General features: G+C 38.3%; 2 protein-coding genes, 1 long non-coding RNA gene and 1 other non-coding gene across 12 annotated transcripts; 3 read left to right on the top strand and 1 right to left on the bottom strand.

Moving 5' to 3' along the window:
* Positions 1-42365: 42365 nt before the first annotated feature.
* On the top strand, positions 42366-79818 carry TTK (TTK protein kinase). Of its 9 annotated transcripts, XM_058566724.1 has the most exons (23): positions 42367-42487; positions 42748-42857; positions 43644-43784; positions 46408-46630; positions 47010-47116; positions 49312-49455; positions 49957-50071; positions 50232-50304; positions 50399-50493; positions 52092-52179; positions 53213-53333; positions 57617-57786; positions 61411-61547; positions 62912-63038; positions 65848-65940; positions 70367-70524; positions 70655-70806; positions 71825-71949; positions 73273-73353; positions 76893-77069; positions 77446-77530; positions 77858-77955; positions 79417-79818. In XM_058566724.1, exons 3-23 carry the CDS (start codon positions 43646-43648, stop codon positions 79501-79503), a joined length of 2595 nt encoding a protein of 864 aa, XP_058422707.1. In that variant the 5' UTR covers positions 42367-42487; positions 42748-42857; positions 43644-43645; the 3' UTR covers positions 79504-79818. The 9 variants fall into 9 exon arrangements, with proteins under 9 accessions (XP_058422709.1, XP_058422707.1, XP_058422712.1 ...); XM_058566726.1 differs by lacking the exon at positions 42748-42857 and having other exon boundaries at positions 42366-42420; XM_058566729.1 differs by lacking the exon at positions 42748-42857 and having other exon boundaries at positions 57638-57786; positions 61414-61547.
* A 76109-nt stretch (positions 79819-155927) lies between these two features.
* On the top strand, positions 155928-370352 carry BCKDHB (branched chain keto acid dehydrogenase E1 subunit beta). The gene is made up of 10 exons (XM_058566721.1): positions 155928-156123; positions 161786-161863; positions 163289-163357; positions 197080-197213; positions 197441-197596; positions 199650-199758; positions 226917-227014; positions 228808-228918; positions 313060-313146; positions 370204-370352. Exons 1-10 carry the CDS (start codon positions 155928-155930, stop codon positions 370342-370344), a joined length of 1179 nt encoding a protein of 392 aa, XP_058422704.1. The 3' UTR covers positions 370345-370352.
* On the bottom strand, positions 206707-206813 carry LOC131420707 (U6 spliceosomal RNA). The gene has a single exon (XR_009223627.1). It is a non-coding gene; the product is annotated as a U6 spliceosomal RNA (small nuclear RNA).
* A 102487-nt stretch (positions 370353-472839) lies between the features above and the next one.
* Positions 472840-475539, top strand: LOC131420694 (uncharacterized). The gene is made up of 3 exons (XR_009223617.1): positions 472840-473015; positions 473540-473632; positions 474870-475539. It is a non-coding gene; the product is annotated as an uncharacterized LOC131420694 (long non-coding RNA).
* The last annotated feature ends 56142 nt before the right edge of the window (positions 475540-531681 follow it).

Genomic DNA, 531681 nt, shown 5'->3' with positions numbered 1-531681 from the left:
TGTGTGGGCCAGATGAGATAAAGACTATTAAAGTATATTTAAAACATAGCATTTTTACCACTGAAATCCTTCACTACCAATAAATTTACTTAAAAGAGAATAAGTTCTTCATTGGAAATTGAAAAGATGTTTTAAAAGATATTGTGATACACCTCTCCTCGTTAAAAATTGAATTAAGTAACCATATATAATGTTCTAAAATTTACTTTTTATGTACAAAAGGGAAATAAGCATTGATAACTATTTCTTTCCATGGGGAAAAATTATAGCACTCTAGGTATCCATAGCATATTCTCATGTAGAAGAAACCTCCCACAATACCAAGATAGTTTAAAAGGATTATACAGATTAAGCCACTACAAATGTAATTTAGATAACTTAGAAATGTTAATTGTTTTCATTGTTCTTGAAAGGAATAACATGAGCTATATTCTCTAATCTCTGATTAGATATTGCATTAACATTATTTTCTCTGTTACAGGGAGATACTGGGAATAGAGAATATAAATTTTCTTTAGAAATTTTATCTATCCCTTCACAACAAAGACTTCTCTCTCATTTCCCTATATCGTGTTTTCCATTCAGTCATTTCACAGCAGTTGAGAGAAAGATACAATTCCTCCAACAAGTTGTCTTAAAAGGAGAGCCCAAGAGGTGCTTCACAGCAATTTTAAGCTCCCCAGAAGCAGCAGATGTGGATAAGAGCCCTCAAAAGGAGCCTTGATTGGCACCAGCATTGAGGAGGACAACACAAGCCATGCTTGCTTTTTGGAGGAAATAACTAGGAAAGAAAAGAGAGAAGGAGAGTGACATCAGCATCATGGCCAATGAGTTGTTCCCTTTGTCTCTCCCTTCTAAGTTACAACTAAATGAACTTTCATTAACCAGCAGAGGATTCCCTGCACAGCACAGGAAGACATCTGATAGATCCACACAGCCATGCATCTGAAGATGGGTGGACTGGATCCCTGGGAGGCAGTGGAACTAGGTGAATGAACCCCTCCCCGTCCCCAGCAGCAGCAAGCCAGGTTGTGGATCCTCACACAGCAGCCAGGGTGAGTGTAAGAGAATATGGGGGCAGCCCAGTCTGTGTGAACACTTTCAGAGTGGTAGGTTGGCCTGTGGGAGCACCCACTGTGCCACAGGAACCCTACCCATGGGAATGTTCCCCACCAAGTGGTGGCAGCTCAGTCCCCTGAAGGTGCCTGCTCACCAAGTGAAACACAGGCAAGAAGTCACCCTGCCCACTCAGAAGGCACCCCACCTGTGGAGCACAGAAGCCCATGAAGGTGCCCTGCACTCTTAGAAGGTGCCCTGTCTGCAGAACACTGATACTATGACAAATGTGCTGGCAAAGGATCAATTCATTAAACACCATGAGGAACTATAGTAACACTTCAGAGCAGAAGGAAAATGACAAGTCTCCAGAAACCAACCCTGAAGTCACAGAAGTTTACAATCTAATTGACAGAGAATTTAAAATAGTTGTCATAAAAAAACTGAATGAGCAGCGTCACGGTGGAGTGAGCTTCCCCCATTGAACTCTCCCCCTCTAAGACACAATAAAGAGGACATTCATATTCCAACAGAGGCTATTCACACAACACAGGGGACATCTGAGGCACCCACGCAGCTTTTTCCCCGAGGACTGAGGTGCTGGAATTCCCAGAGTAAGTGGAAGGAGGTAAGAGGAGCTCCCTTCCTTCCCCAAGGACTGTGACGCTGAGACTGAGACAACGTGGCTCTCAGAGAAGGGGGAGGGGTGGCTCTCTATGGGAAAACCAGTGCTCTCCAAGACCCCTCACAGCCCATGGGGAATCCTCCTACAGAGGGAGCGGAACTGTTGCAAGGGTAGTTTTGACAAGCTAGCCCTCCAGAAGAGCAGAGAATGACAGCAAGGGAAGAGACTTCTGAGACAAGGGAGGCGAAAGTAAGTGTCCCTCTGCCACCCAGCCTGCCTGACATTTCAGCATAGCTGCACTTCAGGCAGCAGCCCCTAGGCACCCAGGTCCCACCAGCATCAGCAGGGCAGCCACACTCTGGTGTCAAAGGCAGTGGCCCCCAGGCGCCCAGGCCCCACCAGCAGCATGGGTGCCTGTGCCCCCACACCAGAGGTGATGGCAGCTCAGTCCCCACTGCCACAGCCCACACTCCAATTCCAGCTTCTTTGGCCCAGTGGCGCTCCAGCTCCTGCTTCTTCAGCACAACAGTGCTTCACCTGTAGCTGCTTCAACCAACCTGCACCCAAGCCCCAGTTGCTTTGGCCTAGCTGTGCTCCAGTCCCAGCTGTTCCCAAACTCCAGCTCCAGCTGTTCACACACTTCACCGCCAGCAGCCTCTGCACAGTCACACTTCAGATCAGCCGAGCTTCAGCTCAGCCACGCCTCAGCTCAGCTGGGGGCCAACCAGAACACCCACGGATTGAGGTGGGCCAGAATACACAGCCCTTGACCCCCACCCACTGGCAGCAAGTGGAAACTGCAACCATATATTTTTACTATGAGGAAAAATAAGCCAACGCTGACAGGCACTATGCAAAAATATATTAAATCTCCAGATCAAAAGAAAAATGACAAGCGCCTAGAAGTCAACACAGAAAGCACAGAAATGTATAACCTTAACAAGAGAATTCAAAATAGCTCTCATAAAAAAGCTAAATGAAATACAAAAACACCCAGATAGACAATTCAATGAAATCAGAGGTTTTTTCACAAAAGAGACTGAAATTCTAAAGAAAAACCAATCAGAAATCTTACAGATGAAAAACACAATAGAGGAGATAAAGATAAATCTGTAAGCCTTAAGCATCAGGGCTGATAATATGGAGGAAAGAATTAGCAATATTGATGACAGCAATGCAGAAATGCTCCAGATGGAGGAGGAAAGAGAACTAAGACTAAAAAGGAATAAAGAAACTCTTCAAGAAATATCTGACTCAATTAGGAAATCTAGCATAAGGATTATAGGTATTCCAGAGGGAGAAGAGAGGGAAAAAGGAACAGAGAACTTGTTCAAAGTAATAATAGCAGAGAACTTCCCAAACCTGGGGAAGGGGCTGGAAATAACAGTGAATGAAATAAATAGATCTCCTAAATATATCAACACGAAAAGGCCCTCTCTGAGGCACATAGTAGCTGGCAAAAGTTGACAACAAAGAAAAAATATTAAGGGCAGCTAGATGAAAAAAAAAAAATCTACAAAGGATTTCCTATCAGGCTCTCAGCTAATTTCTCAACAGGAACTTTACAGGCTAGGAGAGAGCGGAATGATATATTCAAAATTCTGAAGGACAAAAACTTTCAGCCAAGAATACTCTATCCAGCAAAAATATCCTTCAGATATGATGGAGAAATAAAAACTATCCCAGATAAACAAAAGCTAAGGGAGCTCATTGCCGCAAGACTCCCACTACAAGAACTGCTCAACAAGGCCCTTGTGCCCGAGATAAAAAAAAGAGAAAGGGGATTCAAAGTTTTGAACAAGGAGGAAAATAGTTCGACAAAACCAGAAAAATTGAAGCTCTCTATCAGAATAGATTAGCAAACACTTAATTATAAAACAACAGATCAAGGGAAGGTAAGCACCAAAAATAAATATAACCTCATCATGTTAAACACAAACTCTCAACACAAGAAGGATTAAGATGTGACAACAACAACTCAGAAGGGGAAGAGGAAAGGGATTGAATCGACTTAGTCTAAGCAAATAAGAGACCATCAACAATGGACTATCACATCCATGAGATTTTTTTATACAAACCTCATGGTAAACACTAACGAAATAATCAGAACAGAATCACACACAATAAAGACAGAGAAAATTAAGGGAACCTTCATACGGAACTACCAAACCGAATTGGTAGTCCAAAACACACAGGACGAGAAACAAAAGAAATGCAAAAGAACCAGAAAAACAGCAATAAAATAGCAACAATAAGCTCTCATATATCAATAATCACCCTAAATGTAAATGGAATGAACTCTTCAATCAAATGACACAGAGTAGTGGGATGGATTAAAAAACAAGATCCAACAATATGCTGCCTCCAGGAAACACATCTCAGCTCTAAAGACAAACACAGGCTCAGAGTGAAAGGATGGAAGACAATACTCCAAGCTAATGGCAAACAAAACAAAGCAGGTGTTGCCATACTTATATCAGACAAAGTTGACTTCAAGATAAAACAGGGAATGAGAGACAAAGAGGGGCAATAGATAATGATAAAACAGACATTTCACCAAGAAGACATATCGCTTTTAAATATATGTTCACCCAACACAGGAGCACCAAAGTACATAAAGCAACTATTAACAAACCTAAAAGGAGATATTAACAACAACAGAATAATAGTAGGGGATCTTAGCACCCCACTTTCATCAATAGATAGATCATCCAGACAGAAAATCAATAAGGAAATAATGGACTTAAACAAAAAACTTGATGAGATGGACTTAACAGATATATATAGAGCACTCCATCCAAACACAGCAGATTACACGTTCTTCTCAAGTGTGCATGGAACATTCTCAAGAATACACCATATCTTGGGAAATAAGGCATGCTTGTATAAATTTAAGAAGATTGAATCATAACAAGCATCTTTTCTGACCATAATGCCATAAAGCTAGAAATCAACTACAAGAAAAAAACTGGGAAAGTGAGAAAGCTGGGGAGACTCAGCAACATGCTACTAAACAACAAATGGTTCACTGATGATATTAAAGGGGAAATCAAATCATATCTGGAGACAAATGAAAATGAAAATACACCATACCAACTCATATGGGATGCAGCCAAAGTGGTCCTGAGAGGGGAACTCATAGCAATACAGGCCCACCTTAACAAATAAGAAAAAGCCCAAATAAGCAACCTCAAACTACGCCTAACAGAATTAGAAAAAGAAGAACAAACAAAGCCTAAAGTCAGCAGAAGCAGGGAAATAATAAAAATCAGAGCAGAAATAAATGAAATTGAAACAAAAAAAGAGTAGAAAGGATCAATGAAACAAAGAGCTGGTTCTTTGAGTAGATAAACAAAATTGGCAAACCTTAGCCAGACTCACCAAGAAAAAAGGAGGATCAAATGAATAAAATTAGGAACGAAAAAGCAGAAATTAAAACAGATACCACAGAAATACAAAGATTGTAAGAGAATACTATGAAAAGATATATGCCAACAAACTGGACAATCTAGAAGAAAGGGATAAATTCTTATACAACCTCCCAAAACTGAATCAAGAAGAAATAGAGAACTTGACTAGACCAATCACAACTAAAGGAATTGAAACAGAAATCCCCAAAACCTCCCAAAAAATAAAAGTCCAGCATCAGATGGCTTCTCTGGAGAATTCTAGCAAACATTCAAAGAAGATTTAATACCTATCCTTCTCAAACTATTCCAAAAAAGAGGAAGATAAAATGCTTCCCAACACATTCTATGAGGCCAGCATCACCCTGATACCAAAGCCAGACAAAGAAAATACTAAAAAAGAAAACTACAGACCAATATCCTTGATGAACATAGATGCAAAAATCCTCAACAAAATATTGGCAAACTGAATACAGCAATATGTTAAACAGATCATACACCATGATCAAGTGGGATTTATACCAGAGACACAGGGATGGTTCAAGATCCGCAAATCAATCAATGTGATACACCACATTAACAAAACGAGGAATAAAAACCATATGATCATCTCAATAGACACAGAGAAGGCATTTGACAAGGTCCAAGAACCATTTATGATAAAAACTCTCAACAAAATGGGTATAGAAGGAAAGTACCTTAACATAATAAAGGCCATATATGACCAACTCACAGGTAACATAATACTCAATGGGGAAAAACCGAAAGCCATCTCTCTGAAAACAGGAACAAGACAAGGGTGCCCACTCTGGCCACTCTTATTCAACATAGTACTGGAGGTTCTGGCCAGAGGAATTAGGCAAGAAAAAGGAATAAAAGGAATCCAAATAGGCAATGAAGTGAAACTCTCGCTGTTTGCAGATGACATGATCTTATATATAGAAAACCCTAAAGAATTCATTGGAAAACTATTAGAAATAATCAAAAACTACAGCAAAGTTGGAGGATACAAAATTGACTTAGAGAAATCAGTTGCATTTCTTTTTTATTTTAATTTTTATTTTAATTTTTTGTTTAGTGCAGTAACATTGGTTTATAACATTGTATAAATTTCAGGTGTACATCGTTATACTTCTATCTCTGCATAGATTACATCATGTTCACGACTCAAATACCAATTACAACCGATCACCACACACATGTGCCGAATTATCCCTTTCGCCGTCCTCCCTCCCCCCTTCCCCTCTGGTAACCACCAATCCAATCTCTGTCTCTATGTGTTTGTTTATTGTTGTTATTATCTACTATTTAATGAAGGAAATCATACGGTATTTGACCTTCTCCCTCTGATTTCACTTTGCGTAATACTCACAATGTCCATTCATGTTGTCACAAATGGCTGGATTTCATCGTTTCTTATGGCTGAGTAGTATTCTATTGTGTATATATACCACATCTTTTTTATCCATTCGTCCCTAACTGGGCACTCAGGTTGCTTCCAAGTCTTGGCTATTGTGAATAACGTTGCAATGAACACAGGGGTGCATGTATCTTTATGCATTGGTGTTTTCAAGTTCTTTGGATAAATACCCAGCAGTGGAACAGCTGGATCATATGGTAGTTCTATCCTCGATATTTTGAGGAATCTCCATACTGTTTTCCATAGTGGCTGCACCAGTTTGCACTCCCACCAACAGTGTATGAGAGTTCCCTTCTCTCCACATCCTCTCCAACACTTGTTGTTTCCTGCCTTATTAATTATAGCCACTGACGGGTGTGAGGTGATATCTCATTGTAGTTTTGATTTGCATTTCCCTGATAGTTAATGATTTTGAACATCTTTTCATGTGTCTGTTGGCCATCTGTATATCTTCTTTGGAGAAATGTCTGTTCAGGTCTTTTGTCCATTTTTTAACTGGGTTGTTAGTTTTTTTGTAGTTGAGATTTATGAGTTCTTTATATATTTTGGAGATTAACCCCTTATCAGATGTATGGTTTGCAAATATCTTCTCCCAATTGTTAGGTTTTCTTTTCATTTTGTTGATTGTTTCCTTTGCTGTGCAGAGGATTTGTAGTTTGAAGTAGTCCCATTTGTTTATTTTTTCTATTGTTTCTCTTGCCCGGTCAGACATGGTGCTTGAAAATATGTTGCTAAGACTGATGTCGAAGAGCGTACTGCCTATGTTTTCTTCTAGAAGTTTCACATTTTCAGGTCTTACATTCAAGTCTTTAATCCATTTGGAGTTAATTTTTGTGTATGGTGTAAGGTAAGGGTCTACTTTCATTTTTTTGCATGTGGCTATCCAGTTTTCCCAACACCATTTGTTGAAGAGACTTTCTTTTCCCCATTGTATGTTCTAGGCTCCTTTGTCAAAGATTAGCTGTCCATAGATGTGTGGGTTTATTTCTGGGCTTTCGATTCTATTCCATTGATCTGTATGTCTGTTTTTGTGCCAGTACCATGCTGTTTTGGTTATTATAGCTTTGTAGTATATTTTGAAATCAGGGAGTGTGATACCTCCAGCTTTGTTCATTTTTCTCAGGGTTCCTTTAGCTATTCGAGGTCTTTTGTTGTTCCATATAAATTTTAGGATTCTTTGTTTTATTTCTGTGAAAAATGTTGTTGGAGCTTTGATAGGGATTGCATTGAATCTATAGATGGCTTTAGGAAGTATGGACATCTTAACTATGTTAATTCTTCCAATCCAAGAGCGCAGAATATCTTTCCATTTCTTTGTGTTTTCTTCAATTTCTTTCAGCAATGTTTTATAGTTTTCAGTGTACAGATCTTTCCCTCTTTGGTTAAGTTTATTCCTAGGTATTTTATTCTTTTTGTTTCAATTGTAAATGGGGTTGTATTCTTAATTTCTCTTTCTGCTACTTCGTTGTTAGCGTATAGAAATGCAACTGATTTTTGTATGTTGATTTGTATCCTGCAACTTTACCGTATTCGTTTATTACATCTAAAAGTTTTCTAGTGGATTCTTTAGGGTTTTCTATATATAAAATCTTGTCATCTGCAAATAGTGAGAGTTTCACTTTTTCCTTTCCAATTTGGATCCCTTTTATTTCTTTTTCTTGCGTGATTGCTCTGGCTAGGACTTCCAGTACTATGTTAAATAGGAGTGGTGAGAGTGGGCATCCTTGTCTGGTTCCTGTTCTTAGAGGGATAGATTTCAGTTTTTCACCATTGAGGATGATATTAGCTGTGGGTTTGTCATATATGGCCTTTATTATGTTGAGGTACTTTCCTTCTATACCCATTTTATTCAGAGTTTTTATCATAAATGGATGCTGTATCTTGTCAAATGCTTTCTCTGCATCTATTGAGATGATCATGTGATTTTTATTCTTCATTTTATTAATGTGGTGTATTAGGTTGATTGATTTGCAAATGTTGAACCATCCCTGCATACCTGGAATAAATCCCACTTGATCATGGTGTATAATCTTTTTAACGTATTGTTGTATGCATTTTGCTAGTATTTTGTTGAGGATTTTTGCATTGATGTTCATCAGTGATATTGACCTGTAATTTTCTTTTTTTGTTTTGTCCTTGTCTGGTTTTGGTATCAGGGTAATGTTGGCTTCGTAGAATGAGTTAGGGAGCTTCCCCCCCTCCTCAATTTTTTGGAAGAGTATTAGAAGGTTAGGTATTAAGTCTTCTTTGAATGTTTGGTAGAATTCACCAAGGAAGCCATCTGGTCCTGGACTTTTATTTTGAGGGAGGTTTTTGATTACTGTTTCGATCTCTTCACTGGTGATTGGTCTATTCAAATTCTCTACTTCTTCTTGATCCAGTTTTGGAAGGTTGTATGATTCTAAGAATTTATCCATTTCTTCCAGATTGTCGAATTGGTTGGCATATAGCTTTTCATAGTATTCTCTTATAATCTTTTGTATTTCTGAGGTGTCTGTTGTAATTTCTCCTCTTTCATTTCTGATTTTACTTATTTGTGCCTTCTCTCTTTTTTTCTTAATGAGTCTAGCTAAAGGTTTGTCAATTTTGTTGATCTTTTCAAAGAACCAGCTCTTGGTTTTATTAATTTTTTCTATTATTCTATTATTTTTTTAGTCTCTATTTCATTTATTTCTGCTCTGATTTTTATTATTTCCCTTCTTCTACTGATTTTGGGCTTTGTTTGTTCTTCTTTTTCCAGTTCCTTTAGGTGCATTGTTAGATTGTTTATTTGAGATTTTTCTTGTTTGTTGAGATAGGCCTGTATTGCTATAAACTTCCCTCTCAGAACCGCTTTTGCTGTATCCCACAAATTCTGGCATGTCATATATCCACTTTCATTTGTCTCCCGGTATTTTCTGATTTCTTCTTTGATCTCTTCATTGACAATCATTGTTCAGTAGCATTTTGTTTAATCTCCACTTATTTGTGGCTTTTCTGATTTTCTTTCTATAGTTGATTTCCAGTATCATACTGTTGTGGTCAGAAAAGATGCTTGGTATTATTTCAATCTTCTTAAATTTATGGAGACTTGTTTTGTGGCCTAATATGTGATCAATCCTGAAGAATGTTCCACGTGCATTTGAAAAGAACGTGTATTCTTCGGTTTTTGGATGGAATGCTCTGTATGTATGTATCTACTAGGTCCATCTGTTCTAGTGTGTCATTTAAGGCCAATGTTTCCTTATTGATCTTCTGTTTGGATGATCTATCCGTTGGTGTAAGTGGAGTGTTAAAGTCCCCTACTATTATTGTGTTACTGTCTATATCTCTTTTTATGTCTGTTAATAATTGCTTTATATATTTAGGTGCACCTACATTGGGTGCGTAGATATTTACAAGTGTTATATCCTCTTGTTGGATTGTTCCCTTGATCATTATGTAATGCCCTTCTTTGTCTCTTTTTACACTTTTTGTTTTAAAGTCTATTTTGTCTGATATGAGTACTGCTACCCCAGCTTTCTTTTCATTTCCATTTGCACGGAGTATCTTTTTCCATCACTTCACTTTCAGTTTGTGAGTGTCTTTAGGTCTGAAGAGTGTCTCTTGTATGCAGCATTTATATGGGTCTTGTTGTTTTATCCTATCAGCCACCCTATGCCTTTTAATTGGAGCATTTAGTCCATTGACATTTAAAGTAGCTATTGATAAGTATGTACTTACTGCTGTTTTTAAACTTTTTTTTTCTCAGTGTTTTAGTAGTCCTTCTCTGTTCCTTTCTTCTTCTATACAGAATTGATGGTCTCTTTAGTTTGATGTCTGTCTGAAAGCTCTACTCTTCAGCTCCCCTCCTCCCTCATTTTATGTTTTTGATATCATATGTAACCTCTTTTTTGCGCATTTGTATCCGTTACCCTCTTATCATGGAAATAGATAATTTTTCCTATTTTTGGTCTTCTCTTTTCCCCTTAAATCAGTCCCTTTAACATTTCTTGTAGTGCTGGTTTCTTGGTGACAAACTCCTTTAATTTTTACTTGTCTGGGAAATTTTTGATCTCTCCTTCCATTTTGAATGATAACCTTGCTGGGTAGAGTATTCTTGGCTGTAAGTTTTTTCCTTTTAGCACTTTAAATATATTGTGCCACTCTCTTCTAGCCTGTCAGGTTTCTGCTGAGAAGTCAGCTGATAGCCTTATGGGGCTCCCTTTGTATGTAACTTGTCTTTTTCTTGCGGCTTTCAGGATTCTCTCTTTATCTTTAATTCTGGACATTTTGATTATGATGTGTCTTGGTGTGGGCCTCTTTGGGTTTATCTTGTTTGGGGCTCTCTCTGCTTCCTGTACCTGGATGTCTGTTTCCTTCCTTAGGTTAGGGAAGTTTTCAGCTATTATTTCTTGAAATAGATTCTCTACCCCTTTGTCGTGCTCTTCTCCTTCCAGGACACCTATAACACGGATGTTAGTGCGCTTGATGTTGTCCCAGAGGTCCCTTAGACTGTCCTCACTCTTTTTAATTCTTTTCTCTTTTACCTGTTCAGCTTGGGTAATTTCTTCTAGTCTTTCATCCAGCTCACAGATCCGTTCTTCTGTATCCTCTACTCTGCTTTTGAGTCCCTCTAGATAATTTTTCATTTGCAGTATCGTATTCTTCATTTCTGATTGGTTCTTTTTTATATCTTCCATTACATTGTTAACATTCTCACTGAGTTCATCTATTCTTCTCCCCAGATCTGTGAGCATCCTTAATACTCTTAGTTTGAACTCTCTGTCGGGTAGGTTGCTCATTTCTGTTTCACTTAGTTGCTTTTCTGGGGTTTTGTCCTGTTCCCTTACTTGGAATGTATTCCTCTGTCTCCTCATTTCGCCTCTTTCCCTGTGCTTGTGTCAGTGTATTAGGAAGGTCAGCTACATCTCCTGCTCTTGGATAGGTGGCCTTATGTAAGTGATGCATTACGAGGTCTGCCATGTGCTTCCCTCAGTTCTCAATGTTCCAGGGGTGACCCCTATGTGGGCTACGTGTGTCCTTCTGTTGTGGCCTGTTTGCTCTCCCTGTAGGCACCCTGGATGGCCGAGTTATGCTCCTGGTCATCTGTTGTAATGCTCCGCTGTTTGTAGTTGTTGTGGGCCCTTCAGTCTCTTTATCAGGTGTGGGGAGCCCCAGCACAGTTGGCTGCAAGTTCTAATACCACATTTGTGTTGCAGTATTTCTTTTAAGTGAGTAGGCCCCCAGCGTGGCAGGTTGTTAAGCTCAGGGCCTTACAATTGCTATAAGCCTCCAGCCTTTAAGTCTCTTGTCAGCTCTCTGAGGATTACAGCTGGGTGGGGCTGGCCTCAGGCACAGGAGCACCCAATTGTTTCAGGCTTTGGAAGGTGTGGCAAACCCCCTATGTGGGTCTTTGAGAAGCACAAGTCTTCTGCAGCTGACAAGCCCTGCCGCCCACAGGTCCACACACACAGTCAACATAGTCCTGCCCTGTGTGCACGCCCTGATCTCCTGAAGTGGACGCAGTCTCTCCATGGTGGGAGCCCCACACACTCCACCACCGCCCCACACTCTCCACTGCTGCTTGTGCATGCCCTGCCCTGCCGAAGTCGGCTCAGTTGCCAGGCTGCAGAGAATCCTGTCACCAATCTATGCAGGCCCACAAGTTGCCTGAGGGCTTTTTGTTGGGTGGGGCCAGTCTCTAGGGTGGGCTGCCTGCCCTGGCTGAGCTGGATTAAATCGGTGCTCTAGTGGGTGGGGCAGACCTGGGCTAGCAGGCCCCAGGGAGAACTCCAATGGCATCTGTGTCAGCATGCCCACACTGGGCCACAACAATGGCTGCTGCCAATGTCCCAGTCCCTGGAGAGATCTCACCTCTCACGGAGAGGCACTCAGGGCCTATCAGTTGAGTCTCTTTTCACCAAAGCACTATGCACCTTTCTTTCTGGTGATTTTAGTTTGCTTTCTGAAACGGGTGAGTTTGCGTGTGGGCCCTTTAAGAGCTGGTTTTAATTTCTTTGTGAACCAGCTTTTCTGGGGTACTCCCCAATGTTTTAGTAGCAGGCAAAGTCAGATATTATGCCACTCGTCTCAATTGTGCTGGGTCCACAAAGTGCCCACAGCAGGGGCGCTCCCTGTCTCAGGGCCCCACTCCTCCAGGGAGGGCTGCATACCTGTGGGCTGCTCCCGGGCAGCTGTGAAGCTGGCGGCTTGTGAAGGTGACGTTTTTTCTCTCCAGAAGGGAGTTTCTGCCTCTTCCACCTCAATTAGGATTGTCCTTTGTTGCAGGAGTTCCTCTTATCCAGTTTTCAGTTCTGTCTCAGGGGTAATTTTTCCATGAGTAGTTGTAAATTGGCTGTGTCCATGGGAGGAGGTGAGTTCAGAGTCTGCTTACGCCACCATCTTGACTTCCTCTCAGTTGCATTTCTATATACCAACAGCAAACTAACAGAAAGAGAACTCAAGAAGACAATCACTTTTACAATTGCAGCAAAAAAGAATAAACTATCTAGGAATAAATTTAACCAAGGAAGTAAAAGACCTATACAATGAAAACTATAAGACATTATTGAGTGAAATCAATGATGACATAAAGAAATGGAAAAATATTTCACACCCTTGGATTGGAAGAATAAACATAGTTAAAATGTTCATACTACCTAAAGCAATCTACAGATTCAATGCAATCCCAATCAGAATCCCAAGGATATTCTTCATGGAAATAGAACAATGAATCCTAAAATTCATATGTAGTAACAAAAGACCCCAAATAACTAAATCAATCCTGAGAAAAAAGAACAAAGCTCGAGGCATCACAATCCCTGACTTCAAAACATACTACAAAATGATAGTAATTAAAAAAGCATGGTACTGGTACAAAAACAGACACACAGATCAATGGACCAGAATTGAAAGCCCAGAAATAAAACCTCACATCTACGGGCAGCTAATCTTCGACAAAGGAGCTAAGAACATACAATGGAGAAAATAAAGTCTCTTCAATAAATGGTTTTGGGAAAACTGGGCAGCCACTTGCACAAGAATGAAAGTAGACCATCTTCTTTCACCATACACAAAAATTAACTCAGTATGGATCAAAGATCTGAAGGTGAGACATGGAACTATAAAACTACTGGAGGAAAATATAGATAGTACACTATTTGTCATCGGCCATAAAGGGATCTTCTCGAATTCCATGTCTACTCAGATAGGGAAGCAAAAGAAAAAATAAACAAGTGGGACTTCATCAGATTAAAGAGCATTTACAAGGCAAATGAAACCAGCATTAAAATGAACAGGCAACTCACCAGCTGGGAAAAAATATTTGCAAACCATATATCCAACAAGGGATTAATCTCCATAATATATAAAGAACCTATGCAACTGAACAACAACAACGAAAAAACAAAGAACTCAATCAAAAAATGGGCTGAGGAAATGAACAGACACTTCTCCAAAGAAGATATACAGATGGCCAATAGGCACACAAAAAGATGCTCAACATCACTAATCATCAGGGAAATACAAATCAAAACCACACTAAGCTATCCTCTTACACTTGTTAGAATGGCTATAATCACCAAGACAAAAAACAACAAATGTTGGAGAGGCTGTGGAGAAATGGGAACCCTAATCCACTGCTCTTGGGGATGCAAACTGGTGCAGCCTCTATGGAAAACAGTATGGAGATTCCTCAAAAAATTAAAAATAGAAATACCCTATGATCCAGCTATCCCACTACTGGGTATCTACCCAATGAACCTGAAATCAACAATCCAAAGAGGCTTATGCACCCCTGTGTTCATTGCAGCATTATTCACTATAGCCAAGACACGGAAGCAACCCAAGCATCCCTTGACTGATGATTGGATAAAGATGTGGTATATATATACAACAGAATACTACTCAGCCGTAAAAAAAGACAGAATCATCCCATTTGCCACAACATGTATGGACCTGGAGGGTATTATGTTAAGTGAAATAAACCAGAAATAGAAAGGCAAACAGTTCATGATTTCACTTATATGTGGAAGATAAACCAACATATGGACAGATAGAACTGTTTGGTTGTTACCAGGGACAAGGGGGGTTGGAGGTGGGCACAACAGGTGGAGGCATGCATTTATATGGTGACTGACAAACAATAATGTACAACAAAAATTTCACAATTAAAAAATATGTTAAATAGTGAAAAAAAAAAACCAACAAAACTGAATGAGTTACAAGAAAACTAAGAAAGACAATTCAATGAGTTCAGGAATAAAATTAATGAGCAGAAGGAATACTTCACCAAAGAGACTGAAGCTATAAAAAAACCCAGAAATTCTGGATATGAAGAAAACAATTAATGAGATAAAAAATAATCTAGAAACTATAAAAAATAGAGTTGATGTTATTGAGGACAGAATTGGTGAATTAGAGGACAGAAATATAGAAATATTTTAGATAGAGGAGGAGAGAAAACTAAGATTTTAAAAAAATGAAGAAATTCTTTGAGAAATATCTGACTCAATTAGGAAAAATAATATAAGGATAGACATTCCAGAGGGAGAAAGGAGCAGAGAGCTTGTTCAAAGAAATAACAAACTGAGAACTTCTCAAACCTGGGAGAGGAACTGGACTTACCAAGTACATGAAACCAGTAGAACTCCTAATTATATCAACATGAAAAGACCTTCTGCAAGGCACATAATATTAAAACTGGCAAAAGACAAAGAAAAAATATTAAGGGCAGCAAGACAGAAGAAAAACTACAAAGGAACCTGTATCAGGCTTTCAGCAGACTTCTCAGCAGAAACCTTACAGTCTAGGAGAGAATGCAATGATACATTAAAAATACTGAAAGACAAAAACTTTCAGCCAAGAATACTCTATCCAGCGAAAATATCCTTCAGATACCATGGAGAAATAAAAGTTTTCCCCGATAAACAAACTCTGAGGGAGTTCATCACCACTAGACCTCCCTTACAAGAAATGATCAAGGATAACCTCATACCTGAAACAAAAAGGCAAAAGTTTACAAAGCTTTGAGCAAAGAGATAAATAGACAAAATCAGAAAATTGCAGCTCTATATCAGAACAGGTTAGCAAACAATTAATTATAACATAAAAGACAAAAGGAAGGAAAGCATCAAAAGTAACTATAAACACTTCAATTTAGTAACAAACTCACAACACACAACAGAATACATTGTGAGAAAAATAACTCAGAAGGGGAAGAGGGTAGGGATGGAACGTGCTTAGGCTAAGGGAGATAAGAGGCTATCAGAAAATGGCCTATCTCATTTATGAGATATCTTATACAAACCTCATGGTAACCAATAAAGAAAAAATCAAAGCAGAGACACAAATCATAAATAAAGAGAAAACCATCACATAAAACTGCCAAACTGAGATAGCAGTCAGAAATACATGGGAAGAGAAACAATGGAAATATAGAACAACGGGAAAAGAAGAGATAAAATAGCAGTGTTAAGCCCTCATAGATCATACTCTAAAGGTAAATAGATTGAATTCTCCAATCAAAAGATACAGAGTGGGATGGATGGATTAAAAACAAGACCCAACAATATGCTGCCTCCAGGAAACACATCTCAGCTCTAAAGACAAACACAGGCTCAGAGTGAAGGGATGGAAGATGATACTCCAAGCAAATGGCAAGCAAAAGAAAGCAGGTGTTGCCATGCTTATATCAGACAAAACACACTTAAAGATAAAAAAGACAATGAGAGACAAAGAGGGCCAATATATAATGATAAAAGGGACATTCCACCAGGAGGACATAACACTTATGAATATACATGCACCTAACACAGGAGCACCCAACTCTATAAAGCAACTATTAACAGACCTAAAGAGAGAAACTGACAGCAACACAATAATAGGAGGCCACCTCAACACCCCACTTACATCAATGGATAGGTCATCCAGACAGAAATTCAACAAGGAAATAGTGGACTTAAATGAAAAACTAGACCAGATGGACTCAACAGATGTATCTAGAACATTCAACCCAAAAACAGCAGAATACACATTCTTCTCAAGTGCACACAGAACATTCTCAGAGATAGACCATATGTTGGGAAACACGGGAAGCCTCAATAAATTTAAGAAGGTTGAAATCACATCAAGCATCTTTTCTGACTACAATGCTATGAAACTAGAAATCAACTACAAGAAAAAAGCTGAGAAAGTCACAAATATGTGGAGACTAAACAACACGCTACAGAACAACAACTGGATCAATGAAGAAATCAGAGGACAAATCAAAAAATACCTGGAGACAAATGAAAATTAAAATACACTATACCAACTCATATGGTATGCAGCAACAGCGGTTTTAAGAGGGAAATTCAAAACAATACAGGCCCACCTCGACAAACAAGACAAATCTCAAATGAGTAATCTTAAACTACACCTAAAAGAAGGAGAAAAAGAAGTAAAAACAGCCCAAAGTCAGCAGAAGCAGGGAAATAATAAAAATTAGAGCAGACATACATGAAATTGAAACAAAACAAAGCAAAACAAAAAAACAGTAGAAAGGATCAATGAAACAAATAGCTGGTTCTTTGAGAAGATAAACAAAATTGACAAACCCTTAGCCAGACTCACTAAGAAAAAAAGAGAGAAGGCTCAAATAAATAAAATTAGAAATGAAAGAGGAGAAATTACAATGGATACCACAGAAATACAAAGGATTATAAGAGAATACTATGAAAAACTATACATCGACAAATTGGACAATCTAGAAGAAATGGATAAATTCTTAGAATCATACAACCTCCCAAAACTGAATCAAGAAGAAGTAGAGAATCTGAATAGACAAATCACAAGTAAAGAGATTGAAGCAGTAATCAAAAACCTCCCAAAAAACAAAAGTCCAGGATCAGATGGCTTCTCTGGACAATTCTACCAAACATTTAAAGAAGATTTAAGATCTATCCTTCTCAAACTATTCAAAAAATTCAAGAAGACAGAACACTTTCAACTCATTCTATGAGGCCAACATCACCTTGATACCAAAACCAGACAAGGACAACACAAAGAAGAAAAACTATAGGCCAATATTACTGATGAACATAGCTGCAAAAATCCTCAACAAAATATTGGCAAAACCGAATACAGCAATACACTAAAAGGAACAGGTACCATGATCAAGTAGGAGTTATACCAGAGATGCAGGGATGGTTCAACATCCACAAATCAATCAGTGTGATACACCACATTAAGAAAACGAGGAATAAAAATCGCATGATCATCTCAATAGATGCAGAGAAAGCACTTGACAAGATGCAACATGCATTTATGATAAAAACTCGCAACAAAATGGGTATAGAAGGAAAGCACCTCAACATAATAAAGGCCGTATATGACAAATCCACAGCCAACATCACACTTTATGGTAAAAAACTGAAAGCCATCCCTCTGAGCACAGGAACAAGACAAGTGTGCCCACTCTTACCACTCTTATTCACCATAGTACTGGAGGTTTTGGCCAAAGCAATTAGGAAAAAATAAAATAAAAGGTATCCAAATAGGAAAGGAAGAAGTGAAACTCTTCCTGTTTGTGGCTGATATGATTCTCTATATAGAAAATCCTAAAGAATCCACCAGAAAACTATTAGAAATAATCAACAACTACAGCAAGGTTGCAGGGTACAAAATCAACTTACAAAAATCAGTTTCATTTCTATACACTAACAATGAACTAGCAGAAAGAGAAGTCAAGAATACAATCCCATTTACAATAGCAACAAAAAGAATAAAATATCTAGGAATAAATTTAACCAAGGAGGTGAAACACCTATATGCTGAAAACTATAAGACCTTATTGAAAGAAATTGAAGAAGACATAAAGAAATGGAAAGATATTTCATGCTCATGGATTGGAAGAATAAACATAGCTAAAATGTCCACAGTACCTAAAGCAATCTACAGATTCAATGCAATCCCAATCAGAATCCCAATGACATTCTTCATGGAAATAGAACAAAGAATCCTAAAATTTATTTGGTACAACAAAAGACACTGAATAGCTAAAGCAATCCTGAGGAAAAAGAACAAAGCTGGAGGCATCACAATCCCTGACTTCAAAATACACTACAAAGCTATAGTAATCAAAACAGCATGGTGCTGGCACAAACACAGACACACAGATAAATCAAACAGAATTGAAAGTCCAGAAACAAAACCACATATCTATGTACAGCTAAACTTCAACAAAAGAGCCAAGAATAGACAATGGATAAAGGAAAGTCTTTTCAATAAATGGTGTTGGGAAAACTGGACAGACATGTGCAAAAGAATGAAAGTAGACCATTATCTTACAACTTACACAAAAATTAACTCAGAATGGATTAAAGACTTGAATGTAACACATGAAACCATAAAACACTTAGAAGAAAACATAGGAAATACACTCTTTGACACTGGTCTTAGCAGCATCTTTTCAAATACCATGTCTACTCTGGAAAGGGGAACAAAAGAAAAAATAAACAAATGGGACTACATCAGACTAAAAAGCTTCTGCAAGGCAAAGGAAACCATGAACAAAATGAAAAGACACCCACAAAGTGGGATAAAATATCTGCAAATCATATATCTGACAAGGGGTTAATTTCTAAAATATATAAAGATCTCATACAACTCAACAACAAAAAGACAAACAACTCAATCAAAAAATGGGCGGAGGATATGAACAGACATTTTTCCAAGGAAGATATAGAGATGGCTAACAGGCATATGAAAAGATGTTCAACATCACTAATCATCAGGGAAATGCAAATCAAAACTACAATATGATATCACTTTATACCTTCAGAATGGCTATAATTACCAAGACAAAAAATAACAAATGTTGGAGAGGATGTGGAGAAAAGGGAACCCTCATACACTGCTTGTGGGAATGCAAACTGGTGCAGCCTCTATGGAAAACAGTATGGAGACTCCTCAAAAAGTTAAAAATAGAAATTTCTTATGATCCAGCTATCCCACTACTGGATATTTATCCAAAGAACCTGAAATCAATAATCCAAAGAGGCTTAGGCACCTCTATGTTCATTGCAGCATTATCCACTATAGCCAAGACACAGAAGCAACCCAAGTGTCTCTCAACTGATGAATGAATAAAGAGGATGGGGTATATATATACAATGGAATACTACTCAGCCATAAAAAAGACAAAATCATCCCATTTACAACAACAAGGTTGGACCTTGAGGGTATTATGTTAAGCAAAATAAGTCAGACAGAGAAAGACAAATACTGTATGATTTCACTCATCTGTGGAAGATAAACAAACACATAGATAAAAAGAAGAGATTAGTGGTTACCAGAGGGGAAGTGAGTGAGGGGGGTGGGTGAAAGGGGTAAAGGGCACATATGTATGGTGACGGATAAAAACTAGTCTATTGGTGGTGAGCACAACATAGTCTACACAGAAAGTGATATGTAACAATGTACACCTGAAATTACACAATGTTATTAACCATTATGACCTCAATAAAATAATTAAAAAAAAAAAAGAAAAGACAGAAGGCCCTAGAGGAGGATTTATTCCTACACAGTAATATACTTATCATATTCATCTTCGTATCTGTGGTACTATGAATAGCGCCTGGATGAGTAGATATTCAATGTAGATGGCAAATGTTGAATGAATAGATGGATGGACGGATAAGTCAATATGATAGATTTATCTAGAAAATATAGACTAAAGCAATATGTCACAATCTCTTTCCGGCCTGTTAACTTGGCAGGATTGCAGGTTGGGGCGGGAATAGCCACCAGCCCTACACACATGCACACCAGGCATCCTAGCTCTTGTGTAATCACCAGTGCCACTCTCCACTCTCCTGATAATCATTTGGCAAAACTAAATAAGCCCAAAGCACCACAAAGCTTGTTATTACAATGCACTGAGCTTTACTAATTTACTAGCTAGGAAATACTTTGTGATGAATATTTATAAAAATCTCTATTCACTATAATCGATATTTAAGCATTTTATTCAAAAATTTTGTAGCATTACAGATGTAAGTCAGCAGGCATTTCCTCTGAGTAGGAAAGTGGGAGCTAAAGACTAAAGCTGAATAATAACAAAGTTAGAAAGAAGAAGGCGGCAAAAAATAAAACAGTGTGACTACAAAACAACTAGAACCAGGCAGTGATTGCTTGAAATGTATCAATTCTGAAATATGCCCTGACTGGCTGTGAATGTTAGAGCGTCTGTTCTTGATCTCATGCAGCAGAAATGGCACGTATCCTGTAAAACTGCAGGTGAGTAGTAAGAAGAAGCTAATGCCACCATACTCGGTATTTTGGTATTTCCAACTTAGTGCTTCCTATTCCACAGGCTTTAAATTATTATAGAACAAGAAGACATGAGTGGAAGTAGCTGATATCTGAGGCAGCAAGATAAAATTCCTACAACTTCCATAAAAGTAATGTAAATGAGCGACATCTTTGTATCTTTTGACACAAATGCTCACTAATAAATGTAGAAGAAACAATAAGAGTAAAAAAGCCATGATTTTCCAACTGCCATAGTAATTGATTCTGGCTAGAATTATCAATAAAGGCTAAAATTATTGGCTGAAGGATAGTTAAGGAACAGGCTATTCACACAATCTGAAACATCACTCCACAGATCACATTAATTACAGAGATGAAAAGGAAGTTTTATGATGGAAAATTGGCAGATAGTATCTTAACCAAATGATCAAGTTAACATGACCAATGATGGGACCATCTGATGCCACGTGCCTCCTGCAGCAAGGCGCTGAAACGATGCCACATATGTAGTACTACGTGGTACCATGTCTCTAAAACGGCAGCAGAAAGCTGCTACACAGCTCCTCTTCACAAGGCTGTCAGGAAAACTATCGGGTTGAGTCAAAAAATGAAATGCTAGTGAAAGTTTTGGGAGTTAGTTTCAGCAAAACATATTGACAGCAAGTATTTTGGGGAGATTCTGTATCCTCTCAGGAAACTGGCATTCATGTGGAAATAGTTCTCAGTTGCTTGAGGAGCAGTAGCATAACAAATTTGCATGGGGTCCATGGCAAAACTTTCCATGGGGCTCTATGGCCAATTGAAACATCTGTGCCCTCATTAAGGCCAGAGCCAGCCCCCTGTTCCAGGTGCTCACCCTTCATCTCCACCATCAAGAGCTCACTGATGATGTCCTTCCTAGTCCTTTGAACGAGTTACCTTTTAACCAAGAAACATATCATCAGCAGGTGCTTCTCAAACTTTAATGCGCACACAAGCCTCTGGGAATCTTGTTAAATTGCAGATTCCAATTCAGTATATCTGGCATGATGCCTAAGGTTTTGCATTTCTAACAAGTTCCTAGGTAATATTGACATTGTTGGTCTGCAGACCACACTTTTGAGTAGCAGGGTCCTACACATACCATTTCTGCCTCCCCAAAGTGATTACCAGTAATCATAAAATGGGCCTGATTTAGCCATCTTCTATCAATTGGCACTGAATTAAAGTCATTCTGGCTAAAAGACTGGCATTCGAGTTTTCTTGAACAGCATTTTAACTGTATAACTAAATTAAACCGATTTTATGTTTATCACTAATGAATATGTATATAATTCTGTAACAGTCTGCTGTATGGCTGATCTTTTTTCCAAATTAGGTTGAGAATTTAATTTTGAAAACAGCAGATGGTGGAAAACATTAACATTCTAAACTCTCTTAAGACCTATCTGGACCACTTAGCATGGAGCAAAATTTTGGCTTGTTATGCTAAAATACTAATTTTAGCGTTTACTTTTATTTTGAGACAGAGTTTGCAAACTGATAGCTCTTGGGCCCAATTCAGTCTGTAGATATGTTTTGTGTGACATATGCAGTTGGTTTTTGAGGTTTTTTCACATACTATTTTAAAATTTGGAACTCATCCATAAAAATAGTTTAAAATATTAACCCTTCCTTGATCCCTTCATTTGCTTAACTTTGTTTACTAAAGAAAAAATTTAAATTACTAATAAAACATTTGACTCACCACATAATTGTTATGATGATATTGTTAAATTAATTGATTACATTTAATGAAATTCAGAAGTAATGTAAGAAAGGAAAAAGCAATGCTGTTAAAAAAGTCTATGAATTCAATGAAACACAAAAATAATATTGATAATAAATGGAAATAATATAATTAAATGCAAATACTAAATATATAAAATAAGATCCATGCATTGAGGTTAATATCTTTAATTGACAAAATATGCTCCCATTTTAATAGTTAAGATAATTATATATTAAGGTATTCAGTGATCTTGTGGTAGACTGTCACATTAACGCCCATGAATCATTCCTCCCAGTATCCATGCTCTTGTGGGTTCCCTTTCAGATTGACTCTGGATTTGGCCACATGTCAGCTTTAGCCAATGGGACTTCAGCAAACATGACACAGATGCTTGATAAGTGTTTGTACTTTAGGGCTTTAGATCACTGAATAGCCCAATTTACTGAAACTCCACAGATATCTCTAACTACTAAGTCAGAATAGACTGTGCATCTTTGTATCTAGATATTTGACTACTTAGGAAGAGTTAGAAGGCTAGCAGCAGTTAACGGAGCATGTGCATTCCAAGTGCAGTCATGGTCTGCCACCCACAACCATGTGCTTGTGCTCTTAGACCTGGCCTTGCCACTCACTGGCAAGGCCAGTGAATTCTTGAAACATTGCTATGGTCCTTTGAAGAAGCCCATTTAGCTTCCTTGAAGATGGAAGACCACATGGAGGGAGAGGCCAGCCATCTCAGCCTCCCAGCTAAGCCCAGCCCCAAGCCTGTGGACTCATGGAATGCAGCTATGTGAGTGGACCCAGACACCAAAAGATTGCTTTCACTTTCTTATTCTCTTTCTCATTTGTAGGTTAACTGAGTTACTTATGTAGACAAAACCTATAAATTAAAGTATTCTTAGTAAATTTATATGGAACAAACCTGTAAATTAAAATATTCTTAATAAACTACAAAACATTGCTGGATTCCATATTGTAAAATACGAATATAATATGTATTAAAATTTTTTGAATGCCCAGAGAGCGTGGAGAGTGAAAATGAATAAATTAATAATGTAAAAACCAAATATAGTCTTCCACATCCAAGATTAAAAAAAAAAAGCAGCTAAAAAACTGGTGACTCATGATAAAAGCAATTTTTAAATTGCCAGGTATTTTAATATTTAAAAACGCAGAATAGGGCCGGCCCCATGGCTCAGCGGTTAAATGCGCGTGCTCCACTACTGGCGGCCCGGGTTCGGATCCCGGGCGCGCACCGACGCACCAGTTCTCCAGCCATGCTGAGGCCGCGTCCCACATACAGCAACTAGAAGGATGTGCAACTATGACACACAACTATCTACTGGGGCTGTGGGGGAAAAAAAGAAGGAGGAGGATTGGCAATAGATGTTAGCTCAGAGCCGGTCTTCCTCAGCAAAAAGAGGAGGATTAGCACAGATGTTAGCTCAGGGCTGATCTTCCTCACACACACACACAAAAAAAACGCAGAATAGTGAAAGCTGGGACCTAAAAAGAGATATATGAAGATGGCTATACGTGTTTCTCTTTTTTAACTTAAAAATAATTTATTTCAGGTTTTTCTAGATTTAAAGTTTTGATCAATTTTATAAAAAGTAAACAAACAGGATTTACAATCGATGTTTTGGTTAGTTAATATATATAAATTTTGTATGCAAGAGATTCCACCATTATTAACTATAGATAACATCTTTCTGCCGGCTGGAACATACTAACTTTGCAAAATAGGATAGAATTTGTTTTTCGCTTTTTAAAAAATGTGTTCTCTTAAAGTATAGAACTGGCTGAGGTTAAACGTTAGAGAAGTTAACTGACTTGCCCAAAATCACGGTGCTGGGTAGTGGCTTAGATAAGATGAAAACGAAGATTTCTAACTACTAGTCTAATATTCTTTCCATTTTGCCAGTCCACTACTTTCTTTTACCATGTTCCTGAATATTTTAGAGGTTTATGCTGTTTTCACAGGTGGCATGTGGCTTCAATTTTAGTTGGGAAAAGTGAAGGATGATTGCTACCTAGTGCCAGAAAAACAAACCCCACTGATTGAATCATTCAATAAATGTTCATTGAGTAGCTTCCGTTATATTAGGCCCTGTTCTAGGTTCTAGGGATACAGCAGTGAACAAACTGGACAATAATTCTCATTGTTGTGGAGGATTTCAGTGGAGGATACGAAAAATTAAATAAGTAAAATCTGCAGTATTTCAGGTATTGATAAGTGCCGTGGAGAAAGATGAATCAGGGCGGGTGAATAGGCAATGCAGGAGTTGGGGTGGGGTGGGGTACTTGGTGATTGAATTGAAAATATGATGCTCAGAAAACGCCAAATCAAGAAAGTGATCTTTGAAGAAAGAGTTAAAGGAAACGAGACAGTCATAAATGCAAAGGGCTTGATTAGCTCTGAATTCTCCTCAACCTAGAATCATGTGTTTTTCTTCTGATGGTGACTAACATAAGACGTGGAACCAGAGTGAGCAGCTATTTATTGAGAGGCTGTACATTTCCTATAATCTGAGCATTCTCTCTTACCACCATAACAAACTGTTACTCGTTCTTCATGTTTTATCATATATATATATTTTAAAAAACAAAAGCATAAAAGCAATAAAATAATACTTTTCCCCCTGGAGTTGTTGATATATATGTGAGTATGGTAAGGGATGTATATGTATGCGTGGGAGAGAGATCAGGGGTTGGTAAGGGAGGTTGGATCAAAGTCATTATTTGTTATGCATCTGTTAAAATGTATCTTCCTCTCTTCCATTCTTGCTTTTTTCAAATTTAATGTTGACATGAAGCCAATGCTTCAAAAAGCACAACATAGGGGAAAATACAAACCAGTGAATATCCTCATGCCAGACACTTCAGTTAACTCTCAACACTCTGAGAAACTAGTGTGATCCTGGATTCACGGTCTAGCTCAGTCTCTTCCTATTCCGATGTGCTCCTGCGAAGCCAGGCGGGATCTGGGGCTGTACCTCCATTGTAGCAGGGCAAGAGCAGCTCCTCCCCGGGCCCCCATTTTCACAAACTCACCAATAGATGAATTTTGTTAACGAACACATTGGATCTCTGTTACTCATTGTCTGGTGCTCAGTACTGCACAGTGTGATCCATAACCCTAAACATCCACTCTGGTTCCTAACCCCATTCAGGCCCCAAGGAGAATCCAAGAAGTTCTCCAAACCTCTTGTTCTATGTCCTTTGAAACAAAAGGCACCTGCACCCAGGAAGGTTTGCGGGTTGTGCCACTGCCAGCACTGGACATGGACACTGCTTCAACAGATTTGAGTGGTAGAAGTCCTTATGAAAGAGAAAGACAAATTAATTAACATGTCGAGTTCTTCCTCTTAACATCATTCCCAGTAGTGTGTAGCATCCACTTTCTTGCTTCCTTTTGTGTTTCAATCTGTGGATCCGAAGGCCCTCACCAATTAATGTGGTATTTGTAACAGTTTACATAGCAACTGAAGAATACTTGCTGTCTAATATGGTGGCCTTAGCCACATGTGGCTATTGGGAATATGAAACATAGCTAGTCCAACTAAGAAGTGCTATAAGTGTAACATACACTGAATTTTGAAGACTTAGTGTGAAAAAAAAGTCCAAGATTTCATTAATTGTTTTGTATTGATTATATGTTGGAATATGTTGAATTAAATAAAATATATTATGAAAATTAATTTTAACAATTTTTAAAATGTTTACTTCAAAATTTTTCTAATGTAGAAAAGCTTTTAATGTAAAAAGTTAAAAGTTACATGTGGCTTGCACTATATTCCTATTGGACAATGTTGATCTAGACATAATATGTATAAAGTGTGATACTGATTCTTTATTTTAACAATTAGGGGGACATTCAATGCTAGAATTGTGAATAATTTTATTTTTATGAAAATGTCTAATAAGATTTAATTAAATAAAAAAATGAATTTCAAAATTCAACCTTAAATAGTTTTGATTAAAATTTGTCATATGCATTAATTAGAATTTGTATTTTGAATTTTAATTTTAATATATCATTTTGAATATTTTAGAAGAAAATAATTTTTTGAAAAAATATATGTAAAATAATTTTAATTTTTATATTTATTTTAATTTTTTAATGAAAATGTATTCAAATTTTGTACTCTTTGAATATAGTTACAGTTAATTTTTATTTCTTTTTTTTTTAAATATGTATTTATTTATTTTTCCCCCAAAGCCCCAGTAGATAGCTGCATGTCACAGCTGCACATCCTTCTAGTTGCTGCATGTGGGACGCGGCTCCAGCATGGCTGGACAAGCAGCGCGTTGGTGTGCGCCCGGGATCCAAACCCGGGCCGCCAGAAGCGGAGCACGCGCACCCAACCGCTAAGCCATGGGGCCGGCCCAATTTTTAGTCCTTTAGCTCTTTACTGTCAATACAGCACAAATCATGTAGAAATGTTAATTAAAGCAATATAAGTGATCTTTTTCTAATGAAAGTAAGAAAAATAAATTCAAGGAATGAGTCAATTTATAAATAACTTATAAATTATATTCTTTTATGTTATTATTCACCCAAACATCGCAGACTCATCAACAAAATCCCTAAAGTGTAGAATAATAATTAAATTCAAATATCTTTTCTATTTTGCCAACTATCAGTAACAAACAACCATAGCTTTAAACATATGCAAACGGTTCCCGACCTAACGATGTTTTGACTTGGGATTTTTCGACTTTATGATGGTGTGAAAGTGATAGGCATTTGGTAGAAACCACACTTCAGATTTTGAATTTTGATCTTTTCCTGGGCTAGCAATATACAGTAGGATACACTCATGACGCTGGGCAGCAGCAGTGAGCCACATCTCCCAGTCAGCCCCGCAATCAGGACAGTAAACAACAGGTACACTTACAACCATTCTGTACCCATCCAATCACTCTGTTTTTCATTTTCAGTACAGTATTCAATAAGTTACATGAGATATTCAACACTTGACTATAAAATTGGCTGTGTGTTAGATGATTCTGCTGACTGTAGGCTAATGTAAGTGTTCTGAGCACGTTTAAGGTGGGCTAGGCTAAGCTATGATGTTCAGTATGTTAGGTGTATTAAACGTACTTACCACTTATGGTATTTTCAATTTGCTATGAGTTTACTGGGACACAACTGCATTTTAAGTCAAGGAAGATCTGTAATTCACTTTATTATTATGGATGTACCATTGTTGCAGTGGGAGGGGAGAACATATTTCATTTTATAACTTGTTAGCCTGACCTATAATGTTTAAATATTTAGACATCTGATATATGGGCCTCTATTTGTACTCCTGCCCTGGAGCTCACAAATGTTAGGAGTGGACCTTTTCTGATCATAAAGGGGAGCCAGGGTATCCAGAACATTCCAAGTGAAGCAGGATGTTCTCCATGGAACAGAATCATATGTGGAGCTTCCATGGCTTCTGAGGATCATTCAGAGCTGACATTTACATGGCCCTCGCAAGGTCTATATGAGCCATATAGTCTCCAGCCTAACCCATCTGCACATTTACTCCTGGGCCTGGATGGAAAGGGATGGATCTAGGAAATAAGTGAGGAAGAGAATAAACCTGACAATGTCCTTGCATATCTGTCTTCCTACTTCTGCCCTTTTCAAAATGAATTAAATAGCCTTGTTGAAAATTGCTGACACAGGTTTAAAGCAAACTCAAGACTTCTGCAATACATGCAATATAATAGCTATGGTGCCAACTCCTGGTAGAAACTGGGTCAAAGGGTGGAGTAGGTGGAAGCGCTGCTCTTCATAGGGTACACTCAGCCATCTGCCAACCAAGCTACGACTGAGGAGTAAGGCTCTTGGAGCACCCAAACGCAAGTTATGAGCTGAGCTGTTTATTAAGTTGATTCACATAGTATTTTAACAGCACATGAAAAGAGATCAACACAAAATGCATCAATCAGGTATGGACAAGTACTGCAAATTATACCTCTCCATGGATGAGTTTTACTCAACTCTGGAAATTAATGGCTATTCTTGGTGACAGAAACTGTAGAGCTGTGAGTGATCATTCCATTAGAAATACAAATGGGCCGGGAAGCCAAGTCCAGAGCTCTAGTCCTAGTTTTGCTGTTTCTCAGACATATAACCCAGGGATAGTTACTAAACTGGTCTAGGCTTCAATCTCCTACCTGCAAAATGATGAAAAAAAATTATGCTGCCTATGTCATAAACTGATATGAGGTCAAATGAGACCATTTAAGTGAAAGCACTTTGAAAATTATAAAGTTATTTACAAGTATAAAACATTACCATTTTTGGTTTCATTCTTGATATTTCCTTCAGGAAATTAGGACTGGTTATTATTACTATTACTATTACTATTATTATTACATATTGATATGGTTTTATTTGATGTGATTGTATAGCAAGATACATTTCTTTCCCAATGACGATAATTCAGAATTCTAAATCACCAACTGTTAAATATTGAAACTTTATTAATGTACTATTCCAGAGAAACTTACTTTTTTTAACCTCATCAATTTCACTCACTAATGTAAGAGTGCTATATTTTCCCCCTTGAATTCCTGTTTCTTTTTCTTTCTCTTTCCATTTTTAAAAAATCAGATGACTTATTTTCTGTAAGATACCTATGTTATCAAAAGAAACATTGCCGTTTTACCACTGTCTGCTTTTCTTCAGTCTCCTCTCCTGCCTGCATTCATCTACAGAGTTGATGTGGAAGGAGCCTCTTAGTTTTTCTCACTTTGACTGTTTTTAGAGGAAAGGGACTTGTTGCTCCCTTTTTTCCCCTGAGGCGTCTGTGAGTTCCATTCCGACAGGACTAGTCTGGCAGCTGGACATTCCCTGCGCAAGCGCGCCCTATCGGATGAAGCAAAGAGCGAGCCTCTGACAGACGCTGCAGTCACTGTCCTGGATGCTCACGGCGCAAGTGAAACTCTCATCAGACCTGTGTGCACATATGTTTGTGCAAGAGGCTGTGGGCGGGTGACTTTATCCCCAGGTGAATACCTTGCCACATCTGCAGGTTCAAGGTGAGTGAAATTCTTAAGCTTTGAAATAATAACATGAAAACATTGGGACATTGCTCTTATCACTAAAAGATGCACATTTAATTATGTAAGAAGGAAGTTTCAGGCCCCAAAATATTAGAATAAAATCATGTATTAAATTTTTTTCTTAACTAACTGAAGAAAGGTCCTGCGCTACTTTATGTATTCAGATAACAAGTTAAATTGGGCCACTCATGGGGGACACAATAGAAGATAATTTTAAATAGGATAGATAGATAGATAGATAGATAGATAGATAGATAGATAGATAGATAGAAAAAGACTTTAATCATTTCATGCCTTATATTTAATCTACAGAAATTATTTTAGAATTTCAGAATATTGCTTATTATGTTTATCGCAGCTCTGTGTTGCAAAGTTAATTATGTTTTAGTTGTTATAAATGTTCTCTAGATATTAATGTTGATGGCTTTTTTCAGAATTATTCATTCCAAGCACGTGACCAGTCCCTTAGTATTTCAGGCGCTCAGAGGTAAGAGGTGGCAAAAGCCCTGGAGGAACTGGCTTCTTTCTGGGGGCATTCAGAAGGTCACACCTCCAGCACGGATACTATCAGCCTTACTGATGGTTCCAAGGCCCTGAATGTGGACCAAAGCAGCAGATCCCCTGGAAATGTCCTGGCAGTTCAGCAGTAACCAGTGGGAGCAAATGATTAATGACCGGGGCCCTCCAAAGCCTTGGTGATACACAAGATACAAGGTACAGCCTTGGGTAGGTGGAGCCCCAACTACTACTGAATTTCCCACCAGCCTATAAGAATGGGGCATGAAGTTGGATTTCAAGTGATTTGTAGATTATAAACAAATATGATGGTTGCACTTGTGAATTTGTGAACTGATCTCCTGCTATTCCAATGTTATGCTTTTAACACACATGTTCACAAGCTGAATGAGGGATTAGAGGGAACTGACTATTAATCCTTGGTTTGAACAGGAGGTTGCTATGCTGCTGATCTTAGTATAGTCAGGCTCACAGATATATAACAGCAATCTTCACTTTTTTCCCTTGTCCTTTAATTGTGAAAACTAAACTTTATTTAGAAAAAGCACCACAATTCCATCATCCAAATATAGCAACTATTTTAATGCTGTTTATATTCTTCCAGTCTATAGATATATATTAACAAGTAATTCTTGTCCCCAGTTTGAAGAGTATCATAGAGGAATGTCAGCAGAATTGTTGAAATCTCAAGTTCCTTCTTGACCTTGGCAGAGTATCCTGTGGGGTGATTGGCTTCTGTATTCCTTTTGGTGGCCTTTAAATTGCTGTTGCTGCCCCCTCATGGCCTCTGTTGCTGCTGGCTGCCTTTGTTGCCAAGGGTGTGGGGTGGCTGTATGTGATTTGAAGGTTTGTCACTGCTGAGTTCATTTGAAGATTTTCTTGTGCATCAGGATAGCAGAGTTTCAACTTGAACCTGGGCTGTAATTCCCACAGGTTCAGGCCTGTCCGAGCATGTCTGGGGAATTGGTGAAGCCAGCCTATTTCATGGTGCCTGAAGAACCTATGGGAAAGAGCTCAAGCTTTGTCTCCTTGGGCTACAAGGCATTTGGGGTGAATTTGTGAGATACTCTGACAGAAGTCAAATTGAAGGGGGGCTGCAGAGTCTCCCAGGAGAGAAGGCAACCTGAGGGTGGAAGGAGGGAGGAGCAATGAGATCCCCTGTAACAAACCTGTAGTCATCAAAGGAGAACAGAGATTCTGAGCATAGCCTAGTTCCCAGCCCAGTCACATACATTCATGTCTGAGGCCTAGGCCAAGTGACGGCTATAAGTAAAAACTGACGGAGCATTGGTGAACACTCCATAAAACAGTAAGGAACACACACACTGCACTGTTTTTGACCTCTCAGATTGAAAGTTACAAAGGGGAGAGAGGTAACTCCAGTTTGTCAGGAATCACCAGGTTTTAGTGCTACAAACTTTTAAGAACCACACAGAGTAATGTCAAGTCCTTTTTGCTCAGTGGAGCAGCAGCAGGGTTTGTGGAAGAATGAAACGCTTGGAGGAATAGGATCCGGGACAGCAGTGGTGACCCTTGGAAAAGAAATGTGATATCCCGTGGGGCTAGATTTGTTTCTGATGACAAGTAAGACACCCGCTGTTGACTCTCAGAAATACCAAAGGGAGCATCGGACCTGAGGACAAGCATTATGCAGATAATGGGACTAAATCCTGAAATCTTAGGAGTCTTCAGGTGACTCGGAATGCTCTTATGGACTAGCAAGGTCTTGGGGAAACTCGCATTGCACCAGCATTTTCGTGGTCCCTTCAGAGCTAGACGCAGGCTCACAAAGCACAGACAGAGGATGCTGCTATAGTTAACTACTATCAGGTCAAAATGGTTCAGCCTCTTAGATTTTTAACCGTGCCCCTTGACTTACTATTTTTCTTTCATTTTTATTCAGCACTCACCCAGTAGGTACATCCTCTGTGTTTGGGGATATAGTAACGAGCAAAACATATTTTGGTCCAGTCCTTATAGATCTCATAGCCTGGTAAGCAAGACAAACAAATTCATTCATTTATTCATTCAACGATTTTTATTAACTACCTACAATATGCTAGGTGCTATTCAATGTTTTTGGCATAACGATGAACAAGTAAGCAAGGAAGGATCTTAGTCTCAAAGTGCTTACTTGGTAGAAGAAGACAGATAATAAACACATAGATAAATAAATGAACAGGATAATGACAGAGAGTGACAAGTACTGTGAAGGGAATAAGCATGGTGATATGATGAAGAAGAACTAAAAGGCCTCAATGAAGAGGTGTTATTTGAACAGGGATCTAAAAGGTGGGAAAGAGCCAACCACTGAAGATCTGCAGATGAGTGTTCTAGGCAGAAGCAACAATAAAAGGCAGGGCCCTTAGGCAGGAAAAATTTCACTGTGTTCAGGGAACTGAACGGAGGCCAGGGAGCTAGAGCTTAATGACGGAGGAGGAGTGTGACAAATGGCCTTGGAGAATTAGAAAGGGCCAAACCACGCAGGGTCTTTGAGACTTTGGGAAGGATCATGGCTTCCCATCTAAGTTACTAGGAAGGCTATGAATGTTATAAGCAGAGGACTATCATGATCTGGGAAATTAAAGTAACATGTGCTGAGATTTTTCATTTCCATTTTCTAACAACACTTTCCCCAAATGCTTAAGAACCTTAAATTCTTTAGAGCTGGTCCTGAGAAAACGTCAAGCGGCATGGCTCACTGACCTACCACAAAGCTCACGCCTCACACTAACGTGTGATGTCTCTGTAATGACTCAAATATCTCAACTCCTGCCTAGTCCAGGGGACATAAGGTGGGACACTCCCTGAGACACTGGAGTGGCTTTGGTTTCCTCCTCTCTGCTGGAGGATTTCCATACCAAGACTACCTAGCAACTGCCTCTCCAGGAGGTTCATGGAGGTCAAACTTCTACTGGCCTACCTTTCACATTAGAGCAGCCGCGTGTTGAGGAGTTTGGCAAACATACACATACAACCCATGATTTTCAAATCGTTTTCAAAATATTTGTGGCTTCCCAATGAGATTACTTATTTTATTTTGCTTTCATCCACTCACCCACCATTAAACAAATATATATGTATGTGTGTGTGTGTGTGGGTATGTGTGTGAATGGTTACATAGTTTTAAATACATATAGTTTTATATATAGTTATAACTATATTAGTCACTGCATATACTGACATATATATAATACAATTATCATGGACTGAATGTTTGTGACCTCCCCAAAATCCATATGTTGAAACCCTAACCTCTAATGTGATGTGTCCTTATAAGGAGAGAAGAGGCACCAGAGATCTCTCTCTTTCCCCGCCTGCGCACAGAGGAAAGGCTATTTGAGGACACACTGAACAGCTGCCATCTGCAAGCCAAGGAGACAGGCCTCATCAGAAACCAACCCTACCGGCACCTTGATCTTGGACTTCCAGCCTCCAGAACTGTAGACAAAACAAATTTCTGTTGTTTAAGCTGCCCAGGGTATGATATTTTGTTATGGCAGCCCGAGCAGATTAATATAGTACTTTACTGTGAAGTGCGGTGCTGATGTAACACATACCTAGAAATGTGGAAGTGGCTTTGGAGCTGGGTTATGGATCAAGGCTAGAAGAGTTCTGAGGTATATACTAGAAAAAGTCCAGACTGCCTTGAAATGACGGTTGGTAGGAATATAGATGGTAAAGGTAATTCTGGTGGGAGCTCAGAAAGGAAAAAGCAGAGCTGTAGAGAAAGCTTTTATTATGTTCAAGAATATATACATCACCATGAACAGAATGTTGGTAGAAAAATGAACATTAAAGGTGCTTCTGGTGAGATCTCAGACATAAATGAGGAACATGTTATTAGAAACTGGAGGAAGATGATCTTTGCTATAAAATGACAAAGAACTTGGCTGAATTGTGTTCTAGTGTTTTGTGGAAGGTAGAATTTTTGAGGGATGACCTTGAATATTTAGCCAAGGGGATTTCTAAGCAAAATGTTGAAGGCAAAGGTGCAGCCTGGATTCTCCTTATTGTTTATAGTAAAATATAGGAGGAAAGAGATAAATTGATGGGATTATTGAGCAAAAAGGAGGCAAAACTTGAAGATTTGGAAGATTCTCAGCCTATTCGTACTGCAAAAAAATGAGAAAGCGTGTTCTGAGGAGAACACCAAGCTTGTGGCCGCATGATCACTCCATAGAGAGACTGCCCACAGATTTAGCCAGCCATCTCACCGGAAGCTGGGAATAAAGAAGAGGTTATACCAGTAGAAACACTGCCAGCTGAGACAGACAGAAAAAATGGGACAGAATGAAGGAAGGCTTTTAGACTTCCAGGATTCTCCAAGACAAAAAAAATAGAGCTTTTCAGCTGCGAAAATCTGTTATCCTTCAAGAAAAGGGAAGAATGACCCATTTATAGATCATCAGGGCTGCCATCGTCACCATAAGTCTAGGGGGCAAGTCTTTATCTCCCTTGCCAGATACCAAGTCTGTTGGCATCTCGATCTTGAACTTTCAGCCTCCAGAACTGTGAGAAAGTAAATCTCTGTTGTTTAAGCCACCTAGTCTGTAGTACTTTGTTACAGAAGCCCGATATGACTAATACACACCTCTACCCTGAAGACACCTCTTCCTTCCATGTTCATTTAGTTCATTTGAAATTTTGATCACTTTAGGTAAACTAAGAAGGGCTCTCATCTTAGCTCTTTACTTGACAGAGTAATCATAGGAGAGCATTTTACATGTTTATTTTCCTTTTCTCTTTCTTGTTTTACTTTCTCTTCTCCTCTCCAGATTAGTGAGCTAAGGTCGTGGCAAATGATGGTGGTGTGGTGTAGTTAGAGTACTTATTCCAATGATGAGACAAATTATTCCAATTAAATCCCATATCTCCATTCTGAAGCTTTGGCATTGACATTTTAGGTTGTTAGCAACTCTGACGATCTAAGGCTGTCTTCATAGATTTCGTGTCAATCCATTGCTATGAAATGTGTCAAAAACTACTCTTGATCATCAGAGAGAAACAGTGCCTATTTTCACAGCTGTCTAAATACTTGTGATTTAGAATCTGGGACTGGGCTTCAAAGCATTTGATCTAGATTTCCAGCAGATGCGCTCACTTCTGACAAGTTTCCACTCTGGATCCATGTCTGAAGACGTATTGAAAACATATCCTAGATCAGAGATCAAAGACCATTCACCTAGATGATCAAAAATCCTTAAGTCGGCTTTCATAGACCTCTGCCAAGTTAGGTCTTTCTGGTTCTGTATTTAACAGTGTTAGCATGGGATATCTTTTTACATTCTTTTACTCTTATTCTATTTGTGTCTTCATATTTAAAGTGGGTTTATTGTAGGCAGCAGATAGTTGGGACTTGCTTTTTTATTCAATATGAAAATCTTTATTCTTTCAGGGGGTGTTTTAATGTGATTATTGAAATAGTTGGATTTAAATCTACCACTTTCTATTTTTTTCTGTTTTTTTCATCTGTTCTTTTTCCCTCTTTCCTAATTTTCTGCTTCATTTTGGATTAATTGAGTATTTTCATTTTCCCTCTTTTGATCACTGATTAGCTATAACTTTTTGTTTTTATTTATTGGTTTGTTTGCATTCGCTTGTTAGTGGTTGCTTTAGAGTTTCTAGCAACATTATCCAATGGACATAAAATGTGAGCCACATATGTAATTTACAGTTTTTCTAATAGCCAAATTAAAAAAAGTTAAAAGGAGCAGGTGAAATTGATTTTAATACTATTTTTATTTAATCAAATATAGACAAATTATTATCATTTCAACCTATAACAGTATTCAAATATTAATGAGAAATTTTATATTATTTTTCATACTATGTCTTTGAAATCTAATGTGTATTTTACGCTTACAGCACATTTCCTTTTGGACTAGTCACATTTCAAGTGCTCAAGATCTACTTATGGCTCATGGCTTCAATAACAGACAGTGGAGGTTTATAGAATGCATCTTTAACTTATCACAAGTAATATTACATCACTTTACATAGAGTAGAAAAGTATCAAACAGTATACTTCCATTTCCCTCCTCCTGGCCTTAGCGCTATTATGGTTATATGTTTTCCTTCTGTATATATTATAAACCTGATGATACACTGTTACTATCATTTTTGTTTTAGTCAGCTATATTTTAAAGAGATTTTTAAAACAAGAAAAATGTCTTTTGTATGCACCCACATGTTTACTATTTTCAGTGTTCTTTATTCTTTTACATAGATTCAGAATTTTTCTGCCTAAAACACTTCCTTTAATATTTCTTTCTTTTTTTTTTTTTTTTTTTGTGGTGTAGGGGCAGAAATGGACTTCTTATTTATTTTTTTTTTTTTTTGCAGGGAAAGATTCACCCTGAGCTAACATCTGTTGCCAAATCTTCCTCTTTTTTTTCCCCTCCCCAAAGCCCCAGTGCATGGTTGTACATCCTAATTGTAGTCATTCTAGCTCTTCTATGTGAGCTACGGCCACAGCATGGCAACTGACAGACGCGTGGTGTGGTTTCTCAACCAGAAAGTGAACCTGGGCCACTGAAGTGGTGACAGCACTGAACTTGAACCACTAGGCCATGAGGTCTGGCTCAAATAGTTCTTGTAGTACAAATCTACTAGTGTTTCCTATAGTACAAATCTACTGGTGACTTTCAGCTTTTGTATGTCTGAAAACATGCTTATTTTTCCTTCATAGTGAAAGATATTTTCATGGGGCATACAATTCTAGGTTGATATTTCTTTTTTCTTTCAGTATTTTGAAGATATTGCTCCACTGTCTCTTGGCTTAGATTGTTTCTGCTGTGATCTTAATGATGGTTCCTCTTTATGTAATGTGTCTTTTTTTCTCTGATTGTCTTTTGAGATTTTTCTCTTTATCACTGGTTTTGAGCAATTTAATTATGTGCCTAGGTGTAATTTTCATAAACTTTCCTATGTTCAGGATTTGTTGAACTTCTTCAATCTGTTAATTTATAATTTTCACCATTTTTGGACAATTTTTGGCCTTTTTTCCCCAATATATTCTTCAGTTCTCCTTCCTTTCCTTTCAATACTCCAATTACATCTATGTTAGGCCACTTTAAGTTCCCCTACAGCACACGGATGCTCTATTCGCTTTTTGTGTGTCTGTTTTCTCTATGTTTCATTTGGCATAGTTTTTATTGCTATGTTTTCAAGTTTATTGATCTTTTGTTCTCCAGTGTCTAATCTGCTGTTAATCATATCCAATGTATTTTTTATTGCAGACATCGTATTTTTCATCTCTAGACATTTGTTTTGGGTCTTCTCATATATTCCATCTCTCTCCTTAGTATGTTCACATTTTCCTTTAACTTCTCGCATACAGAATATAGTTATAATAACTGTTTTAGTGTCCTTATCTACTCGTTCTGTCATCTGCACCATTTCTGGGTCTGTTCCAATTGACTGATCCACCCCCTCCATTTGGAGTTACACTTTCCTGTTCTTTGAATGACTGGTAATGTTTTCAATTAGATGCCAGAGACTGTGAATTTGACCTGGTTGAATTTTCTTGTATTTCTATAAATATTCTTGAGCTTTGTTCTGGGATGCAGTTAAATTATGTAGAAATATTCTGACCCTTTTAAGGCTTGCTTTTAAGTTTTGTTAGGCTAGATTAGGGCACCCTTTAGTGAAGGCTAGTTTTTCCCCAGTACTAAGGCAACATCATGAGTCCTTTGCCTGATGCTCTGTGAACAGGAACTATTTCCTGCCCTTTATGGGCTCCAGGGATTATTCCCTCTGATCCTTTCAACTGTTTTCCTTCCCGGGTCTTGGGGCGGTTTCCGCAGACACACGCACTCATTGGTACTCAACTGGAGCCTCAAGGTGCTCCACTGTAGATTTCCAGAGCTCTCTCTGTGCAGCTCTCTTTTCTTTGGTACTCTTCCCTGTGAGTACCAGAGACTCCTTGGCCATCCAAAATGCCAAGCTCCAGCTCCTTAATTTAAGGAGCATGCCAGGCAATGCCTGGGTTTCCCGTTTCCACACTGCAGCCTGGAAACTCTCTCCAGGCAGTAGTTCTGGGGACAATCTCAGGCTCACATGTTGCTTCTCTACTCTCAGGGATCACTGTCCTGTGCTGCCTGACATCTAATGCTTGAAAATGCTTGTTTCATTTATTTTGTACAGTTTTGTTGTTTCCAGAGTATAAATTTGGACCACGTTTCTCCATCTTGACTCTAATTATGTATCTGAGAATTTTATTTTATAAACCTAAATGTGTGGTTTTAGTTATCCCTATAAATTTCATTTCGTTAATTTTGTCCTTATTCTCTTCTAACATATTGTCTTTCTTGCTTTAAGTAGTATGTGAAAAATTTAAAAACATTATATTGATATGTCCATCACACAGATAAAATATGTAGTTTAGAAAAAGAGGAAGGGCAGAGTTCTGAGGTCTTCTACTAGGGATTAACCTGGAGTTGTCCTCAACCCATTACACAGTGTTCTTTGAGACGAATGGTCCAGACAGTTCCAGGCTTATCTCACAATAATAGCAGGGAGCTTACACGCCCCTCTCGTCTACAAAAACAAGAAGCATTTATCACTTTCTTTGTCAAAGTTAAGATATTCTATATTTATGGACTTCCCTAGATTTAGAAACAATCAAAATGAGGATTTAGTGTTTCTATATGGCTTGTTCTTAATGAAGTCATGTTGGTATCTAAAGATCTCTGCTTCTAAACAGTTCTACAATCTATTCCAGAATTGGCCTAAAAATCCACATCAAGATTATATAGACCTACAGCTTCCAAATTCTACCTTTTCTAAAAGGAAACATCTGTCCATTTCTGATTTTCTATCATTGCTCTTGTTTATTATGACTTTTCAGAGATTGCCAATGTTTCTGGGATTATAATGTAAATTTTTTCAACATTTTGTTTAGTTTCTCCAGTATATTAACCAGCTATGTGTGGTTCCTTCTATATAGCAGAGACTGAGGACACACAGTTAAAATAAAAAAATAATTCATTTGAGTCAGAGAATTTGAATGACATTTAAATACCTTTCTTATATAGCTTCATCTGACAAGAGTTTCAACCATATTTGCTTTTAAGATTGTCAGTTGGAATACTATTCTCAACGATGGAGAAAAAAGAAAAACAGAAATCCTACTTTTCTTCTGTCATTTGTTAACATAGTCTGTTGCCTGAATAACTAAACAGTACCTGATGTCCAAGTAGTGGTCTCAAACTATCGCTGCTGCTTTCCTTGGTCACAACAATCATTGCTGTTTTTCTTCATAATCTATGAGGTGCTTTGTTAGCTGTCCTTGGCATTGTTTTTTCCTTTTGAGAACGGCTTGGTCCTTCCTGTGATATGTAAGTTTCCTGATACTATTGGTACAGGCTCTCACCATTCTTATAGGTTCACACTATTCCTAGATGTACCAAAATCAGGTACACGAATAACATTTTATCCCAGATTAAATCACCGTAAAGCAGTGCACAACTGATTATATGCTGTGAGACTGGAATTTATTATTGACTAGAAATTTAACCTTTGCACATGCACAAAGTAAATCCAAGTATGGGAAACAGCTTCTGAAAGCCAAGTTTGGAAATTAGTGAACTCATGTAATGATGACAATAATTGAATTAAAAAAAAGCAACCATGCTGACAGAAAATTGTCAAAGATTAGCAAAAAAGTGATGACATGATAATGATAAAAGTACATGGTACAAACTTTTATTTATGTAACAAAAATGTGTATCTTCCATCTTAAAATAAAGTCATAATCCTTTGGTGAATTGTATTGTTTTGTGGAAGGCTTGACTCTGAAAATAAACAAGTTTATTCACTGTCAGATGAAGCCGGTTTTAAGCTGACTGAGTAACTGTGGTATAATATTAACTGGACTGGAAAAACTTCAGTCCCTTAGTCATCTCTGGAGGTGGCTCCACATTGGTCTGTGATTGCGATGGCTCAGATGAACAACAGCTAAGGATCAAAATCTATTTGGATAGATGAGTCATAGCATTGATTCTGGGTAAAGTAAGAAAGCCATGGCCACCCTCATATATAAAGGTCTAAACACTACAGTAGAACTATTCATCCCAATATGGTACATTGTTACGTGTCTCCCACGTATACAATCAATATAGCACTTAGCCTAGAATGGTACCTACTTTTGTTGCTGAACAGCTTGCAATGACAACCTGTCAACAAATAGTTGCTGAGAATTGTGTAGGACACAGTACAAAGGTTCTTTGAGCATTTATAACAAGTATAAATGGTTAAAGTTTCCTGTCCTCAAGAAGTATACAAATATACTAGAGCAAATAGGATTCTGAAATCTTCTAACGGTTGTAAATGTTAATATTTAGCTAACATTCACCCAGTGCGTACAGTGTACCAGGCACCATTCTAGGCACTAAGGATATTGTAATAAACGAAGCAGACAAAAACTCCTGCCCTTAGGGAGTTTACATTCTAGTGGGGCAGGGGGTGGAGAGTCAAAAAATAACACAATAAATAAATAGGTCAGATAGGTAAAACCGTAGGATTTTATAGACCACTGCTGTCTAATGGAAATATAATGCAAGCCTCATACATAATTTTCAATTTTCCATTAGCCATATTAAAAAAGTAAAGAGAAACAGGGGAAGTTAAATTTTAATAAATTTTTAATTTTGGAGCAATTTTTGATTTACAGAAAAGTTGCAAAGGTAGTATAGAGAGTTGGCATATACCCTTCGCTCAATTTCCCTATTGTTAAGATTTCACATTACGGTGGTACATTTGTCAAAATTAAGAAACCACCACTAGTACACTACTATTAACTAGACCTCAGTTACTTATTATTTGGATTTCGTCAGTTTTTCCATTAATGTCCCCTTTCTGTTCCAGGATCCAATCCATGATACCACATTGCATTTAGTTGTCAAGTCTCCTTAGTCTCCTCTGCTCTGTGACAGGGGATATTAATTTTAATAATATATTTTATTTAACAAAATGTATCAAAAATATCGTTTTAAACTGTAATCAATATTTTTTAAATTATCAATATATTTTACATTATTTTTTCATACTAAGTCTTCAGAATCCACTGTGTATTTATTCTTACAGCACATATAGATGGTATTTAAAATGTGAGACTGGGGAGCTCACCAAAGGCGCGAATCTACAGAAAGAAGTGTCATGGTGAGGTTGTTCAGCAGCAGTATTTTCAGGGAAACGCAAGTTTTGAGATCAGGCTCCGAAGAGATCACCTAGAATTGGTGAAATAGTAAATTCCTTCCAAATAAAAGCAGTGTTGACACAACAGTGCAAAGGTGGGATTAGCCAGGAGCAAATCATTTTGCTCTGCTGGAGCAAAGATACACAGCCAGCAGGTGTGGAAAGCTGCATTAAGTGAGCTAAGGGCTCTCCTGCTGACCAGGTGGCTGGCCAGAGCCGGCAACGCCAGGGTTCTAAGGACAGCTTTGGAGTTAACAAGTGACGGCTGCAGTTAGTTTCCTACACACACACAACCTGTGCTACCACAGAGCACAGTCACAGTGCTGGTACAGCAGAGGAGAAGAGAAAGCGCCGCCCTGGACCACAGAGCCACTTAGCAGCAGAGCCCCGCACCGACGTAGGTCACTAGCGAGGTGCGCTTCAGCCCGTAGGTGGGACAGGCTCGGAGGGCGGGGGCCTAGTGATGTGAGCTCAGGCGTGGCAAGCGCGACGGGCGTGTGGGTTCTGCATTCTCACAAGGGGCAGGGCCTTGGTTTGAAGACGAAGCGCAGAGTCATTTAAGGCTAGTGGAAGGGTGTAAGTGGAAGCTCAAGGACACAGAGCACTGAGATCCTTGAGGCGGCGGCAGGGCTGAAGGTAGCGCTGTGAACGATCCTTTGTTGCCACATCCTCTCCAAGCCCGCAAAAGGAGCATGGAGGGCGAAGGAGAGGGGCGGCGGGGGCGACTCGCAGGGCTCCTGATGCTGCGAGCAGCGTCCCCGCCCCTGTTTACCTCTCACTGGGTAACTCCGCCCGGGAGTGGCTCCGTCCCCGGCAAAAATTTGACCTGGTTAAACTGGAAGGTGCAGGAAAGCCGGCCTCCCGGTGCCCCACGAACGTCGGACGAGCGCCGGCAAAGCGGCAGCGCAGGCGCCACGCGCGTGCAGTCTGGGCGGAGGACCGTCCCCGGGATCTGACCCGCGGGTCGGGGAAGGGGCGGGGCCGACGCGCAGGAACCTATTACAGCAGACGCTTCCACGTGACCAGCCTCGACCAATAGGCGGCCGCGGCGATAGCGGCGGGGAAATTCAAACGTGTCTGTGGAGAGGGCTTGGATTCCGTCTTTTCTTCTCAACCCCGCTTTCTGGCGGTGAGTTCGGCCTCGCCGGCCGACCGAGGAACGGCGGCCGCCGGTGTGTGGGCTCTTTAGCTCGCAGGTCGGTGAGTGGTCGGGGCGAGGCGGGGCTCAGGGCCGGGTACACGGCGTGGAGCGCGGCTCTAGGAGCCGGAGGGGGAGGGGAGGTCTCGCCGCTTCCGCCAATCCCCTGGGCGGTGCACGGGGTGGTGTTGGGGCCCCAGGAAGCAAGAGGTGGGTGTGGACCTCGCCGGGGAGAGGGCCTGGCGGGGCACCTGGGGAGAGTTTGGGGACACGAGATCGTCTCACAGAAGACACACTTTCTCTTGTCTGGCGTTTTAGAACAGGCAGAGGAGATGGTGGCCGTGTTCTGACAGTTACGTTTCGAACCTGACTTCAGGAGGTGATACCTAGCTTCCACTTTATCGCCCCGTTTCATTGTTAAACTCTAGGTCAGTGACCCTGGTTACTGGGATGATGTTTGAGAATCACAAAGATGAGATTGACAGGAAGACCGCAGACACTTTGTTGACCAAACGTCACCACCGTGCGGATGAGCAAGTGCTCAGTACTGACGAATACAGTAGATTCTTGGTATTAGAAGATTCTTGGTGTTAGAATGATTAAGGTGGCAAACCATGATTCTGCCAGATATGCCTAAGAGCAAGCCTGCTAATATCCCATTTATCAATAAAGGGCTGTGATGTTGTATATAGTCTGCTTTGAAAGCACTTGCAACGTGCAGGTTTACTCACATAAAACAGGTGAATAAAGGAATGGTTATTTGCATTACCAAAAGGATGCTTTATGTCTGTATGTCACTATCAGAATCCAAGCAAACATTCCATCGCATTTTTAAAAAATGACCGAATTTGCAGATGGCCCAGAGAAAACAGTTCTGGAAAAAGAGTGAAAGGAATGCCTTCAGTGTGTAGAAGAAAAATGGAAAGTTTGAAAGGGGGCAGCAATTTCTGTGTTGTGCAATGGCTTTATCGAAGTTCTGTTGGGAAGAAAACATGTACTTAGCCTGCTGGAAACCTTGCTGGACAAATTTCAAAGATATGCTGTTGTTTTTGTGCACGTAGCTTCACAAATACTGCCTTAATAATACCTGTGTTTAGTTGTGTTCACATAACCAATGCTTTAGTCTTCTGGGTTCTAAAAGGCTAGTTGCAACTTTTTTTCCTTTAATGCCAGCAGAAATAGGAATTATGACTATTTCAATTCTTTTTTCTTAGAAATGGAAGCTGAAGATTTAAGTGGCAGAGAATTGACAATAGATTCCATAATGAACAAAGTGAGAGATATTAAAAATAAATTTAAAAATGAAGACCTTACTGATGAGCTAAGCTTGACTAAAGTCCCTGCTGATACTACAGGTAAGTTCCCTTTTTCTGCCCGCCCTCTGCAGTAAAGGAATGGAATGTTAACCACTGTGTGTTCACATAATGTAATTTCCTCGGTAGTTGATGCTTACCAATTTGAGTACGCACACTTTATATTTTAATCCTTTTGTATGGAAATATTCCCACAATTTTATGCTTTCTTAAAAAAGGAAACTTAACATCATTTATTACAGTGTGCTCAGAGGTTTTCTTAACTCTTCCCTTATTATCAGCTGTTATTTCTGCTGATATGCCTGCCATCAATAGATATTGCCATTTTTTCCATTCCTCTTTTGCTGCAAACTGGGAAAGCTTCCCCAATCTTAATAAAATTATGTATAAATTTAAAGTCAAACTCTCAATTTTTGATTTAGAGAGTCTTCCTATTATTCCCTGGCTTTTTTTTCCCGGTCTCCCTTGTTCACTCTGTTCCAGCCACAGTGGCTTCCCGGATGTCTCTCCCATATGCTAGACCAACTCCTACCCCAGTCCCTTTGCTCTTGCTGTCTGCTTTGAACACCACTCCCCAGATGTCTCCCAACTCTTGCCTCCTTCAGGTCTTTGTTCGAATATCATCTCAGTGAGGCCTTCCCTAACCTACCTATTTAAAGTAGCAACGTGCTGGGGTGGGAGTGTGTCCCCTATCTCCCTTCCCTGTATTATTTTTCTCCGTAGCACTAATCATCTTATATCTGATTTACTCATGTGTTTGTTTAGCATCTGTCTCCTCCACTAGACTGTGAGCTCCATGAGGACATGGTTTTTATCTGTATTGTTATCTCTACACAGCTTAGAATGGTGCCTGGCACACAGTAGGCACTTAAATGTTTATTGAGTGATGAATGAGTAAAAGTGCCCAAAGTTTAATACCCTAGCTCTATGAAAAGTACTAGCTCAGAAGCCTAATTCTTTACTATATTTCAGATTGTTGAGGATTTGATAAGTTTGTCATGTCTGTACTAACCATTAAATGGAGGAAACATTGAAAATAAATGGAAGAATCTGTAATCTAGTCATTATGGCAGATCACATTCACTCAAAACAGCCTTTAAACTGATCGTATTGTTGTTAAGCCAATTCTTAACAGAGTACCACTATACTTTATTATGTGTGTTTAAATAGCACTAACAAAACTTGTACACCAAGGTAGATGAGTCCTTATTTAAAATCCTTAGCTACTCAAAACTGTAAATACTAAACGCATTTTGATAATTGGGATGTAAGACATTATATTAAGTATAGAAGAAGATTCAAAGATGCTTAAAACCATGGTTTCTAGATGAGAAGAATTTATGAATCTACTACACTACATTGTTTGGCATCAAAGGAATACTAACACAATAAAGACACAATGCTTTAAGTGTTGACTAGAGGGAGAATGGGGTCCTCAGAGGCATGTAGAATACATCTGCCAAGACTGTGTTTTAGATGTCTTGCAGACTAATTCGTTAGGAAATAAAACTGGAAAATGAAGTTAAAATCAGACCAGATTAAACTTAAAATAAAGCAAAATTATGAATGTGCTATGTTTTAGTAGAGATCAGAAACAGTAATTTTATTTGCAAAAGTAAAGATTTAGCCCTTGTTGAAAGTAATAAACTAATGGAAGGAATGATAGGTTATCCCAGAAATCTGAATTTAATACTGTTTACTAACGACTATAATATCCTGAACAGGAGACTGACATTAATCAAGTTGTCTTTTTGTGTGTGTGTGTAAGGAAGATTACCCTGAGCTAACATCTGTTGCCAATCCTCCTCTTTTTGCTGAGGAAGATTGGCCCTGGGCTAACGTCTGTGCCCATCTTCCTCTACTTTATATGTGGGATGCCGCCACAGCATGGCTTGATAAACAGTGCGTAGGTCCATGCCCAGGATCTGAACCTGCGAACCTCAGGCTGGCAAAGCGGAGCACAGGAAATTAACCACTGTGCCACTGGGCTGGCCCCTCGAGTTGTCTTTTTAAAACAGCTAACACTAAAAATAGTAAAAAGTAAATTACAGCATGAAAATTATGGAGAAATAGGGGTAGCTTGGAGGGAGAAGAAAATGACCTGTATCAGTTGCTTATCTTTTGTAAACTGGTTTTGGTTGATTGGTTGAAGAGTAAGTGTGAGATATAGGGAGATGGTGTTGGATAAAGAATGTTATCTTAGGACTGGGGCAATAAGTTTCTAAGTTTTTAATGAATAAGTCTTTGATGAAGAATTTTCCAAGAAAGTTGGTACAAGTCGTGGTGGGAGAGGCTTATATTTTCTTTGGATAAAAGTTAACATGCTAAAATAGAATTTGCTGCTAGAGCATAAAATTTTCTTGGACTACGTATGGTTTTTTAAAGCTACTTATGAAAAAAACATTTATTAGCAAATTTTTTCTTTCCTTCAAAATATATAGCTTTTTGGAGTAAAATATACCCTCATAAAAGATATATATGCAGTAAATAAGTTACTTATATTTACACAAATTGTTAAAGTTTTTAAAAAGTGTTTTAAGGAATTTATGTACATTGCTACTGAGAGCATAAATGATTAACTGTAATTTGAAAGAAAAGTGCAATTTGGCATTTGTTTTATGTCTTTCTTACTTCTATTGTGGTATATTTTGTTCCCTATATTCAGATAACTCGGGAACTGTTAACCAAATTATAATGATGGCGAATAACCCAGACGACTGGTTGAATTTGTTGCTTAAACTAGAGAAAAACAGTGTCCCCCTAAATGATGCCCTTTTAAATAAATTGATTGGTCGTTACAGTCAAGCAATTGAAGCACTTCCTCCAGATAAATATGGCCAAAATGAGAGTTTTGCTCAAATTCAAGTGAGATTTGCTGAATTAAAAGCGTAAGTATTAGCACTTTAACTATATTTAACTAACTACATTTAACTAACTACATTACATAACACGTAACTACGTTACAAAAAGATAAAATGAAAACACGTTGTCAGGATTACTTGTAAGAAAATTGATATTTTTTGACCGAATCCTTTTGCTTATAATTAACAAGTGAATAACGTAAACTCTTTATCTTGTACACATTTCCACAAAAGTCACATATTCTAAATTCTGCCTAAGAAGATTTTTTAAAATATCTTATTAGTATTTAATTTTACACAAGGAAAAAACAACATCCCATGTCTTTTGGAAAATAGAATGAGGAGTTATCAAACTTAGGTAACTGTGTCCTTTTCTCAAAAAGTGACTCTGAAATCTTCATTACAGTATTCAAGAGCCAGATGATGCGCGTGACTGCTTTCAGATGGCCAGAGCAAACTGCAAGAAATTTGCTTTTGTACATATATCTTTTGCACAGTTTGAACTATCGCAAGGTAATCTGAAAATGTCGTCAAAATGTTAAGTGAAAGACAACTTCCTACTGTAACTTATATACTAATATTCAATCATGTATGTGAAGTGGAAATTTGAGGCCAAAGGCATGAAAGTTGATCAGATGGGAACATGGGGGAAGAATGCCGCCTGAGTATAAATGCAGAGAGTATCTGTTCTACTAGCTCCTCCACTTGTAAGGAGTCATCCCGAGCAATGAGCGTGAACGTTGTGTGTGTTCTTGGTTAGATTCAGGACATATCTAAAGGAAAGTGGCTTCTGTGCTGAATAGTTTTGGGATGAAGGATATAAGATATTTAAGATAGAGCTTAGATAAGCTTTTTTTATGCTGTGGTTTCATTGCATCAAATATACTTGTAGCATTAATTGGTAGTTCTCCTTTAAAAAAAAAAGTAAACCATTGGCGAAGCTTTTATTTCTTGCTCACTTGGTGCTTCAGAGTCTGGACTTTTTGGCTAGGACCAGGACAGTCTCTTCTTCAGACATTTTTAGCTTGGCCATTCCTTAGTCTTATTTATTTTTCTCCTTTTCTGGGGCCTCTGCATCCACCGTCAATCTGCTGTCTGGGCATGTGTTCCTGTTTTCCTCTTGGCTTGTTTCTGCTCCAACCCTCATCCCATTTACCACCAGTGATATAGACATTATAACTGTTGGTTTAGCTCAGCCAGCATCCCCATGATGTGCCCAAAGCAGGGCTCAGTCACTGGAGAGTATTTCCCAGGATTGACATTGGAGAAAAGCATGGTACAAACTCAGCAAATGGTTTGAGAACCCTGAACTTTTACTTATTCAGATGATTTCTGAGTCCTGGTTAGCTGAATCATCATCTCCGATCTATCTGGTGCACTATCAGGTGACTTAAAAAAATCATCCCTTTCCTGCCTAGGAACATTGATTCCTCCTCTTTGCTTGTTAAAGTAAGTTTGGCCAGGCATTTAAGACCCTTTATCTCCCCTTCATTCTACTTAAAAATTTTTGAGGTATTATGGCCTATCAACAGCAACTATAAACTTTACATCTTTAGAACACATAAACATTGGAAATCTCAAATTCTATGTAAAAAATGTAAAAAATAAATCAATAAATTTATCTGTACCACCACAATGTAGTAGTAGCCTCAAGGTCAAAATTGTGATTATTTTGAACAAGGTTGATGAATAGGCTTTCAGGAAATATGCAACATTCCTGAAATCCTGTGTACAGTTTGGTGTGTATAGTTTTTATCAGAGTCTCAAAGGGTCCGTGACCTTGATAAGCTCTCTAATTATCAGTTCTTATCTAAGACTTTCTCTCTTCTTTTGCTGTCCTAAAATGCTCAATACATGAAATATCACTATTCTCAATAAATGTAGACTTAACCAGTGTCAAATATATTTATATTCTTAAAATTTGTAAACTGTTGGAAGCAAAAGGCCATCTCTTAATCATCTTTATCCCTTAAGTGCCAAGTGCATAGCATAGCTCAATGGCTCCCATAAATGCTGATAACATATTCCATAAGATACATGACATATGCATTTAATATTTGTAATATTAAATTCTCGACTAAATATGTTATTTAAGATTGGAGTTGAAAGAAAATTTGTTTGGTAATTTATCTATAGTCAGAAAGGTAATTGTGGTATTCTGTCAGTTATTTTGCATTTTTCGGGTCGTATAGCTAAGTCTGGTAGCTAAAGATTAATTGTTGTCATTACATTTTTTTACAAGAATCCTTTTGATGAAGGATTCCTTTTAGCAAAAGGCGTCAACCTTTCCTTAATGACTAAGTGTCATTACAAATGATAATTATGCTGTATTGTAACAGATTGATGCTTTTGAGACTATTGTAACATCTAGGGCTTAGGTTTCCCTTTTACTGAATTCCCTCAGGTTTCTAACTGTTCTGGTTGGCGTTTCCCCACTTTGTAAGTGCTTTGTTACACTTCTTTTATTTCTGAAAATGGACAACGGTAATAAATTAATGCATAATTACATATTACACAGGTGAACTGTTTGACATGAGTTGTTATCAGAAGTGAGAGATTGCTTATTCGCTTATGAAACAAAGTGCATGAGTCTTGGAATAAATATTTTTGCTTAAGCCTCTTTAACTTTTATCCCAGGTCCTGATGAATAAGTATCTGGGGAGTAAAGATTGCTGCGTTAAAATGACAATTATTTTTTCTTTTGTTAGGTAACTTCAAAAAAAGTAAACAACTTCTTCATAAAGCTGTGGAGTGTGGAGCAGTACCACTAGAAATGCTGGAAATTGCCATTCAGAATTTAAACCTCCAAAAAAAGCAGCTGCTTTCAGAGGAAGAAAAGAAGAGTTTATCAGGTAAATGTATTAATGAGCGCTAATACTTTTCTGTAATAGATTGTCCTGCAAAAAAGGATTCAGGGTAATATTTTATAGAAAAATATCATTTATGTAGAATAGTCAAAATCTGAGATTAAATTATAGATGTAAAGGAGGTAAGACTTTTTTAGAAATAACAAAGTGTTTTCTACCCTGTTGAAATTTTTTTTTTTAATTTTTGTTATTTGCTAATCAAACTCATTGTCGACACATTAAAAACAACTCGATCTAAGCAAGAGAGTGACTTTTTGCTTTTAGAAATGGAGCATGTGCCTTTACTCTGGGGAAGCAGTAATGCAATTATGAAACAATTAGGAAGCATAGAGAATTATCTTGCTAACATCTTCATGTCTGCATATCTTATTTGGGGACAAATATTTACTATGAATTGACTTTTTAAATATTCTTATTTGTAAGATTACTTTGTTTTGTATGCCTTATGTTTTTACAAGTTTAATTACAATTTCAAAATTTTCACAGCATCTGCAATATTAACTGCCCAGGAATCCTTCTCCACTTCACTTGGACACTTACAGAATAAGAATGCCAGCTGTGACTCCAGAGGACAGACTGCTAAAGCTAGGCTTTTGTATGGGTGAGGACGCTGAATCGGGTTTAAACGCTCATCATAGATTTATATTATTTATACATCTACATATATATTTGCATGTAACAGTGATAACAATGTTTATTGGTTAATGGAAATATGTTAATATTATTCTTAAAAAAATCGGAGGTATTTTCTTTCTATTTAGAGAGAACATGCCCCCTCAAGATGCAGAGATAGGTCATGGAAATCCCTTGAAACGATCAAACAAAACTAAACGGGTAACTTATTTTTAATTTACTTTGATTAAAAGGGTAGTGGTGGGGTCTTTGTTTATTTCCTAGTTGGTTACTTAATCTTTTGAAACATTTTTAGTCATGCCCTTTTGGAAGAATCCCGGTTAACCTGCTAAATAGCCCAGATTATCATGTGAGGACAGAAGGTTCAGTTGTACCAAGTTTTACAAAAAGGTATGTTTGGTTTTAATTTCTTAATTTGTTTTTAATACTTGAAGATTGATAGCAGAATGGTCTTAAAGTCTTTTACTGTGTAAGAGTAATTATGAATACTTTTTTCGCTGAGGAAGAGTTGCCCTGAACTAACACCTGTTGCCAATCTTCCTCTTTTTTTCGCTTGAGGAAGATCAGCCCTGAGCTAACATCTGTGCCAGTCTTCCTCTATTTTGTATGTGGGACACCACCACAGCATGGCTGACAAGTGGCATAGGTCTGCACCTGGGATACAAACCCGAGAACCCGGGCCGCCAAAGTGGAGCATACCGAACTTAACCACTAGGCCAGGAGGCCAGCTCCTGAATAAATTTTTATTTAGTATTAAATGTTACTGAATCTCTAAATGCTGTCAGGGACAAAGGAATGAGTGGAGAATATGATTTTATTTTGCTTTTTCACTCATTAAAAATATCCATTAAAGGAACTATTAAAAAATTAGGAAACATTGAGGAAAAATATTAAGTCGACACAAAGCTTAAAAGACTATGCAGACATCTCTGGGGTGAAAACTCGTGATGTCTGAACACTTCTCACCCGCAGCAGCCTCTCTGGTGAGAGTCTCTTCGCAGTGTGTATGGACGTCTCCCTAGCAGGGGTGGAGGGAGGTCTGAGAACAATGTCTTTTCCAGCTAGTTCAAGGGCAAGAGCAGCTCTCGGTGAGAAAGATCAGTCATTCATTCACTTGTGTCAGAACCTAAGGCATCAGGAAGTAGGGAGGGTGGGTAGAGATGAAATACTGTTCATACCTCCATTGTGTTCTCCTTCCTTCAACTCAGGTGCTTCTTCCCTTAAAACAAATGAGAATCTAGTGTTGTAGCTTAGCTAAGGGAATTTTTCTGGTCTATTAACTCTAACTACTATTTATAACCTTATTTCTATTGGAAACGGCTCCTTGGATTCCAGAGAATCATTTTGCAAGTGAATTTTGGAAATATAACTGATTGTTTTCAGTTGTTGTCTTCTGTATTTAAATTTCTATTCTGCTTAGGGCTTGACTAAATATTGATGTTCAAAGAGCATTTTGGTTGTCAAGATTAAGCTCCAAAATGTTATAACTATTGTCTTCTCCACTTCAAATACCTGGCTGAAGAGTAAGGAGACTTTCTCCCACTCCAAAAAAATAAAAACAAAGACAAACCAGTCATTTTCTTGGTGCTTGTTATGATAGAGTGTATGCTAGGCACTGTGGAGGCACACGGAAGGGTTTATACCCCAGTTCTTATCCTGAAGCTATTTGCGATTGGAAGTGTAGTTTCACCTATAGACTGCTGTGCCTTTCCCCTTTCCTACATTCACACCTTAACTCCCACTGTCACTTACTAGGTCGTGAAGTAGGCAATCACCTACTACTTATCCCTGTCACTTTTGTCATTGCCCAGCACCGAACTTAATCACATTTGTACTAGAATCACGTTATTTTAAAAAATATCATTTTAAGAGATTTTTTTCAATTAAAAAGTGAACATATTGTTAAAAAGCCAGTTTTAAAATGGAAAAAATAATACACTGAAAAGATTAATTTCAAATTAAGCATTATTTTGTTTCGTGGGTAATAGACAGACCTCTGGATCAGAGTGCCGAGATATGATTGTGCCTGGATCTAAATCAAGTGGAAATGATTCCTGTGAATTGAGAAATTTAAAGGTATTTCAATTTTTAAATCTTTATGTGGAGCAAAGGTCCGTGATCCGGGGTCCATGGAGCTGCTTCTGGGGAAGGGGTCCATAGTTTATATGATATCTCCAGCAGTGTTCCTGAAGCCCCAAGAGATGTAGGACCACTGATCGGAAGTGGTACAGCAGTCCTAAACTCTCTCCAAGGTTGAGGAGGTAGAGCAAGGATCAGCCATCTCCTGGGATGACTGGGAAGTGACTACTATATGCATGTGTGGAAGGAGATTGGTTGGCCTGGGTTTGGGCATAGCCGCGGTAGCCATTCCCCCCAGCTTTTGTTTCTTGGTGGCGTAATCATGTGGTCTAGCAGGGCATGTTGAACAGAAATGAGCGAGTAAATTGTGATGGGCAGCGGTGAGGGCTTAGATTCTCCATCCTGATGTCCTGACGTGGCAGAGCAACTTTGTATAAACTTAAAAGACAGGATCTTAGTCCCTGGTCCCTGACTTTTAGGGGTCATATTCTTATTGTAGTTTAGTTAAGCCCCTGGCGTCACAGTGTGGGTCTTTTTAATTTTATATTCTTTCTTCCTCTCTCTCTTTCATGGTCTATGCTTTAAAATCATAATTTTAACTAATCACAGCTATATGAGAGAATAGTGCATAGTTGTGTCAAAAAGTTTTCTTTCTGAATGTACTTATACAAATCTTAATTTTGACTAATGCTGTTATTTTTGGTGGTAACATACAATCATGGTAACAAAATAAAGAGGCGTGTTCTATATTGGATTCTAACTTTCTAACTTCTCTTAAATGAATGTATTCTGGCAATTGATTAATATATCCATTGAAAGCAAATTGGCCAAATTTATGGTTATGGCCATTCCCATTGCTCTAGTCAATAATTTAAGAAGTTAATCTTTGCTACGAGTTTGTGAGTCTACATGTGATTATAATAGATAATTTTCCTAGTAATATTTTCACATAGATGAGACTTGAGTGTATTGAACAATAGGACAAATTAGTACTACTACTGTTTATGGGACTCTTATTCTTTTTATGTAGTCTGTTCAAAATATGCATTCCAAGGAGGCTCTGATGTCAGATGGGAGGAGTTCTGAACTTAGTACTGATTCAATAACCCTGAAGAATAAAACTGAATCAAGTCTTCTAACAAAATTGGAAGGTAAGGGTGACAAAATAGATAGACTTCTTTAATTAAGAAAACCACTTTATTGCTTGTGAAAGCTGACCAGCCACCTAAGAATTACGATGTAAGACTGTGTCTCTGTTCCTTTGTCTTGTATTTCAGTTGAATTTATATAGAGTATATGAAAAGTATTGAATTCGGTAGCAAAGGAAGTTTATTTGCCTAAAAGGTACATAAAAGGAAGAATGGAAGGAAAATACAATGGAGCTGAGTAATTTTTCTTGGTTGGCTTCACAGATATTTTCTGGAAAGGACACAGAGGCTGTATTTATACAACAATTCTCCCTTTCTTCTTTTATCAAACGTTTGTCCACTATATGGGTACCATGATATTCTAAGGATATATGAATGAATCAGGTAGGGTCCCAAGGAGGTTGCCATCTCGTGTGGGAGATCTACTGATAAATATAATTCTGAATGGAATGTGGAGCATGTCATGAGAACCACATAAATAAAATGCTGTGAAAATTTAGAAGAAGGAGAAATTTGAGGAACTAATTTGGGAAATAGGAAATAATTTGTGGAGGAGAAGCAACTTGAAGAACTGTTAGGATTTAAATAGGAAGAAATAGCAGTGATAGAGTTTTTCAGATGGAGCACTTAGCATAAACAAAAGAATAAAACACTTTAGGAACGAAAGATCGCCTAGTTATGCTGAAACTGTGACGCAGGTAGTGTAGAAGTAGGAGATAAGACTAGGTAGACTTTGAATGCCAGGCTTTAATTTTTTATTTTTTTAGATGTCAGGGTACCATTAAAGATTTCTATATAGGATCATGAATTGGATGATCCTTATTCAAGCAAAGGTTGCCAGATTGGATGTAATTTTTTTTTTCTTTTAAATTTTTTAAATTTTATTTATTTTATTTTTTTCCCCCAAAGCCCCAGTAGATAGTTGTATGTCATAGCTGCACATCCTTCTAGTTGCTGTATGTGGGATGTGGCCTCAGCATGGCTGGACAAGCGGCGCATCGGTGCGCGCCCGGGATCCGAACCCGGGCCGCCAGCAGCGGAGCGCGCGCACTTAACCACTAAGCCACAGGGCCGGCCTTCTTTTAATAGAACTGAGGAGGAACACTGTGACAAAGCTGGCTTGCCCTAGACTCATTTTGGTTTGCCTGGGACTGTTCCAGTTTTAGCCCTGGAAGTCCCAAGTCCCAGGAAAGCCCCCAGTCCCAGGCAAACTGGGACGGCTAGTTACCCAAGAATAGTCTTTTTGCTATTATTTTGATTGGGAATAGATTCCTATTCCTAGATTTGAGGGAAACTGTTATATTTTATGTTTCGTTGCATCTATTATAAACTGGTATGATTGAGAAATTGTCTTTATCAAATATGCTTGTTAATAGTACTAATCTGACACCTAATTGAATGATTTTAGATGAATGCTTGTTGAGGGCCTACACTGTGCCAATAATACTTTATTATACGGCAAAACTTACAATCAGAAAACTGCCCAAATCATAAGAGTAGAGCCTAGTGAAATGTCTTTTCATGCATATGCATTTCTGTCAAGTGTATTCAGAGTGGAGTTGTTGGGGGCCACAGGGTGTGTGTACACTCGGCTCTGTAGATAGTGCCAAACCGTCTTCCAAAGGGGTCGCACCATTGACCAGCAGGTAGGTCGCTCTTGCTCCATGTTCTTCCCTTTTATTGTTGGTTGTTAACTTTAGATATTCTGATGCTGTGAGTGACACCTCATTGTGGTTTTGATTTGCATTTCCCTGAGGTCTAATGATGTTGAACATCTTTTTTATGTTTATTGGCCACTTGGATAACCTCTTGTGATGTACTTGTTCGAGTCTCTTGCCAATTTTTCTATTGGGTTTTCTTTCTTTTTCCTATTGATTTTTAGGAGATATTAGATATTCTAGATATACATCCTTTGTTGGATATATGTATTACAAGTAACTTCTCCCATTTTGTAGTGAAGATTTTTGATAAACAGAAATTCGTAATTTTCATGCATTTTAATTTATCAGTCTTTTCCTTTGTGGTGTTTTCTATGTCTTTAAACAAATCTTTTCCTGCTCCAAGATCATAGAGATATTTCCATATATTTTAGAAGATTTGTCATTTTACCTTTCACATTTAAACTTCTGCCTGAATTTAATATTTGTGCATGTGTAACATCAAGTGTCAAGATTCATTTTTCCCCACGTGGATACCCTTTGCTCCAGCAGCATTTATTGAAAAGACCCCCTTCCCCCTCCCTGAGTTGTTGGAAATGAGGTTATCCCACATGAGGTCTGGTTTTGGATTCTTCTCTGTTCCCCAGTTCTTTTTGTCTTTCTGTTAATACTCTCTTAATTACTACGGTAAGTCTTCATATCTGTCAGTGTAAATCTTCCAACTTTGTCTTCTTCAAGACTTGAGCTATTCTAGGCCTTTTGGATTTCCATATAAATATTAGAATCAGGTTCCATTTTGTAAAAGGTGGCATTTTGATTGAGATCAAATGGGACAAATTAACATCTTAACAGCTAAGTTTTCTCGGCTACTAACCTGACATATCCCTTCATTCATTTAAGTAGTCTTTAAGACATTACTGAGAGAATTGTATTCTGTGTAGAGATTTTACATATCTTTTGCTAGACTTATTCCTAGATATCTAATTTTTTTTGTGCTATGGTAATGAATGGTATCTTTTCAAAAAAAATTTATCCTCTAATTTTTTGTTGCTAGTATATAAAAATACCGATTTTTAGTTATTGATCTTAGACACAGTGACATTGCTAAATTCACTGAATAATTCTAATATTTTTCTATGGATTCTTTCATGTTGTTTGAGAATAATAGAATATTTTTTTTCTTTCCAATTCTTTGAACTTTCATTTCTTTTCTTTGCTGTATTGTACTTAAGACCTCCAGTATAATGATGAACAGAAGGAATGATAGGTGGCATTCTTGTCTCTTTCCTTATTTAAGAAGGAAGCTTTCAATATTTTACCTTTAGTATAGTAATTGCTATAGATTTTTGTAGCTACTCTTTATTAAATATCAAAACAGAATGAGTTCTATTTTATACCTAGATTACCATTAGTTTTTTTTTTGTGACTGGGTGTTGAATTTTATCAAATGCTTTTTCTGTGTTTATTGAATTGATCGTATTTTTTTTCTCTATTCTGTTATTATGGAAAATTACATTGATTTTCAAATGTTAAGCAAACTTTGCATTTAGGAGTAATCCAACTTGGTTGTAATTTATTATCCTTTTTGTATATCGAGTGCTAATATTTTGTTTAGGGTTTTTGTATCTATTATCATGAGAGGAATGGAAGTTTGATAATCATAGAATATTAGATATATTGTTGGGCCGGCCCTGTGGCTTAGCGGTTAAGTGTGCACGCTCTGCTGCTGGCGGCCCGGGTTCGGATCCTGGGCGCGCCCCGATGCAGCGCTTCTCCGGCCATGCTGAGGCCGTGTCCCACATACAGCAACTAGAAGGATGTGCAGCTATGACATACAACTATCTACTGGGGCTTTGGGGGAAAAGTTAATTAATTAATTAAATATATTGTTGAAGCTCTTTCATTTAGAGACCCTTAAGAAAGTAAAGTACAGGCTAGTATAAGGTAAATTTTTTATTAAAAAACTAGAGGTCTATGAAAAGTGATGAATTAGCTTCTTTTTATTTGTAACTTTATTACATATATAGGTTTTTAAAGTTTTACTTATTTAATTACTTGTTTACTGGTAAAGACCAAAGCATTTAAATCCAGAATGGTCTCTGACCAAGCTGTAGATGACAACTTAGGAAGACGGCTGTATTGCAACTTTGTAAAATTGACTTGCTAAAAGCAGATTGTCAGCTGGCTTAAAGCTTTTAGTTTCTTTGTTTTTAAAAGCAAAATTCTAGGGGCTGGCCTGTGGTTTTAGTGGTTAAGTGCGCGCGCTCAGCTCCTGGCGGCCTGGGTTAGGACCCCGGGCGCACACCACTGCACCGCTTGTCCGGCCGTGCTGAGGCGGCGTCCCACAAAGGGCAACTAGAAGGATGTGCAACTATGACACACAACTATCTACTGGGGCTTTGGGGAGAAAAAGGGTAAAAAAAAAAAAAAAGGAGGAGTATTGGCAATAGATGTTAGCTCAGGGCCGGTCTTCCTCAGCAAAAAGACGAGGATTGGCACGGATGTTAGCTCAGGGCTGATCTTCCTCACAAAAAAAAAAAAAAAGCAAATGCTAATATAGTTTGTAACATGATCTATTGTTTAGGTTTAATTTTGTTGTTATCAAATATTCTTGCCTTTTAATGACAGCAGCAACAAATAAAATTTCAGAAACTAAAGAGCGTCAAGAACCAAAGGTTCCAGAAAGTAACCAGAAACAATGGCAGTCTAAGAGGAAGTCAGAATGTGTAAACCAGAATCCTGCTGCATCTTCAAATCAGTGGCAGATTCCAGAGATAACCTGGAAGGCTGAATCAGAGGTAACTTTCTTTTCCCCTCTAGTATAGCATTGCTGTTGTTCATAATGCGATGATCATATTAAATATTTTCTTCTTTTATTAAGTGCTTCTGTATATTTTATGGAATAGTTTACTCAAAGGATGTTTTTTATTATTCACAAAACAGTGATCAGTACCAGTCATAGGTTCAGTAAGAGTATATGTCAAGCTGAATTCTTTTCTATTTTCGTTAGTGTTTCTAGATTCCTGGTAGACTGGTGCAGGGGTCAGCAAACTACAGACTATGGGCCAAGTCTAGTTCCAGCCAGTCTGTGTAAATAACATTTTATTGGAACATAGCCATGCCCATTCATTTAATTACTCTCTGTGGCTGCGAGTTGAGTAGTGGTAACAGAGATCATCTGGGCTATAAAGCCTAAACTGTGTACTCTTTTGCCTTTTACAGAAAACAGTATGCCGATCCCTGAACTAGAGCAATGCTGTACCAAAGCATTTGACTTATTTCCTATCATCACTCTCATGGATAAAAGAGAAAAATATAGACTAGACAATGTATTTGAATTTATAACAGGTTGAATGATCATGCCCAGTGGCTGGGGGCTATTTCAGAAGGAGTGATCTGCTGGAGTACTGGAGAGCCGCACCTGTAGTCCATGGCCATGCTTTCCTCACTATTTCTTTTCAGCTATATTTTAACTCAGTGGTTCTCAAACATTTTGGCCTTGGGACTCCTTTACACTCTTAATTATCATGGCTTATAAAGAACTTTTGTTTATGTAGGTTATATTTATCTGTATTTACTGTATTAGAAAGTAAAACCAAGAAATTTTTTAAGTGTTTATTAATTTGTTAAAAATAACAATAATAAACCCATTACATGAGAACATAGATACACTTTTATGAAAAGTAAGTATTTTTCAAAACAAAATAATTAGAGAGAGAAGAATGACTTTGTTTTACAATTTTTACAATTTCTTTCATGGTTGGCTTAACAGAAGACCGGATTCTTCTGCCTGCTTTTGCTGCTTCAATCTGTTTCATCATCACATGTCATATAGCCTCAGGAAAACTGCAGGACACACCCATGAGAGAAAGTGAAAAAGGCAAATAATGTTTTAGTGTTACTATGAAATAGTTTTACCTCTCAGACACCCTGAAAGGGTCTTAGAGACCCCCGCCTCCCTGGTTTTCCTGGATTACTCTTTGAGAACCACTGATCTAAGTAACGAAGTAGATAACGAATGTTAGATGATGAGAATCCTGAGAGGTCGAATCATGGATCATATAAACAAGCATCTCCTCTTTTTTTCTTTTTAAAACTTGTAAGCCAATAGGATGGTAAAGGGACTCAACACCATTTATTTGTCCATAGAGAAATGCAAATCAAAACCACAGTGAGATACTGCTTCACATCCACTAAGATGGTTATAATGAAAAAGAGACAATAACAAGTGTTGGTGAGGATGTGGATAAATTGAAGCCCTCATACACTGCCAGTGAGAATGTAAAAGGTGCAGTCTCTTGAAAAATGATATGACAGTTCCTTAAAAGTTAAACAGAGAGTCACCATATGATCCAGAAATTCTACTCATAGGTATATACTTAAGAGAATTGAAAATGTATATATCTACACACAAACTTGCACATGAAGGTTCATAGCAGCATTATTCATAATTGCGAAAAAGTGCCAAATAACCGTCAATTGATGAGTGAATAAACAAGAAGTGGTACATTTATACAAAGGAAATATTATTCAATGATAAAAAGTAATGAAGTACTGATACATGCCATAACATGAATGAATCTTGAAAACACACTAAGTGAAAGAAACTCATCACAAAAGGCTGTATATCGTATGATCCTGTTTATACAAAATGTCCAGAACAGGCAAATCCATAGAGACAGAAAGTAGATTAGTGGTTGCCAGAGCCTGGGAGGAGTGGGAATGGGGAGTGACTGCTAATGGGTATGAGTTTCTTCTTAGGATGTTGATGTTCTGCGACCGTGTGGTGGTGGTGATTGCACGACTCCTGTGAGTGTATTAAAGCCACTGAATAGTACACTTAGGGGAAAAAAGGAAAGAAACTGGGCAGTTTCCGGAGGTGACTGCTTCTCCAGCGGCCCTCTCGGGGAGGTTTCTTCACTCTCACATCTCTTAGCTTATAGCTGCAAGCTCCCCATTGCTATGTACAGACCATTTCTTCTCTTTCTTCAAAAGCTCTGCCCTTTTGAGGCTTCTGCCTTCCTTGCTCATTGCTCTCATCGCTGAATATCCTAGTGACTCCCCATCATCGCTTGAAGATAGTAGGCTCTGGATCACTTTTAACCCAACAACTGTCATTCTTTTTATTGGCTTCTACACTTCTGTGTATCCCTAGTCCTATATCTGACCTCCAAATTCGTAACTTTTTCCTCTGTCGTAACTATTTCCTTAATTTAACTTTAGCTACTCATTCCTATATCCTCAATTCTGATCTCCAAAATCTCGAATGCAAACATTCCACTTTATGACCACAATTTTTTTCACTTTCCCTACCTAATAATCTTACTATGACAGTTTCTCAAAACCATCCTGACCACTAATCCAAATATATATGTATAAGGTAATCTTAAATGAAATGGAAAATTTATCCAGGAAAAGAGATATAGTGTCCATGCTAGCTATTTTCAAAAACTTAAAGGACTGAAATGTTGAAAATAGAATAGATTTATACCTTGTGGTTCTTGAGAACATAATGTGGACCAGTGGGTTGAAATTATAATAGAGAAACTGATTTAATCTAAATATCAGCTAATATTTTCTAATAACTAAAGCTGTCCCCAAATTCAGATGAACCTCCTTAGACAGTAGTGCGTGCTCAGTTACTAATAGTGTTCAAGCAAAAGGTGGTTCCCTAGTTGGTGGAGATACTGTAGAGCAAGAGTTGGCGAAATTTTTCTGTAAGAGATTAATGGGCTTTGCAGGCCAGATGGTCACTGTTGCAACTACTCAACTCTACCGTTATAGCATGAAAACAGCCATCTATGATATGTAACCAAACGGGCATAGCTGCGTTCCAATAAAACTTTATTTAAAAAAACAGGCGGAGGGCTGTAATTTGCCGATCTCTTCCGTAGAGGATGTTCATTCATCATTGCTTTGGGATTTGTATGAGATAAATTTTACAGCCTCTATGTCTCTTACAAGGGGGAAGAACACTAGATAGGTACTTACCATTTCAAATTTTGCTAAATAATTACTATTTGGCCATTTTAACATAAGATGGGGAGTGTGGTTTTATTGATTAAAGAAAGACTAGTTTTCAGAAGCAGAGAGTACTTATTTACATTATGAAAGTTCAGTGCTGGTTACAATAGCCCTGATGGCGGAGGACATTAGATCTTGTTTTGTTAAACAATATTGTGTGCCTTCCCTCTACTTGTAATCCCTTTGAGCAGAATACAACAGGCTTCAGAATTTAGAGTAAAAGAGCTATACAAAAAAATTTATTATAAGTCTGGAATATGTATGTCTACCTATTTTAGCATGCTTTTGTATTTTCATAATTTTTTTATTTACTTTTAGAAGTCATAATGTTTGTAAAACTATTGAACAGGTGGCTAATTTAAAAACTCTAAGTTGTAATGTTTTTTATTTCGATTTAGCAGAAACAAACCACTTTTGAGCAACCTGCCTTTTCTGTTTCAAAGCAGTCACCACCAATATCAGCACCTAAATGGATTGATCCAAAATCTATTTGTAAGACACCCAGCAGCAGTACCTTGGATGACTACATGAGCTGGTAATTGCTTTTGGCTCTTAACTTGGTACAATAAAAATAACATGGGCTTTGGGGCCAAATAGATCTGAATCCTACTCTGCTACTTTAAAGATTCTGTTACTTTCCAAATTCATGTTACTTTTCTCAGCATCAGTTTTTTCATCTGTAAAATGGAGAGAGGAAGGTGGTTGCAATGTATTTTTAAGGATTGTTGTGAAAGTCTCTGTCATATTGTAATCTGTACCTACAACCTATACATACTCTAAGCACGTAAAACCTCCTGATAATCATGCATTGCTCATGGATATGTCCTGTAATTGGGAGAGATATTTTAAAGGTTAGCATTCTTAGAGCTGATAATGGGTGGATACATTTTATAGCAAAGGAGATGTTAACTGGAATGTGATAGTTTCTGAAAGAGGTTGGTTGTACAGATCACGTCGTTCTGGGGTGTTCAGAGGAGTGAGACTTGAGTGGATGGATAAGGGGCGAGTGAAGAAGTTGGATGGTCAGTGCTGACTGACAGGAGACACAAGGGATATTGCAAAAGCAAATTAACGATATTTCAAAGAAAGGAAATAAAGGGATGTGGCACATGATATCCTCCAACTAGTGGCTACATTTTCAGTGTCTTAGAGGATGGCTTAAGTCCATGATGCCTTTTGCTGTTTATTTTCATAGGGTAGTCTTGATCTTATTTAGAACTGGCCTTCGAGGTTTTGTAACCTAGTCTGTTACCTATTTAATACAATTTTGCTGTATATTACCTCATTTTATTATGCTTAGAATGTTTTAAAGAATGGTTGCTAACTAAAATAGTGATGTAGTTATTTCTTGTAAAATAGATTATTTATTGTCAGCAAATATTTGAGAACTCCTTTGTGCCAAGCACTGTTCTAGGTGTCGAGGCTACAGCAGTGACTAAGACAAGCAAAGCACAAAGCTGAGCTGAGCAGATGTAGGCCCAGAGGCCAAACTCCTCTGATGTCTTTGGCTTTCAGATGTTTCTAGCCGGCTGTTGTAGAACATTATTGTTAAAATGCACTCGGAAAAATCTATGCTCAGCCATGGACTGATCTTTGCCTTGGCTAAATTCTTATAAAATAACCCCAACTCCATATTTTAAATGCCATCTTATTTATTTTACTAACAGAGATTTCTTGTCTGGGGGACAAAAAATTACTTTCAGAGAGAATTTCCCCAAAATAAGATTTCTGATGATGGTGTATCTGGAATACATGATTTAGCTATATTATGAAGACTGACTTGGCTTCTGTTTGATGGAACACATTTAAGTTTATGTCAAGCTTTTAAAATCACAGAAAAACTAAATCAGAATCTTGTTTTTAAAATTTTAGTGTTTTAAATTTAAAAATCTTTCCTAGTTTCAGAACTCCAGTTGTAAAGAATGACTTTCCACCTGCTTGTCAGTTGTCAACACCTTACAGCCAACTCGCCTATGTCCAGCAGGCACCACAGCAGATCCCTGTCACTCCACTTCAGCATTTACAGGTTCGATAAGCTTTGTTTATGATGGTATATGTTAAGGTATGATCTATTTCATAGATTTTATTTTTACAGCATCTAGCTGTTAGGAAAGGTCTTAAGGAATTATCCATTCTTAGTCCCATTAAGCAACACTCTTCTGATATCTTGGTAAGGGTGCCTTGTGACTTTGAGAGATTAGTTATTGAAGAAGCTAATGAAGTTTTTTCATTAACTAGGCCAGAGGATCCAGTTTGAATAGCTGAACAAAATTTCTCATAGTCTAGGTTACTTTTTAATCCATTTAACTATTTAAGCCAGCTGTTAGTGAGCAGCCTCATTTCATTGGCTGATTAATATACAAGTAAATTTTCAAGAATATCAGAATATAATATGAATATAAATTATAATATATTATAAAGTAATTGTTATAAGAGAAAAAAATCTTTTGTTGGTGAGGCAATTGCATTACCATCTGGAGAAAAATTAATGTAGACGTTCTCCTGATATCAATAACTAAAATTAGTTTCCAGTAGCTTTCTGAGAAGCAGCTTAATACTGGTAGGAAGCATGGGCTTTGAAGGGACACTGCCTGGCTGTGATTCTTACCAGCTGTGTGACCTTCGCAAGTGAAATTAAACTCTCTGTGCCCATTTCCTCATCTATAAAATGGGGATAATAAAGCTACCGAACCCATGGGATGATTGTGGAGATTAAATTAGTTAATATATATATATGTAACTCTTACAACAGAGCCTGGTACTTAGTAAATAATAAAAGTTAGCAGCAATTGTTATTTAAATAAAACAGCAAAAAAACAAACCATGAATAATTAACTATACAAATAAAGACATTAAAAAATTAGCAGACAGAAAGTAGAACAGTGGTAACCAGGGGCTAGAGAGCAGGAGGAAGGGGGAGGTATTGTTTAACGGGTATAGAGTTTCAATATGAGACGATGGAAAGTTCGGGAGATGGATGGTGGTAACGGTTGCACAACAATGTGACTGTACTTAATGCCAGTGAATTATATACTTAAAAACGGTTAAGGGCCCGGCCCCGTGGTGTAGTGGTAAATTCAGTGTGCTCCGCTGCAGCAGCCTGGGTTCATGGGTTCAGATCCTGGGTGTGGACCTATACCACGGATCAGCCATGCTGAGGCTGTGACCCACATAAAAAGTGGAGGAAGATTGGCACAGACATTAGCTCAGGGCTAATCTTCCTCAGCAAAAAAAAAAAAAAAAAGTTAAAATCGTAAATTTTATGTATATTTTACCACAATTAAAAAATAATGGAACAAGAAAAAGTAGCTAACAATAGATTATACTAACTATGGAAAGAGGTAATGGTGTTTTAAGGATTGATGCAGTATAATAAATTATAAAAGAGAAAAAGAAAGATGATCAGCTTTGCCCATACATTCATTCAAAACACATTTATTGAGCTGTTACTCCTGTCAGGCCCTGTTTGAGTTGAAATCTGGAAGTCAGGTCAGAGACGACCAAGTGAAGAGGCTAGAGGGAGCCTTCTAGAAGACACCAGTGTCAGAGTATGGCTAGAGCTCAGGAAGGGGGAGGGGTGATCCTTAGGGTTCCACTGGGCCCTTTAAGTTTTACCCGAGAGAGATGATAGTAAGCTGTGGAACAGTTTGGAGCAGGGGAGTGAAATGATCTTATTTGCATTTTGAAAACCCGACTCAGGTGCAGTGAGGAGGATGGAAGAGGGGGTGTGGGATGTCCTGTGGAGGAAACAACTTCACGTTGATATGGAATCAGAAATACATCAGGATTGCTTTATTCTAAAAGCCGTAAGCAGTCAGGGGAAAGGGACATTGAACTGTTTTCTTCCCTCTCAGAAGTTTTTATTTTACATATGAGAGGAAGCTCCGAAAGGAAGGGGAGTGGGGAACCCTGATGAAATTACAACTTGATGAGAAATAACAGGTACATAGTTCAAAGCTGATACTTTCTTACAGAAAATGTATCTCCTGACTCAACAGTGTCTCTCAACTTGAGAGGTTAAAGAAATTAGAATCCTTATCTTTTATGTTACATAGAAGGAGATTACATGAGAGAAATTCTACCATTTGAGATCTACAGCAAGACTTAGTTAAGTGGGGTTTATTTAGACCTTGTTTCAATCAGCCAATCAGGTGCTCTGTGTGTTTCAGCTTCCCCGTGAGCTCAGAGGCAGTCCTCTCGTGTCTGTTCACAGTGTTGGTAGGCCCACAGAGGCCCTGCGTAAGGGAAGGGAAGAAGGGGCATGTCGTATAGTACAGCATTGTAAGTTTGCTGAAGTCAAATTAAGTCACCTGTTGAACATCACCCAGCAGAAAGGGGGCATTGCTAAAATTTGCATTTGTCTGATTGACTCTGGAGCTCTTAGCACCTTAGCACACTGCTTCCTTTATAATATAATGCTAAGTGAGAAAAAAGAATGCAGATGTAATTGTGTGTTTACATATGTATGTATGTAAGTGAAGAGGTGTATGGAAGAAAAAAGAATAGATAAGAAAAAAAAAATGACAGCTTATGAGTTTGTGTGTTGGGCATTAAATGTTTTCTTTCCCCTTAAATCTTCCATTTATGTATTTATGTTAAGTAAAGGTGAGTTAGGGGGGAGACCTTGGAAGTTTGTCTCTATATTAATTTAATAAGTTTATTTCTTTGACTAAAGTATGTAATAAATTCCCTCTTTAAAATATTGTGACAAATAACTAATTACGTAAGATTTTAGGTAATTTCAAAATTGGAAGCATTTCACTATACTAAATGCAAGCTAGTTTCTCTAGCATATTTTTTGAACCTTTGAACCCTTATATATTTTAATTATTTAGATTTCAGCATCTTCTTCAACAAATGAGCACATTTCAGTTAAAGGAAGAATTTATTCCATATTGAAGCAGATAGGAAGTGGAGGTTCAAGTAAGGTAAGTATCCTAAATATTTAAGAAATGAATAAAAATATTTTAAACTTTCCCTTTTTTGTCTTTTTACTTTTTTGGGCTTTTTCTAAACTTCTAGTGGCCTGTATTGCCCTTGAGCCAAAAATTCTTCTCATCCCCTGCTCCATCGCCTCCCCCCAACAAATGACATCTCTTTAGACCTATCTCTTAGTTCCAGTTCTCTGCTCTTTCCTCCATTGTCCTATGCTTCCAAGTTTCTTCTCTACTAACATTTACATTGACTTGGGGTGACAAATGACAGCTGTGTATTATCACAAAAGAATCTTTCTACATCAGGCCGTGATGTAAATATTAACTAACGTGCTTAGGATGATTTAGCAAAGTTTTTGACCAGTGGCATTCGTTTTGTTTCGAGTTTTTCATTTCAAAAACAGAGTTGAGTCTGGAATTGGAATAGATCATTTCCTAAATGTATCTGAGTTCCAAATTTATGTGGTTCTAATTCTCTTGATGGAAGGCATCTCAACAGAGTTGTCTAAACTTACTATCTTCAATTTTTCTCATTCTATTCTCTTAAATCCACTTAAGTCAGATTCTTACCTTCATCACTCATTAAAACAATCGTTACCAAGATCACCAGTGACCTCCATGTGTTTGCCAAATCCAACTCTTGGCTTCAATTTGGGGTGATTTTACTTAGCAGCACCTGAGACAATTGATCATTCTTCTCCCGTTGAGTCTTTTTCTTCCTCTTGGGCCCTCTGTCTTCCTCCTCGCCCACTGGCCGTTCCTTTCTGTCTTCCTCTTGTCCCTGCTGTCAGTGGTGCAACGCCCCAAGGCTCGGTCCTTGACCTCTTCTCTCTCTAAACTCGCTCACTCCTTTGGTGTTCCCCTCCAGTCTCATGGTTTTAAACACCATATACATCCTGACAGTTCCCAAACTTGCATTTCCCGCTCAGACCTTTCCCTTGAATTCCTGACATGTCTATCCAGATTGACTGCTCAGCATCTCTTTTTGAGTATCCACTAGATATTTAAAACTTAATATGTGCCGAACATAACTCTTACTCCATAGTGTTTTGCATTTTCAGTAAATGGCAACCCCATTCTTTCAGCTGCTAGGCCCAAAACCCTGGAGTCATCTCTGACTCCTCTTACTCACACACACATCCAGCCAGTCAGCAAATCTTGTCGGTTCTCCCTCAGAGTAGCTCCAGAATCTGCCTGTTTCTCAGCTCCACTACCATCACTTTGGTCGAAGTAACTTAAGTGATAATTTTTTCGCATACTTTATTACAATAGCCTCGTAACTAGTCTCATTGACTCAGTCCTTGCTCTCCTGGTGTCTTTTATTTATTTTTTTTTTGCGTGTGTGTGTGTGTGTGTGTGTCTGTGAGGAAGATCAGCCCTGAGCTAACATCCGATGCCAGTGCTCCTCTTTTTGTCGAGGAAGATTGGCCCTGGACTAACATCCATGCCCATCTTCCTCTACTTTATATGGGACGCCGCCACAGCATGGCTTGATGAGCAGTGTGTAGTGCCTGCCCAGGATTTGAACCTGGGAACCCTGGGGCCGCCGCAGGGGAGCACACTCACTTAACTGCCAGCCCCTCTCCTGGTCTACTTTAATGTAAGAGTCGATTTTCCTCCAGATACCCTCACGTCTGTGTTCGAGTATCTTCTCAATCAGTCCTTCCTTGACACACTTTAAAACTGCACCCCCCCCCCCCCCGTCTTCTGATTGCAGGTGAGCTCCGTTCCCCTTGCCTGTTTTCTTTCTCTCTGCAGCTCACCTTCCAACGGGCTCCGTAATTGATGTATTTTCTTTGTTGTTTGTGCGCCTCTGCGCTTGAATGTGAGTCCCATCAAGATAGGGATGTCTGATATGCTCAACGATGTTTGCTCCATCGTCTGGAGTAGTGACTGGAACCTAACAGAGACTGAAGTATTTTCTGAATGAATGAACTGTCCCTCCTCAGCTGTTTTGCTATGATAAGTTGGTAAGGATGATACATGAAACAAAGCCTGTGGGTTCATTTTGTTTTACTGTAATTTTCTAAGCCAGCTAACAATAACTAGACTAGCTTAAGACTGTCTTGTTAACTTATTACAAATAAGTTGTGTACATTACTATTTGTAGCAATTGTTCCATATGTTAGTTTCTTCTTTTTTTGTGAGGAAGATCGCCCCTGAGCTAACATCTGCCAATCCTCTTCTTTCTTTCTTTTTTCTTTTTTTTTTTGCTGAGGAAGACTGGCCCTGGGCTAACATCCGTGCCTATCTTCCTCCACTTTATATGGGATGCCACCACAGCATGGCTTGCCAAGCGGTGCATCAGTGCGTGCCCAGGATCCGAACCCGCAAACCCCGGGCCACCGCAGCGGAGCGCACACACTTAACCACTTGAGCCACTGGGCCGGCCCCTAGTTTCTTTTCTTTATACATCTGCCTTGTTCTTTCCCTTGCCTCACATTTCAGGCATGGGAATAAAGGGACAATGCAATTGATTTCTATCAATATATTTGAATTACCTGATGTGGTTTCTTTAATAGAAATTCTTTGGTTAATATTTAGTGCTTATTACTTGGCTGTATTTTTATAGTGTTAAGGTGAGATATTTATTTAGTGTAATGTTTTCAGAGAATGTAGCAGTGTTTTAAACATTTTTTCCTTGGAGCATTTTGAAAGGTCGTAGGGCTAATAGAAACAGTCAAGACATTGGCCTTTCTGGTTCTTTCCTTAACTTTCCATATGGCTGACAGATGGTAACTGATGCTGTCTCTGTGAAATGGAAAGAAGGCCCACCCAGTCCAGCCCCTTGGGTATTGCCAGAGCAGGGCATAAAAGCACATACATGCAGAAAGTTGATTTAAAAGTTTTCAGTTTCTCAAAAATGTTGAGATCTTCTTATATAAATAGTTTTAATATCCTGCAAATGTTTTTTCTAATATACCTGACAACTTGAATATGTTTTAAAATGTCCCCTGTATTAGTGATGGAGGCTAACATGCGCTGCAGTCCTCTTCCTGCCTGTGTTGGGGGCACTACTGAGGCTTCAATTGCTGGGCAGTCAGGAGCTTGCCCAGGTTAGATTGTTGCTAGGAGGGAGCTCGAACTCAAATGCCAGTATTTCCTTCTAGTCTTTCTTGAATATTGTTATCTGATATTTTGTTTGAGTGTTTTCTATATTCTTTAAATTTTAGAAATTTTATTTTATAGTTCAAAGTTGTCTCATGCCTTACACCTTTTCAAACAGAGCATACGAATATAAGATAGCCATCAGGGTCTTGGGTGTCAGCGTTGTGCCACAGAACAGTGGATGCTCGCAGTTCCCTGAGATTCGTAAGGCTGTTTACAAAATGGTTTATACTATTTTAAATTCCTCTTATCTCTTTCTTTGCTATTTTCTGCTGCCTCTTGCCCTATCACTGGTTTATGCCCCTCCTCCTCTAATTTGCTGTGTTTGCAAATAAGACCAGTAATACTTTGTTAGTTTTGTATTTAAAAATTTGAAAGTCGTTAAGCTGCACCTGACAGCCTGATGGACTCTCCTCATTCGTGCAGTTGCTTGCGTGAACCTCATGTACACTTTGGCTCTTGTCTTATTCTTGACAGTATCTGCTGGGGAGTCGGGGTTAAATGGCTGTTAAATAATTGATGTTTTACTTCAGTGTGTCAAAGGGATAAATGAATATAATTTTTCTTGCTTACACTGGCATTTTGTATTTGAATTCTTGAGTTTTAGAAATACCATCCCTGTTGCATGTTTGCTGAGCGTTAGACACATCAGCAGTTTTCTGCTTTTCAAAATGTATTGTGTGTCCTATGAATATTGCTTAGAAGTTGACTGTCACTCTAGCCAGAGCACTTGGACCAGGACCTCAGAGATGCTAACAGCTTGCTCATAGGAACATCTTGTTCCGGTCAACTTGGCTTTGAAAATTGGACCTAATCTGCTTTTCGCAACTGGATATACTGATAGCTTACACTTAATCTGCATTTTAAATGTTCTCTACCGCGTGGATGACTTCTTAGCTCTGGGCTCAACGGAAAAAAGGCCATCTGTGCGTGAATTGACTCTTTATTCCAGCACTTTGTCTCCCTGACGTGTTTGAATGCCTTTCTCTTTAGGTTATTTCCCTGTTTAAGGTGTCCAACCGAGTGTTATGAACGTATATGACATTTACATTTCCTTCCTTACATGTTGACATGGAAACTCTTTAAGTTTATGCCTTTCAGTTATTGAATGCCCTTCGTCACAGGTAGTTGAGAATGGACTTCTGCTCTCCTAGCATGGTTTTTTTCCTTCTATACTCAAAATAAGCTGAGATATTTTTAATAATTCATGTCAGTCTTTCCATAACCTAAAATTCTGTCTAATAAATTTGGAAGTGTTGTGACAGTGTACAGATAGTACGTTCTAAACTCTTTCATTTGTTCTGCTCTATAGGTGTTTCAGGTGTTGAATGAAAAGAAACAGATACATGCCATAAAGTATGTGAACTTAGAGGAAGCAGATAATCAAACTATTGAGAGTTACCGGAATGAAATTGCTTATTTGAATAAACTACAACAACACAGTGATAAGATCATCAGACTTTATGATTAGTAAGAACTTTTTTTTAATTTAAAAAGAAAACTTTTTTTGCTATAATTCTTCACATAGTTAGTAAATCTTAATAGTATAATGTAACCATTCATTGTTTTGTCATTTTTATTTGTTTGTATTTAATGGCAGTGAAATCACAGACCAGTACATCTACATGGTAATGGAGTGTGGAAATATTGATCTTAATAGTTGGCTTAAAAAGAAAAAATCCATCGATCCGTTGGAGCGCAAGAGTTACTGGAAAAATATGTTGGAGGCAGTTTACACAATTCATCAACATGGTATTTTAAATCTCTTTATTTGTAAAGTTAAAATATCCTTAATAGTGTCATCTTTGAGAAATATACCTATAATTTTAAGGTATGGTTATTGACAGTTTTTAACTAAATATTTGGAAATTTGTTTAAAGATGAAGGGACAAAACCATTTCTTTAAAACACTGTTAACCAAAGGATATAGGGCATAAACTCAAGCCCCCACATCCATAATGCATCCACAATGCAAAATATATCTTTCTCAGCATTAACATAGTCCATAATGCTGGGTCTCCAAATACTTGGATTATAGCAGATCTGAGGCTTTTAGGTGTTCAGGCATCCTGAAAATCTGAGATGTTTATTTCACTCATTCTTATGGTCATTTTGTATTGTTTGCCTTGTATGGGAGTTTTATTTTTTTAAACTGTTAGCCTTACCTTCTGGGTTGGTTTTTTTAATACTTGGCCTTGGTTCTTTTAGGGCTTCTCTGCCTTTACCTTATTTATTTATTAAATGTTAACCTAGGTATTTGTAATTTGTCTTCTCTTGATGTCTCCCTTCCTATACATTAAAAGATAGTTCACCAGCCATGAAGATCAGGGCTGTAGGGATGGAGGTGTTGGGGTGCTACCATCTGGCAGTGTAATTTACGATGCTGTCTAGTGGGCAGTGAATCACAGCAGTTAAGAGCATAAACTCTGACACCAGACTGCCTGCGTTCAACTCACCGCACTGTCACTTAGGCTGTGTGACCTTGAACAAATTACTTAAACTCTCTTGCCTTAGTTTCCTCACCTAAGAATGAGGGTAAAAATAGTACTTACCTCAGCGTTGGTATGAGGAGTCAATGATTCAATACAAGCAACAAACTTAAAATAGTATAGGGCACATAGCAGGTGCTATATGTTTGTAGATTCTATTAAAAATGGATATTTAACTTGATTGACTATTTGAAGGAATCACCTTCGCCTGTAGATCGTGAAATTTTTTTCTTTAGAATGTTTTAAAGTGTGTAACATTATAATGAATTTTTATTTTGAAGGCATTGTTCACAGTGATCTGAAACCTGCTAACTTTCTGATAGTTGATGGAATGCTAAAGCTAATTGATTTTGGGATTGCAAACCAAATGCAACCAGATACAACGAGTATTGTTAAAGACTCTCAGGTAAGATTTAGTGAATGTTGGTTACCACACAGCAGCGTTCAATTCTTTTTCGCCCGTGAAGAATAATGGGGACTTTATTTTTACCTACCTCATTCTTCAAAGGATTTGAGGCCTTTTTATAAGAATAGATACTATAACTACAAAAACACATCAAAACCATGGTAAATACAATTCACTATGGAAAGTCAAGATCGGGTAGAAATATGTCCAGCAATCTTGAATGACTTTCCCATAGCTGAGGTAGAGAAGCCGTAGCACCTGCTTTGGAAGTCTTCTTGGTCATGAACTAAAGTTGACCTGACACGTGGACTCAGAGTTTCCTGATAGCAACCAAAGAGGGAATTGCCGTCACTTGGCTTTCATTGGCCGTGAAGTAAGATTATTTCATTCTTCCGGAGTTGCATACTCAACTGCATTTTTATAATAGAATATGCAAGAGCAAACTTAATAAAGTATCCCCATAAAACCTAAGGTGATGACACCAAAGAATCACCAAAAATAATCATGATTGGAGCCAAAATGATGTGTTCCATATATACACATTTGTGATGTGGGTCTGCCTTAGTCCTAGGAGTAAAACTAGACTTTTTTAGGAGTAGAGGAACAATGTACCCTTCAAACAATTCTATTTGACAGTCACTTCTCTTTATATCAAAAATATGGCTGAACATTTGGTTGTAAATCAGCTTGAAGATATCTTCTATGGCAGAGCCCTAAAGTGCAGGCATTCTGTGTTTGAAAGCAAAACTGTTTATTTTAGAATAAAATGAATGCACTGTAAAGTTGGCATAATCCTGTTGCAGAAACTCGCAGGATTTAGATGTGCACCCCATCTCAGTTTACACACGGGCCCAGGGAGTCCTGAGAGACAAAGCTAGATTTTTTCTAATTGGTTAGTTGGTTGGTTGGTTGGTTGATTAACAAAAGCATTCTGGGTCTATTCCAGCACAGAGTGAGTGATTGATCAATTCCCTCAAAGTTTATGGTTATTAATATAATTTTAGCCTGGATAGTTTTTAAGAGAGACATTACTTGTTGCCCACCATAACCATAGAAAAAACTCAGCATTCTGAAAGGAGTCAAGTTTCTGAATATGAGCCCAATGCATTTTGCTGGAGTTGTGAAAAAATGTATGTCTTAACATTGTTGTCATTTATTTGTTTTTTTACAACATATTATTGAAATCCGTAATTATCAAGTTTCCAAGAATCTGAGATCTGTGTTTTTAAAAATCTAAAGCAGAATGAAATATTTGCATTTTAAAAATCTAAAGCAGAATGAAATATTTGCATTGATTTGTATTTTCTGTGATTTGGCAAATAGGTTGGTACAGTGAATTATATGCCACCAGAAGCAATCAAAGATATGTCTTCCTCAAGAGAGAATGGGAAATCCAAATCAAAGGTACATGAATGTTGTTTACATCCCATTTACCTGGTGTCATAGGGAATGAACCTGACAGATAATTAGTTATTTCTTTAAGTTCTAAAACATTTTAGGCCATTGCAGAGACCTTGCCTTCTTAAGTAGATTGTCATGGGATTCAATTTCACCCTTTGTTGATTTGAGGTTGTGCTTTTAATATAGTGATGCGTCGCAGGGTGCTCCTACAAGAAATTCACCTAGGATATTTTTTGAGTTTTAAAATTAAAGAAAAAATTAAGACTAAATTAGCTCTGATTTGGACACCTTATGTAACATTGCATTGATAACCTTTGAAGTCTTCTTTGTTTCCTTTCTGATTCTTACACTTTATTTCCTACCATTTATTCCCTTGTAAATTCTACATTTGCAGATACAACTCTAGTATATAATTTTTCCAGGCCTGCCACTGGCTCCTTTCCCACTTATCTTCTTTCACCTCCTCAGGCAGCTTTGGGTTAGCCTCATTGGTGCCCCTGGTGGGGCCCATTTTGGCTTCCATAATGCCTCCAGCTCCCGGCTAATCCCTCTCTCCCTGTAGCCTGTAAGCGAGTGGATGCAAGCCCACATTGCTGTCCCAGAACCCTGCACTCAACTCAGCTCTGCCTCCTCAATAACAACTGTCTGTGGGCAAGTGACTTAACTTGCCTAGTTTCTCCATCTGTAAATTAGGCTTACAAATAGTACCTATTTTAGAAGAAATTGTGGATTAAATCAGAAAGAATATAAAGCACTTTGTACATTGTCCAGCTCAAAATAATTGCTCCAGAAATGTGCTTTTATTTACTTAATTATATTTTTCTTCCTAGAAAATCGTGGCTTTTAAAAATCTTTTCAAATAACTGGCATAAACTTATGCCAAATAGTCTCTCTCATAAAATTCTTTTTATATCTGTTTAGCTTCCACTTTTCTTCTAATACTTAGATTTGTTGTCTCCTCTTTTTCCTTTGTCTTGGTTAGACTTGCCGTGGTTTTTTTTTTTATTATTATTAATTTTATTTATTTATTTATTTTCCCCCAAAGCCCCAGTAGATAGTTGTATGTCATAGCTGCACATCCTTCTAGTTGCTGTATGTGGGACACGGCCTCAGCATGGCCAGAGAAGCAGTGCATCGGTGCGCACCCGGGATCCGAACCCAGACCGCCAGCAGCAGAGCACGTGCACTTAACTGCTAAGCCATGGGGCCGGCCCAGACTTGCCGTGGTTTTGTTGGTTTTAAAGAAGCAGGTCTTGATGTCATTTATCGATTCTATTTTCATGTGCTTTCTAATTAATTCCTGCTTTTGTCTTTGTTATTTATATTCTCTTTAGGTTTATTTTTTTCCTAGCTTCTGGATTTAAATAATAGCTAATTTAATTTTAGTATTCTTGCTTATAATTAAAAACACTAAAACTGACTTTTACTTTAGCGGCTACTTACAGGTGTTACTGTAGTGTTTCTTATTTTCATTAATTTCTAAAATTTGTGATTTCAGTTTTAAAATTGTTTCTTTTTTCCTATAAAGTAAGGTTTATTTTGAGTTGCTACAGTTCAGATTTTTTCAGTTGTCAGTTCAGTGATTTAATATGTGTTGGTAAATCTCACTTCAGTTGGATCACCTGCTATCCAATGGCCTTAGGGATTCTGGATAGAAGACACATTTTTATCCCAATATGTGAGGTAATCCCTCAAAACCCCTCCCACTTCAGCTCTGTCCTCAAATTACTTTCCAGTGAACGCCTGTTGGCTCTTTGCGGCTTCTGTTCTAACTCTTTCAGGCACATTCATTACTTCCCTCTGCTTTCTGCTTCTCATGCCTCTACCATGAGGAGTTGTGGCTCTTAGTTGTCTCCATCCACTTACATACCCACTTCTGGGCTTCTTGGGGATACTTTCTCATCTAGTTTTGTTGTAAATATTTTCCATATTTGGAAAATCATATCATGGTTTTGCTATCAGGCTGCTCTATCCATCTTGTCTGGGGATTTGGAGAGATTGAAAAACTTTGCCGCAATGGCCACCGTCATTTTCCTAGAATCTGAACTTCTTTTTAATCTGTGATTTATTTAGAAATGGACTTAATTTCCAGGTGGTTAGACTGAAGGAAGAGGAGGTTATTTTGTATTAATTTTCAGTTTTCTTTGTGTTCATATAATGGGATCTCTTTTATCTGTCATCTTCTGAAAGGTGTGTTAAAATCTCTCCCTCCAAAAAGAATTTCACTTTTTTCTCCCCCCCAAAGCGCCAGTAGATAGTTGTATGTCATAGTTGCACATCCTTCTAGTTTCTGTATGTGGGATGCAGCCTCAGCATGGCCAGAGAAGCAGTGCGTCAGTGTGCGCCCAGGATCCGAACCTGGGCCGCCAGTAGCGGAGCGCGCGCACTTAACCGCTAAGCCACGGGGCCGGCCCTCCAAAAAGAATTTAATACAATTTTTGCTTAATATGGTTCTATTAAATGTGGTCTCACTGCATAGAAGTTCATAACTATTGTCTCTTCTTGGTTGATTGTACCTTTTATCACTGTAAAATGACTTTCCCTCTTCTGTTAAAAGTATTTTGCCATATTGTCTTTTTCTAATATTAACATTGCAGTCTCTGCCTCCCCCCACCCCTTTTTTATATTCATTACATATGTCCATTTCTTTTCTTTTTTCCCTCTATCTTTCTATGTCATTTGGTTTAGATTTATCCTTTGTGGAAAGCATATGGTTATATTTTGTTTTAATATGTATTTACGTATCTTTTAAAAGAGGAATTTAGTCATTCTCATTTATTATGCCCACTGCAATGTTTGGGCTTATTCATGTTCTTTTTTATGTTAAAAATGTAACTATGTATAATACTGCATTATTTCTAATGAGATTTTAATACAAGGAACATTTAATAATAAGTAATATTTACTGAGTACTTACTATAACCAGAAACTATCCTCTGTGCTTAACCATGTCTCGTACCGTTTAATGCCCATGACAATGTACTTTTATTATTTCTGTTTTAGAGATGAGGAAATGAAGATGTATAGAATTACCAGCTAGTGATAAGACCAGGATTCAAGCCCAGCGCTGTCTGGCTCTATAGTTTGTGCTCTTGGATTTAGGGTAGCTCAACTTAAATAACCTTTCCAAATCTATACATACTTATATATTATGGATTTGTGTAAAAATTTATTATAATCCAATAATTCTGGGGAAAACAAGTAAATTTAAAATTTGCAGGTTTTTTTTAGTTTTCTGTTTTCACAGTCTGAGAAGAATGCAATATTGGTTCAGTTGAGATATTTTAATTATGAGTTTGTTGAAAGATCTAAAGTGAAACTCATCTCTTTTGATAAAATAATCAAATGTAATAAAAACTAGAAAAAGATGTTTTGTCGTGTAAACATAATCTAGTACTTGCACGTTCATTGAGGTTTAGTTATGATTTTAAATATTAGGTAGATATAGAAAATAGATATGGATATAGATATGTAGATAGATAATATTCTAACATTTAATTTTATATTAAATTAACAGTTTTTTGTTTTTTTTTTTCCCTTAGATAAGCCCCAAAAGTGATGTTTGGTCTTTAGGATGCATTTTGTACTATATGACTTATGGGAAAACACCTTTTCAGCATATAATTAACCAGATTTCTAAATTACATGCCATAATTGACCCTAATCATGAAATCGAATTTCCTGATATTCCAGAGAAAGATCTTCAAGATGTATTAAAGGTAACATTAATAGTATAAGGATGTAGAAGATCAATATTTCATATATTTAATTGTTTGCTTAAAAGAAATAGCTGAAATGAGTGGCTTAGATATAACTGGTCTATGGAAAGGAATTGCTGACTGAATAAGCTTTCTAAGACATGGTAAGTTTACTTTTAAGGTGTTTTTAAATTTTTTTCCCAGTTTTATTGAGATATAATTGACATATAACCTTGAAGCTGTCTTAAAACTTAAGAATACTTGGGGATTTTGCAAAAATGACTTGGGAATTAATCTTCTAGAAAGCAATTTCTGTAATATGATGCAATCTGGAAAAATATGTTATTACATAAGAAAACTTGCTTTGTTTTTTAAAAAATTAATCTTATTTTTATAGTGTTGTTTAATAAGGGACCCCAAACAGCGGATATCCATTCCTGAGCTCTTGGCACATCCATATGTTCAAATTCAAACTCATCCAGGTACTTCTTTAAAAATCTGTTTATTACCAGATTACTAATATAAACAGCTTTTTAACTATAACAAAAAACAGAATCTGAATTGACTACTCTTGTTCACCTTGCCTCCTTCCTCAAGGAAGTTCCTTTTATGCTAAATACTAAAATAAATGAAATTGCCTATCTGTGCTTACTGGCGTTTGTTTTCACTTATCCTAGATAAGGGGCTATGATCGGTGATAAATTATAGGAATGCCAGTTATTGTGCTGTTCAACAGAATGTGTATTTATGTGTGAACTTATATTTTTCTTCTTGGTACCAGTGTGTTACTGATTATATTTATTTTACAGGTAACCAGATGACTAAGGGAACCACTGAAGAAATGAAATATGTTCTGGGCCAACTTGTTGGTCTGAATTCTCCTAACTCCATTTTGAAAGCTGCTAAAGTAAGTGTTTCTATTCTCTGTCTACATTAATTTAGACTGTTTTATATAGTTTAGTGAGTTAGACACTTAAAGAAACAGGAAATCCAAAGAAAAGTTGGTCCAATCATCAGATCACTTATGAAGTATATTTCTACATTTAGATACTTAACATGTGCTTTTTGACAAATATAGATTTATTTGATTTACATTCTTATTGTGCAGACAGCACAGTTGAAAGTGGAGGTACATATGAGGTGCATTCAAAAGATTGCTGTCAGGTCTCAACTGGAATAAGTTTAATAAGGTATCTGTCTTTTAAACTCTACACCATTCTCAACACAGCTTTGGAATTCATTTCTTCTAGCCAATTTTTTTCTTAAACCATCTTAGATAAATCACAGAATTTGTCACATGTAATAACTTCTCTGAAGCTGTATATAGCAATGAATACATTTCTCAAAGGAAACGTCTCAAGCCATTCAGCCTCCCAATGCCTGTTTAGATCTATACCATTATTTTTGAATCTCACTGTCATCAAACACCTAGTCGTTTCTAGAACTCTGTGTTTGCTTATTGACCAACTGGTTTAGTTACCAAGTAGTTAATAATTATATATTCAGTTATAACATTATTAAAAAATTATGAGAGCTTAAACTAAAAACACTCTTAGCTCTCTGTGGTAAAGCCGATCTAAGATGTCAAGAACTTGGACACATTTCTGAAGGAATTTCCTATACATTCACTATTGTATTTGCATTCATATGATATGAGATAAATTTCTTAAATTTTCTCAAGTGCTGATGCCTAAATCAATGACTTTAGGAATTAAAATTGGACAAAATTTGTTTTGTAATTTTGATCTATGTTTCATATCTCTGTGTCTTCAATTTGTACCAGTGTATTGTTTACAGCCTTTTATAAATAAAATTGAGTTGGATTAGTTACCTTTATCACTGAGGTTCTGTGTTCCTTGAAGGCAAAGATGTCTGTTGTCTTCATAAATTAGATGTTGGCTTAGCCTTAAATCCCTTTTTTTTAAACATATAGATTTTAATATAGCTAATTATACTTATTTATATAACAATTTGTATGTTTTTTAATTTCCTCTGTTCATATCATCTGAAAATATGTATTGTGTCCAGATGAGTATATTTTACAGTATAGGAATTTATCTAAGACTGGCTTTATGTAAGGAAAAGTAAGGAAGATCAAGAAGGCCTTGAAGGCGCATGTATATGCTTATTTGTAGCTGTGTTACATTTCTCTCACAGAAAGACTGAGCTGCAACATGATAGCTGATTCTTAGACCAAGCTAGGTGTTTAAAATTCTTAATTATCTCCAATAGTTTATAACATAAGTTCCTAATTATAAAAACAAGAGAGAAATTGATTACATGTTAGAACTTGTCGAGTTATCTTTATTAATCTGATTATACATTTAATTTTAAAAGTTACAAAACAGATGTGTGTTTTTAATTTCAGACTTTATACGAGCACTATAGTAGTGGGGAAAGTCATGATTCCTCTTCGTCATCCAAGATGCTTGAAACAAAATGGGGAAAAAAATGATTTGCGTCTACTCATAAACTGTCAAAAATCACCCAGAAAATATATTGAACTGTATACTCCTGATTCTCTGGAAATCTACTCTTGAAGACAACTTCACACTAAAATGTCATTGGCAGAAAAATTCAGTGGATTATCCTCAAAAGAAAAGTGTAAAAATAATAACCACTAATAGCCCTGTACATATTAAATTGTGGGATTGTTTTCTCTCTTTTATGCTTTCCTGTAAATCTGTTTGACATTTCACACTTGGAGTAGTGGGTGGACAACTGAAATATATTCTGAAGAACTATGTAAATAAAGCTTTAGAGCATAAAAGGTCAAAGTTGTAAAATTATTTTCTTCAAGCAAATGTATTGTTGGTGTGGCAGCAAAATTTTTAATAAAAATTGGATAAAGGGAAAATACAAGAGTAGGCCTTAGTAAACGAATTTTGGAAAAAAAATACCAAAGGGTTTGAGTTCTAAAATAGATTTTCTTTTTTTTTGGTGAGGAAGATTAGCCATGAGCTAACATCTGTGCCCATCTTCCTCTATTTTTATGTATGGGACGCTGCCACAACGTGCCTTGATGAGCGGTGTGTAGGTCCACACCCGGGATCTGAACCTGCAAACCCCGGGCCACCAAAGTGGAGTGTGTGAGCTTAACCACTATGCCACCAAGCCAGCACCTAAAATAGATTTTCTGATTGCTTTATGGCACTAATATAGTCCAGAGTTTTAGGGCTGCACTTGGTTCTTTTAATTCTCCCTTTGACTCTTCATAATATCTGCTGTTTTTGGTGTTTAGTGGTATAAGTTGTCAGGACACGCCCTCATTGTGTGACTTGCTGGTAATGAGTAATTACAAATGTCCCAGAGTCTCTGGGACTGAATCTAATAAGTTAATTAAAGATATTATCATATAGTATTCTCTTCCCCCCCCCCTTTTTTTTTTTGTAGGTTTTTATAGCCTTTTTTCTTTTATTAAGAATTTTTCTTAGAACAGTTTTAGGTTCACAGCAAAATTGAGTGGAAGGTACAGAGATTTCCCATATATCCCCTGCCCCTACACATGCATAGCCTCCCCCATATCAACATCCCCCACCAGAGTTGGTACATTTGTTACAATGAATGAACCTACGTTGACACATCATAATCACCCAAAGTCCATAGTTCACATTACGGTTCACTTTTGGTGTTGTGCATTCTGTGGGTTTGGATAAATGTATAATGATATGTATCCATCGTTATACTATCACACAGAGTATTTTCACTGCCCAAAACATCCTGTGTTCCACCTATACATCCCTCTCCTACCCCACAACCCCTGGCAACCACTGATCTTTTTACTGTCTCTATAGTTTTGCCTTTTCCAGATTGTCGTATAATTGAAATCACATAGTGTGTAGCCTTTTCAGATTGGCTTTTTTCACTTAGTAATATGCATTTAAGTTTCCTCCATATTTTTTCATGGCTTGATAGCTCATTTGCTTTTAGTGCTAAATAATATTCCATTGTCTGGATGTACCACAGTTTGTTTATCCATCCACCTACTGAAAGGCATTTTGGTTGCTTCCAAGTTTTGGCAATTATGAATAAAACTGCTATAAACTTCTGTGTGCAGGTTTTTGTGTGGACATAAGTTTTCAACTCCTTTGGGTTGAAACCAAAGAACATGATTGTTGGGTCATATGGTAAGAGTATGTTTAATTTTGTAAGAAACTGCCGAACTCTCTTCCAAAGTGGCTGTAGTATTTTGCATTCCCACCAGCAGTGAATGAGTGTTCCTGTTGCTCCACATTCTTGCCAACATTTGGTGTCAGTGTTTTGGATTTTGGCCATTCTAATAGGTGTGTAGTGGGGTCTCATTTTAGTTTGCAGTTCCCTAATGACATGTGATGTGCAGCATCTTTCCATGTGCTTACTTGCTGTCTGATATTTTCTTTGGTGAGGTGTCTCTTAGGGTCTTTGACTCATTTTATAACTTGTGTTGTTTGTTTTCTTACTGTTTTAAGAATTCTTTATATATTTTGGATAACAGCCCTTTATCAGATGTGTCTTTTGCAAATATTGTCTCCCAATTTGTGGTTTATCTTCTTTTCTTGACATAGTCTTTCACAGAGCAGGAGTTTTTAATCGTACTGTACTCCAATTTATCAATTATTTCTTTCGTGGATTGTGCCTTTGGTGTTATATCTAAAATGTCATCACCATACCCAAGGTCATCTAGGTTTCCTCATATGTTATCTTTTAGGAGTCTTATAGTTTGCATTTTAACTTTAGGTGTGTGATCCACTTTGAGTTAATTTTTGTGAAGGGTGTAAAGTCCGTGTCTAGATTCATTGTTTTGCATGTGGATGTCCAGTTGATCCAGCACCATTTGTTGAAAAGACTATCTTTCCTCCGTTGTATTGCCTTTGCTCCTTTGTTAACTGTATTTATGGGGGTCTATTTCTGGGCTCTCCGTTCTATTCTGTTCCATTGATCTATTTGTCTCTTCTTTCACCAATAGCACACTGTCTGGATTACTGTAGCTTTAAAGTAAGTCTTGAAGTTGGGTAGTGTCACTCCTCCAACTTTATTCTCCTTCAGTGCTTTGTTTGCTATTCTGGGGTTTTTGCCTTCCCATATAAACTTTAGAATCCATTTGTCAATATCCATAAGGAAACTTGGGATTTTAATTGAGATTGTATTGAATCTATAGATCAAGTTGGGAAGAACTGACATCTTGACAATATTGAGTCTTCTATCCATGAACATGGAATATCTTTCTATATAGTTCTTTGATTTTATTCATCAGTTTTGTAGTTTTCTTTATACAGATCTTGTACATATATTGTTAAATTTATACCTAAGTATTTCATTTTTAGAGAAACTAAATAGTATTGTTTTTTTAATTTCAAATTTCACTTGTTCATTGCTGGTACATAGGAAAACAGTTGACTTTTGTATATTAACCTCATATCTTGCAACTTTGCTATTATTGCTTATTAGTTCCAGGAGTTTTTTTGTTGATTCTTTTGGATTTTCTGCATTTACAATCATGACATATGCAAAGACAGTTTTATTTCTTTTTTCCAAATCTATACGTTTTATTTTTTTTTCATCATGAATGGGTGTTAGATTTTGTCATGGTTTTCTTGCATCTATTAATATGATCATGTGATTTTCTTTTTTAGCTGGTTGATGTAATGGATTACGTTAATTGATTTTTGAATGTTGAACCAGCCTTGCACAGCTGGGATAATTTCCAATTGGTTGTGGTGTATAATTCTTTTTATACATTGTTGGGTTTTATTTGCTAATATTTTGTTGAGGATTTTTGTATCTATATTCATGAGAGATATTGGTCTGTAGTTTTCTTGTAATGTCTTTGTCTAGTTTTGGTGTTAGGATAATGCTGGCCTTATAGAATGAGCTAAGAAATATTCCCTCTGCTTCTATCTCTTGAAAGGGATTGTAGAGAATTGGTGCAATTTCTTCCTCAAACATTTGGTAGAATTCAGCAGAACCCATCTGAGCCTTGTGCTTTCTGTTATGAAAGGTTATTAATCATTGATTTAATTTCTTTAATACATATAGACCTAGTAACACTTTATTTCTTCTTGTGTGAGTTTTGGCAGATTGTGTCTTTCAAGAAACTGGTCCATTTCATCTAGGTTATCAAATTTGTAAGCATAGAGTTTCTATTCTTTTTCTGCCTTTTGTGTGGTTTTTTGTTTTGTGTGTGAGGAAGATCAGCCCTGAGCTAACATCCGTGCTAATCCTCCTCTTTTTGCTGAGGAAGACTGGCCCTGAGCTAACATCCGTGCCCATCTTCCTCCACTTTATGTGGGATGCTGCCACAGCATGGCCTGACAAGCGGTGCATTGGTGCATGCCCGGGATCTGAACCTGGGCCACCAGCAGCGGAGCGCGCGCACTTAATCCCTGTGCCATGGGGCTGCCCCAGGATTTTTTTTTTTATCTTTGATTTTCCGTAGCTTGAAAATGATATGCCTAGGTGTAGTGGGTTTTTTTGCATTTATCCTGGCTGGATAAATGCCCTGAGCTTCCTGTATCTCTGGTTTGGTGTCTGACATTAATTCAGGGAAATTCTCAGTCATTGTTTTAAATATTCTGTTCTTTTCTCTCCTTCATCTTCTGGTATTCATTCCCATTATGCATATGTTACACCTTTTGTAGTTGTCCCACAGTCCTTGGATATTCTTTCCTGATTTTTTCAGTCTTTGTTCTCTTTGTTTTTCAGTTTTGGAGGTTTCTATGGAGATATCCTCTAGAACATATATTCTTTCCTCAGCTGTGTCTAGTCTACTAGTAAGCCCATCAAAGGCCTTCTTCATTTCTGTTACTGTGTTTTTGATCTCTAGCATTTCTTTTTCATTCTTAGGATCTCCATCTCTCTGCCTACATTGCCCGTCTGTTCTTACATGATGTCTGCTTATCCATTAAAGCCCTTAGCATATTAATCACAGTTGTTTTAAATTCCCAGTCTGATAATTCCAACATCCCTGCCACATCTGCTTCTGATGCTTGCTCTGTCTCTTCAAATTGTGCTTTTTGTCTTTTCGTATGTCTTGTAGTTTTTCTTGATAGCTGGATATGATGTATCAGCTAAGGGAACTGCTGTAAATAGGCCTCTAATCATGTGAGGTGTGAGGAGGAGAAGCATTCTATAGTCCTGTGATCAGGTCTCAGTCTTTCAGTGAGCCTGTGCCTCTGAACTGTGAACTTCACAGATGTTTCTCTGTTTTTTTCTCTCTTAGATGGAACAGGATGGCTAGAGCTGGCTGGAGTTGATCCCGGGTACTTCCCCTAGGTCCCTTAGATTCTGAAAAAACCCAGCAGGTTAGGCTCTGGTTAACTAGCTTCCCCTGAGGGCAGGCCTGGTAAGAAGGGAGTGCTCTGTGTATTTCAGAACGGTTCCTTTTTTTCCTCTCCCTGCTGGAAGCATTATGGGATTTTTCTCCGAATTTACTGTAGAAACCTGATCAAGCTCTTGGAGGTAAATCTCACAATATTGTAGGAGTCCCCCTATGACTGAGGCCCCCTGGTGTTTTTCACTCTTGGAGTTGTCTGTCCTCAGAGTCATTAACTACAGTTCTGGTTTTCCTACCCTGGTCCTGGGTCCTCTGGCGGTTTCTGCTCCTGCGCCTCTGTCCCAGTAAGCCATGACTCCCTGTATTCGCCTGTCTTTCTCTCCAATCTTGGGGACAGCAGTTTGCCTTGTGTCCTTGCTGTCTTACAGATCTAAGAAGGTTTGTCGATTTGTCAGTCTGTTCATCTTTTTACTTGCTGTTAGGATGGAGAGTAAGCTTCCAGCCTCCTTAGCTGTGGAACCAGAAACCAGAGTCCTATTTTAGTTTTTAATTTTTTTTAATTGAAAACACAATATAATCATATGCTAAAAAAAAATTAGTAGCAAAGACTATAAAATGAAAAAAAAAGATTCCCTCCCAACAAAAGTTTCTTTTTGGCTATTGATCAGATGCCTCCCTCAGCTCATGGCCTCATGGGCCTCTCCATAAGGCAACTCACAATGTGCTAGCTGGCTTCATTCAGGGCGAGCCAGCTAGCAAGCAGGAGAGGACGCCCAAGACTGAAGCCACAGTCTTTTTATAACCTAATATTGGAAGTGACATCATTTCACTTTTTGCCATGTTCTATTTGTTGGAAGTGAGTCACCAGCCACATAAAAAAGGAGGCGACTACATGGGTGTGAATGCCAGGAGGCAGAAACCATCATGGGCCATCATCCAGGCTCCCTACCACTAAAAGTTAGCTCTTTGATGCTATTCAAAATGTTAGCTCTTTTTATAATTTATTTTTCTCCTATTTTGTACAGATTTTAAAGTTTGTCCTCAGGAAGGTTGGTCTAAATTACCTTTTTCCTTGCTTTTAAAAACTAATTTTATCGTATATGTATATATCCTTAAACAATATACTGGCATCTCCTTAATCTGTTCTTGAAAAATCAGTTCTTTGCAAAAATAACTTCTAAGCAGGAGCCTATTCTTTTCTATTATGTTAAATGGAAAAATTACAATGTATTGCTTGCTTCCTGAAACACTAAAATGCCCTTAGATAAGGGACAAGTTAGGATGACAACGTTTAATATATCACTTTTTGATTGCTAAATTGTATCCATTTTTGCCTTATATATTTTGAGGCTATTTTAACACGGTGCATACAGATTTAGAATTTTTTATCTTCCTGGTAAGTAGAAAGTTTATCATTTCATAGAGATTCTCTTGATTTCTAAATATGTATTTATTTCTTATAAATATGGCCTTTCCAGGTTTCTTTTGGTTAATAGTTGTCTGATATATATATGTATTTTTTTAATTTATTCTTTAATTTCAACTTTCCATGTCATTTTAGCAATTTCCCTTGTAAATGACATACCTGAATTTTACTTTATATCCAATCACTGGAAATTTCTGTTTTCTTTTTTGACAAATTTAATCTATTAATATTTGTTATGATTATAGTAAATTTTTTATTGTAATATGTTTTTATTTCTATTTAACCTACTTTTTCTATGTTTTCTTTATTCTTTGCTCACCTCCCCACTTTTTTTTTAGTTTTGTGTATGCTTTACTATTTCATGATTTCCCCTCTGATGGCTTGGAAGGTTTAGAGTCTCTTTTTTTTTTTTAGTGATTAGTCTTATATTTTACCATGCTTCTTTAACTTAACAAAGGCTTAAGTTAAATAAATACCTCAACCTCCCTACCAAACAATACAAAGACTTTAGTGTATTTTAGCTGCATTAGAACAACTTGTATGCCATTGTGGTGTAATAGTTTAGTTTTATCCTATTATAACCCCACAGACTATTATTATCCTTTTATACAGACAATATATATTTAGATTCACAGAAACATTTACCATTTGATATCTTACTTGTATCTCAGACTATTCTTTTAGGTTGATTCCCTCTCTTTTTGAAGTATGCCCTTTGGAAATTCCTTTAGCAAAGATCTGTTGATAGTAAAATAATCTCTTTTTGTTTACTTGAAAATGTTTTTAATTCACCCTTGTTTTCATAAAGATTGTGTTTTCAGGGTCTCAGTTCTAAACTGACAGTTATTTCTCTTTGCCCTTTGAGATTAGTATTGCACCTACTTCTGGTTTCCATGGTTGCTGTTAGAAAGTCTTCTATTTATCTAGTTATTATTTCTATATGAGTGATCTGCCTTTTTCCTTTGGCTGCTCTTTAAGATCTTCTTTTTACCTTCGGTGATCTACTGTTTCACTATAATATGACTAATCATTGATTTTTTATTTTAATCTTGTTTGGTATATACTATGCTTTCCAACTCTATGGGATCACGTCTTCTTTTTTTTTGTTTGTTTTTGTGAGGAAGATCAGCCCTGAGCTAACATCTATTGCCAATCCTCCTGCTTTTTTTTCCCTTTTTCTCCTCAAAGACCCAGTATATAGTTGTATGTCATAGTTGCACATCCTTTTAGTCGCTGTATGTGGGACGTGGCCTCAGCACAGCCAGACAAGCGGTACGTTGGTGTGCGCCCGGGATCCGAACCCAGGCCGCCAGTAGCGGAACGCACGCACTTAACCGCTAAGCCACGGGGCCGGCCCGCATGTCTTCTTGACTCCGAAAAATTCTCAGTCATTATCTCTTCAAACTCTTTTATGTTTAGAAATTCCATTTGGTTCTTTGTCAAATCTACCTGGTTTTCCATGATGATTTCTCACTTATTCCTCAAATGTGTGAGTCTATAATTTATTTCTTTAGTCTTTTTTACATGGAGCAATTTTTTATATTCAGTATCTGCAATTCTAGTACTTGAAGTTTTTGAGTTGAAATCTCTTCTTCTGTTTGTTAGTTTTTCTTCTAACTCTGTCTCATGGTTTCTTACTGTGTTGGAGGTCTCCAAGACAACCCCCAAGTTTGATGATTTGCTAGGAGAACTCACAGGATTCAGCATATGGTCCTACTCCTGGCTATGATTTATTGTAGTGAAAGGATGTGTGGAAAATCAGCAAGGGAAAAAGGTGCATGGAGCAAACTCCACAGGAAACAAGCTACAAGCCTCCAAGAGTCCTTTCCCAGTGGGTCATGTGGGATGTGCTTAATTTCCTAGCAACAAGTTGTGACAATACCTGTAAAATGTTGTCTACCACAGAAGCTCATGAGAGACTTGACACCCAGGTTTTTATTGGGGGCTGGTGATGTACTCACCCTTTGCCTGGCGTGTACCAAAATTTTATGCTCCCAGAAGAAAGCAGGTGATTAACATAAGCCATACTGATCGTACCTCACAGTTTAGGCACAGGGAGCTACTCTTGTTATTTAGGCAGTGGTAGGCATTGAAGTGCCCAGGCTCCAGCCTAGGGCCAACCTTGCTAGCAGGCCTTTTTAAGGATAGCAGTCTCAGGCTTGCTATGTTAATTCTTTTCTGTACACTTACCTTCTTGTGAGGTTGTTGGTCTTCGTTTATGATCTCCTATTTGCTTGATCTCAATTGTTGGAAATATCAGAGAGAAAGCCAGCATTTGCTATTAACTTAAACCAGTATCAGTATCAATCAGGGTGGGTTAGGTTTTGCCATGGTAACAAGCAACCCTAAAAGATATCAATAGCTTTAAAGAACAAAATTCTATTTCTCACTGATGTCTATGGTGAGGGAGGAGGACACTGCTCTGGGTGTCCTCAGTCCCAGACCCAGCCTATCTGGCAGGTCATTATCTAGTTCCCAGGCTATCTGGTACCCTCTGCCTGGTTGCCATGGCAAACAGAAAGTGAAAGCATGATAAGTTATACTCTGTCTCTTAAAATTAACACTTGAAAGAGACACCCTTTACTTCTGCTCATAATTTATTGGCTAGAGAAGTTACATGGTTTAATATAATGACCATGTGTCTAGAAAGAAGAGAGCTAGGGGCCGACCCCACGGCTTAGCGGTTAAGTGCGCGTGCTCCACTACTGGCGGTCCGGGTTCGGATCCCAGGCACACACCGAGGCACTGCTTCTCCGGCCATGCTGAGGCCCCATCCCACGTACGGCAACTAGAAGGATGTGCAACTATGACATACAACTATCTACTGGGGCTTTGGAGGAAAAAAAAAAGGAGGAGGATTGGCAATAGATGTTATCTCAGAGCTGGTCTTCCTCAGCAAAAAGAGGAGGATTAGCATGGATGTTAGCTCAGGGCTGATCTTCCTCACAAAAAAAAAAAAGAAGAGAGCTAAAAACGTATGATGAACAATTTGTAAGAAGATATAGCAATACTCTTTCTTACTTTGCTTTGATCAAGCATTCCTAACCTGGAGTGCAGGGCCTCCTAGAACTACTGGGCATTGGGTGACACAGAGAGAATAAAAGTATTCTATTTTCTCTTGCCATGTCATTTTGGAAGCTTTTTATTCAATGCTACTTTTCCAAAGTCATTTCAAACGACTGTGGGATGCTCTCCATGGTTCTTCCCTCTTCCTCTTTTCTTCCTTTCTTCCTGTCTGCTCTACTGCTCCACTCTTATCTCCAGAAAGAAAGTGTATTGTATTGAAGAGGAAAATGTATTAGTAATTACATTAATTAGTTGCTTAATAGTTAAAGTAGTAAATAAATTACATTTATTGTGTTACAATGTCTGTAAAGGCATATATATATGTATATATATGTATATATATATGGAATTAATTTGTAAGCCATGTCACTAGAAATGTACTAAATTAGCACATTGAAAGAATCAGGTCAGGAAGGTCCGTGTGGACACAGGTGAGGTAAGGGGGGGTGACTGTGGGTGACGATTTACATGCTTGCTGTGACCAGAGTGAGGTGAGGCAAGGTCGCAGCCCACATTCAGTCCAGGGAAGCAGAGGATCCAGCTTGAAGCCTGTTACAGAGTCTCCACGTAGGTTAAGAATATCATCATATCCTTTAAAAAAAAAAAAAAGCATATGCAAATCAAGAAAATGGTACTTAGTCGTGGAACAATGGGAGACTAGCTGGCTCTACCCTGGGGAAAATCTGGTAGGAGTTTGGTAATGGTGGTGGTGGGGAAGGCGGGGAGCGGAGGTGTTGAAAAGAGACCAGGAGTGAAACTCTTTGGAAAAGGGTTAGGAGCCGCACTGGGGCTGCGTATCTAGGGCGTCTTGAGCATTCCGCCTCTCTTCCCTCTGGTGGGACTCTGATCAGCCTAAGTAAACCTGGTCCATTGCCTCCTTCATCTCGTCTGTCTCTTTGGATAAATGGAAACCAACCATGTTGGAGGCTTTTGCTTGTGAATCTCTCATTAGAGGGTTTTTAAAAAATGTTACTATAAAGGGAAAATAGTCTCAGCTCAATCTATTCGAAAAAGGATAGTAGAAAGAAGCATAAATAACTCCTAATCCCATCATCCTGAGTTAATTAGTGTTAACATTTGGCCTATTTGCACAATTGAGATAATACACTTATAATCTTATACTCTTATTTTTCCACATACCTTTCTCATAAGCATTTCCTAAGTCGTTTAAACACTTTATGAATATAATTTTGGTTCCTGTGAAATATTCTATCATGTGAATGTACAGGGATATTTCCCTATTTTTTATTTTGTGTAAAATAATTCAGAATAAACCTCTACAAAGTTGTTTTATTTTTAGGGAATGGAAGTTAATGTTTGTCCTAAACCGTAACTAGTAACATAAATCACAAATAAATAAAGATTGTGATACTATCATAGTTTTTTTTGAATTATCAGCAATTTGATATCAGATTTGGAAATTGAGATTTGGTTTTACTTTTTTTTTTTTTTTTGTGAGGGAGATCAGCCCTGAGCTAGCATCCGTGCTAATCCTGCTCTTTTTGCTGAGGAAGACTGGCTCTGAGCTAATGTCTATTGCCAATCCTCCTCCTTTTTTTCTTTCCCCTCCAAAGCCCCAGTAGATAGTTGTATGTCATAGCTGCACATCCTTCTAGTTGCTGTATGTGGGACACGGCCTCAGCATGGCCGGAGAAGCGGTGTGTGGGTGCGCGCCCGGGATCTGAACTGGGGCCGCCAGTAGCAGAGCGCGTGCACTTAACAGCTAAGCCACGGAGCAGGCCCCTTGTTTTACTTTTAAGCCATCCCTGATATGTGGTGGCCAACCTTGTACCTCTGTAAGTGGATTTCATTAAACAATATTTTAAGGAGGAGACAAAGTTTATCTAACTGGCAAATGCTGTTGGTTCCACTTTCAAGATATATCTAGAACTTGAGCAGTCTTCACCACCTCCACCTGTATCACCTTGGATCACTGCAGGAACTTCCTAACTGTTCTCTCCACTTCCACTTTTTTCCCTCTGTACCCTGCTCTTTCCAGAACATCCAAAGCTATTTGTTCAAACATGAGTCAGAGCACTTTGCTCCTTTTCTCAATACCCTCCCACTGAGTCCCATCTAATTTAGATTAGATGCCTAGGCCCTTAAAGGACAGGACTCTCCTGCCGTGTGCAGCCTTATCTTGAACATGTGGGCTTGTTTCTCCTTCTTCGAGGATGCTTTTGCCCCAATAGTCACTAGGTTTGTTCCCTCATCTCCTTGTGTTTGTTCAAATGTCATTTTCCTAGTGAGGCTTTCCTTAAATAGCATATTTAAAATCATAACCCCCTTGCTTTATTACTTTTTATAGTATTGATCCTTGTAACATTCTCTATAATTGATTTAGTTTGTTAACATTCTCTATAACTGATTTAGTTTGTTTACTTCCCCCATTGTAATACCAGTCCCCAGAATGCAAAGCTTTTATTGTTTTTGTTTCACTACTGTATTCCCAGGGCCTAAAACCATACCTAATACAATGTCCATGGTTGACGCTTGATAAATATTGGTTGAATACATGAATAAGAGCTTTTCTTCCTGGAAAAAAAGAATTATAAAATAATTCTTACAGAGAAACAATTAGCCATATTATCAAATTGTGGCTAGCCCAACAGCCTGTCTAGAGTGCTAGACAAAATGAGGTGTCCTTCATGGCTGTCACCCTTTCTAAGTGACTAGTTTGCAACACTGGGGTTTTAGGAATGAAAGATCTTCACAGGTACAGACCTTTTTCCCAGAAATGCCCTTGGCTGACAGCGAGGATTACACACAGAATTAGGGATTTGCCTTTCCACAGAGACATCACATGATATACAGTTCTAGATGAAGTATTTCTGTGTTCAAATAAATGAAGTAAACTGAAGTCCCTGCCCTCCAGGGGCTTATTTCTGTGTTTCTCCTCTTCCTGTGATATGAGGGGAAATATATATACATATTTTTTTGCTGTAGCCCAGATGTCCTGGCATTGACTTTGTGGGAGATCAAGATTTGGCCACCCTGAAATCTATCCCTTTACCTTGATTGTTTTCTCTGAGGGACATTTGACCTCCCCCACTAACTGCCTAAAGAATTTGACATGGTGGCTCCTTCCTGGAACAGATCTTCTATCATGATGGCTGTAATGATAATGTAAAATAGATGTTACAATGGGAGGGGCACCAAGCCCCTTTTATCAAAAAACTCTATCTCTCCCTGACCACGTTATCTATAGATGACCCTGAAAAGAATTGTCTTCCTGCCCTCTGAAGTCCCAGACCACTACCCACCCCCAACACCTTCCTTGCCTTTAGCTGCAATACTTAAGCAAGCAGCTTAGACAGAGGGACGAGTTGCTCATTTCAGAGTTTCTCCCATGTATACATGTTATTCAACTTGGTATGATTTTCTCCTGCTAACCTGTCTTGTTGATTATTTGGCCAGCCATAAGAACCTTAAGGAAAAGGGCAGAGGGGGATTCTCCCTCTCTCCCCACAACTTTCTAGTTCTCACTGATACCATGGGAGAGCAAATGCATGGAAGGGTTGACAAGACACAAGCGGCAGCCAGTAGCTGTGCCCACAGCTCAGGGAGGCTGGTGAAGGTGGGATGCGAGGAGTACTGTCCTCCTTCCCCACCCTGCTGCTGACTCTGCGGAGCATCCCTGGCCCCCTCTTGGTGGGGCCTCCCTAGGAGCTGATTCTTTGTCATAACCTGCTATTCTCCCCACCCCAGGCTGGAGGCTCCTTCCCCTCCACACTCTTGAGCTCTCCCAAATTCTCCAAAGGGCTGGAAAGGGTATTCTGGTGGTAAGGGCAAGAGGTACTAAGGGTGCTGCCCATCCCAGAAGTTTGGAAGCTGGTGGCCTAGGGAGTCAAGGTTCACAGCTCCCAGGTAGGTGAGGAGTGGCAGTGACAACAGTTGTGGTTCTGGTCCTAAACAGGAATTTCTGGTTTGGGTGTGAGTCCATATAAATGACTGATTTGAAACAATGCTACAGCGCTCAGCTAGAGACAGGCTTGCTAAATGGGTCAGGTCAGGGTGGAAGACATTGTCAATCACTGTTGCCCAATCTATCTGGTGACTGCCCAGAGCACTTTCCTCGCACTCTTGCACATCTCTGCATTCATTGTGTTCTTACCAGCTGGTCCTTGCTGCTTAATCTATGCCCTGGGGCAACATGCAACAAGGCAAGAAGGATTCAACTCAAGCAGCAGCTCATTATGATGAGAACTGAATTTTTCATCTTCTTCTCATACTCAAGATTGCTCTACATCCAACATTCTCCATTTTTTTCTTGCCATTTTGGTCCACAGGTTTGAACGCTAAATAATTTTGTCTCCCTTTTTTCCTGCTTTTCCCATACCTACTCCAACCACATACCAATTTCTTTCAGTGATTCCTTCCTATTCGTTCACTCCCATTTTTTAGCCATCACCCTTGCCCTGGCACTCAGCCGTCCCCACTGCTCTCTTTATTGTGTTCTCCAGACCATCATGTACAACAGTGGTTCTCCAAGTGTGGTTCCTGGACTAGCAGCATCAGTACCACTTGGGAATTTGTTAGAAATGCAAATTCTCAGGCTTTTCATCCCAGACCTCCTGGATCAGGAACTTGAGGGTGGGGTCCGACAATCGGTAGTTAACAAGCCCTCCAGGTGAGAACCTCTGAGCCACTGATGAATGTCATAACCCAAGGGACCTGCTAAAAACATTGTCTCATCGGTTGTCTCTTCAGCTCAGACATCTTGAATGGCTCCCCATTCCCTACAGCATTAAGTTTGAATCAACTCCAACTCTTCTGCATTTCCTTTGCTCCAGTCAGACTCCCTGTTCTCTGACATTTCTGCCATTCCACTCCCCTCCCATGTGCTCCATACTTACTCATGTCCTTTGTGTCTTCAGCAGCATAACCCAGATCTTACTCCTGAGCCCAGCCCAGAGCTCTCTCCTCCCTCTGAACTTATCCTGGTCTTATGCACTGATATGGTCTAATGCACTCATTTAGCACTGATTTATCCCAGCTTGTATTGACAACCATCATTTTACGCACATGAATCTAGTGTCCGCATATAGATTATAAGCTCCTTAAGGTTTCATAATATGAAACTTCTTAGCATCACACTCACAATGTTCGATTACTTCCTTATACTTTACATCAGTCTTTCCAAAACTGGCCTGATAATAAGAATACCTGATGTGTTTGTGAAAAACATGGATTCTCAAAGCCCCATCATAGACCTTCTGAAGTGGAATCTTCAGGGGAGAGTCCTGAGGATCCATAGTTTGAATAAGTACCCAAGTGTTTCCCATCCTCAAGCATGTTTGGGAAACACCACTATAAACAGTAAGTGCTCAAACTTTTTTTTTTTAAAAGTGACTTTTTTTAATGGTGAGGAAGACTGGCCCTGAGCTAATATCTGTTGCAAATCCTCCTCTTTTTCCGGAGGAAGATTGGCCCTGAGCTAACATCTGTGCCCATCTTCCTCCATTTAGTACGTAGGACTCTGCCACAGCATGGCTTGATGAGTGGTGCATCAGTCTGCACAGGGAATTCAAACCTGTGAACCCCAGGCCGCTGAAATGGAGTGCACGAACTTAACTACTATGCCACCGAGGCCAGCCCCCAAAAACGTGACTTTTTGATTAAAGGAAACAAACAAAATAGGAAGCAAAGAGCCTTTGTGAGACACACCCTGTGAGCACTTGGTAAGTGTTTGCTGAACACCTGAGTCTGTAAAGGGAGTTGGGAGGAACAATCAAGGCACGCGGATGGGGGTCAGACACCAGGAGAGACCAGCAAGCGACAGGAGGATGACAGGAAGACAGTGCAAGCAGACAGTCTGATTCAAACGACACCGTTTCTCCCGAGAGGCTCGTGCCACCCTAATGCCAGCTGGTGAGCAGGAATCCAAGGCGTGAGGTGGGCACGTGAGAAGGAATCAAGGGAGATGATGATAAAACAAAAATCTCTTTTATCATGTCTCACTCTGTGAGCTGAGTGATTCTGACATTCATGAGCTGCCAGGAGCCAGGGGATTGCTTTTCCCTGAATCATACATTGCAGAAGTCCCTAAGAGGGCAGTCTTGTTTTTAGAACAGTGTCATTCAGGCCAACCTGCGTCACTTTGCAGATGAAGAAAGGGAGCCCAGAAAGTTAACGACTTGCCCAACAATGCATTGTTGTTTATATTCAGAGGAGAAACTAAAATCCAGGTCTTCTGACTCAACCATCCTAGGCCTCTTTTTTTTTTTTTTTAATCTCTTACAGCTTTTTAAAAAATAATTATATTATTTTTAAGAGTGTATATCTTATTGAATCTTTATTTTATCTAGACAAGAATAATTGATCCCAAATTTTTAGAAGTGAGACTTAGTCCTAAAAAAATGATAATAACTGAGATGATCTGAAATAATGATGTAAAAGCCACTGTCATAGTAACTGTCATATGCCTGGCCTTTAGCGCCTGTCAATTCTTCTGGTCTGAATTATAATTCAGATCCTTAGCTGAAAGTTCACACATTTCCATTGTTGCATAATTAAGGGCATTAGCTTTAGAGTTATTCAGATCTGGATTTGAATCCTGGCTCTGTAATGCACTGTGTAATGTTGTTCATAATTGTTTAATCTCTCTAAGCCTTGGTTTCTCTACCTACAAAATGGGAACAATAATACCTTGCATGATTGCTCTGAGGAGTAAATGTAGTGATGCCTGAGAGTGCTTAGCACAATGTCAGATATTTAGTAGGTACTTAATAAATATGCTGTCTTTATTATTGATTTGCAACAAAACTCTAGTTTTGTTGCAAATCAGTACCTTCTCATAAAGAGGCAGTAACTGAAAGAGAGTGTGTCTGAGCCAGCTGTCTGAGTTTGAATCTTGGAACCTCCCACCTACTGCTTGTGTGATCTTGGCGTACAACTGTTCCACGCCTCTGTCACTACTCTCATTTTACAAATGGAGACTCTGTACCTAATTCACGGGGTCATTATGGGAAATGAAGGATTAATATATGAAAAGAGCTTAGTCCAGTGCTTGGCACAGTATAAACACTCAATAAATATTAGCTAGCATCAACATATTTCTGCCTATACTTATTGGCCTTGAGACTTTTCTGACTTTGAAGAGATCTCTTCCTCTTGGCAAGGCTGAACTTGGAAAACTCTTTCCTTTTTGTCCATTTCTGTGTTAGGGTTTGCAGCTGATGGCCTACGCCTTAAGCCTGTCATTTCATCCCTGCATTTCAGCCTCTTAAGGTTAGAGGAGCCCTTTGCCCAATGGTCAGAAAATAACCAATTATGAATGAAAGAAACGGTCAACAGTAAAGGAATAAGAAGAGTGCTGGCCATATATTAGACTATTAATTATACTAAACTATATGTTTAGTATAATTTTATATAGTATAAAATTTAGTATAATTTTGTAAATAAAAAAATAAAGAAAATTTCAGAGGATATTAAAAAATGAGTTAATGACCTAGACAGAATAGAAACTATGCTAAAATCCCTTGATATTAGCCCAATTTTCCTGGCATGCAAAGGAAATAATATGGCATCTTTCTGCTTGCCCAAAGATAAGTTCTTTATCCATTCCTTTCTTCCTTCTGTATTTTCAACAAGTAGCCTTGAAAATTTTCATTCTGGTCTACTTACCTATTGATCCAATCCTGTCTCATTTGTACTGGATATGAAACTCTTGTTACAGTCAACTTCCCAGAGCATTGCCACCTCCCTACATTTGTGTTGACTGTAGCTGACACTAGTTGCCTGCTCACAGCCCTCCCCCTTCTGCCTAGGGGCAGGGTGCTGGTTCCACAGACGTGTCCAACCCTCCTCCAAGGGAATCAGAGAAGAGTGGTTCTATTCCCAGCTCTGGGGGCCAATCCTGATTGGCCTAAGCCCAACATGGTGGTCTCATCGTTCTGCCAGTGATTGGTGTAGGCCTGGGCACACATCTTGATTGTGGCCAATGAAACGTGAAGGGAAGTCTGCTGGGGACTCAAGGGACTATATCTTTGTTCTTAAAAATAAATTCATGAAAGAAGCAGTACATATTCTTCTGCTGGGTATGGTTATGCTTGCATTTAATATCATGAATGCAGTAGATTTCCTGTAACCATGAGGGAAACCAGGATTTCGAGGGCAGACCATAAGGATGGGAAAAGCATGAGTCCTTGGTGATGTTCTAGAGCCTGAGGTTAACTAGTCCTGAAGCCATCTTACCTTGGGAGTTCTTGTTATGTGAGATAATAAATTTTCCTAAATATTTAAGCCAAACTGAGTAGTATGTTATCTGTTATATGTAGCTGGAAACATCCTAAATAATATACAAGCTCTTGTTCTGCTCAAAGACATTTTTTCTAGGCCTCATAATTTCAAGTTCTACTACCTCTGGGAAGCAAACCAGAAAATCCCAGCCCAGAGTAACAATCCTCTCCTCCTAACTCCTTTGTCCACTCAGTTTGGTATCTGTCTCTCTCTCTTTCCATCTCTTCCTGTGAATGCAAGAGCCTATTATAATGATTTGGTATCCCAATTTCTAGCACACCACCTGAAACACTTCAACATATCGTCGGTGGTACCTAGGATGGAAAGAGAACAATTTTGGCCTTTATGTCTACACATTGATTTGCACTCATTTGCATGATTGGCAGTCAGTATGTTTTAATGTAAAGAGTGTAGTTTTTTTGTTTTTTGTTTTTTAAAGAAAGACAGACTGCCACATGCAGCGCCTCATTTGGATGTGTCTGGAGTCTTGGAGGCTTGACTACTGATGGCGTTCAGGGCAGACTGCCCCAAGATGTGTCACTTAGATATGCTGATTATTTCGAGCTGAGGCTCAGAAGACTCAGGAAGAATATTTGGCCTTCCCCCAAACTGCCTAAAAGAATTTAAGATAGAAGGCCTGTTCCAGGAAGGAGCTAATACCATGAGATAAATATAGTATAATATAAAATAGGTGTGATAAAGACAGGCACCAACAAGCCCATCTTATTGAAATTCTGTCTCTCGGGCCACATCCCCTATAGGTAGCCCAGTAAACAATCGTCTAACAAACATTTGCTTTTCCATCTCCAAGTGAATTGCCTTCCTCCCCTTTGAAGTCCCAAACCACTACCCACAACATCCTCCTTTGTTTTTACCTGAAGATACTATACCTGAAGATGCTATTTAAGATGACAACCTCAGCCAGATAGCTGAGTTACTCAGTTTCCCTGGGTCTCTTCCATGTATACATGTTATTAAACTTTTATTTTTGCCTGCTAACCTGCCTTTTTAATTATTTGGCCAGCCATAAGAACTTTAAGGAAAAGGGGGAGTGGTTCTCCCTCTTCCCCATCACCACACTACATTCTCTTACAAATGGACCTTGAGAGCTTGTTTGGAGCTTCTAGCAGGTGAGCACATCTACTTGTATATCCTTGACTGCAGAATGGTCCTTCTCTATCGGGGAAGTTCATCCTCTTCAACTGAGCACACAGCTTCAGGAGGGACGCACGTGGATTGGTGAGGAAGGAAGGAGACACTCGCCTAGACAGCCAGGTCAGCCAAATCAACCTGGTAATCAATAGGGTGACATGTCACAGCCAGATCACCATCACACCCTGAAAAGTGTAGAGTTGAGGGCTAACCAATTTGACTTCAAGCTCCGTCACTTATTAACTGCAGGTTCTCATGCAACTTGCTTAATCTCTCTAAATTTTTGTTTTCTCTTCTGTAAAATATGGTTAATAATCCCTTGCAACATCATTTTGAGGATTAAATGGAGCAATAAATGTAAAATATCCAGGACATTTGGACACCCAATGTCTTCATGTATAATAGCTATCTGTGTGTATCTAGATACATAACTTTTCTTAATTTATTTGTGATTGCTGAAGAAGAAAACTCATACAAAGAGGATAGTCAGCAGTGGGCAGTGGAAGAAGTGGAGTACTAAAAGATAAATATTAGTGAGACATCATCTCACTAATATTCTCATTGTACAAATGAGGAGGTAGAGGCCCAGGAATGTTCTAAGACTTGCCCAAAGTCTTACCACACCTTGGTGCAATTTAATATACACAAATCAGTTTCTTTTCCCAGAACATGCAATTCTGATGCTTAAGATACGTCTATTCCCCCAATTTGTCCCTTCTGCTTGAACTAAGACTTGGATCAGGTGACAAAGAAGAGGATGTCAATGTGAAATACTTTCAGACTAGGCCAAGTGGAATTGGGTAAGAGAGTGCCTGCCAGGGGATCTACAAAAAATCACATCATCCTTCCGGAGAGACACAACATTAACATTGGGAATGTGAACTGTTACCCAAGACAAAGAGTAAGAGAGATGGGGATCATCTCTACTCTAAATTTGACACTATGATAGATGTTATAACCTCAGCAATTTGATTAATCGTATTTTCCTCATCTATAAATGGCTTTACTCTCTAAATCACATTTTCTCTTGGTTATTTGAAAAATCACAATAAATGGGAGAGGAAGAGTGGAAGCAAGGAAAATAAGAGTGTGGAACGCCTTGGTCACCACTAAGTTAACCTTAAATCAAACACCAACATCCCACAGGACTCTTGTCTTGCTCAAACTCATCTAACTACTGAAATTTGCTCAGAGGAATACTGGGTCCTCTTTCACAATCCAGGTTTAGAAAGCTTTGTACAGAAAACAATGTTTACATCTTGGATGTGTTCGTGTGCCTGTGTATTTAGCACAGCAGGTGTCCCTGAATGAGGAAACTGAATATGTTTCCAAACTCAGAGGCCATGACATAAACATTATATCCTGAGGCCAACCATATTCAAACCGAGGAAGGGAAAGAAAATCCAAGTGCATCGTGGTTTCCCAGAGCAGAAGTGGAGAAGTCTTGGCAGTTGGGGTACCTGGTTGCCAGGGAAAGGGAACGGCTGTTGCTGATCCATGAGTGAGTCATGACACACGATTATGTGGGAGAGCCAAGCGGGTGGTATAACAAGACAGTACTTATACTTAAGAAATCAACTCCAGAAGTCGGCCACGGATCTTGCCAATCTTTCATCTTCCTTACTTCCCACACATACCTCAGAAATAACAAAAGGGAAATGCGTGTTCCTACAACTGTCTGTCCTCTTCAGACTCATATCTATACTGACGGTTCTTCTATTACCTTCCTGCTTCAAAATACATTTTTTTAGTTTTAAACTCAATCATTTAAATTCTTTTATTTTTCTCATTTTTTTCTTTACTCCTTTCTTCCTGTCTTGGTAGAGATCATACTTCAACTACTTGATTACAATGAGAATTTCTCATTTAAATTGTTCCTCAATGATTATAATTAGAGTTGTTAAGTCTTATATGAGAGTAAACAAATATCACAGGGAAACATTCAAGAATGTTTATGACAATGCACTTATGGGCAAGGAATTGGAGATGATCTGGGTGCCTGTCTGTCACGGGGGGAGTGGGGAAGCAAATGCGGGGAATGCAATCAGCACTGGGCCACCATGCGTAAACCTTAACACAGTGCTAAGGAAGCATGAAACAGAATGAACTCTACAGCACAATAGCATTTAAGTTAATTAAAATAAGTGCACACAGGAAAATACCTATTTTATAAGGAAATATACAAATAAAATGATACATATCAAATATTAAAATGGATGCATATTTGGGGGGAAGATGATGGTAGTGAAGAAAGGGGAAAAAGGAATAAATTGATATAAAAATCAAGAAAAAATATTGCATATATGAAGTGATGATAATGTGCCATAAATGGGAAAATAATGTGATGAGTATGGATTAACTCAACTCTCTGCACTTGAGGTTCCAAATAAATGCATAAATACATAAATAAATACCAGAAGAGAGGATTCTCTGTAGTGGGAGAGTTGAGAGATGTGTTTGACTGGGATGGTAGGAATCAGGGATGCTGTTTCCATACAGAGGCAGACTTGATGTGTCCCGGGAACTGCACTATCTAAAGCCAGGCAAATGACAGTCTTTTACTTGGTAAATGACGTGAATGTCAACATGATGATCGTGCTGACAGGGGTGATTACTGAGAGCCGTGCAGTCTGTATCATTGCAGAAAGATAGCAAATACTTCTAAGGCAATTTTTTCAGCATTCTGTTAGAAATAATAATACCTTAAATTTGTATGACAGTTTGTATTATTCAAAGCACTTCTGTGTTTACAATCCCTTTGATTCCCCTGCCGGAGGCTAAGTGAGATATTATTATACATTTCATGGACAAGGACTCTGAAATAGGGAGCGGCTCAGTGACCGTCCCAAGGGCACACAAGCTAGGAGAAGACCAGGTCTAGAACCCACGTCTCCGGAGCAATCAGGATGCTTCTATGAGAATAGATAGCTGACTGGGGCACAGGCCTTTTTGCTTTGAGTTCCAGGAAGCTCAGAGCCAACTTTGAAGCTCTCCGGAAAGAATTATATCTGCTCTTATCATCTGCATATTTACGTTCTTTTTCCCTTGGTCTTGAACTTTTTTTTTCTCTATTTTTCCTGGTCATAATTCTTTATTCCTACCTGTATTTTACCCTTATTTTATTCTATAGCCATTATAGACTACATTAAATCATTCGTAGAAGGGGTAGATGTATAAATAAATGCATAAATGTAAAAATGGGGGGAAACCCCCACAACACTAAAATAAACCATATTTTCCTAGAAAGAAGATCAACTAGCCAGCTCTAAGAGCTGGCCTCATTTAGAAAGTCCCTGTGTTTGGATCATATAGGGTTTGATTAGCATTTTGAAAACTATGGTTTGTAAGAGAACACATCTACAACATTGAATAAAAGGCATGATTCTAGATTTTGAAACTTAAATCAAAATGACCCTAGCTTAGTATTCTCTATTGCTTCATGAATAAAGAACAGCCATCCAATGAAATCACCCGCTCTGGAGTGGTCTGGTTTCTGAGCGTCAGGTTAAGATACTGGGTCTGTCTGTTCTTCCATTCATTATTTAGGTTGCCCTTCACACTGGATCAACCGTCCTCAACCTACTTCTCCAGCTTCGTTTCCTTCCTGACCCCCCAATTCCCATCTGGCACCTTACATTCTGTGGATTCACAAATTTCCTTGCCTATACTCACACTGGGTCCTCTGATGGATGCCTCTTCACTATTTCCCCTTAAAGGCCAAGTTCATGTCACTCCCTTGAAAAACTTTCCTTGATTTGGACTCCTCATTGGTCCCATCACTCAAGCAGAAGCTCCTTCTTTGTGTTTCATAGCATTTTGAATATGCCACCACATTATAACAGTTAATGGCTTATTTAATTTGTTTCTCCTGCTAGATTGTGAACTCCTTAAGTCAAGATCTCTTTCGTGGTCATCTAGGCTGCCCTGTGGCCTAGTATAGCACCTGGCACACAGGAGATACTCAGCTTAGCTTTGACAATGAGTGCAGCTGGTTGAAATGACGTCCAGTGAGTTGACACATGCATAGGTCAACAGGACATTCTACGAGGTCACAGCCACACCTTGCTCAGGTATGCGTTCCTTTGCCCTGATCTCTACTCCGTGGGCCCCCAATCATAATAGCTCCTTGACTTTCTTTTCCATCTTACTTTGGTCCTCTTTGTTCTCGTTTTTCCTAATGATGAAGCTTATCTTATCTCAAAACTTAGCTGCCTGGTTTAAAATTAATTTTTTTAATTTATTTTTTATTGTGAAATTTTTGTTGCACCTTATTGTTTGTCAGTCACCATATAAGTGCATCCCTCCACCCCTTGTGCCCACCCCCAGCCCCCTTGCCCATGGCAACCACCAAAGAGTTCTATCTGTTCGTGTGTTGGTTTATCTTCTGCATATGAGTGAAATCATGCACTGTTTGTCTTTCTCTTTCTGACTTATTTAGCTTAACATAATACCCTCCAGGTCCATCCATGTTGTTGCAAATGGGAAGATTTTGTTTTTTTATGGCTGAGTAGTATTCCATGGTATATATACATACCACATCTTCTTTATCCAATCATCAGTCGAGGGATGCTTGGGTTGCTTCCATGTCTTGGCTATAGTGAATAATGCTGCGATGAACACAGGGGTGCATAAGCCTCTTTGGATTGTTGATTTCAGGTTTGTTGGGTAGATACCCAGTAGTGGGATAGCTGGATCATAAGGTATTTCTATTTTTGATTTTTTGAGGAATTTCCATACTGTTTTCCACAGAGGCTGCACCAGTTTGCATTCTTACCAGCAGTGGATTAGGGTTCCCATTTCTCCACAGCATCTCCAGCATTTGTTGCTTTTTGTCTTGGTGATTATAGCCATTCTAACAGGTGTAAGATGATATCTTAGTGTGGTTTTGATTTGCATTTCCCTGATGATTAGTGATGTTGAGCATCTTTTCGTGTGCCTATTGGCCATCTGTATATCTTCTTTGGAGAAGTGTCTGTTCATTTCCTCTGGCCATTTTTTGATCGGGTTGTTTGTTATTTTGTTGTTCGGTTGTGTGAGTTCTTTATATGTTATGGAAATTAATCCCTTGTCAGATATATGGTTTACAAATATTTTTTCCCAGTTGGTGGGTTCCCTATTCATTTTGATCCTGGTTTCATTTGCCTTATAGAAGCTCTTTAATCTGATGAAGTCCCACTTGTTTATTTTTTCTTTTGTTTCCCTTGTCTGAGTAGACATGGAATTCAAGAAGATCCCTTTATGGCTGATGGCGAGTAGTGTACTACCTATATTTTCCTCCAGGAATTTTATAGTTTCAGGTCTCACCTTCAGGTCTTTGATCCATTTTGAATTAATTTTTGTGTATGGCAAAAGAAGATGGTCTACTTTCATTCTTTTGCAAGTGGCTCTCCAGTTTTCCCAGCACCATTTATTGAAGAGACATTCCTTTCTGTACTGTATGTCCTTAGCTCCTTTGTCAAAGATTAGCTGCCCTTAGATATGAGGTTTTAATTCTGGACTTTCAATTCTGTTCCGTTGATCTGTGTGTCTGTTTTTGTACCAGTACCATGCTGTTTTAATTACTGTCGCTTTGTAGTATGTTTTGAAGTCAGGGATTGTGATGCCTCCAGCCTTGTTCTTCTTTTTCAGGATTGCTCTAGCTATACGGGGTCTTTTGTTGCCCGATATGAATGTTAGTATTCTTTGTTCTATTTCTGTGAAGAATGTCCTTGGGATTCTCGTTGGGATTGCATTGAATCTGTAGATTGCTTTAGGTAGTATGGACATTTTAACTCTTTATTCTTCCAATCCAAGTGCGTGGAATATTTTTCCATTTCTTTATGTCATCATTGATTTCACTCAATAATGTCTTATAGTTTTCATTGTATAGCTCTTTCACTTCCTTGGTTAAATTTATTCCTATATATTTTATTCTTCTTGTTGCAATTGTAAATGGGATTGTCTTCTCGAGTCCTCTTTCTGTTAGTTTGTTGTTGGTATATAGAAATGCAACTGATTTCTGTAAGCTGATTTTGTACCCTGCAACTTTGCTGTAGTTGTTGATTATTTCTAATAGTTTTCCAATGGATTCTTTAGGGTTTTCTATATATAAGATCATGTCATCTGCAAACAGCAAGAGTTTCACTTCTTCGTTGCCTATTTGGATTCCTTTTATTCCTTTTTCTTGCCTAATTGCTCTGGCCAGAACCTCCAGTACTATGTTGAATAAGAGTGGCAAGAGTGGGCATCCTTGTTTTGTTCCTGTTTTCAGAGGGATGGCTTTCAGTTTTTCCCCATTGAGTATGATGTTGGCTGCGGGTTTGTCATAAATGGCCTTTATTATGTTAAGGTACTTTCCTTCCATATCCATTTTGTTGAGAGTTTTTATCATAAATTGATGTTGGATCTTGTCAAAAGCCTTCTCTGCATCTATTGAGATGATCGTATGGTTTTTATTCCTCATTTTGTTATTGTGGTGTACCACATTGATTGATTTGCAGATGTTGAACCATCCCTGTGTCCCTGGTATAAATCCCACTTGATCATGGTGTATGATCTTTTTAATGTATTGCTGTATTTGGTTTGCCAATATTTTGTGGAGGATTTTTGCATCTATGTTCATCAGGGATATTGGTCTGTAGTTTTCCTTCTTAGTATTGTCTTTGTCTGGCATTGGTATCAGTGTGATGTTGGCCTTGTAGAATGTGTTGAGAAGTGTTCCATTTTCCACTATTTTCTGGAATAGTTTGAGAAGGATAGGTATTAAGTCTTCTTTGAGTGTTTGGTAAAATTCTTCAGAGAAGCCATCTAGTCCTGGACTTTTATTTTTTGGGAGGTTTTTGATTACTATTTCAATCTCTTTACTTGTGATTGGTCTATTCAAGTTATCTATTTCTTCTTGATTTAGTTTTGGGAAGTTGTATGAGTCTAAGAATTTATCTATTTCTTCTAGATTGTCCAATTTGTTGGCATATAGTTGTTCATAGTATTCTCTTATAATCTTTTGTATTTCTGTGGTATCTGTTGTAATTTCTCCTTTTTCATTTCTAATTTTATTTGAGCCTTCTCTCTTTTTTTCTTAGTGAGTCTGGCTAAGAGTTTGTGAATTTTGTTTATCTTCTCAAAGAACCAGCTCTTTGTTTCATTGATCCTTTCTACGGTTTTTTTTTTTTATTTCAATTTCATTTATTTCTGCTCTGATTTTTATTATTTCTCTCCTTCTGCTGACTTCAGGCTTTGTTTGTTCTTCTTTTTCTAATTCTGTTAGGTGTAGTTTGAGGTTGCTTATTAGGTGTAGTTTGAGGTTGCTTATTTGGGCTTTTTCTTGTTTGTTAAGGTGGGCCTGTATTGCTATGAGTTTCCCTCTCAGGACTGCTTTTGCTGCATCCCATATGAGTTGGTATGGTGTATGTTCATTTTCATTTGTCTCCAGATATGATTTGATTTCCCCTTTAATTTCATCAATGATCCATTGGTTGTTTAGTAGCATGTTGCTGAGTCTCCACAGCTTTGTCACTTTCCTGGTTTTTTTCTTGTAGTTGATTTCTAGCTTTGTGGCATTATGGTTAGAAAAGATGCTTGTTATGATTTCAATTTTCTTAAATTTATATGGACATGCCTTGCTTCCCAACATACAGTCTATTCTTGAGAATGTTCCATGCGTGCTTGAGAAGAATGTGTAATCTGCTGTGTTTGGATGGAGTGCTCTGTATACATCTATTAAGTCCATCTCATCAAGTTTTTCATTTAAGTCCATTGTTTCCTTATTGATTTTCTGTCTGGATGATCTATCCATTGATAAGAGTGGAGTGTTAAGATCCCCTACTATTATCGTGTTGTTGTTAATATCTCCTTTTAGGTTTGTTAATAGTTGCTTTATGTACCTTAGTGTTCCTGTATTGGGTGCATATATGTTTAAAAGTGACATGTCTTCTTGGTAGAGTGTCCCTTTTATCATTATCTATTGACCCTCTTTGTCTCTCATTACCTGTTTTATCTTGAAGTCAGCTTTGTCTGATATAAGTATGGCAACACCTGCTTCCTTTTGTTTGCCATTAGCTTGGAGTATTGTCTTCCATCCTTTCACTCTGAGCCTGTGTTTGCCTTTAGAGCTGAGATGTGTTTCCTGGGGGCAGTATATTGTTTGATCTTGTTTTTTAATCCATCCCACCACTCTGTGTCTTTTGATTGGAGAGTTCAGTCCTTTTGATTGGAGAGTTCAGTCCATTTACATTTAGGGTAATTATTGATATTTGGGGGCTTGTTGTTATTTTATCACTCTTTTTCTGGTTCTTTTGCATTTCTTTTGTTTCTTATCCTGTGTGTTTCGGACTACCAATTCAGTTTGGTAGTTCTGTATGTGGGTTCTCTTAGTTTTCTCTTTCTTTTTTGTGTGTGATTCTGTTCTGATTTTTTGTTTAGTGGTTACCATGAGGTTTGAATAAAAAAATCTCTTGGATGTGATAGTCCATTTGTTGATGGCCTCTTATTCCCTTAGAATAAGTTGATTTGATCTCTTTCCTCTTCCCCTTCTAAGTTATTGTTGTCACATTTTATTCTTTCTTGTGTTGTGAGTTTGTGTTTAACATGATGAGGTATTATTTATCCTTGATCTTTGGTTTTATAATTAAGTGTTTGCTAATCTATTTTGATAGAGGACTGCAATTTTTCTGGTTTTGTCAACTTATTTTCCTCCTTGTTCAAAACTTTGAATCCTTTTTCTCTTTTTTCCTCAGGATGAGGGCCTTCTTGAGCACTTCTTGTAGTGGGGGTCTTGTGGCAATGAGCTCCCTTAGCTTTTGTTTATCTGGGATAGTTATTATTTCTCCATCATATCTGAAGGATATTTTCACTGAATAGACTATTCTTGGCTGAAAGTTTTTGTCCTTCAGAATTTTGAATATATCATTCCACTCTCTCCTAACCTGCAAAGTTTCTGTCGAGAAACCAGCTGACAGCCTGATAGGAAATTCTTTGTATGTTAATTTTTTTTTGGTCTAGCTGTCCTTAATATTTTTTCTTTGTTGTTGATTTTTGCCGGCTTTACTACTATGTGCTTTGGAGAGGGTCTTTTCATGTTGATATATTTAGGAGATCTATTTATTTCATTCACTGGTATTTCCAGCTCCTTCCCCAGGTTTGGGAAGTTCTCAGATATTATTTCTTTGAACAAGTTCTCTGCTCCCTTTTCCCTCTCTTCTCCCTCTGGAATACCTATAATCCTTATGTTGGATTTCCTAATTGAATCAGATATTTCTCAGAGAGTTTCTTCATTTCTTTTTAGTCTTAGTTCTCTTTCCTCCTCCACCTGGAGCATTTCTGCATTGCTGACCTCAATATTGCTAATTCTTTCCTCCATATTGTCAACCCTGATGCTTAAGGCTTCCAGACTTGTCTTTATCTCCTCTATTGTGTTTTTCATCTCTAAGATTTCTGATTTATTTTGGAGTTTCAATCTCTTTTGTGAAGAAACTCCTGATTTCATTGAATTGTCTGTCTGTGTTTTCTTGTATTTCATTACGATTTTTTATGATGTCTATTTTGAATTCTCTGTCATTGAGGTTATACATTTCTGTGCTTTCCAGGTTGACTTCTGGGTGCTTGTCATTTTCCTTTTGGTCTGGAGATTTAATATATTTTTGCATAGTGCCTGTCAGTGTTGGCTTACTTTTCCTTATAGTGAAAGTATATGGTTACAGTTTCCTCTTGCTGCTGCTGGGTGGGGGTCAAGGGCTGTGTATTCTGGCCTGCCTCAATCTCTAGGCACTCTTGTCTGCCCCTGGCTGATCTGAGGTATGGCTGCTGGGGGTGAAGCATGGGAACAGCTGGAGCTGGAGCATGGGAACAGCTGGGACTAGAGTGCAGCTAGGCAGAAGCAGCTGGGGCTCGGGTGTGAGTGGGTTGAAGCAGCTGCAGCTGAAGTGCCATGGGGCCAAAGAAGCAGGAGATGGAGCACTGCTGGGCCAAAGAAGCTGGAACTGGATTGCGGTGGGCCAGAGAAGGAGGAGCTCGAGTGCTGCTGGGCCAAAGAAGTTGGAGCTGGAGTGCTGCTGGACCAAAGAAGGAGGAGCTGGAGTGCTGCTGGGCCAAAGAAGCTGGCACTGGAATGCCGCTGGGCCTAAGAAGCTGGAACTGGAGTGTGGTGGGCTGAAGTTGCTGGCCCCAAGTCAGCTGGAGCCTGAGCACAGGCCAAGCCAAAGCAGCTTGAGCCAGGGTGGGGGGTGTGTGGTCAAACCGAAGGAGCTGGGGCCGTGGCACAATGGACCGGGGGCAGCTGGGGCTGTGGCTTGGTCCACCCGGAGTGGCTGGGGCTGTGGTGCGGTGGAGCCTGAACTGTCGCTGCCTCTGGTGCGGGGACAGAGGCTCGCCCGGCTACTGGTTGGGCCCAGGAACTTGGGGGCTGCTGCCTGTGGAGGTGGGGTGCAGTCACGCTGCCCTAGCTGGTGGGGCCCAGGCACCTGGGGGCTGCTGCCTTTGGGGACAGGGCTGAGCTGAAGCACCGCTGTGCTAAAGTGCTGGTCGGGTGGGCTGGGTGGGAGAGGGGTGCTTACTTTTGCCTTCTCGATCTCAGAGGGGCTAGCTTGTTGAAAGTACCCTCACAACAGTTCCACTCCCTCCATAGGGGGATCCCCACAGGCTGTGAGGGGTCTTGGAGAGTGCCGGTTTTCACGTGGCGAGCCCCCCCCCCCCCCCCAGAGCACATGGTCTCAGTCTCTGGGTCACAGTCTTTGGGGAAGGAAAGGAGCTCCTCTTACCTCCCTCCACTTACTCTGGGGATTCCAGCAGCTCAGTCCTCAGGTGTACAGCTGCCTGGGTGCCTCAGACGTCCCCTGTGTTGTGTGAATAGCTTCTGTTGGAATATGAATGTCCTTTTTTGTGTCTTAGAGGGGGGGAGTTCAATGGGGGAAGCTCACTCCGCCGTGATGGTGACCTAAAATTAATTTTTAATTGTCACTATTTATCAAAAACATCTCTTCTTTAATCTGGCAAAAAGATGTGAACATCAACATGTTTATCATGCTAAAAGATATGTATGTTTTCAGGAAATAAAATATTTATATTCTATGAAATATATCTGTGTGTATTCTGTTGGGCATCAGAATTGGCCACCACAAAATGTGCCTCTTTGGCTTGATTATTTTTAAGGACAAAAGACTCTGAAAGAAACTTTGACCTTCTCCCTAACTGCCTAAAAGAATTTAAGATAAAAGGCCTGTCTCTAGGACAGGTCATCACCATAGATAACTCTGGACGTGATCGACTGGGAGGATCCTTGCTAAGACTATTTTCATCAAATTTCTCTCTCGGGTCACATTGTCTACAGTTGGCCAAGCAAACATTTGCTTTTCCATCTTCATGTAAATTGCCTTCCTCCCCTTTGTAGTCCCAAACCATTACCCCCAACATCTTCCTTTGTTTTTTTGTTTTTTGTTTTTTTGTGAGGAAGATCAGCCCTGAGCTAACATCCATGCTAATCCTCTTCTATTTGCTGAGGAAGACCGGCTCTGAGCTAACATCTATTGCCAATCCTCCTCCCCCCCCCCCCCCCAAAGCCCCAGTAGATAGTTGTATGTCATAGTTGCACTTCCTTCCAGTTGCCATATGTGGGACGCGCCCTCAGCATGGCCGGAGAAGTGGCGTGTCGGTGCACGCCCGGGATCCGAACCCGGGCTGCCAGCAGCAGAGTGCGCGCACTTAACTGCCAAGGCACGGGGCCGGCCCCCATCTTCCTTTGTTTTTAGCTGAAAATGGTATTTAAGGTGGTGGCTTCCACCATTTTGGTGAGTTACTCAGTTTTCCTGGGTTTCTCCCATGTATACATGTTACTCAACTTTGATTTTCTCCTGTTATTCTGTCTCATGTCAATTTAATTCTTAGACCAGGCAGAAGGACCTAGAGGGTAGAGAATAGTTCTTCCTCCCCTACAATACATGTGTATCTACACATATACATACATATGTACATATATATCATAAATTATGGTTTGTATGATCAGTTCCTAAGGGTCCAAATTGAGCTTTAGCTGGACTTCAAAGTTTCACTCTCACGATCTGAAATAAATTTGAACCATTCATAGAAAACCTTGAGCTAAAAACTGTTTTTATTTTTAAGTTCATGCCTGTTATTATGCATACAGGCATTTCTTTATTGTGCAAACATTTATTGAGTTCAGGAGTGGAATAAGTGCTGGGGATATAAAAATAAACAAAACAGGACCTATGCCCCAGAAGCTGGTGGAGGCACAGCAGGAGCTAGAGTGGGAAGTAGGGCCAGACAGAAAGGAATGTGTAGACCATGCTAAGGACTTGGGTTTTTTCCTGCCATCAGCGGGAAATCACTAAAGGCTTTAAAGCAGGATAGAGACACAATCCTATCTCTCTTTGCACTTTAAAATGTCTCTCTAATTCTTTGAGAAAAATGGAATAGCGGGGACACAAGCAAATTGATTACTGCTAAAGTCTAGGAGTCAGATAGTGAGGGCTTAAACTATGACAGTGGATTAGGGATGGAGAGAGGAGGATGGGTCCAGTAAATAAGAAGTAAAATCAATAAGATGGTCACTTTAATTGGGGAAGGTGGAAAAGGAGAAAGTCTAGGGCAATTGTAGATTGCCAGCTTGGGCATTGAGGGGGTGCCATTTATGGGAATAAGGAACACAGAGACCAAAATGAAATAAGAATCCATATGTAAAAGTCACTACCTCTTGGAAATAGCTACATTGGAAAGTGAAAGTAAAATCACTTTAATGATTATTTAAAAGTCAAGATCCTGAAAACAACACTTTAAACTGTGCTTCCAATTGGAGTGTAAGAGAGTGTATCCTGTTTCTTTGGTCAGGCCATATTTTTCACCTCTAGATCTTTGGACACAACTACATTGCTTGAGTGCAAAGCTGAGGCTGACTGGTGGCTCGAGTCTGGCCATTCGGAATTGCAGTGTGCTATGCTACCAATACAGTGATCACCTGGGACTGGTAATACAACAAACTATGGAATACCTTATGGTTAGTTGGAAGCAATAAAATTTATTTCCACAAGTCTAATGTTTTAAATGCCTGGATCCTCTTCCTGGTCAACTATTTTGCGATGGTTAATCATTTTGCAATGTATGTCACACAAAAAGTCCAAGTTGAATAAGACAGTATGAATGACCAATACAGAAAACAATAGTAATAGCTAAAACGTGTTGAGAACATATTATATGAGAGGTACTATTCTAAATAGTCTCAATTAGTCACGGAAGTAAGGACTACTACTACAACCATTTTGCAGATGGGGAAACTGAGTCACAAAATTTACCCAAGGCTATCTGCTAGTAAGTGGTTCATATGAGTGCAGCCTGATACCAGATCCTTAACTATTATACTAAATGTAGTGAATATGATCCCCAAATAAAAGTGAAAAAGCCAAAATAACAAGCCACTGATGGACAGTGGCTTGTTATTTTATTATTAAAAGTCCAAGGAAAGAAAAACTCAGCATATGCTGGCCAAGGGGCAACAAGTAAATGTTAAGTACAGTTAGTGACAGAATTAAGTTATCTATAAAAATTCCAACATCTGTTTTATAATTTTAGGATCATTAATTGAATCACAGCATTTTAAAGCCTGAAGGAATTGATTGCTTTAATTACAACCAATTTACCTAATATTTGTCCATTTTTGGAATAGTTTGTCTTCCACCGAAGGTGAAAATATTACTTCTTATAAATGTCTTGGATCTGTTGCCTTCTATCCATTTACAGTGAGGACCAGGAAGAAGGCAGCCAGGATCTCCAATAAACTAAAACAAATACCCCATGAATCATAACTTTGGATCATGGAAGCACCCTCTGGCACTTACTGTGAAATTGATTTCTGGCTGACATGACCTCCCTTGGAACCACACTGGGTATGATGTACAGTTAGGCTGACTAATGGTCCTGGTTTGCCCAAGACCTTCTTGGTTTCAGCACTGAACGTGATAAATAAATGAAAAGTAATAGGATATACTGGAGTATATGGGGAAGCCATTTGATTTGAAACTAATTCAGCCTGACCTCATTTTTCCAAAAGGGCCTGATGTGGCCTGTTGAGCATGCATTGTATATCTGCTTTAAATATTTACTATGTCCCAAAGACAAGAACGATGCTCCTAAAGTTAGTGATGTAACCTCCCCTATATCAGCATTTCCTTTAGGATAAGCATCTCTCCCTAAACTAATGATTAATTACTGCCCTACTGTGCTCACTTTGTGACCACCAACCTGCGGACCACCAATCTGCTGTGCCAGCAAAGCAATCTCACGACTATTGTAAAAGGGACATTCCTGTCATATGTGATGTATGCTCTTTGTTCCAAGACAGTATATAACCACTCTGTACACCCGATTCATTTGGTTCCCTTCCTTCCTTGGGGAAGGAAGACCCTGGGTTAGTCCTCAGATCTGGCTGATAATAAACTCACCCCTATTTTGATTTATAGATTGATTATGGATTATTTGTGTTGACATTTCTCGGCTTAGTTGGCAGGATTTCAGAGAAACCCACCAAAGACCACCTGGAGTCTACACTGAACTGGCGTTCAATACCAAGTAGGGCCCATTGAGACCCCCTGGATCACTGCATTCTTCGGGTGACCCTGGTGAATTCTCCTGAAACCGAGACCTCCTTATTTTAAGTCAATGGTCCAGAGTTTATAAGAGCCATTTCAAAACTTAAGACTAGGAGTCTTATGGGGGTACCACTACACACTCTAGGTAAGAGAAACCTAGGGGGAATTTCCTAGGCCAAGGGAGCCCATGGGGAACTTTGGAATGAATGGGGCAGGCTGACCTTTTAATTTGGCTTTAAACTGGAAAGAATTGTGTTTATAAAGTCTGAACAAACTGCTTGATAGAGAAACGAGAGTCTGAACTTGTTCAGCTCTGAAGAGAAGGGACATCAGCTCCTCCCAGCCAAAAGGCATCCTCAGGTGACTGAGAACCTCGTGGGAGTGTCAGAGGATCAATCCTCACGACAAGTAGTGGTCCCACAGAGAACTCCACTATCATTCACGTTAATTAAAGGCTCATCTGGGGTAGTGCATATGAGGGTTGGTTGCCCAAGCACTCTGAGCCCCACAGTAGTTTTAGACTGCTGGCAGGAGAAACTGAGGCACATAAGAGAGTATTTATGACCTTCCTTTAGGGAGTAACACTCAAGCAGCACATTTTTGACCCACTAACACTGACCTTAGAAATTGTTCAGACTTTATAGTAAAACTGAACTAACAAAAAAATGGGGAAATCAGGCTTCTAAAAGCTGATCAGTTCCCAAATGGGCAGCATCCGCTCAGAACTCCTAATGGCTTCGTGCTGAAACTTGCAAGTGCTTAATGAAATGGGGATAACTGTACATCGGTGACAAGACAACCCGGGATAATTTAAAATTACAGTGGTCATGGTGGGGCTGCTTTTTAAGAGCCAGGTAATAGAAAAAATTTTTAAAGAGTTGAGCTCTCCACCTTCTGGCATAATTGCTCAAACTAAAGGTTCCGGAAGCTGTAAATATTTACAAAGAACAGCAAAACAAAGAAACAAACAAAACTTACCCAGCTTATTTTATGTCCTGAGGGCTTGGCTTAATAATTGTCAGGTTGGCGGTCCCAAAATGTGGTTAGACAAAATGCTATTGCACCCCATTTTGTGTTCAGAGATAGTCAGATAGAAATGTGGGTTGCGCTCCATTCGTGGCTAAGGGTCCTACCCAACTGCTGCCAGCCTCAGGGGAATTACCTTGATCATTAGAAGGAACATTCTGATTAGATAAGATCACTTAAGAAGTGCACTTAAAAAGCAAAGACTTCAGGGACTGGCCTGATGGCATAGTGATTAAGTTCACACACTCTGCTTTGGCGGCCTGGTGTTCACAGGTTTGAATCTCGGATGTGGACCTACACGCCACTCATCAAGCCATGCTGTGGTGGTGATCCACAAACAAAATAGAGGTAGATTAACATGGATGTTAGCTCAGGGACAATCTTCCTCAAGTAAAAAGAGGAAGATTGGCAACAGATGTTAGCCCAGGACCAATCTTCCTCACCAAAAATAAATAAATAAAATAAAATAAAAGCAAAGACTTCAAAATTCCCAAATAACCTTATTGAAAGTTTTGTTGCAAAAAGCCAATAGAAAATTAAGTTATGAAAGTTACCTAAAGTAAAATCTATTAGGCTATAGCTTTACAGACAACCCCATACTCTACTCTCAGACTTAATGAGACTCTGAGAGCCTTTCTGGGAAACTGCTAAGTTAAAGATTACTGGAACTGTTCAATACCACCAGGTAATTACTGTTTGTCCTGGCTGAAATCTGACAAGGTATTTTAAAGGATTTAGCAACTTACAATCATAAATTTGCGTAAACTGGAAGCTGATATTCAGAGCCTGATAACAATTTTCTTTCCAGGCCTTTTCCCTAAGTTAAAATAAAATTAAGCACCCAGAGGGAAAGAAGCAAATTAGGGATGATCTAGTTGGACAAGTAGATCAATCTATAATGTCATTTGTTACAACCCAAATTTCTGAAAAATTAAGAGCAACTATCCTTAAAAAAAAAAATCCCTGTAAGACTGGAAAAGCAGGTCTAGAGGCAGTTCAGATCCCACCCAGTTCCTTTATCTCAAAAAGGGTCATCACCTTGCCTTTCTGGGAACTGTTATCTAGCTCATCACTAATTCCTAAGACTAAAGTGAAAAAGGCAAGAAAAATGGCCATAAGAGCACCCTTGCCCAAAATCTAGCATCTTGAGTGTCTTCTCCACAAATATTAGTGGAAAAAGCTTAAAACAAAATTTGAATTCATAACTAGAGAGACTTGTATTACTGTACCTGGTTCATGGCAGTAATTTTAAAACAATAGCTGTGGAGTCTCTGTGTATGGGTGTCTATATGTATGTTATATATGTGTAATATCTTACCTCTGGATGATATAATTCCTAAAGAGTTCTATTCTAGTGGCTTAAAGTAAGCACTTGTATAAATTATTTCTAAATGTAATGGAAACTAACCCAAATGTCTTTTAAATTAACGTGACAAAATTAATGTTTGGTAAATGAAAACTTATTTAAGTTTGTTGGTTTGATTAAAATAGACGTGTTCTCAGAGTTATCAGCATTGGCTATGATGCAGACACGCAGCCTTTATTCTATGTTTATTGGTCAAATAAACTGATGTTATCTCTATCACAAAACTGGTTAACAAAACTAATAACTTAAAATGATGGCTAATTTTGCCTAATGTCTCATGAAGTTTTGTAGGCAATCTAAATAATTATTGGGGACAAGTAACTAAATAGAGGTGAAAAAGATAAAAGTGTTGGGTGAAATTTTTTTTAGCAATATGTTATGGCATGTATATTTAAGATAACTTTCAAAATCTCTCTGGTAACTTGAAACTTTGAAGTTTTGCTAGGTAAAATTAAATGATAAAAAAATCATTGAATATCTGGGTCATTTTCAAATAAGATAAAATTCTGAAACATTATTGCTAAACATGTCTAAGTTTATCTACTTTTGGCTTCTTATTACGGAGGAACCAGAAGATGTTTGGGTCTACTAGTAAAGACATTTATTTTATTAAAAATTGTACTATGAAGTAGCATGTTTCTAGAAATTATGAAAAGTGTCTAGAATGATAATATAGAGGACAGTTAATAATTGCTTACTTCTTCATTTTCATTAAAAATTAAAGTCTGTAAGGGTTAAAAATTATAATTAATATATGTGATTAAAGCTACCAAAATTAATTCAAGGAAAGTAAGATGTATGTTTTCAATAAAGAAAGTATAAATAATGGAAATATTTTTGTTTATTTTGTTGAGAAAGATAAATTTGTCCCAAAGTGCTAGAATGGAAAAAAAGGGAAAGGCATGGGACAAATTCTGAAGGTAAAAACAACAGTTATAGAAGGTTTGTTAAAGAGGAACCCTGAGGAAAGAGTTTTACGTATGGTGAAGTTGGCTAAGATTCAAGTAAATTTAATTAAGTGAATAAGTTTTAATATCAGAAGTAAGCTGGTACAAAAATTAGAATTTGATTTTCTCTTTCTCTTAAAAGGGATAATTTTCTTAAACTCAGTCTGTTCTTGATAAAGAGGTTCTAAAACGTTTTTCTTTACCTTTGAGTAAGTCTACCTAAAAGACAGAAAATCTGTGTTTTGTTAAAGTAATTTCCTATGTTCAAAAAGACTGAGGTCTCTCTAGACCTGAAACTATAAAACTCAGAAGAAAATACAGGCAACACACTATACAACATTGGTCATAAAGGAATCTTTTCAGATGCCATGCCTACTGAGACTAGGGAAACTAAAGGAAAAATAAGCAAGTGAGACTTTATCAGATTAAAGAGCTTCTTCAAGACAAATGAAACCAGAATCAAAATGAACAGACAACCCACCAGCTGGGAGAAAATATTTGCAAAACATATATCTGACAAGGGGTTAATCTCCATAATATATAAAGACTTCACACAACTGAACAACAAAAAAACAAACAACCCGGTCAAAAAATGGCCAGAGGAAATGAACAGACACTTCTCCAAAGAAGGTACAGATGGCCAATACGCACATGAAAAGATGTTCAACATCACTAATCATCAGGGAAATGCAAATCAAAACAACACTAAGATATCACCTCACACCCGTTAGAATGGCTATAATCACCAAGACAAAAAACAACAAATGTTGGAGAGGATGTGGAGAAACAGGAACACTCATACACAGCTGGTGGGAATGCAAACTGATGCAGCCTCTATGGAAAATGGTATGGAGATTCCCCAAAGAATTAAAAACAGAAATACCCTATGATCCAGCTATCCCACTACTGGGAATCTATCCGATGAACCTGAAATCAACAATCCAAAGAGTCTTATGCACCCCTATGTTCATTGCAGCATTATTCACTATAGCCAATAAGTGGAAGCAACCCAGATGTCCCTTGACTGATGATTGGATAAAGATGATGTGGTATATATATACAATGGACTACTACTCAGCCATAAAAAAAGACAAAATCATCCCATTTGCAACAACATGGATGGACCTGGAGGGTATTATGTTAAGTGAAATAAGCCAGAAAGAGAAAGACAAACACTGTATGATCTCACTCATATGTGGAATATAAACCAACACATGGACAGAGAAAACTGTATTGTGTTACCAGGGGCAGTGGGGGTGGGGGATGGGCACAAGGGGTGAAGGGAGACATATATATGGTGATGGACAAACAAAAATGTACAACCCAAAATTTCACAATGTTATAAACTATTAAAACATCAATAAAAAAAAGAAACCAAAAAACAAAAAGACTGAGGTCTCTCTTTTAAGGTTTTTTTGACTATTTCTGTTGTCACTTTGATTGAATGGATAACTGAGCATTGTTTTGCAGTGAGAATGTTTACTATTTGACCAAGTATTTTAAAACTTTTTGATATTTTTGACAAGATCTCCAAAATTCATATCCTAAATGAAGTCTTTCTTTGGACTTAGAAAAATTTCTCTGAGAATTTTCAGAAGGCCCCTGGGACTTTTCAAAGAAATTTGTTCTCTTTTCCTATGAAGAGGGAGATACTAAAGTAATTAGGCTTGTTTGGTATGTTAAATTGTGTGGGAAGCATTGTCAAGTAAATGATGATAAACCTTCTTAGGTTATATTGCATACGTAAATATTATTCGCTGTCTTAATCCTGCTACCTTGCTTCCAGCACCAGAGGAGAAAAAGACCATGACTGCATTCTATTATCTAATTTGGTTTACATGTGGGTCTTACTTAAACAATAAGCAAGGATATAGCAAGCTGGATACGCTGTCCATCCTTGAGAATGCCCACTACTCTTTGTTAACTCTGCTAACCCAGTAAAGATTTCCGTCTACAGGCTCAAGAAATCACCACAGAAGATGAGAGACAAAGGTGGCCACAAAAGGGGGAAAACAATATTTTTGGATACTTTCTCCCACTGTGGCTCATAAAGCCTATACTTGTTGTGCTATATGCCCAAAATATAATCTAAGGAAACTTTTTCATGAATCACAAGGCCACTTCATCTTTCCAAGGGACCCATTGAGGTATAGCAATTGGACTTTGTTCGAATGCCACCATCTCAAGGACAAATATATCTTGTAATGATCCGTATGTTCTCACATTGGGTTGAGGCCTTTCCTTGCAGAAGAGTGATGGCTTTAGGTAAATTATTATTGGAAAGGATAACTTCTGTTTGAGGACTTCCTACCGAGTTACACAGTGACTGGGGAACTCATTTCACTGGACAAATAATTAAATCTATTTGTGACATTTGGCCAGTGATGCAACATTTTAACAAACAGCACAATCAAAACTTAATTGGTAAAGCTTTCAGAAGCATTTAATCTCTCATGGCCAAAAGCTTTTCTGCTGGTGCTCCTCAATCTTAGATCTATACCTTTTGGTAAACATCGGCAGTCCTCTTTTGAGATAATAACTGGATGGTTGAGCAATTAGGTGAAGGAATGTCTGAACCAACTTTGCTTAAAGAAGATATCTTAATTATTGTCAAGGTCTCATTGAGACACTTAAAAGAAATGAGAGGTTCATAGCTGATTCTTTTCACAGTAAGCTCCCAGGAGACGAAGACCTTTAGTATCATGGACTTCAACCTGGAGACTTTATTTAGAAAAGACACCAGATAAAAGACTCTTTGCAGCCCTGTGGGAAAGGACCATACCTGGTACTTTTAACCAATTCATGCACTGCAGAATCTAAAGGCATAGACTTATGGATTCACATTTCTCATTTTTTTTTTTTTTAAAAAAGTCTTCTCCACCCGAGTGGGTTTCAATTCATATTTTTGATACCTGACTTCAACTGACCAATACCAATATCTCCAATCCAGGATGAGAAGAAGACGACATCTGTTGTAGACAGCTGTCCCAAGACTCCGGACCAGGTCTGTATTCTCAACCTTATATCTCCTAATTTAAATCTTTGTATGCTGAAACCATATGCCTATTTTATAATTGTTCCATTTAAGGTTCTCAGAATACTATCATAATTAAAAAAAGTGATGGACTTGGAACAGACTGGTTTAAAATGCCAGGCATTTTTGAGTGGCTCCTAATGAAACTCAATGGTTGTGCAGAACAAATATCTGGCCTTGGCTACTCCCTGAATGGCTAAAACACTGCACCCTGGGCTTCCCTTGGATGCAGGGAAGGAGTCATGCTGAGCTAACACCTGTTGCCAATCTTCCTCTCTTTAAGGCCAGATGGGGTCATTCAGTGTTCCACTGGTACAGCCACCTAGCGGCTATATTTGTTCCTTTCTTGGGGTTAGATGTCATTATCGCATATAGAAGCCCTGACTAAATTTACTCAACAAGCCGTTAATGATAGTCAAGCAGGAATAGCCTTATTAAATACTAAAATGTCTTTAATGAAAAAGGCTGTCCTTCAAAATAGAATGACCTTAGATATTTTAATTGCATCCCAAGTTGGTATGTGTACAATCATTCAAACTGAATGCTGTGTTTTTATACCTTATGAATCTTCCAATGTGTCATCTCTGCTAAAGCACATATAAAAGCAGATGAATGTCTTAAGCGAACCTACACGCAGTCTGGATTTGTTTGGTTGGCCACCTTCAGATATTGGTTCCCTTTTTCAATCTGTATTGCAATTATAACTGTAAACAATATAAACATAAGGAGTCATAAAAAGGCACATGTGCAATGTTTGTGCAACAACCTAAAGTTAATTGAAAAACCTATGAAATGCTTCGTGTGTTAATATATACCTCTATGTTTGTCTATTTCCCTTCAACATGAATAACCGAGCAAATAAATGAGATAAAAGCCTGGCACCGAGGGACAAGATGGACCCAGGGCAGGCAGCAACCATCCTGGCGCCGATGGACAGTATTTTGATCATCAATGCCTTCTATCTAAAGATTATAGATCAAAAGGGCGAAAATGATAAATAAACAATAGGATATATTGGAGTATACAAGAAAGCCACTTGGTTTAAAACTAACTCATTCTGACTCCACTTTTCCAAAAGGGCCTGACATGGCCTGTTGAGCATAGACTGTACATCTGCTTTAAATATTTACTATGTCGCAAAGACAAGAATGACGCCCCTAAAGATAGAGATGTAACCTTCCCTATATTGGCATTTCCTTTATGATAAGCATCTCTCCCTAAACTAAGGATTAGTTACTGGCCTACTGTGCTCACCTTGTGACAACTCACTTTGTGCCCATTCATCTTGTGACCACGGATCTGCTGTCCCAGAAAGCAATATCATGACTATTATAAAAGGGACATTCCTGTCATATGTGATGTATGCTCTTTGTTCCAAGGTGGTATATAACTACTATGTACACCCCACTTCTTTGGTGCCCTTCCTTCCTTGGGGAAGAAATGCCCTGGGCTAGTCCTCAGATCTGGCTCATAATAAGTCACCCCTATTTTGATTTATAGATTGATTATGGATTATTTGCATCAACAAATTGTCACCTCCTGGAAGCATCTCCGTCCTGGGTAATACCTTGGACCAGAGGAAACCTGGGTAGATGGTGTCCCTTGCCAGCACAGCTTTGTCTTTCCTTGCAGACGAAGGGGAGCCGAGTCCTGGTGAAATGCCAGGAAGTGTTTCTCTCTCTAGAGCCTTTGCTTTCTGTTCACTAGTCTTTAGCGTCAAATCCTCTCTTTCCCCTCAGCTTCCTTATTCTTTCTAGTTTCTGAGGCTCTCCCTCAATTCAAAGGTCTGAGACTATAATTTACGTTTCAAAACTCATTCATATTCACACGTTAACTATCCCAGCTTTTGGCATGCTAAGCCCTTAGTCTCAATCCTTAGAGACATTTCAGGGAATTAGGGCAGGTGTGGTAGATAATATTGATGCCCTTGTGCAGAATCACACTATAGCAGCACTTGATACCTCGAGGACTCTGGAGGGAAGAGTTTCAGAACAGAGAGTGAGTGGTCAACTACCTCTCTTCTCTACAGCTCCTCCCTTCCGTTTCTTTACCAAGATTCCCACTCAATTCTTTCTGTGCCCTTGACCTTCCATTATGCCTTGAAACTACATGCCAAAATAGGCTGCCCTCAGCCTTAAGAGATAGAATCAATGAGAGTTTTAAAGGACTGTTTTGAAGCAAAGAGTGTAAGTTTTCCTGTGAATGCTAAAAAACGAACAAAAAAACCCAAAAAACAAAAGACCCCTTATTTCTCCTCACTGCAGTCTAAAGCAACAAGGCAAAACTGAACCAGCACAGGTTAATTTCCTCTTGAAGGTGTAGAATCAAGGAGTCTCTTACATGATCAAGGGCTTCTTCCTAGCGCTGTCGGGGTGCCTTTAGAACTACTGTTACCTCCTTGCCCTCCAGTTCTCAGAACTGATATTTTTCAGGAGGAGGCACTGTAGAGGACAAACATCCCAGAATCCTGAAGAGAGTGCAACGAGAGAGACTGACCAGATGGGAATGTGGAATGTGGAAGTGGGTCCCGTGGAGTCTAAACTAAGAGGAAGGTGGGGAAAGTGTCAAAGCTGGGGATTCCAGCTATCAGGGTGTAGGCTATTTGGTGCTTAAAATGTGTGTTTGTAATGAAGATTATGATAAACATGGGGTGTCAGAAAATAACTAAAATTAGATGAGCAAAACTGTAAAGTAGGTTCAGTATGTGAGGGAATTCTAATTACAATCATTTACATGAGTTGCTTATACTTTTAGGCAAAAATGGTATATGATTACGCAGCATAATAATCATTATACATATCAAGTTAACCTGGTTGTTTTTTTGTGATTAGAACAGTAAATTCTATTTGTGTGTGCTCTCTGTAAATTTTTATTCATGCAACATGGCTCTTTATTTGCCACTTGAAACAGCATAGCAGGAATTCCTCACAATCTATTTTATTTATTTATTTTTTTGCTGGGAAAGAGTCACCCTGAGCTAATATCTGTTGCCAACCTTCCTCTAATTTTTTTCCTTCCCAAAACCCCAGTACATAGTTGTACGTTCTAGTTGTAGGTCCTTCTAGTTCTTCTATGTGAGCTGCTACCACAGCATGGCTGCTGACAGACATGTGATGTGGTTCTGCAACCAGAATGGAACCAGGGCCACGGAAGTGGAGTGCACCAAACTTAACCACTAGGCCATCAGGGCTGGCTCCTCAGAATCTATTTTAAACGCAATATATCTGGAATGCTGAGCATTGTCTGGAACATTTTACAAGTATTTGCTAATTTAATCCTGACAACAATCCTCTGATGCACTATTATTAAGCCCATTTTACATAAGAAAACGAGGCATAGGAGGGTTAAGTAACACAAAGTGAATCAATAAGTCCATGGTGGTGGAAATGGGACTTGAACCCAGGCGGTTGGTCTCTATGCTCTGCTCTTAAACACTAAATTGTAGTGCTTGTAGGTAGAATGGCTGTCTGGTTCCTTAGTCCTCAGTGGAGTAGAATCAGCATTGGAAGTGGGAGATGCCCTAGGGCTGACCCCATGAGAGCTTGTAGCTTAACAGGAAGAAAGGAGGCAAAAACAATATAAGAAAAAGAACAGATATCAAAAAAGCAAAGTATTCTGGGGTCATTTGTGTACAACGCTTTTGTAGAAAGACTTAACTACCATTGGGAAATTCGGGGTGTTATTTGGGGTAATATTTACAAAGCCATTTTTAAGAAAAACACTTGAAATTCTATTACGTAAATCAACCTAAACTATCCTTCAGCCGCCTTTAGTCCAGGAAAGCTTTACTCACAGAATAGTACAATAATAACCAGGTATAATGATGACCCTGAGTCAACAAGAAACTCCTCCCTCCCCCATATACACAGAGGAACACACACTCATATGTACAACTTAATAAGGCAGAAATGTGTGACCCACTTTAAAACATCTCCATGAATATCAAGTTAAATATGTTCTGATGCTTCCTTGGGTAGATATCATATACGTGCAATTCCTTAACTCCCTGATTCTTTGTAAATGATCCTCTGAAGTGAAATTTTATAAAGTGTAATGTCTAATGTCTTAGTCAAATAAATTCACCTGTACCAATCTATCCAGCTTCAAAAATTGTCAACATTCTACCACTCTTGTATTATCTGTACCTCCATCTATTCCCCACCTCTTCCTGATTATTATTATTATTTATAGTTTTTTTATGTAAAATATTTATACATTGAAATGTGCAAATCTTAGCTGTACAGTTTTGAAAAATCTATGTACACATATACCCCACATATTTATCATACTATAAACATTCTCATTTCACCAGAAAGTTCCTTCCTAGGCAGTCCCGCACCCCTCATGGTAGCCAGCCTCTAAGATGGCTCACCATGATCTCCACCATTTGCCCTGTGTAGTCTCCTCCCACACTAAATAAGGTCAACCAAGATAATCTTAACTAACTACCAAAAGTGCAACTTCCGATGGAGAAGCACCTCTTAATAGCCTTAGCAATTTCTTAATTTACGTGTGTGTGTGTGTGTTTCATTATTTAGCCTTGTCATCGCTTTCTTTTCCTTTAAGAAAAATACTTATTTCATCCTTAGGAATGATCTTTTTGAGGTGTTTCCTACAATTTAGTGTCCCACTAGACAGGGCCCACAAGGCCCTATCTTAGGGCCTTGAACCCAGTATGTGCTCAATAAATACACAGTAAGTAAATACATGACTAAATCAACCAGTTATTGCCAACAATGCCAGTTGCCTAAGGGATAGAGGATTAGATTGTGTGGTCCTTCCTACCTGTGCTGCTTTTTGTCACTCATGCCTTCTGACCTATAACCCCTATCACAAACCATAACAGAAGTAGGCGTTGGACAGGGCCAGTCAGCTTTCTGTAGCAATCAAAAGCACCTAAGACAGCATCTTGCATGACTGTGGGCCTGAAGCATCCACCCCACTTACCACCTGTGGACTTTGACTGGTAATTCTGCCCTCAGGAATGTCAGGATTAGGTCACAAATACGCACAAAACACAATCTCTTTTTTCTGAATCCATTTTACCAGCCTCTCTGAATAATGCTGTTATTATTTGTTTTGGAGAACATATACATTGTTTAATTCCAAAGATATGAAGTGAGAAAAATCTAGATCTGTTATATCTATAACTAGAATGGTTATAAATAAATAAATAAAACTTTATTCTACAATGGAAATTTTGAAAGGAGACTCTAGTTTGATACTTAAGGAGGTAGAGGTGAAATTGTTGAATTCTGCATTAACGATGACCTCTTGGCAGCCCCTGGGTCATCTTCTCACACACTTGGGAGACCAGTTGGAATATAAATCTTTGCATCCAGTTGTAAGTGAATCATGAATTTAAAATATTGGGAAGATAGTCTTTCATAGGCCTACTTAAAAAGCTGAGTTCATCTTGTCTTGATTTTTCTTCATCTTTTCTTAAGTATGTTTCTCTCTTATTATTATTTTTTTATTTATGCACAGCTAAAAGTGGTCCACATTCCTTGAACTCCAGTCACTAGGGAAGCAGAATGCAAAAAGCAAGTAACAAGAATGTAAATTCTCAACCCTCAAAATATGATGGCACTATGCCAAAATAAACAAAAGAGCCAGCTTGAAGGGGCTTCCATTGGCTAAATCCGGGACAATTGAAAGAACACAATTAATGATGATAGTAACAAATTATAACCCATGAATAAAATAATCCATGGGTACACGCTGATATAAATTAATCATTGAATAAATAATTAAATGAAGGATAAGGAAAAGCTAGTCATTACAGTAGAATTCTAAGTAGTCAGTGTAGAAAGATTGATGGAAATACAAATATCATATTTGGCAGAACCATAGTAATAATTATTTTAGGGAATAATCATCAATGGATACTAAAATTCGCACATGAAAGTATTTACATAGTCTCAAAGTATCTTCCCACATGATACTTATTATTTACAAAGAGAAAAATAGTAACATTACAGTGCAGAAATTTGGCAGGCATCACTGTAACCAAGTGATCAAAGTTAGCCTCAACATTAATGGGACAAACTGATACCTTCTGATAACCTCATGAGGAGGACACAGCATCATTTCTGTGGCATTCTTGCCAAAAAATGCATAATCTGAATTTAATCATGAGCAAACATCAATCAAACCCAAATCGAGGGATACCTACCAAACAATAGGCCTACACTCTTCAAAAGTGTCAAATTGTCTAGATCAGCGTTCTAGAACTTCAGCATACATCATAAACACCTGGGAGGGCTTGCTAAAACACAAATTGGTGCTTCTGGCCCTCCCCCTCAGAGTTCCTGATTCCCACGTCTAGGACAACACCCCAAAATGTGCATATCTAACAAGTTCCTAGGTGATACACATGCTGGTGGTCTGAGGCCCACACTTTGAAAACCAATACTCTAGAACACGCAAGCTATAGCCAATCAGCCAAATCCAGCTGGCTGCTTGTTTTTCTAAATAAAGTTGCGTTTATTTGTTTCTGTATTGCCTGTGGCTACTTTTGGCCAAGTAGTTCTAATACAGATCACCTGGCCCGCAGAGCATAAAATATTTACTCTCTGGCCCTTTTCAGAACAGGTTTGCAAACTTCTGGTATAGAATCTAGATTAATTAGGCAACATGAGAACTAAATATATGTCTCTTGAGTTGTAACCTGGAAAAAAACAATAATAATTGTGGGATAATTAGCAAAATTGAATGAGATCTGCAGACTAGATAGTACATATTATTAGTATTAATTTTCTGGTTTTGATCATTGTACTGTGGTTACATAAGGTGCTAACATTTCAAGAACCCGATTGGAGGGTATATGGGAATTCCTTGTACGATTTTTGCAAGTTCATGTAAGTCTGAAATTATTTTGAAATAAAATGTTTAAAAAAAACCTAAAACGAAAAGCCCTAACAATTTTTGTCCTTTATAAGCTTAATATTGCACAAGTAATCGGGTTGAAGATGTGTTAAGTAAGAGTACCTGGGCTGTGAATCATTAGAGAAGTTACCCCAATCTGAATTGCTCCCTGAATCACGAGAAAACTTCCATTACTTCCCAACATTACAGAACAAGCTTCAACCTATGGGTCAGAAATTGATTTCAACTTCTACCCAGATGGAATAAAACGTAAGAGGCGTTCTCTGAATTTAGAGGAGAAAAAGCATTGATATCCAATTGGCCTCTCAACTGCAACTGCTTGTCAGGAGATATTGCCTGTTGGGAGCTTTCCTGGGCAAAACAGGACTTGAATGGCTCGTAATAAGCCTTCTCTATTATTATTTGTTCTTATTGTTACTATTATTGTGCTCGATTTTGCCGTACTGAAACCCCCAGACTGCCAGCTGGTGTCTTTGTAAGGCCTACAGAGGGGCTGTTTGGGCCACATGTCAAGCTGTTATCAAGTTCAAGGAATTGAGTAGTGTGGAGATTCAGGAGTGGGAAAGGTTTTCAGCTTCGAGTACACCCCGTCCCGTGTGGATCTCTCTGTAATCGATTATTGTGCTCCTTTCCCACCTCTCCCTATAGATGGCAAAAAGGGATTCATTCTAATTTTCTTTCTCTCCTACGCCAAGCCTTGTCAAGGCATCACAGATTTTTTTCTGGGAACAAAACAGTTCAGCGATTTATCCATATTAAGCAAATAGCTTCAACAGTTTCTAACCTCACATGAGTTTTAAAAAAATACATGTATTTTTGAAGAAACAGAGCAACATGCAAATTTTTTTTTCTCTATGCAACTTTTTGCATTTAGTTTGTACTCGAAATTTCTCCACTATGTCTCAGGCCAGGTACTTAGGCCTGTCTTAGGCACCGAGCTCAAGGAAAGCTCTCTTAAGTGAAAATGGATCCCCCACCCCGCTGCCACTTGCTTCCTTCTCACGATCACGCTTTATGGGTGACCCGGGACTGTTTCTGCCCTCTTGAAATTTTTTTTTAATTTTTATTGAGGTCGTATTGGTTTATAACATTGTGTAATTTCAGGTGCACATTATTATATATCAGTTTCTGTTATAGACTACATTGTGCTCACCACCAATAGTCTAGTTTTTATCCATCACCATACATATGTGCCCTTTACCCCTTCTGCCCACCCCTCTACCTCATTCCCCTTCGGTAACCACTAATCTGTTCTCTTTGTCCATGTGTTTGTTTATCTTCCACATATGAGTGAAATCATATGGTGTTTGTCTTTCTCTGTCTGGCTTATTTCACTTAATATAATATCATCAAGGTCCATCCATGTTGTTGCAAATGGGATGATTTTGTCTTCTTTTTATGGCTGAGTAGTATTCCATTGTACATATATACCACATCTTCTTTATCTATTCATCTTTGATGGGTACGTGGGTTGCTTCCACGTCTTGGCTGTTGTGAATAATGCTGCAATGAACATAAGGGTGCATAGATCTCTTTGTATTGTTGATTTCATCTTCTTTGGATAAATACCCTGTAGTGGGATAGCTGGATTGTATGGTATTTCTATTTTTAATTTTTTGAGGAATCTCCATACTGTTTTCCACAAAATGGCTGCACCAGTTTGCATTCCCACCAGCAGTGTATGAGGGTTCCCTTTTCTCCACATCTTCTCCAACACTTGTTATTTCTTGTCTTGTTAATAGTAGCTGTTCTGACAGGTGTGAGGTGATATCTCACTGTAGTTTTGATTTGCATTTCCCTAATAATTAGTGATGTTGAACGTCTTTTCATATGGCTGTTGGCCATCTGTATATCTTCTTTGGAAAAATGTCTGTTTATATCCTCTGCCCATTTTTTTGATTGAGTTGTTTGTCTTTCTGTTGTTGGGTTGTATGAGTTCTTCATATATTTTGGAATATATACTGCCAGATATATGATTTGTAAATATTTTCTCCCAGTTGGAGGGTTGTCTTTTCATTTTACTCATGATTTCCTTTGCCTTGCAAGCTTTTTAGTCTAATATGGTCCCCTTTGTTTATTTTTTCTTTTGTTTCCCTTGCTTAAGTAGACATTGTATTCAAAAAGATGCTGCTAAGACCAGCGTCAAAGACTGTACTGCCTATGTTTTCTTCTAGGAGTTTTATGATTTCAGGTCTTACATTCAAGTCTTTAATCCACTTCGAGTTAATTTTTTTGCATGTTGTAAGATAATGGTCTACTTTCATTCTTTTGCATATGGCTGTCCAGTTTTCCCAACACCATTTGTTGAAGAGACTTTCCTTTCTCCATTGTATGTTCTTGGCTCCTTTGTCAAAGATTAGCTGTCCATAGATGTGTGGTTTTATTTCTGGGCTTTCAATTCTGTTCCATTGATCTGTGTGTCTGTTTTTGTGCCAGTACCATGCTGTTTTGATTACCATAGCTTTGTAGTATATTTTGAAGTCAGAGATTGTGATGCCTCCAGTTTTGTTCCTTTTTTCTCAGAATTGTTTTGGCTACTTGGGGTCTTTTGTTGTTCCATATAAATTTTAGGATTCTTTATTCTATTTCCATGAAGAATGTCATTGGGATTCTGATTGGGATTGCATTGAATCTATAGATTGCTTTAGTTACTATGGACATTTTAACTACGTTTGTTCTTCCAATCCATAAGCTTGGAATATCTTTCCATTTCTTTATGTCATCTTCAATTTCTTTCAATAATGTGAAAACTATTCAGTGTATAGGACTTTCACCTCTGTGGTTAAATTTATTCCTAGATATTTTATTCTTTTTGTTGTGATTGTAAATGGGATTATATTCTTGACTTCTCGTTCTGCTAGCTCATTGTTCGTGTATAGAAATGCAACTGATTTCTGTAAGTTGATTTTGTACCGTGCAACTTTGCTGTAGTTCTTGATTATTTCTAATAGTTTTCTGGTGAGTTATTTAGGATTTTCTATATGTAGAATGATGTCATCTGAAAATAGTGAGAGTTTCACTTCTTTTCAATTTGGATACCTTTTATTCTTTTTCTTGACTAATTGCTCTGGCCAAAACCTCCAGTACTATGTTGAATAGGAGTGGAGAGAGTGGGCATCCTTGTCTTGTTCCTGTTCTCAGAGGAATGGCTTGCAGTTTTTCACCATTAAGTATGATGTTGGCTGTGTGTTTGTCATTTATGGCCTTTATTATGTTGAGGTACTTTCCTTCTATACTCATTTTATTGAGAGTTTTATCATAAATGGATGTCAGATCCTGTCAAATGCTTTCTCTGCGTCTATTGAAATTATCATGTGATTTTTATTCCTCATTTTGTTAATGTGGTGTATCACGTTGATTGATTTGTGGATGTTGAACCATCCCTGCATCCTTGGTATAAATCCCACTTGATCATGGTGTCTGATCCCTTTAATGTATTGCTATACTTGATTCGCCAATATTTTGTTGAGGATTTTTGCATCTATGTTCATCAGTGATATTGGCCTGTGATTTTCATTCTTTGTGTTGTCCTTGTTGGGGTTTGGTATCAGGGTGATGTTGGCCTCATAGAATGAGTTGGGAAGCATTCCATCTTCAATTTTTCAGAATAGTTTGAGAAGAATAGGTATTACATCTTCTTTGAATGTTTGGTAGAATTCTCCAGAGATGCCATCTGGTCCTAGCTGCCCTCATGAAATTTTATGACTGAGGATAGAAAAGAAGTGGGCAGTAGTCACACCTACTCCAAAACTGGATCACAGGGGAACCCTGGTGAAATCTCTAGAAGCATATTCCACCCACTACAGCCTTGTGCTGATAGGAAAATTTCTGCTGAGCCCCCTTTGTGCACAGTTGCTCTAGTCCTCACTGTACCAACACTAATGAGAGGTAGGCTTCAGTATTCCCACTTCCTAGGGGAGGAAACCAAGGCTTAGAAATAAATGACTTGCCTAGGTTACACAGCTTGTAAGTCACAGCTTGTTCATATTTAGCTCATTTTTGTTTTCTTTAATCAAAGATTATAGGTAATAGGCTAGAAGCCCTGTCACAGATACCAAACAAGGTACCTGATCTTCACAGCTTCAATCTGGTGATTGAAGTCTTTTGAATCATCCCCTGCTGTTTTCTAATTCCCTTTCCACACAAGTCAAAACTTACAACAACACACACACACCTGTATACACTTATATCAACAAACACGTATAACAATAAGTAATGCCAACACAAGCTCCTCCATACTTTGAAGATTTGAGGAATTTCTAGCATTCTTGAGTCTCTTCTTACACATTTCACACCTTCTCCCATTCCATTCTCACTCATCTAAGAGTATCTTTGGGACAAAAAGCCACCTGCCGTATGGGCAAAGGAAGAGGCTGTGGTGCAGAGGAGCAGAGATAACTTTTCATCCCGGGAGTGGGCATTTTTGCCTGGAGGCGAACCAGCTGGCTGACTGCCTGGCATCCCGTCACCTGATGGTATCACTTGCAAGCCCTGGGAGCCGTCAGGGACACTGAATATTTGGAACCTCTGCTTTGTTGGATTTGAGGGCATCTCCAGGTTTTCTAAGGGGGGACTGCATTGTGTTTGAAAATAATTCTCCTCAATAAAATTAATTTTTTCCATTAATTTTAATTTAAAAAAATCAGTGTAGGAATTGAAAAAATGTTTTGTGTGATAATGGCAATGTGGTTGTGTATAAAAATATGAATATTTTAAAAATTTTAAAAATAGATGAAGCAAGTGGGCAAAATCTTGATAATTATTGAATCTGGGTCATGGGTAAATGGGGGTTCATTGGACCATTAGCTCTACTTTTGAGTTTATTCTTGAAATTTTTCATAATAACAATTTAAAAGAAAATGAAAAAGGGTAATTCTTGAAGAAGACATCTAGAGAAGGCATAAGTATCATTTCCAAGGCTCCCAGGTTACTCTCCTGAGTACGGCTGGGTTATACTGGAGGGAGTGTACCCTGTGCTCTGCTCCTGTGAACTTGGGTGGGTTACCTACACTCTCCAGACCTCAGTTTCATTCGTCACTTGTTTTAAGGTCACTTATGTTTTTAGGAAGCGGTAAAAATGTCACAAAATCCAACAAACAATGAGAAGAAGTGAAATTCCTAAAAAGTTGGAACTCTTTATTCGGGTCTCTGCCCTATTGCTTAGAGAAGAAATTCAATTATGTCTTTTAAGCATTAAGTAAAAAGATGACTTTTAGAAAAAAACAATTTAAATATATAGAAAACATTTTGGTATTTATTACAAATGATATAGTAATAAACAGCGACATAATATGTAATACCATATAATATATAACATAATAAACTGTAATAACTATTATTATTCTCATAGATTATTATAATCATTAATTATAAGTAAACAGGTATAATAAATACTGGCACCCTCTACTGTGGTGCTAATGACATCTCTGTGTGCAGGTGAGGACACAGCAGTTGGCCCTGTGACCCTCCGCCTTCTTTCAGGGGGTATGTGAGAACAGCCTGGGCTAAGCTGTGGTAACAAATCTCACTTGCTTAATCCAGCTGTCCTCCATGTCTTTCAAGTCAGAAAGTCTTGTGAAACTGACACCTAAACACACAGTTGTCAGGTTGCCACAGCAGAGGGAGAGAAAACTGGCGAGTCATTTGGCCTAGAAACAGGATGTATCCCTTTTCCACATTAGTCCGTTGTCTAGAACTAGTTACAAGGCTCCATGCAGCTCCAGGGAGAGTGGGAGTGAGGCCTGGCCATTCAGGGAGCAGCAAATTTCTCTGACACAGGTGGATATATGACCAATATAGCTCCAACCTAGATCTCAATGGGAGATCTCTTCTGCCTGGGAAGAGCCAAAAAGGCTTGGGAAACAAGCATTGTTTATGCTGGGTCTTCTAGGATGAACAGTCTCTGGAGAAGGAGTGTTGTGAGTGTGGAGGTACCCTGCAGATAAAGGAACAGCACAGAAATAATAAAGTACTGCATGTTTCAGAGATCTATTTCATAGAAACGACAGGTCCTATAGAAAGTTCTGGGAATGAAGTCCAGAAATCATGAGTCAATCGTAAAGAGCCACATAGAGCCCTTATACATGCTAAGGGGTTTATATTACAGACAAATTTACTGAAAGTTTTGAAACTTGGATTCATATTATGGAATAGGAAGAGATAGTCTAACCATGCCATGCTATGGACGAGGATTCCCTAAACCCAGGAAAGCAAAGTGACTTGCCCAGGGTCAGGTAGCTCATTAGTAAAAGAACCAAAATTAAAATCCATGGTTCCTGATTTCAAGTTCAGATGTTGTGTAGCTATCCCATGATTATGACATGATTTTGGAAGATTAATATGGAAATGGCACACAGAATGGATAAGATGGTGGGGAAGCCAGAGATGGGAAGACCAGTTTAGAGAATATAATTTTTTTCTAAATGAAAGAGAAAGAACTCTGAACTAGGCCAGTTATCAAGAGGTGTGGAGAAATCTGTGATTGGAGTTAGACTGATAGGAGGACTTCCCACTGGAGTTAGAGAGTGCTTTCCCATTCCTCTGTGACTTCACCGGCCAGGACTTCAGCTGAATACTCCTACTTCTGGTGAGGTTTCGAGGAGGAAGTGAGCATGTGTGGCTCCATCTCACATTCTCTCCCCTTATTTTCCTTCTCTGCCAGCAGTGTGTGTAGGGGGGGAACTGTGGCAGTCAGGCTCAGCCTTTGACTGGTGGGTGAGTTTAATTCTGTGTTGAAGGGGAGAATGTTAGCATGCTCATGGGGCCATGGATTCAAGCCACATTTTCAAACTCAACATTATCTGTAAGAAAGCTATTCCCTTGATTACCATTTGTCTCTCTAGGGTGTTTTATTTCTTAAGTGGTTCTAAATTCAGGAAAAGAAAGGGTGGTTATTTATTATCCCCCTCAAACTGCAACAGAAGAAATAGAGGCTGTAAAAAGAGAATCATAATTTTAGAATGGAAAAGACCTCAGAAATTTTCCAGATCAACACTTTCTATTTCTAAGAAAAGGAACTGGGTTCTAGAAAATCTGGTATGCTTGGGGTTACAGTTGCAGGTAAGTGTTGAATACTAGTTTGGAGATCTTTCTCCTACTTGATTATGGATAAGTTGGGTGATGGGAAGATAGAAAACTATAAACAGACATAGGAAGCCAACAGCATGGAGAGCAGGGAGGTGGAACTATAGGCCCAGAGCTATAGATTTGTTTAAGAGATTTTCTTTTTTCCTGTGGAAGTTTTAAGTTTTTGGTAACCAAGTCTCTCACTAATTCATTTATGGTTTCCACTGTTAGTGGCATGTATTGAAAGTCCTTCCCCTCCTCTACGTTATGTTCCTTCCCCTCCTCTACGTTATGTAAACGTGTACCTAGAAAATACAAGTAAATACAGAAAACATAAGTAAATATATAAGATATACATTGAAAATATAATTAGATATATACTGTTTGTTTTTTTACTTTAAACAATCTTAATCTAATTGGGATTTTAATATATGGTATGAAATAGGTGTTTAAATTTTCATGTCAAGATATTACTTGTTGGAAAATTCATCATTTTCTCACTGATTTGAAATACCACCTGTATCATATACCATGTCTTGTATACGCCTGGGACTATTTCGGAACTTTCCTATCTGTCCGTCAATCTGTCTGGCTGTGTCTTTGCCAATTCCACCCTGCTATAGATAGTGCTGGACTTCACATGGCAGTCATCATGGATAGCATGGGAAAAGGTCAGGCATTGGGTTCAAACTCATCTGGGTTTAAATCCAGGCTATATCACTCGTAGATGTACGTCCATAAGGAAGTGAATTAACCCTCTGAGCCCCCGTTTATTCACCTAAGAGAGATAAGAATTGTCCCTAACTAACAGGAGATAAGAATTGTCCCTAACTAACAGAATTGCTCTGAGGAAGAGGAACCTCTGAAGGAAATAAGAGTGGTAGGGCAGGGCCGGCCCGTGGTTTAGCTGTTAAGTGTGCGCTCTCTGCTACTGGCGGCCTGGGTTCGGGATCCCAGATCCCGGGCGCGCACTGACGCACCGCTTGTCTGGCCATGCTGAGGCAGCCTCCCACATACAGCAACTAGAAGGATGTGCAACTATGACATACAACTATCTACTGGGGCTTTGGGGAGAAAAGGGGAAGAAAAGGAGGAGGATTGGCAATAGATGTTAGCTCAGGGCTGATCTTCCTCAAAAAAAAAAAGAGTGGTAGGGTAAAAAGAAGTGCAGACTAAAGGAGGAAAAAATGGTTGGTCTATAGTGTCAAATGTTTTATATCAGTCTGAAAGATGAGTGCTGAGAGGTGGCTAGGGGTTAGAATGTCACTTCTTACTTCCTTTAAGATGACAATTTCAGGGGTATGTCTGGGCAGAAGCCAACTGTATATGAGGACGAGTGTCCTCATGGCTAGCCCCATTTGCTTGCTCTTATTGACCCGCTTCTTTTAACTGACCTATGTGACATTTTGATCTGTTATGACTGCTTGTGAGAAGCGATGTCAATTCAAGGTCAGTAGTCGTCACTTTGAGAGTCTTCCTGGCTTGTTTAACAAGAGCAGCTTGGTATCTTTTGGTTTGAATAACCTGCTTTATACGTATATTTTAAAAAGCTATATAATTGCAAATATAACTATATAATATTTTCTATAAAAATGCTTAAAATTATTTTAAATGTTAATACCTCTGATGTAGCTCGACCACTTCGAGCTAGATTTCCTGCTGCCTCACCACTTTTGCAGAATGAGTTTGTTTTCTTCTCTCTATTGAGCACTGTGTCTATCACTCTAAAGAAAAAGTGACCCTCTGTAGAACAATCCCCCCACCAGCCTTCGGAAGGCGGGCTGACGCTGCAGAGCCGTTGGATGGTAAGTGACCAGCTCTCATTCCCACCTCACCATTGCAGGTGCTGTTGTACTGTGAGTTATCTGCACGGAGTGGGGAGCGAGATTTTAGACAAAAACTGCCATGGCTGACGCTTTCCCTTGTGCAATGAGATTTTAAACAAAGTTACAAATCTATTGAGATGTTTGTAGTGTGAGACAGGGTCTTCAAGGGGTCACTGGGAGCATATGCAGGAGAATTTTTCCATGACAAAGAGACTTACAGGATCACTGACTAAAGAAACAATTAAGGTCCATCGCTTGCAGTCAGGGCCTGTGTCTCCTTCTCCTTTGAACTCTAGCATATTTAAAGCAGTTTCTTCAAACTAGAGGTTAAACTCGGGTTAAACAAGGTAGGGAGATCCAGAGCCCCACTTGACCGACCTCCTCACGCCACCAGATTTTGCAGTGCTTGGTTTGAAAACCACCATACTCAATAATGTCTTTTTTTTCCTCTTCTAATATTTTATGATTCTCTTAAACAAAAGGAACCCCCTCCTTTGAGTTTATTAAAGCTTGAGAGAATTGTGAAGATGGAAAATAAGCCGATGTATTGGGATGGTGTAGAACCTCATTATGCTTGGCTCAGGCAATTACTGCTCTCATTAGGACCGTTAATATAACTCATCTCCTGGCTCTATAAAGCAAAGTCAAGCTCCCTAACATGACATTTACAGCCCTTCTGACTTGAGCCTATGGACCATTCCAACTATATTTCTTATTATGGATTGTCATGTATCCTTTGCCCCATTCCAAAGGAACCTATTCTTACACGCTGCTTTGCCTTTGCTCAAGCTATTGTTTTCCTATCTGGAATACTCTCCCTATATTCAAGGCCCTGTTTCAGTGCCACTCCCTTCATATAGCCCTCCCTGATTCTCTTGGATAAAAGAAACTTCCAATATTTAATTTTCAAACTTTACACCACAGTCACCTAATGAGCCTGTTAAAAATGCCTTGTGAATTCCCAGGCCCTATCTCAGGAGGTACTACTAACTTCACAGGTCTGCAGTAGAGTCCAGAGTTCCTTATCTTGACTTGCATTCTAGCTGACACTGATGCAGTAGTCAGGGACCACACTGAGAAACACTTGCCATATTCTTTAAGGTTGTTCTTTCTTTCTAGTTTGTATTATTACTACATAGGTTGCAGAATGGTTTCTGGAATGGCTTGGCTATATCTGTCCTAGCTTATACATTTGTATAAAGAATGTACATTTCCGTGCACCAAGGTTTTTAAAATTGGAAAGGAGATCTATCTTGGTTGGTGAATTACATCCAAAGAAGGAAGTAGCAGTAACTATCCATCTCCCTATCCTCTCATTCCATGGCCCCAGGAGGACCATATCAAGGTCCAGGAGTGTTTCTCCCTCAGGACGACAGACACTGGTGACAACTCTGGAGCCACACAGTTGGGTTATAGCATCATTTGAACAGGAAGAACCAGCCATAGTGCCAGTGGAATGCTGGGTCTTGAGGTTGGCCGAGCCAGTCCAGAAAATATTCTACAACATGATTCCCTTACCTCAGAGATTAAGACTTTCGATGGAATGATCTGTGTCTGGTTTATATTAGTTCCCACACAGTTCTCAATAAATATTTGTTCAACAAAAGAAAGAATAAATAAATGTTGCTTTGGTCTGGGAAACCAAGCACATAAGTACTCTGAAACCAATTCCAAGATGGGTTTGGAGGGAGTGACTTTGATTAAATGACTTATCCTAATATGTGCTGTGTTCTTTCATTTGTAAATGGAAAATTATGATGCCTGTCTACTATATATTAAGTTTTTTAAACCCAAAAGGATTTTAAGACTCTGAGATATGAGTATTATATAAACATTTTGCATTATTAATAAGCTTTCACTTAAAAACTCTTTACAATATGCCTGTTAAATGTGCATCCACATGCAACTTTATAAAGTATAATAAACTTGGATATTGCTTCTCATATTTTGCTTGAGAGGAGTTACTTTAGCTATTTCTTTATTCATACTTCTTTAGAGGAATTAAGGATCATGAGAGATTGTGTAACATAATTTTTAAAGACATTTCTGACAAGCCTTGGTTTGAATCCCATTTTTACCCTAAGCTTCAATTTTCTCATTTATAAACTGGAGTTAATACCTATCTCCTAGGAGAGGTGAGGATAAAATAAAATAATGTCTGTAATGTTTGGGGCTTGACAGAGGCAAAGGCAGATTATGCTGAAGTGCTGAAATGAAATTGCTACCAGAAGATGAACTAATACAGGCATTTTGAAATTTGTATGTCAACCTAGGAAATTTGAATCTCAACCTTTCATGAACATACATGGTATGCAAATCATTGTACAATTGTATTCTAATAAGCATTATTAAGCAACAGTAATTTTTATTATCTCATGCCACCTGGTGTCTTGACCAAGTTACTACAACCCATAATTGTGAGTTGTTAATATACATAATCATAGGTAATATTTATTAGATATTTTTCTGAGCCAGGCACTGTATTAAACCTTTTATATGTGTTAACTAGCTAATTAATTCAACAAATAGTTATTGAGCAACTGCTTTGTACCAATCTCTTTTATGTATTATGTGATCTTATGAACCTGACATTTCTCTGGGTAAGTTCTAATGTTCTCCCCAGGAGACTCAGAAAGATTAAGTGATACACTCAAGGTCATACAGCCAGAAATGGAAGAATTGGTATTTAAACATATTACTTCTCTCACTGCCTCTATGGTATATAACAGTTAATCTACTCCATTTTATTTATGTAGCCATTTTTCTTTTACAGGATGATGATGATGCTTCCAATATAGCAATCTTATCAATAATCTTTTAATATATTTGCCTATTTGAGGTTAACAATATTTATTCCATTTTAATTCCTTTGTTAGCTTTTCATCTATACCTCTTTGAAAGGTTTTTTAGTGGTTGCTCTAGCAATTGCAATCAAAACAGTATGATATTGGCATAAAAACAGATGCACAGATCAATGGAAAAGAATCAAGAGCCCAGAAATAAACCCATGTATGTGTGGTCAATTTATTCACGACAAAGGAGCCAAAAATATACAATGGGGAAAGGACAATCTCTTCAATAAATGGGAAAACTGGACAGCCACATAAAAAGGAATGAAACTGAACCCTTATCTTACACCACACACAAAAATCAAGTCAAAATGGATTAAAGACTTTACGTGTCAATGTCTACTTAGACCTAATATCACACCACTTCATGAAAACTGTAAGAACCTTGAACAGTGTAATTTCACTTATATTCCCATTTTTATACTATTGTTGTCATATATTTTATATCTAGATACGTCATAAACCTCACAATACAAAGTTATAATTCTTAATTTAAACAATCATTTGCCTTTTGACAAAATTGGGAAATGGAAAAGGATGATAACTTTTATATTTACCGACCTATTTACCGTTTTTTGATCCTTTGTGTTCCTTCTATCTGAGATCATTTCCTTTATTTCGCTTCTGTTTCCAGTAATTTGATTTTTCTCTCTTTTTTTTGGTCAATGTAGTTAAAGGTTCGTCAATTTTTTCGATCTTTTCAAAGAACTAGCTTTTGGTTTCATTGATTTTCTTTATTGCTTTTTCTATTCTTGATTTCATTAATTTTCACTCTAATATTTATTATTTTTTCTTTCTGCTTGCTTGAAATTTAGTTTACTCCTCTTTTTGCAGCATCTTAAGATGGGAGCTTAGGTAGTTGATTTGAGATCTTTTTTCTTTTTTAACATAGATATTACAGATATGAATTTCTTTCTAAGTACTGCTTTAGCTACATCGTATAAGCTTTGATATATTCTATCTTCATTTTCATTCATCTCAAAGTGTTTTCTAATTTCCTTTTCATTTCTTTTTTGACCCATTGATTATTTGGGAGTGTGTTGTTTAATTTCACACACTTCTGAGTGTCCCAAATTTCTTTCTGTTATTGATTTCTAATTTCATTCTATTGTGGTATGAGACATACTTTGTATTATTTCTATTGTTTTAAATATATTGAGGTTTATTTTATGGCCTAACACGTGGTGTATTCTGGAGAATGTTCCATGCGCGCTTGAGAAGAATATACAGTCCACTGTTGTTGGGTAGAGTATCTTATAGGTGTCTGCTAGATCTAGTTGGTTTACCGTGTGTTCAAGTTGTCTACTTCCTTGCTAATCTTCTGCCTAGTTATTCTATCCACTATTGAAAGTAAAGTATTGAAGTCTTCAATCGTTATTGTTGAATTGTCTATTTCTCCCTTCATTTCTATCAATTTTTGCATTGTCTATTTTGGTGCTCTGTTGTTTAGTTTGCCTATATGTTTATAATTGTTATATCTTCCTAATGGGTTGACTCTTTTGTCATTTTAAAAGGTCCCTATTTATCTCTAGTAACTTTTTCTTTGGTTTTAAAGTCTATTTTATCTGATATTAGTATAGCCACTCTACCTTTCTTGTGGTTGCTGTTTGCATGATATGTCTTTTTCCATTCTTTTCCATCTGAATATAAAGTGTGTCTCCTGTAGACAGCATTTAGTTGGATCTTGATTTTTATACCCAGTCTGACAATCTCTGCTTTTTGATTATTTATGCTTTTTCTGCCTCTATTGAAATTATCTTTTTTTTTCTTTTTCAGTCTGACAATCTCTGCTTTTTGATTGTTTATGCTTTTTCTGCCTCTATTGAAATTATCTTTTTTTTTTTCTTTTTCAGTCTGTTGATATGGTGAATTGCATTGATTGATTTTCAAATGCTAAAGTCACCTTGCATTCCCACATTTAACTCCATTTGGTCATGATGTTCTATCTTTTTAAATATATTGTTTTATTTATATTTGCTAGAATTTTGTTGAGGACTTTTGTGTCTATGTTCATAAAGAATATATGTTTTTAGTTTTCCTTTCATATAATGTCTTTATCTAATTTTAATACCAGGGTAATGCTGTCATCATAGAATGAGTTAGAACGTATTACCTTATCTTCTATATCTTGGAAATTTTTTTTTATAGAATTGATAATATTTCTTCATTAAATATTTGGTAGAGTTCACCAGTGAAGACATCTGAGCTTTGAGTTTTTCTCTATTGGAAGGGTTTAAAGTATGAATTTAATTTCTTCAACATATATAGGATTATTCTGATTATTTTCTTCCTCTAAACAAAGTTTTTTCTAAACTCCCTCCACCTCTGTGAGCCCAACGCCAAGTCTTTTCATTTTTCACTTACACATGAATTTTGAGTTTGTAGACTTTTCTGTGTCCTAACTATTCTGTAGATATAAATTGTGTTGGCTTAATTTTTTTTAATTTAATTTAATTTAAATTAAATTTTTAATTTGCTTTCCTTTTTACTATGTTTCTTTTTTAAGAGAAGATGTAGGGGGATTGAGATTTATGAGGCCACCATTATCCTGCAGAAATTCAGAAGCAAATTAAAGCCGTCTTCTACTGGTAATGTTTCAGTCTATGTTGAAGAACGCAGAGGAAGGACTTCCACGGTGCAAGTCTCATGACTGGAGGCCACACAGGTATGTCCCAGAGAGGATGACTGCAGGGTCAGTGGGTCTTCTTTTGGCTTCCAAGTACCAATTTCCCCTTTGGTTGGTAGCAGCTCCTTGATTTATGTTTGGATGATCTTCTCTTTTACTTTGTAGATAGCCTTGGTCAAGAAGATAACTTTTTCTTCCTTAGTCAAGGGATAGCAATGAACTAATCTGGGCTAACCAGATTCTCTCCCCCAGAAACTGAATCTTGAACAGAATCACTCAAAAACAAATAAAATAGTTAGAGTCAATTCATCCTATTTAATTTTAATATCCTTATTAGTCCATAATTACCTCGTGTTACCTGGATCTCTGGGGCTGCCTTGGTTTCTGCTCCTTCTAAGCCATTTGTTTCTTCACTTTTTGTGGGCCATCACATATCTTCTAAAGTAATTATAAATTACTGCTTAAATTAGCCAGAGGTGATTTCAGTAGCCTGTAACCAAATGACCCTAACTGATAAAAGAGCAAGTGGGTTAATGTGGTGGCTGCTCTCCTCTAGACAGAGAACACAGTGTATAGAAAGGTTGTGTGGTATTTCTGGGGTTTGTCTATATGGTATGTAGACCATCTGTATCAAAGACCCTGGGTGGAGAAGCTTATTACAAATACAGAGTCTTTACTAATGCAGGGCTAATGAATAAGAATTTCTCAGTGTAGCGTCCAGGGGACCTCAAATTTTAACAAATTTCTCAGAGATTATTCTGCAAAATACTTTTGAGAAAGACAGCATAAAGGCACAGGTTTTGATATTTGAAGAAGATGGATTGGAATGATTTAAGATACTTAAACTGACATTAGTCAATTAATCTATCAGATCCTGTTTTCTCATCCATAAAATGAGGATAGTAAGACCTTGTTCATCAAGTTATTTTGAGAGATTGAAAAACGTCTGTAAAGGATTTTCATATTGCCTCAATAGGGGAGAGTTGTATCATTTGTGAGTGGTTAGATTCCAAAATCTAATATATCTAAGGTAAAAACTGTGAGTAGCCAAATTATGGTTGAAAATCATTTAAATCCACAATAATACATGTGGCCACATTTACGCATCATATTGTGGACAAATACACTGTCTTTCACTATGCACATAACAGAATTTTCCTGAAGACAGAATAGGCTAGAATAGTGAAACACCGTGTAAAGTAGTTGGCTTGTGCTTAGAAGTCATATTCCATTAAAAAAAAAATACACAACTTTAGATTTTGAAATTCTTTCTCACTCATGATCTATGTCAAATAAGGGTGGATGGGGGGTCAGGGGATGCTCATGGTAGTGTCACTCCAAGAACAGGTTGATGGCGGCTCTAGTGTCTGGAATGTTCTTGTTGATGAGGCAGAGGAAGGAAATACAGAGAACTGGCCACCAGCTCTTAAGTCCTTCCACTCAGGAGTAGTTCTCCACACTTGTGCTCAAATTCTTGGCAAAGCAAGTCACATTGCCAGGCCTAATTTCAGGCAGCTGGGGAAGTGCGATCAGCCTGAATTTTTAGAAGGAGAAGGCACAGAAACAGTTGTGAGTATGGCTAATGTTTACTACACGGAGCCGGAACATCTGTAAATTTTGAAATCTCCCCATGTGATTCTTTCTTTTTTTTTTTTTTTAATTTTTTATTTATTGCAGTAACATTGGTTTATAACATTGTATAAATTTCAGGTGTACATCATTATACTTCTATTTCTGCATAGATTACATCATATTCACCACTCAAATACTAATTACAACCCATCACCACACACATGTGCCGAGTTATCCCTTTTGCCCTCCCCCCTTCCCCCTTCCCCTCTGGTAACCACCAATCCAATCTCTGTCTCTATGTGTTTGTTTATTGTTGTTATTATCGACTACTTAATGAAGGAAATCATACGGTATTTGACCTCCTCCCTCTGACTTATTTCACTTTGCATAATACCCTCAATGTCCATCCATGTTGTCACAAATGGCTGGATTTCATCGTTTCTTATGGCTGAGTAGTATTCCATTGTGTATGTATACCACATGTTCTTTATCCATTCGTCCCTTGATGGGCACTTAGGTTGCTTCCAAGTCTTGGCTATTGTGAATAACGCTGCAATGAACACAGGGGTGCATGTACCTTTACAAATTGGTGTTTTCAAGTTCTTTGGATAAATACCCAACAGTGGAATAGCTGGATCATATGGTAGTTCTATCCTTGATTTTTTGAGGAATCTCCATACTGTTTTCCATAGTGGCTGCACCAGTTTGCACTCCCGCCAACAGTGTATGAGTGTTCCCTTCTCTCCACATCCTCTCCAACACTTGTTGTTTCCTGTCTTGTTAATTATAGCCATTCTGACGGGCGTGAGGTGATATCTCATTGTAGTTTTGATTTGCATTTCCCTGATAGTTAATGATTTTGAACATCTTTTCATGTGTCTGTTGGCCATCTGTATATCTTCTTTGGAGAAATGTCTGTTCAGGTCTTTTGCCCATTTTTTAATTGGGTTGTTAGTTTTTTTGTTGTTGAGATGCACGAGTTCTTTATATATTTTGGAGATTAACCCCTTATCAGATGTATGGTTTGCAAATATCTTCTCCCAATTGTTAGGTTGTCTTTTTGTTTTGTTGATGGTTTCCTTTGCTGTGCAGAAGCTTTTTAATTTGATGTAGTCCCATTTGTTTATTTTTTCTATTGTTTCTCTTGCCCGGTCAGACATGGTGCTTGAAAATATGTTGCTAAGACTGATGTCGAAGAGCGTACTGCCTATGTTTTCTTCTAGAAGTTTCATAGTTTCAGGTCTTACATTCAAGTCTTTAATCCATTTGGAGTTAATTTTTGTGTATGGTGTAAGGTAAGGGTCTACTTTCATTTTTTTGCATGTGGCTATCCAGTTTTCCCAACACCATTTGTTGCACAGACTTTCTTTTCTCCATTGTATGTTCCAGGCTCCTTTGTCAAAGATTAGCTGTCCATAGATGTGTGGATTTATTTCTGGGCTTTTGATTCTATTCCATTGACCTGTGTGTCTGTTTTTGTGCCAGTACCATGCTGTTTTGGTTACTATAGCTTTGTAGTATATTTTGAAATCAGGGAGTGTGATACCTCCAGCTTTGTTCTTTTTTCTCAGGATTCCTTTAGCTATTCGGGGTCTTTTGTTTTTCCATATAAATTTTAGGATTCTTTGTTCTATTTCTGTGAAAAGGTTGTTGGAACTTTGATAGGGATTGCATTGAATCTATAGATGGCTTTAGGAAGTATGGACATCTTAACTATGTTAATTCTTCCAATCCAGGAGCATGGAATATCTTTCCATTTCTTTGTGTCTTCTTCAATTTCTTTCAGCAATGTTTTATAGTTTTCGGTGTACAGATCTTTCACCTCTTTGGTTAAGTTTATTCCTAGGTATTTTATTCTTTTTGTTGCAATTGTAAATGCGATGGTATTCTTAATTTCTCTTTCTGCTACTTCATTGTTAGTGTATAGAAATGCAACTGATTTTTGTATGTTGATTTTGTATCCTGCAACTTTACCATATTTGTTTATTACTTCTAAAAGTTTTCTGGTGGATTCTTTAGGGTTTTCTATATATAAAATCATGTCATCTGCAAATAGTGACAGTTTCACTTCTTCCTTTCCAATTTGGATCCCTTTTATTTCTTTCTCTTGCCTGATTGCTCTGGCTAGGACTTCCAGTACTATGTTAAATAGGAGTGGTGAGAGTGGGCATCCTTGTGTGGTTCCTGTTCTCAGAGGGATAGCTTTCAGTTTTTCACCATTCAGGATGATATTAGCTGTGGGTTTGTCATATATGGCCTTTATTATGTTGAGGTACTTTCCTTCTATACCCATTTTATTCAGAGTTTTTATCATAAATGGGTGCTGTATCTTGTCAAATGCTTTCTCTGCATCTATTGAGATGATCATGTGATTTTTATTCTTCATTTTATTAATGTGGTGTATCACGTTGATTGATTTGCAAATGTTAAACCATCCCTGCATCCCTGGAATAAATCCCACTTGATCATGGTGTATAATCTTTTTAACAAATTGTTGTATGCAATTTGCTAGTATTTTGTTGAGGATTTTTGCATCGCTGTTCATCGGTGATATTGGCCTGTAGTTTTCTTTTTTTGTGTGTTGTCCTTCTCTGGTTTTGGTATCAGGGTAACGTTGGCTTCGTAGAATGAGTTAGGGAGCTTCCCCACCTCCTCAATTTTTTGGAAGAGTTTGAGAAGGATAGGTATTAATTCTTCTTTGAATGTTTGGTAGAATTCACCAGGGAAACCGTCTGGTCCTGGACTTGTATTTTTGGGGAGGTTTTTGATTACTGTTTCAATCTCCTTACTGGTGATTGGTCTATTCAAATTCTCTACTTCTTTTTAATCCAGTTTTGGAAGGTTGTATGATTCTAAGAATTTATCCATTTCTTCCAGATTGTCGAATTGGTTGGCTTACAGCTTTTCATAGTATTCTCTTATAATCTTTTGCATTTCTGAGGTGTCTGTTGTAATTTCTCCTCTTTCATTTCTGATTTTACTTATTTGTGCCTTCTCTCTTTTTTTCTTGGTGAGTCTAGCTAAAGGTTTGTCAATTTTGTTGAGCTTTTCAAAGAACCAGCTCTTGGTTTTATTAATTTTTTCTATTGGTTTTTTTGGTCTCTATTTCATTTATTTCTGCTCTGATTTTTATGATTTCCCTTCTTCTACTGATTTTGGACTTTGTTTGTTCTTCTTTTTCCAATTCCTTTAGGTGTATTGTTAGATTGTTTATTTGAGATTTTTCTTGTTTGTTGAGATAGGGCTGTATTGCTATAAACTTCCCTCTTAGAACCGCTTTTGCTGTATCCCATAAATTCTGGCATGTCGTATTGTCATTTTCATTTGTCTCCAGGTATATTTGATTTCTTCTTTGATTTCTTGGTTGACCCAGTCATTGTTCAGTAGCATTTTGTTTAATCTCCACGTATTTGTGGCTTTTCTGATTTTCTTCCTATAGTTGATTTCTAGTTTCATACCGTTGTGGTCAGAAAAGATGCTTGGTATTATTTCAATCTTCTTAAATTTATGGAGACTTGTTTTGTGGCCTAATATATGATCAATCCTGGATAATGTTCCATGTGCATTTGAAAAGAACGTGTATTCTTCGGTTTTTGGATGGAATGCTCTGTATATATCTACTAGGTCCAACTGTTCTAATGTGTCATTTAAGGCCAATGTTTCCTCATTGATCTTCTGTTTGGATGATCTATCCGTTGGTGTAAGTGGAGTGTTCAAGTCCCCTACTATTATTGTGTTACTGTCTCTTTCTCTTTTTATGTCTGTTAATAATTGCTTTATATATTTAGGTGCACCTACATTGGGTGCATAGATATTTACAAGTGTTATATCCTCTTGTTGGATTGTTCCCTTGATCATTATGTAATGCCCATCTTTGTCTCTTTTTACAGTTTTTGTTTTAAACTCTATTTTGTCTGATATGAGTACTGCTACCCCAGCTTTCTTTTCATTGTCATTTGCGTGGAGTATGTTTTTCCATCCCTTCACTTTCAGTTTGTGAGTGTCTTTAGGTCTGAAGTGTGTCTCTTGTATGCAGCATATATATGGGTCTTGTGTTTTTATCCATCCAGCCACCCTATGCCTTTTTATTGGAACATTTAGTCCATTGACATTTAAAGTAGCTATTGATAAGTATGTATTTACTGCCATTTTTAAACTTTATTTTTTTCTCAGTGTTTTAGTAGTCCTTCTCTGTTCCTTTCTTCTTCTATACAGAATTGATGGTCTCTTTAGTTTGACGTCTGTCTGAAAACTCTACCCTTTAGCTCCCCTCCTCCCTCATTTTATGTTTTTGATATCATATGTAACCTCTTTTTTGTGCATTTGTGTCCATTACCCTTTTATCATGGAAATAGATAATTTTTCCTATTTGTGGTCTTCTCTTTTTCCCTTAAATCAGTCCCTTTTACATTTCTTGTAGTACCGGTTTCTTGTTGATGAACTCCTTTAATTTTTGCTTGTCTGGGAAATTTTTGATCTCTCCTTCCATTTTGAATGATAACCTTGCTGGGTAGAGTAGTCTTGGCTGTAAGCTTTTTCCTTTTAGCACTTTAAATATATTGTGCCACTCTTCTAGCCTGTAAAGTTTCTTCTGAGAAGTCAGCTGATAGCCTTATGGGGTTTCCTTTGTATGTAACTTGACATTCTCTTGCGGCTTTTAGGATTCTCTCATTATCTTTAATTCCAAACATTTTGATTATGATGTGTCTTGGTGTGGGCCTCTTTGGGTTTATCTTGTTTGGGGCTCTCTCTGCTTCCTGTACCTGAATGTCTGTTTCCTTTCTTAGGTTAGGGAAGTTTTCATCTATTATTTCTTGAAATACATTCTCTGCCCCTTTGTCTCGCTCTTCTCCTTCCGAGACACCTATAACACGGATGTTAGTGCGCTTGATGTTGTCCCAGAGGTCCCTTAGATTGTCCTCACTCTTTTTAATTCTTTTCTCTTTTACCTGTTCACCTTCGGTAATTTCTTCTAGACTTTCGTCCAGCTCACAGATCCGTTCTTCTGTATCCTCTACTCTGCTTTTGAGTCCCTCTAACGAATTTTCCATTTCCAGTATTGTATTCTTCATTTCTGGTTGGTTCTTTTTTATATCTTCCATTTCTTTGTTGACATTCTCACTGAGTTCATCTATTCTTCTCCCCAGATCAGTGAGCATCCTTAACACTGTTTGTTTGAACTCTCTGTCAGGTAGGTTGCTCATTTCTGTTTCACTTAGTTCCTTTTCTGGGGTTTTGTCCTGTTCCCTTGCTTGGAATGTATTCCTTTGCCTCCTCATTTTGCCTCTTTCCCTGTGCTTGTGTCTACATATTAGGAAGGTCAGCTACATCTCCTGTTCTTGGATAGGTGACCTTATGTAAGTGATGGCTTAAGAGACCTGCAGTGTGCTTCCCTCAGTTCTCAATGTTCCAGGGGTGACCCCTCTGTGGGCTACATGTGTCCTTCTGTTGTGGCCTGTTTGCTCTCCCTGTAGGTGCCCAGGGAGGCCGAGTTATGCTCCTGGCCAGCTGTTGTAGTGGTCAGCTGCTTGTAGTTGTTGTGGGCCCTTCAGTCTCTTTATCAGGTGTGGGGATCCCCAGCACAGTTGGCTGCAAGTTCTAATACCACATTCGTGTTGCAGTATTTCTTTTAAGTGAGTAGCCCCCCAGCGTGGCAGGTTGTTGGGCTCAGGGCCTTACAATTGCTATAAGCCTCCAGCCTGTAGGTCTCTTGTCAGCTCTCTGAGATTGCAGCTGGGTGGGGCTGGCCTCAGGCACAGGAGCACCCAATTGTTTCAGGCTTTGGAAGGTGGGGCAAACCCCCTATGTGGGTCTTTGAGAAGCACAAGTCTTCTGCAGCTGACAAGCCCTGCCACCCACAGGTCCACACACACAGTCAACACGGTCCTGCCCCGTGTGCGTGCCCCGACCTCCTGAAGCGGACCCAGTGGGAGTCCCACACACTCCACCACCGCCCCACACTCTCCACCTGCTCCTTGTGCCAGTCCTGCCCCGCTGAATTCGGCTCAGTTGCCAGGCTGCAGAGAATCCAGTCACCAATCTATGCAGGCCCACAAGTTGCCTGAGGGCTTGTTGTTGGGTGGGGCCAGTCTCTAGGGTGGGCTGCCTGCCCTGGCTGAGCTGGATTAAATCGGTGCTCTAGCGAGTGGGGCAGACCCTGGGCTAGCAGGCCCCAGGGAGAACTCCAATGGCGTCTGTGTCAGCACACCCACACCGGGCCACAACAATGGCCGCCGCCAATGTCCCAGTCCCTGGAGAGGTCTCACCTCTCACCGAGATGCACTCAGGGCCTATTAGGTGAGTCTCTTTTCACCACAGCACTATGCACCTTTCTTTCCGGTGATTTTAGGTTGCTTTCTGAAACGGGTGAGTTTGTGCATGGGCCCTTTAAAAGCCGGTTTTAATTTCTTTGTGAACCAGCTTTTCTGGGAGGGCTCTCCAATGTTTTAGTGGCAGGCAAAGTCAGATATTATGCCGCTCATCTCGATTGTGCTGGGTCCACAAAATGCCCACAGTGGCGGCGCTCCTGGCTCAGGGCCCCGCTCCTCCAGGGAGGCTGCGTACCTGTGGGCTGCTCCCGGCGGCCGTGACGCTGGCGGCTTGTGAAGGTGGCGTTTTTCCTCTCCAGAAGGGAGTTTCTGCCTCTTCCACCTCAGTTAGGATTGTCCGTTGTTGCAGGAGTTCCTCTTATCCAGTTTTCAGTTCTGTCTCAGGGGTAATTTTTCCACGAGTAGTTGTAAATTGGCTGTGTCCGCGGGAGGAGGTGAGTTCAGAGTCTGCCTACTCTGCCATCTTGACTTTCTCCTCCCCATGTGATTCTAATGTGAAGTCAAGGTTGAGGATCCCTGGTCTAGGGCTTAAACTCTTTGATAAGAAAGAAGAAAGAATCATCTGCTCTCCTTAAAATCTCATATTAATTTGTGTAGGTTAAATGTGTGCACAATGTGACATAGGTGGACTTCTATTTTACCTATGTTTAAGAGTGGCTTTACATGGTGGAGAGAACACATTGTCAAGAGTCATTGGTGGTGACCTCTGCTCACCTGCCCAGGTTCTCTTCCCTCCTTTTCCACATTGGTCACCATCAGATATTCCCAATAGCCTTAGAAAGTCTCTGATGCCTCCAGGAGTGCCAGTTGTTCAAAGTTTTGAAATGAGATAATGGATAAAAGTCACAACAGAAAAAAAAAATAGAGGTAAGGTAAGATACAGGTCTCAAAAATATATTTTGGTCCCAACACTCATGATTATGTATGCCATAACATCAATTGGGCTTTTAGAAACCTGTCAATACTCATAAATTATTATGAGAATGTATAAATAATCACTACTCCCAGGCTGGCATGTATTTTCATTTACAGAGAAGTGGCTCTCTCTGAAACATTGTTATACATACAGGCAGATATCAGTATTTGGAGCAGTATTCTCAGCCATCATTTGTATCTAAATCCTCCCACCTGTCTGAGCACAAATGCCAGATAACGTCACTTTGAAGGATATCCTTTCGGAGTGACTGCTCACAGGGTTTCTGTCCACGTGGAATGGTTCAGGTTCCTGAAAGATTGTTCACCATGCATCTCAAGCCCCTGCAGGAGATAAGAAACCAGAGAGAAGTTGCCCTGATGTACGGGAAAGGCAGAAAGAGGGATAACTCACATGCTGGATGGTACAGGTGGCTTAGATCCATGGGTTGGCTTAAAATAATTTTCATTAAAACACAGCGCCTGGCACATGCAAGGCTGTCAATGCACACTAGTGAATACTAGAATCAGATTCTTAAAATTAGAAAGACCGTAAACAACTCCTAAATGAAGCATACATCCTCTCAAGAAGCTCATCCAATAGTGTTCATCCATCTTGTACTGACTATCTCCAATGACAGAGAATTCATTACTTCCTGACAGTCTACTTAGTAAGAAGTTCTTTATATTGAGCTGGAATTTGCTTCTTCTGTTTCTTGTTCTTCTCTCTGGAGCCAAATGGCAAATTTAACCTTTTTCTACAACAGAGTTCATCAAACATTTAAGAAAAATTAATATATCATTTTAAAAAGCTTATATAGACCAAATACCTCCAGTTTCTTTAACTCTTCCCCAAATCATAGAATGTCATATTGGGAGAAATCTATTAAACAATTTATAAAAACTCTTTAACAATGCAAGCATCTCCAGAAAGTTCATCAAAAGCATCCATCCATTCAGCTTCTGTTCTGCGGCCAAGTCTCTGGCTGTTATGGCTTGAATCATGTTCATCCCCCAAAAGATATGTGGAACCCCACCGCCAGTATCTAACACCTACTACCTCAGAATATGGCCTTATTTGGAAATAGTAATTAGTTAAGATGAGATCATTACTGTAGTAGGGTGGGCTTCTAATCCAATAAGATCGGTGTCCACATAAGAAGATGGCCATGTGAAGACACCGGAGACAGAAAGGACGGACATGAGAGCATCATATGACGACAAAGGCAGAGATTGGATTTACGCAGCTGCAAGCCATGGAATACCAAAGATTGCTGGCAAACCACCAGAAGCTAGGAAGAGGCAAGGAAGGATTCCCCTAGAGGTTTCAGAGGGGTCATTACCCTGCCAACACTTTCATCTTGGACTTCTAGCCTCCAGAACTGTGAGACTAAATTTCTGTACCCAGTTTGTGGTACTTTCTCACAACAGCCCTAGGAAACTAATACATTGGCGTTGACCCTATATTGGACTTTCTTTTTGGAATGATCCCAACAGGATCATTCCATGTGGTAATCAGCAAAGCAAGGCCAATCATGGAGCTCTTCCATCTGAGTATCCCCAGTCCTGAATGGAAACCAGTTTCAGACAGTCTGTGAACTGACATACGTGTTGTCAAATGCATGCTGTAGGGGGATGAATCTCCTAATTCACATATATAGGCGTACAAATGTAACTTCCTTATTTTTCTATAACTTGGTTTTTAAACAACAGCTTTACTAAGACATAATTTATATGCCATTACTTAATTTTATAAGGCCGTTCTTTTTTTTTTTTTTTTTTTTTTTGTGAGGAAGATCAGCCCTGAGCTAACATCCATGCTAATCCTCCTCTTTTTGCTGAGGAAGACCGGCTCTGAGCTAACATCTATTGCCAATCCTTTTTTTTCCCCCCAAAGCCCCAGTAGACAGTTGTATGTCATAGTTGCACATCCTTCTAGTTGCTGTATGTGGAACACGGCCTCAGCATGGCCAGAGAAGCAGTGCGTTGGTGCGCGCCCGGATCCGAAGCCGGGCCACCAGTAGCGGAGAGCGCACACTTAACCACTAAGACACAGGGCCGGCCCTCCATTACTTAATTTTAGAACATTTTCATCACCCCCAAAAGAAACTCTGTAACCAATAGCAGTCACTCCCCATCACGCTTTTTCCCCAGCCCCTGGCAACCACTAATCTACTTTCTGTCTCTATTGATTTGCTTGTTTTAGACATTTTATATAATTGTAATTGTACAATATGTAACTTATTTGTGACTGGCTTCTTTCACTTAGCATAATGTATTCAGAGTTCATCCATGTAGCAGTACCTCATTTAATTTTATTGCCAAACAACATTCCATTGTATAGAAATACTATGTTTTGTTTATCCATATCAGTTGATGGACATTTGGATTGTTTCCACTTTTTGGCTATTATGATCAATGCTGCTATGAACATCTGTGTACAAGTTTTTGCATGTATGTATGTTTTCATTTCTCTTGGGTATATACTTAGGAGTAGAATTGCTGGGTCATATGATAAATCTAGGTTTAACATTTTGCGGGACTGATAAGCTGTTTCCCCACAGCAGCTGCACCATTTTACATTACCACCAGCAACGTACAAGGGTTCCAATTGCTCCATATCCTAACCAACACTTGTTACAGATGTCTTTTTTTTCTTTAAAGATTTTATTTATTTATTTTATTTCCCCCCAAAGCCCCAGTAGATAGTTGTATGTCATAGCTGCACATCCTTCTAGTTGCTGTATGTGGGATTCGGCCTCAGCATGGCTGGAGAAGCGGTGCGTTGGTGTGCGCCGGGGATCCGAACCCCGGGCCGCCAGCAGCGGAGCGCACGCACTTAACCACTAAGCCACAGGGCCGGCCCTACAGATGTCTTTTTTATTTTAGCCATCCTCGTGAATGTGAAGTGGTATTTCATTGTGGTTTCGATTTGCATTTCCCTAATGAGTAATGATGTTGAGCATCTTTTCATGTGTTTATTGGCCATTTGTATGTCTTCTTTGGAGAAATGTCTATTTAGAGCCATTTTAAGTTCACGGCAAAATTGAGCAGAAGGTAGAGTTTTCCCATATACTCTCTGCCCCCACACAGGCATAGCCCCGCCCCCCCATTATCACTATACCCACCAGAGTGGTACATTTGTTACAATGAATGAACCTACACTGACACATCATAATCACCCAAAGTTCATAGTACATATTACAGTTCACTCTCGGTGTTGTACATTCCATGGGTTTGAACAAATGTATAATGACATGTAGCCATCATTATACTGTCATACAGAGTATTTTCACTGCCCTAAAAATCCTCTGTGCTTTGCCTATTTACTCCTCCCCTACCTCCAAAACCCTAGCAACCACTGATGTTTTTACTGTCTCCATAGCTTTGCGTTTTCCAGAATGTCATTTAGTTGGAATCATACAGTAGTTAGACTTTTTGGATTGGCATCTTTCACTTAGTAAAATACATTTAAGGTTCCTCCATGTCTTTTCATGGCTTGATAGCTCATTTCTTTTTAGTGCTGAATAATATTTCATTGTCTGGATGTACCACAGTTTATCCATTCACCAACTGAACAACATCTCAGTTGCTTCCAAGTTTTGGCAATTATGAATAAAACTGCTATAAAATTTGTGTGCAGGTTTTTATGTGGACATAAGTTTTCAACTCGTTTGGGTAAATACCAAGAAGTGTGATTGCTGGATTGCATGGCAAGAGTATGTTTAGTTTTGCAAGAAACCGCCAACTGTCTTCCAAAGGAGCTGTACCATTTTGCTTTCCCATCAACAATGAATGAGAGTTCTTTGCTTATTTATTTTTTTGTGAGGAAGATGAACCCTGAGCTAACATCCGATGCCAATCCTCCTCTTTTTGCTGAGGAAGACTGGCCCTGGGCTAACATCCACGCCCATCTTCCTCCACTTTATATGGGATGCCGCCACAGCATGGCTCGACAAGCGGTGTGTTGGTGCGCGCCCAGGATCTGAACCTGTGAACTGGGGGCCGCAGAAGCAGAGCGCGTGCACGTAACTGCTACGCCACCAGGCCGGCCCCTTTGCTTATTTTTTAACTGGGTAATTTATCTTTTTATTGTTAAGTGTAAGAATTTTTAAAAAACATATTCCAGATACAAGTCCCTCATCATTCTGACTGCTGGGCCTTGCTGTCATCTGCATCTCTCTTGGCCATATGGAAGAAGCATTCTGCTGCTCTGAATGCCATGCTGTGGTGGGGAGTTTGAGGGCCCTTTGATACTCCTTCAGGCCCATCTACACAGTAAGACACCTGCCGTTCTTTGTGTTCTATGGCTGTATCTCCATGTAAGGTGGGAAAAACTGGCTCTTTAATTAGCATGTTCTTTATAATCTTTTGTTTAGATCATAAATTTTATGCCCTAAGTCATTCAGGTTCTTGAGGTTCAATACCCAGAAACCAGTCTTTAAATCTCAAACTCTTTTCTCGAATTATTGTCTCTGCCATCAGCTTTAAAATCTATTTTAAAATTCTAAAAGCAAGAATTTGACTCATTTGCTGCTTGCCTCCCTGATGCCTCTGGTTGAGTTTGAATGAGAGCAGGGGCCAGGACATAATACTGCAAAATATTATGTTGCTATATAAGATGGGTGTCCAAAAGCAGGCTGAGTCCAAACAGGCAACAGGTTGCACAGGTGGTGACAGAAAGGGAGCCCGGTGTCATTCTGAAGAAGGAATGTTCAGTTTTGTGCTTGTTGAGTTAGAAAAGCCCAGACACCTGTGTGGAGAACTGATGACTGTGGGCTCTAAAGGTCAGGAGCTGAGAGGGGAGGTCTGGAGTGGAGATGCCGTTTGGGAGGCACTAGCATCTAGATGGGTTTAAAAACCGTTCAGAGACTGAGTAGAGGAGGAGCCAGCAGAAGAAGGGAAGCAACCATAGCTTGTCACACCATGGCTGAGGTTACCTGGGGCCTGGACAGGGGAAGCTAGGGGCCCTAGCCACAGTCTCTGCAACTGTAAGGCTCTTGGGTCCTCCCAATTTTGGCCTCAGGTGACCCCCACCCCCTTTTACTTTCTTCCTTTTCATCCATATGCAGTATACACTGGCACCTAAAAAGGCATTTGTGTTTATAGATCCTTCATTATTTTGTTTCCTCTCTCCTCTGTTAAAATAAAATAAAAAATATGCTTCATGCACACAAAAACGGAAAAACACAACACAGCACACACACACACACACCATTAAACAGAAGTAAATACTAACAACAACCAAGATTAAAACTTCTCAAAATGTTGAATTTTGGGTTTGGTGTGGGAGTAGGAATAAGGGAGACACAATTCTGGTTTTCCCTGTGGCAGTTTCTAATTTCTGTCTCTTAATGCCAGACAGAAAATAGGCAGCTAGTGCATCTCTCTGCCATCCTCTCACCCCATTTCTTCACTCAACTGTGTCTGCCTCTTGAGTTATCAGATAAACAGTGGGAACAATTTCAGGCACTGGTGCAGGTGAGGATATTTACCTATTAAATTTAATATAGGTATACCTGATGTCAGTTTTCTTTATTCTTACAAAATTATTTGGTTAAACTTTAAAATATCTAAGCAATGCAAACATTAATCGCTGCCCTTATCAGCACTAGTGTCTTGCATATAGTAGATGCTCAATAAATGTTTGCTAAATGAGTATACACATTTATATAGTATATGTATCTCCCTTGCCTCCTTGCAAAACCAAAGATGGGTAGGGAGGCCAGGAATAACAGTAGAAGAACATTCTTTTCCCCTACTCCTTCCTCTTCATTCTCTTCCCATCTTTCTTCAAATTCCGTTCTGGGCCTGCCCTTTCCCACTCTCCCATCTTCATCTGATGGAAACACTTTCACTTTTGTCTCCATCATATTTTACTGTGATTTGTAAATTCACGCACAGAGAAGGTATCCTTTTAAACATTTGGATTTGTAAAAAGAAAGTTTACAAAGTTGATTATTATAAATTTAAATTAATGATTAGAATTCTCCAAGTTTCTAAGCTAATCACAGTAAGCCCGTCAGGTCATTTTCGCTGCACCTGGGCAAAAATGCATCTGCATTCCTATTAAGCGGATCTGCAGGATGAAATCTAAGTTCGCCTCTCACTCTCATCTAAATACAGAAAAACAAAATCAATAAAAACCTATACATGCTTATCAAGCATTTAAGGGGAGTTTGAATAAAGGGCGGAGGCTTCGAGCAGTGATTCCTGAGTTTTCTGAAACTCAAAACCAACAACCAATGCCAATCAGTAATCCTTTGCATCCCTCACTTATAGGATAGTAGAAGTAAAGAACAGGAGAGGGGAGAAAAAGCGTTACATTTTAAAAGAAAGTATAAATCTTAAAATGAAAAAGCCGTCGGAGCTGACAATGTAAACGACTTTGGAAAAGAACCAAGGCAGGCATAGCGTGGAACATCGCAGGCCCGCGTCCAGGTCCCCGGCCCACGCAGCTGACTGCGGGAAGGCTCCACCTCCAGGGACAATTTCATTGGCGCTCACCTGCTCACTCACGCCAGCCCCACCTCCTCTTTCGCATGCGCATAACGGGGAAAAGCCGCTCGGCCGTCTTCGTAGTCTTCCCCACCCCCGAATTCCGAACTCCGATTGGTCCGTTTCATGGGACCGCCCCTTCGGCCCAACCAATGTGGAAGACGCCTCGGTGCTCCGCCCTCCCTGCGGGCAGAGAGCCGCGGCGTAGCTTGCAAACGCGGGCGGCGAGTGGGGATGGCGGCGGGAGCGGCGACTGCGGGCCGGCTGTTGAGGCTTCGTGCAGCCGGGGCCGGGGGACGCTGGCGTCGGCTGCGGGGCGCGGGGGTGCCGCGGGGCTTCCTGCAGCCCGCCTCGGCCGGCGAGGATACGGCCCAGAGTCGGCGGGTGGCTCACTTCACTTTCCAGCCCGACCCGGAGCCCCTGGAGTACGGTGAGCTGGGGGCTGCCGTGTCCGCTCCCGCCGCAGCCGAGACTCGCGGCCCCGCGGGCCCTGGCAAGGAGTGCAGCCTCGCGCGTCCGGGGCGGGGACCGGCAGGCTGATCTCCTTGCATCCCCGCATAATCCCTGCCCTGCTCTCTGGACTCTGGTCCTGCTTTAGAGTCTGGCTCTGGTTTTCTCCTCGCTCTATTTTTGTGACTCTTCCACCTTCTAGAGGCAGTCCCTTGGCCCCCTCGAGGTGGGGGAGAGGGCACACCGAAGTCTAGAAGGGCCTGAGGGTGGAGGTGGTGGTGCCCAGGGAACGCCTCCCTTTCTCCGTTCTCCATCCTTGCTTTCCCAACCTTGGCCTTAGGTACTGTCCCAGCTTGCCCGGGGCTGGGCCGCTAAGTACAAGCAGCGGTATTAAAAGAAACAGATTTTTTCCTTTGCTTTGGCAGGTAAGAGATAAGGGAGGAACTTAGTAACTGAATTGATTTTCCCAAGGTCACAGAACAAGTTCTTCCCAGAGACAGGAAAGTTCTTCCCAGGCTTCGTATTTGAGCCTAGTACTAATCTTGTGCTGGGCTAGGCTGCCCCTTAGCCAAGGAGGGGTAATCGATGTAGGTGACGGGAGGAGGAAGCCATCTAGTGCTTCCAATGGTAGGAAGGACATGTAGCACACCTCACGTCGCACAATATGACAGTTGCATGACTTGTACGATTTCTTCTGCAAGTTTTATGTAGTCTCCAAAAGATCCAGTGTCTAGCATCAGAACATCGGAAACAATAAGAAAACGGTTACCTTTCCCTTGTCTAATAACTTCTCATATGCTGGCGCTGACATTTTTGGAAGTGTGTCTTGTGAATACTAAGAGTGAACATTTATTGAGTGCTTACTACGAGCAGGCAGTGTGCAGAGAAATTTACATTCATCATCTCATTTGATGCTTAGGACAACCTAGAGGTAGGTAATGTTTTTATTCCCATTTTTCAGTTAGGTAAACTGAGGTCTTGAGATAGTTTGTCCAAGGTTACAACGACAAGTTAGTGGTAGCTTTAGCTTTGGAATTGTAATTATTCAAGTTCCAGAGCTTCCATTATAAACAATGTGCTAAATAAAATGCATGTAGAAGTAATTTACTAAGAGGTGTTGCAGTTTTGTGAAACACTTAGCAAATACTACAAAGGTGAATAGCAATTTTTTTCTCACCAACAAGATGAACCTCGAATTCTGTCTTCAAAGCAACGAAACTTTAGTCCAGTGCTTGAGAAATAGAGCACGATAGGTCTGCTCAACCCCCTTCCATAATTGTGAACTTACTAAAATGTGAATAAAATGATAATCATATTTATATCCCCATTGGGAGGTAGTTTTCTGGAACAGGAAAGAGATGGTGAGTTCTGGAAATAGGGCTTGGTAGAACTAGATTTTAAGCTATAATTTGGAAGTAATGTATTTGGAAGTAGGATTTGATGGATTGTATAGAAGGAATGAATAAAAAGAGGACATTCAAGGATGCCTCCTTGGTTTCTGGCTTGGGCGCTTGGGTGGAGGGTAGTGCTGTTTGCTTAGATGGGAAAGACTGGTTTTGGGAGCAGACATCAAGAGTTCAGTTTTGTGCTTGTTGAGTTAGAGAAGCCCAGACACCTGTGTGGAGAACTGATGACTGTGGGCTCTAAAGGTCAGGAGCTGAGAGGGGAGGTCTGGAGTGGAGATGCCGTTTGGGAGGCACTAGCATCTAGATGGGTTTAAAAACCGTTCAGAGACTGAGTAGAGGAGGAGCCAGCAGAAGAAGGGAAGCAACCATAGCTTGTCACACCATGGCTGAGGTTACCTGGGGCCTGGACAGGGGAAGCTAGGGGCCCTAGCCACAGTCTCTGCAACTGTAAGGCTCTTGGGTCCTCCCAATTTTGGCCTCAGGTGACCCCCACCCCCTTTTACTTTCTTCCTTTTCATCCATATGCAGTATACACTGGCACCTAAAAAGGCATTTGTGTTAATAGATCCTTCATTTACATTTTAGTATAAAACGTTCTGTCCTTGATATTTGAATTCTCCATGAAACTAACTTTATGGAGTAGAGGATAGGAGACCCTTTAATAGGGATTAGAATGAGATAGAGGTACATACCTAGCACATAGAAAGGGATCCTGGAGAATAAGGTATCTGGAGGGGTGGGTTTTGTTGGAAGACAATAGGTGATTTCTTAGGCATCCTTCCATTTCCCAATATGGTTAGTGCTAGATTATGCCACTGAAATCATTCATTCATCGCACTTCAACAGGCATATACTGATTGTGGTGCGTGTGGTAGGCACTGTGCTCAGTGCTGAGGTCTCTAAGGAGTATGACGAGGAAGTGCGGTAATACACAGGTCTATACCAAGGACTGTGGCAGCTCAGAGGAGGGCCAGGGCCGAATGTGTTGTTGGAAGCTTCGTTTTCTGAACGTAGACCCTAACTTTCCATATCATAGCTGTGTATTTTTCTTTGTTTGCGGTCTAACTACAAGTGCACTTACTGTCTACATGCCCTGCTGTTGACCTTGTTTATTTCTGGAGAGTGCTCCTTGGGCACCCATTTGCCTCTTTTGTCTCAGATGCTCTAGCTCTGGAAGGCTCCTCTCTTCCTTCAACAGTACGGCATACTGAATATTTAGAATAACTGACTGTTCCATTAGACTCTTACTGCAATATCACGTCTCCCCCGCTCCCATTCTCCTGCTGTCTGTCTTTGAATTGTGACGCTGGTAGATCTTTTTTCCTACCCCGTTCCTTTCTCTTTAAGTGGGTGATTAATAATTTGCTTTGTGTATTTTTTTTTTTGGTGAGCAAGCTTCGCTCTGCCTCATGTGTATTTGTTCAGTCATTCATGCAGCAGATATTTAGTGAGCACCTACCACATGTCAGACATTGTTGTAAATGCGGAGCATGTACCTCTGATCGAGAGCGGATCAGAATCCCTACCGTCTGGTAGCTTGTGTTCTGTTGTGTCCCTTATATGCTGCCGAGTGTCACTTTGTCTTTGCAGCAGTGATGATGTGACCTGGTCATTCACGATGCTCTACTTAGGACAATTTCGAGTGAGCAGCTCAATTCCACCCATAAAGCCCCGTTTTACCTGTGGGTACCCACTAGCTTGCATCCTCGACTGGGAAATTGCACTGCTGTGTATGTTTTTATGTTTGTTTTGTTCTATCTTTTTATCTTGGAAAGAAGAGTTGTCACTCTGGTTTTGAAGTTTAGCAGACATTTATTAATACTGATAATTGTATGATTTGACAACTGTGTTTAATCATTTTTTAGTGGTGTTCATAGACATTTTTTTTCTCGTTTAACATCTTACCAGTGGTATGGCTTTGGTTAGACATTCGACAGGTGTGTTTATCTTATCCTGAGGGGACATAGGCATATTTTATCAGTGGTCTTTGGGGTAACCTACAGGAGAATAAGTAAGTCTAAGGAAAATAAATATTTAAAATGATCTTACCTTGAGTAACTTGTGATTTCTTCCTGACCCATCCGCAAATCGTACTGCAACTTTGAAAAGAACCAAAAGATGTTGCTGTCTTAATAATTGTCATTTAAAACTTTTAAAAGCGTCTAGCAGAATAGCAGTTAATCCAAAACCTAAAATTTTGAATCTATTTGAAAAAAAATATTCAGGAGTGAAAGTTTATGTGCTCACATGAAAATATAACCTTTAAATACCCTTATTTGTAAATTATTTTCCTATAAGATAAGTAAATTCTTTGTGGTTATCAAGCAATACTTTCCAGATTTCCTTTGTAGGATTTTTATTATTAAAGTCTTTGCTTTCTTCCTACTGAAAACTTGCTGCGCAGCAATGAGATAAGATGTCCTGGGGGCATTCAGTATTAATTCAAATAGTCAGCAGACTTGAAATAAATACCAGCTTTGATGTTTAGGCATTTTCATTCTTCCTAGGTTCTTAGCTATGAAAATCCTAATAGACAAATAAAAATCTTACTTTAGGAAATGTATGAAATAGGAGAAAGAGTGGGAATGTCATGGGGGTTGGGAAAAAAGTTTACCCTAAACCATTATCATCTGATGCTGGGCACCAATAAACACTTTTATAGAATGGAGAAGGATTTAAGTAAAATATCTATTAAATAATAAAGGCTTAGCTTGAAGACAAATAAATTATGAAGTGATCGTGGACATGTGGTATGATTGCGTATCCTTTGACGTAGGTGGTATAACAATACTTTCTTAATAAATTGCTGTTATCCCTAGCAGCAGTAGGAGTGGAAGCAGGCCTGTCCTTGGGTACAGAAGGCAGCAGGGCGGGTCTGATGGGGTAGTCCAAGACCTGAAGCCTGGGCGTTCAGCAGTGTCGAAGGGGTCGGAGAGACATCTGAGGCCAGAGCAGGCAGAAGGTCAGAAGGCTGGGTGTCAGTGGATAATGGAAGAGTCAGGATGTCATAGGTCAGAGCCAGCTGTGGAGACAGGCCAGGCTTGGGAAGAAGCTGGATCTCCAGGGAAAGGATGAGTGACCAGTGTGTCTCACAGCCAGAGGGTTGATGGTAACAGCAGTAGCTGCTGTGACCCACCCTGGGAATTAGACCTTGGCTTTTGGGACACACCAGGCTGCTGAGGAGCACAGAGGTTGGCTGGGACGGTGGTCAGCATAAGCAGATGTTGGCGGCATTTGATATCAGCATGGCTGGGGTTAAGGTGAGCACCGGTGCATGGATCAGGCACTAGAGCGCGAAGATTGGGCCTGTGGGTCAGAGAAGATTCAGACAGAAGCCTTTCTCTGCTCTGGATAGTGCTTTTGGAGAGGAGTTGACCCAAAGTTCTGGGATGTCTGTGGGCACTGGGCAGCACCGAGGCTTAAATCAAAGTGCTGAAGTCATGATGTTTCTGAGTTCCAACATTTGGAAACTATCAAATAAAGCTTTATACCATTCAGTAATGCCAAGGTCAAGATGAAGGACGTGGACCAAGTCCAAAATCTAGCAATAAATAGCTAATGTTTGTTCAGCACTCGCTGTGGCAGGCACTGTTCTAGGTGCTTTACGTGTGTGTTCCATTCAGCTCTCCTGACTACCCATTGAGGGAGGTGGAGGTTGTCCTGCAGAGATTCTCCTTGACCAGTAAGAATAGGCCGAGTCTCACGTGTTTGGGTGTGGGATTATGGTATTCTCCAAACACTGCAGTTCCGGGTACTGCAGCTTCTTGTTAGCCTTTCTCATTGTTTCATGCCCATGACCATTTGCTTCTCATGGCATAGTCAACACAGGCCCCTGGTCCCGTGCCGTCATTGTGGCTGAGTTTCCTACCAGCCGGCCAGGGCGTCTTCCCTAACCACCCTCACTCTGGCTGGTTCCTTTTGCTGACCTTCCAGAGCTTTTTTATTGTCTGCGCACATTTGTTCACTTGCTTATATTCCTTCTTCCTTTTTTATACTTGTTTTTAATTAATATGTGCAAATTTTGCCTCATCAACAAGCTTCTTGAAATCCGTATTGCTTTTTTATCTTCCACAAACCCGGCATCATTGTAAATAATCCAATAAATTCACATAATATATTCTATACCCTCCTTTCTACCTTGATTTTAATCAAGTTGTAATCAACTGTTAAGAAACTGGTTATTTTCTATATATTTTACAATGTATGAAATGTTATTTTTTTTTTTAATTTTCACAGGGCAAACTCAGAAAATGAATCTTTTCCAGGCAGTAACAAGTGCCTTGGATAACTCATTGGCTAAAGATCCTACTGCAGGTAAACTTCCTTTGTGCTTGACTATGGTAGTTGTGTTAATTCAGAATTGAAGATTTGCTGGAAATATTTGTCTGGAGCTCAATGGTTAATGTGATATCTACCTGAAATTTTTAAAAGGCCTAATCAAATGATTAAGGTTAAATACTCAAATTATGATATTACTGCATTTTTTTATTCACTATAGTTAGTTCTCATGTATATCTAACGTCATCAAGTTAACTTTCTCCCATAGTGTATGTGGTCCTGATATTATATTAATACTTTCTGGATTAATGCCTACTGTGTACTCTTGTTTTTCCAGCATATAAAAAAATGGAAAATACCGTTTTGTTCAGCTATCTGTTTATAAAATAAAGATTTGATTCTGTGCTTTCCTTTGGGATATATTGTCATTCAACTTGTAAGATTTTTTTTTATATTTATAAATAACTATATAAGTAACTTAATCTTTATCTTATCAGGTTAAATTATTGATAAAAAACAGTTGTCCTTCTGCCGTATGTTTTCTACATTTGATTGGCTTTACTTCATGTGTATAGTTAGTATACCTTGGGCTTCTACTTGAGAATCCCTAGTTTTAAGATCAAGTGAAAACCACGTTATTTTGTAGGAGGAAGTGAGAGCTGAACTAGTGGATAATTAGACCTTGCTTTGTTTTGAATGCTGTCTGAGCACTGTTGATCTAGGTGAGCAGAGAAGGGTGTTATTTTCTTGAGGTCCACAGAAGTCAGTGCTGTGCATGCCCGCCATTTTCTTTTCTTGGCCTTACTGCAAAGCTCCCCTCAAGCTCCACCTGGACTATTTGTTGCCTCACTCTCCACGTCCACCGTACTCGCCTCCTTTCTGTTTCACGCAGTCGGCGTCACTTTCCTGTTTGTGACTGTGGTCTCAGCCTGGACTGCTTTTCCTTCGGCTCTTCAGATTGCTGGCTTCATTGTATACATGTGTAAAAACCGCTGACCAGGGACTCAGGGCTGCAGTGTGAGTCCGAGTTCTGGCGCTTGCTTTCTGACCTGGCAAGTTCCTTTACTCCTTCCCTGGCCTCATTTTCTTCATGGGTAAAACAAGATGAAATTCTAGATCAGTGGTTCTTTCTCAACTGGGGCGACTTTAATCCCCTTATATTTAACAATGCCTGGAGACACTTTTGGCTGTCACAGCTGTGTGTGGGGACAACTGTCATCCACAGAGTAGAGACCAAGGATGCTGCTATGTATCTATAATGCAGAGGACAGGCAGCTACAACAAAAGAATTATCCAGTCCAAAAAATGTCAAAAATGTTGAAATTGAGAAACTTGATTTAGATCTATGGTCCATTTCTGTTTTCTGATTTAAAATGTAAACATTTAAATTACTTATTTCTCGTTGTTACTATCATGTAAGGATTATTAAATAAAATGTGTTCTTTAAACATTGTTTTCCAGTAATATTTGGTGAAGATGTTGCCTTTGGTGGAGTCTTTAGATGTACTGTTGGCTTGCGAGACAAATATGGTAAGTTAATATCTTTATGTATGAACAGTATTGCTGTAGAACTTTTACTTAAAGATCTTGAGAATACATAATAGGCCTGTTAAATTGTTTGCCTTATCCTTATTGTATAGAGGGGTTCTTTTTCATTTCTGCAGCCATCCACAGAATCCTTTGGCCTAGATTTCTCCAAATGTGTTCTAACTGTAGCATCCCTCTGATCTAGTTCATATTACACATATTATAGATTCCAAAATAATCTTCACAATGTTTTATCATGTCGTTTTCCTGTCCAGGAATCTTTGATCTCTTATTGCTGCCTGCCTTAGCCAATTTCAGTTCCATTGCCTCTGGGTCAAGATTCTGGCCTATTGGTCTCTGTCAATAGATTTCATCTTCTGTTACCTGCATTAGTCAGGGTTCTCCAGAGAAACAGAAGCATTAGGATAGATCTATATATCTATATCTATGTGTGTGTATGTATATAGATGTATTATATACTATTCACGTAGGTGTATATATGTCTATGTATCTATATCTGTCTCCACCTGTATCTATGTATCTGTATCTATATCTATATCCAGGGAGAGAGAAAGAGCAAAAGAGAAGGAGAGAATGAGAACTAGAGAGACTTATTTTTTTACGGAATTGGCTCACTCGATTGTGGGGGCTGACACGTCTGAAATCTAGCCAGCGGACTAGAAGCCCAGGCAGGGTGTCTACATTGCAGTCTTGAGGCTGAATTTCTTCTTGTTTGGGAAACCTCACTCGTTTCTCCTAAGGCCTTCAGGTGGGAGATTACCCCACATTATGAAGGGAAATCCTCTTTACTTCAAGTCTACTGATTTAAATATTAATCGCATCTAAAAAATACCTTCACAGCAATATCTAGGCTGGTATTTGACCAAACAACTCGGCACCGTTGCCTAGCCAAGGTGACACATAAAATTACCCATCACGTTACCACTTCTGCATGTTTCCTCCCAACTGGTCTGTGTCTTTTGCCTGGCACGTGATTGATTTCTGCCTGTTGCTTTCACTCACTTCATTTGACTCAGACCTAAAACCCTCGGAATGCCTTTTGGCCCATCCCAGCATTCCTACTCTGACTTGCTGCGTAAGGAGTGTGTTTCAATTCCTTCTTCTCAGGGATGCCTTTGAGGTGCTTTTGACCTTTGATTTGTTCTCTCAGTCTTATCTAATCTGGAAGTCAGCAAAGCAGTTAAGTTGAGGGGGAGGATTTGACATCTACTGTTCTTCTTACCTTCACCACTGCCTCATGAAGCTCACGTGTGCTCACAGAGTAAGGAGTGAGGGTCTTTAAGATTTCTTTTTTCTAATTGTTGTTCCTTCTTGTTCCACTCTCCTCTAAGGTTATGTTTTATTTGAATCTAAAAAACCATAGCATGTTCCATCTTGCTTGGAGGAGGAAACTCCCAGGTCATTCTTTTCTCTTCCCTTTAGAGCAGGTTGATTTTCTGGGTCCTGTCCCTCTGTTTTCTCCTAGCTGTCTATTTCTAACAGTTGTTTAGAGTTTGAGGTAGTTGGGCCAATCTCAGCTATCTCAAACTATCTCCATTAGTTCCAGCTAATTCAGACTCCTACAACCTAGACCCTTAAAAAACATTAAAAACCTTTATACATTTGATTTCAGAAGTAATGTATATGCATTGTAGAAAATTTGGAAAATATAGAAGAGCATAAAGAAGAAAATAAAAATTGCCTGTACTTCCAGAGATAACCTAGAGAAAACCACTGTACATATCTTGGTATATGTACTTCTAGACTGTATTTGAATATACCTGAATATATTTGTATATATTAACTAATATTTAAAGCATAGAATTGTAGTTTTGGTTTTTTTCTTAGGATTTTCTTCTTTGCTGACATTGCCCATCTGTTCTTGCATGCTGTCTGTTTTATCCGTTAGAGCCCTTAGCATATTAATCAGAGTTGCTTTAAATTCCTGGTTTGATAGTTCTAACATCTCTGCTGTGTCTGGTTCTGATGCTTGCTCTGTCTCTTCAAATTGTGTTTTTTGTCTTTTGATATGCCTTGTAATTTTTTCTTGATAGCCAGACTGTATGTACCCGGTAAAAGGAACTGCTGTAAGCAGGCCTTTAAAGATATGATGAGGCCGGGGGGAGGGGAAGTGTTCTGTAGTCCTGTGATTAGGTCTCAGTCTTTTAGTGAGCCTGTGCTTCTGGACTGTGAACTTGACAAGTTGCTTGGTTTTTTCTTCCCCCTCAGGTGGGACAGGATAGCTCGAGTGGGCTGGAGTTGGGTCTTTCCCTTCCCCCAGTCAATCACCAGTCAATTATCCTCTGATAATACCCAGTAGGTTAGGCTCTAGTTAACTGGTTTTACCTGAGTTCAGGCCTTGTTAAGAAGGGAGTGCTCTGTGTATTTCAAAATGGTTCCTTGTCTGGTTTCCCTGCTGGAAGCAAGAGGGGATTTTTCTGATATTTACTGTGGGAACCTGGTGGAGCTGCTGGAGATAAACCTTACTTTATTGTGGGGGCCCCCTATGCCTGGGTCCCCTGGAGTTTTTAACTCTCAGACCTGATCACACTGAGCCTCCAGCAGTTTATCAGTTACAGTCCAAATTTTCCTGCCCGGGCACTGGGTCCTGCAGTGGTTTCCACTCCTGGGTCTCCACCCTGGTACGTTGAGATTGCGTGTATTCATCTGACTGTCTCTCTAGTCTTGGGGGCAGTGGTTTGCTCTGTGTCCTCCCCTCTTTTTTGCGTCCAAGAAGAGTTGTTGATTTTTCAGTCTCCTCAGCTTTTTACTTGTTAGGATTGAATGGCGACTTCTAGTTTCCTTACGTGTGGAACTGGAAACCAGAAGTTGAATTATCCTTTTATAACTTAGTCTTGTCTAGATCTGGTGTCCTATACTGCGGAGCAGTTTCCAGCCTTCCCTCTTCCATCTGGCCTGAGCCAGTGTGGAGCATGCCGCGTGCTTGTTTAAGCTGGTGCGTCTTCTGTTGGCTGTCTGCCCAGGTTCTCATCCATGTGCTCTTCTCGCTACTCATTCTGTCTGGGGCATTTTATCCATGTCACCTGCTGCTCACACACTAGTGACTTCGCATTTCTATTTCCAGTCTAATTTCTGGCCTGAGCTTCAGATCTGGGTATTCAGTGTACCCCTGCACATCTTCACCTCGATGTTCCAGTTACTTCACACTCAGCATTTCCAAACTCAGCTGAATTCATTACATCCACCCGGGAAGTCCATGCCGCCCACTACATTTCCTGTCTGGGTGAACACGCCACCATTCATTCGGTTGCCTATGCCCCAGGAACCGGGAGATCCTCGTCTTGTCCTTCTTTCTCATTCCCCACATCCAGTCACGTCCTATGATTTTATCTGCATAGTTGGTCTTGAGTATGGCCTCTTCTTTCCATCCTCACTGTCCTGGAGTCTCACTTCAGCTCCTCGATCATCTCTGCTTGGACCATTTCATCGCTTTTCTTAGTCATCACCCTCCCTCCAATCTATTCGTTACCTTGTTACCAGGGTGATCATTCTAAGATGCACATTTCTTGACAGGATATTCAAAAGACGTTGAGATCTGCCCCTACCTTCCTGGCTGACCTCATTCACTTTATTCTTGACTAATATTGAATTACTGCGTGTTTTCCCTAGGCCCCTGTTTTTTCCATCTCTCTTCCCTTGCACATACCATTTGGATCTCTCTCTCCCATCTGACTTACCTTGTAAACTCCTGTTTTGCCTTCAGAAGCTTCCTCTGTATGGCTCTTCTGACCCTCCAGGCAGACCCTGGCACCGCTGTCTCACGGCTCGGATTTCACATCTTGACGTATGGCCAGTTATATTGTAATTATCTCCTCATCAGATCTCTGCGCCTGACACCTTCTCAAGGCAACAGATATTTAAATCATCTGTACGTCCCTGGCTGCCATATAGTGTCAGGCGGGTACTTGTTTTGTGAACGTTGTTGAGTGAATTTACCCATGACTATCTCACCAAGACAGTGGCCGATGGCCTCAGAAAGGAGATTTCTTTATCTCTTTTTAATGTTTTTTGGTTGGTCTGATTTTCTTTCTTAAAAAATAGGTTAGGGCCGGCCCCGTGGCTTAGCGGTTAAAAGTGCACGTGCTCCGCTGCTGGCGGCCCGGGTTCGGATCCCGGGCGTGCACCGACCCACTGCTTGTCTGGCCATGCTGAGGCCGCGTCCCACATACAGCAACTAGAAGGATGTGCAGCTGTGACAGACAACTATCTACTGGGGCTTTGGGGGGAAAATAAATAAATAAATCTTTAAAAAAAAAATAGGTTAAAACAGGGAGAAAATAACTCTTACTTGAAAAACTTGGCTACTCATGGAGAGCACTGGCGGATTTGTCTACAGGACAGGGGCTGAGCTAATTAACTTTCAGCTTTATTGTCAGCAGCTGCTGTGACATTTACAACAGCTTTAGGACTATGGATTCAAGTTTTGAATAATTACAGGTTGAACAATATGAACAATTAAATCACCACTACTCTGTTGAATGAGAGGGGTGGGCTTCAGCTTTCAGGAGTGAAGAATAAAGGAAATAGTGAAGAGAAATATATTAAAATAGAACTTTTTGCATATTTTAAAAATAGCACATACCTTTAAAAAATAATTCTCTGCCTTTTTGAGTATAGGCCAGGAATTTTTGGCAATACAGAAACGTGTCTGCTTAGTATTCTTTTTTTTCAAGTTGAAAGAATTTATATTTAAAAGATTATATTGATATAGTTGAATACATTTCATCAAGTGACTTCAAATGAGAGCAAAGAGAACCTCTTGTGGGCTTGATTGGCTTTCTGGGGACAGCTGAGTGTTGCGGGGAGGGATCACAGTCAGTAGGTGGCAGCCTACACTTTGAAATGAGACCATCCCTGTTGGGCCGGTACCAATACTCTGGAATTGCCGAGAAACATTTTAAATCCCACCGGAAGGGAGAATTTGAAGGATTTCCAGTTACTGACGTAATATTGTAAAGCTGAATACTACTTAATGTTAAAAAGAAGGAATTGCATAATTAGGTGAAGCTATAGAAAAAGGCAGGGCAATGGAGCTGTTTTCTGTCCCAGATAATCTGCGTGAGTGGTGCTCCGCATGAGCACCACTAAACTGCTTTTCTCCTTCCTTGTCCTTTGATAGAACAAAATCATACGAGTGCTTTGAAAACTGAAAGCAGAACAGTACAACCCCATCGACACATTGCATCCCAAATGTCAGCTTTAAGGCAGATTCCGGCCTTTTAGGCCAGGAGACCTGTGGATCAGGACCAACACTTGGAACTAGGGGAATTCTGGGGAAGCAGGGGGTGGGGAGAGGGCAGTTAAAGGCATTTGACTCTTAGGGTATGTGTGATCTTATGTTGAATACTACACACCCTTTCATTTATATAAGTAATGAGACAGGTTCCACATGTCCTATACAAAATCTGTCCTCATTATTGTCTTTCTGTGTATATGAGAGAGTGCGTGTGTTTTATTCAAATGAGACTTTGGTAGGTCAGGTTCAGGGTGTGTTTGTATTTAATGCTGTGCTGTACTGATGTGAAGGTTGTTGGGCTGTGGTTCATAAGGCTGTATTTTGCTCCACTTGTTGGAGGAAACTTAGGTGAGAAAAGGATTAGCAGAGGACTTGCTGAATTAGTCTACAGGCCTAAACATCTGCCTTTTCATGGGATTTGATGTTTTTCCATTACATAGTCATTCCTCTACACCACAGCTGTAGCCTGTTGTGGCAGCTTGGGAACATGAATATAACCACTTACTTGTTTTCTTATGTAAACATCATAGAAATTGTATAACCAGATAGTTTAATACACTGAACTGAGGAAGGAAAACTAGGACAGGCGTGTGGAGGAGGCGAGTCTTCATCTACGTACGCCAGCATTCGGGAGTTGACTTTGGACCTCAGTGTCCTCATCAGTAAAGTGAAAGGAAAGGACCAGATGGTCCTCATGCACACACACTTTAGATATTCTTTGTGTTCATTTTATTTTTTTTAAAGAGGAACGCATTTGCTTCATGCTTTGATTTCTTTTACATGTAGAATTTTTGTGACTGTAACAGTCGTTATATCATCTTAGAACCATGGGCTACTTCAGGCACTTAACTTTCTCTTAAGAAGTCCCTTTTCCAGTATAATTTTTAGATTTGGGGGCTGTAAGTAAAATCTTTTGACACGTTTCTTATACTTTGACATGAATTATAAAATAACTTTGTCAACAGAGAAAGTGACCTTTCGGTATATGTTCCTGCTGCAAAGAGAGGGTTACTTGGGTGATAATCACGCTGGTGGATTTAGGGTCCGAGTTCCATAGAGGAATGGCGATCTGTGAGATGGGGTTTGGCCTCTGGGCAGTTGAAACTAATTTTACTGAAGAAAAAACTTGGTAAAGGAATGACAGTTCTTCAGGGAAATGGAATACATGGTTATTTCCCCTATGGAAGTATGTACCTTTATGACTTGAGAGCAGATTGAATACTAGATGTAGAGTGTAAGATGTCTAACTGTTCCACGAATTTGGAGGAAAAACAGGTATTAATAAGATGGTGTAACATTTTTCTAATATGCTTATTAAAAAATATATATATATATATATATTTTTTGTGAGGAAGATCAGCCCTGCGCTAACACCCATGCTAATCCTCCTCTTTTTGCTGAGGAAGACTGGCTCTGAGCTAACATCCATTGCCTAATCCTCCTCCTTTTTTTCCCCCAAAGCCCCAGTAGATAGTTGTACGTCATAGTTGCACATCCTTCTAGTTGCTGTATGTGGGACGCGGCCTCAGCATGGCCGGAGAAGCAGTGCATCAGTGTGCGCCCGGGATCCGAACCCGGGCCTCCAGTAGCGGAGCGCGCGCACTTAACCACCAAGCCACGGGGCCGGCCCCTAAAAAATATTTTTAAAGGATTGTTAGTAGCTTTAAGTTTTTTTTCTACTTTCTACAAGTCAGATACTCTAAATTGCTCCTGGTGTTACATGGCCCTTTTGTTTTCTAAAAGTACATGTGATAGAACTAGATAAAGAACATGTTTAATATGCCTTTCTTTTTTCTCTCTTGTTTTTTTAATCTGGTTGAAGGAGTTACCCTAGAAAATGGGATGAAAATATTATTGACATATACTTCATTTACATTAATTTCTCTTATATATTGCTTTGGTGTTCTTTTGTGAATTTTCATTCCAAAAAAAGATTTTAGAATCTACTAAAGTTAGAATTGGTATAAATGTCACTGTATTCCAGTTTCTCTAAAAATCAAAATGAGTATCCTCACAGGTAGCATGTTGACCACTGTTTTAACAAATAACATTTAAGAAAATAAATGTTTAATATATTTTGTGGGATATCAGATCTGGAGAGAAATTGAGGATATATTTAGTCCAGTGGTTCTCAAGTGGGGGTGATTTTGCCCTCTTGGTGACATTTGGTCATGTCTAGAGACGTTTTTGGTTTCACAAGTGGGGCTGCCACTGGCATGTAGTGGGTAGAGGTCAGGGATGCTGATAACCATCCTACAGTGCACAGGGCAGCCCTCTTCCACCAAACAAAGAATTATCTGGCCCAAAATGTCAATAGCGCCACGGTTGAGAAACCCTGATCTAGTCCTTCACATGATGTAGACACTGAAGTTCTGGGAGGTTAGATGGTATCAAAATGCCCAGTGGCGAGTGTGTGAGCCCGACTGCACTCAGGCTGCCCAGAACCCAGTTCTGACTTTTCTGTACTACATTGTTTTCCTTCTTATTTATAAATGAGCAACTCATTTATATAAAAACGTCAGAAATATAAGGAATATGTAAGAAATATATAAGAAATTTTAATAAACAAAGCTCAAGTGTTTTGATTATTCATGGAGTAAGAAGAAGCTAGTCATCAGTAACCCAAGTTAAAAGTTTAAAAAAATTCTTTTTGTGATTCTCTCGTGAACGAGATTTTCGGTTAGTTTATTAAGTTGTTCTGGGCTAGCAGCTGCTGCTTTGACTATTCGTTTTCTTAGTTGATAAAACAAATGTTAGAGCTGCCAACAGGTGTTCTCTTTGACATTTTAATCATCAGAGTGTAATGCTCTTAAGCCAGTTTTTCTCCACCTTAACTTGACAATGGAGGCTCTTAAAATGATCAAATTGAGCTCCAACAGGATATTAGGAGATAGCCTTGGACTAAGTAGACGGGGAAAAATGTGATTATAGGTCATTATTGTCAGAAAGTGTAAAATTGATATCTTTTTAAGTATCACAATTAAGAATTGGAAAAATGAAACTATTTTAAGAACAATATATATTGAGAGAGTAAAAGATCTCTTGTCTTACATTTTCACTGTCAAGTATGACATATATGTCCATATAATATTAGAGATGATGTTACTAAGTTAGCTTCTCAAATCTGGTGCTGAGTCTTAAGAAAATCCTCTTCTAGACTGGTACTTTTAACAGGAAGAACACAAACTTTTTTTTTCTTCGGTATTCAGTATTTCTTGAATTAGGATGCACTAGACATCTGTAATTGTTTTATTTTGAACAGCGCATTTTCTCATTTTTACACACTGAAGCAGTGTTTTGTTTTTGTTTTTGTTTTTGGTGAGGAAGATTAGCCCTGAGCTAACATCCGTTGCCAATCCTCCTCTTTTTGCTGAGAAAGATTGGCCCTGGGCTAACATCCATGCCCATCTTCCTCTACTTTATGTGTGGGATGCCTGCCACAGCATGGCTTAATAAAGCAATGCGTAGGTCCGCGCCCAGGATCCGAACCTGTGAACCCCGGGCTGCTGAAGCAGAGTGTGTGAACTTAACCACTATGCCACCAGGCCCGCCCCCCAGTGATTTTTTTTTTTTTTACTTTTTACATATTCAGAATTGCTGCTTACTTGATTCAAATATACTTTTTGAATTATGAGGATTTTCTTTATAGGTCTAGAAATTATCAGGGCTGAAAGAGGATCAGTATAACAATTTTTACATAGGTCAGATGGCTCAATATCTGCGAATCCCTGGATTCTCTCATCCCATTTTGTTCATCTTGAGGAAGCAGGTCGCAAAGTCCATTAAGTTACAACTGAGAATGCTCTTTCTTCTAGAAGTTGCATCCTGATAGCCATGGCAGCTGTCTGGCAGCTTCATGTTAACATTGCGCTCAGGTACTGAGCTGGTGTCACTTACTTGGGGTCGCTTACCTGTCTCAGGAGGTTTGAATTGAAATGTGTAGGTTATTACAAGCTGGACGTTCTGTGCTTCAATTCTAACTTGGAATTCCGCTGTTTGACTCCTTCGTTGCAGTTATAAAGTCACAAAATAATTAAATTCACCAGGAATAATGATTTGCCAGTCAAATTGGGAGTAGCCAGTGAAAACAGCACGGCATGGAGGGCAGCATTAGTGTCATTTGTTGAACGAGACCTTCTCTATAACGTCTGAGAGGATTGGCGCTCAGTGCTTTGTTTTCTGTTCCCCTTTAGGCTAGTTGAGATTTCTCAGTTGCTTTGATTGGCAGAGGGGATGACAAAGGCTGGCACACGTCATGTGCTAAGGAATCACTTGGGGAGCTTGTTGGACAAAAAGTTTTCGGTTTCCTAGTGAGTGGCTACACCCAAAGGCAGCTTTAGCAATGAAGTGCTCGACCTTCTCTAGTGGCGTCCTGCCATCCTTCTCCCCACAAGGTCCTCTGGCCATCAGCCAGAAGGGGTGGCATGCAGCCAACCTCAAATTAGCCAAAAGATTCTTTTTCTGTAGTTTTGGCTCCTGGAAACTCAAACATCATTGGTAATAAGGGATTTCTCATCATCGCATTTTCTGGGCAGGCTGCTCATTTAACCCTCATCTTTTCCTCTTCTGGTCTCTGCCTGCTTGGAACAAAGAAACTTGTTTCTAAGCCAAGAGAGAACACACACAAATATAGAATTACATTCTTAATTAATCAAGATCCTGTAGGCACTGCATTTCCCCCTTGAAAAAGTAGAGGTTCCTCAAAACTCATAAGGAAACTTTTAAATCACTTTAGGAACATGTTAATTCTTAAAGGAAGAAAGGAACATATTAAAAGGCATAAAACCATTATAGCTATTCAAATCTAAGTTAAATCTAGACATTAAAGAGAGAAGTTCCACAGCATTCTCAACAAATTCCTAAGTCCAATAGGGCAACTCAATCATTCGTCTGAAGAAGGCACTTTTTCCTTTTGTCAAAGATTCTGGAATTTCTGTGCAAGGACCGTTTAGCCGTTTACCTTTTTATTATTCTCTACATAGCAGAGAAGGTTACAACTCTGCCTACAGTGTTTAACGCTTTACGTAAGAGAGAAAAGTTAGATATCATGGTATACCATCATTGCACTAGTTGTGTTCTCTTGAACGGTTTCATTCATCCCACAATCTTCTGAAAGTGAATCAGGAGGGGAACCAGGGTCTCATGTGTGCCTCTAACCCACCCAGCCTCTCCTGGTTTCTCTCAGATACTTGTAAGGAGAATTTGAGCTAAATAGTATCAGTGAAGCATTCTCTTCGTTCAGTTCTTGCCAAATTACCTTTATTGGTCCTCGTGTCTAGTTCACGCTGGTTCGTTCTTCAGGCATGGGGCAGAAGACAGCTCCCTACTCAGTGTAGCTCCCATTACAGCTAAAGATTTCAGTAAAGTAAAATTTGTTCCCAGTTTTTCCAGGTAGGTGATCCTTAGCTCTCAATATTCGTTTTACTAAGGGAGCAACAGCTAAGCTACTGCACAATCTTCCACTGTTTAAATTTTCTTGTAACTGTAGAGTGCTACTGCTGTCACTTATTTCCCCCTTACCTCCCTTTTCTCTCAGAACAGTCTCCATGTTCCAAGGCATTACAGGATCAGAGAAGAGGCATCGTTCTTTTTAAGAGTTGTTGGTAGGTCCATGACTTTGAGGGGAGAAAAGTCTAACATATCAGGATTTCCTCTCTGGTTTTATTTTTGCAGGGCCCCTTCTGGTAGTATTTGTTATCTGTTTGTGGTCTCTGGTGGGGTCTTTGTGTGACAGCACGAGCTTTCCTCCTCGATTTCTGCTGGACTGCTAAGGGAGCAGGTCCAGTTGTTAGCATCTGACGTCTTTTCTCCCTTCCAGACCTCGTGGAGTCTATCTCTCTTGTGAGTCCCTCTTTGGGGGCTTTAGCAGTTGGTCACCGTCTGGCCTTGCCTGCCCTCTTGGCATCACTGTGTGTAGCCATAAGTGGACTGATGTCCATCCTCTGGAGAGCAGCCAAAAAAAAGGAAATGAAGAGGCCTTTGTTGCTGGTGCAGTGACCTGTGGATCTATGGTCCTTGCCTTTGCTGACGTTGTGGTGTCAAGGATGCTCGAGGCGACTTTAATCTTCATCAGTTCCCCAAACCACCTCATGCATACATAAAATCTAAGTAAAAACAATGGGCTAGCTATGAAAATGTAAGATTAAGACAAGCCATCTGGCTTTAGTCTCCTACGCGAAGGCTTCTCCTAAGCTCCTCTTGTAGATGTTCTGGGCCTCTGCCGCCTGGCAGCTCCATCAGTTCCTTTGTTTGGGTCAGTGTTCCAGCTGCTGCAGAACTGGAAGGTGGCCACTCACGATAGCTCTGGGTCTCTTGATGCGTGTGATATGATTGCTAGGCCAACTGCTTGAGAATGATGAAGGGATAATGAAGGCAGCCTTGGGCCAAAGTGCACGCAGTAGAGAAAGGCTGGCAGTGAGTGTTACCACTGCCACATCACCTAGTGGGCACAGGGAGTGGTGGTTAATAGACAAGTGTCCTCCGACAGGTAGAAAAAACATCCCCGAACTTTGCCTTAGGCTAAGGCACTTCTTGAGTACGTCCTAGGCTTACTCAGGGCTTTTTCCTGGCTGCAGAGACCAAATTGTTAGGCTCAGGAGTCTGTTGGAGATACCATCCTAGGAAGGTGGATGCCTTTCAGTTGTGTGTGTACACGTGTGGGAAAAGTGTTTGAAATTGGTCTCTAGACGGCAGCAGCACCATTTACGTTACAGCATGGCTTCTCGGCCTTGCCTGTGTGTTGCAGTACTGGTGCTGAGGTCTCACTCCAGAGATGCTGAGTTACTGGTCTGGGGTGTGGCCAGGGGTTGGAGTTTTAAAAGGTCCCCAGGTGACTCAAATGTGCAGTCAAGTTTGAGAACTGCTCTAAAAGGCAGTAAAATTTTTAAGATGTGGTCCCGGCCTTTAATAAGGAAATCCCGGTACACTTGATAGGCCAAAGCATAATTACATGGTAAGTGAAATAACAGTGTAAGAATGAAATAATAATATAAAACTATGTAAGAAGTGCCTAGTAACTTTGTTTCTTTTATTTAGGCCAGAGTTTAAATGACAGAGGTTGAATTAGATTGTACACTGAGAGTTTTGATAGAAACTGGTGGCTGAGACTTCTGGACAAAGAGACAGTTGAACGTAGGCATTTACTTGTGTTCCTTCCTGAAACCCCACTAAAATGTCAAGGAGTTGTCTTTTGTAAAGGCCTAAATCCACAAGCACAGGGAGAGTGGTATTGGAGACAACAGACACAAAATGTTGGAAGCTGGAAGGTAAAAGGCTTAATAGGCACGGAAAAACAGAATCCAGAACGGGCAGTGGGGTAGCTGAGAACCAGCGTGTTTTACCTCACAGAATTACCCAGAGGCCCTGGAAGTGACAACACCCAGTGCCTCTGTGAATAGGGGTGAAGGGAGGGGGAGCTCTAGAATAAGAAGAGGTTGGAAGTTTTTCAAAGAAGCCCTCAGATCTCCAGCTTCCCTCCACTACCTGGCAGAATCCTGGAGGTGAATTCTCCATGGAGAGGGTAGATGTAGCCCATCTAGAGGTAAGAGAGCTGGGAAATGTAGTCCTTATTCTGTGTGGATATGCGTTCAGTTAAAACTCTGGGGCTCTGTTACTGTAGAAGAAAAGAAAAATGAATATAGGGGGATAATGAGTAGTTGGTACTATGGTTATATGTACAGGTATTTGCTATGTTAGTCTGATAATATTAGTAATGATAATGATGGTGATGATGATGGTAGCAGCAATCTCTTACAGTGCTTTCTACATGCCCAACAGATTTCTAGGAACTTTACATGTATTAACTCACCTAACCCTACGGTCCTGTGAAATTAATTCTATTATCCCATTTTGCAGAAGTAGAAACTGAAGCACAGAGAGGTTAAGTAACTTCCTCAAGGTTTTACAGCTCCTGGAACCAGGCATAAGGCCTCATCTTCCTGTGATTGAATCTGGCATTATGATTAAGTTTCAGAGAAGCCTGATTTCTAATTGATGTTGTTTAATATATTGGTTTTGTGTTCTCTTTGAAAAAATTATGATACTGATATATATGCATGATAAATTTAAGGAATTATTGCTGGTTTTAGAAAACTATTGTTTGTACAAATTCAAGTAACATTTGAATACGAATAATTTAACATTTGAAGTCTTTTCATGTTTTTCTGTTTAAAAGGGGCTCATATTTTGAATACTGTCGTAGAAGGTGGCAAATGACATAATTGGTAATTTGGAACATAACTCTGGTCACAGCATGGGGGAGCTGTGAGACTAAAGACAGGGAGAGCATCGGAGAGATGCTTGCTGAGTCCAGAGGTTCTTAAACTTGATCGTGCGTCAGAATCACCTGGAAGCCTTGCCCAATCACAGATTACTGGCTCCTACCCCCACGGTTTGTGATTCAGTAGATCTGAGGTGGGGTTCAAGAATTTTTATTCCTAACGAGTGTCCAGATGCTGCTGCTGCTGGTCATGGTCCAAGGCCCACAGTTTGAGAACCACTGATCTATCTCAGAGGTGCTGCGAGTCTAAACTACTGGGGAAGATGGAGTCAGGAAAGGGTCGGTGGAGAGTCGATCAGGGAACATTGATAGGACTTGTGATTCTTTGGAAGTTGACCCAAATGGAGAGGGAAGGATCTAGGGGTTAAATTTTGAATGAAAGAGAGACTGAAAAGTTTCCATTGGGTGTGGCAATTAGGAGGCATTTGGTGACTTGCTGACCTAAATAAAAGCAATTTTGCTGGAAAAGTGTGGTCAGAAATAGATTAAAAGACTAAGGCTTCTAGGAGATATGATTACCCTGTAATAGCATATAGAATAGAGTTTTTTAATTGGATTACACCTGTACCATTGTTTGTTTTAGCTGGCCACCTGGTGTGGTTGAACTAAAGGCTTCCATCATGTTATGCACCATGATAGTTTGACTTTCCACTGACCTTTTGTTTTTAAACAAAAGGTTTAAAAATCCATTTAAAAATCCATTTTTAAATGGATCTGACATTAAAAAAAAGTGTCCAGTTCAAGTGAAGCTCATCCTTCTGTATATATGCTTATTAGTTTTAGATCAATGTGAAGACATTTTCCATACATTTTCTTTTTTTATTGGGGTATAATTGACATTAATTTCAGGTGAACAACATGATGATTTGATACTTATGTATATTACAAAATGATCATCACAATAAGTCCGGTTAACATCCATCACCATACATAGCTACAAATTTTTTTCATGATGAGAACTTCCAAGATCCACTCTCCTAGCTACTTTCAAATATGCAATACAGTATTAACTATAGTCACCATGCTGTGCATTACATCCTCATGACTTATTCATTTTATAATTGGAAACTTGTACCTTTTGACCTTCTTCACCCATTTTGCCCATCCCCAGTCCCCTCCCTCAGGTAACCACCAGTCTGTTCTCTATATCCATAGTTCATTTTTTTCTGTTTGTTTTTGTTTTTTAGATTCCACTTAAGTGAGATGATATGGTATTTATCTTTTTCTGTCTGACTTATTTCACTTAGCATAATGCCCTCAAGGTGCATCCATGTTGTCGCAAATGGCAAGATTTCATTCTTTTTTAAGGCTGAATAATATTCTATTGTATATATACATTTTCTCTATCCATTCTTCCGTTGATGGACATTTAGGTTGTTTTCATGTCTTGGCTATTGTAAATAATGCTGCAGTGAACATGAGGGTACATATGTATCTTTTTGAATTAGTGTTTTTGTTTTGCTTGGATATTTACCCAGAAGTGGAATTGCTGGATCATATAGTACTTCTATTTTTAATTTTCTGAGGACCCTCCATACTGTTTTCCTTAGTGGTTGCACCAGTTTACATTCCCACCAACAGTGCGCAAGGGTTCCCTTTTCTCCACATCCTCAATAACACTTCGTTTCTTGTCTTTTTGATAATAGTCATTCTGACAGGTGTGAGGTGATATCTCACTGTGGTTTTGATTTGTATTTCCCTGATGATTAGTGATGTTGAGCATCTTTTCATGTACCTGTTGGCCATCTCTATGTCTTCTTTGGAAAAATGTCTATTCAGATCCTCTGCCCATATTTTAATTGGGTTGTTTCTTTTTTTTGCTATTAAGTTGTATGAGTTCTTTATGTATTTTGGATATTAACCCCTTATCATATATATGATTGCAAATATTTCCTTCCATTCATTAGCTTGCCTTTTCATTTTGTCGATGGTTTCCTTTGCTGTGCAGAACTTGCATTTTCTTATGGATGGTGACTTTCAAGCTTTGCCTGCCTCTTGATCCTGCTTCTAGATCCACAAAACAACTCAGATTTAAAACTTCAGGGTTGTCAAGTTCTGTTGATTTTACCTTGTGGTTTTTCTCCCCGCTGTCACTATCATAGTTCATTACTTTTCATTACTTTTAGTCTGAGGGATTATAATATTTGTCATGAGTCTTTGTTCTCATTCTTCCCGCTTCTCTAGTTCATATTATATAGATCTGTGAAATGCATTTTCCCGGAATACAGCTCTGATCGCAACAATTGCTTGCTTAAAACCTTCCTCATGTTTAATCACAAAGTCCAGTTTTCTTAGCATTTAAGATCTTAAGTGATCTGGCTTTGACTTTTGTTTCCAACTTTAGTTTTTTTCCCCCACAGTCTTGGCTGTGTCTATACTACTCATCAGTTGCCCCCATGCTTCTCTGCCCCTCTGCCTTTCTTATGCTGTTTCTGCCCCTCAGAAAGTCCTCCCTCTGCTTCAAATCCAAGCCGTACTTGCAGACTACCCAACACATCTTCCTCACAGCCTTTGCCGCCTAGACGTAATTTCTCTCAATTGTTCCCATCTGTTTCCATATAGGGCTGCATCCATAACTCATTATACTTATTTCGTCCCATATTTTACTTATATGTACAATTCATCTTCATCTCTCCCATGATGCCCATGATGGTGCCAAACACAGAATTTGGTTGAGTGAATTTCTGTTGATGGCAGGCTTGTTAAGCATCACCTAGATGGCACGTGTGTGTATGTGTACTTATACACACGTGAATTCACACCTATTTTACCTGAGATTAATATGCTGGCCAACTGTGTTTTCCCACACAATGGATAGTTAGATGGATTAATAGATTCTCTAGCCTAATTAATGATCTGTAACAGTCATTTTCTGCCTTTTGATAAAATTCCGTTGATGTATTTTCTGATTCTGCACTTACTTACTTATGGGAGTGTGAACTAGAAAAGTCCTGTATACAAGTAATTAGATTGTAGAAGTGATGTGTAAGATTTGTTGGCTATAATTGATTTTAGAGGAAGAAGCATCAGAGCTACCATAAGAAATTATAATGCTATAAGTTATAAAAATTATAAAACACTTCACATTTAGAGTAGAATTATATAATTAAATTTTCAGAACTAACTTGTTTTCTTTTTGGCCAAGTGTCACTCATTCCGGACCGTATTAAGGATAGTAATTCTGGTGTCTGTGTTTAACTCTGCCTGAATGTGGGCCTTGGATCAGTTCCTGTAGCAGTGAGACTCACAGATATTGTAAAAAGAGCAGATACGGTTAGTGAATGTTGTTTATTTTCTGGTTAAAACTGGTTCTTCATTCTCTTGAGCTTTATTTTATTAATAGCTCTTCAATTTGGACTTAGAATTGGTTTAATGTCAACTTGCTCCTGTTTACAAAGGGGAAAGCTCATTTATTTTTCATGCTTCTTTGTCATGTTGTTCCCTTTGCTTCTGAGAAAAGGGCATTAACCTATTTAGACAGGGGAGTTTAGGCTATTTATAAAGCTAGGCAGGTTAATTGAGACTGACAGCCTGGTAATGTCCTCCTTGGTGGATGACGCACATGGGTTTTGGATGATGTTGGCATGCTGTTTTCACTTATAATCAGGAATCAGCTGAAGAAATTTGTGTGCTTTGAGCTTTGGTGTTGACGTAGGTACTGGGTACAGATATGTTTTAGGAAACATCTCATTTCCATATAAATGAGGGATGATTAAAAAAAATTTAGGTGGCTTGCCCTTAAATTCCAGCTGGATCACAAGGATGATGAAAATATTTTTGACTTTCTGGAAAAACAGCTTTGGTTGCATTCAAGCATATGAAGTTGTTATATACATTTATTCAGAAATACTTTTTATATTCTTTTTTTTTGGAATCTGTTTTTCAGCATCAGCTATGTGTACATTTACTTGAAAAATTAAATTTTTAGTGTGTATTTCTTTAAACTCCTTTAATCTCTTAAGTTTTAAAAAACTTCACTTAAGAAATTTGTACAGTCACATCAATAACCTTGTCAATTTGGTTTTAATAAAAGGTAGAAGAGGGGCCGGCCTGGTGGCGCAAGCGGTTAAGTGCGCGTGCTCCGCTGCGGCAGCCTGGGGTTCGCTGGTTCGGATCCTGGGCGCTCACCGACGCACTGCTTGTCAAGCCATGATTTGGCGGCATCCCATGTAAAGTAGAGGAAGATGGGCGTGGATGTTAGCCCAGGGCCAGTCTTCCTCAGCAAAAAAAAAAAGGGGGGGGTTAGAAGAACCAAAGAGTTCATCTTCTTTCTTACATGACAAAATTGTGGTTCTGTTTTTTTTTAAGGTATAGTAAATATTAGTTTGACTGAAACGGATTAGTTGGTTTTTTCTTCCCAGGTGTTACCTAACTTAGAGTCTAACTTAAACTTAAGTAGTTGTATAGAACCTATTCCCTACAACCCAAACATTCAGATTACATTTGTTTAAATTCAGTTTCATTCAAGATAAAGTGCTTTCATAAGGGAGTTTTTTCTCCTTAAATCACATTGATCACACTCAGAAGCAAAATTTCAGTTAATGCACAAGTGTCAAAACACCAATGGTTGATTTATTACTAGTTATAATATGTCTTTTCTGGGCCTGTAGCTCTCATCAGATCCAGTCCTGGGCAATTCCGTGGGATGTCTGGGGCTCTGGGAATGCTGAGTTGGTTCTGGACTGCCAGGGTCATGCTGTTACTTTTATGGATCATCATGTCATAAGGGTCTTACTCAAACATGTGACAGACAGCACACAGCACCTAGTTCAGGGACCAGACACTGGTTTGCTCAGGTACTCTTGAGGGGAATAGTGTAGAGCCAGGGCTTCCAGTGGACGCTTGCTTGAATAAAACTGTGATCTATTAGGATCAACCAGCCCTCATTTCCAAGCAGTGCATTGGAAAGTTTGGGCCCCCTGGTGTTCAACCTTGGCCTGCGTAATCTCCAGACCTCGGTAGATACACAGCTGCAGCAGGAGTGTTTGTTCCTCAATCCAGGAGTTGCCTTTGATCATCAACTCTTCATTCCCACTCTGGGATGTCTCCTGCAGGTTAGCAGTGGCTGGGCCTCCTGTTTGTAGCCCTGCCCTGCCCAGTGGTAAACCTCAAGGTCTTTGGATGAAGGGCCGTGTTAGCCTCCCACTGTGCCTATAGCTTAGAATTGCTTTCTTTCCCCCTAATAGATATAATATAGGAGCATCCCTATATTCTCTTTAATTTAGAAATCTTCATTTAAATGAGAGATTAATTTACTCATTGATAACTTCTTTTTTTCCAGTAATCTTGCAAAGTTTTTTTTTTTTTTTTTTTAACTTTTGGTTACTAGTAGTAACACTGTCATGCTTCGCTTAACAACGGGGGTACATTCTGAGAAATGCGTTGTTAGGTGATTTCGTTGTTGTGTGAACATCATAGGGTGTACTTACACAAACCTAGATGGTATAGCGTACTGCACACCTAGGCTCTATGGTGCTAATCTTATGGGACCACCGTCATATAGCGTTGCTGTTGACCAAAATGTATGTATGTAGCGCATGACTGTAATAGTGGTGCTTTTAAACAATTGCCATACTCTGCAAGAGTAATTTATTTTAAACACTTCTTTTCAATATATTCCTAAGTAGACTTTTTCTTCTAAAATTGAATAGTGGAGTTATTTTATTTGATATTGCTCTTTTCCTAGGATATTGTTTCTCTAACTGATGTTAGCTAATCCTGTGTGTATATGGATATTCTGGGAGTTTTCACGTTTCAGTGAGATTTAAAATTTTGGGCTTTTAATATCAGTGATAATCTTGAAAAATATATAGGCATATTCTGGGTCATTTAGATTACCTGCCGTAAAACCAAGTATTGCCATGTGATAAAATTGGTGTTTGTGTTTTTGTTGTGTTAGTGCTGTGTGAAGGCCAACTACTTGAACTACTAGTATGAACTGATTTGGGCTGTTTTGGATCTGTGGGCTTTGTTGGACCTGCACCCACAATTCTAGACTCATAGTTTAGAGGGACTTTTGCATTTTATCTATCTATCCATTCATTCAATAAACATTTCCTAAGCTCATACATTTACTCCTAGTTGATTTTTATCTCCTTTAATTTTCCCCATTATAGTTAGTCCATTGTAATGACCCAGATCTCTTTCCCAGGAGTATTCAGAGTAATAGAGATAGAATCTATAGGACAAGGCTCACAAACAGCCCTTTCCAGCCATTATTGCCCAGAGGATACAATTTGGAGAATGTTGTTGTACGACACTTGTAAATATAGTTTAACTTCCTGAATCTGGAAACCTTGGAACCTGGCATCTTTCGGAATCATAAATATAGTGCTACTTTCAAGTGCAATCAGTACTGGGCAGAGGGAGATGTCCAGAAGTTACACAGGCCCTAGGACAGCCTTGGCCAACCCTCTGGGATCTCTGGAGTCATAATGACCCTTTTCAGTTGTCCCTAGTTGGGCTGAAATGACCAGGCCTTTATACTAGCACCCTGATCAATCATTGGATGGTGGCCACCAAGCGTGACCTTGAGCTTGGAAGTTCAGTGCAGTTGAGGGAGTTCTTGAAGGAGGTGACAGCCAATGTCTCTTGGCCGACAGCACTCGCAGCAAACAGGGCAGCAGGTTCTTCCCAGATGGGAGAGCTGGGCTGCATGCATCACAGTGCCCACCGTAGGCAGTAAACTTTGACCACACCTTGATGGTGGGATGGCTTATTCAACTTACTTTTTCATTTTCTAGCTCTGGATCATGAATAGCCTAATTTAGGATGCTGATATATGTAGATCAGTTATGGCTAAGGTAAACACTTCATTTATGTTTCCCTGATTACTTTCCAGTTAGGTATTAATATTACTTAACTCTAATAATAGAGTATCTATAAGTCTTGGTTTACCTAGGACAGTACTGTTTTCCTGGGACTATTCAGTTTAGGCCTATTGAGATCAATTAACATCTGTTAATTATTTTTAGTATCCTTAACACTCCCAGACGTATTTCAGTTTGGAAGATAAATTGTACGGTCATCCTACCTAGTATTTTTTTAAAAACTTGTTTGCATATTTATTCTCTAAATTTCTTTCTGGCCTGTTTGTCTAATGAATGGAATATTCTTTTCTACTTCTTTTTTTTGTGTGAGGAAGATTAGTCCTGAGCTAACATCCATTGCCAATCCTCTTTTTGCTGAGGAAGACTGACCCTGGGCTAACATCCGTGCCCATCTTCCTCTACTTTATATGGGACGCCGCCACAGCATGGCTTGACAAGCGGTGCATCAATCCGCGCCAGGGATCCGAATCTGCAAACCCCGGGCCAATGAAGTGGTGCACATGAACTTAACTGCTGTGCCACTGGGCTGGCCCCTTCTACTTCTTATTGTAAGAATCAGAGTGATCTTGTGGATTACCTTTGTATTTTTGCTTTATTTGACCCTAAAACAAATGCTTTTCATCTTTATCAAGTTCATCAGCAAACTTTAAAATGTGAAATCACAACATATTCTGCAAAGTCTGTCACTAAAGTTATTGGAGTATATTATTTTTCTCCCCCACTGTTAAAATTGTATCTATTATGACATTAATTTCCCCTGGCTTATTTTGTAGCTTAGTCACAAATATGTATGTCCTTGTTTACCTTTCTGCTCAGGGAATCTGGGACTTGAGCTGTTTCCCTGATAGAGTTGATCTTTCTTTCTAGAAGGATATTCTGACCTGTTCAGATTTGTGTCCCAAGGAAATACAAGATGCTTAGAGATAGGCAGTTTTAAAGCTGTCTTTTCAGGAATTTTTATGCTAAAAAGCAAAATTTAATTCCACCCCAGGTAGATTTCATAACTTGCAGGACCACTTTGTTCACAAGGAAAATTCTAATTTAAAACTAGTTATGGGTTCCGAAAAATGTCTAGGGATCCAAGAGGTTGAGATACTTGGTTTTCTTAACCTACCGAGAGATTGTTACCTTAAACCTTGGCTGCTGCTTTTTCCTAATTGTTGTTTCTTTGCATTCTTTTTTGTTTTTTAATTGATGTCTTAAATGTTTATAACATCGTGACATTTTGGCTGTACATTGTTGTTTGCCAATCACCATATACATGTGTCCCTTCACCGCTTGTGCCCACCCCCCAACTCCCTTGCCCCTGGTAACCACTGCACAGTTTTCTCTGTCCACGTGTTGGTTTATATTCCACACATGAGTGAGATCATGCGGTGTTTGTCTTTCTCTCTCTGGTTTATTTCACTTAACATAATACCCTCCAGGTCCATCCATGTTGTTGCACGTGGGATGATTTTGTCTTTTTTTATGGCTGAGTAGTATTCCATTGTATATATATACCGCATCATCTTTATCCAATCATCAGTCGAGGGACATCTGGGTTGCTTCCGCTTCTTGGCTATAGTGAATAATGCTGCAATGAACATAGGGGTGCATAAGACTCTTTGGATTGTTGATTTCAGGTTCATTGGATAGATTCCTAGTAGTGGGATAGCTAGATCATAGGGTTTTTCTATTTTTAATTTTTTGAGGATGCTCCATACTGTTTTCCATAGAGGCTGCACCAGTTTGCATTCCCACCAGCTGTGTATGAGGGTTCCTGTTTCTCCACATCCTCTCTAACATTTGTTGTTTTTTGTCTTGGTGATTATAGCCATTCTAACGGGTGTGAGGTGATATCTTAGTGTTGTTTTGATTGCATTTCCCTGATGATTAGTGATGTTGAGCATCTTTTCATGTGCCTGTTGGCCATCTGTACCTTCTTTGGAGAAGTGTCGTTCATTTCCTCTGCCCATTTTTTAATCGGGTTGTTTTTTTTTTTTTTTTGTTTGGTTGTGTGAGTTCTTTATATATTATGGAGATTAATCCCTTGTCGGATATATGTTTTGCAAATATTTTCTCCCAGCTGGTAGGTTGTCTATTCATTTTGATCCTGGTTTCATTTGTCTTGTAGCTCTTTAATCTGATCAAGTCCCACTTGCTTATTTTTTCTTTAGTTTCCCTAGTCCGAGTAGACATGGCATCCGAAAAGATTCCTTTATGACCAATGTCAAATAGTGTATTGCCTATATTTTCTTCTAGGAATATTATACTTTCAGGTCTCACTTTCAGGTCTTTGATCCATTTTGAGTTAATTTATGTGAATGGCATAGCAGATGGTCTACGTTCATTCTTTTGCACGTGGCTGTCCAGTTTTCCCAGAACCATTTATTAAAGAGACTTTCCTTTCTCCATTGTATGTTCTTAGGTCCTCTGTTGAAGATTATCTGTCCATAGATGTGTGGTTTTATTTCTGGGCTTTCAGTTCTATTCCACTGGTCTGTGTGTCTGTTTTTGTGCCAGTAACATGCTGTTTTGATTACTATAGCTTTGTAGTATGTTTTGAAGTCGGGGATTGTGATGCTTCCAGCTTTGTTCTTTTTTCTCAGGATTGCTTTAGCTATTCAGGGTCTTTTGTTGCCCCATATGAATTTTAATATTCTTTGTTCTATTTCCGTGAAGAATGTCATTGGGATTCTGATTGGGACTGCATTGAATCTGTAGATTGCTTTAGGTAGTATGGACATTTTAACTGTTTATTCTTCCAATCCATGTGCATAGGATATCTTTTCATTTCTTTATGTCATCATCAATTTCTTTCAATAACGTCTGATAGTTTTCATTGTATAGGTCTTTCACCTCCTTGGTAAGATTTGTTCCTAGATATTTTATTCTTTTTGTTGCAATTGTAAATGGTATTATCTTTTTGAGCTCTCTTTCTGTTAGTTCATTATTAGCATACAGAAATGCAACTGATTTTTGTAGGTTGATTTTGTACCCTGCGACTTTGCTGTAGTTGTTGATTGTTTCTAATAGTTTTCCAATGGATTCTTTAGGGTTTTCTATATATAAAATCATGTCATCTGCAAATAGTGAGAGTTTCACTTCTTCATTGCCTATTTGGATTCCTTTTATTCCTTTTTCTTGCCTAATTGCTCTGGCCAAAACCTCCAGTACTATGTTGAATAAGACTGGCGAGAGTGGGCACCCTTGTCTTGTTTCTGTTCTCAGAGGAATGGCTTTCAGACTTTCCCCGTCGAGTATGATGTTGGCTGTGGGTTTGTCATATAAGCCTTTATTATGTTGAGGTACTTTCCTTCTATACCCATTTTTTTGAGAGTTTTTATCATAAGTGGATGTTGGATCTTGTCAAATGCCTTCTCTGTATCTGTTGAGATGATCATGTGGTTTTCATTCCTTGTTTTGTTAATGTGGTGTATCATGTTGATTGATTTGCGGATGTTGAACCATCCCTGTGTCCCTGGTATAAATCTCACTTGATCATGGTGTATGATCTTTCTAATGTATTGCTGTATTTGGTTGGCCAATATTTTGTTGAGGATTTTTGCATCTATGTTCATCAGCGATACTGGCCTATAATTTTCCTTCTTTGTATTGTCCTTGTCTGGCTTTGGTATCAGGGTGATGTTGGCCTCATAGAATGTGTTGGGGGAAGTGTTCCATTTTCCTCTATTTTTTGGAATAGTTTGAGAAGGATGGGTATTATATCTTCTTTGAATGTTTGGTAAAATTCACCGGAGAAGCCATCTGGTCCTGGACTTTTATTTTTTGGGAGGTTTTTCATTACTGTTTCAATCTCTTTACTTGTGATTGGTCTATTCAGATTCTCTATTTCTTCTTGATTCAGTTTGGGGAGGTTGTATGAGTCTAAGAATTTATCCATTTCTTCTAGATTGTCCAATTTGTTGGCATATAGTTTTTCATAGTATTATCTTATAATCCTTTCTATTTCTGTGATATCTGTTGTAATTTCTCCTCTTTCATTTCTAATTTTATTCATTTGAGCCTTCTCTTTATTTTCTTAGTCTGGCTAAGGGTCTATCACTTTTGTTTATCTTCTCAAAGAACGAGCTCTTTGTTTCATTGATCCTTTCTACTGTGTTTTTGGTCTCAATTTCATTTATTTCTGGTCTGATTTTTATTATTTCTCTCCTTCTGCTGATCTTGGGCTTTGTTTGTTCTTCTTTTTCTAGTTCTGTTAGGCGTAATTTAAGGGCTTATTTGGGCTTTTTCTTGTTTGTTAAGGTGGGCCTGTATTGCTTTGAGTTTCCCTCTCAAGACCGCTTTTGCTGCATCCCCATATGAGTTGGTACGGTGTATTTTCATTTTCATTTGTCTCCAGATATTTTTTGATTTCTCCTTTAATTTCATCAATGATCCATTGGTTGTTCAGTAGCATGTTGTTTAATCTCCCCATCTTTGTCACTTTCCCAGTTATTTTCTTATAGTTGATTTCTAGTTTCATAGCATTACGGTCTGAAAAGATGCTTGTTATGATTTAAATCTTAAATTTATAGAGGCTTGCCTTGTTTCCCAACATATGGTCTATCCTTGAGAATGTTCCATGCATGCTTGAGAAAAATCTGTACTCTGCTGTGTTTGGATGGAGTGCTCTCTATATATCTATTAAATCCATCTCATCTAGTTTTTCATTTAAGTCCATTATTTCCTTACTGACTTCCTGTCTGGATGATCTATCCATTGATGCAAGTAGGGTATTAAGATCTCCTACTATTATTGTGTTGTTGTTAATATCTCCTTTATGTTTGTTAATAGTTGCTTTATGTACTTTGGTGCTCCTATGTTGGGTGTGTATATATTTATAATTGATATGTCTTCTTGGTGGAATGTCCCTTTTATCATTATATATTGCCCCTCTTTGTCTCTCATTACCTGTTTTATCTTGAAGTCTACTTTGTCTGATATGAATATGGCAACACCTGCTTTCTTTTGTTTGCCATTAGCTTGGAGTATTGTCTTCCATCCTTTCACTGTGAGCCTGTGTTTGTCTTCAGAGCTGAGAAGTGTTTCCTGGAGGCAGCATATTGTTGGGTCTTGCTTTTAAATCCATCCAGCCACTGTGTCTTTTGATTGGGGAGTTCAATCTATTTACATTTAGAGTGATTATTGATATATGAGGGCTTAATGTTGCTGTTTTATCACTTATTTTCCGGTTCTTTTGCATTTCCTTTTTTTCTTGTCCCGTGTGTTTTGGACTACCAGTTCAGTTTGGTAGTTCTGTCTTATGACTCTTTTAGTTTTCTCTTTATTTATCATATGTGATTCTGTTCTGATTATTTGTTTAGTGGTTACCTTGGGGTTTGTATAAAAAATCTGGTAGATGAGATAATCCATTATCTGATGGCCTCTAATTTCCTTAGACTCAGTCCATTCGATCTCTTTCCTCTTCCCCTTCTAAGTTACTGTTGTCACAACTTATTCCATCTTGTCTTGTGGGTGTGTGTTTAAAGTGATGAGATTATATTTATTTTTGGTGTTTTCCTTCCTTTGATCTTTGATTTTGGTATTTAAGTGGTTGCTAACCTATTCTGATAAAGATCTACTATTTTTCTGATTTTGTCTACCTGTTTTTCTCCTTGCTCCAAGCTGTGTATTCCCTTTCTCTTCTTTTTTTCAGGCATGAGGGCCTTTTTGAGCATTTCTTGTAGTGGGTGTCTCGTGGCTATGAACTCCCTTAGCTTTTGTTTGTCTGGGAAAGTTATTATTTCTCCATCATATTTGAAGGACATTTTTGCTGGCTAGAGTATTCTTGGCTGAGAGTTTTTGTCTTTCAGGATTTTGAGTATAGCATTCCAGTCTCTCCTAGCCTGTAAAGTTTCTGTTGAGAAATCCACAGAGCCTGATGGGAATTCCTTTGTACGTTATTTTGTGTTTTTGTCTAGCTGCCCTTAATATTGTTTCTTTGTCATTGACTTTTGCCAGCTTTACTACTATATGCCTTGGAGAGGACTTTTTCCTATTGATATATTTAGGCGACCTATTGACTTCACTTTCTGGTATTTCCTGTTCCTTCCCCATATTTGGGTAGTTCTCAACTATCATTGCCTTGATTAGGCTCTCTGTTCCTTTTTCCCTCTCTTTTCCCTCAGGAATACCTATAATTCTTATGTTACATTTCCTAATTGAGTTGGATGTTTCTTGGAGACTTTCTTCATTTCTTTTTAGTCTTAGTTCTCTCTCCTCCTCCATCTGGAGCATATCTGTATTCCTATCCTCAATAATGCTAATTCTTTCTGCCATATTGTGAGCTCTGTTCTTTAAAGATTCCAGATTTTCCTTTATCTCCTCCACTGTGTTCTTCATCTCCCTCAGTACTGATTGGTTTTTCTTTATGATTTCAATCTCTTTTATGAGCAAACTCCTTATCTTGTTGAGTTGTTTATCTGTGTTTTCTTATAATTCGTTGAGCTTTTTTATGATAGCTATTTTGAATTCTCTGACATTTAGGTTATGAATTTTTGTGCCTTCAGGGTTGATTTCTGGGTGTTTGTCATTTTCTTTCTGGTCTGGTGATTTAATATACTTTTGCATCACGCTTGCTGTATTGGCTTTGTTTTTCCTCATCCTGGAAATATCTGGTTGCAGTTTCCACCTGCCGCCACCAGGTGGGGACAGGGGCTTTGTAGTCTGAGCCCCCTGCAATCCGCTGCTGTTCCATGACTGCTCTGTGGCTGCTCTGAGGCTGGTCTGACTGATCGGCTGAGCTGCAGTGCTGGGCGTGCAGGGCAGGGGGTGGCTCTGTCTTTTGCTCGCTTGATCCTGGAGGTTCCTTGGGGGCTTCTAGTGCTTTCCTTGCTATCTGCTCTCCTGGGGTGCTCAGATGTTGATGGCACTCCTGCAACAGTTCCGACTCCTCCGTGTGGGAGTTTCCCACAGGCTGAGAGAACTTGGAGAGCTACGGTTTTCCCATGGAGGGCCTCCCTTCCCCCCTCTCTGGGAGCCTGGCAGACCCGAGTCATCGATCTGATGGCGGGGTGAGGATTTCTCCTTACCTCTCCCCTCTTCCTCTGGGGGCTCCAGCATGTCCACTCTCAGCTGTGCGGCTGCATGGGTCTCTTCGATGTCCTTTTGTGCTGTGTGAGAGTCCTTTGTTGATATGTGAATGTCCTTTTTGTTGTATCTTATGGGGGAGAGTTTACGGGAATACTCTTTCCACCTTGATGCTGATGTCACTCTGCCTCTTTGCATTCTTTTGATGGTTTCGGGTCTGCAGTTGTGGCCTAAGTGTTGTAATAGAACAGGGTTCACTGGTGGACATGGTTGGGCCCATCTGGGATTCTTTGGCCAGAGAAGTCAACTGCTGGTTTTATTTTGATGTTTGGCATTATATACTGGACAATATCTTTAACAGACAGTATGCTGCCAGTGATATAAAACTTCTTAATCACATTCCCTTTACAAAGGGAGAAAAGTATTAGAAAGTGGTGGATGTTTTAATGCTTGATCTTCGACAAATGAGAAATTGACAAGTCAGTTATTTAAATGCTCAACCATCTGTCATTCTACACGTATCTTCATTGACATGAAATCATGGACTTATACAAAGATATAGTAAAATTTAAGCAAAAGTAGCAAAATATAAGAAAATGGCATGCTGTATAAATATCTTTTATTCTAGTTACCTATATTATCAAAAGCAGTAAGTTTATCTGAAATGTTGATTTAACTTTACTCAGTTATCTAGATTTAGAAAGAAGTAATTCAGATAGTATTTTTTTCTGACCCAGTCAGAGCCATGGGGCACTGAAGACCTGTCTCAGAGTAGGCATAGTTTTCCTTTCACATGGAATCAAAGCCACTAACCATCCAGCAACACATGTTGAGTGTGGTTTCAGCACTTTGATACAGGCTCCTGCTCCTTGCGGCTTTCTTGGAGCCTCAAAAACTTACTCTGTCATTATAGACTTCAGCTGCCTTTGAAAGATATGAATTGTAACTGATCTTAGATTTCATTTGTCATTTGGTTGAATATTTTAAATTGTCCTCTGTTTCAGGGATATCCATTTTATATACCACCTGACCTCAAGGATGTGGTCTGTGTGAGATTATTATAGAATCACAGAGTACTACTTAAATTTAGTGAATTTGAAGAATTTGGTTCCAAATATCACCAAGTTGAGTTAATTCATCTCAGAAAGTGAAGAAAGATTTATCGTTGATTTGTAAATCAGAAGAAACCTAGCTTTCATTATCTAATTTATCCTTTCAAAATAAACATTTATTGAATACTTTCCATAAATAATTCAATAAATTATTGAAAACTAAGCGCTAACACTGTCCTTCCTTGTCATCTGTGGACCCCAGGCCGATCCTGGCTCACTGTCCTTCTCTCTGGTACTCCTGTCACTACCCACACGGATGGTCTTCTCGGTACTCTGGCTTCTCGGTTTTCTATCCTTCTTTTCTCTAGTGATCTTGTCCTTCATCCTTCCTCAGCTTCCCACTTGTACAGTCACACCCCAGACTTGGTCATTGTCAGTAACTGCAGTGCCTCCATAACCTCAGTTTAAAGTATCCTGAACTCTGTCCTCGATCTTGAACCTCTCCAGCTCATTGCTTCTGGTACTTCCACTCCAACAATCCTTTGACCTTATTGATTCTTAAAATCCATGAATTCCACCACCCTGTCGCTGTCTCTCACTCCCCTGGTGACCTTTCTTCCCTTTATACCCAGTTTAAATTCCATGTCATCATTTGCTTGGTAAAATCCATCTCTGTTTAAATCCTAAAACCTGAGCTGAATGTTGCTGGAGTGAAACATGACGTCTTGCCAACCGATCTCATTTTAAGTTCGAGGCTAGTGGTCTGCACGGCCCACTCACACTGCCTGCTGTGATGCTGCCTGTCCCTGGTCCATGTGCTCTTCCGTTTTCCCGGGTGACTATTTCATCCTTTCCTTTCTCTCCTCGGCGCTGCCTCCCCCATCCTCACTTTTAGCTAATAATCTAGCTTCATATTTTACTAAGAAGATAGATGCAACTAGGAGAGAATTTGACAAGCTCTCATCACCACCTCTGTCCGTGTCCAGCGTCAGTGCCCGTGCACGTTCCTCCTGCACTCTGCAGGAATGCCAGGGTTCCTGTTGAACTTTCCATACTAGACCCTGTCCTTGTCTGTCACCTTCTCAAAGACATGGTTCCAGTTGTTGTTCCCTCTCCATTTCAGTAAGTTTTTTCAAAATCATCGTTTTCCCCGTTCTCCCTTAATCATTCCTATCAGCCTGCAAATATACTATTTCTTCCATCTTGAAAAATCCCTTTATTGATCCCATATTCCTCTTTAGCTAGTTGTTGCTCCTTTTCTCTTCTTTCCTTTACAGCAACCATTATTTCTTCAAATAATTGTTATTATTCATTGTCTCCAATTTCTCTTCTCCCATTCCCTCTTGAATTAGGCTTCTGTTTTCTCCTTCCTCCTCCTTTGCAGACACTCTTATGTGAAGGTCGGCAGTTATAACATTCCCAGCCCTCATCTCACTTTCAATTGGTGGCATATGGCAAAGTTTGTCACCCTCTCCTCTTAGAAACGCTTTCTTCACTTGGCTTCTAGGCCAGCACGTTCTCCTCATTTTCCTCCAAACTCGGGCTTTTTTTCTTCTGAACTTTGCTGATCGTTTTTCTTGTCTTTTTAACATTGGCTGTCTTCTCTCTCTGTGTACCCATTTAAATTTACTTGGTGATCTCATCCAGCCCCATGTTTTTTAATGCCATATTTATACTGAAGACTTGTAACTCATATATCCTGTTAGTAGTAGTTAATAGCTTTACCTTAAGGTCTGAAGGCATCTCAAACTTAACATTTCCAAAACTGAACTCCTGATATCTCATCCCAATGTGCTTCTTCATAGGTTTCCCTTTCATAGTTAATGGCAACTCTCCTGCAGGATGCTTGGGCCAAAAGCCTTTGAATCATCCTTTTTGTGTCTCTGACTCATACTGCACATCCATTTCATCAGCAGATCCTTTTGACTCTGTCTTTAGACTATACCGAGGGTCTTATACCTTTTCTGCTATTATGTGTCATCATCTCTTACTGGGATTATTGCAGTATCCTGTAATCAGTCTTGCTGTGTCCATCCGTGCCTATTTCCAGGCTATTCACCAAATACCAGCCAGAGGGATCTTGCTGAAATGCAATTCAGAGAATGGCATGACTTTGCTCGATGGCTTCCTGTGTCGCTCACCTACTTAGTGACTCACTTGTTCTCACAGTAAAAGGGTGCTTACAGTGACCTGCAAGGCCCTGTCTGATCTGTGCCACCTCCCCATCCCATCCTCTTACCTCTTCAACTTCATCTCCTATCACTATTTCTCGTACTCCAGACCAGGCACTCTGGACTTCTTGCCTTTCCTCTGATGTGGTAAACGTGCTCTTACCTCAGGACCTTTGCACTTGTTGATCCCTCTGCCTAGAACATTTATTCCCTTGGATATATGCACAGTACACTTTCTTACTTCTTTCAACTCTTCCCTTAAATGTCACCTCTTAGTGGGGCCTTCCCATCTTCCTATTTAAAATCATGTAGTCTCAACTCCTCCCCCTAGTCACCTACTCTCTGCTTTACTGTTCTCCATAGCACTTGTCATCATCTAACACACTATATATTTTACTTATTTATTTTGCTTTTATTGTTTGTTTCCCCTGACTAGAATGTAGGTTCCGTGAGGTTAGGAGTTTTTTTCTATTTTCTTTGCTGTATCCTCGGCGTCGAGAAGAGTGTCTATATAATATTAGATACTTTATAAATGTTGGTTGGATAAATGTATGAGTTATTTTAGTCTTTTCAGTATCACGATTCTTCTGTTACAGATAAGAAATTGAGCCTTAGGGAGTTTAGTAGTTTGTGGAGATGGCACTTAAACCCAGGTCTGTCTTAGCTCGTACTGCGATCACCCTATGTGTTAATTCACCCATTGGGATCCTGTGCGTGTGGACTCGATGTCAGGTGAGGGGGTCATCAGTGTTGTGCGTTCTGCCTGTGCGCTTACCCTCAGTCATTACCTGTTGGGGAGAAAATAGAAACAGATTTTAACATTATTTCATGTTGAAGCAGTTTCTGTTAGATCACAGAAACTTGTTGGAGAGAGTTGTGAAACTCCTCCTCAAACCGAGCATTTTTGGAGTAGGAGTTCTGAGAAACTCAACTTTTTTTGCCTTCTAGCAGCAAAAAAGTTTACATTGACTGAGATAAATATCTGAATCGAGGGAACTTGAAATAGCAAGGAATGAACAAGAACACTGCTTATCTTATCTGGTGAAGGTGGCTCAGGTGTTCCAGGGATGTGGATTCCACAGGTGGCAGCTGGAATCTGTGCTCACTTTCTACCAATGAATTTTTCTGAGCTCAATGGAATCATAGATTTCCAGAAATTATGAAGTTACTCGAAGCCAAAAAGGGAACTGATGGGGGATAGAGGTCACAATTTCGGAAGATAATCACAGATTGAGATGAGTATGAATCATGCCTTAAATTTTTGCAGCTGCTTTTAGAGTGCAAACTACAGGATATGTCTAGTCGGCATTTCCCAGCACCTGCCCTATTTGTGGTTCACATTGAAAAGAATGAGCTGAAAGTGAATTCTACGCACCAAGAAGAACTGGTATTCCTGGATTGTGGAATGAAATATGAGTCCCAGATCTGTCCCCAGACTTTTGGTCACCTGGCCAGATGGTGGCCATTGCTTGTGTCCATCCAGCTGCCTGAAATTAGAATTTTTCATGAAATGCTGATATTGGCTGAGAGGTGGTGAAATTTCAAATGAGAATTGAGTTATACGCTAATAACACTATGCCTTGTGGTTTCAATGGGAAGCCTAAGGTGTTTATTGAGGTCCTTTGTTTTGAAGAGTCTCAAACTCCAGATTCTATCTCCTCTTTAGTGGGTAGAGCCTGAAATCTCTGCTCAGCTCTTTGAGCTTCCAGCTGTTATCTGCTGGGCTCATGCAGTCTTCTGCAGGCACAGGGCTCAGCTGAGGATTTGAACAGAGTTTATGCACAGATCTTGGGGTGCCCTCATGTAGTACCCTTCTTTTAGGGACTTAGTCCATCAATTCCAGCCACTGGCAACCCCAGACTCCATTCTGACACCTCAAGCCAATAAGACCGAGTGTCCGTCTGAATTCTAGTTGTCCCATGTCACAGAGACTGGAAAGTCCCTGCAGGGGACAAGCCTTATAAATGTCATGCTCATCTATTATGCTTCCTTTCTTTCAAGGGTAAAGTCCCCTTTGATTCAGGCCTGCTTTTTGGCTCTCCAGTGCCTTTAAGTGGTTGTTAATCTTTTATGCAGTTTATAGTCATTAGATGTGGGAGGGTTAGTCTAAAAAAAGCTACTCGGCCATTGTTGAAACTGTAACCTCAGTAAGTTGTGGTACATAGTTTTTTCATTATCATTCATTTCAAAATACTTTCTAATTTCCATTATTTCTTCTTTGAGCCATGGGTTACTTAGATATATATATATTTTCTCTAACGTAAGGATTTTCTAATTATCTTTTGTTGTTGACTTCTAGTGTAATTCCACCATGGTCAGACAATAGACTCTGTATGACTTTAATCCTTTGAAATTTGTTGAGATTGGATTTCTAGCCCCTTCTATGCTCAGGTCATGTTGGTGTTCTCTGTTTACTTGAAGAGGACTTGTATTCCTAGCTGTCGGAGGCAGTGTCCTGTGAATGTCAGTGAGGTCAGGTTTGTTTATCACGTTCAAATCGTCTATAGTTTTTACCTTTTTATTTTAGTAGGCTTTTTTTATCAGTTAGTGAGATTGCTAGATTGAAGTCCCCCACTATATTAGGAATTTATCCATTTCTTCTTTTAATTATGTTAATTCCAATTTATTTGGAGCCCATGTTGTTACATGCGTCTAAATTTACAGTAATGTCCTCTTTGTGAATTCAACCCTTTAACAGTATGAATTTTCCCTCTTTATCTCTGGTCATGCCTTTGCCCTTAGAGTCTACTTTAATGTAGTGACATCAACTTTCTTTGGTTACGTTTTTCATTGCATATTTTTTCTTTCTTTTTACTTACAACTTATCTGTTATCATTAGTTTGAGTGTTTTCTTTTAAGTAGTTGGGTTTGGCTTTTTAAAAATTATCCCAATGTGGCAATCTGTCTTTTAATTGGAACATTAAGATTAATTATAATTAATATAACTACTGTGTTCACATTTAAAGCAGCCATCATACCAGTTATTTTCCATTTCCTTCACTTGTTTTATGCTTCCTTTTTGCTCCATCTCACCAATATTAACTCATTGCATTTTCAGCTGTATTGTGCATTGTTACTCTCACTCGTCATATTAAGATGACTTTGTTTTGTTTTCTTTTTTAGGAAAAGATAGAGTTTTTAACACTCCATTGTGTGAACAAGGAATTGTTGGATTTGGAATTGGAATTGCAGTCACTGGTGCCACCGCCATTGCAGAAATTCAGTTTGCAGATTATATTTTCCCTGCTTTTGATCAGGTGAGAAGATAGCATTTTACTATAGTTGAACATCTGAAATATTGAAGTCTTACCCCCACTCTCTCACCCCCTATCTTAGGAACTTTTGTAACCTTTGAGCTCGTGCATTACAAGTTATTTTGTTATGGGCCTATATTTAAAATTAAAGATCTAATAAAATGGTTTAAGAAAATGGATGGGAATAAAGGACTCATTGTGACATGACCCTTCTCTCTTTCCCCCCTCAGATTGTTAATGAAGCTGCCAAGTACCGCTATCGCTCTGGGGATCTTTTTAATTGTGGAAGCCTCACCATCCGGTCCCCTTGGGGCTGCGTTGGCCATGGGGCTCTCTACCATTCTCAGAGTCCGGAAGCTTTTTTTGCCCACTGCCCAGGAATCAAGGTATCCTCATCTATGTGCTTTATTTGATCTCCATTTGATGTTTCCATTTCAGTTCATTCTATTAATCTTAACTAATATGTTTATCTAGAGGAAAGCAAGCAAGATTTTTGGAATTTATGTGAACTTAATTATTTTTAAAAAAAGAGCTTAGTATTTCTTTTAGATCAGCTATCCAGTGCCCAGGTCTATAGACCATTCTCCTTGAAGCAACACTAGCTTGATTCTGCCATTAATTTCACAGACTTCAAAGAACGAGACTGAGAATAAAGTTGTTTTATCTTCCCTGTCTTTTCAAAGCTCTGTTTCTTTCTAATGTGTCTTTCTCACTTAACTGATTCTGGGGTAATTTTAATAAATCTTCTGGTTAGTCCATATTTACCTCAACGTCAGAGGGATCGGACTTCTGCTTTTAGTCTATTTCTTACTTTTTAAATAGACTAAGAGAAGACTTTATTACCTAGGTGTGTTTTCTAGTCCAGGGTAAGGTAACACTTGCTCAAACAATTAATTTTGAAGCATCTCTCTTTTATAGCCTTCCACAGTAATTTTAGGTCTTCCACAATAGCTTAAGTCTTTTGATTAAAAAAAAATATTTTGTGTATTTTGTTTTAATTTTTTACGTTATCTTTATTTCTATTTACTGAAGAGCTTTCCCGGGATTCATTATAGAAACTCATAGATAAGTCCCCCCAGGGCTGTTTTTGATAACGTGAATTGTTTGTGAATGTATGTCTATGTTTTATTTGTTTTTTCTACCATATCAAAGTCATAAATTTTTCTTAGCCGAGTGGGGGTTGCATAGTTTTCCGTGTAAGCTGGAAGTGGTAGGTTGGGATAGAAGCCACGTTTGCGGCAACAGTTATTTTTGTGCTTGAGCTGAACGTTGGTTCACATTTAATGTTTATGATATTACCCAGTATTTTTAAGAGCAGATCTGTTCTCTCAATCCCCTACCTTCTCTCCCCTCCTCCTTTCTCTTTCTCATTTTCTCATTATCCCAAAAGAGATAATACATATAGTACAAAAGTCTAAAAATAAATATATGAAGAAAGCAGATGAAGAGAAACTAAAATAGGATCATAAGATAAAGACATTGTGTGTTATGGTAAGCAATGTATTTAGCAGTCTATTTACAGAAAATGAAATAGTGAAATTTGTGCTGCTATGTTAGTTTTTAAATAAAAATCCTTCATTAAAATGGTATAAAAATGGCTTTGAAAGCCAGATGTTTGCTTCAAGGAATCTTATTTGAGTCTTTGTGATAAATTCAGGTTTATTTTTATAACTCTTCCTATGTAACACTTGTCTTTATGCAGTGATTTAACAGTCATTAAAAACTAGACACAAGTTTGCGATTTGAGGCAAAATGGTGGAGAAGCTAAGAGCTTGGGCTCTGGCGTCAGTCAGGACTGGGTGAGAATCTCTGGTCTAGGAAGTGATGTGACCATGGGCAAGTTCTTTGATCTCTCTTTGAGACTTAGTCTCTATTTCTAAATTGGGGAAAATAACAAGAGCTTCCTGTTGTGAACAGTAGATGAATTAATCCAGAGACTGCTTGGCCCTGAACACATGTGCTCCCTGCCCTGATTGTCAGCATCTTCCTCATCATAGCCTCATGCTCAGGAGGTCCTGGAGCCCTTTCCTCAATGCAGGTTTGCAGTAACCATGCTTCTCCTTGAGCTTTGCAGTAACTGGATGTTACAGTGGATGTTACAGTGCCTGGATTGTCAAGTTCAGTGGGTTATTTTTCCACTTAGGAAATGAAGACCATATTTTTCATGGGAAGGTTGGAGATTTTGGTACATTAAAATTGGAGATGAGAGTGGCACGCCCTTTGAAAGTAGCAACAGATAGTGGGCATCTGATAAATATCTGTTGAACAAATGGAATTTTTTTGGGACAATATGTGAATTTTATAATAAATACTAATTTAAAAATACAATATTTGTATAGCTAATTAGTAACAATTGGTTATTTAAATATCAACCCTTATGAGTGAGTTTACTAGTTACATTTTCACTGAAATTGTGTTTAAAAAAATCTGTTTTTACAGGTGGTTGTACCCAGAAGCCCTTTCCAGGCCAAAGGACTTCTTTTGTCATGCATAGAGGATAAAAATCCTTGTATATTTTTTGAACCTAAAATACTTTACCGGGCAGCAGGTAAAGATTTCCTTTATTTTATATTTGTGAATATGTTTATACCTTTTATTTTACACAGCTCAAAAAATTATAACTTATTTTCATAAGCTTAATTTATATTTCCCTTGTAGAAAAAATTTTCTGATTTCTTCTATATTTAGTTTGTCCTCAACTGTATATTTCATGCTAACTGTAGGGAAAATCCATCTAGCCATTTTATATTTTGATTGTGGAAGCAAAGAAGCAATGGAAAGTGGTAATAAGAACATAGGGACTATGTTTAGCTACATAGTAGATGCTTATTAAATGTAGGGTGAATGAGCTCATTGTACTAAATAATATCAAATGCCCTTTTAGCTAAAGTGTCCTTATAGGCCTTCGTCTAAATTAGGATACTTTTGATAGTGAAGGGGGCACTATTAATGCTGTGGTATCAGGTCTACACTGGGATGACTGCCTAAGGCAAACTGAGGTGTTTAGTTACCCTCCCTCTACCTCAAACTTATAATTTTCTAACCACTCTTCTATGACTGCTTCTTTATCAGCCATAATGGAAATTTTAAACATCAAACTATTTATTCTGTCTAAAGTATATTTTATTTTGAATTTAAGAAACATTGCTTTGGAAAATCATTCTTTTCCTTGAATAGATAACCTTAAAAACGTATTTTGTTTTATTGTGATGTGATTTACATACTATAAGATGCACAGGTATTAAGTGTTCAGTTTGATAGATTTTTTGACAGTCCTAGACATTCGTGTAACTACTGTGCAAAACAAGACATAGAACATTTTTGTCATTCCAGGAAGCTCCTTCCTGCCTCTTCCTTGCGGATCGATTCTCCCCACCCCAAATTTAGCCACTTGCTTGCTATCATCACAGATTAGTTGCACATGTCTTTGGGCATCATAGAAACAAATCATACAGTATGTATTCTCTTGTGTTTGCCTTCTTTTGCTCAACCTGATGTGTTTGAGATTCATTCGTGTTGTTGCTTGTATCTGTAGTTTATTCCTTTTTCACTGCTGAATAGCATTTCCATTGTATGAATGTATCACAATTTATCCGTTCCCCTGTTAGATGAACAAACGTCTGTCTCTGTCTGTCGTTGTTTTCAGTTTTTGCCTATTTTGTGCAAGGCTACTAGGGACATTCAAGTACAAGTGTTTTTAAACATATTGTTTCATTTCTTTTGGGTAATAAACGTCCAGGAATGGAATTGCTGTGTCACAGGGTAGATGTAGATTTAACTTGGTAAGACTCTACTGAAGAGTTTTTCAAGTAGTTGTGCCCTTTTACACTCTGGTGGAAACTTATCAGAGTTCCCGTTGCTCTTAAGTTAAACATTTTAAATTGAATCTCTCAGTCTTTTAGGAACTCTATTGTGATCTGTAGTCCATTATGGAATAAAAATAATGTGAGAACTTAGAATCTTGAGGTGAATAGGAAAACAGCGATGGTGTATACTGAGTAGCTATTTGATTTCTAATTACTTTGGATACCCTATGGGTATTATATTTGTAAGGCCAACCAGCTGTTAAAGCTAAACAATTAATGCAGATTTCTTTTTCAGTATTTAATACACGGAGACCGAATAAGAAACGTTTGGAAAAGTAATATTCACCTTGCTGCAAATTTTGAAATTAGGATTGGCAAGGAAATGTTTAATGTTATAGGATTCCAGCGAAGAGAATGAGCTTGAGAAATTTGTTGTAGGCTTCGCCCTGGGAGAGATTATGAAAGACCCTGGTGAGGATCGGGGCTCAGAAGTTTTTCTGAAGGTTCCCCATGATTGATTATGTGCCATTTCAAAGACTCTAACACTCAATCCTTTCTTAACCCCTAATGGCTCAGTAAAGACCAAAAAAACACTAGTTCTTTCACAGCTGGAGAGCTTTTCTGCAGAAAGAAGTAAGCTAGGGGAACCACTCGGATCTTCCTATGAATGTTCTCCAGGTGGTGATCAAAGCTGATCCCTGGGCAGCAGTGTCAGCATCCTGGGAGCTTATTAGAAATGCATTCCTCAGCCTCAACTCCTGACCCCTTGAATTAGGACCTCTGGCAGTGGGGCCCAGCTGTCTGTCTTAGTAGCTCTCCAGGTGATTCTGACTCATACTAAATTGAGAACCAGTGTGTCGATTCTGAAGCAATAATGGATGTTGCCTGTCTCCATTTATCTTATATAATTCTTGGTTCTTATATAGAATTCAGGATGCTTTAAACCCATAGTTTTCTTAGACTTGGCCTCTGGTTCAAATCAGTGTCTTGCAGCTGACCATATTTTGATTTCTGCTTTTTTGGGGAGGTTAAGGTGGGGCTCTGAATGTTCTGACATTGATTCTTCACTTGCTGCCTACCTGCAGCCCACTCTTCTCGAGCTCTGTTAGTCTCTTAGATCTCCTTCCTGCTGGTGGGGTCAATTCCACACTTCCAGTTGTTGGGAATGATAAAAAGAATGGAGCATTTTGATTCATTAGTCTGAGGTGCCTTGTGGAAGACGTTTCTGTATTGATAGAATCAAATAGATAAAAGAAGAATGAAATAGATTCATTTCAAAGACCAGGGTAGCCTGATGATTTCTAAGAGATGGTAATAGGAAGACTTGTGGTATCCATAAGTACTAATTTAATTGACTTTTTTCCTATATTCATCCTTCAATTTCCAGCATACATTTGGGAATAGTTAAAACAGAGCAGACTATAGATACAAAAGGGATGATTAGGCACATGTGTGTGGTGATGGATTGTAATTAGTCTTTGGGTGGTGAATATGATGTCATGTATGCAGAAATAGAAGTATAATGATGTGCACCTGAAATTTATATAATGTTATAAACCAATGTTACCACACACAAAAAAAGATACAAACCTTTACATTAAAAGTTTTTTAAAAGAGTTCGTATTGGGAAAGTTTCATAGAGTGGTAAATATAGATGTATATTATGTTATAAATACTAGGCTGACAATTCTTTGTAAAAATGTGAGTTAATTGGGAGTTGTGTTCATTACATAATAGCTCATTTAGGTTAATTATCCAGTAATTTTAACTAAATGGGACATTCTCAAGTTTAAGTAAGGATATGAAAAGATAACTTTTGAGTAGTGTAAGGCAATGTGTATAAAATCTATGCATTTAAGCCCTTATATTTTATTTATGGAATGATATCTTAAACACATATTATGATATCACACATATATTCATGAATTAGACAGTTTCAAAAAGTTAGATGTATTTGGCTAACAATAAAACCCATAATAAGACCTTAAGTAATATGGAAATTTATCTTCTCTCACATCATCCAGGTTAGCAGTCCAGGGCTGGCGTGGTGGCTCCTCAGTCGTCAAGGTCCCAGGGCCCTCTATCTGGTTTCTCTGCTGTCTTCAACATGTGACTTGCAGCTCCTGGTCCCAGACGGCTGCCCTGCTCCCAACCTCACATATACATTTCAGCACCAGGAAGGGGGAAGGGGGAAAGGGAAAGGAATTCTCCTTCTCTTTAAAGAATGACCTGGAAGTTGTACCTGTTAAATCTGCCCCCATCCCATTGGTCGGAACTTAATCACAGGGCCACAGCTAGCCACAAAGGAGGCTGAAAAAAGTACTCTTTAGTTTAGCACCCAACTAAAAATTTTATTAGTACATGGTGATGGGAGGTAGATGTTGATAGCTACTAATCTCTGCCATAGTTGCTTGCATGGTTTCCAAAAGAAGTTACAAATTTTAAGACTAGGGAAAGAACTATTAGACATAATATGGTTTGACTCATAGTCCACTTCAGGGAATCTATTTCAGAGATATACTGGCAAAAGTCTAAAAAAATGTTACTGTTCATTGCAGTGCCATTTATAAGAATAAGGACTGGAAACAACCCATTTGTCCATCAGCGGGGCACTTGGGGTTGGTTGAATAAACTAACCTACATCCATCTGATGGGTCGCACTGCAGCTCTTTAAAGGAACGAGACAGATCTCTATATACTGTATTAGTCAGGGTTTGATACAGAGAAGCAAAACACTAGAAGATATAACAAGGAATATATTATAGACATTATACCTATAACATATGCAGTTGTAGCAGCCGCACAGTTTATAAAAGGTTGCTTCTGTATTTGGTGCTGTATCCTAGAGCCCACAGGGCAGACTGTTAGGAAGGGAGGATGGACATGAAGTAGGGGAGAGCCAGCACAAACTAGAATCTGCTAGGCTGGACTGAAACCCAAAGGACAGTCTAGAGCGTAGGTCCGTCTCTCACCACCCCCAAACGTAAGTGTGAGGAAGAGACTGATAGGAGGCTGGGCTAGGAGGCTGTTTGAACAGCCTAAGAAATGGTGAGGGCTTAATTAGCAATGGGGATGGATTAGAAATTTCTTAGGTTGTATCAAATACTTGGTGTCGAAATGCATTTAAGGAGGGGAAAGGATAAGTGTAGAGTAAGATTTTCTTGTCTGGTAGTAACCTGAATGATAGGAATGATAGATACCCTGAAATAAATGGGGTGTGAGTGTGTTTGTGTTTTAAATGTATACTGAGCTGTCGTGAAAATAAGACTGTGGAGTCCCGAGATAAGTGAAGCTCAGAACCCTGGGATGTGAGTGACCCCCATGTCTCCTGAAGATACTTGCCAGGTCCTCGAGACATTGAGCTTTTGCTTTGATGACTCCATGGGACACTGGGGATAGGGGATAAAGTCCAGGGCCTATTTAGTAGAGAATCTACTGGGACCCCTTGCTTACAGCTGAGATGTCACAGAGCACACCCACAGTGGGAAGTACAGAGAGGGCAGGAAGGAAGATGTCATGTCTTGATTCTATGCTGGTGGAGAGAAAAGAGAAAGCCTTCTCAGAATTGTTATCACAAGATGGTCCTTACACAGGATTACCATTTAAATATGTGCTAGTAGTGTGGTCTTAAAACTCTTAAGCAGATACTTTAACGTGGTTCCAGGTTGGTGGCGCCCCGAGAGAGCTGTCAGAAGGTAACAGAATCCTCTGTGGAGTCACTTTAAGCCAGGCCTCAGAATAGTCCCACAGACGAAGTTCCAAAGAAAAGATTGAGTCCCTTTGAGCAGGAACAAGAAAAGGCAGCTACAGACCCATGAAGATTTCAAATATTCGAGCTATCATATAGACAATACAAAAAAGTAGCTTCATATTTAAAAAAAGGAGACACTTGAGAATGCAAGCAGGAGACAAGCAAATTTGAAGAATGGAATGGAATGTCTAGAAAAGAAAAATATAATAAATGAAAGGAAAAAAATCTCTGATGGTTTAACCAGAAATTATAAACAGATAAAGGGAGAATTAGTAAACTGGAAGATAAGGTTAAAAAAATTAGCAGAATGTAGTCTAGAAAAATAAAGGGAAGGAAAATATCGAAGAAGTGTTGAGTACGAGGGGAGAATGGCAAGGTCTAAATGTATCTAAGGAACAGAGATGAGTGCGTTTCCGAATAATGCTCATTACTAGAATTTTGCTGACAGAAAAGCAATTCCTTGACATATTTTTTGCCGCTCTACACAATTGGAACTAGATTCATGCGGTAGGAAGTATTTCAGGGAAGCGTCAGCTGTTACCTACTTTCCCTCCAGCAGTATCGTTAAGGTAAGATGTTATTTTCCCAAGTCCGGAATAATACTCTTTACAGACTTCTTGAAATAAAGAATTTAAATGATACTAAGTAAAGAGTTCCTTAGGCAGCTGAGGAATTAGGCATCTAAAAAAGTTAACTTGCTAACTCAAAGGAGAATTTTTCCCTAATGTATGATTTTTTTTTTTTTTTTTTGTGAGGAGATCAGCCCTGAGCTAACATCCGCCAATCCTCCTCTTTTTTTTTTTGCTGAGGAAGACGGCCCTGGACTAACATCGGTGCCCATCTTCCTCCACTTTATATGGGACGCCGCCACAGCATGGCTTACCAAGCAGTGCGTGGGTGCGCGCCCGGGATCCGAACCAGCGAACCCCGGGCCGCCGCAGCGGAGCGCGCGCACTTAACCGCTTGCGCCGCCGGGCTGGCCCCCCTAATGTATGATTTTTATCTGTATCATTTATATCACTGGATCCTGTTCAAGAATGATTCAGTTATAGAGAAAATTATTCAAGGCTTTCGCTCGTAGTTGTAGCACGCGCCTCTCTTATAAGTGAATCTTTTCAGAATCTGTTGGTCCCTTGTTTTCTTTGTCGGACATATTCTTCCCATGAGCACTGCTCTGACCCTGCTCCTGTGTTCTGAAGGGGCTGCTGGTCATCACATCTGACCTCCGTGACCTCAGGCGATGGACTTCTGACTTCTTTTCTGGGACTGTATACGTGGAGACAGAGCTACACTTTCAGTGGGAGGTTTGCCTGGGATGACGTGAGCCTGGGGCCGAGTCTCCTGCCACTTAGGAAATGATAGTCTGTAGTAGAAGACCGTGAGGCCAAGCAGATGTGTTCACCGTAGATGGAGGGAGGGGGAGAGACAGAAATCAAAAGTGAAAATCCTCCCCATTTCATTTCTTTATGTTGGTTCCTAAGGTTCCCTGAATTTCTTTTATTCCTTTAATCTTAGTTTGATTAATGAATCTCCCCCAGATCCTTCCATTTAATCTCATTTTAAGTTTAACATCCTTTGGGTTACAGTTCCCTGTGGACTTTACTAATAAAATAGGTAATCTTGACTAATATAATATGTGATCTTGGTTAGAGAAAAGATGCTTCTCTTTTAAGGTGAAAATATCCCTAGTTGGATCAGCAAAATAAACTGCAGCCTTTCATAACTTAATGTCAATGCTACTTTTGTCCTCATAGCTGAAGCAAGAACCCCCTCTATTTCTTTTTTTTTTTTGACTTTTTTTTTTTTTTTAATTTTTTGTTTATCGCAGTAACATTGGTTTATAACATTGTAAAAATTTCAGGTGCACATCATTGTACTTCTATATCTGCATAGATTACATCATGTTCACCACCAAAATACTAATTACAACCCATCACCAAAAAATATGGAACGCTTCACGAATTTGCGTGTCATCCTTGGGCAGGGGCCATGCTAATCTTCTCTGTATCGTTCCAATTTTAGTATATGTGCTGCCGAAGCGAGCACTCCTCTATTTCTAAATCATAGTACTTCCTTCATAAGGTTATTAAGAGGATGGAGATAATCCATGTGTGTATCTGCCTAGTCTTTATGTAGTTTTTGAACACTAACGTGCTAGACCCAGGGCTGTATTGTGTAGACACATGGACTGTTTCATTTAATACTCACAGCGGCCTTATCAGAAATTCTGTCATTATCGCCATTTTATAGATGAGGATCCTGAGGATTAGGGAAGTTAAGCCACTTGCCCAAAGCCTCACAGCCAGGCTTGAAACCCAGAGAGTCTGTCTCTAGAGCCACTGTTGGGCATATGTGGCGCAGAGAGTTCCGTCTGATCTTCACATAAGCCCCGTGAGGTGGTGTTACCCTGAAACTAGAATTTAGAGAGTTCAAGCAACTTGCTCACAGGAATAAGTGTTGCAGTTAGGTACACCAAGATGTTCTGATCTCTGAGGCTGCCCCCCTTCTAACGTTAGCCTGTTTTGCATTGATTTAAACATTATTGAATGGAGGGCATAAATGAAACCATTTGCCCCAGTGTTATGGTTTCATGCCAAGAAATATGCTGTGTTTAAAATTTTTCCCACAGGATCAAAATGATCTACTTTTTAATTGAATGCAAACATACACTATCAATAACCATTCCTTAAGGCAGTGCATCCCTTGCATAGTGTATAGTCCCAGGTTTGAATATGTGCTACATTAATTTCTCCATTGACAGAGGGTTAATTTGCTTCTTTGAACGTTATGAAAACTGTACATGTCACAGTCCGGTGTGGTTACAGGTGGGGTTTGGGAGCCTCTGCTCCGTGCTATCATTAAGGGACCTAGTCTCATGTCCCCAACTAGAGGCAAAGGCAGCTAAGAAATGTAGTCTTCTGCATTTGGTGGGGAGGGGATGAAAGGTTTCGGTGAGTGCACAGCATTGTCCTTGTCACGGCTCTTCTCACTTGCCCTCTTAGACCCCCTCAGTTTTGGACCTGGTCCCCATAGACTGTTCTACATTCAAATGTCTGTGCTGTGGTGACTCGCCTACATGGCTGGTCTACGATATTTAGAAATGATTTTTCTCAGTTCAGCCGTTAACTTTATAAACTATAAAGATGAAAGTGAAAATAGGTAATACATTTTTTTTGCAGCCATGTTTTGAATTTTGTTTCTACTTATTTTGAATATACAATAAATAGATATAAAACTTGTATCTTCTAAATTTGGAAGAAAAAGTAACCGAATATTTCTGGATTATTTATTGTAATTATGACATTTAAATGCAATTAAACTTTTTAAAAATGGCAGAGTGATTTTTAGAAAAGGTAGATAAGGAAGAACAATCTAGACAGTGTCAAAAATGTACAAAATAGTTATGATTCGAGAAGAATGAGTCAGTGACGTGATCAGATGTGGGCATCCCATGGAGAAGCCACTCTTGTCTTTTGAACTTTTTGGTTTTATTTAATTGAATGAGTGATTAGTGATACTGAAGTAAATATGGCTTTCATCTATGGTTCTTCTAGTGAGAAGAAGGAACGCTAAAAGCCTTGTGCTGCCTTATTTTCAGAACTCACATTACCCTTTCAGGTAAAAAGAGGTCATAATGGTATTGAGGATTGTTTTTTTCTTAGTGAGCAAGATTGGCTCTGAGCTAACATCTGTTGCCAGTCTTCCTCTGTTTTGAATACGGGACGCCACCACACATGGCTTGATGGGCAGTGTGTATGTCCGCGCCTAGGATCTGACCCTGTGAACTCTGGGCCACCGAAGCGGAGCGCCTGAACTTAACCACTGCACCACCAGGCTGGCCCCAGGATTTTTTTTTTCTTAGCAAATACATGAATTATATATGAATTCATACGTTCTGAAGAGAAGAAAATTGTTCTGAGTAGCTTTTGAATGGTAGAAGACTTTAAAAATATTTTTGCCAAATATCAGGGTACACAAATGAGGAGTTGGTATTTTGTATTTTAAGTTTGTTTTGGTTGGCATCACTGAACAGATAATTTTTGTGCAGACTAGGACATTTAATCCTAGGTGCACTCACTGACAAGAATTAAGTTCTATCCAGTAATGAGAGAATTTAATTCATTTGTTAGATTTTTGAATTAGTTTTTAAATTGAAATATTAAAAATTAAAAATTGAATATTTAAAAAGAACAAGTCAAATAATATGTCTTGTAACCAGAAATAGTCCCTTACCTCAGCCTTCACCAAATCCATGCTTCTGTCCCCACAGGCAATCATTTCTAGTAGTTTCTTGTAATTTATCATCATATTTGTAAATAATACTCTTATACTGCTTTTTAAAATTTTAGGCATTAACTTCCTACCAGAATTTAGCTATTTTATGCCATCTTCTTTCCCCAGCATGTGCCATCCCTCCTCCTCAAGATATCTAAACTTTTTCTAATATCTTCATAGAGTTATAGTATAGCTTTTGGTCAGATCATTATTTAGTGTTTACGTGGCTACGACCATATTAGCATGATTCACAACTGAGCCAAAAAAAAAATGCATTCTTTCATTTCCTCTTCGGTATACAACTCTTCCTTTGAAATGTTTTTTTCTCTCTTCTCTTTCCATTTGCTTAATTTCTCATGTTCCTATTACTAATATAGCCCCCAGTCTCCTTGGTGTAGGTTTCTTTTATTGTGTTTGGGTGCGTTAGGTGGTCTGTCAGGTTTCTCTTTTTCCTCTAGGAAACCCTCTGTCCTGGGCAGTCTAACAAAGTGGTCAGGAGTAAATTTGGGAACCAGACTGCCTGAGTTTGAAGTACTGGCTACACTGCTTACAAGTTAGGTGACTTTGGCGAGCTACTTAACCTTTCTACGTTCAGTACGGTGAGCACAGTGATAATACCTATCTCATCAAGTTTTCTTGAAGATGAAAGGAATGAACGGGTAGACTTAAAGGCACTTAGCACACAGCGTGGCTCAGGGAAGGTTCTCAGTCAGTGCTGGTGGTGGTTGATGTGATTTCAGGGATAATTTAGTTCTGTCATTAGTCTTTAAATGTAATAAAAAAAATATCTGGACACACACCAGTTATCCATATATATAAGGGCAGTGATAAGGTTTGCTAAATGGCAACTTGGATTCTTAACTACAAATGAGTAGTTCGGTTACCCTATTGAGCTAATTTAATTTTCTTTTTTTTCCCCGATTAAAAAGATATATAACTACTGAAAATAAGATTTTAATATTTTGGTGTAAACAATGTTATAGTTAAGTGGTTAGCAATGCTTTACATTATTTTCTTAGAAAAGATTTAGTTTTCTCCTTATAGAGGTATTGCATGTGCAATCAGCAAGCTATTGATGCTTCACAAGCCACTTCTAAAACTTATTGTCTTAAATCAACTTTTTGTATAGCTCCTGTGCAGGCCCGCAGTTTAGGTTGAGCTCAGCCGGGCAGTTCAGGTTTCATCGGAGCCCCTCATAGGTCTACCATCAGGTGGAAGTCAGGTATGGGTTGGATTTGCTGCTGATCTTAGCTGGGCTAGCTCACATATCTAGGGCTGTGATTGGTGGGCTTTGGTCTACCTGTCTCTCATCTTCCAGCAGGCTAGCTCGGACTTGTTTGCGTGGTGGAAGCAAAGGTCTCAAGGGAGCAAGTAGAAGCATGCAGGGCTCTTGAAGTGTGTGCTAGGAACTGGCACATAATTACTGCCACTATAGTGTGTTGGCCAAAGCAAGTCACAAGGCCAGCCCAAGTTTAAGAGAAGGGCAAATAGATTCCATCTCTGCATGGGAACAGCTGCAAAGTCACAATGCAAAGGGTGTGGATACAGGGAGAGTTAAAGGATTGTGGCTATTGTTCAGTCTTTCAAATGTGCTTGTTGAAACTCCTGAAAAGTACAAAAGATGATAACAGCTCATAAATCCATCCTCTAATGCTGTTTACTGTATGTTGTATATACTGCTGGACTTCTATCTACGTGTTTAAACATATTTTGTTACTGTCAATTTACTTCAGTTTTTATTTGATTACAAGTAACCTTTTACATTTCATATTTTTTAATTTCGTATTTGTTTATTCTTTATGAATTGTTCATGTAGACTTCTGTCTTAACCTTGTGGAGTAGCATTTATTGTAAACCTAAAACAAGCAGGGAATGCAGCTAATAGATTATTATTCTGTTTTGTGATGAGAAGGCCTTGATCTAGTCTTGAGCAGCAAGAGAAATCAAAAGGTTTTCAATCAACGTGAGGTGCAAAATATCTTTGAGTCCATGTCTTCTGTGATTGACCTGATAAAGTGAAATATTCATGGAATAGGACCCAGTGGAATTTTCTTATACTCACATATTCTTTATATTATTCACATTCACTTGCAGACTAATTTTGGACATTAAACAGATGTCTATTTTTCATCATTGGCCTAATCCGACTGGATATCTTCTCAATGACTAAGCTTACACTACATGATAAAGAGTGATTTATTTTTTGTTTGTTTTTAATAAAATTTAATGTTGTGAATCATGTGCACTCTTTGTAAAAAGTTCAAGCATCATAGAGATATAGAATAAAAAGTAAAAAGTGAAAGATCCTTTTCCCTACCTAACTCCCTTCCTCGGAATTTTTTTCTATGCATTTATATGTACATACATATGTGAATGTATAGAATACATTTACATATAAACAGTTAAGATCATATTATCAACATTGTTCTGTAACTTACTTTGCAAATCTTTTTCCATGCATTTACATTTATACAAATATGTGAATATACGGAACATATGTACATAAATAATAATAAAAATAATTGTGTTATGACTATTCTGTAACTTGCTTTTCTTACCAGTTTATTTTGGATATATTTCAATGGCAGTTCACAAAGATTTAGCTGATTTTTAGCTCATAACATTCCTTGGGATGTACCATAGTTTATTCTTTCCCCTATTATGGAACTTCGAATTTTTCTAAATTCTGCCTATTCTAAACAATGTTGAAGTAAACATCCATCTTTATATATATTTGGGCATGTGGAAGGAGAAAATTATAAGCCTGTATCCTTTATAGTTTAAACTATAAAGCCTATATTTCTTAATTCCATTCTTGTTTTCTGTAAGCCTCGTATATTCTTTGATTAAGCCCTGGGTAATAAATAATGGATGAAGCCAGACACTGCAAGTCTCTAAATGGCAGTTAGTGAAAACCTGGGAGGATGAGGGATTATTGACACAGGTACTGTGGGGAGACGATATGTATTTATAGCCTGAAAGCTGGAAATGTTTGTAAGACATTTAACTTGGGAATACTAAGAATAAAAGCCTTGCATTTTTATTCTCTTGTGTATCAGAATTTTGCCTGTTCTTGTATTTTTATATATTTATTTTCTGTATTCTGTCATAAAAAGTGCCTTTGTTAGTATGTTTATTAGAAGTCCCCCTTGAAACAACCGGATCTCAACAGTTTAATGTTACATCCTGGGATGTGTCGCCACTGTGTCTATGCCCATAGACTGGTTGTCATTGAGAGCAGCATTTAACCTATTATTTGTAAATATATGTGTGTGTGTGTATTTCTGTGTATACACATACACACACACACACACACAGTTCTTCAGGTTTTTTTTTAAGTGGATGGAAAATGTTAGAACATTTTTTCTTTTCTTTTCATCTTCACTGTAATGATTCTTCTTTTCCAAGAACATGGTTGTCTCCATTTATTCAAACTTCTTTTATGTCCATGAATAAATTGTATAGATATTTCTATTAGGTTTGGCACATTTATTGTTAGGCTTATTACTAAATGTTTCTTTTTTTTTTTTGCTATTATGGGTAGGATTTTTTTCCATTACATATTTCTAATTGGTTATTACTGGTATATAGGAAAGCTGTTAATTTTGTATGTTAATATTCCATTTGGAAACCTTACTCAATTTTCTAATATTTCAGTTAATTATCTTAGATGTTCTAGGTGGAAAAATCTTATGCTCTATAGCTAATGATAGTTATTGCTCTTGTTTTCCAACAACTGATGAAACATTTTTATTTTTTTTCGTTATTAGCAATGTGTCTCATCTTTTCTTAACTTGCACCCTGATTGGTACTCTTTACCAAGTTAAGGAAATTTCTCCTTATTTTTAACTTAGAGGCCCCTTACTCCCACTTCTCCCAAGGTGTTGAGTTTTATCAAATTGTTTTTAGTTATCTGATGAGATGATTGTATGTTTTTCATCCTTGATCTCTTGATGAGGTGAATTTCATTAACATATTTCCTAATGTTGAGTAATTCTTGTATTCCTAGGATAAATTCTACTTGATCATGATGCATTATTTTTTCAGCATATTGTTGGATTCAGTTAGAAGATATTTTAAAAGACCTTTATGTTCGTAAATAAAATTGGACTCTAGTTTTCTCTTTACATGTATGAACACGAATGTGTATATATATGTAAAATTGATCTCTAGTTTATCCTTTGCCATCTTTGTCTGGTTTTAGAATTGGTTATGCTGGTTTTGTAGGATGAACTGGGCTGCTTTCACTTTCTGTGCTCCAGACTGGATTGAATAACTAGGATTATCTGTTCTATAAGGTTTAATGTAATTTGCTTATAAACTGTCTGGTTCTGGTGCCTTTTGGGATAGATCTTTGACTTTCTATTCCATGTCTTTTATGGTTGTTGATCTACTACCTATTCTTGAATAAATGTTGGTCATTTATAACTTTCTATAATGTCATATATATTCTCTGGATTTTCGAGTTTAGTAGTATAACATTTTCTCCATAGTATCATTTGATTAAATATGTTAATATATATAAAGTATTTGGAATAATGCTTGATACATAAATGCTTAAAAATGTTAGTAGTGTATTAAAAGATGTTTCTATTTAAAAATATACAGTGATTTATTTTAATATTAACACCCATAAGCATAAGTCTTTATTCAGAATGTTGGACCATGAGCACAACTCAGGAGGAGTGTTCCATCTCAGGAGAGAGAGAGGGGTAAGGATTTTATAGAGCTTTAGCAAGAGAGGTCAGCCAGCCGTCCACTAGTTGTGGGAATAGTTGGTCCAGAATGGTTTTCAGAAGAGGGAGGAATTGTTCTTGCGATTTATTATCTGTTGGTTGGGCAATTCAGATTTAGCAATTCAAGAGACTTAAGTGCACCGAGCATCCAGGTGAGGTTGAAAAGGTTCTGTGTGCGGTATACGAGATGATTTCTTTCTTGATCTCAGTATTACAGTATTTTCTTTGGTGGCATTAGTGTTTTCATTTTTCTGTTTTTCACTTAAAAAATATTGAGGGCAAGTATAATACAAATTTTAGTAGTATAGAAACATTGCTCTATAGGCAATGATATTAACATTACCCAAACTGAACTGTTGACAGCAGATTGGGATGTTTTGAGCTTACGTTTTCTTAGTTGATCTACAGAATTTCAAATTTGGAGTAAGAGGCACACAAAAAGCCCTTTAGGGGTTGTCATCTTCAATGTATATAAGTGTGTGTTGAGCAAAAGTTGAACATAGATGAGATATAGCTTATAATATAAGCAGATTAGACTGCAGAATTTTTAGAGAGTAGAAAGCACTCAACTCTTAAGGCCATTAGGTTATTCAGTAATGTTCATATGTGTTTACTCTTCGCAAATAGAAATAAAGTTGTCAGGTTTCTAAAAATTACAGTTGGGAAAATTTTCTCAATTTGAAACATTAATTTTATCATTACTCTTTCAACATCTCTCAATCTTGTACTTAAATTTATGGATTCTACCTAATTTATCTTTTTTATCTCTAGCACTGAATATCGCTTGGGGTATGAAATGATTATTAAATAATATTTGACTTAAATCATTGGGCTACAAATAATAGTTTCTGGCTATCTATGTATGCTCAGAGTCCTTATTAATTTGTGGTTTAATCCATGATTTGTTATAAAGGAGTTTATGTAAAAGAAAAATATAGCTTTTTAACGGAGGAGTGACACATAGCCACACACAGAGGCAGATGCTGGGTTATATGTACGTGGAGATTTTATTTTATTTTTAAAGATTTTATTTATTGATTTTTTCCCCCCAAAGCCCCAGTAGATAGTTGTATGTCATAGCTGCACATCCTTCTAGTTGCTGCATGTGGGACGCGGCCTCAGCATGGCCGGAGAAGCAGTGCGTCGGTGCGCGCCCGGGATCCGAACCCGGGCCGCCAGCAGCGGAGCGCGCGCACTTAACCGCTAAGCCACGGGGTCGGCCCCAACGTGGAGATTTTAAACGGTGCTTGCTTTATGGAGCATAAAGCCCATTTGGTGTATAAATTAATTTGAGAAAATGGGAACGAATTGCTGCAGGTCAGTGAGAGAATTCCAGATTTAATACTTGATTGGTCTCAGGGAAAACAGCAATTATTTATTCTTAAAATTATGTTTTCAATTTTTTAAAAATGTGGCAAACATAACATTGCCTTTCTTAAAACATGCAGTTGCTGCTGTTGACTCTTAAGGCTTATGGTGAGGATCAAGCTTGATATGTGTTCATATTTAATATTTCTCCCGAAACCCAACTTGGGCAGATTTCTACCCATATAACATAGTGGTTATGAGCTTGGACCCCAGAGTTACCACTTACTATCTTGTAACTTTACTGAGTTCCTTAATGTCTGCCTGCCTCAGTTTCCTCCAATGTAGAATGGGGAGCAATGTAATATCAGTCACATTGCATTGTGAGGATGAAATGGGGTGATACATTTAAGATGCTGAAAACAGTGTCTAGTATGTAGAAAGGGCTCAACAAATATGAGCTTTTTAGATTATTATTAATATATTGGGGTTTCTTTTATTCATTGAAGGTGATTTTCTTCTCTTACATGCTATTTATAGTGTAACTATATTGCGTATTGTCAGTTGGCTCCTTCTCCGCACTTGCCCTCTGTGTTCTCCTCTAATGCTGGAGTTGAAAACTAGTGCGCTGTTTCTTGCCCTGCTGGCTGTCTGAGTTCCAGTTAGATTCTGTCAGTGGGCAGCACTTGCTCTCGTTTAGGCACTGGGATGGAGGTGGAGAGGAAGGAATCCGTTGAGGTTTTGGGGGCACCCCTGGTAGTGGCAGTTAATGCGACTCTGTTCTGCTGCAGCTGCCATTGTTGTGCAGCGTTGACGCAGCAGCGTTGGTGACGGGGTCTTTAGTGGGGACTGTCCGGCTCAGCAGCCGCAGGTGGTGGTTCCAGCAGCGTTCGTGGCTCCTGTGGGCAGCTGGGTCCAGCCCAGAGGTGCTATCTGCCTCCTGATCTCTGGGTTGCATTATTTCAGCATTTGCTACCCCAGCACTTCCAACATCTTTATAACAGATTCCGTGAATTAAATTCTTCTAGAGAGGTTTCTGTTCTCCTGATTGGATGCTGATTCATAAAGTTATTAGTTTCTGTTCAGCATTAGATACGCAATGACAAATTCTGCAGTCTAACAGACATATTATGTAGTCCCTATGTGTTTTTTTTTACGCTTAAAGTAATTATCTTTTGTAGATGTGCTCCAGTGACTTTGTCTGTCTGCTCTCTGCATTTAGGAAGTCAGTGGACAGCAGCTGATGTTTGTTGTCTAGTAAAATTGTAGCTCCTCATGGGTAATATTGTATTTATGGAAACTGAGGGACTTCAGATACCAAAAAACATGATGTGAAAAATATTTATAATAATACTTTAATGTTTGAAAGTCATATACCCAGTATAAGGTACTATATTTCTTTGCTTCTAAGATGTCCAATACCCCTCACATTTTAACATCTCTGAAATTGGAATGTGGCTTAAAATCAGTGGCATCTGATGTGTGGCCAGTAATCGCTGTTACCTACACATGCACAAACCTCCAAGTCATCAGCCAGTACCAAGACCTGCAGAAGGGGTATCCACAGCTTAGAATAAAATTCCAGAGACACCAGAGAACTACTCTTTTAACAATGAGGTTCCAGATGGTTGTGTTGGGTGGAAGGGTGAGTTAAGTGGAGAATCACAATTTAATGATCTTTGGAAGCAGGAGTCAAAAATAGGCTGTTCCTAAACACTGTGCTAGCGTGAGAGCCCAGTACCGAACTGTTCATTCTTTTATGGATCTATTTGAAAAGTGCTGTATCACCGATGGGCTTGGTGACACAGAAAATAATATTTTGTGGAGAACATGTGCACTGACAGTTATAAGTCAAAAAGTGAGCAAGAAGAATTAGATTCTGAAAGTGAGAGAGTTTTAGGAATAGCTTAACTAGTTACTTATAGTTTGTTTATGACGTATGTATGAGGTCATTTATAATAAAACCTATTCCCGATTAAGTCTAAATTTTTTTCTTTCAATAAGAATAAAATAAAAATTCAAAAAAGTGTCAGTTTAATTGACTGCGTTTTCTTTCTTAGTGGTTCACAAAATGATGTATTTTACAGTTGACAGTGAAAATTAGTATTTTTTCTGTCTCAACATAATTCTTTTAGGTTATTTTCTTTTTTCTTTTAAATTCTCCATGTGCTGATGGAGAATGGCTTTAAAATAGTGCCCTTAAATTCAGCATTCAATTATTTTCTTTGCAAGTTTGCCAATTTACCTTGTTAGAATCTATTTATATGAATGAAGTTCATCCATATGTAGCTCTTTGCTATAGAAAATGCATTGGAAAATATTTACTAAGGGAATTCTAATATCTTAATCGTGAAAGATGGACAATTGCTAGTAAAATTGTTGATGGGAGAACTTTTGCTAAATTATTAAATGCTGTACACTGGAGAGTACATGGGAAAAAACCCCTAAGAGTAATTGCAAAGATTGAACAAGTTACATTACAAATGTGGTTAAATTTTAGTATGTATATTAAGAATACTGATGCATATTATGGAATAATATTGGTCTCATAAAAGGGCTTTTTTGTTTCGTTAAATGAGACAGGAAAATGTAATGAGGTTAATTTTGAAGTTGCGTTAAGGAATATGATGGTTGCTTTATCATATTGCTTTTGTGATATGGTTGCAAATTATTTTGAGAAGATACTAAATTTGTCTCATTATGCAAAGAACTGAAAATGTGGGAATTTTGAATTAATTAGCTAATTAATTATCAAAGGAAGAGAATTAGAATGCATTTGAGTTGAAATTGGCCCAGGACTTTTTGTTTTAAGTTAATGTAGCTATTCAGTTAAAAGTGATAGGTGAGATTTTAGTTTTCTGTGATATTTCAGTGATAGGATAACATACATGACCTTCTGAAGCCATAACACTTATAAAAACATTTGAAATCTTAAAATCATATTTTATCTTTAAAAGTATCATATTTTATGTTTAAAAGTATATCAGTGTGAGAAGTTTTCTGGTTACATACAAGATATTTGCTGATTCTGATGTGAGTTTTTATTTATATTTAGACAGTTTAGTGGGTTATTGGTTGTTATTTAGCGGTCCAGAGTCTCCAGCGTGCACGGGTATGGAATTTGTGTCTTCACATCCTCCTGTCTCTGGATAGCCGGAACTCCAGAGAACTTAAATTCATCCGGGTGGATGAGGAGGTCACGGATACAGTACCAAATGTAGCTGCACTTTTACACTTGGGTAGTTTTATTACTTCGTTTTTTCTGTTTGTACTAACATTTCCAAAAACAGAGCTGGTTTTACAAGGCAGTATCAATCCACAGTGCCTCTCTCATGCCTTGTATTAAGCTCAGTTTCCCATAGTTGATTTTCAAGGACGTTTGTAATTTGGTGTACCTCCCCATCATATCATACCTTATTTTCCCCAAATCTGTGGGGAACTTGCTAAGGTGGGTCAGCCTTCTTTTTAAAAATTGAATATTAAAAAATTTAAGTTTTTCATTTTGAAATTGTTTCAACAGAAAGGTTGCAAAAATGGTACAAAGAATTCTTATGTACCCCTCACTCAGCTTCCCCAGGTGTTAACCTCATACAGAACCACAGTAATAATGATCAAAACTAGGAAATTGACAGTGACACCATACTGTTAACTCGTCTGCACACCTAATTCAAATTGCATTAATAGTCCCACTAACGTCCTTTTTCTGGATCAGGATCCAATCCAGAGTCTCCCTTTATTGTTCTCATTCCTTAGTCTCTTTTGTTTTGGGACAGATTGTCATCTGTTTTGTCTGTCGTGATGTCCACATTTGGTTCACTGTTTTGTAGAATATTCTTCAATCAGTTTGTTGAATGTTTCTTCATGATTAAATGCAGGTCATATATATTTTGGCAAGAATACCATAGAAGTGGTGCTGTGCCCTTCTCAGTGCGTCATGTAAGAAGACATGTGGTGGTGTTCTCAGCTGACTTGTTGGACTTTTCTGGTATTCATGTATGGCCCCCCACTGCTTAGAATGCCAGCTTTTTGCCTTTGTGTATCTAATTATAATCATTCTTTAGGACCTACCTCTTTTTGTGGTTTTCTCTATTTGCCTCAGTTCATCTGCTTTCTCACTTCTCTGCAATTCTTTTGCCCTAATTCTCAGTAAAACCTTGACATACTTATGACATGAAGGCCTGGGCTATCATGTGGTTGTGACCCTCAACCACTGTGGCTCCCAGGACACCTCTCTGGTTTACTCCCTTGTGGTATTGAGAATTATTATATCGGTTTATGCTGTCCACACATGCTCCCAATAATCGCCATGGGTTAAATAGTATCAAAGTTTAGCACTTAGTTATTCTGTTTATTGAAATTTGCTTTTTGTCTTCTAATTAGATAGTAATATTATATTAAGTTTATAACAAATATTATAATATTGACAAATATAATAGTATGTTTTTTTTTTTTTTTTTCTCCTCAGTGGGAACTCCAGGGTGGATGTAGTCTTCCTGGATTTCTCCGTCAATGTTTTTTTTTTTTTTAATTTTTTTTAAATTTTTTGTTTATTGCAGTAACATTGGTTTATAACATTGTATAAATTTCAGGTGTACATCATTATACTTCTATTTCTGCATAGATTACATCCTGTTCACCACCCAAATACTAATTACAACCCATCACCACACACATGTGCCGAATTATCCCTTTCGCCCTCCTCCCTCCCCCCTTCCCCTCTGGTAACCACCAATCCAATCTCTGTCTCTATGTGTTTGTTTATTGTTGTTATTATCGACTACTTAATGAAGGAAATCATACGGTATTTGACATTCTCCCTCTGACGTGTTTCACTTTGCATAATACCCTCAATGTCCATCCATGTTGTCACAAATGGCTGGATTTCATCGTTTCTTATGGCTGAGTAGTATTCCATTGTGTATATATACCACATCTTCTTTATCCTTTCGTCCCTTGATGGGCACTTAGGTTGCTTCCAAGTCTTGGCTATTGTGAATAACGCTGCAATGAACACAAGGGTGCATGTATCTTTACGCATTGGTGTTTTCAAGTTCTTTGGATAAATACCCAACAGTGGAATAGCTGGATCATATGGTAGTTCTATCCTTGATTTTTTGAGGAATCTCCATACTGTTTTCCATAGTGGCTGCACCAGTTTGCACTCCCACCAGCAGTGTATGAGAGTTCCCTTCTCTCCACATCCTCTCCAACACATGTTGTTTCCTGTCTTGTTAATTATAGCCATTCTGACGGGCGTGAGGTGATATCTCATTGTAGTTTTGATTTGCATTTCCCTGATAGTTAATGATTTTGAACATCTTTTCATGTGTCTGTTGGCCATCTGTATATCTTCTTTGGAGAAATGTCTGTTCAGGTCTTTTGCCCATTTTTTAATTGGGTTGTTAGTTTTTTTGTTGTTGAGATGCACGAGTTCTTTATATATTTTGGAGATTAACCCCTTATCAGATGTATGGTTTGCAAATATCTTCTCCCAATTGTTAGGTTGTCTTTTCGTTTTGTTGATGGTTTCCTTTGCTGTGCAGAAGCTTTTTAGTTTGATGTAGTCCCATTTGTTTATTTTTTCTGTTGTTTCTCTTGCCCGGTCAGACATGGTGCTTGAAAATATGTTGCTAAGACCGATGTCGAAGAGCGTACTGCCTATGTTTTCTTCTAGAAGTTTCACAGTTTCAGGTCTTACATTCAAGTCTTTAATCCATTTGGAGTTAATTTTTGTGTATGGTGTAAGGTAAGGGTCTACTTTCATTTTTTTGCATGTAGCTATCCAGTTTTCCCAACACCATTTGTTGAAGAGACTTTCTTTTCCCCATTGTATGTTCTTGGCTCCTTTGTCAAAGATTAGCTGTCCATAGATGTGTGGGTTTATTTCTCGGCTTTCGATTCTATTCCATTGATCTGTGTGTCTGTTTTTGTGCCAGTACCATGCTGTTTTGGTTACTATAGCTTTGTAGTATATTTTGAAGTCAGGGAGTGTGATACCTCCAGCTTTGTTCTTTTTTCTCAGGATTCCTTTAGCTATTCGGGGTCTTTTGTTGTTCCATATAAATTTAAGGATTCTTTGTTCTATTTCTGTGAAAAAGGTTGTTGGAACTTTGATAGGGATTGCATTGAATCTATAGATGGCTTTAGGAAGTATGGACATCTTAACTATGTTAATTCTTCCAATCCAAGAGCACAGAATATCTTTCCATTTCTTTGTGTCTTCTTCAATTTCTTTCAGCAATCTTTTATAGTTTTCGGTGTACAGATCTTTCACCTCTTTGGTTAATTTTATTCCTAGGTATTTTATTCTTTTTGTTGCAATTGTAAATGGGATTGTATTCTTAATTTCTCTTTCTGCTACTTCATTGTTAGTGTCTGGAAATGCAACTGATTTTTGTATGTTGATTTTGTATCCTGCAACTTTACCATATTCGTTTATTACTTCTAAAAGTTTTTTGGTGGGTTCTTTAGGGTTTTCTATATACAATATCGTGTCGTCTGCAAATAGTGACAGTTTCACTTCTTCCTTTCCAATTTGGATCCCTTTTATTTCTTTCTCTTGCCTGATTGCTCTGGCTAGGACTTCCAGTACTATGTTAAATAGGAGTGGTGACAGTGGACATCCTTGTCTGGTTAATAGTATGTTGATTTGGTCTTTCTAATATAGTCTGTTAATGTTTAGACCTTCAGTAATTTGAGGTGAAGAGGTGAGGGGAAGATTGGGTACAACTGTATTTGGGAAGTAATTTTAAAGTGATTACTAGAAGAAATTGCACTTAGTTTTCGTCATATATTATCTCTAACGTCAGTGTTAAAAGTAATTGCTAGTGTAGAAGTGAAAATTATCAAAAAAATATGAACATAATAACTTCAAATCTGAAAGGAGACTATTTACTCAGAATATAACAATTGTAATATAGAGAGATTAATTTATGGTTAAATATCAGTTTTATACAGAAAATGATAATAGGAATAAGAATATCTGTTCCTAGAATGGAAACTTTATAGTCTTACTGACTGTACCGTTGAGTTATTTTAAACTGTAAAGCTGTTTTCCTAAGAACTGAAAGAATGTCTACGATAATTAACTTGATTTGTCCTCATTCTGCTCCTGTGATATGACAGACAGACATGTACTGCTGTCCACAGTTTATGGGTGAGATACTGGGGCACAGAAGTAATGTAATGCTTTATCGGAGATCGCCAAATTAATTAGATGCAGAGACAGCACCCGGAGTGGGTTCTTGGTGGGTGGATTTGAGCATCCTCCCCCAGTAAACTATAAATTCTGACAAACGGGATAGGCTTTCTCGGGTACGGAAACTTTGAATATGCTGTTAGTAATCAGGCAGCATAAAGTAACGTATTTTAGAAATATATTTTCTTTTTAAAAAGAACATTTATGTTTTTATCACACCATCACGTATAATGCAACATGAGTAAAGCCCTCCCGAGTTTCACATTTGTGAGGAAACTAGCATTATTGTAGATTAGTGCCAGGGCAGAGAAATGACCCTATTATCTCTGTAATGGTAATATTCTGCCTCACAGGGGAACTTGCATCATTAAGAGTGAGTTATTTTCTTGTTGATGCTTTCTGCACGAGTTATTAATATATTAAATCAGAAGGAATGGGAAAGTTCTTTTTAGGGACTTGGGAATATAACCTAAAGGTTTCAGTATTCATCTTTACCTGAAACATCATGTAAATCTGTATTTACATGCATTTGTAGATGTACACACTCACATGCACACACACACAGTGTCACAGCTCCATTTCTTTGTACACGCCCTCTTCTTTCTACATGGAATGCCCTCTTTATTTTCTCTCGTGTCAATTACTTCTTTATCTCTAAGACCCCTATCAGTTGTACCCTTCTTGGTGGTGAAGCCTCCTCGATCCTTACAACCAGGTTCTTGCTTCCCTCTGTGCTCCTAGGGCAGTTTGTCCCCACTGCTACATCAGGTTTCTATTTGTTGATCATGTCTTTGTATCTTTATGACTCCCAGTTGAAGGTGTGCTTCTCAAGGATGGGGACTACCTTTTTCAATTTTATATTCTAGCATCTTGCATGATGTCTGCATATATCAGGTGTGCCATAAGTATTAAATGAATAAGTGTATATCATACACAGCATATATATTATTTATACACTCTGCCTTATTTAAGAAGTGTGTTTAAGATGATTTATAAGCAATAGAACACATTAGAAGAAAATTGAAAGGAAAAAAGGAGGAGGATGGGAAATAAAAGGGGTCCAAGCATGGACTAATTCATGCCATGAGTCTGTAAGTGTATATGTAATATGAATATAAGTGCATTTGCAATTACAAAGGAAACATATATATGGGACTTACAAGATACATTAAAAAAATCTATGTTGTCTGATATTTGAGCAAAAAATTGCATCTTTTTTATTTTGGCTTTGGAAAGATTTCTTGTTTTCCTAAGTCACATTTTTGTCAGCGTATCTGATGCTGAAGGGTGGAATGCTCATTGGTGCTAAGAATAGCGTGTAATCAGTGTGTGGCAGCATGGAGTGGTCACTGTGAGCCCACTGCTGTGAAAACAAGAGGCTGCAGTTTGACTGTAGGGTCTTCTTCAGTTCCTGAGCTTGCGTGCTCCAAGTGCTCTTACTTGCCCACTTTCAGAAAAGCACATAGCCCTGGGGTCGGAATGCAAGAACGCTGATTTGAAATAATAACCTTCTCTTGGAATAAATATCTTTGTGTTAATGTAACTGAAGAGTACCTGTGAATTAGAGCTTGCTCTCTTAGGTGACCTGTTTGCCAAGTTTAAATAAATGAACATATTAAAATTGTATTATTCTCCTGCTCTCAGGAGTAAGTTTATGCAAATCTAAGAAGAGATTCTTTTGGTTGTTTTTAATATAAGACTTTTCTTGAATCTGATTCTCGGCATGATTTTTTGATGGAGGACTAAGCTTTGTTTGCCATGTTGTTAATTAATTGTTAAAGTAATGAGGTCTTATTGTTCTGGGTAATTTATTTAATACAGTGAAGCAGTTAGTCGCTCACTGGCAATTTTTCAATGGAGGTACCAAGGTGCCGACCCATTTCTTTTGGTGTGCCAGCCCCTGGAGCTGTGCGTTCCCGGGATTTGCTAATCACCACCTGGACAAGGCAGGAGAGACAGGACTCTTGAATGGCAGCCACTGCCTCACCAGCAAGACGGAGCTATACTGGTGTCAGGGCTTGTCTGCTGGCGTACTGGCCTTGCTGCTGGGGGAAGAAGACTGGGCGATGGCACAGAGCTTATGTGCTGCCGTTGGCGTGTTTGCCGGATGTCAGCAGTGTCATTCTTCACCATCACTTTGCTTTAGCAACTGAGACCTGCTAAGTAGAACACACTACTCCAGTTGCATATGTCCCACTCCCTGTGTGTCTGTTTCTTTGTCCATCTATCCATCCATATATCTGTCTGTCCATCTGTCGAATAACTGGATTTAAGCTGTCAGTGAATGGGCTGGAATTAACCTCTAAAAGCACTGTTTACAACTGAGGTTGGCAAACTTTTTCTATAAAGAGACAGATAATAACTATTTTAGGCTTATAGGCCATACTGTCTCTTGCAGCTACTCAGCTCTGCTGTTGAAGGACAGAAACAGCCATAGACAACATGTAAATGAATGGACGTGGTTGTGTTCCAGTAAAACATTGTTTACAGACATTGACTTGACCACCCCTGGTCTAGATAGTGGAAGTCTTTGACTCAACATGGTTTGTGTACTACACAAAAATTTTAAAAAATGCTTTTAATGCTTATAAGTTTTCTAACACAGCTTATGTCTCAGGTTTGTTAGCTTGTCATCTGCATAGAGGTATACCCACAAAAATAGTTTTATAGGTTTTACCATTTTATTTATTTAAACATATTGATGATATAAAAGATACTCATCTCTCTCAGGCACTGGTGATAGAAATGTCATTGGATTGGAAATATACAAAAATACGAGGAATAAAATTTTCCACCACATCACTGATAACAGCATCATTAAATTTGATAGTTTTTACTTATAAATATGACTTCAAAAACTATATTTTTGACATGAAAACATGGCCAAGCTTTATTGCTAAGTGGAAAAAAAGGGAGATTGTACACATTGTTTAGAACCCTTCTACAATGTGATTCTATTTGTGGAAAGAAAAAAAGATTTTCATATGTCTATGTATATGCATGCTTGTATATCTGAAAAGATACTGAATCAGTCAGGGTTCTTAATTTTCAAGCAGATGAAATCAACTCTGTCCAATATAAGCAGAAATACTTACTGAAGGATAATAAATAGCTCAGAGATCTCTAGAGTGCCTGAGCACCATATACATCTGGAAGCAATCCCCCCAATTCCACAGCATAACTAGTTCTGCAGAGACGCCCCAGCAGCCGTCAGTGGACTCAGAACCACAGTCTGAATCGCTGATACTGCTGAGCCTGAATGCTGGGTCTGCCTCCACTGGTACCAGCATTCTGGAATGGATTCTGGACACTTGCTGTGCTTTCGTGTCATGAGCTTCTAATTCAGAGTCTGGCATGGGCGCATTTGATTGGCAGAGCCCATGTGTTGTGCCCCAGCTGCAAGGGAAGCTGGGAAAGTGAATATGTGGATCTTACTTCTATAGTGGACAAAGGGCCCTGCCTCTTAAGGTGGGGCGTTTCCCTAATGTGGGAAGAGGATTAAGAAGCTTGGACAACAGAAAGAAGGAGAGATGTCCACTGCAGACACCCAGGAAATTGGTGGTATTGGTTATTTCAGGGCTATGTAGTTGGAATGGCTGACTGGGGAGCAGAAGGAACCTTTTATTTTACTCTTCTGTGCTCTTTGAATTACAAAGAAATCGTATAACAATGATGATAAAAAGACCGTGGGTGGGGAAAATCAACCCAAGGGGACTACATCCCCCCCCTGCCCCCGCTGTTACACTGCTGTAAGAGGGGCTCAAGGAGGCCTCCAGCATCTCGGGCAGGTCCATCAACTTCCTACTCAGCTTCATTTGAAAATTCACCTCATGATTTCCTCGTGAATTCAGTCAGCTCTGTATCGCTTATATTTGGTTGGGCAGAAAAAAATCATGAAATGGTTTTCTCTGGGACACCAGTGGCTTCCTTTTGACCTGGTGGAGCTGATTCAGTTTCTCTCTTTGAGGTCTACAGGATTCAGCTTTGAAAATTAAGGTGTTGTTGCCGCCATGGTCGTTGAAGTGTTCATAGATGCAAGGTGCAAAAACAGAATATACTTAAAAATTTGATTCTACTAAATTTTTTGTTTTTCAAACCCCCATAAATTTGCTCCTTGATAGAAAATTTGTCTGAGAACTTAATTCAGTCCAATAAAGTTTTAGCAGACATATTAAAATTTTTTTAAACTTTATTTTTTGGAATAGTTTTAGATTTACAGAAAAAGTGTGAAGATAGTACAGGAGAGTTCCCATAAAACCTGAACCCATTTTCCCATATTATTGACATCTTATGTTAGTATGGTACATTTGTTACAATTAATGAACCAATGTTGATACATTATTATTGACTAAAGCCCATACTTTATTAAGATTTCTTTAGTTTTTACCTAAAGTCCTTTTTATGTTCCAGGATAGCTAATATATTTTATATATTTATATTGTGCTTTTTCACATGTGTAATAACATTATGGAGCCATATAATAAGTGCTCTTTCTGTTATAAATAACTTATGGAGTTTGGGGGAAGAATAGATAAAATAAAGCTTTACCACAGTGAGGTTCTTATATTCTTTTATGCACAAATGTTACTTGAGAAAAAATAATTGTCCTTCATTTTTCCCCTGTTCTCTGTTCAGTGGAACAGGTTCCTGTGGAACCGTACAGCATCCCCCTGTCCCGGGCGGAAGTCATCCAGGAAGGGAGCGATGTTACTCTCATTGCCTGGGGCACTCAGGTCAGTAGCATTTGTAGCAACTGGTAGTGTCCATGTTGTTCTTGGTGCTTTCATTTTTAATCCTGATACTGTGAAGATTGGAAGTGATGTTTTCCTGAGTCTCAAATTTGAGTCTGGTTTGGTGCTACACCCCTATCTGGAACTGATTCTGTTGAAGGTGAGGTGCCTATTCAGTCATATTAAAATACATATGCATATGGTGAAGCCGTTAAAAATATGTTGAGTTTACAAAAATGTGTTCATTAAAAACACTTCCTTTTGAAGCACACATTACATATCTTTACTACTTATTTCTGTGCTTGATTTGCTGTCTTCCATATCATCCCATCTGCTGCCATCTCTTGTGATCACTTTGCTGGCCGTGTGGACCCATCCAGTGGTCCAGGCTCAGAATTTCATTCCTTTCTCTTTTCCAGTGAAGCTCACCGCTGACCGACCCCGGCTTCCCGGGTACTTGTCACATTGCTCTGCCTCCAAACTTGTAAGCTCAGGATTCTTTTCTTCCTCTGGCCGTAGACTTCTATCTCTTACAGAAGTCTCTCTTTCTTTTAAAAAAAAGGTCAGTTTTTCTTTTTTCTGTGTAAAGGAAATACTTGCTTATTTTAGAAAATTTAATACAGCATTGTCTAAAGAAGATAATGAAAATCCTTTGCAATACCACAACCTCCTGCTCTCCTCTCCACTTGATTTTTGGCTTGAAGAGCTACAGTCCTCCTGGTTTCTCACTGCAGGGGGATAATTTTTTATCCTCATCCCTGTCACTCAGCATGTGTCCCTGTCTCTCTCTTTCATAGGGAAGTCAGAGTGTGTTAGATACTCATTCCCATTACTTGCTTCCACCTCACACCTATCACTCCTGCTGCCAGTCTTTCCCTCTTTCCCTTTTCTTCAGAGGAGAGGTGTCTGGTTTTCATAGTTACCTCTCCAGGTCTGTTTCAGATTGTGTTCCACTTTACCTTCTCCAGGACTGATTCATCAGCTCCTCTTTCTCCTGCATCTTCAGTTTTTCCTTTCCGTGTCCCTTTTATGAAAAAGGTGTGTATCTCTTCTCTATCTAAGAAATACCTTTTCTCTAACCTACTTTTCCCTTAAATACCAGCATATCTCCCTCTTTTATCACTAAACTTGAACAACTATTTTTACTACCTGTATTTAATTCCTTAACTTCCTTATGTTCTTGTGTCTTATAAGTTCTGTTCCCACTAATTTACTGAAACTACTTCGGCTAACATCGCTAATCTTCTAATTGTTAAATCCAACTCTTATTCTGTATTGCTACGGTATGTGACACTGACTACTCTCTCCATGAAACCGTTTCTTCTGTAGCTTCTTGGCTATGTTGTCTCCTGATTTTTTTTTTTCTGTTACTTTAACTATTTTTTCTCTTTTTTGTTTAGTGAGCTCCTCTTTTTTCTGTTTTCCCCTTAACTCTTGGTCACCTACAGGGTTCCATGATTTCTGCCCTTTACTCTTCCCCACACGCTTTCCCTGGAAAGCCCACCACTCCTGTGACTTCATTTACCTTCCATGTGCTGATACCTTTAGAATCAGTATCTCTAGCAACGACAGCTCTCACTTTCTCTAAGAGTTCTTTCCAGCTGTTTTCTAGATATCTGTATTTGATTATTTTGGAATATGGGTTTCAACGTGTCTAAAACAAATTTATTAGTTCTCCATATAGATCAATTCCTCTGACTTTAAATACTGTCTCCATTAATAATGTCAGAATTCAACTAATGTTTCAGGCCTGAACCTCTGTAGTCATTCTCTGCATATATTTCTCCTTATTTCAGGTTCATGTGATCCGAGAGGTGGCTTCCATGGCTCAAGAAAAGCTTGGAGTGTCTTGTGAAGTCATTGATCTGAGGACTATAATACCTTGGGATGTGGATACAGTTTGCAAGGTATGAATATAGTGTTGATAGAGTGTCATTTCCTCAAAATCTTGGGTCAAATGTGTTGGCAGTTTGCAACGAATTGTTTTGAATTTTGAGCTTCGTGAGCATTTTCAACTGATTTAAAACTTTAAAATTTCCTCCATGAAAGAACTGTATACTGTGTAATCAGCTTAATGCTCAAGGAAACTAAAAAAGCATTTTAGTTTTTTCCTTCCCTTGGTTCTCTGTTTAAAATATTATAAAACCGTCTCCTTCCTGCAGCCAGCTTGGGTTGAGTTGTGTGAATAATGGAGTCATGCAAGTAAAGAGCGTATCGGGGATGTTGAGGTCATGTGTGTTTGTAACTTCTGATTGGTTACGGTTTGGTAAGCTAAGTTTAATATAGTCAGCCAAATGGTTTGCTGAATTTTTGTCTCCTCTCCCAAAGGGATGGAGATGGATTATTTAAAAAAAAATAACTCTTTGTATAGCCTTAATACTGTGGATCATAGTTGGAATGTTATATCGTGGGATTCTGGTTGCTCTGATTTATAGTCTCCTGTCTAAGTTGCCTCTTGAACTTTGGCCTGGTTAGATTGATCTTGTTCTTATTATTAATAGGATTCACATAGTCCTTTCTCAGGAATATGGTTTGGTTCTCATTTACTTGGCTATAATATCTTTCATATTAATGTCTAGATAAATTATAGTGCATCTGCTCCCATATTGGTATATAAGGAAGGTTAAGGTTTTTTTTTGTGATGGTTTTATCTACTAAAGTGTAAGTAACATTGCATGTATTTTTTTCTTGATTTATTGCTATAACAGAGGAGTCCTAGGACCTAGGGTATTTTACATTTACTATTTTTAAGAGCTTTGGTATTCTCATAGCTTTTGCAGGCTGTTTCTTAAGTTAGTTACATGAAAATAATCTGCAGCTACCGCTGTAAAAGTGTAGCATAGAGTGTTTTTAGGTGAAGCTTGTTTTATAATTTAGTGAAAGATTTAAGATTTGTCATAGTAAATGTCTGTAGACTCACTTGACACCATCTAAACTTGACATGGTTACATATGGTTTCAACAATATTCTAAATTCTTATATTTGTAGTTTCCATAATGAAGAACAGTATTTCAGGTTGAATTTTTTATAACTGCATGAAAATAATGCTTTTTGCAGGCATTTTCAAATCAAGTCAGACACTGGGTTTTGTTTCAAATAGCCAAATGTTCCAAATTATGGTTAAACTAGAGCTGCTAGTCCTTGCCCAAGAGTGGACTTGTTTGCAACCTGTTCCCCCACTTATTTTTGGGTTTGTATTTATGCTGTGAATGGTGCTTCTGTATGAGGATATGATGTTTTGTCATGGTCAGTGGGGCTACTGATACATGGTCAGGGCAAGTACTTTTAGAACTTTATTTATGTATTTGTATACCTTATATATTCAAAAAGAATTTGTAGCAGCTTATGGTAAAACACAAATATAATAACACTCCAAGTTTATAACTGTGAAAGCAAAGTGAGGAGAAGTAGAGGAAGAAAGAAGGGGAAAATTATTTATATCTACTATGTCAATTTGCTGGTGTGGAGCCCTCCCTTTATTAAATCTGCTGGTTGCATCTTTGTATGATCCTGGAATGTGGATCCTGTTTCCTTACGGCTCTATACTACTGGAAAAGATGAAAGAGGAGACCAGAGGCCTCTACTGAATGAGAAAGTGATGCATCAGACTCAGACTCGTTAACATCGTTATTTTAGTTTTGTCTTGGGATGCTTTCATCATGTTATTTTTCTCGTTGATGACCCTCCAGTTCTGACAGTAAAAGCCAGCTTGTCATTTCTTGATTACTTTGGGTCTGTGTGTGACTCTCTTCATTGCTGATTATGGTACATCTCCTGTTTTCTTTTCACATATCAAAAGAGAAAAAATTTTCATACTTAGCATCTTTTCTAGGATTTAGAGGTGCTTTTAAAGAGGGCCCTACAGCCAAACACTCACATTAAAAATAAAGTATTTTTTGTTTAACTATAGTTAAGCTTCTCTTTTTCATCATTATGAATTCTGTAGTAATCAAAATTTGTTTTTGTTATCTTTTTCAGTTAGTGCTGTGTTTTATCGGTTGTTTTTTGTCTTATGACAAAATTAGATCCCCCAGCTTTATTCATTACATGTTAAATGCAACACCAAAATGCATCTTTTGGAATACCTAACCAAGAAAAGCCCATTAAAGGTAAAGATGATTTATTGAACATATACATTAGCATACTGTGCATAGTAAAATGATTCTGGGACAATTTGAAGAATTGGTTACTGTAATCTGAATTTAACTATGTTTTTAAAACATAGTCCTACTTTTTGCTTAAGCCTTAAAGCATTGTTTGGAAGTTATAAGCCTGAAAAAGTTGCTTGGCAACAGAGAAAGCAGCAGTTTTTTTGAGTGTTGCTCAAGGGAGTTGCAAAATTGGAGACCTGAGTGGGACTAAAAACCATAGCCAGTTTCTCCACTCAATTCTGAACCTGATGTTACAGCTGGAAGCCTCTCAAAAGCAAAATAGAAAATCTTGAATTTTGAGGTGCTTAGGAGACAGCGACCTAGGCTGGGGTCTGGGGTTGTGGGTGGGGAGTAGGGTGGCTTAAGAACATTAGCAATGAGAGTTGAGAGCCCTGGAATGAGCAGTCAGTTGACACTGATGATCTGCAGCTGCTTTTTACTTGGGGGCACCTGCCAATTGAGTCTCAACCAGAAGCTGAGAATCGAGCTTTCCATGTTTCCTGGGGCTATAATGACAGAATTGGAAACTTGAGGGGTCTTAAATGCACAGTCGGTCTCCCTTTTAAAATATTTGCTAAATTCTAAAGCTGCGTATGGTGGGAGCTAAGCAGAAAATGTCTGAAAAGACAAGCCATCACTTGAGGCTGAAGTGACAGACCAATCATACCCTCAATTAAAAGCTGTGGAGTCAGGTCTTATGATCAGAGGCAAACCAGAAGTAGATGAAATCTTCCTGAACCCACAACATAGCCTCTACCCCTCTCAGTTCCTTTTGGATTAATGTAACTTACCTTCTACTCTGTCTGCCCAGCAGCACAAGGAGTCAGTCCTCCCATCATCTGGAAGCTCCATGAACCAGCATTCAATAAAAAGTTCTAAGTTTATGAAGAGACAGGACCATTTGATCAAAAACCAAGAGAAAACACAAACAATAGAAAGGAGAAACACAGATGATCCATATATTGGAGTTAGTAGACAAGGATTTTATGATTATTATGTTTAGGAACATAGAGAAAAAGAAAAAAGAGGTAAGAAGGTGGAGAATTTACCTTAGAGAATTGGGTTGTCTGTGTGTGTGTGTGTGTGTGTGTGTGTGTGTATGGATCAAATAAACATTGTAGAACCAAAAAAATATTTGACAATAAGAACTCAATGGATGTGTTTACCAACATATTGAACTCAGTAGATGACAATATTAATGAATTAGAAGGCAAGTTAATACAAAACATTCAAATTGTAGCACAGAGAGGGGACAAAAGGGCTAAAACAGATAAGAGCATAAAATACATTTGGGATTTGGGCAAAGATCTCTCCTATATACAATTTGAATTCTAAAAGGAGAAAAGAGAATGAATTGGTCAGAAACAAGATCTAAAAGGTTTTTCTCATGAAAGTTTTAGAACATCATCCCATGTATTCAAGAGGCTTTGTCAGTCTCTAAGGATATATGAAATGACATCTAACATTGCTGAAGATGCCAACCTAGAACTCTGTACCCAGTGAAAACATCCTTTTAAAATTAACATGAAATAAAAATAGTTTGGGCAAATAGAAATTGATAGAATTTATCACTAGCAGGCTTTCACTTAAAGAAATGCTACAAGGGAGTTCCTTAGGCAGAAGGAAAATGACCCTAGAAGAAGGTTGGGGGGGGCTTACATGGAGTTAAAATATTCTTTTGTTCTAGGAATATTAGCTAAGTGTAAAACTATTATTAGGTTATAATACATCAAGGATGGATATTGTAATCCCTAGATTAATAACTAAAATAATAGTGAGGGTGTGCATATTCAGCAAGTTGAAAAGGGAACTATAGATTAATAAAAATATTAGGTTAAACAAAAGGAAAGGAAAATGTACAAAAAAGAGATGTGTCAATAGAAAATAGTAAGATGACAGATATAAACAGACAGGTGTACATGTAATTAAAATAAATACAAATGGATTAAATAATCCTAGTAAAAGCCTTAAGATTGTCAGACTTCATTAAAAAAAACAACAAATATGTAGCTTAAAAGAGACATACCTTAAATATAAGGGCACAGAAAAGTTGAAAAGAAAAGGATGGAAAAAGAAAGCTAGTGAGTGGGGCCGATCTGATGGCATAGTGGTAAGTTCACATGCTCCTCTTTGGCAGCCTGGGGTTCACAGGTTGGGATCCTGGGTGCACACCCACGCACCACTTATCAAGCCATGCTGTGGCGGCGTCCCACATATAAAGTAGAGCAAGGTGGGCACAGATGTTAGCCCAGGGCCAGTCTTCCTCAGTGAAAAGAGGAGGATTGGCAACAGATGTTATCTCAGGGCTAATCTTCCTGAACAAAAAGAAAGCTAGTGAGTTATACTAATTTCATATAAAGCTTTAAGACAAGAAACATTACTAGAAATAAAGAGGAAAATTTCATAAAGCTAAAGAGATCAATCTACCATGAAGATATCACAATCTTAAATCTATTATGTTCTCAATAGCATAGCTTCAAAATACATAAAGCAAAACAAACCGCCAAACTAAAAGGAGATAGAGACATTTCCACAATCACAGTGGGAGACTAAGACATCCCTCTCAAAAGCTGGTTAAACAAGCAGGTAAAATTAGTAAGTATATAGAAGATCTAAACAAACAGTTAATAAACTTGTCCTAATTGGGTACCCAACTATGCAAGAAATTATTTTCAACTGAATATGGAAAACTTGTCAAAATTGACTAAATGCTGGGACATGAATATAACCTTAATAAATTTCAAAAGTTTGAAGTCATTTAGAGAATGTTCTCTGACAACGCTAGTACTCTGTTAGAAATTGAGAGAGAGAAGTCAAGATGGCGGTGTAGGCAGACTCTGAACTCACCTCCTTCCGCAGACACAGCCAATTTACAAGTACTTGTGGAAGAATTACCCCTGAGAGAGAACTGAAAACTGGATAAGAGGAACTCCTGCAACAAACGACAATCCTAATTGAGGTGGAAGAGGCAGAAACTCCCTTCTGGAGAGGAAAAACGCCACCTGCACAAGCCGCCAGCTTCACAGCCTCCCGGGAGCAGCCCAAAGGTACGCAACCTTCCCTGGAAGAGCGGGGCCCTGATCCAGGGAGCGCCCCCACTGTGGGCATTTTTTGGACCCAGCACAATCGAGACAAGTGGCATAATATCTGATTTTGCCTGCTACTAAAACATTGGGGAGTACCCCTAGAAAAGCTGGTTCACAAAGAAATTAAAACCGGCTCTTAAAGGGCTCACGCACAAACTCACCCATTTCAGAAAGCAACCTAAATCACTAGAAAGAAAGGTGCACAGTGCTTTGGTGAAGAGAGACTCACCTGATAGGCTCTGAGTGCATCACAGTGAGAGGTGAGACCTCTCTAGGGACTGGGACATTTGTGGCGGCCATTGGTGTGGCCTGGTGTGGGCGTGCTGACATAGATACCATTGGATACGCAGATACCTGGGGCCTGGTAGCCCAGGGTCTGCCCCACCCACTAGAGCACCAATTTAATCCAGCTCAGCCAGGGCAGGAGGCCACCCTAGGGACTGGCCCCACCCAACAACAAGCCCTCAGGCAACTTGTGGGCCTGCATAGATTGGTGACTGGATTCTCTGCATCCTGGCGACTGAGCCCACTTCAGTGGGGCAGAGCGTGCACAAGGAGTGGGTGGAGACTGTGGGGTGGTGGTGGAGTGTATGGGGCTCCCGCTGTGGAGAGACTGGGTCCGCTTCAGGAGGTCAGGGCGCACACATGGGGTAGGACTGTGTTCACTGTGTGTGTGGACCTGTGGATGGTGGGGCTTGTCAGCTACAGAAGACTTGTGCTTCTCAAAGACCCACATAGGGGGTTTGCCCCACCTTCCAAAGCCTGAAACAATTGGGTGCTTCCGTGCCTGAGGCCAGCCCCACCCAGCTGCAATCCTCAGAGAGCTGACAAGAGACCTAAAGGCTGTAGGATTATAGCAATTGTAAGCCCCTGAGCCTAACAGCCTGCCACACTGGGGGCCTACTTGCGTAAAAGAAATACTGCAACACAAATGTGGTATTAGAACTTGCAGCCAACTGTGCTGGGGCTCCCTATACCTGATAAAGAGACTGAAGGGCTCACAACAACTACAAGCAGCTGAGCACTACAACAGCTGGCCAGGAACATAAGTCAGCCTCCCTGGGTGCCTACAGGGAGAGCAAACATGCCACAATAGAAGGACACACGTAGCCCACATAGGGGTCATCCCTGGAACATTGAGAACTGAGGGAAGCACACGGCAGGTCTCCTAAGGCATGACTTATATAAGGTCACCTCTCCAAGAGCAGGAGATGTAGCTGACCTACCTAATACATAGACACAAGCACAGGGAAAGAGGCGAAATGAGGAGGCAAAGGAATACATTCCAAGTAAGGGAACAGGACAAAACCCCAGAAAAGGAACTAAGTGAAACAGAAATGAGCAACCTACCCAACAGAGAGTTCAAACAAAGAGTGTTAAGGATGCTCACTGATGTGGGGAGAAGAATAGATGAACTCAGTGAAAATGTCGACAAAGAAATGGAAGATACAAAAAGAACCAATCAGAAAGGAAGAATGCAATACTAGAAATGAAAAATTCACTAGAGGGATTCAAAAGCAGAGTATGGCTACAGAAGAACGGATCTGCGAGCTGGACGAAAGACTAGAAGAAATCACCCAAGCTGAACAGGTAAAAGAAAAAAGAATTAAAAAGAGTGAGGGCAGTCTAAGGGACCTCTGGGACAACATCAAGCACACTAACATCCATGTTATAGGTGTCCCAGAAGGAGAAGAGGAAGACAAAGGGGCAGAGAATCTAGTTGAAGAAATAATAGATGAAAATTTCCCTAACCTAAGGAAGAAACAGACATCCAGGTACAGGAAACGCAGAGAGCACCAAACAAGATAAACCTGAAGAGGCCCACACCAAGACACATCATAATCAAAATGTCCAGAATTAAAGATAAAGAGACAATCCCAAAAGCTGCAAGAGAAAGACAAGTTACATACAAAGGAAACCCCATAAGGCTATCAGCTGACTTCTCAGCAGAAACCTGACAGGCTAGAAGAGAGTGGTACAATATATTTAAAGTGCTAAAAGGAAAACACTTACAGCCAAGAATACTCTACCCGGCAAGGTTATCATTCAAAATGGAAGGAGAGATAAAAAGTTTCCCAGACAAGCAAAAATTAAAGGAGTTTGTCACTAAGAAACCAGGACTACAAGAAATGTTAAAGGGACTGATTTAAGGGGAAAAGAGAAGACCACAAATAGGAAAAATTATCTATTTCCATGATAAGAGGGTAATGGATACAAATGCACAAAAAAGAGGTTACATATGATATCAAAAACATAAAATGAGGGAGGACGGGAGCTAAAGAGTAGAGCTTTCAGACAGACGTCAAACTAAAGACCATCAATTCTGTATAGCAGAAGAAAGGAACAGAGAAGGACTACTAAAACACTGAGAAAAAAAAAGTTAAAAAATGGCAGTAAGTACATACTTATCAATAGCTACTTTAAACGTCAATGGTCTAAATGCTCCAATTAAAAGGCACAGGGTGGCTGAATGGATAAAAACACAAGACCCATATATATGCTGCATACAAGAGACCCACTTCAGACCTAAAGACACTCACAAAGTGAAAGTGAAGGGATGGAAAAAGATACTCCACGCAAATGGCAATGAAAAGAAAGCTGGGGTAGCAATACTCATATCAGACAAACTAAACTTTAAAACAAAAACTGTAAAAAGAGACAAAAAAGGGCATTACATAGTGATGAAGGGAACAATCCAACAAGAGGATATAACACTTGTAAATATCTACGCACCCAACATAGGAGCACCTAAATATATAAAGCAATTATTAACAGACATAAAAAGAGATATAGACAGTAACACAATAATAATAGGGGACTTTTAACACTCTACTTACACCAGTGGATAGCTCATCCAAACAGAAGATCGATGAGGAAACATTGGCCTTAAATGACACACTAGATCAGATGGACCTAGTACATACATACAGAACATTCCATCCTCAAACCGAAGAATACACGTTCTTTTCAAATGCACATGGAACATTCTCCAGGATTGATCACATATTAGGCCACAAAACAAGTCTCCATAAATTTAAGAAGATTGAAATAATACCAAGCATCTTTGCTGACCACAATGGTTGAAACTAGAAACCAGCTATAGGAAGAAAATCAGAAAAGCCACAAATACGTGGAGATTAAACAAAATGCAAATGAACAATGATTTGGTCGATGAAGAAATCAAAGGAGAAATCAAAAAATAATTGGATACAAATGAAAATGAAAATATGACATGCCAGAATTTATAGGATACAGCAAAAGCGGTTCTAAGAGGGAAGTTTATAGCAATCCAGCCCTATCTCAACAAACAAGAAAAATCTCAAATAAACAATCTAACAATGCACCTAAAGGAACTGGAAAAAGAAGAGCAAATAAAGCCCAAAATCAGTAGAAGAAGGGAAATTATAAAAATCAGAGCAGAAATAAATGAAATAGAGACTGAAAAAACAATAGAAAAAATTAATAAAACCAAGAGCTGATTCTTTGAAAAGCTCAACAAAATTGACAAACCTTTAGCTAGACTCACCAAGCAAAAAGGGAGAAGGCACAGATAAGTAAAATCAGAAATGAAAGAGGTTGGGCCGGCCCCGTGGCTTAGCGGTTAAGTGCGCGCGCTCCGCTGCTGGCGGCCCGGGTTCGGATCCCGGGCGCGCACCGACACACCGCTTCTCTGGCCATGCTGAGGCCGTGTCCCACATACAGCAACTAGAAGGATGGGCAACTATGACATACAACTATCTGCTGGGGCTTTGGGGGAAAAAAAAGGAGGAGGATTGGCAATAGATGTTAGCTCAGAGCTGGTCTTCCTCAGCAAAAAGAGGAGGATTAGCACGGATGTTAGCTCAGGGCTGATCTTCCTCACAAAAGAAAAAAAAAAAAAAGAAATGAAAGAGGAGAAATTACAACAGACACGTCAGAAATAAAAAAGATTACAAGAGAATACTATGAAAAGCCATATGCCAAGCAATTCGACGATCTGGAAGAAATGGATAAATTCTTAGAATCATACAACCTTCCAAACTGGATCAAGATGAAGTGGAGAATTTGAATAGACCAATCACCAGTAAGGAGATCGAAACAGTAATCAAAAACCTCCCTCAAAATAAAAGTCCAGGACCAGACAGCTTCCCTGGTGAATTCTACCAAACATTCAAAGAAGACTTAATACCTATCCTTCTCAAGCTCTTCCAAAAAATTGAGGAGGGAGGGAAGCTCCCTAACTCATTCTACGAAGCCAACATTACCCTGATACCAAAACCAGACAAGGACAACACAAAAAAAGAAAACTACAGGCCAATATCACTGACGAACATCGATGCAAAAATCCTCAACAAAATACTAGCAAATCGCATACAACAATACATTAAAAAGATTATACACCATGATCAAGTGGGATTTATTCCAGGTATGCAAGGATGGTTCAACGTTCGTAAATCCATCAACGTAATGCACCACATTAATAAAATGAAGAATAAAAATCACATGATCATCTCAATAGATGCAGAGAAAGCATTTGACAAGATACAGCATCCATTTATGATAAAAACTCGGAATAAAATGGTTATTGAAGGAAAGTACCTCAACATAATAAAGTCGATATATGACAAACCCACAGCTAATATCATCCTCAATGGTGAACAACTGAAAGCTATCCCTCTAAGAACAGGAACCAGACAAGGATGCCCACTGTCACCACTCCTATTTAACATAGTACTGGAAGTCCTAGCCAGAGCATTCACGCAAGAGAAAGAAAGAAAAGGGATCCAAATTGGAAAGGATGAAGTGAAACTCTCACTGTTTGCAGATGACATGATTTTATATATAGAAAACCCTAAAGAATCCACCTAAAAACTTTTAGAAGTAATAAACGAATATGGTAAAGTTGCAGGCTAGGAAATCAACATACAGAAATCAGTTGCATTTCCATACACTAACAATGAAGTAGCAGAAAGAGAAATTAAGAATACCATCCCATTTACAATGGCAACAAAAAGAATAAGATACCTAAGAATAAACTTAACCCAAGAGGTGAAAGATGTGTACACCGAAAACTATAAAAGATTGCTGAAAGAAATTGAAGAAGACACAAAGAAATGGAAAGATATTCCGTGCTCTTGGATTGGAAGAATTAACATAGTTAAGATGTCCATACTTCCTAAAGCCATCTATAGATTCAGTGCAATCCCTATCAAAGTTCCAACAACCTTTTTCACAGAAATAGAACAAAGAATCCTAAAATTTATATGGAATAACAAAAGACCCCGAATAGCTAAAGGAATCCTGAGAAAAAAGAACAAAGCTGGAGGTATCACACTCCCTGATTTCAAAATATACTACAAAGCTATAGTAACCAAAACAGCATGGTACTGGCACAAAAACAGACACACAGATCAATGAAATAGAATCGAAAGCCCAGAAATAAACCCACACATCTATGGACAGCTAATCTTTGACAAAGGAGCCAAGAACATACAATGGAGAAAAGAAAGTCTGTGCAACAAATGGTGTTGGGAAAACTGGATAGCCACATGCAAAAAACTGAAAGTAGACCATTACCTTACACAAAATTAATACACAAAAATTAATTCCAAATGGATTAAAGACTTGCATGTAAGACCTGAAACTATGAAATTTCTAGAAGAAAACATCGGCAGTACACTTTTTTTTTTTTTTTTTTTTTTTTTTTTTTTTTTTTTTTTAAAGATTTTATTTATTTATTTTTTCCCCCCAAAGCCCCAGTAGATAGTTGTGTGTCATAGCTGCACATCCTTCTAGCTGCTGTATGTGGGATGCGGCCTCAGCATGGCCAGAGAAGCAGCGCGTTGGTGCGAGCCCGGGATCCGAACCCCGGGTCGCCAGCAGTGGAGCGCACTCACTTAACCACTAAGCCACGGGGCCGGCCCGGCAGTACACTTTTTGACATCGGTCTTAGCAACATATTTTCAAGCACCATGTCTGACCGGGCAAGAGAAACAATAGAAAAAATAACCAAATGGGACTACATCAAACTAAAAAGCTTCTGCACAGCAAAGGAAACCATCAACAAAACGAAAAGACAACCTAACAATTGGGAGAAGATATTTGCAAACCATACATCTCTTAAGGGGTTAATCTCCAAATATATAAAGAACTGATGTATTTCAACAACAAAAACACTAACAACCCAATTGAAAAATGGGCAAAAGACTTGAACAGACATTTCTCCAAAGAAGATATACAGATGGCCAACAGGTACATGAAAAGATGTTCAACATCAGTAACTATCAGGGAAATGCAAATCAAAACTACAATGAGATATCACTTCATACTGGTCAGAATGGCTATAATTAACAAGACAGGAAACAACAAGTGTTGGAGAGAAGGGAACTCGCACACACTGCTGGTGGGAGTGCAAACTGGTGCAGCCACCATGGAAAACAGTATGGAGATTCCTCAAAAAAATAAGGATAGAACTACCATGTGATCCAGCTATTCCACTGCTGGGTATTTATTCAAAGAACTTGAAAACACCAATATGTAAAGATACATGCACCCCTGTGTTCATTGCAGCATTATTCACAATAGCCAAGACTTGGAAGCACCCTAAGTGCCCATCAAGGGACGAATGGATAAAGAAGATGTGGTATATATACACAATGGAATACTACTCAGCCATGAGAAACGATGAAATCCAGCCATTTGTGACAACATGGATGGACATTGAGGGTATTATGCAAAGTGAAATAAGTCAGAGGGAGAAGGTCAAATACCGTATGATCTCACTCATTAAGTAGTGGGTAATAACAGCAACAAACAAACACATAGAGACAGAGATTGGATTGGTGGTTACCAGAGGGGAAGGGGGGAGGGAGGAGGGTGAAAGGGGTAATTTGGGACATGTGTGTGGTGATGGGTTGTAATTAGTATTTTGGTGGTGAACATGATGTAATCTATGCAGAAATAGAAGTATAATGATGTACACCTGAAATTTATACAATGTTATAAACCAATGTTACTGCAATAAACAAAAAATTAAAAAAAAAAAAGAAATCGAGAAAAAAGGCAACTAGAAAAGCCCCAACTTCCTACAAATTTAAATTTACGTTTAAATAACCATGGATTATAAAAGAAACTGCAATAGAAATTAGAAAATTTGCTGAACTGAATGGTTGTGAAGATACTACATATCAAAAGTTTCAGAATTCAGCTTAAACCATGCTCAGAAGAACTAAGCTGTAAGTATATATATTTAGAAAACAAGAATAAGATCAAAAAAATTAATGATCTGAGTTTCCATCTCCAGAAGAAAAATCAAGCCTAGAGAAAATAGAAGAAATGAAGTACTAAAGAGCAGAAATCAGTAAAACAGAAAATATACAGTAGAAAAATTTAATAAAGCAAAATTTTGATCTTTGAAGAGATCAATATACTTGACAAACCTTTAACAAGACTAATGAAAAGTAAAGGGCGAACACAAATGACAAATATCAAGTATGACGAAAAGGAAATCACACGAGATCCCCCAGACAGTAGAAAGACAATAAGAGAGTATTATGAACAATTTTACAAATAAGTTTTGAGTGAAATGGAAAAATTCCTGAGAAAATACAAATTTTTCAAAATTAATAGGTGAGTTAGAAAACCTGAAAAGTCAGATATTTATTAAAGAAATTGAATCCGTTTTTATCAACCCTTATACAAAGAAAACCCTCCACCCATATGGCTTTACTGGTGAATTCTTTAAGACATACTTCTCAGGCAAACTCTTACAGAAAGTGAAACCAGAGGGAGAACTTCCAATTTCTTTTTATAAGGCCAGCATAATCGTCATATCAAACCTGTTTAGGACAGTATAAGAAAGGAAATTTATAGACAAATTTTTCTCATGACGTTAGATGTGAAAATTTGAAACAATATTAGAATGTGAAAAATCCAGCAATATATAAAAAGCCAAAGGTGAGAGTTTATTCCAAATATGTAAGGAGTGTTTGATATTTAGAAACATTCACAGAGCAGTTGAGCAATTCCTCATGTTGACAGAAAATAGAAGAAACAATTATGAATATCTTGATTCAGAAAATACATTTGGTAAAAGTCAGTATCCATTCATGATTAAAATTACTTAGAAATCTAGAAATGGAAGGGAATTCTCTTAATCTGATAAAAAGTCGTTTTATCTTTATCTTGTTTTGTAGGTAGGAATAGCTATGAAAAGCCTGCAGCAAAAATTATATTTCCAAGTGATTTTGACAACTTTCTCCTTGAGATCAGGAATGCACCAAGGATACCCATACATAAAGGCAAGAAATATAAAAATCATGTGGATTGGAAAAGAAGAAATAAAACTTATTATTCATAAATAACATGATTTGTATATAAGGAAGATCTGTAGAATCTACAGGCAAATTATTAGAATTAAGTGAGTTTACCAAGGCCCCTGGAAACAAGGTCAATGTACAATAGTCAACTGTATTTTTATATACCAGTGACAAACAGCAAATGAGTTTAAGAAATTGGTGATATTTGAAAAAGCATCAGAAAATAAAAAATCTAGGGAAAAATTGATTGATGCATGTGTAAGAACTTTATGCAGGAAATCACAAAACATTATTCAGAGAAATTAAAGAAGATCCAAACTGACTGAAGCACGTACCATTTTAATCAAAAAGGCCGAGAATAGCCAAGGCAGTCTTAAAAAATAAAGTTGGAGGACTTAATTATCAAATGTTGAGATGCGTTATAAGGCTGTAATAATTACAGCATTGTATTGGTGTAAAGAAAGACAAATAGGCCAATGGAACGGAATAGAGTCTAGAAACAGACCTGTTGGTCATCTGATTCAGGACAAATGTGACATTGCAGTTCAGAGAGGAGAAGGTGATCTTTTCAATAAATGATGCTGGTGTAGTTGGGTACCATGGAAAATAATTACCACACAAATGTCAATTCCAGATGGAATTCCAATTCTAATTGTCAAAGAAAAAGCTCTTGGGAGACAGCAGAGGTGAGTGAATATGTCTATGATCTCGTGCAGGCAAAGATTTCTTAAATGGAAGAAAACAAACCCAGAAACACTAACGTTTAAAAAAGGCTTACAAAATTGGACTTCATTAAAATTAAGAAAATTTATCAAAAGACCCCAATAAGAAAGTAAGTAGACAGCCTGCAGATTTGGGGAAACTAATGGAAATTTATTTCCAGAAATATAAACTACTTTTACAATCAAAAAAAAAAAAAAAATTGTGCCGGCCTGGCGGTGTAGTGGTTTTTTGTATACATGTCATACTTCAATAGAAAGTAGAAAAAGAAAAAAAGAAAAAGCACTCTGCTCCCGTTGATGAGTTTCCTTGCATTGATATGATAGTGAGACTTTTTATAAACTCAGAGAGAGTCTTGGGGTGCTCTGGGCAGGAGAAATTTCTCTTGTCATTCAACTCTGTCCACACCCTTTGTTCTATTTCTCTTCATAACCCAGCTCAGCTGTCACACTGCAGGTGCAAAACGGGAGCTCCTAGGTAGAGCTGCTCGGACTGAGCCTTCTGGGGAGTAGGAGCAGTGGTTAAGTGTTGTGGGCTTGAATGGACCTTCCTGCTCAGATACCACAATCAAAACGAGTTACAAGTGAGCTACAATGTTAATAAAGCAGAGGCCAGGCAGAGTTAAGCCTTGAGGCGCTGTTCAGTTTGAAAGGAAGATTTTTTTTTTTAAATGAGTAGAAATTCAGAGAAGCTGTGGAGGGAACATGAGAACTTGATTTTGGCAGGGGAATGACAAGCTTTGAAAGAAACTCAGGATTTTAAGAATCATATTGTCATTCAACTTAGAATCAACTACACACAACACTGCAAAAAAGAAAAATGACTGTTTACGAGGTGTAGGTGATTTCCACGTGTTTATAGAGAAGAGAAAATTGACACATAATTCTGACATACTTACACTTTAATTGAAGATTAAATTATGCTAATTATTGGAATAAATAAGTGTTTGCCTTTAGACCTTGGAGTCTTTTTGATTTCTGTCTTTCTCTTGTGCTCTGCCTTCCCATATTCAATTCCAAAGCAGAGCCTGCTGGCTTTGCCTTTGCAATATGTCCAAAATCTGACCACTGCCTCTACTGCTGTTATCCTTGACCTTGGCCCAAACCACTAGCGTTTCTCATCTGGGTTTTGGCCATAACTACTGTCTCTGCTTCTGCCCTTTCCTGCCATAGGCAGAATTGACCCTTACAAACTGAGTCACATCACATCCCTTCTAGTCTCAAAAGGCCTTCATGGTTTCCCATTAAACTCAGTGGAAGAAGTCGAATTTCTCACTGCAGTCCACAGGGATTTACCTGATCTCACCATGTGCCACACCCTCTGCCACCCACCCTTCAGGAAATGCTCTTGGCTGACTCTCAACCAAGTGACAATGTTAGGTCACCACTCACTTGGGTTTTCTCATTCAGGCCTTCCCTGCCCAGCTTATTTCATATTGAAGCCCCTCCCTCCTACCAAGACTCCCTTTCACCTCTTCTTTCCTTTTCTCTGGAGGGATTAACACGATGTAACATATTATGTAATTTTATTATTATTTATGTTGTTGATCTTTCTTCCCCCTTAGAAGGTAGGTTCTGTGAGGGCAGGGATTTTGTCTGTTGGCTCACTGCTGAATCCTTGGGACCTGAGACAATGTCTGGCGCGGGCGTGGTGTGATTAGATACTTGCTGAAAAGTTATTAGGAATATCAACAAGACAGAGTTTAATATGCTATGAAAACGTATAATATTGAAATGTTTTGAATTTGGTGCTTTTTCTTATTCTTGGTGCTTATACAAAAGTTTAAAAAGTAACTAGAATGTTGCTCTGTGAATAAATCTACTAATTTATTCTAAGTTGAAAGATTTATTTACAAGTATTGAAGTTTTAGTTGGCCCTTGTGTTTCTTTTATTTTTCTTAACAGTTGTCCATTTTTCATAATGGTATATAGAAATTATTCGAGTTCTTATTAGAATAGGACCAATTTATCTATTCTAAAAAACAAAGTGAAATTCACTACATAAACCTCAGCTATCTGTAATTTCTGAGAAATGAGTTCTTATGATAAATTTGTGGATAGATGAGAGTTTCTACTCTATGTAGCAGCTTTTAAAACTTCTTAACCTTTTGGATGTCAGTATTTCCAACAGCTTTTCACTTATATTTTCTCAAGGAAAATATAATGTATATAATTTTATAATTAATTTTTAAAGTTAATTTAGTCCAAATGAACGTGGATTGTTATACTGTATTAACATTTACATTTATTGAGGTGTATGGCTGTTTACTTCATTCATACATTTCTGTACTTAATTTTCATGGTTTTTAAGCCTTTTTAAATTTAAATTTTCTTCTATGTTTTACTGTCACATTATCGCCAGCTGTGCCTGGGGTCCGCACGACCAGACTTGATAACCTTAGCCAGGGAAGGCCTGCAGTGATTTCTCAGGAATCAAGAGCACATGCTTAGCTCTTCAGACCTTGTGATACAGTCGGGGCTTTTCAGAGCCTTTCTCCTCATGGCCTCGTTTGTACTGCAGGTGGGTCGTTGTCAGGGGGTTGAGAGCTGGGAGAGGTCAGCCTGGGCCTGTGCCCCTTGGCGTTCCTGCTGGTCCCAGGAGTGACCTCTGACTTTTACATCCATCACAGCTCTTGTGCACTGCTTTGGATCAGGGGTTTTCTCTGTTCAAACAGCCTGTGGTACAAGAGATTGTCTCAAAGCCTGCCCCCAACCCCAAGTAATCTTTTTTTTGAGGTACTTGGGTGGTAGGCTTTTTTCTTTTTTTCAGTTTTTAGGAAAATTAGGAAATGATAAAAGGCTCTTTCTCTCTATCCCCTCTACTCTTCGCTCCACCTCTCTCTCTTGCTTTCCCTTTCCATTCTATTTTAAACCTAAATCACGTAGCAAAAGGTGATGATGTGTCTGTAGATGGAAATGGTTGTTCTCGGCTACCTTTCGAGGCACCTGTAGTCTCAGCATTGTGGGGGTAGGCTCTCACGGGAGCAGGGCAAGGCCTCAGGGATACTGCAGTGTGGGACAGACGCTGGAGGGAGTTCAGCTGTGCTGAGGGAATGACCATAGTGTCCCTACATTTAACATCCTTTCCTTCTACCCTTTCACCCTAGCTGTTTCCACTCTTGCTTTTAGAGGCTTCATTGGGATCTTGGATGGAGGTAAGGCAGGTTCTAAGGCAGGTGGGGCAGGGTGGGGGTGGGAGGTTCTAGGTGCAGAGAGGCCTTCAATAAAAAAGGAAAGGGGTGTTGTAGGAGTGGGACGGGCACGGCGTTAAACCTTGGTCATCTGGGTAATCATTTATATATGAAGAACCAAGATAGTTTAGTCTTTGTGTTTCCATCTGGTGTGAATTAGTGGAAGTATTTGTGAATAGTGCGGAACATCTTTAGAAGACCCCGAGTACTATTGAAGAGAAAAACATGGGTTATGTTTTATGATTTTAATTCTAATTTTGTAGCCTTTGTTTGTTTTTATTTTCATAGGGTTGATTTAGAGTACCATAGATTTCATTTTTATTAAGATTGCTAACGCTAGCAAGGTAATATTTACGGTCTGTCCTTTCACTGAATGGCCCTAAATTGGTTTTATGGGGAAGTTGGAGAATTTGCCTTTAGAGAATCCATAATGGTTTAGTATTACTAGTTATATACTTTTTTTTAGTTGATGTCTTAGAATTCATTGAATAATTCATTGATTGAACACTAGCTATTTTGATGAGGCTTTTAATTTATGAAGGAGACAGGAGAAAATAGGAGAAGGAATGCGAACCAGAACATTGCCGGAGGGTGGGGGTTGGGGGTGGGAAGGGAGCTAGTAACTATTGGTAACCACTAGAGGCCTCTCTTAAGCCAAGTTTCATGGTTCCATAGTGGGGCCTGGCTCTGTCATTGTAAATTAAGCATATTTTATGTTATAGTTCTGAATAAATAGTATGCCAGTACTTTTATTCTAGAGTATATATTATAATGTAACCCAAATGTTTTCTTTAATGTATGTATGTATCAGAACAACTGATGTTCTGTTAGACTGAAAACAAATTAGGCATCTCCTCTCTCTGCTCTTCTTTTTTCACTCTCTAAATAAGCTTTTAGTAAAAACATGTAATCAAAGAATATGGCCAGATGAAAATTATATCTCTTGGACATGCAAGGATGTTTGGGTTTAAAATTATTACTGATTTAACATGTTGTATTTAATTGTTGAGAGTATTTTATATTTTTCTGATGGTAGACTATAAGTAAAGTTATTGAAAATTGTGTGTTAAAAATGACATGTATTTCTTTCATGATTATAATAAGCTTCTAATATCAAAAACCTATTTAAGAAATGATTCAAAAATCTTTTTAGGGGCCCGCCTGGTGGCGCAAGCGGTTAAGTGCGCGCTCCGCTGCGGCGGCCCGGGGTTCGCTGGTTTGGATCCCGGGCGCGCACCGACGCACCGCTTGGCAAGCCATGCTGTGGCGGCGTCCCATATAAAGTGGAGGAAGATGGGCACAGATGTTAGCCCAGGGCCGTCTTCCTCAGCAAAAAAAGAGGAGGATTGGCGAATGTTAGCTCAGGGCTGATCTCCTCACAAAAAAAAGAAAAAAAAATCTTTTTAGACTTAATATTGTCTGGGGTAAAATTAAATGTTTTCCTTTAAGAGTAACGAAAATAAGTCTCATTGTTAGTTTGGAATTGTTTTGGATGTAGGTCGACCTTGCCGAGAAAGCATGAAGGCAGGGCAAGGTGGTCCTGTGTGATCAGGACAGCTCTGTTCCAGAATGGGAACGCTGACAGTTTGGAATTTGGTTCCACCTTGGCCAAGTCCTTGCTCCTATGGGATTTTCTCCGTCATGACCACACTAGTTAGTTCTTGTATGAATTGGAATGAGTTGTAGATTCTTGGATGCTACATTTGGGTTGTGACTAATACCTTTATTGCCCTGCGTGGTGGCCCTTGGCTAATTCCTCTGAGTTCCATGGGGGCAGGGAGTTTTTTATTTTGTTTATTGTTGTATCTGTAAGAGTCTTGGAGAGTGTCTAGTATGTAGAAGATCTTCAGTAAATATTTGTTGAATGATCTTGTTGAATTTCAAAGTTAACGTGTAATATGTAATAATAATTTGGTTTTTCAGTGAAAGAAATTAAAGGAGAAACCAATAATTCCTGTAGGAAAAAATACACTGAGAATATCGCTCCTGCCACCTGGTCTATTTTTGGTATGACTTAAGTTTTAGATATGTTTTAAAGAAGGATAAAATAATAACTGGATTCTGATCTAACTTTGTGTAATATATATTTTATATAACAAGGCTTAACATAGTGCCTGGTGAATGGTAAATAAAAAAGTTAAAACATGTTTTACACGTATCACAACGGTTCCTCTAATTAGCCGTCAATGTCGTTATTTTATAGGTGAGAAAACTAATGTTTAGAGAAGGCAGAGTGACTTGCTCCGGGCCACACAGCTGGTGGGGGGCAGAGCTGGGCTCCACCCAGGTGGCTGGGCTCAGAGCCTTGGCTTTTTCATTACAACATGCAGCTTCTCAAGCAGAGTTTGAGCAGAATTTGTAAATATTTTTCAGATGTGATGAAATAACTGATTTGTGATGTGATTTGAACGTAACTTGAAAGTATAAAAGATATTGGCAATAGAAATGTGTTTACAGGGAGATAGTACTTTTTATTTAGTTCGTGTTTATTTCATGTGGGGCTTTCGGTCGGAACTACATACGTGCTGATTTAATGACTTCCGTTCTCCTGTATGCTAAGAATTATTACTCCCATTTTATTTTATTTTATTTATTTATTTTTTTGTGAGGAAGATCAGCCCTGTGCTAACATCTGCCAGTCCTCCTCTTTTTGCTGAGGAAGACTGGCCCTGGGCTAACATCCGTGCTCATCTTCCTCCACTTTATGTGGGAGGCCGCCACAGCATGGCCTGACAAGCGGTGCATCGGCGCATGCCCGGGATCCAAACCAGCGAACCCTGGGCCGCTGCAGCGAAGTGCGCGCACTTAACCGCTTGCGCCACTGGGCCGGCTCCTATTACTCCCATTTTAGAGATGAGGAAACTGAGTCTCAGAAAGATTAGAAACTTCCCTAAGTCACTCACCTAATAAGTGGCAGAACTGCTGTTCAATCTCAGGTCTTAAATTCCTGAACCCTGATTTTTTCATAGTACAACAGTGCCTCATGTTCCAGTAGTTATTTTACAATTAACTAATTTTATGCTTTAAGAATTATCTTTTGAGGGGCGGCCCGGTGGCACAAGCAGCGGTTAAGTGCGGGTGCTCCGCTGTGGCGCCCCGGAGTTCGCTGGTTTGGATCCCGGACGCACACTGATGCACCGCTTGTCAGGCCATGCTGTGGCAGGTGTGCCATATAAAGTGGAGGAAGATGGGCATGGATGTTAGCCCAGGGCCAGTCTTCCTCAGCATAAGAAAAAGGAGGATTGGCAGATGGTAGCTCAGGGCCGATCTTCCTCACCAAAAAAAAAAAAAATTATCTTTTGTGTTTTGCTGATGAGTTTTTCTAAATTTGAGCTTGCAACATACTTTATAACATTTCAGGAATTTTCTTTCACAGTTGCCCACCTGTATAACACTTTCTAAATGCTGTATACACCTTGTAAATCACACTATCGTATTTCATTTCATTTGGCATTGTTTTTTTTCCTTCTGCATGGAACTGGAGAAAGCAAGATTAAATTATATAACAGTATTTTTCTATTTCTAATCCTTTTTGATGTGTCCCCTTCTACACTTAAATTATTTGAGTTTCACTCAAGATTTTCATTTTGTTTAAACTATTTGCTTTTGCTATTAGGAGCAGCAGTGAAAAGAAAGGAATCCATTACCTCATTTCATAGTGAGAAAAGATCGTAGGTACTGTGTGTTCTTAGTTTAACGTTTTAGGTGTAATGTAAGAAATCTGCACTGTTGACTTCCTGTTCTTCTCTTCAGTGGCCATTTAACTTGCTTTGCCATTAAACTGGTACTTACACCTACAAAATTGTAGCGCTTATGCTATAATCGGTAAGATTTTCTTGCCTTTTCTGTGCAACACTCTGGTTTTGCAGTGTCTATTATAATTTAACTTAAAAGTTTATTGAAACTGTGGTCTACAAAGGTTTTATAAAAATGATTTTATGAAGTATACCATTTACCTGTCTAATTTATCTTCTCCAAAATCAAGGCCACCCTTACCAGTCGCGGATAGTCACCTTCCCAACACGTCCACCCCCTGTCGCACTCTGCTGCTGCTGCTTCTTCCAGGAGCCTGGTTTTCTCTCTGTTTCTGTTTTCTTTTCTATCTTTAATTATGTTATATAGTTTCTTACATAGGTGTTCTATGTAAATCTTAAGTCTATTTTCCAATATTGTATGTATTTTTCTATATATGGTGAATGGTATCATTGTTGTTACAGTTTTTCCTTTTTTCCCCCTCCTTTTTCCTTTTCTGTGTGTGGCGGTAGAAGAGATTTTAAAAATTAAAGTAATACATTAACATGTCAACAGTGCATATAGTACAGCAGAGCTTATAATGCAGAGCAATATTTCCTGTCACTGTCCGTAGGCCCACTCCTTAAACACAGCCACTTTCAACCATTTCTCTGTTTTGTTCTTCTGATGCCTATTTCCATATCTCTAAATGATACACTGTACGGGTATTTTGGTTATAATACAATTTATTCATTTCTGCAAAGTCCTGGATTCTATACAAGTACTCACTGAAAGTAATAGGGTTTATAGAAAAAATACGTTGGGCAGACCACTTAAAACCCATACAACTTTGTAACTAGAAAAAGGAAGGGTTTGTAACTAGAGTCAGGAAGGATTGAACCTGCTAAGTTATGGAGTTAAGGGCAAAAGGCATACAAGTTGGGAGAACCATGTAGTAGACGCTTCTAAAGCAGAGCAGGTGGGCCAGCCTGAGCCAGGAGGCGCACTGGATGGAACTGTGTTTCTCTGGGCTCTCAGCTCTGTGGTTATGCTCTGCCTTTGACTGTGTTTTTTAGTGGCATAAAATGTTAATGTGCGGGGGCAAATTGCATATACAGCAACATGACTAGCTCAGTTGCTGCTGCCTCTGACTTAAAAACGTGTTTGACACCTTGTGCCAGAAAAATGGACTCCCGTTGCCTGGTGTGTTCCCTCATGTGGCTCACTGCTGCATTAGGTTTGATTGACAGAGCCTAGGTCACGCTTAGCTATTACGGAGATTGGAAAACAGATTTTTACATTCTACCTTGAGAAAGTGGGATTAGTTATTAGTGGAACTGTCAAAATGTGGAGAATATGTTCAAAAGTTTTGGGTTATTGAGGAATAAGAGAGGTCCAGCACACACACATGCACATATGTATATATGCATACATGTGTATCAGTGTATATATATCTTCATTCATCAATTTTAAACATTATTTATTCCCCAATATGACACGTGAAGATTCAGTGTGCTTGCATTACCTATTAGCTTCACCTCATCATTTCCCCAATTTTGAGTTATATTCTTTTATTTCTTCTGCTGATTACCTTTGATTTTCAATGGTTTATTTAGATGTCTGTTATCTTGTTCTATTAACTTTTCTCAGTGTCTCTCAGCCTTCCCCTTGTAAGAAGGTGACATAACGCCCTCACCACCCCTCTCCACCTCTCTTGCTTCCTTTACAGTTCCCATTTTCTGTCAGCTCTATCAGCAGAAATGTCGGCTTTCTGCCCCGGGCCCCTGAAAGGAGATGTTCTTGGCATCCATTGTAAATGGTTTACCTTTTCTTATGGTGCATTAATTCCTCAAAATGTTGCCACATGTTAAATGCTTCATATTTGGGCCATGGCATTCTTTTAGATCATTTTGGGTTTTTTAGAGTTTTTAATTACCTTTCCTTTTCTCCTTGAAAAAGCATAACCAGCCTTTAACAGATTTTGAAGATCAGTACTCTTGCTTGGAATCCACTTTCTGCCTCTCCAGGAGCCCTCTGACTGCCTGGTCCAGCCTGGACCACCATTCTCTAAATCTGCTGCACAAACGTCTTCAGGGTTGTTTCTCCATTTCACTCTTCAATACATTGTTTTCTGGGCCTCATGACTTCCTCTTTCATGGTTTTCTCCCTCATTTGCTGAGGGACACACATAATTAACTTCTTCAAGCAAAAGGTGTATGGATGAGGGAGGCTTTGGACACTTGCATTTGGAAAAAATGTATTTATTTTGCGCTCACATTTGATTGATATATGGCTGGATATAGAATCCTACATTCATAATAACTTTCACTTAGGACTTTGAAGGTAATGCTTCATTATATACTGTGTCACATTGGGGTAAAAAAATTTGTTGCCAGCCTGATTTGTATTCTTTTGTAAGTGATCTCTCTGTGTGTTTGTTTTTCTGGAAACTTTTATGCTTTTTTTTGTCATTTTACACTGAAATGCCACAGGTGTGGGTCTAAATGCGAGTCTGTTTCACTCATCTTGTTTTGCCTCTCATGACTTTCCTCTGGGAACTTATTACTTATTTAGAAATATTATATCTTTTCTCTTTTGTATATTTTCTTTTCAAAAAACTCTTGCCAGTTGGGTAATAGACCTTGATTGATTCTCTGTGTTTCTCATCTTTTCTGTCCTAGTTTTTATCCCATTGTGTTCTTGCAATGTTTACTACATTCTTATTGTGAACATTTTAATTTCAACAATCAAAATTTCTTTCTTATGTTCAGTTCTTTTTGTGGCATGTTGTTGGTTTTGTTTTAGACCATGTGTCTTCTTCAATTGTTCTGGGTATGCAATATAAGTTATATTTATATATATTAGAAAGTGACAGTGGTTTTTTAAGTTCTGTTCTATACATTATCTTTGTTTCTTCAGTAGTTTGCTTCTTTGGTAATGTCTTTTTGGTTTTTGTTGGTTATGCTGGAGAGCTGACTGGTGCAGCTTTCCTGTAGGTCTCTTTCCTCAGTTGGCGTCTCCTCTGTGGGAAAAGTTGAGTAGGTCTGTGCACGTGGATGAGACTTTGCTTTAGGGTGAGTGAATGGGAAGTCTGTCCTCAGGCAGCAAGGGGGTGCCTTTCGATGTGCAAATGAGTGAGGCTCAGCCCTTGGACATCAACCCTCTCAGTGTAGGCCTGTCTTTGTAGGTGATTTGAGTGGTTTGATCAGAGACTAGCTTCTTTGCTTGGATTGTCTCTGGGGTCAGGATTGGAAAGATGTGTTTTATTTGGGGGAAAGGGGCAATTAGTACAGCTGCCTTATTTAATTCTCCCGTTTCATTCCCAGTTCTTACACCCACCTTTCTCACCTGCTGATGAGCCCATTTGGGGTCGCTGGGGAGACTAGCTTCTCTTGCCGTATACACCCTCGCTGTACCCTCCATGTGTCTGAGCTCTAGCTTCCTCTGCTCTTGGTCTTCGTTTTCATCACACTTCCACAAGACACTTGTTTGAGTCTATTTTGTCTAATAATCACCTTCCCTCTCCATCTTTTTTGTTTGGGCTATTACAGGCTTTTCCCTTTCGTATTCATTTCCTGTCTTGGGAGAGAAGGGAGACAAAAGCATACGTTCAGTCCATCATCTTGAGTTGGAAAGCTTCTCTATTACATTTTTTCTTTTTTTTTGGTGAGGAAGATCGGCCCTGAGCTAAACATCCATGCCGATTTTCCTCTATTTTGTATATGGGATGCTGCCACAGCATGGCCTGATGAGCAGTGCGTATGTCCGTGACTGGGATCTGAACGTGTGAACCCGAGCCGCCAAAGTGGAGCACGTGAACTTAACCACTATGCCACCAGGCCGGCCCCACATTTTTTCATTTTTTGACGGGAAGCCTGATGATTTGTGTATCTTAGTCTATATATTGTCATTTCACCAAAATCTTATTCATTTCAGTAGTTTCTTAGTTGATTGTCTAGGTTGGTAATCTTATTCTGCAAGTAAGACTAATTTTGTCTCTTCTCTTCTAATCTGTATCCTTACTTTTTTCTCATTTGGCTAGAACCACTGAACAATATTGAATGACAGTGATGATAGTAGACATTGAATGTGGTATTTCCAAAGCCCAGTCTTGAGCTGATTGAATTGTTAACTGGAAAATGGAAAGTATCAACTTTATTGAATAGATTTCTGGCTTATTGAGAAAAGTATCAGAAATTTCCTGCACAGGTAGTGTTTTTGAGTGAATTGATTTGGCACGTATAGCCTGAGTATCTCTTATATATATATATATATATATATTTTGTGTGTGTGTGTGTGTGTGAGAGGAAGATCGGCCCTGAGCTAACATCCATTGCCAATCTTCCTCTTTGGTGAGGAAGATTAACCCTGGGCTAACATCTGTGCCCATTTTCCTCTATTTTGTATCTGGGACGCTGCCACAGCATGGCTTGATGAGCAGTGCGTGGGTCTTTGCCTGGGATCCAAACCTGTGAACTCTGAGCTGCAGAAGTGGAGCACGCAAACTTAACCACTATGCCACCGGGCTGGCTTCTCTTATATTTTTTTCTTACCAATAACCACAATTCAGAATTAGGGTTGGGTAAGAAGGGAAAATTAACTTTCTAAGGTAATAAATCCTTTCAATAGAGTTTACCAAGTTTTAGATGACAAAGGTAGTAAATCATAATTGGGCAGCAAAATTAATATTATTTCTCTACAGTAAATCAAGGAAAACAAGTCACTTAACTGGCAGTTCTAATTGATCTACTCTAAAGCCAATAAAGACCTAGTGAAACAACCATAACTAGAGAGATACCTGCATGTGATAATATGACCGACCTGACTGACGGCTGAACCACAAGTCATTGCAAGGACAGAAAGATCTGGTTATTGGTTATCATGTAGAAGAAATTAACCACTTGATTTATTTTTATTTTTTAAAGTGCTTTAAGAGTTACCTTGTAGATATTAAAACAGATTCATGATGTGAAACTACGGAGTATAGAATTTGGAAATACTTGGTGGAAGTTGCAGGGAAGCAATTTTATCTCCAAGTGAAAATACTTTATGTCAGTATTATCCATAAAGGGACTTGAAATCAGTTGGAATTGTTGAAAAATGAAATGAGTTGCTGCTTGTGGTCATGAGACCCTCATTAATGGGAGAGACTTGATGATCCTCTGGCAGAGATGTTAAGAGAAGGATTGGGGAGGATGGACTAAACAGTCCCTTTTACTTCTCAGATTGTGTGAAGTAAAGGAAAACTCTCCTTTATCCTCCTCTAGTTTGGAATTAATAAGTATTATATTTCAATATTCAACAATATAATTAAATCATACAGATATTATAAGAAGTTGTCATTTACCTTTCATGTTTTACACAGGATTTCTTTCGTATTTCTAGTAAAATACCTTGTGTCCTCAGACTCTTCTTTTGCTAGCTTTATCTTGTTTTTACCATAATCGAATGGTATGTTGTTTCTCCAGTTTTGTAAGTAGAACAGACGTCCACCAGGCAAGTTTATAGTGACTTTTTCGTGACGTCTCTGCCATCTGCCTTTTTGGCTTCCCACAGCTGCTACTGTCTTCTCCCTCCTCCCTGTTAGTTTAAGCCCACTGGGCTTAGATGGGACCACCTGCAGTACCTCTTGAATCATTTGTTCCTTTCTATTCTCATTGCTTTGTTCAAGCCATGTCGATTTCTCTGTAGGACGTAGTGTCCTCTTGCTGCTTTGAAGTCCTTCCTCCTTGCCTGGGTGAACCGAAGAACTGCTTGTATTACTACTCCTGTAGTTCAGTTCTGTCAGTGATTTTGAGTTGCCCTCAAAACAAAATGTAAAATCTGATTATGGCATAGTTGGTCCTCCATTATCTGACCCTGGTGTGCTATCTCATATCATTTTCTACCGTTTTCTCCACACGTATGTGGTAGTCCAGCTATATCAAATTGTTTGTGGTTCCCTGAAAACCTCCTGTTCTGTGATCGCAGTGCCTTGGCCCATGCTGTTGCTCTGCCCCTTCTTCCTTTGGATGGATCTGATTAGTCTCTCAACACTTGGTGTACAACTTGTCTCCTCCAGGAAGCTGTTTTCCCGTTGTCCTTTAAGTCTGCATTGGAGTTGTCTTCGTGGTATTCTCACGGCACTTTACGCCCAGCTCTCTCAGAGCACGTTTCCCTTCTGTGTTGTCATTTTTAGTGTCCTTCTCTAGCTCTCTCACTAGACTGCCTTTTTTCTCTGTATCTTTCACAACTACTAGTATGTGTAGCCGCATATAGTAGGTGTGAAATAAAAATTCATTCCTTGTCCCGTCATATGTAAACTTTCCACTTACCCAGAGATCAGGTTTCTTAGAATCTGTTTTCTAGGGTGCAGCTGAGAATCCTGAAGGTGGAAAAGACTGCTCAGTGGCTTGGGGTGGTTGCCATAGCCCGTGCGTACAGCAGGCGCACACTAACTCTAGGAGAGGCCGCGAGGCCCTTAGACAGACCCTTTCCAACTTTTACTTCACATAGATGTCTAGCAAACTCGTTTACTTAGTGTCATAGCTCACATTAGATTAGAAGCAATACATTAGAAGATGGGGAAAAGTTATGTTGACAAACGTAAGGATGTTGGCAAGACTAAAGCTGATATATCTATAGCCTGAAAACAAGGCACTCTGTGGGAAAAGAAAAAACGATAAAAAATACATAAGAATATTTTTTTGTGTGAGGAAGATCAGCCCTGAGCTAACATCCATGCCAATCCTCCTCTTTTTGCTGAGGAAGACTGGCCCTGGGCTAACATCTGTGCTTATCTTCCTCCACTTTATATGGGACGCCGCCACAGTGTGGCCTGACAAACGGTGCCTCAGTGCACACCCGGGATCCGAACCCCGGGCTGCCAGCAGTGGAGCTCACATACTTAACCACTAGGCCACGGGGCCAGCCCTACATAAGAATATTGTTAAAAAATCACAGCAGTTTGTAGTCATTTAATGTAGAAACAAGGTAACACCTATGTTGATCACAGGGTATTATAATTGATGTTCCAAATTCTATCTGTCATCATGAAGAGATTAATTTCTGTTCTTTATACTGTGTTTGATATGCAATATTATTGCTTAAAGGTATGAGTGGGGTGAACTCTCAAATATGTTGAATAACACAGCCCCCTACAGTGCTGGATAAATGAGTTCTTGCTGAGTTTCTTTCTAAAAGCTGCAGGGTACTAGTGCTTTGCTTCTAGTCATTCATTTCCCTTTGGTTGTATTCACATTGCTAATAATGTTATGTAGCATTCTTCTGTTAGGGCATTTTTCTATTAATTTCTGATTTCTCATGTCACATTTGGAAAAATAATAAAATGACCCCTTTCTCTTGGCCCTTATTGTTTTTTCTTTAGTTCTTTTAATCTTGAACTGTTTATGAATTTTCAATGGCAAACCTCAGTATGCCATTAATTCTGATACTATTTTGTATTAACTCCCTCTGACATTTTCCAAACTTTGCTGCAACTGGATTGGTGGTGGGAGGAAAGAGGGGAGGTTAATCCTCCATTTTTGTAGGTTGAGATATTGAGGTGTGACAGATACCATGTATAGTAACAGTACTACAAGTCCCTGTGCAGGGGCTTGGAACTATTAATCTTGGTGTGAATCACTTGTGACATGTTACTTATGTCTTTCAGTGTGGTTGACCTCCTCCAGGGGAGGTTGGGCTAGTGGTGCCAAGGGGTGGAGGGGGGTTGACTAATCTGTTAAGTAGCCTTTTATCTGAGAGTCTAGTTTCTCATTAGTATTTCTGACCAAAAGGTTAGATGGTTGGAAATATGGATTTTTGTTTTTAATTAGTCTCTCTAGGGATGAGAGGCTTATTTTTGAAGAATGGAATTTTAAGGAAACCTGACAACCTCAGTGTTCATGTGATTGAAAAATTTTGGCGGCTGAAAAAAGCTTTCACAACTAGGAGTCAGAGCCAGACTTTCCAGTGGCTCAGCTGCTCTTGGGGAGTTAGATTCATGGGTAACCTGTACCTCTGCTCTCAGGTCACAGCGGTTCCCTTTAGGGTGCTGCTCATGAGAGTTTTATGCTCCTTCTTCCCTAATGGCTCCAAAGGCTATCATGGGGTTTATCCTTCCATCATGTGCATTGTGAATATCTTCATTACTCCATCCTGTGTTTATACATTTTAATCAGGTCCATTGATATCTGCCACAGGCATAGGGCTGCGTAACGCTTCATTATCTCGACAAGAAAGATATTTTCCTCCTCTCTCATACCACCATAAGATTATAATGCAACTGTATTACCATAATTTTACAAGTTGAGAAACAGAGAGTTTGGTGGTTTTTCCTGAGATCCTGTAGGAAAATAGAGAAGTAGCTAAAAGTGAACAGACTTTGGAAGCCACTAGTTCATTTCCCTGTGCACTGTATGATAACACCCTGACAGATGGTCATCAAGCTCCTACTAGACTCTTCCAGTAAAATGAGGCAACCAGTTCTCTCGTTGTGCAGTTCTAGTGGTTATAGGAAGTTTTCAGCTAAAATTTGCTTTTCTCTAACTTCACCTGTTGATTCTTATTCTTCTCTCCTAAGACCATGTTTGTACCTACTTCTGCAGGACTTGTCTTGAAATATCCAGACAGCTTCCAAGCCTCCTCGTAGTCTTCTCATCTCTAGGCTAAATATTCTCTCCGTCCCTTTCAACCGTTACTTAAATCTCTGGTCTCCAGATTCCCCACCATGCTGACTGCTCTTCTCTGGACATGCTCTCAATGTACAATGACCCTTTTAGCTTCAAATGACTTAAAAATGATACTTGAGACATTGTCTGTCTAGCCAGATGCCGAGTAGGACTTGTTTTCTCCTGAGGCCTGACTTGTATCATGACCTAGAGGGAGATCTATGCTTTTTATGCTTCTGTTCTGGAATACCTGAAAAGGTAGTGAGTTCCATGTCATTGGATATGTTAAGCAGATGCACGTAATGTCAGGGATGTTATAGATAAAAACAAATAGAAAGCGCGTTGGGAGTGTGATGTCCTTACAGAAATAAATTAAAATGGCTATTTAAGAAAACAGCTTTATGAAATACCAACTATAAAATATAGGGCATATTAGGGTTCTTAATATTGGGAATAATACTTGAGTGAATATTCTTCTCTTTGAAGGACACTTAGATGATTTTGTTCTTTGACCAATCACTGAATGACCTTGTAAGGATATTTTGCATCTATGTAAGACTGCATCTTTTGTCAAAAACATTAAGTTCTCAAAAATTACATCAACGTTTTTCCTTCATGTCAACATATAGCACTTTTGTTTTCTCCACATTTGCCCACGTTGTTTACTTATTCTTTATAGAGTCCACATTTGGGGCAATACAACTAGGTCATTACAGACTTAGAAAACCCTCAATCAGTATTGTTATTAGCATTATTTTGTCCATTACCAACTATTCACCGAAATTTTCTCTACTAGGGTAATGTTAACTGTGCTTTGTTAGATGATCTCAGCCATTTATCAATGACCATTTTGTAAATGGAATATTGTTCACTTTTAATCCTAAAATCGTTATTGAAATAGATGTTGACCTTACTATAAATTCGGGGCTGTGTAGCCGATAGATTTTGCCAAATTATGGCAATGGGAGTTTTTGTGGTGACTACTGTAAGACAAGTAATGTTTTTTCCATAGAGTAATTTTTAAAATGTGTGGCTGTTGTGTCCAATAATATGTTGCATATGAGGACATTCAATGAGAGGGTTCTTGTGTTATAAGGAAAGGATGTTGAAAAACCAAAATCTCTCAAGTAAATTGTGGTCTGTAACAGTTCCACCCTCGGTGAAGGGAGGCTCATTGAAACTTCCATGACTATTAATCTTGAGAAAGAGCATGCATGTCTTGTTGGACTGAAGCCTCTAGCCATCTTATCAAGCCAGGGCTATGAAAATAGGATAAATTTCCCTTTTTGGCCTATTAATGAAAATGAAGGTGGGAGGAGTACATGGATAGTATGTTGGGTCCTTTGACAAGTAAGTGTAGAGTGTGAGTCATGAATATTTCCCATTTCTTGATTTTAGCAGTTGTCTCCCCAAAGTCATTGACCAGAAATATATAGTAAGAAGTTGAATTTGCTTGGATCACTTAACTTGTTTTGGAGAATGGGTGAGAAAGGCCTCCAGCTGGAGCTGTCAGGTTTTTCTGCGACAGGCGCCTGTCCTTAGCCTTTTGTGAGGATAACTTGACACACTCCTTCCTTCTTTTGCTAACATGAAGCATACTATCCTGGCTTTTGTAGGCCCCCAGGCTGTAGGGCTGACCACGGGTTCTGGTTAGCACAGGGAGCTTTGAGGCATCCAGAGGGATCTTGGGCCCTGGTTTTCCTCTGGTTGCTGGATGACCTTGAGCAAGTAAGTCAACCTCTTCTCTATTTTCTTTCCCACTTTATAAAATTGAGACTTTCTTTTTCTCCTTAGTCTTAAAGAAAAAAAGTTTAAAACAATTAAAGAAAGACAAATAAGAGTTTCTTGAATGAGCTAACACCTATCTAGATACTGTAGTTAATATAGATAGATAGTTAATATAGACTTTTCAGACTACTAGAATAAATTAAAATGCCCCAGATGGATTCAATGCATATTTCAGACTGTCTATGTTAAATAAAAGATGTAAGTCTGGTCTAATTTATATAAATCATTTCAATCTCTTTTGAGGAAAAGCAAGGTGGATATTTATGTTGTCCATGTAAAGTGTATTATAGCATTAAAGAACTTCAGGGGACACTGAAGGGTTGTTGAGTCATGTAAACCCTTAAAATCCCTCTGGGGAGTCTAGTTGATTCATGTGAACCCTCCAAAATCATCTAGTTAACCAAATTTTTAGATTGTATCAGAATTATTTCATCTCTTTAGGGGTATCACTTTTTAATTTAGTTTTTTGCTGTTTTAAAATAACAGTAGATGAATTATGCTCATTCTGGAAACGTATTTGGGTTGCAGTTTATGTAAATTTAATTACAGTTTTTGTATCCCAGGAGTCTATTTCTAGTATGCCTTTAAAATCTTATTAGCTCGTGAGCACTCCATTTCTCATATTTGGGTGCCCTGTAAACCTATTGGACTTCAGTAACCTGAGCTGCAGTCTGCAGTTTATAATGCAGTCTGCTCTTAGGTGTATGGCCGTAAAAATCCTTAAAGGGAATCCTCTGCTTATGGACCTAAAATGGTTGTACTTGAGGCGACAGTGAGGCCAAAGTCTGATGTGAGAAGGTTTTGAAAAGTATCAAGCACTCTACTGATGGTGGAACTGTTGTCTAATAGAGTAAGTTGGTGACTCAGTGTAGTTCCCTTGCTTTTTATTCCCGTGAGCCATAGAGAGAACCCACTGTAGGGAGTTGGAAATATTCTTTCTTGTGATTGTGGGATGACAGAGTGGTTGCTTTTTCCAACCACCATATGTGGTGATTAGGCTCTTTGGAATGACACTGGGGTGCTCTGAACAGACAGCAGCAGCCTTCCAAATAACTTACAGTAGATCAAGTATGTAAGACATTTTCCCCAGCCAGATGTAATGTTCAGTAGGAGCAGAATAATTTTAAAATATCCTCCTACAGGAAGATCTGAGAAATGCCTAGGTGAACTAAGAAAGCAGTCATGCTGTTAGAAATAAGCAAACTCCTTTCCCGTTTTCAAGTGAGAATATGGGATTTAAATATACATTTAAATTTTGTTTTCATGATTTCTGGGATTACTTATAAAATGCATTGATTTATAAAATCTGAAAACTTTAGTGAACTAACTGAGTGCATCTGAGCTATTATAGAGTCTTTGTTTCCAATATTCAAAAACATTTAAGCAGATAGTGCCCTTCCATGTGGTTAATTTTCCTGAATGTTTAGTAACTGATTGAATTTTGTAAATTAAGATGTATTTTTCATATAGTAGAGTGAAATCCAGTTCCTGGGGGAGTTCTGGAAAGGTGGCACCTACACCTGTACCTCTGAGCTCCCTCTCAACCACCTAAAACAGCAGCTTCAGAATTTCTAGGAGAAGGAAGGTGGGCGTCTGAGTAGGGGACAGCTTGAGGACTGGTCCTGAACCAGTGGTTTTTTTGCACAAACAGTGCTTTTGCCTGGGTTTTGTGTTTATTTAGATGGGTTTGGGGTGGAGGGCTTTCTCTCTGTTGTAGCTGGCCTTCCGGTGCCTCTACTGCTCTTCAGATCAGACCCAAGCCAGAACAGGCATGTGTGCAGACATTCGAGGTATACTCCGACTCAGATTGTGATCAGCCTGGGCTCTCGAAGGCTTCAGGACTTGGTTCTCCTCTCTGCAGTGGAGAGACCTACTGTGAGGACGGGACCTCGAGCTGCCTGGGAGCCTGCGAACACCTCAGGGGGGCCTGCACCTAGCCCAGCAGTCCAATGGCAAGGACTCTTCACTACAGCACTACAGAAGACATCCGGCCAAACCAGGATTTGCCAAAGGCATTCTCATTAAAATTATGTATTCAATCAATTTATTCCTTGGACAATTATTCATTGAACACCTTCTGGCACTTTCTAGATGTTCTAGAAATGGAGGACATAGCAGCAAACAGAATAGACACTATTTTTCCCTCTCAGAGCTTAGATTCTATCAAGGGTGCAGTCAGCAAATATATATGTATTTAGGTCAGGTCATGATAAATGTTATGAAGAACGATGAAGTTAAAGGAACAGCGTGGTGCAAGGAGGTGCTGTTACTCGACTGGTCAGGGATGGTCACTCTCAGGTGGGGCCTTTTGAGCAGATACTTAAGTGAAGAGGAAGCTGTGTAAATATCCAGGGAGGAAGAGTAGACAGCGTTAATAGCACATGCAAAGGGCCTAAGGCAGGACTATACTTGGCCTGTTGGAGTAACAGCAACAAGGCTGGTGTGGTTGTAGGAGTTAAGGTTGTAGGAGTAACCAGCAGCCAGATCAGGGCCAAAATAAGGAGGCCTGCTCTCACCATCATTAATCAGTACTATTCTGGAGAATCTAAATAATGGTATGACTAGAAAATTAAATTGTTATAAATATAGAAAAGAAAAAATAAAATTATTTATATTTTAAAGGACATATTTGTCTACTTGTGAAACCCAGGAGACTTTAACGAAACAATTGAGAATTAAAGAATTGAGAAAGGCAGCTTATATACAGTGAATATTAAAAAATCAATAGTTTTCCCCAATACTAGTGATAAATAGCCAGAAATGGAAAATGACCAAAAGATCCTATTCATCATCAAAACAGATAACTTATAAAATCTTTAAGAATACATTTTACAAGAAAGATAGTGAATGTATGAAGAAAATAATAAGATCTTACAGAAGGGCTTAAAACAAGACGTGAGCATACTGTGTTCTTGGATGGCAAAGTGCTGTCATATAAACACCATTTAATACAACCCCGATTTCAATCCTAATGGAGGTTTTTAGTTTTTTTTTTAACTGCCTAAAAATATTTGAAACTTTTTATAGCAGAATAAATGCTCCCAAATAGCCAAGAAAGCACAGTGAAGGGGATTTTCTAATAGTTGAAATTAAAACTACTGCAATGCCACGTTAACAATCTATGGCTAGCCGTTAACATACAGGTCAGGGCTCAGCAAACTTTCTAAAGGGCCAGATAGTAAATATTTTCAACTTTGTGGGCCATATAGTCTCTGTCTTGACTGCTCAGCTCTGCCTCTATAGCAAGAAAGCAGCTGTATGGGTGTGACTGGATTTATTTTTTACCTGTGGTTTGCCAATTCGTGCTATAAATCTTAGAACAAAATAGTGCTCAGAAATAGATAACACAATATGTGACAAAGGTGACATTTCAAGTCACTTGGAAAAGATAGTTTATATAATAAATGGTGCTGACAAAATTTATACTAATCTGAAAATAACGTTAAATTCCTACCTAATAATACATAAAAATAAATTCTTGATATGTAAAGATTTAAATATAAAAACTAAACAATAAAATAAAATAAGAAAATTTAAGAGAATACTGTATAATCTAGGAATGGAGGGTATATTTTTAAACAAGACAGAAAATATAGAAGCTGTAAAGAAAGGAGAGAGATATTTGACTACATATAAATGAAATTTTGTTTATGGCAAAGTTACAAAATTTAATAACACATAATCCCTAAACAAATAAAAATGTCAGTCTTTGAAATATATTTGTAACATATGCGAAGAAAAAGGGCTCATATCTATAACATGCAAAGTGCCTCTGCAATTGACCCCGTAAAAAAGGGGCAAAGTTCTTGAAAAGAGAAACCAAATGGCCAATGGCTGGAGGAAAAGATGCTCAGCATCACTAGAAGCTGTATTCTTCTTCCGTAAAACGGGATAGTTACAGTACCCACCTTATAGCGTTGTTGGAAGGATTAAATCAGATAATACAAATAAGGTATTAAAGTGCCTGGCACACGGTATATACTCAACAAATGTCGTTTATTACTCTGTAGAAATAAAAGCCTGAGTAGGCGAGGATTGCTGAGAAAGAGTAGTTATTGCAGTTTTGTTTGCAGTTGTAAATAACTGGAACCCAACTGAATGGCCCATCAATAGGGAAATAATTGAATAAATTCTTGTGTATCATCTCTGTGGAATTTTATGCAGTTATTGAATTAGTTTATATCCATAGGTTTAGAAAGTGATTTATGATGTATTGTTTAGGAGAAAAGCAAATTTTAGAGAAATACAAAAAGTATGATTTCAGTTTTATAGAATTATATGGCAGAAGTCCTTTGGGTATGTTTTTATATGATGCTGAAACATTAAATTTCTACATTTGAAAATCACTATTTTGATGCAGAACATTCTAAAAACAGATTATATAGTTCACTGCCTTTTTCCAATAACTTTTCAATATTTGGTCTCTCCCTCTCTTTTTGTTTTTTTTGAAACTCAGGGTCATTACAGCATACATTCTTGTTCTGGGTTAAAATACCAGGATGCTTTCAGAGAACTAAAGTATAGAGGTATTTGCCGTCGGTGCCCTAGCATTTTGGATACTCCCTGCCTTTTTTTTTTTTTTTTCCTAAAGCCTTCATTTTTTTGAAGCAGTTTTACATTTACAAAAAATTGAGAGGACGGTACAGAGATTTCCCATTTACTCCCTGCCCCGACACATGCACAGCATCCCCCATCATCAACATCACCTTTTTTCTTTTTTTAATCAAAGATGAACCTATATTGACATATCACAGTCACCCAAAGTCCATAGTTTACCTTAGGATTCCCTCTTAGTGTTGTATATTCTGTGGGTTTGGACAAATATATAATGACTTATGTATCCATCACTGTAGTGTCAGAGTATTTCCACTGCCCTAAAATCCTCTGTGCTCGGTTTCTTCTTCCCTCCTCCCCACCCCCACAACCACTGATCTTTTTACTGTCTCCATAGTTTGTCTTTCCCTGAATGTCACATAGTTGGAATCATACAGTATATAGCTTTTTCAGATTGGCTTCTTTCACTTAGTAATGTGCATTTAAGTTTCCTCCATGTCTTTTCATGACTTGATAGTTCATTTCTTTTTAGTGCTGAATAATATTCCATTGTCTAGATGTATCACAGTTTATTTATCTATTGACATACTGAAGGACATTTTGGTTGCTTCCAAGTTTTGACAGTTACAAATAAAGCTGCTGTAAACACCTGTGTGCAGGTTTTTGTGTGGACATAACGTTTTCTTCATCTTTGGGTAAATTCCAAGGAGCATGAATACTGGATCATATGGTAAGAGTATGTTTAGTTTTGTAAGAAACTGCCAAACTGTCTTCCAAAACGACTGTACCATTTTGCATTTCCAGCAGCGATGAATGCGAGTTCCTGTTGCTCCGTGTCCTCACCAGCATTTGGTGGTGTCAGTTTCTGGATTTTGGCCATTCTAATAGGTGTGTAGTGGTATCTCATTGTTGTTTTAATTTGCATTTCCCTAATGACATGATTTGGAGCATCTTTTCCTATGCTTATTTGCCATTTGTATATCTTCTTGGGTAAAGTGTCTGTTAAGATCTTTGACCCATTATTTTTTTTTTTCATTGATGTTTTAATAGTTTATAACATTGTGAAATTTTGGGTTGTACATTTTTGTTTGTCCATCACCATATATATGTCTCCCTTCACCCCTTGTGCCCACCCCCTACCCCCATTGCCCCTGGTAACCACAATACAGTTTTCTCTGTCCATGTGTTGGTTTATATTCCACATATGAGTGAGATCATACAGTGTTTGTCTTTCTCTTTCTGGCTTACTTCACTTAACATAATACCCTCCAGGCCCACCCATGTTGTTGCAAATGGGACGATTTTGTCTTTTTTATGGCTGAGTAGTATTCCATTGTGTATATATACCACATCTTCTTGATCCAATCATCAGTCGAGGGACACTTAGGTTGCTTCCACTTCTTGGCTATAGTGAATAATGCTGCAGTGAACATAGGGGTGCATAAGCCTCTTTGGATTGTTGATTTCAGGTTCGTTGGATAGATTCCCAGTAGTGGGATAGCTGGATCATAGGCCATCTCTATTTTTAATTCTTTGAGGAATCTCCATACCGTTTTCCATAGAGGCTGCACCAGTTTGCATTCCCACCAGCTGTGTATGAGGGTTCCTGTTTCTCCACATCCTCTCCAACGTTTGTTGTTTTTTTGTCTTGGTGATTATAGCCATTCTAACGGGTGTGAGGTGATATCTTACTGTTGTTTTGATTTGCATTTCCCTGATGATTAGTGATGTTGAACATCTTTTCATGTGCCTATTGGCCATCTGTATATCTTCTTTGGAGAAGTGTCTGTTCATTTCCTCTGGCCATTTTTTGACCCGGTTGTTTGTTTTTTTGTTGTTCAGTTGTGTGAGTTCTTTATATATTATGGAGATTAACCGCTCGTCAGATATATGTTTTGCAAATATTTTCTCCCAGCTGGTGGGTTGTCTGTTCATCTTGATTCTGGTTTCATTTGTCTTGTAGAAGCTCTTTAATCTGATAAAGTCCCACCTGCTTATTTTTTCTTTAGTTTCCCTAGTCTGGGTAGGCATGTCATCTGAAAAGATTCCTTTATGACCAATGTCTTTGACCCATTTTTTAATAGGGTTGTTTGTTTTTTTGTTGTTGAGTTTTAAGAGTTCTTTGTATATTTTGGATAACAGTCCTTTATTAAATGTCTTTTGCGAATATTCTCTCCTACTGTGGCTTGTTATGTCATTCTCTTGATATACTGTCTTTGGCGGAGCAGAAGTTTTTAATTTTAATGAAGTCCAGTTTATCAATTATTTCTTTCATGCATAGTGGCTTTGGTGTTGTATCTGAAATGCCACCAATGCCTCTGCTGCCCGCTCCCCTGCCACCCCCTGAAGCCTCCTAGCGGCTGATTTAGAACTGGTGCAGACCAGGGGAATGCACCAGTTTAAAACAAAGCATCTTGAATGTCTGTGGCCGGTGTTGGCCATGATGAGATTTCTGCCCAGTGCTCTTAATGTCAAAGTGCAGAAATTCAGTGAAGTGCGAGCAAAGTGATTTTTGTACTGCTCTGTTTTCTCCTTTGTTGTCAGGCTGTGACTTGTCCCTTCCCTCTACTGTCAAGTTTGTTTCACTATATCTCTTTCTTCTCCCACTATTTTGTTTTTGTTTTTTTTCTTTTCCCTCTTTTTATCTCTGTTTCTTACTAGGAAAGAGAGCTAGAGTTGGTATTGTGTACACATTGGAGATCCCATCGGCCTGAAGGGAGAGGACTTTTGTAAGAGCAATGTGAATGAGCTTTAGAATATGGACATTACATATCTTTGGGATAAAAAATAGAGATTTTTTTCCTTCTAGAATTAGTTAAATGATGCTATATGTGAACATTCCTTGCTCTTTATTAACTTTATGATCTTTAGATATTACAGTTTGAATATGTAATATGAATCACTCATTTGTTTACTCAACAAATATATATTGTGGACCTACTATGATTAGGCACCTGGCCATCGAGGATACGGTGGTAAGCAGAATAAACGTGGTTCCTGCCTTCACAGAGATTACAGACTAATGGGAGAGAGAGTCATTAATCAAAACAAACAAACAAAAAATCATAGAAAAGTAAATTTGTAGTGGGGACAAAACTGTAGAGCTATTTTCAAGGTCACTTAAGAAATCTTAAAACCTCCAGAGTAATACAAAATAAACATTTAGTTCAACTAAAATTTTGATTTAATTGCAAATCAGTTATACTTTTTGTGGAATCCATACCTCAGGAAAGAAAAAAACTTTTTTTCTAGTACCCAGCACAGTACTTATCTATAATATACACCCAAATACTGGGACACTTAACTAGAAATAAATAAATATAGCTAGAACCATAACTATTACTGCATTGCAAAAGCATATTTTTCCATCAATGGTTACCACACTGTTAACACTGTTGACACGTGAAAGTGATTTATACCCTTGTATCAACCACGGAGATTTCACGTTATAATGGTGACTAAACTAGTTCTATTGAACTGTCAACACAGAGAAAAGTAGGCTTTCTTTACAACTAATAAACTAATTGTGATTCTGCAGTAGATCTGTTTTATAGATCTAAGTATTTGTGTATCACAATTTTCCCAAAGGTCTGATCTTTCATCAAAGAATTTACAATGGGGCTCCTATAAACAGTGGAATCCTTTTTTTTTCTGTGATATACACACATATTTGTATTCTGTCTATAGCATATATATATGTATATACGTGTGTGTATATATATATATACACTATATATAGTGTATATAGTGTACACTCTTTCCATGAAGAAACCATATGTATATATGTGTGTGTATATATATATACACTATATATACATATATATAAACATATTCTCTCTCTCACTTTATGACAAGCACATTAAAAAACACAACAAAAATCTAAGACAAAGATTGCCCAGGGGTCCATCCCTTAATCAAGTCATTATCTATGAATGTGTAATTAGCATAGTAATACATAACAATATCATAGTTAGAATTTAATATTTTAAAAATATTTTCATTTAGTGCTTTGCTACTGTCTTGTGCTTCTAAAATTCTTCCTTCCCCTCTCCTCATCACCCATCCCCCAACTAATATGTCCAATGGCAATAGCTTAATGTTTCTAAGTAACAAGTGCTTTCCTGGATGTAATTGTTGTTTTCATTTTGGCATAATCTTTGCTTTTATCTAATTGGCATAGAAGCCTAAAATGTCTTAATTCCAGTAAAAATCGAAATTTTATTTTATTTTATTTTCAAAGCTTCTGATTTCCACTTTAATCCATTTCTTAAGATGGCTCATGTTTATCAACCTAGCTGTATCCAGGGCAATGGCGTTTCTCAAATCATTTTAGTATGACTTGTGCAAAAGGAATTCTGTAATTATACAATAAGTCTACTTGGTGTTATTCCCGCCTGGGAATTAAAATTAATGACCTCTATCTAAACATTTACATTCTTTTACATCTTGGAGGAGGCCATTATTGTTCTTACCTGACTCTGGATTATTTCTGTCTGGATTGGTAATTTCCAGCTATTTTCAGAACGAAGTGCTTATTACTGTGAACGCTGTTCATCTTAATTACATTTCCTTAGCTCAGAGGGATTATTTAGAATTTCTTTAGGTAAATGCCATATCTGTTTGTAGTTCTTCATCTCTTCATTTTATCTGCTTTACTTGTCGAATGTTCAGTGAAGTGGGGTACTACCGGTGAGTCTCAGTTTGTTAGACCTCCTCCTCTTTCAGGATATTCTAAATGTACATCAGGCTTTACTCAGAGGCCTCTGAAAGGAGTTTACCTTTTATTTCCTGAAATTCTAAACTCCGATAAGTCAAGGAGAACATAAATACCAGTTGTAGAGAGGACATAGTGTCAGTCACCACAGCCTCGTGCCTTTTTATTTTTCCATGAAGAAACCCAGAAAATAGTTTCAAAAGAGTGTTGTGGCTGCTTAGTTTGTTATTGGTAGTTGGAGACTTAACTTTTTGTTGGCTCTGATCAGAGATAGAATAGTGTCCTCAGCTGGAGTGGTAGGAGTTTATGTCTGGATGTAAATTCAGAGCTGGGGTGAAGGTTTTGAGTAGGTTAGTAACTTGATAATATCTTAAATTTATGTTGTTCTTTAGTTTTCAGAGCAGATTATAGCAACAGCAATAAGAGTAACTAATGCTTCTGGTGTCAGGTATTGGCTAAGCATATTACGTTTGCTCCTCTTTTAATCTGCACAACCTTAGGGATAGTTGCCGTTATCGTTTCCATTTTGCTTTTGAGGAAACAAATGCTTGGACAAGTTGAGTAACTAACCTATGGTTAATCGCTGAAAATATAAAAGTCAATTCCTAGAATAGTTCTTCTACAAAGTAGAAGAGATTATTTTTGAATTAGTGTCTGAGCTGAGATTTGAACCTAGGTTAATTGGATACCAAAGCCTAAGTTCTTGATCTTTAAGGTGTCTTTTTTCTCATTTGATTGTCACATTACAGTCATGTGCTACATAATGACATTTCAGTGAATGACAGACTGCATATACGACAGTGGTCCCATAAGATTAGTACCATGTAGCCTAGGTGTGTAGTGGGCTGTACTAACTAGGTTTGTGAAAGTACACTCTGATGTTCACATAGCAACGAAATCGTCTAGCAACACGTTTCTCAGAATGTATCCCCGACATTAAGCAGCGCATGACTGGAATACTTTGCAGAAAAATCTGTGCTTTTCTAAGGTCAACTTTTACCATAAAGTAAAATAATTACTATTTTTTTCATATAGATTTACTTTAAGAGGAATTTAGATGGATTGGAATGAGTTTGGAAGAGAACCAACAAAAGAGTAAGGAAATTTAAGCCATATTATTGTAGAAAACATTGTAGATATTTCATTTTGAGAATGTTTTATAACAGAATTGAAAGTATTTTTCAAATGTTTGAAGGTAGAAATTGGTGGAGAGTTTAGCTTTGTTCTTTATAGTTTGGACAGATAAATTTAGGACCACTTGGTGGATACTTTGAGCAACAGGTTTTCACTCGATTTAAGGAGGAACTTTCTGTGTGGATGATCTGTCTTAGAAAATAATGAGCTTTTTCATACCAAAATGCTCAGAAAGAGGCTAGAAATAAGGATGCCACTGAAGATAATCAAGCCTTTGGCTGATTGAACCATTGAACAAGGTGATTAGATACAAATTTCCCTCTAAACCTGCAATTCAGTGATTCTAACAACTTGGGACAGAAGAGCTTCTGCTTTATTACTTTACTCTTATTACACTTCTCAACACCTAGAAAAGTTCTATGTAAGTGATTTCTAGTGAAATTTATGCTCGTTAATCCCAGTGGTTGAAGAAAATGCCCATTACAGAGTTATTCATAATATCAAGCTCATGGAAAATCTTTCATCAAACTTGGTGACAGTTGTTGCTAACGTTTCCTTAGTGTTTATTATGTGTCAGGCGTTTTGTTAAGCACCTTATATTTGTTACCTTATTTACTCTTCACAGTAACCCTCTAGGGTACGTCCTGTCATTGCCTGTCCCCATTTTATAGGTGAGAGGTTAAGTAACTTGCCCATAGCCAGTAAGTTGGCATGGCCAGGGCTTGAACTCAAGGCTTTCAGACTCCAAAACTGACGCACTTAACTACTGCACAACCTCTCGACTTCCTAGTCCAGATCAGAAACGAAAATCAAGATAATTATTAAGCCGAGTTTCTCAGAACATGTTGCCTTTTGTTATTTACATCAGGAGAAATGGTTCAGGTCATCTCCATCAGTTGGAGCAGACTGTTATGAGAAAAAGAAGTCAAATAGAAGGAAGAATGGGGGAAACGGAGCAAGGAAGTTGTGTAGAAACTGTTTCATATCTAGTCGGAATATGTGATAAAACTTAAATGTATTTTTTAAAGTTCTCTTTTGTCTGGCATGATTTTATAAAACCAAACTCACTTTCTCTCTCTCTCTCTGCCTCTCTCCATCTCCCCTCGCGCCCCCTTCCCCTTCCACTCCTTCCCTTCTTTTCCTTCCTTCCCTCCTTATTACTGTCGAGACTCTCTTTACATTATTCAGTAAACAGTTAATTATTGACCACCTTTAAGGGGGGGGAATTTGTTCCTCTGTGATGAATCCACACTCCTGGATGTTGGCGTCCATATGTAGAGGCGGTGTGCGTCTCAGAGTGCCACTCTGTGGGAACTGTGTGAATGGGAAAGCCGTTGTCTTTTGCTTTCAGTGATGAAGAGTCTAGACCAGCGCTGTCCAGTAGAACTTTCTGCAGTGATGGACATGTTCTATATATGCACTGTCCAGTATTGTAACCACTAGCCACATCTGTCTACTGGGCACTTGGAATGGGACTAGTGTGATTGAGGTACTGAATTTTCATTTATTTAAATTTAAAATTAAATAGTCAGATGGGCTATTGGCATTGATTGGACAGTGTGGGGTCTGGACACTTAAGTTTCTGGAGTGACTGAATGCTTAACAATGGGAAGGTTATATTTTCAAATCAATTACGTTTCCTTTAGTCTTTCTTTCTCTGTCCTCATCTCTTTAAAAAATTTTTTTCAAGGGGCCGGCCCAATGATGTGGTGGTTAAGTTTGTGCGCTCTGCTTCAGCGGCCTGGGGTTCTCGGGTTTGGATCCCAGGTGTAGACCTATGCACCGCTTATCAAGCCATGCTGTAGCAGGCGTCCTACATATAAAATAAAGGGAGATGGGCACAGCTGTTAGCTCAGGGCCAATCTTCCTCAGGAAAAAGAGGAGGATTGGCAATGGATGTTAGCTCAGGGCTAATCTTCCTCACCAAAAAAAAAAATTTTTTTTTCAGCTTTATTAATATGTAATTGACGTATAACATTGTGTAAGTTTAAGGTGTAAATGATAATTTGATACATGTATATATTGTGAAATGATTACCACAATAGGGTTAGTTAACACTTCCATCACCTCACATAATTACCTTTTTTTTCTTTTTTTGTTGTGAGAACATTTTACATCTATTCTCTTAGCAACTTCGAAGCATATAATAAAATATTGTTAACTGTAGTCACTATCCTGAACAATAGATCCCCAGAACTTATTCATCTTGTAACTGGAAGTTTGTACCCTTTGACCATCATCTCCTCATTTCTCCAACCTCCCAGGCCCCTGGCAACTACCATTCTACTCTCTTGTTTCTTGTTTTGTTTTTTTTTTTATGAGGAAGATCAGCCCTGAGCTAACATCTGATGCTGATCCTCCTCTTTTTCCTGAGGAAGATTGGCCCTGGGCTAACATCCGTGCCCATCCTGCTCTAGTTTATATGGGACCCTGCCACAACATGGCTTGACAAGCGGTGCGGCAGTGCGCGCTGGGATCTGAACCTGCAAACCCTTGGTCTGCCGAAGAGGAGTGTGCGCACTTAACTGCTACGCCACCAGGCCAACCCTGCTCTCTGTTTCTATGAGTTGGCTTTTTTAGATTCCTCATATAAGTGAGATCATATAGAATTTGTTTTTCTCTGTCTGACTTATTTCACTTACCATAATGCCCTCAGGGCCCATCCATGTTGTCGCCGTGTCAGGATTTCCTTCTTTCGCATAGCTGAATAGTATTCCATTCTGTATATATACACCACATCATCTTTATCCATTCACCTGTCTGTGGACACTTAGGTTGTTTCTCTGTCTTGGCTTTTTAAAATAATGCTGCAATGAACATGGGAGTACAGATATCTCTTTGAGTGTGAGATTTCGTTTCCTTTGGATATATACCCAGAAGTGGCATTGCTAGATCATAAGGTGTTTCAATTTTTAATTTTTTGAGGAACCTCCATACTGTTTTCCACTGTGACTGTACTAGTTTATATTCACATCCAACAGTGTACAAAGGTTCCGTTTTCTTCACATCCACACCAGCACTTGTTAGCTCTTATCTTTTTGATGATAGCCATTCTGACAGGTGTGAGGTGATATCTCATTATGGTTTTGATTTGCATTTTCCTGATGATTAGTGATGCTGAGCATCCTTTCATGTACCTGTTGGCCATCTGTATATCTTCTTTGGAAAAGTGTCTATGTTTTTAAAAAATTATTTTATTGAGGTCATATTGTTTTATAACGTGTAATTTTGGGTATACATTATCATATATCAGTTTCTATATAGACTGCATCGTACTCTCTGCCAATAGTCTAGTTTTTATCTGTGACCATACATATGTAACTCTTTTACCCCTTTCGCCCTCCCCCACCCCCTTCCCCTCTGGTAACCACTAATCTGTTCTCCCTATCCATGTGTTTGTCTTCCATATATGAGTGAAATCATACTGTGTGTGTCTTTCTCTGCCTGGCTTATTTTGCTAAACATAATACCCTCAAGGTCCATCCATGTTGTTGCAAATGGGATGATTTTGTCTTTTGTATGACTGAGTAGTATTCCATTGTATATATATATATATATATATATATATATCACATCTTTATCCATTGTTCAGTGGATAGTCACTTGGGTTGCTTCCACGTCTTGGCTATAGTGAATAATGCTGCAGTGAACATAGGGGTGCATAAATCTCTTCGTATTGTTGATTTCATGTTTTTTGGATAAATACCCAGTAGTGGGATAGCTGATCTTTTGGTATTTCTGTTTTTAATTTTTTGAGAAATCTCCCTATTGTTTTCCACGGTGGCTGCACCAGTTTGCATTACCACCAGCAGTGTATGAGGTTTCCCTTTTCTCCGCATCCTCTCCAACATTTGTTATTTTTTGTCTTGTTAATTATAGCCATTCTGACAGGTGTAAGGTGATATCTCATTGTAGTTTTGATTTGCATTTCCCTAATAATTAGTGATGTTGAACATCTTTGCATGTGCCTGTTGGCCACCTGTATATCTTCATTTTTCCAAAGAAGATACCAGTACCATGCTGTTTTGATTACTATAGCTTTGTAGTATATTTTGAAGTCAGGGATTGTGATGCCCCCAGCTTTGTTCTTTTTTCTCAGGATTGCTCTGGCTATTCAGGGTCTTTTGTTGTTCCATATAAAGTTTAGGATTCTTGGTTCTATTTCCATGAAGAATGTCATTGGAATTTTGATTGGGATTTTATTGAATCTGTAGATTGCTTTAGGTAGTATGGACATTTTAACTATGTTTCTTCTTGCAATCCATGAGCATGGAATATCTTTCCATTTCTTTATGTTTTCTTCAGTTTCCTTCAATAATGTCTTATAGTTTTCAGTGTATGGGTCTTTCACCTCTGTTAAATTTATTCCTAGATATTTTATTCTTTTTGTTGTGATTGTAAATGGGATTGTATTCTTTCTGCTAGTTTGTTGTTAGTTTATAGAAATGCAACTGATTTTTGTAAGTTGATTTTGTACCCTGCAACTTTGCTGTAGTTGCTGATTATTTCTAATAGTTTTCTGGTGGATTCTTTAGGGTTTTCTATATAGAGAATCATGTTGTCTGCAGACAGCGAGAGTTTGACTTCTTCCTTTCCAATTTGGATCCCTTTTATTTCTTTTTCTTGCCTAATTTCTCTGGCCACACCCTCCAGTACTATGTTGAATAGGAGTGGCGAGAGTGGGCACCCACTCTCCCGTTCTGAGTTATTGTTGTCACAAATTATTCATTTTTGTGTTGTGAGTTTGTGACTAAATTGAAGTGTTTATAGTTATTTTTGATGCTTCCTTCCATATGTTATAATTGTTTGCTAACCTGTTCTGATAGAGAGCTGTGATTTTCTGATTTTGCCTATTTATTTCCTTGCTCAAAGCTTTGTAAACCTTTGCCTTGATTGTTTTTTGTACGGCAGGTCTAATGGCAATGAACTCCCTCAGCTTTTGTTTCTCTGGGAATGCTTTTATTTCTCCATCATATCTGAAGGATACTTTCACTGGATAGAGTATTCTTGGCTGAAAGTTTTTGTGTTTCAATATTTTGAATATATCATTCCATTCTCTCCTAGACTGTAAGGTTTCTGCTGAGAAATCCGCTGAAAGCCTGATAGAGGTTCCTTTGTAGGTTATTTTCTTTTACCTTGCTGCTCTTAATATTTTTTCTTTGTCTTTGACTTCTGCCAGTTTTAATATTATATGCTTTGGAGAAAGTCTTTTTCCATTGATGTAATTAGGAGTTCTGTTGGCTTCGTGTACTTGTAAGTCCAGTTCCTTCTCCAGGTTTGGGAAGTTCTCAGGTATTATTTTTTTGAACAAACTCTCTGCTCCTTTCTCCCTCTCTTCTTCCTCTGGAATACGTGTAATCCTTATATTGCACTTCCTAACTGAGTCGAATATTTCTTGAAGAATTTCTTCATTTTTCAAAAATCTTAGTTCTCTCTCTTCCACCTGTAGCCTCTCTAGATTTCTATCTTCCAAGTCGCTAGTTCTGTCCTCTGTAGTGTCAGCTCTATTTTTTATGGTTTCTAGATTATTTTTTATCTCATCAATTGTGTTCTTCATATCCAGAATTTCTATATGGTTTTTTTTTTTTTAAGAGCTTCAATCTTTTTGTTGAAGTGTTCCTTCTTTTCATCATTTTTATTCCTGAGCTCGTTGAACTATCTTTCCAAGTTTTCTTATAACTCATTGAGTTTCTTTGTGACAACTAGTTTGAATTCTCTGTCATTTACGTTGTAATCTTCTGTGACTCCAGGATTGGTTTCTGGAGACATATCATTTTCCTTCTGCTCTGAAGTGTTCATGTAGTTCTTCATGGTGTTTGATGAATTGATCCTCTGTTGGTGCATTTGTTGTAGTATCAGGTTGCAGGTTCCACCTGCCACTGCTGGGGGGTGGGCAGGAGCTGTGTCTTTCTGATCCCGCCCTGTCTTCTGGGAAGGGCTGCTCTGCATTTGCCTGGGATAGCTGCAGCTGCTGGGCAAGTTGCGCTCACAAGTAGGGCCACTGCAGTCGCGGGCAGTTCAGTTGCCTTACTGTGCTTGGTGGGCAGGGCGCCTTCTCAGAGGCTGAGTGGCCACTACTTGGTGGGGAGCATTCGCATGGGCAGGGCTGCCTCTGTACTTGGGTGCTCCTGCCCAGGCCACCACTCCGAAAGTGTTTGCATGCACAGGCCAGGCTGCCCCTCCCTCCACTTATAGTTGCACTGGTCACTGTGTGAGGATCCATGACCTGGATCAGTGCCACAGAGAAGGTGAGGAGTCTGCTCACCTAGTTCCACTGCTTCCCAGGGACCACAAAAAGATAGTATGACATCCTGGAAGCCACATGAAGAAAAGGTCAAGGAGGAGGGTGTGGTCAGCTGTGGCACATGATGCTGATAGGATCTCTAAGATGAGTACTGAGAACTGAGCAATTGCTTTATCAACGTAGAAGTCATTGGTGAACTTAATGAAAAAAATTTTAGTCAAATATTAGGGAAAAAACCTGACTGAGGCATGTTTAAGAGAAATAAAAGGAGAGGAATTGAAACCTACTAATGTAGAAAATTGTTGAGAAGTTTATTGGCAAAGGAGAAGCAAAGGAGGATAGTATAGGATCGTGGAAGTTGGCGTAAGAGAATGTTGTTGTTATTTTCTTTATTTTAAAGAGGGAGGATAAATAACAGCGTGACGGGAGTCACGTATCCAGCACAAGCTCAGTTTTGAGTCAATTTCTCATGTATGGCATGTATCTTTTCTAACTTATTCTAACCACTGGTGTTCCATTGTATGAATATCTCAAAATTAATTTATCTGTTCTTTCAGTGGATATTTAAGTTGTTTTCTAGTTTTCTCTTTTATGTACAATGCTTCAGGGAATATTTTTGTTCATATCTCCTTGTGCACATACGCACTATTTCTCTCTTGTAAATACCTGGAAATGAAACTTCTTGGTCATTTTTATTCTGTATTTTCATCTTTAATAGATATTTTCAGATTGTTCTACAATGTGGAGGTACCATTTATCCACTCACCAGCAGTATGTGAGATGTCCTGTTGTGATAAATCTCATTGTTGAAGTGGTATCCTACTGGGTTCAAATCTGCATTCCCATCATTACTAATGAGGCTGAACACCTTTTCATACATGTATTGACCATTCTGGTTCCTCTTCTATAAATTCTCTCCCATTTTTATGTTGAAGAATAATAAAATTTTCTTTTTCATTTATGGAGTTCTTTACATTTTTTGGATCAGAAACCTTTATGAGTTATGTATATATATTGCAAGTATCCTTTCTCAGCCTGTGGCTTGTGTTTTCACTCTTTTAATGGTCTCTTTTGATGCATAAAAGTTTTAAAATTGTTATGATCAAAATATCTTTTTACTTATAGTTTGTGATTCTTCTGTCTCAACTTGTTCTTTATCATAGGATTATAAAGATATTCTTTTAGATTTCTGTGAACAGTTGTAAAGTTTTACTTTTCAAACTTAGGTCTCTAATCACCTTTAATCACATCTGATATTTTGAGTGTGGTTTAAGGTAGGAACTCTGTTTTATTTTTGACCCTGCACCATTTTTTGAATAGTCTGTGCTTTTCCGTGGATTTGTGATGCTGCACCTGTCAGTACCTAATTTTCATGTATGTGTGGTTTTGTTTAGGGGCTCTCTACTATATTTATTTGCATCTTTTTAGAGCCTTCCACCAATACTTCACTGTCTTAACAATATAGCTTTATAAGAAATTTAGAGGGGCTGGCCCTGTGGCGTAGCGGTTAAGTGTGCGCGCTCCGCTGCTTGTGGCCCGGGTTCAGATCCCGGGCACATACCGATGCACCGCATCAGGCCATGCTGTGGTGGTGCCCCACATAAAGTGGAGGAAGATTGGCCGGATGTTAGCCCAGGGCTAGTCTTCCTCAGCAAAAGAGGAGGATTGGCAGATGTTAGCTCAGGGCTGATCTTCCTCACAGGAAAAAAAAAAAAAAAACTAGGTATCTGGCCAGGCAAGTTTCCCCAACTTACTCCTCTTCACGCTTTTTCTTGGCTATTTTTGGTCCTTGTGTTTTCTATAGGAATTTGAAGATTAATTTGTCAAGTTGTTCACACACACACAGACAGACACACACACACGCATACCCTCTTCAAATTTTGTTGGGAATTGCATTTAATTTATAGATAATTCAGGAATTATCACATCTTGGCGATATTGATTCTTCTTTTCTATGAATGTGTTATATCCCTCCATCTAGTCAAGCCTTCCTGTGTTCTTTAATAATCTTTTGTATATTTACCACAAACTTTTTGCTCATGTTGGGTTAGATTTATTCCTAGATAGCTTAGAGATTTAATTGCTCTGATGAATAGGATCCATTTTTTCCTGTTACATTTTCTTTTTCTATTACTGGTCCAGAGGAATATTATTTATCATTGAATACTGAGCTATATGGAGGTTGAGTGGATTAGTAATGGAAAGGGCAGTTTGGTGGAGGCCGAGGCTCCCACAATGGAGGAGAACATACTGAGGGACTGAACCAAAGAGCATCAGTGAGAATGGAGAAGAGAGCCTGGTTTCATAGTTGTCTGAGGAAGGCCTGAAAACTTGGTGACTGAGGGCAGTGAAGGAGTGAAGTGAAATGAAGTGAAGGAAAAGAGACTTGGGAATAGGATAATAATTGAATGACTATCCTGTTAAATGAGATTGCGTGCATAAGAGGAAGTGTTGAGGAGGAACTGTTGAAAGTTCATTTGAGGGACTGCATTTTAGTCAAGGAACTTTGATTGTAAGAACTAGAATTCATGAGAACTAGCTCAGGAGCCATCCAGACAGCATTGTGTGAATCAAATGGGAGTCTGGGGGGAGTCCAGCCAGGTCAGGGGTCTTCATCAGGCAGGGTTTGATGCTTGTTGACGTTCATTCAGTTCTCCATTTTCCACTCACCAGCTTCTTGCTCATCCCGACATCCTGATGCAGCCTTTCAACTGTAGCCGCTCCTACCAGCTGGCAATTTTCCTATACATCTTGTTTTAAATTCCAACTGTGAGGTTGGCCCAGTCTTTTTTTTTTTTTTTTGTGAGGAAGATCAGCCCTGTGCTAACATCTGCCAATCCTCCTCTTTTTTCGCTGAGGAAGACTGGCCCTGGGCTAACCTCCGTGCCCATCTTCCTCCACTTTATATGGGACGCCGCTGCAGCATGGCTCACCAAGCGGTGCGACGGTGTGCGCCCGGGACGCGAACCGGCGAACCCCGGGCCACCGCAGCAGAGCACGCGCACTTAACCACTTGCGCCACTAGGCCAGCCCCCCAGTCATTTTTTTAAGCAGCCTCACAGGTCACAAGTTGCTGGCTAGCCCACAAATTGACTGGGTTTTTTTTTGTTTTCTGGTCAGGTGCTCACCATTGGTTTAGTCCTTCATAGGATGACTACACATCCCAGTTTGACTAGCATAATTGTTGTTCCAGAACAATTATTAATAATATAGTAATACCCCCTTTCCTCTCAAAACTATCTCAGTTTGGACAGTACATTATTTGATTACACTACTCATTAGTCACCAGGGGCCACAAAACATGACTACTTATTCTGAAAGCAGCAACTGTGGGAGATGAGTGTGGTGTTGATTGATAACTAGGCTGAGGGTTCCTGAGTAACTTCTCTGGTACATCTAGAGTATAGTAATGGTAGACTTGAAGAAACTGTGACATGTCCAGAGATAACCAACTGGTAATGGGGTCTCAGGCTAAAGGGAAGAGAACAGATGAAGTGTGACATCTTGGGCCCAGAGACCCAAGTCAAGCATGAGTAAACGTGGATCTGTTGTCTGAGTATTCAGATAGAGGTCAGAGTAGAGAACAGTTTGGCAGGTGGTAGAGATGGGCATCTCTTTATCAGGCAAAGGGTTCTATCTTTTGGTCAGGGGTTAAGGGGAAAGGACTCAGGCATGGAACCTCAGGGCTCTAGTACCACATCCCAGTCACAGACTAACTGGGCAGGATCTCGTCGCTAAAAGACTGGACAACAGGACAAAATTTAGCTACAAAGAGACAGAGCAAAAGAGTGTCACTGAGGTCTCACTAGCACTGAGACCTAACTAGAAGTACAGTGATATTAGAATGATACTGAGCTGCTCGTTCCCAGGCAAAAGCTTATTATGTTTTGTTCTTCGGCACAAATATGAAGGTTGCAGTGTCGGTGGACGTAATCCGAAAAGCGGGCGTATCCCAGTCAGGGGGTGGGGTAAGGAATGGGGAGCCTTGTGGTTTGTGACAAGCTTTGCTCTTTGATGAGGTGATAAGAGCTGTATAGATAAGTCTGTAAAATGACAGAAGCTAGTGGGCTTTTATGTTGGGGAAACTAGTTGGGAAACTCAGTAAAGTGTTGATATTTGGAGAAGGCTGAGGTGTTTGATGACAGATGGAAGTGAAGGCTGGAGAAGTGTGGAGAGGGAAGGACTGAGTTGAGAGATTATTGGTGTGTATGTGTGTAGGGATGTGTGTCTTGAACCATAAAATAATGTAACTAAAGGTGTGTTGTAGTAAAAGTAATAGCTAGGCAATGAGTAGTTTCAAGAACATGTTAGAAAATTAAGCTTCCTTTTGAGGTAACATCCCACAGTGATTCTTGAAGGAGTTGCTCATAAGTCAAATCCTGAAGGGCTCCAACATAATTATAAAAAAAAAAATAGCTTTGTTAAAATTACCATGAAAAGAATTAAGCATGTATCTTTTTGTTTTGTTGTTTATTATCTAAATAGAGAACAGAATTGTCTTTGTTCTGAGGGAAAAATGGGTCACAGCCATTTCATTTGTGTGGTTTGTACTTTATGTATGTGTGCGTCTTCTATAATAGTAACAGATAATGTCTTTTAACAGCTCATGGAAAGAATTAGTTTCTTGTCTACCAAAAAGCTAGCCTTGTGGAAGCTGACAAAAGTCATTATGTTATTATGATCTTTGGCTCAAGAAAATAATATCTTGGAAAAAGTGAAGGAGTATGGCAATGGAAGAAAGACATCTGTAATACAACAGACAAATTATTTAAACAAAAGATGCAGTGTTTCTTTAATTGGATTCTCATGGACTGTTTTTTTAAAATGTGCTGACCAAAGCCAGTATCTGGAAGAAAGGAACTTTGGATTTCTGAATCACAGTTTTTCCAGCTTGGGTTCAATTTAATTTAACAAACTTTTATTGAGCATGTACTCTGGAGCCAGATAGCCCGAGTCTGATTGTAGTTCTAGTGTTTGCCTCTCTGTGCATCTATTTCCTTGTCTCTGAAGTGGAGATGGTAATAGTAGTCCTTATCCTCTGTGATTATTTTGAGCATGAACTAAATTTTAATGTATGTAAAGTACTTAGAACCATGCTTGCCACTTTGACACAGAAAGTCAGCTGAATTAGAGATTGGGAATTTAAAGATGCTCACACTGTCTTCGTGGGAGAGACAGGTAAGCAACCCAACAATTTCAGTATTTTCTGATAATGCCAAGAAAATGTATATCAGAAAGTTGCTGTGGGGACACAGAGGTGGAACAAATAACAATCTTAGGGTGATAGTTTTCTGGAGTAAAATTTAAGAAAGGTTTTCTGTAGGAAAGGAGAAAAAAATCCTCCAAAAAAGTCCAGGAAACAAAAAACAGACAAAGCCAGAGTCTGGGACACCTTCATTCGTGGTTTTTCAGCTTCCTTCCTTACTGGGCCTACCACTGCCTCTGGTCACTATTTGGGTACTTGGTAAAAACACGGTGGAGATAATTTCAAGTGCTGACACTCCTTTCATTTGTACTGTCAGCTACAGAGTCTAGTTGAGTCTAATAGAATTGGAATAATTGGAATAGCAAATGACTATTCCTGAGTGTGGTTCTCTGTACTGTTGGACATAGTATTGCTTCTGGTTGGGTTAGAAGAATGCCATGAAGAATGAGTAGCACTTTGTCATGGCCCTTCTCCTCTACTCTCTGGCAGTTCTAGTGAATTTAAGAAGAAGAGAGGTGAGTATTGTTGAAAATAAAATAGAGAAAGAAAGACATTTTAGACCAACATGTGGGAGTCATGCTTTAAGATAATCTTAATGCTGTAATAACCTGTGATTCTCTAGCCTGTGAAAACTGTGAACTGTTAAGCAATGTAAAGTTTATGCATTTGTAGATATGCAGAAATGTGACTTCATTTCTCTGTAACTGAACTCAGTTTAACTCTAGAATCACCTTTTCTGCTGTTGGTGAGAAAACATGTAATGTTGCTACTTCGAGTTAACATCTCTTTAGCACTTGAGGGTAAATATTCAATCAAATGCAAGATGTAATGCAGTCTGCAAAATTTATAGTCGTTCTTAGGGCTCTTGTTCCCATTCTATGGGGTCTTCCTCCACCGCCACCTTCACCCCCACCCCAACATATTCCAGATGGAGTCTCAGTGTGGAGGAAGCATTGGGAGAAGGAAGGCGTCTATCCAGTCCGTTGTCCCCTGGGCCGCCCTGGCCTTTCCTGTGCATCTCATTCTGCTTGGCCTTTGGCCTTTGTCTTTATGTCGTCCCCTATTGCTGTGTCAAAACCTGAGGCATCTTATGGTTGATTTTTTTAGGTAAGACAGAACAGTGATGACTGCTTGCTGATCTGTTGGCTAGCCCCATAGTTCTCCAAGCTCAGTATCCTCACCCCCTACCCCCATTACGACAATAAAAGCTCTTCCAGACCTCCCTTGAAGGGGCCATGAGAATGCTTTTGGATCTCTTGGACATCCTCCTGGAGCTAGGAAGACAGGGAAGCTCAGAGCTCTCAATCTCATTCTGCCCCTGCAACCTTTACCACCCTTGCTGCTCTGTGGTGTCTGTCCAACCCTGACTAAGAGGACCCATCAACATGGTTCTCCCAGAGGGGTTCAGATAGAATGCTGGGCACAAGATCCTAATGTCTGTGGATACCCTCCTCAGTCTATCTGAATGTTTTACCATCCTACCACCCTAACTCCTGTTCATCCCCCTCCAGACACACACTTCTTGCACACACCTTTGAGGACCTAGATGGTGTCCAAACTTGCATTAGACTCTTTGGTCTTTACCTCTTTCTACCAGCCAGCTAGACTTTTGCCTCTTTTTCTAGAGCCAGGAAAACTGCTCTAACATCATATTGTGCCATTGCCATACTCTATGAGTAACTTTCATATAAACTCTCAATTCTAGATGTTCCAAGCCAGATGTTTTTGGAACATCAAAACACACCATTTCTTTCTCAAGCTCTTGCAATAGAGAGTGTGGGTTTCAAAACCGTCGCTTCTGCTGATCTCATTTAAAAAATTCTATTTGGAAAGTTAGACCTGAACAACAGTGTGTTTGTCCTTGGCTGTATTTGCCTGTCCCCCAAAGCTGAAGCTGTCTCAGCTTTACTGGATAGAGCAATAAAATCAGTAAGAATGAAAAACAAATCAATTTTTAAAAACAAAAAACCTCTCCTGTTAAATTTAATTGCCAGGACCTGAGCTGTTATACTAGACAAAAGGAGGACTCCATCGTTTATAGCCCTGACTTTGTGACAATGATATGAATACATATATTCATATTTTATATGAATGATATAAATTTTATGTTTATAAATATGACTCATGCATATTATAAACAGAATTGTTAGTTTGTCAAGGATGTGTTACAGGTGAGCTCATGTTAGATATAGAGGGGAAACTGTTGGTCATAGTTTAAATTCTGATTCCTCTCTGATTCACTTGGATGTCCTTACAATTTATTTAAACCTTCTGGAATCTTATCTCTAAAACAGACATAATAACTCACTTATGACAGTGAAGCATATTGTCTGTACTTGTGGAGTCTCTGTGGAAGGCTGTCAGCAGCTGACCAAATTCTATTGTCAGAGATGTAAACTGAACAGAAATGGTTTTTGAAGTGACCCCTGTTCGGTTCCTGAAATAGCAGCTCCTTGGATAATCAGCATTGTGATTTCTCTGCTGATGGCTCTGTTAGTGGAAGTCTCTGGGGCAATAAGGACCACTTGAACACTGGCTGTGTCAGGGTGCTTTTGATGCTTTCTGCCACTTAACATTCAGAATGATGCATAGCTCTTTCTAAATTGCTATTAAAAACCTCAGTGTCTTATCAGTGGGAGTTCTAAGTATCATTGCCGAATAATTATAAAACTTGTTTGCTTCAGAGTTTTTCAAAGAATAAAATGAGATAATATGTGAATGTTGCAAACTTCACCTCTATGCAAGCGTTAGGTTATTGTTATTACGAATTTTTACTAACTCTCCTACTGTGCCCTATTTTCTCTTTATATATTTTTCTTTCTTTTCAGTGCTTTGGGGTATTCATGCCTGTAAAGCTTGATTTTTTTTTTTTTTTTAAGAAAGTAATCTTTTCTCAGTCAGCAGCCTAGCTGCTCAGTGCCATCTGTTACCTCAGCATCTTCCCACTGGTTACACCTTGTCCTGTGACTTCTTTGGTTCTTTTTGGGTCTGTGACTCTTTCTGTTTTTTGAACATGGAATACATTTCCAAATGTGCTTTTTTATACTAAACTACATTCTTTGCTTCATGGTTTTGTTTTATCTTTTTCTCTAGTCATCTTTGGGCTTATCACTGATAAATTGGTTTGAAAAAAGATTAATTCATATTTAGCATTTGGATCAAGTGCCAATTATGTGCCAAGTATAGTGATAATACTGGGGAGGAGGATGAGCCCAGGGTGCCCAGTGGTGGTGCCCTTCGTCAAGGCTGGGGATGCAGGAGGTGGAGTGGGGCAGAGTGAGGGGAGTGATGAGAGATTGCTATTAGTTTTGATATGGGGAAAGCTTGAGGTGTCCAGGGTGTGACACCTGGGAGAGGCTCTGACTCCAAGTGACAGATCTGGGAGTCATTAGCATAAAGGCTGTGATTGAAGCCAAGGGCATAAATGAAAGAAAACGGAGAAGAATTCCCTTTTGAATAACTACCAGACTTGCTCTGGTTATTCTTCTGTAAACAGATATCCTGGTGGGGGAGGACCCCTCAAAATAGCTAGAGTGGTTTTGGGGTATTATGTGCTGAGTCATTGACAGGCTTTCTGGAAACTACAGTTTTGAAAATCAGTGACAATCTAAGAGTAGAGCTTCTCAACCTTGACACTCTTTGCATTTTGTTTCAGATCATTCTTTGTTGTGGGGGCTGTCGTGTGCTTTGTAGGGTGTTTGGCAGCCTCCCTGGTCTCTACCCATTAGATGGTACTAGCTTCCGTTCCCTACCCCTCGCATCCCAGTTGTGACAACCAAAACTGTCTGCAGACATTGCTAAATGTCCCATGGGCTGGATAATGCCACCTGAGCAAGTCCTTCTCTGAGTTTATGTAAAGCATTTTGAGAGGAGCTACATTGGCTTTTCTGTTCCAAAATAGCTGGAAAAGACATTCGCTTCGGCAACTATCCAGACCCCCATTTCCGAGGCAGCTTACTCATCCTGGAGTGTTGATTGGGTAATTTTGTAGTTTTTTAAAAAAATCATCTACTGTACATAAAAGCACAGATAGCTGCTAGTTTCAAATCAAATCTTGTTTTTGTTTGTGTGTATCAAGTATAAACAAAAGGGGACGCACAGGAGACACTGTACCCCGAGTAGTGAGATAGCTTGTGGGTATGATGCAGCCATTTCGTAGGGATCGCTGTCAGTTCCCTACGTGTCAAACAGTTGAAGGCAGAACATCCGAGAGAGACACTGCGAGTATGCTTGGGGATGGAGGTAAGAGGATGGGGTCCAAGTGAAGCAAACACTAACTTTGTTCAAGTAATTTGAATGTAAAAAATTTTAAAGAGAATAACTGGTACTTAGTATTTTAAAACTTACATTCTTTTATAGTTCATGAAGAAAAAAGATTTAAGAAAGAATTTAAATTACCTGCCATGGTAGCTGACTTAACTTGTAGTTTGAAACATTCCTCTTAGAATTAGTTACTAAAATTTACAGAAACACAAGGCACCTTGATTTTATACTTGCCTATATATGTCGCTCTGAAATGATGCCGTGAATTATTCTTTTAGAGTATGAATTCTGATTGGGCAGGGAGTCTATCGTTTTTGTTGATTTTTCTTTCCCACGTCCCACACTTCTTCCATGTCACACTTCAGCATCTTGTTTGCTCGGCTCTGTGTCTTCCCTGACCGCCGGCCCCTTCCTGACAGCCTAGTGATCTTGATGCTACAGTCAGGGAGAGAGCTGAAGCTAGGAGTTTAGACCATGGCGGCATCACTTCTTCTCACAGTTGAATCTTCCAGTATTTCTTCCTTAGGTATCATAAAATTGTGGTTACTGTGCATTTTCTATGTCTTGTAGGGTTGTGGCTCTAGACTTCCAGCACCAATCTTAATCTTATTCCACCAAATGGAGGAAGAAAAAAAAATGGATTCTAGTCTTTGCAGCATGTGTTTGGTACACACTCAGAGGCCCATGCCCACCTTCTCAAAATCTGATCAGCCCTTAAATAGAGAAATAGGAGCAAAGAGACTGAAGGGAGAGAACACCAGAATTTGGGGGTCTTTATTCTGCTTTTCATCCTGAAGACAGGAAGAGTGGTATCTGGACAGCTGAGGAAAGTGAGGGCCTTTTCTGGGTACTTCTGTTGTCACTTGATTGGAATGACTAAGGCCACTTTAAAACCAGCAACTGTATTTTATTATTTAAGGCAGAATTGGGTTTGGGCTCATCTAGTCTTATATAGTACAGGGAGGATAGAGTGAAGATAGTATGTTAATTATGAGTCTCATCCCATGAGCGTCTACACGGTGCAGTGGGTAGAGCATGCTCATCCAAGCTTAGTTACTGGCTCCCTGTGTGTGCTTGGGCAAGTTACTTAACCTTTCTGGTCCTGACTCTGTAACTGTAAATCTACTCAGGGTTGTGAAGATTTAATGTGGTCAATGTGTAAAGTTCTTAGTAGTTGTGGCGGCAGTTTTTATGGTTTAAATGGTGAATGTATAGATTGTTTATTTGCTCAAGAATTGCAGTAGACCCTCTGTCTCTGGGTTCCATATCTGTGGATTCAACCAACCACAGATCAAAAGGCCTATGATGGTTGCATCTGTACTGAACAGGTGCTGACTGCTTTTTCTTGACATTATTCCCTAAACAATACCATATAACAATATTGCATTTATACTGTGTTATGTATTATAAGTAATCTAGAGATGATTTAAACTATACAAAAGGATGTGCATAGATTATATGCAAATACCACACCATTCTATATAAGAGACTTGAGCATCCTCGGATTTTGGTGTCTGCGGGGGTCCTGGACCCAGTCCCCTGGGATACCAAGGGAAGACTGTATGTGATAACTATTTAAGAATTGTTCTTCTGGTTGCCCAAGGAGAGGAGGATTCAATTCTTGTTTTGGCTCCACCTCTAGCTAAGTAGTATCCTTGGTTAAGTCATTTAACTTTGTGGACCCTGGATTCTTTGTATTCAAAAAGATCAATGATCTTTCATTTTCTAAGCTCAGCAATTCTATTTCATTTTGCTATTTAAAAACCTAGGTCTCTTTTTATTAAAAATACTTCTGTTAACTAATTTGAGTTCGACTCATCTGCTAGGTCTAAATAGCCCTGGCAATTATGAAGTCTTTCACAGAAAATCCTGTCATTTTTCAGGTAAGTACAAATAGAACAAATTGCTTAGTTGATATTTTACAACCTAATTATGTATTAAAGAGTCCTATTCAAGGTTAGGCGATAGTATAAACTTATTTAAAACTTACCGGAATACTAAGCCTGTCACAGGAATATGTGACAAAGGCAAAATTCTATTGAGATGATATTTGTAACCATATGCTCCTAATTTTCAAGCAGTCTGTTGCTGTAGAGGCTGAATCATGTGCCCTTTCTGGGTTTAGATTTTCTCCTCCTGCCATATGTTTATTGTATAAACCAAGGAGATTATGTCCAATTAAGAGACGACAGCCTGCCTCCAGGCCTCGATTATCAAGGCCTCATCCTCTGTCGCTCATACTCTCTGCTCTCGTTGAAAACGACTCTTACTGTTGGACAGACCGGCTTTTTCTTTTATGTATTTCTGTTTGTTTGTAGTGTTTGCAGCAACCAACATCAACAGATGGTTGGTTCCCTCAGAGATAATTTTTTAAGGTAGTGAAAGGGAGTTAAGTTATTAAGCCTCAAATCTAACCCACAAAAATACTTTCAACATAAGCTGTGTCCAGATTTTTGATTGAGTTACCATGTTGGACTCTGTGTTGCTAAATAAATCAGTGGGAACATTATCATATAAATATTTAAAAACTAATACAAACAGAGAGAGAATATGAATTGACACAAAACAAAACCTCAATTTGATGCCATAACAATAGCTAACATTATAGAAAGCTTACTCTGGTGCTAGGCATTATGTTAAAAACTTTGTGTTCGTTATTTTAACATCTCAACAATACTCCAGGCAGGTGTTATTACTCCACCCATTTTATAGACGACGACACTGAGGCTCAAGTTGAATAACTTGCCCATGTTCACATAACTAGTGAGCAGCGGAACTAGGGCCTGATCCAGGCTGCCGAAGTCCAAAGCCTGTGCTGGAGGTGCGTTCCAAAATAACTGAAATTTCCTTCTTGTGACATTGGGACTTACTTTTGTTTATATTGAATGAAGTGGTAAATTGAGTGGTTTCTGGAGAAATTCAAATCCAAACAATGTTATTGCTGAGGTCATTCAGATTGTTTTTGTTGTTAGCATTTGATGAATAAGACTGTCACGAACTGACCATGGTTATTGAAGAATTAGGAAAGTACCTTAATTCTCCACTCACTGGCATCTCAGTTGTGAAACCACATTTTGACAAGGTTATTGGTCACAAGTTATTTAAAACATTTTTCTGAACTTAAATTTTCTGAAGTTAATAGAAACTGAAAAACTTTTAAATTGTTTTTTAAAAGCATCGAATGAACTGAAGCCAAACATAGCTATATACTTTACTTAAAACTAGGGCAATATGTGACTATCATCTTAATGGTTACTTATCCCTGAAAATACAGTGTTTAATATTTAAAACAATCTAAATCTAATTTCTTAACATTGAAATTTTTGCAAATAATAATTACATATAAATCTAAGAGATATTAAAAGAGTAACAGATACAAAAAGTAACAGATAAGTATTATGCATAAAAATGTATTTGGACAAATAAAATTTGAAACCAAAGCCATCTAAATATAATCATGTGCCACATTATGACGTTTGGGTTGACAATGGACCACATATAAGAGGGTGGTCCCATAAGATTAGTACCATAGAGCCTAGGTGTGTAGTAGGCTACACCGTAAGGTTTGTGTAAGTACACTCTATGATGTTCGTATAATGACGAAATCACCTAATGATGCATTTCTCAGAATGTATCCCCATCATTAAGCGACTCATGACTGTGTGCTCGTTTGTAAAGTCCCTTATAGCTTAGACTTTCCTCCTCTTCCTTCTTCCTTCTCTTTTCTCACCTCTTCCTCCTAATCACCATCATTGCCATCCTCCCCATCGATTTCCTCCTGACATCTACATCAGTACTTTAACTGTGAACAACAAAAACTTACTTGGGCTTAGTTAAGCAAAAGAGCAGTCTGTTTGGAAGGATATCTTGTAAGTTTGTAATTTGAGTACGACCTGAAGAATCAGGCCTCTTGGAGCTGTGCCAAGGCAAACTGATGTGCTTAGAATGGGTTATAAATGGGAGTAGATATTGGCCCCTCAGTCCGAGGTCGGTTGGGTGGGTCCTGGAGCCATTACTTCCAGCCTGTGCGCTGTCTAGCCCTCTCTCCCCAGTGTGCCATGCAGATGTTAAGTTTTTTGCCTGTGCTAAGACTTAAAAACAGCTGGGAAGTACCATAGAAAAACAGGAGACAGAGCAGATCCAGAGATGAAGGAATATTGCACAAAGTAGTGGATGGTCTTTTCAGGTGTCACTTTTGGGGTGAATGAGATTTTGATCCTTGTGCAAACATGCTGTTTATACACATGTCATCTTTCAGGAGCGAGTTTTATTAGCCTGACTCTTGGCCTCTGTGTCGGTTCCACAGTCAAGAGAATGTAGGGCACTTTGATTGATAGCTCCTCCAGCACATCGTCGTACGGAGAGGGATAAACTTCCAAAGCAAAAAGTCCCCAAGGGAGGGAGGGCATGCATGGTGGACAGGGCACATAGCAATGTCTCACGTCATGCCATCTCACTCTACCACACATAAAAATATTTCTCTTTTGGAATATTAATCACAGGTGATCTTTGGCCCCAAATTCATGGCTATGTGTAATGCTTTCCTGAATATTATGTAGTTTTAATAATGAACCTTGGTGAAAGATGATTCTAACCATAACTTGTTTTCATCCTACAGGAGAAGATAGTAGGTTTTAGCTTTTATAGATCACTAATTCCTGTCAAAGTTTCTAAAATTTAAATATTATTATTATTAAAACAGAAATATGTTTTAAAAAAATCTTCAGAACTTGAATTAAGTTAAGTTGTCTTCGGGTAACATTTCATAAGTAATCACTTGTCTGCTGAAATAATCATGGTCATTACTTAGTTTATTACAAAATAACTCTCTAGGATGTATCACTGTGCAACGAGCATATCAGGGGTGGGCTGTAGAACCACCTTTTCCCTTTTTATAACCAAATCTAAGAAGGTGCAAGTTTCTCCTCTGGTTTCTTAGTACCCTAATACGTTGTAGGTGCTTTGTGTCTGTTACTGCATTATCCTACCCTGTCCCCATCTCTTCCAGTGCACTTGTTGTTCTTTTCTCACATGTTGTGGTTTTTTACATCAGATTCTCTTTGAGAATTTGTTTTTCTCTCCAAATTCTGTATTATGAAGTGTGATTGTAAAGTAATGTGAATGATCTTTTAAATTGTTCATAAACCAGTTTTAAAAACAATTCCAAAAGAAAAGTTCCAAAAATGTGTTAAGCAAAAGCTTTATGGTTAGAATAATGGTATATTTGGGTAAGTATTTTGAAGAACAATGTTTATTGTTTGTTTAAAAATGAGTCTGATTATATTATCACTGCAGATTGTATTTGTTTTTTTTTCTCTGTATGCTTTAAAAAATACATTCAACAATCCTCTAGATTGTAAACTCCTTGAAGGCAGAGCCCAAAGTGTTATTTATGTTGATTTTGTGACTTTTTGGTTTTTGCTGACAGTACACTGCACCTCCATAAACTGCAATATGGAAAAAAGTGCCATATATAATTTTTTTGTGAGGATTATAACATAATAATTACTATTGGTTTTCTCAAAATCTATTAAAAGTGGCCATCCTTCTACAGTTTTTCAAAAGTGAATCTTCCATGAGAGGGTTTTCCTATTTCATTCCTTTTTTTCTGTTGACAGTGACCTCTATTTTTCTGTATTTAAAAACCACTTTGGGGGGCTGGCCCAGTGGCATAGTGGTTAAGTTCACGCACTCCGCTTCGGTGGCCCGGGGTTCGCCAGTTTGGATCCTGGTTGCGGACCAACACACTCTCATCAAGCCATGCTGTGGCGGCATCCCACATATAAAGTAGAGGAAGATGGGCATGGATGTTAGCCCAGGGCCAATCTTCCTCAGCAAAAAGAGGAGGATTGGCAACGGATGTTAGCTCAGGGCTAATCTTCCTCACCAAAAGAAAATAAAATAAAAGAGGAAAAACAATAATAAAATAAAAACCGTTTTGGTATTAATTTCTCAAATACTTTGATTTACAAAAAATGACAAATGCAGATCACTACAAAACAATTTATCACTAAGGAATCTTACATTACTGTACAGTATGCAGCGGGGAGAAACTAAATATGGAGAAAACAGTCAGTTTTCCATGTTACCAGATCATAAAACTGGAAAGATATTACTGCTGTCTTACAGCATATAGGGATGTAAGCCATAGGTTTGGCTCCATGTGATTAGAGAGCAATGGAAATTTAATTTCCCAAATTAGAATCGTGTTGTGTAATGTCTTATGGAATACGTCTTAGCCTCCTGAGCATAAAGAATATGCCTCATATACAGTGTTTAATGTTTCTTATTCTTATTAGAGAAAATGTAAAGGGTATAAAAAGCTCAAATATATTGTCCTAGTCACTAAAGTTATTTATAGACAACTAATAAGACAGTAAGCCAGCTTTAGACATTTGGCTACTGGATCTGGTAGCATGACTCTGCCATCAGGGAAGTGATTCATGCCCTGATGCTATTTGCCTGTGGTTATTTCCACCTGTCTTGGAAAACACTCTGTCCCCCTGTGTGTCTCCTTTGCTTTTACACTACTGCTGTGCTTACAACACTTCTGACACTTCCAGTCACTGAATGTGTAGGGGTTTTTCTCCACACCAAGCAATTCTCCATGACTCCAGCTTGGTGTCCTACAGTTTAACTCGGTTCTGACACTACCTGGAGATAGCATCAGATCCCACAGGTTAAGGGCTTAGTCCCACAAGACTGCCCCTACCCTACTTCAGATGCCAATCTCAAGTAGTAGGTCCCCCAGATTACCCACAACTGCTGACTTGGCTACAAATTGGAGGTTCCCACGACCCCTCCTCAGGTTCAATTAATTTGCTAGAACAGCTCACAGAACTCAGGGAAACACTTACTTATGTTTACCAGTTTATTAAAGGATATGATAAAGGATACAGATGAACATCCAGATGAAGAGATACATAAAACGAGGTCTGGGAGGGTCCCAAATGTAGGAGCTTCTGTCCCTGTGGAGTTGGGGTGTGTCATCCTCCTGGTGTTGACCCACCTGGAAGCTCTCTCAACCCCATACTATTGGGATTTTTATGAATGCTTCATTATGTAGGCATGATCAATCATTAACTTCATTTTCAGTCCTTTCCCTTCTCAGGAGAATGGAGGGGAGGGCTGCAAATTCCAAGTTTCTAATCATGGCTTGATCTTTCTGGTGACCATCTCTCATCCGGGAGCCATCTGGGAGCCCACCCAGAGTTGCCTCATTAGGACAAAAGACACTCCTATCACCCAGGAAATTACAAGAGTTTTGGGAGCTCTATGTCAAGAACTGGGGTCAAAGACCAAATATTAAAACAAAAGATTCTCCTAATGCTCTTATCACTGAGGAAATTATAAGGGTTTCAGGAGCTCTGTGCGAGAAACTGGGAGCAGAAACCAATACATATTTTCTATTATCTCACACCCTCAAAGGCTGCAAGTTCTATAATATGCTTGTTTTTGAATTGAGAAACCATTCATTTCCCTTTGGGTTATCAGGTTGACAGCAAATAATAAACTTAAGTCAATAAAATTCAAAGTTGGCAAAAATGATTCATGTTATTAAACTCCCTCTTCCTTTAATGTCATATTTATATATATTTATATTAATCTCTATATATGCATGTGTGTATGTATATGTATGTATACAGGTCTGTGTGTGTATGTATGTATGTAAAGCTGTTTGATTATTTAAGGAAACTTTGATTTAAATTCACAAAATCGCCAATTTTTGTAAAGCCTTTATAGTTTAGCTTTTGATTTGGAAAGAAAACACTCATGTGGTAGTTCTTTCTCAGTTCAACTGAATAGCACTTTTCTCCGTGTTGGTGAATCAGGTAGTTCCTTATTTTAGGCTGTAGTCATACTTTCTAAATTAAATAGACTGGGATTGATGTCTTCTGTTGGCTTAGCTTTTCAGACAGGAGATATAATTGTTAATAATATTTAATCGTGATAAATGTAGTTGTCTCACAGTACATTTTTTTTTGAGAGGATGTTTTCAAACTTGTGTACTTACGTGGGTTGATTTACTCTGAAATCTTGTAGTTTCCTGATGCAATTTCATAGTTTCTATAGTTGCTTACGAATATGAATACCTACATTATTAAGAATAAATTTCAGACAGAGAAGGACAAATACTGTATGATCTCACTTATGTGTGGAATCTAAAAAAACTGAACTCATAGACACATAACAGATTGGTGGTTGCCAGGGGCAGGAGAGGGGGAAATGGGTAAATGTGGTCAAAGGGTATAAATTTCCAGTTATAAGATGAATAAATTTTGGGGATGTAATGTACAGCTTGATGACTATAGTTAACAATACTGTATTGTATATTTGAAAATTCCTAAGAGAGTAGGTTTTAAAAGTTCTCACCACACACATACAAAATTGTAACTATGTGAGATGATAGATTTGTTAACTAACCTTATTGTGGTAATGACTTCACAATATATACGTATATCAAATCATTATGTTATACACCTTAACTTACACCATGTTATATGTCAGTTACATCTTCATAAAGCTGGGGGAAAAAAAGAATAAATTTACCCATTAGAATTATAGTTTCTTTAACATTATTTGAGATTACTTTTAAAAAGGAAAAAAGTCATATTGTTTAGCCCTTCAACAAATGAGTATATTGAGCAGGTACTATATACTGGGGCACCAAGTACCTCAGTGAATATTGAGCAGCAATAAAAAAAACAAAGTCCTTCCTAAATGGGGCTTTTATTCTTACATTGGGCTGATTGACTACTTTTGGTTTAAAATCCTAGTTTCTCTTGTCTTTAAAATCTCTCTGTCCACACATACCCACATACCCGCCCCTCAAAATATATACATACATATGCACGCATATTATACATATGGTACTATATAAATAGATATGTATATATATAACATAATGTAACAGTATATCTTGTTGGGGCAACTCATGCATATATTTTTCTGTCTTTATGATAAAACATAAATTATGGAATTCTTTATATATAATGATAGTGCACTTTTAAGAATTTGAATTCTGCCTTTATTCCTTATTATATATCCCAAATTTTCCACTTAAAGTCCTGGCTCTATAGTATGTCTGTCTTCCACATTAATTTGTTCACAGACTTTTTCCTTTTTCTTATTTGACTGAAACAAAACGAGTGACTGATGAGGTACCGTCTCTGCTCGAGGTCCAGAAGCGTTGCAAAGCCAGGGACAAGCTCCGTTTTCACCAGCTCCTGGTCAGCTTCTCCCAGTGCAGGTGTCTAAGGAGGAAAGGTCACTACACTGAGCTAAGGATTCGTATTTTCAGGGGCTTTGGAGCTTGAAGGGACTTCAGCATTTGTTTAACTCAGAGAAGACCAGTAGAACTCTGATTACAAACAGAGCACGTGGCAGTGGGTTAAGACGCTTCCTTCTTTGTTTAGAAGGATACCAGAGAAAAGCTTCAACAAAACTTTGTTATCCTCCCTTAAAGAAAGTCAGCCTTATAAGCATCTTTCCATCACTGGCCTTTGGTCTGTGGAATCGACAGTTATCAGACAAAATAGACTTTAAAACAAAAACTGTAAAAAAAAAAAGACAGTTCTGAAGCAGCAATCTGATTACTGACCCTCCCTTTCCCACCTTTGTTCTTGTTGGCAACTTGTTCCACCTTGCTCTCTTGGTGGGTTTGATGCATTGGGCTTAAAGATAAGCGGCGGACTGCCCAGGTGGCTCTGAGCCTCACCCAAGCACCAGGAGGGTGAGGATCTGCGTTTTCCCAGCCCATGGTTCCTGGTTTGGGGGTTATCGCCTAAGCAGCGGTCCTGATGAGGAGCATAGACAATGCGCAGTAGTGTGACCATTTATTCCATGATGATGAGAGTCAACAGAAAAAGCAACAGTTTAGCATCAACTAGTGCATTCTCTCAGCGAAGCTCGAGTTAACACATGAAGGTATAAACTGTGTTCTTCACTTTCATGCTATAACTCTGGATCATAATTCTCTCCTAAACTCCTCCCTAGAACTTTCTCCCAAGCTGGAGTTAATTAGAGGGGATGTCATTGTGTCTCTAATTATGGTTTACTTTATTTGCACTCTTTTTTTTCAATATAAGGCCATTACTATAAGATGTTCTGGGGGGTGGTATCCTATTGTCTAGGGCAACTAGGGATGGAGAATGCCATGTACTACGTGGATAAAGATCTTTAACCTATATTAGGTCAGATCCCGTCTTTGTTCTTGGCAGCCTTTCTCTCTCGGCCTCCTGAACATAAAGAATATGCTTAATATATTGTGTATATAAAATCATAGTAGTTAAAGCAATATAGGTAGTTGTGCTACTGTCTCCTTGTTTTGACTCTCTCGAGGACTGAGACTCAGGAGGTGACATTAAATTAATATTATTGATATAAATTGTATTGCTTTTGTTTTTTATATGTTCTTTGAAATTTCTTTGGTTTATGGTTGTGTAAGAGCTATATGCATAAGGAGTTTAGATTTTTATTTTGTGCACGTTTAAGTATCATAAGAATAATTTAAGTTTATAAATTAGTTTTGAGAATTTTTCTTCTAAAGAAAATTATCTGAACATTATTCAAGTTGAGAAACATTGGGCCAGGGCCTCTGTGGGTTCAGTTGGCAAAGTACTGGCCCTGGGGAAGGAAACTCGCCTTTTTCTGATGACTCCTACTTCCTGGGAACTCATCAGGTCCACCATATTGCTCATTGCTGAAACTGGATGGTGATTTGGGGCCTGTAGTTATGCACTCTGCACTCACTGAGGGCTTGGAATCTATTACAGCCCAAAGATTACCTTAAAAACCACTTAATTCAAATGAGGTTCAAATCTGATTGGGCATAATAATTTTTATTTGACCCTCAAAGTTTCTGTTGCTCACATTTGCTACGGCCATCTATCTTTTTAAGACCAATTTCTCAGTCCTTGAGTTTGTATGATAGGATAATTTGGTGGTGGTGATGATCATGATGATAATAATGGTGGCAGCTACCATTTAGTGAGTGCCTTCTACATGCCAGGCATGTCATGTATGAAATTAGTGGTTCTCATGGCAACCTTGGAAGTAGGTGATATCATCCCCATTTTACAGATGAAAACCTAGGCTCAGAGAGGTTAATTTACTTATCTTAAGGCACACAACTGGTAAATACAGAAGCTAGACTTTATTTTTAATTTGCATCTTTCTGCCCTTCCTGTTCCCCCTCGGCCCCGTCATTGCTGTCTATGTGCATTTCACTGTTTATATTGTCTCTATTTCAAAGCTAAATATATGTTTCTTAAAAGATGTGAATGTATGTTAAGGACCACTATTTGAGAATTGGACTTCTCTTTAGAGTTTTTTATATAAAAATGATTATTTCAAAATAGATGTGAGATCTCTGATCTTGTTTTCTGGTTGACTTCTTATCTTGTGGTTTTAAAAAGTAGTGCCCAAACTGTTCAGTTTTGAATGTAGTGCAGATATGTTTATTAATAGTACTGATCTCACCACTTAATTTTATTAAAGGACTGGCCTTTGACATTTTTCAGATTGGATACTGGGCTCTTAATGGCTGCTGCTTATTGAGAATTTGCAGATTTATGTCTCGAATGTCTTTCCCCAGCCACCACCCGCTGCCCCACTGCCTTGCTTGGTGAGCGGGGTAACTCGCTGCTCCAGGCCAGCAACAATGTTATGGTTTCAGTGTCAGTCACGCAGAGGTAGCATGTTCCGATTTCAGAATTGTGGCTGGCTGTCCTGGTGTAAAGTGATATGCTGCGGCATGAAGCTGTGGGACTGCGGAGCAATAACAGTGAAGGTTGTGTTAATACTCCACACTCATGGAGGTTGCCTGCTTTCATTTGAAGCTGTGGTTTAAAATACATGAACTTCAAATAGTGTGGATAAAAAAGTATGAAAAGGATGTGCGTATCAACACAAGCACACATATTTTTTTTTTTTTTTTTTTTTTTTGTGAGGAGATCAGCCCTGTGCTAACATCCGCCAATCCTCCTCTTTTTTTGCTGAGGAAGACGGCCCTGGGCTAACATCTGTGCCCATCTTCCTCCACTTTATATGGGACACCGCCACAGCATGGCTTGCCAAGCAGTGCGTCGGTGCGCGCCCAGGATCCGAACCAGCGAACCCCGGGCCGCCGCAGCGGAGCGCGCGCACTTAACCGCTTGCGCCACCGGGCCGGCCCCACAAGCACACATATTTTATAGGTCATACATTTTTTTTAATAGATGTGAGAAATGATTATTTTTCTTGAAGACAGAGATTTATTAGAGTGATTTCTTATAAGTTCTATAGGGCTATGGATAGTCAAAAGAATAACAAAACCCTAGCACGTTTCCTTTAATTTATTGGGCATAATCATAACATTAATCATCTCAGAACTAAAGGGGTAGTGTATAATAATTTCAAAAACATCCATTTATATACTTAATAGAAATGAGTTTGTGATTAGTGAAGGCCAGAAGACAATCTGAGCATTACTTGTGAATCTAGTTAAGATGGCCGGTGGGGATTGGGGACCTCTGGAGGATGCAGCAGTGATGGCGAAGCGAGGAAGGCCCGTCACCCTGAGCTGAGCATCATGACTTTGTGAGGAAAACTCACTGTCTTATCCTCATCGTTGTGATCTTGGCATTTTCCAGCCCTTTCTCTGTGGATCCTGAAATAAACCTGATTATTTTCATGGTGCCACCTTCATTGTCTTCCTCTGCTTTAAAATGGTGGTGGTGGCGTCTGTGCATCATCTTCATGCCTATTCTTTGTGGCTGAGACAGACCCACCAGCTTTGGCTGTCACTCTCGCTGCTGTTGGCCAGCCCAGCTCCCAGTACTGATGGCCAAAATTAGCAAGTGACATTTTCAAAAACTGGAGGGTGTGAGTGTGTGTGTATGGGGGGTGATTAAAAAGAATTCTATAGATTCCCTTTTATGTAAGAAAATTTTCTAGGAAATTATATTTTTGATAGACATTAAAACTTTTAATCAATAAAAATGTATCTCATCTATTGCAGATATTCTTGGTACAATGTTTCTCCTATGAAGGATAAAAAATACTTGGCAAACTGATTTTCACTCTTTGACTAGTGTGTAAACACACTGGGGTCTCCTGGTAAGCACATGGGGGCTCTGCCGATGCTTCAGGAGGGCAGTGTGACCAGGTGCCCGTGGGGCAAAGTTTCAGAGCTGGAGGCTACTTTTCTCCTGGACATTTAAAATTTCGAGTGCTGTAATTGTCCAGTTATGATGTCATTTTGGAACACACAGCAGGACTACTGAAAACTTAAAGTTACATGTTATCTTGGATAGCTTCTTGTTTTTCTGGGTTTTAGAAACATGTGGTGAAGCAGTGGCTCCAATGTCTTTCTTTAGAAACGCTGGGGCTGCTCTGCTAAATGGAACGTTCAATGGCATGGATGTTTATGCTGGTCAGTATCCGCAAGTGTTTGGAAAGGCCAGCGTGGAAGGCGGCCTAACTCAGTGTATAATTTTGTGGGTAAAGATAACATGGCGTGAAGTGCATCTTGACATTTGAAAAAAAGTGTCATTTCGCCAGAAAGATGTTTGCTTAAAGTATAGGTTGCAAATTCTTGGGCAGAATCCAGCCTGGAGACGTATTTTGCATGGCCTTCACAGTATTTTGTTTAATGAATGAGTCTGAGCACCTAAGTTGCAGAGCGTTCTTGGTTACCCACCACTTGTTATTGCCCCGTTGTCCGCGCTGCTTCCCGGGTCTGAGGGGATGGAGGGAACCTACGGAAAGAATCCTCACTGCCATACTGTGGCCAGGAAAGGAGGAGAAAAAGACACCTCTTATTACTCATCCTGCCTTCCTGTCTGCTTGCTTCTTGCCCCCGAATTTTTCTGACACTCACAGCGGAGGCCAATTTATCCATACTCATTCATTCAGCGTATAATTTCAGTCGTTCAGTCTGCTGACTGTGGAAGCACCGTCCGGGACCAGCGGAGGGCAGTGGGGAGGATGCTCAGATACCCAGATCTATCACTGTTGGGTCGCAGCCTCCTCGAGAGCTTCCGGGGTGTGATCTGAAGTGGGCTCCTGTACTCAGACGGCAGAGAGAGACTGGATAAAGAGGCAAACCACTCCAGAGTGGCAGGTGGCAGGTTTAATTAGCAAGGGAACTTGCTTACAAGGCTTGTCTTGAGCGGCTGCAAGAGGTGTAGGTTTATGCACCGGCCTACCAGGATCTTGAGAACTTATATAGAGGCTTTAACTGGATGCATTTGTTATGCACACAGGGAACCTTACGTGAGTTTAGTCACATATCCAGTCCAGATAGTGTCATCACCACATTACTGTCTCGGGGCTGTATCCGTGGGGCAGCTTCAGGGAGTGGGGGAGGCAAGCGGGGCACACATTCCAGTTGGAGGGGTGAGGAGCCTCTGATTGCCCGGGTCCAGTTCGAGGGTCAACTGGCAGTCACGTCTGCTTGACCTCCAGCCATCACCACTGTGGGTTTTAGTGTTATTAAGTGGGGTTTTAGTTCCCATGTGAGACTTGCAGGTCTCATCTGTATCCTTTTCCACCTGGTCTTATGGCCTCCCTAGATTTTTTTATTCATATCTTTTGGAGGTTAGATCTTATATTCTCTTAAGAATACACAATAGTTGCCTAGCACTTTCGTCTGGGTCTTGAGTAGATCATGTTCAGAGGCATGCTTTTCCTTTGAATGATCAGGATAATGTTCAGCATTTTTTTCAACAGGCTCCATGGTTTACTCTGTTTTGCTTCCTTTACTCATCTTTGAACAGGGTGATATCATTTTGTCCAGACTCATTTGCCAATAACCAGAGTGTAGGGGTTCACTTGGATTCTGCTCTGTTTGTTTGCTGGGAGAATCCCCTTCTCAAATTTCCATGCCGAAGGGTTGGCGGTGTAGCTCCCAGCCTGGTCGTCCAGCCAGAGCTCTGCTTATAGGTCGGAGCGGCTCCTACGCTGCCAGCCGTCCACCCGCTTCTCTGCCACTCTGAACTAGAAGTCACAAACTCGGGCCTGAAGAAGTCAGGCAGATGAAACTAAATTATTGAAGCCCTTGGTTTTAGACAGTATGCAACATATGGTTGCTGTGGAAGGCATTTAAATGCGGTATTTCTCAAGTGCCTTGCCCTTTTAAACGAAATTTACCCGTGAGCCAAATATGGTATTTGAGTCTTAAATGTGAGACCCTGGGTCTAAAATAGTGTTTTAAAAATTTTTTTGAACTTTTTTGACTCACTACACACATGATTATTTTAAACCAGAAGTCTGATATTTTACATCTTTTTGATTCTTTTCTGATAATAAATCTTAAAACTGAGATCCCTTATTCTAGGAATCTGAACATTTACTAGCTATTGATACATATATTCCCAAAATGTTTTTCAAAAGATTTATGCCAGTTTACATTGCATAGGCAATGTAAGAAAGATTTTACTATACTCTCGCCAGAATTTAAATTTAAATTATTTTGTGACTTTAATGGATGAGCTGCCATTTCATCCTTATTTTTTAAAATTATTAGAATGGTGGAACATTTTCATTGGTTAGTAATATTTTCTCTTTTATAATAAATAATCATTTTTATTCATAAACAATATAGCAAAGTTATAAAAAAGACCAACTTATGATAAAGTCAAGCACAGAATCTTCTTAGATCACTCCTCAAAAAAATGACTTTATCATTTACAATCTAAGTTATTATTATAGATGTATCTCACTTTTTGTGGTATATTGGCCATAATTACCTTACTCTATTTTATCATCCTTGTCAATAAACAAAGTTGCAGAATAGAGAATTGTAAATCAAATAGGAATAGATTATTAATATTTTTGTGGTTTACAAGGAAAGAAAATTTCAGAGTTTTTTCCCTGAGAAAAAAATAGGGGTTAAATCTAGATATAAATTGATTTTTAAATATTGAATTGTATTTCTGGACAACTATGATTATTACATCTTACCTTCTCACTAATATTCCATTAGCAATGAATTTTGGTACTGTAAAACTTGACTTTGAGCTTTCTGTGCCCCTCACCTTCTCTATCAAACAATCAGTGAATGTTTTGTAGAGAAATACTACTATTTGTGCTAAAGGGATTTTTTTTTTCCTGAATCCACCTGTCTTATAATCTTCCCATCATCTTGGTTTTAATGAAAATAGGAAATTTATGTACTTTATTTCTCTCTGCGCCGTCCTAGTTATACATAGTCAAAAATATACGTGTAACTTCTGCTGAAACAGCCTTTGAGTTTTACTCTACTGCTTTTTTGAGTCATGAAAAAGACCCGAAAGATTTAAGCCTTGCCCTTGTATTATGAACTACACATGATTTTTGTTTCGTAATGGACTAAAAATCCATTTACTGCAACATAATTGGACCAGATTTTAGAAAATAAAAGCATTTATCCATGGTGATGCAGAAGTGTTGCAGTGTTTATACTTTTGATCATTCCTTAGAGAAGTATTACCTTCGTAGACAACCAGTTGGCTTTAAGGAAAATTGTACCCTTGATACGTGCTTAAAACAGCAATGTAAAATGTAACTGGCTGGCGATGTTGGTTTTGGTTAGGGTCACTTTCTTATTATTCACGGTATGCTGGGAGCACAGGGGATGATGTCAGTTTCTACCCTTTAGAACTCTTATGATGGCCAGACATAGTATTTCCCTCTGTTGTCAACACTTCAGGAAAATTTGCCAAATAGAGACTCATGCATAGAAAAGGAAAGAATATTAGTAATTGTTATTTGTTTTAAGAAGAGAAAAATTCATTTTTTCAATGTTATTTTAGAAAAGACCTTAGGAGTTGAAATTTAAAATTCTAAAAAAACTTTTTTTAACAAACACAACTTGATTTTCAATTCTGGTATTCTGCCTTAACATGCTTTAAATTAGTCTCTTTCTTTCTTGAGTATGCTTTGTCCTAGGACATTGTGACAACCCATATTATAGCCCTTTAGGGATCTGGATTAACTCATCTTTGTTTCCCCGGTATTGGCACTTGTGAGTGGCTTAAGAAATTGTTTTCAACATGAACCAATGACCTTTGGAATTTGTACAACGTTAAAAGTTAATTGGGAGATTGCATATACTACTCAAATAAGATGATGAAGAGATTTTCTGGTTTGTGCCAATGCTGCAAACTTTCTCATTTGACATTGTTCTATCTCCTAATTACCGGCAGAGTATGGAGCAAAGATATGAGGCTCAGAAGGTTCTATAGTATGTAACTAGGCTCCATCGTTTCCTTGGGAGTGGACTACAGGGGTTTATAAGTTATCTTTGTGATTCTGATTAGCTGATTTACCACTGAAGATTTTTCAGTAGAGGAGTGCTGTCTTAGATAATCAATCTGGCAAAGCATCTATGTGACATTAGTGACCTTAGGAAAAAAATGTCCCTATGTCTGTTTCAAAATGGAGGGATAGGGAGGAAACCAGATGCGATGCTTTTTCAGGAACAGGATATGGTGAGCAATTAAGTTTGATTGTATATTTTTCCATATGGAATATCATATTCTGAAAAGATTTTATTTCCAGTCCCAAAAGGGACCAATTTAAGAAATTTGATGCATTAATCACTTTAAAACATTATCTGTATCAACAACAAAAATCAAACAGCTGATTAAAAATTAAAAAGAAAAAGATTAAAACATCACTAATCATTAAACATCACTAATCGTTAGGGAAATAGAAATCAAAACAACAGGGAAATGCTACCCGACACCCATTAGGATGGCTACTATCAAAAAAACAGAAAATGGGGCTGGCCCCGTGGTGTAGTGGTTGAGTGCGGCATGTTCCGCTTCAGTGGCCTTGGTTGGAGGATTCGAATCCTAGGTGCTGACCTACTCCACTCGTCAGCCATGCTGTGGCGGCAGCCCACATACGAAATAGAGGAAGATTGGCACAGATGCTCAGGGCTAATCTTCCTTAAGCAAAAAAAGAGGAAGATTGGCAACAGATGTTAGCTCAGGGCGAATCTTCCTCAGCAAAAAAAAAAACAAAAACAGAAAATAACAATTGTTGATGAGGATGTAGAGAAATTGGAACCCCTGTGCTTTGGTAGTGGGAGTGTAAAATAGTGCACCTGCTCTGGAAACCAGTATGATTATTACTCAAAAAATTAAACATAGTATTATCATGTGATCAGCAATTCCACTTCTGGGTATATACCTGAGAGAAGTGAAAGCAGAGACTCAAACAGATGTTTGTACACCCATGTTCATAGCAGCATTACTCAAAATAGTCAAAAGGTGGAAGTAATCCAAGTATCTGAGAGATGAATGGATAAACAAAATGCTATATATACATACGATGGAATATTATTCAGCCTAAGGAGGGAAATTCTGATACATGCTACAACATGGATGACTCTTGAGGACATTATGCTAAGTGAAATAAGCCAGTCACAAAAGGACAAATATTGTGTGATTCCACTTATATGAGGTTCCTAGAGTAGTCAAATTCATAAAGACAGAGTAGAATGGTGATTGCCAGGGGCTAGGGGAGGGGAGGAATGGGGAGTTAGTTTTCATGGGTACAGAGTTTCAGTTGGGGAAGATGAGAAGGTTCTGGAGATGTATGCTGGTAATGGTTGTACAGCAGTGTGAATGTGCTAAATGCCACAGAACTGTACAGTTAAAAATGGTTTGAATAGTAAAACAAACAAAACTATGTTTATGGAATTTTTCAGTCAGCCCATAATCATAACCTAGATGCTAAACTACGTACATGAGTTATCTGTGAATTATCAACCCCTTCCCCCAACAAGCAATAGGTATGTAATACCATGGTAGCAAAATAACGTTATTTGAAGGAAAGTAAACTGCCTGAGTTAATGAATGATAGATGGAGTGGAATGGTGCTGCCCATGGTCTTTACTGTTGGGTCAGGTTCTAGATTTGCCAAGTGGTGGTAGTAGCTCGTATACTCCCACTTTTTCATTTATCACAAGAATGTAAGCATATTTACAGTGAGGTTTTAGTTGTGTGGTACTTCTGAGTGCTTCCTGCTGTTGCAAACTCCAAAGAAAAAGCCTAGAAGAGCCCAGGATGGTTCTAAGAATAGAAGATGTAGAAGATACAACAGCCTGATTGTATTTCAAAAGTACAGCTTGGCTTTTTAAATAGTTTTCAACAATTTTCTGAAATTCTACAACATGGAAGTCAACAATATTAATATTCAAATGACATGTTATAATTTCTTCTATTCATAAAAAGAAATGGATAAGAGTTGAAATGGAGATCGAGTACAAGTTTATGAGAATATTTAAAATCTTGCTGAAAAATGATAGGGCAGTGATAAGAATGAAGATATAAAACAACTTAAGAAGTGGCTTCTTCAATCTGAAAAATTTTTTTGGCACACAAAATAAATTGTGTTGATACTTATAGGTGGCTATGCTTTACAAGATGTTTGAGCTAATGGGGAAAATGAAAAAAAACTTTTAAGACATTTATTTACGTAATTACCCATTTTAACTACTTATGTAATAAATGTCCACCAGTCCAGTACAATGTCTTTATCATCATGGTGACGTCACCTTTTGTCAATAGGAAAAGAAAATTTATGTTCAGTGCCAAGGAAAGAAAGCATTCTGTGTATTTGTGTATTTGTTACAGTCATGCATTTTAAAAAGATGTACATAAAAACAGAAACATACTTTGTATTGCTAACTCCTTGTTCTAAAACCAATCTGGAGTGAGAAAAATAAGTAGAAAGAGTTGGCACAGGGTGGTCCTCTATCAGAATTAGAGCAATGATTAGAGCTTGTTTTTTAGGACTTCCTTTTAATGCCTTTTATAGCACTATTACTCCCTGCTATGATCTTAAAGGCATCAGAGAATTGGAGGCTTGTTAGTGATTCATTTAAATCACTGTCTATTTGCTTTTTTTTTTTTGGTGAGGAAGATCAGCCCTGAGCTAACATCCATTGCCAATCCTCCTCTTTTTGCTGAGAAAGATTAGCCCTGAGCTAACATCTGTGCCCATCTTCCTCTATTTTGTATATGGGATGCTGCCACAGCATGGCTTGATGAGCGGTGCATAGGTCCACCCCCAGGACCCAGACCTGTGAACCCCAGGCCACTGAAGATAAACACTGTGCCACTGGGCTGACTCCCATATATGCTTTTTTTTTTTTTTTTTAAATCAATATTAACTTTTACTGGGCATCCATATCCACAACCGTAAATTAGTATTGTGGTTAGGTACAGGATACTTCATAATTTCTTAATTTTGTGCTTTTGAATGATGTAGAATCTACTGGAGGAGACAGTATTGACCCCAACCCCAATGAAGAACAATACTCCCCAAAACAAAGAAGGATGCTTAAATACTTTTTCAAACTGTTTGTTTTAATAATATATACCCTTGTCCTAAAATAATAAAATGAACATAATTTGCTCAATTTAATGCATTTTTGTCATATGCTATGTTCTGCAATAGACATAAATATAAATGAGTCCCCATCTTCAAATGTATGGTTTCAAGGAGTCATAAGACAGATGTACACAGGGCTAGCCTGCGAGGTAAATTTCGAGTGTTCCTAAGAGAGGTATAGCAGTGGCTGCTGCCTTGACCTTTGTGCTTGACTCTTGCCCTTGTACCCAGGCTTTAGGTTTCATAGAAGATCCTTGCACTGTCGGCTACCTCAAATTCTCTTAGGAAATGATCGCTAGAACATACATATAATATGATGAGAAAAAGAAGGAAGAAGGTACCAGGGGGTTTAAAATAAGGGAAAGCCTAGCTAGTTGGGGGCCCGGGGAGGAGGGCTTGTGTGCGCTGGGTCTGGAGGGAGGGATAGAATGTCCGCCAGTCTGGGGAAGGGAGTGAGGGGTGGGAAATCACGGTCACATTCACAGAGGAGCACGGGGCCTGAATGACTGGAGCCTGGAGGGACTGTGGGGAAACAAGCTGGAAAGGTACGGTGATTGACAGAAACACGTCTGTCTCACGTTTTTTGAAGTAGCTTTCAGAAAGTTGTCCACTTAAAAAGTTTTGCAAAAGTGGTTTTTCCTAGGCTCTTCAGTGTTTCAGCTCTGCTGATACAAATAATTCAGGCAAGAATGAACCAGTCAGGATGTCTGAAATGCTCCCAAACAGTCCTTGCCTTGTCAGTGTTATTTGCTCATTTTTCTCCTGTTGACTTTATTCAGTTCTCCATGCTCTGCTTGCTCCCTTACCTTCTTTTTCCACACGGGTGATAAAGCTCTGAGGATTTAGTTTTTCTCAGTTTACACCCCTTTCCTACAATACCAAAGTATTTGTAACCCCATCACTAGTATCCTTGCCAAAATGGACGTTTCGGAACTTTCTCTGGAGTTCATGGCTGTTGTTTCTCTTTTAGCATTGGTATTTCTCCAGGGCAATATCAGCCCGTGGTCTGATTGTGTGTCAAGGTCCTGCTGATTAATAATAGTTACTAGGCATGTATTAATACATTTGTTAGCCTGTGATTAATTGTGGGGTTTTTCTGGTTAACTTTTCAAATATGTTTGGCTACTAAGCAAGAAAACATTTCAAAAATGGAATTCATTTGCAGTGATATTTGAAGCTAATTAAAAACATGTCCTTAATGATTCTAGATTGTATGTATAATTATTGATATGTTCTTGATGAATGCAACACAGGTGTATGATTTTACTATTACTTCTGCTTCTATGTATTTATAAGCAGATTTGATTTCAAAAGGAAGTGGTAATGGCCAGCTTTGATGTTTCTTTAACTTTTCGTTAGCTTTATATTCAAATAGAAAATGTTCAAAGGGCTATAAACTGCCTGTCCCAGTTTATCTTATCAGCAGTCAGAATAGGCTGCCGAACTTGATGTTGGTCAGGTTGAATTGCTCTGTAGGGAGAAAATCTTGCTATAGATTTTGAGTAAGAAATAAAAAAAAATATATAGTTTTGCTTTTTGAATGTTGCTGTTTGACTTTCAGGCATATGCAAGCTTAATGGTCTGCCTGTCTGTATCCTTTTCTCCTGGAATGACAGCTTAACACTTTTCCTGGTTGGATTGTGTTAAAATCTTTAAAGGCTACATTCACTAAAACATATGTCCAATGTTTGGGCAGCCAAGATCTGTGCAATCATTTTAATGGAGTATAACTTAGCAACTCGGCTGTTACCACAGATATCTTATTGTTAAAGCTACACTAAAATAGCCTTAATTTGGAGTCCATTATTTCTTATTTAAATTTTTCTGGGGTGTGCTGAAGTATACTTTTGCACTATCTTAAAAATAGACTCTGCTAAGGAAGCAATAGCTTAAGTAAACAAGGACATGCTTAATATAGTTATTTTAGTAGATTTTTATCTGACTTTTCTTGAGTGTGCCATATTCAGAGCATTGTGCTAGGCATCCTGCTGGGATAACTCGAAGTGATGGCCGTTAGTAATGATGTCTGGGCAATGGGGAGAGGTCGTGGCGTGGCCACATCAAGGACAAGGTGTCGTCAGGGTTCCATGGGCACAGGGGTACCGGGATCTGTCTGTTGATGACAATGTCATCATGTGTTCAGTGTTGATTTCGACAGCTCCTCTTATGCTAGGATGCTGCTGATGCCTGGAGGAGGGGATGATTCACTGAAAGAGGGAGAATCTGTGGAGAAATCCGGGACAGACCAGTGCTGACTGACTTAGCAGCCACAGGCTGTTTCACTCCTAGCCTTTCAGAATTATTTAAGCTTTCTTGACAGATCTTCTCAATCCCTTGCAAGGAACAAAGCCCTTTTGTTTTGTGGTAAGATGACACAGAGAGCAGTTATTCACAGTCCTCGTCTTTAGTGGGCTCAGCTTTCCCTGGTGCCATTTGTCGCCTCTAACTCCATCTGCCCAAGGCCGGAATCCTGGAGCGGGGCTTAGTTGCGAGAAGTTGGAGAAGCAGATACTGGAAAATCCATCCTTACGTGATCTTTCCTGGCTTTGATAGCTTCAGCTTTCATATTGAAAAGTTATATAAACCCTTTTAAATTTTTTTCAAGAAATACATTTATCTGAGAAGAAAACTTGAAAACTTTAAAAATTATTTTCTTCTAAAGAAAATGAATTTTAAAGTCTTATTAGTATTTATATCTATAGTTATTTATTTTAAAAAGGTTAATAGCTATCTCCATTGAAAAGCACTATATTAAGTTTTACTAAGTATGTCAAAATGCTGAATTTGGCTAGGAAAATTTCCTGGCAGTTGTATATCATTGTGCCTAAATGTATGAAAATTAAATGCCTGTTAAAGTTGACAAAAATATGTAGTTTAACCAGAATATCTAATTGAGTCACAAAGACTAGAAGGAGTAACACTCTTAAATTTTGCAGATTTGTAACAATCTCATTATCATAATGTTAAGTATTAATAATTTCCAAGATAATGTAGAAAAGAAGCAATCTTCAGAAATTTTAGTGAATTAAAATTGTGAATGATAAAGAGCACATACCAAGTTGAATTTGTTTATACCTTACAAAATCATTGAATTATATTTATAGACTCAGTCTTTAATAATGTATGCTAATTCTTTGAGGGTGTGACTGAAAATATCAGTGTTATTTCCAAATTTTGGCATTTTTCAGAATTTTGGTATAACTTTATTTTATACATTTTAATACTTTTCAAATATCAGAGATAATTTTAAGAAGCAAAAATGAAACTTAGGTGCTTTCCAAGTTAAGTGAAGTAATCAATGTAAAATGCTCAGCTTAGAGCCTAACACATAGCAACTCCTGTGACAATCAGTTTGTTTCTGATTATGATCATTATTTCTGACTCCTCTCTTCTTGCCGCACTGTTTCTTTCTCACTGGTTTGTATAACGTGACAATTTCCATAAATTCACAGCATTATTACTTTTCATTGTGTCTACCCTCTAGCTCTTGGTGTTTTAGAAATTTCTGGAATTATTTCCATAATGGCCAACATAACTCCTGATCCAAGAACACACATTTATATAACACACATACAGAGGTGTTGAAGAACTTCACCTTATCTGATACCAATAGCTTATCTCCCATTTTATCTAGGATCCAACAGCTTGAGGGTCAAGGGATCAAGAGACGATCTGGATATGATCCTGACGTGCAGCAGAGCATACAGAGGCTGGCGTGGGAAGGCTGACTCCTCTGTCATTAGTGTGCCTGTTTGCTGCTCGAGTTTGGGACAGGGTTCCCTTGTATCTTACTAGTCCTAAGATACCATAAAAAAACATTGTTATGTTTTTTGAGGCGATTATGACTGCAACGTAACATGTATTTGTTACCTTCAGCATTAATTCAAGGGCTTTCCCTTTATTTTTATTTTAGACTTTCAACAATATAAAAATACTTTTAAAAAGTTTTGATGGTTTGGAATGAATCTGTTGAGATCGTTTATGTACACGTCAGCTCAATATACATAGCTATGTTCATTGGTGTCCCCACTGCTGTGGGGGTGGTTTTTCCACAAAAATGTGGTTATATTGTTCTGCAACCTGCTTATTTTACCAGTTAACTTATCATGGGCAATGTTCTGTGTCCTCAGTCTTTTTCATGGCTGCCTAATACTCTATAGTGTTGATGGACCTTGGTTTATTTAGCCTTTCTTCTGCTGAAGGACACTCAGAAGCTCTCTGGATTTCATCTGCTTACACATCACGTTGCATGAACGCCAAGGGTTGGAAGCTTTTGTCCTGGGTACATCTGTGCCTAGTTATTCCACTACACTCTGCAGGCTATAGGAAGCCTAGGCTGTTTGCCCTGGTTGCTTATTGGCCTTCTGGGACCATTCTAAAGGTTGTCATTTGATCTTGGATAGGCCTCACCTCAGATAAAAAGTACCAATTCTGTTGTGTTGGGTTTTAAGGTAACATTAGTATTTTTATAGACGTTTCTCATTTCAACCCACTAGAAATTTAAGATGCACTGTCTAGCTGAGGTGGATTTTGGTTATGTCATCCTTAGACATTTTTATGTTTGCAGAGTTCTGAGTTTCAGAGCCGTGAGAGAGGTCTGATTGTCAAATCTGTTGTTTCAATTGGTGGTCTTTAAAGTCAAGACATCTTTTTAGAGAGTACTTTGAGAATATATTTGTTTTTTTGTGATTGTGGAATATTTTTGTATCCTTATATTTCTAACTAGGTGCACTGAAATTTAATTTGTGACTTTGACAATTGGTGTAATTAATCACAGTCATAAAATCCAAATACCAATATTCCAAGGTTAGCATTTTATTGGGGGTGGGGATGGTATTCATTAAGGTGTTCATAAAATTTTATGTTCTTCAGTCACTATTTACTTAGTAGATACAGTAACTTATTTTTGTCATGGCTACTGGCCATATTGTGGAGTTTAACATCTGCTAGCTGAAACTGCTGCATACTTTTAAAATTCTAAACTCTAATTGCCTAGAATGAAGGAAATCTTTTGATTTATATACATATTTTTGCTTGAAAGATTTCATATTCGTACAATAGTAATGTAGAATTTAAAGAAGGTGATATCAAATTAGAAATATACAGGAGGAATTGCTACTTCTCTTTGGTAATATGGTAATTGTTCAACATATTTTCAGCAATAACTCGCTGTTGATTTTAATATTTTTTACCTTCCAACACAGCTGGCATCCCGCTATGATGTCATAGCTATACTTTTTGTTTTATTATTGTATAGAGTATATCGTGCACAGTGTGAACAACCACACTGAGCCAGTATTGAGAATACGTTCTTATTGTTTATGACATTTTCTACGGTAAAGTAGAGTTGTGATTGTTAACCAGATTTTAATGCACATGAACGAAGAGGGTTGTAACCCTTTGACTTCTGCAGTGATTCTTCCTGTATGTTTCTTGAAATATCTCCACGCCCGAGCTTTCCCTTTGCCACAGCTTTTACATGCTATTTTTGTATTTTCCTTCTCCATACAGCACTGTTTCCTAAGACTGATTGTTTATATACAAATATATTCAAATATATTCAAATACATACAAATATAAATAAAAGCACTTTCATTCTTAAAGTTGAAGAAAAAAATGATGTTAAAATATGAAAATGTGGAATACAGTAATTCAGTTTATAACACCAAAATTTTTTATAACTCTGGGAATGCTTTTTAATGACATGCATAGAATTACAAATCTCATTTTTCTTTTGTGCTAGGATTATAAACTGTATTGAAAAGTTTTTTAATAGTTCAAAAATTAAATGACTGTCCAGTTGAAAGGGAGTTGTAACTTATTTGGCATAAAATTGAATTACTAATTTTTAATTATTTATTGAATTTAAATAATTTTTATTAGTTAATCAAACCACCACCATATACTTGAAATATGTATTCTCTTCAACATCAGGTTTTCCTTTTCTTTTTCAGTCTGTGATCAAAACAGGGCGCCTGCTGATCAGTCACGAGGCTCCCTTGACGGGCGGCTTTGCTTCAGAGATCAGCTCCACAGTTCAGGTAGAGTAACTTCTTGGCACTGATTTTAACATCTGTATAATTGCATGTGTCTGTTCCAAGAAGAAAATTTACTTATCACAACATATAAAATATGCACTTTTTGGAAATGCATATTTTCCCTTTGACTCCACTTCACTGTCTTCTAGTTAATGGTCTCATTACATCTTCTAGAAAAGAAATCTTGAAATAATAAAAACTAAAAATTCCTTTACAGGAAGAAGAAAGTTTGAAATGAGTTTAATAAACTAATGTCAGTTATGTGTGCTAGGATAACAGGGAAAGAAAACTCTTTTAAATTTGAGTGTGATATTTTTCTTTTGATAAAAATTAAGCTTATTATGAAATGTGTTGATTATAAAATTGATCATAGATTTTAACAGCCTTCACCGTACAAAAAATGAATCTGTCATAAGTCAGTAATTTAAATTCAATAAATAATTTCAAAATCAATAATTTATTTTAATTAATAAATTATTATATTTAATCAAATTATGTTATGCTATGGGCGATGCTTTAGAAACGATTTAAAAACTTATTTCTTTTTAAAAAGTGTTAAGATGCTGCGTATCAGGAAAAAATTCTATAACCTTTTTAAAATAGAGGACTTTTACTTAAAACTTTTATTCACATTTATATCACCGATATGAATAAGATGATTTAAATGAGTTTCATTTTTCCTAATTTTTTAAATTAAAAATTAAATAACTATTTTAAATGTAAAGTATAAGCATTTTAAATTCAGAATATCTTTGCAGTTTGCATACATTTTACTTCTCTTTGCTGGTGTTAAGATGATTCTTTTGTTAAGATGCAGATAAGTTGAGAATTCCTTTAAGAGTATATGGTTTAAAAACTTGGTATAAAATTATGATATAAGAATAATGATAAGTTTTTATTTTTAAACTTTTAACCAGTAAACAACGATTTTTAGCAATACAATATCTTTAAATGCAAATTGACAACATTAGAAATATTTTAAAGTTAAATAAAGCAAAGTTAAACGTTTTTAAAACTAGATCAAAAGAACCCATAATTATAGTAAAAAACAAAATTATACTGTTATTTTTACATTCTGTATTGTCACTTAGAAAATTAAGAAAAGCAGATATTTGAGTTTTATGGATTTGTTATTTTTCTATTCTATAAATTAAAATTTGAAACATACTGCTTATCATCATATAACATGAGTACCTGCTATTTATTGTGCATTTTATTCATTGAGTAGCGTAAGGTACTAACTTTGTGAAAAATGGGGGCTGTGAGAATGAATCAGTCTGATTCTAGTTCTAGTCGGAAGCAAAACTGGAAAAAGAAACTGGGATTTTCTGACTCCTATTTAATGTGTGGTCACTAAACCATTTGAAATGATGGTTAGTGACTGTTGCTAATAGAACCTTTATCTGACAGCCTTCTTTCATTTTGCCCACTGATTGCCATCTTACTGTTACCTCAAAAATTTCATTTGTGTTTAAACGTAAAAAAAAAACTAGTAGGACATAGAAATTATAACTCCTATTGGGATGTCCGCTTTTCCTAAGTGTGCTTTTCAAGTTTGATCTCCATAAATTATTAGTAAGCTGCAGTAGAAGGTAACAAGTTTCAAACTGGAAGGGAATTAGAAAGATTATCTAATCTAGTGTCTATTGGTTTTAATAACATGTGAACTTGTGTTAACGGAAAAATGTGTCTTAGGTCCCAGGAATACATTTGTGAATTCCAGTTTGAGGAACACTGTGTTACGAGTTAAACACAGTCCCTATAAAAAGCTAACACCAGCAAGATCATAAACACTGTCTCAAAATCAGATCCTGAAATTGTGTGATAATAATCAGTGGTGAAATTTGCGAATGTGATTATCCAGAATATAATTATGTTTGTATCATAATATGAAGACACCAAAACAAAACAAGACACCTTGTAACACTCTCAGACTCCCCAGAATATGCCCAGAGATCCTCAGGTGTCTGCAGTCTGAGAAATCTTCACCTAAACCAACAATGTTCGTTTTCCAGATCAATGTCTGTCATCCAAAGTGCTTGTGACCTACCCGATTTAAAAAGGCAGTGGGAGATTTGGGACCAGGACAGGAGTCTTGAGTACATGTTGAGTGTGTGCATCTGCATTTTTTATTCAAAGTACCCCCGCCCCTAAAAAGAAAATAGAAGTTTTGGATTCATTATAAAATGTTCTTTGTTTTCCTCGTTAAAATCATTCAACCAACTAACCACAAAATGAATTAAAGCAGTAATGTAAAATTTGTAGAAGGATCTGCATTTGATAATTTGGGGAATTAGAATTTGTATTTATTAATATGAGAATAAATTTTAAAATGTTTTTGGTTGTTTTTGCTTAATTCAAATTTTATTTGCACAAAAGGGAAGTGTGGAAAATGAATTTTAATAAAATATAATCAATATAGTATCCCCAAACATTTGCTGGTTGTGGCTTTTATGTATTTTTGATACGGGAGGAAAGAAAAAGCCAGACACCTTGAGAGATTTCTTTTCTTTTTTGGCAATAATATTTGCATATAATTTAGAGTAATGTGAAAAATAAAATCTACTTTTTGGTACGGTTGTTTCATGCACATATTCAACTAAATGCAGTGTTCTGTACGGAGCATCTTCTTCACAGAAGGCTCGGCCCTGTTCTAAGTGAGACTGTATCAGATTACTGGTGCCTTGGGTTCTTGAAACTGAAATCACTTAAGTGTGAGGTGCAGTTGTTTCACCACTTGGAATGACTCATATTTCTACATTTCTTTGTGTAGTGTATACTTTGTAAAGTTAAAAAAGATAAAACAGGGTTAAGATATTGAAAGCCAATTTTCTGGCACAGCGGGGGAAAAAGGTACACAGAGAACTTTTCATTGTCGGCTTGGAAAAGAAGTTTGAAATTATGGATGAGAATGATCTAATTGGAGCACTATTGGTTAAAATACTGAGTTACTCTCATTGTTCTATCAATGAATGTAAATTTTATGTGAAAGTGAGCACACACACAAAAAATCTGTTCCCCAAGCACTATTTTGTGGAAGATATCTGGGAGCTCTTATAAGCTCATGGTTAAACTTACAAAATTGCTCTGAATATTATAATATTTTAAGAGAATGATTATTAACAATAAAACTACTGTTTTTAAATATATTCAGATCTGAGAGCACCATTTGCTGTTTTCCTCAAATTTTAAATTATTACCCATATTAAAAATAAAAAATATTGATGAGAATACAGCACTATGGAGAGTATTTTTTTACGTTTATAATTGGTACTTTTAGAGAGAAAAATTATATCATGCTATATAAAATTGAATATCAAATAAAGGATCTTTTTTTCGCTAGGCATAGGAAGTGTTGCTGGCATTATTAAGATTATTTTTAGTTACACGGATAAACTAATGGATATGAAATGTATTCATATTTTGTTTACATAATTTTTCAGTCTACGGCAGATGGTTCTTCCATCATACGAGGAGTTCAGTGTCCACATCTTAAGTTTGCCTCATGCCTGTTGCCTCTTTTTTGTAAAGCCATTTATTTTATTATTTTAAAAGATATACATTGTTAACATTCTTAGTTTGAAGTAATGTTAAACTGGCAAAAGTGATTAGGAGACGGCTTTATATTGATTAAACATAAAAATTTTTAAATTTATATTTATCAATAGTTTCTTCATAAAATTTACATAAATGCTTATAAATCTAAACCAATGCGTCGACTCCAAGAGCTGCTTTGCATTCCTGTTGGATTTAATTTGGAGGTTCACTGGGAGGCAGCACAAGCTGGGCTCTGGTGTGTTTGGCTCCCTCTGGGGAAGATTTCTTGGTGGGTCATCCAGAGCTTCACTGTCTCTTCCCCTCTAATTTCACATTCCCATCTGTTCTCACTTTGGGGTGAGGGAACTTTTTCCTTCTTTCATTTGACACATACCGAAACTTGGAGATGCGCTTCTTTAGGGAGTTATGCATTCCATTGTGCACCCTGGTTTGTGGAAAAGTGCAAAGACAACAGAGTTTAGGTAATTAATTCATTGACCTCATTGTGAGTCTGAGCGAAGATTTCGTTGTTTCAGAAAATTATATGAATTAATTTTATGTGGTGTCTGTATTCCTTGGCTTTAAATAACCACAGCTTTTAAAAAAACCCTTTACTGTGCAAAAAAAAGTGTTAACCTCATCTATTTTAATATTCTTCCAAATTAATTTGTATGTTCTAGAATGCAATCTTCAAAATAGGCATTATTTATTTAAATATTAACACCAAGTAATTTGTGATATTTTAGCAGCTTTAAATAGCATAATTTCTTTAAGCCTTGTAGAAACCAATCTCTACTATTAATTTCCAACACATTCCCATAATGATGAAATAAATTTTGACTCTGATAGGCTTGTGATAATAAAAAAATAATGGTTTATTTTTTTTTCTGGATTCAATGCTTAACAAGAGTGCCAAAAATTTTAGGGATTGGGGTTGGCTTAAAGGTTTGATTTTTTTTTTTTTTTTTAACACATGGAAGCAATAAATGTGCAATAAAGAGTCCAATTGGAGAGGATGGTAAGTTTCCATACCATTGTTCCATCCCTTCTGTGCGGTCTCTTTTTCTAGAATAAGAACTCAGGAATTGCGCATGCTGACATATATTTTTTAAGGCAATCACGTCTTAATAGTTTGAGAGGATTTCTATAGGGTTTACACGAATCATTGTGTAAAAGGAAATTTTTGTAATTTTCAAGTAAAGGAATTTTGCTTTTCTCACTGTTTCATGTTAGAAAGGATTATACAGAAGGATCTTTTTCTTATTAATTTATATTGCTACCAAATTTAAGAGCACTCTATTTAAAGACATCAATCTGAAGAAGAGGAAAAAGGTCCTAAATGGTCTTGAGTTTTTGCCACCATGGAAAATAGGTTTAATTAAAATGACCATGTTGATAAAGTAAGAGTCATCAGAGAAAACTCTCAGAGTAGTAATTTGATGAATAATTTACTGCGATTTTGTAATCGTAATTTTTTTTTTCTTACCAGTGATGCAAAGCATTTGCCAACAACAACAGACACAACAATCAGGAAAAGTGTACTTCTATACTAAAGTCTATTTAAGTGGAGCCAGAGTATCAGAAAAGCAGTTTAACATAGAGTGTTCAGATATAGGGGGGCCTTTTTTAAATGGAATTTTGCCCTGAAGCCTGTTGAGTGTTCAGTAAACAGCTTCTATGGCCATAGATATGAAGCAAAGACTGAATCTTCCCAGGGATGCTTCGTGGATGGGGCCACTACATCACGGTGGTTAAACCCATGTTGGTCCTCCTCCTTGCCCCGACCACACCTTGTCTCCTTCAATGTCTCTTTCTCCTTTGCTCATTAGTGTAATTGTGGCCAGGGTTCCACCATCAGCCCTCTTCCCCTATTCTTGCTTGGGCAGTCTCAACCGTGTGCATGGCTATTCTTGAAACCTTCAAATTTGAAACCTTCAGGATTTGCTCTGCCTGTTAAGTGTTAGACTCAAAATTCCAACTTCATGCTAATTTTGGTAGTGATAAGGAATTTGTATGATAAAATATTTTATGTGAAGGATTTTAACATGAAACAATGAGAAGAAGTAGACACCAGCATACAGATATCTGCCAGTCTCTAGAAATCAGATTATCTCAAAATGAACTCTTTCTCTTCAACTCTTTCTGGACCTTTGAAATTGCCTCCTTACTTATCTCTGCTCCTCAGCCTCTCACATCCTATCACATTACTATCTATTATTTTCTTAAAACACACATCAAATTTTGTCCATTCTCTGTTTGAAAACCTCCAATACATCTTCTTTGGCTCTAGAAATAAGATCTTTATCTCAGTCTTCAAGATCCTCATCTGCCCAAACCAATGTTTCCAGTGTTATTTCTCACATCCTTTTATGACTCTAGTATGTGGATCACACTGGTCTACTGGTCGTTTCCTGAATGATATTTTGTTCTTGCAACCAACCTTTATTGAGTATGCTGGGCACAGCTTTAATTGGGGCATTTCATTAAAAAAATGGAATTCTTGTTTTAGACACACTTAAAAGTTTAGTAGAAAAAAATAGATGTAAACAGATAATTATACTATGGTACATGCTGGGGTAGAGAAATATTCAGAGGACTATGGGGTTATAAAATACTTGATCACCTAACCCAGATGTGACAGCTGAGTTAACTCTTGGAGGATGAGTATGACCCTGGGAGTGAAGGTGGTTGGGGATTCCAGGCAGAAGGAACAATATGAATAAGGAGGCAGGAAAAATATTTGATATTCTAGGGGTTAAAGTGGTTTTAGTATGGTTGAAGAGTAGCGTGTGAGGCTTATAGCACAAGGTAAGGATCAAGTAAGTAGGGATTAGATCCTAAAGAATCTTACGTGTCATACTAAGGAATTTGTTTTTATCTGGAGGAAATAGATATGACAGAGTAGATCCAGCTCATATAGATATAATTCCAGTTCTCTCGCATAATAGATTTACAGTACACCTTAAAAAGCTCCTGGCAAATAGGAAGTAGTAGGAACTCAGAAAACAGTGGTCACAGTTATTATCATTATTTAAGGCAAAGAGGTGTAATTAAAGGATTTTAAGCTGGAGATTAACATAAGATCTACAATTTAGAAAAAAACTCTTTGGCACTTGTGTTGAGGATGCATTGGGAGGAGTGAGGCAGAAAGTCACAGATATTAATTAAGAAACTGAGTAACCTACATGAGAGATTTGAGGCTCTTCTAAACCAAGGACATGGGAGTGGGGTTGGAGAGAAAGGTGAATTTTAGAGGGAGTAGGAAGGAGAATCTGAAAAAAGACTTGTCAACTGATTAGATAGGAGTAGGGCAAGGACTGAAGGGGATGATAGAGAGGCAGGCAGGAGTTAAGAATAAGAGGTAGCTTGGTTTCTAGATTTTTGAATGGAAGTGCAGTTTCACTTAGCTAGGGAATATCATTGGAAAACAGGGTTAAGCATATCTTTTGAGTAAGATGAATTCATTTTAGCTTTATAGAATTTGAGATAAAGATGCAGCTTCAGCGAGAATCTAAGGTATATGAAAAGATATAGGAATCATCATCTTATGGTGATGGCTGAGGTCCTGGGTATGGGTATTGATCACACAGGGAAAGGATAGTTTTAAGGGAAGTTTCTGAAGAAGCAGCCCCTAGGCAACCAACATTTAAGAGAGGGAGGAAGAAGAACTATAAAGGAGGTTGGGATGGAGAGGCCAGAGAGAAGGAAGGGAGCAAGAGAGAGCCATTACAGAAGACAAGTAGGGAGAGTTTTACCATGGAGTATATGGTCAACAATATTAAATGCTTCCAGAATTTAAGTCAGCTGAAGACTGATGGTTGTTCCTTGGATATAGCAACCGGAAGACACTGGTGATATTGATGAAACCAGAGGATGGAAGCCACATTGTGTTTGGGCTGATGAGTGAATGTATGCTGAAGATTTGAAACAAGAAATATAGACTACTGTCTCAAGAAACATGACATTTAAGGAAAGGAGAGGAATAAAGTAGTTAGAAATGGACTCAATCTCTTAAAACTATTTGCTCAGCATGGAATGCCATTTTCTCAATTTGAACCCCTCCCTGGCAGCCTCCTTTCCTTCTCTCTCTACCTTACCATCTCCTCCCCATTCTCATCCTCTCCCTTCCACCTCCAGCCCATCTAGCAGTCAGGTTTTACATATGTCTCAAATCTGCCCTTTGCTTTCCATTCTCCTAATAAAGTGTAATGAACTTTAAAAAAGAAAAGAAAAGTACAAAATCTAAAAGAAAAATGTGGAAAATAAGTGATATTGAGATGGGTTAGAAATTTTTGAGCAAAAATTTTAAAAACTCACAGGTGTTTTACTTGCCTGATTTTGTGAAAAGAAAAAAAAATATACATATATATAGGCATAGGGAAAAAAATCATAAAACAAGAATTATATTGATTTATATTTTCTTCCTAATAGTCTGTTTTCAATGTACATATATCCTAATTCATAATAATTAAAGGCTTTATTATAATTAGATGTCTCTTCCACGTGGCATGGTAAGTCTTCCAGTTCTTCCTAATTTGTTTTAAATAAGAAAGCTCATTTTCCTTATAAAGTTAATTTAAAAAATTTTATATTTTATTTTGACGTGGTTTCTTAATCGTGTACATTTGAGTTTTGGGAATTAACGTTAGTAGTAGTTACTCAGATTTGTGATGTGGGATGCTTTTAAAACCAGTGAAACCTCACTGCATAGATTTGCTTATTCTGCCAGTTAGTTCTGTCCCCCATGTGCATAGTAGATTTGATTCATTGCACTCGTTATAAAAGTGAAAGCAACATTATATTGGGATACTCAGATTATTTCATTTTCTGTTGTTAGTCAGCGATGCTGAGACGAACATTACTAGCATGAACTGATACTAACATTGGATCCCCTGCTTATTTTCCCTCCTTTCTTTTGGTATTAGCTTTATGATGGATTGCCATCATTCTTTTTGAAATTTGTCTGGATGTGTGCCAGCCAGAAAAAACATCATCCACATTCCATCTCTCTGGGTAATGATAAAGTGCCCCAGTTTCTCTCACACAATCCTTATTGTTTTTCCGGTCAGAAGTAGTCTCCTTTGAATTCAAAGGCACATTCATAGGAACCCCCCACCTCCCCCTTTTTTTCTCCCTTTCTCTGTAACCTCTGGTTAGCATTTTATGGTTTCCTTTTGGTGATGTCCCAGGGCCACTGCCGTCCATCCCACTTATGACTGACCGATCGGCCAGTTGGATGGGAAAAGTTAACGCTGCTGGAATATTTGAAAGGAAATGTGCTCAACTGAAAGGCTGTGTTATAAAAGTGTAGTCCTTAATCATAAGGCAGAAATTACTTAAAGGAGTCTGGATTCTCCAGTAACCTCGGTTTTGAGATGGCACCTCCTCAGAAAGGCTGTCCCTGTAGCCCCGTCTACAGTAGCTCCTCCACCCGTAGAGTCTTCCTCCATCACAGTAATTACTCTAACTTTTCTTGTAGCCCTTGAAATGTCTGCAGATGTCTCGTTTATTTGTTTGTGTCCTTCTTCTCCCCGTGGAAGGCAGGCTTCGTGAGCTTGAGGACCGTGTCTGGCTTCTTCACTCCTGCAAGCCCAGTGCCTAGAACCACATCTGGCACTAAGCAGGCACCCTGTAAATAATTTAAATGAACCGTTTGCCCCCAAGCATTGCTGCTGTTAGCAATTTCTTTGAAGGAGAGTGATATTCTTCCTGGTTTATGTTGTATATAGAAATTCCCAGTCACAAAAACTACTAGATTGAACTATTGCCCTTTATATAATGCCACTCCAATTTGTTGACCAAAAAAAAAAAAGAAAAGATTTGTTTTGAGTTTGTCAAGTTAACTTCAGAAATGGGCGCTGATCTTATGTGCTGTTGTCCTTCCCATTCCTACTTTGTGTCCTTTTGACAAAGTGTTATTTCTTTTGAATAATTTGGTGCTTTTTCGTCCTCATGATTCTCTGGTGAGGCTAAAGATGACGTTTACGTTTATATAGTTACCAGTGAAGCTTCACAGAATGGACAGACTAATGAGTAAAATAGATTCTTTGAAGGAAAGCATGACTTGCTTTAAAAAGTTACAATAATTTCTATGACTTAATACCTTGAAATTGTATTTCAGCACCTAAAGATCTGTAGTTTCCTTTTAGAGCAGCAATTCTTGCACATCTAGTTGTATCCTCATAGAAAATTATAATTGATTTAAAATAGTTTGTTTCCTTATATGGTGTGAAATAGTTTCTTGTATTTCAAAATACATGTATATTTAATGTAAAACCATGTCTTAAAATTTTTCAAATTACAAATAAGGTTATTTAAAATTTTATAAATGAGAGACACCAGAAAATGTATCCATGACCTGGTCAATCTTCTTGGCCACCTTGTACGTTTTAGGCAAATATGGAGAAGTATATTAAATTTGTCAAGAAATAATAGGCGTGTTTGTCAGCATTGTATTCACAATCATTAAGGGGCTGGGGCTGCCTCCTGGAGATAGAACAGGATTTCTCAGCTAGTGTGTCATGCCTCTTGGTGAGCAGTCAAGATGCTGTTGTTGAAAGTTCATTTTATTTTCGTAATTTAGTGTAATTAAATTTATGGTTCGAATTTGTTTGTTTTGTTACAAGGGCCATCATCTCTTTTCATGAATGAGTTCACAGTTCACCAAAACATGGTTGAGTTTAAAATAGACTTTAGAATACAGATTAACTACTGCTAATGATTTTTCTGCTCATTTTGAATCTAAACACTTTTGAAAATTAAGACAAGTTAAAATCAACACTTTCCACAAAAACAAGCAGTTGAAAATGAAAGCTATAAGCAGAAATCATCTAGTTTATAAGTGTTTTGATTTTTTAAAATCTATTGACATTAATGAAAGTGTTCAAGATGTTGTTTTAATGTTCAGAAATGTCTGAAACTTTGCATTTGATTGGGGATGGGTTGAATATTTGATTATTTTCCTTCAAGGTATGTTAAAGGGGTTTTATTTTTAATTCTTGATCCATTTGAAGAGAAACACTGTCTGTTTTAATCCTTTAGAAGATCATATAATGATATTTACTATTTAAGATAGTTTTATATTGCGAATAGCAAGAATCAGTTTGTCTTTATCAAAATTATTAGCCGAAAGGTATAATTCATGACTATTCTTTTAAGAGGTCTAAATATTTATGTTTTAAGAAGTGCATTGAGATGACTAACATTTCAAAATCCACATTTATATCATCCACACTATAGCTGTGTCATTGCTTAAAACAAGTCCTGATTATTTCCTATCTTTTGATAGGATTAGTTCGCCTTTTAATAGCTACATGTCTGTATTTGTTTCCTGGATTGATTTTAGATTCTCAGCTTAGAATACAAATAATATGAAATACTCACCATGCCTGTATTTTTGGTTGGTTTCTGAACCAGTCAGACAGAATCTTGGTTTTCCACGAGATGGCTTATATTTTTAAATGTTCTAGCACCATGTTTCTCTTTTATTCTACTAGTCTTTTTAAAATACCAATGGTTAACTCTATATTAGCAGTTAAAGAAATTGAACCCTAGTCTTACCTTTTCAGCTCATTACTGAAGAATCTCTGTACCCTAACAATAAATTTATGCTTTATTTCTTTAACCATGAACTTTTCTGGGCATAGATTTCTACGTAAGTGTGCATAGCAGACCAGATTGAATGTATTTTGTGAATTACATTCCAACATCACACAATCATATATTTTATTAAAACCAGCTTTCCTGTGGCAGTTCCAAAAACATAGTTTAGGTACATTAAAATGATGAAGTAGTACGTGAATAGTCTTTTAATGTGATGGAATGTTTAATATGTATGCAGCTATCAATTTATCTAATAAACTAAATGCAGTATTCATTTTAATAAAACTCACATACTTTATAAAATTAGGACCTTGACTAACCTATATTGACACCGAGTCATGGGAGCTGTAGTAGCTTAGGTGAAGCGCAATCCTCCTGTCAGTCAGCATGCCACTTGGATTCCTTTTTAGCCCTTCGGGGAACCACAGTATCTTTTTTCCTCCTTTCTTGGCTTCTTGCTTCCCTCTCTTTCTTCCTTTCCCTTTGCCTTTCCTGACCGTTTTCTCCAGGCTAGCCTCAGCAAACATGCGGATCTTTCCAGCAAAACTATAATTCTTCTCTCACCATAGACAGACTAAGCGTTATTCTAGGTAGTTTGTGCTTGTGAAAGTCTTCTCCACCCTAGACAAGAATTAGAAGTGCCCTGTAATATTGGAAGAAGGTAAAGGAATGAGGTTGGATCTTGGCAAGTATATTTTTTTCACATGGTTGATCAAAAGTGATATTAAAAAAAATTTATGGGGGCTGGCCCAGTGGCGCAGCGGTTAAGTGCGCATGCTCCGTTGTGGCAGCCTGGGTTCGCAGATTGGATCCCTGGTGCGCACCGACGCACGACGCACCGCTTGTCAAGCCATGCTGTGACCGCGTCCCACACATAAAGTAGAGGAAGATGGGCACAGATGTTAGCCCAGGGCCAATCTTCCTCATCAAAAAGAGGAGGATTGGCATTGGATGTTAGCTCAGGGCTGATCTTCCTCATACAAAAAAAAAAACAACTAAAAAAAAAAATTTATGGAATTACTTAATATCATTTGTAAAGCATTTTTAAGTGAATTATTTATCGGTATGAAGAGTGTGTGTTTGTGTATATATATATAAATTAATTAAATAAGGGAGATGATTGTCCCTACATTTCCTTTTCCCTCTAAAGAATATATGAATTAACTTTTTTACTGATGATTTTTTAAAATGGTATAATAGAATAGGTGTTGTATGAGAGACTTATGCCTTTGCTGTAAATTTCTTCCAAGGATATCCTAGCCAACAGTAGTTTCAGTGATGCTGTTAGAGGATAGAAATGAGGGGGGTCATTATGACACATAATTAAGAAAGACATTCTTCTCCAAATCTGAAATGAAGAAAAAAACAAGTTGAGGGTCCATAAAACATTTTTAAATGATTTCTCCTAAGAGTAATTATGATTTTTATTTTTTCCTTCAGAAAAAATGTCCTCAGAAAAAATCCCATTTTGAAATGTTGGTTATGCTATTTGAAGAAACTTGCTAAGTACTTGAAAAGTTGAGTTTGTATGACTTTTCAGTAAGAAAAGTCTTGTTCAAAATTGGGACAAAATGTTATTTGTTGATTGATGAAGAAGCATTTAGTATCTAATCTAAAGCAGAGTTATCTCTAACGTCATCATTGTGTTCCTTCTATTAAAAAGGTTTTGTTAGAACCGTGGCTTGGCTCACTTGCTACCAGCCAATGAATTTGTTTTCCTCAGGGACAAACACTTAGCCATAAAATAATGTTTTCTGAGAGGGTAGAATTCCGTGTTATACAAATAGAGATGCTTCCGTTGAGATGTTGGGAAGGATAGGTGGGCCTATCAGGTGAATGCTAATGTGTTTGTTGAAAATCTTTTGCCTTACAGCTGTGAAGCCAGCAGTCTCTCTGCTGTCTATAACATTTGAAAATTGATAACTATTTCATAGATAAAAATCTAAAGTCCTTTGTTATTAGTGAAAGTTTTTATCAGTGAAAGTTTATTTTATTTCTTGGTGTCATAGAGGTGGAGTATGATCACCTGTAATAATATTTATCTTTTCATGCTATATGCAAGAGAAGCATTTTAAGTGTGATTTCATATTTGCACTGGTGTTCATGAAGCCTTTGGTCATCTGTATGTCAAATAGAACTGACATCTATATTAGAGTACATTTATCTAAAAAATGTTCACAAATGTGCATAAGTGACTACAGAGTTTCAGTTTCCATGTCAGGCTAGGGAAAGGTGAACTGGTAGGGAGTAGGGAAATTAAACCCACTTTTGTTGGTCCAACTATTAAAAAAGTTGTTCCCATTTCCACCAAATTCCATTTCCAATTGTCTGAATAGGAAGGTTTTCATAGAGACAGAGAGGACTTGAGCTGCTAGTGGAATAAAGGCGACAGTATACTTTATCTTCCAGGCTTGGACAGCAGGTATACACTGGGGTTGTTCTATGCAAACCGGGATGTATAATTATCTACTTATGCTACTTTATGGGAATATGTCAATTACCAGTTATGCAATTAAATCTTAAGTAAAGGATTAGTGACAATGGAATTAGAACTATATAGGAAGGATTCTTAGTAAATCAAATCTAGATCTCTTAAATGTACAAGAACTAAAAAAAAACAAACCCTCAAGAACATAAATGACATTTCTTTGTTCAGTGATGATTTCTTTTAAATGTAATGTTCAAGAAGAATCTAAGATGAGTTATCTTTGCTAGTAGCTGCTGCTGCTTGTTCTCATGTGTAATTTATTTTTAGTTATTGGCAAACTATCTGGGAATCATTGAAGGGCTTACTGTTTGTTGTGTTAGAAATTAAGTAATCCTTAATAGTTTGAAAATGTCAACAAGTCCTAAATGTATTTAAAATAATTTAAAAATTTCCCCCCAAAATTGGGTGTTTAATTCTTTATATTAAGTACAAGATGAAGATGAAAATATAATTATATGACTTAATATGGCTTTTACTTTTTAGCTGCTCTACCAATCAGGGAATGATAAAATGACCATTTCTATTAATAACAACTTTTAATTTTTACAAGTTTGGCTTTTTAAAATAATTGCTAAAGGGGAAGATTACATTGTTCTCTAAAGGGAAATTAAGAATCTGGGGAGATTCATTAACCATTTCATTGTGTTTAGTCTTTCAGTAAACTTTGTTTTCATTACACTGAATCATATGATTAAAGGCCTAAAATGATTCTATAAAATTTTATTTAATGGCAGACTGACTTTGGGGTTTGTGTTTCTGAAAAATGCCTTGATGAGAAAAACCCAGTTGGCAAGATCAAGAGCTCATAGAAAATAGGGATTTAGGAGCAAATAAATATGACATTAAAAATACTTTAGATATGTATTTAAAATAAGGTAAATAAGGGCACTGCTTCCTAAAGAAACAAGAGTCATGGCTGTCTACCTGCCACCGAGGACCCTTCCGTGAGTGATGTTCCGCTCATAAAATGGTGCTGAACTGCGTGTGCCATCTAGTCTCTTCTCGCACAAGTCTTGTGTTGTGCAGACTGTACTTCATCGTAAAATTTTAAACTAACTTTTTTTGCATTACAAGTTATTTTTTTATATATGTATATATTTTGTTTTCCTTAATCTGGGCAAAATGCTTATGAAGCTGCCCAGGTTTTTGACAAATTGTCCTGAGGCTTGTGGCTCTGGTTGTCACTGCCTGGTCTTTGTCTATGGAAGGGCTGAAGTGACACATGGTGTCAGGAGGTCAGGCGCAGGGCTAGAGCTTTGGGGAGCCTGAGTGGTGGTATCCTTTAGTTTAAGGCGACAGAACATGACCCTACATAGATAAATAGCTCTCACATTTTAAAATTCTGGTGAACAAATACAAGAACTGTTTTCTTAAAACAGAGATTAGTCAAACCCTCATTGCTGAGGGATTGTTCACTGGCCCATCTGTATATTTCTAGAACTTTCAAATCTCTTTTTTTGTGAGGGAGGGGGGTTTCTTTGATTCTTTTTATGATTCTACTAAGACATATTAGATAATATGGTTGCATATAAAATTTCACTGCATAGTCTAATATTTAAGCTAAAAATAGCCACCTTTTTCATTGATTCCATGAGCCCTGTAAGGGTTATTTACAGTGCAATGTTGAATTTCTCCCTTCTTTGGAAAGGTGAGACTGCCCATTATATCAGGAGGGGAAATAATTATCAAATTGCACTGATTAACTGCAAAAAGATCAAAGAATGAGCAAAATGTAGTGATAATAGTACATTTTATAAAATAGTGATCATTTGTAATCTTAAGTGATAAATAGCTAACAAGTAATTTGTCACTTGGTGTAGCTAATCAGTTCTCACAGCATCTTGGTTTGCTACAGTAGAAAATTTAGTTGAATATTTTTAGGGATAACAGATACTATCCCACATGCTGGTACTTTTATTGATAGATAATTCCTTTTAGACTTTTCGGGGAAACCATTGGATGCTAAATAACTATGATCAAAGGAGATTTCTGCTTTACAATGTAGTTATATTTGCTTTTTGAGATATTTATATATAGTCACACTGGTAAAATCATTTAGAGAAGGTTATTTTTAAAATTCATTTAGTAAGGTTTAATGGGAATACTTTAAAATATTAACAGATATTTGTTATTTCTGGGTAGAGGGATCATATTATGAGTGATTTTAATTTTCTCCTTTATCCAAGGCATTATTTATTCCAAAATTTCCAACTGCTTGCTTCATATCTCCATTTGGCTATGTAGTAAGTGTTTCAAAAATCTCCAAACCCACTCCTGTTTCCTCAGTGGAAGTTCCCTGCCTCAAGCAGAAAGCCTGGGAGGCCTCATTGGACGCTGTCTTTCCCTGACCCTGTGTTCAGTCCACCAGGAGGGCACTACTTTAGAAACATCTCTAATCTGACCACTTAACTGAGCGCCTCTACTACCTAAGTCAGAACCACCATCTTTCTTCCTTGAACTGTCAGTTTCTTCTCACAAGTGCTCCCTACAGACTAGCTGGAATGTGCAAATTAGATCATGACGCCTCCTTGTCCCGATGGTGTCCCATCGTCCTCACGGTGACATCCTAACTCCTGACTGTAGCTGGGCAGCTCTACCTCTTAACCTCATTTTCTAGCTCTCTCTGCCCCTGTACTCTTCTCTGGCCTCAGGGACCTTCTTGTTCCTTGAACAAATGTGATTGTGGTTAAAAAAAATTAAACATAGGGCTAAAAACATCTACTTCTGACCATGGCTTCAGAATATCTTACAGAGCCGACAAAAGTAGAAAAATTGATCCAGATAAAACAAAAATGCCCTGAATGAGTGACTTAAGTTTCTTATGGTATAGTGTTATTTTTCATCTTTTTCATAATACCATATTTTGAATAACATTTAGAACTTGTAACATAAATATAGCTAATGCTGATTTAAGAAATTATGAAAGCAAATATGAAAAATTCTCTTTTAGTTTCATAGATAAATGGTGTATTTGATAGCATGTGATTCAAATTTTCCTGTAATATCACTAAACAAAAATTCAATGTGGGATTTTCTTTTTCTTTTTAATTATTCCACATTGGCTTGTATCTCTTTCAAATTTAACTAAGTGATGATGAGAGAGGTCCTTAGTTACACTGTATTAATAATGTCGCAAAGGTCATGTTGTAATTGAAGTCTCAGAAGGAGAGGGGAATGATAGGAAATCTAAAGACATATGGGCCGGCCCCGTGGCTTAGCAGTTAAGTGCGTGTGTTCCGCTGCTGGTGGCCTGGGTTCGGATCCTGGGCGTGCACCGATGCACCGCTTCTCCGGCCATGCTGAGACTGTGTCCCACATACAGCAACTAGAAGGATGTGCAACTATGACATACAACTATCTACTGGAGCTTTGGGGGAAAAATAAATAAGTAAAATTATTAAAAAAAACAAACAAAAAAAGAAATCTAAAGACATAGAATCTACAGGCAAAGACAGTAGCCAGAGGAGAAAATGAAACATTGCTTACAGGGAACAACACTACAAATTATTGCTTCCTTCTCATCAGAAACAATGGAGGCCAGAAGACAATGGAATGGCATCTTTAAAAGGCTGTGAGAAAAAAATAACAGCCCAGAAATCTACATTCAGTCAAACTATCCTTCAAAAGTGGAGGAAAATAAGGAATTTTCCGATTAACAAAACATGAGAGAATTCACTGCTATTAGACCCATACTACAAGAAATAAAGGAAATTCTTCACACTGAAAGGAAATGACACCAGATGGTAACTCAGATCTATAACTAAAAACTACAGAACACACATTCTTTTCAAATGCACACAGAATGTTCACCAAGATAGACCTAATATTATGCCATAAAAAAGTTTTAATAAGATTTAAACGTTTGAAATCCTACATAGTATGTTGTCTGACCACATTGGAATTAAATTAGATATTAATAAAAATAAGATACATAGATAATATCCAAGTATTTGGAAATTAAAGATACAGATAGCAATAATGATAGGTCAAAAAGAAATCACAGGGGCCCGCCCAGTGGTGTAGTGGTTCAGTTTGCACGCTGTGCTTTGGCAGCCCAGGGTTTGCAGGTTCGGATCCTAGGCGCGCACTGACGCATCACTTGTCAGGCCGTGCTGTGGTGGCGTCCCATATAAAGTAGAGGAAGATGGTCATAGATGGTAGCCCAAGGCCAGTCTTCCTCAGCAAAAAGAGGAGAATTGGCAATGGATGTTAGCTCGGGGCTAATCTTCCTCACCAAAAAAAAAAAAAAAAAAGAAGAAATTGCAAGAGAAATTATAAAATATGAATTGAATGATAATGAAAACACAAAATTTGTGAGAAGCGGCTAAAACAGTACTTAGAGGAATATGCATAACTATAAATGTTCATGTTAGAAAAAAACCTCAAAACAACGTTCACAGTTTCCACCTTAAGGTAGGGAAAGAAAAGCAAAATATGCTTGTGGTAAGTAGAAGGAAATAATAAGAACAGAAATCAATAAAATTGAAAAGAGACAACAGAAACTAACAAAACCAAAGAAAATTGGTTCTTAGGAAGGATTAATAAAATTGATAATCCTCTAGCAAGACTGATCAAGAAAAGAAGAGAAAACACATAAATCACTAATATCAGGAATGAAAGTAGAAATTTTGCTACAGAGCCAACAAACACCCAAATGACATAAGGGAATACCGTGAATAACTTCAGGTACTGGACATCCGTTGGCCTGGGTGCTTTGACAGGGATGGAGGGGCCGGAAGGGGAGAGAATGCTCAAACACCTGCCATGTGCTCATGGTTCTGCTGGGAACTTTACTCACCTTTTATCTAATCCTCTCACTCTCTCAATGAAGTGTCTGTTGTGCTCATTTTTACAGATTAGGAAATTGAGGTTTAGGGAGGTAATTAATTTGCCTAAGTCTAGATAGCAGGCAAGTAAAGGAAGCAGAAACCACACCACATCTGTCTCCAGGCCCCACATGCTCCCTTGACTCTTTACATATTGTGATCATATCAGTAATTAATCACAGCAAGCAAAGTACACAGTTAACGGAGCATGTGAAACTGGATCTCCTGTGTGGGTGTTACTCGGCTTTCTGATGACCACATGGTTTCCTCTTGTTTATTTAATCCAAAATATAATTACTTTTTCACATTTAGTATTCTCAAAACCCATTTCCTCTATTTGTACTATGAAATCTGTCTAAATTAATCAGAAAGTTGTTACAGAATAAGTTGGATATTAAGAAAACGTTTGCTTTGCCGTAAAGATGAAAATGCTCCCCCCCCCCGACATGGCCATGGACAGCATTTCAGTAATTAAATGTTCATTCTTAGAAAGAAAGAGTAATTACATTCTGAAAAATAGATATTATTTTGTTTTCTTCCAGGAATTGTCATAAAAAATGGCAGTTAAGCTTTTTGCAACTCTTTTTTCTATGTTAGGAAAAGGAAGCTTTTTTTAAAATGCCTTTTTCCCCCTTATATCTGGCAAATAGAATGTTTCAAGAAAAGATGGTTTTTGTTTGTAGAATGCAAAATATTTTCAGGCATGTTTAAAAATAATGAAAAGTAATAGAATACATTTTTGTAGGTATTCTCTTGCAGTCTGATTAAGCTTATAATACTTAAACATTTACTTTAGGAGATGAATTAATAGTGATTCAGTGATTCATCTCAGAAATATGTATGTGAAGCTCATGTTAAACTCTAGGAGGAAAGTATTTGCATGTATTGAAACATATTTCATGCTAATTATATAATTAAAACTATTATACTAAATTAATTTTGAGAACAAATCGTAGAATTTTTCTTATGAGTTTTGTGAATGATCTCTTGTGAACGCCAAAAGCTTATTACACACATTTTTACTTTGCAAAATGTTTAGTTCTGTAATCATGATATAGTCAGCATGAAACATGTTGGAGGACTGGATGTTTAAAATGCTGACTCTTCTGGCAAAGCCATATGTTGTCAAGTAGGTGATAGAACTATTTTCCAATACAGCTAGCACGATGTATGTTTGTTACATGCCAATGTAAACCAAAGAAACTTGAATTTTCTAGCTAATCAGACCTTGAAAACAACAACCAGTTCTATCGTTCATTGCACTTTTATTTTTGATTAGCTTTAAACTGTATTTTGAATTGGTTGCTTTTTTCAGTTATATTGTGAAAGGAAAAAGGAAAATATTATATGGAGTTGTGCTGAAACAAAATTTTGGAATAAAATGAAATATGAGCTATGCTGTGAAACAAAGATTGCACTGTGAACCTATGGAACGAAGCGGCATTTATTGGAAAACTCCGATCCGGGGGGTGGCAGCACTACTTAGGTTTGAGATTCGCAAATATCAGTGTTAGCTTAAATGGGATGATGATGCTTTAAAAAGGGGCAGAGTTTCCAGTGTGCACGGCAAGAAATGTAGATAGGACTGTATTTTATTAAAGCTAGGAAGTAAAATAAAATCATACAGGGCCAAGTCTTCACATGATATTACCTGAACTCAAAGGATAATTCTGTGGTACCTTATGGCTTCAGTTAGTAGGATTTACATAATCCTACGTCAAGATCCTCTAGTGTCGAGGTAGTGCTACTGTAATAAACCTAGCAGACTAGATGGAGAAAGTATTTGCAAAACTAGCTAGGTTCACTTATGAGTTGTAACTGAAAAAGCCTGGCAAAAATAGATGATAAACAAGAGAAACTGAAAATTAGGACAGAACATATGAAATAAAATAAAAAATAGAATCTTAGAGAATGTCCAACCTGACTTCCCACTCCTCTGCTCTGATCTCCCTTGTAGCTTCTGTGCACGCCCATGAGTGTGCCCACACAAACCTACATGTGGGACAGACGCAGGCATCTACATAGAATCAGCAAGGGTCTTTGGGCTTAGAGCAAGTTAAGAAAAGACTCTAGACAGTCAACTCGGCCTGTGCCAAGACCTCTTTTTTCAAAAAACTAGCCCACAATAAAATGAGAACAAGAAGAGTCCTGTTTCTGTCTCCCCTTCCCCCTCGCCAGCCCCCACCTCACTCTCCCCTCTCATATTTAATGGAAATAGAAACTCTTCAAACATCCACGTCCCTCCTTGGGAAGGTCAGTCCTTTATTCTGTGATCTTGTTCATCTTCTTTTGCTCGTGGTGATGTTAATTGGCTTTCATTTTAATGTCTTGGTCAACAGTTAACCTGCTGTCCAGTACTCATTTCTCTCTTTGTTTTTGTTTAGAAAATTGTACCAATTCATTAGATGGTGCCATAGGCCAATTTTTTTATTATGATGCAGACATTTTAGCTTCTTAGAGCTATGTCTCTATTTTGTCTTTTTTTATTATACATCTAAAAGGTACACTTAGGTGCGTCTCCAAGAAAATATTAATAGGAACAGCCTGTCCTAAAAGGAGTGTTCCAAGAATGTTCAGGGGTTTCAGTAATTTAAAAAAAATCTTCACATTTCAAGATTTTAAAAATGGTGGAGCTAAGTAATCAAGGAGTTCAATTGCAGATAATATTGGGTCACTGAATTCCAAATTAAGTAATTAATTTGAAAGAGACTTTTTTTGTGAAAAGCTTTTTTTTCCTCCTTTAGTTCATTTTTTAACCATTTGTTATTTATTTGCTGGTATTCTGTTTAAGTAAAATGGGGAACGTAAAATATGAAAATACAATAAGGGACATACGGCCAACATTTATTATTCCAGACACCATTCTAGGCTCTTTGCCTGGGTTATTTCGTTTATAATACTATTAACACAAAAATGTAACGAAAAATGATACTATAAAATAGGAACCACTGTCTCCATTTTACAGATGAAGGAACGGAGGCACAGAGAAGTTTAGCAGCTTGGTCAAGATTACACAGTTAGTAGGTAGCAGATTTGGACATTGGCCATCTGATTCCAGACTGCTAAGTTTCCCTAAAATCTGTCTCTGAAAGAAAAACAGATACTGTATCTCTATTAAAAGTTGAAAAACACTTCTATTAAATATTTGTGAGCATTTTATGAAGAATTTGGACCATTGGAATTAGTCTTACAATAGCTTTTCAGTCTCTTTTAATACATAACTAATACAAATTTTGTTGATGGGAAAACAAATACTATAAATAATTCCTAGTTGAATAATTCTTTTTTGTTTTTTTAAGCAACAAGATAATTTTGCAAACATTATAAAATTATCAAATTGTACAATTGATTTGTCTTAAATATTGTCTAGTTTTTTTAAAAACACAGGGAAGCATTATTTATAACATCATGTTTGTGATATTGTTGTTTGTTTTTTTTCTTCAAGAACTAGATTTAATTCTATATAATTTTAAAAGGTTGCATATAATCTAAGTTTTCAAAGTCCCATAAACTTCCTTGTTACTTATAGGAGATATTTGGCAAGCAAGCTTTCTGACTTAGTTTACAGTTCTCCAAAGACAATATAGATAACTAATTGTTAGATGGTATGTCTGTATGTTAGAGTTCTGAGGGTGAAAGTTTTGATCTTTATCTTGATGTTTAAGTTGTAATGTTACTTCCTAACATTGGTTAATAACCTTATTTTATGAGATGACTAGATCCTTGCCTGAGAAATAGAAACATAACTCAAGGAATCTTTTCTGTATATATATATTTTTTCTCTTGCTGAGGAAGATTGGCCCTGAGCTAATATCTCTGCCCATCTTCCTCTCTTTCGTATGTGGGATGCCACCACAGTGTGGCTTGATGAGAGGTGCATAGGTTGGTGCCCAGGCTCTTAACCCACAAACCCCGGGCCACCAAAGCAGAGCGCATGAACTTAACTACTACGCCACTGGACTGGCCCCTCTTTTCTATATTTTAATATCCTTTAAAACTTTATTTTACTATTCTCTGGAAGAATGAAAAAGCAATATTTTAAAATCAACATTAAATATAAAAGAAGTGAAATATATGACAAGTTAATTATATACTACCTCTTTTTTTTGTTATGTTTTTTTTTTATTGATGTTTTAATAGTTTATAACATTGTGAAATTTGGGGTTGTACATTTTTGTTTGTCCATCACCATATATATGTCTCCCTTCACCCCTTGTGCCCACCCCCTACCCCCATTGCCCCTGGTAACCACAATACAGTTTTCTCTGTCCATGTGTTGGTTTATATTCCACATATGAGTAAGATCATACAGTGTTTGTCTTTCTCTTTCTGGCTTATTTCACATAACATAATACCCTCCAGGTCCATCCATGTTGTTGCAAATGGGACGATTTTGTCTTTTTTTATGGCTGAGTATATACTACAAGAAACTGTTTTTACATTATCAACAAACATGAACAGAAAGCTACTAGACAGATAAGATTCATTGTGATGATATAGTTACTTTGGAAAGGAATATAGGTTTTTCATTTTTATTGCCTAGTTGACTCAGTTAGAAGTACACACTCAGTTAAAAATAATAGCATCAAGAAAGCACAACTGACTGTTCTCTGCCAAGTAGTTTCTCGTCTCTAACTGATAGCTCTGGATTCATTATGTGCCTGGTTTTTAGTTTTACTAGTGATTATTTTATTTGAATTAATTGTGAATAGATTTGAAGGCATCATAAAACCTTTAGGGAAATTGTATCTCACTTTATTTGGGGCACTGTAGTGTTTGGGGGTTGGTAATTTGCAGGCCTGGAGACTGGATGTTGTCTGCTGGTGAGAGAGCTGTTTACCACCTGAGCCTCGGGAGAGGATGCTGTTACCTCTTGAAGCTGTGAGTTTCCCTCTAGGCGGGAGGAAGGCAGTGAGCTCCTTACTTCAGGTCTGTGTTACTCTCCGCTTTATTTCTAACTTCCTGTTGCCTTAACCTTCTTGTGATTGTACCATTTTTATATTTTCTATTAATTGTGCTTATTTCAGTGGGGAGAAGAAAGCAGAGAAATAGGTTCTTAGGTTAGGTTGTGTGTCTAGGCTGCTGTTGTAGGGAAATAGGCTAACCCTGTTTTCATCCTACACCACGATGATGGGGGTTGCAGGAACCTCTAAAATGTCAGAAAGAGACAATTGGACAGGACCTCTCGAAGCTCAGGAAAAGCTGGGTGCAGTTGAACACCATCTGTGAATGCTTTTGAGACTCTCACGTATTCTGTTTTTACTGTTCTTCCTCGATCCTCCCAATTAAGGATCTTTTTTCTCTCTCTCTATTTTTATTAAACAATGCTTTCCTCACTTATGGCCCTCTAGACATTTATGGTTTCTCCCATATGCCTTTAAAAAATGATTATTTTATATGCCATTTCAGTATCATTCTGGGGGTTTAGTTGACCTTGAAATCCCCTTCAGTGTGGAGTTGATTATTGAGTTGCTTGGTAGAAGTACGGTGTGACCACTGATTGAATTTATCTTGGTCTTAAAGGTGAACAGATGTCACTTCTTTTAAATTCAGCTGAATTTTTATTTCAATCTTTTAAATTTCAGTCTGAAAATGTTAACTTGAGTACTTTTTAGAAGGCTTTTAGAAAATACAAGTTTTCAAAATACAAGTCTCTTATGGCATTTTAGAAAACATAGCAATTAGTAATTTTTTTCCTCCAAGATTCTAAATGTCTTTTTAAGGTAACAGACCAATTCTCTAGTGTGAAACTTTGAATGGAGAGGGAGTTAACTGGAGGTGTCATGAAGCGATGCTGTGTAAATTTGTAACTCACAGGTTCCTTAGGTCTGGGTCTATTTGCTCTACTCTACCTCTCTTTTCAGAAATGCAAAGGAAGAAATGATATGTTGCTGAAGCAGATCAGACACACACGTTTATGGATTTATAATCTTCTTTCTGATTGACATATATGAAAACCTAAAGCTCAATCTCAGTTAAGAGTGAGGCATGACTTTACTTAGTGTCACAGTTTTATGCAGTTTGATCAACATCTTCCTGGAGTTGGGATACTAATTTAATGGGGAAAAAGTAAAACATGGAACCAAACTTAAGATTGTTTTATATGAACACAAAGGAATGTTGGAAAGAAATAAAGTTTAAAAAATAGTCTATAATTTGCTGAAGATAAGGAAGGCTATGGTAATAAAAAGTGATTAATTCAAACGTAGTTACCATAGTGATAAGATCAAATACTCTAAATTACATTTGTGAAATGTCAAAAGAGTGTAAGAAAGTGGACCTGTTGGTGATGCTATGGTATTTTTGTAAGTTCTTCACTTATAAGGGCTTTGGGCAGATCTGGGCTGTCATTGTAACCTTTGTGGGGTAGGGGTTGGTGGATATCTTTTACCATTGCTACAGTTTGAATTTTGGATTTCTGGATCTGATTTAATGGGTTTGCTATAAATTTTTATTTGTTCTCTAAAATGTCCCACTTAACTTCTGAATTTAATTTTGTAAATGTCAATAATTGTGTAGTTCTGACTTTCCTAGAAAAATTAAAACCACCAAAATTGACCCAAGAGGAAAAAGAAAATGTACATCTTCCTGTAGTATGAAAGGAATGGAGCCAACAGCTTGTCTTCCCTTAAAGACAGCATCAGGCCCACTTGATTTTATGGGTAAGTTGTACCCGAGTTCAGTGTTTTATATACAAAGTACTCTAGAAAGTAACAGAAAGAACCTGACCCATCTCATTTTATGAAGTTAGTATGACTTTAAAACCAGACAAGGACAATTCAGGAAAACTGTAGACCAACCTCACTCATAAACTTAGATGCAAAGTTCTTAGAGCAAACTGAATTCAGAGACATTCAAGACCAAGTTGAATTTATTCCAGGAATGGCAGATTGGTTTAACATTAGACAATCTATTAATATAATTCTTTACATTAGCTGACTAAAAGAAGAAGAACTACATAATCATCTCAGTCAATGCAGAAGGAACGTTCAATAATTTTCCACACCTGCTTGTAATTAAAAGAAGAAAAAATTCTTAGCAGATTAGTAACTTCCTTTACCTGATAAAGGTTATATACCAAAAACATACAACAAACATTGTATTTAATGGTAAATATTGGATTTCTGATTTTAAAATCGGGAATCAGGAAACCCTTTATTGTTGTACTAGATGTCCTAGCCAGCACAGTAAGACAAGAATAAGAATTAAAAATTTATGAGAACAGGAGAAAAGAAGAAAGAAAAGTGTCATTTATTGAGAGAGAATATGATTTGGTACATAGAAAACTCAATCCATATATTGCTTATTAGAATTATTTGGAGAATTTAACAATGTTGCTATAAACATCAAAATACAGACTGAAAATATAATTTTTAAAAACATCAATATCTACAGTAGCAATTATAGATATGAGGGAATAATCTTTAAAAAGTCATTTGAGACCTTTATGGAAAATTTATAAGACTTAAAATCATTAAACAATTTTGAAATGATTTTTCTAAAAAAAGACTATCTTCATAGATAGGGAGATTCATTACAATAGTAAGTTGTTTAACTGATCTATAGATTCAGTCCAACTTCAAACAAAATCCAAGCAGGTTCTTTTCTTGAAACGTGACAAGTTGATTCTAAAATGTTCTAGAAGAATAAAAGCCCCAAATACTCCAAAGAGGAAGAACAAGGCGAGGGATGATTTCTGCGACATATTGATGCAGAAGGAGCAGCCATGTGTAGATACCGTTGGCATCATTTGTCTCCATGTTCCTCACAAGGCGCTCAGACACCCAGCACTGAGAGCACCTGCCCGTCTGCTCACCTGCAGAGCCGTGGGACCAGATCAAGTCAGTTCAACTTGACTTGTCCTTCTAGTATGTTGCTCTTATCTTACAGGACTGCTTTCAGGGATTAAATGAAAAGGCATATATACATCGCTGATATGTGGAGGGCTTTGACTGACAGTGGTTCAGAGCAACGTCCAGAGCCAGACTGCTTGGATTCAAATCCCAGCTCCACACTTATTTGCTGTATGATCCCATGGTTATTTAATCTTTCTCTGCTTCAGTTTCCTCATCTGAAAAATGAGGGAAATAACAGTACTTCTTGCATAATGCTATTGTGAAGATGAAATGAATTAATACGTATAAAACTAGTAGAACATTATCTGGCACACAGTACTCAGGAAGTATTGGCTATTACTGTTTTTATTTCTTTACACTGCTACTCTTTTTCTCAAAATGCTGTCATCAATGTGTCATCTTTTGACAATACTTTGCATTAGGTTTAATTCAATATTAGATGGCTAGTATTCAAACAATAGGTACCTTAAGTGATAAAAACAGTAAATAGCAGGTTTATTTAGCAAATGAATACTGAGCACCTACTGTAGGCTGGAGTTTAAAGAAGAACCATCAGGTCAAAGATATCAGTTTCATGGGGAGAGACATTTGTCAACAAACAATATGATTACCGAGACACCAGTATAGTGGGAATAAGTACACAATACAACCTAAACACAGAGAAAAGGTGCCTGAATGGACCTAAGAAAATGAGTCCAGAAGACTCATGAAGAATGTAGGATGTTTTCTGAGATTTGGAGAATGAGTAAAGTTGTCCTTGGCACATAAACAGATAAGCCAGCCAGGGCTGATATGACTGGAATTCCATTCATAGGAAGCTGGTATTTAATAACCTTTGCAAGGTTGTGGCAACAGGATGTGTGTTGATGGAAAGACACCATCAGATACAGATCAAGAATTTAGTTTCATTAGTGGAAAATGATACAGAAACTTATGGAAACAAATAAATCAAGTGATGACAAGCACGCTGGCACATGGAGGTATAGCTTTGCATTTTCCCATGGTTTCACGTAGCTATGGATTGAGACTAGGCAGGAGCACCCCCATTACCTTCTTCCTGACCCTAACTTCCTCCTGGGAGTTGGCTCTGTGCTTACTAGAAAGTCTCCTTCTAGAGACTGGCTCCAAACCTACCTGCTAATCCAGAGCCAGTGGCTGGTACAAGTAAACCACAACACGTTTCTGAACGGTGTTGACTGTGAGACTGAGTGAGGTGAAGGTCAGTTTCCAGCATTCCTCATCAGGCCAAGCTCCAGCGCATCTGAGATTTGTTCATGAAACTTCTTCTCTATCCTCCAAGCAGAACCTTGGTCCTCAAGCGTCTCCTGTCATTTAAGTTACAGAACCAGCAGCTTATTCTGAGACTTGCTCCTCAGTCCTTCAGCTGTTCTTCATGACCAGCTTTTCTTTCCCCAAAGGCGTAATGACATTGGAGAAAAAGCCTTCATTTAATTAGACAGACTTTGGTTAGAGTCGACTACACAATAGCTGTGTTTTCTTGGAAGGTTATTTTCCTTTATAAATCTCAATTTCTTTTTCTGAAAAATGGGGATCATCAAGCTAACATACAAGGATTACATGAGATAATGTATGCAAAGTGCATTGCCAAATTCATAATAGGAATGCAGTAAGTTGCTTGTATTCTCTTTTTTCTATATTAAAATTGAACCAAATCCAATATTAAATGTCTCTACCCACCCTCTGTCAGTGTTCAGTGCTTCACAGTGCTAATGATTTTTTGATTTTCTATTACATTTTTTTCACAAACATCCCCCATGATAGATCATGCCTCTTTTAAAGTTTCAGTAGAGTAAATTGAAACTTACAAGTTTCCATATGTGTCCATTAATGACTACAAAAATACCTTCTAGTGAAAAATATCGATATACTGAAAGGGTAACAAAACTACAAAATATGTAGACATCTTAGAAAATTTATAAATTATTTGTGTTCAATTTAGGTATCTTTTATTTTAACATGGGACATGATTTAAATGTCCAAATTGGCATTTATTCTCATCTCATTCTTTTTAGCAGAGTATGAAGTACACACTTCACAAGGGAGTAGAATTTTTTTTTATTAGGATATAAACCCATTTAAAGAGAAAAAACTTACTGAAATTATAGATAATCCATTCAAATGGAGTTGTGTCCAGATGTGTTTTGGACTACTTACCACTGTAAATGTGTCTTGAAATAAAAATAAACTTTAAAAAATATAGAAACTATTCTCAAAGTAAAATCATAGACTACCTTACAACTTCATTCTATTTAATCCAGCAAAAATTTTTGAATGCCAAATACTGCAAAAGTTTCTACGGTTGCAACTAAGGGATGATCCCTAACCCCAAAAGCTTACAGTCTAATGAGAAATAAAATATACAAATTAATTATAATATAAAATAGAATAAGATGAGCAAAATTGGAAAAACAGAAAAGGTTACACTAAACTGTATGGTCCATGAACCAGTGGCTATTTCTTACCATATTTGTTACTATGTCCCTAAGTGTATATATGTGTCATTTTATATTTACACTTTTGGGATTATGCATTGTGTGTGTGTGTGTGTGTGTGTGTGTGTTTTCCTGCTTTTTTCCATTTGGCATTATATCATGAACACTGTCCCATATCCTTAATTATGTTAAAAATACTTAATGGTATATGGTATTCCATCATATGAGTAGTTTAAACCTTTTTCTGTTGTTGACCATTTAGTTTGTCTATTCACCACTTCAAGCCTCAGCAGAAATGTAAGAGCAAAATATTACTAACATTGATTTTTAACATAAACTATATGCAAATATATTTTCTACTATGTACGTCAAAGTTAGTACCAGATCGTTACCTTATACTATTTAACCTTATACATTTAATTGTTAAACAATACTACTCAGATTAAATGAAAAAAAAAATAGGTAGATTTTCTTATTTACTAATTTATTAGCTTGCCATTCACACAAACAGTCATGTGTCGCTTCACAACACATTCTGAGAAATGTGTTGTTAGGGGATTTCATCATTGTGCGAACATCACAGAGTGTACTTACAAAGAGCTAGATGATGTAGCCTGCTACACACCCAGGCTGTATGGTGCTGATCTCATGGGACCACTGTCGTACTGTGGTCCATTTTTGACTGAAATGTCATTATGTGGCACATGACTGCATATGCATACTCACACCATTTTCATAATTTTACCCAAATTAAATAATATATTTTGTACCTCTGATTATTTGTTTTAATACTATTTTATTGTTAAATATTTCTTTATAATAAACCTATTGGTTATTTTTTGGTCTACTATTAAAAATATAGATTATTGACAGTAAATTTGAATATCAAGAATGCATTTTACCTATTTTTGTCTCATACTTTCTGTAGCCTTATCATTAATTTTATTAAAATATTTCTCTTTGAAATATTTACTTGTTGCATAACACTGACTTTTAGTTATTTGAGTTAGAGAGGAAGTAGTACTATCTTATATTTTAGCCTTTTGTTTTTTCCATCTATAAAATGTAGCTCAGAGTATTTCGCTGAGATGAAGTGAAGAGTAAATTCTTTAAAAAGCCACAATATCTGACATACAGGAGGCACAGAATAAGTGACCACTTCGTTCTCTTTCTTTCCTGTTTGCACCATAAGTTAGAGCTTAAACTGGTCGTTAGAAGATTCTATAAGGAAAAATCTTCTATCAGTTGGAGCCATTTAAAAAGTGAAAATAGCTGTCGGGGATAGCACTCCCCTCAGGCAAGTTGTTGGACTAGAGTGGCTTCTAGGGTTTCATTCATATTCCGTAATTTCAACATTCTGAAACAGTGAAAATAACTGGTAGGCTTCGTTAGGTAGTACAGTCTCAAGTTTAGGATAATTTAATTTGACAGTTAAACCATAAAACAGATGTTAAAACATTTACAAACCTCAATGACCTATTTTTTAATTGAGAGTTCAATCATCTTAAGAACTTAAGCTAAATTTGATTGTCTTAGAATTTCCTTAAATCATAATTTGATTTGTATATAAAAAGTGATTCTAGTTCTGTATCATTATGCGACAAAATATTCATTGAAACTCAACCATAAACTGGTTATTTTTTTTTCATTTTGCATCAGTCTTTTTTCTATATTACGTGGTCATTATTCTACTTCTTTACAAAGATAAAAATATGCTTCTTTCCATCAGAACTTAAGTTTCCAACAACCAATAGGTTCATATCATATGACTATATGATGGGCAACAACATAAGCGAATGTGTTTAAGATGTCCATTCTTCATTCGGTTTAACTTCATTCTTAATTAATGGAGAAAATTATGAAATCAAGATACTTCCCACAAAGAGTTCTTAAAGTGCTTCAGACCACTAACTTTTGCTTTCTGCTTTCTTTGCCTAGAAGTACTGGCAGAAACGAGAGGAAAGTGATCTTATTTGTTTTAATCCCTCGGGGGCTAGCTATTGTTTCTCTGCAGCCTGGGCATGGGTTTTGTTCCAGAGTGCTTTGTAGACTGCCTCCTGTCTCATGCACAGACTACTCTGACCTTGGACTGCAATGGAGGGCAAAAACCATCTTGGAGCACCGAACAGTGTGGCTTTTATTCTGTTTGTTTTTAGACTTTCTAACTTGGCTCAAATCAGGCTTCTGAGAAGAGAGTCTTGGGATGGGGTTTAGAATTAGAGCAGCATTTCTCCAAAGATGAAAAAGATTTACCCTATCAACCTTTCACATTAGGTACTCTCTCTGGGCTTGCTCTAATTCTTCAAAAAGTTTTCCTTCTAATTCCTTTCAGCCTTCGTTGAGCTCTCTGGGTCAGATGTGGCCTTCCTCTCTGCCTGGGCTTCTGACACACACTTGAGGCCTCTGCAGTTTTTCCCTCCACCCTCAAGGGGCAGACTTAACCTAGAATTCAAAGACACCTGTATTAGTTTTCTATTGCTGCCATAACAGATTACCACAAATTTAGTGGCTTAAAACAACACAAATCTATTATTTTACAGTTCTCTAGGTCTGGAATCTGACATGTCTCACTGGGCTAAAATCCAGGTGTCGGCAGGACTGCGTTCCTTTCTGGAGCATTCTCTAGGGGTTCATCCTTGCCTTTTCCAGCTTCTAGAGTTCCTTTCTGGAGCATTCTCTAGGGGTTCATCCTTGCCTTTTCCAGCTTCTAGAGGCTGCTTTCACTCCTTGGTTTGTGGTGCTTCTTCCATCTTCAAAGCCAGCAGTGTTGCATCTCTCTGTGTCCTTCCATAGTCACATCTCCCTCACTGACCACAGCTGGGGAAGGTTCTCCAGATTTAAGGTTTCACGTACAGTCATGCACCACATAATGACGTTTCAGTCAACGATGGTGGTGCCATGAGATTAGTACTGTACAGCCTAGGTGTGTAGTAGGCTATACCATCTAGGTTTGTGTAAGTACGCTCTATGATGTTCACACAACAATGAAATCGCCTAACGATGCCTTTCTCAGAAAGTGTCCTTGTTGTTAAGTGACACATGACTGTAGTTAGATAGGGCCCACCTGGATAATCCAGGGTGATCTCCCCATCTCAAGGTCCTTAATCACTTCTGCAAAGTCCCTTTTGCCATGTAAGGTTGCACATTCAGCTTCTGGGGATTAGGACATGGGCATTTTTTAGGGCAATTATTCTTCCTACCACAATCCCTTTCTCATTTTTTGGTGGGCCACACTGGTCTGGGGACTTGAAGGAGACCACCCATCCCTCTTCTTCCTCACCACAGTGGGCCCAGGAAATAGTCATTTTAAAAGCACAAAGCCCAGTGCATCTGGCTCCAGATGAGGGCTTCTCAGCCTACCTGTTTCTCTTCTGTTCAACAGACTGGATTTGGGGCTGTCGCACCCTCCACTTTCCCCCTCCAGCTCCAGGTCTTGTTTTGAGACGCTTTCTCTGCTGAGTCCTCCCTATGCCAGTGTTCTTCCTGCCACTTTCCTCAGCTCCGCATGTCGGGACATACACTGTACTCCACACACATAGCGGTAGAGGCCCAACAGTTGTGGACATTTGAGCAGTAATCCACAACCCCATCGCTTCTTCCCCGCTCCTTCCCATTCCAGCTTTTCTCTATAAAGAGCAGTTTGGGGCTCCTAAAACTAGATGAGAAATTTAATCAGTTAATCATTCAAATGTGCAAGATGTTAGCATAATCAGATAAAAAGATATAGCCCCTGCCCTCGAGAAGCTAACAGTCTAATAGCAACACAGACATGCAGTGTGATCATGACTGTGTGCAGGATGCGTGCGCGTGTGTGTGTGTGTGTTATAATGGCAGCCCCAGGAAAAGTAAGCCGTCAAATCTCCCTGGGGGATTCAGGGAACGTTGTCCAGAGGCGGCTGGGGTCGGGCAGCACATAGCGTGACCATGCTCACCAGAGAGGTCTTCTGGCTTTCACTCAGTCTTTATAGAAGGAGCTATGCTTGTGGAATTTTTGATGTGGAAAAGAATTACATGTCACAACCTGCATTTTTCTTCTCTTTCTCACTCCTTGCTTTTAAAGGGAACCAATAGGAATCAGAATACTGGCTGACCCCTTGCTAGTAGTGTGGTCTTGCACAAATTTCTCTCTCTATCCTCAGTTTTTCCATGGGTGTTACCCCAACTCACTGAATTGTTATGCGGTTTGAATGAGTTAATAATGTTGAGCTTTTAGAATGGCATACAGCACACGGAAAACATTCAATAATATGTAATGTATTACTGTCACCATTCATCATCATGATCTCTCTTGAGTTACTCATCACTTTTCTGCCAGCATCATATGGAACAAATGTCTTGATTTAGGCCAGTTTTCTCTTATTTATGGTTCAGGAATTGTCTCTAGATGTCTAAGGAAGCTTGTAGACCTCTGGTAGAATTGCATAAGTGGGTGTGTAGTGAAGCCATGCAGATACAACTTCCAGATGAGGAAATGTATTTATTTAGGTAGAGGCATTGTCAGGTTCCTACAAGATAATTTATATTAGAAAGATGATCTCATGTTTTTTTCTTTAAATTATGTATTTATTACTTGTAAAACTGGTGAGATAATATAGAGAATGATAATTTAAAAGAAACTAATTTTTTCTCTGAGCTATATAATTATAATCTGAAATAAAAATGACCTTCAAAGTAGCTTCTTTTAAAATATTATTAGACAGAGTTGTAGAATCAGTTCTTTTGGGGGTTGGGTTATCAGCTGCATGTTATAGTTGCTTGTAAATCTTTAATGAAATAGGAAACATGGCATAAATGTTTCTAAATGTATATATTGCTAAATTTAAAATGTACGAAATATGAGCACTTTCTCCTTAGTCTCTAATGAGCAAAATGACATCTGAGTCATATCAAAGTGAACAGGCTGCTGGGCTCAGAGAGGAGTCTCACGATTGGCTAGTGATGTCTGCACGGTGGAGGATGCCAGCAGTGGATGAGGAATGCACAGTTTTCCATCCTTGAACGTCTGGATGGGAAGGGACATTTGTTTGTTTTAATAGAGAAAGCATGAATTCAACTTTCATAAAACCATTATAAATAAGAGTAAGTCCTTTTTAATACCAAATTTAATAGAATCTGTTTATATTTTTGTTTTATTAATTATAGTGTTATATTGTGAATAGTAGCAAATATGTCCTTATATCATTTTCTTCCAGCTTTTTGCTTTAGAATGTATGTAACAAATATTTTCTTATAACATTTATACATATACAACAATCACCATATTTTTGAAATATAAATTGAAATGTAATGCCTTCTCAGATAGTTGGTAGTTTTCTTTGGCCACTGGTTGAATTAAACCTTCAATAATCTCACAAAAATGAGATATTTTCTCACTATACCTGTGGTATGCCCCCCCAAAAGTATGAAATTAATAAAAATCCAATAAAAAGACTGGGACAGACAGTACACCCGGGATGGATTCTATCCTGATCTCAGCAAGCTTATATTATGAAATTGGTGACATTTTAACGGATAGAGAATTAGACAATATAGTTTATTGAGGGCTGTCAGCTTTCACCTCACAGGCAACTCCTGTCACTCTTGGTAGGAGCCACCCAGAGTGTGTGTGGAGAAGGCTGCTGGGCTCAGAGAAGAGTCTCACGATCGGCTAGTGATGTCTGCACGGTGGAGGATGCCAGAAGTGGATGAGGAATGCAGTTTTCCATCCTTGAATGTCTGGGTGGGAAGGGACGTAGAGAACAGCGGCCCTCCCATCCTCTGACTTGTAACAATATCCTTCCCCGTTTCTGTTGAATAACCTTTCCTGGAAAACCTTGTTTCTGTGGTCATATCCTTCATCAGGGAGGATTATCTGAACAGGGTGCCTGTGGGCTGGTCATGGTAAGTTAACCCACATGGACATAGACGAGTTCACATCCATGTGGTCAAGACGGTGATGGGTTCCTAATGCGTGAGCCTGGTAAGAGCTGTGTCTGATTCTTAGTGGCTCTTTTAAAAACCAAAAACGTTTACATTTTTCATTAACGTGACTACAACTTATTGAATCCTCAGAAACTTGCATGTGGAAAGAGAACCCAGAGAACCCAAGTTTGCCTAATTTTAAAAAAGGGATTACACTTAAATGAAGGCTAGTTGTTTACCCTGATGTATTATTGTAAATGTATCTCAACTAATATGAAACAGGAAACTAATGTCTACTATCCTTGGAAGCTGTAAAATATTTAATAGTAATCCAAATATAAACTATCCTTTTCCTGATTTTCTGTTCCTCTCTACTCCCAATTACGTTTTGTAAAATATAAACAATTACGTCTGAGATTTCTAGTAGGAAAAGTGTGATCATGAAATCAAATGTGTTTTCTCACCTTATATGTATGTTGTAGTATTTTGGTGAACGTCAGTCATTAAGTAAGCTTGGCAGGTATTTCCGTGGAGCCCACCACATGTGCTGGGCAGTAGAGAAGCAGTGATGAATAGAATATGGTACCTGCCTTCCAGGAGCATTCATCTAAGAGGGGAGGACCTCCAATCTGGATCATCACTATAGACAGCCTACGTATGTACATTATTCAACAGCTATGAAGCCATGAGATGAGCACTTACGCAGAATACTGCCATCATTTCTCCTTTATTTACTATTAAGCTACCGTTTTCAAGTCCATGAAAGCCAGACTATGGTGTGTGTGTTCTAAACAAAAATGGTTTCATTAGGAATTGGGATCTGCTCAGCCACCTTCAGTTAGAGGAGACCTTGGCTAAGTGACTTGTGGTTGTCTGGAAATGAAAAGCAGAGTTACTGGGAAATAGATTCACCAAGGGAGGACTTTAAAGTTGCAAAAATAGCATGAATCAAGATTAGTATAAAATCATAATTTCTTCATCATCACCAATAAACATTTATGGAGAATCCCCAGAGTGACTGGCTCTGGATTTTACATTGTGGGTTAAACTTGCCTTTGCCTTCTGTTTTTGCTGTCCTGTAATTGCCCAAAATGATCTTTGTAAATTTGCCTAATGATTTTTTAAAAATATAGCCTAAAATGTGTCCGTGGGTTTAAAAAAATTTTTTAAACTAATTTTGATGAATCAATAACAGTTTATAAAAGATCATAACAGGGGCTGGCCCAGTGGTATAGTAGTTAAGTTTGCGTGCTGTGCTTTGGCAGCCCGGGGTTCGGATCCCGGGTGCAGACCTATGCACCGTTCATCAAGCCATGCTGTGATGGCATCCCATATACAAAATAGAGGAAGATGGGCACAAATGTTAGCTCAAGGCTAATCTTCCTCAGCAAAAAGAGGAAGATTGGCAGCAGATGTTAGCTCAGGGGTGATCTTCATCACCAAAAAAAAAAAAAAAGAGCATAACAATTAAGAACTCAGGCTCTGGAACTGGACAGAGCTGATTTCTGCCACATGCAAGCTGAACTGGTTGCTTGCCTCTGTAAACCTCAGTTCTCTCATCTCTACAATGGGGATAATGAAGATTCTTCCCTCTCATAGGGTTCATAAGGGTTAATGAGATAATGCAAATCACATACTTAATACTATCACCCAGGAGTATGCTTAGTAGGCGTTAGCCGTCTATTTGTAATAATATTAGTGTTATTTCAGTTATAGAAACACACCTTCTTAATTTGTTTCCTGATAGTAATGCCTTTTGAAGTATTGTGTTACATGTGACATAATACAAATTGACCTTTTTTTTAGAATGATCCTTTTTGTCTCGAAACTGCACAGAAAAATGATAAATTCTGTTAAATCAGATTTTCTTTTAACACACACACACACCACCTCCCAAGACAAATTTTAAGGCATTAAAACACCTTAGAGAGCTTTTCTTAATCAGTTTAGTAACTGAGTTTGCACTTGAGCATATAGACCCATTTCAAACTGTTTTATAATGGAGAGGAATTTGTTGACAGTTTGGTATACAGTACTGAATACAGTACAGTATACAATACTGAAGTCTTTCCTTCAGTATTTCCCTAACATACACTTTCTCCAACAGTATTTTTTTCTGAAAATTCTCATACTTCAGCCATCATAACTCACTTCTACATTCCTAGAGCTCTTTTCTGCACACTGGTTTTGCTCCTCTTTTTCTTTTCTCAACTTTTTTTTTTTTTTGGTGAGGAAGATCAGCCCTGAGCTAACATCCATGCTAATCCTCCTTTTTTTGATGAGGAAGACTGGCTCTGAGCTAACATCTATTGCCAGTCTTCCTCCTTTTTTCCCCCAAAGCCCCAGTAGATAGTTGTATGTCATAGCTGCACATCCTTCTAGTTGCTGTATGTGGGACGTGGCCTCAGCATGGCCAGAGAAGCTGTGCGTCGGTGCGTGCCCGGGATCCGAACCCGGGTCGCCAGTAGCGGAGCGCACGCACTTAACTGCTAAGCCACGGGGCTGGCCTTCTTTTCTCAACTTTTTATGGGATTATTAGTGAGAAAAATATTATTACTCCTATTCAGTGACTATTTTCTCCACCAGTTCAGCTTAAAGTAGAGACAGCTGAGAAAAACTCATTAACTTCAGTGATTGCAAGGTCATTTGTAGCAGCTGTTCAGTGGTACACTGGTTCTCAACCCTGGTTGTACTTCAGAATTGCCTAGGGTTTTTAAAAATCCTGATGTCCTGACCATACCCCAGAAAAATGAAATCAGAGCCTTTGGGGATGGGGAGTGGGACTGAGCCATCAGTTTTTAAAGCTTTTCAAGTGATTCTAATCTGCAGTCAAGTGTGAGTCCTACTCTAGGAGAGAGTTATGTAAGGCACAATTAGGTTGGAATCATTGCAGGAATGAGTGGGAGAGAAGGAAACCAAGACAGGAAATGTGGACAACCATTTCGCTAAGTTTTAGTGGTGAAAGGAAGAGGAGAGATGGGGCTGTACCTCAAGGAACTGTGACAGGAAATACATCAATCGATGTCAGTAACAACATACTAGCATATATGTGTTTGCATGTATAGCAGGGAGGCTCAGCCACTCCCTTGGGGCAATGAATCCACAATTTGGGGATCAGGGATTAACCTGCAGTTTGCAAGAGCTTCTAGGTAGTTTTGATACACCTGTCCCTTCCCCACTCCCCTTCCTTCTCTCCCCATCCTTCTCTCTTCATCCTCCCGCCCTGCCTGTGGTCACCTTGTCTTTTTCCTTGTTAAATCAGGTGGGAGGGGGCTGGGTATCAGATGCTTGATCTCAGAGCTGATTTCCCTCGTGGTGGCCATATGGCTCTAGCAGTTCCAAGCAAGAGTTCTAGATTCATCCTGATTAAACCATAAAGGTCATACTTCCTGAACCAGTGACTGAAGTCAGGAGAATGGAATATGCCAATTTGCTAAGTCAGTGGAGGCCCACACTTGAACTGAGGAAAGTGTCAGCTTCCCTCAAAATATATGGGAGAGAGGTGGAGGAAAAAGAGTGAATACCTAAAGGAAAATCTAGGTACTATTAGAAGGGGAGAAGATGGGAATGGGTGCTGGGTAGATAGCCAGTACTGCCCACTACATATATAGAAGTCACAGTGACTCAATATAATGAGTTACTTTACATATGTAAATTATTGATACATTTTTATGGAGATATTTTGAATGGCATACATAAATACTATAGTGATAGTATGTCTCTGAGCATTAAATATTTCAGAGAAAAATTATCTCTCTCTGGTATTTTAGAATATAATGTGATTAATATCGAATAACTTCTTATATCAAAATGGCTTCTTTACTAAAACAGTGTAACATATAGCAATGTGTATCATGTCTTACTGAATCTTTTTGTAAAAACTCTCATTAATTCAAAACATTGCTGTTGTGGCAGAATTGAGCATTCTATCACTGTATTTCTGGAGATTATTAGGCAAATACATTGCTGAACTTTTCCTGGTTACTCTTTCATAGAAAAATGTTCCTAGTGCATTTTAAGAATCTGCAAACTCTTTGCCTAGAAAATGGAACCAGTGCTAATAAGACCTTTAAAGGAGTATCACAACCTCCTGCAAAATGGAATTAGCTGTTGAAATAAAAAGAAGGTTGTTAGTAAGACGTCTCAAGACTGTTTGCGATAAAGCTCATAACCATCAGTCTTAGGACTGTTTTGTGTATAGTTGCCATTGACATGTTAGAGTTTATCTATTTAGTGGTGACAGTAATGGGTCCTAAGGAATTGTTTGGTATCTCAAAGCAGTTTTTTAATGGGACAGTGAACAGAAATCTACCTGCTAGTTTCTGGAAGTTTAAAGTGTCAGACTTCAATCACCTGTCTTCAATTTGAAATTAAAGTTTGAGATAAAAATACTTGAGAAAAAACCCTATAACTCCAGTCCCATTGTGAGAAGAATCATCAGACAAATCTCGATAGAGGGACCTTCTGCAGAATACCTGCCCAGTACTCCTCAAAACTGTCAAGGTCCTGAAAAACAAGGGAAGTCTGAGAAACTGTCACAGCCAAGGAGATCCTAAGGAAACAAGAGAAGTGAGTGTAACATGGGATCCTGGAATGCAAGAAGGACATTAGGGGAAAACGGAGGAAATCTGAATAAAATGTGGACTTTAATATTTAATAGTAACCTATCAATATTGGTTTGTTAATTGTGACAAATGTACCTTACTAATGTGAGATGTTAATAATAGTGGAAATTGGGCATGGGGTATATGAGAACTCTACTGTCTTCATGATTTTTCCATGAATCTAAAACTATCTTTAAAGTTATTCTTTAAACTTTGGGAATACATTTTGCAGAAAAGAGTTTCTGCCCCAAGGTAACGCGGCAGAGCCTCAATGCTCCTTCTTGACTATGGCCAGACGTCCTGCATTCTTTGGGATCCTCTCTGGAGCACCCCTTAGATTTGGTGTTTTGGACCCTTGTTCTGGGTCTTTGACTTCCTGTTTGTCTGTTTCACTGTAGTGTGGGTTAAGAAACAAGGAAACTAATGTCCACTGTGTGCCAAGCATGTACTGAATTTCACTAAAATTAACACTTTCAATTTTTAGAATTGAGATTCAGAAAACTAAGTAACTTGCTAGAGTCACAGAGATGCTTACTGACAGACTGGACCCTAAAGCCTGTTCATTACTTTACTTCTAGGCCTTTCTGCCTCCTTACATTTATGCCTTCTTTGTTAGGGAAAGATGCACATCAACAAGATATTCTTTTTAACCTGTTTTTTTTTTTTTTAACTTTAAAAAATTTTGAAATGATTACAGGCACTCAGGAAGTTGCGAAAATAGTACTTACAGTCCTGTGTACCCTTCACCCATCTTCCCTCCATGGTGACATCTTATGTGACTCCAGTACAATATCAAAACCAGGACACTGACACTGGTACAATACTATTAACTAGACTACAGAACTTTTCACCATTTAACTTATATTCGTGTGTGTGTGTGTGTGTGTGTGTGTAGTTCTATGCAATTTTATCCCATGTATAGATTGGAATCACTACCACCACAATCAAGATACAGAACTGTCCCCCGACGCTGCCCTGTTATATTTTTACCCTCCCCTATCACCAATCCCCTGGCAACCACTGATCTTTTCTCCATCTCTATAGTTTTGTCATTTCAAGACTGTTATATAAATAGAATCATACAGTATGTTATTTTTTGAGACTTTTTTCACTAAGCATAATGCCCTTCAACTCCATCCAGGTTGTTGTGTATATCAATAGTTCATTCCTTTTTATTGCTAATTAGTTTTTCAAGGCATGTATGACCATACCATAGTTTTTAACCATTCCCCCATTGAAGGACACTTGAGTTCGTTTCAGTTTTTGCTATTATCAAAAAGCTGTTGTGAATATTTGTGTACACATTTCTGTGTGGATTTAGTTTTCATTTCTCTAGAATAAATGCCTAAGGGTGTGCAATTGCTGGGTCGTATGGTAAGCGCATGTTTAGTTTTATAAGAAACTGCCGAACTATTTTCCAGAGTGGCTGTGCCGTTTTACATGCCCACCACTGACGTGTGGGAGATCTCCGCACCCTCGACACTGTTTGGTGTTGTCATGATCTTTATTTTTCTATTCCACTAGGTGTGTAGTGATATCTCATTGCAGTTTTAATTTTCATTTCCCTAATAGCTAATGATGTTGAATATCTTTTCGTGTACTTATTTGTCATCTATCTCCTCTTTGGTGAAATGTCTCTTCCAGTCTTTTGCCTACTTTCTAATCAGATAATTTCTTTTTTTACTGTTGAGTTTTGAGAGTTTACAAATGCTTCAATGTCTGATCCCTATCAGACATGTGGTTTGCAAATATTTGCTTCCAGTCTGTCCTGTGCCACCGTTTACTAAATTGGTAACATCTTACCATTTCCTAGAGGTTCTGATCTTCCCCTGAGAAGGTGATTCTTACTTTTAACACACAAGTCCAAGTTTCTGGGTTTTTATTACAAAAGAAATAGTGGTTTCCCCACGCTCTCTGCGCTCCCTCTTCAAAAGATTCTGACACTTCCCTTTGAGGATGTCTTTTGCCACCCATTTTGTTTATGGTGATAAGATTATTTTCATCAATATGGTCAGCTCTCATGTACTTTTTGATCTCGTTAAAATGAAGTTAGCCCCCTCCGGTATTTATTCAGAGTTAACCGTAAACAAAAAGCCTTTTGTGACTTCTTAAGGTCCTTGGGGTTTGTCTTCTTTTCTTGTTTGTTTGTTTGGTTTTGACCCATCTATATTTTGTTGTCACTTTTTGCCATTTGCTTGTCAAAATGATCATCTGACAACCTTCTGAGTCTAAGCATAGTCAAGAATTCAGGGCTGAAGTTCTTTTTGTTCAAAATCTGTTGGCTTCTGTTATCAGTATTTAAGGGCAAACGACTCAAACCTTGCCTTGCTCCCAGCCAGAGAGATGTGAAGATAAGGGAAAACTGGAATTTTTCAGGTCTGCCTCTGCTTACTGAGTGTCCGCTGTGTGCAGACGTAGTGTGCTGGGGTGACTCCTATTAAAGGGGTTCAGAGAGCGCATTTACTCTTTCAGCCACCCGAGTTTGATTTCCTTCATTGTTGTGCTGATCAGTGTCCCCCGCAGTGTTGGATGATGGAGGGGAAAAGCTAGAGCCGCACTGTCTGGTGGCTCACCTAGTTGATAAACAGATTCAGGACGAGGACCCAAGTCTTCTACTTTCGAGTACAGTATTAGTCTGAAACCCAAAGAAGTCGAGATGTTTTGTCATTCTTTACTTTTTCACAAAGGGAACATTTTTTCACAATGTGAAAAAGTAACTAATTGGAATTTACTTAAACTTTCTAAGAAGTTAGTCTATATCTAGAGATTCCAATTAATAATTCCAAATAATAGAATTTTTAAACAATCCAAATTTTTATAAATCAGAATTAAAATAAGCACTAAGCAAATACAAAGACACTCTTCTGAACTTTGTATAATTGGGTACATAGAAAATTTTCTCGTTATGTTTTGCCTTTACTTTTAGATTATCTCACAACCATCCCAAGTTGCTAGGTAGCAAAATTATTATGGGACTAGCTCAGAATTTTCTATATTACAATCAGCCTTGGTGACTGAAAACACAGAGAGGACATGAATGAGGGGGGAAGGCTTTTCTCTACTGCCCCTAGATAAAGCATATGAAAACCTGTTTCTATCTACAGTGGATTCCGATTCCTTGCCAAAGGAACAATAGATAACATTTATGAGAATATGATCTCTGTGCACGTTGCTAGGTTACTCAATTTTGAACCTTTTTCTTTACAATACATAATCATAAAAAACCACCGAGAGAGATGCAAAAATAAGAAATAGGGAGAGGAAATGGGTAGTGTGAGTCAGTGGGAAATTGATATTATCACTAAGGCACGGGATATGGTAACACGTGTATTAGATTACTAGAAGAGAAAAGATCATTGAATACTAGCCAAGAAAAGATTCCAGTTAGCCACAAACTATAGTAAGGTACTTCCAATTCTAAAATCGCCTATTTTCCTAACTTTCTCAAAAGTGGGCATTTCAGTGTTGATCCTTAAGTTTTCACTGAATGAAATAATTTTCCCCAAATTACACACAAAAAATGATCTGCTCCTGTTGTGTACTTTGACTTAACTGCCCTCATGCCCGTATTGTTTCGTGTCTCATCAGATCATCGGCAGCCCTAATATTCATCTCTAATGATATTTCTGATTTCCTGCGAATGAACCCTGTTTACCCAGAGAATCTTGTAAATCTCCGCAGCTGCTCCTGTATGTACTCTGTAAAATACATATATGTAAAATATCAAAACCGTCTGCACCGTCTTTCTGCAGGGCTGCTCTGTGCCCCTTCCCCCCCTCCCCCCCACGCCCATTGCTCTCTCGTCCCTCCTTCGGGGTGCATGCCCCCTCCTCCTGTGCTGCAGTCCCACGGGCCTTCTCTCCATCTCTGGATCACCCCAGGCCCTTTTCTGCCTCTGTGCCTTTTGTACTTGTTCTGTGACCTGGCAGCTGTGCTCCTTCCAGGTCCTTGGCAGAGCTGGTTTCTCATGGTGTTCAAACACCACCTGCTGAGAAAGCCCTTCCCTGAGTGCATCCTAGAGCTGAGAGCTCCCTGTGTTGTCCACCACAGATCTCTGCTCCCTTCCTTCCCAGCACATCCTCATGCATGGTTCCCCCACTAGAATCTAGCACTGTGAGGGTAGGGGCGTAGAGGGCTCTGAAATATTTGATTGACGAACGAATGAATAAATGAATTTTTAAAAAAATCAACATCAAGGTCATGAAGACTTCCTGGAAAAGGGTATTTGAGCTGAATTTGAAAAGTGGACTGTGTGAGGGTAGCAGGGGATAGAAGAATCAGAGTTCGAGGAGAGGTTTGTAAAGGCAGTATTATAAAATAATAAGCTTTGGAAGGAGGTGGGCCTGTGTATGTCTGTACTGGGCTGTGAGGGAAACAGGGATCAGTAAAGAATAAGCTTGGGGGAGCCAGGAAAAACTTCTATGAGGGGGAGGGACATGATCACAATGGCAACAGTGTGGCGTCTGGTGGATTAGGAAGAGAGTGCTCAGTAATTGCTGAGGAGTGAAAATCTCCACACCCCACATCCTGTCCTGCTGATTTTTTGCCTCATCAGTGATGAAACTCATTAATACCCCAGAGTGAAACAGAATGTAAGTGAAAACTGGGATTGTTTGGTTAGCACATATTTACCGATGCCTCCTCTGTGTCAGGCATTGTGCCTCTAATACAACGTGCTGTGAAAACCAGTGTCCGTGAGGCTTTGCAGTGTTGGTTTTCTCTCCTAAAATGAGACACAACTTAAAGATTTAGCTGTTGACACTTGAGCCAGTAAAGACAATGCTGGCAAATACTTACCTCCCTAAAGGGGAGGGAGATGTATTTAATTTAATAAATGTAATCCATCGAATACCCCGCACAGTAATAATTATATATCTGGAACAGCAACAGATAAGTGTAACTATTGGAATGTGTGCTGCTTTTAAGAAACTCCAAGAGCTGCATGAAAGCATATGTGGTTTTCTTTTGTCACTTTTACTTCTGATATGTTGTTTGCTCTCTGGAGACCCAATTTTATTCTTCTGCCTGGACCTATACACATAACTCACTCCAGCTGTAACATCCTCAGATTACTCATGTCTCGATTTTTACCTTGTTTTGAAATTGGAGTCCAGTGGCTGATTTCACTAGCTTTGCGTTTATTTACAAAGCTGAAGTCTAGTGAAATAACTCAGTCAGCAAAGATATTGTTTGTTTTGCACAAAATGTGGTATATGTCAGTCTTGAAACTAGTTCATGTTGTTATTGCCACAGAAAAGGAAACATTTTTTTTAGACTATTAGTGCTCTGAGCTGTTGCTTATTGATAGGGAAAGGGTAGTTGCCATAGCGACCTAACAGCCTCTGGACGGAATGCGGTCATGGCCTTAAGCATCCGGCAACCCACCAGTTTGGAGAGCCCCTCCGAAAAGAATTTTCTTTCATGGAAATTATTTGAGTTACTGAAATAAAAAATAGTTTAATTTCTGTAGCTCAAATTTGTCCATAGGTTTGTTTTGCATACTTACCTACTGTAATTAAAAGAAAAGCATTTATAATAAACACAGGACATGTGATTTTCTTCAGGAATGAGGTTAAATATGTTGCATGTTAATTAGTCCGTAAATATGTTCTCGAACCCACAGAGCAACCTTGACTCTTTTTCACGTGAGCCGTAGAGCTTGAAAACCAATTCAGCGAGATGCTGGTTGAATGCACTTATCCATATTTGGGATTTTCGGAGTTTGTGTATGTTCTTAGGTTCTCATGGCATACGGAAATCTGCTCAAGCCATGCTGGGCGAAACCAGTGACTTCACACACATACAGAATACTCATAAAACAATCACGGAAATCGGCAGTTGGTAGTTCTGAACCCGAAATTGCTCGCAGGGCAGAGTGATGTGCGAACACTGTATTTACAGGACCAAGACCCCACATTTGCTCTGCAGCTGTGTGTAACGGTTATCAGTTTGGCGTGCAGCGTGATTGTTTTGGAGGGAGAATAGACGCCTCAGATCCCTTTTGGCAATTCTGAAGTAACTCAAGTCTGAAATGAATCAGATGCACTTAATTAGATTTGCTACATAATTAGCATTTGAGGAAACCTAAGGAAAATCCTTGTGGGTTGGTGATTTGCTATGTCAAATATCAGCGTACTCATTTAGGGGACTGGGAATTGAAAATGATGAAATTCTAATGTATCCTAAACCCAGATATATTATATACACATATAATTTTTAAATCAAGCTTTTAAAAGTGATACTTTCCCGGGGATGACTGAGATGTTTGTCCCAGACAACTGGGACCTAGCTGCTTCCATGCGTGGGGCGGACCCATCTGCACATACCCATGTCCACTCGATGGCACTTATGTGTGTGGGGCCAGCTTTACACCTATAGTGAGAGCCCACAGCTATTCAGTAACCCCCCCAGGGCCAGCTGTGGAAACTGTGCGGGTAACCACTAATTGACGCCTGTGAGTACAGTCTGGGACAGCGAGACCCCGACAGCACTTAGATGTACATTTTAATTTAAGATTAATTTGATTGCAATATCTTGCTCTCGTCTGTTGTTTTAATTGCAAAAAAAAAAAAGGAGTTTAATTTTATTCTCAAAAGACATTCCTTTAAATACTCTAGAAATTTTCTTCCATAGTTTTAGAGTTCTGCAAAGTTAGGTAACCGTGGAGAATAGCTATAAAATATTTACTGTGAGGAGAAGATTAAATTTCATATTCCAGTGTAAGTTAAGGCTAGTATAAAACTTGTAACCCATGTTTATTTAAAATATTTTTCTAATCTATCCAAAAGCTGTCACATTCTTATCAAATTACTTAGCTGCCTAAGTTCATCTAGATCCATCATAGATAAGGAAATAAATGAAGGGAGGCAAGTTTACTTTCCTGATGAAGCACTTCAGTGATTTTTTTTTACTCTTATAGTAGAAGAAACTTTAAACTCACGGCCTACCATAGGTTGAACATTCAGTTTTTCCTGAGAATTCAAAATCAGCTTCAGAGCCCAGAGTGGCAGCTTATGCCCTCACTCAAGCAAGCTGTTAGTCATTAACTGGAAACAAGTTCCACTCGCGTCCATCCTTCCCCTCGTTTACACATCTCTCCAGCGAGTATCTAAAAGAAACAAAACATAAATCCGAGCTTAGCCTACTGTAAGTCTAATTAAAGAGACCCATCTAGTCCCCAATGACCACCACCCCCCAAAAAAAAACGGGGCACTAAACTGCTAAGCTGTTTTTCTTTTTCTTTCTTTTTTTTTTTTTTTGGTCTATTTTCGCCCCTGTCCCTCCTAGAAACCTGCACAACAGAGAAAGGGAAAGCTAAGAAAGAATTCTAGACATATATTCAAAGCTCTGTTCTTTGCCCTAAGTTCTCCTAGTCCAGTCCTTCTGAAAACAGAAAATAATAAGTTATTTTTTATGTGATTGTTCTAACGCGAGGGTCAGCAAATTCTGGCCCATGGGCCCAATTTAGCCCACCTCCTGTTTTTGTACAGTCTAAAACCTATTTCTAGTCTAGCCTACAAGGTACACAACATGACCAGCAATGGGGCAATTTTGTAGGCTTTTTATTAAAGTTAAAAAAAAGTCTTGATTGGACTTGATATAAACAAGCAGACAATTCCACCGGTTTCTCTTTCACAGGTATAATGATGGTACTAGATATAAATTTTACCCTGTCTCCAAGCAAGACTCTCTTGCCCACTTTTAAATCTAGAGTCTTTTGCAGTGCAACCCCAGTTAACCAGGAGAGCTGGTTCAAATGCCAGTGAGCCTGGGTGCACCTGTGTGATCGTGGTCACCTCACTTAACCTTCGCCAGCCTCAGCTCCTCACTTGTCGCCTCCACATAGAGTTGTTGAAAGGATTGAGACCATATAATTAATTATACTCATTTATTACTAGATAAGAACATCTCTTTGGTTACTATTTAGTGAATATCTGGCTTTTCTGGTCTCTGTATGTGTGTACATATTCCTTTTTCTGAACTGATAGGTACATGGATAAATACATTTCTTTTTCCTAAAGGCCTTCATGTTGATTCTGGGGATATTCGCCAGGAGGTGTTGATTAAACACAGGATTGTTTGTTTGTGTCCCTGTGTGCTATGTACATCATTATCTGTGGCATATGACAAATAGGGGAACTCCTGTGATCTCTTTGGGGGAATCAGTGCTCTGTGTCTTAGCCTCTGATTTCTAATTGATGGACCTGATTGAATTTTATAGTTCAGCCTCAAGTAAGTAGATAAAAAATAGTAAGTAAATGCTCTGGTCCATCGAAATAAAATATGTGAACACTACCCTTTTAAATGAGCTATATAAATTTAGCTTATCTAAATTTATTAATAAACAGTACCTTTGGGCATGTCTAATATTATATTTTTACACTTAACTATAAAAGTATCCAGAACCAGGCCCCAGGCACTAACCCCTTCACTAGTGTATCTGTGGTTTTATGAGGCTTGTGAGAAATTTGTCTACGCTGAGAATGCAAGACAGACTTTGTGAGAATACATGCAGAATTGGTTCATTTCATCAGCATAAAACTTACCCAATATTGTGAGAAGAAGGCATATGTATTTTCCCCCTAGTTCTCAAAAATCTCTCAATTCTTGAAATTCTAATATGAAAATATGTGTATGCAAATGCACAGACTTCTAACTTGAAAAGTTTCTTTGTAAGAAATATTAACCAACTTTAAAGGTAGAAACATAGATATGTAAATAGTAAAGAGGAAAACATTTGAATTCTGCATTTTGTTTTTATTGGATACAGGCAGTAATTGCAATTGCTAGATTTGTTTTAATGAACAGGTTAAACTAATCATGTTGGCAAAAGTCATCTGCATATAAATGAGAGTGCTTACAAGCCTTTTCTTACTCAGGTAGGATATTCTCGCCAGAAACTTGTTTGTTTTGTTAATTTGTTCAATTACTAAACTTCAGAAGTGCTATTCCTACTAGGATCCAATTAAAAGTTTTGACCACATCTCTCTAATAATTGATGATAGCCTAGAACATTATTTCTGCTGTGCTTTTCTTAGTACTATTACAGTGATCTAGTGACCAGAATTAAACTGCTGAAAATAATTTGGTCTGATTTATTCATTCAGCAAAACCAAGCTTAAAGGCTGTGTTGCTATGACACCCAAGATTAACTTTAAAAAAAGAAGTATACTTAATTTCAGTAAAAACATTGACACATCTCTTTTGGCATTGTGTAGATAAAATAATGTTGATTTTTCCCTTTTCCTTGCCCTTTTCACATTTGGCAAGTTGTTTTTGCATTCTTTTAAATATAAACTAAAACATAAACTAGAAATTTAACATATTTAAAGAGAAGGAAAAAGCATTAAAAACCTGTTTATATTGTAACAGAAGAGTATCATTTGTAAAACAGCAAATATTTTAGCCATCATTTTTTTATTCAGCTTCTCAAACTTTTTCAAAAGGTGGTGCTAGATAGGGGGGAATCACTTTATTCTAGTAGTTTCGTTTTGTAATTAGTCTTGAAAATTAAAAACAGGTTGCAAAATTGAGGCAGTGACAAATCCTAGTAGAATTTTCTTAGTGCAGGCTCAGCACCCCCAATTCTAAAAGAATATATTTTCCATGTCATGAGACAAAGGAATCATCAGGAAGCTTTAGCCAGGATCAATTTCTGCCTTCCGAGCACCATTTGGTGGTGTTAGAATGCTATACGAAGAAGAATTTTATGGAAAAACAAGCAGAAAAATTGAATGCTTTGTAGGATCATCAAAAGTCATTTTACAGGAGTATTTTAAATTCCCTGGTGCCAAGCAAAGCAAAAGTCCTACCTTACAGAGAGCGATTTGTTCAGGAGGTGACCCAAAACTGCAGGTCGCTCATGTTTATCATTAGGCATCTGCATTCTAAGGGAATTGCACTTTCAGAATTTGCTGCCACTCGTGCTTTCTTCTATAGGAGGAATTTTGAACTATAAAATTTGAGAAGCTTCAGCATCTGTGGAAATTTGAGAGCATTGCCCTTTTTTCCCCTCTATTGAATATAGAGTGTTTTAACAAAAGCATTGTAGCCACAGTGCATTTTAAATGTCAAATTTGCACATAGTATATCTCAAAAGAATTTAAACTTTAGATTTTGAACTTTGAAAACCTCAGAACATTTTTGGAGACTAATTGCAGCAAATAAACAGATTGTATGACAGGAAGATTTAATGAAGAGATGATTTTTTTAGCTGTTGTTTCTCACAGTGCTTTTCAGGTGAAAATGGAGACTCGGCCTCGGGTCCCAGCTGAAGACTGGATCCAGGAAGTTTGAAAGCAGAACCAAACCTGCACAGGTTTTACCTGGAAACCCAAAGTGGTTTGGATGGGGTGCTAGTTTTACCATTGTGTTTGCTAATTTAGTTTTTATGAAAATTAAAATAAGTTAATGTTTATAAAGTATTTAGTACAGTCTCTGGGCCATAAGGAGCACTATGTACTTTTTTAAAAAATGATTTAGAGAAGATTATAAATTATAGAAATGAGTTGTCAGTTGCTTTCACTTATTTCTGATTTTAAAATAGAGAAGTTTACAAAACTTGTTTTGAGAAAAAAAGCAATCTATATTATATAATAAATTATTGATTTTAATGTTAAATTTTGATTTTAAAATTTGTTCTACTTCAGTTTCTACAGTTAATATATCGAGATTTATAGATAACTTTATATTAACATGTTTATATTCTAACACGACTATTGAATTTGAACCAGGAATCATTTCTATGCATATTTTAATATCATTCTCCAACTTTGTTTTAGGTAGCTGGACTGTATTCAGGGAAACCCATTTAGATCAGAAATAATAATTCTAACTTGCATTTTAAAAATGGAATTTGAATTTTAATGAAAATCCTAATTTAGAATTCAGTTCCATTCTTTAACTAGCTGAAAGAAATCTTAGAAAATAAACATTGTACCAAGTTGCCAGTAATTTGCATTGAAGAGGAAGAAATGGAATTTTTTTTAAAAGTCAGAAGACACTGAGGATGGCCCAGTGAAGTTAAGTAGTAGAGATCTCAGCTTTTCATTTGGTCAAGATTATGATTTTACTTGGAAGCTTTGCTGAAATAGTTGGACTTGACTGTAAGTTTTAGGTGTTACACAAAGCTGGATAAAATTATATTATTCATATACTCTTATTTAGTTATATTGGTTCAGCTGTGTTTTACAAGTGAGAGACTGCTTATCAGCAAGTGTTTATTGAATACATCTCATGTGCTTACTATTAGAAAAATAAAATAAGCATAGCTCTAATGTTTGGGGGAGCATCCTGTTCATTTGAGGGTAGATTAGGGACTCTGCTGCCTGAAGAATTAATTTTATAGATCTGTGCTATATAGAAAATTGGTACAGACTAATATATATCTTAAGCTCTGTTTTAAAAACATGATACATACTATTTAAACCATTAGCTTAAATGAAAAATATTTTATTTTATATTAGTGAAGTTGTATTTATTTAATTCAGTAATAAAATTAATTTGGAGTTGCTGGGGTAGTGCCTTTACAGGTTTCTGTGACTCACTTGCTGAGAGTGTGATTCAAGACACTAGAATCATTTTTTCTCATCTGCTAAAACTCGTGTTTTGGCTATGGGCAAGTTTTCATGGCAGATTTAAAACAAATATTCTCTGATATTATTTGGAAGCTGGGTGATGTCTAACCTTACATAAATAACTAGGACTAGTCAACTTGTAATCAAAACATGTCTCTAAGTTCATGAACACTAAAGCTATCAGACACATCATTTTTGTATTTTAATTTAGTTTTTCTCACATTTTTACAGTTTAACTCTTGCACTGCTCGTTATGACCTCTAGGCAGCTAATTGCATTTAGAAGCAAAATCTCTGTTTTATTGTTAATAATCATTAACAAGGACTAAATGGTATTGGAATTTAGATTTAAAACTAAGCACATTCACAAATCATTTAAAGCTATTTCTTAATGTTTTCTCCTAGAGAAGGAATGATAACTCCATGATCTCTATATCTTGTCTTGGCCAGTGCTCATTATATTGATTTATTATATTGATTAATTTACCCTCACTCCCACCTCCTCTTGGAAACAAATTATGTTCTCATAGTTTAAATGTTTTATGGTGGCATAATAATGATTATGTGACATAACCTGGACCTTTTTGTTTGCAAAGTAATTTAAAAATCAATTTTCTGAGTTATTACTTTGAAATTAAGTTGTGGACTGAGGTTTCTCATTGTTCCGAGGAGGAACGTAAAATCCTGATTTATCAGATACTCCTGCAGGCACTGTATGCCTATTTTGACTTGTCATGTGTTTCTCATGACAGTGTCCTGCTTTTCTGACTTTCCATGAAATGCTTAGAAAAATTAGTTGAATAGTTTTTCAGGAAAATGAAGGGAATTTCATCGGGCTGTATCAGCTATAAGAAAGTAGGAACAGATATAAAAGACCTAAAATTCTCTTATCTCGCTTTAAACTTCACAGCTTTCCAACTCTAGATTGTATGCAGTCTTGCACAATGGGCTGTATCCAGCTTTCTGTCATTAGAAGAACTGGATAAAAATTATCCCAAAATTGTTCTTAGAAAGAAATCTGAGCCTGGAATTGCTTTGATTTAAAAAACAAAAACCAAATAATTGCTTTAAAAATAAATCAAATGGTCTTTATTCTTGACTCTATTTTTTGAGGTGTGCATGCCTTGCTTACCTTCAGTTATCTATGGGCTCTTTTACTTGTAACCTTCTGGTAGCTGACTGACAGGCTACTTTTCTATAGTACACTGCTTGGAAATTATGTTCTTTTTGACGGGGATTTTTTTGACCATTTCCAGAGCTCTTGACTCCTCTCTCTAGCCACACTTAATCTGTCGTTTCAACCCCAGGAACAGGCAATTAGTGTCGAGGCTCCCGGCTCCCCACCAGGGGGCAGCACCGCACCCTGCCTTTCCTTGAGGCCTGAGTGCCGCTGGGCTCCCTCATAACCTCGGTGGTCTCCGCCCTCCGTCCTCACACAGCACTGACTTATTTTTGGTATTTTCTTAAATTTTTTAAGGCTTAGTAAGTGTCCAGTAAATGGTAGCTGCTCAGGCACTGTGCTATAAGGGATATGGCTTCTCCGTGTTGACTGTTCTGTGTCCCAGAATCCTGTTTTTAATGGTGATTTGTTCTATCATTTCAAATACCTCGTGTTTGTTATAGAAAATCTTAAGAGGACAACAAACACCCAGCAATTATGGAGCACTACGACGTGTCAGGTATGAAACCAGGTACTTTTCATCTGCTCATGCACGCTCTGGAGAGGCAAGCTGACAGCAGTTGCAAAGCAATAGGATGATAGCAGAGCAGAGTTTTTAATGCTTCTATTTTGCTGTTGAGTAAACGGAGGCTTGGAGAGGTTAAATCATAGTAGAACAAAGATTCCCTTCAGATGGGATTCCAAATTCCATGCTGTATCAATTATATCATGCAGCCTTACCATAAGAACAACAAAAGATTTGTTGAAAGTGAGCAGAGCCACAGTGAGGATGCCTGAGACTGATCTCGGTGGTGCAGCGCCTGTGACGTGGTGACAGGAGAAATTAAGGCTTGTGTACTTAGGGCTTTAATGGGGACACAGGGTTAAATGTCGAGAGGCCTCGCGTGATCTCGTGGAAGCCCTAATATATGTGCCGTTACGTATGCATACATATAATATATAACCTGTACTGCATTCATCAAAACATAGGAATAAATGCGGTATGCTTAATTTTTAAAAACCTATCAATAATATTTTATTTATCTTAAAATGATAATGAATCCTATTTTATTAAATTTGACTTACCCTCTCTTACCTGCTGGAAAATTTCCAGGATCTCTGTCCTCCGCCATTTCAGCAAGATACTAATAAATTTGCTTGTTTTGTTACAGAAAATAGGCAAACGAGAAATTTATTTTGCCTGCATCTATGATTTTTATGATTTGGAATTGTTATGTCACATTGTCACCTTCCTTTTCTGGGTATAATATGCATAGCAACCTACATGGCTAATATGTAAACAATTGGAGTTATGCTTGTTTAAGTCCTTTAGGGTAGCCCGGGAGGTTCCTGACACCCAGGCCCAGTCATGTTGCTCTGTGTTCCCTTTGTGCCTCAGGGTGTGCTTACAGCTTCTTCACACGTCATAGCCTCTGCCTTTCTTATACATACGGAAGAGGCTGCTTAGACCTATCTTAACCCCGTATGCCTCTCAAGGTTCTGTTACAAAACCTTAATCCCAGCCTGCCTTCCATTTTACCATTCTTTTTTATTCCTATTTTTTTTTTTTCTTGTTATGGCTATCCTCAATAGTAGTGCCTCAGAATTTACAGAGGAGTGACTGAGAATATGGGCTTTGGAGTTGAGTTTGAGTCTGACTTGGCTACGTATGTGGCTGTTTGACCTTGGGCCAGTTCCTTCACCTTGGTTTCCTTGTCTGTGAAGTGGAATGTAATACCAACCTCATAAATTTGTTAAAATGATTAAATGAGATAAAATATAACTCATTTAGCACCATGCTTGCTACCTCATAAGTACTGGCTACTATCTTTATTATTAACATATTTTAGAAAGAAAATTCTCATAGTTAGAAAAAACATATTCAGAAGTAAATTCAAATATCATAGTCTAGAATTTCACACAAGTGTCTTTTGAAGGGATATCTCTTTTTCCTGATTTATTTATGTGAAAGCACACACCATGACAAAACACATGTAGGCATCACTATGTGACTGGTTTAGGGTTCACTTTCAGGCCCTTCACTGGGTCCAGGGTGAAAACTCTGGATCACAAACAGCTGGAGAAAAGTTTCTCTTGGCACCTGTCTCGGTTCTCTTCTGTTGCCCCTAGTTACACGTTACACTGGGATCTGCTTTGGAACCTCACAGTCACATCTGCCATTGTTCCATGTGGATTGAGCCAGTCCCCAGACAAGCTCTCCAGGGAGAGACCAGAAACTGACGTTTCCCGTCTCAGCCCCTGGGCTGGACACGGCCTGCAATCCTCACACAACCCTGTGGGTTCGGTGATTATTTCTTCCTAGTTTTATGTCCATTACTATTTCTGAATCAAAAATCATCAAACAGTTTTAAAAATAATGTGTGTGCTTATATGGCCGAGGGACAAGAAGAATATGATTAGTCTGGATTGTCTTGAAAATTCAGGGCACATCATTGCTATAGTTATGGTGTCATAATGTGGTATATAATGAAGAGAAAGAGAGACTTTGTGGAGGATTAATCTGGTACATAGATCTACAAAGGTGGCAGTGAGATTCAAATATTTCTTTTTCTGTGTGTGTGTGTGTGTGTGTGTGTACAGCTTCTGTATGAAAAAAATAGGCTGAACAAGGATGCCTTGTTGTGATGGTTGCCCAAAGAAACACAGCCACACAAATCATTTGTATATGAACCAGTTCAGTGCAAAATTACTGTACAGCTGCTCGAACCAAACATCTTGTTTCCAGTTGCTTTAAAAGAAATTTTAACACGACTCCCTGGAAGGAATAACTTAGGTCTCTTTTAGTATACTTTCGTTAGCAAAACATTAAAACGTCAAACTGTTTCAGTTGGTCAGGGTGTATCCTTATACAATTGAATCATAGTCTTCTGGTATGTATCCTTGAATTATCTTCCATGATTTTTACAAAATATTTTATATACTTATATATAGTACTTTACAATCAATTAATTCCACATAACTTAGTGATTGTTTCCAAATTAAGGAGATGCTACATGTAAAATTGCAAATTTATGTAACATAAAATAGAAACTTTTATTCACACAGGAAAATGGTTCTACACTTTACTCTTTTCATTTATTTCAGTGTCATTGAGTTACTAGAGTAATACTGTTGTGTGAAAACTGGAACAATACGTGTAAAGGATGACATGGAGGCCTGTCTCACCTCCTGGCCACTCCCGCCCTCACAGGGTGACCGCTGTTTACATTTCCAGTGTGACCTCGCGGATCACTGCCAGTGCAGACATACAGATGTCTTCTTGTAAAGAGTGATTCTCAAAAAATGAGGAATTAGGGGCATTGCTATTTGGAAAAAAAAAATTTAGTTTGATGATGTTAGTCATTATGCTAAAAGGAGTGATTTTCACAAACACTGGCAGATCTTTTTGTTGTGGGCCAGCTTTCCAGGGTCTGAGTACAAAAAACATTGTATTTTATAACAGGTGTAAAATCAAAGGCATTTAGTGGACTATTTTGCCCTTGATTTTCTGCATTTTGCAATGTCCATGCATAGTTTGTTGATGAAGAGTGCGGTATTTAGAGAAGATGGAAAAACAGCCCATGTCAACTAAAGGAATAAAACTGAGTTAACCCCAAATTGACAGTTTAAATCCCTTTGAAATTACTTGTTGCAATCAAGAAACAGTCCACCAGTCTGTCATCTGCTTTGAGCATATTAGTGGTGGAATTTCCTAGGTGCATCTTTAAACCTTCCGGAGGCAACGGTCTCAAGTTGTTAGTGAAGGTTTCCTGCTGCCGGAAAAACCACCACTGACTTGGTGTCTGATACTATGCGTCACAGTGGTTGGGAGCAGAGGAGGTCCGTAAATGGCAGTGGGAGCTAATTTGTCCTGTTCCCAGGCCCTTTCCGCCCTGATACACTTGTCGCTTGAAGAAATAAGCACAGAGAGTGGGGCTGAGCTTGAGGTATCAGGATTCTGTCATGTGAAAGTTTCTGCTCAAATGAAATTTGAAAATACAGTTAGTAAAATATGTAAGAAAATGTGGACTTCCTCAAACCCTTTGTGAAGCAAAGCAGTGTAGAAAATGGTTGTATAAAAATCCAAAGGTGTTATTTCAGGTAACAGCTGTGAATGGTAAAATTTATATCATTTTCCTAAGAATAGTTTAATCACCTCTGTCTCTTTTTAGATCTTTGTAACTCTCTAAAAATTTCATTTTCAGATTTGAATTTGTTACCTGAATAACATTTTTTTTTTTCCTGAAGATAATTTCCTCAGCATTCTCCTGTGTTTGGGGTTTTACATTTTTTGGGAATCAGATCTCTGGCCTCCTGGAGTCCATAGTCTCTCAGGGGAGACAGATAATTGGGCAACTACAATGGGTTGTGCCGAGTTTCGTGCTCTGAGAGTTCAGACAGAAGCCCCTCCCTCATCGGTGGCACAGGGTTGGCGAGGTGCTGTCAGGGAAGGCTGCCCAGTGGAGGTGATTCCTCGGGTGGTACCTGAGAGATGTGTGCACATCAGTCAGGCGAAGAGCAGTGGGCTTGGGGACTGAGTGGCCAGGGGACCGACAGCATCTACCAGAGCCCGGCCATGAGAGAGACCGGGACACAGTCAAGTAACTGGTGGAAGTTCAGTCAGGCTGTGTAGAGTAATTACAAGCATTTCTTATGAAAGTAATACATGTTCGTTGTATATAAAATTTGAAAAACACACGAAACAAGAAAACTTATACTATTACTAATTTTAAGCTGCAGAGTTTACTGTGAACTTTTGTTATGATTTTGTCATGCCTCATATTTATACTTGTAGAACAGCTTGTTTGGTATAATCCCAGTTTGGCTTAAACAATAGATATGTATGTAGGCATAAAATTCATATCTATGTATGTAAACCTGTTTTAAGTAAAACTGGGATCATGCCAAACATGCTATTTATTACCTGCTTTTTTCACATTACAATAAACTCAGTTATTTTAATGCCCTTGGATGCAATTGTATTTTAAGTTGAAATGTTTCATCTCTGTGGATAAAAAGAAATATTCTTGCAGTTAACCATCTCTATTCTTCTCTACAGGAAGAATGTTTCCTGAATCTAGAGGCTCCTATATCAAGAGTATGTGGGTATGACACGCCGTTTCCCCATATTTTTGAGCCATTCTACATCCCAGACAAATGGAAGTGCTATGACGCCCTTCGAAAAATGATCAACTACTGACCCCATAGGTAAGTCAGCCCTGCGTTTTGAGAAAGCTCGTGTGTCCCTGACATTAATGTATGTTAACCAAGGAACAACAGTCGTCAGTGCATTGTATTTTGATAAATGGCAACTTCCAGAACAAAATATGGATTTCAGAAAAAAATTCAAATTTATAATAGTCTATTTACATTTAATAGAAACATATCAAGCATACATATTATCTGATTTCTATAAAACAGATGCATGCATATGTTAACATTGAATAATCATAGGTGAAAATGCTCTCTGCTGTGGTTTGATTGCAAATATACTTTTCCCCGTCGTTCCAGCTTTTACTCTCATTTCTGTATATTTTTAACCAGCTACTTAAACTGTTCATGAATAGGGGTATTTTCTGTTACTTAAAGATGGCCCTTCACACACTTTGAATCATACTCTTGTGATTTAAACTATGGGACAATCCATGGTCTTCTGAAATTTGCTTTTATATTATCTGAAAAACAGGTTTTTTGAACAGGAAACCTATTTATTATGTATAAGGGAAATTTTTACTTAAAAAAAAAAGTCCACCACTACCATTTCCAGAACCTTTTCTGGCAAGTGAATGTTTTAAAATTGTAGACAATAAATGATATTTATTCATTACGATTTTCCAAGTCATGCTTATCTGCTCCTTCAGCAGTGTTATTCTAGCAAAAATGAATACCATTAAAAACGGTTAAGTTAGTTTTAGGGTTTTAATATAGAAGTTGCTATCACTGACACACTGATTTATTTTATCTTTGGCATTTTTGAAATGGTTCAGAATGCCTAGATAGGGATTAAATGCTTTACATTTTAATATCTAGTTGTCCAAAAAATGATAATATACATTTTGAAGAACCATAGCCTTTCAAAGGAAAAGGGAGAATAGGCTCTGTGTAATAACACAGCCCATACTTTTTTAAAGATAAGAAAGACTATAGTTCTTGAATTCTGTGGGTGTGTAGTAAAGCCAAGTCACCTAAAACCAGAGAGATACCTTTAAATTTGTGCAGATGGAGAAAATAATGCCCCCCCATCTGCCACTATGATCCCCACATTTTTGCAGTTCTATTCTGAGAATATTGTTACACATATAGGTTAGGGCCATCAGTTCACATATCCCGCGTCCCCTCGGACATGCAGAGGTGGACGCTGGATTTCTGATGTCCTCTGAATGTCCGTGAAAGCAACTAAGTCACATCTAGGACTGTTAGAGGACTTCCTCACTTTTGTTGTCCACTTTGTTCCTTCCATGGCCCATCCATAACGGAGAGTCAAGGGAATAACGTGTGGCCGTATGCCTTGTTGCTATTTTTAAAGTAATATTTAGGTTCTGGTTTTAAATTTGGATATGTATTTCTTTTTAAACATAAAAAAATATTTAAACCTAACATGAAAATATGACAGAAGAATAGCTCTTCTATGCTAAAAGTTAAATATGGCATTAAAGAAAATAGTCATGCAATTGAGAAAATATATATTTAATTTGCAGTGGCTAGAATGTCTATAATTGTTATTGATTTCTTTTACAGAAAAACTGGAAGATTATGACTTGATACGGAAATATTTTTTTGAATTTTTTGTATTTCCTCAGAGTTATCTCCTTGAAAATAGAGTTTTTATGAAATAACCCATCTTGGATATTGGCTGAAAAATTATAAATTATTATATTAACACATATGAATTAATGATTTCCATTAAGAGTATTTTAGATTAACTTTTTAAAATGTTCCACATGGTAGTCTTATAAACTCCATTTAATTATGTCTGTAAATGTTGGTTGTGGGATAGTATCAATAAAACAAAATCGGATTGTCTTCAGGTTGTGTGTCCTTTTCTTTCATTAGTGAAAAGAATTTTTGTCGCAGAGTAATAGATTGTTAACTTGCTAATTAAATCTGAATGAAAATGAAATGTTTAGAAATGCTAATTTTTCAACTTTATTGTATTATTTGGTGTAGTTCTTTATGGCTACGGTGGTTGTGTGTTGATGAAACTTCTGGAATGTTTTTGCTTGTTCTTCCCTCTAGTCTCAACAGGGTGTACTGATGGACACACTGACTTTTTTTCTGGAGCCTCGTGGGGCAGGATCATCCTTGTTGCCTCTCTTCCTTATTTTGGGAGATGGACAGCATGAGCCTGTCTTTTACTATAAAATCACCAAGCTTTTGCTGCAGTTGTATTTTTTTTGCCATGATGTTGCAAAGCAAATATTTTTTCCACATTCTTTGTATTATTATGTAGCTAAAAGGAAAAACAACATTAGCAGCAACAAAAGTTTCTGACAGGAGGAAGCTTCCTTGTCGGGGACTCCGCCAGGGCCTCTTGTTCCTTGCTGGGCCTCTTCTGCCTTCACCGCAATTTTAGACAGGCCTAAACAGCCTCAGGAATCCCTTTGCAGAGCCCTCATTCCTGGCCCTGCCACCTCCCCTCCCAGAGATTCCAGAAGAGTTTCTTCTCACCAGTTCCAGCAGAAAGATCACTGCCTCCAAAAAAAGCAGAGAAACAGGGTCATATAGTATTTTTCTTTTTCTATAAACACTGAAAAAATGGACATTTTCTTATGATCACTAATGTATATGTTACTTTAAAACTACAATTTGAAAAGTTGGTCTGTTTATTTTTATCAGATATTTGGAGGAGAATATAGAAAGTAACATTTGTAGATTGTCAGAAACGTGGAGCTAAAGTAGTGGCCCTTTATCACAGATTCTGGATAGCAGTGGGCTGAAATAAAGAACCAAAGCATTTGTTAGGGGTAAAAATAAAGCCGGGTTCTTCGTTTAAAAACAGAAACCCCTATACAGTACAGGATGGGAAAAGATGTACTTGTCAGCAACAAGTTTGGAAAAGATTTAGGGAATCCATTTGGTTTATGGTACAGGACATTCTGAGTTTAAGACACAAAAACTCAGTATAGACCTTGGCTGTGGTCTTTGCTCTCCACCGAAGACTCGAGGCATCCTTGCAGGGCACTCTGCACGCACATGGGCGGGCCGGCAGAGCAGGAGATGTGCAGTAGCCAACCGCAGCTTGGCCCATAATGGGTTCTATTTGAACATACTTGTTTTGGTTGAACTTATTTTTTTAGTTGATATTATTTATGATTTTAGTTGAAGTTCCTTATTTTAAGTTATATTGCCATGGTATCTTTTTAATACTAGTTTTTTCTATCCATTTGTTATTGTAAGAATATTCCTTTAGCTATTTTGATTTTATTTTCTTTAACTCTGTTTTTGAAATGGCAAGCATGGGGACAACTGTGGGGATCATGTATGCACGAAGTGCCTGAGTTTGAAACCACTCTCCCTGCTCCGGTTAGCCCTGTAGTCCCCCCCAGTACATACCCACTTCCCTTCCAAAATAAACACTTACAGTTAATACTAAACTCAGTCTGTGGCACAAGAGGTACATATACATCTAAATAATTGTCTTAAATACATTTTTTTACGTGAAACAAATGTCCCATATTGTGAAAATAAGAAAATAGCAGTGAGAGACACTCAAGAGATGTTAAATGAATGCCAAATTCAAAATCCCCCACAACTCCCAGCCTCAGCATAATAACAAGTCTGCTCTCTGTGACAACATGGATGTATGAGCAAATATAATCTTATATAGTTCAAAGTATCCAATTCCTTTAGCAAAAAAATATGATATAACATTCATGTTCTATACAACTGGTAGACATTATCCGAGCTAAGTGAACAGATCTGTATACATTCGAAAAAGAAATGAGGCACAAGATTGAGAAAATTACCTTGTTTCAGTCCCTTAGGTTTAGTCACATAATGGAGACCCTCTCGGTGAGAATCCTGAGGAGAGGCCCACAGAGGGTCCATGCCCAGTTTAGTGAAATCCCTTTCCCATCAGCTTGCCTGTGGGGGATGCATGTGGTTGCTGGCTGTCTGGCATCCCTGCCCCCGCCTTCTAGTAACAGCTCTGCTGTTTGTTTGGAGAACTCCCTCTCCCCACCGCATGTGGCTCTGGAGGGACTGCCAATCCCAGTGCCGTCCAGCAGTAGCCACAGAGATGGCCCTGACCCAGGCCCGGTCGGGTACCTCAGAATAGAAAGTCAGGTTACCCGTATAGAAATAAAACTCACCCTCAGCCTGCCAGTGACCCTAAATTCTAAAGGTTCTCAAACTTCTACCTGTTCCAGGTACCCAAGGATACAGCTGATAGGTGTTAGCCAGCTGGGCACACTGCATTACCTTTAGCAGAAATGCTTGGCTGAGGGCTGAGGGGCATGACCCCAAAGCCGGCATGTTGGAATTTCCAGAGAGACATGAGTTTTGGAGACTCTGATGTGTTCCCCAGGCCATCTAGTTTGGAAAGAAAGAGAAAGTATTCATATATGGGCAACGATTTGGAAACCCTGATACCTGATACCTCCCTGAATATGGTAATTAAAGATAATTGCCAGGAAAACGAGAAATAAAATAAGAACAAGAATGAGGCAATCGTAGCTAGGAAGGACTGGAAATAAGAATGGAAACTGTTCACCCTACTTTCAGTTTAATAGATGAAGTGGACAAGATAAGCGATAGGGTTAAGTCAGTAGAAATCTATTGTAAACTTGGTGTCTCCATAATTAGAGAATATATCGCCTTTTAAAGTATGCACAAGCTGTTGAAGAAATTGATCATATACTAAGGCCCAAAGAAAAATAACAGTAAATACCCCAAGGAAAAGAGTATTAAAAGGCATCATGTTTTCTGACCACATCCCAAATTAATCACAAATATTCCAGTTACTTAGAAATGAAGAAGCACCCAGCTAAGTAACTGTGGAACCAAGGAGGAAATGCCAACAATTACAGAATATTTAGAACAGAAGATCGCTGATGTGCTTCAGCCAAAATTTTACTCAGAGGTCAATTCATAGACTTTAAGTCTTTTAAAGAGAAAAACTGAAAATATAAGAATGCAAGAATAAAGAAAGAAGAAGCATAAGGATGAAAAGAATAATAAAGTTAAAAGCAGAAAGTCCCAAATGAGAAAAATAAAACTGTAAAATTGAAAATGTGAAATTTCAGTTTCATTTCACAAAAATGAAAGTTTTTAAAAAAGTTTATAATGTCTCTGTCCCGTGAGTGTGGAGGTTTTTATGTAATTGTGGTGTCAGCATATAAGGGCCACATGCTGGCTGTGCCTATGTCGACCAATACTGTCAAGGTCCTTTGAGGGTAAGAAATTATTTAGCAAAATCTAATTGTTTACCCAAAGTATTGATAAGCAAAGGACTTTGTTATTAGGATTATTTATTCCATCATTTTAAGATAATAATTATTAAGGTCTTGTTTTGCTGAAAGTCCTTCAGTTTCTTGCTGAGGCCTACTTGGCTGCCATAAATATTTTATTTACTATGAATTTTTATAAGGTACAGTGACTATAAAGAATTAGAATAGTTATTTAAAAAATGTTTTCTTGATCATTTGGAACATCTGCCTACTTATTACCCTGGGGTTTTTTTCCTCCATCCACAATGTTTTGCTGATTCCACAAAGGCGGGGGCATTTGGTCTGTCTGTTTCCTACCAATTCGGCAGAGCCTACGATAGTCCTGGTCTACAGAGGGTCTTGATATGTCGCTGAACAAACAAACAAACAAACGGAGGTGCAGGCCTATTCTGGAATCAGACATTGACCTGAAATCACTTAGGTAGAGCCCTCTTTGGGTAGTGTACACATCTAAAGTGATATTTTGATTTTATGCCACTTGATATTCTACACCACCAGAGGCATGGGTTGTATTTCATTTCTTAAGGAATTAGGAACAGGAACAGTCCTTCATGCAGGGCTAAACCTCAAGGGTCCCCAAGAGAGGAGCATTGTTTCTGTATTTTTAGGCCTGTTTCTCCAGATAGATTTCAAAACCATGTATTTTTTAAGTGGCTCTATGACAATATTGTGCATCACAGTGTATATGCAAATGGACAAACTAGAATAGAATGCTCTTTCAAAACTGTTAATTTAGGGGTGATGAATTCTCAGTAGTTTCACTTTATTTTTTTAATCTTCTCTGTTCTTGAAGTTGCAAATGGAGTCAGCCTGGCTCAGAGTTATCCTCTAGTGGCCCTATGTCCTGTTCCCCTTCTTCTGATTGGTAGATTCTACAGACTTGAGACTGGGCCAGTGATAGGACACCATCCTCTTGGCCACAATGACTGGTCGAGGGATATGGAAGATGATCAAAGATGGGCCAATCAGAGCCCTTCTTCAGGATTTTTCAAACAAACGGATCCGGAAAACTGTTGTTCTGGAGGGACCTATGGCCACCTTTCCTATGGAGGAAGGCCGTCTTTATCTGTGAAGGAACAGAACCAATGTACTGAGGAAAGCTGCAGGGCAAGATGGGTTCAGTCCTGGCCAGGTTCCAGTCTCTGGAGTCAGTCACCCCAAGACCAGCCCCGCTTCTGCCTCCTGTAGCCTCCACTGTTCCCTTCTTCCTTTCATTCTAGGAGGAATTACTCCACGAGCCTTCTGGCAAACCACTACTTTCTTTGTTCTAGGTTGGATTTCTGTTGCTTACAACCAAAGCCGTCGTAATCCAGTCATGCTAATGCTTTGGAATATATTCAGTTTGAAAGAAGAAAGTCTGCTGCTTTTAATAAAATATACTGGGGAAAACCCTCCACCTTTGGGACTAGTCTATGTATTGTGCTTGAATTTTTCTTATCTATGACACGCACATTAGCTGCAGGTATTGCTGTGTGAATGTCAAGTGTCTTGGCTATAAAATAAACTTTCAGCCTGAAAGTTGAATGCTGGCAACATTCCCTTAGGCCAGGAAAATGAGCAGTTCCACAGCATCTGTCTTTTAGAAGCCTTAGTCTTTGGAGGCTTATTCATATAAAGTTCTTTACTGAAGTCACGAGACCTTAGAACTGTTGTTCAACTTACCCTTACAGCTGAAAAACAGCCCTTGGGAGTTTTCTTTTTCAAGGAAATTTAATAGTATGCCTATTGTCAGTCTAATAGCAAATTTTTCTTTGAGAATATTTTGTGTAAATTCCTCCTATTTACCCTCCTTCCATTGAATCATAAGTTTACTTTCACCCTTATTTCATCTTTTATGTGAAATATTTCAAAGGGATTAGAGAACAATGTAGTGAACGTCTGCGTACCTTCCACCTAACGTAAATATTGTGAAGTACAATTCATCTTTCCTAGGCTACCCTAACCCAGAGGAAAAATTAAAGCCCCGTTAATAGTCACAAGTAGTGTTTTTTAAAAAAATTCTGTCCCATCTGCTAGACAGTCTCACAAGAGTTTCTCTAGTCAGTTTTGGAAATTGCTGGAGCGTTGCTTTCGAAGTCATTTGAACAACCACATGGAGTCCACGCTTCTCTGGCTCCAGCTCCCCATAGAAATGTCAGCTGCCAGCAGCTCCAGAAGGCACCTCAGGGCTGCTACTGCTACAGGGGCCATCTGCAGCCAGCCCTCACTGCCCTGAAGTGTGGATGCCATTGATGCTGTTCTTCTTTGGGCCCCTAGAGCTGAGACGGTGCTCTGTGTTCTCCCTAAAAGCAGGAAAATCTCTCCTCTCCCGTTGAGATAGTGATCCCAACACAGTGTGGCCGTGTGCCCCCAACATCTCATGGACATTTGGCAAAACAGATCAATTGTTGTGCTTAGAACCCCTCTCCCTCTCTGGGGCTCAAGCACTGTTATTGGTCTAAGTCTGGCTCCCAGCTCCCTCTTCTCTGAGAATGGGCTTCTCCACAGGCTGCTCTGTTTCTCAGTACATGTTGACCATCGGACCCCTTGCCCGCCAGTCCCACAGGCCAGTCCAGATCCTAGAGGAAGCATCCTTTAGTCCTAACTTGGCTTACTCTTCTAAGGAAAGACCTCACGTCTGTCAGATTTATTTGATGTTATTATGTGTACAGTAACAATTTTCATATAGATTATGGGAAAATTGCCTAGGAGAAAATGGAACAGCAGTGGTTTGTGATTTATGGTACATCCATATGATTAGATGCAATGTAGAATTTGCAAGTAATGATTATGGAAATTATGTAGCAACATGCTCATTATATACTTTTAAGTAGAAAAATCAGGATGCAAAATTATATGTATATTATGGTTTATGATTACAACTATTATTACTTATGATTTTTCTTGTGCAGGGATAGAAAACGTAGCAGTGTTAGAGTGAGGACCATGATTTATGTCATAATAAAAGAATTTATTTTTGAGCGTGTTTATTATGCAAAGTAATAAAGTATTGAATATATACTTTGCTAAACCATTAGCAAGTATCAAGCATTGCATAACCTTCCTATTCTTTCAAACACGGTCCCTAAGCACGAGTACTGAAGAATCTTTTTGTTCCTCTGATCACTTCAAGAACCTGAAAAAAATAAAATACAATTTTTTAGTCTTTCTCCCTCTTACATTCTCTCTTTCTCCTCCCTCCCACTGTACACATTCATGCACACACACACACACACACACACACACACAGCCCACGAATGATTTGTTAGATAAACTCAGAAGGGAAGATTTAAAAAGAAATAATTCACCTTCTACAGTACTATACAAATGCCTTTGTAAAGTTTTGACCCTTTCTATTAAGATGTATAAGTTTATTAGTTAGAGTCACAGCAGAAAAAGCATGTCACATTCAAAGGTTTTAATTGAATAGAGTTTAGTCAAGGACTGTTTACAAAGGCACGGGCAGGTATCGGGAACTGGGAAGGCAGGGTGACACGCTACCACCTGCAGCCTGAAGGGGTAAGGGGGAAGGGACGGTCCTGGAGCCTGGTGAGAGCTACGGCCTGGCCGTGGGCGAGGGGCTGCCTGACAAGGGATGTGGCCCCAGAGAAACAGAACAGCTGCTGAAATAGTGTGGGGAGAGGGAAGGGTCCATATCCTGGTCTCTCTCCTCCTACCCCCTGATGGCCTGCCAGCGCTTACCATTGGCCAAACCCAATTCCACACCTAGAGACCGAGGTAGCCTCGTAATGCAGTGCCTAGAAGTCAGCCTGTCCAGAAACAGAGCAGCGCAAGAAGGGTGGAGAATGGATTTAGAGAGGCAAGTGGAGATAACCAGCACACAAGCCCCCAGCTACTCCATGTCATAGTAGTCAGTAGTACCTGTACCTCTTGAACCGTAGACACCTATTTAACCGCAAGCTTACTCTTTTTGAAGCTGATGGAAAATGTAAATGCTTTTTAGTCATGCCACCTTTTCCTGGGTGGGCCTGGGCTTTTGATGGCTATGTGTTCTGCCGGTGGAAATTTATGGCAGAGCTTCTGTACCCTGCATGTGCAGCGATACTCTGGGAGCCCCCAGTCTTCCTGCGGAAGCCGGGACAGGTGCGCTCTCAGCCTGTGGCGCTCTGCCACGCTGGAGCCCTCCTGTGCTGTGCGCCACCTCACGTCTACTGTCTCCTGGGTCCGTGCTTTTTTCTTTCTTCTTCCACTTTGTTGGAGCACCTTCTCCAGTAGATTCCTCAGAAAGTCTTCACGGGAAGCTAATTTTCTGAGACCTTTCATGTCAGAAAATGGCCTTACTCTAACTCTTGAATAATAGCTTGGCTGAGTGTAAAATTTTAGGCTAAGAAACATTTTTGTCTCAGAATGTTTAAGGCATTGCATAATTTTCTTCTCACATTTGTCTATCTCTTATTCTTTCTTTCAAAATTTATTTGTCAGACTTCGTGGGACACTTCTTAAACTTATCTAACCTTATTTTGGCCAACTTTTTTTTTTTTTTAACCTTTGTTCCTTTCTCACAACATCGTCTTTTTACTTTAAGGCAGTCGCATATGTATATATGTGTATATATACACACGCATATATATATATATATATACACACACATAAATATGTACACACCTGTGTGTATGTGTGTGTTTTTTAATCTCTCAGGATATATATTAGAGCTGTGGCTTTTTACAAATTTTTATTTTTTCTGAATTATGTTCTTTCCTGCTGTTTCCATTTTTCTGTTTATTTTGGTTTCTCTCTTTTGTCTTTTTTTTTTTTTTTTTTTTTGGTGAGGAGGACCAGCTCTGAGCTAACATCCAGCGCCAATCCTCCTCTTTTTTTTTTGCTGAGGAAAACTGGCCCTGGGCTAACATCCGTGCCCATCTTCCTCTACTTTATATGGGATGCCGCCACAGCATGGCCTGACAAGCAGTGCGTCGGTGCTCGCCCGGGATCCGAACCGGCGAACCCCAGGCTGCCGCAGCGGAGCGCACGCACTTAACCGCTTGCCCCACCGGGCCGGCGCCTCTCTTTTGTCTTATATAAGGTGATTGCCAGTTGTTTTGTTCAAGACTGGGGCGTCAACAGCTGATGTGGATTGTGGTGTATCCACACAATGGAGTATTATTCAGCTATAAAAATGAATGAAGTCTTGATATATGCTGCAATATGGATGAACCTGCAAAACATTATGCTAAGTAAGAGAAGCCAGATACATATTGTATGTCACATATTGTATGTTTCCATTTATATGAAATATCTAGAATAGATAAATCCATGGAGACAGAATGTGGATTGGTGGTTGCAGGGTGCTGGGTGAAGGGGAGAAAAGGGAGAAAGTGCTTAGTGGGTAAGGGGTTTACTTTGGATTGATGGAAATGTTGTGGAACTAGATAGAGGTAGTGGTTGCACAACGTTGTGAATGTACTAAATGCCACTGAATTGTTCACTTTAAGATGGTTAATTTTATGTTATGTGAATATCACTTCAATAAATTATTTTTTTAAAGCTGACTGGGAGATCTGTGGACGTGTGAGCGTGTGGCATGACAAGCAGTGGTCTTCATTTCTGGATGATTAGGCAGAGAACCTGCAATTTGAGAAGGCCCCAACATTGTTAGTACATGAAAGGGTTTTCTCTGGGGCTTTTCCCAAGAAAAATGTTCTGCTCTCCCACCTAAAGGGTGGCAGCCTGGTTCATTAAGTGCCGCTTGGGTCTAGGGTTTGGATGTAACATTAAATTTCATGTTTCTGCCTTGTGCATCGTTCTGTTCTTGCTCTGAACCAGATTTTCCTGATCCCAAAGGCTCTCCCTCTTGATTTCTCCAGGGGCTGAGCCTCTGGTCTCCATAGGCAGGTAGACATCTTGTTCTCCTCATGGGGTGGGAGAAGGGAATCCCCAGTTTTCTTCCGCCTGCCTCAACCCTGCTGTGGGCCACACGGAGAGCCTGCAGAGGCCCCGGCGCAGCCAGACAGCGTCTCTCAGCGGGATGCTCCTGTCCCCACTGCCCCTCCTGTCGTGGACTGGGCCTTCCTCCTCAGGGAAGGCTCCTCTTGTTTCGTTCTCCTGAGAGTGTGCTCATATACCCTCTCCTGTTTTCTTTGTCATTGGGGTTTATACTTTAAAAAATGTTTGTCTTCATTATCACTTTAGTGCCATCTCAGGAAGGAGAAGAGATAGACCTGTTTGTTGTTCCATAGGCTGGTTTAACTAGAAGCCTGCACATTCTTTTGAAAAACTTGTCAGGGGAATTTTTACCTCAGCATGGAAAGAATGCCTCCCAATTGTCAGCTCTAAAGGAAGCTGTGTTCTCAGGCAGGTTAACAAATTGCCTAATCTTTTCTTGTGCCTTTAAACACAAAATTTTTGTGTTAAACAGAAACAAATGATTGTTGACCCTTAAAATGGTGATGGGAGGTGGTAAGGCATGGCAGCATGTGGAGGGACCCACATTTGTTAAATGCTGCTTACGTGCCAAGAGAACCACACTTTGGCTCCTCAAGTGCAAACTACTGAAATTAAACTAGTATTTACCTGTGATTGTTTTTGCAAGTGTCAGTTCTATAACTCTCCTTGAAATAGGTGAAAATTAAATAAGGTAGTGACTCTGGAGCCCTAGAGCATCAGCCTGTGCCTCTCGTACAGACTTCTCACATGCTGTTGTCGTTATTTGTTTACGCCTCTGACTCCCAGCCCCAGCAGCAAGGAATCCTCCCTGTTCATCACCATGCACAAAGTAAGTGCAAATACATGGTGCTCCTGTTATAGGAATAATAATTTAAATGGAAGAAAATAAGTTGGAAAATATAAAGTGATCTTAGAATTCAGTATCAGTGATGATAAAACTAAGAGCCTTGTGTTCACAGATCGCTACTTGGTGATCCTATTTTTTATTCTAAGAAATCCACTGGTATACGTGCATTCCATTGAAGGACCAGAGATCTCCCCATGTTAGTTTAGGCAGGGTGGATTTATTCTGATAAATCTAATTGCAGGAAGAACTCTAGGACTCATAAGAATTAGAAAGTTATTATATAGTTTTTTTTAATCTCCCCTTCTCTCTTGGTATCTCCTCTCTGCTGCGTGCTAGCTTCCTTCTTTTCTCTCTCCTGACTTTCTCGATTCCATCCTCACCTTTTGCTTGGCAGCCTTGAAAGGGCAGCCTCTTCCTGGCTTTCTAGCTTGGCTTCACGTAATTAATGGACTCGATGTTTGTTCATCCTAATCCTAGGTTCCCGGGAGGAGGAATAATGGGCCCGGCTGGGATCACGTGCCCCCTCCTGGTCCACGGTTGGGACAGGGTGTGCAGGTGCACTGCGTATGGAGGGCTGGGAAAGGATGGTGTCTCCACTAGGAGACACTTGACAGGTCCCTCTCTCTGAAGGAGTTGATGATTGTTGTTGTCATTATTGTTATTATTTCTTCATAGGTAAGCTATTTTATCCAGAACTAAGTGGACGAAGGTTAGGTGAAGTGTGAACAGACATATTCTCCTTTAGAGGACTTCGTGTAGCCGAGGAGCACCTAGGGGTGGGAATGGGGGTGGGGGTCCTTTGAGTCAGTCCTGTCTGGCACTGCTCTTACTGTGATCAAATAGGAGCACTCGCCCCCACGAGAAATAGTACTTTCTGTGCTTCAGCCAAATTTCTCAAGTGGTCATTCAGATGCTGGCAGCTAATGAAGGAGTTGGCAAATAGAGTTTGGGAAAAGGGAGCGTCTGTTGCACAAGGCTTGGGAGCTGCACTTGGACAGAGGGATTAGCTAGTTTCCATTTCTCTGACTCTTTAAATGCCATCTTTACACACAGAGGTCACACATTGTGAATTGAAAAGGAACTAGAAGCGGAGGCAGATTCTGAGAGAAACTCAGAAAACCGGCATGGTAAAGAGCTAGAGAACTGCTCCACGGCGCAAAGGTCACCTTTAGTATAAAAACCGTGGTCCTGAGAGTTGGACGTTCAGTAGGTCATCTTGTGTCATTATGTAGATAGCCCATCTGTGTGCTGGGCTGTTTCTGATAAAGGAGGATTAACCACAAGGATAGGCATGGACTGGAGCTGGAAGCCTTCTGGGCTCTGAAGCAGCTCTAGCAAATCGACTTCCTGCCTCTTTCTATGATGCTCAGCTCAGTCCTGCTTTCATGGTCTCTTTGGTTATTTCCTTTCTTACCTTCAGTGCCCAGATCAAGGGAGTCTGATCTCATTTTGATTAAGAGTAAACTCTTGATCTCCCAGTCCTGGTGCAATCAATTTCCTATAGCCAGGATAGAACTGGTTTTGTAGAACGTACACCAATGCTTTCCTCCGAGAGGTCGGGGCAAACAATAGGCATGATGATGTGTAATGACTTCTCAGTGTAATCAGAGGTTGATATCATTGATTTTTCTGTCCTCCAGCCAGCCAACAAGCCATCCAGAGTGCCCCTCCTGGTACTGGAATAGTGCTGGGTCACTATTATAGCTTCTCTGGGGTGATCCAGGGATAAGGGCAGCCATGGACTGTCAAAGGACCTGCCAAGCCTTGTATGGGGGACATCGTCTCTTGGAATGCTCCCTAGAGGAGAAAGTTTTGAGTAGAGTCTGGAATCTAAAACGGGTATTTATACAGTGAAAGAAAGCAGAAAAGCCTTTACAGATTGGGCCACATGCAAGATTTGATGTCAGAAAAGGAGATCAAGTTGGCCTCCCAGTTTTAAACAACACTTTTCTCAAAAAATTGGCCCTAAAACTTTCAAAAATTACAAACTCCTTGAATTTTAAACTTAATACATGTTGTTCTCTCAGCTCCCTGACTTGAAATGAAAGTTACATTAACCAAAGACGTGCCTTTAGATGTAAGTTTAAATAAAGCACCTCTAAAGAAGACTAAAATTCTATGTAATTTTACATAATTAAATGTAGCTATTTTGTCATACTACAATTTTCCGCTTTGCTCCTTATGTCTACAATTTCAATGTTCATCATGGATTTGGACGGTTTATTTCAGTGCAGGCTTACCCACATTTGTAGGGTGCAGATAGTAATTACTCTCTACCCAAAACCAGACAAGATGCCCCAAGTTCTCAGTTTGATGACACTTGGAAAATTTTTAGCAAAGAAAATAGTGAATGCTCTTCAAATCTGGGCACAAACAGTGAAGGCAAAAGTAGTTTCCAAAGGTCACTTTTATTTCTGCCTCTGTTCTAGCGTTTCCACTTCTCTGTCCTCTTCATTGGCGAGAATTTGATTGAGCGTATTGACATGAGCATTTCTAAAAAGGCTGAGACTACCATGCAATTCCAAGGGCTAGTATGTTTTTGATTACAAGAAACTATTTTTTCAAGAGCCTATCTTTAGGAAACATTTATTTTCTTGTCTCTTCAAATAAAAGATCATGCAGAATGTCAAACTCTGAAGTCCTGTGAATCTTGTATGCAATTTTCTCTCATTCCCTTTCCATCGCATGTGAAAATAATACTTTGAATTTTCTCCACTTTTTGCATAGAAAATTATTCATGTGCTAAGCTCATTGAAGTTGGAAAAGCTGACCTCATTCTGTGAGCATTGTTGTACAAACTGTATTATTATAAGCACAGCACAGGGCTGTGGGCGAAGGAGATGACAAAAGAAATGTAGGATCAAGTCCATGCTCCCCAGAACATACAATCCAGTTAAGCAGAAGGAGTACAATAGTCTTTTAAGGTTTTCTTTTATAATAGATAAACTTGACTCTCTAAAAGTCTGAGGAGGTCTGCATAAAAATATTAAGAGATTAAGAGTCCAAAGAGTATGCTAATATGGCAATTGTGTAGGTGGCTTGTAAGTGACTAACATTTGGGCAACCCTGTGCTTGCTTATAGTCTTACAGCTTCACAGTGAGCACTGGGCTGCTTCCAAGGACCATAGAATGGCTGTTATTTACACCATTGACACACAGACATTTGAGGCAGTGAGGTAAGAGCTGCAAACAATTCACAAATACTTCCAACCAACACACAACACCCTTTCTTCCTTATGAAGTTTGGAATGACTAACCATAGTCCTCCAGCGATGTTCTGCAGTTTCTTTCTTTCTTTCTTCTCAAATTCATGTGTGTGTGTGAGTCATGTGCACTAGGATTTAGAGAGTATTTATCACTTATGTATTTATATTTTTACTGTGAACTCAAACATGCAATTACCTCAAACCTAAAATAAATAGGACCAACTGAGGAAAGAAAGAACAGCTAGAGAACATCCTCAAGAGACACCACAAATGACCACAAGGCTCTGAAATGGACTACTGGCAGCTGTGAGGCTTGCAGAGATGCACCGATACTTGAATTAGGCGTTGCTGTTGAGTGTGAAGAGGGTGTTTGATGGGTAGGAGGAGAAAGGAGATTCAGGTCTAAATCTCTCTTGATGTCGGGTGGGGAGGTCCTGAGCAGTAAAATAGTGGTGAGAGGACAACCCTGCTCTCTGATTGTTCAAGGTGATTTTCAGATAATTATTATTCTACAAGTAAAATGTGTTTATCTCTATCTCAGAGATAAATAGAGCCTCTTTTCCCTCACTTTTTTCCTTCATGCCTCTTCATTTTGGCCACTTTCACCAATGTGAGTAAACCCAGTCATTTGTCAGGAGCCTCAAACTCTGTGGCTCTTGGCTGAGATTAAAACCCAAGCTTGTTCACACTGTAAAAATAGACTCATGATAACAGGAAAAGTGTTGGCAATTCATAGAAAGATAGGTTTGCTCCTCTTTGGCTTTCCCTGTATAGTCAGTGAACCTGTTGAAAGCAAAGTTGGGGCCAGGAACTCGTTCTGAGCAGGAAGCTATAATGTGACACCCTTGGAAATATTTGGAAAGCAAACGATCTCACTCCACCTGGTATTAGCCTTTGAGGTATAATCACTCAAAGATGCCTTAGGGTATATGCAATTTGTGTTTTTATTAGCACAGAGTGTGTTTCACTTTTCTGCAAGCATTTTCAGTCTCTAGGCCAATGCCATCACCTTGAACCTGGAATAATCAAAGCAGGAATTTCCCTGTTGTTTAGCATTGAACTCTACTCATTAGCTGTTAATGAGGCAGAAGTTTTAGAGCCAAGTAGCGTGTAGGCCAGTTGGCTTTACATTGAGAGAAACATCTTTCAAAGGCACAAATTGAATTCGCATCTCTAGGCAGCGTCAGGCAGATGCCTATCATGGGACACAATTTCATCCTGAGGAAAGAGTATGGATGTTTAGTGGACTGTAACCCATACTTATAAACAAAAAAACACACCAAATATGGCCTACAGTCTAGAAGAACCCTAGCATACTGTTCATAGACATGGTCAGCAACATTTCCCTTTAACGGTGAGAGGAAAATCTAAAAAAAAGGAGAAGATGAAGTTACCTATGTATGAAAGTCTAACTTTTATTTAGAACTCAAGTGTCCTGTTGACCTAAAAGTGATATTTTGTTCTGCATATAATGTTTTACACAACATTTTTGATGTTATTCTTGGTTTTCATATATCTTATTATAAAAATATCCCATTTTCCCATTTCATAATATAGTGCCTAATCTATAAAGAGTAGAAAGCAAGCTACATAAGTCAATTTATCCTTCCATCCATCTATTCATCCACCCACCCATTCATCCATCCATCTAGACTTCTAGTACACTTTCTGAGGGTATAATTTATCCTTGCTGCATTAATGTTCTCTTTGCTGTCTCCTTGATCCTTTGAAATGGCTTCCAATCCAGCTACTCTTCCCATTTGGCTCTCTTGAGGGTTACCAGATTAACCTCCATGTTCAGTGTCTATTCTCAGTCCCCAACCTGGGGACAAAAGGGAAGGCAGATTTCAGAAGTGAGCCACCTCCCTGGAACCCTGGTCCCATGCCAGCCAGGAGGGCAGACATGAAAAGTCTTGTCCCCTCTCTGCCCTCCAGCAAGAGAGGTGTTCCAGGGCTGTATTTGAGCAAATGACCAAGATTTTCTCTCCCAAACACTCTCCTTTAACTTCCATAACTCTGATTATCCTGGTTCCCTTTCCACCTAATGATCTTCTCAGGTTGACCCCAGTGCAAAAGGACAATGTGGGCTCACTTGTTAAAAAATCAGAAAAAGTACCATGAAAGATACTCAGATATAAGGCTTTTTCCTTTCTCTTGCTTTTTGTCTCTTGTGATGCTATCTTTTTATTTGCTATTAATGTCATTCTAAGTAAAGAAAAATTAAAATTTTACATTATTAATGAAAATTTTACCATTTATCTTTGTATTCTATAGCACCACTTTTAAATGCAAATTTAAGAACATTTAGCTTTTACGTGGAATCACTGAGCTTACGCAGTATTTTGTGGCTCATACACACATGTATTTCATTCTTACCAGGATAGTGAAATCACTGCACAAAGCGAACTGCTGTTTCTTTCTTTCACTTCCTGATATGCACACATCTACCAACCTTCTCTACCATAGGTCACTCACGAGGAAGGCGGGACTGAAACGAAAAGGAGCCGGGGGTGGCCTTATCTCTCCCTTTCATTCTCTCATCATTTTCAGTATAAGTGGTTGGTTAATACAAAGAAGTAACACAAATAAGAAAGGATACAAGATGGTTTCTTTGTCATTCACATTTCTTAGAATGCCACTGATATCTTTCAAACCTGCAAATTCTGGTTGGAACAGAATCCTGGCCTCTTGGGGCTTTCAGCCTTCCCCCCACCACCTTACTCAGTGAAAGATGGGACACACTTACCTTGAACTCACTTTGAGCCTTGCGGAACCCCCACACCTGGACACTGGACCTCTGTGCTCAGGCGACGTTGTGAATGCCATATGTGAATGGGGAGGCAAGGAATGGTGGACATGCATATTGGGAGTATTTCCTCTCCTTACTCACCTGCTCCATTGTCCCATCCAACTTTAGTTACAACACACAGTTCAGAGATATGATTATTAAGAATTTCAAGACTCTAGTAATAGAGCATTTTACTACCTTGGAGCCCTTCTGAGCATGGAGCCTTGTGAGACTGCACAGGTCACACACTCGTGAAGCTGGCCCTGGACTCTGGTGTCTCTGTTTCCTCTAGTCCACCTAATAAGTCATGTGTAAGTCTGTCATCTTCTCCTCTTTCTAGATTTTATTGATTCTTGTAGATTCAGTTTACAGCTCCCTATCTCTAGTTCCTAGCTTTTCCCCAGGCTTTGAATATCCAAGTTCCTGCTGAACACATCTCCATACGTAACATGTCTGAAATAAAATCCATCATTTTCCTCCTGAAGCTGTTCCTTCCTGGTTCAGTTACTGGAACTAAAATTTTCGGTCACTTGGTCTGCAGTCTGCACAATGCTGATGATGTGTTAGTTGCTCAATAGGTACTGGTTTATTGCTCATATTGAAAATCTGCCTTCAGTTACGAATTTGTAGGATTCAGTCTCAATCATTCAGCAGTTCGTTGTTCTGGATGTAAATAACCCATATCTTTATTTCTTTTCTACTTTTAAAATTATCCTTATAATATATTCTCAAGACATTGTACAGAAGTGAGGAGTTAATATAAAGTTTAACCATCCATTTCTACTGAATACTAACTGAAAACTTTTAAGAGGAAAAGCATTGATATTAATAGTTAAAATGGATACTGGGGTTTGGAGTAGATTTCACTTAAATATGCTTACAATTTTCACTTTCAGTCATTCCCAAAGTTTCATTTCTTCTTTTCTATTTCCATATTTTTATGCATATATACTTTTTAAAAACTCTGCCAGGGGGCCTCAGACTTAGTCCCTTTCAAACCCACGTTGGCTACTGTCTTTGTTGCAGGAATTGTAATTGGATGGGATTTAATTATGGTGTCTTGATATTTCCAGTGCTTCCCACTTCTGGTTAGGCCATAAATACAATGGCAGTATTTTGTGTTGTTTTTCTGGCACTTTCAGTTCAGACTAGAACCCAGGAAAGGTTCAAGGGTATTAAAAACACTGCCACCAACAGAAAAAAAGACAAACAGAACTAATAAGGAAAGATGGGGGTTTGGATTATTTCAAACCTCAGGATGGTATTTGGTTTATATTTAAGTGAGGTTCAAGTCAGTTCCTGTTTTTATGGGACCCTTCAAGCCAGTTTCTAGCCATCTTTGCCTTAGGTTTGGCATGGGGAAAGACTCAGCTGCCTTCTTGCCTCACTGGGGCTCATCCAGTCATTAGCTGCCTGCAACACCAAGGTAGAATTTTTACTTATTTCAGATGGCCCAGGACCTGGAAATAATGTGCTACTTGTATAATAAATCCAAAGAAATGCCAAAACAACATGTGGCTTCCAAAAGTGGCCCACAGAGCTGTTAGGCACGAGAAATGGGAAGCCAACTTAGAATCCAGTATCAACTTTGCCGTCCAAATCTGCATTCTGGCAGAAATTGAAGTGCTAGTTATTTGTGAAATGTGAAAGTAAGATTTTAAATAGGACTTACTTCCAGACTGTTCTAAGATATCTTTCGTTTCTGTTACATTATAGTAATGCTCTAATTTGGAAATACTCAAAACTATTTTAAACTATTCCTTTAAACAGTCTTAACAGTTCTGTGACCTTTCATTATGCAACATTAAAGGCAATAAAGCAAGATATCAATCAATCAAAAAAACATTGAATTTTTGATACATCTAGCACTGTTATAAAACAGCAGTAAAATGAATAACTCCTACCTTCAGAAAGTGAATCTTTCTGAGGTAAAAATAACATAGGCATATAAATAATTAGAGAACAATACAATATAGTATATAGTTCTGTTAAAGAAAGAGGTCAGAAGAGGAAGAAACCAGATCCCTATGGGGAGGAAAAAGTGAGGCTTAAACTTTCTCCCTGGAAATTGGTGAGGACCAAAGAGGGCATCCTCAGAAGGCTTGTGAAAAATAAAATACCTACGGGGTTTTAGACACCAGTAGATACTGCAGGATATTTTGCAGTTTTTTTTGGCTGTAAAAGGACATGACATTACCAAAGACTGAGCAGTGTGACCTGGTGAAGAGTTGGGACGTGACCTGAATTATGGAGGAATTTAAGAAGTTTAAAAAGGAGCTTGTCTTGGGGCCAGCCCAGTGGCATAGTGGTTAAGTTCACGCGCTCCACTTTGGCGGCCCGGGGTTCACAGGTTCAGATCCTGGGCACAGACCTACACACAGCTTATCAAGCCATGTGTGACAGGTGTCCCACATATAAGGTATAGGGAGACGGGCACGGATGTTAACCTGGGGCCAATCTTCCTCAGCAAAAAGAGGAGGACTGGCAACAGATGTTAGCTCAAGGCTAATCTTCCTCACAAAAAAAAAAGAGGAAAAAATAATAAAATAAAAACCATTTTGGTATTAATTTTTCAAATGAAAAAAGTTGCTTGTCTTGATAGAGGAAGACATTATTTCTTAATGGGAGTGGGATGGCAGAGGGAGATAAGAAAGGCCTATTCAGATCCTTTGTTTATAATTGGGTTGTCTTTTTGATATTGAGTTGGAGGAGTTCTTTATATATTCTAGATACAAGTCTTTTATCAGATATATGATTTGCCCATCAGATTTCTCCCATTCTGTGGATTATCTTTTCACTTTCTTCATAGTTTACTTTGTAGCACAAAAGTTTTTAATTTTGAAGTCTAATTTATCTATTTTTTCTTTTGTTGCTCATGCTTTCGGTATCATATCTAATAATCATTTGCCAAACCCAAGGTCATGAAGATTTACTCCTTTGTTTTCTTCCAAGAGTTTTACAGTTTTAGTTCTTACGTTTAAGTCTTTGATCCACTTAGAGTTAGTTTTTGTATATGGTGTGAAGTAAGAGTCCAACTTCATTCTTTTGCATATGGTTATCCATTTGTCCCAGTGTCATTTATTGTGAAGATTATTCTTTTGCCATTGGATGGTCTTGATACCCCTATCAAAAACAAGTTAACTATAGATATATGGGTCTATTTCTGGGACTCAGTTCTATTCCATTGGTCTATATGTTTATCCTTATGCCAATATCACATTGTTTTGATTACTTATGCTTTGTAGTAAGTTTTTAAGTGGGAAAGTGTGATTCCTCCTACAGTCAAGCATCACTTAACGATGGGGATATGTTCTGAGAAATGCATCCTTAGGTGATTTCGTTGTTGTGTGAACATCATAGAGTGTACTTACACAAAACTAGATAGTATAGCCTACTACACACCTAGGCTATATGGTACTAATCTTATGGGACCACCATCATATATGCAGTCCATCATTGACTAAAACATTGTTATGCAGCACATGACTGTACTTTGTTCATCTTTTTCAGGATTGTTTTGACTATTCCAAGTCAATTGCAATACACGTGAATTTTAGAATCGGTTTGTCCATTTCTACAAAGAAGTCAGGTGGGATTCTGATAGGGATTGTAGATCAGTTTGGGGAGTATTGCCAGCTTAATAACAGTAAGTCTGTAGATCCATGAACATGGGCTATTTTTCCATTTATTTACATCTTTAATTTTTTTTGACAATGTTTTGTCATTTTCAGAATATAAGTTTTGTACTTTTGTGTGTGTGTGTGAGGAAGACTGGCTTTAAGCTAACATCTGTTGCCAATCCTCCTCTTTTTGCTAAGGAAGATTAGCTCTGAGCTAACATCTGTGCCCATCTTCCTCTATTTTGTATATGGGATGCCGCCACAGTTTGGCTTGATGAGTGGTGCATCAGTCTGCGCCCAGGATCCAAACCTTCGAACCGTGGGCCACTGAAGCGGGGCACGCGAACTTAACCACTACACCACCGGGCTTGCCCCAGTTTTGTACTTCTTTTGATAAATTTATTCTTAAGTATTTTGTTTTTTTTGATGATGCTGTTGTGAATGGAGTCGTTTTCTTATTTTATTTTTAGATTATATTGTATAAAAACACAAGTGATTTGTTTTTTTTTTCATGAGGAAGATCAGCCCTGAGCTAACATCCGATGCCAATCCTCCTCTTTTTTGCTGAGGAAGATTGGCCTGGGCTAACATCCGTGCCCATCTTCCTCTACTTTATATGGGACGCCGCCACAGCATGGCTTGACAAGCAGCGCGTCGGTTGCGTGCCCGGGATCCGAACCTGCAAACCCCAGGCCACCAAAGCGGAGCATATACACTTAACTGCTGCGCCACCGGGCCGGCCTCAAAACACCAATGATTTTTGTGTATTGATTTTATATCCTGCAACCTTGCTAAACTCATCGATTAGTTCTAATAGTTTTTTAGTGGGTTCCTTAGGATTTTCTATATACAAGATCATGTCATCTGCTAAAAGAGAGGGTTTTACTTCTTCTTTTCCTATCTGTGTCGGGAAATATCTTAGGTCTGGAGGGTAAGGTATATAGTCCAGGCATACAAAGTAATCAAGTATCTTTTTCTGTCTCTCTTAGATGCTTTCTAATTTCCTTTCACCTTATTTGTATGGCATGTTACAGACATGCCTGCGTTTGTGACATTCACCACTATTCTCACATCCCTTTTGAATGAAGTATAACCTCCTATACTGGATAAGCCCCATCTCATCAAGGTCAATGACACCTCTGAGAATAGAACTACCAAATGCTAATGTATGTCTGCAACTCTGGACTCAGAATGTGAATCATGCCATGTCTTCAATATATTAGATCCTTTCTTCTTTATGTTGAAATTAAATATATTTTGCCTTTCACACACAATCTGTATAGCCACCAGCAGAAGAAAATTTTGTGCCTGCTGTTTTTTGTCACCACCTGTTATTTAACAGTTACAGAGTTTGTTGTTCATTTTCCTCCCAGTCCATCACATTTAAATATTAAACCCACTTGATGAGGTCAGTGGGTTTTCTAACAAAAATGTTTCCCTTTGTCTTCATTGAGATATGTGTTGTGTCTCATTCTTTCAGTGGCATACTACCAGCTTTTATGTCTAAAAATATTTCAGTAAATTATGCTTCTGTGGTTATTTTTGATAACTAAAATTTTTAAATAAATTCTGCATCACTTCTCTGTTAAGAGCATTTCTAATCACCAGCAATAAGGTTTATTCTTCATTTTACAGAAATGTAGAATGGTGAGCCCTGTAATTCCCATAGCATCTATTTGATTAACAACCCTAAAAACCAATGGCTCTGATCTTAGGAAAGATGTTTCATATTTTGCATGTTTAGTGTAATCCTCTGAGGCTCGGAGAAATTCCCAACACCTGATTAAATAAGATAAACATGTCATATGAAGGTTTTCTACATATTATCTGTTATGTTTTTATTAAATGCGATATAATTGTGGTAAATTGGATCCCATTCAGTAAAGGGACTATTTAATAGCCAATAGATTTATTTTGATGATAATGATGACATATTCTAGGAATAGGAAGCAAATGCTGAAAATGTTTACCATCATCTTGGATGCATTTTTGACAGTCATGGACTCCAGACTAAAAAGTACTTCTTTTCTTTTTTTTAAATTTTCTCCTCTCTTTCTTTCTATTTTTACTGAGGTCATAATAGTTTATAACATTGTGAAATTTCAGTTGTACATTATTATTTGTCAGTCACCATATAAATGTGCCCCTTCTCCCCTTGTTCCCAACCCCTAACCCCCTTCCCCTCTGATAACCACTAAACAGTTCTCTCTGTCCATGTATTAGTTTATCTTCCACACGTGAGTGAAATCATATGGTGTTTGTCTTTCTCTGTCTGGCTTATTCCGCTTAACATAATACCCTCAATTTTGTCTTTTTTATGGCTGAGTAGTATTCCATTGTGTGTGTGTGTGTGTGTGTGTGTGTGTGTGTATATAGTTGATGGGCACTGGGGTTGCTTCCACGTCTTGGCTATAGTGAATAATGCTGCAGTAAACATGGGGGAGCATAAGTCTCTTTGAATTGTTGATTTCAAGTTCTTTGGATAAATACCCAGTAATAGGATAGCTGGGTCATATGGTATTTCTAGTTTTAATTTTTTGAGAACCCTCCATACTGTTTTCCACAGTGACTGCACCAGTTTGCATTCCCACCAGCAGTGTATGAGGGTTCCCTTTTCTCCACAACCACTCCAACATTTGTTATTTTTTTGTCTTGGTGATTATAGCCATTCTAAGGGGTATAAGGTGATGTCTTAGTGTCGTTTTGATTTGTATTTCCCTGATGATTAGTGATGTTGAACATCTTCTCATGTGCCTATTGGCCATCTGTATATCTTCTTTGGCAAAGTGTCTGTTCATATCCTCTGCCCATTTTTTGGTCGGGTTTTTTTTGCTGTTCAGTTTTGTGAGTTCTTTATGTATTTTGTAGATTTAACCCCTTGTCAGATATATGATTTGCAAATATTTTCTCCCAGTTGGTGGGTTGTCTTTTTGTTTCATTCCTGGTTTCCTTTGCCTTGGAGACGCTCTTTAGTCTGATGAAGTCCCATTTGTTTATTTTTTCTTTTGTTTCCCTGGTCCAAGTAGACATGGTATTCGAAAAGATCATTCTAAGACTGATGTCAAAGAGTGTACTGTCTATATTTTCTTCCATGAGTTTTATGGTTTGAGGTCTTACCTTCAAGTCTTTGATCCATTTTGAGTTAATTTTTGTGTATGGTGAAAGAAAATGGTCTACTTTCATCCTTTTGCATGTGGCTGTCCAGTTTTCCCAGCACCATTTATTGAAGAGACTTTCCTTTCTGCATTGTATGTTCTTAGCTCCTTTGTTGAAGATTAGCTGTCCGTGGATGTGTTGTTTTGTTTATGGGCTTTCAGTTCTGTTCCACTGATCTGTGTGTCTGTTTCAGACTAAAAAGTACTTCTTTTTTATTCCTTTCAACCATCAAATTTGTTTAATAAGATTTGGAAGACATAGTATCAGTTTATAATAACAAGTTTCTGGAACTATCAAGACATAAATTGTGACTTACCAATTTTGGTTCTGATAAAGTTATGTAAGAAAGAAAGTTGTAAGAAAGTTATTGAAATAATTGAGATAAATGGCATTTGAAGTCCCTTCTCCTCTAGGAAGCTTATGATTTTAGTTGTATGGAGCCGTAGGTTATCTTCATTAGATTTGAAATATATTTTCTTTGTATTACTAACATCTACTCTGTGCATGCATTTCAGTGAAAATTCCTATGTAAAACACTTTCAAGAGGCGTGGGTGCGATGTTCACGCTTTGGGTTTGCGTGGAATCTCTCTAGATGCTCCAGTTCAGCACTCAATCTGCTGTCCTGATCTGTACCTCCTGTATCTACCCAAATGCCCATCCCACTCTCCAGGGGATTATATCGTCCCTAATTCTGTCTTCTCTCCACCACTGACCTGGAAGTCTTCCCTGTCTTGAAAACTACAAAAAATAATACCAAAACCAAAACCAAAAAAACTCCTCACTTCAATTTGAAGTGGCTCTTTATTTTAAAAAAAATCCAAAGAACCACGGATCTTATTAATGAAATGTAATCAAAGGATTTGTACTAATAAAATTGAATTATTATTGCATTTCTTTGTTCATAAATTTATATTGCATATTTTCTTCTTATAGCAGTTAATAAATTCTTATCTTCAATATTGTAATTCATTTCAGTCATTTATTATTTTTGCATTTATGGTTACTGTATTAGTCAGTTTTTACTAAGTCATTCTGTTGAAAGATATATAAGCATTGGAATCACAGTGGCCTGTAATAACCAACCTTTATTTCTTTCTCATGTACATGTCGGCTGAGGGCCAGCTTTGGCTCTGTTCCATATTTTCTCCATTTTGGGATCAGGCTTTATCTTGGTCTGGTGGCAGGGGGAAAGAGCAATACAAAAGCATGTGTTGGTTCCTACAACTTCTGTTGTATCACTTCAACTCGTCTTTTATGGGCCAAAGCTGATCACGTGGCCAAGCCTGAGCTAAAAGGATGGAGAAGTATAGTCCTGCCTTAGAGAGGAGAACTGCAAGTCAAATGCAATGGCAGAAATGTTTAATCCTTTAATCCATTCAAAGAGAAGGGCTGCCCATAATTTGGGGAAAATAACATAATCTATTGCGTTGATTATAAACAGTTGTACAGACTACTGGTAGAGGGGAATTTTAGAAGCATGGTGATTTGAACTCCCTTCCTCTCCATGGTCCATTCCCAGCTATTTGCCCCTCCTAAACCAATTAATTGGTAGGACCTATGAGCTACCTACCAGGTGTATGGCCTTGGACTCTGTTTGGGGCCTAGAAAGGGAAAGTGGTGCAGAGTTTGCCCTCCTGGGAAGACTGGATAACTGCAATGGAGCCCCAGGGATAAGGACCAAAAGGCAAGAGTTCCTTAGGAGACACTACTGCCTACTCAACACATATTCCCACCCTCCATCCCCTTCCTACCCTTGCTTTAGGGTACCCTTGCTTGTCAGAGCTTGCTTTAGGATGCTTAAGACCCATTTCTGGATAATGAAATGTGAGGGGCAGAATTCTAGGGGTTTTTTTTTAGAGAATATTTCCTCACTCCTACTAAAGAGCAATCCCCTTTCTTCCTGTGGGGAAGGCTTCTGTTTGGAAAGGCTGAGTCATCTTTTGACCATGAAGGGCGACAGCCTTAGGGCAAACTCAACACACTGGGAATAAAAGAGCAGGGAGATGAAAAGAATTTGGGTCCTCAATATTGTGTTTGAGATACTGATTGTACCCAACCTAGAGTCTACCTCATCTCTGACTGCTGGCTATGTAAGAAAAAAAATTCTTTAAGCTAGTATTTAATTTATTGTTTAAGCTAGTGGTGTATAGGGCTTATTACTTAAAGAAAACAGCCCGAGTACCCTTTAAAATATTCTAAACAGACGTTGGCAAATTGCTCTATGATCTCACCAGCAGGATATGACCGTGCCCTTTTCATGACACTGTTTTATAATCTACACCACCAACCTGACAGGCAAAAAATGGCATCTTTTTACTTAGGCACATCTTTAATTTAAAATGTGGTCAACTGTTTTCCATAAGTGCCTGTTTATTTTTTTCTTTAGTGAATTGTTTTTTCTTGTCCTTTACCAAGTCTTCTGAAAGAATGTTAGATATTTTTCTCACTGATTTATGAGTTCCTGACATATAGTGAGAATATTAGCACTATGTTCCATAATTTTTATAAACATTGTTCTAGTTTGTTTGCTTTTCAATTTGCAAACAATTTGGCTTTAGGTGCATAAAAAATTTAATTTTTTATGTAACCAATTGTATAAATTATATAATTCTTTTTTGTGTGTGTGAGGAGATCAGCCCTGTGCTAACATCTGCCAATCCTCCTCTTTTTTTGCTGAGGAAGACTGGCCCTGGGCTAACATCCATGCCCATCTTCCTCCACTTTATATGGGACGCCGCCACAGCATGGCTTGCCAAGCAGTGTGTCGGTGCGCGCCCGGGATCCAAACCGGCGAACCCCGGGCCACTGCAGCAGAGCGTGCACACTTAACCTCTTGCGCCACCGGGCTGGCTCTATGTAATTCATTTTTAAATGGCTATATAGTTCAAATGCTCTTGTGTATAATAACATTAGTTAATTCACCAATAACTTTCAAATGTTTCATAGTTTCAAATTTTACGTTTAAGTATTCAACTCACTTAAAATTTGTGTTATGGTTTGAAGTGATTCTTTTTTCAAAATATTCATCTCATTGTCTCTTTTTAAAAAGTTCTAGTGATTTTTGGATAGGTAGTACATTCATATGGTTCAAAATTCAAAAGTTGTAAAATAATATAGGCTTAATATAGAGACAATTGTTATTTTTTCTTTATACATATTCTATCTTGAGAATTATTTTCCTGAATTTAGTTGAATAAGAAGATAGATTTTGAACAATTATTTAGAAAATCCTATTTTATTTGCCAGTAGTTTTATACCACAATTTTCTCATTCATGAGCTCTCTCAATTGGTTGGAAGACATGTACAAGTAACTTTTTTTTAAGAAGTTAACATAGTTGGTACAGTAGGCTGAATGGTGGTCCTGAAGATATGTCCACATCCTAATCCCCAGAACCTGTGATTATTACTACCTTATATGGCAAAAGAGCAAATATTGCTTTGTATGGCAAAAGATGTAATTAAGGTGAGGATCTTGAGAAGAGGAGGTTATTTTGGATTATCCCAGTGAACCCAGCAGAATCATATGTATCCTTATTAGAGAAAGAGGCAGAGGGAGTTTTGACACAGACATGAAGAAGAGAAGGCAATGTGAAGAAGGAGGCAGAAATTGGAATGAGTGAGCTATAACCCAAGGAACACCAAGGATTGCTGGCAGCCATCAGAAGCCAGAAGAGGCAAGGAATAGATTCTTCCTCCGAGCCTCCAGACGGAGCATAGCTTAGCTGACACCATGATTTTGGACTTTTGGCCTCCAGAACTGTGAGAAATATATTTCTGTTATTTTAAGCTACCAAGGTTGTGGTAATTTGTTACGAAGTCCTACCAAACTAATAAGGTGGTATTTTATGAACACTGGTATAATAAATGAGAATGTCTTTCTCTGCCTTAACATATTAACTACAAATTGACAAGGTAGAAAACTGGGAGGTTATAACCTTATTCCTTCCTTTAATATTCTCTGGACATTGTGTTATTGACTATTATTGTTGACCATCATTCTTTTTAAGGGAACATACATTTTCCTCTTATTTGTGGGATCTTTTTTCTTCATCTTTTTGTTGTTAAAATTTTTTCAAGGCTGTGCCTCTTTTTATTGATAACTTGCTAGAATGGAGTGAGCCTTTTAAATATACATATAGAGTTTGTTTTCTTCAGCTCAAAATATTTTCTTCTATTAAGGATCAGTATTAGTACATTCAGGCAGTTATAATAAAATACCCTAGACTTTTCTGGTTTATAAACAAAAGAAATTTACTTCTGCAGTTCTGGAGGCTAGAAGTCCAAGATCAAGGTGCCGACAGATTTGGTGTCTGGTGAGGAGGGCTGGCGTTTTGGTCCATAGACAGCTGTCTTTTGCTGTAACCTGACATAGTAGAAGGGGTGAGAGAGTTCTCTGGGCCTCTTTTGTAAATGTGCTAATTCCATTCATAAGGGCTCCACTCATGACCTAGTCGCTTCCCAAAGGCCCCACCTCCAAATACCATCACACTGAAAGTTAAATTTCAACATATGAATTTTTGGGGAGACATAAGCATTCAGTCCATTGCAGACGTTGATGATTATTTTTATTTCATTTATTTTGAGCTTTTCTTTATTAACACTTGTATCTTACATTGGCCCTCTTCTCTGACCTCAGTCTTCCTGGTCCTTTCTTTCTTCATTTTCTTCTCATTGTTCCTTCCTCTGTCTTCTTGGATAGCTGTTTAAATTTGTCCTCAATAATATTGTTTCCATTTTTTACAACAATTGTTATGTTCCTTACAGATTCCAATGTTGATTTTGATTCTGCTATTACATTGTTAGCTCTGTTTCTGTCCTTTCTAATTTCACATGGTTTTTTCTAACTTTTCTCCTTGTGATTTTTTGCTTTTTGCTTATAGAGGCTTTATCTTCGTGTTCTTAATTGAGGATGCTGACGATTTTCCTGAAAAGTTCTTTTGAATCCTTTAGTAGATCATTTTCAGAGATATATTCTTCCTCTGTATCATCCAAATAATATTTTCTCATATAATTACATCCTTTTTCTTAGTAAGTTATAGTTAATATTCTAGTTAAAATGACAGATAGCCTGTAACAAGCCTATAACAAAGAACAGCAGTCTTTTGCCTCATCTCATCTTAACCCTGATCATTCTAATTCCCATTGTCCAAAGGCAAACCTTTTGAACTCTTTTTATTTGGTTTCTTCTGGTACTTACCTTCTTGATCTAAACATGTTTCTGTTGCTATCTCTTGATTTTATAGTTTTGGATTTATTACTCTACTATGAACTATGAGGATTATATCTCTAATACATCCCTCCCCCAACATCCCAAAAGAGCATTTTCATAATTTTTCTATCAGTCAGTATTTAAAGTTTACATTATCATGACTAGATATATTTCCCTCATGAGCCCTGTAATGTAGCATAAATACAACTCTTTTGCTCTCCCTGTAGTCATTAATTATTTGATTAATTTGGATATATCTATTATTAATTCATACCTGAACTCTCCCAGAGAAGATTCATCTCTCAACTTGCCAGTCTTAGTTTTCTCTTGGAGACGCCCTTGCTGGAGACGCCCTTCAGCCATCTACTCTGCGTGGGACTGATTGCTCTCTGGGTCTGCCCACAGCTATCACCTTGGGATTTTGCTTCTCCGTTATGGTGGAATTCCCCTTCGCCATCACCCCGGGAATTCACTTCTTTCCTATGTTGAACCCTATCTTTCCTCGACTCATGTGTTCCTCTTTCTCGGTTTCTTTCCTTGTTTCATTAGAGCTTATTTTGGAGCTTCCTGAGAAAGGGTGTAAGTGAAGTAAAATTTTAAGAATTTGCATGAGTAAAAAAATTTTTTTATTCTACCTCACAGATTTTTGCAGGATATAGAATTACAGCCTATAAATATTTTTCTTTTATAATTTGACACCCTCATTCTATTTGCTTATACATCTAGTGTTACTTTTGAGAAATCTTGGGCATTCACTTACTTTGTTTGTATATTGATTTTATTCCCCCAACTTGGTAAGCTTTTAGGATCTTTATCTGTGAGGCTTTTGAATGTCACTACCAAGTTACTGGAAAAGTGTTTGTTCATTCATTGAGTTTTGTGAAGCAGATCTTCAATCTGGAAGATCATGTCATCTGGTTCTGGAAATTTACATTTTATTTTAATTTGATATTTTCCTCCTTATATTTCCTCTAATATTTCTTTCTTGTCCATTTATTACTTTAATATTGACCATCCTAGTTTGTATCTCTAATTTTCTCATGTTTTCTTTACTATTTCCCATCTCTTTGTCTTTTTGTTCTACTTTCTGGCAAATTTTCTCAACTTTTCCTTTCGACATTTTAATTGAATTTTTAATTTATCTTATTAAATCCTTCATATACAAAAGCTTCTTTGTGTTTCCCTGAACATGTCTTTTTAAAATAGAATTCTATTCTTGTTTTTTGGATGCAATATTTCTCTCATCTTTTTTGAGGATCTTAATTATTGTTTCTTTTTCTTTCTTTTTTTTATTAAATTTACTTCTGCTCCCTGTGTAGTTTCTCCCTCCCCGAGTTCCTTTGTTTCTGTTTGTGTGTTTTGGTCTGTTTCATGTTTGGGATTCTGCTCAACCTCTGATGATCCACTTAAAACTGGTCATGGGCTCTGTGTGTGCTGTGGGAGAAGCTTATCAAGCACAGCTTCACTCAAGTTCGATTGGGCAGAGATCCAGCCATTTTCCTGGGAGGACTCCCAGCTGTCAGTCCCCGTAGGTCTCGCCTCTTGGGCAGGTGTGTTTCCCCAGTGAGGAGTGCTCCAGTCCTGCCCGTAGGGCAGAGTGTGGATGCCCGGGTTCTAGAGCCAAGCGGGAGGAAGGGAGCCTGAGTCTCCGTTGTGTATGTTGGACCTTCTGGTTTGATCTTCCAGTTGTTACAATATAGAACTGTAGCCTCACTCTCAGCTGTGCCCAGAATTCCTGATTCCGGAAACTCTTTGGTTCGGCTTGTCCAAAAACTTTACCTTGGCCGGATAAGGGTGGGTGTTTGCCAGGCTTCACAGAACTTGGGAGGAGATCTAGGGGTCTCTCTGCTTCCTTTCTGTACGTTTAGGCAATAATTCTGCTCTTGATTCTAACCTAAAAAAGGTACCTGGAGGCTTTTCTGGTTTCTATGGTGCAAACTGGCTTATACACCCACCTGCCCTCAACCACTGCCATCCTTGCAGGGTCAGATACTTCTCTTCTATCTGCTTTTCAGTTTTCAAATTTTTGTTCCTATCTCTTGTCTACTCTTATCTTTTCTTGTTCCCTTTGCCCTTCTGAGTTTAAGTTAATGCCATTTGTGTGTGTGTGTTTCAAATTCCTTTGAATCGTTCGACAGGGATGTCAAGAGAAAGCAGAGGTAAATATGTTTTTAATCCACTTTGAAGTCCCAGACGTGTCTTTATCCTTTTTCTTCTACAGTACTTTTTCATAGGCTTTTTGCTGTTGCTTTCTTCTTAGTTTTCCTCCTTCCATACTGTGTGATTTGGTGGAACCAGTTGGGTTACATAGTCATCTCACTCTCTTCTCATCACTGTTCAAACCCTTAGAACAGGTTAATCTCCACAACTCCTAAATTAGTCACCAGTTTCTTTGTTGCTTGCTTTTATGGAGTTTGTCTCTGCTCTGTTCTAGGTTGGTTTTCTTTATTTTTTTTTCCTTCTCCTTTCCCCACTAATTAGTTTCTTGTTCATTTAAACTGATAACAGTGTCTAAAAAATTATATTATAGGGATGCATTGCACCTCTGTTCTTCCCTACCCAAGTACTTTATCTGTGGGGACTACTTGCCTCCAAAGATGCACTGCACCCAGAAATTTTCTTTTACTTTGTGCCTGATTGTTTTCCAGGAGTTTGCAGTATCTGGAGTCAGGCAAAGGATACTCTGCTTTAGAGAGCATCTCTCCATGTGTAGAGAGGGATATTCGCAGTGTCATGGTTGTTATAGGTCCTGGGACTCTGAGTACATGGATGGATGGTGGCAGAGGCATGAAACTCATTCTTGGGAATTTTGTTCCATGAGACAAAGTCAGAGTGTGTCAGAAACTACAGCTCTACCAACTGCCTTTTAGCTAGTGGTAATTCCTCCCAGATTCTGAATATCTTTCAGTCTTTGTTTTCACTGTGATTGAGAATTGTCATCTATTTTTGTTTCAGCAGCTATTTAGTGAGAACTTGAGAGAGGATGATTGGGGGATTACCACCCAGATTCCCTTTGAGCTGGAATTGTTATTCTTTTGGAAATTATAGTTGTGGTTAACTTTAAACTTTCAAAGCATCCTTGTAACCTATAGTTCTCAAACATTCTTTCTAACGTCAAGAGAGAAAGGTGCATTTTAAAGAATGTTGCATATTTATACTCTCCCTACCCACCTCTCATCCCTATCGTAATTTCCTAGTTGCTGATAATATAAACCAGATTAGTGTAACTACATTATTTTATATTATATATTTCCTTTTAATAAGTATTTTGAACATTTGCTTTCAATTTTATAAATACATTAAAAAAACCTAAGCTATGTTTCATGTTTTAACATTTACTTTCAATACTGTTTTTTAAACCATAAGAAGCCTATTTTTGAGGCATTTAATTTGATTTACTCCCATTTAGTTAGTGATTTACTCCCATTTAGTTTAGTTAATGAAAAATTTTGGTTTTGTTCTCTATTTCTTTTATTTTCATTTTAAATGAGTACTTGAGTCAAATATTTCTGAACTCCAGCATATTTGAGAATTTCATTCTATTGTCTTAGTTCATGAGTGACATTGACTCTTCATATAAAATTCTTTCATCAAGCCTCCTTCCCCTAGAATCAAAAGATGTTGTAACATTGTCTCCTTGCATGCCAAGTTGCAGGGGAAAACACCTGCCAATCTGATTTTGTTGCTTTATTATTTATTGTTGATCTGTTTGCTTGCATGTATGTTTATAGGATTTCTTTTTTCTTATTGGTCTAATTCCAAAATTCTTCCACAATTTGTTCATCATGGGTATCTTTTCACTACATTTTCCTGGACCATGGTTGACTATTCATAGCTGCATATTTGGGTCTCTTGTTTAGGAAAATTTTCTTCAGTTATATCTTTGTTACTTTCTATCTATTCTTTGTTCTGGTTTCTTCTTTTGGAGCATCTCCAAGTCTGAGATTAAAATCTCTATTCTCATTTCTCTGCTTTCCATATCTACCGTATTCTTTTATTATTTTCAAATCCTTTTCCTTTTCCTCTGTGTTCTGGGCAGGCTTCATAAGTTTGTTCCATATCCTGCCATCTCAGTTTTGCTCTTTGCTTCCTGAACCTGAGTTCATTTCTGTTATTGCTCTCTTTTATTTCTGCCTGATCCTTCCTTATCTCACTCAGTCTTCCATTTTCCCCAGGTTATTATATGTGCATTTCATTCTGTAGGCCTTTTGTGCTCAGGGTGCTAGAGACTGACCGACTCGTTACCTAGCTGCTTCACCTTGCTCCTGGATAGCCACTAGATAACATTTCTCAGACCCCCTTGAAGTTAGTAGGTCCATATAATCAAATTTTACCAATGGAATGTATGAAGAACTGATAAAAACCACTTCTAGACCTCGCCCATAAAAATCTCCCACGTGCAATTTTCCATGCTATTTCCCATTCCATGGCAACCCTAAAAGCCATGTGTTGAGGATGGTGGAGCCATGTGGTAGAAAGAGCCTGGTTCCCTGAATTGCCAGTTGGAGGAGAGCCATCTGCCAATCAGGAACATCTGTTTCAGACTTCACATTCCAGAGAAATGAACTTTTATTTTCTTGATCTGCTGAAATGTGAGGGGTTTATTTGTCATAGCGGTACATGTTATTTTAACTAATATTCATAGCCTGTTTGTTCATTATGCTTTTTTTGCCTGTCTTTTGTACAAGTCATATCTTTGACATCCTTTTGAAAATGGCCAGCTTTCTCTAATTTTCTCTGAATGTCATCTGAGTCTTGGCATGATGTTATTTTTCCCTTGTGTTGTCATGTTTATAAATTCCATGCTAATTTTTGTCTTTTTACTCATTCTTTAAAATGTAATGATTTTTGCAAAATGGAGATTGTCAACAGACAGGCTGTGTGATTTTTACTTGGCTATGCTAACTTTACACTTATTTTTATGGAGGAATCTCTTTCTGGAATCCTTACCTATTGGAAAGTTTTCAGTATCTGGTCGGCATCCATATGGAGCTGCATTGATGCATCAAGGTGCAATTTTATACTGCTCCCACGATTTGGTCCTTTAATACCATGAACCAAAAAGTACAGTAAAAACCACAATCTCCAAGCATGCACTGCTGCCAAGGTTTTTCTATTTCTGCTCCAGCTCCAACGCTTTACCTCTAGCCAGGTAAATTATTCAGCTTTAAAAAGAAAGGGATTTCTGACACATGCTACAACATGGACGAACCTTGAAGACGTAAGTATAATAAACCAGTCAAAAAAGGACAAATACTGTATTGTTTTGCCTATATGAGGTACCTAGAGTAGTCAAATTCATAGATACAGAAAGAAGAATGGTGGTTGCATGGGGTTGGGGGCGAGGAGATATGGAGAATTATTGTTTAATGAGTACAAAGTTTTAGTTTTGGAAGATGAAATAAGTTCTGGAGATGGATAATGGTGATGGTTTCACAGAAAATGTAGATGTACTTAATACCATTGAAATATACACGTAAAATGATTAAAGTGGCAAATTTTATGTCATGGATATTTTACCATAATTTAAAAAATAATTAAATTCTCTCCTTAGTCTACTTCTAGAATTTTTATGTCATTAGAATCATAGACTTTGAGAGCCAGAAAGATCTTAGAGATGTGAGGCCTTGCGAGATGATTTATGAAAGGCCAGCAAGTGAGTGAGCAACAGAGACAGAACTACAAGCTATAAGTCTTGGTTGTATTTACCAGAATACCGTACCTTAAGTATTGAGTGTCTCTTCTTTCCTGATTGCTGGTATGAAAGGTTTGTTCTGGAAACTCCATTGTGACTTCCACCAGTTTCCTTCTTGAGACAGTATCGGTATCTTTGGTTGGAAGTGGTATGGCTAACATTATTTCTCGTAAGTCTTATAAAGGTCTTGGGCTATTGGAAGCAGTTGGATTTTTAGGAATGGGTGTATTTGGGGCATTTCTCAGGTTTACAGGAGGCCTCAAGAGTTGATGTCACGGTTGGGTCCCCAGCATGGAGAGCCATGGGCTCTGGAGTGGAGAAAGGAAAGGAGTTCAAGGAAAGCTTGTCATTGTCTTCCTGGCTTTGGAGCTTCCAAGTTAGCCTGGATGGACCCCTCTGTGGTGTTTTAAGACTAATTAAATTGTAGTTATGCAAAGAAGAGGAATGGCCAAAATTACAGATGACTGTCTGGAAAAGACTTTTCCCAGACTAGAGAAATGGAACAACTCACTGATAGAGAATTTAATGAATTACAGCTTGGGAGAAGCCAAACAAAGATGAGTTTACACTAATTTGCCACACACAAGACATTCTCCAAATATACAGGGGATAATGACTAAGCCCTGTGTAAGGGACTTAACTGGGTTGTACGTACACCACAGCTTTGGAAAAAGAGACTGCTAACATTCCTTAGACCACACTGGAATTCAAGACCAAAATACTTAACTCCTCCAATGGTTGAGTATAACTTGTGCAACCACTGAGCTGCCAGAGTTTCCTCTGGTTATGACTTGTTACAGATGCAACTTTAAGATCACCGAGAAATTGTAACAGCTTGGTCATGTCAACTGAGAAAATATGGATTCAAAGAATTTGCTCTTTACAGTATTTTTCAGAATAAACCATTGTGTGGTCAGTGAAGGGATTACATCTGGAGTGTCTGAAAATAAAAGTCATTTCAAAAGCAGAATTAAATTGAAGGACCTAAAATAGCATGTGTGGGATAGGTTATTTTATTCCCAAGAAAGCATGGACGGCTTTGGACACTTAAGTTACCACAGCAGCTGGTGACAGTGAAACCTAAGAAAGCTGATCACTATAACACGATCTTCTGCAAGAGTCCTACAACTACCATCTCAGGTTCCAGTAATTTTTCTTTTCTTAATATCCACAATACTGTGTGTTGTAAGTGGAAAAAGGGCTAGTGTTGTGAGTTGAAAACTTTCTCTTGGTTTGAAAAATAAAATGAGACAAACATAACATCCAATTTTTTCAAAGCAAGAGAATTTCTTTTCATACTTAGAGGCTGACAGGAATGTGTTCTTCAACTTTGTATCTAAGCAAAACAAAACCTACTTTTCTGTTTCATTTCAGATCTTCCTGGCGAAAACTTACTCCTGACATGGGTCTGGTACAGGCTTGTATTTTCCTCCTGGGTTGTACTATAGCAGAGTAGCATTCTAAATACAGCTCCCACATGCATAACCAGATTAGTGGACATGTGCTCCTGTCCAAAACATCCATGGAGACCTTTGGTCCATGCCAAAATGTCCTTGACATTTGGTCCTGTCAAAAACGTCCATGAGCATATTTGATCCTTGCTAAATGGTCCTTAACATTTGGTCCTGTCAAAAACGTCAACATGTAGAAAACATCCCTAGGTTCAAATAACCCATAACGTTTATTTATACTTTCAGTTTACAGCATTAATACATAAAAATACTATCATGTTTTATTGGTCCAATAATTGTGTTGCAGCTGTATTGCCAATAATAACCTTTCTTGCCTCGGCAGTCTAGCTGGTAATGGCACATGGGGTTAGGTAGATGGGTTGGAGTTCAAATCTTCCGAAAGAGCAGGATTTATATTAACTATGCATACTGAGGAAGAGTCCTACATTTAGAGAAATGCATGGAGGATGACAAGTCCAGGATGGGATCTCTCCAAGCATGATGAGTTAATATGTCACTGGGCATTTGGTTAGATGTGGCCAGGTCATTCAATAAGGGTGGAGTTTGAAAGGAGGGGCTTGGTCAAGCTGCTATGCAAAATGGGCAATGAATGCGTTGACGTAAACAGGAGTGAGAATGGAGTGTGGCTCTCCTATCACATTGCGGTGGGGTGTAATAGCCAGCGTGAAGGTGGGCATCTAATTAACCCTCCTACAACTATCCCATCACCCAGGATTAATGGACGATGTTTCCCTCAAATTGATGTCCTGTGTATGATAGCGGTAGACCATAAAAAGCCTCTGCTGCTATTTGGAGGGGTTTTAGTGGGTGTGACTCCTACACTTACCTGCCCATCAGCATGGGCCACCACACCCTTGGCTGGTGCCTACCTACTGCCTGATTGAGCCCAGCCAATCCGGGTGTAGAATCCATAAGACCTTAGTAAGGTTTCCCCTACCAATAAACCAGTGACCATTAGTCAGATGGCTACAAAAAATATATATAACCCTTCTGTTGCACGGCAATGCCACATCTTTATTTGAAAATTTTCAGTGGAATATGGCAGAAATAGTATACTCACAAAAAGAAAAGCCAATACTACATTATAATGGTTTTTGTTATCATTTCCATTCCTTTAACAGAGATAGGAGTGAAAGGTACTGGCACTGTGAAGAGAGGAGAATCTGCAATGCCTGATGTACAACTAGTCAGGATTTGGATGACATTACAATCATTCAAGATGGTACAGAAAAACATCAACACAAGATTGGTGTTGAAGGGGAAGTAAGGAAAACCCTGACTAGGTTAAAATGACGCACAGAAGAGCCAAATGCAACATGATTGGAGGTACTTCGAAGAACTGTCCATGATATTCGTGATGAGGAGGTCCTGTTAATGCTCCCAGAAAGAAACTCATTAAAGAGGCAAGTGAATAAAATTCAAAACAGACATGAACCTGCAAATCCAACTTCGTTGCATGAAATTGAAATTCCAGAGGAGTATAAAGTGACCAGAAGAGGAGAACTATTTTCTTTTGCATGAGTCTGATGCTCAAAATGACCAAAGAATTATTATTTGTACAATTTATGACAGTATTCGATATTTAAGTGCCGGTACAGCATTATTCAGTGATGGCACCTTCAAGACGACACCAACACAGTTCACTCAGTTATTTACTGTGTATGGTGTAGTACTGGGTTACACTATGCCACTGATTTATGCACTAACAATGAAAAGGTGAGAAGATGCTTACAGATATATATATGAGAAAGTACTTGCGTTTGCACAGGAAAGAAATCTCAATGTTAACTCTCCATTGTGCATGATGGATTTCGAGATCACAAATATGAAGGTGGTTTGACTACTCCTACCAAATGCATAAGTAAAAGGATGCTTGTTTTACTTTCCACAATCACTGTGGTAAAAAATGTCTTCTTTAGGTCTGACATGCGAGCATATGGCAATGGAAAGTAACACCGTAAGTGTGTATGTATGTTTGTTTGGACTTCCATTTGTGCCTTTGGAAGATATAAATGAAATTTTTGAGTACATTGTGGAGAATGCAGAAGAAAATTTAGATAACCTAATGGATTATATTGAGAGACTGTATGTCCATGGAAGATGTGGCAGAGGCAGAAAACTAGAAGTTCCAAGATTTTTACCAGAAACATGCAATGTTTTTACATTGGTACTGAATGGCAATCACAGGGTGAACAATGCAGTGGAAGGCTGCCATAGCAAATCTCAGAAGCTGATGGTAATACATTATCCTTCCATTTGGAGAGTTATTGAAGTATTAAAAGACAAACAGCAAAGCAATGAACAAGTTATCATCTAGGTTCTTGGTAGTCACACTCAAATATGGCCACCAACTTCATGATGATACTGACAAAATCAAATTTGTATAACCGAAATTGTTAACAGATATAACAAATATAAAGCCAATAATCAGGTAGATATATACTTAAGAGCAATTGCTCAAAGAGTAACCCTGCCGAACTACATGATGAGGAAAAACAAGAATAAATATGAAATCTAAAATTCATCATGAATTACAATAAAAACAATGTAAATAAAATTTTAACAAAGTTAAATGTTTGTATTATTTAATAAATCGAGGACCGAATGTCTCAATGGATGTTTGGACAGGACCAAATGTCCTGCAAAGGCATAATCACCCCACTTTGCAACCAGGCAAGGTAAAGATAGGCTCCTTATATCTGTGCCAGATTTTCTGGGAAACAGGAAGAAAAATGTTTTCTAGTAGCAAGGAAAAACAGTAAGAATGCTATCTGCTGGAGACGGAGGATTTCTTTGTAATAAGTGATAATGTTTGTATGAAGATGATTTGATACTGCATCCCATAGTCTGTTGAATTCATTTTGCTTCCTTTACTGCTCACAATCTTTTCTAAAACCTAGACTTTAACTTCATTTATTTCTTTATTGTTTTTCTGTTTCCTTCTGATCTTACCTTTATTACTTGCTTCCTTCTGTGTAGTGTGGGTTTAATTTGCTCTTCTTCTTCTAGCTTATTAAGGTGAAAGCTTAGATCATTGATTTGAGAGTTTCTTTCTAGTATAATCATGTAATACTATAAATTTTCCTCTATGCATTGCTTTAGCTGCCCCCACCATTTAGTATGTTTTATTTTAATTTTCATTAAGTTCAAAATGCTTTTAAATTTTCCATGGAATGTCTTCTTTGACCCTTGGATTATTTAGAGGCATGTTTTATAAATTTCCAAATGTCTTTCTGTTTTTAACTTCTAGTTTAGTTATCTTGTGGTCAGAGAACATGCTTTATAAGAATCCTATTTTTAAAAATTTATCGAGACTTTTTAATGGCCCAGGATATACTCTATTTTGTAAATGTTTTGTGTGCATCTGAAAAAAAATGTGTATTCTACTATTGTTGGGGAGAGTATTCCATAGTTATCAATTAGGTCAAGTTGGTTGATAGCGTCGTTCATGTTTTCTATATCCTATTGATTTTCTGTCTAATTGTTTTATCTATGTTACTGAAAGGAAAATTTTGAAATCTTTTAACTATAATTTAAAATTGTCTATTTCTCTTTTCAATTTTATCAATATTTGCTTCATGTGTTTTAAAGTTCAAAATGTATTTGTATATGTATTAGGTATACAAACATTTAGAATTATTATGAATTGATCCCATAATGATTATGAATTGTCTTTCTTTATTCCTGGTAACATTCCTTGTTCTAAAATCTACTTCATCTGAGATTAATATGGCCATTCCAACTTTATTATGCTTAGTGTTTACATGGTATATTTTATTCAATTCTCTTATTTTTAACTTATTTTTGTCTTCATATTTAAAGTGGCTTTCTTGTAGATAGCATAAAGTTGAGCCGTTCTTTTAAATTCACTCTTATAATCTCTGGCTTGTAAATGGAGCATTTACATAGGGTTTAAATCTACGATCTTGTTATTTGTTTCCTATTTGTCCCATCTGTTCTTTGATACTTTATTCCTATTTTCTGCCTTCATTTAAATTAAATACTTTTATGATTCCGTTTTATCTTCTGTATTGGTTTATTGGCTCTACCTCTTAGTTTTGTTTTTCTTAGTGTTTGCTTTAATGTTTAGAGTACACATCTTTGACTTATCACAGTCTACTTTCAAATAATAATGTTACACCACTTCACATATAGTATAAGAATCTTACCATAGTATACTTTCATTTTCCTCCTCCTGACCTTTTTCCTATCATAGTGATCCATTTTACTTCTACATGTTCTAAACTCCAAAATGCATTATTATTTTTGCTTTAAATTATTATTCTTTAAAGAGATTTATAAAAGAGAAAAACAATTTTAAAAGGATTTTATATTTATCCATGTTTACCATTTCCAGCAGTCTTTATTCTTTTCTGTAGATTTTAGTTTCCATCGGTTATCGTTTTCCTTCTGCCTGAGCACTTTTTTCTTTAATATTTGTTTTTGTGCATGTCTGATGACAATGAATTCTCTCAGCTTTTTCTTTCTTTCTTTGTTTTCTTCCTTCCTTCCTTCCTTCCTTCCTTCCTTTTCATTTGATCTGCTAATATCTTTATTATGCCTTCATTTTTGCAAGATATATTTGCTAACTGTGGAATTCTTCAGTTCTTCAAAGATTTTATGCCATTGTGCTCTGGCTTGCATACTTCTTGACAAAAAGTCTGCTGTCATTTATATCTTTGTTCTTTTGTGTGTATGTGTTTCCTCCCCCATGGCTGATTTCAAGATTTTTTTTCTTTATCACTGGTTTTCATTACTCTTGTGTGATGTGTAGTTGTATGGTTTTCTTTATCTTTCTTTTGCTTTGGCTTTATTAAACTTCTTGGATATCTGGGTTAATAGGTTTTATCTAATTTGGAAAAATTTTAACCATTATTTCTTTAAATATTTTCTCCCTTCCATATGTGAGACTCCAACTGCACATATGCTAGACCACTTTATATTATTTCACAGGTCGCTGATGCTCCATTCCTTTTTTAGGGAAGAGGGCGGAGTATCTTTTTTAGTTTTTCTTACCTCTCTGAACTTCATTTTGAATAGTTTATATTCCTATGTTTTGGATTCAGTGATCTTTTCTTCTGCCTGTATAATCTGTTGTTAATCACATCCAATATATTTTTTCAATTGTAAGTGTTGCTTTTTCAATTTCAAGAACTTCCATTTAGGTCTTCTTTGTATCTTTCATTTCTCTCTTAATCATTTTAATGTTTTCCTCTATGTCTTGAATACACGTAACATATTTATAATATTCATAATAGCTGCTTTAAAGTCTCTGTCTGTAATTTCACCACTTCCATCATACATGGGTCTGTTTCTGTTGATTGAGTTTTCTCTCCATTGTGGGGTAAATATTTTCCTAATTCTTGCATGCTGGTATTTTTTCACTAGATGTTGGATATTGTGATTCTATTCATTGTTGGATCCTGTTTTGTTTTGTTTTTTTAATTTTTTAAAGAGTATTGGTTTTGTTCTGATGTACAGTTAAGTTACTTGAAACCAGTTTGATCCTTCTGAGACTTTCTTAGGTCCAGAAAAGCCTCTTGTCTCAAGCTAATTTAACCTCACTACTAAGGCAATATCCTTCTGAGGACTCTATTCAGTTTCCTGTGTATTTTGAAATCTTTTTACTCTGGCTGGTGGGAGTATGAACTATTTATAGCCCTGTTTGAGCTCTACAACTTGTTTAGCCTACAGCTTTTCAGTGTTTTTCTACCTGGCTTTGAGTAGTTCCTTGTTTTGCATTCACAGATCTGTACTCAGCCACTGACTCAATGGTATTTTTCTATAGATCTTTGGAGCTTTCTCTCTGTGTAGCTTTCTCCTCTTCAGTACTCTTTTCTACAAATTCTAGATATCTTGGCCTTCTTGAACTCTATCCTCAGACTTAGGAAGATTGTCAGGCTCTGTTTAGGTTCCCTCACTCTGCAGGGAAGCCTGGAAATCTCTAGGCAGCAAGTTAGAGCACTTGTAGAGTTTTCTTCATGTGTTTTGCTTCTCTCAGGGATCACAGTCCTGTGCTGTTGTCCAATGTTTTAAAACCATTGCTTCATATGTAGCTCTCTTGTGGCTAGCAACAGGAGTCTCCAGCTGGGCACAGTCTGATTCTACTAAAATTTGTCATTCTCAACTTTTATTTCTCATTTGATTTTTTGTATTTAGGAGCCAGTATAGAGTAATGAGAAAGAATCAGGCCATGGAAACAGACAATCCAGGCCTGAATCATAGCCCTATTTAAATATGCATTAATTTAATTATTTAATTTTTTCGTGACTTGATTCTTTTATTTTTATATTTATTGAATGTCTATTTTGTACTAGGCACTGTGCTATATTCTTAGTTTGTCATCTATAGAATAGGGAGAAATAACACCTCCTTATTGTGGTAGATTGCAAAAATGGCCACAAATTCTTCCACCTTTTTTTCATGATCTCGCAATGTGACCTTGCAGCCTCTTTTTTCAAGAGGTAGAGTCTTTTCCTTTACGCATCAAATCTGGGCTGGCCTTGTGACTCACTTTGGTCTGTACACTGTGGTGGAAATGATGTATGTGAGTTCTGAGCTTGGAGGTAAGAGACTGCAGATTTCCACTCTCTTTCTTGAAACCTTGTGCCTGCCGAGTGAATAAACCTGAACTGGCATGCTGAAGAATGAGAGACTAAATGGGAAGAAGCATTGGTTATTCCAACCATGCTAGTCAAGGTCATTGTAAACCAGTCAGCCCCAGCCTACCAACCATCCTATTATGTATCAGGCACTGTGCTATATTCTAGCCTCAGTTTATCAGTCTAAGTGAGCCCAGCTAAGATGTACTGAGTCTGGCTCAGAACAGAAAAAGTACCTATTTGAGCAAGTCTAAATTGTCAGCTTGCAGAATTGAGAGTTAAATTAATGCAGTTGTTTTAAGTCACTATGCCACCCTACTGTTTTAGAGTAGTTTGTTATGCAGAAATTGCTAACAGATACATTATATAGGGTTGTGATGGAGATTAAAAAGTAACATGCATAAAGTTACTAGCACAGTGCCTGATATGTAGTGGGCACTTGATAAGCATTTAAAATTGCTGTTTTTAACGTCATTGTCATTATCAGGGATTAACATGTCAGATGGTGGATAGAAATTATTTCACACCTGTGAATGCTTTCCTAATTCTGAATTCTTTACACGTGTAGCTTCAACTGTATGGCTGAGATATATATATATATATACACACACACACACACACACACGCATATACACATCACATACACATATACTCTTACATCTATACATATATATTAACAACTCTTAAACAAATAATTGATATGATAATTTAATATACTGTTATACAACCTGGTTAAGAAATAAGGTTGTCAATGTAAATATCATATAGTCACATGTGAATAAACTTTTTTTGAAAAGTTTTGAACATTAACCACGCTAAGCATTAAAACTATATTAGCCAAATGTGATTCCACTTTGATGATCCAGAAGGCACTGAAGTCTCTTTTCTCATCCGGGATTATCATTATAAATATTCACTGTCATTGTGTGATATCTGTGAATATGTTGCTTAGCTGATGTTTTTGATTGACTGAATAGAAGATAAGTAAGCTACAAAGTTGTGCTATTTTGGAGTAAATAAGAAAAGTTTTAAAATTTCAGTTTAGAAGTCATTTTCTTGGGGAAACTTTGCTGACATCTCTGACTAAATTATATTTTCCAATTATATGCTCCTGCTGCTTACTATATTTGTTCTTTTTGTCATTAGTCAACTATAATCAAATCATTATTTCTGTACCTGTTTAATATCAAACTCCTCTATCCCACAATAATCCACTTCAACATTTACGTCTGGCACTTAATGCAGTGCCTGGCACTTAGAAGATATTTGGTAAATATTGTTTGGATGTGTGAGTAAGAGGTAAAGTAGGTTAAGGACTGAGAAATGTCACTTGGATTTAATAACAAAGAAGTCTTTAACACACACATTGACAGCAATTTCAATGGATTGACAGGAAAAGACATAAGACCACAGGTGAGTGAATATTACAAAAAGCACTGAGAAAACAGATAAGAAATTCAAGTCCAAGTTACTAACTTTATTTGAAAACAACAAATTTCTTTTATGCTTGATTATTTTTTCTTTCAATTTTTTTTTTTTTTTGTGAGGAAGATCAGCCCTGAGCTAACATCTACGCCAATCCTCCTCTTTTTGCTGAGGAAGACTGGCCCTGGGCTAACATCTGTGCCTATCTTCCTCCACCTTATATGGGACGCTGCCACAGCATGGCCTGACAAGCGGTGCATTGGTGTACGCACGGGATCCAAACCCGGGCTGCCAGCAGCAGATCACGCTCACTTAACCACTATGCCACGGGGCCGGCCCCATTTTTTCTTTTAAATTTTTAAAAATTTAAATCTAAAGCATCAGGTAAAAAATTACAAAATTATTTTTATTAATTTGACATTAACATGTCTCTGAGAATCAGCTCACAGAGGACCTTTATACATGGCAGGTGCTCTTGTGATATTAACCTCTTTCAGTTTTACTTGCATATTTGTTTGGAGTTCTCCAGAATTTCTCAGTCAAGAGGACATATAAGTAATAGAAAAGGGCAATATGTTCATTTTGGTTACTATGGACTAATTGAAGAGGCTTCATAGAAACTGTCATTTGGATATTTGAATAAAATTCCCATTTAAAATCGGGTGAAGATTTATCTTTCAGGACCCTATATGTACATTCCCTTTACTTCTCTCATGGCAGAAAGAACACATCTTTGTGTGTTTACCCTCTGCCTTTGAAAGTGATTTCATTATTTTGAGTGTCAGTTTTAATCATCATGTGAAGTTAAAGACAAGAATTGAGTGACCTTTAGTTTCAGAGCCATAAATATTTCAAAGGAAGCAGATCTTTCAAGTTCGGGAAAGGGTGTGTCAAATGAACAGGTGTCACCACAGGTTAATGTGTTGTCTTTCACCACCAGCCATCTGGACTGTAGTTTGCCTTGGGTTATACATGTGCATGAGGTTGGCCATCTCAATTCTGACTCTCTTGGAACTATTTCCCTGTTAGAAAGCCATCAAACAAATAATCCACCCTGAACCGTATCATCAGTCTCCTAAAGAAAGATTGGGGTTGGGATGGCAAGAAAATTAAAGCCAGGCCCTTGAGGAGCCAGTTGGCCTGGGCAGTTTTCTTTCTATAGTGCTTTCCATTAGGCAATTAATGAGTCCTTGGCCATGGGCGAATGACATTAAACTGAAAGGAGAACAATTACTAATGAAGGGAAGTCCTAGAGACACATTTTCAGAAAGGAAAATGTACCAAGCTAAAAACAGAAGTAAAATACACCCAGGTAACAAGGTGGGCATGTGGGGTGTTTGTGAGCATGGAAGAGTGTAATCTAAAAGGGGCACAGGACTGAGGTGTGACCTCCAGAAAAATGAGCAAAGTTTTTAAAAAACGTTAGAAATCTTGTAAAATGTACACACTAAAGAAGCTGTCCACTCATCCTCTTTCTTTGATTCTTTTTGTATAACATTCACTCATTATTTATGACTGTGCTTAAAGAAGCCATCTGGTAAAGTTAAGGTAAACTACCTGCTTCTCTGTTTTACGTTGAGGATTTATTGTATCACCTTTTATACAGCCCTTGGCGCATGCATGCATTCCACAGAATACCTTGTTTATGAGGTCAGAATGAAGCAGCCTGCGGGCTGAGTCCTGAAGTTACCTCTGTTGGTACTTAATTGTGGACTCCCTTGTCCTCTAACAGCAAGCTGCCAGGCTAGGTAGTGAGTGACAGCACATCAGAAGCTATGGTACTATCCACAGCAGTAAATCTTCATCACATTTATGCATCTTACATTGCTGTCGTTACTGCATTTCCAAAGTGCCCTTTTCACATGGCCATTTTATTGCTTCCTTTGAGTTGCCAAAGTTCCCTGACTCCATCTCTCACTGCCAAAAAAGGCATTAAACTATTCAGCTGGTCTTATCATCTTCCAGAAAACAATAAAGGCCCTTTTGTGTGCCTTTAGTTAAATGTGTTCACTGTGCCAGCAAGACAGGAGTTGGGCATGTCTTCCAGCGCAGGCTGAAGTCCAATGTGGGGATTACGGCTCCCTCTAGTCTCTGTTCCAGGCTTAGCTTTGGAATTGACTTCTTGCTGCAGAGCACACATTTGGTGAATTTTATTCTAGACACCAAATTCTTTTTAGGCTTATTTGTGTATACTTTCAAAATGTTGTTATTACAAATTTATTTTTGTTTAGCCTTTTGAAAAGTGACCCAGAATGGAACAGTCATGAGATACAAACTGCTGTAAATTGAAGAAAAAAGTATGCCAAGTAGGGTGTCCTAGGAACTCTGTTCTAAATCATTGCAATATTTATAGGACATTTGTGCAGATAAGGAGAAATGACTAGTTATTTTAAATGGTCTAGAACGGACCAAATAGTGGTAAACACTTTTTAAAAATATCACTGAAAGAAAATTTCTATGTAGTTTGAAGCACATATATGTAAAAACATTGCCTTTTGAATATAGCCATTCTATCTTCTCCTGGATTTGACTTTAGGAAATGCTATCTCCTTAATTTAGTTTAGTTACTTGAATCATTACTATAATATGTGGGGGGTTAGTAAGTGTGGCAAGACTACTAATTCCACTAAATCTGTTCTCCCCTTCTGCCATGAGAATAGAGTTATGGATGAGTCCAAGCCTCTTAGCTAGACCACATTTCCCAGCCTCCCTCACAGTTAGATGGCCCAGTTCTTGTTAACAGAATGTGAACAGAAGTGATGTGCCTGGATCTGGAAATTAAAACACTGGGCAGGGCCGGCCCCGTGGCTTAGTGGTTAAGTGTGCACGCTCCGCTACTGGCGGCCCGGGTTCGGATCCCAGGTGCGCACCGATGCACTGCTTCTCTGGCCATGCTGAAGCTGCGTCCCACATACAGCAAGTAGAAGGATGTGCAACTATGACATTACAACTATCCACTGGGGATTTGGGGGAAAAAAAAGAGGAGGATTGGCAATAGCTGTTAGCTCAGAGCTGGTCTTCCTCAGCAAAAAGAGGAGGATTAGCACGGATGTTAGCTCAGGGCTGATCTTCCTCACACAAAAACAAATAATAATAATAATAATAAAACACTGGGAAAAACTCCTTCAGACTCTTTCTGGATGTGGTAAGGATCTAGCTTCCTTTGTGTTCCAGAGGATGAAGGAGCAACAAGGTGGCAGGAACCTGGGTCTCTGAACAACTGCATATAGCATAAACGTCCTATTCATCTGAACTACTCATTTCAGTTCTGTTACACAAGAAAAAGAGAAATATCTGTATTCTGTAAGCCACTGTATTTGGATTCTCTTTGTTAGAGGAGCTCATCTTTAACATAACTAACACAGTTTTAACTCCATTTAATTGGGAAATGATGTGTACTCGTTATGTTAAAGTTTATGTGTGGTTTTAAAATTTAAGGAACAAATAGACTTTGAAAATAAATTTAAGGAACAAATAGACTTTGAAAATATTTCTTCTGTAATTGGAGATATAAATCCCAATGTCCATTTTTCATACATATATAGTATAAAGATTTCTCCTTTATTATCCAGTGTTACTAAGAGTGTAAGGAATCTTGGATTTTTATACAATATGGAATGTAATTGTTATGGTTTTTGAAGCTATTTGGTGGTATCTGTCAAAAACAAAAACATGCATCACCTTTGGGTTCCCCTTCTTGAAATTTGCCTTGCAGAAATATTTGCACGTGTGAAAAGACAAGAGTTTCAAAGACTTTTTGGTAATAGGAAAAACTGTAAACAATCCGAGCATCTATCAATACAGGAATGATTACATAAATTATGGGAAAGTCTATGCTATGAGATCCTCATTAAAAGAGATGAGAAATGATCACATGTCCTGACATGGGAAGATGACTAGGAAGTAGTAAGATAAATGTGTTACAAAACACAATGTGCATGTTATGACAGCACTTAAGTAAAAATGACTGTGTGTGTGTGCATGTGTGTGTTTTTGAGTGTGTAAGTGATCAGAGGAAGAAATCAAGGCTGAGATAAGAGTGTAATTTACCTTTGTGCTCCTTCATTTTCTGCAGTTTCCAACATATAATGGAAGCCAGATGTTGACCCAGATTTAACGAGCTTCATCCTTCCTATCATCCAAAGTGTAAAAAGCTACAGCCACATGAACAAATACATTTGTGAGTCGCACAGGAAAAGCATAGGAAAACAATTCATGACGGTCATTTCTGGCAAAGTGAAAGGGATTTGAAGCATAGATTGGAGCGCAAAAGGGGACTATCACTTTTCCCTTCTACCTACTTCTCTATACTTTGACTTTTTAAATATGTCCCCTGGCTCCTTGACTCCAGTATAGGATAAGATTAAGAACCACAAAGTATTTAAAAGTGTTTAGTGAAAATTTATGCACCATCGGAGCTTTTTAAGCGTGTCAGATGCTAACACTGTGGTGGGATTTAATATCTCAAAACCACGGGCTTCAAAGAAATTGGTCTTGATCTAAAAGGAAGGCTCTGGGTCAGAAAGAAATTAAAATAAAAATGGAAAGTATGACTTATACTGGAACTCTTCAAGTAACTTTTGGCCTTTTCTGCGAGAAGACTGCCGCTTCCCTGTTGGTAAATTTGGGAATAATGGAGAAAGCCTCGTGGGCTGTGAGCTTCCAGGCTGGATATGTAACTGCAGCTGGGTGATTGTTGTGCCAAAGAGAGCTGAAGACAACAGCAGGTTAACAAGCTCTCTAAACTCAGTGTTTAAAAAGGAAGGCTCTTTGCAAAGAGGGGGGTGGATACACATCCCTTGTTAGGTTGTCAAAGAATAGATAAATGAGGAATTTTTAGGATTGATGATAATGCTTTGAATTTTCCTTTTCAGAAACAAAAATCAAAGTGTAACAACACCCTGGACTATCGTTTTAACTGCTTAGGGATTTTTTTTTTTAACTGAGCTTTGTGGTGGTTTTAAACATTTTATCCAGGGTCAGCCATAATGTGAACACTTGGTTAGGTCTCAATTTCTGAGACAGTAGGATTCAGAAGTTTAGAAATTCAAACTCAGTTATATCAAAATCAAATATTATTTTAAATACTCTTAACCACTAAGTAAAATAAAACAATACCCAAATCTTCCTTTTCTCATCTAATGAAACTATGGGCAGTTATGTTAAAATAATTTGAATAAGCTAAAATGAAGCTTACATCCAAAGGTTATTCCACAGACTGCTCTGGAAAATACCAGCGCTTGGCATAAGTGATTCTGGGCTGTTCTGCCAAAGCATTCAGGAGAGTAGTGACAATCAACCTGCAGTTTGGATTGTCCCAATACTTAAAAGTAAAATATATTCTTAGAAAAAGCAGTCATACTATCAGGCATTCATTTAACACGTATTCGTGGATCCCTATGTGGAGTTAAGGAAAGAAAGTTAAATAAGCTGTAGATTTCCCTCGAAGGGAAAGAGAGTATCAATCAAATACGTATCGTGTGAAAGCACGATAAACAATACTATCAAAATGCTTTGGGACCCCAAGTGAGCGAAGAAAAACCCCTCTAAGTTGTAAATGGTTTCACAGAGGAGGTGACATTCAAAAGTCTTTAAGGATGCCTAGGATTGCCTCCAAATATGGGAAGGGACAAGTGAAGTAAAGGCAGCAGTGTGTGCATACAGCATGTCTTAAATACACTGCTGTCAGAAAAACATAACATTATAACAGGGTAGCATTTTAAAAAATAAGATTATTACAGAAAGAATCAAATAAATTTAATATTCAGGTTTCGGCATTCAAAATAGGATTTTGCCAACAGGCAATATGTTTGAGAAAATAAGGACTTTTAAAATTATTTTAATTCTCATTAACATCAAGAACTGAGCTTGATGGATATCAGAGCTTTTTCTCTGATTGTGTAGAAGAGATGACTTTGGCCGTTACTTAATCTTAGCCGTTAGAATGGAGTTTGGAAGATGAAAGATATGGCCTGGAGGAAGGAAAAAAGTATCTTAACTCTTTTGATTACGGGGAGGCCCTGGGAGAGGGAGAGCATAGAGAAAAAAGATACAGCGTCCCTCCACCACACTCCCCAGTACACACTCAAGCCTGAGTGGTGGGGAGGGAATGTCTTTGAAAGACTGGAGAAGATATGGAACATCAAGAACCAGGGAGCTTTCACCCTATTCTAGAAGGAAATAACTTGTAGGCTGCCTCCAGGTCAATTGAGGGACATTTCCACATTATAAATAAACATGATAGCAGAGTGTGATTAGGCAGAAGAGGCTGTGATATTTATCTTTATAGAACATTCTTGATTCCTGTATGATGTGGATAGAGGAAGCTGTTGCAGTGGGAGTGAGGAACTCTACAGCAAATGCATTGGGTTGTGCCATCTGGAAAGGGACCAAGTGGATAATATAGTCAGACCTCAGTGTATGGTTGGGGTCCAAAGACTGGTCAGAGCTAAGGGGAGCCTGAGTCATCCAGGAAAGATTATCAAGTCAGCAGAGATCAGGCAGACAAAGGGCATTGCCAAGGACACCATATGGAACTAAGGATCTCTTTTCCCAACTCCTAAAGAACACTGAGAAAGACACCAACATCCAGTGCCAACTCCCTTCTCCTTTGCTATTAGTGAGGCTAAAAAGCCAGATACTCTCTTTCTATACCTCCCTTACAGACTGGGGTGAATATTTGGCCAAGTACTGGTCAATGAGATATAAGTGGAATTTGCTGGCATGGGAGTGGGGGCTTTTGTATACTGATTTCTTATCTTGATAAGATAGGGATATGGCTGGGACCACCCCTCTCTTCTTTCTTTGAATGTGAACATATGCCTGAAGCATCCTTCCTTTGTCCATGAAGCTAGAAATGTGAGGATGAAAAGCCAATATGCTAAGAGTGTGGAGTGAAAATCAGAAAGAGTTTCCCATTTGTATTATCACTGAGCAGGTAAAATAACAATAACATCTGCTTATCTTTGGATTTTTTTTGTCATGTAAAAACAAACAAACTCCTATTTATGTAGGCCACAGTTAAGCATGTTATCTATAATCTTCAGCCTTTTATTTATTCATCAAAAATTTTACTGAGTGTCTGTCTATCTAATAGTAACATAAGTTTGTTGAGAGTCTGTCTAACTGGATAGTGTGTAAAATTCCGCCCTAATCCCCTGGACTTAGCTGTGTGAGAGATGGATGTGTCTACGCGAGTTATCTAAGCCAAGACTCAATTATGAAAGAATAATTGAACCAAGCTGAAGATTTCAAACTTATTTTTTCCTTCTACCTAGTATCAAAAGCCAAAATAAAGAAATTACATTTTCCACTCTCTCCAAATTGTGATATGGGTAAATTGATTACCCCATCACAAAATATTTAGAAATTATGAGTTTTAGTGAGCTGCAAAAAAGATTTTTTGGTAGGAGGGGTTGGAATGGATGAAAATGAGATAGGAGGGTTAAGTGGCAGCCAGATTGTGAAGGAACTTGTATGTAAGGATTTAAAAATGGACTTGTCTTATAGGTCATTGGGAACCATGAAAGAGCTTAAAATAGGGGAGTAATATCAAATTAGTATTTGAGGAAGATTGTTTTGGTAACTGTGTAGAAGGAAGAATGGAGGGCAAATAGAACAGGGACAATGAGCAGTATAAAGCAGGTAATGCAGTTACATGTTACTCCATGCCTGCAACATGATTATTTATACTTGTTGAAAGAATTCGACCTTTAGTTCTGGATTTTCCTAAAATTGTCAACATATTAAATATTAGATACAGATGACAGAAACTGAAGATTTAAGTCTTTGTTTAAAATTATTTTAATATAGTCGAAGTATTTGCTAATAACACTTCTTTTTCGTAACTAAATAACCGTTAGACACACACCTGTTAGATTTTGAAATTGCAATTTATGTGAAATTGCATTTATTGTCTTCATCCCAGCAGGTACACAATAACTGCTTAATGACTGACGGGCTGAACTGAATGCAGCAACTTTTTACTAAACGCCTACTACATACACTGCATTTGCAAACAGTTTTTCTTACATCTTGCCTATGGATATGGCCACCATAACACCCAGCTTTTCTGAGGCAAATATTAGCTTCCAATTTGGTGTTCTATTGTCCTCGTAAACATACTCATCCTTGTCAAATCACGTTTCAATTTTTGTTTCAGAAATGTTTGTTAGTCTGTATTCATATTGTAATGAACCTAAGAAATGTGACAAATTATCAGATTGCTTAAATTTTCCTTCCTTTTTGCTATAGAATTTCTTAATACAACAAGATGACCTCAAACTCTGTCTTATGGTTATATATAGAAATGAATAATCTAAAACAATCTTTTGAGTCCTTTTAAACTGTAAGGTTTTATTTTCCAGAAGTAACCACCTTCAGTTACTTCAGTGTGAGGCAGCACCCCCTTGCCTCTTGTTTAAATCTGCTCTAATTGCCAAGATTAAACATTTAACTACCTGTAGTTCATCAAAAATACATCAAATCATTGCCTAAAATAGGTCTGTGTTTGTCATTGCTATTGTTTTCCTTTCCCAAAGGAAAAGACTGGTGAGGATTCATTTACAAAGCTGCTAAGACCGCTGATGAGTGCTGGTTCCCACCTTGGAGTGGGATTTATGTGCAAGACGCAGAGGAGGATGGCTTCTAATGTGGGGGAGAGAGCAAGCAAGCACGGCTGTGAACAGAGCTGCGTCTATAGTTATTTTAAGGTTATTTCAACACTCCATAGAATGCATGACCTGCTGTGGCTAATTTTTTTTTTTCTTTTTTCTTTTTTTTTGTGTGTGAGGAAGATCAGCCCTGAGCTAACATCCGTGCTAATCCTCCCCTTTTTGCTGAGGAAGACTGGCTCTGAGCTAACATCTATTGCCAATCCTCCTCCTTTTTTTTTTTCCCCCCAAAGCCCCAGTAGATAGTTGTATGTCATAGTTGCACATCCTTCGAGTTGCTGTATGTGGGACGCGGCCTCAGCATGGCTGGAGAAGCGGTGCATTGGTTCACGCCCGGGATCCGAACCTGGGCTGCCAGTAGCGGAGCGCGTGCACTTAACCGCTAAGCCATGGGGCTGGCCTGCTGTGGCTGATTTTAAGGAGACCTCACCTGAAGTATCATAAGACCGTGGGGACTTGTAACAGATACGTCTTGATAGCAGAGACCATAGAATCAGCCCCGTGGGTCCCCCCCCGCAACATTTTCCTGGAGATGAGGCCCACGAAAAGAAACATCCCAACATTTCAGCACCATTTGACAAAATCATTGCTCTTTAAAATTCCACACATTTATTTTATTGCCTCATTCTGCAAACCAGCCACATCAAAACTTTAGGTCTGAGGGGGCACATGTAAGTGAATAAGTAAATACCATGGGCCAACTCTGGGCTGTACTATTCAAGGGAGCAAGGGTTTGGGAAAGGGAGTGCTCAGAAGAATGTTCAGGAAGCAGTGAGCAGTGTAGCATGATGGAGTGTAAGGTGCACAGAGAGCCAGAGAATGAGATTTGTTTGGAAAGATACATTATGCAGGATTTCAGTGGCTGCAAGGCTTATTGGCTGTGGTTGCACCGAAGAGTCAAGGAGGCACTAGGAGTGAAATTAACCTCTGAAATTAGTGGCGTAAAAAGTGACTGCCAAAGAAAGTAAACATGGACTCTTTCCCCGCAAATCCAATGTAACGTAAAGGACAACAGTCTATATAGATGAAGGCAGTTTAGATGGATCATTAGCTGCACAACTGCACAAGACATTGACTTAGTTGCTCAGCTTTGAAACTGTGTGCGTGTGAGGGGGCTCAGCTCCAGAGCCTGGCCCTTGGGCTTTGTCTGGCGTAGTGGCATAATTGGGCTGCTCCACCACAGCCCTTCCTGAGAAGGTGCAGAACACATTTTACATGGTTTCCTGTGTTTGTAAAGCAGCATATTGGTGCAAGGACAACAGATTGGCTCCGCTTGGGAGACCTGTGTGGCCGGGAGGCAGCACTTAGCTGGGCCCTTGGAACGTAGAGCACCAACTTCGTACTGAGAGGCAGCCAGCCGGGTGGCAGGAGGCCCAGCACCTCCTGCCCCAGGGATGAACGGGTCCAGAGTTGGAGGGTGGGGTTGGGGTGGTGATGAAGCTTGTAAACATGGGTGAGGATCATTACAGGTGTTCAAGAATGTTTATTCTTGATATGCCCCGTCTTTCTGGGTGTGGTTGGCTGTGTAGTCCAGTTGAAAGTCCAGGTGAGAGTCATCTTTCTGACCTATCTCTCTGTGCCTCAATTTTCTCATCTGCCAAGCGGGGCATTATTCCTGCCCTATACCCTAGTGTTACTGTGGATCAGATGCATAACATATGTGAAAGAAATGGAGGCCGCTTAGTGAGCATCTATAGTGCGCCAGGACCTGGAGCAGGCACTCTGTCTACTACCTCCTTTAACCCTTTCGAGAACCCTCTGAGGCAAGTATTGTCATCTCTGTTTTACAGATGTGGAAACAAGTTTGACAAGGTTAAAATTACTTGATTCAATTGTGTGTCTAACACATTTGTATTGAACACCTAATATGTGCCAAACACGGTAACAGACCCTGGGAACAGGCTGGTGAGTCGGCTGTGTGAGGTCCCTGTGCTGTTGGAGCTTATATTCCACAGGGGCAGAGGGATGGTAAAAATAAACAAATAAATGCAACTTAATAATATTAATTAATGCAGAAAAATAAGACAAGGTTATATCAAATGGAATCCACTTATTATGTATTTGCCACATTTTCTATAAATGTCAAGTTAGATCTAAAGGTTTGATTAGACTCAAGTTCATCTTTTCTGACAAAATCCTTCATAGGTGTTGTGTGAACTTCATGTTGCATCGCATCAGGTGCTCATTGTGTCTGGTTGTCCACCTTTAGAGATGATGGCATGGACAGCCTGCCCCTCCAGTGTAAAGTTGTATTTCCCCTTAATTACTAGCCATTAATCCATACAGTAATAATTTGTCATCCTGCAAATATCTAGTTCCTCATTAATATTTCACCAAATGGTTTTAGAATCTGTTGATAATCGTTTCCTGAAACCGTTATTTTGTTAGGGGTTGTAAAATTGTGATTGTATAATATTAAATAAATTTCATAAAATAAATAATATTAAATAATCATTTATTCAATATTTATTACCTAGAATTCTGAACGAAGAACTTTCTCTCATCAACGAGTACTATTTGTTTTACTGAAAAACAGTTCATACAGTTCATATTGAAATATTTAAGAGTTTAATTTTTCCCATTAGTTTCCGGTAAGAAGGTAGTGGCAGAGCTATCTTGATGGTGACTAATGAGTTTATTTTTGGCTTTCCTTTTTTTAAGTATTATAATGAACTCATGGATCCTCATATAATAATGTATTTCAAACTATTGCAGTCTGTAGTCTTTTTGAGTTCAAGTTGATTAGTGGGATTCTGAGTGGGCTGTAAGGGAAAAATTGCCTCTGATAGATCTGCAGAGGAAAAAATGTTATGGGGAGGGTGTTTCATATTTGCCAAGGGGAAGCAGTTCCTCAAGTGGCAGGTCTACTTGATACCAAAGCCCATACTCCTTCCATTACTCCCAGCTCTTCCTAAAGTGAAATGTAAAAGTACTCAAAGAGTTAAGCATGTTACTCTTTTGTAATATCCTGCTTAGAATGTATATTAATCAGCTTTTGCTGTGATAACAAACAATCTCCAAATCTCAGTGGGTTGAAACAACAAACATTTACTCCTTACTCATAATGTGGTCGTTGGCTATGAGTTGGCCATGACTGCTGGACATCTGCCCAGCTCCACTCCATGTGTCTGCTCCTTCTGGAAGCCAGGCTGCAGGAGTAATCGCTATTTGGTACAGTCTGGTGGTGGAAAGAGTGAGAGAGCTGGAGGAAAATGACGAAGTATCTTTAATCTTCCAGACATAGTTGACGCCACATCTGCTCACATTCCATTGGCGAAAGCATGTCATATGGCCAAGCCCATTTCAACGGGGCAGGGATGTATATTCCTCTAATTGGAGTCACTGCAAATCACATACAAAGGCAGGGAATTAAAGTTTTCTTACAGGGAAGGAGGGGTGCAAATACTTGAGAAAAAGATTGCAATCTATCATAGATTGTCATTATTTGGTAACCTTCATAATAGAATAGAGACATGAGTATGGCATTATGCAAACATTTTCTAAACAGTAAAAATCAATGTAGGGGTATAAAAATTAAAAGTTGTCACACATATACAAGTACTTAATATACCATAAAGAATTATGAAATGTTAATTTTATTACTATTTCAGAGTATTTATGTGTGACACCTTACCTTCTTTACTCACAGAGGTATCCTTTTGTCCCTCATTCAAATCTAATTAATCTTAATTTACTCACAATTCTAAGAAGCAGATTAGAAGTAGAATGTTGTAGATTGTGGTGGGCATAAAGCACTCTGAAGGCAAACAGTGACAAAAGGAAGAGGGACAGTCAACAGCAAAGGAAGTCATAAGAATAAGTAAATCAAGTACGAATAAAATCTCAGGAAACAGAGCTATTTGGGATGATTTAGAGACAAACAATTTTGTACAACTTAATACCCCTTAGCATACAACAAACTCTCTCTCTTACTGTGGGTGCTCCGTCTTGTTATTTTGTTTCAAAATACATTCCCTTCCCTGCAAGACACAGACACAGACATACACACAAACATGCAACTATAGTCCCTGATACATGAAAATCACGTGCATTTAGCTCCTGTTTTCAGAAAAATCACTATTATAACACATATGTGTATCAGTTTGGACAGATCAAGTTATGCTGCAGTAACAAACAACTCCCAAACTTTTGGTGGATGAAAATAACAGAGGTTTATTTCTTTTTCATGCTTTGTCTCCAACATGATTAAGTGGGGGATGGGGGGGGAGGCTCATCGTAGTTACCCAGGGCCTCTGGCTGAGGAAGGCTCCATCTGGACACATGCTTTACTGTGACTGAAGCAGCGAAATGGAAGATGGTGAGTCATGCACAGGCTCTTGAAACTTCTGTCTGGAAGCGCTACCTGTCACTTCTTCACATTTCAGGGCCAAAGTAAATCACAGGGCCGCTTCAACAGGCAGAGGAAGAAACAAGGGAAAAACACAAACCCTTCAAGGGCAGGAAAATGCAATTCTACCATATGCCCAAGGGGAAGAATTAGAAATATTTAGTGAATGGTGTTAATGACCAACACAATGACGTCCTGTTTGTCTAGGCTTCCTGGAAATGCAGAACAACGTAGTTGGACAGCCTTTCTGGATCTGAGAAAGACGCAAGGCCCTGAGGAAGTGGGACACTGGGTTGGTGAGGTTGATGGGGCATGACAGGAAAACAGAAGTAGCATGAAGTGGGGCGATGAGGAAGCCCAAGGACAGCCCCAGCCTTGGGGAGGGAACAAGTCCCCAGAACGTTGAAGATTTTAGTGTCTGAAAAGCTTTTCTAAATCTGTTCTTGCTCTTTCTGCTTTACCTAGAGAGTTAGGTCCTCTGTGAGCTCCTCAAATTGCCCTTTCCCACCATTTCCACTCTCATCTGTCAATACCGTTTGGATCAACTGGCTTCTCATCCTCTGCTCCACCCCACAGCCTTGTTTGTCCACAAGCAGAAGTCTGAGACAGGCTCTGCTTAGCATTTCATCTTTTCTTTCTGTTGAGCTCTGTGATGTGAGGATTTGGGCTCCTGTTACGTGAACATGAATTGATGTGGCGTGGACTCCTAAAGGAGTCTACTTCATACACTCTACCTGACCAATTTCCCTTTAACTTTCAGAAGGGTGGCTTTGAAATCAGAATTGGGTGCAGCGGGTGTTCTAGAGGACAACACTGTGAACAGAGGAAGGAGAAGGAACAGTTCTGCACGCACAGATGAGAATCAAGAAGCAGAGGCCTGGTAATAAGCCCATGGCTTCCTAGAAGCACAGCACAGTGAGGAGACTGGAAATATGCTCTGTCCCTTGAGAGTAAAACCTTACAATCAGCTCTGGTCCTCCTACAAAGGGTGTTTCTGGATCATTGTTCTTTCCAACTACAATTAGTCACACTTTTTCCTTGGTGGCCTGACAGAGAGAAGTATTGGCCACACACTACTGCGGCATGTGAATTTGCAGAGCTGGAAGGCATTGCTGCTCGCATCCACAACCCACTCTACTCTGGAGGATCTACACTTTCTTTTTAATGAGGCAGTGGGGCTGTGGGAATCTCAGGCATGAAACATTTGTGGGATAATGGGCTGAATGTTGGTAAGTCTCTTAAATAATAGAAGTCAGAACTGCAGACCTCATGGCCTCTGATCTTCCACAGAGACCTGGATGGAGCTGAGAATTGTTTGCAAGGCACTGGATGCATAACTATCTTTCCAGATGGGTCCTTTGGAGAGTAAGGGCCAGAAGACCCTTGGAGTGTGTGTATGGGTTTGTCTGCAAGACCACACAGAGCGTCAGCAGCCCCACTCTGCATGACTCCAGTCCTGTCCAGCCACGTCCTCCACCGTTGCCTCAGACCTTTCCATGCTTTTCAGAGGTATTTGCAGTCCATACTGCAGTCTGGCCCTGGCTTGTCCTTTCTCATTTGTACCCAAATTGTCCTCCTTAATGACCCTCCAATGTGGTTTGAGCTTTCCTGCCTTGCTCATACATTATCCCTTCAATTTCAGTAGACCATCCTGATTCTAATTGTTCTTTAGGATTGAGCTCAGACCTTATTTTGCCCGTGAATCCTTCATAATCACTCCTGCTGGAAGGCAACTTGCCTCTTATTTCCTATTTTACACATGGACCAGAACTCTTATTCCCCTCACGTCCCATTTTTCTCATGCACATAGAATCATCTTGCATTTAACATTGTGTATGTATCTCATAATCCCAAGAGTAATAACCTTACAGAGCAGGGTTATATGTGTGGGAAGCAGGCGGAGGAATGTAGAGATGCAAAGATGTCTTACATTCTTTTATGTATCTTGGTTGTCAGCTGAGGTTACTCTGCATACTGAAACATAAATAAAATTGTCTCACATCCTCTGGGAAGTTGAGGGCTTCCCCTCAGATTTCTACAAATTCTGGGAGGTTTATAACCTCGTTCCCATAATTAGTTACCCTCACCCATTTCCTATTTATGTGAATCTCACACATGTCTCATCACCTAAAGAGTTCACCTTATCTCAGCTCTGCACCAACCTAGACTTAGAAACTGCTCCTTTTCTTTGACTTCCCTTATAATATTGCTCATGTAGAGCATCTGTAGCAGCAGACTATATTGAAGTAGTACCTAGACTCTGTTTGGCACCATGTGGTAAAAATTGGATATTTGGTACTGCTTTTCTTCAGCATCATTTCAGCACTGAGGACTTTATCACATGCTAACATTTCTCCACAAGACCTGCCTAGGCAATGGGATGGGCCCCACACACTAGATCCCTTTCCTCTCTGTGTGTCTCCAATGGCATGTAAATTCCCACCCTTCTGATTCTCCTTAATTTCTTTTCAGACTAATTTAGCTATCTCTTTTATTACCAGCACATTTCCAACCACATGCTAGATGCCTCATCTGTCATGCCCAATGCAAAGTAGCCGGTCAAGGTGCAAGTTAAGGAGAAGACCATCACCCTGGAGAGCGGGCATGCTGCTCACTCCCTCAGGGGCACGGGCAGCTCAAGTTAATTGTTATTTCAAGTAGCAAGCTTTCTATTCATTCTGATATAATTATAGTCACCTTTTTTTTTTTTTTTTTGGTTTTGATGTCCTTTTGGAGCATCGAGCATAGCGCTTTTCACAAAGTAGATATTCAACATCCATATGTTGAATGAAAGAACAATTGAAACTACAAAACCCAAGGCGCCTCCCGGCTCAGGTAAAAGGCTGTGGCTCTGATGAAGTTTTGGGTCTGTCTCACTTGCCTCATCATCCCCACTTCCTTTCTAGCCTCCAGATTCCTGTCTGCAGCCTGTTAGCTGGTTGTCATTTTAACCTTTTAACTTAAAAGCTTTAATCTCTGAAAAGATTATGAAATATAATCTTTTCTATTTAATATATAAAAGTCTATCTTATAATGGTTCAGGGCATGTCTCCCACTCCCTTCCATGTTTCCATCACATACCAGAAAACAGAAAGTCTCCAAGATCCAGGTAAAGCAGCTAAGTGCTTAAGTAGGAAGATAATAGTTGAGTAGAAGGTCCTGCCAAATGTCCTTAAATGCCACCTCCTTGGTGGCCCCATGTATTGTGAGACAGCATTTTTCCAAATAGGTTCTCAGACCTGTATCAAAATGACTTTGGGAACCTGTTAAAAATATAGAATCTTATTGAATCAGAATTCTTATTGCCTCCTTAATAAGATCCCTCGGGGATTCTTATGCTTCAAAATGTGAAAGCTGTAGTGTAAATGCATTCTTTTTTCATCTGTGTGTTGGAGGAAAAAGAATTCTTCTCTTCTTAGGACAAGCGCAACTTCTATCATGACCCACCTGCCTTCTCTTGGGGAAAAGGATGGGTTCATTATGCTGTGTTGACAGCCATACACTTCCCTATTTTGTTTCCATGTTGGCCACAATAAACTTTTATTTTTCCTTGAGAGTAATTCAATTAGACTTATTCATCATAAACAGATTACTGGATACAATCTCTTGTATTGTAAACGTGTCCAACACACTCCTCTTTCAAATAAATAGCTAGAGAGCAAACATGAAGCATATGGATGAATTTGGTGGCATTTTAAACCACAGGAAGAAGTGAGCCAGGAAGCAGTAACCTCAGCTGGAATGTGGCTTACAACCAAATGTATCGAATATGATACACCTGGTGTGAGCTTGGGACATGTGGCTGGGGCCTTCAACGGCTGGCCACCTCTGCTGCACTTCAGCGTTGTGCCTTCTTTGGAAGCAAGCCCCTGGACCCTCAGAACCTTGGGAAATTAGTGCTGGCACCAGTGGAAAGAAACCCACCTGCCCAGTCACCTACAGCTACTGCCTGACTTGCGAGAACTCACCTCCTATGCAAATCTTGACCCTGCTGATTGTGTGAGCTCTGGCACAGCATCCAGGCTCAGCTGGCACACAGTCCCTCCAGTCTGCTCGGGTGACTCACTGAGTGTTCAGAGCACATTTTCCCTTCCCTGGCTGCCAGCTGTAGCTATTGGCTCACTCATTCTCTCTTTGGAACGACTCGGCACTCCTGTGCTAATGCAGTTGCTCAAACTGATGTGCAATTGTATAGAGTCCTGCAGAAAATCATAAAACTCTATTTACCATGAGGCTGAAGGCTGGGATCTGTCACATCCATCGGAAAATCAGACATGGATCCTAAGCACTTTCTACCTGTTGCTACTAACTAATCCTATTAGTGGCCCTCTTATGGCTTCCCAGTGTACAGAAACCTCACAAACTGCAAAGACATGAAAGTGCCAGCCAGGAAATCAAAGGCAAATGTATCTCCTTTCATCTGTGTCCTAAGATGAGAAAGGAAGGGCTTGTATATCTGGAAATATGGGCAATTTTCCTCCCTTCTCTGCTATCCTTGGCACTTAGGTGCAGTTTGGAGTGCGTTATCTGGAACTTGTATATGGGCATAGACCTCATGTAAGTTAATTTCTTTTCCCAGCTAAGCTACTATCTTCACTAAGAGCAAAGATCCAATCTCCAAACTCTTTTGAGTCTGCCCCAGAGCCTAGTTTAGGGTTGAGTTCAATGCAGCCTTAGAAAACAGGCTTGCTGAAAGAATGAATGGGGCAAACTCCCATGGAAAAGCCAAGTATGTTGAAGGAAGGGCTGTTTTGGCAGTCATATTAATTTTTTCCACACACTTTCTACACCATCAAAGGAAATCTTCTCTTATTCTTGGATAGGAAAAAGTGCATAATAAATCAGTCTGCAGTAACCTAATTTCACCTCATGGGTCAAGGAAATAGCCAGAATGAAGTTTTGAAGAAAAAGTGTTTGTAGGCATCTGGGCACACAGCAGAGGCTGGGTATTTTATGCGAATCTATACATGTCTATGAATGTCTAAATTTTTCAGTTACTGTTTAGTGGATGGAAGAGGCAGTAGGGGTTTTGTAAATAAAGGCAATGTGTACCATAGTTAAGATCTTGGGCTCTGGAGTCAGAGAATGAATCTTGGCAAGGCCACATACTAGCTGAGTGAATATGTGTGACATCTCTTAACCTCTTGAAGTCTCAGGTGCTACATTTATCAATGCGTGTAATAGAAACCCCCTCATAGAGTTGTGGTTTGAGTTAAATGAGATGATTAACGTCAAGTGCCTAACCAGGTAACTGATATGATCAATAAACACCCAATAAATGACAGCTGCTATTAGTAATGGTGTTTGATTAAATGCAGGCTTTAAGGGATGGGACAGTTAAGGCTGATACCCATGTTTTGGTTTGTTCCAAATGCTGATCTGAATTCCTGAGCAGTTCACTCTGAGAGAAAAGGGAAAAATTACCAAACTCTCATGAAAAACTAAACTAAACTAAAGTAAACTAAGTAGAAGTGTTTGATGCACTCTCATTGTCCTGTTGTTATGCTTTACCTCGTGGAAAGCTGGCTACGTGACGACTTTGTGGAAGACAGAATTGTTCCATCACTCTTATTCCCAAATATGTAGCTAGTACTCTTACTGACTCTTTCAAAGGTTGAATTTCAAGCTTAACTGCATGGAATTACTTGGTGATTTGAGTGATTCCAATTCATTGTGACAACTTGGACCCATAAGCCATTTCCTAAGCCATCCCAAATAGATAAAGATCATCTACTGTCAATAGAAATGGGATTTAAGTTTAAAAAAAATTGGCAGAAGATATGTTTTTCATGTGCTCCCACAGTCTTTGAGGGCGGTTCCATGCTGAGCTATCAGAGAGTACCGATTTTACCCCAATGGCTTCCATATTAGAATAGATGTAAGAAATACACTCACTGCTTATACAGTTTAAATCTTCAAAATTAGCTAAATGATGGGGAGATATTTATGGCAAGAAGCTTTGGACTTTCTGGGAAGATCACATTTTATTTTTCCAGTTGAGATATCACAAATATGTATGTCTTATACAACTCTAAATCAAAGATCACATATTTTAGTGAATAATAAAATTGTCCACAATATCCTTTAAAAGTAAAGTTGAAGAGACATTTTCCTTATTAAAAATGGAAATTTCTGGAATAAAACAAATGCTAGTGTAGAAACACTTGCTTAATTTATATTTCCCATGAACTCTATTCGACCTTCACTTCAAGGACACACAGCAGGAATGCTGTCTGGAATACCCCACCCTGAACAGACGATGAATTTATTACATTCCCAAGTAAAGACTGCCCAAGTATTGGCTCACTACTTGATAGAGGAAGAAAAACAAAAATACTCCAAGCCCTATTTGTTTAGGAAAAGTTCAATTTTCAGGTTTATCCTTAACACATTGAAGCTGAAGGGACTTGGAGCTCTGTGGCTTAGTGGTATATTTCAGCTGTGAATAATAAGAAATATGAAGAATTGGTTGCTATCATAAAAAGCTGGTGAGGTCTAGTCTAGAGTGAATCAGAACTCTGCTGAGATACTACTTTTGGATCAAGGCTTGTCTTCTTGGCTTGAAATTATACTGGGTCAGATGAACACTTTTTAGGCTTTCTCTTAATTAACTGCTCATAACATTTGAGATTGTTGATCAAACTCTCAGTGAACACTTCCTCAGCTTCTGTGATTCTTCATTCTCAGGGAGAGTCCCCACTCTGCCTGATGATGGCTCTGCTTTCTTGACTGATCCCTTAATAGTCGATCTCCCTGTGACATTTGTTAACATCTGGTTACCTCTCATACCACACACAAGGTCCCTGGTGATGTCACTCATTTATGACCTCACCTACTACACTAGGGGTGGAGAATCAAAATTGAAATCTATCTTCACACCTCCTTACTAGAATTTTTTTACTTGAATGTGCTTCCAGTACCCCAAACTTAACATGTCCAAACTGAACTCATTATTTTCTGCCCTGCTTCTCCTAGTCTTCCATTCTCAATGAACACTATCACCTAGTTGCCTAATGCAAAAATCTAGGTGTCATCTTTGACTCCTCTGCCTCTGTTATTCCTCACAAATAATCGGTCTCCAAGACCTGGTCATCTACATTCTCCTCATCTTTCACTTTTATTCATTTCTGTCCATATTCACTGCCAGAGTCTCAGTTCAGGTTCCTTGTTGGTTCCTTGATCACTGCCTCAGACTCCTAACTGATTTTCCCTGGCTTCTTCCTCCCTGCTCCAGAGTTTTGTAAAGGATTATAAAGTGGACATTTGATCATTTCTTTTGCCTGATTAAAACCCTTGAAAAGTTTACCATCATCCTTATGATAAAGCTGAAACTTGTAAGCAAGAGCATAAAATATCCTGTGTGCTCTGATTCTCTTTTTTTTTAACCTCTTTAACTTCAGCTCTGGACATTTCTCCTCTTGAGCTGTACCCCACAGCCATACTGAAGTACTTGAAGTTTCTGAACAGGCCATTTTCTGTCTTTCCTTTGGGCCTTTGCATATGTGTTCTCCTCCGCCTGGAACAATCTCCTTGTTTGTGTGGCTCACACCCACCCCTCCTTTCGCTGAGAGGGCACTTCTTCTGGGAAACCTTCCCCAATCCTTTTTCTAATTCCAGATCTGAGTTAGATGCTCCTCCTTCTTACCTCTATAATACCTTACCTCTGCATTTACATTTCATGGCACTTACAAAAAAATACTGTCAATGCCTATTTGCTTATCTGTCTTCTCCAAGAGCTATTTGAGGTCAGGAGCTATATCTTTTCAACATTGTATCCCTAAGGCCTTCCTCAGTACTTGGTACATAATAGGCGCTCAATAGATACGTTTTAGAATTAACTACTTAATTGTTGAATTACAATTCAAGGGGAAGAATGTGATTCAAAGATCTTGCCTTTTCTTGGAGTCACCAAGCATCAGATAAGGCTCTCTGGGCAGCTTTCCTTAGCTGGGGTATCCTTCACTTACATTCTAGACATAAAAGCAATAGAGAGATAGTGGACAACTGAACTGAGGCTATAGTAGCCCCAAACTGGGTTCTGAAAGCCCACAACCAGAATTCCAGGAGTCTTCTCTGTATCCTTCTAGGGGAGTAAAAGAGAGACCTTTCACTGTTCTTGAAGACATTATGTGCCCCATGGTATTGAAACCAGGGAAATATTTAACTCCACATCCATGGCTTTTGGGAACTCATGTGGAATCCAGAATGTTGGACCTGATGCTCCATGAGTTTGTGGGAATCAAGTCAAGGTTGTCAGTGGCTACAGACTGCCAAGAGGGCTTGATATTTCCATAAAGTTTTCTTCTTCCAAATGAACCTTGGAATTATCTGTCTATAGTTCTGCCAGGGACCTCTCCAGACTGTGATTTGTTGGGAACAAGCCACCATGAACATGTTCTCAGGTCCCCATCTTGCTGCCGTTGCTTGAGAAATGGAACTTATCAAACACATAGCAGAGCCGAGCTTTCTGAATTCTACAGGACTGTTCTGAGGGCTTGGAATGTCACACACCCACAATTAAACAAAAAAGAAAGATGAGTAAGTGAGGAACTGAGAATCACATATTTTTCTAAATTAGATTTATCTATAAGATTTAAATATGTGAGAACATATTTTGAATGATCTGGTATGAATTATGGTTTTGTTGTTGAGCAGCCATTTTGCTTTGTCCTGATGTGTGAAGTAAAAAAACACTTACTTTGCTGGATTTTTCTCTTTGGTAAGTATTGAATTTTGAGTGGATACTAGTCTTTTTAGCCAAATTGAAAAATTCCTCAGAATTTAAAGGATACTTCATCTGAATTCAATCTGTGTTTGGGTTTGGCAACATATTTTTCTTTGGCAATGGAAAGGATGTTTGATTCTCATGACTTGGTAGACCTCAAACAGGCTCACACACAAGCTGAGTCCTCATGATGTAGATGTAGAAGAAACCAATAGATGAGAGCAAAATTTGCCTCAAAATGAAGCAAACAAATGAGGATTTTAAAAGATAGAGAGGAATTCTTTTTAATGAAAGGCTTTGAGATTTTGAGATTCTTATAGTTTGATCTTCAACTTTTTTTTTTTAATTCTGAAATTTATTGGATTTTTCTCAGCCCTTGCTATTTGTTTCAGGTTCTTCTCCATAAATAGCAGAAAGAAAATGGTTTGGCTAATTTCAAGACCCAAAAGAGAAAAAAAACTACTTCCTACAAGCACCTATTATATGCCACAACATTGAACACATAGTGTCTCATGTAATTTTCACATCTTCCCTACACAACACTATTATTTTCCCTACTTTACAGAAGGGAACAATGAGGCTCAGAAAGGTCAAGTGATGTGCCTAAACACATGCAATTAGTAAGCCCCAAGCCCTTTCCAGCTGTTGTTTTCTGTGCCCGGAATGCCCGTACTCCCTTGGGCTCACTCCCCCACCTAGAAATGTCCTACCTTCTCTACTTTATCTGGACAACTCCTAGGTATTTCAAAGCTCAGATCTTCAGGAACCTTCTCCGGTTCTCTACCTACCACTCCAGCCTTAGATAGGCGCCCTCCTGGGTTCCACCAGTCTGTGAGCCTGCCTCCATCCAGCATTTATTATGAGTGTCCTGAGTCTCTCTTTAGTCATCTCATTATGTGGACTGTCAACTCCAGTCCACAGGTGGAACTATGTCATCTGTATATCTTCAGTGATTCCCTTAGCCCTAATAAACAATTTATATTTGTGGAATCTAAAAATAAATAAATAAATTAGTAAACTCCCTTAGGATTTCTATAAATAATCACTCCATCACCTTATCTAAAAAAAAAAACCTCAATATCCAATAAAAATTCCTCTCCCAGCCTTGCCCAATGGAGGCCATTTACTGAGAGAGTAAAAGGAGACTGCTTTCTCCTTGTCCCCAGGCTGCTTTCATACTATTCTTCCAAAATAATCGCTAAATTTCACTTTTAGAAGAAAGCCTGCACTATTTATCATGGTGTTCCTCCACATTTGCGTTATGTGTGCGTTCCATATTCTAGGACAGAAAAAGTAGAGCCTCAGCTAAGGATTCAGTGCTAGTGCTTTATTTGGGAGTTAAATCCTGGGACAGTGAGGGTGAGAGGAAAGGAAGCAATACAGGGAAGGATGGGAAGCCAGGAAAGGTGAAGCATTACCACTCCAGTTACTTCTTCACAATGAGCCACTTCCTGTGGTTTGGCAGGTGCCTACACTTGGTCACACAGGCAGGTTGATTGGAGGAAGTAAGGGAGAAGAAATTGACCTGTCCCTTTTCTCTTGCCTCCCTTTGGCCAAGATGATGCTATGAGGAGTTAACTACCTTGCGTTCCAGATTCGGTCATCCAGCTCCTTTGGCAGCCTATTCGGGAGCCAGATGCACTCCTTGTGGTGGCATTTCCCCAAATCTAGAAAAGGTGGAAGGAGCCAGAGACTGCAGGCAGAAAGTGGTCGCTTTTAAAAGACTGACTGCACGGGCCTGCATGGATACATATGCTGCATTGGTGATGGAAGCTAAATAAACAGGTGAAGTTCCCAGAACAGGTAAGGCTGAGAGACTCAGAAGAGGAGCTAGGTCCTACACAAGTGCATTTCCACCTTGCACGTCGATTCATTTCTCTCTTTACACTATTTTCTGTCATGAATCTCCCTACATTCCCAAAAATATGGTGCAGCTGGTCCAATGTCCAGATGTCTTCCACCTGGACAGCATGCTGTCAGCTCAAACACAGCAATGTCTAAAACCAAATCCATATAACCCTTTTCTATCAAAACTTTCTCTTTCCTTATTTTCCCCATTTCTCTTCATGGAAACACTAATACGTACAGTAATTCGTGTGAAAACTTCAGAGGTATCTCCTATCTTGTACAGGCAGGGCCAATGGTGTAAACATATCAACAATTTCCCAGCAGTGACAAGGACACTCTCTGGTAAAAATTACACATTCAGCAAGGGTATGGATAAAATGAATAGAAGTCTTTGCTTTTCTGTTTGCTGCTGCACTTGTGCGGGAAATTCTGAGTTTGCTGATGGGGAAGGAGGAGAGGAAATAGAGAAAACAACGAACCAAGTATGGTTTTGCAACAACCATACCACATCAGACAGTCAGAAGCTTTTCTGGGAGATCGGGAAGCTCAGGTACTTCACGACTCCATGGCTTCCTGCTGCCATCACCCCATCACCAGCCCCTGTGGTTGGAACTGTGGGGGTACATGGAAATGAACCAGAAGGACGTCAAAAGAGGGTTTTAAAAGGATACTAGATGAATTATTTTGTCATAATTATCTGTGTTTGATGGAAGAATCTCAGAGGTACTTAAATTGATGACCTTCTGTTCAATGCCGAGGCCTTGCAAAATGTCTTAAGTTCTTGCTAGGTAATTTCTGCCTTCTCTGATGAAGCGGGAGACAAGTTCTAAGAGGAAGTCAAGTATGTTTCTCACAAGGCCCAACTTCTATTTCTCCTCTTTATGTATATTATTAATGAAGGGATTTTGTAAGATTGTAGGAATAAGACATGTAGGCATTTGGAATTTTATGAGAAAGAGCATGTCAGATTGGAGAATCTGGAAGTGGTAGACATGTCAAAAATGGTGAGTAAAAGCTGTTTCTTTGAACTTAATAAAAAGGGCTCTCCGTTCCAATTGTCAAAACCTCCTTATCAGGGACCTGGTCCGAGGGAGTCACCATTCCTTCATATTGTTACTGGATCTCTTCTCTATAGAAAAACTGCCTTTAGTGACAAAGAAAATTAGACTCCAGAAGTGATATTTTGCTAGCAACATCCCCAATGGCCTTTTCATCTCCCTGATGAACTCACTGTAGCTATGGAAATTCTAATTTTCTATCTTGGGTCAGCTTCAGAAATGTGCTCACTTATATGTTTCAAATGGACTTATCAACTAATGAACCAAGAAGTGATATTTTTGTTTTGTTTTTGGCTGTGTTTAAACATGTCTTGCTCAGATTTTGAAGGTCAGGGCATTTAAGAGTCAGGTTTGTTTCATTATTTTTCTATGTAGCATATCATTTCCCATGAAAATCTAATTTTCTCTACCAGGAAGGTGTTAGGCTTCTGATTCTCATGGAAATTGTACTTTTATGAGCATTACCTCATCCAAATGTGTGTTCTCAGTGAACCTGTCATCAAGTGGACTTGGTGCTTTAATTTATTCCTTTTGTAGCAAGATGCCTAACTGGTTACTTATGTAGGCTTTATTAGTGAAATTAGGGGGAATAACCAGGATAAAAAATGTATGGCAGCTACAAGCATTAAAACTGAGCACAACCATTACTACGGCATCTGAGGCTGAGATTTCAGGGTAAGCCAAATTGTTTCTTTAGAATCCAAATGAAGGTAATTGGGCTCAATTCATTTATTCAACAACTTGGGTCAAGTCTATGAACTCTACAGTTATAAAGGTAACTGTGCCATGGATTTTGCTCTCAAGGATGCTTAAGACATGTCTCTGGTTTGTCTATTCATTCAACAAACATTTTGTGAGTATGTTTTGTTTACTGAGGCAGGCTCTGGAGATACAATAGTGTGTGGCACAGATTCTTGCAAGTGCTGAATATAAGGCCTGATGTAAAGAAATAGGCTGTGAATGAGGAGAAGACAATGCATAGTGGGTATTCACGGGATGCAGTGGTTACATGCATGAGATGGGAATTAGAAAGGACTTCATGAAGGAGGCAGTGTTTGCTCTGGGCCTTGAAGGACAGGCAGGCTTGAAAATGTACAGATGCTAAAGAAGATTGTCCTCAATAGAGGAAACATCACAATTTAGGACCCCTTAAACTGTAGCATTCTGTATTTATGTGATTCCAAGCTCAAGTGATCCAAAACATCTCCTCAGAATTGTGGCAAACTGAAGCCAGTGGTGTAGGTTCTCCACCAAGCAGTCAAAGGGACCTCAGAGAAGATCAGCCCCCAGAAGAGTCTAAGATACCGTTGTGGGTGTGTCATGTTAGGCCATGTTTTCTCAGCAAAACTTCCACCAACTTACTAACTAAATACTCCTGGACTTACCTTCTAGGTTCAGAGGCTTTAGAAAAACTCAGGAAGCCTTTTACAGATAATTGGATAAGATAAAAGCTACATTCTCTTGCACACATTTTTTAGAAAGTAGGTTAGTCTCCATGGGAAAGTTCTGAGTGAGAATCTGAAACATGACACTTTGCTCAGCAACTGATGATATTTTTACTTACATTTTCAATTTGCCTTTGATTCTGTTTATTTCAGTTGTCCTAATTTACTGTCTAGGTATTTTAATCAACTAGGCTACAAAGTGACATGCAATTGCCCTAATTTATATGCATCACTTTGTGCAGAGTTAAATTTGCATCAACATTGCCTTCCCAACTAGAGTGTCACCTCTCTTGAGGCCGATATGATGTTATTTAGTTTTTTAAAAAATAGAACCATACAGTCCTATGAAGATAGGGAGAGCACAAATGTTGGCTATATTGAACAGAGACAGCACAGATAGGAAGCTTTCTCTCTAAGGGCTCACATTTCAGAGAGCAGGTTCAGGGAGTAAATGTTTCCCCAGGGCTCAGGCAAAAGGGGTGGTTTATATATTTTTTGTCTCTTATTTCCCAGTTGAGGAATTGACAAGGGGAATTGGCAAACCCTGCTCAGTCTTGCCCAATGTCTGCTTTGAGGATCAGGATGAGTTTGTTTACTTGAGACTACATAGAAGTCAAGGACACATTAATCCTGCAATGAATGGATACCTTTCCTCTTCTTATCCTTGGCCTCCTGATGAAACTACCACCATCTTGTTGAATTTTGGTAGTTTATTGCTTTATTGTTTCTTATTATAAAGAAATCTAAATGGCATAACATTGTAATACAATTGTAATCTTTACATTCTCTTAAACATATCTTGAGCATTTTTCCATTTCACTATGTAATCTTCTACAGCACAATTTTAATAACTATGAGTATTCCATTATATGATTGCATTGTACATTTTTACCTTTGATATGAATGCATTATAGTTGTAAAAAATGCTTGCAATATACAAATCAATACATATGGCTTGCTTCACTCACTGTCATAACATACTGTCCTCTCCAGAGTTAGTTAGTCCTCATCCACGTCTTGAAGTTCACGGGTTAGGCATTTTATATATATTTATGCCTGTATGCATTAACAAAGTTTATTGTTTTAAAAATATAAATATTAAATATTGAATGGATATAATTACCTAGAAAGGTATATTTTTAAACTATATAGATAGTAAAAAAATAACAGTACTATGAAACCTGCAGATCCAGCTAGTCAGCTTCAGAAATAGAACATTACTGATGCCTAAGAAATCACCTTCTAGTTCTCTCCAGCTGCATTCTCCTCCCTAGCATCCAATGGTTATCCCTATCTGAAATTTTCTGTAAATCATTCACAAGCTTTGCTTTTATAATTTTAAAACCTACATCTACAGCCCTTAAAGTATATTTCAAATTTTTATATGGTTTCCAACACTATAGAGTTGGAAACATGTTTTCTAAATGTTCTGGATTAGAATCTTGTCTTTCACACAGCAACAACGTTGTCAACATCAATAATGGCACAAGCCAGCAGCATAAGCTCTTCCCGGGTCCTCTTCAGAATTGTGATGTAGAGGTACTGTCCCATTTGGCAGTCAAGGTGGGTGCCACCTAAGTGAGTTCCTGCTGCAAGGAGTTTGAGGTCATTCTCCTTCTTCATCTATAGGACATCAAGTGCTTCAGAAATTGTGAAAGTTTGCCTTTAAGTTATGACAGGAACCCAGGACAATGCGGTATGGACTCCTCTCTGGCTGGCACGGAAAGGCCATACTTTTTTTGTGTCCTTCTTTTTTTTCATCAGTCTTGCCAAAAACCAACCAATAAAAGTTGGTTTTATTAGTCTTTTTCGAGATCCAACTTTTGACTTTGTTGAATCTTTATATTCTATGTATGTTTGTTAATCCATTAATTTCTGTACATATTTTTATTTTTTCCTTCATTATTTTTTTGGGGAGGGAGGTTCTGTTTTTTTTCTAACATCTTAAGGTGAGTGTTTTGCCCATTAAGCATTAGGAAAATGGGCAGAAGTAATATGAGGCACTTTTGTCTTGGCCTTTACGATGTCGTGAAATTCCTTCTTCTCTTTCCTCTCTTTTTGCCCATTAAATGCAGAGGACCCAGCAGGCTCAGTAGGATTCCAATGGGCTCTGGAAGGTGATAACGCCACAAAACGGATGGAGTCATAATCCCTGAATCTTTGGTGACTGTGATATAGGAAGAAACAAACTTCTATTGTGCTAAGTCTCTGAGGCTCCAAGGTTTCCCTGTTTCTGCTCTGTAGCCCAGCATTGTCTGATGAATACGGTGTTGTCCAGTGCTCTGTGTCCTCAACAACATTTTGTCTGTTTAATCCAGCCAGTGCTGAAAAAATATGTTAAAATATTCCACTCTGATTGTGGATTTTTAAAATTTCTGCTTGTATTTCTGTTTTTTTTTCTTTTTATATTTCTATTTCTACTTTCCTTTCATATTATTAGGTGCACATAAGCCTAGAATGGTTTTATATTTTCCTGGTAAATTTAGTTTTCTATCCCTGTACAATGACTTTTTATTTCCAGTAATGCTCCTTGCCTTAGAGTATTTTGTTTAATTTAAATATAATCATTCCCACTTTATTTGGTTAGTATTTGGCTATGATATCTTTTTCTACGCTTTAACTTTCATTTGCTCTGTATCTGTATCTTTTAGGTGTGTCTCTTCAGCATATAGATGCATTTAAAAAAATCTAGTCAACTATATTTGTCTAAATGGTACATTTAATTTTTTATGTTTATTGTGGTATTAAATAAATTTATATTTATTTATAATGTCTTACTTTTTCTTCTTATAAATTTCTTTTTCTGAGTTTTAAGAAAATTCTTTACTGTCTTTAAAAATAGATTAAATGTTTCTTCTCTTTTAACTTCTGGAGTTTGGAAAGACAATTACTTTGGAGAGACTATTACTTTTCTTCTGCCTATAATACCTCCTTTAGAATTTTCTTTAAGGAAGTTCTCTTAGAAGTAAATGCTCTCAGGTTTTGCTTTTATGTTAATAATACTCTCAATCTTATCATTGTTTTAAAAATATTTATTTATTGAGTATACAATTCTAGATTGAAGCTTCTGTTTCTAGGAATTATGGATTAGATTATATCAGACCAATTTCCTCTCTGAGAATAACTAAAAAAGCTGGGTAACTGTGAAGCATCTATTTGATGGTATTGGCAAGGTACTGAGGCATCTGGACTGTGTGTGGTCAAGATCCTGAAGAGAAAGAAATTGAAAAAAGGTGAGTCAAACATTACTCTCTGCTTTTCTTCTCACAGCAGTTGCTGATTCTTAATGCTGCCAGGCTGAGATGTCAATCAGAACTTTCATTACTCTCTGGGGGTACCAAAATTATATACTTCATGATGTTCATTAAAAGAGTAGTAAATAAATGTGTCACTAAGAAGCTAATAGAGAAAGCAAAGTGGAAAATAGTTTATTAATTCAAAGAAGGCAAGAAAGAAGTAAAAGCAAAACACAAAACAGGTGGAACAAATAAAAATAAATAGTAACATGATACATTTAAAATAATACATCATGGGCTGGCCCCATGGCTTAGTGGTTGAGTGAGCGCGCTCCGCTGCTGGTGGCCCGGGTTCGGATCCCCGGCACGTACCGACACACGGCTTCTCCAGCCATGCTGAGGCCACGTCCCACATACAGCAACTAGAAGGACATGCAGCTATGACATACAACTATCTACTGGGGCTTTGGGGGAAAAATAAATAAATAAATAAAATTATTAAAAAAATAAAATATTACATCAGCGTTTACATTAAATACTCCAATAAATAGATGAATAATATTATACTGCATAGAAAAGCAAAACTCAACTCTGATGTTTCAAAAAAATGTGCCTTCAATACAAAAACACAGAAAAGTTGAAGATACAAGAACATAAAAGATATAACATGTAAACACTAATGATTCTAGGCTGACATTCATTTTCTGTCAGCACAACGACGTTATTATTTTATTCTCCTCCCACTTTCACTATTGTTTTTGACAAATCAGTTGTCAATGTAATTGTCATTCATTTGAGGATAGTATGTATTTCTTCTCTGGCTAATTTTAAGATTTTGTCTTTGGTGTTGTAAGGTTTTTCTATGGTATGCCTAGAAGTGGCTTTCGTTTTGTCTTACTAGCGATTCATGAGCCTTCCAGGAGCTATTAATTAATTATTAGCTGTAAATTGCTTACCCATTATCCCTTCAAATGTTTCTTCTATTTAATTTTCTATCTCCTTCTCCCTTTATATTTCAAAGGATGTTGGATCTTCCTACTTTATCCTCTATGTCTCTTAGCCACTTTGTCATATTTTCCATTTGTCTATTTATATGTGCTACACTCTAGAAAATTTAAGACAAACAATCTGGTTAATTAATTTCATTTTCAGTTATGTCTAATGTACATTGAGTATTTTATATGTTGTTATAGTTTTTATTTCTAAAGAAGTTTTATGCTTTTATTTTTCAAGATAGAGTCTTCTATTTTTAATAATCTCTTGTGCTCTAGTCATATATTAAATCCCACATTTTATTTCTTTAAACATATTAAACATATTTTTATTATATTTTTAAATTGATAATTCTAGTACCTGAGGTCTTTGTGGGTCTCAGCAACCTTGTATTGGGTTGAATTGTGTCCCCCCCTCCAAAAAAAAATTCATGTGTTTCCTGGAGCCTCAGAATGTGATCTTATTTGGAAATAGAGTCTTTGCAGATATAATTACTTAAGATGCGGTCATGCTGAGTAGGGTAGGCTCTAAATACGATGTGACTGGAGTCCTTATAAGAAAAGAAGAGACACAGGGACACATGCAAAGGGAGAAGATGTGAAGGCAGACACACAAGAAGAATGCCATGTGAAGACAGAAGCAGAGATTGGAGTGATGCATCTACAAGCCAAGGAATGCCAAGGATTTCTAGCAACCACCAAAAGCTAGGAGAGAGTCATGGAACAGACCCTCCCCAAGAGCCTTCAGAGAGACATGACCCTGCTGACAACTTGAATCAGACTTCTAGCCTCCAGAACTGTGAATGAACAAATTTCTGTTATTTTAAGCTAACAAGTTTGTGGAACTCTGTTATAGCAGCCTTAGGAAACCTTGACAATCTTGTATTGTTTTCTTTAGAGGGCACACACACACATATATACAACACACCATCTGATATCCGCATATACACATCGTATATATCCACATAGAACTGATTCTACTTTTCTTCACTCAGACCTCGTTCAGGTCTTCCAATATGATCCCAGCTATGAACCCCTTATTTATGAATCCCACATTTTTTGAAACTGCATGTTTCTCAATTTCAAACCAGATTGCATCTAATGGAACATTAAATTTTTCCCTTCGAATAAGAGAAAGAGCACTCTTCATAATAAGGATCCAGAAATAGTGAGTTGTGCTAGAGGGAAAGAATTTTATCAATAGTTAGTGCCCTCTTGGTTATTTTTCACTAGTCAGAAAAATCTTGCACAAACCTTTTTTTTCAGAATAAAAAAAAAAGTACTGATGGCTCCAGTGGTTTGCATTGTGGTGCTGCTCACTTAGGACCAGCCTGAAGGCAACAATCTTACTTCATATCAGGGTTTAACCGGTAGTTTAGCTTGGCCAGCTGAGCCAAAACCTTGAAGAGAGGGGTGGAGTACTATGAGAAAAGTTAAATTTAATCTTCTGAGTTCCATCACATTAAAGTTCTTGTGAATCAAAATTGAAGTGTGTTTTGAGACAAATTCTAACATGAATAAAGAGAATGAATGGACATTTGGACCAAATGGTGTTAACTTTTAGAAAGTGGTTTTTTCTTCCTGTTGTCTCCTTGTGGATTTTAGTGGGTAAAACAGTGGTGAGCACTGTGTATGCTCTCATGGGACATAAGTAATTCTACATGGCCCACCTCTTCAAATATGCTTGGATGCCCTGAGGATAATCCTAGGTGTGGTATTTAAATAAAGAACAAAGTCCTGAGTTGGGCAATAGTGTCTGAATTCAAAGATAGATTGTTTAACTCTGGACTGAGATCAAATAGGGAAAGAACTAGAATTGTCTTTTTAGTTATGTATTCTATATTAACAGGAGATTTTTTTCCTTTCCGTTAAGGGCTCTTTACATGATATGATCATATGGTATAGTTATGTACTGTAGTTCAATTTACGTAGTGATATTGTTACCAAACCAAGTGGGCTCGCCTCCTGATGAGTTAAATAAGACCACACCAGTGGAAATTGACTCACAAAGTAAAGGGTATTTGCAGCAAATAGGAGGCCATGAGGAATCTTTTCCAAAGTCATGGTGTCCTTGAACAAAGGGGAGCAGAGCCTTTTTTTTTTTTTGGTTGGGGAATGAATATTCAAAAGGGAAAGGCAGGTATTCGCCTGCGCAGGCTCAGCTGGAAAACATGCTTCCACATACACTGCAGGTTACCATAATGAGGCCTAAGCTCCTCCCAAGAGATCTTAGCATTATAAGAAAGGCAAAGGTCATGGGCGGAGCTCTTGTGGTGAGGCTTGGTTGGTTCAGGGTGGTTGGTGGTTATATCTCCTTAACATAACAAAAGGAAAAAACAACGTGGAAAAACAATTAAGTGCTTCCAAACCCACCCTTGGGTTCCTTGAGGCACCTAGTCGGTGACAATATCACTTTACATAATGAGATTAATCAAGAAAAAAAAATGCTTCAGCCATACTTGAAAGAATCAGATTAACTAATATTCATGAGGAATCTTTTAAAAGATAGTGGAATGAAAGGCTATTGTAAATGTATAGACTCTTGGAAACTAATTAATTTATTCATTCCTTCAAATGCTTATTCAAAAATATTTATTTCATACTGACAATAGAGCCTATACCAGGTGCAGGAATATAGTTTGGGGAAGAGATAATATATGAATTAAGTAAGTAAAATATAAGTAGGTTAGATGGTGATGAATAATTTGGAGGAAAACAAATTTGAGGAAAAAGATGGAGAGTCAAGGAGTGTGTTGCAATTTTTAAAAGGCTGGTCAGGGAAGGCCTGAGCAGGTGCCAATTGAGCTAACACCTGAAGGAGGTGAGGACATATTTAAGGGAAGTTGTGGAGGAGGAATTAGGATTTGCAAATCTGAATTACAGGGGAGAGGTCTGAGCTGGGGATAGCTCAGGTAAATATGTTTAGAGAAACTTTTTAAAGTACCCTCTGTTTTTAGGAATTTCATATTTATTTAGAGAAGATATCGGAACTATAGCCAACAATATAAAATTTTCCGTTTGTTCTGAAGCTCCTTCTCTACCAGCCTCTCTTTGTTCTAGAACTGGTTCCAGTAATTTAGCCGAGGGCTTTGATCACAGGCCATTTAGATATATTTGGGTAAGTGTGCCCTCAGATATCAAACATACGATTGTGTTGTGGCCTGAGGTGTAGTCTACACTTTTTGCAGTCTTGGAAACACTGTGTAGTGCTCTGGTCCCTTAAAATAGCAGGAACCTGAAGCAAGGACCTTTATTATATTAGCTACTTCAGAATCTCCATATGCAAAATAAAAGGATTAGACTAAATAACTTTTAAAAAGACACTTTTGGTTATTACAGTCCATGATTATATGTATGATATTTGCCTTAATTCTTTTGGGAGCATTTTAGATTGTGAACATATTGCCTAGTTCAGCAGATTTTCCATAAAGAATTCTCTTTGCAGTCAGCAGTAATGGTTCTTCTTCACGCACTGTACTCACAGAGTTTCTCTCATTGAGAAGACATTTACAAATTTGACTCTGGACTCGGAACAAAAGGATGCTGGGTGAGATGACTTTAGAATATTTCATAAGGTGCTTATGAGATTTTCTGTCTTGTTCCCCAAGATGTTTAAAGCAGAATTAATGCAAACCTAACCTATTTTTGGATCCTAGCCATTCATTACATTTGGAGAGATTTTAGCCTTTTGAGGTCTCAAAAATAAGTATTATCTCCTGGTTTATTTTAGTTTCTATCATCATTGAAGCAGTCATCACTCTGTCAACCCCTTAAATCCCATTAGAAGACGAATCTTTCTGCTTTGTCTATTTCTCCTTCACCTTTTCAAGTCAATTTTTCTGTCATTCAAATGTTAAGATATGTACACTTGCTTAGCCTCAGAAGTGTGGTTTGTTTTATTAGTCTGTGGTTATTGCTTTTCTTTGAAGTGTTATCATTAATAAATCAATTGAACGGTGAGATTCTTCCCTCTCTAAAAAGTAGTACATATCATTGACTGAATTGGGAGAAGCAAAGTTTAATAAAACATAACTGACTCAATTAGTTTCATGGTGGCCAGCCACATGATTTAAAGCCTCTCAGGAAGTTTATATTCCAGGAATGACTGAGAACAAAGAAGAGATATCTCTTAAAACATTAGTGAAAGCAGGAATCATTTAGCAGGTTGGCACATAGTGAGTGGTCAGTAAGTATTAGTTGAATGAAATAAATAATACATTATATACATTTTTATAATTACTCTCTGGTAAAAAGTGTCAGAGCAAACTTTATTTTTGTGTGAGGAAGATCAGCACTGAGCTAACATCCGTTGCCAATCCTCCTCTTTTTGCTGAGGAAGACTGCCCTGGGCTAACATCTGTGCCCATCTTCCTCTACTTTATATGGGACGCCGCCACGGCGTGTCTTGATAAGCGGTGCGTTGGTCTGAACCTGGGATCCGAACTTGTGAACCCCGGGCCGCTGAAGTGGAGAGCGCGCACTTAACCACTATACCACCGGACCGGCCCCAAACTTTTAAAATTATATGTATTGCTTGTGACTCTATTGAATACATCTTGGTAGAAGGGTGTGAATATAATTTATTCAAAACTTTGTGTTCACATAGCATTTGTGGCAGTGGCCACAGGAACATGGTTCTTGTAGAATAAACTCCTGACATGTGGAACAAATCAGGTGGACTCTCATTTAGCTTAAAACCTGGCAAGCTGAGTTGGAGAGGTGGAGACACTTCAGGTTTAAAGGCTATACACCAATCTCTTAGTTTGGATTTTGCAACCAAAATAGACTTGAAACAAGAAGAATAAGAGCAAGAATGAAAACGTTGCAGAATCACTGTGCTGTGATGTATACTGTTGAGCAGAAATAGGAAGAGACAACCTTAAAGAGAGAACCCCTTGAGATGTAAAGGCACCTTGAGATGACGACAATGGTGAAAACAATAATAGGAACTAGTATTTGCCAACTGCTTATTATGTACCAAGCATCAGATTAAGCACTTTCCGTAGATTATTTCTTTCACAACAAATTCTTTAGGGAGGTACCATTATTATCCACTTTTCAATGAGGTTTAGAAATATAAAGAACTTTTCCCATGATTACACAGTGAGAAAAGGGTAGCATTGGGATTAGGATACATGTAGTGGGATTACAGAACCTATATGCATATCCATTGCATTATAGTGAGATTTGTGATATAAGGAGGAGTTCTGGAAAACTAAAAAAAAAGCAAGAGTGGAATTAATTTATATGAATTAACACTTGCATTGGAGGCAATAAGGACAGAATTGATAATGTTAAAAATTTGAATCAGTGGTGTAGAAGACTCCTTGAAATTACTATCACAAAACAGAAAGATAAAATATTAAGAGACATGATGATAGATGCAGAGGACAGACAGTGGAGATCCAGCCTGAGAATTATATGTACTTCTGAAGAAGAAATCATAATTTAGAGAGAGCACAACAAAAGATATGCTTGAAGCAGACTTTTTTTTAAAGTGTAGAACGACACAGTGATGCAAATCAAAAGGGCTTGCTAAATTCCAGGAAAAAAAAATGAATAAAGATCAACCTTATCCCATCCTTGTAACATTTCGAATTGACAAAGATTAAAAAAAAAAAAAAGCTCCTACAAGTATCTTGGTATAAAATTCAGGCTGTCATCAAAATTCACCGCTCCAAGAGTAAATACAGAGAACCATGGAATAATCTCTACAGAGTCATTCATGTGTGAAGGCGACAAGAAACATTGTCAGATACTCATAAGTTCAAAAAATATACCAACTACACCCTCTTGAAAAGTTACTTGAAGACATACATTAACTCATCAATATGAGATTGTAGGAGGGATGAAGTCACGGAGCGAATGTATAGATATTTTTTTCTCTCTTCTAGGAATCTATTTGAGGAAATAAATCACAATGCACAAAGTAATATATGTGAAAATATGTTCCATGCAATATTATATACTACAGTCAAAAATTGGAAATAACCAAAGGTTCCCCATTAAAAGACCATGAGATGTCATTCAGTCACTAAAATAATCAATAAGAAGATTTAGATGATGTAGAAAAATTGCTTCACAGTTTTAATTTGTGTGATCTCCGTTGTGTAAGGACAAATGCATTGAGTAATTATTGGAGGGAAAGAGTTCATTTTAGTTATTTCTGAGGAGAGAGGATTATGGATAATGTTTGTCTGCTTTTTCATATTTTTTCCATTCTTTATAAACATTTTGCAAAAAACTTGTACAACGATGAAAAAATAGAAGAGTAAGGATTGAGAACTTCAAAATTAGTTTCGAGTTCATTTTAGGAAACCAGACATCTGTAGATTGTTCAGGGTGGACACAGCACTGAAACGTTTTCAATCACTCTGTAAAAATATAAGTAGAATAGGTGTGCCACAGGCCACAGGTCCCATGCCTGAGTGATCTTGGGAGCCAAGTTAGCTTTGGCCACTGAGCTTGGAAAAAAATGTTCTTTTTTTGAAATATTTGCTATTTCCCCCCTCCCATTCTTCATGGGTTTTTTTCCCTTTCTTCAAACTGAATTGGAACTTTCACTGTACTTTCCTTCAACCTTGCAATTTCTTCAAACCATTTGGATGCTAACATCTCAAATAGCAGTGAGATTCCCAATAGTTAACTTCATAGTAAATTTCTCAAAGGTAATTTCTCCAAAGTCATCAGAATTGCTCTACTTTCAGCAGAAATCTTTCCTTTCAGTGATATTTACATAACATAAAAATTTGCTGTTTTATGCAGAAATATTTTTTAGATGGACCAGTTTTTATTCCTTTTCCTAAGATACTTATATAAAGAATTTATCGCTTTAATAAAGTATGCCAGCATATCTGCTTTTCCCAGAAATGCTGAAAAGGATTTGTTAAACCATGCACTGTCATTCCAATCCTACTTCAGATCCCAAAGGTTTGTAAAACATAATGACCGGGTGGAGGTCCGCAGCAGAGAAAACCAAACATTGCTTAGTCCTTTATGCAGAGCTATAGTGCCTTGTAGCTATACATGATTAAACATAGCAAATTCCGGAACAAAAAGCAAACCGTATTTTCTGGATAATTTTCAAGACTAGCTCAGTTTCTATTATTTCTGTGAGCTCTTTCTCTATATTTCTTCCCTCATACTGTCTTTTCCATGAATAGCTTTTTCTCCTTGTTATGTGTCTTAAAGGAAATGTCTGGTTTTGTACTTCACCGGTAAATGTTAGATTTCTCCTCTGTTGTATTTCTCTCGACCTCACATCTTCTTTCCTTCCCTCCCTAACCCAATGATCCCAAGTAGAAGCAGCTAACAGAGACACTGAAATAGTTACTTGAGGCTTTTAATAAAATCCACTTTCAAACAATCCCAAGGCAATTAATTTATGGTGCTATGCAATTTGTTGACACATATGCCATGTTAAGATAAAAACAAAAAGCAAAACTGAGGCAACATATGAAGGTCTCTTTGAGGGACTAGAAGAGTTTATTTTTAAGTATTTGCTTTATTGTCCATGAAAGTAATAAATTATACCAGTTGTTTTTGGAGTTTTTTCAGACCAGAAATCTAAATACTATTACCAGTTGTAAAAGTCCTGTGATTTGTGTAACCCTGAAACTTGAAATTGATATTGAGGTTATTTGCTTTTAAGAGGCAGAATAGTATGGCAGCTAAATTCATGGACTTGGGAGCCAAATGGCCTGGGTTTGAACGCGTGTCTTCTCTGCCACTTTCTAGCTGTGTAAACTTGAGCCAGTTATTTACTTTTCTGTGTCTATTGTCACACTATACAATGAAGATACTAATAGAATCACTTCATGATTAATTAATGTAAAGCACTTAAAAGAGTTCCTGGCACACGGTAAGTTACATGTGTTCAATATTATTAATTTCTAAATTATTAATTTTAAAATTAGGATTTTCCTAGAGTGCTCCTCAACCTATACACAGACGTATAGAATGGTTTACCTAGTGGATTACTCTTCTTCCTTTCATATGAATGAGATTAAAAATTAAATTGTCTGCTCTGAACATGCATCTATTTAATAATTTCTACACTGTTTCAGTTTCTTTTTCCTGGTTAGATTACACCGCACCTTAGTTGGAAGTATCTGGAAACTCTTAGCAAATATGTGTTTTGTTACTAAAGTCTTTTTAAAGTTAAGGTGAGAGAATTATTTAATCTACCTAAGCATAGAGACTATTTTCTCCTGTAAGATCTAGCAAAGTGAAAAAAAAAGAGAGAAATTTGGAAAGGGGTGGAGGTGAGTCTTAAAGAAAATATAGCTGAAAATTTCTCCATCAGTGGTTCCTTCTTTGTTCATTCCACCAATATTTGTTAACACACTGTTAGGGAATGAGTTGTAAACACTCCTTCCTGTCCTCAAGGTGTCTGTAGTTGAATAATATGTGATAAGTGCTACTGTGGCATCTAGCACACTCTATCAGAAATAAGTCTTGCTAAAGATAGAATTAAAGATAGAATTTTTGGTTTAGTTCACAGAGAAGTTCTTCACATTGGGACTTTATGAAATCTAAAAAGGAGTTGTTGAGAATGATAAACCCCGAACTCTACATTGAGACTGATATAAACTTTAATACTGCCATCATAAGAGCTAATGCTTTGTTGTGTGCTAAATACTTACTAATTGTGTGCTAACAACAATTCTATATATTTAGTGCATTTTACAGGTATTTAAATGGAAACTTAGAAAAGAGGAAAAGCTTGCCTGGGGTCAAGTGGCCAGTCAGTGGCCTCAGAGAGGTCTACCCACCACCACATCTAAAGCACATCCCACTCAGGCCCATCCCTCTGTGACACTGTACTCCCTTCTATATCCTTCATTTGAAATTCTCACTTATTTATTCATTTGCTGATTTACTTTCCTCTCCCTGACACTATCCTGTATATCACGAAAGAGCAATACAGTGCCTAGTACCTAATAGGCTAAATTTTATTGAACAAATAAATGTTTAATACCAATTCATATGATCCTTAAAATAATACCATATCATAATCATTATTTTAGTATTATCTTTCTTTTACAAATAGGGAAACAGAAACAGGTGGGTGAAAACAGAAGAAAACCCAAAGACATACTATAAACTTTCGATTCAAAGCTAGATTTATTTTGACCCAAAGCCCATTCACTTTCCTATATCCACACTAATAGTCTCTCCTCAGAAACACTCTTGAAACTAAGCTGGTAAAATACAATACTTTCAAATAAGGAGGATAAAATCAAAAGTTTAAGAATCAATTAAAATATGGAAAGAGCAGAAAAACAGACACTTTTTAAAAAGTGTCGTTTCTGTTTGGGTATCAGATCGTCTTCTTCCTTTGGATTTGTCAAAAGGATTTATGCTGCTTGTTTCAAGGTAGAGTGTATTAATAGAAAATCTGAGGTATAGTTAAGACCAACAGATCAGCAGACGACTGTTACTGAAAAGATAGTTGTTTACTCACAGTTCCCAAGAGGAGAGGGCACGCCCTTCCAGTGGGGGCGACACGGGGAAGTACTGGGGTTGGTTACAAGACACAGGGAAAGGGAGGAACTGTGCGCAAGAACTTTTGTTGTGGTTTCTGTGGGGAGAATGCACAAGGTAGTATAAGCAGGCTTAGGATGGGCTAGCTTGAACAATTTCAGCAGGCTCTGGTGTACAGGGGCTGTCCCTCGTTGTCTGCTCCCTGGCCCGAGTGATTAGGGAAGATGGATGTTGGCCCAGAGTGAGAACCCAATGACAGAGATGGTTAGATGTGAGCTCTGGAGGTTTGTATTTGAACAGCACGCTTATGGGCGAGTTGTTTACTATCTCTAGGAATTGTCTAACCCTGGGCAAGACAGTCCTTCTAGGGTCAGCAGGGCCCCGTATGACAATGCATGAGAATACAAAATAAAAAGATATGGTTAATAGACTCCTCAGCTGGCTTCTGAGATACTGATTACAGACAAACCACTAAAACCACATTGCCCATCTACCTGGGTTGCAGCCAGTCCTTTGAAACAAGTGACAGATTTATACTCAACTGATTGCTCCTTATGCATTTCATATAATTTACATTATACAGAATAAAGGCAAAAATGTGTGGTATGTTTTCTGTGTTACCTTTTAGTAAAATGTCTTTAACTTCTTGACCTTTATTTTCTAGGAGAAGAAATAATCATTTAATACGGTGGAGTGTTCTTGATGGGAGCAATTTTGTTCCCCGAGGGGACACTTGGCAATGTCTGGAGGTATTTCTGGCTTTTAGAACTGAGGGGGATGCTAGTGGCATCTAGTGAGCAGAGACCAAGGGTTCTGCTCAACATCCTACAACGAACAGAATAACCCCTGCAACAAATCATTATCTGGCTCAAAAGGTCAGTAGTGCTGGGGCTGAGAAACCCTGATACAATACAGCGATTCTGAATTCACCTTCTACTAACTTGCATATATAGAGATTTGGAAACTCTTTCTGTTATGATATTAGAGAATAAAGCACAAACTTGAGAAATGAATCTGAATTCTGATTTTTCCCTTGCTGTTCCCATCCTTCCTGCTCCTTGCCTGATTTTAGAGATAGAATTCAACTCTCCGCAACTATTTAGAAACTCAGATTACTATTTCTCAAGTCTGTGTTATAATTGCAAAATTACATTAAAAAAATCCTTGATTTTGTTTATATACTAGTTGAAAAAGAATGAGGAAAAGTGGATGGAAAAGGTCATCATATGGAAATACGTACCTATTCAACATTCAGTGAGTAAATCTTTGCTGAGTGAGAACTCAGTTTGATAACTTAGAGCATTGAGGCAGTGCCCATGTCCTTTATTTTACCTGAAACTTTCTTTTCAGTAATATTCAGCCTGGTTCAAAAGGTGACACCATAGTGTAGTTCTCTAGTCGTTTTCTAAACAACATTCTAATTGAGGTTGAAAAGCAAAACACAGAGATCACTGAGAACAAGAAAAAATCATTATAAGTTGAGTGGCACTGTTGAAAGAGGAGGGATCTAGAATTTGGAGACTCCAGCAAAACAGAATGTCAACTAGATAGGTTTACATCTTCCAGATGACTCCTGTGAGCTTAGGGATCGTTGTGCCCAGCAGGCTGTGACACTCCCGAGTTTTTCAACCCAGTACATTGAAGAGTTTTTTGCTACTCACAGGCCTGCATCTCCAAATTTACAAAGCAAGTTAATGACAAAACTATATTTGTGTGTGTTTGTATGTGTATGTGTAATTTTATAGTATGATTTATTTTAAAAAGTGGTATAAACTTGGGTAAATCATTTGGACGTTTTCCTTCTCACATTTATAAAATGACATACATCTTCACATATTTGAATATTTCTCTAACTGGATTATATGGATACATATGTGGATTGTTCCACATATAAATTCAATGTGATGGAAATAACAAGGATCATATTTATTTAAAAAACAGTGATTCTTACACCTGGAGGGCTTTTTCCAACACGGATTGCTGAGCGCCATCCCCAGAGTTTCTGACTCAATAGGTCTGGGGTGGGGCCTGAGAATTTGCACTTCGAACAAGATGTTGCTGAAACTGCTGATGAAAGACCCACTTTGAGAACTACTGATTGGTAAATTTAGTGGTTCCTCATCCATGATGTTATTTAATCTTCACACAACCCTGACCAATAGGTGTTATTATTTTCATTTTATTCAAGTGGACACAGAGACAGGATTAAAGAGATTACCCAAGCTCACCCAAATGATGTGCTAAGAAGGAACAAGAGGGAGTTCTGTTCTGGTAGCAGTTTTCTGGTATCCCGTCTTTGATATCTGGTATTCTCCTAATACTGTATTTAATCATGCTTTATTTCTGAAGGAGGAGTTTTGATCTACATATTATTTCCTCCATTATTTATGGCAGGTGCTATATTTATGTCTGACCTGGGCATTTTCATTCTTTCTTCATTCATAAATGAGGCACTGTCTATGAATTGAACAAAAATCTTCAATATATAATAATAGACAGAATCCAAGTTTAAAAGAGGGTGTGGATGACATTTTTATTACTTATTTTAGACACAGTGGTATTTGGCCTGGTGTCACATGTTCAATTATTATTGTACTCTCTTGATTACTAGCTTGAATTGAATTACAGAGGTTGAAGCAAAAGAAATTTGGGGGGTGAAAGTGAATTAACTCTTATTTAATCTTAATTAAGTAACTTAAGCTGGACACTTTATTAAGCCCAATATTTCACTTGCTTTCAGTAAGGAGGACAGAGGGAAACTGGAAGACTATAGTAGGGTAATATGCAGGCAAAATTAAAGTATTCTTCATGAAGAATGGACTCCTTAATGAACTAAGGAGAATTTTAGGATTGTTAATATGCTAATATATTATAATGTGGATTCAAATTAAGTGGCAATGGATCCATGCTTTCTGCAATACCATCTTACGAGGCAAAATTATGCCAGTTGACTCCTGTTTTCAGAGTCTGGAACTCTATATTTCTCAAGTCTTTAGTTTTAAAGTTCTTTTTATTATATATATTTTCATATTTATTTCCAGGCATTTTGCCTACTTTTGTTCTGGTCTTTCCATTTTTTTTTTCTTTTTTTCTCCTTCACTGCTTGAGTCCAACACAAACGGTTCCCTTTCAACACACAGCTCTGTTCATTATTTAAGATGGAAATAAGGCTAGAAAGACATTTTCTCATGCTATTTCTAGGACACCTCAAATTCGGCTTTGCCTCTAGGCCAATTCCTATGGAAAACCGAACCAAAAGCTTCTGGAAAACCTAACCAGTGTCTTCAGCAAAAGAAGTTTTAAATTCCATGGCCCATTTACCATCTTCTCCAGTGAATAACAAATTGGTTGGTCTGTATTGCCATTATAAGACTATCATAGCTGTAAATTTTATGGAATAACTCAACCATAATTACAAAGAAAAACCAACATAGCAATAAAGCAATTTTAAAGACTATTTCTCATTTAGACCAAATTTTCTATTCTCGGAAAATGGTCATCCTAAACCCAAGAAGGGTCACCATGCCAGAGGCAAACAACAGACTGCTGACGTGTTCTTTAAAAGGCACCTCTCTACAGGAGGGCTTAGATTTTAGGCTGTAAAAATGCATCCTCAAGTTTTATGGGAACAAAAGTGTCTCCAGAATAGTGAGGGTATAGAATGTGTTCTCACAAGAAGGATCTTCCCGGAGTATAAATCTATGATTGCTCTTTACATGCAAAGTCTCTGCTTGCTTTGCAAGGGCTTGCAGTTTGGATGGAGACACTGAAGCAGAGGGCTCACCATTAAAGCTGGAACTTCAGTCTCCGAATAGCTTAATTGAGCTTTCCTTTGGTCTGGTGGGGCCGTGAACGTGTTGGCCTCTTGTTCTTTTGTCGTCAGCTTGTCCAAGTTCATGACTAACAGCTTAAAAAAATAATCAATCACCTTTTAAATGTCTTTAACTATTTTTCCTCTTTATTATTCCGATAACCCTTTATTAAACACCTCCTTTGTGTACAGTTCACATTATTAAAATTTTTTTCATTATCATACAACCGAAGCTTAAAGTTGAAATTTCCTTTCCTCTATTTAAAATAAATTCACACTGTCTTATAGATGCAATAGCCATTTGTTGTTTTGACTTGCACTTCATCACATATTTAAAATTTTTGTATCTATTTTTTAAAATATGTCTGCTTTTTAATAAGTTCTACCACAGAACTATGGTAGAGACATAGAGATGAGTCTATCTGTTGTAGCAACATGAAAAACAAAACTAGACTTGAGGGTTTCTATGTACTCTTCTGGTGCTTTGTATTTATTACCTGGACTTGTGCAAGGAGAAAGCAAAGGTCCATCTTGAGTGCTCTAGTGTTGAGACCTGTACTCTGTCCTGGTGTCCAAACTTCCCCTGGCATTGAGGCCCCCAGGGTAGACAATGGAAAGAGCAGTATAGCTTGGTGGTTAAGGGCCTCGGTTGTAGTGCCAGACAGAACATTGGTTCAAATCCATGTTCTTTTGCTCCTTAGCTATAGGACCCTTGGATTCTTATTTACACTCAGTTGCCTTATTTTAAAAAATGGGATTATATAATTTCCTACTCAAAGTATTCTTTTGAATATTAAGAAAATATGGATAAAACATCAGGCATAATGACTGGCATAGAGTAAGCATTTAATGTAGAATAGCTCTCTGTCATGTAAAAGTAACCTGGTTCAGTGGCAGTATTGTTTTAATTTATATTGTTAACATCTGTTGCGGTCAGAATCATTCTAGCATTACCCCACTTCTCCTTTTCTATATTTATTTCTCCAGGCTCCTGTTGTATTTCTTCCATGACTCAATTTGACAAGTAACAAATTTGATGATGGCTATGGAGAAAGGCAGTTTCTAAGTCCTTCTGGAATATATGATCTTCTGCAGAATTGGTCCCTACTTTGTTTCAAAGGGATGCTAAAAGGAAAGCTGGGTTTTGATAACCAAGTATGAAAATTTTAGGAGATAGATCAGCTTTAGTGCATGTGATGGTGCTCAGGGCAAGCTACCCCAGGAGGCACCACTCTGATATGCAGATTATTTCGAGCTGAAGACAATAAGGACTCAGAGAACTCAAGAAGAATATTTGAGTTTCCCCTCCCAAACTGCCTAAAGAATTTAAAACAAAAGATCTGTTTCAGGAAGGAGTTATTATCATGATGGCTGTAAAGATAATGTAAAATAGAAGTTACAATAGAAAAGGCACCAAGCCCCTTTTATCAAAAACTCTATCTCTCCCTGACCACATTATCTATAGATGACCCTGAAAAGAATTGTCAGACAAACATTTGCATTTCTATCTCCATGTGAATTGTCATATTGCCCTCTGAAGTCCCAGACCACTACCCACCCCCAACACCTTCCTCGCCTTTGGCTCCAATACTTAAGTAAACAGCTTAGACAGAGGGACGAGTTGCTCATTTCTGAGTTTCTCCCATGTATACATGTTATTAAACTTGGTATTATTTCCTCCTGCTAACCTGTCTTGTTGATTATTTGGCCAGCCATAAGAACCTTAACAGAAAGGGCAGAGGGGGATTCTCCCTCTCTCCCCACACATGCATATTAGTATGTAAATAACACTGCTTATTCTCTTACCACTCAAGATCTGTCTATATAGAAATCATTGAGCAGTCCTCCCAATCTGTTGACCTAGCTATTCTTTGAGCAGAGGACTACACTTTGTCCAATTTAGGAGATGCTTAGTTGGCAGCCCATGAGAAAATTTCAGGGCACAAAAATATTAAAGGAACTTTGCCATTATCCTGAGCCAATGTCCCATAAATTTCTGGACAAAGGAAAAAAGAGAAACTGGTGAGTGGAAAAGTGGAGAGAAGGTGTTTTGCTGGTTCTCCTCAAACCCCTCTCACTGTTAGAGCTCCATCTCCTTTATTGGCCTATTCCTCTCCTTGCACATTAAACATTGGGGTTTCCAGGGTTCCTTCTTCACACTAGCGCTCTTCTCACCACACACACTCTGGAGTGATCTCCTCTACTCTTGGGATCTCGATTACCACTTAGATCTACCTCTCAGGCATGTCCCCTGACACTCATATTCTTAGTTCCGACTGCTGGTTGGATATTTTCTTCTGTGAGTTTTGTGGGCTGCTCAATTTCAGTACATGTCAAAGTAAAACCTTCGTGAAACCAACTCAACCACTCCTCTCCCTGTCATTGGTAGATTCTGTAGGGGGAAGAGGGAGAATCTCCCTCTGCCCTTTTCCTTAAGGTTCTTATGGCTGGCCAAATAATTAACAAGACAGGTTAGCAGGAGAAAATAATACCAAGTTTAATAACATGTATACATGGGAGAAAGCAGGGACACTGCGTTTCTCAACACAATAGCAGAAATTCTCTTCTTAAATACCATGTTCAGCCAATGACAAAGGAGGATTTTGGGGGTGGGGGGAGTCAGTTACAGGAGATTATCACTAAAGCACAGTAAACAAGAGTAAGGTTATTATGCAGCTTTAAGGCCTCAACTCCCACATTGATAAGCCTCTAGAAATGAGGCCATCCCCCTCTCTTCTCAAAACAGAGAGGGAGATACCTTTACAAATGGAGATTTCCCTTATAAATGTAAATGATTGTCTGGCAACTCTTCTGCAGGGTCATCCAGAGAATGTGGCCAGAGAGACAGAACTTCTGATAAGAGGGGCTTGTTGGTGCCTTTCCTATTGTAACATTTACCCTACGTTATCTTTACAGCCATCATGATAGATCTGTTCCAGGAAGGAGCCACCATGTCAAATTCTTTAGGCAGTTAGTGGGGGAGGTCAAATGTCCCTAGAGAAAACAACCAAGGTAAAGAGATAGATTTCAGGGTGGCCAAATCTTGACCTCCCACAATTCTCTGTCTTATCGCTGTCCACATATTACCTAACTTAGAAACCTGGGAGTCATCTATGGGTCCTTCCCTTCAGCACCCACAGCCACTAAGATCTGACAATTTTAATTCTTATTTATTTCTTGACTCTATCTCTTCCAAACTGTATCCTACTTCAGCATTAGATTTACCCTCCACACAGCCACCAGAGTGGTGGGTCTGAAATGCAAATCTGATCATTTTTCTCCGAGCCATGAGATAAAGTCCAAACCCTTAAGGTGATGCTGGCACTGACTGGACACTCACTGTCCATATTTGATGCTCCAGCAATATGGAGGGCTACTGGATCTCTGCATATAGCAGATTACCTCTTTCTCTGTGTCCATTTTTTTTTTCAAGCTGTCCCCTTGGCCTTTCATGCCATTCCTTATCTTTCCACCTGCCTAACTCCTACACATTCTCTAGGTCTTAAGTGAGATGGTCATTTCCCCCTGAAGCCTTCACTGAATTGATTTCCCTTTAGGTTGCATTACCATTTGTCATAATTTGGGTTCTCCAGAAGCAAACCTTGAGAGGAGGATTCGTGTGAAAGTGTCAAGAAGCCCTCCCAAGAAACACCAACAAGGGAGTGGGGGAAGTGGGACCAATAAGTGAAAGGAAGCAGCCAGTGTGTTGTCATGTAAAGTCCTCCTTAGGGTAACTTTGGCTCAGCCTTGCAAGGGAGCTCTGAAAGAGTGTAGGCGACACCTTAGAGTTGTCTTCTTTGGTGTGAGGGAGAAGGAGTAATATAGTTCTGCATCTTTCAGCCACTGTTAAGGATTTTCCTCCAGGAGAATGTAAAGTCTCAGACATTTTAAGCACTTTGTGCAAACAACGCAAGGTGAGCTGGCAGTTGTGAGTGAAAGCACACTCCAGGAGAGTGTGCACAAAAATGGAAAAGGGATTGAGAAGTAAGAGTGGAGCATCTGCTCCTGGATTCCATTCTGCTTGGTCCCACAATACCATCACATCCCAAAAGTGACGCTGGTTTAGCTCGCTGCGGCAAGGGGAACACACGGCAGAGGGACTGCAGACCGTCTCAGTAAGAGAGGGCGTAGAGGGCTTTTCACAGGGTGGGGCTTGTGCTGAATGATTCTTAGGGGGAGTCAGGGAAGTGGTCATTAGCTTTCCATTGATGCTGTCAAGGGGCGGGGCAGTTCGATAATCCAGTATCTGCATGATCTTTGTGCAGGAGTGAAGTGAGGCAGTGGATGTCACCGGTGCAGGAGAAAGCAGCAGTTGACTCAGAAGAAGGTGTTAGTCATTTTGCAGCTACAGTGTGGCCTTGGAGATGTCATTTTATTGTTTTCTGTTGACGTTGACCATGTCTACTTGGAAATGTTGTTGATATTCTGTGAGAAGCATCACAGTTTAATTATCAGCTGGGTTGATTTTCACTTTCTCACTAATCCTCATCATTATGGTTAGTTCATAAATCCTACCACATAGGGAAGATTCAACAACTAACAAATTACTTAATTTCAAGGGTTTATGGTTTAAAGTAATTTCTCCTTAAAGAGAGTTACAAACAAGCTTGTAATATATCCAAGTCACTATATTGGGTGCAGATAAAACACTCCAGTTTGTATTAGGTGGTTACCATCAAGAGATTTTGGGCAGAGGGTTGGGATTGACAATCTGGTTGATGCAACAGTCTGGTACTCACTTAACAGACTACTACTCTACTTGCTTAGAGCTTGGGGAGGAGGGAGATGGGGCAAACCAAATGTTTCTTCTTTCAAGATGGACAGATTTCCAAAGTGACTCTTACTTGCTCAATGGAACTCAATTATCAGTCAAGATCCCTGCACAAAACAGAAGACACACTCAGATTGGGTAATTTCAAGAAAGTGTGATAAAGGGGTCATTTAAAAAGAAGTGGGTAGGATACAGGGAAACCATATGGGTAATCTAGGACACAGGGCTGCTGGAGACTCTGTAATTATACCTAGGCCTGAAGGAGTGAGGGGAGGACATGTTGATAGAATCTAGAGACACAGCAGGCTGTGAGAAAAGGGCGCCATAACAGGGAAGTGACATTCATTCAAGGGATTCAGCAAGCTGGGGTGACCCTCCTCTGAAGGAGCCAGGGGAAAAGTGCCCAGACTTCCTTTTCCAATATCTTACTGGCGTTCCCACTGACCAACACAACAGGAAGGCAAAGAGCAGGGGAGATCTTTGATAAGGTCCATTCAAATCAGCCTCTTGGGACACAGAGCAGGGTGGATCAGGGTGGAAAGCGAATCTGAAGGGGTAGATGGAAGGAATGTGACACAGCTCACTGAGAGGTCTCTGAATTTGCTTTCATCTGCATTGTCATACTTATGTCAACATAGAGGAATATGAACCAAAATGGCTCAGGGAAAGGTTTGCAGTAGATAGCAATGTTCTGGCACCTGCTGATTTGGGCCATAAACTGTTATTCTGAAGATTACTAGAATGGCTTTTACCAGATTACATCATCTCCAGTGACAGGTAGAATAATAGACTTTGCAAAAAACAGAAACTTGGATTGTAGTCATCTGTGAATATGACTACAACAAGCGTACCCATGCCTTCCATCCAGTTATCTCAGGAACATTTGTACTTGGGTCATTTTACAGTTGTTTATGAACATGCCAAAGGATTGTTCTGCAGGTAATTCACTTGTATCGTGACATGTGGACTTGTCTAAAGTTTTTCAACAAACTTAATATATCTAGGTAGAATCAGGACTTTCTTAAAAAAAAAAAGACACGTGTAGAATTTAGAGAATGCGGTTTTTAATTGAGAGCTATTTGAATGGAAAAACAATTGAACCCTTAGCAGTTTTCTCATGATCAGAGTTCATTGTCGAGATCTCAGAAGTAGTTGAGACTGGGGGTAGGGTGTTTGTTGGGGGTAAGATGGGGTATATCAATGTCAACAGTTTTTCAGGAAGAGACCAGTGGTGGGGAAATTAGGTGAAAGGATCAGAGTCTATAGTGATATCTATATTGTCTCCTTCTTTACCTATAGAGCAAAAGAGCACAGAATATAGGTATTAAAAATGGTGATATGATAAACATAAAATGACTCAGGCAAAGAGTCTTCCTCGGGAATGGAGGGAATTTCTTTGACGTCTGAGAACAGACGTGTTACTGAATTTCTATGAAATAAGTAAGATTAAATTAGTACATGTAAAACACCACCTTTAGGAAAAATATGTTAGATTGATTCTAGGTATGAAAAGAAAGAAGAGTGAAGAAAAGATGGAATAATTCAGTTTAGAGATGCCAAGAATAAAGAGGAAAAATAAACACGACCGATGCGAGAAATAATATGGGCACTGGTAAATAAATATTACTAAGAAATCAGTGGTACATCTAGATCCTCTTTTTAGGACTATGTGGCACAACAAATACATTTTGGAGGCCTGACGAAAGAATGGAAAACCTTTCAACAACAGTTACCCATCTCAGCCCCTGAATGGCTGTGTGACCCAGGGCAAGTCTCTGCATCTGATTGATGCCATCCTCTCATCTGTGAAGGACAGAGTTGAGATAGGTCATCTTGAAGGATTTTTCTAATGCTAAATTTACATTATAGTAAGTAACTCTGTGTCCTACCAAAGACACTGACCCTTATTCACTTATTTATGAGGTGTAACTCATAAATAGTAAGTTTGTTTGTGCACACATCTTACGTGTAGAGCTCAGTGAATTTTTACAAGCATCTGTAATCATCACCCAAATCGAGACATAGAATATTTCCAGCACCTCAGAAGGTTCCCTTATGCTGCTTCCCAATCGATATTCGCTTGCTTAAAGGTAGTCATCCAATCTGACATCTATTTCAGTAGATTAGATTTGCCTGTTTTTGAACTTCATAAACAGAATTCAAAATATCATTATTTAACTTAGCTATTACTGTTATTCAAAATAGATAACCTTAACTATAATGGGTATTAATTGCCTCAGTATGGTGTTATACAACTTCATGTGCTCTTGTGTTTTATGCAACTAAGGTGATTCATGTAATTTTATTTATTGTGCTGAAAGCTACTTGGGTAGTTTTCTTCCAGATAGGAATATCCTCCCTTCTCAAATATGAGTGTCCAATTCTCACTCAATTGCAAGATCCAGTTCAAGTCCACTGTCTCCACGAAGCCTTTTCATAACTATTCCAGTTCACGTTACTGCCCTGTTTTCCAACCTCTGTATAGTTCTTAGTCTACAGTACTTAGCATGGACATGAATCACACAGTGCTTCATGTTATTTAACTGTTCCACATATTTGTAGTGCCTTCTTTCCAAAAAATTGCATGTGCCAATGAAAAGACAGTTTCATCTGTTATTTTTTAAAAATCCCCCAATAATGTAAATACCATTGAATAAAAGTGGTTGACAGCATGATGTGTGTGTGTGTGTGTGTGTGTGTGTGTGTTTTCTCTGTTATATAATCATTGTATAGGAGTGTGGGCTCTGGAGTCAGACAGCCTGAATTTGGATTGAGGCTACTGTTTATAAGCAGTGGGCTTATGGGCAATTTACCTAACTTCTTTAAACTTTGATTATTATCATCTCTAAAATGGAGGTCATGGCAGAATTTACACATGCACATAAAATGTTCAGCGCTTTTCATTTTGACAGGATTTTCAATCTTACTATACGTATTGCAAAACCACCTGTAATATATGGTTCTATCATATTTTCACTAACATTGTTCTGACCTTAGAATCGAGCTGGTGAATTGTGTTTAAATGCTTGTCCCTTAGAAAATTGTTTCAGAGTGACACCTTTTAGATGATCAGTTAAAGAAATAACTTTCTTTCCCACTTAGGCCCCTGTCAGGTGGTTTTAATCCCTGCTACTAGAAAGAACTGCCACTACATTCTGATGCAGCATCTGCTAGGATCTTAATAGGAGCCAATGCTGTGATAGGTGTGTGTGTGCAGTGTTAGGTTTTTAGTAGATGACCTAAGTACTGGGTAACAAGGTAATGGGAATGATATAAAATATCACTATCCGAATATCTAGAGTAGTTTTTTCTAAAAGATTTTTTTCAGTAAAATCTTTGAAATTAATAAAATTAGAAGAAAAATATTAGATTGTCAAACTATATCTTTTTCCAAGTGACTTTTAGCCACTTTTAAACTCAAGGAAATGAAATATTTATTTGTATCCAAAATTTTAGTAATGAGTATATAATTTGGCTGAAAAATTCCTAGATGGAAATTAGGCTAACATTTATTAAAAAGTAATGGAAATTAATTCTTTTGATGATTATGATTGAAATGAAAGATAGTCTTGCCTACACATATTCTAAAAAAAATGACCATTTTAAATTAAGCCTTGAAGTGCAACGGTTGGGGAGAGAAGGAGCACATTGCCACACACCGATGTGGTCACAATATGGGTGCTAATCTGGGCCATGGATCTTTTCCTGAAGCAGCCTTATACTCAAGTCAGCACATCATTAAAAAAAAAAAACAAAACGAAACAAGCAAAAAACCAAAAACAAACAAAAAAATTTTCATGGACTCCCAGATGAATGTGGCTTTCCTATGGTATTAGAACTAATTGAATTCTGACATAATACCCCATTCCTCTCCTGTGTTCCAATTCTTGGGTATTTATATAGCAATTTTGGTCATATTCTGGTAATGATGTAGACTTACGGAGGACTATAACAGATGATTCATACAAAATCTTGCTTTTTTTCATTTCTGGAATCCTCTTGGCATGACTTCCAAAACTCAGCCACTAATAGAACATAAATATAGAGTACCTATGTTTCTATTTCTAGAGAAAAGTGTAGTAACTATAGTACTGAAGACCTGGGGGTGGTTGGGTTTGGTACTTCCAAATTGGCAAAACATACTCATTTGCAACTTTTTAGGGTCATGTTCATTCTGTGTTTATCTTGGTGCTTTGTAATAACATGGCAGGCCTTTGGCAATTGTTCATATATACACATTCTATGTTTTTTTCTTTACATTTTTTCCACTTATTTTTGGAGAGATTCATTTGGGTTCTAAGAACATTCTGGGAAATTTGGGAGTGAACAAGTGTAGAGAAAATATGTAAAACTCGTAGATTTTTCTTTTGTTAAATTTTGCTGGCAAAATTTTAATACCTCTTTCTCCAAAACAGTTAGCACTTGCTGTCTAGTATACTCACCAGGTAACAAGGTAGTAAAATTGGAACTGGATTTCATTTTGATATTCTTGCAATGGAAATAAATCTTTTACTTTTAAGGAAGAGGAGAATCTGTTCCAGTCTGTGAGATAACACAGAAAAAAAAAAAGACTACATCAACCTGAATACGTAAGTTCAAATTTGCCATTTAAAATTATTTTCAACTTTTTATCTAAACTTGAAAACAACCAATACCCAGGTTCCTTCATTTTTGGAAAGAGAAACCAATTTACTTTTTTTAAAAAACAGAGACTTATAATCCTTTCACATTCACCAAATCTTTACTGAGGGCCTATTATGTGCTAGATCTTTGGTAAGACCCAGTGGTGAGAAGAACAGATGCAGACCCTGCCCTGCCTCCTAGAGCTTACAAAAGGGGGTCACACATTCTCTTCACGTCTTTTTTAATCTTGCAATGTAATTTATACACTAATTACATATAATTGAATTTTCAATATAATATGTGTATATATACATTCTTAATTATATCACATAAACGATGACTGATTCAAGTATGTAGTAACTCAAAATACTATGCTTAGCTTTTTTTAAATTGAGGTATAATTGAGATATAACATTAGTTTCAGGTGTACAACATAATGATTCAATATATGTATATATTGCAAAATGATCACCACAATAAGTCTAGTTAACATTCATCACTGTACATAGTTACAAAGTTTTTTTTCTTGTGATGAGAACTTTTAAGATTCACTTGCTTAGCAACTTTCAAACATGCAATACAGTATTATTAACTATAGTCACCATACTTTACATTACATCCCCATGACTTATTTATTTTATTACTAGAAGTTTGTACCTTTTGAGCACCTTCACCCGTCTCACCCATCCCCCACCCCCCACCTCTGGCAACCACCAATCTATTCTCTGTATCTATGAGCTCGTTTTTTTTTTTTTTTCAGATTCCCATATAAGTGAAATTACACAGTATTTGTCTTTCTCTGTTTGACTCAGTTCACTTAACAGAATGCCCTCAAGGTCTATCCATGTTGTTGCAAATGGCAAGATTTCCTTCTTTTTTATGGCTGTATAATATTCCATTGCATATATATACCACATCTTCTTTATCCATTCATCCATTGATAGACTTCAGTTGTTTCCATCTCTTGGCTATTGTAAATAATGCTGCAATGAACATGGCGGTGCATATGTCTTTTCAAGTTAGTGTTTTCATTTTTTTGGGGATAAATACCCAGAAGTGGAATTTCTGGATCATATGATAGTTCTATTTTTAATTTTTTGAGGAAACTCTGTACTGCTTTTCATAGTGGCTGCACCAATTTACTTTCCCACAACAGTGCACAAGGGTTTCTTTTTCTCCACATCCTTATCAAGGCTTATTATCTCTTATCTTTTTGATGATAGCCATTTTAACAGGTGTGAGGTAATATCTCATTGCGGTTTTTTTTTGTTGTTGTTTTTTGGTAAGGAAGATTGTCTCTGAGCTAACATCTGTGCCAATCTTCCTCTATTTCATATATGGGACACCGCCACAACATGACTTGATGAGTGGTGTGTAGCCTGTGAACCCGGGCCACTGAAGTGGAGCATGCGAACTTAACTGCAATACTACTGGGCTGGCCCTCTCATTGTGGTTTTGATTTGCATTTCCTTGATGATTAGTGATGTTGAGCACCTTTTCATGTACCTGTTGGCCATCTGTATGTCTTTTTTCGCAAAATGTCTTTTCAGATCCTCTCTGCCCACTTATTTTTTTTGGCGAGGAAGATTGACCCTGAGCTAACATCTGTTGCCAATCTTCCTCTTTTTGCTTGAGGAAGATTGTTCCTGAGATAACATCTGTGCCCATCTTCCTCTACTTTATATGGGATGCCACCACAGCATGACTTGATGAGCAGTGTGTAGGTCTGTGCCTGGGATCCGAACCTGCGAACCCCGGGCCGCCAAAGCAGAATGTACTAACTTAAACACTGTGCCACTAGGCCAGCCCATCCTCTGCCCGTTTTTTAAGTGGATTGTTTTATGCTTAGCTTTTATGAAATGCTTCTTCCTAGGAAAAAAATCTGTATATTATTTCCTAGTGTTAAATGTTTACATTTTATTGTTATCAAATAAAGGTACAAATAATTGTTAAATAACGCTGTTTATAAATATTTATGAATGAGACAGAATGTTTGTGTATCCAAATTGTATTTTAAGCACATACACTTTAATCAAAGGCAGACTCTAAAATGATAATTGATATAGCTGGCATTTGCATTAACACCGGACATTTATTAAAGATAATATTTATCAAATTAAGCACATTTATAGCACATGTGGATGCTGGATAATTAAAATAACCTCTGCATAGGAGGTTACTTTAGAAACTGACACAGAGAAATGTCTTAATTTCCATATGCTTTGAGTAATTGTATTTTAATATCTTTTTCTTCTCAGAAGTGACTAATTCATTTACTTTTTATGAGAATTCAATACATTTAAATTTGTTCATTTCCCAGATATTAAGGAACTAGTAGATACTGTGACTTCGAGCTGATGCTCTATTCCAAGCCCAAAATATTTAATTACTTTTGTATAATATTGATTGATTGGGCTTAGTTTGGGTGTTATAGTCTCTACTTTTTGTGTCTCATTTAAAAGATGAGTGTTACATTTTATGCATATATACTAGGGTAGACTATGTGATGCACCACCTACATCCCTCTTCTGGATTCCAGAAGTTATTCTCTTAGCTGCTGGGAGTGCTACTAGAAGAAGGCCATCAGCTATCAGCCCTCTTTGGGGATTGTGTCAAATCCCCTGCCACAAGCAGCCCAATCCAATGGCCAATCAACATGGGGTATGAAGGCCTCATCAGTTCTGACGGGTTTTCTAGCTCCACAGCTCCCAAGGAGCCTCTTCTAGCTCCAAGGCTGAGGCTGTTGGTGGTGTTGGGATTGTACCGCCATTTAACTTCTCTACTACCAAATCCTTCCTTCCATAGGCGTTGATTCCAAGAGCTCTCCCAAGTAGACACTCCATCTCAGAGTGTGCTGCCTGGGGAACCCAAGCTGTGAAATATGCCCATTGACTCAGAAGTCAAATGGCTTGATGGCATTGCAAATCCACAGTAAGTTCTAGCAGCTATTACTACATTGAAACGTATTGTGGCCAATTAATCGAAGTAAATATTAATGAAGATAGAGCATCTTGATTTTACTAATATTTTCTGATTCTCTAAAACAATCAGCTTCCTCATTTAATCATAGTTAGCTAATAATTAATTAAAATCAGATGAATAATATGGCAAACAGTTGAACTCATCAGAAAAACAAAACAAATCATAGCAATCACCTTTTTCTTTCGAAAGTCTTTATACTATTTTGACCTGCAGATTGAGCAGGCTGTGGTCTGATTTTAAACAAAGGGAAAGATGCAACAGACGCTTGTTAATAACGCTGGAACTTCTAAAACAGCTGTTGCTATGGGAGATATTGTCTCAGTATTTCTTTTGAATTTTACATGAGGACATTTACTCCCTCTTTGGCATTGCAGATTACAGGAGTGATTTAGGTAGTTCTAAAACACCTAACTCCCCTTCCCTATTTGAATGCACAGCCTTGTTTTTTGGCATCCGTTTGAAGGTAATGCCTTTTCAGCAAAGCAGGAAAATGTCCGTGAACTATAATTGCTCACTGAAAACGTGTTTTATTATTAATACCATTTCTCAAGAAAGCTGTAAAGAATAGAAACTGTGCTTAGGGAGTTAATAAAATAATACCGCCGTTTCCCCAGCCAGTTTTTCCAGGTGCAGCGTCTGCTCCTCTCAAACAAAATCTATAGTTTCGGAACAGAATCAGCCCTAGTTTCGGAATAGAATAACCCCTGCGCATGTATCAGTGGTCAAACCCAGAAAAGTGGGGGCTTATCCAAGAGAAACATGATTAAAAATTCAGCAAAAGACAGAAATCTGGACACGCACCAAGCAACTTTTCATCAGCATGTCTGTCCGAGAGGAAACATTTTCCAACGGCCTCCTTCCTTTTTCTTTAGAAAATTTTAAAATTTTCTTTTAGAAACAACTGCAGGGTTCCCCGGTACTGTAACAAACGAACTGCTTTAGGCACAGAGAAGCATTAATAGATGATGCTGTTTGTTAAAGGTAGCTTAGATGCCCCGCAACTCAAGTCAATGTCAAACCCAGTGAGGCATCAATTCTAGCAAATTTCTCTGCAGTCCACGTGGGGACTTGCGGTGTGATTCTCCTAATGGCGCAGGGGTCGAGCCAGGCGGACAGGACAGATGTGGCGGGAGAAAGAGCCCTATTATGTGCGCTGACCTCTGTTACGGAAAGGGCAGAATTTCCGGAACTTGTTAACGGCTGCCTCCCCTTCATTTATTATCCACTTCGGCTCCCTCCAACTCCCGCTGTGGGGTGGAAGCCCTGAAGGCAGGCGCAGCGGGCCTGACGCAGCAGAGGGCGCGTGCCCGTCCCCGAGTCCGCAGGCCGGGAGGCTTCCACCTGCCGCAGGAAATGTACGACTCCGCTTCCAGTTGCAAGGCTTATTCTCAACCCGACGCTATACGGCTTTAGGGGATAAAGCGCCCTATCAGGTAGGGACGTTTGAAGTCAGTGACGTTGAAAACACACAGGGCTCAAGTGTTTTGCACCAAGCGGTGTTTACAGGAAAAAGAAAGCCTGGTGAGTCATCCTTCTATTTTTAAATGGGAACTGCCAACAATTTGTAGGTGCACATTGCAACTCTATGCATTTAAATCGACCAAGTATTAAGTATTAATGTGTTTAGAGGATGACGTGGGAACAGAATGCTGCTTACCAAGAAACTACCATAATAGAGTGATTTCAAAAGTCTCCTGAGAAGGTGGGGAATTAGGAAGATATTTTGCCTTAGCTGTTTCATTTTTATCTACCTGTGTTACATGGGGGCTGTTCAGTATTCAGAAGGAAGCAGGGAACACAAAGGTTGCTATATCGGTAATCCTGAATTACAGCAAACCCATTGCAAGTGGCAGTTTGTCAATAGGTCAGCTTGTAGCCTAAAATAAGGGAAAGAAAGCAGCGCTCAAGGAGGAGAGAGGAAGAGAAGAGCAGTGAAGCTGGTGCAGGATTCGAGAATCGCTGCACTGTTCTCTGACTGCTCTGCCACTCTGCTTCCAGTGGGTGTGCTTCACAAATTAAAGCTGTGTCATTCCACACCTTTACAGAGTCCCTCAACCTGGTGTCATCAGCAAACTGGATGAGCGTGCCTTCTGTGTATTCATTCAAGTGAGGTCAATATCGAACAGAGGGACCTATTGGTATGTGTCTAGAAATCTTCTTCTAGGGTGATACTGTTTCATTAATCAGTATTCTTTGACATAGTTGTTAGACAAAATAGAAGTCCTGCTAATTGCTTTAATTCAACTCGCACTTTTTATGTTGTCTGTGAGACTAAGACTTGCCAAGTGACTGGCTGAATAAAGACATGCTGAGCCATTTTTCTGAGGCAGGAAAGTAGAGTGCTTAAGCACAGACTTGCAAGTTAGCCTGCCTGGGTTTGAATCTTGGCTCAGCTACGCACTATTAGCTGTATGTCTTTGATCAAACGACTTAACTTCTCTGTCCCTTAGTTTCCTCATGAGTAAAATGAGGATGATAATACTGTATACCTGGCAGGGCTTCTGTGTGGATGAGATGGGTTAGTGACAAGTGTGCATGCCTAGAGCAGCGCTGAGTCCATAGTCAGTGCTGTCCAAGGGTTTGCTGTTGCTGCTGTCATCATCACCACCGAACAAATGGGGAGCCCATCACAACTTGTTGGTATTTAACCTGTGTTGACACCCAAAGATTACTGTTCACTTCAAAGTGCCCACAAAATTAAAGTTTAGAAATCAGTTCTAGATTTTCCTGTAAATTGTCCCTATTGAGGGAGGCACCCCCTTTTACAGCACAGATTATATGGGCTAGGAAATGCTCAATAGCTATAAAATATGTAGTGAATATCAGATATCTAAACTATGTGTTCTTCCTAATATAGCATTAATTCTGTTGAAAGGGTGTTTTCTACCAGTAGCTAAAGTTGTCACACTTGGGGAAAAGCAAGTGGCTCTGCCACATCACTCTCTGTCCTTGAGTAAGTTGCTTAACCTCTCTGAGCCTTGGGTTTTAATTTTTTTCTTCTTTTCTTATGAAATAGGAATATAAATTTAATATATTCATTTATTCAAAGACAGTATATTGAGTAATTAATGTGTATCTTGCATAATCTAGGTTCTAGAGATGTTCTATTCACATTGAATTCAATATGAATAAAACAGTCTTTGCTGTGACAATAAACAGATATAAAAAGCATCTAATACATTGAGTGATAAAAAGGTTTATAAGAATATAAAACAGAATAAGGGGCTAAAGTGATATGGAGCAGGGGGCAACAGATATGATAGCTTTTCTAATAGTGGTTGTGGGCATATTTGAAATTCTTACTGTCATATATAATACTATGAATTTTTTACTGCAACTGAAAAGTGAGAAAATCTCTTTTAAATCTGTCCACAGGAACATGCGGCTCTTCTCCAAGTGTCTTCTTTTGGGAGCTCCCATAGCATGGCTTGTGCCAGGCAGGGGCCAGGGCCAGGGGCTTTTGGAGGACAGCTGCCCACCCCCATGTAAGAAGCATCGCTGCCCATGTGCTAAGGAAAGGGGCATTTGCTCATATTTTCATGGCTTCAATATCTCTTCATGGGAAAAGAAGATAATGATATTTGTAATTATTTCAGCAATGAATTGTTTGCTCTAAAATCACTCAAAATAAACTTAACACTGGGACTACTAGTATTTTCCATGTAGACACTTTTGTTCTCACCTTGAAACTCCTTGGCTGAAGCATCAGCAATTCACTGGATTACTGCTATTTCTACCCTAGGACTTTCTCCAGAGAAGTCTGGATGCCTTTGTGCGTTTTCACTTCTTGTAGCTTAGAAAGAGCACAGTGCTGCTAGAGACTGTGGCAACTGAAAGTTATTTCTGGGCTATTTGAAATACTTAATAAAAACTCCAGGAAACTTGGCAACTTCTGCACAGTGTATGTGATCTTAATGTGGAAGCTGTTGTTCATCTGGCAAAGCCCCATGCAACACAATTGGATTTGTTCCTCAAGGAGTGTCAGCAAGGCGCCGAGAGGATTCACAGGCTGAGCTTTGGTCAGAATTGGTATGTTTTTAGGTTTTCTAGGACCCCAAATTGTCCATGACTGGTCCAGAAGACCCCTCGTTGACTGTTCCTCCCAGCGTTCTTGTGGCGATTGCAGCTTTCTGCCAGGCCCTTGTTCTTCTCCAACCGAAGAGCTCTCAATGTGTAAATCAAAAGAGGAAGTTGGACAGGGAGATTGGACCTGAATTAAGGTCTGTGTTCTTTATTTTCCTTCTCAAATGGGGTTGTCTGAATTTCAAATCATGTTAGTTTGCTTACTCTGGCTGAATTTCTTATTTCTTTGGTTGATTAATTCTTGATTTTAGATCGTAGTTTGTACTTATATTGTTTTCAATTATTTCCAAAGAGGTCTTTGGAAATAATTTACTTAGTTTTCAGGGAATATTCTGGGTTTCCCCTTCAAATTTATGAACCTCGTCAGTATCACCCAGAACTTGGATGTCAGAACAGGCCTCCCACGTAGTAGGTTCTCCTAGCTTTGCCCTTTGAATGTGCTGTGTGCATAGATCCTGGGTTTTTAGATTTGACACTAACACTAAACTCCACGTTGACATGATATTTCTTATGCGTATAGATGGACCAATGAATTACATAAAATAATTGGTGTGGACTTTATAAAGGTTAAAAGTCTCTCATGTAGGGGAAACGTGTTAAAACACTTTAAGGTCTCCTTATGTTTGAGCATCACCTGAATAAGTCATCACCACCCCCAGGCTACCTACTCTGGTTCCGTGCTGTTTTTGTAAGTGCTTTCTATTTGGATTATCAAAAATGCAAGTGGGATGAGAGAGAGTAAATAGTCATCATTTGTTCTCTTCCAGGATAAGATTACATGATAGTTGCTAAGGTGATGTTCTACACAGAATATGTACCTTCATGTGTAAACACAAATTTTAAAATCTCCATAGATATACCCTGGGTTGGAGAGATCAAAAATTCATGGTCTTGGTTTCTCACAAACAGGTGCTGGCAAGCTTGTGGGTAATAGGAATGTAAACACTGAAACAGACCTCCTACCAATGGTAATCAGCAAAAAAAGGACTTAGTTGATGCCTAGCACCCAAGGTAGAAAAAGGCAAAGCTAAGTGGAAAATGCCTCAGGAAGTGCGTTGTGTCTACCAGTGCATGCTGTGACCCTGTTTGCTTCTCCTTAGTGAGTTTCCCATTAACTTCATCAAATATCAATCACTCACCTCCTCCATTTTCAGAACTGTCAATTCATTCCATTCAATACTTAGTCATTTGATGCTAAGTACCTGGTTCTTCTCTTGGTGCCTGAGAGAGAGAGAGTGTTCTGATTTGGGTCTTAGCAATGCGTCTCTTGCTGGTCCATTTCTCCCCACAATCAGTGGTGTTGAGATATAGAGACATGGGGGACAGAGTTTACAGGGGGTTCCCTTCCTTTCTTCTAGGGTGGCTACAGTGAAGATAAGATCAACCAGCAACTCCTGTGCAAAGCACTGCCAGCTTCCCCTGTGGTGGGAAAGTGCTTCTGGGAGTCAGAGACAGAGGGAGATCTGATGCCTACATCTGCTCCTTGTTAAATTTCCTGTAATTTCAACCAGCGTAGCCTCTGTACTCTGTCCCTCATTTGCACTCAGAAAAAAGCTTCTCTCTTATAAATGTTTAACTCTCAAACTTGATAGGTATGAAAAATGCTACAGAGCCTAGCAAAAAAGGCCTCAGCTCTGCCAGCACCCACCACCCCATTTCAGGGGCTGCTTGTAGAGGGTTGCCATAAAAGTTCAAGCAAATGGATTGAGAAACAGCTTTTTGAAACCAAACCTATTCTTAAAAAGATTGTAACTAGATTATAAGTAAAATCCCCAAGAAGCTATCTTTAAATTACTTGAACCATACATAATATCCAAGAAATTTACAAGAATTAATTCTCCATTTTTCTCTCTCTCCCACCCCACCTACCTTCTCAAATTCCCTTATTTAATTTATTCTCATAATTGGAGAAATGAGCAATTTTCCTATTCTTTTAGAATGTCTATGAGATGATAAAGATAAAAAAGTTAATCAAATGGAAGAATTTGCGGAGGGATATTAGGTTCAAAAATAAATTATTTCAACATGTGAGGTTTTTATTGGGCTGCCAAAGGAAATCCATGCCGTAGGTCACAAGAATAGAGTCAGTAGCTAGCAGGCTTAAGATTCTTGGTTTAGAAAAACTTAAGATGGGTGTTCAGATATTACATTTTCTAAGAAGTTGGATGGTTTGGAGGAGAGTAGGTACTTATGAGTATAAATTCAGAAAATAGATTTTGGCAAACTTGGTTAGAAGTGAATTTAACGATTATTAATCATTGTCATTAATAATGACACACTATATTTGACTATATTTTGTTTCAAACATTTTAAATTACAAGTACTGAGCTAGAAGGAAGGAAATTGAGTTAGAGTTCTGATTTTGTCACTAACAAGTAATGCAATTTTGAGAAAATTTATTTAAATTTTAGGGGCCTCAGTTTATCAAAGGTAAAAATTGTAACATCTAATTAGATACTTTCTGACCTTCCAGCTGGAAGATTCACCCCAAGTAAAGTGGAGATATTTTCAGCATCACTTCAGATCTGTCTTCTGCTTTCTAATCAGATTTGGTTAGAAATGGTATCACATTTCTGGATGCTTTGTATAGATTTTTATAAATCTGTGCTATCATACAAGTAAACTTTTGCTCCTTAAACAGAAGTTTGAGGGTGAACACTGTGCACAAACTAAAATTTGCATGCTAACAAATCACATGACTTCTCAAGATTTTCCAGGAAAAATTACGTTTATTTATTTTGTAGGCAATAAATATTTTCCGCGTGATTCTGAGTTAAGTGATATTTTTGTTCTTGTTATACATTTCTAAAGATCTAGTTCTGAAAATACAATAGACGTATAGGACAACTAGTAAAACAAAATTATAAAGCTTCGTTAAATTGGTCATGATAATCAAGGACCAAAAAAGGAGATAAAACCTTAGGATCAATAAAAAGTAGCAGTTTTTAACCTTTTTTTGAATCATAGACCTTGGAGTCTGAGAAAAGCTTTGGAAACCCTCTTGCAGGCTCACACACCAACAGGCATTTGCACACATACACTTACATACAATCTCAAGAGACTCAAAAGGCAAAAGAACTACTTTCCTTAGAGGGCTTTCGGAGGCCCCGCAGGCGGTCTCTAAGTTTCAGTCTTGGCAGTACTCTTTGTCATCTGTACGGCAGAACTAGGGCACGTAGTGACAACTCTTATTATCCAAATACGGGAAGGACACAGTGGCATAGATAAAACAAAATTGGTGGATAATTCTGAAATCATTTCTCTTTGATCTTGTAACATTTCTTTTAGCTTCTTTGGCCTTGTGCTAATGTTGAAATCTGTGCTTCCTGAGAGCACAGCAGTTGTTGGTTAGCCATATTTGCGGTAAGTTGCGGGGGCAAAGCCAGCTTGAATTTAAAATACGCTGGTCTACAAAGTGTATGCGATATATGTGGGTAATTACGAGCTTTCAACAGGTTTTTATGTATTAATAAGCATTTACTCCAAGGAGAAATCTGAGCACGTTAAAAAAATTTGCAGTAATTTCCACACAGACAGACAGATTTTACCACAGCATGTGAATAGACTTTGGAGGGTGGCTACAGTTTCTCCTTCTAGATGTTTCAGGTAATAATAATCTTCTATATTTAGAGGTATATTCTGTTCCGAAATAGCACGGGAGAGAACAAAAGAAAATGTTTGGCCTCTCTCCTGCCCCCCCACCTTTTACTTTTCTTTCCATTTCTCTGTGGTCACATTCTCATCTCAAATTCTGAACACTGTTTTAGTGTGGGTCTTATTCAATGTGCTGTTCTGGAGAATTCTTGGGGGCACCCTCAAGTGATGCTGAGTCTGATGCTTATTAGGGTCATAGCTGAGCAAAGGCTTTAAATAAATAAAACCATGTGTAAGGGATTATTTTGCTAATGCTTATGTCAATCATTTCACCATTACAACAACGTTACAATAACATAATAGATGTTATTAACAGTGTTTTACGAACTGTAAATCAGGACCCTAAGTGGCTGAATAAATTATCCCAGGCCACTAACATTGTAAGTGCCAGAGCAAGGTCCAACCATCTGTGCATCTACATTCTCTTTATATATCTTTAGCTTTAGCTTCATGTAGTGTTTAGGGGTATAATACATGCTCAATTAATATTTAATGAATGTCATTTGAAGGAGACAGCTAACTTCAAAACTGTGCTAGCTTCCTGATGTGGCACCTAGTCAAACATATTGCCTTCATCCCCTTTCACCCTAGAATGGATGTTGAGCTTCTATGCTCTTTGACGCAGAGTGGTGGACTAGACAACCCCAGCTGGAAACCTCATGTCCTGGAAACTATAAAATTGAATGACTTCCTCACTAATAAACATTCTTTGAAGTTGTAGATACAATGATTTAAGACATCCACATATGCCTTTTAGATAATAACATGTCTTTTAATCAAATAATAGAAGATTTAAAAATACACCAAAGAGAGCTGAGCCATTTCTATCCTGATATTATATAATCCCAAGAATATTTTGCCAGAAATTGAAGAATTGGGAAATATTAAATGTTGACATTTTATAAGTACACTAACTTTTTTTCTCATTAATGATGATTTTTTGTGTGTGTGTGTGAGGGAGGTTGGCCCTGAGCTAACATCTGCTGCTAATCTTCCTCTTTTTGCTTGAGGATGATTGTCACTGAGCTATCATCTGTGCCAATATTCCTCTGTTTTATATATGGGATGCCGCTGCGGCTTCATGAGCCATGTGTAGATCCATGCCCGGGATCCAAACCCATGAACCCCGGGCCACCGAAGTGGAGCACCCAAACTCAACCACCATGCCACTGAGCCGGCCCCTGATGATGATTTTTTAATCCTGGGAAATGTTAAAGTAATTGAAACCAGCTTTCAGATATCAGTGAAAATTCAAAGTAGCATTCTTATGTTTGATATTTAGTTCAGCTTTTTAATAGTATCTATATTAGACTGTTCTAGAGTGACTACTTGTTATGTTTTGAAGGCAAAAAACTGTCAATAATGCTATAGTTATTTTTTAATTCAATAAGCTTATATATCATTGGTCATTTCTATTAGTAGTTCGACTCTTAAATCTCCTGCATTTTTCAATGGTCGTGTAAATAGTGGTACATGCTGAGGAAATGACCAGGCTTGGGGTTCTTGAACACACTCAATCCTTTATCATATTCTTCTTGCCTTGGTTGTTGGTTGGATTATAAAAGCAAAAACAGAAACAAAAACCACAAGTGAGAGACTTTTCATAATTCTGTTGCTGTTTGTGTTTCTTTGTTTAAATTCTTGCTCCTTAACTAATGAGTTGGGCAAAATCCTTGCCTGATGAAAGGATTAATGGCAAGAAACACATCTGAGAACAAAATGCCTGTCTGTGGAGATCTGTATTTACGATTCACAGTGGTGTTCTCTCTCATCCCTTACCCCATGGATGGTCATTTTAGGAGGCAGAGTTAGGGTATTGTAAGCTGAGTTTATTGGTTTCTAAACCAGGAACTAGAGTTAGAGCTGCTTTTGTTTGTACCTACATCCTATCATGGCCTCCAAGTTTCTGGAAAAAGCTTGAAAGACAGAATCCGTTCACATTTGCTTCAGACTGCAGGACACAGGCACATGTTTATGGCTTTCTTTGCTTGCTTTGCCTTTTATGTCCTCTAAACACAACTCCCATCATAGAAAGCCTATGCAGACATTCCAGGCTTTTCTCAAATGCCACTGTTAAGGTTTTCGAAGCTGGGGAGCAGGGATAAAGAGGCAGTCCCAGGTGTAGCATGTGGAAGAAACATGCTCTGCTGCTCTGCTATGTTTTGGAGAAAGAGGGACAAGGATATGAGGACAGGATGATTAAGAACACATTTCCACATGCATGGGACTCAATAAACAAGCTGTGTCGTGTCGTGATGTGCTCTGTTGTACTGTGCTTAAGAAAAACCTGGACAACACTGTGAGGAAAGGTAGTTCATAGGACGGTGGTCTATCAATGCGGAGGAGATGGCCAGAGGAAGAGTGAATGGACTATTTGGGGGACAGTGCCAAACTGAGGATGCAGTCTCTCTCTAGGCTAGGCAGACAAGCTCCTGCAGACACCTGGGTCTCAGGCAATCCTTGGTTACTTAGGTTCTTTCAAGTTCTTTCTAGGATATTTGGAGACCTTGGTGATTTGATGAATGGTCCTTAATAGTATCATCCATTGTTTTTGTAAAGTCATTTTTGCCTAAAACCACCTCCCCTGAACAAAGACAGATCCAGGTTTTGTGGAACCCACTGCTTATAATTGTTGGAGCCTTCTTTAAAAAAAAAGAATACAAAATTATGTGCAAGACTGACTACTTGTTTAGAATGAGAAAAGAAAGTACATTGGATCAGAAAATTTTAAAAGCTGAAAATTATCACAAACATAATAAAATTCAGAAAAATAACACAATATTTGTGTTACTAAACTGCCTAACACATTTTCTATGATGCTTTTTTCCCCTTTATTATTTTTGGATGCATAATCTCTGATTTCCTCTCTTTTTTTTTTTTTTGTGAGGAGGATTGGCCCTGAGCTAACATCTGCCAATCCTCCTCTTTTTGCTGAGGAAAACTGGCCCTGGGCTAACATCCATGTCCATCTTCCTCCACTTTATATGGGATGCCGCCACAGCATGGCTTGCCAAGTGGTGTGTTGGTGTGCGCCCAGGATCCGAACCAGCGAACCCCGGGCTGCCGCAGCGGAGCGCACACACTTAATTGCTTGTGCCACCGGTCTGGCTCCCTGATTTCCTCTCTTTTTTAAACACTGATTTTTTTCAGAGCAGTTTTAGGTTGACAACAAAATTGAGGGAAAGAGGGGCCAGCCTGGTGGTGTAGTGGTTAAGTTTGCACATTCTGCTTCAGTGGCCTGGGGTTCATGGGTTCGGATCCTGGGCGTGGACTTACACACTGCTCATCAAGCCATGCTGTAGTAGCATCCCACATACAAAAAAGAGGAAGATGGGCATAGATGTTAGCTGAGGGACAATCTTCCTCACCAAAAAATAATAAATTGAGAGAAAGGTACAGATATTTCTCATATACCCCCAGCGCCTACAATGGGGAGTGATGAGACCCCCATTATCAGCATCACTCACCAGAGTGGTACATTATTTTACAAGGGTGAGCCTATATTGAGATATTATAATCAATGAAACTCCATAGTTTTCCCTAGGGTTCACTCTTGCTGTTGTACATTCTGTGGGTTTAAACCAAAGAATGTGACATATATCTGTCACTATAATATCATACAGAGTATTTTCACTGCCCTAAAAATCCTCTGTACTCCAGCAATTCATCTCTTCCTCCCAATCATTGGCAACCACTGATCTTTTCACTGTCTCCACAGTTTTGCCTTTTATAGAAAGTCATATAGTTGGAATCCTACAGTATGTAGCCTTGTCAGATTGGCTTCTTTCACTTACTAATACGCATTTAAGGTTCCTCCATGTCTTTTCATGACTTGATAGTTCATTTCTTTTTAGCGCTGAAGAATATTCCATTGTCTGGATGTACCACAGTTTGTTTATCCATTCGCCTACTGAAGGACATCTTGGTTGATTCCAATATTTGCAGTTATGAATAAGCTCTATAAACATCTGTGTGCAGGATTCTGTGTGGATACAGTATAAGTTTTTTACTCCTTTGGATAAATACCGAAGAGTGCTATTGCGGGATCCTATGGTAAGAGTATGTTTAATTTTTTAAGATCTGATTGCCTCTTTACACGACAACAATCTCCTAATATTGTTTTCTATGGAGAGAGTATGGTTAAATGAAATTTATTTTTTATCACGGAGAATTGGGATGCATAAAACCTGCAATTTCACATGCAGGTGGCTTCCTGTTTATAGTTCTGTCCTAGGTTTGTGTCCTACCAACACAGAGAGTCTGATAAATTATATTTGTCATGGTTGCCATCAAAAAAAGGGAAAGAAGAGTTCAATGTGCTTATAATTGTTTGCTCTGCTTCATCGAGTATATTTCTGTCAGGAAAGAACTTCTGTTGGAGGTGTACTAAAGTGCCAATTTGTCTGCTTATGATGTTGTAGGTCCGATGATCAGAAGAGATTTCTGCAGACTAGCTTCTGTGTCTATACATTTCAAGTCTTGTTTCTCCCTATAGGACCCACATGTTTCCTGGGCTGTGAACTGTGGGCATGTTTATATCCTGTAAGCCTGCATTTTGTGTCAGGATAGAGAGTCGGCACAATGATAGGAGGAGCATTTTTTGAAGCCATTTCTATGCTGAACAATATACAGAAGTGACTCTGAGTCACGTGAATATATCCCACTAAACCCAATAAATGTACCCCAACTTAATTTCTCCTCAGCTGAACCACAGATACTCACAGCTACTCCATGGGAGGGGAAGTGAGCCAGTGGGGAGGATGAATAGAAAGAGACAGAAGCCCTACTAACTGAGGTTAAAATATTCCACTTGCAAATTTTACAAAAAATTATGACTATGTGAACACACTGCTGAGCCCCTTCCCAGGGCCTTGGAAGTGTTCTGTACAAGTGAGGCACCCTGGGGCTTAAGTGTCATTAGCTTCACGATGAATCCACTTTAGTGCCACTAGATTGCACCCTTTTCTCCCAATGATGTGCTTTCAAAGACCTTCATGGTATATTGTTTGCACCTGTCTTATAGTTGCAGTTACCTTATCTGACACAGTTCTGTTTATAATAATTAAGTGTGTGACTATATATATACACACATTTATATATATTCATTGACTATGTATATTTACCTCCTTCTCCAGTACTGATCTCAGAGCTTTGAACACAGCTACTGTGAAATGCTTATCTTTGCTTCCTATGCAGTATTAGGCTGTGTGGTTAAATCTTTCTGCATCTAGAAGTATATATATCTATGTAAATTTGTCTGCCATCGATGGGCAAAAGCATGGACATTTTAAAAGATCTTTTGATACAAATTTCACAATTATCTTCCAAAAAGTTTCTTCCCATGTACACTCCTACCAGAGAATTATAAGAATCATTGTTTTACCACACTGTCCAAAAATGATTGTCATGATTCAAGTTCTAAAACAATCCATTGTATACATTCATGTGGGATAATTTTTATTTTTACTATATTGAGTTTTGCCGTTTGGGATCATGGTATATGTTTTTTATTATTCAAGTAATCTTTATATCTCTAGCAAAATTTTATAGTTTTTCTCTCTATATGGTTTACATATTCTTATTAAAATTTTTCTGTCTATTTTAAAATTTAAAAAATTTTTAAAATATTTAAAATTTTCTGTCTGTTGCTATTGTAAAGAGCATCTTTTTTCTCTTGAATTCTTTGTATGTTCATTGCTGGTATATAGAAAAACTATTTTTTTTTGTATTTATTTATTAGTTATTTTGACTCGCTAATTATAATAGTTGTTCAGTTAAGATAGATATTCTTCGAGGAAGTATTCTTTTGTTTACTGAGGGCTTTAGATATTAAAGTTAAGCCAATGCTTTTTGGGCTTATATAAAAATAATCATATAATTATTCTTAAATCTGCTTATATAATAAATTTGATTAAGGTGTTTCTTTATATTAAGTCATAATTATATTTCTGAATGAATCCTTTTTGGTCCTGGTGTTTTATTCTTTTAGTATTCTGCTGATCTTTCTCTCTTAAATATAGACAGAGATGTAGCTACAAGAATGTTTCTTGCAGCAGAATACAGGAAAGCAAAGATTATAAACAACCCAAATGTTTCAGACTAGGATATTAGTTACATAAGTTAAGGCATATATCCCCAATGGAGACTAATCAGACATTAAAAAGATGTTATTAAACTATATTTCCTAATATGTTTATATTATTTAGTGAAAAAGCAGTAACTGTAGAATGAGCCCAGTAAAAAAAAATTGTGTTTATGTGTGTGTGTGGTTGAGTACATCTGTGAATACGTTTGTGTGTGAGTATATGTGTGTGTGGTTGAGTACATCTGTGAATACGTTTGTGTGTGAGTATATGTGTGTGTGAATGAGTGTGTTTGTATGTGAGTGTGTATCCATGTGTGTATATACTTAGAATGATCTATACCAGAGTTGTAGCAATAAAGTTTCTCCAGGTGAATGGAGATTATATTTTTTGTTTTATTGTAAGTTTTAGAAAAATGGCATTATAGATTTTTTGTAAAAATTTTATACCCAATAAGAGAAGTTCAGTTAATATCCCAACACAGAAACAACCATAACTAACAATATAAGTGATCTTCATTCCAGATGTCTCCTACATATACATACAAATCGAAGGCTATATGGACAGAAATATTTTTAAAACTGCAATCTTATTCTATATGTTACTTTTAATATTTTTTCTTTTTTGCATTTACGAAAAGAGAATAAATTAAGTGAAACTAAATAGATTGCTCAACATTAGAATATGTTTGGTATTAGTTTGCTAGGGCTGTCATAACAAAATACCACAGACTGGGTGGCTTACACAACAGAAATATATTTTCTCACGATTCTGAAGGCTGCATGTCCAAGATCAAGGTGTCAGTAGGTTTGGTTTCTTCTGAGGCCTCTCTCCTTGGCATTCGGATGGCCGCCTTCTCACTGTGTCCTCACGTGGCCTTTCCTTTGTGTGCACACATGTCTGTGTCCTAATCTCCTCCTCCTATAACGGCTTTAGTCATCTAGGTATGGGGCCACCCTAATGACCTAATTTCAATTTAAGTACCTCTTTAAAGGCCATGTCTCCAAATATAGTCAGATTCTGAGTACTGGGAGTTAGGACTTCAATATATGAGTTTTGGGGTGGAGATGGGGAGTGAACACAATTCAGCCCATGACGGGTTCTTTACTGAAAAATTTTTAATTCCTATACAATCATTCAAAGGTTAAGAAAAATGATTATGAAAACATTAGGATGTCGGAGTATCTTTCTAAAAATGATACATTATGTTTTTAGTGCACTTATACTTCTTCCCACCTTCCTTTCCTCCACCTGTTAGTTTTATATGTATGTATTTCCTAAGTTCTTTCATATTTCAGAATGTCTGCTGTTGCCCTTATTCTGAAAAAACATGTCTGGATGTAATATATTTGAGTAGGTTATAATTTTTTACCTTCAGGGTATCATAGGTAGTGCTCCACTGTGTTCTGGCTTAGTGTGTTGCTGTGGAGAAGTCTGCAACCAACCTGATTGCCCTCCCTTTAGCTGACTTGCTTGTTCTCTCTGGATGGTGGAAAAAATATTTCTTTGTCCTTGAATCTTAATAACTCCACCAGGATATGTTGCAACATTGATCCTTCTGTACCTGTTTCCCTGGTAGAGAAGCTCTGTCCTTTAATCTGTGCTTCTCTTTCGTTTCAGGGACTTTTTAATATTTCTGAATATGTTTTCTGTTTCATTTTTTGGATCACAATTAGAAGAACATAAAATATCCTTTTATGCTGGCTTGGCCCTCTGTCAGCTTCTTTCTAACTTGTTTTCTGATGTTGCTGTATCTCATGCCTTTCCTCTATTCCATTACCATGACTTTCAGCTCTTCTTTCTGGCTCTTTCTATTTAATCAAATAGATGTGTAATGGTTCTAATGGCATTGTTGGATTCTTGATTTATTCCTGCAGTTTTCCTTTAAATCTCTTCTGCTCTTAAAATGTTTTCTTTCCAAGTAGGATTTTTCTGTCTCTTTTGTAGGCCATGTCACTTTCCTCCCTATGTGTTTGTTGTATTCATGCGTAACTGCAATGCCATTTCTTTTCATCTTGCTCATGCTTAATGCGGGCAGTGTCCAGACCTTCGGTTTGCTCTGGACGCGTGTCTGTGGGAATTCTCTAGGATACTCTTTCCACAAGCTCTCTACGCCTGGTCTTTCTCTCTCAGAGCTACACTGGGTGTTGCTATTGCTCAGCTTTTCTCTAGCCTCAGGTCATGAGAATGGGAAAGGTGGGAAGTGCAGGTTGTGCCTTTTCTTCTCTGATTGGGGTATTTACTGCATCTCTGTCCACTCCATCTAACCAGGCCGTGTTCTCGTCCTGAGCCCTTCAGATCCACCTTCTGGTTTGCATCTGATGCCCTGAAGCTTATGCTTCCAGGAAAGAGAGCTGGGTTGAGTTACTCATTCTCCTTGTTTCACTTACACATTTCTTCCGGGAGTCTTCTGTGTGTTCACCCTGCTCCCCAGTCAGAACAGGAAAAGATAATGCTTCCCGTGGGTTTAACCCCATTCTGCTTACCTGGGGAAGAGAGGGGTTTCAATTTCTGCTTAATCTCTCAACTTTTGGCTCTTGCAGACAGTTTTTTATTTTTTTCTTATTTATCTGCTCTTTTATCTTCATTTCTGCGATTTATTGGTGGAGATCTTGAGCGCCCTCTGTTTTTTCCTCTCTGGCTGGGAGAGGGCAGAATGGCATTTTCTCCCGCCTCCGTGAGCGCAGATGTTGACAAGGCCTTCCCTTGACCTTCTCGCCAGCAGCCTGCTTTCCCAGCCTCTCTCTATTTTTAGGAATATTAGTAATACTTTTGCGGACTTCCCTACCGTTTCTTCTGAGAGATGCAGATAAAGTTAAAGAACTTCCTGAACCGAATAAGCATCTTTTATTTATTTGCTTGGCCATTTCTTTTAAAAATTATGTTGTGTATTTTTGTTCCTTTCATCAAGTGTTGGAGTTTGCGGATGGTCTCATTGTCTCTACTATCTTAATCGAGAAGTCTAAACTATTTTGCCATTTTTTCTTTTTTTCCTCTCTTTTTATAAGGTGGGCAAATATCTGTTTATTTTTAAAAATTTTCTACCATGGACATATGTTTCTTTGATTAATTATTTTAAAAATTAAAAATATTATGTTGAAATAGATTTTATGTCATTTGTGTAGGGTTGTATCACTATGTTTGTAACACGTTAGACCACAGTTTCTTTTTGAACTACTTACGTCAGTTTTGCTACCAGAGTTACACTAGTTTTATATAAAGACATAAAGAAGTTGGAATATTTTTATGCACTCTGAAAAATTTTAAACCACATGAGAATTATTTATTTCTTTAAGGTTTTGTTGAATTTACTCATGTATCTCTCTGGTCCCAGTGGCCATTTCAGGGATACATTTTGATAACCGTTTCATTATTTTTCATGGTTATTGATTTTTTTTGCTTCCTAAATTAATTTTGGTAATTTCCTAGACAATTACACATTTCATCCAGATTTTTCCATATTTGGCATCTCAAACTTTTGTAATTTTTCTGTCTGTGTTCATAAGGCATTTCTCATTTCTTGTGTGTATGTTTGTATTTCCTCTTTTAAATTATTACATGTTCCAGAATTTTGTTTCTTTTCGGAACTTTCTAAATAATGAGAGCTTGGATTTCTTTACCAAGTCTAGTGTGCTTGTTTTCTAATACATTAATTTTCTTCTTTATTTATTGATTTGAATTTATGTATGTATATCAGCATACCTTTCCCCACATTTTAGCTGGGTAAATATTTCGTTGGATTATATCTTTTTATCCCAGAAAAATCTATATATTTTCACCATCCTCATCTAGCTTTTGAAATTTTAGAGGGGACATATGAAGCCAGACTCATTTTTGTGCTTTTGTATGTGACATGTGTATTTTCTACCTAGATTCTTATATATTGCCTTATTTTTTTTAAATGAAAAAAAAAGGGAAGATAGTGGTGATGACATTGGTCTCTTTTTTTTTTCAGTTCAGGAAAGTTTTCTTTTTGTTTTTTGTTTGTTTGTTTTTTTTTTTGTGAGGAAGATCAGCCCTGAGCTGACATCCATGCTAATCCTCCTCTTTTTGCTGAGGAAGACTGGCTCTGAGCTAACATCTATTGCCAATCCTCCTCCTTTTTTCCCCAAAGCCCCAGTAGATAGTTGTATGTCATAGTTGCACATCCTTCTAGTTGCTGCATGTGGGGCGCAGCCTCAGCATGGCTGGAGAAGCGGTGTGTTGGTGCGCACCTGGGATCCGAACCCCGGCCACCGGCAGCAGAGCTCACGCACTTAACTGCTAAGCCACGGGGCCGGCCCTCTTTTTCTAAATATATTTATTTATTTATTTTTATTTTTCCGTTTTTTTTCTTGAGGTCATAATAGTTTATAACATTGTGAGATTTCAGTTGTACATCATTATTTTTCAGTCACCACATAAATGCGTCCCTTCACCGCTTGTGCCCACTCCCCAACCCCCCTTCGCCCTGGTAACCACCAAACTGTTCTCTCTGTCCGTGTGTTAGTTTATCTTCCACATATGAGTGAAATAATATGATGTTTGTCTTTCTCTGTCTGGCTTATTTCGCTTGACATAATACCCTCAAGATCCATCCATCTTGTTGAGAATGGGATGATTTTGTCTTTTTTATGGCTGAGTAGTATTGCATTGTATATATATACCACATCTTCTTTATCCAATCATCAGTCGATGGGCACTGGGGTTGCTTCCACGTCTTGGCTATGGTGAATAATGCTGCAATGAACATGGGGGTGCATGAGTCTCTTTTAATTGTTGATTTCAAGTTCTTTGGATAAATAGCCTATAGTGGAATAGCTGGATCATATAATATTTCTATTTTGAATTTTTTGGGAAATCTCCATACTGTTTTCCATAGTGTCTGCACCAGTTTGCATTCCCGTCAGCAGTGTATGAGGGTTCCTTTTTCTCCACAACCTCTCCAACATTTGTTATTTTTTGTTTTGGTGATTATAGCCATTCTAACAGGTGTAAGGTGATATCTCATTGTGGTTTTGATTTGCATTTCCCTGATGATTAGTGATGTTGAACATATTTTCATGTGCCTATTGGCCATCTGTATATCTTCTTTGGCAAAATGTCTGTTCATATCCTCTGCCCATTTTTTTTTCCTTTGGTGAGGAAGATTAGCCCTGAGCTAACATCTGTTGCCAATCCTCCTCTTTTTGCTGAGGAAGATTGGCCCTGGGCTAACATCCATGCCCATCTTCCTCTACTTTATATGTGGGACACTTGCCACAGTGTGGCTTGATAAGTGGTGCATAGGTCTGCGCGTGGGATCTGAACCTGTGAACCCTGGGCCACCAAGGTGGAGCACACAAACCTAACCACTACCAGGCTGGACCCTTCTCTGCCTATTTTTTGATCAGTTTGTTTGTTTTTTTGTTGTTCAGTTGTGTGAGTTATTTATATATTTTGGAGAATAACCCCTTGTTGGATATATGATTTGCAAATATTTTCTTCCAGTTGGTAGGTTGTCTTTTCGTTTTGGTCCTGATTTCCTTTGCCTTGCAGAAGCTCTTTAGTCTGATGAGGTCTCGTTTGTTTATTTTTTCCTTTATTTCCCTTGTCTGAGTAGACATGGTATTTGAAAAGATCCTTCTAAGACTGATGTCAAAGAAGGTACTGCCTATATTTTCTTCTAGGAGTTTTATAGTTTCAGGTCTTACCTTCAAGTCTTTGATCCATTTTGAGTTAATTTTTGTGTATGGCGAAGGATAATGGTCTACTTTCATTCTTTTGCATGTAGCTGTCCAGTTTTCCCAGCACCATTTACTGAAGAGGCTTTCCTTTCTGCATTGTATGCTCTTGGCTCCTTTGTTGAAGATTAGCTGTCCATAGATGTGTGGGTTTATTTCTGGGCTTTCAATTCTGTACCATTGATCTGTGTGTCTGTTTTTGTACCAGTATCATGCTGTTTTGATTACTATTGCTTTGTAGTATATTTTGAATTCAGGGATTGTGATGCCTTCAGCTTTGTTCTTTTTTCTCAGGATTGCTTTAGCTATTCTGGGTCTTTTGTTGCCCCATATTAATTTTAGGATTCTTTGTTCTATTTCCATGAAGAATGTCATTGGGATTCTGATTGAGATTGCATTGAATCTGTAGATTGCTTTAGGTAGTATGGGCATTTTAACTATGTTTATCCTTTCAATACACGTACATGGAATATCTTTCCATTTCTTTATGTCATCGTTGGTTTCTTTCAATAACGTCTTATAGTTTTCCTTGTATAGGTCTTTCACCTCCTTGGTTAACTTTATTCCTAGATATTTTATTCTTTTGGTTGTCACTGTAAACGGGATTGTATTCTTGAGTTCTTTTTCTGTTAGTTTGTTATTAGAGTATAGAAATGCAACTGATTTTTTTTGTGTGTGTGAGGAAGATCAGCCCTGTGCTAACATCTGCCAATCCTCCTCTTTTTTTGCTGAGGAAGACTGGCCCTGGGCTAACATCCATGCCCATCTTCCTCTACTTTATACGGGATGCCGCCACAGCATGGCTTGACAAGCAGTGCGTTGGTGCGCATCTGGGATCCGAACCGGTGAACCTCACGCCACTGCAGCAGAGCGCGTGCACTTAACCACTTGCGCCACTGGGCTGGCCCTGAAATGCAACTGATTTTTGTAAGCTGATTTTGTACCCTGCAATTTTACTGTAGTTGTTGATTGTTTCTAACAGTTTTCTGATGAATTCTGTAGGATTTTCTATGTATAAAATCATGTCATCTGCAAACAGTGAGAGTTTCACTTCTTCATTGCCTATTTGGATTCCTTTTATTCATTTTTCTTGCCTAATTGCTCTGGCCAAAACCTCCAGTACTATGTTGGATAAGAGTGGCAAGAGTGGGCACCCATTTCTTGTTCCTGTTCTCAGAGGGAGGGCTTTCAGTTTTTCACCGTTAAGTATGATATTGACTGTGGGTTTGTCATATATATATGATCTTTATTATGTTGAGGTACTTTCCTTCTATACCCATTTTATTGAGAGTTTTTATCATAAATTGATGTCGGATCTTGTGAAATGCTTTCTCTGCATCTATTGAGATGATCATGTGGGTTTTATTCCTCATTTTGTTAATGTGGCATATCACATTGATTGATTTGTTGATGTTGAACTATCCCTATGTCCCTGGTATAAATCCCACTTGATCATGGTGTATGATCTTTTTAATGTATTGCTGTATTCAGTTCCCCAATATTTTGTTGAGGATTTTTGCATCTATGTTCATCAGTGATATTGGCTTGTAATTTTCCTTCTTTGTATTGTCCTTGTCTGGCTTTGGTATCAGGGTGATGTTGGCCTCATAGAATGTGTTAGGAAGTGTTCCATCTTCCTCAATTTTTTGGAATAGTTTGAGAAGGGTAGGTGTTAAATCTTCTTTGAATGTTTGGTAGAATTCTCCAGAGAAGCCATCTGGTCCTGGACTTTTATTTTTTGGGAGGTTTTTGATTACTGTTTCAATCTCTTTACTTGTGACTGGTCTATTCAGATTCTCTATTTCTTCTTGATTCAGTTTTGGGAGGTTGTATGAGTCTAAGAATTTATCCATTTCTTCTAGATTGTCCAATTTGTTGGCATATAGTTTTTCATAGTATTCTCTTATAATCCTTTCTATTTCTGTGGTATCCATTGTAATTTCTCCTTTTTCATTTCTGATTTTACTTATTTGAGCCTTCTCTTTTTTTTTCTTAGTGAGTCTGACTAAGGGTTTGTCAATTTTGTTTACCTTTTCAAAGAACCAGCTCTTTGTTTCCTTAATCCTTTCTACTTTTTTTTTTTTGTTTCAATTTCATTTATTTCTGCTCTAATTTTTATTATTTCCCTCCTTCTGCTGACTTTGGGCTTTGTTTGTTCTTCTCTTTCTAATTCTGTTAGGTGTAGTTTAAGATTGTTTATTTGAAATTTCTTGATTGTTAAGGTGGGCCTGTATTGCTATGGATTTCCCTCTTAGGACTGCTTTTCCTGCATCGTATATGAGTTGGTATGGTGTATTTTCATTTTCATTTGTTTCCAGATTTTTTTTTATTTCTCCTTTGATTTCTTCAACGATCCATTGGTTGTTCATTAGCATGTGGTTTAGCCTCCACATCTTTGTCACTTACCCTGCTTTTTTCTTGTAGTTGATTTCTAGTTTCATAGCATTATGGTCAAAAAGGATGGTTGATATGATTTCAATCCTCTTAAATTTATTGAGGCTTGCCTTGTTTCCCAACATATGGTCTATCCTTGAGAATGTTCCATGTGCACTTGAGACGAATGTGTATTCTGCTATATTTGGATGGAGTGTTCTATAAATATCTATTAAGTCCATCTGGTGTAGTTTTTTGTTTAAATCCACTATTTCCTTGTTGACTTTCTGCCTGGATGATGTATCCATTGATGTAAGTAAGTGGGGTGTTAAGGTGCCCTACTATTATTGTGTTGTTGTTAATATCTCCCTTTAGGTTTGTTAATAGTTGCTGTATGTACTTTGATGCTCCTGTGTTGGGTGCATATATATTTATGTGTTATGTCTTATTGGTGGAGTGTCCCTTTTATCATTATATACTACCCCTCTTTGTCTCTCATTACCTATTTTATCTTGAAGTCTACTTTGTCTGATATAAGTATGGCAACACGTGCTTTTTTTTGTTTGCCATTAGCTTGGAGTATCATCTTCCGTCCCTTCCCTCTGGGCCTGTTTGTCTTTAGAACTGAGATGTGAGCATATAGTTAGGTCTTATGTTTTTAATCCATACTGCCACTCTGTGTCTTTTGATTGGTGAATTCAATCCATTTACATTTATAGTGATTATTGATATATGAGGGCTTAATGCTGCCTTGTTATTGCTTGTTTTCTGATTCTTTTGCATTTCCTTTGTTTCTCGTCCTTTATGTATCAGATTACCAATTCAGCTTGGTAGTACTCTATGATGGTTTTCTTAGTTTTCTTTTTATTTATCATTTGTATCTCTGTTCTGATTATTCGTTTAGTGGTTACCATGAGGCTTGTATAAAAAATCTCGTAGATGAGATAGTCCATTTTCTGATAGCCTCTTATTTCCTTAGACTAAGCTGATTCCATCCCTCTCCTCTTCCCGTTCTAAGTTATTATTGTCACAACTTATTCCATCTTGTGTTGTGAGTTTGTGGTTAAAATGACAAGATTATATTTATTTTTGATGTTTTCCTTCCCTTTATCTTTGATGTTATAATTAAGTGTGTGCTAACCTGTTCTGATAGAGAGCTGTATTTTTTCTGATTTTGTCTACCTATTTTTCTCCTTGCTCAAGGCTTTGCAACCCCTCTCTTTCTTTTTTTTTTTTTTTTTCTGGTATTAGGGCCTTGAACATTTCTTGTGGGAGGTGGGTCTTGTGGCTATGAACTCCCTTAGCTTTTGTTTATCTGGGAATGTTTTTATTTCTCCATCATATCTGAAGAATATTTTCACTGGATAGAGTATTCTTGGCTGAAAGTTTTTGTCTTTCAGAATTTTGAATATATCATTCCATTCTCTCCTAGCCTGTAAGGTTTCTGCTGAGAAATCCACTGAAAGCCTGATAGGGGTTCCTTTGTAAGTTATTTTCTTCTTCCTTGCTGCCCTTAATATTTTTTGTCGTTGACTTTTGCCAGCTCTACTACTATATGCATTGGAGAAGGTCTTTTTACATTGACTAGTTAGGAGTTCTGTTGGCTTCTTTCACTTGTATTTCCAGCTCCTTCCCCAGGTTTGGGAAGTTCTCAGCTATTATTTCTTTGAACAAGCTTTCTGCTCCATTCTCCTTCTCTTCTCCCTCTGGAATATAATTTTTATGTTGCATTTCCTAATTGAATCGGATATTTCTCGGAGAGTTTCTTCATTTGTTTTCAGTCTTAGTTCTCTCTTCTCCTCTATCTGAAGCATTTTTATATTTCTGTCCTCCAGACTGCTGATTCTATCCTCCATAATATCAGCTCTGTTATTCAGGGAATCCAGATTTTTCTTTATCTCATCCATTGTGTTTTTCATCTCTGACATTTCTGATTGGTTTTTCTTTATAGTTTCAATCTCTTTTATAAAGAAGTTCCTAATTTCATTGAACTGTATATCTGTATTTTTTTGTAACTCATTGAGCTTTTTTATAATAGCTATTTTGAAATCTGTGTCATTTAGATTATAAATTTCTGTACCTTCAGGATTGATTTCTGGGTGCTTGTCATTTTCCTTCTGGTCTGGAGATTTAATATATTTTTTCATACTGTTTGACGGTGTGGATTTGTGCTTCTGCATAGTGTTAGTATCTGGTCGCAGCTTCCACCTGCTGCCAGTGGGTAGGGGTCAAGAGTTGTGTATTCTGAGCCTGCTGTGATCCCTGGCCTCTGTAGCTGATGCTTTTCTAGGAAATATGCAGGCTCTCTGGCCCACCAGCTGAGCTGGAGTGCTGGGAAGGGGAGGGGGTGCTTTCTTTTGCCTGTGTGATCCCGGGGCGTTGTCGGTCTTCCCTCGCTATCTGCTCTCCTGGGGTGCTAGCTTGATGACAACATCCCCACAATACTTTAGTCAGCTCTGTGTGGGGCTTTCCCACAGGCTGTGAGGGAACTTGGAGAGTGAAGGTGTTCCCACAGATGGCCACCCTTCCCCCCTCTCCTCTCAGAGCCACGCATGGTCTGGAGTCCAGAGTCACTGCCATTGGGGAGGGAGAGGAGCTCTCCTTACCTTCATCCACTTCCTCCGGGGTGGGGGGTCCAGCACCTTCACCATCAGATGTATGGCTGTGTTTGTCTCTCAGACGTCTTTTGTGTTGTGTGAATGTCCTCTGTTGCTATATGAATGTCCTTTTCATTGTATCTTAGGGTGGAGAGTCTAAGGGGAGAGATCAGTCCACCATGATGCTGATGTCACTCCTCTCTATATTCAGGATAGTTTTCTTTTGTAATATCTTTGATTATTATTTTTGTTTAATTTATTTGCTTTTCTTCTGAGTAGCAATTGTTTGAATGTTGGCTCCACAGTCTCTGTCTTCCATATCTATTCTCTTTCCTCTATTATTTCCCTATTTTTTTCCTCATCTTCTACATACTGGGTTTGCTTCTTAAATTTCTCCTGCACATTATTATTTCCAATTTCCAATATATATTCTATGATTTGCTACTACCAGTGTGGTTTAAATTTTCCTATGGATTATTTTTTAAATTTTCTGAAACTCCCCTTGTCTATTTATTTTTTATCTCATCCTGAAGGTTTTACAGCTTAGCTTCTGTACTTCTTATAGCTTTCTGTGTCATAGAGACCACTTTCTTTGTATTTTCTAGGGGATGTCATTTAGAAAAACAACAGCATCAACAACAGCAGTAAAATAACAACAGCAAAGAAAGAAAAAAGAAAGCTGAATTTGGTTTACTTTTTCAGGTATTTTTCTGTGCTCTATAGTAGATAATTGTGAGAGGGAAGCTCTTCTTCATGTTTTCGGATTCAAGATCTATTTCTTTTTTTTGGCAATATTGCTTTGTAGGTCTAGAAGGATGTTTGTTCGGCTGGGTGCCCATTCTAATTTCTAGATTCTAGGAAGCTTTCACCTAGACTAATGCTGTCTCTTGTAGATTCCATTGTCTCTTATCTCTACAGCCTGATTCTTTGCAAAAGCTCTATTTTGAAAGACACACATTGCCATTAGGGGTCCCTTTGCCCTGGGTTTTGCTTGGTTTGGCAGATGGTCCACATCATTTCCCTCTTGTTTTCTGGGGGGTGCTGTTTGAACAAATGTAGACAGATTGATGGGAGCTCAACTATCACTAACATAAGAAGTAGCACACACATGGTGGAGGATTGGATGTGTAGGATCACTCGCATGTAGCTGGCCAGAGAAAGGAAAAATGGCAGAAGGACATGAAAGGAACCCTCCCATCTGAGTCAGCTCCATTTAAGGAATCTACCTGAAGCCTCACAAACACTTTCACTGTATGTCACACACAGAAGTTAGTCACATCCCCACACCCAGGTGTCAAGGTAGCTAGGAATGTAGTCTTTTGTTTTGAGTTGCAGTTTAAACAGCAGAAAAATCAGAGTACTGAGAAGGATGGTTCGGGGGAGTGTGGGAGGACAGATGTTTTTTAAGCAACTGGCAGTCTTTGTCACAGCCTAGGTCTCTCTGGGTTTCTTCAGAAGAGCTGACTGCAAAAGGGATTAAAAATTATTTACTCTTATCAACCATAAACTACAAGGACCAGCATGGTCACATTCATCACTTCTTCTCTGGTTTTATTACATTCCTTACATTATGTTCAAATGTATTTCTTCCTCCACCCCCAATGATTTCACAGAGCCTGCTATGTTAGAAAGATGACACAAACTGTTAAGTTCCCACAATGTGTGCCTCATCTTTCCAACCCCTCTCTTTTGCAGGCCAGCCTGTTTGTTCTCTACTTTTTGGGGCAATGACTAGCAGATTACTCATACAGTGATTAGTCAGCCTGGGTTCCCTGATCTCACGTCCTCCCTGCTCCCCCACCTTCCACTTATCACAGAGTCCTGGAACTCCTGCCTTTATGTTTCCTGCTACCACTACAATTAGTTTCCTGTTCACATCTTCTTGCTTCCCACTCTGTTCCTACCAATAGTATTAATACCACCAACAGCAATGACTAACATTTTGCGCTTCCTCATACTTTTGTTTCATTTGCACCTCACAACCATCCTGCAATCTTTTTTCTTAAATCTTCTCTAAGGCATATGTTTTAGGGGTTAGTGATTAAAGAAATTCATATGAGTAAGTGGTGGAACTATAACTCCAACCCAGATCTCTTATCCCACCTCTCATTATCTCTCTACCACACTGTGCTACAAGTTGCAGCTCTTAGGCATTGCCTCTCACCAGCAGTGGTTCAAGTGATGAGAAGTCCTGGATTAGTGGATGCATGAGAAGGTAGCCTATAATGTGCACCTAATTGAAATAGAGACTATGGGGCCCAACTAGGTGGAGAGGATCCTTGCTACAAAGTAGGGATGAACAGTGGTTTCCAAATATCCATGCTTAAAGACACATGGACTCCAAAATATTCTTTTTTCTTACCAAAGTATTCCTGGAACTGGGCAATATTAACAGACAAACATTGCAGAGGTTCACAAGTAATGAACAGCTGCAATAGCAAAAACTCTCTTCCTCTGGAGGGTTTTATCAGGGCTCATGTGATCCTGGCTTAGTGCTACATGCTTCACCAAGGGAAGCAGTCCATGGGTGGAAGCAACCATGCAGATCAGAGATGTTGAACTTTCTTTCCAGTGGCTCAGGGTCTCATAAAATGGCCTCGGATAAAAAAAGGAAGATGCAGGCAGAAACCCATGAATTCCGGAGGCTGGCTGAAGCGGAAAGGCGATAGGTGGTAGCAATATAACGATAGTTTCTCCCAAGGGAAAGTCAAGTTAGACAGCTTTTTAGTGAATGTGAGAAGCACAGCACACATTAGTTCAGATCAAGTTTTCAGCTTCTAAGCTTGAATCCCTCAGATTATCTCCTGACTTTCTTTGAAGTCACTGAAATCTATAATAACACTCCATATTATTCAAGTTTATGTTTTGCTTTAGCCACTATACAGGCTACAGTCAGACATAAACATATTTGCCTACTTTAGCTTCAGCCCAATACATTGAACATTTCCTTAGGAATTTATAATTTTACTACCATGTCCAGGCAGTGGTATGATGGGTGGTGCAAAGAAGAGGTCACAGCCCTCATGGAAATATACAAACTTGTAAGAGTCCCTTATATGTGATTCCTGTGCCATCTGCTCTTCTGTACAATGAAGCATTTGATCATGAATGTCATTTGTACAGACTAAAGATAATAGAGCTTGGTAATATTTGAAGATAATATTGTACTTGTTTCTGTTATGCATTCATTCATTCAATCAGTCATTGAAAAGATGTTTACTGAGTGCGTCTACAGTGGGCCAAGCACTGTTCTGCCTGCTGGGGGTACAGCAGTGAACAAGACAGGCAGAAATCCCTGCCTTCAAGAAAATAGTGCCTGCAGGATACTGGGTGTGTCAGGAATAGCTGACAGGAAAGCATAAATAGACATCACATCTTTGTTTTCCATAAACTTCAGCCGTACTCACAGATGAGAAGCCTGTAGTACCATTGGCCCAAATGTGTGTGTTTATTGGCCTCTACAGTTAAACATTTCTTAATATGGATGCTTTTCAGGGTTGGCCCCCTTTCCAGTGCGCAGCCCTCCATCCCTCTTTATTGTGTGTGTCTGACCTGCTTCTCTTATTTGCTCTACTCTTGCAGCTCCTGTAGGCGCTGCAGTTTCAGGCATTTGTACTTAAATCTTGAAAACTTAGAAAGTTGTGAAGGAAGTGAAAATGAGAAAAGGATTCTTGGATCCCAGAGAAGCGTTGATGTGGATGCTGGGGAGTTTGGGATTTGCGTTCTAACCACAAACTGCAAAGAGATTCCCTTCCAGCCTGAGAGAGGGAGAAGAGCAAACGGTCTGTGGTGCCCAGAGCAGAGGCACTGTGCTTCCTGGAGGAGGTAGTGGGAATGCAGAGGAGAACTGCTCCATGGGGCCTTTAGTCCAACTGGCCTATAGGCAGGTCACGGGAGATTCTCCCGGTAACAGCATTGCCAGGAAGCCGCGGATTGGGGCTGTGGAGCAAGGCCCAGGACATCCTGACTGTGGCTTATGTGGATTGATGACCGATATTTGAAGACCCCAGAGCACTGAACTCCACGCCCTGCCTGGGTTGAGCCTATGACCCCTGAACTTTCAGTATTACAACTCTGGGGTGGGGGACACCTCACAAATAACTGAGGTTGCATTTTCCCAGCTGGCATAGCACTTGGATTTGGCAATACAGTTGAATACTGGATAATCAGAAAAACGGTGTTCCCTGTACAATTCAGTCAGTGGATTGAGATTCAGTCCTTCTTTGCTCACTTATAAATGGAAGCTTCTACCACATTTCAGTAGAGTGGAGGAAGGGAGGACTGGAAGATGATCATATTTCATGGTGCAGGATAGTTTTTCCTTGTAATCTGTCTTAGTTGCTGTCATTTTATGAAGGGCTTGATGTGTGACCTCTCTTTCCCTTCTAAGTTTTTCCTGCACTTCTTTCCTTTTTCTGTTGTCTTCTTCATCCTTGGTTCATTTTGACCACATGGACTATTTCTAAGACCATATTTCTCCTTCACAGAGTAGCTGTCAGGGTAGCCCCTTGTTTCTAAGGCCTCACAGACTCAACTCCTTTCCACAGCTCTCTCTCCTGGCTCCTCTACTCACCGCCCTCCCCCCACCCCATGCTGTCCTCCAAGCTGCCCCCTCTCGAAGCAGAGGTGTCCAAAGTGTGGTCATTGGACCAGCTGCGTAGGCAGCCCCTGGAGACTTGTTACAAATGCACATTCTCAGGACTGACTGACCTCAGACCTGGTGAATCAGAAACCTCTGGGTGGAACCCAGCAATCTGCATTTTAATGAGCTCTCCAGGGGCCTTGGGTGCTTGCTAAAGCTTGAGAACCACTGCTGGAGAAGGAGGCACTTTAAGCATGTGGTGTCCTGTGGCAGACGGCAAGAGGAAGGGTCCCCTGTGGGTGAGAGGGCAGCTGTCCTTTATGAAAAACAAATACACTCAAGCTCATGATTAAATCTTCAAGTTCTTCTGTATCAATTGCAACTAATTTTCTCTATACTTAAACCAAAGTTACAGGCTTTGGTTTTTGGGCAACTTTTCAGGAGAATCCCAAAGTCTAAAGATTTCACTTTATTTTTAGTTCTCCCTGCCATGTTGTCTCAGTTAACTGATTTTCCATCACATCACATGTTTATTCACTAATATATGCTGGATGTTATTTAATTGTCTTATTATTGACCAAAAAAAGAAAAAAAGATTTGACTTAGCAGAAAACATGTTAAAAGTAGATGGAAATTCTTATGAGAAGTGTTGCAAGAATAGTATAGGTTTTCTTCTGTTACTATGCATGCTCTTTATGAAACTCCTCATAAAATGGAATGCAGAAAGATGAGATTTTAAAAACCTGAAACCTGGACAAATTTAATATTTCCAACAAGAGAGTCAGCAATCAGCAGGACTTTTTTTAGCTTCTGTGTTTCCATAATATGCAAAGATTTGCTGCCTACTCATTTGCATTTTCACTCAGCAGTCTAACATGAATGGAGCGCCTCACTTTTTCTCAGCCAGTAAGGTATCGATTTTGCATCACAAGGGGAAAATATAAATGTAGGTCTTTCTAAGATGACCTCAACCACAATGTTAGAAAATTGCTAAGTGCTAGAAATCTCAAGTACAGTATTGGCAGAGAGCAAAGGTTCACAATTTGTGATGTGTAGAATAAAATCCTCAGACTGTTTTTAATAATCCAACCAAATTAAAATGGTGGTGCCAGTTAAATTGCTATAAAAAGACCAGGACCATCAAACCTCCAGGGTCAGACGTTTGAAAGAATGTCAACTATCGATATAGATGACAAAGCACAAGTTGTGAACATTCCCAAAACTGAAAATAAAATTTCCAGTGGGTTAATCATTGACTCTGAAAAAAAATCTGCTTCCTGAATTCCATGAGAATACTGATTCTTATTAAAAAATGCATTTAAGATGGTACTACCTCTTTAAACTTATGATGAGAAAGTTTCACTCTTATGGTCCAGGCAGTTCAACTCCAAGTACGTCTCTTTCTTTTGTAGCAGGAACCACCCATTCAGGGTCACTGCCACACTGACGTCAACTGTGTGTTAACTGGCGATGCTGTTTTATGTTAGCGTTCACTGGTCTTGTCTTCTTTCATTGCCTTGAGGGAAAGGCAGTATTCAGGCATCAAATTATTGTTTTAAAACAAAGGATGGGGTTGTTGGTCAGGGGCAGTAAGAAGCTTTACGTTATTATTAGATTCCGTTTGTCGTGAAGCAGTTCGTCCCGAGGAAAGCCAAGTAGAAACATTCATATTTTAATCAGGAGAAAAGTAAATATTGTTTGTATATGAATAAATGTAGTAAAGGAAAAAATAAGGTATCTTCAAATGCAGAGCCATCGTGTTTGCGTTTTCCTTATGATATTTGTCAACATGAGTAATTATGTATTAGAAGTCAAGTCAGGTTGGAGTTCCAATTCAACATTGGCCCTCCCTCCCTCCACCCTGCACCACTTTACCATCTGGTATGTTTATTTGGAGGATCTGGGCGTCATTAAATTACAAAATATATTTTTTACTTACCTGCCATAGGCAAATATCTGAGCTTGGTACGGAGATGTGAAATAGAAGCAGAATGGGCCCCTGTGGTAAACAGAAGCGCAGTGCTCAAGGAGCCAAGGATTCAGTGGTGACACAGACGTGGTCACAAAGAACTAGAACACAAGGCAGAGCATGCTGTAATAAAACTACAAACATAGTTTAGTGGCATCGCTGCACGGAACAAGAGGGAATTCACTTGTTTTTATAGAGGAGATAGCTTTGAGCTGGGCTTAAAGTGTGGATGATATTTGGAAGGTGAGGATAGAAGGAAATGCTGTTCCACTTGAAGGTAACAGAGGCGGGAGATGTGGCTTAGATAGGAGTGCATATGTCATGAATTATGGTTATGGAGGAATCATTAATGTGAAGAAAAAGAAACAGATTATAACAAAGACTCTAATAAAGGGTTAAAAAAAAACCCTCAAATGAAGTGTTTGGCAGAATGCCTCAAAGATGGAAGGCGTGGACTTGAGATGGGCAGTTATACCCTCCCACCCATCTCCTCCCCCACCCCAGTGGCAGTAAGGCTATTCTAGTTGAGAAACATATTGTCTAACCTAGAAGCCAAAAAGCAGAGATGATGCTAGGGTAGTGGGTTCCAAGAGTAGTGAGCTCTATGACTCTTTCTACAGAACAGCAAAGCATCCGAAATTCCAGGCCACTATTAATTAATCAAATAATTGATCAGTCAGTATATATGCTCCATACGTTATTTGTCCAAAGTAGTTCAGTTCAGGTTTAACATTTCACAAGCAAAAAGCCAGGCTACTGAAGCAAATTTTAGAATTAAATGTGCTGGATATTTTGGAATCATGTAGACCCAGCCTATATAAAAAGAATCTTGGCCAGTTAGTTGGCTGGATTATTGTTAAACAAAAGCCATAGCACTTTGTCATGGGGTTGAATTTAGTTTTCCTACCACATTTTTTTTTTCAAGTGAGTCACTAGAACAACATCCTGACCCCACAATATGTTACCAACAAAAGCACATCTTTATTTTTCTCTGGTTTCTCTTTGCAGCCAAGCAAGGCTTTGGCTGTATTATAGTCATCAGCAAGAAATCCCCAAATACCAAGCAGCATACCAGCATCTGCATGGGCCGTGGATTCAGGACAGATTTCAAATCCTGGAAGAGAGACTTAATCTCCTCCTCTTCTTGGGTATGCTCCAAAGAAAAAAATGATTTCACTGACCCATGTGAGACTTAATACTTTGTTTCTCAGAAACAGCAAGGGATCTTCAGCAGGTCTCATTAGTCGAGGATGGTGTGTACAGAGCATGAAACAGGAAGTTGGCCTTTGCAGTGTGCAGAAATGAGTTTTTGGCCTCAGTGTAGCCTTGCATAAAACTCTCAAAGCTAGCATCCTGCTGAGGCTTACCCTGAGTGTTTACATGTTAAGATCAGAGGAAACTATTTCTCTTTTCCAAGTCAGCACTGCTGTTCTAAGAGGTCAGTAAACAGTATTTACTTTAGCAGTGGATATTGTGTTGATCAAAAAATTAGGTATGGGTACTGTACAGGTGGAGACTCACTCATCACGATCTAACAGTTGAGTGCCCATACACATGGGCATTGATAGGGGAACAGGTATTTTCATTGACTTAGGTCCCAGAATGCAGCAACACAGTCTCCTCCATAGTGAGCTCCTGAGCAGACACTTAGGACAAGGATGAGACTGACATGAATGCCAGATGTGTTCAAACCAGGATAGGGTGTGGCTTTGCACGCATATCCACAATCATCCCTTGAAAAGCCTGGTACAGCCAGAAGGAGCTTGCACAAGAGCAGATGTGGGCTTTTGTTGTATTTAAAACAATAGTTTTGTTCCCTTGTGAAGAGCAAAATAAGAAATTCTCTGAGTTCTTGGACTGAAGGAAGGCATAGATTATGATCATGTTCTCCATACTTTAATATCTCCTGAACAGAGAGCCCAGTGGTCCAAAATAGCTTATGGCATATTCAGCTACACTATTGACATAGTTTTTAAATATCTTTCTTCTACTGTTTAAGTCAGGCTAGAATTAAAACAACATCTAAAGACAACATCCAAGAATAGCCTAGGTTATTTTTTTTCTGGCACTATTTTGATCACTGTGTCTTTACAGCTTTCCTCCCTGCATAAAGAGATCTATGATCCTCCAGAGGATATGTCTTTTCACTTTCCTACCTGTAGAAAGGAGACATTCTTAACCAGTGTTGACAGTGGAGGCTCCTTGGAAGTCTTTTTGGTTCATAGACTAGAAGATCTAGATTCTCAAGTTCCACAAAACTCAGGCTGGCCTTCCTGCTTGGCTTCCTGCTACTTTAGCGTAGAGCTCTGCTGCTCAGATGACGTGGACTTAGGGTCAAATTCTGGTTCTGTCATTTACTAATTGTGTGAACATGGGCAGCTTATTGTTGGGGGACAGCTCTCCATGGTTCTCTTGTGTGTCTTCAGGTCTTTCAAGCAGAGGCACTGACTGCCTGCGGTTCAGACTTTGTTTTAAGTGTGTTTATATACTGAATAACTTTTGAAGATAGAGATAGTGTCTCCTTCCAGAGCAAAGGGCGGGCATGCTTGGTGTCTGTTCCAAAAATTTCTGTAACGCAAATTGTAAAAATTCCTGTAACACATTATAAAATTCCTATAACACAACATATTGTGTGTGCAGGTGTTACCTGACCTTCTTTGTGTTGCTCCATGGGAAGTGGGGTTCAGGAAAATGGCAAAAGAAAATGCTGATACTCTGGCTATTGCTACTGCTATGAATAATAAAACCTTTGTCTCTGACCCAGGAGTCTTGTGCCTTCTGCAAGCATTGATGAAACTGTGGCAGGCTAACTTGTTAGCTTTCAAGTAGCATAAAATATGACCCTTGATAGTTTTTGACACTTATAAGACAGTATTAATCCTCAGTTTCCTCATCTGTAAAATGGACTTTGAAAATAGTACTGGCATACTTGTCATGAGGACAATGAGCCCAGTCCTGATCACATACTAAGCCCTCAATAAATATTTGCTACTGTTACTATTTATGTGATACTTTCACCCTCTCTCTCAAATAAGCCAATTCTCATGTATAGTCTTATTTTGAAAGAAAACTTCTGTTAAAAGATTCTGTTAAGAAACATACAATTTCAAAATATCCCTCCCCCAAAATAGTTTGTTTTGGAGTCATTTTCTTTTTACCTGTGAGGTTCACTTTCTCTTCACATTTTCTTGCAGTACAATTTTATATAAAATATTGGATGGATCTAACGTAGAGGCTTACATTAAAAAAATATATATTTTCTTTATTTGCTTCCATGGAAAGAAATGGGGAAAAGGAGACTTGTATAATAACTTTCTTAGCTTTGTTTGGCTTATGATTAAAAATTTAACTTCTAAAATATCTTGTCTTTATTCCTCAAGAGAACCGAGTGAAGGCAGAACAGAGAAGCTGGTTTCAAGGAACACGTTAGGAGGACCATGTGAGAGCCTATGTCTGCCGTGTAGGTTTATTGCTGCCCCCCATATGTGAAGACAGCAGAGACATAAGTTGTGGATGTAATTATGTTCCTCTGTTTCTGCAAATGCCTCCTTGGATCCTCTTTTACTTACGGGGACAAGTCACAATGTTTTGGCCTGTTTTTACGGCCCTTCCAGTTTGTCCAGCACATGTGCTGTAATTCTTGCCCTTCGTCATAGGTCCTTGAACACTTTATGCTATTCCTCTCTCTGTATATTTGAGACATGCCTTTCTGTCTAGTATATCTTTCCCTTCCTTTTCCACTCGACACAATCCCGTTCATCCCTTAAGGGTCTGTTCAAGTTTCTGTTTGTCTGGGAGCCTTCCTTGCTTTGTCGAAGTAGAATTGGCTGATCCTTTCTTTGTCTGACTCACACTCTCAGTTGATATCACTATTCCTCCCCTTAAAGAATTGCTCTGTATTTATTTGGCTATGGTCTATTTCACCTAATTGATTGCAACTGCTTGAGGGCAGAGATTGTCTTACTCATTTTTTGTCTTTTTTGACATGCACAGTGCCTGGCAAAATGGCAGTTTTTTTTTTTTTTAATTGTTGGGGCATAGAATGGGACTGGTCAGCTTTTTTGAGATTTAAGCCATGAAATTTGTTTCATTGGCATTTGGTTAAACCTCAGTGTTTTTCAACACTGGTTGCTCACTGGAATCACATGGAGAGGTAAAAAAGTACTGTTGCGTGAGCCCAGAGACACTGATGGCTCACCTAATCTCCATAGGTTGGGATTTAGTTGGTGTTATGTGGAGTCCAGGGGTTGGTAATACTAATAGTAAGCACTTATGTAGCTCTGATCATATAAGGCACTATTGCAGGCACTGTTTGAAGCACTTTATTTATGATAATTTATGAGCATTGTTTTGAAAGCCAACGTTGAGAACCACTACAGTCTGGCTAAATAGCTAGAAAATAAAATCACCAAGGTTGAAGTAAATAATGATGCATAATGATGGAACTAAGCCAGATTCTTTTAACAGAGGCCATATTTTTTGTTTGTTTATTTGTTTTGTTTTTAATTAAATAGGGGATTAAAGAAGCAATCCCAATGTGTACAGTGTGATGAGTTGTGGTGAGATCAGAAAAAATTTTCAGTGACTGCGAGAAGAATTTAGATTGCTGAAGGAAAGGTTAAACGTTAAGAGTCACTTTCTAGTTTAAGGTCCAGTTTTCATGAGACAGCACTTTATTAACCAATTTGCCATAAAAATTCATCTTTGCTCACTGGAACTTTTCACTTTTGAAATGGAAGGGCTAATTTGATTTGACGTTTTTGCAGTTATTTAAAAGAAATGTAACATCTGGAAAAAAGAGGCTCTAATGTTTTAAGTAAGGCAATATTATAAGAGGTTTACTAAAAATGGTCCTAGGTTAAAATAGTAAGTTTAGAACAATAAAAGGGAGATTTTTAAGTATCATATTTTATTGTGAAAAAAGTATTTTCATACAAAACACATTATAAAAGCAGTTTGCTTTTCCATTAAAACATATTTTTCTAGCTTTCTTAAGGAAAATTACTAATATGGTTCAGGCCACCCTCAGTACTACTCACAGCTTCCTTACTAGTCTTCTTTGTGCTTTTCTCTCTCCTCCATCCATCCTTCCTGCCTGCCAGTTATCTGTCATCACATGCTCCAGCTGTGCATGGAGGGTTAATCTCAGTGAGGCAAGGCAGACTTGGCACTGGGCCTGGAATTAACCTGCCCACTTGGATTGTACAGGAAGTAGGGGAAGAATCTCGCAAAACTCAGTGTCTATAGAGCAAGGCAACAGGGAGCCATTTGCTGGCAGCCAGTGGGTATCAAAGAAAGCCAACCCAGGGTAACTCAGCTGGCCAGGAAGCTGGAAGAACATGGCCACACGGAAGCCAGATCACACAATACTGGAAGATGCACCCAGGCGGAAGGAGAGAAGTCACGTCTGCCATAGCAGACCCTGGTCATGGCAGGTTGGATTTTACTTCCTCTGGTGGATGAGGGTTGTTTCAGGGATCAGGGATCAGTCTCAAAATGTCTCGAGGTGTCGGTAGAGCTATAAATAAAGAAAACAGGCCAGGGCCTAATTGCTAGAATTAAGAATAAGGTGGACATGGTCTTAAAAATAAGACAACCAGACAAATAGTCTGATCAAAAAATGGGCAGAGGATCTGAACAGACGTTTTTCTAAGGAAGACATACAGATGGCCAATAGGCACATGAAAAGATGCTCAACATCAGTAATCATCAGGGAAATGCAAATCAAAACTACACTAAGATATCACCTTACACCCGTGAGAATGGCTATAATCACCAAGACAAAAAATAATAACAAATGTTGGAGAGGATGTAGAGAAAAGGGAACCCTCATTCACTGCTGGTGGGAATGCAAACTGGTGCAGCCTCTATGGAAAACAGTATAGAGATTCCTCAAAAAATTAAAAATAGAAATACCTTATGATCCAGCTATCCCACTTCTGGGTATTTACCCAAAGAACTTGAAATCAACAATCCAAAGAGGCTTATGCACCCCCATGTTCATTGCAGCATTATTCACTACAGCCAAGACATGGAAGCAACCCAAGTGTCTATCAACAGATGATTGGATAAAGAAGGTGTGGTGTACATATATATACAATGGAATACTACTCAGCCATAAAAAAAGACAAAATCGCCACATTTTCAACAACACGGATGGACCTGGAGGGTATTACGTTAAGTGAAATAAGCCAGACAGAGAAAAACAAACACTGTATGACCTCTCTCATATGTGGAGTATAAACTTACACACGGCAGAGAGAACAGTTTGGTGGTTACCCGGGGGAAGGGAGTTGGGGGGTGGGCACAAGGGGTGAAGGGGTGCATTTATATAGTGACTGACAAATAATAATGTATAACTGGAATCTCACAATGTTATAAACTATTATGATATCAATAAAAACAGTTAATAAAAAAAAATAAGACAACCAATTATTAGCACTTGGGCACAAACTGGGAGGTAAGTCACAAAAGTGACTTGATCTTAGGTCTCAGAATCAAACTTGAGTTCTTTAAGGGACAGCCTTCCACCTGTAGGTGATGATGGTTAAGTAGTTTACGTGTAGGTGGAAGACAGATGCAGTGTTTGAGATACAGAAAACATATCTTCTTAACACCTAACTGTGGTCTTTCTGATCCATTTTCTTCAGTGGCTCCCCGTTGATTATAGAACAAGCCAATTTCGTTAATCTGAGGTGTAAGGCCTCCTATAATCTGGTTTTGACTATTTTATTCTTATTTCTTATTTCTCACTACTTCTTATCATATCTTCTTCCCCCAACTCCTGCACCTACATGCCTTGCACAGAGCCTGCAAGTCCATAATCCAGACTAATTAAATATTTTTCTTTGTCTTAACACACGCTATACTTTACTGGCTTGATGCTTTTCTCAAAATTTTCTCCTTCATATCTACCCCTTATGTAGAACTCATTCCTTAATACCAAATGTTGGCAGTAATTATTTTTTCCTACCTCTGCTATTGACATGTCTTTTCAAGTAAAGGCTCATGTTGGCCTGATTCATCTTAATGTCTCCCATCAAGGCCAACATGGTGGGAGAGAAAAAAACACAAGTTTTAAAAGGCCTAATTTATTGACCTAATTTTTTGACATTGCATATGTTTTTTAAGCTACATCAATCTGCAGACATTTTGAGTTTTTGTAGACTGTCTTGGATTCGAAGGAAAAACCCATATTCTTCTTGCGTGAACTATGAAGACTTATGAGTAGACTTAGGAACAATTTGGAAAATTCAGATTTATAAGAACTTCAATATTTAATTGCATAGGATGTGAACATATATTGTATATTCATCCTGTTATATAATACACAGACTTTTGTGTATGATTGGATTTTCATGATATTCAGAAAGGCAAAACCACCATAACATCATTTTTATGAGCTCAGAAGACATATGATTAACTTGGATTAAAAAATTCAATAATAGGCCTAGTCATTACCTGGAACCATTAGTATCAAGTAATAGCAACTACTGAATGTAAATAAAAAGGGGTTGATCAGCATTCAAAACTTATTCTCAATATTATATAGATCAGTGGGTCTCAACCAGGCATGATTTTGACTTGCCCTTCAGGGACATCTGACAATGTCTGGAGACATTTTGAGTTTTTTATAAATGGGGGCGATGTCACAGGCATCTAGTGGGTTAGAAGCCAGAGGCAATACTAAATGTCCCTGCAATGCACAGAATAGTCCCCCAAACAGAGACTTATCTGGTCCAAAATGTCAATAGTGCTGAGGCTGAGTAATCAGATACAGACCAATGCTAATGGTTGGTCCATTGAAATTAACTTAAAAGACATATATGCTATATGTATTATATATTATCTATCTATCTATCTATCTATCTATCTATCTATCTATCTATCCATCCATCTATCTATACACACACTATATTAACTTAAAAAATATATATTATATATTATAAATATATATATACAATATACATACACGTGCATATATACACACTAAGCTCAGTGAAAGTATCAGTCAGAGAGATATATTAGTCTCAGAAAGAAGTAACCTAAAGTTAAAATAGAAATTACATAAAGCACGATTAAGATGTAGAATCATGACCTTTCAGAGACTGTGGATTCTTGTGACATTAAAATGTGCTATTTTGACTTTTGCTTAAATAAGTGAACCCCATCCTCACTCTGAGAAATAGTTTAACAATACAGAGGCTTTTATGGTGGTCATATAAACTGCGATTGTTTTCGGTTCGGATTCACATGTGGATTCACATGGAATTCACATAAAAACTACAGGTTTCCATGATTTCACTGAATTTCATGTTTTGCTCTATGTAGTAATACTGGTAAATGGAAAGATTGATATAAGGCGATTAGCCTGCTAATCAACTGTAACTTTGGAACTTTTCTTCCCTTTTTAAAGCTTTGTATCGCTTGGGCTTTTATATTTTATATCAAACTACTTATAACCCAAGTGATTTACAGAAAAACGGCAAGGTGAGGTCAGTGTGCACTTCAAGGTCAGGGCAAAAGACCACCGTGCCGTTTGTGTTCACTGTTTTGTTTGGCCTTGTCCGTTAAGGCAGATGGATGAGCAGGGCACATATGCTGCGTGCCCTGGCCGGGGCTCCTGCAGGCTGGAGCTGTGGACTTTGCAGCCTGCTGCTGTGCGTTCATGTTTGAGTGCAAAATTCCCTGGCTCCTTTGTGCAGGGGCAGAGGCCAGGCCCGTCCAAGCCCAGCGGGAACCAGCCACTCTGAAGTCCAGAATGCTCATCTAGAAGGACAAGATCTTCAGCAACAAAGGCGTTCTCATCTGTGTTCTGCTTCTCTCTTCTTTTTAGCCGCTGGGCTCCCTCTCTCAGGATCAAAGAGCTCTGTGGGAACACAATTCCTGGCTCAGTCTTGTGGGCAATTCCCATTTTGAATCCAGTTTTGGGTCTGTGTGCTGAATTTCCTTCTGGCTAGCCTTGTGGCCACTCTGAGAGGCAGAAAAACTGCTATAAGGATTTATAAAGATAGGAAAACAAAGGGCATCTCTACATTGACAATAGTAGCACTGGGACAGATGGGAGGATCAGCTGGGACCATTGTCGTGGGCTTAGTGCTGTGGAAATACTGGTCCTATCTGGGGGTGATCCGCCTAGCGAGACGGTGAGGATCAGGCGACTACTATAACCTGTTCACTTTTGTTTCTGTTGTATTTAATGGTCACAGTAACTTTCACATTTTACACAGTGGTCCTGTATTTAGGAGGTTATAGTGGTTTTAAGAGCTCATAAGTGGTTATGAGCATGGACTTTGGAATCAGAAAGAGTAGGCTTGACTTCTGGTTTCTATCACATGTTAGCAGAGGAAACTTGAAACTTATTTAACCCCACTGAGTCTCAATTTCCTCATCTAAAAAACTAATGTAATAGTACATCTATAAGTAGATCAAATGAGATGCTGTATTGTGTTGTAAGAGTACATACTCCGGAGCCAGGCTACTTGGGGTTGAATGCTGGCTCTGCCGCTCACCAGTGGGCTGACCTTGGATACAACGCTTCACCCTTCTGTGCTCTGTGGAGATAATAGGATCAATTTAGAGCGTTGTCGTCAGGATTAAGAGACTATATGTGTAAAATACTCAAAACAATGTGGGGCGTCTTGTAGTGTTTAATAACTGTTACCTAAGTTACTATTGTGAGGGTGAAAATACTTTTCTCAGTAGCAGAGAAATCCTTTTATGAGTATGTGTTCATTATATACATACACAGCATTTATAAATGTACTACATAGAAACTCTTTTGAAAGCTTTAAAATATTGCATTATCTGGGTAATTTCTCAGTCTTCTGCTGCATTGAAAAGTTATTGCAGACAGAGAAAGACAAATACTATGTGATATTACTTATGTGTAGAATCTAAAAAAAGCCGAACTCTTAAAAACGGAGAGTAGAATGGTGGTTACCAGGGGCTGGTCGGGGGAGGGGAGGTTGGTGGGTGGAGGAACTGGGGAGATATTGCTTAAGGGTACAAACTTGCAACTAGTAGATCAACAAGTCCTGGAGATCTAATGCACAGCATAATGATTATGGACAACAATACCATATTATAAACTTCAAAACTGCAAAGAGACTAGATCTTAATTGTTCTTATCACAAAAAAGAAATGATAATTATGTGACCTGATGGAGGTATTAGCTAATGCTATGGTGGTAATCATATTGCAATATATGAATGTATCAAATCAACATGTTGTACACCTTAAACTTGCACGTTATATGTCAATTATATCTCAATTAAAAAGAGAGAAGTTATTTCAAATAACTTAAGTGGTCACCTGCATAACCAGACCAAAGTGTCTGGTATTATTCTTCAAATTCAGTCAAGTTTAAGAAAAATACAAACACACATGCACATGTACACACACACACATGCCTTATGACAGGTGTAGATGGGAATTGGGTCTAATGAAATTAAGCAACTGAAGGGAGCCTGTGACAACTCAAGAGTGTTAGAAACCCTTGGCTCTAGATACCACTGGGAATTGAAGGTCTCCAAACCATCTTCTATCCCATTGGCAAGTGACACTTGTGTCTTCTCCTTCACTGTCATTGTGCTTGTCTACTCCAGGAGGAAGCCCCATTCATTGTCCCTCCCAATCCTTCCCAATCCTCCATCTCGCCTTGAACCAGCTGTTCCTCTTTAATTCTTTTCTTCTTTACTACTCTGGCTGGAAAATCAAGCTCATTTAAATCATGCATATTTTTAAAATGCTTTTTAAAACATTAAAAGGAAGCCCTATTTACTCTTACATTATACTCATTTCTGACAAGTATGAGTTTCCAGTCCACAGCAGGTGCACTTTTTGGTTACTATTCTGATCGATTATACAAAAGGAGGGGATTGCTCACTTTTTTGCATTTATTTTATGAAATCTGTTTGTTTGGAAAAAGGGAAGAAGAAATGCAAAATGGATTATGAAAACCAATATATTTCCTATCTTTGTCATTTTAGTAAAGTTACATTTTCAGATAAAAAGAGCCACATGTTGAATTGATAAAAAATAACTTACTAAGTGATAATATATGTATGATGGCCTAATCTCCCTTCTGAGTCTAATTGGGTTTTAGGTCGTAAAAAGATGCTAAAATGAACTGTAAAAGCTTCAAAGATTCTTTGCATGAAAATAAATTTTATGAGTATGAAACGCAAAAGGATTTCATTTAACGTTTAGCTGGCAGTATTGCTTTTGGTAAGCTAAAGTAAAAAGGGATTGCTAGCATAGATGTTTTATAATTGGTTTATCAAAATAAATGCATCAAATGTTTTATCTTATTCTTATAATACAGAATTGAAAGGATTTAGCTTTTAACTTTGTATAAGTTTAAAAATTTTTCAAATAAATTGTAACATCACAATGAAATTAGGGCATAGTGAGGAAGGATCTTCAGAACTTGAACTTCCTTCAAAACAGAAAAACATATTTTAAATTGTCGAATTTTCCATACATTTGGCCTGGGCAGCTTCCTGCATGTCTTGTCATAAATACCATGTTAAATTTAGTCATATGTTCAGAAAATGGAGAAAAATGTTCACCACTGGCAGGTGAAAACAGGAAATGAAAATATTGACTCGGGATGTTCCCAGGACAATTAAGTAGCTAATGAAGGGATTGTAGTTTCTAAGGCCACCGTGAATAGGAAAGTGGGCATAAGTGCCTCCTTTGGCGTCCAGCTGATTCCAATTCATGATGCCTGTAATTTCTGGTTATGTGAGGAACGTGGTGAAATAGCTTGTATTGCAGTAAAATGAAAAAAAAAAGAGTGCCTCCTAAAGGACTTATATTTTTAGGATCACAGCAGAATCTTCTCTTGCCATTTCCTCTCTTTTGGAGACACCTGTGCTTTTCTGGAAATGCCCAGTCTTTCCTTTTGATACCAGGTCTAAACAAAACGAGCACATACCTAGTCACCAGTGGCATTGTTTACATGGAGGACCAAGCTGTTTTGGATCTAATTGTGACCCCAGACTGGAATAGATGTGGTGGTGACGCTATCAAAAATTAATATATCATTTGTTCTGGTTCTGAACAGAACACCACAATAAATTACTTGGAAAAAATTTCTTCAAGACAAAGCTATCCATCTAGGAATCATTTTGGGGAGAGTTACCATGTATGATGTGCTGTGTGTGAAAAGAGAGAAAAATAGTGTTTACATTTTTATCTAGGAAAGTTAAATTTGATGGGATTTTCTGAACAGTGATGACTTCTTTCAGAAAAATATAAAGACAGCCATGTTTTGTAGTGGTTTTCAAGATTGCTGGCAAAATGCATCAGGCACTTGCTCTGAATGCATTTTGATTAAGGTATAAATCATTCAGACTGTGTCTACTTTTTTTTTTTTTTGGTGAGGAAGATTGCCCCTGAGCTAACATCCATTGCCAATCTTCCTCTTTTTGATGAGGAAGATCGGCTCTGAGCTAACATCTGTGCCCATCTTCCTCCATTTTGTATGTGGGATGCCACCACAGCATGGCTTGATGAGTGGTGCATTGTTCTGCACCCAGGATTCGAACCTGTGATCCCTGGCCACTGAAGCAGAGCACACGGACTTAACCACTACGCCACTGGGCCAGCCCCAGACTGTATCCATTTTATTGGCAAGTATTGTTTGTTGAATCCCTTGCCTACAGACGACATCAGGAAAATAACTTTTGTTATAAATCACATCTGATGGATTAGATGCGAACTCTCAGTGCCAGGGAAGGGGATGGGAGGAGGAAGTTTCTAAGGAAGCAAGAGAGTAAGTCTTGGAGGTTTTTAGAGGCTAGGAATCTCAGAGGGACAATAAAATCCATCCCTCAGCTCCTCTTCCACTCCCATCAGATAAAGAGATGTTTGGGAACATAAGAGCCTGGGGCCTGGGAAATGACCAAGAACCCTGTGCCTGACCACATTGTCAGGCACCAATATAATCAGGATACCAGAATATTTGGCCCTCAAAAGAGGGCCAGATTTACTTAGAAGCCAGTGGTCCCTGAAGAGTTTTCTCAGTTGTGATGAGGGAATGCCAGGGAGGCAGTGGGCGGGCAAGGTGGCTACAGAGCAGGTGGACATGGCAGATGCCTCAGAGGATGCTGGAGTGGAGGGGTGAGGCCAGCCACCAGCTTAACTCCAGACACCTTCACCCCCTTCCCGTGACTGGACACCCTGGGAGAAGGGAAAACTCAATTCTGAATTGATTGAGTTTATGCCTCACTTGACTAAGAAACATTCTAAAGTGACAGAAAAAAAACTTGGAATTGACTTAGACAAGTTTCAGTTATTCAGCAACTAAGCTCAGTCACTGAGAGATGTGTTATTTTATGCATCTGAATTTTGTCAATTAAAAATATTGTGCTTACAAACACTGCTATAATTTCAGTGAATGTGCTTTATTTCCTATGTGTGTGTATAAATGACTTTGGAACATTTATTTGATGCCAGAATCAGCTTCATAGATAGGAATGTAAACTATTTTATAAAGTCCCCTTAATGGATTAAATGAAGAGAAATTAATTTGCAGATGTTGATATGCTCAGAAATAGTTATGTGACCCATCAGTTGATTGGAAATATTTAAAGTGATTAATGTTTTGAGTAAGAAATCACCAAGATAAACCATATAAATCACAAAAATCCTTAGGACTTTGCTTGTCAATTTCTAGAAAGGACCATTTAAGAGAATAGATTCTGTTCTGTGAATGTATTTAACAGTGTTTGGAGTTAGTTCTGTGATATCCTAATTTTCTTCATAGGTATAAGACTTCTGAAGGAAATAAAAGCTATGTTTTTGAATTAAGTACTTATTTTTTTTGCTTTTCTTACTTTTTAAAGTAATTAAACTAAAACATTGTGGTCCATATAATTTGTAAGAATTTCACTTAAGGATGCATTTTTCCACATACCTAGTAATTAATCATTTCCCAGAAGGCTTTGGAGATATCAAAGTTCTAAATATGTCTAAGACTTGGGTGGTTTTCCCCAATTACAGAATTACAATGGCCACTGTGATGCATATCATAGATCTTAGAGGTTTATGTCTAGACAAGCTTATGTATTCTCTGACACCTCAGTGATTTAAAGTACTGTTTTGAATATACGTAACCCACAGTAACTAATGATTATGTTGCAGAATTTTGACTAGGAATTGATAATGTGTGCAGTCATTATCTTTGTAACCTTTGTTCCATTTTTATCTGAGTCAATTTTCAGATACACTCTTTCTTGGTAGATATTATATTAATATAATTATATAATTATAATAAATTATTATTAATAAAATTTCATATATTATCATAGGAAATCTAGGATGGGTGGTGTTGCTAATAGTCTGTAACTGGAACCTGAAAGGATTGGTTATGTAAGTTTTTTTTTAAAAAGCTTTATTTCTGTATCTTTGACATACAACAAACTGTGCATACTTAAAGTGTAAAATGTGATGTCTTTTGTAATATGTGTACACCTGTGAAATCATCACCACAGTGAAGATAGTGAACATATTCATCATGCCCAAAGGTGCCCTGTGCCCTTTGGTGGTACCTCCTTCCTGCCTTGCCCTGCCTCTCTCTGTTCATCTCCAGGGCTTGCACTGCATCTATAGATCAGGTTGGCAAGAACTGACATCTTGACAATATCGACTCTTTCTATCCATGAACATGGAATATCTCTTCATTTATTTAGTCCTTTGATTTCTTTCATCAGAGTTTTGTAGTTTTCTGTGTATAGATCTTGTACATATTTTGTTAGATTTATACCTAAGTATTTCATTTTTTGGGGTGCTAATGTAAATGACATTGTGCTTTTAATTTCAAATTGCACTTGTTCATTCCTGGCGCTTGACAATGCTTGGTATAGTCAGTCTTTTTAAAGAGTATGGCCCCAAGGCAAATACCACACTCCCAGAAGTTGTCCCGCCATAGAGACTGGTATTTGAGTCTGACGTAAGTTTATAATATTATGGTAAAAAATCCAGTTTCACCTAAAAGTAGAACCTGCTTTAACTGATGAGAGAATGAGGCTGGGAAGAAGGTGGGATTTACGAAAATAGAACATTTTCTTCAGGATAATTCCTTAGAGGACAAAGCCCAGGGGACAAATTGGAGGCTAGGGAAAGAATGAATCCAATAGAGGGGGGTTACCATCTGCTAGCACCTCAAGACCAGGGGAGAAATCTGGGATGGATATGCTTTGCTTATGGAGGAAGGCCTTAAGATTAAAATCACTACTTAAATAATTTATAAAGGTAGTTGGTTAAGAATGGAAAAGGGGCTAATACCAGAAATTTACCTTTGATGAAAACAGTAGGTGTTTAGATTTTGGGCTATTAACTGTAGTTTGATTGAGTTGCTAAATTTTCCTAGGTCTCATTACCAAATAGGTACTCTCTAACTTGACATTCATGAGAGATATGTTTTGGTACTGGTGTTTTTTGTACTGTGTTAAAAATCAATCAGACAAATAATTCCTATAAAATCTTTTAGCCCTGATGCAAAACATTCATTGAGATAGCTTTATTTTTTGAATCCTAACTGTATTAAATGAAGACAATTTCTAGTGATGTCATTTTCATTGTGGAGCTAATTGTGAGTTATTGATATTAGTTTACTGTCCAAGGGTCATAAATTTATTGTTCTGGACCCAACTGCTTGAAGCTTTAAAACAAATATATTATACATTATAGTATGAAAGACTATGTATAGATCATATATAAAGAGCATATATAAGGGACATCATTATAGCTAAAAATGGAAGCCCAAATATAAAGATATTTAGAAACTTTTGGATGTTCTATAACACTAAATCATAGTTTGGAAATATTTAATATTACATTCCTGATAGGGAGAAAGTCTCCATACATCTACTCAGCATGCTCCCACTTCAAATATTACTTCCTACTTTTTAATGGAGACAAAGATGACTCATGGAATTCATTTAGTTTCATGAAAGAAAATTTCAGCATTTCTTGAAATCAATTGTGGTAAAAGTAGAGGAAAATAATTGTCAAAGATAAAGGGATGACATTAGCAGTGAGCAGCAGCATTGTGACCATATCTATGTGGGCACAAAGTAAAGTGAAGATCTGGTCATTGTGTGATCACTTTTCTCAGAATAAATAACTACCCCAGATAATGATGGTGATGCTCCTGATGGTGACGATAGCGGTGGTGGTGATGATATTAACAACAACACCATTTATTGAGTGCTTACCAGGTGTCAGGTGCTGTTCTAAGCACTATTTTTGCATTAATTCATTTGATCCCCGAATAACCCTAACAGATAAGTATTATTTTTACTCTCATTTTTACAGACAAACTGGTTGAATAACAGAGAGGTTAATAACTTGTTGAGTGTACTACCACACACTAGTAATGGTAGAGGTGCGATTCAACCCCAGGCAATATTGTCTAGATTCTGTACTCTAAACCACTACCCTTTATATGCAAAACTGACAAATGTGATATTCTTAGCTCTCAAACTACTACATTTACTTGTCTTCAGAGACAAAGAAGTTTGGTGAATGAGAAGCTCTTTGAAAACTTGGACTACAGTAAATAATGAAAGGATGGATTATTTAACCAAAACTTTTTATCCAAAATTTAAAAAATATCTTTAAAGTAATGGTGGACTTGTTTGGTTTTACAGATAAGTTTTTATATCCAGGGATAATGATATTGCTGTCTGCTTTCTCAGGAAAGCCTAATGTGTGAGTCAAGAAGATGACAGCCTACAAGGAATGTTTAAGGGTGCTGAAAAGGCTCTCTTGCTTCAGAAATACCCCTAACACACCTGTCCTGGTGCTGGGAACTCCTCCATTGGAGGCAATGTAGTACAAGAAGGACCAGTACAGACGGCGTCAGCACTACTGTGGCTGAGTGTGGCATGCAAATGAGGTGTAGAGGAAGGAGGAGAGACTTGGCTTCAATTCTCTGTACTTTTAAGGTCCTTCCCACCTCTAACAACCCTCTGGGTGAATGTAATTCCTGTTAATATGCACAACCTTTCAGGATTCATAATAATCAGTAATACCTAGTGAGAATTAATTAATTAGATTCTTCCCCAGGTAAACATATTGGAGAAGGACATGTATTAGAGTTAATGGCAGTTGGAAGCCAGCAAAGAGAGCAGGGAATAGCCACCGGGAGGAAGTTTTGTGGATCCAGGAAAAGTGGCAAGAGGGTGCTATGGATCCTCAAAAGCATGCTATAGAGCCTCAAGAGGGTGCTATAGAGCCTCAAGAAGGTGCTGTAGATCCTCCAGAGGGTGCTATAGAGCCTCAACAAGAGGCCTGTGCTGGAGAAGAACAAGAAACAAGTGAGGTAAGGAAGCTACTATAAGAGCAGTCATTTGTGACTTCTTCTTATTGCTTTTGACTGTCTTTGTCCTACTTTCATTGCCCATCCCCTCTACCCTGCCTCCCTCCTTGTACCCTGCAGTCTTTCCCTTACCTCAGAAAAGTTCTAAGGATTCTCTGACACCTCCTTCACTTCCTTAATTCTCTTACTTCCTAATTTTGTCATCCCCTGCACATACTAATCTTAAACTCTATTCCTCACAACCTGATTTTTGGTTAGACTTTCCAAATACATGAGCTATGGGAAGAAACTGAGCAGTGGAAGGAAAGGTAGATCTGAGACTATTGATCTTTTTACCTCATTCTTTACTCCTCCCTATAGACTGTCTTCTGGATCACTGTAGGTAAAGTTCAGGAGTTGTAGCTTTAGGTTTTGCATAGGAAATCATGGATTCATAGTTTTAGAGCTAAGTATGACTGTAGTTCAGATTGTTTTTTAAAGGAATGAGTTAACACAGGCCCACAGATTTGAGACTTTCCCAAGACGTGGCAGATGTTCTGGTTCCTAGTACCATGCGTTTCCATTCCAGCACATCAATGTATTGAATGCCTACTGTGTGTGTAGCAACCCCCCAACACTCCCAGGTACACTACACACTCCCATTGGCTCTAAAACCAGGCCCTGTGCCTGAGCTTTCAGTAATGGAAACAGCTTTCCCATTATTTTTCCTCACAGTGGGTAGAAGAAATACTTTAATCAGGCAGATGATTTGCGAATGGTTTAAAAAGGTGGTTACCATGTTGAGTGCATCTAGTTTGTCTATGTATCTAAGCACCAGTCTAAAGAGATTTATTGCTATTCATGATGTCAAGATTCCTAAGTGGCACCAGATGAAATTTCAGACTGGGACATGGTTTCCCTGGTTACGTTCCATTGTGCATTGTGAGACGGTGAAGAGAGAAGGATTTGTGCTTGTGTTTTATAAAAATTAGAATTAAAATCTCCTTAAGGGCAGGGATTTTGTCTGTCTTGTTCACTGGTGTGTGTCAGCACCGAGAACACTGGGGGCTCTGCGTCAATAATTGTTGACGTAAAAACATCTGCCTCGCCATATGTCTCGATCTTTGTAGTAGAATTAGGCCCTGGAAATATTGTGCCCTGCTTCTTTCCTTATCAGCTGATTCTCCTCACCCCAACCTCCAACTTATTTTCTACCATAGCATTATCAGAACTCACCAGGATGTAATTAAGTCATTATTATTCCATTGATTATTTAGCAAAATGTATATAACTGTTTTTAACATCCAGCAAGTTCTGGGTGGAAACAGAATTGATGTTGGCACTGAATACTTTAAATAACATCTAGGCTTGAATGGAAAATGTGTATTATACATTTTATCTGATCAACATATCAACAGATGCTAATTTTGTGAATTTATTTGGCAGATTAAGATATTACTTCCCAGAAAACTTTGCTTCCATTGTATAGTTTGGCTAACCACAGAAGAAAAAAGATTTTCTCTTATTTTTGACTTCTTAAACTTTAGAAAAGGGGATGGACACAGAAAGTCAGACTCATCTATATCCTTCTATGAAAATAATGAAAATAAAATTCATCAATCAGCTGACTGTGAGTTTAGGAACAGAAATGATGGGATATATTACTGTTCCAAACAGTGGAAACTGACAAAATAATTGGATTTCCTTAGAGATAAAAGGGAATCTACTTCCAGCTCTAAAAGCTGCTCTTTTAGAGATTAAATAGACCAGTAATCCTATAATACTAGATTTAAACAAGTATTCCCTAATATATGTTTGCTTGTTTTGAACTAATTTAGACCTGAAGTGAGCAGACATCTTGTTTCAGTCTGATTTTATTTTAAATAAATAAATGGAAATGTCCTGAAAATTTGAAACAACTATCAATGTATACCTTAATATATTTTGGACCTCTGCTTATTTGATGAGATTTTGACCTATATTGAGTCTGAATATATAATGTTTTGGGTTTTTTTTTTGGTGAGGAAGATCAGCCCTGAGCTAACATCCATTGCCAATCCTCCTCTTTTTGCTGAGGAAGGTTGGCCCTGAGCTAACATCATGCCCATCTTCCTCTACCTTGTATGTGGGACGCCTGCCACAGCATGGCTTGATAAACAGTGCATATGTCTGTGCCTGGGATCCAAACCTGCGAACCCTGGGCTGCTGAAGTGGAGCGCGTGAACTTAACTGCTATGCCATGGGGCTGGCCCCTAAATGTTATAATTTTTATTTTGGTTCATCAGGATTGTATATTTATTGCAAGAAGGGCAAATTGCCAGAAAAGAGACATTTTTCTTTTGTTGAGCCTTTCTTTTTCTTTTTTAAAAATAGCTTTATTGAGATATAATTCACATACCATATGATTCATCCATTTAAAGTATACAATTTAATGGCTTTCAGTATATTCTCAGTTTTCTATCTATCACCACAATTTTAGACCATTACCCCCAAAAGAAACCCCATACACCCACACCTCTTAGCTGTCACCCTCTGAACCTCACATCAGCCTGGCCCTAAGCAACCACTGATCTATTTTCTGTCTCCATAGACTTGCCTATTCTGAATATTTCATATAAAGGGGATTATACAGTATGTGGTTTTTTGTAACTGGCTTCTTTCCCTTAGCATAATGTTTCCAAGGTTCATCCATATCGTCGCATGTATTAGTATGTCGGTTCTTTTTATTGCCAAATAATATTCCATTGCGTGGAAATACTACATTTTATTTATCCATTTATCAGTTGATGGGTATTTGAGTTGTTTTTGCATTTGAGTTGCATTTGAGTTGACTTTTTGGCTATTGTAAATAATGCTGCTGTGAATATTCATGTACAAGTTTTTGTGTACATTTTCATTTCGCTTGGGTATATACCTGGAAATGGAATTCCCAGATCATGTGTATGTTTAACCTTTGGAGGAATTTCTAGACTGTTTTCCAAAGTGGCTGCACCATTTTACATTCCCACTAGCAACGTATAAGTGTTCCAATTTCTCTACATTCTCATTAACACTTGTTATTCTCTGTCTTTTTTATTCTAGCCACTCTAGTGGGTATAAAGTGGTATGTCATTGTGGTTTTGATTTGTATTTCCCGGATGACTAATTATTTTGAACATTTTTTTCATGTGTATAATGACCATTTGTGTATCTTATTTGGAGAAATGTCTAAAATATTATAATTTTATTTCTAAATTCATATAATGTTGGTGTCAAGTTTTATTTTAAGAAATAACTTTAAGCTGATAATTTAAGAATTAAGGAAAGAATCTGCTCACAAAGGACTACATATTGCATGATTCTATTAATATGAAATGTCTAAAATAGGCAAATTCATAGACACAGAAAGTAGATTATTGGTTACCTAGGGCTTGGAGAGGGAAGAAATGAACAATTACTGCTAAGGGGTAAGAGGTTTCCTTTTAGGGTGATGAAAATGTTCTAAAATTAGATTGTGGTGCTGGTTGCACAATTCTGTGGATATACTAAAAATGACTGAACTGTATACTTTAAATGAGGATTTTTTCATATGTAAATATATCTCAATACAGCTGTTAAAAAGAAAACCAGAGCAAAAAGAAACAAAAACAAAAATAAGAATTAAGCAGTTAGTTCTCTTGAGTATCTGTCTATTGAATTCAAAATATCATGCTTTTTCCTTTGCAGTTTGCATAGCTCCTGTCTTGTTAAATTAGAATAGAGAACAAAAAATATGACGTGCACATTTATCATGCCCTTTACTCCAAAACCAGGTGTCACTTGGTTTTATAACAGAATATCTTTTTGTCCCCATTCCTGAGCAGGAATTGAGATAAAGTTAACATTTCCAAGAAAAATTAAGGGATTTTTGTAGTGCTTTTATTTTTAGTATATCTCACTTTAATAATAATGTAAACTTTAAAACATACTAAATTAATGCTTTCCTCATTTAGTGGTTTTTCAAATAACATTTATTGAGAGTTTGCCATATGACAAGCATTCTGCTAGACACTTTCACAGGTTATCTTATTAAGGTATTATTAATTCCACTTTACAGTTGAAAAGACTAAGAGTACCCGTGTTTATTTCATTGAATAGCATAATTAGAATAGCATACTTTTGGTTGTGCTATGACATGGAGACAAATTCCCAATTGATACCCTTTCCCCTTGGAATATTGTAAGAATACAATAGTTAATAGACATACTGCTTCAAAAGAGGAGAAGATGAAAGGAAAACAAAAAAGTCACTGGTCCTAAGTAATTTTGAAATACAGCTAAGCAAACTCGATTTAGCTTCAAGTCCTAGAAACAATCCTCTGTAACTTGAAACTCTGCCCTCTGGCCTCTTAGCTCTGCCTTTTGGACTGCCAGCTCTGCCACAAGAGTCATCCTTTCTTTTCCATGAAAGGTAGCATGTGTTTGCAGCTGAGTTGTTTTATTAGCATACTTGTTTCCCGTAGAATTTTAGGAATCTGACAACCTTCTTTCATTTTCTCCTTTTTGTGTATCCTTCAGTCCTAGCTGGTAGTGTTTCTGTTGGTATATTATTTGTGAGTCTCCTGTCTATGTGATGGGGATTCACTCCATTAGACGAGAGGCTCCTCTACAAGTCTTTCTGAGACAATCCAATCTCTATTTTTGCCTTCAGCTGAGATGGCTGAGGGGATCTATGAGTCACATGCAGAATCTTTTCTTTGTGTGACTGACTACTCTGACTTTGTGATTTTTCTGAGGTATTAGCAAAAAGTTGTTTAGCCACATCCTCAGTTTTTTCTCTAGAGCATGGTTTCCTGACAGTGAATGGCTTAATTTTGGTATCTTTTGCAATCTAGATAGGCTGAGGATTTCCAAAATCATCAAGCTCTCTTTCCATTTTGTTTAATAGTTCTTTTCTCAATTTATATCTTTCCTATAACATTTTACTATAAGCAGCAAGAAGAAACCAGATTGCACCTTCAACACTTTGCTTGAATATCTCCTCAGCTAAATATCCACATTAATCACTTACAAGTTCTACTTTCCACATAAGCACACACAATTCTGTGAAGTTTTCTGCCACTATGTGACAAGGATCCTTTTTCTTCCTTTTCCAACAGCATGATCCCCACTTCCTTCTGAGTCTTCACTAGTACAGTCATTAACATCAATATATCTACTAAAAGTCTGGTCACGGCACTCTAGGCTTTTTGTATTGTGGACCTCAGAATTCTTCCAGCCCCTGCCCACTGCCCAATTCCAAAGCCACTTCCATATCTTCAGATGTTTGATACAGCAGCATCCTACTCCCAGGTACCATAATCTATATTACCTCCTTTTGCCTATGAAACAAATTACTACAGCTGAAAACAACATGAATTTATTATTTTACATTCCTGGAGATCAGAAGCCTGAAATGGGGCTCACTGGGCTAAAATCAGAGTGTCAGTAGGGCTGCATTCCTTTCTGGAGGCTCTAGTGAAGACTCTTTCCTTGCTTTTTCCAGTCTCCAGAGGCCACCTGCATTCTTTGGTTTGTGTTTCCATTCCTCAGTCTTCAAAGCCAGCAATGTTGAGCCAAGTTCTTCTCATGCTCCCATCTCTCTGGTTCTTTTTCTGCTGCCTTCCTTTTCCATTAGTCAGGACCTTTCTGATTACATTGAGCACACTTGGATAATACAGGATAATCTTCACATCTCAAAATCACTTATTTAGCAACCTTAATTCCTCTTTGCCATGTAACCTAACATAGTCACAGGTTCTGGAAGAGTAGGACTTGGGCATCTTTGGGGTTCCTTATTCTCCCTACCACAACACTTGCAGAAGTGAAAAACATGTTTCTTCAGGAGCCTGTGTTCATAAGTAATATTTAGATTCTTGAGGTGAAAAACAAGCTTTTAATAGGTAAAGATTCTGCCTTTGCTTTGTCTAAGTATTTAATAAAACAAAACCCACATGGACTCCTAAAGTGTTTAAATATTTGGGGGATAGGGGAGAAATTAGAGTCAAGTTTTAGTTTGAAAATTGCCCAGAAAATTTTTTCTGGAATTTTTTGTTACTAAAAGGATTTTTCTCAATAAGGCAGATTATTTTAATCCACATTTAAAATAAACTAGAGTCTAATGCTTTAGACTCATACACCCAGTGAAATTATATTTCAAAAATGAAAGAAAAGTTTTTTTTCAGCCAAAACAAAAGCCAAGAGAAACCATTGCCATAGACCTGCACTAAAAGAGGGCAGTTCCTCAGGCAGAAGAAAATAGTATCAGATAAAGTTTAGACCTTCACAAAAGAATAAAGAGTTCTGGAAATGGTAAAAGGTTGGTAAATATGAAAGACAGTTTTTCTTATTTAAAAAATCTTTAAAAGATAATTCATTATTTGAAGTCAAAATAATAACAGTGAATTGTGGGGTTTGTAACACATGTAGAAGTAAAATGTATGACGATAATAGCTAGAAGACAGGAGGGAGAAATGCAGATGTACTGCCATGAGCTTTTTTAGGGTGTGTGTAATGATAAATTGCTTGAGGTTAGCATGTGCTAGGTTAAAGAGGTATATTGTAAACCCTGAGCAACCACTAAATAGATAAAACAAAGAGGTATGGCTGATAAGCCAATGGTAAAGATAAAATGGAATATAAAAAATATTTAATCCATAATTAGTCAGGAAAAGAGGAATAAAGTGCAAAGAACAGCTGGAACATTGAAAACTATGAGAAAGATGGTAGATTTTTAACCAAATTGTATTGATTTATGTTAATATATAAATGTACATGGAAAAAATAGATTGTCAGACTGACTAAAAAGCAAGACCCAACTGTATCCTGTTTACAAGAAGTCTGCTTTAAATATAGAGTCCCAGATGAGTTAAAGTAAGAGGATGGCAGAAGATATATCATGCAATCACCAATCAAGAGAAAGCAGCGGACTTTTCTTTTAGTATCAAAGTAGACTTTAGAACAAGAAATACTGCCTCTCAAGGAGTAAAGGGAGATTTACATATTGATAATGGGATTGATTTACCAAAATGACATAGCAATCCTAAATGTTTATGCAACTAACAGCTCAGCTTCAAAATAGAGCAAAAACTGATAGAACTGAATACTTTTTTGTTGTAAGGTTTTAAGCTCCTCAACAGCAATTTTTTTACTACTGAATTTTTCAAGAATCAAAATCCCATAGTTGGGGGGAAGGAAGAGGGTGAAAGGGCTGATTAGGCACATATGTGTGGTGATGGATTGTAATTAGTATTTAGGTGGTGAACATGATGTAATCTACACAGAAATGTAAGTATAATGATGTACACCTGAAATTTATAGAATGATTATAAACCGATGTTGCCACAATAATAAAAAAAAAAAAGACATCCCATGGATGAGAAGAATTTACTGTCTAATATTTGGACTATTAACATATGTACCATTTTTGTGAAGACAAAACTCTAATTTCCAACGTTAATACATTTAAGAGTATTAATGAAATATTTACTCAAAAAATACCAACTGCATCCCAAGCACTTTATATATGTTATTTAATCAGCATAATAATCCATATTACACATAAGGAAACTGGGGCTCAATGAGATTACACACTTGCCTAAGGTCACACATTAAGGAGCATACCCAAGATTTGAACTCAAGTCTGTTTGCCACTAAGCCCATGATTTTTCCACCACACGAGAGCTTACAATTATCTTTTTTTTTTTTTAAGTTACTCTAATTATGGTCTCAATGTGACAGTCATCTTCTGAATCAGCAAGAAGGTTGTAAAGGAAGGGAATGCCACTTGTTGATTAACTGCTTTTGCCTTAGAGAACTATTAAAAATGACCCCATTTATTTTTGGCGGGGACCCCATTCTATAGGAGCCACAAACACTAGCATAGTCTAAAGACCTACAAGAAATCATGAAAATTTTTTAGTAATGCATACTCTTTAATTAAAAAAATCTATATACAACACTGCTACATTAATATTTGTTGAATGAATGAATGAATGGATAGTATTTCTGCAGTGAAATGATAATATTATGAGGTTTACCGTGATTAATTCGTGTATTTACAAAGCTTGTTGACTAAAGTAGTGGGATTCGTAGAAACCACTGTTTTTTCTAAATTTGGTAAAATCTTCCTCGTATAATGTTTTTGTGATCTTATTAGACAAGTCTTAAAAACTTGTTTTAGTAAAGGAAGGAGAAATGAATCAAAGAAATACAGGAAGCACACTGGTTGACAGAAAAGGTTGAAATAAAAGATGTATCTTCTGATTGCAACCATAATTTAAAAACTATTTTGGGGATTATCAAAACATCAAAATCTGTGACAGTTATCTTCATATTTATATCTCAGACATCTTCACTCCCTAAATCTCATGGAACAGAGTTGGCAGAATCGATGTGTTGCTAAGGAAACATATCAAGTGCAAACATAAAAAGCGTAACAGGTTCAAAGAATTCTAGGGAATTATTATAAAGCCATAAAACCTGCCAAATAATCGGAACAATAAAAGTGGAAAATTAATTTCAAGCAGGACTAAACATTTCAACTGACGGCTGACAGACTTTTGAAGAATATACACATACTAGGAAAAAGAGGTGAAGACTTCTAAAGATCCAAGTGGTTAATTAATGGAGATTGTAGCCAAATGCAAGCATTGAGAATATAGCAGAAAAATGCAGTTTCTGGTTTCACAAAGGGGAATTTGCCCTAATCAAATTTATTAGTAAGAAGGATGAGGGTGCCGAGAACAGGCTCCTTGAAGCAGTTGAAAAATGGACCAATATTCTAAGCTTTGAGATTTGATGTGTTTCTTGATCCAAGTAAAATATAACCAGGGTGTTAAAGGAAGTAGAGGCAGAAATAAGAGACCCTTTTTATGAATAGTTTTACAAGTGCACTTAGTTCTGGAGAGACCCCCTAGGATTAGCCAATATGATGGAATTATTTTTAAAGGGTCTGGGAATGTACCAACTGGCTTACATACCAGTTTACATCACTCATAAGAAAAGTGTTAAAAGGTATTTTGAGGGTCAAATGAAGAAACACTTGGAAGCTTACTTGCGTGATGAAAGAATGCCAACTGACTTTTTCAGATGAGAAAGAGATTCTTCATTAACTTGTCAAAATGTCAGGAAGGTATTATTTCTGCGGAAGGAAAGAGCTGTTATAACACATCTTTAGCATTTCTATAGTGGGCAATTTATTGAAATATTCTACTGGGATTAAAATGACCCCTTCTCTTAAAAGTGGCATAATGGGAAAATTGGTAGTTTGAGTTGAAATTTGTTAAATTGTAAGAAACAGAAGTTGTTTGGCAATTCAAACATTGCTAGTTCAGAAAATCACCATCTCTAGAGGGCATAATTTTGGCAGCCAGGAGGATACCTCCCCTTTTAGACAACATCTGTGTAAAATCCCTCCTTAGGCACTGAGGGAAGTTTAGTTCTGTCAGAGACAGATCACTTTGGCAGGCTCCACACTCGTTTCAGAGATGCTGCCTTTGGATAAATCATTCTTGGAATTTCTCTTGTGGAATTGTCCCACAAGACTATGGTAAACTTTAAAAATTATATCTAACAATGAAAAATTTTTCATACTTAGTGAAAATATTATATTTGGGAAAAGTCCAAAGAAATCAGAGTTGCATCTGGTAAAGAACATGAATGATTAAACTGTTACAAATTTAAAAAGAAATGAGATGTAACTATTAAGTAAAGAAAATGATAGTCTTTTGTGGCTTGTAACCTGGTTTTCAAAGTGATTCTCAAAGCATTTTAAACATATTTTGATTAGTGAGGTATGCTTGTAATAGGGCTAAAGAGTCTCAAGGTGATGGCTTTAAAGGACAATTTTAGAATGAGTTCCGGTATGCTGGCTTTTAACTTATAAAGAGAGAGAAGTAGAGGGATATTGATGTCTAGTGAAAATTCCTTGGTGATCTTAAAATATGGGAGCAATATATATTTAAATTTTTATAGAAAAGGAAAGAGCTAGGTTTTTGCTGTGATGTGCTATGGAAGAAAGAGTATGGTACCTACTAGAAGGTCAGAGTCGAGGCTGTGTGAACTTGGATCAGCTACTTTAACATCTTTTAGTAAATGTTTTTTATCTTAAAAATGGAGTTGTATTTACTTCTGGACGATGAGCCAAAATATGACTGTCCCACATGAAAAGCATGCATGTACACACATCATAGAGCAATTGTGAGGTTCTTATGAGATACTGTATGAAAAAGCGCTTGAGAACTCCAATGCTCGGCAAATATGATATATTGTAATTTCAGAGAAAATATTTTATGAGGAAAAAGTAGAAGCATATAAAGACACTGGACGTCATTCTGCCTCCTGGCTTCCTTGAAACATTAAGCTGTTACTTTAATTTTTACATGGAAAAAACAGGAACTTTGTCACAATTTTTCTATATGTAAATGAAAGTGAAATAATACTTGCCCTCCATTTATCACATGGAAATACAAATGTAGTGAATATGAGAAGAAATGTCTGGAGAGAAAGCCCTGTGTAAAGTATAAGTTTACCTTGTGTGAAGCGGCCTGTCAAGTGCCTGGCACATAGTTGGTTTATGACACATGCTGTTTATTACTGATGTGCGTGGTGTTCATGTTCAATGGTTTGTCATTCAATCTAATACTTTCAAATTTACATATTTAGAACTCAGATTTGAGCATGTTTTCTAGTGAAAATACTGATATTTTATTTGCTTAATACATTAATTGTAGTCCAGGAGATCCTAAAGAAGAGAAAAATAACCCACCTTTATCAATAGAAAATCCACCAAGTAATGGCAAATGTGACTTCAATGAATTACTTTGAACACAAAAGAGTCAGAACGAAAGGCCCTAGCCTTATTATCAGCTTTCTAAATTACATATTGAAATTGAGCATACATAAATAGAAACATCATGCAAAATGCCTTGAACTTAAGAGATATTTTGCATTTGGCATGGAAAAATCCTTAGACCTCTGAAAGAACAAAATTTTGTCATTACTCTTTCTTCTCTATTACTGGACCAGGCTGGCATGTGTTATAAATTAGCCCTTTATGCCCAGGGAAGGATGTTGAATAGTCTCTATTCAGTTAGAAAAATGTCAGTAATACATCTTAGAAGTCAGACCCTTTCTGGGTCTCTCTAATATTCTCCAGTGTGAATTCCATCTATTGGACTTTGCCGTGTGAAAATTCAAGCTCTGAGATGCAGTGGGAAGGAGAGTGAGGGGACATCAGGGGCAGTGGGACACAAGGCTGATACCACAGAAAAGCTAGCTAGTTTCATTTTATGAAGTCCAGAATCGATCTTTATTGAGGCTTCAGCATACCAAGGAGGTCGACACACTACAGGCTACATCATCACATATGAGCAGTTCTCTCTCTATCACATGGAATGTTTCCAAAATGTTTTATCCGTTTCTCCTGAATCCAGTGGTAAAGGACTAAAACTATAGTTTTACGGGCTGAGAGCAGTAGCTCACACTTCACTTCATAGACATTTCATGAAGTGCCCAACTAGTTAGCAAGAGACCTGGAGCCTGCTTCTTGGTCCTGGTAGAGATACTCTGAGTGACATATGTAAGAGAAATAGCCTTATTTATATATTTTAAATATATTTATAATATAAATATATATCTAATATTTGTATACTAATTTAGGTAGAGGGAGGATATTTGCTACATTCAGCAAAATTTGGGCAATCTCTGTTAGGTAGAATCCAATCCATGCAATGTGAAATAATAACTAGTGTTCTTGAACTTGGGATTATTTAATATGCCTAAGTCTTAAAACTGAATATTAACTATAATAGTTTTGTTATAAATGAACTTAAACA

Source organism: Diceros bicornis, chromosome 23 (genome assembly GCF_020826845.1).
Source record: "Diceros bicornis minor isolate mBicDic1 chromosome 23, mDicBic1.mat.cur, whole genome shotgun sequence".
NCBI classification, from domain to species: domain Eukaryota; kingdom Metazoa; phylum Chordata; class Mammalia; order Perissodactyla; family Rhinocerotidae; genus Diceros; species Diceros bicornis.
The sequence above is the reverse complement of the archived record's forward strand: the minus strand, read 5'-3'. Positions and strand labels throughout refer to the sequence as shown.

Excerpts from the sequence above, each read along its gene's own strand:
- TTK (XM_058566726.1), top strand. The coding sequence starts at position 43,646 with ATGGAAGCTGAAGATTTAAGTGGCAGAGAATTGACAATAGATTCCATA. Across the intron at positions 43,785-46,407 it reads AGTCCCTGCTGATACTACAG|ATAACTCGGGAACTGTTAAC; the intron begins GTAAGTTCCCTT and ends CCCTATATTCAG. Across the intron at positions 65,941-70,366 it reads GAAGTGGAGGTTCAAGTAAG|GTGTTTCAGGTGTTGAATGA; the intron begins GTAAGTATCCTA and ends TCTGCTCTATAG.
- BCKDHB (XM_058566721.1), top strand. The coding sequence starts at position 155,928 with ATGGCGGCGGGAGCGGCGACTGCGGGCCGGCTGTTGAGGCTTCGTGCA. Across the intron at positions 199,759-226,916 it reads AATACTTTACCGGGCAGCAG|TGGAACAGGTTCCTGTGGAA; the intron begins GTAAAGATTTCC and ends TTCTCTGTTCAG. Across the intron at positions 313,147-370,203 it reads AGATCAGCTCCACAGTTCAG|GAAGAATGTTTCCTGAATCT; the intron begins GTAGAGTAACTT and ends TCTTCTCTACAG.